At 34.2% G+C, this 494,187-nt stretch overlaps 2 protein-coding genes across 5 annotated transcripts; both read right to left on the bottom strand.

The window, feature by feature from the left end:
• Nucleotides 1–22,435: 22,435 nt before the first annotated feature.
• Nucleotides 22,436–103,948, bottom strand: ITGB6 (integrin subunit beta 6). Its single transcript, XM_023499233.2, has 16 exons — nucleotides 103,820–103,948; nucleotides 103,636–103,712; nucleotides 102,489–102,568; nucleotides 98,456–98,660; nucleotides 97,483–97,729; nucleotides 89,476–89,641; nucleotides 88,707–88,868; nucleotides 83,414–83,509; nucleotides 61,151–61,240; nucleotides 52,946–53,080; nucleotides 52,179–52,596; nucleotides 45,213–45,435; nucleotides 43,351–43,445; nucleotides 38,016–38,135; nucleotides 32,482–32,648; nucleotides 22,436–24,959 (listed from the first exon to the last, which is right to left on the bottom strand). Exons 2-16 carry the CDS (start codon nucleotides 103,694–103,696, stop codon nucleotides 24,858–24,860), a joined length of 2,367 nt encoding a protein of 788 aa, XP_023355001.1. The 5' UTR covers nucleotides 103,697–103,712; nucleotides 103,820–103,948; the 3' UTR covers nucleotides 22,436–24,857.
• Nucleotides 103,949–250,189: 146,241 nt separating this feature from the next.
• RBMS1 (RNA binding motif single stranded interacting protein 1) lies at nucleotides 250,190–490,568 on the bottom strand. 4 transcript variants are annotated; one of them, XM_023499239.2, is made up of 14 exons: nucleotides 490,048–490,568; nucleotides 376,473–376,648; nucleotides 322,989–323,047; nucleotides 310,885–310,976; nucleotides 294,417–294,574; nucleotides 292,003–292,082; nucleotides 271,655–271,761; nucleotides 270,353–270,402; nucleotides 269,917–270,010; nucleotides 262,606–262,656; nucleotides 260,766–260,876; nucleotides 259,271–259,351; nucleotides 257,903–257,987; nucleotides 250,190–252,832 (listed from the first exon to the last, which is right to left on the bottom strand). In XM_023499239.2, exons 1-13 carry the CDS (start codon nucleotides 490,120–490,122, stop codon nucleotides 257,910–257,912), a joined length of 1,212 nt encoding a protein of 403 aa, XP_023355007.1. In that variant the 5' UTR covers nucleotides 490,123–490,568; the 3' UTR covers nucleotides 250,190–252,832; nucleotides 257,903–257,909. The 4 variants fall into 4 exon arrangements, with proteins under 4 accessions (XP_023355007.1, XP_031816448.1, XP_031816447.1 ...); XM_031960588.1 differs by lacking the exon at nucleotides 490,048–490,568 and adding an exon at nucleotides 428,825–429,553 and having other exon boundaries at nucleotides 271,655–271,785; XM_031960587.1 differs by lacking the exon at nucleotides 490,048–490,568 and adding an exon at nucleotides 419,324–420,234 and having other exon boundaries at nucleotides 271,655–271,785.
• Nucleotides 490,569–494,187: the final 3,619 nt, after the last annotated feature.

Raw genomic sequence — 494,187 nt, 5'->3', positions numbered from 1 at the left:
TCTCTTCCAGCTTCAATCTATGATTTTATTACCCCCAATTACTATGATTATTATAAAAATATTTATTTATAATTATATTATTATATAAATAAAAATTCTTATATTTAATCAATCACAAGGTACTTTAAATTCCAGTGCTATAAAATCTCTCCCATTTGTTTCTTTCTCACTATTCTTGTTATCATAATTCATCTAAATCATTACAATTGCAACCTAGTAGGCTGTCCTGCCTCCACTCTGGTTCCTCTAAGACTCCTTCTTACCATTGCCAAATTAATTTTCCTCAGACATAGACCTGGCAACCTCATTCCCCTTTTCAAAACTTTTCAATGGTTCCCTCTTGCCTATGGGTCTTCCAAATATCTGGCTGCAAACTACCTTCCTGTATGATCTAAATTCTAGCCAAACTGTGCTACAAATGGTTTCCCTTATGTGTGCCCTGCTTTATGCCATGATTTTATTCATGGCATTCCCTATACATGGAATGGCTTATCTCATCCCTAATCCCTAAATTGCTCTTTTCCCTTCTCCCCACTTCCAGAAGATCATAGATTTAGAGTTGGAAAGAACCCAAAACATTATCTTCTCCTCCTCTCCCACCCAATTGTTTTAGAGATGAGGAAACTGAGGACCAGTGAGAAAAGCAATTGGACCAATATCATATAGGTAATAAGTTGCTGACATTAGACTATAGGCCCATTGTCTCCAAATCCTATGTCCTTTCTATGATATTATGCTGAGATTTCCCTCACCAGAACTCACAAAACACTTTGAACTTCTCTAATAAACTTATCACATATTATTTTTATGGAAATGACTGGACCTGTGATTTTTGTTGATATAAGGAACTCCCAAATGAGGAAAAATGTTATTCCAGTGCTGATTGGGCCTGACATTGTAATCTATAGCTATAGAGAGTTACCTAGAGTATAGGTGAAATGATTTGCCCAGTGTCAGCAAGTCTCTGGTATACTAGGCTGCCTCTAATTTTAATTCTAGAAATCTTGATGTGTGTAATAAATTCATTCTTTATACTAAACTTTAAATGAGGAAACAGTGATATCAGTGTTCATGTTTTATAAAAACTTTATATCCTTCGTATCACCTTGTTGTTTTCCTTTGTTCTCAAAGAGGACCATGACATCAGGAAGGTGATGCTCTGATATGTAAATGAATTGGATTTAAGTGAAGGAGGGTCACCTGCTTCACTTTCTCCTCCAGAGCCAGCTCCAAAATGACTGGAGATGGCCCTGGATGAAATGGGAGTCCTCGGCCTTTTTAAGCTAAGAAAGGAAGGAAGGAAGGAGGGAGGGAGGGAGGGAGAGAGGCAAGGAGGGAAGGAGGGATGGAAGGGAAAAAAGGAGGGAGGGAAAGGAAAAAGGGAGGGATGGAGAGATAGAGAAAAGGAAGGGAGGAAGGAGTTTGTTTCCATTTTATTGCCCAACTGGAACTGTCCCCACTGGGACAACTACTAATCTTCATGGATTGTTGTTTGTCCTTTATTTTTGTTCTGGAAGAAAATCATGACATTGGGAAAATGGTGACATTACTTGCAAGTGAATTGGATTTAAGTGAGGCAATATTGTGTGAAATCACCAAAAATAATTGTTATTTACATTCAGAAAGAGTTTCGCTTGGTTAAGTTTATTTTCCTTCTTTTAAAAAACCCCAACAATTTCCTAGCTGTGTGACTCTGGGCAAGTCACTTAACCCCAATTGTCTCAGCAAAAACAAAACAAAACAAAACAAAACCCCCAAAACCAAACAAACCAAAACTCTGGGGGTGTTTCTTTTTTCCTTTCTTTTCCTTTTTTAAGCAAGCATTTACTTTGTCTTCCATCCATCCAAATGAAAAGGAAAAAAAAAAAAGAAAAACAGAAACAAAACCCCTGCAACAAATATGAATAATAAAAAGTCTAAAATGTGTCATTCTGCATTTTGAATTCATCACTTGTCTGTCAAGTCTATTTATATGTTATAATTTATTCAGTCTTCCCCCAAGGATGGGCATGTCCTTAGTTTAATAAGTCTTTTCCCCTATTTACTGAAGTCTTTGCATTTATCAAAAATGAGATTACTACATTCTTTTGCTTCCCTATATCATGTGTCTAATCTACTTCACTAGTTGACTTGTATTTTTTAACTAGTAACAAATGGAAAAATATGAAAAATTTAATATCTCCATGATTGTATCATAATTTAATGCTTGGTAATATGATACATGTGAGATATGGATGGACATTTGATTTCTACAGTTTTAAAAATTAAATTGGAGAAATGAAACAAATTAGAAAACTGAAATCCACAAGAACATTAAATAATAAGTAAGAGTGGAGGTTATCTTCCCCCAAACTAATGTAAGCTTCTTGGAGGCAGGGACTGACTTTTGTAATCAGGGCTGGTGGTCTGAGATTTGAAAACAATCTTTTGTTCTTTGACCTTAGCCCTCCTCTGTTACCTTCCCCCCTCTAGAATGTAAGCTTCTTGGGAGCAGGAACTGACTTTTGTAATCAGGGGTGGTTATCATGTTATATAACTTCTGTAACATCCAATATAAATGGGAAGCCAGGAAATAAAATACTGCCTTTGGAATTTCAAAAGTATGCCTAATCATCTAGGTAACCATTCTTGCAAGAATGTAAAATAAATCTTTCCTGCATTCATCAGTGAGTCAGTGAAGTATTTGGTAAAATATTTTGTTTCTTACAAATGGGGGCTCATCTAGGATCCAGACATTTTATATATATATATATCAAAGCATGAGGAAACCATTCCAGGTGATTTCCATGGCCTTGGAGCTTGACTCCAGTATCCCCCACTAATAGACTGCTCAAGATTCCAGGACCATGTTGGTCAGTAAGGGTACTGATGAATCCAGAAATCAGGAAAGAAGCTAGAGTACGTTCTGCAGTGACTAGGCAATTCTGTGGACAGACCAAGGATAAGAATGCTGATTATATAGTATTGCTTTTGGTGGCTGGGGCCATTTTATGGGGGCTGAGGTGTCTGGTAATATGCAGAATTTAATGGTGTCAAGGAGTGGGAACCCCTGAAACTTACTTCTTTTTTAGACCTGGAAGAGGGGATATCAGGAAATCCGGAGTTGAGTAAATATTAGTGATTTGGGATAACTGGAATGTGGAGATTTCCATGTTGGAGTGCAGGAAGAGTTTACACAAGAGATATTTACAAGAAACTCTAGTAAAGAAGCAATAATGAAAAGAGCTTCCATAAGAGAAGAAGTTCTTCTTCAGAAAATAGGGAAGGAACAAATTTGTACTAGACAGAAAGAAAAGGAATTTAAAAGCAGTTTGTGTTTGTTTGTGAGTGTGAGTCTATGCTTCGTCTGCTATGTTTCTCAGTGTGCTGAATTACAAAGAAAAGATCTGGCCATTTTAGGATTTAAAAGTACTTCTTTTCTATCTCCATTTTAAGTCTGTTTGCATATCAAGCATATTGATGCGAACTAACCTGAATTTTTCTTACACTTTCAAGCTTTTTTCCCTAGAAGGGCCTGGAAATGACCAGGGCCACTGCATGTGTACTTATATCTCTAGTCCAGCTTTTCCAAAGAATAGTAGGCACACTAAAAACTCTACTCCATGCTCTGAAATCAATCTTAGTTTCTCTCTAGATGGTTATGTCCCCTAACTCCTCCCCCCAAACTCCCAAAACTCTTCTCAGGGGACTCTGGATTCTGCAAAAGGCTTTTTTTTCTCCATGTGACTTGAGGAAATTTAGGGAAATCAACTTTACATTTGATGAGGGGGAGATAGAAGCCAATACCATTTTGCTTCCAAGGCTCTCATAGTTTACTACTACTTCAAAGATTTCAGGGAGCCTAAAAGAATGGAGATTTTGAGGAGGAAAAGGAGTTTTCTCCCAACAATGTGACCTAAATTACTGTGTATTTAAATTTAAATGATAAATGATAGAATTGGTTTCAATTAATGCATTTGGGAATAAGATTTTAGAAATATGTGTGCATTAATATTTAAGTATTGCTACTAGAAATATATCTGTATTTGGTTTTATTTTAAGTTAAAAATGGTTATTAAAACAAAATTCTCTGGTAACTTTCTTAAAGAGGTCATATATTTGTATCTCCTAATGCGATGAAATATATTTAATGTAGTAAGTTGCTTTCTAGGCTGTATATTCAGCAATTTGTAAATATTATATGAGCTATGCTTTGAAATTTTGTCAGCTCTGCTGGATATATGGCATAAATTTTGTGAAATTTGGTCTGAAGTTATTTAGATATTATGTATATTCTGAATTTTTAAAATTGTCTTGTTTATTCCCTAAAGTAAAAGGGAAACTTATTTAAGGGAAAAGAAAGGAAAGGCACATTAATCCTCCCTGAGATTCCAAAGCTACAACAGTGAGGACAGAATAAATTGAACAACTAAAAGAAAGGGGGAAGTTTATTTATTTCATCAGTCTTCCTAATCCTATTTTATAAATGTTTTGGAAATGTAAGTTAGGAATTAGTATTTCCACCTTTGCTAGAAAATTAAGAGGAAATTACAGCTAAGACTTTTTGACTATTATGAAAATTCTAAGATTGTTAACAAAGTTATTTGGAGTTATTGTCATCATACTAAATCTAAAATTGGTAATTATCGCGTGTGAAATGAGGGGAGCTCCAAAACTTTCTCTCTCTCTCTCTCTCTCTCTCTCTCTCTCTCTCTCTCTCTCTCTCTCTCTCTCTCTCTCTCTCTCTCTCTCTCTATCTCTCTCACTTTGGGGGGAATACTAAGCTCTCCCCTGAGAGACTAGCCTCAGGGAATCAAGATAAAGTGATTTCATTCTGTTATCTGGGTGAGACTACTTGAGTTCAGGATCACTCTTAGCCCAAGCTAGAGATGGAGATTTCTATAGACCTCTATTGAGTTGAAAATTAGGTCAGGGCCACTCCCAGTAAACTGTCCCAATCTATCCTAAATCTAGGCCTGGGGCAGTAATCTCATTCAATTGAAACTTCTATTGAAAGATTTTGGTCTGATTCCAACTCAAACTGCTCCTAGCCCCGACCTAGAGCAGCCTCAGCTTCTAGCTAAGGTTTCAATTATAAAAGGGGACAGCTGGGCTCAAACCTTGGTAGTAGAGGCTCTCAAAGTAGGAATCATGCCGGGCTAAGGGATCTTTCTTGGCATAGCTACCTGCAAGGGACTCTCTGCCCACTGAAAGACATTCTCTTTCAGCATTACTCCCTCTTTATCTCTCTCTCTCTATTTCCCTAACAAGACCTTATTTACTTTCTCTGCTAGAGGATTTCTCTGCTAGAAACTCTCTCTCTGCCAGGACTCTTCTGCTATATCTTTACTTCTCTGTCGAGACCTGACACTAAGGGTTTATAAATTCATTTACGAAGGACCTGTGCCGCCAGAAGGGGGTTCCCATAACTCCCTGCCCTGTGCTGAACATCATCAGAACAAGAAGAATGAAGTTGACAGCCTTATCAGTTAGCTTTCAAGTATGAGGGTGTACAGCACCCTTTTTTCTCCCTTCACAGAGAGGGGGACATATCAAACAGGATAACCCATGGAAGTGGATAGTTGGGGTGGGCCACAGCAAGCTCAGCCCCCTTCTCTGGGCTCTCTGTCAACTTCCTTTAATTTCTAAGCTTGCCAATTTTCCTTAAACTATCAGTATAGGCACATTATCAACCCTGAAAAAAGAGGTTGTTTGGGATATATAGATCTCAAACAAAGAATGTGTTTGCTAAAAATCTATAAGCTTGTTTATTATATAGAAATGTTTTCTAATGATTGATCCTTGCCCAGGATGAGTTTAAACTAAAGAAGAAGAAAAGAAAAGAAAATATGTTAAACAAAATCTCCTATATGCATGAGTCCTGGTAAACTTTCATTACTTATTGCAGTTTCATGAGAGTAAAAATGTTGTTTCTAGCCCTAAGCTATGATTAATAAAATTTGTTATTAGTGATAAAATCTCTTGAAACTGTAACTGATATTCTTTTGAGTTTTGAATCTGGATATGATTGTCTGAAGGTCATGTATGTACTCTAAGGCTGAAGCCTGAAAGACTTGTCTTTATGCCATTATAATTAAGTCCCTGCTTTTTCCTTTTATAGCAAATTTCTATGATTAGAGCAAGTGGTAAATAGAATCCATAAGCACAATACAAGTCTGTAAGATGTTGCTGTTTTCAATCTGAAAATACATAGTCATTATATCCTAAATAACTTGGTAAATAAATATTTGGCCTAGTCATCTGCCTGTTACTAGTATGTATATCTGTATGAAATTAGATCCCTGTTGATACACTGTCTCGGGACCATAATTGTGAAAATAAAATTGGACAAATGAAACATAAGTAAGAAAACTGAAACAAAGGCATAAAGGAATAATCAAGGGTGTAGGTTATTTCCCCCCCCAAATGAATGTAAACTACTAGAAGGCAGGGGCTGACTTTTGTAATCAGGGGTGGTGATCCGAGAGTTTAAAAGTATCTTTTGTTCTTTGCCCTTAGCCCTCTTCAGTTAGCTTTCCCCTTTTAGAATATAAATTCCTTGGGAGTGGGGACTGGTTATATAATAAGGGATGGAGATTCCTGTGTAACTTCTGTAACATCCAATTAATGGAGAATCAGGGGAGGGACTTGTGCTTCAGGATAGGAAATAAAATACTGCCTTTGGAGTTTCAAAAATGTTTCTCTCAGCTAATCATCCATTCTTGCAACAATGTAAAATTTTTCCTGCATTCATCAGTGAGAGTGGAGTTCTTGGTAAGATATTTTGTTTCTTACACTACATAAAAAAAGTCACAAAATAACATCTGAAAATTCATGGGGTAAAATTTATTTTTTGAATATGAATTGGCAAGCACTTAATAAAGTCACACTTGCTCAATTGATTTTGGATGCTGAACTATATAAAAAGGATCATAAGAAGTCATAGAACCTAGTACTATAAGTGACCTTAGAGATTTACTAGCCTAATTCCCTTCTTTTTTTATGGTGAGATGAGACTCTGAGAAGTAAAACTGTTGAGGTTGGGAAGGATGGGACTCCAGACTGGTGTTGTGAGGTGTCTCAAAAGGATTTGCAGGTTTGAACTCATCTCTTACTCCAGGGACAAAGTTTATTGAAAGTAATTATAACACCATTACAAAGCAGACTGAATTGTAAAGGAATTCAGTAGAGAAACAGAAGCAAGGAGATACATTTATCCAGCTTCAATCATAGATATGCTGATTCTATGGTTCAAGGGTAGGACTAGGGAGTAGTCACCGAAATTTGGTTCTCACTGACCAACAGATTATCACTATTGTCTCAGGAGTTTGGTCCGTGGGACTATCCTGAGGCTAGAAGCTATCTGGCAGTCAGCAGTCAGTCTCTGAATTGAAAAGCAATCTCCAGAATCAGACAGATTGTCAGAAAAATAGCAATTCTAGGTTGGGTGAGGGGTGGGGGGACAAAAACCAGAGGACTTTGAAATCAGATTGATCACCAAACAGAAGCCCCAAGGTCAGGGCAATCCAAAACCACTGCTATATTTTCCTAGAAACTATACCATATCAAAATGACTTATTTTAGGTCACACGTCTGGTATCAGAGCCATGTTCTGTACCAGAGAAGGGAGATGATAAATCTCTATGTCTGGGGAAAGTAGATTTCTTTCTGGTATCCTTTCCCATTCTGTAGTGATGAGGTGTGGAGTGGTCTAGATTCCTGGTGGTCTAGAGGTTAGTGGCTATGAGGGAGTTATTAAGAATCCCTATTAAATCAGCCACAGGTTCTAGGAGTGAAAGAATTCACTCATTCCCAAATATTAGTTGTAAAATGAAAGTTTATTGTTAGATAGAAATCAATTTAACCAGAGACTGACTTCTATAGTGGCAGATCTATGGAAAATGGAGTTTTGCATTGAGAATGCAGTTCTCCATGGGCAGAAAGTTCTGGCAGCTGAGTGAGCCACCAAAGGTCCATCTGCAAAGACTTCAGTTGATGGAAGCTCATTATATTGGTGGATTTGGTGGGGATTGGGAAGCCAGAGCGGATCAGAACCAGTGGGGGCTGGGCAACCCAAGCAAGTCAGAATGGGGGCTCAGACAAGACCAGATCTCCTATTGGAATTCAAAGGGATTCTTTTTTTTTTTTTTTTTTTTTTTTTAATAATAGCTTTTTATTTACAAGTTTTATGCATGGGTAATTTTACAGCATTGACAATTGCCAAACTCTTTGTTCCAATTTTTCCATTCTTCCCCCCTCCCCCTCAGATGGCAGGATGACCAGTAGATATTAAATATATTAAAGTATAAATTAAATACAAAATAAGTATACATGACCAAACCATTATTTTGCTGTACAAAAAGAATTGGACTCTGAAATATCATACAATTAGCCTGTGAAGGAAATCCAAAATGCGGGCAGGCAAAAATATAGGGATTGGGAATTCAATGTAATGGTTCTTAGTCATCTCCCTTTCTTTCGTTGGGTGTAGCTGGTTCAAATCGTTACTGCTCTATTGGAACCGATTTGGTTCATCTCATTGCTGAAGATGGCCAGGTCCATTGGAATTGATCATCATATAGTATTGTTCTTGAAGTATATAATGATCTCCTGGCCCTGCTCGTTTCACTCAGCATCAGTTCCTGTAAGTCTCTCCAGGCCAAAGGGATGCTTTTGACCAGGATTTGTAATTGAATCAAAGGCTCTGGCATTCAGGAAAGACAACTTTTCTGGGGAGGATATGCCTCAGCCAGGAGGGGCTGGGAATCTGAAAGGAATCACAGATCAATAAGAAATACAGTTTCTTAACAGGACCACCTGCTTCAATAGTAATAAAAATGTGATGGGAGATTGCTGGTGTGGGAATCCAGAAAATATATGTCATATATTGTCATAGGAAGATGGTGCTTGCTGACTAAGTTTTTTCAAATTTTGACAAGCCATTGGTAAATGGCTGATCTTTGTTATTCCTGATTAGTGATAAATAAAAGGGCTATTATCTTGAGATGTGGTATTAGCTTCAATTGTAATTTGCCCATTTTACTAATTATCTCATAAATTTTCAGGAACTGGGCAGGACTGTTATTGTATTGTTGTCCCAGTCTTTTTCTGAACTCCACCAGAGTCATATCCCTTATTCTTCTAATTCATTTTCTCTATTAGCTATTCCTTATATTGTCAGCTACTTGTTGCCTCCATTTTTTTCCTTTGGTAGCAAGAAACAAATTCCTTGTATTAAATTTACATTTTTTTTTTAATAATACAGGAGAAAAGTTAAATGATATGACTGTTGTGGTGACAGCTCCCAATAAAAATTGTTAGCAACTCTGCCTCTTCTTGGGGCATGGCATGTATAAGCAAGTCCTGCCAGAAATGACTAAGAATGATGCAGACTTGAATGCCACACAAGGACAGAGAAGACTCTGTGTAGACTCGTCTATGAAGGAACATAGTTCAGGGCAATTTGGCATTGTTCACTTTGTAATCTACGATCTAGTTGAATTGTTCCTTAATGAGAGGATCTGTGAGTTATCTCTACACCTTAAAAAAAGAGACAGGTCACTCCCTGATAGTAAGTTAGGAGCCTAGGAAGGCACATTAATTTTGTCAGGTCAAGGCAATAAAAATGCAGTTCAATAAACATTTATTACCCTGCTGTATGCAGTGGTCTATGAAAGGCCCCTAGTTATATAAAACATGGCTTAGGGGTTGCTCTCAAATATTGTAATAGGAACCATATTGTATTAATAGAAGTAGCCAAATGTTACCTTAATGGCTTTGAAAAAAATCTAATGAACTTCACTAGAATCTAAACTTAAGAAGAGACTTGAAAAGAATTTAGCCTTCCCCATCCCATAAAAAAATTTATTTTGGAACAAGAGACAATAACCATTTTTAAAGCTTTGGGGGGGGGCATTGTAAATTAATATTTAACTCTTGCTTTCATTCATAAGAATAACAAGAATCCCTTCAAGTTGGACAAATATCTTTATTCTCTAAATGTTGAAAACAGAATCATAAAATTTAATTTATATTATAAAATAGAATCTTAAATTAGAAGGGGGAGAGAGAGAAAGAGAGAGAGAGAGAGAGAGAGAGAGAGAGAGAGAGAGGGGGGGGGAGAGAGAGAGAGAAGAGAGAAGAGACCTCAAAGATCATCTAGCCCAAATCTTACCCTAATGAAGAATTCTGCCCACAACATATGGTTAGGTGGTAAATTAACTTCATTTAGTTGTCTTAGGTAATGGGTTGGTTATTATTTCACAGGGCACACCATCACATTTTTGGACAATCTATTTCTGCACAATTTCTATCCTTGCTCTTAGTTGTGTGGTGTAGGTCCAAACAAAATAAATCTAATACTTCTTCCATATGATAACCTTTTAAATATGTGAAGATGGTAGAGAGAGACCTAGGCTGACCATGCTTCCTCTTCCAGATCTGCTTTTGACTTTCTAGCTTTCCCCTCATGCATTAACTTCTCTCACCCTGAATTTTATCTTGTCACTTGGGGCATCACAGCCTCTGCTAAACTGGCCACCCTTTTCCATTGATGAGTTCATGTAGCTGCCTCCATTTTAGTGTTGATTCCATGAAACCAATTCTTTATTATCCTCCTGGTTGTGTTTCTGATTCTCTGGATATTGATACCATGATCCCATGGAAATACCTTCTCTTTCCTTCTCCTCTTTTTAGCTACCTCTTGTGTTTTGTCTTCCCCTATTAGAATGTAAGCTAATTTTAGGGCAGGACCTATCTCATTTTACTTGTATTCAAATTTTGAGGTCTTCAAATAATACCTGGCACAGAGTAAGTGTTTCATTAATGCTTGTTGCCTTGCCTATCACACTCTTAGTTCTTGTTGTTAACCTTGATGAATATCAAAAAAATCATAATTAAAAATGTCTGTGAATATTCTTTACTAACTTAAGGAATAGTCTGGAGACTAAGAAAAAGAGAAAAGAAAAAAAAAAGAAAGTGAAGAAAGGGAAAGATGAGAAGACTCTCCCTTAATAGGAAAGCAAAAAACCAGAATGCCTGAGATTTTGTGCAGTGTTTAAATAGTTAAAAGATGGTGCTTTGCACAACTTAAAACCTGAATAACTTTGAAGTTGCATTACTACTATGAGCTTCAGTTGGCTCATCTGTAAAATGAAAGGTTTGGTGTAGATTTATGCTCATGTGATCTACCAATAGTGATCTCAGTGATACACAGGGACAGGTGGTCTAGTGAATATTCACATTAATCTTAGGTACTTTTGGATTATAGACATAAAACTAACTGTAGCTAAAAGGGTACTGGAATCAGGAGACCTGGGTTCTATGGTATGCCAGAAATTATTTAACAACTGGCTCTCTAGGGGGAAAAATATACAAATAATATATGAGTTTAATCTACATTATTTCCATTTCCTCTATTACTTTCTTAAATCTAGACAATCAAGGAAATGATAAATCAAATCTTACTTTGTGGTATTTGTCAACTATTAGTACAACTGGTATAGATTGCTCTAGCTAGCAAGCTATCAGAACCCAGGCTTCTTAACTTTTTTTTTTTTTTTTTTTTTTTATCATGGACTACTTTGGTAATCTGGTGAAGTCTATAGATCCTTTCCTTTTTTGAACATCATGTTTTTAAATGCATAAAATAAAATATATAGGATTCAAAGGAAACCAGTTATTAACATATAGTTATCAAAATTCATTTTAAAAAGTAGGTATGGAATATCCAGTTGGCACAGTGGATAGAGCACCAGTCCTGAACTCAGGAGGACCTGAGTTCAAATCTGACCTCAGATACTTAACACTTCCTAGCTGTGTGACCCTGGGCAAGTCACTTAACCCCAATTGCCTCAGCAAAAAGAAAGAAAAAGAAAAAATAGGTCTTAGGTCCCTGGTCAAGAATCCCAGTTAGACAAATAATTTCATTACTTTGGGCCTCAATTTCTTCATCTGTAAAATGAAGGGGTTGGATCACATATTCTCAGAGATCTCTTTCAACTTTAGCATTCTTGATAGAAGAACTAAAAACTAATTTGTTAGTGAAAGTTTCCAAATGTCTAATGTCAGAGTAGAGGGAGATGATGTAAATGAGACCTGTTTATAATAGGGGGAAAATTGTCAACAAAGGCCTGCTTTAAATGTATGTGTGTCACACACACACACACACAAATACATTCATATATATAATACATACACACATATATTTCAGAATTGGGTCATACATAGGTAATGGGAGTTTGGCACTTGCCTAAACCTTTAAATATGGCTTAAGCATTCAGAAGATGCAAAAGGACTCTCCTTCTGTGAGGGTGGTTTAAGCCAACAGAGCATCATTGTAGCTTTTTTTTTTTTTTTTTTCTGCATTCTTATTTGAAAGTGAATGGTGTCTTTATTTAAGCCATGTTGTTAGGCAGAAGGGCCCTAGGGCCTTCTTCATCCCTCCCCTATCTGTTAGGCCCCACATGAACTTGAGAAACAGTTCTGGATCTTTGGCTTTTTCTTCACTCATTCTTTTTCATTTTAGGTTGTGTGTATGGGGGGAATCATTCTTCTAGACCCTTGAGCCATAGGGATTCATTAATTGAAGAATTCAGGCCACATGTTGGTGCCACTACTAGCAGCACATCCCTGAGGAGCAAGGATTGGGCATGAGTCCAGAAGAAGCAATTCTAGCATTGCTGGATTTGAATTTGAACTCAGTGGGATTCTGTATAGAAACTGAGCTATACAATGGACCTAGTCTCTTTTTTCAAACCATATTTGGTGGGGAGGGAGAAGTTGAGAAAGAAGGTTTGGTATTATATATCTCTTTTTAAATTTTACTTATTTAATATTTTGTACTTAGTTACATTCAAAACCAATTTTTTACATTTGTTTTTAAGATTTTTGAGTTCTAGCTTCTATCCCTTATCCTCACCCATAATTAAGAAATCATATGTGAAATTATGCAAAACAGTTATTAAATTTCTAAAAAATTGGGAATGTTTTTGTTTTTTCTTAATACACACACAGTGAGGCAATTGGGGTTAAGTGGTTTGCCTAGGGTCATACAATTAGCAAGTGTTAAATGTTTGAGATTAGATTTGAACTCAGTCCTCCTGACCTCAGGGTTATGCTCTATCTGTTGCACTATCAAGCTACCCCCTTCTTGTAATATTTTTAAAGTAAATATCACTTTGTAGAATATAATATGATGTCAAGTGGTTAAATAGAACTAGGTACTAATTGCTAGTCTCTAAAGCCAGGGGTAACACAGTAGATATTCTGATGAATAGCAAAGAAAGTCTCTATCCCTTGAATACTTCAGAATCCTATGGAGCAGGCGGGTGCTGGTAAATATTTAATAATTGCCTACTCCAGAAAAAAAAGTACAAATGACAGTTTAAATGATAATTAACATTCTCCATCACTTTCCTAAGTCTAAGGAATCAACAAAATGATAAATCAAGCCCTGATTTTTTAGCATTTGCCAATATCCAAAGTTTAAGTGCTTACGAAGACAATTTAATGATCAGCTACATGAACTGGTGCCAGCATATTACTGCATGTAATGCAGAGAGAGAAATGTAATAGACTTGGCCTAGAGAGAGTGGGGCTTGGGCCAACCTTGTTACACATAATTAGGTAGATAAAGCACTAGGAACTTAGAAATTTTCTTCTATATTATTAGTGCTTCCTTTGGTTTGTAGGAAAAAATTGCTCTGATTTTAGGTATTGGGATTTTTTAAAAGACCTTTAGGTTATTTAAATAATCAGCAAATTAAGAACAAAGTGCTAGTTCTACATTACAAGAACACTATTTAATTATTAACTTTCTATATAACATAACCAGAAGTACATTGAAATTCACCTTGCTCAATCCCTCCCTCCCTCCTTCTCTTCTTCCTTCCTTCCTTGCTTCCTTCCTCTCTCCCTCCCTTCCCTCCCTTCCTCCCTTCCTCCTTCCTTCTCTCCCTTTTTTCCTCCCTTCCTTCCTATTTACCTACCTAAATCTTTTAAACATCTAATTCATCCAAAGCATTATACAAGGCAGTGGAAATATAAAGACAGAACCTAAAGTAGACTCTGCCCTCAAGGAACACACATTCTCCAGAGAGTGATACAACATTTAAAGAATGCTCAATATGGGTAAATTTAGAAGGTAGAACCATAAAGGAAAGTTAGGGAAGCCTTCTTGAAGCAGGAAATGGCTTGGCACATTTATGCATTTAAAACAATAAGAAATTTAAACATATGGAAGAAAATTCAGTGCTCATGGCTGTGCCATGCCAATGTATTAAAGTGACAATGATTCCAAAATCAATGATGCCAATTTATATTGGTATAAATAGCATACCATTCAAATCCTCAAAGGGATATTTTAAAGAACTCAATGAAATAATAATAAAATTCATTTGAAGAAACTAAAGAGCTAGGATATCATGAGAAATATTATTTTTAAAATTAGGGATGAAGGAGGAATAGCATTTCCAGACTTCAAATTATATTATGAAGCATCAAGCTTCAAAAACATTTGGTAATGGTTAAAAGCTAGAGAGGTAGATCATTGAACAGATTGGACAAAAAAGAATCAGACTCAGTGGAACTTAATAGCCTAATGTTCAATAAACCAGAAAAAAATTTACTTAAGAAAGAACTTATTTAATTAAAAATTTCTGGGAGAACAAGAAAGCAATTTGGCAGAAATTTAGATCACATCCTACAATAGAATGTATGTATACCATATTCCATAATAGATCCTAAATGGATATATGACTTTCATATTAAATATTCTGACATAAAAAGTCAGAAACAAAATTAGTTTCATGTAGCAAGATAAGATTGAAAAGGGTACATGATTTAGACTACTGCTATAGGTAGGAGATATATTCTTTGCCAAACAAGAGGTAAGTAGAAAGATAAAATAGTTATGATTATGTAAAACTGAAAAGCTTTTGCATGAACCAAATTAATGCACAAAAAATAAGAAGGAAAGCAATTTAAAAAATAATTGGATCACATTTTTCTGGAAAGGGTTTGATATCAAAAATAAATAAACAGCACACATTCATTCATATATAAATAGTTTTTATATGTTATACCAACTGATAAATGGTTAAAGAATATGACAGTTTATAGAAAACTGAAAACCACTAAAAGCCATAAGAAAGAATGGTCCAAATCATTAAAGAAAAAATGCAAATGAAAACTACCCTGAGGTTTTATTTCACACTCCCAAAAACTGTAACGGATAACAACAGTGTTGTAGGGATTGTAGGAAAAGAGGCATCAATGGATGATTGAATTGTGAATCAGTAAAATCATTCTGGAAATCAATTTGGAATTATGTAAATACAATGATTCTAATGTCCTCACTCTTTGACCCAGAGATTGAACTACTAGGTTTAAACCAGAAGAGATCATTGATAAGAAACAAGTCCCTATATACACTAAAATATTTATAGTAGTACTTTTTGTGAAAGCAAAAAATTAGAAAATAAGGTGTCCAATAATTGGAGAATGGCTAAACAAATTGTGGGCCATATATGAGGTGTAATATTATTTTCCTGTAAAAAATGATAAGTATAAATGTATAGAAACTTGAAAATATTTATATGATCTATATGCAGAGTAACTAAATAGAGCCAAGAAAATAGCCTACACAGTGACTATAATGATGTGAACATAAAGAACAACCACAAAACAATCAATAGCAGATGCTACCAAGTTACGAAGAAGAAGCATGGCTTGAAAGAATGAATATAAGCAGACTTTTTCCATCCTTTTTTGTGCAAGTAGGAGATATGTGGTAATGCTTATAATTCAAGGGTTCTCCCCCCCTCCCCCCGCCCAACCTCCTACCTTAATCTGCTTTGACTGAGATGATTTGGATGGAATTGAGGATGTACTCTGGTTATTTCTGTGGACTCTTGTAAGGAATCCTAGTGAGGAAGGAATCTTAATTAGGTCTCAGCCATGTCTTTTATGCAACTTCTTTGTGCTGAGAACTTTGAAACGTGCTCCTAGTTATCTGATAAAGTTAGGAGGATTGGCCATCCTCCTGACACCTTAATTAATGACTGTCCTTTATATCAGGCCTTTGTTAACTCCTGAAATCTGGCCAGTTCCTGGAGTAAACATAATCCTCCTAAAAGAATAAACAAATATTCTGTTTGATAGGTCTCTTGGGATAGAACATCCCTATCACTGAGTAGGACTGCTCTGTCATAAGGGTCACATATCAAAAGGGAATATTTAGTGTAATGCCTATAAACTTTGTTCTCAACCTATAAAACCTCTTAGTGGAAAAGGACTTTGAGAAGTTAGTTAGATACATTTTAACATATTTAATGTATTCAACTACCTGCCATCTAGACGAGGGGGTCCAGGGAAGTAATGGAAAATTTGGAACAGAAGGTTTTATAAGGGTCAATGCTGAAAAATTATCCATGCATATGTTTTGTAAATAAAAAGCTTTAATTTAAAAAAAAAAAACTTAAAAAAATAGAAGTTTAGGAAGTTTGGTGCCATTTCCCTAACAAAGCCTCCCACTAGAGACTCTGAATAACTGTGAACTGGATTCTCCCAGCTAAGAAATTCAGATGTTGGTGATTCCTCATAATGGTGATGATATATATTATATGTAGTCTGTTTCTTATATTGTCTTGGTGATCACCTCGTTCATCAATTGCCCATTACTTTTATACTATAAATTTTCTCTTTTCTTATATCTTGTTTAAATCAAGATTCTGAGCAATAATAAATTTGTACTTAGCCTCTTTAAGACTATGCCTGTTAAATGGGAATTCTGAACCTAGATTAATCCTATAGTTCTTTGCTAAAGAACATGCATAATCAGAAACTTCTGATTGGTGTATGAAGCAACCTCTCAGAGAAGAATAAGATCACCATTGAAACCATACTTTAGTTTTCCAGACCTATGGAACTTGAATGAAGTATTAGAATACAGCGTTCTAAAGTGAAAGGGGAAAATTATCTGTTTAGTAATACTACAAAATATTGCATCATGTAAATAAAATGACTATAATGTCCATACCTTTTGACCCAGACATTGAACTACTAGACTTAAATCCACAAGGAAGACACTGATAAGAAGTTATCAAAATATTTATAGCAGCACTTTTTGTGTATGTGTGATAGCAAAGGATTAGAAACAAAGTAGATGTCCATTGTTTGGAGAATGGCTTTTATGTTTTAAGTATTAATCTCCCATTTGACTGAGAGGTTATTGTATCATGATTTAAATATTTGTCGATTCATGCAGGTCTTTTGTGCTTTAAGTATTTCTTTTGTGGCAAAGGAAATAAATAGCTGTCCTATATGTGATCTACTTTGTACATTAACTACAAAGTATTTTTGTCTAAAAGAGTCCCTGTGAATGCCATTTGGGGTAACCCAAGGCAAGAGCCAAATCTAAGCTTTAAAAGATTTTCCTTTAGGTTCTCAGGTGGGGCATAAAGAGCCAGAGTACAAGTTAAGCCTGATCCATTCTGGGAGAAGCAGGGCTCCCTTAATATTGAACTAATATTGTATAAATACAGAGTTAGGACTATTTAGTGGGAAAGGGTGTCCCTGCTCCTTTGGACAAAATTTATACATACATGTATTTTGGAAAATAGAACCAAGGTAAGGGTAAAGAGGAGCCATCAAGTCTTAGTTAATTTGCAAATGGTATTACTTTTTCTCCATTTCAAAATATCAATATATATATTTATGTTGTCAATAAATAATCATATCCTTCTTTTTTAACTCAAGACCAAAAATATTAAGTGTTTTTCTTATGTTGAAGAATAGTATTGTGAAGGCACAGTACAGGAAATTATAAAGTTATGCCTTTTAATTTTTTATATCTATTAGAAATTGAAAATATGCTTAAATTTTTGAATAAATCATCTAATTTTCTTAAAAATCATGCTTCTGATTTCTAGAAATTCAAATTAACAACTACTAGTTGTAATTTTGGATTTTAATAGATTCAATTTAATCAACGAATGATTGAGAAAGTAAAAAAAAAGTTTTTAATACACTGTCTCATTGGCAAGTTGGCTTCTTTTATTGTCTGAGATCTTCAGCGTTCTGTTCAAATTTCTTCTTTCCATACCCCAGCTTTTTAACTGGAAGACTTAAAATATGAGAAATGTCTCATAATCAAAAAAGCAAAAAATATTTATTCAATATTGTTAAAAGCAAAGTAACCTAAGTCTCACACTGCAGGTCTAATTAATTTCAACTTTTATATTCTACTGTGCAGTGTGCATAAGTCAGATGTTGAAAGCACAGTAGAATTCAGATTCTCATTTGACCCAGTGGGAGATTTGTAAACAAGTGAATGGTTGTGGTTAACTCAACTTAAAATCAATTTTAGTGCCTGATGGTGAGTACTCTGAATTTGTCTCTTAAAATCTCCTAATGTTTGCCTTGGTCACTTTAACTAGTCATTTTGAAAATATAGGTGTATATGTGTGTGTGTGTGTGTGTGTGCATGTGTGCATATGCATGTGCATATGTATGTGTGTACATGTGCTTGTGTGTGTGTGTGTGTGTGTGTGTGTGTGTGTATGTGTGTGTCTGTAGAAAGAGAGAGATCTGGGAAAGCATCTAGATAGATATGGGCAAATCTATTGCCACAAAACTAACTGAATGAAAAATAATGACTTCCTATAGGAGTAAATTATTAAGGAAAAGAAAAATAAATACTAAAGTAGAAAAAGCAGTTGAATAAGAAAATTGCTTGGTATGAAAAGAAAAGTTAATTTAAGGGCATTTGAGAATGAAAAAGCAAATAATTTAAAAACTACAAATAAATGGAAATGTAAGGTGCTACAGAGTGTTCCAACTTGTTTCTTACAGTGGATTAGTGGATTGTTTTTTGTTTTTTATTAAGTCAAAGCAGTTCAAGGATAACAAGGTGATATTTCATTTCTTGAACTAAATATAAAATGCTCTGTTTAGCATTTAAAGCTCTTCCTAGTCTTCTTATACTTTACTCCCCTTCACATACTCCCCAGTCCATTTCTGAGATTTAAGCATTTCACTGGCTGTTCCCCAAGCCTAAAATGCTTCTTTCTATTGAAGTCCACCTCCTGCCTTACCTAGCCATCTTCTCTCAACACCCTGCTCAAATCTCATTTTCAACAAGAGGCTTTTCCCCTTCCTCAGCCCCAGTGCCTTCCCTATGAATTACCTTATATTTATACTATATATTTATTGTATGTCCATAGTAAGAGACATTTTGTATCCCTCATTAGAGTGGGAGTTCATTAAGGGTGGAGGCAGCCATGTTTTTGTTTTCCTTTGTATTCTCAGTACTTAGCATAATATAAGGCACATTTTGATGGGGCTCACCACTATATGTTGGGATGAAGGATTGTTGGATCCCAAGTATATATTGGAGTAACCGGCTGATGTTGTGAGGTGTCTCAAAAGAATTTGTAGGCTTAGACCATCTCCAAATCAAGAGGCAACGATTTTATTACACTACTAACAAAGGACTAAATCCATATAGGGTTTTAGCAAGGAAAAGGGATTTTAGCAATTAATAAAGAGAAAGCTAAATTCTATATCAAAACTCACAATTAGCCAGGGGAATATACTGTTAAGGTGTTGTAAATTCCTCATGAATCCTTGATGCCATAAAGTGAGCAGGGAATTACACAAGTGGACTAAACCTAAAAATGATTTAGCACCCAAAAAAAGAATTAGAGGGCAGGACTAAGGCAAAGATAGATTCTTTTTATAGGGGAAACACAAGGGGAAGGAGTTGACATTACAATTCGGCCCTGTGATTGGATGCAATAAATTGTAGGATTTGTCAATACAAGGAATTGAACAAGGAACTCAATCTGGGCCTACTGAAATAAACGCCTATTTAGGATAAAGAAAAGCCTAATCAAAATCAAAAGGTCCACTTATAATCTTATCAGTGTTTCTCCTGTTTTGCCTCTGAGAGTAGCTTGGCTTCCAGATTGTTTACAGTAATTCTGGCTCTCTTTGTCAATGTCTAATTACCAAGGATCAAAGATCTCATTAACTGTAAAATTTGATAAATGCTTATTGGTTGGTTGATGCACTGATACTGCCTAGTCTCTGCCCACACTTGAACAACAATGCTAGTGTGACCAAATATGAGGTTCTTAAAGATGCTTGTAGTTCTTAGTGGTTAGAAGTATTTGATATCATCCCTTATCCAAACTTTGTGTCCAGTGTAGCACTTGTCATAAAATAACTGATTATCTACTCTGAATTATGTGATAATTAGTCTTGTTTAATCATTTGACTAAAGGCTTCCAATGTGTCATTCCAGATCTCTACAATAATAGGCTTGAAAATAGACCTTTTCAGTGATAATATTAAGAATCTCAATGTGAAACAGAAGCTCAATATGTACATTTTTCTGGTCTTTAAGTGTGTGTGAACTGAGACAGTAACAATGTTATAGTTTAGCAAAAATAGATTTTTTACTAATCATAATTTGATTCAACACTTGTATCCCATATATTTCTCTATCCCTATCTCTAATCAAGATCAAAGTAGTGTCCTAAAAAGGGGAAAATTTTCACTTGCATTTAGATTCTGTAAAATGAGAATGAATTTGTTAACTCAATTTCTAACACCCCCAAGAACAGGGCTGTTCAGGTGGCAAAGTTGATAATTGCATAAAGTTTAAGCCTTTACTATCAGAGGTTCAAACCCTCTTCTTAACAAATGTTCACACTAAATCTTCTACTCTATATTATCCCTATTCTCCTAGCCTTTCAACCTCAAAAATAAACCTCAAAACCTCAAATAAAAAAAAATGTATTACAGAAATACATCCTCAAAAGAATTTCTTTTTTAACCTCACCCATTGCACCTTAAGGAGGCTGGCAAATAAAAGAATCATATGACAAAAACTATTATGATTACTTTGGTAGAATTCAGATTCTGCATTTGGTGACTAGAATGCTTTTAAATGATTATTTTCCTGCATATTTTTGTGGTTAGTATGGAAATTTGGTATTTTAATGGCATATTAAACCTAGTTTTTAAATCATTAATTGTTCTTAACCAGAGGTTAACCTTTGAAAAAATGCACTTTAAGTATACAAGTCAGAAAGGATCAAAAGACCTAATAGATATAAACACCATATTTAAACAGAAATTATCATTTCTTTGTTGGCTTGTTTTAATAATATATATATATATATATATATATATATATATATATCTGTAATTACATGTAAAGATAGTTTTTTTTAACATTCATCTTTGTAAGATTTTGAGCTCCAAATTTTTCTCATCTATCAAATTCTAACAGCATAGGTGACTTGATGAGCAATTTAGAATCAACTACTTACTTGAAACAAGTCATTAATTAGTAATGCTACCTGAGAAAAATGCTTTTTGTTTCTGTTAGCACAAAGCGTTGCATATAAGGTATGTATGTACATTTGCTCTTGTTTTTAAGGATACAATGGGAATCCTCTTTGGGAGGGAGAGATGGGTGTTATCACGGCTTTGCAGAGGGAAAAATTAAAGCACAAAGACAGAATAACTTGGCCAGCAATGTCTTAGTAAGTGAGAACTCAATCCAGCTTTCTGAATTCCCAGTTTACTGACCTTTACTCTATTAAAAAACATGTGTAACACCAGGTGTTTACAGTGTTTGATTATACTTGGCCTGACTGTTCTGTCCCAGTTGAATTGTCTGTGTCTGTGTTTACATGAAGTCTTAAGCAAAGAACTTCTGTGGTCACTGACTTTTGTGGCCACTTGATTCCTTAGAGTTTTATTTTCCTAATCTTCAAAATGAACAGTATGGAAGGAATACTGTAAAGACCGAGTTAGCACTCTGGATGTCTTAGAATCAGCCAGAGTCAGGATAAGCAAAAGTCCTTGGTCTTTAGGGGTAGAAGTGAAGGGGATGGACAAAAGTTCTCCACAACCTCCCTTACTGCCAAAGTGACTCTGGCTTGTCTTACTCCACCCCCTAATCCCTCCTACAATCATCTGTATACACCAAAAGATGGAGCCAGCACAGAATAGTGGGAAGGGCCATTTTCCAAGCATATGCTAATAGAGTATTATCCAATCGGTAATTAGCCTTAAGTGCTCCGTTGTCTGACCCCAGTGAAGCCCTTTACAGAATACCATGAAAAATAATTTATCATTTTGAAATGCCTTGGATTCCCATAAATTAACTTAAAATGATTAATGATTCTAATATCCATTATTTTATTATAGTATTTCCTTCTAGATATTGTAACATCTATACTGTACCCATTCAACAATATGTATCTTTTGGTAGGTCATCTACATCTATTGCTCTGGTCTTCCTGCACTTCCTGCACTCCTTTTATTTCCTCCTAAATCCCTCCTCCCCAACCCTCAGGATTTAGTAAGCAAACAAAAAAAGATTGACCAAAGGAGGAAGCATTTTATGCCAAACATGGAAAGGATTATCACTCATCAAAGGTTCATTGTTTAAATTACCATGTTTATTTAGGTCAACACAAAAACACAACAAAATTGCTACAACAATAAAAACTACTTTCATGTAACTTAACTCTTCAGTGAACAGAAGTACTTCTTTTAATGTTTTGGCTTTTTCAAGGACCAGCCTTGGGACAAAACAATATTTGGAAATAGTAGAAAGATTTTATTCTATCCTCTGTAATACAAACACACAAATACACATGCACATTCACACACATCCACACATAGATAAACACATACACTCCTCAAAGTTTTCTAAAGTACCTTCCCAGTAATGAATGCGAAAATATATTTAAAACAGTAAATCACGTGTAAATATTGATGTGTAATCAGTAATATAACTCACATACAGACTGAACCAGGTTTTCCCCAGATGCTATATCAATCTTTAAGTCAGGAAACTAGACATTGAATGAATGAGGGAAAAGGCATTAATTAAGTGCTTACTATGTGCTTACTGAAGTACATCAATTTTCTTAGGTTACTTTTTCAGAAGACCTCCAATAATTTGGTAATGGATTTAGTAATGTAGCATAGGAAGAAGTCACTATGTAACATAACAAGATGTATCAAAGGAACAAGAAACCCATAACTAGTTAGCAGTTGATATTCCAGTGACTATTTTTTCTGTTTCTCCAGGTGAGCAACTTTCTCTACTAATACACAATTAGAACTGTCATCTTCATTTTCTCTCACCATATCCCTCCCCACATTCAATCAATGGCTAAATCCTGTCAATTCTACTATGCAAGCATCTCTCTTATATATGCCTAATTCTCTCTTCCCACACGGCTGCCACAGAAGTGCAGGCCCTAATCACCTTGGTAATTTATTGCCTTAGTTGCCTGGGGAACTGAGACAAATTCTAACACACCCAGGGTCAGGAAGTCTCAATAACCTGTTCTATTAGATAATGGCAAACTATTAACCTAGTAAACTGCTTTACTTTATGGTTAAACTGCTGGTAATTAACATTGCACAAGAGGTGCCTACAGTACCTTCTCTGCATTTCAGTGGGATTTGGCTCTAATGCTATTTCATTATTCTCCTATACATTTTCATATATTCTACCTTTCACTCAACTGAAATAATCTATCATTGTTTTAGGAAAACTATAGAGATCTTCACATCTGTGAATAATCCATAGATATCTCTAAATAGCCAAATATATTTCCCAGATGCAAAGTAAAAATTAAAAAAAAAGTTTTGAATAGCTTATTTTGATCTACCAGATCAAATTTGTAGATTAAGACAAATGCGATAAGTCAACTGATAAAGAAAACATAATTTATGAAGGACTATGTTTGATTAAAAACCACTTTGGATTTTATCCTGTAAAACTCATGCCCCCTTTTTTATATTATTAGAGCTCTCTGCCAGTTATCTGACACTCTTAAGATAAGTAATTTTTCTTCCTCCACCTCCCTCCCCCCAAAGATTTAGGAGTATAGAGGAGAAAACCTGAGTTGTACAGAAGGCAAGGATTTTGTAGTTTTTAATAGTTTAGTATGCTAACTAGGGCCTCTTTATTTCTCCCTCTTTCTCTCTTTCTCTTTTTGTTTCTCTTTTTCTTTGTTGACCTCTATTTCAATCTTACTTTCTAGTGACTTCTTAATTTCTAAATTATGTATCTACACCTTTTTATGGATAAAATGAATAAAAATCTTGTTTGTGAAGCACAGACATAAGGGGATTTGAATGCAAACTATCAAGGATTTAATGGGGAGTAAAACTCTCTGCCTCTTGAAGCTGTTTCTAGTTGCTTCTTGTACTCACCAAAAAAAGGACTGGATTGATGTAAAATCCTAACCATTTAAATCCAAATTATTCTGGTTGACTTCATCTGCAGTCTTACAGTTTTTGATATTTTGAGAATAATTCCTTCTAAATTGGAATAATATACAATCAATTGCCACTGGAATAATAACCCAAACACTCCATTTACAAGTGCATTTGGTCTTCCTCTAAGAATGAGGACACTATTTAGAAATATGTATGCATCTGTGTTGAGTGAATATGTATTTGCAAGGTTCTGGGATTTTGCTAAGACAAGAGAATATTTCTAAAACAAATGAAATTCTAATTCTTCATATTTTTTCACATGCAAATTATATCCACAGATATTTCATCCTGAGAATTTTTTCCCCCAGGCATAAATGCAATAGGTTTTGCATTCATTAACATGATCCCCAAAGTCAAGTCTTTGTTGTTGATACTCCTTTTCTTAATTATTTTGAACCTGGCAGGCATCAGTGGCTAACCTTCTCCCAAGTAAGGCTGATCTCGAAATGACCTATTACTATCTTGAGCAAACCTCAATTTATAGCAACAAAGAAATAAAAATTAAATCGTGCAGTTGACATTTTCTATCAGTGAAACAGACTTTTCCAGTGCATGAACTGCTAATGGAAATCTGCAGTAATGTTTCTCTTTTGTTTTTCCTGGTGTTTATATGTTACATTTTTAAATGTACTTGTGGAGCCTCGGTACAGTGGATTGGTTCCCTGAAGAAGAAGAAGAAAAAAGAAAGTTTCAATTAGAGACACATAAATTTTGATAAGACTCTGTTTTGGTGGCTTTAAATAATTTCACTGAGTTTAAAATGTTCTCACAAGACAAAAGTCTTTTTTTGAGATCATTTGGGTCATTTTGATGTCTTACATTGTACTTAAAGTATTTCTCAAATAGACTTTTTATCGTTATTAAGTCAGAAATAACCTGAAATATTCTGATGGACAGTTTAGGAAATCTTAATTTTCTTGGAATTGATTGTTAGAAAATATCTTGTATCCTTGAAATATTATTAGACTTTTAAAAATATACATAGAATGAATCTACAGAGTGCTTTAATGATGCTAAACTATTCCTTTTCCAAAAATCCACCTTTTTCATATTACAGCAGCACTTTGTTGGTAATGCAATATGTGTATTATGGAACACAACAATCTTCAGAGAATCCAAAAGACAAGTAACCCAAAGGACAATGGAAATAGGCATGGAGAGTATGAGGAAATAGGAAATAGTACATTACTAATCATGCCTTGAATGCAAAAAAAAAAAAAAAATAGCATGAAAACCCATCATCAAAGAGATACATGATTAGAGGAAGGAAGTACACAGATTATATAGTGAAAAGGAGGAATAATAGAAAGTTCACATGATACACTGGGATCCACAAAAAACCAAAATGACTTAGAAAAAAAGATTTCTAGCTTGATGGGAAATTAAGGAATGATTTATGAAAGATCATTCTGTTGTTGTATCTCAGCTTTGCAATCATCTGCAAACAAAAAAATTATGCATCAACACTTCCACTTTAGTTTTGGCTTGTAGCCTTTTTAAGTGGAAGTATTTACCATAAGTCCGTAGGTTACTTTGATTCCATATTTGTCCTTGTTGAAAGTATTTGACAACATAGCTGAAAACATGACAAAAAGCATGGGGGCAAGCACACAGTGTTGTTTCACTTCACTGATGACTAGGAAAGCTTGAGAGCATTTGTCCTTTGTCCAGAATCCAAGCAAGCATGTCATCATGAAATTGATGAACTATACTGATGAACTTCTCTGAGTAACCAAATTTTGACATAATTTCCCATAAGTCTTTATGATCAACAGTATCAGAGGCTTTGGTCAAATCTACAAATGTTGTATATAGATCTCTGTTTTGTTCCTGGTATTTTCCCTGGAGTTGTCAGGCAGTAAGCCATATTGACTATTCTTTGGCCTATTTCGAAGCCATGCTGGCTCTCAGGTAGATGACCTTTTTCCAAGTGTAGGGCAAGCCTAGTAAGGAGGACTCTGGCAAGAATCCTTCCTGCAATGACTGAGATCCTCCATGATTGTCACAGGAAAAATCTATCCCCTTTATTTTTGTAAAGATGAACAATGGAGGCAGTCTTGAACTTCTGGAGCATAATCTTCTCTTGCCATATAATTTGGCAAATTTCAGTGAGTTTTTCTATGACCAATGTACCCTCCCCCCTTGTAAATCTCAGCTAGAATAGAGTCAGCACCTGGTACTTTACCACATGAAAGTAGCCTCATGGCATTCACTAGGAAGTGATTACATTCAACTTGAGATAAACAGTCAATAGCTTCAGCATTGATTGATGATGGTCTATTGAGAACACTATGGAAGTATTTTGCCCATCTCTAGGATTATGTCCTTATCACTAAGTGAGGCACCATCAGCACTGAATTGTTGAGATGAACCATAGGTCTTTGGTCCATAAATTTCTGTCAGTGTATCATTAAAAAATGCTTTGGATTGTTACTATCAGCATAAAACTGAATTTCCTGTCTTAGGATGCTTGTGCCAATTTTCCATTTCAGTTGACTTAGGAAGATGCTGAAGATCACCTGACAGGATAAGATGCCAGATACTGAAATCCTTTCTCAAACTAAACTGCTAAGTATGCCAACTCTACTGCAGAGAGCACAACTCTGTTGGGCTGGCTATATTGTTCAAATAATTCAGATCCTTCACAATCTGATTCTAACCTCATTTAATTCAAATCCTTTTTACATACTTTTTATACATTCCCCACATTCTATTTAACTGTTCCCACATATAATTCTGCCTTCCTCTTCCTCCCATTTCTATAAATCCAGGCAGGCCATCTTCCATACTAACAAACTACTCCTTCTAAATCTCTGGCTAATGAAACATCTTCCATCAAGACTCATTTCAGTGGACATTTACTCCCTGAAACCTTTCCTGATCTTCCTCCCAAACTCCTACTTACATCTGAAATTGGAAAATTAGGAAGCATATATATTTTGGAACATCTAGATCAAATTACTACTAGAATGGGGGTGGGTGGGTGGAAGATGAATGGTTCTCCTTTTGAGAGCTTTGTTTATTTTGAAGAAATGAATTTTAAAAATTATTAAGTGCTTAATATTTGCAAAGTACTATGAATATTTATTTATCATCAATCTCTTTATCCATCTATCAATCTAAAGATATTTATATAAAAACAGGTAATATAGTCTCTTTCCCATCTAATTCCTTCCCAACCACATGGAATTTACCTCCTAGGTGGGAGAGGGAAAGAGTAGTATGATATATATCTAAATAAAATAAGTTATTTAGATAAAGCACATTCAACAGTAATAAAATTAGATTTTGGACACATAAACATTTAGGAAAGAGATGTATGTATTTGAAAATGAGTCAGAGAGTGAGAGGTCTGAGACATTACTGGCTAATTGTTATATAACCCTGACCAAATAACAGAATCACAGATTTTGAATTAGAAAGGATTATAGATGCCATCTAGTCCAGTTATTTGATTCAACAGATAAATTCTAGAAAGATTAAATAATAAGTAGAAAGAAAAAGTAGGGACTTGAGTCCAGGTTCTTTGATTCAGATTCCAAATTCAGCATTAGATTCTTTATCTCCAAATTCAGTATACTTCTATACTATACCATGTTGACTAATGGTACTCAAACAATATTTATTTCAGTTTGTTTATCTGTGAAAGCATACTACTACTATCTTTTAGAGGTATGATAAAAATGTTTTCCAAACCTTAATGATCCATATAAATGAACTATTTTAAGCTCATATGTGCATACTGCCCTCTTCAGTTCCTTATAAGTAATTATTTTCCTCCTTACAATAAGCTTTCCATTTGAAATACCACTTCCTGGAATTTTCCCACTTTATGAAAAATCTATAGCCTAATCTATTTTTTTTCTTTTCTTTTCTTTTCTTTCTTTCTTTTTTTTAAAAATAAGGCTAGGCTCTGAAGGTGACTCTAAGTTCATCTTTTTTAGTCAAATTGTGGTGAAAAATGGCTATAAAGGATCAAAGGCACATGCTTTAGTTAGCTTATCTTATTGTTGCTGTTCAGTCATTCAGTTGGCTTCTGACTCTTTGTGACTCCATAGACCATATTATCCATGAGGTTTTCTTGGCAAAACTATTAAAGTGGTTTGCCATTTTCTCCCAGTGGATTAAGGTAAACAGAAGTTAAATGGTTTGTCCGGGGTCACACAGGTAGTAAGTATTTGAATTCATATTTAAATTCAAGTGTTTCTAACTTCAGCATTCAACCCCCTAAACCATCTAGCTGCCTCTTGCATGTATGGAAAAATGCAATTAACAGGGCTTTTTAAAATTTTTGTTTTGTTGTTGTTGTTTTTTAGAAATGGTGAAGGGAACCTGATAAATAGGAAAACTCTTTGTCATGACCCACTGATCTTTTAATGATTGCCAAACTACAAAAAGCAGACTTGATTTGCTTAGTGAAGCAGAAATCAATTCATGACTACAAGAAATGTCAAATGGAACATTTTTTCATCTCTTAGGTTAATGACTTGACAACCTTGAAAAAAATTCTAATCAAAGACAAATTTAACCTCCTCTTCATTTTTTAAAATATGAAATCTAATTCATAACCATACAAAAATTATAATCATGTCAAAGTGGTAAATTCCAGTCCTGTTTCTTATATTGTGTTAAATATACTTTCCTCTTTTTCTTCAGTTTACTTTCTAAAGCTTTGAGGGGCAAGCACCCTTGTCTCTAGAAGCCAATAATAGGATTCTCATTCTCTTCCTTTGGGCTGCTGAGTGCCATCTTAAGATCAGATTAATTTCAAGTTTTGGAGAAGAAACTGGTCTTTGGCAAAATTTGAATTGAATCGAGAACCCCCAAATGGAGGCCCTGGAGACAAACTTCTGCCAATAGGGCATCTATATTAGTGAATCTTGAGATGAAATATGTGAAATAAATTTGTTTTGCATCTGAGCTGAGTAATCATTATTTAGTCAGAGCATGAACATTAAGCATTTGTTATTCAAAGAAACTCAGTTTGACAAGGAAATAATATTTTTCATTTCATTTATGCTTCATAATATGTGTTGTCCCATTCTGGATGAAGAAGCAGCATAAAATCCAGCATTTGAATTTCAATCATGTCTTACATTCTGAGTAAGAACAATTCATGTTTTAGAGAAAATTAACTGTCAATTAAAATATTATTTAAAAAATATAAATCTTTGTTGGCACTCATCTTTTTTAAAAAATGAAAACATAAAACATACTGATTAGAACACATACATCATATAATTGCCCAAATGCTTTTCTACAACACACGGGCTTATTATTTAACTATTATTTAAACCAATCAAAGGCTGTGCATGCAAATACACACAGCAGGCTTGGGCCTTTATGTTCCTCAAACACCCTCCCCATGGGAGCATCAGTATTGAAAGTCCTTAAGTCTGAGCACAAGCTATCTGTAATGATTCTCTTGGAGTCTCTTCCCATTACATGAGACATGATGGTATAAGATCCTTCCTGTAATTATGTTGATGTCTTCTGCATATACATATAAATTCTAAGAATATAGCCTTAAATTTTTTATTTGGAGGTAAACAAAGGCTACTTTGCTCCTTTCATCTTTGTCTCCCTAGGAAGAAGTAAACAGATACAGGGTTAAAGGCCAGTAGGGTCAAAGGAAGCTTGAAATACTAGGAAAAAAAAAAAAAAAGAGGAGAGCAAGGGGAAAGTTTTACTTTATAGAAATTCAGGGCAGACTTCTGGGGGAAGGACTGTTTGTAAAACTCAGTTTATATCCAGAAAAGGAAAGGAAAGTTTACTCAAAGAACTAGACAAAAAGATCCAGAATAGACTGGACTTCGGAGCTGTTAAGAGTATCCTTACCGAGAGAATAATCTGCTAAATTGGACAAGTTTGAATTCTGTATCTAAGTAACATATGTGTAATTGCCAGGTGTATAGACTTTATATTCTGTATGTTTTCTGGAAGCAGTATACCAGAGAGGATGGAATGCATCTGAACAAAAAAGAAATTTAATGACTATTTTTCTTTTATCTTTTAAAATTGTGTTTTTAGGAGAACTTGAATTTGTAGGAAAACTCTCTAAAACTGTTAAATTTCATAACATTTATTATTTGGAATGGTAGATAGAATCCCTTCCCTCACTAGAAATTCCCCACACGGACAAAATCACAGTTAGGATCAAAAAACAAAACAAAACAAAATACCATCACTACAAATCCTTTTTAAAAACAGCAAATAATTAGGGATAATGTATTTGTTATTGGTAGTGTCAAAAGCTAAGTAGGTGAGAAGGAAGGTCAACTCAGGGCTGGGATAATCTGAATTGAAGGTCTATCTCTAACATCTGACTATGTGACTTTGGTCAAAACATTTAACCTTTCAAAAACCCCAGGTAATTCTCAAATACTTTAGGTTGCAGAGCCCTTGTTGATATATATTATTAGTAGAGGGAGTTTCCTTTGTGACTTAAATCATAGGAATGGTTAAAAAAAAAAAGATGGAGCAGGTGAATATGATTTGCACTGTTTTTGTAGGAGTGATAAAGGATTGATTCATGTTCTCTCATATACCTCTTCCTCTGACCTGCCAGGTGCTCATGAGGCAGTTGGTTCAAGCTGGAATCAAGCGTTTGGTTATGAAGTCAGTTGATATTAACTGGCTCAAACAAACTATGTTGATCTCATGAATATGATATTTTAACCAACTAGGTTATGTCTGTATGTTTAAATGAACAAAGTAAACCTATTTGCCATGTCCATACTGCAATCAATATCCACATTCTTCCCTACTATGGGCATTTTTACCTGGAGTATAAAATATTGGACAAATTATGTTATCCTATATTATACGTACATTGATTTGAAATGATTACTTAAAATAGTCATGCCATAAATATTTCTCCCTATATATTTATCTAATAAAGGAAATCCCATTCTCTTGAAGTATTAAAGACATTTTGTTGTTCTTATCATTCAATCATTTTTCAATCATGCCTGACTCTTTGTGACCTCATTTGGGGCAAAATTACTGGCGTGGTTTCCATTTTCTTCTCCAGCTTATCACAGATGAGAAAACAGAGACAAACAGGGTAAAGTGACTTGCCTAGTATCACAGACCCAGTAAATGTCTGAGCATTGACTCCAGGTCTGTCATTGTGCCACTGTTAAAGACATTATAGTAAACCAAAAAGTATCAGTATTAAGGTGAGAAAGAAATATAGATATTTCCACATTTGCATTACTCCAACTGGAATGTAGTAAACTGTATACTTTGATATTTCTCCCAATAATATTATTGTAGGGGTTTTTGTAACATAAATTAATTGCTTTTAGATAGATAGATATAGTATTCATGATAGGAATAGGAAATTAAAGTCATGAAATTGTTTCCATGAGTCTCTAGAGATCTAATTATCTTTTATAAGGAAAAAGTAAGAGAAATAAGCCAAAATTGAGTTCTGTTAGGTGCTTTTCTGCTGGAAAGTATAGCAACTTAAATGTCATATGTACTTTTTTCAAAGTTGATATGTTTTCAGGTAGCTATTTACAATATGTTATTCATAATAACCAGCTCATTGATACCTAAACGATTTTTTAAAAATCACATTTCATTTTCACCATATTATGAGAAATAGGGAGGCATTTCCATGGAGAATGGTGTGAATTGTTATCCTATTTACACATATGATTACTCTTGCTATACTATAAGTCCTTTGTGAAAACATTTAGAAATGGCTTTTGTGCTACATCAAATAGAGCTCTGAGTCCTGAGATAACTAACCCCTTGGTGATTCAAAGATTCCTGTATGAAGCAAGGCCTCCATTTCCCTAAGGATTTCCTGAGACACACAGAAAGATAGAAGTCTCCATCTTCCAAGAAAATAAACATAAAACTTTGGAAGCCAGATAATCACGGGCTAGCCACTCAAGAGGATGGTATTTCCTGTTCTCCCCACAGTAGTTCAACAACTAAGAGAGATATCCATTGGAATTTCTTTTGTTGGTACATTAGTGACAGCTGGTTGGAAAGTAATAAGGGACTGTGCCTTTCTGTTGTAAGAAACAACAGGGTTCTGGGCTCTGGATAGAGAAGTTTTTCCAGTGCTTCCATTTCCCACAGGTCTTCTTTCATTGACAAGGTAGATAAAGGGATACTGTCAACATGTTCTCAATTAACTGTCAGCAGGTTCTATGACAAGTCACCTACCGTTTGCCATTTGGCTTTTGATCTTTCAGCTTCAAATTTGGCAACTTCTTTACGATCATGAAATGATACTAGCAGCTTCCATATGCAAAGCAGGACCACCCCAATAAGAAGAATGGCAAGAGATACTCCCAACATGATCATCGGAATGTTGGGAAGCTTGGGACAATCTGTGAAAACAAAGCAAAATCATGTTTAGAATGTAGATAGTAAATTTCTTCACTTACAAAAGATAAGGATTTCCACTGAGGTTTTACAATTGTATTTTTCATAAGCTAAAGGGGAAAATAATGAGGCTCTACCCTTCTGTCTTAGTTTAAAGATTTTTTAATGGGCAGTTAATTTTGGGAAGTATATATCTCTATCTTCAAAATTATACCCTTTAATTGGAGATAAAGGAATTATGCTTGTTGAACAATTTGAACATTTCCTTCATGGATGACTCAACATTACTTAAGAGTTTCCAACTGCCTATTGACAATGCATATAGAAAATTAGTAGTGAGTATAATGTGGATCATAGGCTAAAATATAAAGGTATAATCCTAAGGATAAATGGATAAGTAAACAACTAAATTTTTGTTTTTCATTCATTCTTGACTTTCCTTTACCATATAAAAATCTAGGATCATAGATTTAGAGCTAGAAAGAAACTTAGGATCTATTTCATCCAACAGGTTATAACAAAAATTCAATCAGGACAATTCCTCTAAATATTTTGTTCTGCAACTATTGTTATCTTAGAGCTAAGAGTAACTATTCCCTTACTAAAAAAAAAAAAAAAGGTCAAGATTGGCGAAATGAATTCCTAAAAGACATTTAGCAAGGGTAAGGACTCAACTGTTCTGCTGCTTAATCCAGTGCTCTTCATATTATACTACTTCCTTTGGGAAGCAAAGAGAAGGTTCTGTCTTTCAATTCTGTTTCTCCACAACAGAGTGCCATGTGTATGAATATACTCTGTAAATATTACTCTGGCTTTATTAATGATATCAAAGGTAATTTTAAATTCATATAGCCCTTTCCCTCTGTTATTCAACTAATAGCAATGACAGAATAAGCAATAATTCTTACAGTATGCCTTGGAGATATAATATATTTCTTAATGAAACATTGTAATTAAACTCTTCTTTTCATTTTATGAAAATAAGATGTGAGAAATAGCCATGAAAAAAAGATCTACAGAACTCTGAAAAAAGTGAGATCAAACATATCTAAGAAGAAATTCAGTCATGCTTATTTAAATTGCTTGATCAACTCCACTAAACAACCATTTATTAATGGAATGGAGAAAAAAAAACATTTATTAAATGCTTGTTCATGTGTCAAATGCTGTACAAACTGCTTGGATGTAAACAGAAAAGTGAGACAGTCCACGCCCTCAAGAAGATCATATTCTAATTGCCCAAGACAACACATACAGGATATTTCAAATCGAAGAACAATTTGTACTATTTTAAAAATGAAGAGTTTTGAAAGACTTCAGAATTCTGATCAATACAAGGATCACTCATGGCAGGCAGAGGATGTATGATGAAGAATGTTGCCCAGGTATGGCAGAGAGATAGGCTAAATTAGATGAAATCACAGAATAAAATAAATATTTTTGGATATGGCCATATTGGCTAAAGTGGGAACTTGTTTCATTCGACTATGCATATTTGTTATAGAGATTTTGCTTTTCTTTTTTCTTTCCACCTAGTGAGAGGGAAGATATTGGGAAGGAAAGGGAAGAAATGACTTTTATGAGAGAAAAATAAAAAAAGATTCAGCTTCATTGATGGAAAGACCAGGTAATACTTAAAATCTGGCAGGTAAAACCTTGTCTTGGAGACCTTTTGGATCAATGACGGAGTAGATAATCTCCAGCTAATGATGTCAGGAATGGAATCACATTTTGGGATGGAGTTGGGTCCTGAGTTAAACTCATTCAGAGATTGGGATGGGATATAGGTGATTAAAAAAAAATCCAAAATTTCTATATTTCCTACTCTCAGAGCTCATAGTTGGAAAAATGAAATGTATATACCCAATGAATACAATTCAACGAAAGGTATGATGATCCTGGTGGAGTTTTCAGTAGAGAAAGAAAACAATATTGTGTGATGATCAACAATGATTGACTTTGCTCTTCTCAGCACTACAATGATCCAAGACAATTCCAAAAGATTCATGATGAAAAATTCTATCCACATCCATAGAAATAATTATTGTGTCTAATGCTTATAGAAGAATATTATTTTCATTTTTTGGTTTTTTTTTTGTGGCTTTTCCTTTTTTGTTCTGTTTCTTTTTTCACAACAAGACTAATGTGGAAATATGTTTAAATGACTGGGCATGCATAACCTATATCAGTTTGCTTGTTCTCTTGGGGAGCTTGCATGGAAGACAGGGAGGGAGAAAGAAATTGAAATTCAAAATCTTATAAAAATGCTAAAAATTATTTTTATATGAAATTGAAAAAAATAAAATATTATTTACCAAAACCAAAACAAAATAAGACACAGTTTATTGCCTAAAAAAAGAAGAAAATTATTTTGAGATGGGTGGACATTCTACTCCATCCAATGGAGTTGACATAAGCAAAGGCATAGAAATAGCACATAGAAGATGAGAATGGGGCCAGAAAAGAGTCAGTTTGGCTGTAAAGTAGTAATTTAATGAGCAGTGTTATACATATAAGAGGAATATGTCATGTTGCTTATATGAAAAAGGAGCCAGAGAAGTTCTGAATCTGGGTGGGCCTAATGACCCCCTAACAACATGATGCCTATTCTATATGCTTTTGTTCTCCAGACAGAAGATTCATGTTGCCAGTAAATGCCTTGTAAGGGGATTATAAAGAATTAAGCAAGGGATCTAATGAAAAGATTTGGGTATGTACTGAAGATCTAAAGATTGCATTCCAGCTAAAATAATGAAATGGGGCTGTATTTAATAGGTTAGTGACACCACATTGAAGCAAGCAGCAGGTCTGTGTGCCATTGAGAACATGTCCTGCTCCAACTCTACATTTCTGATTTAGTAATGACTGGGGAGGAAGATACCATTAGCAATGAAAACCTATAGTAATGAAAACGCAGGGGGAATTGTACCTAAGCACCTGCTGTCAGAATAGGAATTAGGAAAGCTCCTCAATACAGGAAAATGGGCTGCAGTAGCAGAGATTATTATTCTGAAACATGTAAAGTTAAAGGCAATCATGTTTACATATTAAGAAAATATTTTAGTCTAAACATGGTTGAAGGAAAGAGATAGAGATACCATCGAGTCAACAAGCAGGTACTAAGTGCCTACTGTGCTCCAGCCACTGTGCTGAATATTAGGATATAAAGAAAAGCAAAAACCAAACTGAACAATAAAAATCTCAGAATAAAATAATTCCTGCTTTCAAAGAGCTCTCCATCACAGACACACATTAGACACAGAGGTATACACAGACAGAGTGACAAAGAATGCATGGGTATAATATTCATTTCTATTTTTTATATTTCCTTTTGCTTCTCTGAAATTAAGATTTAGGCAGAAAGAGTATGGGGGAAAGAGCAATGAATTAGCAGGCCTGGGTTCTGATCCTGACTTTTTAAATCACTACTTATAAGATTTTGGGGTGTTCCTTCACCGTTGTAGCTTCTACTTTCCTTATCTGGACTTTAAAATTATAGATTGTTATGATTGGAAGCTCCTTGGGGAATATCCAGTTGAACTATGCCATTCTGCAGAAAAATTAGTTTCCTGACATCACAAAGTAGCCCATGAGTAGAGCTGAAAACTGGGTAGTGCAATGGATAGTGTATTAGAGTTGGAGTCATGAAATCCTGAGTCCACATTTAGTCTCAGAATTTACAAGCTGTGTGACTTTGAGCAAGTCACAACCTCTGTTTACCTCAGTTTCTTTATCTGTAAAAAGGGAATTTTACCTCCCATAGTTTCTGGGAAGATTAAATGAGATATTAATTATAAAGCACAAAGCATAGTGTAGCATACAGCTATTCCCTCTCTTTGCTTTAATAGAGAGTTGTAGACTGCAAGCTAGAACAAGCCTTGAGGGTCATGTATTCTCAACTCCATCATTCTTCAAATGAGGAAATGGATACCCAGAAATGCTAAATGACTTTCCCATGGCCACAAACAGGTAAGGTAATTAAGCCAGAATTCATATTGACATCTGAATTCAAACCCAACATTCTTTCCCGTCCATTACATTTCCTGAAATGCCTTTCTTCCCATCTGGCCTCTTGGAATTCCCATTACCCACCAACACTTAATTCAATTCCTTTTCTCATCTTTTCCAAAGGTTAAACTTGCCTGCCTAATCACTTTGCATAAAATTTAGGTTTCTCTCTCCTCCCCTTCCAATAGATTATAAACTCCTCAAAGGCTCAAACTGTTTCACTTTGTTTGGTATCCCCAGTGACCAGAACCTTCACCCCTGCTCCAGTTTACTCACCATTTATATTTCAGTAAAAGGCATGAGCCTAATGGAAGAGATGCTACAGAAAGTTCTTTCTTTTAATCCTCCTATCAATTTCCTTCTTATCTCTTCCTTGCTAGATCCTGATGTTCTTATCTCATTGAATGGATTCAATGCCCTTACCCTACTCTGACTTGATGTCTTAATTTCCTTAGGGACTTTACTCCTATGATTCTATTATAAAAGGGTGGTGGCTATTCTTCCAGGTAAGATGACTAGGTATGATCCCCCTACTAAGATATAGGACTTTGACATTGTACTTTATTGACCACGGAGTCTTATTATCTGTCCTACTTATCCTTTTATCTAGCTATTTTTTGCCCATCTGGCCTTATTTGCTTTTGAACTATCCAGATCTCCAGGCATTATCACAAAGCCTGGTTGATACATTCTTAAGGATTCCTGGGCCTTACTCCACAAATGACCCCTTATTTACATATTGTCTTGATATATTAGAAAATGAACTCCAGAGAACAAGAATTGTTTTGCTTTTCTATTTGTATTCCAAACACTTAACACAATGTTTGTCAAATAGTAAAGGCTTAATAAGTGCGTTTTCATTTGTTCAATTATTAATTCATCATTCAGTCATTCCTAGTGCATGACACATAGTAGGTATTTATTTAATTAAACTGAATGAATATAAAACCAATCAGTGTTATATTATTTATCTGCAAAATTAGAACATTTGATTTGAACTTACATGCTAATTGACTTTTCTTCTGTATCATTAGTTAAGCTGTTGGCTAAAACCAATCTTTTCCCCATGGCATCTCCCTAGTTATATTTCCATTAACTATTACTCCAAACAACATTCCTGTAGTAAACATTCAATGTGGCACACCTTGTCATGAGAACCTAATCTTGTTAACCTTTCTCATTAGAAAATCACTTGAAACATATTTAAGCCTTTGAATAAGTATCTCTCCACTGTTTGGAAGGTTCACATTCAAAACACAATTATACCAGAAATTTGGAAATGCTTCTCCTGGGGAGTGATCCAAGTTTTTTTTTTCCTCTTATAAATCTCTCTGACCACTGACAACACATTTCAAGATATTTACCCTTCTGGTTTATGCTATGAAGGACTGTTCTTCCCTCTTTATTTGTGGTCATCAGGAATGTAATAAGGCAGTCATTTTCCCCTTGCAAAGAGCAGGAGACAGAATTTTCCTTTGAGAAATCTGCAGGGAAAGAAGCCATCCACCAGGTCAAATACAATTTAAACATTGATGAAGAATAACAACACATGGCATAGATAAGTATTAGATTAATGCATGAGAGAGATTTCAGCAGATGCAGTGTGGGAATAGGAAAGTCCCAGGAATAGGAGAATTTTAATACTACTTTCAAACTTTTCTTCCCTTTCTCTCCAAATGAGTTTTAAAGTTTTCCTCATGTTTCAGGAAATGGTTCCAGGTGTCCCCCATCAGCACTGACCATCAAATGCCCCTATCAATCTGCTATACTCTAAATCTAAATGCATTGAAAATACTTCCAAAGCAGGTGCCACCAGCTGTGTGGGGAATAGAATAGTCCTGATTATAGCAAAGACGGAGCAGTATATTCTCTTTGGCTGGGAGTTTCTGGAAGAAAGCAATTCTTTGAGATTACATTTCAGAGGAGATAATTCCCATATGAGACTGATACTGATACTTTAAAAAGGGGTACCCATTTATTCATCCCACAATGCAGCTCTACAAGATCAGGGTGGCATGAACTGTCACAACAATAAACATAAATTAATAACAGAAACCCAGAGATTGGGGAAGCATATGATTCAAGGGCCAGTGAATGAAGGAGTAACCTGAGCCAACAGTTTGCCCTCCATTTTAATTGGCCTACCACTAAATATAGTTCTGTAAGAGAATTCAATCCTGCTTTTCTCAAACTTCTCCCAAATAGTAAACCTTTCAGGCTGAGTTCATTCAAGTGGAAGGTACAAAATCTAGTGCAGAAAATGACAAGAAAATAATAGGACTATAATCTGAGAGCCAGATTATATCTCTCTCTAGTAACAGCTTCCAGACCAATGACTTCTATATAGGAATTTTCTTCTAAAAACATTGTGTTTGATGGTCCTTTCCATAAGGCTGGCTTTCATAAACCAGAAGGCCATTTTCAGCATTTCCAATACCAAATATGCCTTTTAGGAAACTTCTAACGTACCTAATTTATTGATTTGTCAATAAAATTTTCATTCAGCCCTTCTTGGTGATTTTTCTCCAATGCCACAGAGGAATAACTAAATTTTGGTTAACTTTGGGTGTTTATTTTGTTTGTAAATCCCCAGAGTTAAAATGGATATTTTTTTTCCTACTGTATTTTAAAAAAATATTAAACCTCACTCTGTTAAAGTTAGGGCAAGTCAGACATTATATACTTCCAAAGGACTTGATAAGATCTGTGATCTAGAACATGATGAGACTTCAGAAGGCACTTATTTCAGCTTCTTCATTTTGCAAATGAAGAAACTGAAGTGTAAATTGATTATATAGGTACTAAACATCAGAGGTGGAAGCTGAACTCAAATCCTCCAGAGTCAGAGCTCATATTCTACTGCCTTTTAGCAAAGTAAAATGGGAAATTTGCCAAGTAAATTCAAAGTAAGAATAAGATTTCAGGGGAGTCACTTAAACTAAGATTATAAACTACATTCACAAACTAATTAATATATTCTTTATAAAGTTCTCCTATAGTCTTCAAAATGGAATTTAAGAACCTTTTGCCTTCTTTGTACCTATAGAATGGACCATAGTACTTGTAACATCATAAATGTCTAATAAATAATTATTGATTGACTTTTCTAGCTAATGCCTTGCTAACTTAATTGGAGTTGTTGCTTGTACTAGGCAGTCACAGTACTGAATTCAGTATATACTCTTTTGCTTCACTCATGTATGGTTGTGTCAGTATGGTGTGGAACTGACCTTGAATTATTAAAAGTTGTACCAGTAGAATATCAGCTCTAGTAAGTGGCACCATCAGGGATGGGTTTAGTGAGGGAATTGTCCTCAGGCCAATTCTGCTAAAATAGGAGAGACTTAGCACCAGATTGACTGAAGGGTATTAAATATTTTGGTTGCTAAAACTCTTAAAGACTTTCTACTACATATTAGAAAGGTTACTATCTTGATTGGCAGTGGAATAACGCATGCTGACAAAATTATAGATTGCTAGAGTGTATTCCATAATTCAAATTTTTCACCAATTTAAAATAGATATCTGCAGTTATTCAGAAACAATGACATTTTCTTGTAATATGAGTTCTGATGAGTTGGTCCCTCTCTCACTTATCATGGAACTGGTCTTCTTTCTATTTCCCTATTACATTTCTCTTAGTATATTTCATCTAAAAATAGGGAATTGCCTCATGGACTGGATATCACAGTTCTCTTCAGTTGAGTGATATTAATCCTGTGTTTTGTTGGAGGTTTGTTAAATGGAAAAATCTGAAGCAAGGGGAGGCTTAAATTACTTTGTCAAGATCATTTAGTTTTAATGGAACTGGTAATATGATCTGTAAGTCCTTATTCCTGATAATGCTTTAATTATTCTAGGACTCTTTTTCATTAAAGTTACTCCTCCATTTTAGACTTTAAGAAAAAAAGTGTTTGGGGTATTAAAATGGGTGTAATTGAATGTGGTAACTCAGAATTCTAGCCTCAGCTCTGGATTTGCACAATCAGCAACTGTTTTCTTTTGTGTATCCATGGTCTTCAGTCCTTTTTCCTCAGCTATAGTAGCCCTTTGCACTACTCCTGAATGTTACATATTAAACAGAATTCCAGGCAATGAGAATTTTTTTTAAAAGGCCTATGAAAGATAGGTAAGAAGGCAGATATTTTGAGGGGGAGGGCTAGGGAGGATCCTGGTATATTTAGAAATAGAAGGGACCTCACAGGCCAATAAAAAAAATTTTCATTTTATATATGTGCAAACAAAAGGGCAAATCTGGCCTCAGATATTTATTAGCTGTGTGTCCTGGGCAAATCAATTAACTCCATTTGCCTCAATTTCTTGAGCTGTAAAATGAGCTGGGGAAGGAAATGGTAAATCTCTGCAGTATCTGCCGGGAAAATCATAAAGAATATGACATGATTGAATTGAAAAGAAAGGTCCATCATGGTTCACTGACAGTCACTGAGTGACTGATATAGAATTTGAACCCATTTCATTTGATTACAAATCTGGCTCTTTCTACAATATTGCACTGACTCAGAATAACTGCTGTATTATTAGCTGTAACCTGAAAAAATATTCAGAAGAGGAAGATTTACAAAGCAACCACTCAATTCATAGATAATAAATATGTTTTAAATTCATACACATTTTCAAAATGCTTTATCATTTCTGGTTTATGAGATGGAAATGAACATTAACAAAAATAGTTCTTTTGAACATTATTCATTCCTTGTAATAAAAATTACTCTCCAAGAGGACTTAAAAATGCCTTGTATCTCCCTTAGGAGCTTAATAATGTGTTTGTTGCACTGAGCTGAATTTTACAGTTTTCCTCTCCGACAAGTTGGAAGGATACTACTCTCAAATTGAAGGATTTGTGATATCTTAAACACAGTGAAATAAATTGTTGATTTCCACAATTTACTTTTTTTTTTATCACAAATCTACTTTTTCCCCTCAACCCCTTACATTTCTTGTACTGCTAATGCCTTGAATCAGAGCAATTTGTAGTGCATTTCCTGAAATTTCCATTTATTTTTTCAGAAACTGTATCTCAATTGTTTGTTGTGAAATGAACCTTGAAGAACAGATATTCCCTTACAAGTTACCATGGTAGAAAGTCATGACAGCTGCTTTATTTGGTCTGGCCACACTCTTTGTCATTGATAATAAAATAAAGCCCACAGTATCCTTCTTCATTTATCCTCTCCTATTGTTTGAAACATTTGCCCTTAGTCTAGAGCAAAGTTCAAGAGAGGGTTTGGAGTTTTTTTTTTCTATGTAGTTTTACTCTATATTATTACTAATCCTAAAAATGAATTCCTTCTCTTTTTTTTTTTTATCAGCCAAGATTAGAAAATTTAATTTTTTTTTGCACTAAGAAATATTGATTTAGAACCTCTGGAAATAATTTTCAAAAGAATTTTTAATGTTACTAGGTTGGTCCATCTCTCAAACGGGATGCTTCTCTTCTGAATCCATCTATTCAAGCTGTAGCTCATAGATTATCATAAATTATTGGTTCAATGATTGCTTTTAGCAGAAGACAAATCTTAGGTTCCATCTGTCTATGTTTAATGGTATAACAACTTCTCAGACAGGATAATATTCTAGCAATATGATTTGTTACCATTAAAACATAAGATCCTCCCAAGTTTTTCACTTAAGAAAAAGCTTATCTTTTTTTTCTCTCCAATGGAAAAAATATTCAAATATTAAGAAGGATCTGTGACCTCAATAGTGCAGGTATTTCTTCAAGCAACACAGATTGGAACCCATTTGGGGCTGCCCATCTTATGTAACTCATGGGAATTCATGAAGCAAAAGATAAAAATATGATCTTATAATGGCTTTAAAGCTAAAACAAAGATCCTTTAAATGTTTACAAAATGCTGCCTGAAAAAAATCTTTTAAAAATAAGTCTTTAAATTTCAAATGATACATCTAATTTGATTCAGACTAAATAACAGATTTGTTAAACCTTTGACCCTTGATTTGTGGACACATGCACTTTTCTGTACCCTTTATTAGGGCAAGGTGTATGAGAAGGAAGGCTGACAGACAGGGTGTATGAGTGTATGTAGTAATGGCTTGGCAAGTCTGGAAGCTGTGCCCCATGGCCTAGGATCATGGGAATTAATCCAGCTCTCTGTGTTCATAGTTGTTGGCCTGCCTTTGTGAAACCTTGAATCAAGGTCAACAGACAAAAGAGGAAGCTATCTGAACTTTGGGCTAAAATTCAGACCATATCCTGCTACCCATCTGCATTTGCTATTTCCCAATAAAAGCAGTTTCTCATTTGCCAACAAAACTGATGCCAATTGGAACTAAACTAGCCATGAGTCCATCAGACATACCAGAATATTGGGATTAGACACACCATTTCCTTTCAATTTTAAAACCCAAGTGAATGCCTTGGCATGAATTAGATCAAGTCATTGAAAATAGTACTAGAGCCTAAAATGTAGAGCTCAGGGAGGGCTAACTAGGCCAGTTCCTTCATTTTACAGATGAGCAAACTGAGGTCTAGAGATGTTATATGCTCAAGTTTACACAGAATGAGGATTCCTATTTAGGTTCTCTAAATTCAGATCTAGTGATTTTCCCACTGTATAAAATGTTTCCTCCTTATAAAGCCAATAAGTATAACCTACATCATTGTTGTCCTTTAAGAATATTTGAAATATATGCAATAAATTCAAGGAAAATAGAAACCTTCATCACTGATGGTTGCATCAACTAGTTTACATTTATCAACACATTCTGCTTTGGACCGGTCATCAGGAGATAAATGACATTCGATGCAGCTCCTATAGAAAGTAATCAACAGAAATTATTTCATTTTGGTTGAAAATAACAGATTAAACACTACTACACATACACACACACACACACACACACACACATATATATATATGAATTTATGTATATATACATACATACAACTATCAGTTGGAGATAAGAACATAGTTCACCTGATTCATAACCAGCACACCATCTACTATTACATTTGGGCCATATGTGGTCTAGCATGATCTTTTTTACATAGCAATTTTAAATATTTGTTGATTTGTTATGGATTAAAAAGACAATCACAAAAAGAAAGAAAATTGTCCAGTCCAAACCAAAACAAAAGGAAAGGACCTCTTATATTTCAACTTCCTGAAACCTATTGTCTGTCTTCAGTCTTCTATTAGACATGGACCAGTAGTGCCTTAAGGAAAATTATTAATGTCAGCCTTTTAATGAAAGATGGCCAAATATGTCAAGGGCATCTCAAAGGACAAAATTTAGGAATCAAACATATTTTAAGAATGTTAATACAACAAAGGAATATTTACAGCCAGCATTTATCTTTCACACACAAAAAAAAAACTAACAAATTGTTTTCCATGTAATCTTGAATAGCTATAGTTTGCCTAATAGGTATGCAGAAAGCAGGTCTGATTTGTCTAAAGGTGCTACCATAAGCACTGAATAGAGTAACTACTTAAGAGCCTTCCTTTCCTCACTCCATCTTCAAGCCATGTTAATTGTTCATTTCATACTTCACGAATCACATTTAAAATGAAATCATGTTTAAAGAGAAGATGAAAATGGAAAAAAGAGTATTATAAGATAGAAAAACCTCAAAAAGGAGGTACTAAGGATATTTGCAATCATTATAATCATGTCTTTAGGCTTTTTTCTTTTTTTAAGTTTTTCTCGGCATGGTGACAGGGAAGTTTTGACACAAATCATATGTAGCTGCTGTGTCAATATTGGTGTTCTCCCTCTGTGTACATCAGAAATGCAAATGCCACCATTTGGGTTGCCGAGTTAATGAAAATATGAGCTGAATAAATATATTTACTATGTAAAATGTGGCAAACATTCTTGCATTGTGTAAGCTGTGGAAATGAGCTAGATTTGACCCACTAATTTTGTTCTGACCCCATTAAAAAGCTGGCTGACAAGTAAAAAATCCATTCTCTGGTTGGAAGACAGGAGGACGGGCTTTGTTTGTTCATATGGTGTGAGAGAGTACACAGGGTTATGGTTGTGTGCAGTGACTGCCTAAGAAAGACCCTAAACAGTGTGTGTGGCCAATAGAACAGTGCTATTGTGAGGGGAGGGCCTCTGTCTCTTTAGCCATAGTGATGCTATAGATAGACATGAATCAGAAAGGTCAGGTTGTAGAAAATCGTGATAAGGAAGATGCTTGTCTGTTTTGCTCTAAAATGCATTGGCTACACAAGGGTGTTGTCACAGTCTATCTCTAGGGACTTTCTTATGTGCGGCTAGTATTGTAGCTCAGAGTGAACCAGACGTTATCAGTGTGGGACATCAGCTCAACTTCCCCACATGAGCCCCAAGCAGAATGTAACATTGTGGGCCTGACAATCAGAATAGAAAAGGAGGAAAATGAAAGTAAAGCTCCAAGTTTAGGATCACAAGTGCTGGGCACCTGCTTTCTAGTTAATATTCTGTGACCAAATGTTAGGAGAAATAAACCAAGGTCTATTAGTGAAATCTCAATGTAATTTTGAGTGATCCCTCAAAACTATCAATAAAAGCCATTACCCTCTAACTATTACCGTTTAGAATTACAGGGATCACCACAGGTAGGGCATTGTTCACACCTAGGACCTGAGGCCCCAGGGTAAGTGCACACACATTTGCCACAGGTACAGTTTCCTCTTCCACTGCAAAGCATGCCATCTTCAGAGAGGCATGAATCAGTGCTGGTGGTACAATTACAATATTCACCAGTCCATCCACTGTTGCATATACATTCTCCACAGTCGCAAAGTCCATTATCTATAAAATATACACAGGAACAACAATCCCTAGTTAAAATCACAGGGTAATTGATTTACAATGACAAAAGGTGACTGTGACCACCCATTCATCCCATTAAGCTTCTAACACGTGTGTATGTATGCGTGTGTGCATATATAAGTAAGATATATATACTCATATACCATACATGTGTATGTGTATATAGATAAAGTATTCTTTGTTATAATAATGAGAAATTATTTCCTATTGTTTTCATACTATCATTTCTCATTATTATAACAAAAGACAGAGGGGGGGGGTAAAAAGAATCACATTAGGCACACCCTCAAATAACAGCAAAGTACAATCACCAACAAGTGTATCCTATTTTTAAAAAAATCTTTGTCTAGGCTTACATTTATCCATATCTATCTTTCTTAACATAGAGGCAAATTTATTATTTGTGGCCATGTGGGGCACAGCAGAAAGAAAGAAAAAGGAAGGAAGGAAGGAAGGAAGGAAGGAAGGAAGGAAGGAAGGAAGGAAGGAAGGAAGGAAGGAAGGAAGGAAGGAAGGAAGGAAGGAAGGAAGGAAGGAAGGAAGGAAGGAAGAAAAAAAAAGAATTTAATCAGTATTTTCAACTTTTTTCTAAAAGAAAATTTGAAGCAAAATGGTAAGAGCCTGAGACAGTGTTGCTTACAGAGTTGCTCAATAAATATTGATGGTTTGATTTGATTTTGACAAATTGGTTTAGCCTGAGAATTTTTTACTTCCTTTGCTTTTTCTTATCCACTCTGTTAGGATGGTGCTCATGAGCCCTGAATGAGGGCAAATCAGATTAACTTACAAGAAACAGAAGAAGCAGAAAGGCCTGACTAGTCTAAAAAGAAGTTATCAATTGGTCTTCCAGCTAAGAACTGAATAACCTTCTCAAGGTGAAGCATGTCTTTCTAAATTATATCCTCAACACCCTGGGAGCAGTCAGTAGTTGTGAAAAATTAATCATGACATTTAAAAATGTAACTAAACCTTTTCTACTCAAATTTAGAATATCAACTATATAAGCTTCTTATGAATATGGACTGTTTTTCATTTTCATCTGTATCCCCAGAGCTGAACACAATGCTTTGTGATAGCCCAGGGATTCTAGTCTTTGTTCTGTCATGGACCTTTTCTTGGAAAAATACTTATTGCCTAGATCCATAATTGAAGGAAATGCTACATTTCACTTAGAGAGTAGTGAAAATAAAGATGTAATTATATTTTTTCCATCCAATTTCACAGACCTTTTGAAATCTATCCACAGGATCCAGGTCTGTAAATATCAGCTTAATGAACCCCTTTGATAATACCAAATACTTATTGAATTGAACTTAATATAAACTTCAAAATTTATTGAAATTGAACCTTATCCAGATGTAGTTAGGTTGATCAGTGAATAGAATGCTACAATTAGGCTCAGGAAGACTAGAATTCAAATCCTGATTTAGTTACTTATTAGCTATGTGATCAACATTTGATATCTTGCAGTCTCAGTTTCTTCATCTGTAAAATGGAATAATAATAGTAGCTATATCTCAGGGTCATTGTGAAGATCAAATGATAGTATTTATAAAACACTTTGCCAACTTTAAAATGGATTATTGTTATCATTAACCATCTTTCAAAGATTCAGTTATAATAATATGTCAACACATTTATATCTTTAAAGATAACAGACATACTTTGCAGAGGACATTGTTCAGTTATTTCAGTCTTGTCTGATTCTTCATGACCCCATTTGGGGTTTTCTTAGCAAAGATACTGGAGTGGTTTGCCATTTATTTCTCTAACTCATTTTATAGAGGTAGAAACTAAGATAAACAGGATTAAGTGATTTGCCTACGAAAACAAAGCTAATAAGTATCTGAGGTCAGATTCGAACTCCAGATGAGTCTTCTTGACTCCAGCCTGACTTCTTGGCTCTATCCCTGACACACCCAACTACCTGCAGAAGACATTAAAAGGAGATGATAATAATGATGATCTCTCTCAAGTGCTGAAACGTCCTCTATCAATGAAATCAGCACTTTCTCTGAAACTTATAATTTTGAAACTTACTTGAGGTACTTGTGAAGTTAAATGACTAGACCAAGGTCATACCATATCTATCAGAGTTAAGACTTGAATCAATGTTATCCTGATTCTATAGTCTAGATTCCCTCTAGCCTGTATAAAGGAAGCTAGAAAATAGGTTTTGGAGTCAGAAAGATCTGAATTTGAATTGTGCCTCAGGCACTTTAATTTTATCTTGATTAGTCTCATTCTCCTCATCTATAAACTCATGAGCACTTACTGTATATAATTATTGTGAGGAATAGTTGAGAAAATACAGATAAAGTGCTCTGCCAACTTTAGTTGTCAATGGAGGAAGCATGTCCACACTTAAATAGCTACATAAATATTAGCTACATGATAACTTTTTTTTCTTGACTTTTTTTGAATTGTATTAATTTAGACAACATTTTTGTATAAATTTACCTGAAATCATAAATTGCTATATAGGATTTTTCATATTCAAAATGATTTATAAAACCTGCTCAAACCAAAAATTTTCAGAGCAAACTATATACAGCATTAAATGCTTAAAATTATTGTGGACTGGAGACAACTACCAATCATAGTCCTCAAAGGAAACTCTGGGTCATTATCATTGTTTTAAGGAAGAAAAATGCAACTGCTCTTTTGTTTGTGGATTTTCTTTTCTTAATTTGATTTAGCACTTGGTGAATATTTTCTTATCTTCCTTATGCAGAGAATAGTATGGAGCAGGTTCAACTTGTAAAAAGCTTTGGAGATATGTGGTCTGGACTCTATAATTTCATTTATGTGGAGAACAGCTGCTTGTGTGAAAATCCCCCAACCTTTGTTGAATTGGAAGTCTTAAAATATTACACAAGAGGTAACTTGCCTCTGTTGTCATGGCCAATATGTATAAGAGGCAGATTTCAACCCGAGTTTTCCTGATTCCAAGACCAGCCCTCTTATTTAGCCATACTGTCTCTGTGACTCTGGACATACAGTTTTATACAAAAGTCTTTGATCACATAGTTGTAGCCATTTGTTCTAACAGAAGTCATAAACTTCCTATTATTCTTTATTGAAAAGCTCAGGAAAAAAAGGGCAAGAATCTAAAAACAAGATAGAACTTGGTTCTATCTATTTTTATAATCTAGAAAGACTTTGAATGAAAATATTTTCCTTTATGAACAGATAAGAGATTACATTCATATTAATGTATACTAAACTATGCTTTTAATAAATTATACTTTAGAATGCTCAACTATGTTTAGCTATATTAGTCTATTTTCATAAGCTACGTAAGTCATAATTTAACTCCAACTAACTTGATTTATGCCAAAATGAAGGGAAGCTTGCTGAGTTAGAAATTATTTATCATTTACTCTGATAGTATACTATTATTCATAGGTACTGTGTATGCTGTAACTTAATCTTAATATACAAGCTAGTGACTAAATTAAAATTAAATTTTCCTTTTCATTCCCTACAAAAGAGTGCTTTAAAATTTTAGCCAATGGAGGAAGCATGCCAACCCTGTGAATGATTCTGAGGAAATGAAAGTGAATTACAAATGGCATCGACTATAAGTACTAGGTTCCAACAGGGACTTGGGTAACCAAAAGCACATCTTTGATATAAGAAATACCTAGTTGATATATTTAAAAAAAAAAATCCTTAATGCCTTTAATGAGAGTGACCATGATGAAGAAATGGTAAAAACTAATTTTAATATTTTTATGGGTATAAGTATGTATTTAAGGAATCAGAGGATGTTGGTTTGAATCTGGGCTCTTTTATTTCATTTCTTCCCTATGTGATTTTATATGTCACTTCCATTCTCTAGAGCTCAATTTGTTATTTTTAAAATAGACATCCATACCCCTTTCCAGCTCTGAATTCATGATCCTATGAACTACTATAATATTAGTCAAAAGAATATAAGTCACTTGAGGGCAAGGATTGTTTCATCTTTATTATTATTATTTTTTTTGTATTCCCAAGGTCTAGCATAGTACTTGGCATATAGTAGATGATTAATAGATGTTTGTTGATAAAAAGTTACTCACTGAATGTACTTCAGGAGTCAAGTAGTGTACACTGGATATAAAACAACTTAGTGGCTATAACCATCTAAAGACTGTGAAAAGAAAATGACCAAGTGCTTACAATAGTATTATATTCTTCTGGAATACTTTTACTGAAAATGCATATTATCAGAAATTAAAAAAAAAAAACCAACACTGAGGCCATAAAGCAATTTCTCCAATAGAGAAATTCTTTGAACAAATCTCTCCTTTTTAAAGGAGAAAATGAAAGAACATCAGAATGTTTCAGGAAGAATTGAGAAAATTATACTTTTTACACTTAGAAATAGATGGACCATTTAACAATGGAGATTTTTGCAGCTGAACTAACTTTAAGCCATCTAAGATCTTTTAATTTTTGCCATTTTATGAGACAGGAAAAATCTTAAAACAAACTAACAAAAAAACTTCTGTTAACAATGTGATAAAACTAAAAATTATGTTTTCTGGATGATGTGTTGAGAAAATACATAAGACTTCCTTTTAAGAGAGATTACTTTATGGGGAAAAAGGGCCAATTCATTAATTTCAAGTTTTGTCTCCCATGGAACTTTGTCTAATTAGACACAGTAGCACATGACAGGCACTTAATAAAGTGGAGATAAAGAAAACAGAGATAGAAAGAGGAAGCAAAGAAGAAAACTTACTTTTTTATTTTTTGAAGTATAATTAATTAATTCTGTTTCTTCTAAGACTTCATTTTTATCATCTTCATGAATATGTAAAAACTGAAGGTTTGCTCACATTGAGACAAGCTTCCCTAATTCATTCTCGTGTTGGTTTATTTTGCCTAAAAGTCTAGAGAAATTTCTTTTTATTTTAAATTAATCTTTAAAAACCTTTACCATTCTTTCAGTCTATCCTACCCCAAGCAAGTTAGACTAAAAGAGTTTCAGTGTTACCGTTTTTTTTTTTTCATATTGCTACCTGAAGATACCAGATACAAATGAGTTGTTTATATGACAGACTTTGTTCTATAGTTAGATCTTTTGGAGAGTATCACAACATTATTAAGGAACTCTGTTACTTTCTGCCTTTGTGACCTTGAGCAAGTCGATCTTAGAACCTCAAATATCTCATTTGCAAAATAAGAAGAATGAACTAGATGATCTTTAAGGTCACTTTTGAATCCAGCTTTTAGACTATACATGCTGTTGAAGTAGCATGTCAATGTTCATCCATCATGACCTTTCATTCATGTTGCTTTCATGTCGTTTGCTCTCCCAGCTGGCTCTTTCTGTGGGACTTCTCATATATTACGTCTGACATTCTTCAGTGGATTTGTTGTTATTCCTTGAGATATGAATGTCAAAGCTCTCAATAAATTGGCTCATCTATTTCTAAGTACAAAAGTATAGTTTTCTTGATTTTTCCTGAGACATTCTGAAATTCTTTTATTTTTTCCCTTTAAAAGAAGAGATTTATTCAAAGAATTTCTCTGCTAGAGAAATGTCTTTATGGCCTCAGTATTTTTTTTAAATTTCTGACAATATGCATTTCCAATTCCTGAGAAAGGCATTCCAGAAAAATATATTGCTATTTAAAGCACTTGGCCATTTTCTTTTTATGATCTTTAGATCTTTACAAGCCATTAAGAGAGTTTTACATCCAGTGTACAATATTTGATTCCTTGAGGATGTTCAGTGAGTAACTTTTTGTGGTGGGTGCTGACAAACAAACATCTATTAATGATCTACTATAGGCCAAGCACTATGCTATGCCTTGGGGATACAAAAAACAAAAATGAAACAATCCTTGCCTTCAAGTGGCTAAAATTCTTTTGAATGATATTACAGAAGTTCATAGGATCATAAATTCAAAGCTGGAAAGGGGAATAGATATCCTGTTTTAAAAATGAGAAATTGAAGTCTCATAAAAATAAGAAAGGGAAGTGATTTACAATTTCCCAGGATGATGATGATAACAATAATAATAAGCACATTAACATACTGGATTAATATGTTTTCAGTTATATCCAAATCTTTGTGACCCCATTTGGTGTTTTCTTGGCAAAGGTACCAAAGTGATTTTCCATTTCCTTCTCCAGCTCATTTTATGGATGAACAAACTGGTAAACCAGGAGACTTTACCAGGATCACATAACTAGTAAGTGTTTGAGGCCAGACTTTAACTTAGGAAGATGAATCTTCCTTATTCCAGGTCCAGCACATAATCTACCATACATTGGTTCATTTGTACTGGATTTAGATTCAGAAGTCTTTGCCTATGTGATCTTGGGGAAATCACTTACCCTTCAGTGAACCTCAGTTTTTCCCCTCTATAAAATGAGTATATGAATATTGGAGCTGCTTAGTTCATGGAATTGTTGTGAAGACAAAATGTATGCAAAACATCCTTCAAACTCTAGTGTTATAGTCTTTTAAACTGTTATTATTAATCATCTATATGACAGTGTGATCTTTTACTTGCTTAAGCATTGATAAATGTTAAAAGGTAAGATGAAGTAAGTTGAAGAGTTGAATAAAAACCAGTTTGTTTGATTATCATGGGACATTTTAAAAACCATCCACTTTGTTGTGGGAACTGGGATAAGTGTGGTAGGAATACACTTTAATTCAAACTTCTAATAATTTATATCTTCAAAATATGCAAAACACAACTTTAAAGGGAACATACCTCCACATATCAATCCTTTATGTCTCACACAGGAAAAATTGTCACATTCACAGTAGGTCCCATAAACCTGTCCATATGTGGACAGATGACAAATGCATTGGCCGCAGTAGCAGTCTCCTCTTCCGCTGCAGGAGGCATGACCCAGGGCATCTTTACATGAGTCGGTGCTCAGGGCATTCTCATCACATTCACAGAGAGGGCCCATGTAGCCAGGATTACAAACGCATACTCCACACTGGAAGGTGCCATTCCCTCTGCTACACTTGAAACTGTTCTCTTCCATGTCTTTTTGACAATTGCAGCTGCACTGGGGGCTAATTTCAATTTCTAGGGCATCTGCCAGGCCCACAGGCTTGATGGTGATGTGCCTGCTTCTTTTCTCACAAGTTGATAGGTTTACAGTTACATTGAATGTTGCCTAGAAAAGAAAATACTCATCATCTGCCTCTTTAGTCTCCCCCTACCTTATCCCCATATGTGTGTGTGTGTGTGTATATGTGTATGTGTATGTATGTATATATATATACATACATACACATATATACATATCTTTGGAAGCAAATGGTAGTAAGGGTCAGCTTTGCAAATGCACACATGACACAGAAAAAGCATGTCCTAGTTATTGCCTGGAAAACACCCTTGAACTTTTTGAAAGAAATTGAAATTTTAATTAAAGGCATTGAATGGAGAAGTACAACTTCAGCATTTCAAGCAAATTTTTCACTTATCAGAATAGTTCTCAAATTGAAACTTGCTCATTTACTTACTGTGCCTCCCACTTTTATGTGAGAGCATTTTTTTTGGTGTGGGAAAATAGTGCCATTATTACAGATAGCAGTGAATGATAGGCTGAGTCCCTCTGTATCTCCCAAGACCTCCAATTCCACTTCTGATCGTAGTTCCTTTGAAAAACAATAAAACTGTATAAGAACCAAAAATGTAGCTAGAAAAATGAATACTAAATTGTGAACCTGAAACTTAAATGAACCAGGATGTGGGCCTCAAAAATTCACAAGAGCAAACAGTCAATGGACAAATATTTTACTGAGTCCTTAACAGTATTAAGGGGGAGATGAAGCAGTGGATTGAAGAAACCATAGTCAGGTAGTCAGGTAGGATTCAAATCGTGCCTTTCGAGGCAGTTGGGTGACTCAGTGGAGAGAGTGCTAGACCTGGAGTCAGGAGGATAGGAGTTCAATTCCAGTCTCAGAAATTTTCTAGTATATGACTCTGGGCAAGCTATTTAATTTCATTTTGATTCATTTTCCCCAGTTGTAAAATTGGATCACTAATAATTCCAGAATTGTCGAGAGGATCAAATGAGATAATATTTGTAGAGAGCTTTGCACAGTTCCTTGTCATACCACACTTAATAAATGATTTTTCCCTTCTTTCACTTCCATATTTGACACATTAGTATTGGCCATCCCTTCCTTTCTTACTGCGTTGTCATAGCAGAAGAGATCACACTTTTAATGAAATTATGAGCTATGAGTACAAGATTACCAAGACTGATAAGTTATAGTGAAAAGTTCTGACAAAAGATGATCCACTAGAGAAAGAAACCACTCCAGTATCTTTGCTAAGCAAAATCTATGGATAATAGTGGAGGACAAAAGGACCTGGTGTGCTGTGGTCTATGGGATCATGAAGAGTCAGAAGTAACTGATAGTATTTGCCACAGGCACATTACTTAACTTCTGAAGTCCCCAGACAAAACTCTAAGACCATGGAGAGCTGCCAGTCTATATTAGGATAGAAAATTTCCATTCTAGGGAGTTTCTCACACATGTTTTGACCCTTCCTTCTCTCCCCTAAAAATAAAAAAAGTCCTATGTGATTCATGCTATATTTAAGACTGAAGTTTGAGCGTCACTCATCATGAACTGCTCCATTCAATTCAGTTAATATTTACTGAGCAGCAATAGGAGGTGTGTTACTCAATTGGGTGTTATAGGTTATTGTTTAGGCATGGTTCATTTTACATTTACATGTCAGATGGGCAAGAAATCCCTGGAGTTTATTTTTAGGGTTTCATTAGTAAGCAATGGAACACCATCATTGTTTGACATTTTACTTTAATCTTTATCACATCAAAAGTTTTTCTTAGCATTTCCTATATTATTAATACTATAACTATTCTATTTTTTATTTTTATTTTGGGCATTTAAATGAATATTAAAATTCAACTTTTCCAGGTTATTACTGTTCCATCATCAGAGTGAGATTCCAGTTCTTTGATTGACCTTCACTTAGTTGAAAAAATTCTACATTTCTCCATCTTCCTGTTTTCATCTTTCTCCAAACCAAAACACTGTCAAAAGACAAATCTGTGGTGGCTTTTTCAAAATACGCAATGTGTTAGTGATCCAAATGTCCTTTCTCAGTCTTGATAAATATTCTCATTCTACTTTAATTCTGTTTTTTAAATTTTTACCTCTTTCTTAAAATGTGTTTTATTAATTTTTTTTGTATTTTACCTCCTATTCCTTTAAACTCTTACGAGAAAGAAAGACAATTAAGCAAAAAGGTGAATATAGTGACTATATTTGACAATGGAGACAATATTCTTTTCTAGTGGCCTCCTAGCTCTTTGTCATTATGAAACACATGTATAATCTGTTGTCCTAGACTTTCATTGTTTTTTTTTCTCCCATTCTTCATCCTACCACAATTATTTAGAGTTTAATTTGCTTTTAATGATCTTTCCATTTACATTATTGTGATAATTCTATGTTCTGGTTCTTTTGATTCTGTTTATTTCACAAGACCAAAGACTTTGGACTTTATAAGCCATCAAGTCCAATTCTCTCAGTTTACAGATAAGGAAACTGAGGTTGGGGGATATTAAGTAATTGCTCAGTGTACTATAACTATTAAGTGACTGGGATAAGATATACGCTTGATTTCCTAACTTCAAAATTAACACTCTAGCCAATGAGTCACCCCTCATAAATCACCATGTCTCTCTTAATCCCTCATATGTGTTCATTTCTCTCTCTCTTTCTCTCTTCTTCCCTCCCTTCTTTCCTTCCTCCTCCTCCTCCTCCTTCTTTTTATCCTTCTCCTTCTCCTCCTGTGAGGTGCCATAGTCACCCCTTCAGCAACCATCACCCTGATCAATCAACAACTAAGGCATTGAGGCAAGATCTTCCATCAGCAAAAAGATTGTAATTTGCTGAAGGCTCAGATAATGGTTAGCATTTGTTTTTTGCAATAAAGTATTTTTAATTAAGGTATATATATATATATATATATATATATATGTTAGATGTAAAACTATCGCACATTTAATGAATTAGAGTATTGTGTAAACACAACTTTTATATGCACCAGGAAACTAAAAAATTCATATGACTCACTTTATTGCAATATTCACTTTATTGCAGTGGTCTGGAACCAAACAGGCAATGTCTCTAAGGTATGCCTGTAAAGGGTTCCTGAGAGCAGTGGCCTTGTTTTGTAGTGACATTTTATGTTCTAAAGATAGTTTGCTGGTCTATGTGAAATTTAGAATACATCTTTTATAAAATTTGCAGAAAAGTAAATATGTTTGATCCCAGTTTCTTTGTTTCTCGTCTCCTCTATTTCTGTCTTCTTTTTTCTGTATCTTACATCTCTCTGATTTCAAAGATTAATACACTTGTGCTATTATGTTAAAAATTATAGTCTTAGAGAGCTGCCTGGGCAGCAAGAGGTCAAATGACTTGTCCAGGGTCATACAATATGGCAGAGGGGACCACTTGAATCTGAATATTACTGACTTCCAAGACAAGCTTCCTCATGCCTTAGCAAATTTTAAACCAATTATGCTCTCCTAATCAATTTAGCTTCAAGCACAAAAATTAAAGAAGAAAAGAATTCTTGAAAAAAGGAAATTTTATCATAGAGTAATTGATATGGAACAACATAATTTATTTTTTTTTGGGGGGAGGGCAAGTTTCATGGAGGATCTTTTAATCTAAATTTCACATGGACCAAAAAAAAAAAAAAACCTTCAGAGCATTTAATGTCACCACAAAACAAGGTCATTGGTAGCTGTCCCAAAGATCTGTTCACTTCTGTCCTTGGTGTTAATCCAGATGAATGTTTCTCTAGTATTTAAATCTGGTTATCACTTTGACACAATGGAATGATGCTGTTTAAAGTTCACTTCAGATTCTAACAATAAATGAAATGCCTCGGATATTATGTAATATCATAAATCTTTTTCAGTGCACTAGAATTTACTTTATTTATTAGCACCGAATAGTTCCTTATTAACTTTAATGTAAAGATGTTTGAGGTATAGCAGTTGAAGTGATTTGGGGGCTAAAGCAAAGACAAAAACTAAGGCCACAGTTTTGAAATAGCCTTTAAGATAATTTTTGTTTGGTCATATCTGATTCTTCATGTCCCTATTTTGAAAGTTTTCTTGGCAAAGGGACAGAAGTGCCATTTTCTTTCCTAGCTCATTTTATAGATGAGGAAACTGAGCAAATAGGGTTAAGTGACTTGTCCAGGGTCACATGGCCAGTAATTATCAGTAAGGTCAGATTTGAATTTGGAAAGATGAATCTTCCTGCCTCCAGACATAGCCTATCCACTATACCACCTAGCTGCCCTTTTGGATAATAAATATAGTATTCATATAGTCAATTAAATTTGTAATGTTATCTCATTTGATCTTAATGACAACCCTGGAAGGTAGATGCTATTATCCCCATTTTATAGATAAAGAAACAGAGGCAGGCAGAGGGTAAGTAACTTGTCCATGGTCATACTCCTAATGTCTGAAATTGGATTTGAACTTGTCTTCCTAACTCCAACTCCATAGGTCTATTCACTGTACAATCTAGATGCTTTGAAGTTTAGCTTAAAATATATTAAGAATCTGTAATTTTGTCAGAATAAAAATCCATTTCATTGAGTTATATGTAACCCATGTATAAAATAGTCTTTAAATGATTTCCTGAGGAATAGAAGAGTTGAATCAGTAGGAAGATGGTTGAAATTGAAACTAGGTTAAAATCTCATCTCAGATTGATTTTTACCTCTCTGCTTATTCCTCTTCCATAGATCTCAGTTTCCTTATCTGTTACATGGGGAAACTGAATTAGATTTGCTCCTGATCCTTTTCAGCTCAAGATCTATAAACCTCTGATTTTTGTCATTCTACAGAGGCAGATGTAAAGCATTTATGACTTATAATCTGAAGAACTCATCAGAGAAGTTGGAATAGTGGAAAGAACACTAGCTTTCTAATCTAAGTTCTGAGTTTAAATTCTTCTTCTGATGGTTCTCACATGTTAGATTTTGGGAAAATTTCATTCACTTCCCTGACTTCACTTTCTTCATTTGTAAAAACAGGGAGCATGTGGATGAGATAGCTTCAGAAGTTTCTTTCATTCATGTTTCTTTGATAAGTGTTAATCTATAGTCACATAACTAATAAATGTGAGAGGCAGAATTTTCTGACTTTTTATTCAGTACTCCATTCAGTGAACCACATTGCCTCTTTAAAAATAACTTTGAAATCAACAGAAGATTTGAATAATTGAAACTATAAAGTACGGGAGTGCCCATCAATTGGGAAAAGGCTAAACAAATTATGGTATGTGAATGTAATAAAATACCATTATGTTGTAAGAAATGTTAAAAAAGACAATTTCAGACAAGCCTGGGAAGATTTATATGAACAAATACAAAGTAAAATGAGAAGAATTAGAACAGTAGCAAAATCAATGTAAAAGCAACTTTAAGAGATAAAAAAAAAAAATGTATTTAAGGCAATGACCAACAGCAGTTCCAGAAGATCATGGATGAACAATTTCTATCAAGGAGGGGATGAATTCAATATATAGAATGAGACATAGTTTTGGATAAGGACATGTGGAAAATTATTTTGGGAGACCATGCATATTTAAAAGAGTTTAACTTTTCTTTTCCATGGAGCAGAAATGGAAGAGGAAAGAAAAGGTTGTTAACTGAAAAAATTACAATTATTTAAAAAAAAAGAAAAACAATTTTAACTCTTTAAGATGTATTTCCTGACTTATGATTTTCCTTACAGTATTGTATTCAGTTTTGATGATTCAATAACAATTCTAAATCAATGCTAAACCTTCTATACAGCTTATTTGTTCTTTAAAATATTTCAGTATAACGGGGGCTTAATTAAAAAGATCAACAATATCAACTACTCTCCAGGATACACTTGCACTTTCACATCATAAAACACACACACACACACACATCCCTTAATACAGAACTTAACCTTTGTTAAAGCAAGCTGGGACATGATCAGAGCAGGCTTTGAATCAAACTTGAAGAAGAGGAAATATGAGAATATCTTATAACAAATATTTTGACAACTCATTCTTTCCCAATTTCCTTAAATCCTTTGAAGATTTTAGAAGGGAACTAATTTGAAAATGCTGGGGTAAATTAATTGGAGTGTGTTCTCATTCAGTAAAGGAACACCTTGTGTTTTTTATTAGATTCTACACATTAAAACTTTAATTACTATATGGGCAGAGAAGAAGGTTTTTTATAGTGTTGTTGTTGACTAGTTTTCCTTCCTGGAAGAATTTCAAGCCTGAGCTAATGTGATAAATTTTTAATGTGTGCCTAGTGAACTGAAATTTCAAAGGATGGCAGTGTAGGCCCTAAAACTGCATTCTACTTTAACCAAAAGACAAATTTGAGTTTAATTCTTTGTTGGAATGAAATATTTGAGAATAAATAACTGTTCAAAGTCTATCTTGAATTGGAAGTGGGTTGTGTGAGGGGGAATAGTTACAGATAAACATATCTTGTTATGGTTCATTTGCTGTTAACTTTAGTGTCAAAAAATTACAAAAAAGCAAGCTAATTGTGGGGCAGCAAGTTTAATAATCTCTTCTTTCTTCAGGATTAGAAGACCTACCTTTTTATGTGTGTAATTTTTCGTGTTTTTTTCTGCCAAAAGGGAACATAAGAAAAAAATTGTGGAATAAAATAAATGGAAACACACTCATCAGATATCTGTACCTCTTTTTTTTAAATCATGAAAAGAAACCTTAAAAATCAATACTATAACTAGTAAATTGGTGTGTACCTTCAGTGAAGGGAGAAATTCTATTGTCAGGTTCATAAATTCCAGTCTAATAACTGTGTGCCTATAAAATCAATAAAAATTTCCCTTGGTTTCTCAGACAGCAGAATACAGAACAGGGGTTTCACTGGTATGTTTTTGGTGGTTTCTTTTTTTAAGGTCCATTTGAAAATGCAAGGTTAAAGGAAATGAGCAACATTAATTAAAATAACTTTTTTGGTAAATAGTATTTTTTTCTAATTATATTGAAAAGATAGTTTTCAACATTCTTTTTTACAAGATTTTGAATTCCATATTTTTTCTCCTTTCTCTCTCATCCTCCTTCCCCAAGATGGCAAAAATTTTATATGGATTATATATGTGCAATTATGTAAAGTTATTTCCACATTAGTCATGTTGTGAAAGAAGAAACAGAACAAAAAGAAAGGCCACAAAAAAACTAAGAATCAAAATACAAAATAAAAATGAAAATAATATACTTCAATATGCATTCAGACTCCATAGTTCTTTCTGTGAATGTGGATAGTATTTCCCATTATTAGTCTTTTAGAATTGTCTTAGATCATTGTATTGCTGAGATCAACTAAGTCAACCATAGTTGATCATCACACAATGTTGCTGTTACTATATACAATGTTGTCCTGGTTCTGAATGAGCAACATTCTGATGTAATAAAGAATTGTCAATTAATGTGTCAAAAAACCCCACTACCTTATCTCAGGCCCATGTTGGCCCTTTAGGCATTGTCTTGAGTTACTACACTACATATAATTGTTTCTCAGCAAGTTTTCTCAATTTTTTAACTTCAGTCTTAGAGGTTTTCCCCTTTTATTTAGAGCCATTAGAATACCCTTGGAGAAGTAGTATGATTGATTCACACAAGACACAGTTACAGCAGGGGAAAGAATTTGATGAATGGTAATTTTTTGTTGTTGTTGTTGGGTGCTGTTTATGAACAATTGAAATTATAGAGCCAGTGTGTATATGTGTTTTCATTTGAGTATGTGTAACCATATGTTCTGTATTCCACTTTTTGGAAGGATAGCTATTCAATTAAATATAAAAGTGAAAGCAAAGCACCTTGTATACCATCCAACTTTGGGCATTCATGACAGAGGCCATTCAGTGACACAAAAGCATAGCTTAGTTTTAACACATAAAGGTTGTTGTTATTTGTCCTTTGTTCTCCAAGAGCATCATGATATCAGGAAGGTGATACTATGATATAAAATTAATTAGATTTAAATGATGGGGAAACAGTGCAAAGTTATCTGCCTCACTTTCCCCTCCAGAGACATCTGGATCCAGTGGCCAGATATAGATCAGTATGATTGGAGATGGCCCTGGATAAAATGGGAGACTTTGGCCTTTTTAAACTAAGCTCTTTAACAGGTTTCAGTTTGAATGAGGCTGCACCCATTCAGTAATTAAGGCTAAATAGCAATCGAGGCTTAATCTCCACTTTCACCTAGTCCCAAAACAACCAACCAACCAACAACAACAAAAACCTAAATAAATAAATCTGGGAGGGAAAGACCTTTAAGGTTTCTGGTCAAAGCAGACATGATTGCTATTTACATTCAATCCTCCTGCAGCTCTGAATCCTCCCAAGATATTTTAGGGTTTGCTGGCTAGATTTTTTTCTTAAGGACCATGCCTTAAACCAAAACCAATCTGATTTTTATTAATTGACCATCAAGAGGTCGCAGGCCAAGCCCCATTTAGTAATTGTTTGGGTGCTAATTGACTCAGATTAAATGTAAATAGCAATCATTTTTGTTTTGCTCATTTTCTCTCTCTCTCTCTCTGTCTCTCTATCTTACACACACACACGTGCGTGCACACACACACACACACACACACACACACAAAATGTAGAAACTATAAGATGCCATACTTTGTAAGCTGTGATGATCAACTGAAGGATGTTTCCAGAATCTTTCTGAAGAAGCCCTACTGTAGCTCCAGGAATAAGTTTGGCATAATTCTGTAAACAAAGAAGAATAAAAATGTCTTTGCCCAGTAGTAATTGAGAAACATACTTGTTTCAATTTATGGACTATGATCACCTCCATTCAATTGGTCAGTAAAAACAGGCTCCAGATGATAAATGAACACCTCCTTTGAAACTGAAGCCCATCATATATTGTGCTTCCTACATCCAAGTAAGAAGTAGATTGGCCAGAACTGCCATTGGGGAAATCTAAGTTTCTGTGGTTGACTTAGTCAAAGTCCATATTTCTATAACAGGAAAGGAGTCAAGACTTATAGTAACAATAACAGTAATAAAACTAATACTTTGAATATTGAATTCACTTCTCAAGAAGCTCAAAGCATTTGTTTCCTATAAATCCCGTCTAACTGGCATTATTTCCCTCCATTTTATAGTTAACGAAACTAAGGCAAATAAGCAACTTGACCAGGCCACATGAGTCTCTAGATCTTAATGACCAAACTCTTGGCTGCCCTTAGAAATAATGAATTACTTGGATAGCTTCTATTGATTAACCCTGATGCATCCATTCTCCTCTGTGGCCTACTACGGTTGATTTCAGAGCATAAGAACAATGTCATAAGCCCCTGAGGTTATTGAAATATAAAAACTCTTTTTGCTTTTGATCTTAATGGACTCTATGTAGTTCTTTCTTGAGCCTAACTGTATAGCTTTTGATTGCATCCCTTGTAGGTAGTATGTTAACTGTCTCTTTCCATGGTTGTCAGTGATAGTTGATTGCCATCTTTTTGCTATCCATTACTATCACCTTTTAATTTGGATGACAGGCAGTATGGTATAATAGAAAGATCACTAGCTTTGGACCCAGAAGACCTGTGTTTAAGTCTGGGTTCACCTATTCATTTGGTAACTAGTTATGTTATTTGACCCTCTGAACTTCAGTGTTCTCATGTATGATGTAGAAATAATTTATTCCATCATTTTCAGTTATATCTGACTCTTCATGACCCCATTTGATATTTTCTTAGCAAAGATATTGAAGTGGTTTACCTTTTCCTTCTCCAAACCATTTTACAGATGAGGAAACTGAGGCAAACAGGTTTAAATAACTTGTTCTAGATCACATAGCTAGTATGTATCTGAGGCCATATTTGAACTCAGGAATATGACTGACACTCTAATTTTCTTGAGTCAGGCAGTTCATAGGTCACAGTATTTCCATTTACCCCAATCCTATCCCCATATTATATGACTTTAATTATAAATATTCATGGCCCCACTAAGACCCTGGCTTCTTAATCCATTATTCCTTATACTTCCATAATCTACACTTTCATTCCACCTTGATCTCACCATCATCCATAACTACTTTATTGTCATTCCCTGCCCCCCCAGCTCTGAAACTCTTCTCTTTTGTCATAATATGCTATCTTTCAATTTTTCCTTCTATCGCTCTCTTTCTAAAATTATTTATTATTATTATGGCCTATAGTCAATCTATATTTAAGGATATGATCCATGGCAGTTCAATTGCTTGAGATAAAAGTCTCTTTCAGGTTCTATAGAGAAACTGTTGATAAATTCACTTATCTAAGTTATAGATCTATCCATCTGCTTTAAAGAAGCAGTTACTAAATTAAATGAAGCTTAAATGTTCTGAGATAGCAGTTACTCATTTGAATATGACTGGCTATAGAATACTGGAATAAATGGATAATACAATATTTTTTACTTACTTGCATACAAAGAATGAGAGAACTATTAGGCTCATAACTGGAGAAGCTTAGATGGCAGAATTGTTTTGTGATGAGACAAACGTAATTTACGTGATTAAAGACAATATGACCACTGATTACTAACTAACTAAGGACATTTATAGAAAGGATCTTGTTGCTGAACTAAGAAGGGAAAATATGTGAAAGGGCACATTTCAAAATGATATAAAAGAGAGAGTGTAATTTTGTCTCTGGACTGTCATTTGTCATTGGACATATTGGTCATCCAATGAAAAACTGGAGTTCCCTCTCTGCCAACTGCTGATAAGAAGAAGGAATATGGAGAACATACAATTGTCTTTTGTGAATTGTTGAGAAGAAGAGAAGAGAAAAGATAGAAGATACTTCTTTGTGTTGCCATCAATTATTGCTGAGAGATGGAGAAGAAAAAGAATTCTGCAAAGGAAAAATGTTGGAGACACTAGGATAAAACAAAGGGTTTTGTTTGTTTTTTGGGGAAGGGTCAATGTCTTTTCCTAAAGGAGTATAATATTACTTCACTTGAAGGCATAAGTTAAGCCTGAATCTGAAACTGACATACTATACTTTCCACTAAGGAATAAACTCAGTAGAAAAGACAAATAGCTTGGTAGCTGAGAATTGAACGAGACTCTCAGTGAATAGAGTTGTCTAACTGAAAATGTTTTGACCAGTGAGATGTTAAGCCCTGTATAAAACAACACAATGCAGTGTAAGTATCAGTTAAATACAGAAGATACACATACCAAAGAGCTTTCATTAACAATTCCTGAGGCAGAAAGAAGATACTAAGTTTATAGCTATGGAACTGTGAGTTTTCCTGGCTACATGTATTTCCTATATACTTCATAATTGCTTTTAAGTGTGTACCCACTCTCTCCATTGACAGTATATGCTTTGGTGAGAGAGTTTAAGTGAAATTTATTATTTCACTTAATTATTATTGTTATTATATTATTATATATTATTATTATATAATTTATATTATAGAATATTATATAAATATTATGTTTGCTTTGCATTTTCAGCAAAATTTTTATGAAGATTGAGTGTGGCTGATAGATAGATGGGAAATATACCATTGGGGCGCATGAGCCTTTAACATTTTAAAATTCAACATTTAGTATTGGTAACAATAGTAATATACAAAGCTTACTCCTTGGACCCTCACATAACTCTGAGTAGAGTAATAGATCATGGCTATTCCTCTGAGTAACCACCTCAGCCTGATGAAGTAGGTATAGGTGAAGTGAGGAAGCTAATCCCAGCCCAGGGAGAGAGAACCCAAGATTATTTGGAGTTGTCACCATGTCTACTGGCAACATCTCTCTGTGTGTTGTCCTAAACTTCACCCCTACTCTAGTCTCACTTTTTCCTCCCATCATCATTGTAACCACATAAAGTTCACATCTATACTTTGTCCTCTGCCCTTGAATTCTTTGGTTCCTTCCCTGCTACTTATAAATATGTTCCAATCCCTATAAGACCTTGACTTGACTGTCATTCTCTCAAACTATTATTTTGTATCTCTCTTCCCTTTTAAGACCAAATCTTTAGAAAAAGCTTTCTAAATCCATTGCCTCCTTACTCCTTTCTCTTAGTGGTTTTCTGTGATATTTTGTGTAATGACCGCATTTTATTTTAAAATTTTAAATCAGTGGATTTTATTCTGTTATTTAATCAAACTATTTTCCCCCAAATTAAAAAAAAATAAATGTTTACCTCTTTTTCTTTAGCTCTAATTCATTTGTTACCTCCTTGTAATGTGTTCAAATTCACCATTTGAAATTCCTCTTTTCATGACAATGCTCTCTTAGTTTCTGAATCTAATGACTTTTTCTCAGGTCATTTTCTCAGTCCTATTCCTTCTTGACCTTTCTAGTTATCCTGATCTATATCTTGCCACTGGACACAAATGGCTCTGGAGTGGAAAGCGAAGCAAATGATTTTGCACAGCCCTCCTTCACTTAAATCCAATTTACTTGTATCACCTCTCTGATGTCATGGTCGTCTCCAAGAATGGAGGATAAACAACAACATCTGATACTTTTTCAGCCTCTCCTTTTAAATTCTTTCCCCTTCCTTCTATGATACTGCTCTGTTGCACATGCTTTTTTCTCCTATCTGGACAGCTTATTCCTTCTCAGTCTCTTTTTCTGTATTATCATCCTTCTTTCATCCATGAAACACAAGGGACTCCTCAAGTTATCTGCTGGGATGTTTTTCTCTTCTCTCTCTGTATTATCTCCTTGAGGATGTCAATAATATTTATGGATTTAGTTATCTCTATACCACTAATTTGCAGACCTATACATTTAACTCTAATCTGGGCAGATAGGTGATATAATGGATGAGTTCAAATCACTTATAAACTATATTATTCTGGGTAAGTCACAACCTCGGTCTGCCTCAGATTTCACATCTGTAAAATGAAGGTCCTATGGTTGTCACGAGGATCAAATAAGATGATATTTGCAAACTTAATGTACTATATAATTGCAAGATATTCTTATTATTATAAATATTGGTTGGTTGGTTCTTGTCCTTCATTCTCAAAGAGGGCCAAAATAACATCACTATGTTGGAGTCAAGTTACAATATATCTCACTATGACTAATCAGATCAATATGAGCTAGGAATGTTTCACCATAGGTTGGGTACAAATAAGCCATGTGAACATTTCAGGTAGATTCTCTAATTTTGCACATTTCATAATTCAATTTTGTTTTGTTCATAGAGCAGAACACCTTCTCTGATGAGATTACAACATATTGGACAGTCCTGTGCCATGTTGCATAGTCAATTCCAAAGTTCTTCAGAGAGACCTTGAGAGTGTCCTTGTATCAAATAATATTAGTATTATTAATAATAACTTGTCTCCTGAGCTTCAGCCATATATTACCAACTTCCTGCTAGATATCTCTACATGTCTATGACATACAAATCTCATGTTCTATATCCTCAAAGAAGCTGGAGAGTATGCAAATTTAACTGATCCAAGGAGAATTAAACTGGGAGGCTTTTAGTACCTAGAAAAGGGAAGCTTAAAGTTTCTAAACAAAAGAATTATAGATCTCAAAGATTGTATGAAGTTGTCATTCCTGTTAAATTTATAGTAACCCACAGTAGTAGAAGTATAATGGGTATTTTCTAAAACCAATTGTCCAACTGATCTTGTGAATTTTGGTCAACTCTCATAGTGGAGTCAAACTGATACATTTCTCTTGACACAGTTATTCTCTTTCATGTGGCACAACATTTGGCAGTAGGTTATTCAAACTAGGAGCTAACACATTAATCAGTTTTGCTGATAACCACTAGTGTGAGGGTATAAAGGACTTGGCAGTCAGTGGCAATACCAAGAGATAATATTGAAAATTGTGTCGAAGAAAACTATTAATTAAATTCTGGATGTTGGTTCCCCCAAAGTATTTCAAATAATTATCTATAAACATGGACAATTTGGCTTCCTGGCCTAATGCTGTTAAAAATTATACTTTAAATCTCCAGGAGTGTTATGATTCCTTTAAATATTATGTATCAAATGCCCCTCTTTCATTACAGCTCTAAAGAGCTATTGTAAATCAGCATGATTAAACATGTTTTATGGTAGAGAAGGAAGATTTTGCATGCCTGGCTGTTATGAATTATAGCATTGTGTCTTTAGAAGATTATTCTTGGAAATTAGGAATCGTGGGGTTGGTAAACAATAGCACAGAAGCTGATTAGAAATGCAAAGTAGTGTGCTTGGGCTTGAATTTCTATCACTCATTTCTCAATTATCACTCCATGGACTATCCTAATTATGGCTTATGGGTGTGCTGCAGGGGCCACCTCCCTATGATGCCACCCAGCACGTTTTGAGGCCTCTTTTTCTGGTTTAGATATTCGGGGCTGCATTTTCCTGTATGCCTACTGCTCTCCTTGATTTCTTTCTACAATTTCATAAGATTTCCATTCCTATCTCTGCCTTTTTTATTTGCTTTTTTTTCTCATCTTAAAATTTTTTTCTTGTTTGTCATCAGGTTATGTTTGTCTTTTCAGGTATATTTTTTATAGTCACCTATTAGGAAAAGGTAAAACATCAGCAAATAGTCATTTAGAAAGGTGGGACTGAAGGACAAAACGGAAAGCATCTTCCATTTACCACTTCTGCTCCTTGCTGAGGTTGCCTGTTAGAGTAGGAGATGCCAGTTATGAGCCATTGATTAAGTGATGGAAAAGTAACTAATAAATGCCATAGTTCTCCCCTGCAGTCTGGCCTTTCCCAAATAGTTGAGAAAAGTGTGGGACATGAGAACCTTGTTTATTCAACATTAGTGTTTATATGGTAGTATTCCAATTTTCCGCAACCTCTGACTTGATCCTGATTTTGGATACCAATTGCCATTTAGTTAACACTTCATAGATTGGCTAATCATGGCTGAATTAGTGCAATGATAAAGCTTGCTCCTGAATGGCCCTCCATGGTTACCCCTCTTATTCCTGACCTTGACTGTCTATTGTGGATTTTAACTCGTACAGTGGAATTTTGAGGCTCTAATTGTTCCAAGCCTATCATAAGGTTAGATCTTTTTCTTTCTCTTTGGGACTGGAATACAAGCAGAAAGGAGATCCTCTGGCTTATAGGCAAATAATACCAATATCCTCTCATTAGTACAGATAATCAAAATTGATTATATAATGGCATATTTTTATTCAATAGTGTACAAAACTAGACATATAAAGTAGCACACAGATTCTCTTTGGGCTTTGGATATGGTATATGCCCTATAGATATCAAGAGGGGGCAATTGATTTCATTATTAATGAATATTAAAATTTCTAGCTTTAAATAAGTAATAAAAAGTTAGCTTGTATTGACTGATAAAACATAATGTTATATAATTTTAATGCAAATTTTTGCCTTAGTTCTTAAAAGAGTCTTTTCCTGACATTTACCTATTTTGCACAAACTCTATAGTTAAACAAGAATTCTAAAACTAAGGTTCATGGATAAATTTCAGAACATCTGAGAACTTGGATAGGAAAAAAAAGTTACTTCAATTGTGAAAGTAAGAAAACAGTATTCTGAGAAGGGATCCTTAGGAGTTGATAACAGAAACACAAAAACCCTTGAATTGTGTACACATTTGCTTATACTGGGTTTCTTTCTTTGTCTCTCCATATCTCTCTCCCTTATCTTTCTCCATCCCTTCATTTCTTTCTCTCTCTCTCTCTGTCTCTGTCTCTCTTTCTCTCTCTGTCTATCTCTCTGTCTCTCTTTCTCTCTCTGTCTCTATCTCTCTCTTTCCTTTTTCCCCCCTACTACTTCTTATCTCCACTTTCTTCCCTCCTATGTTTTATCTGAAGTTCATCCTGCTTCTTAATTTAAACATATACTCTTTACTTAAAACATTCCTTAAATTCCATGCCACTTTGTTCTCAAAATACTTTATTCTTTTCCCCAGGCCATGCAATTTTAATGAATTTTTTTTTTATCATTGTTAGCTATTGAAGTATGGATTTTGTATTTCAATAACTAGGTGATATAGTGATTAGGGTACTGGGTGTGGGATCAGAAAGACTCATCTTCCTGAGTTCAAATCCCATCTGATACTTCTATCTGTGAGATCTTGGGCAAGTCACTCAACCCTGTTTGTCTCCATTTAATCTATAAAATGAGCTGTGGAGGAAAATGGCAAACCATTCTAGTATCGCTGCCAAGAAAACCCCTAGTGGGGTCACAAAGAATTGGAAACAATTGATTAAAAAACATTTTGTTGAGAAAGTTACTCCCTCTTTTCTCAGAGTTTATATTATAAATAACTGATATATATTCTTGGTGGGCTGGTGGTCCTAATATTATTTTTGCTGTTCTTCAGTCATGTCCAATTCTTTATGATCCCATTTGGGGTTTTGTTAGCAAAGATACTAAAGTGGTTTGCCACTTTCATCTTCAGCTCCTTTTACAGATGAGTAAACTGAGGCAAACATGGTAAATGTCTGAGGCCAGTTTTAAACTCCAGAAGATGGGCTCTCTATCCATCATGCCATCCACTATCTTTTATTTCTTTACATTTTCATAGTTTTAATTTATAATTTTTATATGGATATATATTTGATGGTTTTTATTACATTTTATCTATAGGAGATACTTAATTCAGTTAATTTTTATGCAGATAGGAGAGTTTTTATATATGTACTTGTCACATTGTTTGTAGATCTTTCTCCAGCATTATATTACCTCTTCCTAAGCAGGTTGTCATGGTCTTCTCTTTCACTGATCAATTTATTTTGATTGCAGCCTTATTTATGGGCACAATGAAAATGGTTGCTGTTAATTATCTCATTTTTACTTTCTTTCTGTGTCAAAGAGACATTTTTATTTATATCTTTTAAATGATTCATATCTTTTTTCCTTAACTCTCATGTTCTATGACTTAGAAAACCTAAGTTTTTTTTGTTATATTCAGTGGAGTATAAAAATGTTTAACAACCAGCTCTCCAAAAAAAGTACACTTAAAAATCTTTAAGTTTAATCTGAATTATTAAGATTTTCTCTATCACATTCTTAAGTTTAAACAACCATAAAGCAATAATCAAACCATGATTTTGTAGTATTTGGTGATTTCTGAGCTATAAATACTCACTTTGGAAATTTTAACAATCATATCTTAAGAGACAGTCTGAGAAAGTTATATACCCCAGTATATATTAGAACTACTTTTTACTACTTTATTTTTTACTTTGCTACTTTAATTTTATTGCTTGTACTTAAGGAAGTTTTAAATATATTTTTACATCTAATGTAAAGAATGATTTCTTTAATTTTGAATAATTATTTAAACTATGTAGTTTTTTTTTTTTTTTTTTTTTTGGTGGAGAAAGGGAAGTGGTACTGATTTAGGAGCATTACAACCATAAAACATCTTTTTCTCTGGCTGAAATGCATAACAGAACAAAGTCAGGATGCTTACCCAGCTAATTATTGTAATTCAGTCCCTTCTAGAATGTTTTATAAGAATGATCTGGATTTTATTTACCAGTTGCATTGGTGATATTAAGTGGAACTTTTCCTTAGAAAAATTCTTAAATATTAAGCACACATTTTATTATTTTTATTTTTCAAAGGGGATATATATAGTTCAACAAAGAAAGTTGAAGCACATAATGTCTATTCTTGGATATATATGTCACTATTTCAATGTTAAGATTTTTTTTTAAGTTAAAGCGAGAGGGGTCCCCCTAGAGAACTTTCAGCCTAATTCTCCAATTTTATAAATGAGGAAACAGAGTGCCAAGTAAGTAGAGTTCCTAGCCCAAGGTCACACAACTATAGTTTTATATTACAGATAATTTCCATACCCTGCCTGGTCTCTCCAGATTCAAAAGGAGCTTATTCCTTCTAGCCTCTTCTGGCCCCTTGTTTTCCAAATTTTTGATGCACTTATCATGTAAGATTATGTATTATAGGCATCTATATTTGTATGCTATTTCCCTAGTAGACTGTAAGTTTGATGAGCACAGAGACTATCTTGTACAAACTTTATGTCTTTTTTAGAAGCTGGTCCAGTACTTTACATGCAATAGACTTAATAAATATTTGTAGAATGAATGAATCCTAAAGGATGTCAAAGACAAGGGTTTTCTGGTTACCAACTTAAATTGACCTTCTTGATCTGCTGCAGGGGCAAACTCTGATCCATCTGATCCTCGACTGACAAATAGATTCTCAAGATTCTATTGATCAGCCTTAGCGAATAAATGGAAAAATGGCTTCACCCCCACACCCTGGAAAAACCTTTGGTTGAGGCCTAAGGCTTTTACTGTCTCAAGTAACCAATGCAACTGAATACAAAAACTAGTATACAGTTATCTCTTCTACTTCCTCACTTTCTCTTCTGCTGTTTTGATATATCATGGATTGATGTAAGAAATTAAATGGGAATTTTGGGGGAATTCTTCAAAAGCCATAGAAAACACACAAAAGTCCAGCAAATGACACAGAAAAAGTTTAGAAACTCAGAAATGCATAAAAATATATGCATAGTATTGTATAATACCAACATATTTTATCATAATTCAGATTTCTTTTTTGGCATGAAGGGAGGGTGAAAAGATTTTACAAGAATTTTCCAGATCCCCGGACACTATGGCCCATATGGAAAGAGTAATTGTAAATTACCTCGATTATAATTCTCTAAACTGAAAAAAAGACTTTGAACAAAGGGAGAAAAAAGTAAAAGTTTAGGAGCAAAAGTAATTTTTTCTGGAATATATTGTACTATTTATCTGGTCAAAGGAATGGTAACTCTTTTCTGGAGATGTCCTCTTTTATGGGAGCGAGGTATTTGTTCTTGAGCCCATGGGGGGAAATCAGGTTGATTCTCAAAGAAGGTCCCTACTTCTGAAATAAATCAGAAAGCTGTTTTTCCCCCCATGAGGCTTTTCATCCTCATGGGTTATTTTTCCCTTGCCAGTTCTTACATTCATTATCTGTAAATGCAGAGCTCCTAGCTTTATGCAAGAGTTCCCCTCCAGGCCATACTGTGTTACTAGGACACCCAAGATCCCAAGAAGAATGTGTAATTGTTTCTGGCACTAGTGTAGCATGAATTTCTATCATTGTGCTGCATGATATCTGCTTTGCCTTTAGGCCTTCCATTGTCAGAATTCCACGGTGATGCAGGTAGCTATGAGAGTGTGCTAATTAAATCAGGGTGCTTAGATTAAAGTTGGCTTCTGCAATGACTAGGTAGGCTGAGAAATTTTCTGGGTGCTGCCTCCTTTTCTCCCAGCCTGCTGTTGGATGTAATTATCTTGTCAGCCAAGATATTCTTGTATTCAGCTGAGTGTGCCTTCAGAAGTAGCTATGAGAATGATAAGGGAAAAAAGAATGGCTGTCCAATATATCACTCTTCTGAAACAAGCTAACACACAAGGCTGCTTGTATTCAGGAATCAAAGAAAAGGGGCAACGGACAGATATTTGTTACCAGAGCTATTTTAGATCCTCCCTTAATAATTTTACTCGAGCCTTTAGAAAGACTACAAATTTCTTTCAGCAGTGCCGGTCCTAATACTTATAAAACTCTTAAGAGGAAGAGATCTGCTTCAGTAACAGCCTATGTGCTCTGCAGACCAAATAGCAGGTAATAAAATTTGGAAGAATAACTCTTAGGAAAGATCTGAAGAAGAAAAAGAAAACAGAAAACAGGTGTGCACGTGTGGGGGCTGTTAAAAAGGCACTTGCATGCTTTGTTTCTTGCTGTTCTTTGCACACAACACTCAAGAGCCTGTCTTTGTACCTTTTTTATTGGCTGCCCCAAAGCCAGTAAAGATCTATAAGGTTCTCCTTCTTCACATCTGTCTCTTAGATTCCCTGGCTTCCTCTAAGACTCAGCTCCAAGGCCACCCACTTTTGGCAGGTGGCCTTTCTTGGTTCCACCCAACTAGAGAAATCCCTACAAGGTTACTTTTCAACTATTACATTATACGTGCACCTTATTTGTGTTGATTTATAAAGCTATTATCTCCCTATTGAAGTATAAACTCTTTGAGGGCAGAAGTCATTTTTGCCTCCCTGTTTTAGCACAGCACGGGGCAAATGCTTAATTAATGCTTGTTGATTGATTAACCCAAGGAGGGTTGTGGTAACTAGGAAAATAAAGGTTGGGAATTTTGCTCTGGGTTTATCCTGTTAGAGGCAGTTCATCCACATGTTGGTGTGTTGTAGTGGGGATTCCTTCTTGGTATGACTTGGATCAGCCGGTTGCCGAGGTCCCTCCCATTTCTTTGATACTATAATTCTGGTAACATTGTATCTGAAGCCTGATGCCTTTACCAATTTTAATTATACAACAAAGCTCCTACTTTACTGTATCCTTTCCTGCTGTCTCATGGGGTGAAGGTCTAGGCTGGGCCACAGGAAAGTTGATTGTTTCTTAACTGGAGGATTTGCCTTCCAAATGTCACTGGGGGAGATTTTGTGCAGCTGCTGTTTTGTTTTGGCTTATTCTAGCAATGACAGCAACTACAGGAAAATGAAAATCTTACAAATTGCTTTTGATCTGAAGCAGCTTTAATTTTTTTCTAAAAATTGCTTCCTTGCGCAACCATTCAGGATCTAATGACCTAAAAGACCTTGCACTGATCTGTGGAATATCTTTTGGCATCTCCGATAGTAGTTGAAGCATGTCCCAAAATTGACTCTGACTCAGAGGTCCTGGGTTTCAATCCTGCCTTTGTCATGACCTGTATGACTTTGGGGAAATTCTTAATTTCTCTGGGCTTCATATTCTTCCTCTGTAAACTGAAGGGATTAGATTAGATGACCTCTAAATTCCTTTTCAGCTCTAATATCTCTTATCTATGAATCTCTTGTTAGCAACCGAGTCAGGGCAGTTGCCCCTTGCATACTCAAATAGCTTTGTGCTATCATTCATGGGGATATTCCTTGATTCCACCAGGTGCCAAATACAAAATAATATGGTAGTAAAGTGAGAGAGTGGGCCTGGAGTCGGAAAATCTGAGTTCATATGTGACCTACGATACAAATCATGTGACCTGGGCAAGCTACTTAATCTCTGCCTCAAATTCCTCAACTGTAAAATGAGAATAATAATAACACCTATGTCCTAAGGTGGTTGTGAAGAACAAATGAGTAAATATTTGTCAAGTGCTCAGCATTGCACATGGTAAATTATAGGTGCTTCAAAGCTTGTTTCCTTCCTTTCTACAACATTTCAGATCATAAAGCATACCTGACCATCTGGTGCTACTATTGCCCATGTCCTTCTCTAGAAATTATGATCGGGGTATGTTTTCAGATCATCAGGCCTAGAACCTAACAGTTAATATACATAAAGTCCTAAGGGGATAGAGGTAACTAATCTGAACAGAAGTGTGTTGTCATGTTGCCCTTAATGAAGTAAAACAATGGTAATTTAATGACCCTTAGCATTTTGAGGCTCCAGGAAAGCTTAGATACAGACTTTGGAGTCAACATCATATAAGAAGCATGGGAAAGAGACAGGAAAGCTATTAATAGAAGTTATTTGAAGATATATGTCAAGAAATGTAACTCCCAACCCAATCCCAAAGCTTAGTTCACATTGACTCATTGGTATGTAGCTCAGTTTTACACTAATGGTCTGTGCTCTTATTGTATCCTCAATTTTAAAGTTGATGACATTATTTTTGTCTTATCAATGGACAATACAAAAAGAGAACTTTTAAGTAGTCAGCTTTATTTTATCCTCCTTACACGTCCCTTTTGCCCCAGGATTAGGGGAGGCAAGAAAAGGTACTTGGCAGATGGCTGATAGTGGGGTAAAAAAGAGTGCCAGATTTGGAATACAAGGCCCTGACTTCTATTCCTGGTTTTGCCTATCAACTCACTAGTCAGATGATGTTGGGCAAATCATTATAACTCTTTAATTTCCTAATCTGTAAAAATGATGGTATTGGACTAGATGGTCTTTGACATTCAATTTCCTTCTAAATCTATGGTCCTAAGAAATAAGAAGTTAGGGAAATGGAAGATATCAGAGCTTGAATGTAACTGAATGTAATATTTTTTTAGCTTGTGGTGAATGACATCCAAGAAGCAATTTTTCAAAACAATAAGTTGAACTATGGATTCATTAGTAAATTAATCTGTTCATTTGATACCAAGGAAATAGGTAGATCCAAAGAGACTGGCATGTAAAAGAATTTAGAGCAAAATTTATATTCACATGGGTTCATTTAGCTTCTAGATAGTGTGTTGAATAGATTGTTGGACCTGGAATAAAGAAGAGCCAATTCAAATACAGCCTTGGATGGTTATTAGTTGCATGATTCTCAGGCAATAACTTAATCTACCTCAGTTTCTTCAATAGCACTTATTGTGAGAGTCAATGAGATAATATTTATAAACTTAATATAATTCCTGGCACATAGTAGATACTTAATACATTCTTTCCCTTCTCTTCTTCCTTTCTAATCTTGATTTTGCCGTTTACTTAAAAGAATCTTTGTACCTCCACAGTTTCATTAATTGATCAAGAAGGATTTACTGAACATACATACACACATAAACACAGAGTATAAATATATATGTGTATATATATGTAGATGTGTGTATTGTATACATACATATATATATAAATATAGATATGTACTTAGCCACATCTTCTTAATGAATATTTCCAGTGATCTGATCATTGATGAGGGTGGTCCTTTCAAATCAGTCATGGCACAATAAAGAGTTCTTTCTATTGACCAAAACAATTATTATTTGGTAACTTTCTTTCTTTGTATTTAATTAGTCTGGTTCTAGGACAACAACCATGCACTATGGTATTTGATCCACTGGTAGGATGTACCAAAGTTTGCCATCTACACAAAAAGTTTTCAAATACTAGAGTCACTTCCACATGACATTCATTGATTATCAAAGGAAGAAATGTTGTGATGATTAAAAACCATTTTAGGACAAAATTAATTTAGATTCACTTTAAAGCTATTAAGCACTTTTGGGGCACCCCCTATATACCATTCAGAACTTTCAGGGAAGTAAGTACAAATTCTAACAGGCAGTAGTTTATCAATTTCTAAAAAAAAATTGAAATTATACTCTAATACTTCAGGACCCAACATACTTAAGCATAAAGAGTACCAAAATTTCACATATGTAGACAGTACTTCATGAATACAAGAAAACAGCACGGAAATGATATGGTATGGAAGATATTCAAAAGCCTTTATTAATTTAACACCTCCTTGGGCAAGACAGCTATGTGGTATGATGGACAGAGCACTCAACAGAGGGAGTCAGAAAAATCTGAGTTCAAATCTACCTCCAAACACTTCCTAGCTGTGTGACTTTGGGCAAGTCTCACTGTTTGCTACTGCAGCAGAACATGCTAAACCACTCCAATAACTTTGCTAAGAGAACCCCGTGTTCAGAGGTCCACAGTCACAAATTGTCGAACAAAATTGAAATGACTGAAAAATAACAATGTACGAGGCATTATGCATTCTCTTTAGAGAAATGCATGTGCCAGAATTATTCCTGGGTAATGGCCAAGGAAGTGAAGAATAATAATTAAATGCAATAATTGTTCTTTTGTTTACATGTGCACTCCTAGACTTAGTTAAGCAAGAGGATGATGTTTAGAAAATGCTTATTAAATGAAAGAATTCATGAACGAAGCTCTGCCTTGATTACAACCATTAATAGAAATTAATAAATGAATGTGTTATTCTGTAGCCAGAGGCAGTACCAGGTAATGGAAAGAGCTCTGAACTTGGAGTCAAAAGACCTGAATTCCAGGTCTAGCTCTGCCATTAACAAGTTGTGTGGCCTAGAAGCATTCATTTTATTTCTTTAGGCCTATGTTTCCAAATCTGTAAATGAGAGGAAGTAAGCCAGATATTCTTTAAGGTTCCCTTCCTTTCCAGCTCTAAAATTTAGTACCTAAAATTATAACCTTAACAATATCTGCTGACTGATTCATTTGCTGGCTTTATGTGCCCTCTTTCAACCAAGAAAGCAGTAGTGGAAAGGTTAATATAGTAATAAAAGCTGAAATTCTGGGCCACAAAGCAAAATGTAGCAAAATATCTCCCTTACAACCCAGCACCCCTTGAAGTGCTTTCTCCATTTACATTGGGGAAACATTTGCATTTTAGGGGCTGTTTGAGAGGTAGTTATGCCTAGAGGTAAAGCACATCTTGTTTCTGGATTTGTGAATTATGGAATTCACAGTAAATTAGTATGTGGAATTTTTATAGAATACAGGCCCTTTACTCACATCAACCATTATAGGTTTTTTGGTTTTTTTTTGTTTTTGTTTTTGTTTTTTTGATGGGACCCAACTGATTGTCTGCTCATTTTTTCCTGCAGCTTTTAAAAAGTGGATTATGGGACATTGCGCTCCAGAGGAAAAGTGCTATATATAATCCAAGGGATAAGTACTAGTGACATTTCATTGTTAGAACTACTGGATAACATTGATTGGACTGATTCATTGTCTTTTAAGAAGCAACATGAGTCAAACCACTCTGCCCTTGTAATCAGAGGGCATGAGTTTTATTTTCAAATTCTCTCTTTTGGAGAGAATTATTGCTTTAATGGAGAAATAGAAGGCAGCTGGCTCTCATTACACCCTTTGTTCCCAGATAGCTTCAACTATGGCTGTCAAGATCCCTTTACATCATACTTGAAGCAAGTATAATTTATCAGGCTAGATAGAAACTTTCCATATTCTGGAAAGTTGGCTCATTTACTCTTAGATGATTTTATTTCCTATCAAGAATTGAAAATTGAAATATCATTGTTATTTGAAAATACATATTTAAGGGGGAAAACAACTTCCTAGGTCATGCTAAAGAATGAATTATATGATAGTCAATTATTCTTTACTAGCTGTCCAGAGATAACTGAAAGCCACAGGAAATTCTCAATCTCAGAAAATATGAGAGCTGGAAGGAATCTCAGAAAGCAATTCAAATTCCTCATTTTACAGATGAAGAAACCAAAGCCTAAAGAGATGAATTGCCTTGCCCAAAGTCCAACCCACTCTCCATACAGTAGCTAAAACAATCATCCTAAAGTATAGATATGAACATATCACATTCAGGAGAGTTCTGATAATTATTTAATTAGCTTGGATGGAAGGAAATAAATATGGTCCATGCTTTTATTTTTTACTATTTTTTCTTTTTAAAATTTTTTTCAATAATATTCTTTTCTAAATAAATGTAAAGATAGTTTTCAACATTCATTTTTGTAAGACTTGGTGTTCAAATTTTTCTCCCTCCCTCACCTGCTTTTTCCCCAAGACAGCATATAATCTAATATGGTAAATATGTTATAGTTTATACTTTTACGTTTACTCCATATTACTCATGTTTTCTTTTTTACTTTCATTAGTCTAGACAATCAACAAAACATAAGTTTGATTTGTAGCATTTATAAATTTCCAAAGTGTCAGTGTTCCCAAAGAAAACTTTACAATTGGCTCCTGAAACAGTCTGACCTGGCTCCAGCACATCACTGACTGTGTCTCTATATGAGAATCTTCAACAACCCTCTTATTTTTTTAGTAGAATAAAATACAAAATCTTCAGTTTGACATTTTAAGACTTTCAGTCTGGTTCTTATGATTCAGCCAGACTTATCCCTTTCATATATTCTATGCTCTAACCCAATCTGGGGTACTGCATCTAGTGCTTCTCTGTTATTGAATGGGAGAATATATGTACTGAATGTCCTTTTTATCTCTATTCTGATCATTACCTTCCTTTAAGGCTGAGCTCAGATGCTACCTTCTATTTGAAACCTTTTTTCTTATTTCCTAAGGATTAGTGCCTGTTCACTTTCAGTCTCCTCCAAAAATATGTTATTTATTTGTGACCCTCTGCTAGAATGTAAACTCTTTGAACCTATATTGTTGTTTTTCCACTAGAACTATGTAGATATTTAATAAATGATGATAATGACAGTAACAAGCAATATTTTATATCATTTTAAGATGTGCAAAGTATTTTATATGACTAACTTCTTTAATCATCTCAATAAGACTATGCTATTATTCCTATTTCTCAGGGGAAGAAATTGGGGTTGAGAGTGATTTATGGACTTGTGCAGGGTCATGAAACTAGTAAACATATGAGGTGGAATCCCAAATACAATTCTTAACTCTAAGTCTGGCATTCATTCTACAATGACTGAAGAAACCATTCTAATTAATAGTGGAGCCTAGAGGAGAACCCTGGTCTTCTGTTCCCTAAATCAGTGAAATCATCATTACAACCAAATGAGGATAATAATAGTGCCCATCTCCAAAGATTGTTGTGATGATCAAATAATATTTGTAAAGTTTTTAACATCATGCCTGGCATATAGGAGCTATAAATGCTCATTATTATGTTATTAACTGGCATTTGAGTCACTATTGTTGAGCTTTTCCATCATTCTGTTATTTTTAAAAATAGGAGTTGCTAAAAGTTACCAAAATAAACTAATTTGTATTTTGCTCCTCTTTGCTTCTGGTGAATAGTGAAATAAATGCTGATTTGATGAACATGAAGAAGAAAGGAGAAAACCAAAAGTTTTGTGCATGTGAATTCTTATGTGTTATAAGCAACCGCTGAATGCCTGAGAATTATACTCTAATACTTTAGGACCCATCTGAAAAATAATGAAAACTTACTACTGGCAATAGATGAACATTATAGAATACCCTCCCAAGATTTAGGAGCCAGATTTGCCCTAAGAGAGAGTCTGACTGGTATTAAGTGGTTTAGAATCTAATCAACTTAAAATTACTTAGTCTATGAAGTATTCTTATCTCTGTAATTGGATAAATAAGAAACAAAATAACAATAAATTTATGAAAAGCAATCTATTTGGCAAAGAATAGGTTCCACGTATAATACATGTGATATCTGATAATTACATGATAATGGGATATGCTATATACTATCATATTACAATTATATATTATACAATGTCTCCCAAAATTCTTAATACAATTCAAAACTTAAATAACTTAAAATTGCACTAAAACTTTTGGAATAGCTTTTAAAATTTTAATTATATCATTATTTGATATTTTATTAAACTAAGAATTTCATGGAGGTCCTATTATGATACCTCATTGAGACACATAGGTAAACATAGGTTTTTGGATGCCGTGTCAACAAAACGCAGGTGCTGGCAGGTACTTGTTGTTTAGTCATTTCAGTCATATTTTCTTGGCAAATATACTAAAGTAGTTTGCCATTTTCCTTTCCATCTCATTTTATAGATGAGGAAACTGAGACAAACAGGATTAGGTGACTTGTTCAAGGTTACACATAGTTAATTAATTGTCTGAATTTAAACTCAGGTCTTCCTGATTCCAGGCCCAATGCTCTATCCATTGTGCTACCTCACTGCTTCCTCAAATTTAAAACATTTCAAGTATAAACTACACACAATATGTGCATTTATTGTTCAAAAACAAGGCTAGCTCAAAATCAGAAAGTCAGGCTATGAAGTGATGTTTAAATTTTTAAAAGAATCTCTTTTCATTGTTTTCCTTCCTTCCTTCCTTAACCCTCCTCCCCCCTCCCCTCTCTTTCTTTCCTTTTTTCCTCCCTCCCTCCCTCCTTCCTTTCCCTCCCTCTTTCCTTCCTTTCTTCCGTGTTTCATTTCTTTGGTCTTATTTTCTTCATCTGTAAATGTTAAAAACCTCTGGGCTAAATGATGTCCAAGGTCCTTTAATATAACTGTAAACTATATTTGCTGAGAGTGGTGTGCATCTAACTGAGAAGCAAATTGGATGGAAAGTTAACCTGAGAATCAAGAAGACCTGACTTCATGTCCCACATCTAAAACATACTAAATACGTGACCTTGGGTAAAATATTTGACTTCCTATTGCCTCATGTATCTGTCCAAGAATGTAAGGCCACAAGAATATTTTGAAGTTTCCTCAAAAAAAGTTCCCTATGCCAGTGAAATAACAGGTTTGGTCCCATCCCCTCTTATAGCGCCCCCCTCCCCAGCATGTTTTCTTTCTGCTATTGAAGCTAAGAAAGCATGCAATTTTGCAATCTTCTACTTTTATAAGTAACTTTCCTTCAGTAATTTCCATTAAATTTACTCATTCAATTGGTTTACTTTATTCTTATCAAGGGTTTCAGTTTTCACTAATTCATCAGTAGTTTATTTTCTTCATATCAAAGTTATCAGTTATCAGGTGATATGCTTTGTTCACAGGGTTCCTTTTAAGGAGATTTAAGCCATCTTGGGCCCATTTGCAGTTTTCTTTATCATCAAAATGGGATATCAGCTTTTTTATGTTCCTATGCAGGTTATTTAGTGCAATGTTGTGCCTGGCCTATAGACCAGCACTGTATTTAAACTGAGACAAATTGTTCTCTCAAACAGACCAGCAAAAATGGTTCAGTAACCGGTCAGAGAAATCCCAAATGTAATCTTATAATACATCCTTATTTTAGTTATTTTCTCATTGCCCATGAACTGGTACTCAGCTGTGACTGTCTCCTTTAATTTGGTGACAGCCAAAGGACCCCAAGAAACTAAAGGCAAATTCTCTCTATCCAGACACAATAGAAAAAGGACCTGCTTGGGAGTCAGAGGCTCTATGTTCAAATCCCACTTCTGACACCTATTCCCTTTTTTGCCCTTGGCCAAGCACTCATGTTCCTGGGCCTTAGTTGCTTCATTTGTAAGATAAGAACCATGTTGCCTTGCACTTGATGGCTTCCTCTGTGATTTTAATTTAATGATTTTAAGATTATAGTGTGGTGAGAAGAAAGAAAAATGCCTGCTCTTAATTTAGGGATCTTGAACTTCCATCTTTTCATCAAACATGCTATTTCTCTTTACCCCTGGGAAAGAAGTTCCATTGGATATCTTCAGCTTCCTTTGTTGCCTTTTAGTCATTTTTCATTTCAACCCCTCTTATCACCACTTCCTTTTTTTTTTTTTTTAAATAGCACTCATGAGGAGGTATAGAAAAGGCTAGGTAGTTTTTTTTAAAGACCATTAAAAAAGTAGGCTTGGGAATTCAGTGTTCGGGTCGTTGATCATATTCTCCTGACTGCTCCTTGAGAAAAGTCTTTGTGCAACTTCCCCCATTCTAAACACGAGCCCCTGCTGTTATAGGAACTTCAGTCTCTACTTGGATCTCCCCCTGACTTAGCCCTAAGGATCAAAGGAAGAATAGACCCACTATTGTATTGGAGGGTATTTTTATCTTGACCGCAATTCTACCACTTAAAGCACTGAAACAACTATCACACATTAAAAAGCATTAAGAAAATGGCTAGATCAGGTGATGCCATATGATTCTAAAAAGGAACAAAGCCTCCTCAGAACATGTATTCTGACAGGGGACTTCCTTAGTTTACAAAAAGAGGCAGTCTCACCTTGGAATTCACTACTGTCATCTCATGAATACAAGATCAGATCTTGACCTGGTTTCACTCTGCAGAACTTGTCATAAGTTTGGGGGTGGCTTTGGGCTAAACAATGAGTTACAATTTAATTTGAAGCTCATGTTAAATAAGGTCAACATTTCCAAAACTCTATAAAGTTAGCGAGTGATCTATATCTTGAACCCTGATTATTCTTACTCCAGAGTTGATCTTTGATCCATTATGCCCTTCTCTCCACATGAATGAAAAAACAAAACAAAACCCAAAGAAAATCAGTTTCTCTATTTTCATCATGGATAACTTGACCAAAGCTTCTTTGACCACAGATCTTTCTAAGCCTGTGTTAAATAAATAAAAAAAAACATTTTGCAAAAGGGGGCAGATTTGGGGCAGAATATTTATGAGCAGTACATATTGGAGCCTCCTGTCCAATAGTTTTTTTAGGCTTCTATGAAATAGGCTTTTTACAGCTTTGCAGTCAGAGAACAGTGACGAGTAGAGTGAAAACAATTATCTGGTAATTCAATCCTAAAGCTGAATTGCAAACTCAGCTAATTTAGTTTGGGTGAGAGGATGAATATGTGGAGGAAGGGAGCTGAATTAAATGCCTAATTGCCTCAATTCTCTGACCCATTTGGTCATGTGTGTGTGTGTGTGTGTGTGTGTGTGTGTGTATTCATGTGTGTGTAATTGATTTACAAAAAAAAATGTCAGGAGGAAGCAAATAAGCATTTATTAAGTGCCTACTTTGTTCCAGACAACCTGCAAAGCTCTTTATGTATTTGATCTTCACAACAACACTAAGAGATAGATGCTATAATTATCATTCCCATTTTAAAGTTGAAGAAATAGACTAAGATATAAAATGACTTATCCAGGGTCACTCAGCTACTAAAATATCTGAGACTGGATTTGGATTCAGTTCTCCCTGAATGGCCTGCCAAGTTATTGCATGTGGCACTACCTACCTGCCTCTACAAGAATCAAAAAAAATGTTTGTAAGGCAACACCCTTAACACTCCCCACCCTCTTCCCTACATATTTAATTCAAGTAAATTTACTATTTATAAATGCTACACTTTAACTGAAGATTTGCAGGGTTTTTTGGTTGTTATTCTTGAGGCAGTGTAAGAATTCTCTATGTGCCCTATGTCCTGAAACTTTCCACCTTTTTTGTATCTATTTTGCCTTTCAGTCAGCTCCCACTCCACTCCCCAATCCATGTCAAAAGAAAAACAGAGGGAAATTTCAAGGGAAAGATAATCTCATTTTTCTTCCTTTCCTGTGGCTCAGCCTCAAATTTTCTCCTAACTTGAGTAACAATAACATAGGCCTATTCTGATGAATGCTCCAACCCCCATCATTCCTGTTTCTCCTTTCCACACTCTCTGCCCTATTTCATAAAGTTCCTAGTGTATTTTTTTGTGTTAATGATTATCTAATTGCCTTTCCATGTGTGAAACTCAGAGTTAATGCTAGACTATGAGGCATAACACCTCCCTGAAGGAATTCCCCAGAGTGAAGCTTTCTTACCTCATATAAATGAACTTGCTCCTTTGTCACTGCAAAGATCAATAAAACATTATTTTGCACCAATTTTTCTATAAGTTGTCCAATTGTTGGATATTCCTGGAAAGAATACAAAAATTTAAACTGAATTCATGTAAAATGGTAGTATGGAATATAAATAAGACTGATTTGGAAAGTTTTGATAAGAATCATTTAGAATTGAGAATTCTCACAATCAATCAATCAATTAACATTTATTAAGCATGTATAATGTGCTTGTTCTAATCATTATACCTCTCACTATAAATATATAAATATACTATGTTTGCTTTCTTTGGCTAATAACTCAGTAATGAATGTTTGACTATTAAAACTTTTAAATTTCTTTAAAAAAAAAAAACCCTTTTCAAAGGCCCTTGCATTTTGTTTTTTTCTTCAGTGGGTCACAACATTTAATTAGAAAATAAGAAAAGGTTTGTGGTAGAAGTGACCCTTGAGTGGTATTTTCAAAGTAGAAAACATTCCCTTAAGTGCCATTTGGCAGGAAAGGAAGAATGCTGTTCAGGGGGAGGTAGCTATGGGGAGTGGCACAGCTGGAGGGATCTCATAAGCCTGAAACTATCTGAGAAAGGGTGGAATGGTGAAGATCCAGGCAGAGACAGCTGGACAAGGAAATAAAATAGTGCTTTCTTTGCCCCACCTCATGTGACATGTTCACTGTACTCTTTCATAGGCCGAGAAAATTTGCCTTTCCTAATGTCAAGATTTTGCTTTTATGTGTGATTCTGCTATTCTTTATAGGGCTCCAGCAGTACAATTCTGTGTTGTAGTTACAAGCACATTTCCAGGAAATGGGGCATATTTTTCTTTTACTATTATTAATTTTTTAAAAAGCTATTGATATTCATTAGCAAATCTTTTTCAATTAAAAAGTCTTTTTCAATTGTTGTTTTTTTTTTCAAGCCAAGCCTAATGATTCCTCAAGGTTGGGAGGGAAGGGATTTTTCTTGGAACCCTGTCAGGATGCTATTTGAAAATGAATATAAAGAAGAAAAGCTAATAAAGGATTGAAATGGATGAATAATGCCCATAAAGGTAAATGAGAATAGCTCATGTCATTTTAGAATAGAAAACCAAATTAAATAAGCCACTTGCACAGTGACAAATATCTGCTATGATCACATGTTCCAAACTTTTCTTGGCTATTTCAGGCTAAAGATCTTATTTTAGACATGGATTAATTGCAAATGCAAACATATTGAGTTTTGTTTTATCTTTGCCTGAAATGCTCAGGTTATTACCTGGAAATAAAAATCTGACAACGTGTGTGTGTGTGTGTGTGTGTGTGTGTGTGTGTTTGTGTGTTCATTTAATTAGAAGCATTAAGAGGTAGTAAATGATGTAAAAGCAAATTCACATGGTTTCCCTAAATCTCTCATAACATAAATTTATGCCATCTTCATTCACTCAGAATGTATATCTTCCTTTTACCTTCTGAAACCTAAAATGTCCTGAACGACTTTCTTTCCTGCATTTTCCATCATAGTCCAATTGGCCAGATGGTTTTTTCCCCAATTAACTTCTGCTGTATGGTCCTTTACCTTTCTAACATTGAACAAGTGATTCCCTCTGACTGAGTCTTGGGAGCCCTAACTTTCTACAAAAAACAACTCAAGCAGCACCTCCTTTAAAGTTTTGCCTGATCTTTCTCCTCCCACCAGTTATTAGAACTCTTTGAAATAATTTTCTATCATTTCCTATATATTTTGTATTATATAGTTGTATACATGTTTTATTCTCATGTTAAAATATAAACTCTGAGGGAAGGTATCACTTCATTTTTTGTTATTATAGTCTGAGTGACTAGTACAATGGTGTGCACACCATAGATATTTAATAAATGATACTCCATCTCTTTTTTCTGGATAAAGAACAGACTGCTTTTCTTCAATGTACTCCCTTTTAATTTCTACTTCTTAGAACCTCTAGTTTTCATTAAAGCTCAGATGATAAGACAAGTTTTACATGTTTTTTTTTTATTCATCCCCTTAGTTGCTAGTGTTTTCCCTCACCCCTTCCAGTTACTTGGTATTGGTTCTATATATACTTATATATGTACATGCTATTTCTTCCAATAGATTATAAGTACCTTGAGGATAGGTTCTATTTTATTTGGCTGTCTTCAGTGATTGATATATAGTAGATGATTAGTAAATTCTTATTAGTAATGGAGAAAAGGCTATTTATCTATGTATCTATCTATCATCTATCTAAACACACAAGAATTACTATGAAAAAAAGACCACAATATCATAAATTTAGAGTTGAAAGAATTCTTAGAGGTCTTCTAGTACAACCCCTTCATTTTAAAAATAAGGACTGAGACTTAGAGAGAACTTATCTAAGTTCACACATCTATTTATCTGAAGGAGGATTTGAACTCAGGAAGTCCAGCATTTTATCCACTATGCCATGTTGCCTCTCAGTCAGATATATGCAAAAGAAAGGTAGAAAGAAATTTTGATGAGAAATTTGAGGGAAAGATCACATAAAAGGGAATAAGTTTAGGGGTAGGGAAAAAAAGGTTTCAAGGAGAGGTAGTACCAGTCTGATTTAGCAGCTAACTACTCTGGAGTTTGAGATACAACAATAATGCACAAATGTAGGTCTTAGGACTGAGAGGTATGAAAAACTGTTGGAATGAAAGAGGGTTGGGGAAATTCTATATCAAAGCAGAGGAAGATGGCTATTGCATACTGAAAATTTGGTATGAAAAGGTATTTTTGATATGTACACAATTTTACTTTTCTTTTTTTTGAAGGGAAAATGTCACTAGCACTGACATTTGTATGACATGGAAAGCCCTAGTTCTGCAGAGCCCGATTTGGTAAACATTGAATCAGGGGAAAATTATGTACAGAAAGGACAAGGAGAACAGAACACATTGGAAAGAGATGTGAAAGTAGCCAAATATCTTTTGTTCTCCTTATTCTGTTTCTCAGTTTGAGAGAGTGGAATAAATATTAGTTTGACCTTTCTTTGATTGATGATACAGGAATTATGTTAGTCTGTGGTGATTTATTTAACATCCATTCTACAAAAATTTATTGAGTATTTATTATAAGAGAAGTGCTGTGATTAGGTGGTGGGTGCTATCTCCCTCTGTTCTTATTATTTTTGAAGTATTTGCTACAATACATATGGGCACTGAGACAAAACATCTAAGCAATAACAAGGCAATAAATCATCCCTTAGATTTCTCATTCAGTAGAATATAAGTCCATGATAGCTGGGGCCATTTTGTTTTTGTCATATGTCTCCAAGGCCCAGCACGCAGTAGGTAATTAATATTTATTTGTTAAATTGCATTCATTGTAATTTACTTATATAAATTATATGATTAAATATTGGATTGCTATTAAAAAGGGGAGGATAGAAGATAGAAAATATTTAGAAATTTACATTATTCTTAGTCACAATCAGGAGAAAATATCCATCCTGACAAATTTTAATTTGCCCTATATTAACAGTTAAAAACTATATATGTATGTATATATATATATATATATATATATATAATAGTTTAAAAACACTATACTCCAGTGTTTCAATTTTAATGAATTCATTATCTTATGAGTATTCTCTCAGTCGCAACACATCACAATCTGGTGCTTATATGCATAATGTTGGCTAATGAATATAATTGAAGCTGGGATTTAAAAGGCTTGGGTTCTACTCCCAGAGAAAACAATTAACTGGCTTTTTAATTGTAAAGATGTTGTTTAATAGCTCTGTCTGTTTTGTCATCTGACAAATGGGAGCATGCTTTACAAACAATGTTTTTACATGGACTTTATGGTACAAGAAATATCTTGTTTTAAAAATATGGATTATTGGATACCATTTTGAATTAACACTGGGTTTATGAATGCCTTACTCTTCATTTCATGGCAGATTAGTAGAAAGAATATTAGACTCTGAAGATGAAGGTTTAAATTCCATTCATGTCATTCATTATGTATCTTTGAACAAATAACAATCTCTCTGACTCTGTGTCCTCATTCATAAAATGGACAATCTTCTCTGTGGAGTTATGTGTAATGATGTAAAGTGCTTTGTAGCATTAAAGTGTATCATAATTGTTTGCTCTCATTAATATTCAAATTCAGAAAAAAAGAGATGATTCTTTGCAATCCTAAATTGGTTTCAGACAGGGGACTCTATGAAAGGCTAGGACAAATTGGGATTACAATGGAGTGGAACTTAAATGATCTCCAAGGTTCCACTAACAACCTGACCTCCTGGATCCAGATTTGAGGTGAGCAAGGACAAGGAGGTGCGCTTCTATCGTTGGTGTTCTTGTTGTTGTTTGCTTGTTTTTTTTTCTTATGCATTTTTTCTCTTTTGAACTGATTTTTCTGGCACAGCATAAGGAATATGGAAATATGTTTAGAAGAATTAAATGTTTAACCTACATCAAATTGCTTCATCTAGAGGAGGTGGGGAAGAGAAAAGGGAGGGAGAAAAATTTGGAACACAAAGTTTTGCAAAGGTAAATTTTGAAAGATATCTTTGCATGTATTTGGAAAAATAAAAAATGATTTAAAAAACTGAACTCACAAGGGAAGGACTTTTCATTTTTTTATCCCTATTCAGTTTAATTTTATTTAGTCCAATAAAATGGCTTGTCATTAGAGGCGAAGTTCAAAGTCGGTGTGTAACACATATTACCTAATTTCAGTGTTCTCCAATAATGTACTACCTCTGAAATCTCATCATAATAAGCAAATGACCCCAAATTCTCAAAGACTATGTCTGTAAACTGCTAAAGGCTTTCCAAGTAGCATGAAAAACTGATTCTTACATCCAAAACCCAGCTTCCATAAGTTCAGAGAGGATTCTTGCCAACTGACTACCACATGAGACTTGCAGATCATTTACAAAAGTATAGAGGAAAAAAAGCTCCAATATTCCACTAAAGTATACATTTTTTGAGGGCAAACACTGGCTAGTTTTTACTTTTCCCCTGCGACTATTTTGCCTTGATCAGAGTAGGTACTTAAAGGTTTGCTACATTGAACTGAACAAATCATAAATGCATTGAAGATGTGTTTGACTGATTTCTTTTTTTTTTTTTCCCACAGACAATTGAGGTTAAGTAACTTACCTGGGGTCACACAGCTAGGAAATATCAAGTGCCTAAAGTCATATTTGAATTCAGGTCCTGACTCTAGCTGCTCTTAATTATAATTTCTCATACTTAATCCTCTCTAGTGTATTTAAGACTTAAATTAATATGAAACACATAATATGTTACCAGGACAGTTGACATGGAGTACTCATTCTTGCTGTCCAAGTGGCAAACTCCATCATTGGGAATAACGATTCCGGCCAATTTACTGTCCATTCCAAAATGAGAATCCGCATCACTCACAAACACAAGAAGATGGAGGGAATCATTCCTCCACCCAATTTGTTCCTATAATTAGATTGAGAATTTCAGGGTATGTTTGATTCAAATAGGCATCTGTTGAATGTTGATCAGCTATACTTAGAAGCGCTGACAATTGACAAGTCTTTACAGCTGCTTCATTTTTTTTTTTCCATTCAGCTATCTCCCAAGTATAAAGCCATATAAGAAAGACAGAACATTGTGAAACATTTCTCTGCTCAAAAATTTTTCAAGATTTTCTTTTAAGAGAAAATGTGGTTTGGGTTACTCTGGTTATTTATGCAGCAGATTATTTTTTAAAATAATATTTATAGTTTACCTTTCATCTTCTCCACAACCCTCCTCCAACATTACCATACCAAAAATGTTAAGGTCTTGCAGTATGAAAAATTATGTTAAATATACTGCAAAAAATCTTCTCTAGCATGTATTTGCATTTTAAAGAAATTGCCATCATTTTCTTTGTGCTTTGTTTAACCCATTTTTAACCCATTAACCCAAATTTAACCCATTTCTTTTCCTTTTTTTAATGAAAAATCAATAGAATTAGCTTTTTTTTTTTTTAAAGCACTCTAGAGTGTAAGCTTCATTTTGGGAGGAAATCATAACAGCACTATCCAGTATGGCATCTTACCTTACAAACAGCAGCTTGCATAATTGCATCAAATCCCCCCTCTGGAGTGTCAATATTTGCTGAAATTTTCTGTTTCTTCACAATTTCATTGAACTTTTCTGCATCACTTGTCAGTGGTAGAATATGTTTAAATCCAAAGGTAGGTAAGCAAAAATGGGGAACACTACTACAAAAGAAAATGCAAAAACATCTAAAATAAAATCTATCAGAATATAATTTATTTATTAGGAATAACTTCCTCAAAAATACCTTAAGAAATGTTTGATTATCAAAAGTATCTGATTTTGTGATTAAGAGTTCTAAGTGACTTTGATGTCATTAACAATGATGTTCCTTAAAATGTAGATTTCAACTCTTTCATAATTTTTCATCTTATGCCATACTGTTTACACTTTATTATTTGAACCCTCCATGTAACATCAGCTTATAAAGCCAACAAAAAAATTGTAAGAGTGAAAATTATTTTTTGCAACTTCTAACCAAATTATTAACTTTCACTGGGTCTTTACTAAGCTGAGACTTTTTAGGTAACACATGAAATCTTACAATTTACAAAGGAAGAAAGGACAAACAGAAATCAAATTAGACAGTATTGTCCCCAAATGAGATGTAAAACTTTATCCAACTCATTATTATGCTACAGAGATAGAGAAGAACTAAGTTAATAGAGAATCATTGGAGCCTGTAACAGTTAATCTGACAAGTTTTCATGTGAAAAGTATATTTTGTTCAGCATCTGGTCTGGTTACAAGGTAGATGAAGGCATTCTGAAAAAGGAATAGTATGTGCAGCATATTGGAAATGGAGAGGGACAAATTTTATTAGGCGGTATATCTACAAGAATCACTGAATTAAAAACAAAAGATAATCTTAGGATACAGAGTAAAGGGTAGAAAGAGTGAGGTGTAGTAGAGAGGGACCAGGGGTTTGGGTTTTGTCTGACAGACTCTCTAACTATGTGACCCTGGCCAAGCCATTTTAATTTCTTTGTGCCTCTCTATCCTCACTATAAAATAAAGATAATAATACTATGTAAACTTTAAAGAACTATTGAAATGTGAATTATTTTGAGGACAATTAGGTAGTGGAAAAGGAAACAAGAAATCTTAGGTAATAGAAAACAAAATGTTAAGGACCATGCCTAAATGAAGGGGCTGGTCAATTCTCCAAGAGCCTCCACAGCTGTGAGTTGCATAACACTTGAAGGAGTTGCAAAGAAACCTTCACAGATGTTCTTGTGGGTTGGGAATGAAATAAATTGGAGGCGAGAGGGAAGAGGAGAGAGGTCAGAAAATACAACTGCCTCTCAGTGGGGAGGTCAGAGAATAGCAACTGCCTCTGAGTCTCCTTGTATCATCATCCTATCACATGAAGAGATCCATTCTACAGGTCTGAGTTAGATCTCCAGCAGCTACTGGCAGGTGGCTCCAGTATCACAACAATGGAGCATTATGAAAAGAGTAAACTTGGTTTAACAAGGAACTCTAAGCTTCTGAGAAGAGAAGGAAAGAAAGAGAAGGAAATGAACAAGATGATTGTTGAAATAGATGACAATTGACTAGGAGGAAAATTCAAGAGAGCAAAGGTTGGAGGCAATGAAGTCAGAAAGGAGTCCATTGTAATATTTAGGGTGAGAGGTATTTAGGGCTTGGATTTAAGCACAAAGCAGAACAGGAGCACAAACAAGTTAGTGTGTGGGTGACTGCCCTAAAATTGCATCAATCTCAACATTTTGTTTATTCATTGATTCATTAAACAAGCATTTATTAAGCCCCTGGTAAAAACCAATGATTATGCTGGTTCCTGGGGAGATAAAGTCAGAGATGAAACAGTCTCTGCCCTCAAGGAGTTTCTATTCTATGAGTGAGGGGGAGAGCATGAATGTTTTTAAGAAAATACATACAAAGTAATTTTTGAGAGTATTATCATTTCCAGTCATGTCTCTATGACCTCATTTGGAGTTTTCTTGGCAAAGATACTGGAAGGATTTGCTATTTTTTTTCTCCAGTTCATTTTACAGGTAAAGAAATAAAGAGGCAAAAAGGGTTGAGTGATTCAACCAAAGTCATACAGTTAGTAAGTGTCTGAGAACTGAATTTGAATTTAGGTTTTCCTGACTTCAAGTCCAACTCTTTCTCTTAAGCCACCTACTTCATATATAAGGCTGTTGGCAAACCCTCAATGGAAGATTCATGAAATGTCTTGGAAACTTTCCTCTGGTTTCCTGAATATTTAAATCATTCCAAAGTAGCATTTGGATTATAGATCATTTGTTTGTCATTCTTTTTGTTTGGTTCACTTTCTCTTCCAGTCATATATGTCTTTAATCTTTTCTTCCACACCATTTTTTCAAAGTCATCATTGATAATATACTGCAAGCTTTTTTATTCCTATCATGAATCTTTCATTAATTTTTTACTATCTGCAACTAGATTTCTTCTACAGTGATAGATTCATAGTTAAATAGTATTGCTGGAAGAATACTAGGTATAAAGAATTCAGTTTTTGTAGCAGTGTCATTTTCCCAAATATAATTCAATCTATTCTCTAACACAATTCTGGACCCAACTCACTATTTACCTGCAACATCTGCCTGAGATTTTACACACACACACACACACACACACACACACTATATATATATATATATACACACACACACGTCTACATCTACATACATATATGCATTTATATGTATGTACATAATTCCTGCCCCCCCCGAAAAATGACAAGAAAATTTTTAGCAATCATTTTTACTAGATTTTGAGCTCCAAAATTTTCTCCCCCTCTTCCCTCTTCCCTCTCCTCTTCCAAAGAAAGTAAGCAGTTTGATCTAGTCCTGTGAACTCTCTTTAGGGCATTCATCATTACATAGAAAATACCTTAGGTAAGCAAATGTCTTCCTAATTTATGGCTTGATTTTTAAGATAATAATTTACCCTTATAGTGCACGTTTAGGTTTGTGAAATGCTTTATTGTGTGATCTCATTTTATCCTTACAAAAATCCTGTGAAATAATTTCCATGAGGCAAAAAAAGGTTAAATGACTTGCCAAGGTTTATAAAGTCAATAAGTGACTCTGATAAGATTCAAACCCAGGATTTCCTGATTCCATATCCTGTTCTCTAGATATTCAGACATAATCTTTATGCATATATTTGCAACTCCATCAGAATTTTGTATTATATTAACATATGCATAAAAGCTACTATATTTGAAGAGAGCCCCTAAAGCTGTATTTTGTTTTTCTGTGCCAATATACTTCAAGTCTTCAGTGGATCCATGATCCTTTTGGCATGGGTACCTCCTCTCCCAGTGTAGAATAAAACTTAATTATGTTTGCTCATTCTAAGTTATTCCTATCTATATCTTTCAGTACATCCTCCATAGAGATCCACAGATTCTAAGAGTTGGAAGAAACTCCAGAGGCCAGCTAGTACAATTCCAGTAGAAGCATCCTTGCTCCATTATCTCCAATAAGTGGTTCTTCCAGTCTTTGCCTGAAGAATTCCAGTGAGGAAAAACCCACTCTTTCTTAAGATAAGGTTTTCCTTATATGAAGTCTAAAGCTACCTCCTTGTAACTTAAAGTCATCCTTCCTAGTACTGCCAGTTGAGACCAACTAGAATACTGTTCATCTCTTTTCCACATAATAGTCATTCAAGTATGTATAGACTACCATCAAGTCCCCCATTTATCTTCTCTTTTCCAGGTTAATCATTCATAATTTCTTCAGACAATCTTCAGGGTACATTTTCAATAAACACTTTTCTGTATCAGGAAGACTAAAAATCAAAAGATTACTGTTAAGTCATCCTAACATCATGAACGTTTTGAATAATACACGTGTAATTATGGGTGAGCCCTCTGTTCAAGAAACACCCTTTACAATTCCTATAAACGCTCACTTCTATAAACACTCTATTTTACCCTGCAATTTAAGAAAAACCTTATAGAAAGTCCCCCATATAAGATTCTCACCTTCAGTAAAACAAATATATTTATGCATTTGTAAAATTCTACTTAAAGTAGCTTCCTACATAATGTAGAAAATTTTGCCAACAACATACAGATGTAGGTTCCATACCAAGAAACTATTCCATAAGCTAGGTCAAGAGCAATTAAAAGACTGAAAGTCTTTCTTAAAGCAAAGATACAGAAACAAGGGGTTGAGAAATGTCTCATCTCCTCAATTAAAACACCAGAAAGTCCAAAATAGAGGTTTTTTTTTTTTTTAATGACTTAAAACCTGAGAAAATGGAATAAAATGATAGATACAATTAGACTACCTCTGTTCACATACACATATGTTGATGAGGGGCATTCCCCAGGAAATGTGCCCCCACCTCACTGGGAATCACATCAGAGAGCCAAAGGCAACAATATCTTATTTTATTAGGACTAGCCAGATGTTGAATGTATATCCTTGTATGTATCACTGACTATGTGGAATCAAGAACATCTAAATATGTGTGTACACTGCTATTATTTCCATATGAAGAAGATAAATTTCAAAGGTAAGTGGTAGCAATTACTTTGCTCCCTTTGGCAAAATTTAACACTGTGCCTATCACCTATTTGTCATATATTTCTTATATTCTCTCTAATCTAAAAGTGTTTTCTTTAAATACATTGTCCTAAACCAAATATAATATTCCACGTGTAGTTTGCCTAGTACACTATCACTATGTTCTCTTTTAATTTCATCTGGCATAGTATTAGCTATTTTGGATCTGGACTCTGCCATCCAGTGTGTCAGCTATCTCTACCTCTCCCTCTCCTTCATCCCCATCCCCACTTTCATGGTATTTACAAATTTACAAACATGTCATCTTTGCCTTTATCCAAATCATTGATAAATCAATCAGTAAGTAAATATTTATTAAAGATTGACATGTCAGGTGGGATAGCTAGATGGTACAGTGGATAGAGCACCTAGCCTGGAATCAGGAAGACTCATCTTCCTAAGTTCAAATCTGACCTCAGACACTTACTAGTTGTGTGATCTTAGGCAAGTAACTTAATCCTGTTTGTTTCAGTTTCCTTATCTATAAAATGAACTAGAAAAGGAAATGGCAAATTATTTCAGTATCTTTGCCAAAAAAACCCAAACAAATGAACCCAAATGAAGTCACGAAAAGTCAGGTACCCCTGAAATGATTAAACAAGATCTAAAAATTGAATGGGCCTGCCTTCAGAGGTAGAAGCATAGATTTTGGGACAAGAGGTGAGACAGTGGATAGAATAATACCCCCAAAGCCAGAAAGACCCCAGTTTAAATCCAGCCTCAAATACTTAGTAGCTTGTGTGACCCTGGGCAAATCATTTAACCCCATTTACCTTGTTTGCCTTAATTTCCTCATCTATAAAATGAACTGGAGAAGAAAATTACAAACCATTCCAATATCTTTGTCAAGAAAACCCTAGATAGTATCACAAACATGTTGAACAACAAGAACACAACAGGCAGTCATAAAAAAATTTTGAGTGGCAAAGGACCAAAAGCAAGTTCATGGATTCTCCATTAGTGTATTCCCTCCAAATTGTCATCAAGCCATTAAAGACTTCTCTTTAAGCCTAGCCATGCAAATAGTTCCAAATCCATCTTTTGCTATCTTTTGTTCTCATCTAGTTTTCACTTTGTCCACCAGGTTGGTGTATAACTTGCCTGTGTTTATATAAAACTAATAAGATTTCTATACTTTTGTGCGTAGAGTATATATATATAAATGCCTCTCTCTCTCAGACACACACACACACACACACACACACACACACACACACACACAGAGAGACACACACACACACAGAGAGAGAGAGAGAGAGAGAGAGAGAGAGAGGGAAAATCAAATAAAAAAACATCAAATTAAAACTCTGCAAAGTACCTATCCTCCAAGAGTTTAAGATATCACGATGAGAAAAACCTTTGATACAAGTATCTTTAGTATAAACTAGAATTAACAAGTGTAGAGGAGGCCTTATAAACAATATGCTAAAGAAAATTTTTTTTAGAGATGTCTGGAAGAATCAGGGAAAGCTTCATATTGGAGATGGCACCTAATAAGACCTGAAGGGATGGGGAAGAATTCAATAGTTAGAGATGGGGAAATAGAGTGGCAGGATTATCCCCTTAAAGCCTAAAAAGCTTAGAATTACGTGAGAGATTGCATGGAAACTCTTACTGCTCCTTAGAAAATGCCTTCCTGACTTAGAAAACTAGCTGCCATTAAAGCTTTAGGGGAAAAGTGGTTGGTCTCAGGCAATATCCTTTTTTTAATTTGAGAAATCATATTCTTTTAATCTCTTATCAGTCAAATTGTTTTTATTGAATTTTATGGTTCATGAGTATGCATTATTCATTCAAGATACTTTGCTGGCAGATATATTACAACAATTGAACGTATTAGTTTAATTTGTGTTCTCTAGTAAAGCATCATACCCATTATAATGAACTTTATGACATTACAATTTACCTAGTGGCTTCCAGTTTGAACTCATTCAAATGTATCCCCTTGGGGCAGAAGTAACTCATTAGACCCTACCTAGGACTGCCCTTGGTAGTTTGTGGCAGGAAAAGGAAATATGCATAAAAACTAAAAGCTATTTAGACTTGTGCTATTATCTGTACTAGAAATTTAATAAATAGTTTTGTTCTAAATTATTGGAAATATAGAAGTTCATACATGAAGTTTCCCTTACTTTAGAGTGAGTCAGAATACTAAGAAATTGGTGCACTCCTAGAAATTTGTTTTTACCTAATCCTGAGACTATGCCAGTCACCGCGCTGCATCATGTAAGACCTCAAAAACTTTATTTGGCCAGGCTCCAGTCGAAAAACAACTTACTGTTTTGAAAACAGTATTTTAAAACTTGTTTTTCTTTTTTACTCCCTAGTGATGCTATATGTCTGGGAATCATGGAACACTAAAGGGACATGAAGAAATGCATCTTAGATATACATTGGTCTTAGCAGGTGACTTACAGGTAGGAGTTATAGAAAAGACTTTATTTGTGGAAAAATATGACTGGAAAAGAAGATTGGGGGAGGTTATGTCAAGAAAATGAGAGACAAAAGAGGAATACCCTTGAGATATTAAAAAAAAATCAGAGGAGAGCTTCCAGCCTGTTAGATAAATGATATCACAGACTTATTAAAGTGTCAAAGTATCCTCTAAAAGTTTTAGATATCACATAAAGTTTCTCTTTCATATATGCTAGTAACTTTGATGTATAAAAGTGTAAGTCAAATGCTAATACAAGCTTGAGAAATGTCTTTATAAATACTAAATGCTTTTCTGCATTTCAAGGAAATTAACATTTTAAAATGGATAATTTGAATTACATTAAGTTAAAAAGTATGCTTTATATTTCACAAGCAATGTAATTACTTCCCCTTGATAGAGGTGTGCATAATCCATGTTTTAAACTGATGATTATATTATGATATAACAGACTCAGAGAAATCACTTTCCTACTGAAAGTTATTGGGGTATAAATGGACTATAGAAGATAATTAAAAGAAATCTTTTTTTTTCCCTAAATGAGCCACAGAAAGCAAAGGGAAAAAAAAGACTATTTTGGCTGGAATGAAGGTGGCTGAGCAGGATAGTATTAGTGGGTGTGGGTTGTTAATCAAGTAACCTCAGTGAGTAGTGGTCATTGTGAGAAAAGGCATCTCTAGGAGCCATCACAGTCCAGTGAAACCTATATTGAGGGCCCAATATATCCCTGTCTCCAAAAAATGGAGCCAAGTTTGCCACACTCAAATGTACATAAGGGGCCTTTTCAAATTCTGGAGCTTCTGGCTTTCCCAGCTTCATGTGGCTAGCAAAATGTCATCAAAATGACCTCACATTTGTAGCAAGCAAGAAAATGCCAAGCAAACCTACTGAACAGTAGATGAATGCCAGAGCTCCAGAGAGTGGCTGGCAGCAGGAACTCAGAAGGGTAACTCCTTCCACAGAAAATCAGTATCCATAATAGAGATGTGAGAGCTCTCACACTTACCTGCAAGGATTCACTAGTTCTTCAGGTGTTGTCTTTATAAAAGGAGAAACTGGTTTTTCTACAAAGGAACCAAAGCCCAATTTGAAGTTGCTTGTTAATTTAGACATCTCTTTGGATAGCGTGGAGCCCAACTCCTTTATTGTATTAAGGTCATCTTCCATAGAAGCCGAGAGATCCATGAGGTAATACAAATCTACTGGATAATCCTCAGTCTGTCGAACATGGACTTGTAATGTTTTCTCATTACCTTGTTAAGCCACAGCAAGGGAAAAAATGAACACATTAAGTTTTGTATCAGATCAATCACTAGATCTGTGTGTTATCATTTCAGAAAGATGTTCCTAAAGGAATGGCTGGTATAAACAGTGCCAGGACATCATAAGCTGATATTTCCATGCAAATTCTTACCAGTTATGTATAGAGCCACTAAAGGATATGTAACCCAGGATATTTTATTTCATCTTGGGAAAACCAGCATCCATTTAGATTTAAGATAATCTTATTTCTGTGGTTTCAAAGAGGTAAAACAAACCAAATGGCAAACTGGAGCTGCATTCAAGTGCTCAAAGAAATGTGAAACAAACCTCAAAGGCGTTTATTTGCCCCCGCCCGTCTGTCTCTGTCTCTCTTTCTCTCTGTCTCTCTCTGTCTCTCTGTCTCTCTCTCTCTCTCTCTCTCTCTCTCTCTCTCTCTCTCTCTCTCCAGGGCAAGAGCACAGTTGTTATTTGGTTAAAAAAAAAAAATCAATTCTATGCTAGGAGCATAAGTATCCCACATAAGTAAAGACATCATTATTGACTAATCTTCATTTATATAAAAAGGAATCATTTCTGATTCATACTTCTAATTAGTGTTATATAAGCCTAAACACATGCAGCCTGCATAGGTGACACTGGAAATTTTGTCGCATGTATCAGTGGAAATAAGAAATTATCACACTATAATATCATATTAATAAGGTGCTATAACATACCTGGTCGCAATTTTAGAACTAATTTTTGGGGTGAAATTTGTATGATATCCGAATTGTTTTTCTGACTTCCTATACTCAGCGGTTTATTTCTAAGTATTTCTATTGTGGAAGTAGGATTTTCAATGGCATGCAGCAAACATCCTTTAGCCAAAAGATTCTCTGGGGTATCACACCTTTCACCAATTCCAGATGGATGGGTAAAGTCCTAGAAAAGAAAAGAAAATCAAGACTGATGATTTTTTAATTATAATATAATGGGGGATATCTGTACAGCATATCATATTCATCTTTCCCTTTCCATTCAAGGATCAAAATATTCTCACATTTACTTCATTTATTGTTCAATTAGTTCAAATTAGAAGGCTGGCAGAAATCTTGAAAAAATAAGAAAAGATTCCATTTTAATTTCAGCATTGTGGCTTCATGTACCATTTTTTCAATTGCTTCCTCTTCTCAAGCATCTTTTCAGTAGTTAGATATTGAATTTTCTGCAGATTTAAATTATTTAAGATAATACATTATTTAATTATCAATTAATTAATATAATATTCGAGTATATATATATTTCAGCTACAATAAAATCATCACTTTTCTGTAAATTAAACTGTTTATAGTCTCTAAACTATAAACTGTCCAGAGGTAGGAAGGAGAACCTACCTCTTCTCAGCATATAGCTTCCAGGACCTGACACAATATCAAGGACTATTTACTGTTAGAGGTATTATGACATTATATTATTATTTTATAGCACTGTTGGCTTCTTTCCTGGGCTTTAAACCCTAGGTCTTTAAATATTGTCTATTTAGTATATTTCAGATTTTTTCCCCATAGTTAACAATTGGGAACATGGGTACCCATTCAGGGTACAAGTGAGTATAAGACAATTCCCTTTTGTTGGTTGCAGTGGTTTCCCTTGACAATTAGCTGTTTCTAAGCTCTCGATATAATTTTTCTCTAGCTGGCTGAAGCTAGTTATCTGAGTGTATTATATCACAGAATAGAATCCAGTTTATGCATGCTAGCAAGTACCAAATGTGACTACCAGTTACTGGATTTACAAGTCGTGAAATGTCAATGAAGTGAGAAGGATTAGTGTTTATTCATTCACAGTCTATGAAGAAGGCAACTCACTGGAAGGATGGATCACATCTGCATTGGAGCGATGAGGCTGCCATATGGATATTTGTAGATTTAAAAATCACTAATTTTTTTATGCTAATCATCATCTATCAGTAAAATCACTGGTTTGTCATGGTTAGGCTTGCCACTAAAAACAATATTTAAAAAATGTTTCAAAAGTAAGCTTTTTAGACTCAGAATTTTGTTCATAGTTATAGGATAAATGCTGCCCAAATGAGCTATTTTCAATCAAATGTCATTTTAAAAATTTTGTATCTATATTGATCTATTATCTATGTTAGAATGATATAAAGATTTATACTTTTAGTGGTATGTGCTACTTTGTCTTTTTGTGATCCCATTTCGGATTTTCTTGGCAAAGAGACTGATATGGTTTGCTATTTCCTTCCCCAGTTCATGTTATAGATGAAGAACCTGAAGCAAACAGGATAAAGTGACTTGCCTAGGGCCACACAACTAGTAAGTGTCTGAGCCCAGATTTTATTTCAGGAAGAGGAGTCTTCCTAACTCCAGGCTTGGCACTCTATTCACCTAGTCACCCTACTCCTTGCATATGTGCTGTCTATTCTGACAAAGTGTAGACTCCCTGAAGGCTGTCCTTTTTTCTTTCTGTTTTCAGTGCTTAGCATGTAATAAAGGTATATAGTTATATATACACATATACATGTATATGAATTTGTATGCATACAAATATACAGGGATATAGGACTTTGCTATAAGTACAAATAAATAAAAATCTGTATCAAATTTACTTTTTTTCCCAAGCTCATGTAGCAAAAGCAGGATTGGAATATATGAGGAGGCAGGGTAGGGTAAAACTACTTCTTTTGGAAATTAACTCCCTGAAGAAGAACTTATTAGGTTCAGTGGGGATCATGTTTTTATGGTTAAGTCTGAAAGTAGATGAAAATAAAACTCCTGTGGTCTAAGTCTAGACATACTTGCGGATTGGAGGCATTGTATCAGGTATCATCTGTGGTCAGGGTCAGTGTGTGTGTGTGTGTGTGTGTGTGTGTGTGTGTGTGTGTGTGTGTGTATTACCACCCTGGGAATTCTGTGAGTCCCTGATTACAGGGTTTCTCACTTTGATCTGACAGATGAACTTCTGCCCTATGAGCAAATACGATTAGTGACCTAGGAGTACCTGAAGGGAAGAATGACTCTCTTTGTTGGAATAAATAGAAATAATCGGGATCTTTCTGAATTTTTTGCATAGGAGTTCACCATTTCAATTTATGTTGCTTTCTATGAGATTACTACTGTTAAGACATGTTGACTCCTAAGACATCCTAAGAAATGTTGGATGTTTGAGGTGACATGACTTTGTCTGTTGCTGTATTGCATATCTAACAGCTCTTTACAAATTAGAATTAAAACTGTCATTTGGGTTTTACTTTTTAAAGCTCTTTCTTGATTGGAATTCAAGTACCTTTGTAGTATGATCCCTTTCCAAAGGATACAGATCTTTGAACAATAGATTCTGTGAGTAAACACTCAATCACTTTATATAATCCAGTATATAGAAATGAAAATATTAAAAACAATCCCTTCTGGTACATCTGGAGGAGTGCTTTATCTCATTAATCATTTCCTTATAATTTGGTAATACAGGAATAATAATATTTAGCATTATACACTGGATTTTAGAAAGTAAACATGAAACATTTCCCTAAGCCATGCTAGTATTACCATTGCAACATTATATATCTGATCAAAGCCTATGATTTTTTTGTGGACTCTTTAACACTTTATTTACTGAAAAGTGCTGATACATATAGAGGATGTCTGAAAAGTTGTGATGTAGGCTTAAATTCTTAAAACTCAAAAAATTGAACACACTCTCATATCTCATATAGCTCTATAAAGTCTTTGATTACTTACTTAGATTACTTTGTTGATTTCTCACCAGTAGGTAATATAGATATTACTATTACCATTTCAAAGATGAAGAAATTGAAGAAAAGAGAAGTAAAGTAATCCTTGATGTTATATAAATAATGAGTCAACCCATTATTTAAAACCAAATCTCCAGTTTGTTTCTATACTTGAGTTGCCACTAAATGTAGCTTTATTAGAACTATATATTTTTCAAGAAGTCTTATTCTTCTATTTTGTTATCATTGTTAGGTCATTTCAGTCATCTCTGATTCTTTATGACCCCATTTAGAGTTTTCTTGGCAAATATATTACAATGGTTTGCCTTTTCCTTCTCCAGTTCCTTTTATAGATGAGTAACTAGGGCAAATAGAGTTAAATAACTTGCCCAGGATCACATAATTAATAAGTATCTGAAACCAAATTTGAACTCAGAAAGGTGATTCTTCCTGACTCTAGATCCAGCACTTTATGCACTGTGGCACCACCTAACTACCTTTTTTCCCCCTATACTTGAGCTGTAATTGAATGTATTTTTATTAGAACTATCTATTTTGCAAAAAGCCCTACTCTCCCATGCCTATTTTAAGTCCTTTCTTTGAACTTACATGTTATAACAAATGACATGTAAGCACAAGATTGGTAGGACATTCATAGCACTAAAGCCAATTTTGTTGCTGAGTATGCTGAGTATGTTGGATCATCTTGTCTTGGGGGCAGACTTGATTCATATGAAGTTAGGTTAAAAAGAACTTAAAGAGAAAAGTAGGATCTTTTAATGCTATGGGTGGTAAATTGTATTTTCCAGAATAACAACATCTCTTCCTTGACAAATTTTTCTTGAAATTAATCAAACGAACATCCTATTAGCACTGCTAGTACGCATTTTTTTTTTTTAATGGTCTGCTATACTTGTGCAGCCACCAGGATTTTAGGGCAATTCTCAGGGCCAATGGAATGAACATAAAAGCTCACACAAACACTTCTGTTGGAAATTCTATGAGATCATTTGTTTTACCTCTTGAGAACACCAGGAGCAGTGTGGTCCAATGAGCAAACAGTCTTCACAGGTCTCTGCGTTACCCACAGTACAGCTCCCTATATTTAAAGCCAGAGAGGCAGGAGATTAAGGATACATTCAATCATTCCCTCTATGAGGCTTATGGTGATTCAAACACTGGAGAAGGACAGACCTTGAGTGTCAACAACCAGTTCTTAAAATGTTAGTAATTCTTATGGAACTTTAACTTTCCACATAATTTAATGTTGATATTTATGAAATTTCCCTCTACCTTATGTTAATTATGTTTTACTTTCTTAAAATATGGAAAAGGCATATATACTTTTAAATGAAGTTTCATTTTATTCATCATTTAACACTTGTCCTAAAAAGAATTATTGACATTGTGAGGACAAATGTATTGGCAATTTTTTTTAATTATAAGAATAAATAGCCAAATGGGATTTTTTTTCTCCTGAGATATATCCTTGAAAGTCAACATGTCTTAGTGTAAGTAGAGAAATCCTTAGAAGCAGAAAGACCAGAATTCATTTGGACACACGCTAGCTAAATGCCGATAGTAAAGTTACTTAACCATTTAGTGTTCCAAGCCACTCTCTAACACTGTTAATTGGCAGATGAGTTGATCTGCAAACAGTGGAGGGAGTTTTCACACTGAGAGTTCCTACACTGATGATTGAGACTTTCTGCTCTCTTCTTCTAAAGAAATCATCCTTAACAAAAGTGGCTTGATTTGCTTCATGTTCAAATCATTTCAAGAAGTTTCCAACTGGAGGAGAGAAAGAAGATCATTGGAGAATGATAGTAATGCTAAAAAATAATAACAATAATTAAAAGTGTTTTAAAGTTTCCAAAATAATCATTGCAGCTACACAGAACAAATCTTTTGTGCATCAACTCTTTTGTATTTCTGGCATAAAAGTGCGGAAGCAACTTTCCAAGTCCGGTAATACTGCTGGGTACCGTGTAGAAACAGATCCTAATAGCTCCCCAGTCCCGTATCTGAAGTCTGTTAAAGCATTTTCCCTCAAAGGCAAGAGACAGTGGGATAGACTAATTCAGAAACTGCTTCCCATATCTTGGTAAAGACAGTGTTGTCAAACATTCAGCGACAGAAATTGATGTGAGGGCTGACGATTCTTACCTTGAACATGGTTATTCCTTCCCAGAAATAGAAAGAACAGGCAAAGCAATTCAATCCCCATTCGTTTTCAGTTCTCGCTGTGCAGACAGATTAAAAAGTGAATTACCTTCAACATAACAAGATCAAAGTTGAACATTGTAAAAGACTTTCTTTCTTGAAGTGGAAAATGGTAAGTACTACTTACACTGCTTTGGACAGAAACTCTAGATGGAAAGGACAAAAAAGTTTTCATTAAGACTGAAATGAAAACAGAGACTACCTGGACAGGTAAAGAAGAAAAGCCCTGCTTAAGAGCAACTTCAACATGATTCACTTCCTTGTTCTCCTTATAAGGAAAGCAGGTGTACAATCACTAAGAAGGTGGAGAAACTCATTCAGGTAGAAATTTGGGTGTAAATTCTAGCAGTTTCTCTGGGTCCTAAAGAAAGTCAATATTGCAGATGAATTTTTGATCAATAAAATGATGAAAGAGTAATTCTTTAAACTGTCATTTTTCTATGTTTTCTATGTATCTTTGATGTACACAGGAATAGAAAGAAAATATCAACCATAATGCTGCAGTAGATTATAATATTATTAAGGAAAAAAAGTACCTGTGATTTAAGGATTCCATTTTTTATTCAGATCTTTTTCTGAGTTTGAGGCAAAATTCTCTCTGAAAAAAAAAAAAACACGTCAAATTCATAAGCAGACCAAAAAAATTAAAATGATGTGATGTCTTGTTTTTTTGTAGAAATTTTGCCAATGCTACAAAAGTGTTTTTTAAAATCAGAATAACTAAATTAAAATATAAAAAATAAGTAGTAATTTTTTTTATTAGAATAACTAAAATTCTTCCTGGGCAGTATTAAAGTAAGCAGTTTTTTGTTTTGTTTTGTTTTGTTTTGTTTTACAAAAAAGTCAAGTAGTTTAGCAAGTGTATTTCAACCTAAATAAAGAAAACGACAGAAAAGGACAGTTTATAGAAACTACTTTAATCTAGTAGCATTCACTAGCTCAAACAATGAAGATGAGGCCTGCATTGTTACACAGTCTTTAAGGTCTTAAGTGGATATCTTAAACAGTCAAAAGGTGATTTCTAACTTGGTCACTTGCCCCATTGTTTAACCTTAGATTAATGGAAAGGGGGCAATGTCGTTTTGAGAATTACATTGTAAAATAGTTTGGGAGAACAGGGGAGGAATTCAGGAATGAAAAATGAAGATTAGGATTTAGGTCTTTCAAAAGTAATGGCAACAGTATAGAATTCACATTGCTTTGTAGTAATAACATATTTTCACTTACACACTTTTATTTAAGTGTGACAATGTCTTTATGAGGCAGGGAATGTAAGTTTTGCCAGCTCCGTTTCAATGACTCACAAAATAGCATTAGAAATGAAGTGACTGGCCCAAGTTGGGACTCAAATCCAGCTTTCTTCTCCAAATCCAGTATTCTTCTCCCTCCATTCAGAAAAAATCCCCAAAACTATGTAAATTGGGATTCTTTGGTGAGAGGAAGAAAGGCCAGTAGCATCTTTCACATTCTTCCCTTTCTCTTCATCCAGCATCTACTCTGGTTCAAAACCTTATGACCTCTCCTGTTCTATTACAATGGGCCTGCTCTTTGGCTTCCTTGCATCTGTTTTCCTTTCACTCTAATCATCCTCTATTCATCTGCCAAACATTTCTTTAATCCAGATTAATTATATTAAACATCTTATTTAAACATCTTCAATGTCTTCCTATTACATTTTGGTAGTATAGGAAAAAAAATCCTTAGCTGATTTTTAAAAACTCTCTATAATTCGGCTTCCATTTTCTCTTTACAATCTAATTTCAAACACTTCCCTTTACGCAATATCCATTCCAACCAAAGTGGTCTACTTTTGTTCCAAAAATATTATATTTCATTTATTGCCCAAGTACTTTTACTCAAATAGCACCCCACATCTGGAAGAGACTCCCTTCTTATTTCCAACTCTTAGAACCTCCATCTTTCCTCAAAAAACTGCTCAGGAGCCATATCTCCTAATTAAGCCTTTCTTGATCCCTTCAGTTGTTAATACTTTCTCTTAAAATTTATTTTGATAATTCCTTTTGTACTTCATACTTATTTGTCATTGCATATATTTATTCTCCTCATCCTCCAGACTTTAATTTTCATCTTTATATCTCTAGCATCTTCAAGAATGTCTTAGGCATAAAGGGAGCATATTGAATTGAATTAAATTAAACTTTGGAAAGTCAAGTTCACTTTGGCAATTGTGTGGTGTATTGATTGGAGAGGGGAGAAAATAACATCAGGTTGACCAATTTAAAATCTTTTGTAATTGTCCAGGGTGAAAGGTGATGAGGTCCTCAACATGGAAGCTGGCAGAGTAAGTACAGAGGAGAAAGAACTAAACATGTCTGAAATGGAACTCATTATCTTTCCCCCTAAATAATTCCCCACTGCTAACCTTCTCCATTACCATAAAGGACAGCACTGTCTTTCTACTCCTATATTTCTACATGCATCGTGGTCATCCTGAACTCCTCATCTCTCAGCCTGCCCAACCACATATTCAATTTGTTGCCAAAGATTGTCAATCTTACTTCTGCAACATCTTTCATATTCATTTCTGTCTCTCCTCTGACACTCTCACCACTCTAGTGAAGGTTAGCATCACCTCATTCCTCAATTATTGGTAATAGTGTACAAGTAGATTTTCCTGCCTCAACTCTCTTCCCATTTCAATCCATCTTAGATGCAGCTACCAAAGCAATTTTCCTAGAGCATAAGTCTGACCACATTATCCCCTACTAGATAAACTCTAATGGCTGCAGGATACAATATGCTCTGTTTGGCCTTCAAAGACCCACATAACCTAACCCCTCCTCCTTTTCCATTCTTCTTATACCTTATTCCCTCAAAATTATTCTTTAACCTAGTAACACCAGCCTTTACAAATAAGATGCTCTCATTTCTCAGTTCCAGGCTATTTTTCCATGCCTATAATGATCTTTATTTTCAATTTTGCCTACTAATTTTCCTGGCCTCCTTTTAATCTCAACTAAAATCCCATCTTTTACAACATGTCTTTCTCCACTCCTCTTAATTCAAGTGCCTTCCCTCTGCTAATTATATCTTATTTATCCTATTTATGTGCATATTCTTTTTCCTTTTAAGATTATAAGGCCCTTGAGGACAGGGACTCCTGCTTTGTGTGTGTGTGTGTGTCTCCCAATTCTTTTCACAGTGCCTGATATAGAGTAGGTGCTTTATAAATGTCAATTTATTGATTACAGGTATAATTGATAAAATTTGATAAAAGTTCATAGAACTTGGCAATTGATTGGATATAGGAAATAAGGGAGAGTGTGACTAGTCCAGGACTGCAAACTCAAGTTGCTAGAAAAATGGCATGTCAGAAATGGAAAGTTAGGGAGAGAAGTAGTGGAGAAAACAATGCATCTTTTTAAAAATAATATTGCTTCAACAACAATACTAGATGATGACCAGTTCTGATGGATCAGGCCATCCTCAGCAACGAGATCAACCAAATCATTTCTAATGGAGCAGTAATGAACTGAACTAGCTATACCCAGAAAAAGAACTCTGGGAGATGACTAAAAACCATTACATTGAATTCCCAATCCCTATATTTATGCACACATGCATTTTTGATTTCCTTCACAAGCTAATTGTACAATAATTCAGAGTCTGATTCTTTTTGTACAGCAAAATAATGTTTTGGTCATGTATACTTATTGTGTATCTAAGTTATATTTTAATATATTTAACATCTACTGGTCATCCTGCCATTTAGGGGAGGGGGTGGGGGGGTAAGAGGTGAAAAATTGGAACAAGAGGTTTGGCAATTGTTAATGCTGTAAAGTTACCCATGTATATATCCTGTAAATAAAAGGCTATTAAATAAAAAAAAAATAATATTGCATTTGAGATATTTGTGTGACATTAAAGTGGCAGGACCAGGAAGAAGCTATTGATGTAGGACTAGCATTCAGAAAAGAGAGGAAAACTAAATATATAATTTTTAGATGAGATGATAATTGAACCCACAGAAGTGAGAATTTGAATAATTTGTGGGTCACTAAAGGCTGGAGCTTTTCAGCTCTGTCATCTGGTAGGGTCATCTTTTAATCTGGGATGACATTTTCACTTTCTGTTTTATCCCTTCAAATTTCATGAACCTCATGAATTGGTTCCTAATTCTGTCATAGAAAATCATAAAGAGTTGAGCAGGAACCTTCACCTTTGCCCGGATGCCAAAGTCCCATCAGGAAGCCAATGAGCCAACATCATTGAGATATTTATGTCAATTACCAGACCCACCCTTGCTCAATGAATGAGCAAGTGTGAGAAACTGCCTGATTTGGCCCTGCCCAACTGTTAACTCTGAACTCTCCCTGAGGAACTCCTCCTGGAGTTTCCTGAGCAAGAGCCAGGGAGTAAGTTAAAAAAGATTGAATGAAAATTCTATCATCTGTTAGGAACGAGTACCTTATTACAACCAGCTTTATTTAAGGAAAATCATCAGTTAACAGGCATTTACTAAAGTTCATACTGATAATAGCTAGAAGGGCAGCATATTGTGCTTGGAGACAGTAAGCTCTGAGTTCAAATATGATCTTAGATACTAGCTTTGTAATTCTAGGCAAATCACTTTTTTTAAAAAAATTAAAGCTTTTTATTTTTTAAACATATGCATGGATAATTTTTCAACATTAACCCTTGCAAAACCTTGTGTTCCAATTTCCCCCCATTTCCCTCACCTTCTCCCTTAGATAGCAAGTAATCCAATATATGTTAAACATGGTGTTGACACCAAAATATGCATACATATTTTTATATAATTATCATGCTGCACAAGAAGAATCAAATAAATAGGGAAAAAAGAGAAAGAAAATAAAATGCAAGCAAACAACAAGAAGAGTGAAAATGCTATACTGTGAACCACACTCAGTTCCCACAGCCCTCTCTCTAGGTGTGGATGGTTCTCTTCATCACAAGATCATTGGAATTGGTTTGAATTATCTCATTGCTGAAGAGAGCCATCTCCATCAGAATTGATCATCGTATAATCTTGTTGTTGCTAGGCAAATCATTTAACCCCATTGCCTCAGCTTTCTTAACTGAAAAAAATAATCTGGAAAGCTTTATTAAGAAAATCCCAAATGAGACCACAAGGAGTTGAACATGAGTGAAAAATGACAGAACAACATGATGCAAATATCACATATTATATACTTGATTCATATATATATATATATATATATATATATATATATATATATATATATATCAATAAAAAACCCTGCCAATCATTTATAAAAACATTTGAATTTTTGGTTCCTTTTTTTTGGGAGGGGGGCACTTTTGTGAGTTCAATTATCATCTCAATACAAATGACTCTAAAATTTATATATTTAGTCTTCCTCTTTCCTGAATTCTAGTTCTACATCAACAATTTCTTCTTCATCATCACTACATCTTCACAATCAGCTTCTTTGATATCACATAAATATTTCAAATATAATATGTTTAAAAAATGTGGGGCAGTTAGGTGGTGCAGTGGGTAGAACACCAGTCCTGAAGTCAGGAGAACCTGAGTTCAAATTTGAATTCAGACACTTAACACTTTCTAGCTGTGTGACCCTGGGCAAGTCACTTAACCCCAATTGCCTCAGCAAACAAACAAAAAAGAAATGATTTGGTTGCAATGATTCTTTTAGAAGGATTTTTTCTTTTTTCTTCAATAATATTTTATTTTTCCAAATACTTATAAAAATAGTTTCCAAGACTTTGTGTTCCAAATTATTCTCCCTCCCTTCTTATCGTACCTTCCCCAAGACAGCAAGCAACTGATATAAGTTAAACATGCACAGTCTTTTAAAACATATATCCATATTTGTCATGTTGTATTAAAAAAAAGTCAAACCAAAAGAGGGGGAAAAAGCATGAGAAAGAAAAACAATCAAACAAAAGATGAAAACATCATGCATTAATTCAAATTCAGTCTCCATAGTTATTTCTCTGAATGGTGGTGGCATTTATCATTTAGGTAGACTTTTCAAAAAATATATATATATTTTTATCTCTGTACCAACATAATAGCTGATTCAGGAGAATCCTAGAGTCAGAAGAAGTTTCATCAGTCATCTAATCCAACTTCCATTCGGAAGAATCAATTCTCCCTAGGACACCCTCCTCCCAAAGTGGTTTTCTACTTTTTCTTTCTCAAGCACTGAAAAGACAGGCCCTCCTACTTTGAGAAAACTCATTTTTAGGAAAATCCTTTCTATAAATGAACAAAAATATGCTTCATTTTAACTCTCATTATTAGTTTTAATTTGGTCTCTCTTATCAAGTAGAATACCTAACCTCTTTTTAAAATGACAATATAGAAAAATATATGTAGAGAGGTATCATTCTTTGCTTCCCTCAACCATGTTTTCTATTCTACAGGTTAAACATCGTGAGTTTCATCAATTCATTCTCACTTAAGATGTTGTTTTAAGTTTGCCATGGGTAGTGTCCTACTGATTTCCTTTAGTTTTTTTCAATGTCCTTCCTAAAATATTGTGTCCAAGATGGCACACAATGCTTCATGTGGTCTAACTAGGGCTGAGTACAATAGGATTGTCAGCTTTCTCTTCTTACCTCTGAGTAGTGATTAACACAGATCCCACTAGTGATTCATATTAAGCAATCAATTCACTAAAGCCTCTAGATTTTTTTTATATGGTCTTATCTGGATATCTCTCCCCATTCTGCAATTGTATAGTTATTTTTTAACTAAAGTATAAGATTTTTTATTTGTCCTTATAAAATTTAATGTTGTAAAAGTGGGTCAATCATTCCACCTACTGAGAACTTTTGGAATCTCAGAATTTCATCCATATGTTAACCATTACTTTTAGCTCTATATCATCTATAAATTTTAAAATTCCTATATAATTCATTCATTCACCTAAATTGATGAATTTTGGAGAACCAGTTCAAAATCAGTGTTCCACAGAATACATCGCTAGAACTCTTCTTCCAGAAGCTACTTGTAGTTGTCCTCTGTTCTTCCTCAGTAGCATGTCGGACACTTTCTGAACCAGGGGCTTATTTTCCAGGGTCGCCTTTTTTTATCGTTTTAGTACTGTCCATGGGGTTTTCTCAGCAAAGATACCAGAGTGAATTGTCATTTTATCTTCTAGCTCCTTTTATAATTGAGGAAACAGGTAAACAGAATTAAGTTACTTCAGGGTCACACAGCTAGGAAATGTCTGAAGTCAGATTTGAACTCAGGAATATGAGTCTTCCTGATTCTAAGCCCAAAGCTTTGTGCGGTATAGTGCCACCTAGTTGCCCTTGTTGGAAAATAACTTCAAGAATGCCTACGGATCTATCAAGTAAAATGTGGTTTGTTTGTTGCTATTGTATTTCTTTTTCATTAATAAGAAATAATCACAGCATGATCTTGTATATTCTAGATTTTTTCCAATACTTCAAGTCATTTCAAACTATACTGCTGTCACTCCAGTCATCTTTCTCTTCTTATTTTCCTCAGAGCCCTAGACTTTGTTCTTGGAATCCTGAATTTTGATCAGTGAGTTTTTATCTTACTCTGCCTGGAACCAAACCTCTACATCACTTCACAGCGTTTCCCAATTCTATTGTCCTTTGAGCACCTCCCTTTCTCCCCTTCCCAGATTCCCTTTATGTGTTATCTTACTGAATTATAATGTCTTTTTTTCTAGGGTCTATGCTGGTAAACATTTAATGATAGATTTCTGTGAAAAATTATAACAAGAAATATTTTTATGTTTAGTCTATATTATTACCAGTTTCTCCATCACTTTCTTAAATGTAGACAATCAACTAATCAAAAAATCAAGACCTGATTTTTAAACTTCACTTATTTCTGAAGTGTAAATGCTCTCACTAAAAATTTAACAGTTGTCTCTTGGGAAGCAGTTCTAGCTATTTCCAGTGTACATTTGCCAAATATTGTCTTGTTTGTAATTTTTTTTTTTTTTTACCAAGGGTTTGGCTAGTGCCTGGCATACAGTAAGTTTTTAATAAGTGTTTTATTATTCATTCATTCAATTATGTGACTGAAGATTTGTCTCACTATAGAAAGTTATCTTTAAAAGTTTGTTTCCTTCCTATATTTTCATGTATAAACATTTCTTGTAAAGACATTATAGAAATGAAAAATTAGGCATATGGTTTGGTAGTTGTTGTTGTCTTCCTAGTTGTCTTTTATTTTGGTAAGAATGCCATACGTGACTTTTTTCCTTGTGGGTACAAATTGCCCAAATGAAATCCAGCCAAGTTTCTTCCTTCTTTTTATATACCTTGGAATTCAACTTATCAATGCATAAAAATTGTTTTGCCTTAATTCCAATGTCTTCTCTTTATTAATTATTCTTATCTATCTTGTAAGTAACTTGTTAATACATAATTGTTTGTATTGTCTCCTTCCTTACATTGTTAGCTCCTTGAGGGCCGCAACTGTCTTTTCTGTCTCTTACCCTTTTTTCTTTTTAAATCTCTAGTATTTAGCATAGTGCTTAGCATATGTGGTAGTAGATACTTAATAAATGCTTATTCCCAGCAAATTCTGTCTGCAGTTTGTGCTTGATAACATCTAGCTTCTTTTCCTGACTTCATCTTCTTAAGTATCATTCATAATTCCTCATCAATCAATCAATTAATTGAGAAGAATTTACTAAGTTTCTACTTATGTAAGCTACAAAGACAAAAATATCCCCAGGGAACACTCATTTTATTAGGGAAAATGTGTACTTATATAAAGAAATACTATATTTTTTCTCTTCTTTCTTTCTCTGAGTCTGGCTCTCTCTTTGTGTCTCTTTTTTTCTCTCTGTCTGTCTGTCTGTCTATCTCTCTCTCTCTCTGTGTGTGTGTGTGTGTGTGTGGAGAGAGAGAGAGAGAGAGAGAGAGAGAGAGAGAGAGAGAGAGAGAGAGAGAAACACATACACAGAGTAAAATGAGAAAGTTTATAAGAAAGAGAGAAGGGAGAGAGAGAAGGAGAACTTTAAGGTTTGTAAAGTGCTTTGCAAATTATTTCATTTTCTCATTTAATCCTCACCTTAATCTTGGGATGTAAATATTATAACCTCATTTTACAGATGAAGGAATTAAGGTAGGTAGATATTAACCAAGGTCACATAGCTAATCTGAGATTGGTTTTAACTTTTCCTGATCTAAAGGACAGCTCTCTTCCTACTACACTATCTTGCTGTCTTCTAGCATTAAATTAGGAAATTATGAGCATATACTGGAACTATGTGCACTAAGGACTGACATGTTCAATCCTGTGCTTTAGGAATATTGGAAGTTATGTTGAAGATGGGTTGGAGATAAGATTCTTGAGTCTGGGAGACCAATTAGGAAACAAGAACTGAGTAGTAGATTCAAAATACGATGTGTGTGACTCTGAAAAAAGTCACTGAACCTTGTTTGCCTCAGTTTCCTCTTCTATAATATGAGCTGGAGAAAGAAATGACAAACCATTCCAGTATCTTTGCCAAGAAAATATCAAATGGGGTCATAAAGAGTCAAACATGACTAAAAATGACTGAACAACAATAGCTGATACAATGTTGTCTCTAATCTTCAGCTTGTGTCCTCTATATTTCCTCACAAAAATGCTTTTTTAAACAATTTATTGTAAAATAAGCAGTTTTCATAAGAAGAAATATAAGCTATCAGTATCCATAAGAAAAAAAAACATTCCAAATTACGAACAGTGCAAATTAAAGCAACTCTGAGGTTCCCCTTTTATACGCATCAGTTTGACAAGTTTGACAAGATAGGAAAATGACAAATGTTGGTAGGGCTGTGGGAAATCAGGCATATTAATACATTGTTGAATAGCTGTGTACTAAGTCATTCTAAAAAGCAGTTTGGAACTATGTCTCCAAAGTTATCAATTATGTACTTATCCTTTGATGCAGACATAATTATAGTATGTCAATACCCCAAAGAAATTTTTAAAAAAGAAGAAAATGACATCTGTCTATCTATCTATCTGTCTATCCATCCATCCATCTGTCTGCCCATCCATGCATCCATCAATGTATCCCCATCAATTAGAGAATAGCTGAACAAAATATAGTATGTAAATGTAATAGAATAATATTCTTTCTGTAATACAAATGAAAAGAATGGTTCTAGAGAAATCTGGGAATATTTGTGTGCAAAGTAAAGTGAACAGAACCAGAATAATTTATTCTATAACATCATAAAAATGAAAAACTTTGAATAACTTAAGAACTAACCAATACAATGGCTACAATGATAGAAAAGCCAAGAAGAAATATCCTACTTACCTCCTGACTGAGAGAAGATGGACAAATGGTGAAAATTGAGACATATTAAAAGAAGAAAAGAAAAAAACCCTTTGTTGCAAATATGTATAGTCAAACAACAAAAATTTCAACATTGACCATGTCCAAAAAATATTAAATATAGTATTATAAAATTTGTAAATTACTTTAAATGCTAGCATGTTTATTATAAAGGTTTGTTGTTTCTTTCTTTCTTTCTTTCTTATGTGGTAGGACTTGTATAAATAGGAGGGTAATAAAATGGATTTTTGTTGATTGAAAAAATTAATTTAAAAAGAAAAAATTAAGCATATCTCTGTAGATTACAAAGATTACAAAGAGTAGTTTTCAGAATCTTAGTTGTTTTTTAGTTGTGTCTGTCTATTACTCTCCACTTTCTCAAGAAACTCAGCAAAGTGGTTTGGCATTTTCTTCTTCAGCTTGTTTTACAGATGAGGAAACTGAGGTAAACAGTTAAATGATTCAAAAAGAGGAATCTTCCTGACTCTGGGACTAGTTTTTTATCCATTGTGCCACTACCTTTTCTGTTCTTATAACTGAAACATTTTATTGCCTCCATTTCTCTAGCACTTTCCCTGATCCTTTTCCTTTTTTTTTTTTTCTATTATTCTCCCAAGGTGGCAGCTGTTCAGTAAGCTCCTTTCTTTTAGATTTTTAATAGATTCTAAGTTCCCTAACAGCTTTAAATCTATAATTGGATGACACATAGATCATTATGGAAAGAATAAATTTAGCAAGGTTTTTAATACAGCTCTTTCAATTTGAAAATGAGAAAATTGAGGCCTGAAGATATTTATCAATTAGCAAATAGTAGTGCCTGAATTAGAACTCAAGTCTTTAGACTTTAACATATGAATAAAAATATTCTCTCTATCCTAGTAGTCACCTTCATAGCTGGAAGCTTTCTCATACTCTTTCTGAATTACAATTACACAGAAGAGGTAATATATATCTATTTTTATCTGTATCTATCATCTGTCTGAGTATCTATCTAAATGTTTTATACATAGACACATGTGATGCTCAAGAAGACTCAGAGAAATGGCTCTTCAATAACTTGTTCTCTAGGAAATCAAGTGGTGACATTTTAAAACCATAACTAGAGCATGGCCAATATAACATAATATTGGTCACTCAATTTAGAGGGTGCTAACAGAATTTGCAATCACATAGCTTATCACCTAGATATCAAGAGCAGACAATTAAAGTAAGATATAACAATGTTGTGACCTGGAGATTCCTCTAAACCTGGTTTGCACTGCTGTGCCTGGATGTAATTTTATGGTCTTTGTTGCATATAAACAAATTTCTAGTTAACCCTGTAATGGATCAGTAGGAGATCTTCCTTTGTTAGGCCTGAATCTATGATTCAGCACAGCTCTTTGTTGAGGACAGTTTTCTTTCTTTCTTTCTTTCTTTTTTTTTTTTTTTTTTTTGCCATAAACCTAGTCTTTTAGCATTACCACTATAGTCATTTTTAGAATCTTATATACAAAATTATTATTACTGCTGTACAACTTCCAATTAAATCATCTAGATATACATCTCATCCAATGCTGAAGTGTTGTTACCTTTCATGCCTAAACTGGTGCTTTTTGCTTTCTTTTGTGTCAAGACCACTTTTGCAATCTGGAAAAAGTTATGGACACCTAATCATAGAATGTTTTAAAATAAGTAAAATAAGATATTCTATTTAAAAATCCTGTAGAATTATAAAGGAAATCAATTATATATCTGAGATTATAAACAATTATCAAAATGGGTGGGGGAAGTTCATGTACCTTAGATTAAGAACTCCTGCCATAGGTGTTACTGACCTATTCTCCAAGAAGGATTTATCACTATGTTTATTAGTTTGAAATATTGTGATTACTGGGGACACTCAGGTAGCCCAAAGAATAGAGGACTAGGCTGAGAATCAGGAAGAATCATCTTTGTGAGTTCAAAAAAAGTCTGCAGTGTCAAACATTAATTAGTTGTGTGATCCCTGTTAAGTCACTTAACTGCCTCAGTTTCTCCACCGTGAAATGATTTGGAGAAGAGAAGGCAAACCACTCTAATATCTCTGCCAAGAAAACCCCCAAATGGAATGAGTAGTCATTAAGGACTAAACAATTTTTGTGGTTACTAATAGGTAAATGGAAGTTAAATAGATATCATTTGGGCCTGGCCATTGATCTCGGACTTTATTCTCAACATGGCTACAAGTGTGCCTATTGATGCATATTTTCACCTATCTCTCCAGCTGATTGCTGAGAATACTTGTGAAAACAATATTCAGTTATTCACACAGGAAAGTACTTCTTTGGATAATGAGTTTTTTTTTTTTCCTGGCTCTTATCTTTTTTCTGATCCTTTTCCTTTTTTTCAGATTCCAAGTTCAAGGACCATCAATAAGAAAGTATAAATAGCCTTAGTTCTGCCTCACTCAGTTTATATGGGAACTATTGCGCTCCCTAATAGACACACAGAAATAAGCACAATTTTAAGATATTTCACAGTGCCTTGAACGAGACCTTTACTTAAAGTGTTTTTTAAATAGGAAATCAGAATGAATATAAAATATACAGGTAATTTACTGTCTTGTGGGATGTCTAAAATGCCATGGAAATTTTCCTAAGAAAACAAAAAATAAAAACAAAGAAAAGTTAATTTAAGGATGAAAATTGAAGAAGAGTTAATTTTGGCACAAAAATTTGAGATGATATTTCATAACAGGAGGCAAAATTAGGATGTATTTTAAAGATATACTTAAACAGGGGAACAGTTTCTTTACAGAGCTCAGAAAAACTCATCTGACAAGACTCATCTTGTTCTTTGAATTGCCTGCAAATAGCAGGGTGGTGGGCAGAATTATGGCATAGAAAAATTTGAAAATAGAAAATGGTAGTGTGTATAAGAATTTATAATTAATTAATTTGCCTTGATCTAATATGCTCTTTCCTTAGAATGAAACAAAGTTGTAACAAAATTCATATATAAATATGTATGTGTGTTTATATATAATATTTATATACATTTAAAAAATAACTTGAAGAAAATTTATTATATTTATAACTAAAAAGTCCATTGTGAGTACTAAGTAAAATAAGGAGAGGCAGAAAGGAGCAATGAAAACTGAGCCGCCTATAAACAGCTTAGCAAATTTTCTCACAGACTTCTAAAGAGTGTTCTAGAACTGTTGACAGATATGTAAGGCCACAGACAACATATTCTTATGTTTTTTTTTCCCATAGCCTCTGCAAGACTATCATGCCACCTTTGCCAATGGACTAGATGAAACTTAAGAAATAGTTTTAATCTACATTATAACATATTTCAAAAGGCTTAAAAGAGAAGGGCAAACAAAAATCGGGGAAGAAAATGAAAACAAAAGTTTGGCATAGGCTTGTATTAAGAGCACTAAGACTGATACTGAGCTAAATTGATCCTGGCAGTGAATACTTAGGACTATAACAACACCAAAAAGATTTTTAAAAAGATAAATTGGGAGAAAGAAAAGGGTTAAAAGAAATAAGGTTGTCATTTAAAATGAATGGGACAATGGTAATAGATTATTGTGAGAGAGCAGAAAAATTCTTTTATTACTATTTTCTGTGTCAAGGAGAATGATCTTTAGATTGAGAAGGAAAGAACAAAAATGGGTAATAGGAATAGGAAATTCAGGGCCATGAAGAGAACACACAGCTTAGTGAGATCACATCATGAGTCCCAGATAAATTACTGTCCAGAAAAAAAAAGAATTGACATGATTGCAAAATCACTTTTAATGACCTTTAAAGGATCAGAACAAAGGTAAGAAGTGCTTGAAGACTGGAGAAGGTCAAATGCTTGAATTTTCAAAACAGGGAAGGAATTATTGTCTGAAACTGTATGAAGATCAAATAATTTCTAATTATAATGAAATTCTAGAACTATTGCCATTAAAAGGATGTTTGTGGACATCTAGAAAAGAAAGCAATTATCTTCCAAAAAAGTAGCTAATACAGTGGACCATGTCAATATATGTATGGATTTAACATCATATCAGCCAAACTCTAAGAGTTCAGTTTATAGAGCAAAACAAATAATAATAGGATTCATTTTGAGAAACAAAAGACCTAGAATCTCAAGGGAAATAATAATAATAATAAAATTATAGAAATAAAAAAAGGATGGCATTATTAGATCTCAAAATATACTACAAAGGAATAGTCATCAAAATTATTTGGTATTAGTTAGAAAAATTTTAAGTAGATCCATGGAATAGACTAATAAGCAAAACCCAGAATCAACTGACTACAGTGGTTTTGAGCTTTGTGGATTCCCTATTTCCTCTAGGATCAAACAAGATAACCTTAGTCTTCCATTAAAGTCCTCCACAACCTGACAAAATGACTGAATTACTTCCCATTGCTCTTCTTATAGCTTATATTATATATAAATTAGGCTACATAATGTTTTTCTGAACCTATTTCTACCTCTAGCTCCTGGGACTTTGTATAGGCAGATATCTAGAATGTTTTCACTTATGACTCTTTCTGGGATCCTTGGCTCCACTGAAATTTCTGCTCAAGCACTAGCTCCTGGGATTCCTTTCTTATCTCACAGTTCCCTTTCTGCTGCTGCTGCACAATTATATTAGCTTTGTATCTAGTTTGTACTTAATTAAATGGGTACATGTTGTATCTAGATAGAATGTAACTTTCTGGAGGACAGAAATTGTTTTCTTATATAGTCTTTATACTCTAAGCATTTAGCACAGTTTCTGGCTTAGCTTCTTTTGAAAACGAACTTTGTTAGGTGATGTAGTAGGTAGAACTCGGGCTTGGAATCAGGAAGTCAGGAAGAGTCCAAATGCAGCTTCAGACACTTACTAGCTTTGTATTGTGAGTCACTTAACCATGTTTGCTTCATTGTCTGCATCTGTAAAATGAGCTGAAGAAGGAAACCACTGGAAAACCACTCTAAGTATCTTTGCCAGAAAACCTCATAGTCAGAGTGGTCTTTGAGGTCCAGCAGAGTTGGACACAACTGAACAACAACTACAACAGAAATCTTGCTGAGAAAAATCCCTCCATCATGAAGATGACTTCTTCATCAACTCTAGACTTCTTCTAGGGTTGATAGGGGTCTTGAAAAGTAAAGACTTTTGTAGGATCACATAGCTAATATCTGTCAGAATTTCAGAGGTGAGATTTGAACTCAAAACTTTGCAATTCCAAAGTTAATTTTCCCTCTTGTATGCCAAGGCTACCTTTAAGTGCTTGCAGAATGGAACACAAATACTAAATGCTTGTTCAACTGAATTTTCTCCATGCTACAAGAGGGTAGAGAAAAGTAGCTTTATTTCAAAAGAACCTAGATTAAGAGAAAGAAAGAAAGTTTGTGTGTTTGTTTTTAAAGAGTGTCTGAGTTTTGGATCCAAAGATCCACATGTGCAAAAATGTTTGTAGTAGCTCTTTTTGTAGTGGCAAGGAACTGGAAACTGAGTGGATGCCAATCAGTTGGAGAATGGCTAAATAAAATATGGTATATGAATGTTATGCAATATTATTGTTGTATAAGAAATGACCAGCAGGATGATTTCAGAAAGACTTGGAGAAACTTACATGAACTGATGCTAAGTGGAGTACAACCAAGAGAACATTGTTCACATCAACAAGATTATATGATGAGCAACTGTTTTGCACTTGGCTCTTTTAAATAATGAAGTGTTTCAGGCCACTTCCAATAGATCTGTGATGGAAAAAACCATCTGCATTCAGCAAGAGGATTATGGGGACTGAATGTGGATCACAACATAGTATTTTCACTTTTGTTTGTTTCTTTTTTTCCCTTTTTGATCTGATTTTTCTTGTGCAACATGATAAATGTGGAAATATGTTTAAAAGACATATTTTACAATTTTAGAAGAATTGTACATGTTTAACCTATATTGAATTACTTGTGGTCTAGGAGAGGAAAGTGGGGAAAGAGAAGGGAGAAAAAATTGGAATACAAGGTTTCATAAGGGTGAATGTTGAAAATTACCTTTGCATGTATTTTGAAAATAAAAAGCCATTAATAAAAAAAGAATCTCTGAATTTGCCACCCTTCAAACCATTATTCAGTTGATTTCCTTACAAGGCTTAAATGATAGAATAAATGATAAAAATGAGGCAAATACATGGGGCAGTGGATAGAGGTTTAGAGTTAGAGTCAGTAAATAAATATTTAATAAGTACTTACCGTGTGCCAGGCCCTGAGGGAAGCCATGGGATACAAAGAAAGGCAAAAGACAATCCCCGCTCTCTAGGAGCTCACAGTCTAATGAGAGAAGCCACCTGCAGACAACTATGTACAATAAAATAATCCTGATCTCAGATCAAGCAAAAGCAAAATTGATCTAATTAAAAGAGATAAGGAAGAAAACCATATCTTGCTGAAGAGTACTATAGACAATGAAGCAATGTCAATACTAAACATATATGCACCAAGTGGTACAACATCTAAATTCCTAACGGTGAAGTTAAGAGAGCTGCAAGAAGAAATAGATAACAAAACTATAATAATGAGAGATTGTGAAGATCATGTATTTTTAAATCAGCAGGAGTCAGGAATTCAGGTTAGGGGAAAATCGTCAGTCTTTATTCTCAGTGAAGAAGGATCGGAGGTGGAAGAGAATCGGCGATGGCAATGTGTGCAGCTGAGTCAAAAAGCTAGCTCGACCAGCAGCCACACAACCAGCAGCTTGGAGTCTCGAACCCAGGCCCAATCTCTCCCAGCTTCTCTTCCTGTCTCTCTCTCTGCCCCCACCCACCAAAATCGTCATTTCCTATACAACACATCAGGACTTGCACGGAGAGTGGGCAGGGACCATTCTTTATCCAATCATGTATATTAATAGAGTATAGCCCAATTACTATTTAGCCTCACGTCCTTGGGACCTCAGGGCATCAACTCAAACCTCAGCCCATTACAAGAGATCTCAACCTTCCCCTCAAAGAACTAAATAAATCAAACCACAAAATAAATAAGAAAGAAGTTAAAGGGGGTAAATAGAATACTAGAAAAGTGAGGTATGATAGATCTTTGGAGAAAACTGAATGGGGACAGAAAGGAGTACACTTTCTTCTCAGCAGTTCATGGAAACTATACAAAAACTGTTCATATATTAGGACATAAAGAACTCAAAATCAAATGCAGAAAGGCAGAAATAGTAAATGCATTCTTTTCAGATCACAATGTAATAAAAACTACAGTCAATAAAAAGCCAGGGAAAATATACCAAAAAGTAATTGGAAACTAAATAATCTCATCCTAAATAATGAATGGGTGAAACAGCAAATCATAGACACAATTAATAATTTCATCCAAGAGAATGATAATAATGAAACAACATACCAAAATTTGTGGGATGCAGCCAAAGAGGTAATAAGGGGAAATTTTATATCTCTAGAGGCATACTTGCATAAAATAGAGAAAGAAAAGATCAATGAATTGGGCTTGCAACTAAAAAAGCTAGAAAAAGACTAAATTACCCCCTCCCCCAATCAAACACTAAACTTGAAATTCTAAAAATAAAAGGAGAGATTAATAAAATTGAGAGTAAAAAAAAACCTATTGAATTAATAAATAAAATTAAGAGTTGGTTTTATGAAAAAACCAACAAAATAGTACCTTTGGTAAATTTGATTAGAAAAAGGAAAGAGGAAAATCAAATTGTTAGTCTTAAAAGGAAAATGGAGCACTTTCCACTAATGAAGAGGAAATTAGAGCAAAAATTAGGAGTTACTTTGCCCAACTTTATGCCAATAAATTTGATAACCTAAGTGAAATGGATGAATATAGATTGCCCAGATTAACAGAGGAAAAAGTAAATTGCTTAAATAGTCCCATCTTAGAAAAAGAAATAGAACAAGCTATTAATCAACTCCCTAAGAAAAAATTCCCAGGACCAGATGGATTTATATGTGAATTCTACCAAACATTTAAAGAACAATTAACCCTAATGTTATATAAACTATTTGAAAAAATAGGAAATGAAGGAATCCTACCAAATTCCTTTTATGACACAGACATGGTACTGATACCTAAACCAGTAAGACGAAAACAGAGAAAGAAAATTATAAACCAATCACTCTAATGAATATTGATGCAAAAATCTTAAATAAAATATTATCAAAGAGATTACAGAAAATCATCCCCAGGATAATACATTATGACCAAGTAGGATTTATAACAGGAATGCAGAGCTGGTTCAATATTAGGAAACTGTTAGTATAATTGATTATATCAATAACCAAATTAACCTCATGATCATCTCAATAGATGCAGAAAAATCATTTGATAAAATCCAACATCCATTCCTATTGAAAATACTAGAAAGTATAGGAATAAATGGATTTTTTTCTTAAAATAGTCAGTAGCATCTACTTAAAACCATCAGTAAGCATCATACCTAATGGGGATAAACTGGAACTATTCCTAATATGGAGTGAAACAAGGTTGCCCACTATCACTATCACTATTCAATATTGTATTAGAAATGCTAGCTTTGAATTCTGGAGAGCAATTTGGAACTATGCCCAAAAAGTTATCAAACTGTGCATACCCTTTGATCCAGCAGTGTTTCTACTGGGCTTATACCCCAAAGAGATACTAAAGAAGGGAAAGGGATCTGTATGTGCCAAAATGTTTGTGGCAGCCCTGTTTGTAGTGACCAAAAGCAGGAAAATGAATGGATGCCCATCAATTGGAGAATGGTTGAGTAAATTGTGGTATATGAATGTTATGGAATATTATTGTTCTGTAAGAAATGACCAGCAGGACGAATACAGAGAGGATTGGCAAGACCTACATGAACTATGTTGAGCGAAATGAGCAGAACCAGGAAATCATTATATACCTCAACAATGATACTGTATGAGGATGTATTCTGATGGAAGTGGATTTCTTCAACAAAGAGAAGATCTAACTCAATTTCAATTGATCAAGGATGGACAGAAGCAGCTACACTCAAAGAAAGAACACTAGGAAATGAATGTAAACTGCTTGCATTTTTGTTCTTCTTCCCAGGTTATTTATACTTTCTAAATCCAATTCTCCCTGAGCAACAAGAGAACTGTTTGGTTCTGCACACATATATTGTATCCAAGATCTACTGTAACCTATTTAACATGTATAGGACTGCTTGCCATATGGGGGAGAGGGTGGAGGGAGGGAGGGGAAAAATTGGAACAGAAGTGAGTGCAAGGGATAATGTTGTAAAAAATTACCCTGGCATGGGTTCTGTCAATAAAAAGTTATTTTAAAAAAACAGATTAAATATAAAAAAAATTTTTAAAAATAAAAAAAAGAAATACTAGCTTTGGTAATAAGAGAAGAAAAAGAGATTAAAGGAATTAGAATAGAATAGAATAGGAAACCAAATTATCACTCTTTGCAAATGATATGATGGTATACTTAAAGAACCCCAGAGAATCTACTAAAAAAGTTATTAGAAATAATCCACAACTTTAGCAAAGTTGCAGGATACAAAATAAATCCATGTAAACCATCAACATTTTTATACATCACTAACAAAATCCAACAGCAAGAGTTACAAAGAGAAATCCCATTTAAAATAACTGTCAATAGTATAAAATATTTGGAAACCTATCTGTCAAGGGAAAATCAGGAACTATATAAGCAAAACTACAAAACTCTATCCACATAAATAAAGTCAGATCTAAACCACTGGAAAAATATTAAATGCTCTTATATAGGCTGAGTGAATATAATAAAGATAACAGTACTACCTAAACTAATCTATTTATTCAGTGTTATACCAATCAAACTTTCAAGAAGCTATTTGACTGACCTAGAAAAAAAAATAACAACAAAATTAATATGGAAGAACAAAAAGTCAAGAATTTCAAGGGAACTAATGAAAAAAAAAATCAAATGAAGGTGGCCAAGTTGTACCAGATCTAAAACTATATTATAAAGCAGAGATCATCAAAACCATTTGGACCTGACTAAGAAATAGACTAGTTGATCAGTGGAATAGGTTAGGTTCACAGGACAAAATAGTCAATAACTATAGCAATCTAATGTTTGACAAAGCCAAAGACCCCAGCTTTTGGGATATGAATTCACTATTTGACAAAAACTGCTGGGAAAATTGGAAACTAGTATGGCAGAAACTCTGCATTGACCGACACTTAACACTGTATACCAAGATAAGGTCAAAATGGGTTCATGATCTAAACATAAAAAATGGGATTATAAACAAATTAGAAGAACACTGGTTACAAATTCCTTCCTCCTCCACAGATCTGAGATGCATATTATCCTAAGAAGAACTAGAGATCATTATTGATCACAACATATATAATTTTGATTATATTAAGTTTAAAAGTTTTCGTACAAATAAAACTAATGTAGACAAGATTAGAAGGGAAGCAATAACCTGGGAAAACATTTTTACATTCAAAGGTTCTCATAAAGGCCTCATTTCCAAAATATATTGAGAATTGACTCAAAATTATAAGAAATCAAGCCATTCTCCAATTGATAAATGGCCAAAGGATATGAACAGACAATTTTCAAATGAAGAAATTGAAACTATTTCTAGTTATATGAAAAGGTGTTCCAAATCACTATTGAACAGAGAAATGCAAATTAAGACAACTCTGAGATATCACTACATACCTCTCAGATTGGCTTAGATGACAGGAAAAGATAATGATGAATGTTGAAAGGGATGTAGGAAAACTGGGACACTGATACATTGTTGGTGGAGTTGTGAACAAATCCAACCATTCTGGAGATCAATTTGGAACTATGTTCAAAAAATTATTAAACTGTTTATACCCTTTGATCCAGCAGTGTTTCTACTGGGGTTATATCCCAAAGAGATCTTAAAGAAGAGAAAGGGACCCATATGTGCAAAAATGTTTGTGGCAGGTCTCTTTGTAGTGGCTAGAAACTGGAAACTGAGTGGATGCCCATCATTTCGAGAATGACTAAATAAATTATGGTATATGAATGTTATGGAATATTATTGTTCTGTAAGAAATGACCAGCAGGATGAGTTAAAGAAAGGCTTGGAGAGACTTACATGAATTGATGCTAAGTGAAATGAGCAGAACCAGGAGATCATTATTTTATATATGGCAACAAGACTATTTGATGATCAACTCTGATGGATGTGTCTCTCTTCAACAATGAGATGATTCAAACCAGTTCCAATTGTTCAGTAATGAAGAGAATCAGCTACACCCAGAGAACTATGGGAAATGAGTGTGGACCACAACATAGCATTTTTACTCTTTCTGTTATTGTTTGCTTGTATTTTTGTTTTCTTTCTCAGGATTTTTTCTTTCTTTCTAGATCCAGTTTTTATTGTGCAGCAAGATAACCATATAAATAAAAATTTAACATATACTTCAACATATTTAACATGTATTTCTTACCTGCCATCTGGGGGGAGGGGGAAGGAGGGGAAAAGTTGGAACAGAAAGTTTTGCAAGGGTCAATGTTGAAAAATTTCCCATGCATATGTAGCTATAATAATAATAAAAAAGATATATACAAGATAGATGGAAGTCACTATAATTAAAGGGGATTGTGGAAGGCTTCTTAGAGTATATGGGATTTTATAAGGGATTTGAAGAAATTCAGGGAAACAAGAAAATGGAGATGATGAAGGAAAATGTTCCAAGGATCTGGGAAAACCAGAGATAAACCAGCCCCAAGTTGGGAACTGGAATGCTTTGTTTAAGGAACAATAAGACAACAGGTATTACTGTGCTGCAGAATATATGAGGGTGAGTAAGACAGGGGTGAAGGCAGAAGGCTTCTGGGAGATATGAAGTAAGGTGATTGGGAGAAGGGACAGCTCTCAGCAAATTGCCTGTTTTTTTCCAGTAAAATATAGGAAGCAAAGTTCTCAGGTGAGATTGTGAAGGGAAGCTATGTTGGGTGAAAACTGGGACACTTGGAATTAAGATAAACCTGTGTTTATATCCTGCCTCAAACACTTACTTACTAGTTATAGGGTGACTCTGGGCAAGTCACATAACTCTTCTTACTTCCATTTCTTTATCAATAGGCTTAATGATAATTTTTTCAAATGGGGATAATACTAGTATTTACTTCTCAGGGTTGTTGTGAGGTCACAAAATGAAACAACATGGGTCATACATTGCAAACCTTAAAGTGCTATAAAAATATTTGTTACTATTCTCATTATTATTATCATGCCAATAAGGTTTTACATTTAACCAGACCAGGGCCTTTCACTTTTAAAAAAAAAGCAAAATAAAATGCTGTTCTCAGTGAGTACCTCATTCTTTCCTGTCTTTTGTTGGTACAGTCATCCCTCTCACATCACAACTTTCCCCACTGTGGTTTCAATTTATTTCAGGTTGACATAAGAAATAAAATGGGAATTTTGGGGAAGCTTTGCAGAGGCCACAGACAAAATACAAAGGCCACCAGATGATGGAGAAAAAGTATAGAAACTCAGAAATGCATAAAATATACATTAATATTGTAAATACCCTACAAAAGAAAAAGGAAAAAAAGAGAGGAGGGCCAAAAAAATTAGGCCAAATTTCCAGATCACAAAGCTGCTGCACTCCTAACCCTCTTGATGTGGAAGGGATAATTGTATTCCCACCTGCACAGTGTGTATGTATGCATGCTGACTGAATGGGGCAAGACAGGAGAGGATTCATATAGTTTTCCAGTATGAGTTAGTCACTGCTCCCCAGTTCTTCCTTGCTTCATTACTCTGTCCTTTCCAGAGTTTCCTTCCCTGAACCATTCCAACTCCTCTTTTTTAAAATATAGGATGGGATTTAACAAAGGAAAAGTGATGATCTTGCTGGACTACTGGAAGGCTGTAAGTAACAAGTCTAATATGATTTGTCCTCTGTCTTCTAGCTCTTTCCCCACTACAATCATGGATTCTGGGGTTAAGTGGGGAAGAGCAGCAAGTCCAAGGAGATCAGGGGGTAGGCTTACTATGACTGAATAAAGGACAGAATGAGAGAGATGGAAGTGTGGTTTCATTAGTTTGGGAAAATTCTGGGTATGGTGGGAAGCATCTTCTTCAAAACTCATATTCTTGAAAAAGTTAGCTAGAGCATTGAGGGTTTAATTGACTTGCTCAGGCTCACAGAGCCAACATGTGTTCTGAGAAGATGGGGGGGAAGAAGAGACCTCAAACCCAATTTTACCCAGACTCCACAACTGATTTTCAAGTCAGTAGGACATATTGCTTCTCTACTATGGCTATATACCACTGAGAATCGGCTTGTCTGACATTCTTGGTACGTGTGGATAATCCTTATCAGTGCTATCTTTGTACTTTATGTTCCTTCTGTCCTTCCCAGAGGTTCTAGAGAATAGCCTAAGGGAGTTATCAGGAAATTTGGGGAAATAAAACTTTCTTAGTACATATTTCTTATGCAGAAATATGTATTAAGTCATTAGCAAATGAATTAAAAGAGCAAAAATGCAGATTGACCAGCTGTGGATTGGGAGTCTATACATAGCCATGGGCTTCGAAAAAATAGTAACTATGAAGAATAATTCAATTAAGTGATTGAGAAGCTACTTTTTACTGATATTGGTTTGGGGTTCAATAGACAGGGGAGACAGAGAAGTGTAAAACCCTCAGTCTCTGCCTTGAAGACACACACAATGTTAAATATGCACACATGAAACAATTTAAAGACCCTGCCAAAAATAGAGGATTAAGTGCCAAAACAGTGGCACTCGAGATTTCTGTTGACTTGGCACTTGAATAAGTGATCTCTGGTGGTAATTTTTCATTGCAAGAATTTTACCAGGAAAGCAATCTGGAAATGTGAAAACTCACTCCTGAAAACTTGAACCACCTAGGATGCCTGACAAAAGAGACTAAATTTATTTTGGAGTCTCTCTAAAAGAAAATAATTGTAATTTATTTTGTTATCCCTCTCCCTGCCCCCATCCAAGTGTAGCAGAACTTGGCTCTTGTTTCTCTGGGGACTTTCAGTTAGCTCCACTTGACAGTACTGGAGCTAGTTGGTTGGTTGTTTTCCTTAATTTTGAAAAGGGCCAAAACAACATCACTATGTTCCAGTATGTCCAACTGTGGCTGATCAAATCAATACAAGCTCAAAATGCTCTTCCACAGGTCACCTACAAATATTCCATATGAACATTTTGGGATAGCTTCTCTAATTTTGAGCATTTCGCATTTCCTTTGGACTAATTCAATTCTACTTTGCTCATAGAACACACAGTACCTTCTCTGATGAGGGCACGTCATGCTGGGTAGTCCTGCTCCAGTGTTTCCCATGTCATACAATCGATTCTAAAGTTCTTAAGTTCTGACCACCTAGTGAGTGCTTGCCCTGTGTGAGTTCTCCATCAAATAATCTTTTTAGCAAGCATTATATCTGGCATACAGACAATGCAGCCAGCCCAATGGGGTAGTGCCTTCTGCAGTAGAGTTGGAATGCTAACAATTTATTCAAAAAAGGGTCTGGTATCTTATCCTACCAGGAGAAAGAAAGAGAGACAGAGAGAGACATAGAGACAGAGAGAGAAAGAGAAAGGAAGGAAGGAAAGAAGGAAGAAAGAAAAAAGAAAGAAAAGAGGTAGGAAGAAAGGAAGGAAGGAAGGAAGGAAAGAAAGAAGGAAGGAAGGAAGGAAGGAAGGAAGGAAGGAAGGAAGGAAAAAGAATAATGGAATCATACTTAAAAGTCAGGAAAGCTCTCATTCCTTTTCATGAGGACATCAAGCAACCCTTTACTGTAAGTTATACTGTAAGGTACACTTCATGTCTGTACCTGCACTGACCACATAATTCATATTGGCAGCAACAGAGTAGGTATGAATTCTCCTCCATGTGATTTCTTGCTATGCAGAAATCTCTTTGAGACTGAGCAGATGATGTGACCTCTAGACTACTCTCCAGCTCTAAAAAAGCCTCAACATATTCATATTCTTTAGCATCTTCTCTCATAATGGCTTCAAATCCCTTTCTTTCCCTCTCTCCATCCCTTTCTGTCTCATTTGAGTTTTCTTTCCATCTTCCTACCCCTACCTGTCAAGATAAAACCCACGTATGTGCAGTGCAGTTACTAACAAAAGCAGGCTTCAACCCAGGTCCAAGTGTCGATGGATGCCTCTGAGGTCGTGTCTCTTGCTAAAAGTAGTAATAATATAATGCTACCTTTGGAGTCAGAGAAACTTGAATTCAAATTCCTGCTCCATTTTCCTACTACCAATGGGAGCTTGACGAATGATTTTACCTCTGTGCCTCAGTTTCTTCATACATAAAATAAGTTCTTTAGACAAGCTGTGACCAGTGTGGAAGCCCCATCCATGAGGCAGCTAGGTAGTGCAGTCGTTAGAGTACGGGGCCTATTCAAACCTGACCTTAAACATTTACTGTGAGATCCTGGGCAAATCACTTAATCCTCTTTGCCTCAATTTCCTTATCTGTAAAATGAGTTGGAGTAGGAAGTGGCAAAGAACTCCATTATCTTTGTCAAGAAAACCCCAAACGGGTCATGAAAAGTAGGCCATGACTGAAAATAACTCAACAACCAAAGGAGGGAATTGAACTAGATAAGCCAGAAGGTCCCTTCAGACTCTAAATTTATGATCCTATGAAATGTACTAGTATAAGAATGATTGTTCATGGTATTTCTTGGAAACTTGTCCTAATTTTATTAAAGGAGGAAAAACTTGATTTATTGAGAAAAGTCTTGTGGTAGAAAGAGCTTTGAGCTGAGAAATTCTAGGTTCAAATCAGGGGCCATTTTTGTGCCTTTTAGCCAAATGAACATGGGGGCAAGTCACTTTGCTTATCTGAGACTCAATTATTTCATCTGTAAAATGGAGTATTTCTCTCCATTTTTTTTTTAAACCACTTTTACCACTGTCCTCACAAGGCCACTATGCGGGAAAGCATTCTCTAAGTGGGAGTCTTTCTAGCATGGTATGAGCTGTAACCTCACCTCCCACCACTTGTCAAGCCCTTTCTGATCTCCCAGGAATTTGCTGCTTTTTGCAATCATCACTTCCTTCACAAACACCTACACAGCTCTGTACTCAGGGAGATTTAACCCCCCTGGGCATCCCTTGCTGAGTGCCAGGGTGTTTTCACCTTGGAGGGAGGAGATTCCCCAAGGATTTGGAGATGCAGCCCAGATAAAAGCCTTACGCTGATTTAATTAAAAAAGGACCCCTATGCTGCGGCTTGGGAAATTGCCCACCTGTTTATGTTAATCTGTAAATCCCCAAGACCTGCTGCTGCTAGTCAGGTTATAAAAACCTGAATGTTGGAGTTTCTTTGAGGGCCTTCTGGCCAATATGTTTTTTTTTGCAGGAAGGGTTTGAAGGACTTGGGAAAGGTTTGAAAATGAAAAGGGGGAGGGAAGGAAGATGGTCAGAATTTTCTGCTTAAAATAGCCCCTCTTAAAGGAGATTTTTGAGTGTTTTCCCTTTAGACTCAAAGGATCACTGAATATGAGAATTTTAGGACTTGAAAAAGACCTAAGACAGGATTTCCCCAAATTTCAGGCCCTGAGGCACCATTTGTTCTCTGCTTTTGTGCCATGACTAACTCACCTATTCACCTGTATTCAGCTCTGAGATGGGTGTGTTAGGACAGATGACTCACCAGGGCAAGAGTGTTTCTGTTAGTAACTGAGAGACAGGCAGACACACAGAGAAAGAGACTCATAGAGTTATAGAGAGAGAACCCTGACTATGAATTTAAATAGACTTAGTAGCTTGGAGCAGGCTCAAGACTAGGGAAGCACAAGTTGCCAATCTTTAGATCATCCCCTTGTTATTGATGGTCATCTTTGTGGGTGACTATATTTTTGGAGGGGATTTCCAGCTAGATTGGGAAATAGTTCAGGATTTTTCATGTGATATTTTATCTAAAAACTTTAAGGTATCTTCCATATGAAATCACACCCAATACTATGTCTGTCTCTTGTCTCTCTCTCTCTCTCTCTCTCTCTCTCTCTCTCTCTCTCTCTCTCTCTCTCTCCCTCTCTGCCCCTGTTTCTCTCTCTTTCTATCATGTCTGTCTCTCTGTTTCTATCTGTTTCTTAAGAGACAGACAGATGGCAAGACTTACACGGTTGTTTGCCTGTCCCACCTCTACTTTGTGAGTTTCTTTGAAAGCAGAAATTATTTTTTCCCTTTCCTTTTATCCCCAGTAATTATCATAGTGCCTGGTATATAATAAATGCTTGGTAAAAACTTGTTGACTAATTTACTTTACAATAACCCTGACTTCAGTTCTGAATGAAACACAAACATAACAGTTTTTGAAACTACGGTTTCTAGAACCTAATCTAGGTTATCTTTTTCCTAGGAATCCTTGAACTTGACAATGCAAGTATTATGCCCCCATTTTACAGATGGAGAAACTTGCTCATGGTCACATGCCAAGGCCCTTTCTACCACACAATCCTGACTCTCTAATATTGAAATAGTTTAGATGAAAATTACAGAGATAAGTGTCCTCATGTTGAACTATTCTTCTCATTCTTATTAATAAATGACTATTTTAAAAGATACTTTCTTCTTTGAAGTACCTATCATTATGGACATAGATTTTATTGATTTCTATTCCCTGATAGTGTTACCTCCAACCCCAAAATCACTATATATTGACTATATGTTTTGCTTTTACATAAATGTGTACATGCTTTTTGGTGGCAGCTAGGTTGTACTGGTGTATATTAGTATGACTAGATATGTGACCTTGTGATTCTTTTCTCCCTCCCAATAGCTCCCTATTCCCTCTGACTTCCCTATTGGGTTAGATGTATTGCTATAGAAACTGTGTGTTCAACCCTCCTTTGTCTGTTTCAGATAAATGAGATTTACTTGATGTCTCTTCTCCAACCCCTTCTTTCTCGTGTATATTTTTCATCTCACACACACCAATTATGAGAAAGATCAAGTTTCCTTCCTCTCATGCCTTTCTCTTTTTAATACTAATTTATAGCATATAAACTCCCTTGTTTGGCATTTAAACCTTTCAAAACTTAACTTATTTCTTCCCCCCCCCAATATTAAAATAAACACAGCTCACATTTACAGTGCTAAGCATTTTAAAAATATTATCTCATTTGATCTTTACAACAACCCTGGGAGGTACATGCAATATAATTATCCTTTATTTACAGGTAGGAAAACTATGGCAAATGAAAGCTAAGTGACTTGTCCAGGATCACACAGCTAATAAATGTCTGAGGTCATGTTTGAATTTGGATCTTCCTGATTCCAGTACTCTATCAACTGGGCCACCTAGTTGTCTGACTTTGACCTTGTATTTTGTACTCTCCATGTACTATACTCTTCATTCAAGCAATATTAGCCTTGCAGTTTCTCTGACACATTTAAATCAACATTACTTGACCTGTTTCTTTCCCTTTGCACTTTCTGTCCCCCACACCTGGAATACTTCACCTGTTTATTTACCATTTGCCTCTTAGTTTTTTTTTATTTCTTTCAGGACTTGGCTCAAATTGCATCTACTCTAGGAGACTTGTCACTTAATCTACTGGAGACTAGGGCATGTCACTTAATCTACTGGAGAAGGAAATGGCAAACCTCTTCAGTATGTTTGCCAAGAAAAGTCCATAGACAGTACTGGCATGCTATGTTCCATGAGATCATGAAGAGCTGGAAATGGCTGAACCACAAGTACAAGACAGTGTTGAACCTAGAGTCAGGAACATGAGTTCTAATCACCTTACTAGTTGGTTAATCTTGGGCAAGTAATTTAACCTTTGTCTGCCTCAGTTTTCTCATCCATAAAACTGGTCATTGGCAATAGCTCAGGGTTATTGTGTGGATCAAATGAGAGATTTGTAAAGCATTTGCATTCCTTTAAGTTGTATTTAGATGAAAGCTATTATGAAACTCTCAGGGCAGGAACAAGTTTATTTTTATCTCTGTGTTCTGACTGCCTAGTGCAGCTCCTGGCACATAGTAGGTGTTCAATTATTATTTTATGATTGATTGATGTTTTAAAAATTCAAGCTCTCAGAGTACTTAAGACTATAAGGACAAATCCCCATGAAAGCAACACAGAACACTTAGCTTTTTGAGATCTCAGGCAACCAACATAGTAATAAAGCTCACTCTGTTCAGTGAACACTCTATTAAGTTTTGAATTCAATCTTATTCAAAAGAATTGTCACACTCTTTCAGTAAGTGTTTAAAGGGTAATGAACTTTGTTATTCTCTGGAGATAAGGGAATACTTTTTATTTCACCTTGGGATAGATAAGGTGTCCTTTTATACTTTGTATCAAATTATTATTTTTTGTTGCTCATTTTTCCTAAAGGAAAAGAATTTTGACTAAGAGGCTGAGAATAACATTCTAATTTTTCATTCCACAACATTTTAATGAGCATTTACCATGTGCAAGATATTATCATAGGTACTGAAGGGGATATAGTTCACTGGAAGGGATTTCAAAACTTGTAGTCCAATACCTTCATTTTCTCAGAAGAAACTTAAGGTTTAGGGACATTAAATGATTTGCCCAATTCACCCAGCTCTCAGTAATAGCAAATGGATTTGACCCCAGGTTCTTGACTCTTGAGTTAATGCTTTTTTTCACTGTATCCCACACTGTTTTTATAGGGTACCATTTTGATTTCTACTACCAATTACTTAGAATAGTCAGGAAGATGAAATACATAGAAAAAATATACAAGACAGTATGCAGTATTTATCATTGTAATTAGAGCATGGAAAAATAATTTCCATGGGAGTTGGTTAACATGGATTTCATAAAGTTACTTCTGAACTGCAAATTGAGTAGTGTTCTATAAGAAATGAGAGCAGGCTGATTTCATGAACTGATGTTGAGTGAAGTGAGCAGAGGCAGGAGAACATTGTACACAATAACAGCAAGATAATATGATGATCAATTATGATAGACTTAACTCTTCTCAGCAATACAATGATTGATTCAAGACAATTCCAGAAGACTTGGGATGGAAAATGCCATCTGCATAGAGAGAGAATTTTGGAGACTGAATATGGATCAAAGCATGGTATTTTCATCTTTCTTTCTTTCTTTTTTCTTTTCTTTTTTTTTCTTTCTTAGAGTTTTTCCCCCTTTTGGTCTGATTTTTCTTGCCCAACATGATAAATATGGAAATATATTTAAAAGAATTGCACATATTTAACCTATATCAGATTGGGGAGGGGGGGGAGGTAAAGGAGGAAGGGAGAAAATTTTGGAACAAAGTCTTACAAAAATGGATGCTGAAAACTATTTTTACATGTATTTGGAAATCTAAAATACTACTGAAAGTTTTTTTTTTTTTTAAAGGAAGTTACTTTTGTGTTTGGACCTTAAAGGAAAGATAGAATATGAATGACCAGAAATGGGAGGAAAGGCCTTCTTAATAGAAGAAACCTAGGCAAAGCTGTGGAAGATGAAAAGTGTGAAAAAAAATATGGGGATGATGAGTTTGGTTTAAGCATGTTCATATAAAGAAATATTGGGAGATTAAGTTATGAATAAGTTGGGAATAGTTATAAATGATATAAATAGTTATAAATGATTTTGTGATGATTAAAAAGTTTGAGAGAAATAGTTGCTGTGTAGGTTATTAGTAAAAGTATGAACATTTACCCATCTCTTATAGACCAAAGACCCCTAATTATGGTGAGGTCACAGTTTATATGCCCTTTGAAGAAGAGGTGTTCCTGAGTATTAGCAATCAATTTAGATTAGTTAACATAATGACAGGTTTTGTCTTTATTAAAATGAATTATCTTGGGATAAGTGACTTAGGTCACTCAAATCTTGACTAAAGAGACATTAAGATTCATATCATCTGTCTTGATAATAAATACTTTATTTATTAGGTATAAATAAATACCTTTCCCCAGGCCTGTCAAAGCAAACACAATAAGCAGGAATAAACTCATTATACTTAGAATTTCTTTTGCAATCTGATTAGAGCTTAACCTGTGTAAATCTTTAAGATAGATTTCCTACACTGGTTGCTTTCTGAATGAGGAATCTGGTCTTAGTACAGTAATTATTAAGTATAAGAAAGAAATATTCATTTTTCATTTCAATATCAGGTTAAGGAGTTTAAACTTTATTCAGGAGACTATGGAGAATCTGGAAACCTGAAAGCCAATAATGACTTTTAAGCAGTGAAGTACTATGATCAAAGCAGTTTTAGGAATATTAACATGATTACTGTGTAATTGGATTGGTTGAGGGTCAAGCCTGAAGGAAGGAGACCATCCTTTCAAAATGATCCTCTTCCTTCAATTATCCCTATATACCTGATCAAGGTTAAGAGAAGGCTATTGTAACATTATAATAGAGTCATGGGACATTAAACCTGAGCAAGGTTGGTAATAGTGCTATTGGATTTTCAGACATAAAAAGGTAATAAAGGAAAAATGATCAGGAATTGATAATTGATTGCATAAAGAAACCTAACGGAGAAAGAGGACCTAAAAACCAATTCTAAGTTTGGAGGTCAAGAGTTATAGGATGATAGTAAAGAAGAATGTGAGGAGAAAGAATTCAAATATTGGTAGATTTTGTGCAGGAAGGAACTTAGAGATCATTTAATCCAAATTCTCATATTAAAACTGAAGAAACCCCACAAAGGTAAAGTGATGTACAAGCTCATTCAACAGTAAGTAGTAAACTAAGATTTGAACATGGGTCTCCTGGCTCCAAAGTCAATATTATTTCTTTTGTCTATACCATGATGGTTTGGAATCAAACATAGTGAATTCCATTTCAGACACGCAGAGTTTGGGTTAGTTAGGTAGCCATATAGGGAGAAATGTCCCGTGAACTATTAGAAATACATAATTGGCATTTAGGAGAGGTCAAGATTGGAATCTCGAGATGCCTGATACCACTGAATGAAACCAGATTTTTTTTCTGAATATATTTCTCTTCCTTATGTGACTAAACTCCTTGAGAAGGCTTCCTATATTCCTCTCATTTTCTTCTTAACTCTTTACTGTTTGGTTTCTGACCTGACCTCATCATTCTCCTGAAAATGCTCTTTCCAAAGTTACCAATAATCTCTTCATTGCCACATCTAATAACTTTTATTAATATTTATCCATCTCTATCTCTCTGCAACTGTTGACTACAATCTTTCTTTCTTTATTCCTTGATCTTCTCTTTTTTTCCAGGTTTCCTGACATTTCTCCTTTTGGTAAAAGGATATTTCTTCCCAGTCTCCTTTGCTGGATCTTCATCCAGGTTGTTCCTGCTAACACTAGGTGTCCTTTAAAGCTCTGTCCAGGACCCTCTTCTCTAACCACTTTACTATTTCACTTTGCCAATCTTATCCATTCCCATGATTTCAATTATCATCTCTATGCTCATAATACTTATCCAATTCTAGCCTTTCTTCTGACTTCAAAACTTATATTTTGAACTCCCCAGTGGATATCTTGAATTGAATATTCCACAGATAACATAAACTCAACTCATTATCTTTCCCCAAAATCTTTCCTTCTGAACTCAATTACTAGGGAGGGCACTATCATCCCCCTCCCCCAGCTGTCTAGACTATAGAATATAGTCTTTAGAGTCAATCTTAATTTCTTATTCTTCCCCCACTCAAATCCCATCTGTTGTCAAAGGCTATGGTTTCTACATTTGTAACATCTCTTGTGTATATGCCCTGCTTGCCTCTGTGTAGGGCCTCATCATCTCAAGCATGAACTACTAAAATTTTTGTTATGGTTGTTATTCCTCCTTAGTTCTCAGAGATGACTAATGACATCATGAGGGTGATATCTTGACTTGCTCAGGAATTAGATTTAAATAATTTTTTTCCTCTATCATTTGTCAAGCTATCTTATTATGTACAGGTCTGATGTTACTTCCCTTTCACATAATTCAATAAATTCCATTGGCTCCCTAATCTTTTGACTTCCAGAATCTTTTAACATTCAAAGTCCTTCATAATCTGATTTCCCTCTACTATTACAAATCTTCCTATGCCTATCATGGACTCTGATCCAGTCACTCTGACCTTGCTTTTTCTCATACAAGATCCTCTACCTTCTAACTCTTTGTATTTTCACTATCTGTCCCCCATTCCTGAACTTCTCTTCTTCCTCGCCTTTACCTCCTTGTTTTTCTGGCTTCCTTCAAGTATCTACTATCTCTATTTCTCCTTGTTAAAATCTTTCAAGACCCAACTGAAATCTTAACTCCTCCATGAACCCTTGCCTTATTCTTTTAAAATATATATATATATTATTCTGAACTTAACAATTACCAAATAAAATGACCTTTGTCTGTGAAACTATTAATATCTGTTACTTGCCTTTATTTTAAGTAGATAGATAATAAAGTCAGCAACTTTCATTGTCATCCTGTTTATTTATGATTCCGTCTGACCTTTCTTTTCTTTTCAATATTTTTGGTGGAGACCCTAGCCCAAACTATCCTTTTTTTCTCCCACCTTTCCCTCACAATTTTCCAAACAAAAAAAAAAGCTGTTTGAGAAATATACACCCTCAAGTAAAGCAAATTCGCACATTAGTCACATCCAAAATATTGTATTTTTCATTTTATATGTAGAGACCATCACTTTTCTTTCAGGAAGCAAGTGGTATGACTTCATCATCTGAACTCTGGAATCACAATTAGTCATCATGTTATGAATTAAGGGTTCTTAAATCTTTAAAAGTTGTTTTCTTTACAATGTCATGATTATTGTATCCTGGTTTTATTTACTTCACTCTGCCTCATTTCATATGTCTTACCCAGTTCCTCTGGAGTCCATCACCAGTCATCTTAACTTAAGGCAGCTTGTCTTGCCACTGGACCCTGATGCCTTTGGAGAAGAATGTGAAGCTGATGACTTTGCACAACCCTGTCTTACTTAAACCCAATTCCACTTACAAGTCAAGAAATCACCATCATTATGCCATTGGTCCTCTTCCAGAACTAAGGACAAACATATCACCACAACAGTTTCAACTTATTCAAAAAAGCCTTTTTTAGTCCTTTCCTCTGAGAGTTCTTCCCTTCCTTTTCCCCCTCGTCTCTAAGATTTGTTTGTAGATAGTTATGTCTATGTTGTTTTTCTTATTAGATTGTGAGCTCTTTGAAATCAGGGAGAATCTCTTGCCTTCCTTTATAGCCCCAGTGATTAACAAGTGCCTGGCACATAATCAGTGCTTAAAAAACCTTGGTCATGGATTGATGAATTCCAATAGACTTGTCTTGGAGAAAGCTATCTGCATCCAGATAGAGCACTATGGGGACTGAATGTAGATCACAACATAGTATTTTCAACTTCTTTGTTGTTTGTTTGCTTTTTTCTGTTTCTCATATTTTTTTCTTTTTTGATCTGATTTTTTTTTCTGCAGCGTGATTAATGTGGAAATAAGTATAAAAGAACTGTACATGTTTAACATATTGGGTTATTTGATGTCTAGAAGAAGGGGAGGGGGAAAAGAGCTAGAAAAATTTTGAACACAAGGTTTTGCAAGGGTGAATGTTGAAAACTATCTGCATATATTTTGAAATAAAAAACTATTATTAAGAGAGAGAGAGTGAGAAAGACAGAGGTGGGGGATGGGGAGAGAAAATACTTCAACTTCCAGGCTTTGCCTCTGACTGCCTGATTTTTCTTAGAATCTTGATTTTAAGGAGGACACCCACGCTAATCACATTTTTATTCCTCTCTAGCCTATGCACCGAACTCTCCTTCTAGAATTTCTCTACAAGGCCTCCGAGCTAGATATATTTATTCTCTCTCCTCTTTCCAGCTTCCTTTTATATGTTGTTTTCTATAAATAAAATATAAATTACTAGACAGGAGACTATCTTTATTTCTACTTCTATTTTTCTTGCTAGTACTTAATATAGTACCTGGCACATAAAAAGAGATTAAGAAAAACTTGTTGCCTTACTGTCACTTATCTATAATGCCAAAGGATATGGGGCCAGCTAGACACAAATGTAGAGCTATCTATGAAATTACTGGGAAAAGAAGAAGAGATCTTCTTGGCTGGTTTTAGGAGGAAAAAGCAAAAAAGTAAAGGGCCAATTAACACAGAAAACATTCTAATTATGTGCCAGGAGAGTGGCTTTGAGTTGTTTTCTTAAGTAAGGAATCAAAGACCTCATCAGGATTCTTATACATTCCCCCTATCATCATCACCATGGGAAAAAGACACAGTTGAATTTTTGTTGACCTAATCAGTAACACATATCCAAAATAGAACGAATTATTTCTCCCAAACCTTTCATCCACTGAATTTCTGTTAAGAAAATCAAGAGTCTTTATAAATTAGCATTATTTTTGACTCCTTACTCTTCCTTTACCCACACCTTCAACCAGTTGCTAAATCTTGCAATTCTTACTCTGTACATATTATTTACATCACACCCCTTCTCTCTGCTTATTCAGATAACATATCATATATTTCCCTTACCACTTCTCATCTTCAGTATTGCAATGACAGATTAATTGGTATACCAGCCTCATATCTAGGAAATTCATTTGCACAAATATCACAGTGAAATTTTGGGGATGGATCTGATCATGTTGTTTTCCTACTGAAATTCTAGTAGCCCCTATTGCCTCTAAGGTTATGTCTATATAAACTCTTTTATTTGATTTTTAAATCCTTTTACAACCTGGCCCTCACTTTTTCTTCTAGTCTCATTATACATTATTGTTTTTCCAGTGCCATAGTGGGCAGCCAAACTGGTTTTCTCCCTGCCCCTCATGCACAGCACTGGATATTCCTTTGTCATTCTTTGATCTGGATGAGGAGATTTAGGAGAGCAATTTCTAGTGAAATGATAATGAAATTGGTACCAAATGATAAGATTATAGGCACCAAATGTTGGGATTTGGTTAAATCACAATGGCTATTCTCTTTGGTAAAAAGTAGGTTTATTTAGGAGAAGAGGTTACAGACAGAATGAAGAAATACAATAGATATGGTGAATATGAAAGACAGTTGGGAAAGCACATAGCAAGAATGATGGAAAAAACAAGTTCCCTAGTAAAACACAGGAGAAAGGGAACACCCATAAGCTGCTAATTCTATAGAGGAGTTTAATACCCTAAAAGTGTTAGCTATAAGAAGGAAAAAGATACCATGAGGCATGATGGGTGAGGGAGAGAGACCATGAGGTATAATAGGATGGGGGATGAGAAGAGACACATGGCATGAGGATGGGGGGGGAAAGAAAGACACCCCGAAGCAGAGTGTCATGGTGGACTAACCCAAAAGGACTCGGCAAAGATGACTTGAGCCATGGACATATTTACAGGGGAAATTCGACCTAAGAGGTTTGATATAACTCAGATTTCTGTCCTAACATAGGAGAGAGATTGCCCACAATCTCCACACAGGGTGGAACTATGAAGCTAAACTGATCCCTATCAGTGCCCTTCCATGTCTATTCCAGGGAGTGATTCCATTGGAACTCTAATCCCTCTCTGCCAACTGCACCCAGTTACTCAGGACCCCATCACCACTCTCCTGTAATATCTTCCTTCTTACTACTTCATAGAATCCCTCACATTCTTCAAAGATAACTTGAGCAACACTTTCTACACAAATCCCCCTTTCTCCCTGCAGCTACTAGTGCTCTGCCTCTCTATTATCTTAATTTTTAAATTTAATATTTATTCTGTATAATTTTCTATATTATTTTCTCTAATAAAATATAAGTAAACAGTTTGGTTAGTTTTGCTTTGATTTTTTTATTTATGTTACCTACACATAGTAGGCACATAACAAATGCTTATTGTTTGTTTGATTGAACGCATCTTCTATCAAGGATAGACATCATATGGATTGATTTTCATTTCCCTTCCTTTCCCTTGCCCTGATTATTTTGTGCTGTTGAGAGGGAAATGGCCAAAAGACCCAGGCAATTCATAAGTACAATTGTTGTTGTTTATTCTTGGTTTCTGAAGAGGACCAATAACACCATGGGGTGATGTTTTCCCTTGAAAATGAAATATATTTAAGTGAAGGGATTTGCACAAAGTCTTCAGCCTCTATCTCTTCCAGAGTAATTGAAGTTCAATTTGAGGTATAATAGAAGGGGGAGATGAAAAGAGAGACACATGGCATAGGGAAAGAGGAAGGAGAAAGACACTTCAAGGCAGAATGTCATGGTGGACTAATCCAAAAGGGATCAGCAAAGATAGCTTGAACCATGGACAGATTTATAGAAGAAATTCAACTTAGACAACTGGTGATGGCCCAGGATGCAGTATATGACTTTGGTGTCTTTAATGTCTCACTAAGCTCTAAGCAAGTTCACAGCACCTGTTTCAGCAGCTTTCATGATCGTTGGAACAAATTATTCTCATCTGTTCATTCCATGAAAGGAAATCTTCTTAGGCTTAGGGTAAACATCCCCCTAGTTCACTGAAAGATATGAGGCCTATTGATTATCCTCAAACTGGTTTAGCCCATATACAGAGATGGTGTGGCTACTGAAGCTACTACAGCTTCTTGAAACCACAGCTGAGAACTGGATGACCAGTGGACACCAAAGGTGGATGAATAGCTGTGAAAAGGGCTCAGCAAATCCTAACAACAGAGGGATTAGTCCTCCCTGAAAAACCCATACTCTCAAATAAAATAAGCATCTGAATATCATCCATGTCTATAAATCTGGCCTTCCCTAAACCTTGAAAAATGTGGAAAATGGCCTGATAGTGATATTCTTTATTTGGATTGAATAAAGTAAGGGTAGCAGGAAGCTAGGAACTGTGTAACTTGTTTCTTAAAGCATTATGCACTACATAAATGGATAGAACAATCCTTACCATAGCCTTTTTTCCTATACATAGATCTCCACAGAAAATAGCCCAAACTGACAAGTCTGAATCTAGATTGAATCACCCGAGGAAAGACATCTACCAGTCAGGGTGAAGATGCATCTTGTTACCTCCTTACCCCCTAACAATTTGGTACAACAATAGCACCATTGTTATTTCCTGCTTCCTCCTTCTCCCTTTTCTTCCCCAGTTCACTTATGTATGTTATACTTTGCAAATTGGAGTTTGATTGTGTTCCCCATGTTTTCTTGGCAGGTGGTCTTGTTTTTTGCATCTGTTAATGTCTCTCTTCAGTTAGAGGCTGCAAGTTTTTCGGGGCTGGGGGGGGAGAGGAGGGAGCACGAACTTCCAGTTCTTTGGCAATTCCCCATACTGATTAACACAATATTCCATACATTATGGCTGCTTAAGGAATATTTCTGTTTGCTAGTTAGCTAATTATTCCTCATGGCTTCTGCAAGTAATTTGATAAGAAAGTCTTTACAAATGAATTTCTGGAATTTCTTCTTGGATGAAAATTTCTTGGTGAATTATTAAACTTTTATATTGTCCTTCTCCAATGTGTCAGGAAGTGACTGTTGGAGAGAGAATCCTTACGAGTCAGTTAAGATGGATTTTTGACTAGTATAAACCTTTGAATGGGATACTAGTATTCTCAGAGAAATGTGGATGTATATGGGAAGTTAGCCCAATCATATACCTTGACTTCTAGGTTTTGAAATTCTATAGATAGCTGAGAGTGGACAACTCTTATATGATATTATTCGTTCTCTCCTGGTTTGAGCTGAAATATATTTTGCTCCCAGCCAAAGAACTCATTTATTCTTGGGTATCCTTCATTATATTTGAATCCAGAGAACTTTCATTTCTATTTGCTATTTTGCTCACATAAATGGTTTTACTTGCTATTCACAATTTATGCTGGTCTTTTGTATAACCAGTGTTTGATGGGAAGGAACTAATCAGGCAAAGATAAGCTAAGAAGTTGTTCTCTTTCTTTACTAGTGATCAGTGAAGACTTTTATTCCAAATCTATTGAATTCCTACTCTAAAAATATTTGAGGATCAAACTGATAAATCTCTTGGACATATATAATATCTCAGCTTTCATGGTCCTGGATTTAACCTTTTCTTTGCTTTATACTTCCAGAACTGGGTTACAGGTGGCATAGACATGGATATTCTATTTTCCACAGAGGTGGATCATACCCCCAAATTATAGTTACTATGCCATTCATGAGCCATGGCTGTGTTTTTAGACAATTCACAAACATACATACCCTATGTATATCACAAGTTTAACATTTTTAAAATGAAATGTGTATGTCCCCTAAAACCTATTTCTCCTTTAAATTTCCTTATTTTTATTGAAGGAACCACCATCTTTCCAATCATCTTGGAGTCTCATCTCATACAACTATTTGGATGATCTTATTGATTCGATCTTTATAATACCTTTTACTTTTATCCCCTCAGCCTTGACTTTTACAACAACCTTCTAAATAGTCTATTGCATTCAATATCTTTCCTCTCTAATTCATCCTCCACAATGCTTCCAGATTAATACTCCTAAAATACAAATATAATTGGCACTTTCCTACTCAAAATTTTTTAGCATCTGCATTTTACCCCTAGGATAAAATACAAAAATCTTCAACTTGACATATAAATCCCTTCACAATCTGACTTTCCACATAGTTTTTTTCTGATCTCATTTCATATTATTTTCCTTCAGGAATGATCTATTCTAATCAAATTGATCTTCTAGCTGTTCCCTTGACATGACATTCCATTTCCCATCTTTGTGAATTTGCATAGATTATTTCCCCATGTCTGAAGCTCACTCCTCATTCTTACTCTAACCTTTATACTGTAGCTTCTGTTATCTCCTACAAGAGGACATTTTTGAAACCCCTTCTGCTCCAATGTTTATGTTCACATCCTCTGTAAATTACATTGTATAACTTCATAAGTGTATGTGTGTGTGTGTGTTGTATGTGTATACACACACAATACATACATATTTAGGCACTGACTTGTTTATGTACATTTTGTATTTCTGTGTCTCTTCAACTCAGCAAGTATTATACAAGTTTCTTGAGGCCTAGAACTGTTTTGATCTTGTCTTTATCCCTCCAGTGTCTAGCAGAATACCTTGCACAGAGCGAATGAACTGAAAAAAAAATGCAGTTGTCGGGGAAAGAAGAAAACCTCCTGGGGGAAACACTTAGCTCTGAATAATAGGTGTTGTGTTTTAGAAAGTGCACAGCTGTGACAACTACCACAGACTGAAAACTCAGCTGACTTTTGAATGAACTAAATCTGATGTTGAAGACACACTCCTTGCCCCCATACAATTTTCTCAAGCCTGACAGCATGTCATTGCAAAATGGAGTAGCAAATAAGGAGGGGACATCCCAGAGTGACTAACAACCTGGTATGGGTGTGAGGATTTCTGATGTTAATTCTTAAAGGAAAAGTGGGTTTCCCCTCTCTGTTTTCTTTCTTCCACAGGAATTGCACAAAAGTGCTTCTGCTTACTCTTCCCAAAATAGCCTTTGAATCAGCCCCTGGAAGCACTAGGTACCTGAAAATTCCAACTCTCAGAGAGGTCAACTTCTTGGAAGTTAAAACACCACAAGAGCAAGTTGTATCTTATCTTAATGTTGAATTTCTCCCAGAATCTAGCATAGTGTTTTGCATACAGTAGTTACTTAATACATTTTTGTTGAAATGGATTAAATTTAATTGAAAATTTCTTTTTCTTGGCAAATGGCAAAGTTCACAAATCATGTCTAAGGTGTAAATGTGCTAGAACACCTAACCAAAAGTTGACATGAAAAGGAAATGTCTTTGTTAATGTGTTATTCCAATACCTTTTCCAGAAATATGAGGGACCCTCAGTTCACAAAGGTCCTATACATAGTTATGAGTAGCAGAGCTAGATCCTAAACCTAGGTCATTGGAACCCATATCTAGGACTCTTTATATTGGGACCTGAACTTAAGAATCTTGATTTTTCTTATTTTTCAAATAGTATTTTATTTTTCCAAATACATGTAAAGATAGTTTTCAATATTTACCTTTGCAAAACTTGTGGTCCAAATTTTTCTAGTTCTTTCCCCCCATCACCCTCCCCTAGACAGCAAGCAATCCAATGTAGATTAAATATGTACAATTCTTCTAAATATATTTCCATCTCTATCATTGGCAGAGGTACTCTGAGTACCAGTACTCAGGTACTAATGTACCTGAGATATTTCAGTACAAAATTATGATTTCTGTACAATATAATTAATCATGATATAAACAATTTTTTATACACCAAGGAAGTCAGAGACCCTGAATTTTATCTCAGCACTGATTTTTTTTTAAAGAAAGAGAAAGAGAACAGCTTGCCCTATCCCCCAACATTCTTCCCTAGGTGTTTGTAAGAAAACTAATACTAGTTAGTCTTATGCTATTATATTCTCTCAGAGCATCAGAAAAATGCAAGATTAGCCAGACATAAGAATGCTTTTATTCTTTTTTTTTCCATGTCTGAAACTTTCTTCTAATTCTGTCTTAGTCACAGAGGGTTACTCATTATCTGGCATGCCATTAAGAGTTTATCCACAGCCAGTGTACATCTTGTGCTCCTTTGTTAAATCAAGAAAAAATACAGACAATTGAGTCATAGTTATCAATTAGTTTTTCAGTCTAGCCTGGGAAAAAAAAATTTCCAAATTCATAATACTTTTTATTGCTCTGTCTCTGATTACATACTTTGCAAGGTGATTGATAATTAATCAATTAATTGATTTTTTGAGATCACAGAATTAGAGAATGTCATAGTTGGAAATAACCATAGAAATCACTCCATCTAGTCTCCTCATCCAAAGTGCAAGATTTAGAGTCATAAAGACCAAAGTTTTATTGACACTGCCTTTATAATTATGGAAAAATCAAATCCTCTAAGTCCCAAATTCCCTATCTGTTAAATTATTATTGATAATAATAATAATGCCCATAGCACTATGGGGATGAGGAAGAAGTATGTATTGTTGTGAGGATCAAAAGAGATAATGTTATATAAAATGATTTACAAACCTTAAAGTACTATAGATGTTCAGTTAATAATGATATTATTATTATTATTGTTATTTTACAGATGAGGAACTATCAGTACAGACCCAGAAAATGATTTGCCCAAAGCCTTAGGGCTAATTGGTAGAAGAGCCAATACTACAAGTAAATACTTCTGATGCTCAACCAATTTTTTTTCCTTCCAAGGAATAACATTGTCAAAATCCTTTTTAACACATGAGAAAGGGAACAGAGTCAAGATGGTAAAGTAAAGGCAGGGACTCATCTGAATTCTTCCCCAAACCTCTCCAAATACCTTTAAATAATTACTTTAAACAAATTTTATAACAACAGAATCCTCAAAAAGACAGAGTGAAACAATTTTCCAGGTCAAGACAATTTAAAAGGTGAGCTGGTAAAGTCTGTCATTCAAAGATGAGAGTGAAGTACAATCTGGCACAGGTTGTACCTGCACAGCTCTAGCTCCAGCAAATCAGAGTGAGCCTTAGGAGAGACTGAATCAGTGATTTTAGCTTACAGATGGTAAGGAGGTCAAATAGTTGATTGAGAAGGCAATTGCAGCAATCTATTTGCTAGCCCTGAGACAGGACTCTAGTGTTTTGACCATGCTCCAGCTGGGTCACACAATCCTGGGTGGTAGTTTCAGGATGAGAAAAAGAACTAGCAAAGCTGGGCTTGCTGCAACAGTGGAGCTGGGACCTTTCTCATACTTCCAGAGAAGAAAAGAATGTTTGTGCTCTCTCAAACACACTTTTTCTTGGATCATAATACTTTGGAAGAACCAAAAACTTACAAATCCTTACAAGTATCTTTGAAAGCAGCTTAACAAACGTTTTTATACAAACAAAACCAATGTAGTCAAGATTAGAAGGGAAGAAGAAAACTGGGAAAAAAATGTTTACATCCAATGTTTCTGATAAAATACATAGAGAATTGACTCAAATTTATAAAAAACACAAGCCATTCCCCAATTATTAAATGGTTAAAGGATATGAATAAATAATTTTCAGGTGAAGACATTAAGGCTATTTCTAGTTATATGAAAAAAATGCTCTAAATCATTATTGATTAGAGAAATGAAAATTAAGACAACTTTGAGTTATCACTTCACACCTTTCATATTGGCTAAGATAACAGGAAAAGATAATGATAAATGTTGGAGGGAATGTGGGAAAACTGGGACACTAATAAATGATTGGTGAGTTGCAAATGGGCCCAACCATTCTGGAAAGCAATTTGGAACTATCCCCAAAGGGCTATTAAAGTGTGCATACTTTTTGACCCAGTAATATCTCCTGGGTCTATTTCCTAAAAAAGGAAAAAGACCTGGATGTGCAAAAATGTTTGTAGCAGCCCTTTTTTGTAGTGGCAAGGAACTGAGAACTTAATGGATGGCCATCAGTTGAGGAATGGCTGAATAAGTTATAAAATATGAATAAATATAACAATAATGTAATACTATTGTTCTATAAGAAATGATGAGGTATGTTGACTTCACAAAAGCCTAGAGAGACTTACATGAACTGATACTAAATGAAGTGAGGAGAGCCAAGAGAATATTGTACTCAGGAACAACAAAATGATAATCACCTCTGATGAACTTGGCTCTTTTCAACTATGAGATGATTCAAGGCAATTCCAATAGACTTGTGATGGAAAGAGCCATCCACATCCAGAGAGAAGACTGTGGAAACTGAATATGGATTACAGCATAATATTTTCACCTTCTTCTTGTTGTTTGTTTACTTGCTTGTTTTTTTTTTTCTTTCTCGTATTTTTTCCTTTTGATCTGATTTTTCTTATGCAGCATGGTAAATGTGGAAATATGTTTAGAAGAATTGAATGTGGTTGACCTTTATTGGATTACTTGATGTCTAGGGAAAGGGGAAGGAAGGAAGAAGGGAAAAAAATTTGGAACACAAGGTTTTGCAAAGGTGAAGGTTTAAAACTACTTTGCATGTATTTTGAAAAGTAAAATACTATTATTAAAAAAAAAAGAAAAAACCCAACCTATAAAACCCCTGAAGCCTGGGACAATGCACTCTCAACTCTGAAAGCAGAGCCCTATTTTAACTGAGTTAAAAGGCAAGTATCAGGCTGGAAAAATGAGCAAATAACAGAAAAAAAAATACTAAACATAAAAAATTACTATTGTGACAAAAAAGATCAAAACACAAACTCAGAAGAAGATAACAAAGTCAAAGCTCCTACAGAAATGAGATTGATGCAAGAAAAGCATGAAGAACAAGACAAAGGCTTGGTCAAAGAGACCCAAAAATATTGAAAAAAATAACAACTCAAAAAACAAACTAGGACAAATGTTAAAGAACATACAGAAAACCAGTGAGAAGAATGCCTTAAAAACCAGAATGGGCCAAGTAAAGAGGCAAATAATTCACAAGAAAAAAAAACTTCTTAAAAATTAGAATTGAGCAAATGGAACCTGATAACTTTATGAGAAATCAAGAAGTAAAAAAACAAAATTTCACAAAAATGTGAAATATCTGATTAGAAAAACAACTAACCTGGAAAATAAGTTAAAAAAAAAAAAGTCTAGACATCATCTTTTTGAGTCCTTACTCATCAATGAAAACTGTTGTGAAATTCTAGTATGAAAGGATAAAATAGAAACTGAAAGAATCTACTGATCACCTTCTGAAAGATATCCAAAAATGAAAACAGATGAGGAAAAAAAATAAAGAAATATTAAATAACTCACACCCAAGACTTGCAGAGATATGACTGAAAGGGAAAGAAGGAGAAATACATCAGAGGCAGAAGTTCCTACCACTGGACGCACTTCGCTTTCTTATTCTGAAAGGCTTTTATTCAATTCTACTTAATATAACAAATTTATTGAGCAAATGTTATGGGTCTAGCTCTGTGTTTGAAGTTATTTGAAATTTATTTATAATATTAATTGAGTAACTTTTACAAGGAAGACATATTAGATTTTTTAAGGATGCAAAAATATACAGGAAAAAGTCATTTCCTTCAAGGACCTTTAAATTAAGTTGGAAAGACAATGAATAAATGCATAAAATAGTTAAAGCAATAGTAACAGCATCATATGATAATAATCCAAGTGAGAGGTTTAAAAATTAGTGCAAAAGGCAGTAAGAGAAGAAATAATGATTGTGAACTAGAGCAATCAGGGAAATTTTCATTGAAGAGCTAAAACTTGAACTGGATGGACTTCCAAAAGACAAGGAGGATTTGGATACTGGAGAGGGAAGTGGAGAAAGAAAGAGAAAACGGTAAAGGTCCAATATTCATATCAAATTTGTAAGAAAATAGGAAATCCAGCAGGATAGGAAGAAAAATTATCATTGTTTCAGAAGAGCCCTTGTGAGATGATTAGTTATGGGCTATGATCGTTTTTTAAACTGTTGGACCTTCATGAATATGAAGCTCTTTATCCTGCTGTGTTCTACCTGGTCAAGGGCAGTTGTGTAGACCATATACAGCAACTGCACTTTTTCAAGTACTCTTTTATCTTTAAGTACATTCCTATAAACCAAGAAGCCCAGAGTTCATGACTCACCATTGATACATACTTGGCTCTAGCTTAACCTCATAATTTTTGAAGCAACTTTTTAAGGCGATTAAATTATAGAAGAGGCACTAACCTAAAACAGAGTTTCTTTAATTGAGAATTTCTTATATCAGCAAAATCATAGTTTCAGTTACTATTTCTATTATTGGGCTCCATGGATGCAGTCAGAGAAAGAAAGTCCTGTTTGCTTCATCAATTTAAAAAATAAAAAAATAATGTAAGACTTGCTCTCACAAAATTGGTTTTGAATATGGTATAAGAGTGATTGAAGTTAGTGATTCAACATGGTTCATGGAAATACTGTGCAGGAATAGAGAGAAATTTTATCCTTAATAAGAAACAAGCACCCAAAAATATTTGTATGATTTCAACTGTTACTGGCCAAATAAATGATGAATTGCCTAGCTAAAAGAGGGGTGGTCTAATGTTCAGAGCTAGAATGGAAGTGATAGGAAGAAAGAATGCATGTTGTTCAGTGATTGGTGAAATAATCAGAATCAAACAGTAGCAGGATCATTTAATGGGTTGCTTATCCAAGTGGGAAATAACTCTTGTTAGTCATTTATGTGCTTTTTCCTATTGAAGACATTTAGCTTTTTAGGGTTTGCCCCCCCATTTGGGGGCATCTCCATCTGGAGAATCAAAACTCAACAATCAAGTGATTCACTTATAACAGATTCACAAGTGGCAAATTCCAGACTTAACTTGACTATAATTCATCATGCAAATTGGTGTATCTTATTTAGCTTCTTATGCCTTAGGTTCTTTATCTTTAAAGTTGGGTTTTGCTAGGTGAGGCAGCACGAACCTATAGTCTCTATAGCTGTGAAGACTGGTGCTGAGGGTTGACTTGTGTTCAGATCAGATATTTATATTAAATGTGGTACCAAAATGAAGAGCCCTTGGGGGGAACAAACAAACAAACAAAAAAAACCACCCAAGATAAAAGTGAAATGAGTTTGCTAGCCATCAGAGAAACTGGATTTTCAACTGAAAAAAATATCATTTTCAAGCTCTGTTCTGTTTTCAAAACCCTAGATTGAGAGTCTGGAGGGAATGCATAAATGGGTTTCATAAAACCAAAAGGAAATTCATAGAAAAATAGAATTTATAGAGAGGCAATAGTTCAACATACTCATTTTTAGAGTTAAAAAACTGAGACCCATAGAGATTGTTACTTAATCTTTTCCCATTCCTTTCCTTTGACTCTCTCTGCCCCAATAGTTCTTCATCTGCTGTCTTCTCTTACTTGTGAGTGATCTAAATGTTTTTATCCTTAAAGTTTTTACCCGACACTTCAAATTCTTTTATTGTAATTTGTCAAATATATTAAAGTCTCAGATGTCATAAGGGAAAGAAGAGGGACAGATATGTTTCCATAAAAAAATTAGTAGAGAATCAGATCATGTACTTTTTACAGCAATGGGATGGGGAGACTTCTTAACCAAATAGAGGATAGATAGAGAATTATCTCTAGATAGAGATAGGTAAATAGCTAATTTTTGTTGCATGAGATTGAAAAGCTTTTGTATGAACAAAATTAATGATCTAAAAGAAGAAAGGAATTTAGGGGAAAATTCTTATTAAATATTTTTGACAAGCACCAACTAGCCAAAATTTATTGGGAATGAATACCAATATATAAAACCAAGAGTCATTACCCAATAATAAATGGTCAAAATATATGAATAGATGATAACTAAAAAGAACAATTTCAAACCATTAACAATTATATGAAACATTGATCTATATCTTAATGATAAGAACCCTAAATTAAAAGAATTGTGAAGTGCCTCATGCCTAGAAATTAGTAAAGATGAGAAAAGATGAACTAATCAATATTAAAAAGTTTCCCAAAGACAAGTACCTAGTATACTAGAGAAGTTGTTAATTGGTCTTATTATTCTAAAAATAATTTGGAATCATGGCCTGATAGTGATTAAAATGTCTATATTCTTTAACATACAGATCTCAATTCTAGGCAAAATCCCCAATGAGATGAAGGACAGAGAGGTCTAATATACACTAAAATACTTATAGCAATCTTGTTTGTGGTAGTAAAAAGGAAATAGTTGCTGAACAAATTGTGTCATTCACATATAATAGCATATTGTATCATAAAAATGATGAATATGAAAAATTATGAGAAACATGGAAAGCAGGACATATGAACTGATGAAGGGTAATAGATCAGGTCAAGAAGAGAAACCTGTGCAATGACTACAACAACATAGATGGAAAAATTGAAAAAAAAAAGTTTTTCCTCCTTAGTCTTTTAAATCCCTTGTTTTAAGGGAAGGTATAAAGGGTAGGGAAAGAGATGGATATATTAGGATGAGAAAGTGATATAATAGCAAAAAAAATTTTTTTTACATAAAATGATTCTTCTCTCTATCTCTTCCTCCTCTTTTCCTCTGCTTTCTCCTCTCACTGTCCCCCCTACTCTTTCTCTCCCTCCCCTCCTTTTCCCTTTTTCCCTCCTCCCCATCCGCCTTCCCCTAGTTCTCCCTCTCTCTCCCTCTTTTTCCTCTTCGCTCTCCTTCTTCCTCTCTTCCCCCTCTCCCTTTCATTCCTCCTTTTTTCTCTCCCACCCCTTCCCTTTCTTTCTCCCTCTCCCATCCCCTCACTCTCTCTCATAAAAACACACGTTCGTGAGGCGCGCGCGCGCACACACACACACACACACACGGTTAGTTATCCATACACAGACATAATGGACTAGGAGTCAAGAGGTTTGTGTTTTAGTTTTGCTTATTTGATCTGAGTCAAAACACTTAGCTTCTCTGAGTTTGTTTCCCTTTCTATAAAATAAAAGAGGACAACATGATTTCCCAAATCCTTTTCAGTTCTAAGATTCCAGGTTTCTGTGAAGGGTCTATGCCTAATCATAGCGGCAGAGACACAGAACTGGAAAAGACCTTAGAGGTCATTTAGCACAACTAAATAGCAACTCTGGGAATGAGCAAATGAAGCCCAACAGGTAATATCATTTGCGGAAGGTCACATAAGGTGGACTTTGAATTTAAACTGAAATCTCCAGATTCCTAATCAAGTCCTCTCCTAATCCAACTGTGCCCATCTGGGACTTTTCTAACTGATATAAGAGACTTCGTTTGTCAGGAATTAAGTAGGTAATGAAGATTGCACGACATCCAGACTGCTCAGGGAATATGAACAAAGGAGACAGGCAAATAATAGCATTGCCTGTTATTTACCCAGGGGAGGAACCTCTTTTTTTCTGTACCTGGATAGGGGATGGTGACGATGGCAACATAAGAGTTAGGAAGTGGAGAAAGGATGTGAATTTAGTTGACATCTGCTTCCCTGCCCCCTCCCTATTAAGTATTTTTTTCAACCCAATAAATATTTATCAAACCTCTACTATGTGACAGGCACTGTGCTAAATTCTGGGAATACAATGAATAAAAAGAATGACAGTCCATACCCTCAAAGAGTTTACAATCTAACTGAGGGAGACAACACACAAAAGGAGGCAGGAAAGAGAGTGGAGGGACATTGGGGTTTACTGATGCGAGGCAGGGAACTAATGCAAAGTGGAGTCCTCCACTAAGTATTCTTAAAAAGAGAATTTTGTTATAGTCTAGCGAATGACAAGCCAGGTTCCCCAAGGCTGAGCTTGCCCCTTTCATTTTTGTTACTTGTAATTTGGTTTTCTTGTTTCCTTTTTTTTTTTTTTTTAATAGTTAACCAATGGTTTATCTATTTTATTATTTCACCCCCCAAAAAAATCAGCTTCTAGCTTTATTGAACCAGCTAGTTCAATAGTTTTTTTTTTAACTTTCAATTTTATTAAACCCTGTTTTGATTTTCAGGATTTCCAGTTTGATGTTTAATTGGGGGTTGTAAATTTATTCTTTTTCTAGTTTTTAAAATTGCATTCCCAATTCATTGGTATGCTTTTTTCTCTATTTTATAGATGTAAGGAATTAGAGATATAAATTTCCATCTAAGTACCTCCTTGGCTGCATCCCATAAATTCTGGCATATTGTCTCGTTGTCATTTTCTTTCATGAAATTATCAATTATTTCTATGATTTGTTCTTTGACCCACTTGGTTTTTAGAATTAGATTATTTAATTTCCAATTAATTTTTAATTTCTTTCCATTATCCATTATTGAATATAATTCTTATTGCATTATCATTTTGAGAAGGATGCATTTACTATTTCTGCTTTTCTGCACTTAATTGTAGGGTTTTAATTGTCTAAAGGCATGCTCAATTTTGGTATAGGTGCCATATATGGCTAAGAAAAGATATATTCTTTTCTATTCCCATTCAATTGTCTCCAGAGATCTATCACATCTGACTTTTCTAGAATTTTATTCATCTCCTTAACTTCTTTCTTATTTAGTTTTTTAGTTAGATTTATCCAGTAATGATAGGGAAAAGTTGAGATACCTCACTAGTATAGTTTTATTATCTATTTCCTCCTGTAACATATAACTTCTTCAAAAATTTAGATGGTATACCCTACATATATGTTTAGTATTAATATAACTTCATTGTCTATGGTAGTTTTCAACAAGATATAGTTTCCTATATTTCTTTTTAATTATACCTATTTTTGTTTTTCCTTTGTCTGAGATCATGATTGCTACTCCTATATTTTCTGTTTCAACTGAAAACATAATGGATTCTGGTCTAGCCCCTTAACTTTACCCTGTATGTATCTCTCTGCTTCAAATGTGTTTCTTGTAAATAATATATTGTAGGATTATGGTTGTTAATTATGGTTTTAATCTGCCATCCACTTCTGTTTTATGGTTGAGTTCAGCCTGTTCACATTTATAATTATAATAACTGTATTTCCCTTCATGTTATTTTTTTTTTTTTGCTTATTTATCTCTTCTTCACTCTCCACTCCCACACCATTTCCCTCCTCACAAGTATTTTACTTCTGATCACTGCTTTCCCCAATATTCCTTCTCCCTTCTATTATTTCCATCCCTTTTTAACTTCTTTGTAAGTATGATTGATTTCTATATCTGTGTATCTATATCTCTCTTTTGAGCCAATTTTGATAAGAATAAGGTTCAAGCTTTGTCAACCACACACTAGGCACTCCTCCCCCTCTTCCCTTCCTTTATAATAGCATTTTCATACCTATTTTTTCTGCTATAATTTACTCCTTTCAATCTAACACCTCATTCTTCCAATGCAATTTTCTTTCTCACCTCTTTATTTTGTTTTTGGGGGCATAATCCCATCAAAGTCCTAATATCCACACCCACTGTCTTCATATAGTACTTCCAATTGCTCTCATAGTAATAAATTTGTTAAGAATTATAAATATTATTTTGTCAAATAGAAATATTAAGTTTAACCTTATGTTCTCTTTCTTGTTTCTTTTTTACCTTTTTATATTTTTTGCTTCCCTTGAGACTTGTATTTGGAGGTCAATGTTTACATTCATCTCTGTTCTTTTAATTAGAAATGCTTCAAAGCGCTCTCTTCAAGTATCCATTTCTCTCCTGAAAGATTATATTTGGTTTTGCTGGGTAGGTGATTCTTAGTTGTAATCTGGTTCTTTACAATGAAACCTGCCAAATCTGCTGTAATCCTGACTGTAGCTCCATGATATTTGGATTGTTGTTTTTTGGCTGCTTGCAACAATTTCTCCCTGATATTTGAGCTCTGGAATTTGGCTATGATGTTCCTGGGAGTTTTAATTTTGGGATCTCTTTCAAATAATGATCAGTGGCTTCTTCCAAAATCTGTTTTTTTGCTCTTTGGTTCTAAAATATCAGGGTGGCTTTCTTTGATAATTTCTAGAAAGATGTTGTCTAGGCTTTTTAATTTTTGTTTTATTTTTATCATGGCTGTCAGGTAATCCTATAATTATGTTATCTCTCCTGCACCAATTTTTTCAAACCAATGAATTTGATTTGATTTACATTGAATGAATTAGATTCAAATAAAATCTGAGAAATTTCACATTTCTTTTATTTTTTCACTTTTTTGATTTGATTGTATTGTATCTTGATTTCTTCACAGAGTCATTAATTTCCATTTGTTCAATTCTAATTTTTAAAGAATTGGCTTTTCAGTAAGCCTTTGTACTTCCTTTTCTATTTGGCCAATTCTATTTTTTTTTTAGGGAGTTATTTTCCTCAGTTAATTTTTGTTTATCTTTTCCCATGCTATTAACTCTTTTTTCATGATTCATTTATATTAGTCTCATTTCTTTTCTGCGTTGCTACAGAAATAGGGTCTCTCTATTGATATGCGTGTATATATGTGGGATCATTGCTGTTGGTCAGGTTCAGGGTGGGACTTCAATACTACCATGGGGTCAGGTTCTTGTTGGTGACTTGTGGTGGGAATGGGCCACTAGAGTGGAATCTTGCTCTGCTGCTCAGACTGCTCACCTCCTAGGGAGCTCTTGGTTTACAGGAAGGCAAGACTTCTCTGGTGGATTATCTCTAACTTGGAGTATTGCTGCAGGCCCCTGCTGTGAGGCTGACTGGTGACCACTGCTCTTCTTGCTCCCCTCCCACCCCAATGAGACAGACCTTTACTGTTGGGCTAATGATAAGCTGTTTCCCTGCTTGTAGATCAAATCTGAGGCAGTTTTCTAGTTGTTTGGAGGGGAATTTGGGAGGGCTCCCGAGAATTCCTTTTTCACTCCACCATTTGGCACCAGAAGTCAGAATTATATTTTTAATAAGGATTGAGTAGAAATTCAAGAGCTAACCACAAAGAATGAGTCTCTCTAATGGTGAAATTTCAAGCCCTGTCTCCTTTGGGGAAGAAATGTTGAAGAGGGTTCCTTTTTGGAGTCCCCTCAGATTAAATGACAAATGCAACCTTGTTCTCTGTCTAAGGACAAAGACAAAGTACAGAATACAACCACAATGTATGTCTGTTGTTTATCTTAAAAGTGACTTGAGCAGAGCTGATTAGTGGCTGTATAATGTGGTAGAAAGTATGCTAGATTGGGAATCAAAGTTTGAATCCCAGCTTTGCCACTTATTTATTACCTGTGGGATTTTGGGGAAGTGATTTAACCTTTCTTGGCCTTAGTCCCTCATTTGCAAAATGAAGGGATTGGATTAGATGACCTTTAAGGTCCCTTTCAGCTCTAACTACATGACCCTGCTGCAGACACTCATTTGTAAGCAGATAGATACAGCTGGCAAGGTAGATGAGGTGCAGGCAGTGCCTATAGCTGATCATAACATTGCTTCTCAGATAGCAGTACCGGTGATTAATTCCCTTCATGAATCATTTTCAGCTTAATGTTTAGTCTGAAAGGACACCAGACACATGGCATTAATCATTAATCAGGTCAGAATGAACTGGAATCCCCCACTAACCCCAATGGAAAAGAAATCCCAAATCTAAACACTCCTATTGTATATTCCACAAGCAAGAACGCCAGATACCCGTCAGTCCTGAAGATAGACAAACTTGCTGGCATTAGCACAAAAAGATGTCATTTGCTAAGTCATAAGCTGAGGCCTGAACCATTCTTCCTGTACAAAGCTCAAGCGACTGGCTGAGGCAGTTAAAAGAAAGATGCGGTAGTGGAATTTAAAAATTCACTGTACATAGCTCTGGCCTCTCCTTTTGTAAATACGTCTCAAGAGCACTTATGACTCAGCCTAGCTTCTACTCTTCTTGATATTGGTCCTTAAATAAATACCAGTATCTAGATAGTAACAAATTCTCTGATTAGAAATCTGGGACTTTCCTGACATAAGGGTCCTAGCATGTCTGAGATTATATAAAACTATTATATTATCTGGGGCCAAGTAGATTTCCTCTTCCATATGAATTTCAAGAATCTTCATTTGTGCCCTCAATTGCATTGTTTTTCATGAAATCAACTAGTCTTGTAGTCTTTGATATCCTTCATGGCACTTATTGGATGATTCTTTGAAAAGATTTCAGGGCTATCTTAAATGTCTCCATCCTTTTCTAGCAGCAGACATGAGAGCTTAAGGAGAAAAAAAAAGTCCTTTGTGGTGTAATGGAAAGAGACATCATACACAAATTATAATACAACAAAGTGGAGAAGCCGTCTGATCATCATGGATAAAGAGTCAGTCTTGAGACCAGGAAGGCTTGGGTTAGAGTTCTGTCAGTGTTCACCTGATGAGCAAATCACTTAAACTTTCAGGGCATTAGGCAAGTCTCTAGGAATATACATTTTACATGACTTGGTAATAAACACAGGATGGAAGAAGCTGGGTCATACTTTAATTTATTGTTAAACAATAATGTTATAAATAAAATGTAGGATATAATAATAGGACCAAGGAAAGCTCCCTAGAGTCTTCCACTGAGGTCTTCCCATACTTCGAAGCTGATAATCATCATTTCATTTCACTTGCATGTCATGGTATCACCTCCCTGTTGTCATGCTTCTCTTCAAGAATGAAGGACAAACAACAACAAAAACCACAATATTATAAATAATTGTAAGCCCAGGTCAGAAGGACGCAGGTTCATTTTTTTGCCCCTGATGTATACTTCTCTGTGACTCTGGTTAAGTCATCAAATGAAATATTTGTAAAGTGCTTGGCATAGTGCCTGGAACAAATGCTATGTAAATGCTAGCTAATAATGTTCATGATGATGATGATAATTTTGTCTTTCAATGTCCCAGTTTACTCTCTAGGACTGGAAGTTTCAGAAAAAGTATCAATCTGCATTGGAAAATGGTAAGTTTTCCATGAGAAAGAAATCATAGATGCAGTCCAAAAAATAATAATACCTTAAATTTCTTTAGTACTTTTAGCTTCTCAGAAAGCTTCCACTTACATGATCTCATTCAATTCTCACAGCATCACTGTGACTCAGGTAGAATTCAGAATTATTATCCCAGTTTTACAAATGTGGAAAGTGAGAGTAAGCAATTTTTCTTAAGTTCCACAGCAAATTAATTATAGAGGCAAGATAACAGGACTTATAACTTGTATATTATGTCTCTCACATTGATATTCTTTCCATTATATCACAAAGGACTTTTTTTCTCCTTTAGCTCTCATGTCTACTGCTGGAAAAGGATGGAGACATTTAAGACAGCCTGGGAATCTTTTCAAAGAATCATCCAATAAATGCTAAGTGATATACAGAAGAGAAGAGACTAGCTGATTCCATGAACAACAATACAACTGAGAGCATAAGTGAAGATTTTTGAAATTCATATGGAAAAGGAAGTCTACTTGGTCCCAGAGATCAGAACAGCAGTATGTCCTAGCTACAGAAAAACAAATTTAATCTTTTAATTAGAGTTGTTAAGAAGTATAATAGTCTTCTTTAGGAAGAAATAGGTTCTCCCTCACTGAGGTGTTCAAGCTGGATGTACCATTGATAGGAATGTTATATTGTACACACTTGATAGGGATGTGGAAGGCATTTTCCACTGACCACAGATTTAAGCAAATATCCTTTGAGGTTCCTTCCAATCCATGAATTCTATAATTCTTGAAACAATGAGAGAATAATTGAAGATTAAAATGCTTTATTTCATCAGTGGAAGAGACAAGATGGAGACTAGAGCTATGATTTCACTAGTATAGGAAACTGCAGTAAAGAAATTGCTTCTTACTAATGTATTTTTGTCCTATAAAATTGCCTATATTTATAGAAGTGTCAAATTGAATGTGACTGAACACATGAAGACATAATGAGGAAATGTAAAACAAAATAAATAAAAATACAACATAGATAATTTTAACTTGTAATATTCTAAGTCACTCTGCAGCAGGCAGGGATCTGTTTCTACTTGCATTTAACTACCCACTCTTTGAAAAGTTAAATGACTAGCTAGTTTTTGTCAAAAGCTTGATTTGAGCCCTGATGTTCTTGGCTTTCAGGCTAATTTTTTTTATCCATTACTCCACACTGTCTCTGATGATTCTTAGAGAAACAGAAGAAAATGAAGTACTCCAAAGCTTTAGGCTCAGATTTTCAAGTATAGCTTGAATCCCACTACTATAATATGGTTCATTATTATATTCTTTTTCATTCTTTTCCTCCTTTTCCTTCTTATCCTCTTTCCCTATTACCTAAATATTCTCTTTCTCAAGAGGAAAAACCTGAGGCAGCTGGTAGTACAGTGGATCAAACTCTGAGCCTCTAGTCAAGAAATCCAGAGCTTACATCTACCCTAAATCTTTTACTAGCTATGTGACTTAGCTGTGTGGCTTTACTTCTTTTTGCATATGTCTCCTTAATGGTAAAATGGTGAAAATAACAGCATCTATCTTGAGGTTTATTGTGAAATCAAATCAACTAATATTTGTTTTAAAAAAAAAGTTTAAGATGGCACCTAGTACACAGTAAGTGCTATAAAAATGTTTATCCCCTCTCCTTTATTGGATTTGTATGCCTTTTCTGTTCTATTGCCATTTTTTCTGCTTTTGTTTTGTTTAGCACCATATTCTTGACTATTTGTATTTTGGCACTGATTTCAATATACTACCACCTCATATTTAGATAATGTTCTGTATATATTTTATTTTTCTTCAATTATGTGTAAGAATAACTTTTAACATTTATTAAAAACATTTTGAGTTTCAAATAGTCTTCCTTATTTCTTTTCTCTCCCTCTTTTAAAAGGCAAGCAATTTGATATAGATTATACATGTGCAATCATGCAAAACATATTTCCATATTAGTCATGTTGTAAAAGAAAACACAGGCCAAAAAATCCCAAGAAAATAAAGGAAGTATAAACAAGTATGTTTAAATCTGCATTGATTCTATCGGTTCTTTCTCTGGAGGCAGATGGCATTTTTCATCATAAGAATTGTCTTGGATCATTGTAGTGCTAGGAATAGCAAAGTCATTCACAATTGGGCATTATTCAATATTCTTTTTACTTTGTGAAATGTTATCCTGGCTTCACTCATTTTGCTTTTCATTCATGTAAGTCTTTCCAGGTTTTTCTGAGAATATCCTATCTATCATTTCTTATAGCACAATAGTATTCCATCACAATCATATACCACAACTTCTTTGCCACCACAAAAAGAGCTGTAATAAACATGTTTGTACATATAAACCCTTTTCCTTTTTGTTGTTTGTTTAAATCTCTTTGAGATACAGACTTAGTAGTGATATTTCTAGTTTAAAAGATATTCATGGTTTTATAGACTTTGGGACATGATCGCAAATTGCTTTACAGAATGGTTGAATCAGTTTATAACTCCACCCACAGTACATTAATGTCTTAATTTTCTCATATCTTCTCCAACATATGTCAGTTTTTTTCTGTCATTAGGCACCAACCCAGTGTCTAATCAATAGTGATTTAAAACATTTTTACATGAGAATAGATAGCTTTGATTACTTTATTTGAAAACTACCTGGTCAAATCTTTTAATCATTTGTCAATGGGAGAATGACTTATATTCTTATAAATTTGGTTCACTTCTTCATATATCTGAGAAATGAGGCCTTTATCAGAAAAACCCTATAAATTTTTTTCAGTTATAATAACTGTGTATTTCCCTTTATCCTATTTTCCTCACTCCATTTATCCAATTCTCTCTCTCTCTGTCTCTCTCCTTTCCTCTCCGTTCTTCTTCCTCTTCTTCTTCCTCTCTCTTTCCTTCCCTCCCCCTCTTTCTTTCTCTCTCTTTCCTTCCCTTCCTCCCTCTTCTCTCTTCCTGTCTCTCTCCCTTTCTCTCCCCCTCTCCCTCTCTTTTTCTCTTCCTCCCTCTCTCTCTTTCCCCACCTGTCTCTCTCCCCCTCTCCCTCCCTCTTCCCCCACTGTAATGGAAATTACTTGGAAATTCTTCCATGACTCTTTTATATTAGATAATATATCTTGTTGTACCTCTCTTTCTCCTTTTCCCAGTACATTCCTCTTTCTCACCCCTTAACTTTATTTTTTAGAAATTATCTCATCTGACCAGTCCTGATGGATCAGGCCATCCTCAGCAACGAGATCAACCAAATCATTTCTAATGGAGCAGTAATGAACTGAACTAGCTATACCCAGAAAAAGAACTCTGGGAGATGACTAAAAACCATTACATTGAATTCCCAGTCCCTATATTTATGCACACCTGCATCTTTGATTTCCTTCACAAGCTAATTGTACAATAATTCAGAGTCTGATTCTTTTTGTACAGCAAAATAATGTTTAGGTCATGTATACTTAATGTGTATCTAAGTTATATTTTAATATATTTAACATCTACTGGTCATCCTGCCATTTAGGGGAGGGGGTGGGGGGGGTAAAAGGTGAAAAATTGGAACAAGAGGTTTGGCAATTGTTAATGCTGTAAAGTTACCCATGTATATATCCTGTAAATTAAAGGCTATTAAATAAAAAAAAATATATATATATATATAAAAATAAAAAAAAATAAAAAAAAAAAAAAAGAAATTATCTCATCATAGTCAACTTAATCCATGTCCTCTGTTTATGTATACTCCTTCTAACTACCCTAATGATAATAAAGTTCTTAGGATTTAGAAGTATCATCTTCCCATATGAGACTATAAACAGTTTAATCTTTTTGACTCTCTCATGATTTCTCATACTTGTTTAATTTTTTATGCTTCTCTTGAATCTTATATTTGAAAGTCAGTTTTTCTATTCAGCTCTGGTCTCTTCAACTGGAATGTTATAAGTCTCCCCAAGGATTATACTCAGTTTTGCTGGGTAGCAATTCTTGGTTGTAACCCTAGCTCCTTTGCCTTCTGGAATATCATATTTAAAGCCCTCTGATTCTTTAAGTAGAAACTCTTATCCTGACCTTGGTTCCATGACACTTTAATTGTTTCTTTCTTACTGTTTGTATTTTCTCCTTGATCAGGAAGCTCTGAAATTTGGCTATAATATCCCAGGGAGTTTGCATTGTAGGATCTCTTTCAGGAGATTATTGATGGATTCTTTCCATTTTTATTTTACCATCTATTAGTAAAATATTATGGCAGAATTTCTTGAAAGATGATGTCTAGGCTTTTTTTTTTTTATCATGACGTTCAGGTAGTCCAATAATTCTTAAATTATTTCTCCTGGATCTATTTTCCAGATCAGTTCCCTTTCCCCCCAATAAGAAACTTCACATTATCTTCTTTTTTATTGTTTTGATTTTGTTTGATTACTTTTTGATATCTCAGGGAGACACTAGCTTCAACTTATTTAATTTCAATTTTAAGGAATGATTTTCTTCAGCAAGCCTTTGTACCTCCCTTTCCATTTGATCAATTCTACTTTTTTAATGAGTTCTTCTCTTCAATGAATTTGTGTATATCTTTTTCCATTTAGTTAATTTTGCTTTTTTAAGGCATTCTTCTCTTCACTGAATTTTTTGTTTTCATTTGGCCTATTCTGTTTTTTAAGATGTTTCTTTCCTTCAGTATTTTCTTGTGCTTTTTAATGAAGTTGCTGATTCTTTTTTTCATGATTTTCTTGCATTACTATTATTTTTTTTCCTATCTTCTACCTCTCTTATTTGATTTTTTAAATCCTTATTGAACTCTTTCATGAATTTTTTTGGGCCTGAGACCAAAACACATTTCTGTTTGAGGCTTTGCCTATTGCAATTTTGACTTTATTGTCTTCTGGGTTTGTGTTTTAATATTTCCTGCTATTGTAGTAATTTTCTATGGTCAAGTTTCATTTTTTGTTTTGTTTTGTTTTTGCTGTCATTTGTTCATTTTTTTCAGCCTCTTTTTTTTACTTTTAACTTTATATTAAAATTGGGCTCTGCTCCCAGGATGAAGAAGTAATTGTCCCAATCTTCAGGATTTTTTGTGCAGCTGTTTTCCAATCTAATTTTAGGATTTGTAAGTTTTTAGTTCTTTCCAGGTACTATGATCTAAAGAGAAATGTGTTCATTACTCTCCTGGTTTAATCTATGAACTACCAAAAGTACTCTTTTCTGTTTTGGAACTGTGACCAGGGTCCCTACTCCCCAGAAGCTGCAAGCTCTGGTATGTTAGTATTCTTTCTTGCCCTGGGATTCTGCATATAGGCAATGTAACAGAGCTCTGCACCCAGTACCAGTAAAGGTATCACAAAATCCTTTTGATTTTGTTTACCCCTTTACTCCACTTCATAAGCCACTGATGCTGATTCAGAAGCCAAGGCTTCCTGCTGACTGGCTTTGTATTGTACTGCATTGTACTGCACACCATGCTCAATTCATTTCAAAAGACCTTTCTTGCTGACATTTTAGGTTATATCGAACTGGAAAATTATTTCATTTCTTTTGTGGAGTTTTACTATTTCAGAATTTGTCTTGTGGCATTGTTTTAAATGTTTGGAGGGGAAAATGAAAAACTTCAAACTAGGACCTCCCTTTTTTCCATATTCTGGGTTTTGACCCCTATTCATACTTTCTAATGCATATTCACAAAATTTATTTCACTTGATGCTCACAACAGCTATGTGGATTAGGTGAGGAAGATACCAACCATACTTAAACATTGGGAAGATAGTTCTCATAGAGATTAAATACTTTGACCATGTTCATTCAGCTAGTTAATGCTTCTGAATCCTAGGCCAATGCACCAATAATTCAAGCATTTATAATGATATGCAAAATGGCTAAATGCTATATTGTTACTTTAAGACCACTCCCCTCCTTACCCTCATTCTCAATAAATAAGGCTAGCAACTAAGCTGTTTAGGGATAACAATGTTCCCTCGGGCCAGCAGAGAAAATTTCCCCAAAGCCTTTCTCCCTTCTTTGGAAGATGCTACATTTCCTCGGTCTTTTGTTGCTCACAGTTCAGTTCATTGTATCTTCAGTAATCTCTCTCACACATGATACATATCATCTTTGACCCCTCTCCATCTTTCTCACTTTTTTCAGCTCTTGCCCATTTTCCTGTGACACAATCTCTCTCTTCCCCATCTCTTTATTTCAGTTGTAATCAAGAGAGAGAGACAGACAGGTAGATAGACAGAGACAGAGACACAAAGAGAGAGGAGACAGGAAGAAAGACAGAGACAGAAACAGAGACACAGAGAGAACGAGAAAGATTAATTTTGACAAATAAGCATGAATAGTGCTAGTGATATATTTACAGCATAGAAAGTGACAAAATCACAAATTTTTAAGTTAAATTTGACAATCTGAGAAAGTTAAAAAAGAAAAAAAAGAATGAGTAAAGTAAATTCACAAGAAAAAGAAATAGAAATTATTTGTTGTTCTTCCTTCGTTTTCAGAGAGGATTGATGACATCATGAGGTGAGGTTTTGACTTGAATGTGATTTGGATTTCAGTCATTCTCTCTTCCAGAGTAACTAAAGTCTAGTGTCAAGACAAAAGTTAGGATGACTGGCAATAGCATGAGATACAGGTGATGACCTTGACATTTTTAATGTCTGATCAAACTCTATGCTCCACAGCATCTGTTTTAGTGACCTTCATGGCAGTTGGAACATTTTTTTTTCTCATTTATCTATTCCAACCAGGGGAAGTCTTTACTTGATTGGGGGAGACATCCTAAATCAATGACAGGTTTGAGGTCTTTTAATTACTCTCAACATGGTTTAGTCTTCTGCTTAGATGATTTACCAGGGTATGGCCTACAACTTCTTGGTGCTACAGGTGAAAGGTGGATGATAGGATAGACACCAAAGGTAGGTGAGCAACCCTGAAAAAAAAGCTCAGTAAGCCCTCACACCAGAGGTGCTAGTCTTCCATAAACTCCATACACTCCTAAGAAACTGGCATACATAACTATATATGTGCTGTTATGATAAGTCAAAGGAAGTGGAAGAATATACACAAGCAAAATAAGATACATAAGTTTCCAACAATACAATTTCAGAAGAAAAAGAATAATCCAACTCATAATAAATTGTCAAAAAATCAAATCCTAGCCATGAGTCAGATGCATTTTCAAGGAAATTATTTAAAACATTTAAAAAGCAATTAATACAAATGCTATGAAAGAAATTGAGAACAACTTTTTTTCAAATATAGAGCAAGAAAGCATGCTGCCAAATTACTTTTATGAGACATATATGACCCTGATAACTATACTAATAAGAGATAAAGCAAAGAAAAAAAGCTAAAACCAATTTCTTTAATGACTATTGCTAAAAAATGTTAAATCCTTGAAGGAAACAATAGCTACATATTAATAAAATAATTAACTGTGACCAAGTTTATTTTGTACCAGAGATTCAAAACTGATTCTATATTAGGAAAGTAATTGGCACAATTCATTGTATAAACAACAAAAATAAAATTTATAAGATTGTTTTAATTGATATGTAGAAAAAGATAGTGACATTTGGTTCATTCATGGAAAAAAAAATCCAACAATAACTAAAAAGCCTACAAGGGCTCATCTTTGATATCATAGTTTTATTTAAAACTAAGAGCTGCATTATTTACAATTGAGAAGCACTAAAGATTTTCTTAATGTAAAGAAAGATAAAGTAACTATGTCCCATTTCTCCATCTTTACTTAAAACAATTTTATAGTGATAGCTATAGTAATAATAAAAATATAAACAATGGAAAAGAAGAGTTGAAATTATTCCTATTTATAGGCAACATAATGGTGTACTTATTTTAGATCAGATAATCAGGAAAAAGCCTAATTAATATGATTAATATCTTCATTAGAGTAGCGGTCTACAAAAAAATGAAATCATCATTTCTATGTAGTAATAAAAACCAGAAAAGATAACATGAAATATTTCATTCAAAATAATTGCAAAATTCATTAATTATTTTGGGAGTTAACCTACCAAGGCACGAAATAGATTACCTACACACAGCTATAAATATCTTTTTATAGAAACAAAGCTATAACATTAAGATATTTATTAACTATGGCTCAGCTGTGCCAAAATTTTTTATATGATGATACTAAGACAATGTACAGATTTAGTTTTACGCCAATCTTATAACCAAGAGAATACTTTGTACAACTAGACTAAATACAAGAGGCATTTTAAATAACACAATGTCTAGAAACTTCAGAGAAAGAGTGTGATAAAGGATTACTAGATGTCACACAATATTATAAAGGAGTAGTCCTCAAAATTATCTGATACTGGTTTTAAAAAAAACCAACAAAGAAATATATCAGTGGAACAGGTTTGGTAGGCAAGAAAACTAGGGAAATGAAAGAGAAATCAAGTGTTTAATAAGCCAAAGAACATAAATTACTTGGGGGAAGAATTCTCTTTTCAAGAAGAATTTCTAGGAAAACTGGAAAGCAGTTTGGCAGAAGTTAAGTACATATCAGCATCTTCTATCATATAAAATATTAATCTAAAATGTATGTTACCTGCATTTTAAAAAAAATTACATTGCTAAGAAAAATTAAAAGAGATCGAAAGGATATATCTTTCACAATTATGATTGGGGTGAGAAGAATCTTAACCAAAAAAAACCATAAAAGGTATTATAAAGATAGACTAGCTTAATACATTAAATAAAAGCTTTTCTATAAATAAAATTAATGATTTAATAAGTAGAGCAACAATAGGGTAGAGAAATATTTACATCAATGTCACTGATAAGTGTCAGATGACACACATCAACACATATGGAACCAAATGCCATGTATAACCCTAAGCCATTCCCAAGTAGATACAAATAAAAAAAAATTTAAAGGAGAATTAAAACAATGCATAATCATTTTAAAATATGATCCAAATTAAGGATAGTTAAGAGAAATTTTTAAAAATTGATGTTTAACCTCACACCTTGAAGATTTCCAAAAATGATTAAAAATAAAAAACAATGAGAACAATAAATGTTTGTGTTACTGTACAAAGAAGGGCATACTGGTAGCAGCTGGTAGAATTGTGGTTTTGTTTAACCATTCCAGAATATAATGTGGAATTATGTATGAAATGAATGAAAAGTTGTTCATACTCTTTGATTTAGTGATCTTACTACTGGATATATGCCCCAAGGAAATCAGAGACAGAACGAAAGATCCAACATGTACAAAAGCAAGCATAGCACATATTATTAGATTCCACAATCGGGAAATTATTTTAAAATATCTGTTGAATTCTTAATCACAAAGAATATTATTTTTGTTCATCCAACAAAGTTACCTAGGGATAATTTTTAAAAATATTAATAAACTTTACTTTGGAAAATAAAAATGTTGCCAAGTTCTCCTTTTAATCAACCCCCTGTAAACCTGTAAAATATAGAACAAATTCTTCTATCTTATCTTTTTGGCTGGAAAAAATGTTTTCAAATGGGCTCTGCTCCCTTAGCCCCACATGTGTAGGGCCAGCAGCAAAGTCTAGAAATTATTGATTAGAGCTTTTTTCCCTTTTAAAACACAACATTTTAACTTTGTTTTACTTTTGTGTCCATTATAACTAGATTCCTAGGACCACCTACTACACATTGACCTGACTTATGGAAAACAAAGTGACTAGAGTAGTCAAAGTGGCAAGAAATGTCTTGTTGATTTTTCCCTAATTTGCTAGAGTCAGCTAAAGCTAGGGCAGGAAAATCAGCTGGATGTTGTTAAGAAAGGGAAGATATTATGACTCCAAGAAAAACTGGGCTCTACCAAGCAGAAGTGCTAGTAGATCAAGTGAAACAACATGAAGATGGTCTCAGTGGAATCCTGAACTGTAGGGACACCAGGTTAACTGGAGAATTATTCATTCTGTTTCATAGCTGAAGGGAAGGAAAGAAAGGGGGACTTAAAAAGATTACCGGAGGCAGCTTCACCAACTTGGGTTTGAGCTTCAGACATTTTAAAAGCTGCCTCTAGTGCATTTTTGGAAGCCCTATCCTGAGAGCTACTGGTAAATCAGGGAGTTTGTAGGCACACAAAGAATGCCTTGTGGCTTGCCTTTAAAGAGGTAATGCTATTCAAGGCAATGAGGAAACCAAATTATCACTCTTTGCTGATGATATGATGGTATATTTAGAGAACCCCAGAGATTCTACTAAAAATTATTAGAAATAATCCACAATTTTAGCAAAGTTGCTGGTTATAAAATAAACCCACATAAGTCATCAGCATTCTTATATATCACTAACAAAATCCAACAGTCAGAGTTACAAAGAGAAATCCCATTTAAAGTAACTATTGCTAGTATAAAATATTTAGGAATCTATCTGCCAAGGGAAAATCAGAAACTTTATGAGCAAAACTACAAAACACTTTCCACACAAATTAAGTCTGATCTAACTAACTGGAAAAATATTAAATGCTCTTGGATTGGGCGAGCAAATATAATAAAGATGACAATATTACCTAAACTAATCTATTTATTTAGCGCTATACCAATCAGACTCCCAAAAAACTATTTTAATGACCTAGAAAAAATAACAACAAAGTTCACATGGAAAAACAAAAGGTCAAGAATTTCAAGGGAATTAATGAAAAAAAATCAAATGAAGGTGGCCTAGCTGTACCAGATCTAAAATTATATTATAAAGCAGCGGTTACTAAAACTATCTGGTATTGGCTAAGAAATAGACTAGTTGATCAATGGAATAAGTTAGGTTCAGAGGACAAACTTTAATTATCTAGTGTTTGACAAACCCAAAGACCCCAGTTTTTGGGATAAGAATGCATTATTTGACAAAAATTTCTGGGAAAATTGGAAATTAGTATGGCAGAAACTAGGCATTGATCCATACTTAACGCCGTACACCAAGATAAGGTCAAAATGGGTTCATGACCTAGGCATAAAGAATGAAATTATTAATAAATTAGAGGAACATAGGATAGTTTACCTCTCAGACCTGTGGAAGGGGAAGGTCTTTATGACCAAAGCAGAACTAGAGATCATTACTGATCACAAAATAGAAAATTTCGATTATACCAAACTGAAAAGTTTTTGTACAAACAAAACTAATGCAGACAAGATTAGAAGGGAAGCAATAAACTGGGAAAATATTTTTACAGTCAAAGGTTCTGATAAAGGCCTCATTTCCAAAATATATAGAGAATTAACTCTAATTTATAAAAAATCAAGCCATTCTCCAATTGAAAAATGGTCAAAGGATATGAACAGACAATTCTCAGATGAAGAAATTGAAACTATTTCAACTCATATGAAAGAGTGCTCCAAATCACTATTGATCAGAGAAATGCAAATTAAGACAACTCTGAGATACCACTATACACCTGTCAAATTGGCCAGAATGACAGGGAAAGATAATGCAGAATGTTGGAGGGGATGTGGGAAAACAGGGACACTGATACATTGTTGGTGGAATTGTGAATACATCCAGCCATTTTGGAGAGCAATTTGGAACTATGCCCAAAAAGTTATCAAACTGTGCATACCCTTTGATCTAGCAGTGTCTCTACTGGGCATTTATACCCCAAAGAGATACTAAAGAAGGGAAAGGGACCTGTATGTGCCAAAATGTTTGTGGCAGCCCTGTTTGTAGTGGCCAGAAACTGGAAAATGAATGGATGCCCATCAATTGGAGAATGGTTGAGTAAATTGTGGTATATGAATGTTATGGAATATTATTGTTCTGTAAGAAATGACCAGCAGGACGAATACAGAGAGGATTGGCAAGACCTACATGAACTGATGCTGAGTGAAATGAGCAGGACCAGGAAATCATTATATACCTCAACAACGATACTGTATGAGGATATATTCTGATGGAAGTGTATTTCTTCAACAAAGACAAGATCTAACTGAGTTTCAATTGATCATGGATGGACAGAAGCAGCTACACCCAAAGAAAGAACACTAGGAAATGAATGTAAACTGCTTGCATTTTTGTTCTTCTTCCCAGGTTATTTATACTTTCTAAATCCAATTCTCCCTGAGCAACAAGAAAACTGTTCGATTCTGCACACATATATTGTATCCAAGATCTACTGTAATCTATTTAACATGTATAGGACTGCTTGCCATCTTGGGGAGAGGGTGGAGGGAGGAAGGGGAAAAATCGGAACAGAAGTGAGTGCAAGGGATAATGTTGTAAAAAATTACCCTGGCATGGGTTCTGTTAATAAAAAGTTACTTTAAAAATAAATAAATAAATAAATAAATAAATAAAAGAGGTAATGCTATTCAAAGTAGCACTTTTTTGTGTAATAGTATAGAACTGGAAATGGATGTTCAGCAACTGGGGAATGATGGAAAAAACAATGGTACATGAAAGTAATGGTATATTCCCAAGTAGTTACAAATTGTGAATTAGAGGATTCCAGAGAAACATAGGAAAGTTCATATGAACTAATGAAAACTGACATAAGCTGAACCAGAAGAATAGTATACATAATGACTATTATCAATGTAAATAAAAAGGTCAGTAAAAAGAAGTCAAATTCTAAAAAATGGAAAAAGTAATGAAGGTCCCAGAGAATACATATTGAAACACTACTTTTATTAAAACAGAGAGGGAGATGGGGGGACTTCTGGAGCTTATGGTTGCATATTGCAATGTAGATAACTGTATTATGATTTTGATTCAATTATTTTTCTTTATTATAAAGAAAGAGATAAAGGAGAATCTTTTTCTAAAACTAACTAAAATATTGGAAATTAGAAAAAGTTAGAAAAAAATAAAAGGAAGTTATTGAATCGACCTTGGAAAAAAGAAAAGGATTTTGATAGTAATGGGAGAAGAATCAATTCTAAGAATAAGAAATAGAGATAACAACACTGTACAAGGGAAAGGAAATGGTGAGTAATCCTGTTCAGACAGGGCAGAATAAACTTGAAGGATAAAAGATTGAAGAAAGGATTGCAAAAATGGGCTATTTTCGGGCAAGAATGTACTGACAAATGTTTAATAATTGAATCTGTCATCTCTCCTCCCTTCCTCTCAAGTTTATATAACACACTTTTAATCTGCTCTAGAATAATTTTCTATATCACTTTCGTATGTCTAAGCTATGAAAAACAACAATAATTAATCAAACCTTTATTTATAGGGTTTGCCTGATTTCTGAGGTGTAAATATTCACACCAAAAATTAAACTATTAGCTATCCAGGCCAGTTGGAGTCTGCTCTAGCTAACGCTTGGGAGAAGCTTGAATATCAGGATAAAAGGTTGTCTTATTCAATAAATGATGAAAAAGAACTCAAGATTTTTGAGTGTACCCACAATCACTTAGCCTACTATATCTAGCCAGCCCCAGCTGCAACCATGTTTCATATCCCATCTAACTGTTCCTCCTCACTCTTTAACATTAGGTTTACTGCTCTATGTATATTCTTCCAAATCCCACTCTTCATCTTCTGCTTAGGCTCCCTAAATAAATCACTACTAATACTGCATCTAGAAAGTGCTTTTCAATTGATTGTGCAAAGAGTCAACTCTTTCTTCCTCTCGCTCTCCAAAACATAGTCTCCAACTCTCCATGCTACCTCTCCTCAATGTGTTTATCTTTCCCTAATTTGAATGTAAACTCCTTGAGAGTAGGGACAATGTCACTTTTATATTTGTATCTCCCATGATTAACAAATACTTTTGCATTCAATCATTTGTTTGATTTTGAGCATAGAAATAACATGAACAGGCTGGTGAAGTAGACATGATGGGAACCTTGGAAAACAGAAACCTTTACATCTTCGATAAGGAGGGGAACAGCAAGTATGGTCTGATCTAAATTGGTGGTAATTAGATGGTAAGGAAGGGCTATATCTTAGTCAGCTGTTAGTCTTATTTAGTCTCCAGTATAGCAAAAAAATTGTTTACTAATCTTTTTTTTTCATTAAAGATTTCTTATACGTCATCTAGATTTTATGTAGGTTTATGTGGTTTGACCTTGAAACCTAGTTTCTATAACGTTTTATGGGAAATTGTATTGTAAATTCCAAACTGGTTCACAGTTGCACTTTTAAGAACACAGTCTTTACATGGGCATTGCCTCCATCACTGTGATGCTGCTAGTCAAAGGTGGGCTGGAGTTTCTAGACTCTTCATTTTAAATTCCTCCAACAAATACACAAACATCATTTGTAAAGTACTCTCTCATCACTGGAATGCAAATGTTGCTAAAGACCTTTATTCTGAAGTAAACATTTCCCTTGTTTACACTAGACATTTATCTAACAAATCTTTCTTTTTACCTTGGAGGAAATGAATTCAGATTAGTTGAAGTAGATAAATATCTGCTTGCTAAATAAAAATAAAAGAAATGGAAACTCTAGTTGCTGAGAGGAAGAAAGATATGGGGGTAATAAATGCCTCCCTCCTTCTTCCGTTGGGTCCAAGAAATCACTAATTAATTTGTTGAGGTTCTCTCCTTCATTACTATAATATTTCTTTTACCTACTTTAATTCACTTCTGCTAGTTCTTTTCATATTCTGGCTTTTCCTCACTGCTTTCATTCATCACTTTTTCTGAGCTCAAGGGATCTTACTTAGTGTTCAGAATACCTCTCCCAATTTTTGTATTTTGTGAGATTTTGCCCATTATATCCATCTTTCTTGGTTAAAATACCTTTATTTTTTCTATGGTTAATGAAAGAGATATGGGCAATAAATATGTAATCTTATTGTTTCAAGTTTGAAGTTGGATATTATTTCATAAGAAATAATCATTATTACCTCATTATTTACCTTTTTGCAATGTCTCTACTAACACAGTTCTATTCAAAGAACTTCATAATTACAAATCCAAAGGATCTGGAAGGAACCTCAGAAGCCATTTAATCCATTCCCCCCCTCCCCTCCATTTTGTAGATAAGGAAATTGAGGACTAAAATAATATGGATTTAAGTATCAGAGACAGGATTTGAAGCCAGGATCTTTAAATTCCACAGTCTACAACAGTGCTCTTTCCCAGATATCATGCTAGTTTTTCCTAATCCCCTAGCATCTTTGATCTCTCTGTAACACATGATGCTATTTTCTGCTCTGCCTTGAAATTCTTTCCCTCCTTGATTTCTACAACATTGCATCCCCCCAGCTTCTCCTCCTGTTTCATATTTCTTTGCTTTACCACCTTTTTTTTCCTCTTCCCTGCCTAAATATAAGCATTCCTCAAGTGTAGGACAATGGAGAAAGTGCTAAATTTGCCAAGGTCACACAGGCAGCAACTTCTCTAGGTCTCATTTTCCTTATCCACAATATGAAATTCAACCAGATGAGGTGGAATCATACTGATTCTACCTCTGTGATTTTGGATCTGTCCTGGGCCCTTTTATCTGCTCTCTGAATGACTTTCTTTATCATTATACTTCTTTCCATATCTCATCTCCTTTAGCTTCCACTATCACCCAAGCACAGATAATTTCCGAATTTCTGTCTCCAACCCCAAACTCTTTCTGAATCCTCAATACCTAGTACAGGCTTTCAGGAATCTCCATTTAGATATTCTATTGTCACTTCAAACTCAATTTATTTAACATTCGTGACATCCATATTCCAGCCAGCAACTCCTGACTTTCCAACTTCTACCAGTCACCCAGGCTCAAAACTTGGTAATATTTTTAACATGCTTCTTCTCCCCATCTCTTTCCATCCAATTGATTGTTTTTGTTGTCCAGTCATTTCTTTATGACCTCATTTGGGGTTTTCTTGGCAAAGATAAAGTAGTTTGCCATTTCCTTATCTAGCTCATTTTACAAATAAGGAAACTGAAATAAACAGGGCTAAATGACTTGCCCAGTATCACATAACTAATAAGTATCTGAGGCAGTATTTGAACTCAGAAAGATGAGTCTTTCTGATTTCATAGGGGTTTTTTCAGTGTCTGCCCAGCTGGTCTATTGACTCTATCACTTTAATTTAAACCCTCATTTCCTTTCTCCTTTGGATTTCTGGTGAGAAAGGATGAATATAGAAAAAGAACAATCTATTAATTGAAAATAAGATATTTTTAACCATAGGCTCAAGGGCCCTGACATAGAATGTATGAAAGCCAGAAAGCCTAAATGGAAGTGGGTGAGCAGAAATTATAAGCAAATGCTAAGGGGAGGGTGAATAAAGTACAAAAACACTTATGTCCTGCTAAGGCTTTTCTATAAAGAAGCATCAAAGGCAAGCATAATGATCAATGCAATTAAAATGCAAAATATAATCGGGAGCAAAACTCAAAACTCCACAAAGGCCATTTCTTAATTGAACAATTCTGTTATATACATATACTAGAATGTCAAGTTACCCAGAGAGGAAAGTCAACTCTATCAATTGATTGAGGATTAAGCATTTATAGTCAAAGGATATTGTAATGGGCTGAGGTTTGAGTTGATACACTGAGGTCCCAAGTACATGAGGCTAAATAGTAATTGGGCTATACTCTATTAATATACATGATTGGATAAAGAATGGTCCCTGCCCACTCTCCATGCAAGTCCTGATGTGTTGTATAGGAAATGACGATTTTGGTGGGCGGAGGCAGAGAGAGAGACAGGAAGAGAAGCTGGGAGAGATTGGGCCTGGGTTTGAGACTCCGAGCTGCTGGTTGTGTGGCTGCTGGTCGAGCTAGCTTCTTGACTCAGCTGCACACATTGCTATCGCCAATTCTCTTACACCTCCGATCCTTCTTCACTGAGAATAAAGACTGACGATTTTCCCCTACCCTGAATTCCTGATTCCGACTGATTTTAAAATACGCGATCTTCACAGGATATGAACAGACAATTTTCAGATGAAGAAATTGAAACTATTTGTAGTCATAAGAAAAGGTGCTCTAAATCACTATTGATCAGAGAAATGAAAATTAAAATAACTCTGAGATACCACTTCAACCTGTCAGATTGGCTAAGATGACAGGAAAACAATGTGGAATGTTGGAGGAGATATGGGAAAACTGGGACACTAATACATTGTTGGTGGAACTGTAAACGAATCTAACCATTCTAGAGAGCAATTTGGAACTATGCTCAAAAAGCTATCAAGGTGTACACACTTTGACCCAGCAGTGTTTCTACTGGGCCTATATCCCAAAGAGATCTTAAAGGAGGGAAAGAGATCCACATGTGCAAAAATGTTTGTGGCAACCCTCTTTGTAGTCATGAGAAACTGGAAACTGAGTGGATGCCCATCAATTGGAGAATGGCTGAATAAGCTGTGGTATGTGAATGTTATGGAATATTATTGTTCTGTATGAAACGACCAGCAGGATGATTCCAGGGAGGCCTGGGGAGACTTACATGAACTGATGCTGAGTGAAATAGGCAGAAGCAATAGATCATTTTACATGGGCAACAACAAGAATATACAACAATCAATTTTGATGAACATGGCTCTCTTCAACAATGAGATGATTTAAACCAATACCAATTGTTCAGCAATGAAGAGAGCCATTTACACCCAGAGAGAGGGCTGTGGGAACTAAGTGTGGACTACAACATAGCATTCTTACTCTTTCTGTTGTTGTTTGCTTGTATTTTGTTTTCTTTCCCAGTTTATTTTTCCCTCTTGATCCGATTTTTCTATTGTAGCAAGATAACTGTATAAATATGTATATATATATATGTGATTTAATATATATTTTAACATATTTAATATGTATTGGATTACCTGCCATCTAGGAGAGGGGGTAGGGGGAAGGAGGGAATAATTTGGAACAGAAGGCTTTGCAAGGGTCAATGTTGAAAAAATTTCCATGCATCTATGTTTTGTAAATAAAAAGCTTTAATTAAAAAAAAAAGAGAGAGAATTAAGCATTATTTAATGCCTTCTTTGTAGCTGATTCTGTGTTGGACAGTGGGGATTCAAAGGCCAAAATGGAAGGGAGAGCTCCTACCCTCAAGATGCTTAGGTCATTACATGATGATATAATAAGCAAAATTCACCAACTAAAAGGGAAGCCTCGATGGTGCACATCTGAAAGGAGGAAGTCTGGGTAGATGAGCTTGCCTATAGCTCTATAAAAGAGCCAGGTATTTATTCTTCCCTGGTCAATAACAACAGAGGCACTATTAATGATTCCTTAATGTATTAAAAAAAAAGTCACCTTAGATTAAAGTGCAGTAATAGGTATCTCATGATCTAGTGCTGGTTAAGTAATAAAAGAGGTAACATTTGTCATAAAATAGTAGATTCCTTAACTGTGATTCATGGATTTTTCCCATATAAAGAATATCCCGAAGAATGGTATGGTTTTATGGTGCTATTAGGGCTATAGATTAGTTGTATCATGATCTAAATATGTCTTTTGTAGCTTTAGCTTGAGAATCTAACCTTTTCCAAAATTGCTTGGAGTTTGGAATGCATTTTCCATAAAAACAAACAACTTAAAGTGGGCTTCTAGTTGTTATACAATCTATTTACATAATAAATTATAAGATAAGTATGTGCAGCTTCCATTTTGGCTAGAGCTTGGTCTCAGCTTATTGCTACACTTTGGGCACAATCCTCCTGAGGGACAGTCTGGACTTCATGGTCTGATGTGCTACCTCTTTGCCAGATGTTATGGCCTGAGATGGTATGCCGCCTAGAAGCAAGACACACTGGTTCTCAGCACTATCTTGCTGATGAATTCTCTAGCACTTTGAAAGGTTCCCCTAATGCCAGTCAATCTATCACGCCTATCTTCTTGAGTCTGTGAGTGCCATGGTAACTCTGCAAAAAAAAATCATCATTTTTGTGTATTTTTGTGGGCATTTATTTTGCATCATTGCATCCAAAGCCCAGACTAGCCCGTCAGAACTGCTGAAGATTTCTCTCAAGGGTTTCTGAGCAATGCTCATAGCCTAATAAATTGGGAGAATATCTTGAAAGCATACAAACAAATATTAGATTACAGGTTTCTATTTAGCACTTTGAACAGGTGCCACGTATATCCACAACTAGAATAGAATGGGATGTAGCAAATAATCTTGCTTCATTCCCAAGGTCTGCAGTTAGTCACACAGAACATCATCAACTCAAATGTGACTGAGGTCTAACAATAATAATATTAAGTAGCATTTTTATAGTTCACTTTTTGCCCATTTTTATTCCTAGCATTTAGCAAAGTGCCTAGTATGTAGGCATTTAATAAATGCTTATTGATGGATTAAGCAATTTAAACATGTTATTTCCTTTGATTGCCATGAAAAGATTGATGCCAAAAGTGGTAAAGTGACTTACCCAACATCATTCAGCTCGTAAATGTGTCAGGCAGAATTCAAACTGTGGTCTTAACTTCAAGTCTAATCCTCTATTTACAATATCACTTCAAGGTCTTGACCATTATGTATTATCCAAACTTGCTTGGGCAGCCAAACTTGCTCAATAACTACCAGAGGTCAAATTAGTTGTTTAGTCTATAAATATGTATAAATGTTTACTTATTTATATACACATATGCACACATGTGTAATATACACTTGTGTACATATATAGACACATACACACATATTTGTGTATATGTCTATATATATATATATATATACATAAATACATACACACAAATACACATAAATAAAATAGAGGAGACAGACAGAGACAGGGAAACAAAGAAACATAAACTTTATACTCAAAGAAATTGTATAATAATTATGAGACAAGTCTAAAAGAAGGAACAGAATTTTGGTAAAATTGTGGATAATTAGGCTGTTTGAAACCTTTGGAAGAATTTCACCTATAATTAGGTTGTAAGATTTTTTTTTATTGGTAGCTTTTGCTCCCTGCCTTGTGACAGAAATTCTTAGAGAATCCTGCCCCTTGAAATCCTGCTAGAAACCTGAAACCTGGAAAAAGTCCAAGAGGAAGAAGGCTCTTTGGGACAGAAAATGGGTTTGTTTGTTCATTTGCATAGAAGATATAGTATTCTGACCAGGACCACACAAACTTTCTCTCCTCTCTTTTGTTTGTTGTTGAAAAAATTAGAAGTATTTGAGTCTTGAGATTGAAGGATTTAAAAACTCTGCAGGTGTTATAGGTGGGACAATCATAAGGTTCTGTGGAAAGAATACTAGATTGACAGTGCAGAGAACATAGATTCAAATCCTCACTCTCCTGCTTATGAGAACTGATGACTTACACAAGTTATTCAAATATTCTGATCCTCAGTTTTTTTTCATCTATGAAATGAGGGCATTAAACTAGGTGGCTTATAAAAGATTACTTCCAACTCTTGATCAGACAATTTCTCTATGAACTGTTAGCTGTCAGAGTCAGTAGGAAAAAATACTGTAGAATTTGATTGTTAAAGCTGAATGTGGATTGCACTCTGGAGAAAGAGGGCTGCTTAATTTCTATAAGAAAACTTTAATTTACTTATGTTTTCCTCTTCCCACTCCAGGCTCCCCATTGTGAACTAATGGGGTTTTCTTTAATGGCACAATGGATCTGGAGTCAGGAAGACCATTTTTTCTTACTTCAAATCCAACCTCAGGTACTTACTACTTTTGTGACTCAGGGCAAGTTACTTAACTTATTTTGTCTTCATTTTCTCATCTATAAAATGGGGATACTAATAGCACTTGACTCACAGGATTTTATGAGGATCAAATAGCATAATTGTAAAGTGCTTAGCATTGTGTCTGGCACATAGGAGGTGCTATATAAATGTTATCTATTGTTATTATTAAAGTCATAGAAGATGTACGTTCCTGAAATAAGCTTATAAGAGAAAGGAAAGATAATGAGGAACTAGACTGCATTAAGAGTAGTAGAATGGACCAGATGTGGAATGTACTAGTGTAACTGTACAGAGTCATAGACTGTACAGAATCATAGACTGAGAGCTGAAAGGGACCTTAGAGGCATCTTGTGAATGCAGATGAGGAAATTTGAAACTCAGAGAATTGCACACAGCAATTTGGTAGCCAAGCTAGGAACTGAATCCAAGTTCATAGACTTTAGGACCATTGTTCTTTCTACTGTACCATCAGCCATAACTTAGTTTAGCTACATTGAGAGAAATATCTTCTATTCTCTATGTCATCTCTTAGTAAGGACATTGGTAAGTGTCCAGTGATTTAAAGCATCCAGACTGAGTTACCCAAGTCTGAAGATGGGAGATATCCTCAATACTTTCGTGTCTCCTTATGTGCTGTCAGTTTTCTCCTCCCTAACATCTTGGACTGTTCCCTTCAGCTTCTATCCTGGGTCAAATCCTCTCATCTCAATGATTCCAGTTACCTAACAATTAGTTTCTCTACTTTTCGTTTCTCTTCTACTCAACATATCTTCCAAATAGCTGCCAAAATAACCTTTCAAAGATATAAATTTGACCATATTTATTGCTTGTTCATGAATCTTAATGGTTCTTTATTCCTTTTAGGATAAAATATAAATTCCTTAGCTTGGCATTTGAAGCTTTATATAACAACTCTAACAACCTTTCCAACTTGTTTCCCCTTCATGCAGCATACCTTCTAAATAAATAGCCTCCAATTCCAATAGATTTGTGATGGAGAGAGTCATCTGCATCCAGAAGGAGAACTATGGGGACTGACTGAATGAGGATCATAATATAATATTTTCACCTTTTTGTTTTTGCTTGCTTGCTTTTTTTTTCTTTCTCATTTTTTTGCTCCTTTTTGATCTCATTTTTCTTGTGCAGCATGATAAATGTGGAAATAAGTATAAAGGAATAGCACAGATTAAACATATATTGGATTACTTGCTGTCTGGGGGAGGGAGTGAGAGAAGGGGAGGGAATGAATTTTGAAAACTATTTTTGCATGTATTTTGAAAATAAAAAACTATTATTTAAAAAAATAGCCTTCTTACTTACCTTCTACTTTCTGCCCTTTTGCCTCTACTCAGCAATTGTTTTACCTGAAATGCCCTCTCTTTTTATCTCCATTTTTTAGAATTCTTATCCTCTTTCAAAGATCCACTGAGATTTCATCTCCTATGGCAAGGAGGTGAAATAGGTTGCCAAAGACCTATGGCAAGCCAGGGTTTTTGTTGTTTTTGTCATTCAAATTTTGGTGCATTTAACCCTCCTTAAATTATCTCTTATCATTCAGCAGTTATATATTATATTCCTACCATTTCTAGTAGATTCTTGAGGGATGTAATTCTTTTTCTGGTATTTGTATTTATTTCCAATATAAAATAATATATAATATTAATATATAATATCACAATGCTTTGTACATAGTAGGCACTAAATACATACTTTTTCAATTGAACTAGGATGATGTTGGGCCTTAACTACATGATACCTTCAGTTCAGATGAATAAATTGGAACTATTTAGCTTGGAGAAGAAAATAACTAGAGGCAGATATGTGTTAGAGCCAATTCAAATTATTTTCAGAAATTAGTAAATGCTACGAATCAGAGTTTGATTTATTGTTTAGTTGATTCCAGAGTCTTAAGACAATAATAGAGAAAAGACTGATAATACAGATTAAATTTAAAAGTATGCTGTACATACAAATTTTTTTTTTAAAGAGAGAGTCAGTTGTTAAACATTTACCAGAACAGTCTTGTTTAGGAAAGTCATGATAAATGCCTTTTTTCTCAAAAAAAAAAAAAAAAAAAAAAACAAAACAGTTGTTAAATATTTACCAGCATACTCTTGCTTAGAAGATTTATGATAAATGTCTTTAAATATTTGAAAGGTGACTTTGTGAAGAGGGTTTGGACTTCTGATTGGCTGCAAAGGTCTGAGGTAGGAGTAATAGATGGTAAATGTAAAAAGACTAATTCATGATTGATAACCATCAATATAGTTTGGGTGTGGCTATGGGATCTGAATATCCAAGCTTCAACTTTTTTCATTTACCTCCCTAGACTGTCTAACTCACCTTTTCTATACCTGAATAGGTTTTTTGCCAGAAGGGATGGATATGCTGTTACAACGGACTATAAGGCAAAAACCATACATGTACTACTTACAGCTGTATCTCCAGAGCCCTCATTGTTATGTTTCCCATTCAAATAAATCAGCCAAATTGACAATTATAAAACATTTATTATCCAGTATGCAAAATATGAATAATTATAAATTTAAGCCTGCATTACAATCTCCCATCATTGACTGGGGGAAAATTAGCAAGGAGGCACAGGAGTAGGGAAACTCTTATGCCTAAGGCAACTTTTGACTCTGGATTACAGATCTTGACATATTTGGTCTCTTTAGAGAATAGTCTATATCATCTGAGTAGTACTGCATCTCTGCTGGATTTACTCACCATAATGTCTCTTAATTGGGCTCTAAGACAGTAGTGTAGTCTTTTTTTTTCTTTGAAAATGCAGTTCTTGTTGTTAGTTTGCTTGGTTTTTTTTTCCTTTTTCATCTGATTTTTCTTGTGCAGCATAATACATGTAGAAATATGTTTAAAAGAATTGCACATGTATAATCTATATTGGATTATATATTATATTATATATATTATATATGTCTAGGGGGGAGGAAGTGGGGAGAGAGGGAGAAAAAATGGGAACACAAGGTTTTGCAAGGGTAGATGCTTACTATCTTTGCATATATTTTGAAAATTAGAAAGCTAAATTTTTTAGCTTTTTAAAAAATTTATTTAAATTTTTTAAAAAAATAAAACAAAGGAATTTAAAGGAAAAAAAAAAGAAAATGGAGTTCTCTTAAACCTGGGATTAGAAGTATTTGAGGCTGTGGCCTTGGTCTCCCTGTCAAACTATAGAAGATAAAAAGGGACAAAGCAGAAAGGTTCTCTGAAAGGTTTCCTCTTTTCTATTCAGCTCTTCTAACCATCAGAACTGTTCTTCCAATTAGCTCCCAAGTGTAAAGTTTTTCTTCCAATCAAATCAGCTCCCAGCAATAGATGCAAAGCCTTTTTTCCGTTGTTTCACCAGGGCAATACAAGCTCTAGAATCTCAGTTCAGTTAGATTTTCTATGAACTACCTATTAAGGTGGATTTGGCTAAACTCAATTGCCTTAAAATAGCAGGGGATAGCTTTTGCTCTGCTTCTGACTTTTTCCTCTTACTACATTTTGCTTTTATTATTATTATTGTTTGCATTTCTCAACTTCTGTCTTCTCTGAATTTTGTCTTCGATTCTTTCCTAATTTAAATTAAGCTCTTTTTTTGTGAAGTGATTCCTATTTTAGAGAGGTTCTAGTAGTCATAGTATCATAGAAAATGTCTAATCTAATATAGAGATATCAGAGAGAGAAACCAAACTTCATATCTGTATCCTACATGCCCAGGTCATGTGACCAAGAAAATGGAGGAACAGGTATTTCTTGTGATCCTTCAACCTCTCAAAACAGGAATTATTAACAAGAGATCCGAAGCATTCCTCCAACTAAAATCAGATATGAGCTGATTGTTTGTTTTGCAAACATCCAGACAAAAGAAAGGTAAACAAATACAGCAACCAAAAAGGCATAGGGAATGAAATTAATTATTTCAGAAAAAAAAGAAGGGAAAAAAAGAAACATCTATGAGTTTAAAAACAACAATAACACAATGACATTGTAAGAGATTTCTTTCTATAAGAACACAAAAAAGGGGTGGGTGGGGAAGAACATAAATGTGAGAGCTGATGGTAGAGGAACTGTCTACTAACTCCATATTTTTTGTTTGAGTTTTTTGGTGGGATTAAACTGCAGAATGGACAGGCACAAAAAAGGAGAGGGGAATGTGTACCCTAATCTATCACACCTGCAACAAAGTGGCAATATACAATTTTCCCACTGTCAACAAAAGTTACAATTATCAGAGTAGCAGCAATAAATCTTATAGTTTTCAAAATAGACATATGTAAATTGACTGCTAGGAAAGAAGAGACTTTATAGCCATTTTTACTTTCAATAAGCACCTTTAAGCCTATTTGGATGCCTGTGTTTGTCCCCAAATATTTTTCTTTGTGGGTCCCTCAGTACTGTTTTATGCTTCTATCTGTGGAAAGAGATACATAGATACATTTCCCTAGATACAATTGTCCAAATCTAAAAAGGAGCAGCACTTTACATGAGGAAAACCTTCCTAGTAACTAGGGTATGTAAAAAGGGAAAAAACAACCTTTGAAGGCATTTCTTCTAATTTGAAGAGTTAAAGGAAAGGTTGGGTAGCTTCTTCTTGGATATGTCAGAACAGGCAGGGATTCATGTTCAAGATAAAGAGAAGTAGACCATGGGGGTCCCTTAAAACTTTGAGACTCTGTGAAAAATATGGGGTGCCTGGGACAAATAAGGTCAGAGTGAAAGAAAGAATATTATGAATGATTCAGTTTTCCTAGATGCAACTGGAGTCATGGGGAATCAAGTGGCACTCTCATGGGCTTCTAGCCAAGTCCAAATACCCTTCCCCAAGAAACAGCTGTCTGAGAATGAATCACACGCTTCTTGTAGCCTGGGAATGAACTTGCATGCAGGAGAAAATGGTCTTGAAACACCTGTCTGTTCATCACATCTGAGGTTCATTGTTATCTGAGGTGAATGACTCAAGATTGGTCTTTGAAGCTTGGGAAACATAAAGCTAGTGATTCACCAAGAATACAGGTGGGGAAAAGTCCTTGGGAACAAATGTTCCCTAGAAAAATAATTCTGAGGCTCTGAAACCTAGGAGATGAAGCAAAACATTTTCAGATTTTTGTCACTGAACTTCCTAGTTCTGACATTGTAGTCTGCTGCTGACAGTAATGATGATGAGGAGGATGATGACGATAAGCATGTATGTAGAATCTACTATGTGCCAGGAGTTGTGCATATATCTAATTATAATCTCACAACTCCAGGAGGTAAATGACATTGTAAACCCCCATTTTACAGGTGAGAAAACTGAGTTAAACCCAGGCTAAATGAGTTACCCACAGTCACACCATTAGTAAGTGTCTGAAGCCATATTTGAAGTTAAATCTACCTCATTTCAGGCTCAGTGCAGTATCAACTGTGCCATCTTGCTGCCTCATGCTGAATAGTCTAATGTGGTAAAACTCTAAGAAGTAAACCCTTCCATCATTTATCATTTTCCATTTTTTGCTCATCTTTGCCATGCTGAAAGATGTTAGAATCTCAGAACTGCTTGAATTTGTATTTCTCTAATCAATAATGATTTGGCATATTTTTTTTCCCACATCTGTTGATAGCCTCAATTTCTTTCATTTAAACTTTCAATCAAACCTCATATATTTTTGTTCATGAATTAGGGAATGACTTTGAAAAAAATAAATTTGAATGTTTCATAATCTTGTAAATGAAACTTTTATCAAAGAAATTTGTTGTAAAAATCTTCTCCAATTAATTTTCTTCCCTTTAATCTTAAATGTATTCGATTTGTTTGTGCAAAAATCTTTTAGCTTTACATTATCAAAATTATCCATTTTATCTTCTGTGATTTTCTCTATTCCTCATTTGATCATAAACTTTTCTTATATCCATAGAATTGTATCCCCTCCATGTTTCTTTTATTTGTTTGTGATGTCACTTTTTAAATTTAAACCCCATACCCATTTGTAGTTTTATATAAAGGGTTTGATGTTGCTCTAAATCTAATTTCTTCCATATAGCCAACCAATTTTCTTAGTAGGTTTTTTCAAATAGTTTTTTCAAATAATTCATTACTAACTCGATTTTTATGTTTGTCAAATATATAAAATAGCAAGTTGTAAACCTAATCTGCTCCATTTATTGATTTGTTTTTTTAAAATGAATACTAATTTGCAAATAATTACTTTGTAGTAGAGTTTGAGAGTTGACATTCCTATATTCTTTTCATTCCCATTTCTTTTTATTATTTCTCTTGAATTCTTGAATTTTCCTCCTTCATATGAATTTTGATTTTTTTGTAGTTCTATAAAGTAATTTGTTGATAATTTAATTGGTAAAGTATTAAATACATTTATTTGATAAATTTTATCATTTTCAGTATGTTGACTCATCCTACCAATAAGCAATATTTTTCTGATTATTTAGATCTATTTATGTAAACAATGTCTCATAGTTGTATTTATATAATTCTTGTCTGTTTTGTAAAAGATAAACTCCCAGGTATTTTATATGTTCTGTAATAATTTTAAAGGAATTTTTTTCTTTCTTTTCTTGCTGAGTTTTGTTAGTATCACATAGAAATGTTGATGACTTGTACAGTTTTATTTTGTATCCTTAAATTTTTCTGAAATTATTATTTCAATCAATTTTTAATTTGCTCTTTAGGCTTCTATAAGTACAGTATCATATCATCTACAAAAGATGATAATTTTTTTACTTATACTTATTCTCTCAATTTTTTTCTTGTCTTATTGGTATCATGAACATTTCTAGTCAAATAGAAAAAACATCCTTGTTTGACCCATGAATTTATTAGAAAGGATTCTAGTTTGTCTCCATTAAAAACAAGAGTAGCTCTTGGTTTTAAATACATACTTTTTACTATTTTGAAGAAAGATCCATTTATTTCTCTATCCCTAGTATAAATCTCTACTGGTGATGATGTATAATGTATGAGATATTATTTTAGCCTCTTTACTAATATTTTATTTTATAATTTTGAAGTAATATTCATTAGGGACAATAGACTATAGTTTTCTCTTTCAATTTTAATTTTTCCCTAGTTTATGTTTTGAAACAATTTCATTGTCACAAAAAGAATTTGATAGGTCCTTCTTTTGCAATTTTTGCAAATGATTTCTATACTATTGGAATTAATCATGCCTTGAACATTTAAAAAATTCATTTGAATACTTCTGCTTGTGTAGATTTTCATTTATTCTATAGAAGTTCATTTATGATTTGTTCAATTTCTTCTTCTGAAATTAGATTATTGAAATTTTTTTTATTTAATAGCCTTTTATTTACAGGATATATGCATGGGTAACTTTACAGCATTAACAATTGCCAAACCTCTTGTTCCAATTTTTCACCTCTTACCCCCCCCCACCCCCTCCTCTAGATGGCAGGATGACCAGTAGATGTTAAATATATTAAAATATAAATTAGATACACAATAAGTATACATGACCAAAACGTTATTTTGCTATACAAAAAAAATCAGACTCTGAAATATTGTACAATTAGCTTGTGAAGGAAATCAAAAATGCAGGTGTGCATAAATATAGGGATTGGGAATTCAATGTAATGGTGTTTAGTCATCTCCCAGAGTTCTTTTTCTGGGCATAGCTAGTTCAGTTCATTACTGCTCCATTAGAAATGATTTGGTTGATCTCGTTGCTGAGGATGGCCTGGTCCATCAGAACTGGTCATCATATAGTATTGTTGTTGAAGTATATAATGATCTCCTGGTCCTGCTCATTTCACTCAGCATCAGTTCGTGTAAGTCTCTCCAGGCCTTTCTGAAATTATCCTGTTGGTCATTTCTTACAGAACAGTAATATTCCATAATTTTCATATACCACAATTTATTCAGCCATTCTCCAACTGATGGACATCCATTCAGTTTCCAGTTTCTAGCCACTACAAAAAGGGCTGCCACAAACATTCGTGCACATACAGGTCCCTTTCCCCTTCTTTATAATCTCTTTGGGATATAATCCCAGTAGTAACACTGCTGGATCAAAGGGTATGCACAGTTTGATAACTTTTTGAGCATAGTTCCAAACTACTCTCCAAAATGGTTGGATTCGTTCACAACTCCATCAACAATGCATCAATGTCCCAGTTTTCCCACATCCCCTCCAACAATCATCATTATTTTTTCCTGTCATCTTAGCCAATTATTGAAATTTTTTATAACTTCTTCTGTTAATTTGGGCATTTAATACCTGTATAAGTATTCATTTACTTCATTTCAGTTGCTGTTTTTATTGGCATAATGTTGGGCAAAATAGTTTCTAAAAGTATCTCATATTTCTTTTTTTTTCTTTCTTTTTTTTATTACTCAGGCAATTGGGGTTAAATGACTTGCTCAGAGTTACAGCTAGGAAGTGTTAAATGTTTGAGGCCATATTGGGACTCAGATCCTCCTGACTTCAGGGTAGGTGCTCTATCCACTACAACAAGTAGTTGCCCCTATCTTGTATTTCTTCTTTATTTTGTTGTGAATTCTCCTATTTAATTTTTGATACTCATATTTGTTTCTCCTCTTTTCTAAAATTATCTACTAGTTTATCCCATTTATTATTTTCCTCCAAAAAAAGCAGCTCCTAATTTAGTAACTCAAAGTTGTTGTTTTTTAATTTTGCCAATTTCTTATTTAATTTTCAGAATTTCTATTTGTATTCCCAGTTTATTAATCTATTCTTTCTCCTTTTTTGACAATAAAGATATTTAGGAATACAGTTCTCTCTCTTAGGATGCTTTGGCTTCCAATATGTGGAAATATTTTCCCATTGTCATTATATTTAATGACCTTATCTATTGTTTCTATGATTTGTCCCTTGATCTTACAATGAAGTTATTTAGTTTCCAGTTGATTTGTAATACTTTAAAAAAAACCCTGCTTTTTAAAAACATTTTATTGCATCATGATGAGTAAAGGATGTGTGCAGTATTTTTGCTTTTCTGAATTTATTTGTGAGATTTTTATGTCTAATAATGAATCATATTATCCATTACAGAGATTTGATAGAATTAGTGTGCAGAAGGAGATATATGCATTTTCACATGCCACCATTTAGGGAATTTGTTTTGCTTGACTATACATATTTGTTACAATAAATTTGTTTTTCTTTTTAATAGAGTGATTTTGAGAGGGAGAGAAAATAGGTTTCTGTTAATTTTTACAAAACAAGGAAGTAGGAGGTTTTTACACTTGTGAAATGTTGCATGCACTTTCAGATGAGATCACTACCTTATTAGTTTTACTCAATTGATTTACTTTATAACAAGAGACTTCTTATGAAATGGGAGTAATCTGTAAATATGATATAACAACAAAGAATGTTAATAAAAGCTTTAAAAATTCTCTATGGAAAAGACAAGAATAGATTTTCTCTAAATTTTAAGTATTCATGCCATAATTCCTTTTTTCATCAATTTTTCTCTGATGGATGCTCAATTAAAAAACAAATAATCTGTGTTATTACTTAATTAACAAGCATTTATTAAATGATTACTATGTTCCAGGTACTATTTCAGGTGCTGTGGGTACAAAGAAACACAAAAAACTGACTTCTATTTTCAAAGAGCTCACATGGTAAAAGGGAAACAACATGCAAACAATTATATACAATAAAAATACATACATACATGTTCACATGTACATGTATACACACATAAACATTTGTATATGGCACAAATTTATACATACACATGTAACACATATACACATAGGTACATACACATATGTATATATTGTAATATGACCCACAAAATAGAAATGAAATATTTGCTCTGATCCTTACAACCTCTCAGACTTTTCCAAAATGATAATTATGAGCAAGAGATAAAGCAATTTCAGCTAAAATACCAAGAAACCAAATGAAGTAGCAACCTAACAAACTAATACCACAGAAGGTTAATCCCCTCTTCCCATCAGTCCCATATCTGACAGGTCTGCACAAGCATTTACACATGCTCACAATAGAACTCAACTTTCCTCCTTCCCCTCCAACTAGCACTTTAAAAAATCAAAAGCCGGAATCTGTCTCTGGCTGGAACATCATTCTGGAAATACTCAGTGCTGCTGTGATGCTCATACTGAGGTACAAAGGGAATTCAGACTAGGTGAATGAATGTGTGTGGCTGTACCAGGTTTGAAGAAAAGAGAATTGACATTCAATTGTATCCTGTTCTGATCTTGTAGAAGTTATTTGGGGCAGATACTAAGGCCAGTGAAAAATGAACTCCCAAGGGGTTGGAGCGATTGTGGAATAGCAAGAAGAAATAACGTCAATCTTGCCTAGTCAGAAGAAAATGACAAGTAAAAAAAAACAAACAAACAAAAATCTGAACACCATAATGCAAGACATAATACAAGAAATCTGCCCAGAACTTTTAAACAGACACAATAAACTGTCAGTTAAAAGAATCCATAGATTTCCAGGAAGAAAAAAGAAAAACAACTTCGGCTAAAATCTTCAAGAAATGTAATAGTTAAATAAATAGTTATCCAAAGATAAATAACAGATTTTATAAATGATCAAAAGAAATTTGGATGACATAGGATTATTTGATATCCACTAGAAAATTTTTAAAAAGACAATTGAATAATGTATTCCAAAAGATAAAAGAGCTCAAGATGCAACTGAAGTAACTTACCTTTGAAACATAATCCTAACAGTAAAAAAAAGTTGGAGACTCAAGAAAAAGGGTTAATTGAAAACCAGAGCTGAGGAAATCATTGGTTTACTAAAACTGAGACAAAAGAAATTTAATAAAAGTAAATAAATATGTCAAGCACAGGGAATGACATAAATTACTCTATGGGGAAAAAAAGAGGAAAAACTTTAATGTTAACAAGAGTGACAACAAAATAATAATAGGAAGACTGTGTAAAGATCTAATGATTTATTAAAAGATTTCTTTGTAAAAGTACACAAAAGTATTTTTATTGTGGTTCAGTCATGTTTGATTCTTCATCATTCACAGATCATATCACACCAATACTGTCTATGGGGTTTTCTTGGCCAAGATATGAAGTGGTTTGTCATTTCTTTCTCCAAGAATTAAGGCAAACAGAGATTAATTGAGTTACTAAGTAACTAAATTACTAAAGATAGATTTGAACTCAGATCTTCTTAACTCCAAGCTCAGTATTCTACCTACTGAGGCACCTAGCTGACATAGCCTTGTCTAAAATACAAAGATGAATGTAGAAGTTAAATAGAAATGATGATAGAAAGGCAGGCCTGCAATATCATGGAATAAATCTCACCATACTGCATCTGTAAGTAAATCAATTTTTCCCCTCTGTGTTTAAATTGCAGAATAAGATTCTGAGAGAGAAGGAAGATAAAAGACCTAATTTCCATTTAGAGCCCAGCTTCTTAAACACTGGGTCTTGATTCCATATGGGTTCTTGTAACTGAATGTGAGAGTTGCAAAATTGTGATTTATTTTCAGTAAATGCTTGGTTTATATTCTATTTTATATACCTATATCCAGAGTCATGTAAAATTTTCTTGGGTAAAAAGGGGTTCTAAATGGAAAAAATGAAGACCTGGTTTAGAATATAACAGAATCCAGTTTGGGCAAGTACTTACTCCGGGGAAAAGAACCCTTGTCCTTGTAGCCCTTCATTAGAGTTTTAGGATGACCCAGATCATGAAGGAGAAAAATCAACCTGAGATGGAGAAGGATTCCTCTGCCCAGATTTTTGGAGGAGGCTGAGTCTCATGGTCAAGCCACATTCTCATTAGGAGTTGAAGACTTCTAGTCCACCTCCTCATTAAATGTCCAGCAATCAGGGCTGATTTTCACTTGTTGGGGCATTCCCTATTCAAAAAGTATTTTAGGCTTTCAGGTTCTCCATGGGTTTGTCTTTGATTACCAAGAAAACCCCTGGCAATTAATTTATTGATTGATAGCTAGGTTAATTAATAAATTGATTATTTATTACCCAGAAACTGTATTTCTTGAGGTTTTGTTTTTATTCTTTACAAGGGGAATCAGCTTCTGGAGGGAGAAAAGGGGTTAGGATGGCAGCTTCCTGATGATCACATCCTAACCCTAACCCCTCAGGTAACCTGATTAACCCTAGATTTTCTAGCATCTAGCCTACACCTAATAAAAAGATCCAGTCATGTGGGTTCAGAACCTCTCAAGCTTGGTGGGTGTCTGAGACCATGCAAAGTCCCTATACCCTAATGGCTAACTGACCAGATGGATTTCCACATAAAGATGAGGGAGAACACATCCCCTATGTCCTTGCTGCATAACTTTACTGCATATCTTTGCTGTATTAGAGCAAAGTAAACTTCCTTTGTTAAATGTTCAGCGACTCATGGGCACCTCATTTCATCCCAACACCAAGCCTGAACTAAAGAATACTGTGCCTATAATAGGGGATAATTGACATCTATAAGAGTGGGTATGGACCAGTGAGGAGATTTCATGGAAAATAGGAAAAAGGTCAAGAGCAGGGTTTTGGCAAGGTAGACACATTAATACACTTAGTGAAGCTGTGAATTGGTCCAATCATCCTATAAAATAATTTGGAATTATGCAAAAAAAAGTGACTGAAGTCTAACTGCTAGGCATATATCCCAGATGTCAAGGAAAAAAGAAAGATCTCTAATATACCAAAATATTCATACCCATACTTTCTATGGTAGCCAAGAACTAGAAACAAATAACTACCTATGGATTAGGCAATGGTTAAAACATATTGTCATATCAGAATGCAATGAAATATTATTGAATTGAGAGAAATAATGAATGTGAAGGAAGTGAAAACTTGTATAAATGAAGAATGAAATGAAATGTACCAAAAAAAGAAAAGAAAAATAACTCAACATATACAATGATTACAAAGTGAACAAAAAGAACAATGAAATAAAACTCAATGTTATATAATTAAAGTGCCTAAGATTATCACTGAGAAGACATGAGGAAATGTACCTCCTTCCTTTTGTTTGAGGATGTGACATATGGATGTGACATATGGTATGTACTTTCAGACACAGCTGTTGTGTTGATGATTTTTGCCCAAAAACCTATGTTTTGTTTGTTATTGTCATTGTTATAATAGAAGGCTCATGGGGTAGAGATATGTGGTCAGAAATGAAAGTGATACAGAATCAAAAGACATCACTAATTCTTTTTTTTAAATTAAATGAGAGGATTGGGTGAGATAACCTCTCAGGTTCCATCCAGCTTTTTATCTATGTTCCCATAGTCTTTTCAAAGGAAGACTATTGTATGTGAATAAATATTTCCAGCTCAAACTAGAACATAAGCTTTTGAAGAATAAGACATATTACCACCTAGCTCTCAGAGGACACTTAACAAAACATGCACTCAAATTCTCAGAAAATGTGTAGCAAATTCTACTTAACAAATGCTTTTCAGATCAACTTAAATAATCTCTAAGAAGCTGACCAGAATAAATTTTGTAACATGAGAGAGCAAAATATTCTGATGACATCTGATTGAATCTTAAAACCTTATGTTCTTCAGGGGAATTCTAAACATTTGAAAGGAATGGATTGTGAAATGGCCAAAGGACTTTTATATCAGCAAATATCAAACTAGAACTTTTTAAAATAACCTATGTACTTTTGGGTGAAGGGTAGCATTGTCCTAACCCCTATAAATTGCAGCCTAGAGCCTCTCTGGAATGCCAGGCAGACAGACATTCAGCCTTAGATCTGAAGCAATATGTATTGAACTCCCAAGAAATTGATATATCAGAAAGTCATGGACTGGTCCAGACTTTCCTCTCTAATCTATTAATGGCAAACAAAAATATGAGTTAATCTCCATAATGTTCTGTCTTCAAAAACAACCAAGATTTTAAGATTAGCTGGTATATCAGAAGAATATTTTGCTCCAAAGTTCAATCTGATCAGCAACTTTTAAGACATTTCAATCATTCTTATAACATAATTTTCATTTCTGGGGAGAAAAACAGCAGAAAATAAACACAGGGCAAAAAAATTGAAAAGGGATTTCAGCTCCATTTTGCCATCCATGATGGCAAATAGTATAAGTAATTAAGATCAATTTAGTTGAAGATTAATTAGTTATGATAGTAGCTCATGGCTGGATGTTAATGAAAGTGTAATCTGCAGGCATTGAAAAGTGATGGATTTGAAGCCAATAAAGTTTGATTTGATTCCTAGCCCTTCCATCTGCTACCTATGTGATCTTACACAAGTCATTTAGCCTATGTGGTCCAGCTTCCTCATAGAAAAAAATCAAGGGACTAGATTGCCTCAGAGGTCCTTTCCCACTCTAAATATATGGTTTCTATTCCATAGAGCAGCACCTTTTTATTTTAACAAAGTATTCTAGGAACAAAGAACCATCAAAGTATAATGGATAGAGAGGCAGCTTCAATCAAGAAAAGCTCTCATAGATATAGACTGTGTACTTTGAACAAGTTTTTATAGTCTTAGCGAGTTGCCTTGAGCACTAAGAGGTTAAGTAAAAGATATGTTCCCAAGCTGTTGATAGGAATTTCTACAAAGGGTTTCCTTACCCCTATCAAATCTTCATTAATCAAATATGACTAATAACAAATCTAGCTTTCTTCCCCCAAAACAATAAAATTTGTTGCAAAACTCCCATTAATAAGTGAATGTTTTTACATTGACTTGTTTTGTTTTGTTTTTTACTGGTTATATGATTTCATTAATGCAGAAAGAAAGCCGGTACATTCTTTCTTTCCTATGTTTCCATAGGAGTATGTGTCATAAATTTTTGCATCTTTTACATTTTGATTCCCTGAAAGAAAGCCCTCATTTTCCAGCCCCACTCATGGTGCCGTTGAAAGGCACTCTTACCAGATGTTAAGTTTCCCAAGGATATCTTATCTAATACTCATATTTCCCAGTGTCTACTACAGTGGACTCCATACAGTAAGCACCTAATGATGCTTATTGAATAAGAAAACAAAATCACTGTCCTGGTCTCCTGTTTTCTATACTAGTTATATCTTGTTTATTCAGACTGTTCTTTATTAATTTCAAACGTGAATTTTTTCATCATTATTTTCTGTTTTGAAGAGTTTCATCTGAAATCCTAATAGAAGTTTGGTGTCACCTATCAAAATTTTAAGAGGTATGAACTTAACTAGATCTGAAAGAGCAGATCATGGTGGTTGGAGGAAAATGAGCTATTGTAGAAAGAGTAAGGAGTTTGGAGTCTACAAGGTCTATGGCTTTAGAGCAAAGGCAAATGATTCTATTATTAGAAAAATGTTCCTGTAAGCTCATTTATTTGTGCACAATAGCAATTCTTTAAGGGGAAAAAAAAAAGCTGGTGATATGCCTTGAACCTCAGTACTTTAAATTGGCATCTCCTTACTGTGTATACTCCCCAGATTACAACCTCTCTAAGCCATTATCTTATATTTAGTGAATGAGGAGAAATGCCATTAGACAGGAACAAAAGAAGGAGCCAATAGGGAGGGGAAGGACCTTGTGAATTAGAGTGGTATATTGGAGAATGTTGGACTTTTGAGTCAGGGAGACTTGGATTCAGATCTTATCTCCCATACTTAATTGCTGTGACACTATGGGGAAAACATTCAACTTCTGTTTTCTCATCTGTAAAATGGGAATACATCTCTCACATGAATTTTGAAATACTGAATCTCAAGCACTTTGTAAAACTTAAAATGCCAGAAAAGTATCACCCCCATATATAGCTAAACAAATTGTGGTAGATGAATTAAGGGAATATTACTGTGCATTGAATGTGATGAACACAGAGAAATGTTTGAAGACATATGATTGATACAAAGTGAAATAAACTGAATGAGGAAAACAATACTCAACAATAAAAGTAGAAATAACAAAACATCAAAATTCAATGGATTTCAATGTAGAATTCAAATGATCAAACTTATGCACAAAAACTCTTTTTTGCAGTGGTGGGGGGCTATGAGTAGACTGCTGCATATAATGTCAGACTTGGTTGATGTGGACATTAATTTTTGAAACTTTCTTTTAAAATTTTTGCTATAAGGAAAGATGTATTGAGAAATGTAAATGATGTAAGATCAAAAATATAAATACTACTTTTTTTCTTCCTTTGATCTTTATTGAATGTGTATGATTTCAGAACTGAAATCTTAACAAAACAACAGCTTTTTATGTCCTAATGCACTCTTTAACATTACTACCACTTGAATAAAATTCATATATTGATGAAAATTAATAGGAACTGGTAAAAAAAATTTTAAAGATAGCAAATACAAATAATTCTGAACTCCCAGGCAGAAAGATACATGGAGATCTAATATATTTATATATGTTTATTATCCACCTCCTATAAAATCCAGATATTTAAATACCCACTTTCTAAAAGTGCTATATAAAGTCATCTATCAACAGTGATATTAAGTGCACTGAATCTGGAGTCAGAAGAACAGGATTCAGAATTCTGTGGTGAAAGGAAGGGCCTTAGAACAGGAAATAAACAAGCATACTGATTATTACAAAAGGGAGCAGAATGAAAACTATGGTCTAGTGAGTTTGATTTGGAACTCATGATTAGAACATGCTATGAAAGGAATAAGTATTTCAAAAAGGTAATAATGATTTTAAATATCCAATGTAAAGAAGAGCTTATGTCAGAGCAATCTCATTTACTTTTTTCACATTGTCATTGACCTAGTAGGATCAAGGGAATCCTATAGTTACAGTTTTTTAGTTTTTAGCAAGGCATTTTGTTAAGTCTTAAATGCTATTCTTTTGAGAAATAAGGTGAGGTTTGGGAACATGATAGAACAATTTGGGTCTGAGCATTGAATTAGTTCTGAATCCAGCAAAAAGTAATCAATGATTGTCAACTCAGAGGGAAATCTCTAGTGAAGTACCCTAGGGATTTGTCCTGGTCCCTATCCTATGGTACAAGACTGAATGCAGCAAGGTACATAGAGACAGAGATAGAAAGCAGCATGGGTGGGGCAAGATAAGCCTCTACCTCCATTTTGACTTCCATCTTCCATCAAATCCTGATGAAGACAACCCAGGACTCTGAGTTCAAGAGACTTGGGAAGAGCAATGTCTCCCAAACCACCAGAGTTGCTTTAAACTCAGCATCCATAGCATCATTTATAGGAGAAATTATTATGAAGAAAGGGTTCATCATCACTTCCAGCAAAACTACTGCCCAACTGCCACCATTAGTCAAATAGTAATAGGAGCCCTGAGAATAGAAGCACATGCTAGAACAAGGATCCTGCTTCCAGACCAGCACTCACAACTGTTATCCAGGGAAGCAAATCCAATAGGGAAGGGCCAGACATCTCCACCAAATTCCACACATGGGACAGGCAAGCTAGTCTCACACACAGAAAAATAGGAGATGGCCATGTATCAGGTGACATCAAACCATCACCACTACCTTCTCCTCCATCTCTTCTTAGATCCTAATGGAAGCAACTAGGACTAGGAACACAAGTGCTTTAGGAATAGGAACGCTTCTATCCCAGTGTCCTCAATTGCTGTACAGGGAAGCAATTCTTATGGAGATGTAGCCTGGTAATAGGATCTAGAGCTAGAACTTCTGAAGACCCAGAAAAAACGTTATTTCTACCAAATGTCTTGCACTGTCAAATGGTTTAACATTAGAAATTGCTATATTTTTTGACTGGAAATATTAAAGTAGAAGTATTAACATTTTCTTTGCCATTTTTCAAATGATGCACCTGAAGAATCGCATTCTATTTAGAATGTGATTGTGATGGAATTCTACTATACTATAAAAAATGATGAGCTTAGTGATTTTAGAAAATGGAAAGACTTGTATGAAATAATAAAGAATAAAATGGATAGAACCAAGAGAACATTGTATATAATGATTGCAATATTGTTTTAAAAATGATTTTGAGTGAATGAATTATAAATACTCAAGCTAATTATAAAGATCATATAAACATATTTTCCATCCACAGAAAGAACTGATAAATAGAAGTATGTATAGAACAATTTTACATATATACATATGCACAGTGATGTGGGTCTAATAGTAGTCACCTTTAGGGAGGGAAGAGGGAGAAGAAAATAAAAAAGATCTCAAGGTAATTTTGTTGTACGTTTGAAAGGAATATCAAGTTGTACATAAGTATATTTGCATTTTTATGTGTTCTATATACTATATTATAGAAATGCTTGTTTATTTCATAAATAAAATTTTACCAAAAAAAAAAAAAAAAAAGAATATGAGCTCCTTGAGAGCAGCAATTGTCTCTCCTTTCTATTTGTATTCCCCTGGCACTAAGCATAATGCTTTGTACATAGTAAGTGCTTAATAAATGCTGTATTCATTCATCACTCATTCATTCATCATTTTAATTGCCTGCCTGGTACAGGATGATTACTTCTTAAAATGTTTAGTCTATAAAAGAGATTTCTAGGGAGCATGATAATTGTTTTTAGGTATTTGAAAGTTCATTGTGAAAAAAATGAGCAAATGTCCTTGAACCAAGAAAGAAATAATGAGCATAAGTTATGATGGGCATAAGTTAGACTTGATTCAAGAAGAAACTTAATCACAGTTATTCAATGAAAAACATTCCAAAAGTGGATTAGGATAACTTGGGAAATGTTGGTTCTCTCTTACTGCAGTCTTCAAAAAGAAGTTTAATGACCATTTTAAGGGAATGTTGTACAAGTGATTAAGCAGGCATGTATTGGTCTCTCTGGCTTCTTTTTAACTCTGGGATTCTAGGGTTCCTTCTTTCCTTTTCTATGTTTTTGTAAAGCCACTGAAAGAAAATCGAGGATTGGATGCAAAGGCAACAAGCAAATCTGTGGTGATTATAGGACTACCAGGTATTTTCCTCTAGGGCTTCTAGAGTTTTCTGTATACTTATCAGGGACTTTAAGGTAATTTTTAGGTGAAGAGCTAATTACCAGGGGCATCACTTTGAAAGAATAAAGAAAAAAAAAGATGCAAATGTTATCCCCAACCTCAAAGATGCCCAGCAGGAGGTCCTAATCATATATGTTATATGTCACTGATATCTTAAGGAGGGGGCAAAGTGAATATAATTAAAATACCTTTACTTAGCCAAGAATAAGGACCAAATACTTTTTGTGTATCTAATTTATATTTTAATATATTTAACATCTACTGGTCATCCTGCCATCTGGGGGAGGGAGTGGGAAGAAAGAGGGGAAAAATTGAAACAAGAGGTTTGGCAATTGTCAATGCTGTAAAGTTACCCATACATATAACCTGTAAATAAAAGCCTATTAAATAAAAATAAAAAATAAAAAAAAGAATAAGGACTAAGACCATTTTTTTTTTCTAGGAAATTGGGGTTAAGTGACTTGCCCAAGATTACACAGCTAGTGCTAAGTATCTAAAGCTAGATTTGAACTCAGATCCTCCTAACTCTAGAGCTCTATCCATTGCACCATCTAGCTGTCCCCGGGACTATTGTTCAGAGAGAAATGAGCAAGAGAAGTCTTATGGTTGAGTTAGTGGCTCTTTTTATGAGTCATTGGTCAGAAGTTATGCATCTGTTTTATGATAAAATTTTAATTTAGATTTATTAACTAGCCAGAAGCATGTGGTCCAGCTTGTCTATCTAAAAAGCAGACAATATTTCCCTGAGATCTCAGCTAAGATGTGAGGAGAGAAGCAGTAGAGTGCTGGAGATACTACAGAGAGCAGCGCCAGAAGGAGGTTGTTCTTATGGCCAAGAGCAGTAACCAAGAATGTTAGAATAATGGAGTGACTAAGCAGTTTGACAGATGAGGGAGCAGATTCAGGATAGATCCTGAGAAGTGGAGGTTTCCAGACCATGCTAAGGAACTGCTAGAGGCAGATGGATACAGACTCAGGCAAGAAAGTTTTCCACCCACAAACTAGAGCCAAATGGTAATCAGGACATGCTCTTATTTCCAAGCACGAGGTTTGGAAGAATAGATTTCCTTCTCCAGAGTTGGCATGTGTGTCTGTACATTTGTGTCTATTTGGTTGAGAATAATTCATCTAGTTGGTTCAGAATAATTGCCTGACTCTCTCCTGTGGTCCCATGTCTCAGTTAAATACTTTGCTATTTGACATGTACTTCCTGTCTGATCTATTAAAGAATGCAATGGATGGGGGCACAAGCTCAATACTGCCTACTTCAAACTTAAAACAGCTGTGTGTTTCCAAAACTGAATGGATTGCATGTCATTTGGTAATACTATTTAATCTTTTCAAAGAAGTGAGCAATGTAGGAAAAGAAACTGGTAACAAGGGTAATCTCAGTAGCTGGGATTGTAGTATTTAGTTGGTTAATAGTCCTGGGTTAAGACTATGCCATAGCACCCAAGGATATTAGAGGAATTGATTAAAGAGTATTAGTAACTAAAATCAATTGGTAACAAAAAGTCCTGTACTTTTACATATACTCTTATCAAAGAATAACATGGCAAATGGTGCTGATATAGGAAGATTCAGCTAAATTAATTGTAGTAAAGGTTTATAAAAGCAATTATTATCCAAGGTAAACTAACTAGAGCCACATTTGGGGCCCCTTACATTGTGGAGCCCACTAACTCGACCCTAAGTGAGATAGACAGGTGAAGCTTTCTCAGGAAGCCTTTGAGACTAAGCCTAAATCAAGTCCCTATTCCCAGAGGTCTGCAGAGCCAGAAGATCAAATCTTGAGCCCAGATTACAGAAAGTCACACGATCTTCAGGCCTAGAGCTCTCTAAAAGTTAAGACCCTAGGTCAGCGACAGGAAGTGATGTGACCCACAGGAAGCAGCCAACATTGGTGACCATTGATCAGTGATGGTTACTTCCTTACAGTCTATACAATGAAAAGGCTTGGCTCTTTTACTATTTAACCAGTTACTACTTCCTGCTGGCCAGGTCGATGAGCACATGTTGAGAGCTGAGATGCCTCCTGAGTGTGCTTGGGCCTCTCCCTGCAGGGACTAAATAAATAAATGCTTTTTCTTTGTACCTGAAAATGTCTCTGATTAATTAATTTGGGAAAGCCCGTCTAGCACCCATCCCACACAACTCAGTACTGTGGCTCTAGAACTATTAGCTACTCAGTCTAGACAAATGAATGGTCAGCTGTCAAGCTTTCTTCATTTACTAGCCTGGATCTTGCAAACTGCAGCTTGGTTTAATCATCAGGCATAGTTGCAGCTGGAGGTCTTCAGGGGTTTATATGTGTCGGGGCAGGGGTTGGCATTTCTTTTTACAGACTATAGTGTCTGCACATAATTAAATATCAGAAGTTTTGGTTCTCCCTAATTGAAGAAACAGCCTGAAAACTTCCATACCCCAGAATGCTTTGCTATCATTGTGTTTGAATTGCTCTGCTGTGTTCAAAATTTAAGATGATTTCTCTCTAGGTTTTCCTTATTTTTTGTAAATAATTTTTTTTTCTATTTGTAATTGTGAAAGATATGCAACCCAAATTCAGTCATTTGCAGTTCCTGCTGTAACAATAAAAGCCTGAATAGTAATTTAAAAATTATAATGAAAAAGGCTTTCTCTCTCTGACCTGGAATTAATCATAACTATGCAACACCTTGGTCTAGAAAATTGCTAATGAGCTTTAATGGCTCCTCCTAGGGGCCAATAAGATTACTAGGAAAATCTGTAAAGATAAAAAGGGAAAATGCTCAATGATCTACTATATTTGCTTCCAGGTTTCTCACATGAGTTCATAATCCCCATATTCAGTTTATGGATTAATAAAACTACCTTTGAAACTATTTTACACATTTTTTAAAAGCCATATTGGTGACTATCCAGTGGAAAGGGCTCCAAGGAAGAAAACTCTCTCAAAAGGAGATTGGCAACTACTTTGCAATTTGCAACATTTTCTAAGCATCTATTATGTCCAATATATTGTGCTACTCTCTGGGGATGCAAAAGAAGCAAAATACAGTCCTTGCCCTCAAGGATCTAACAATCTACAGGAGACAACATGCAAACAAATATATACAAAGTAAGTCTGAAAGAATCTTCTAGGGCACTGGAAGGTTAACTGAATTGTCTGGAGTCATAAATCCAACACTGTATTTGTTAGAGTTGAGATTTGAAGCCTCTCATCGAATCTCAGACTACCTCTCTGGAAGTAAAGACTTTCTCTTTATCTAATCCACATAGGATGCTTTTTTTGAATGAATTAACACTGAAATGAGGGCAAAAGAATAAAGATAAAGTGTCCAAAATCTCTAGGATTAATCTTTTTAGTGGGAATTGGTATCCTATTACACCAACCTATCTTTAAGGAAAGGGTGTTATTTTTTATTTCCTTCACAAGTTAATTGTACATTATTTCAAAATCTGATTCTTCTTGTGCAACAAAATAACTGTATGGATATGTATACATATATTGTATTTAACATATACTTTAACATATTTAACATGTATTGGTCTACCTGCCATCTGGGGGAGGCAGTTGGGGGAAAGAGGGGAAAAATTGGAACAAAAGGTTTGGCAATTGTCAATAGTGAAAAAAAAATTACCCATGCATATATTTTGTAAATAAAAAGCTATATAAAAAAATTTTTTTAAAAAGGAAAGGGTGTTTATTTGTAGACTTTAGCATTCACAGGTCCTGTTGGAACATTTTGGAACAAAATAAAGAGCCTGATTTGTTTCTCTTCACTAGTTAATCTTTCTTTTATCTACTATTGTTAAAAGTAGGATTTATCTTGGACAGAAATCTTAAATTTTTATATGTGGGTTTGTGTCATGGATTCTGTAAAGCTTATGGACTCTTTCTCAGAATAGATGTATAAATGTATAAAATATAATATTGAGGATTATAAAGAAAATTAGTTACATTGAAATGCAATTATCAAAACAATTATTTTGTAAGTTTATGATCTCAGGTCAAGAACTCCTGATACAGGGGGAATGTATGAATGGGATAAACTTAATGAAGACCTCTTGTATCCTAATTATAACTTGAAACTTTGCAATAAAAAGTTGTGCTATAGTCAAAAGCAGCAGATGTTCACTTATCTTAGATAAATATACATTTCTTTCCTGTTCCCCCTGTCCTTTTCACCATAATTAGCATTAAGTCCTAATATGATAAAGATTGTGTCATTGGCTAGTATTCTTTGTCTCTAGGTAGATTTTTAATTGGTCTCTGGGTATATTTTTAGTCTCTGGGTAGATTTCTGCACTTTTAGAATGTAAGTATGGACTCCCAGGCAAAGAGAGAAAAGATCAGAAGAAAATGGTGGCTGGATTAGCATCCATTCAATCCTGTGTTTTGCAGCTTGTGCTTTGCACTCCTATATCAACACTGCTGTCTTTGGGAGTTGCTCTTTCTTGCAAGATCATAATAAATCCTTTTTGCTTTTTACCTTGAGAGTCTCTGATTTTAATTTGGGTAAGGAACATTGTCCCATGCATGTGTATGTATATACATACATAAATATATATATATTATATATATATATATATATATATATATATAAATGTTTATATGTAAAAGATTATATGTAGGGTTATGTGTGTACATGGATTATGTGTATTTGTAACTATAAACATATATTTGTAGTGGTATTATTTGAGTATTATTATATATGTATGTAGATATACGTAATGTGGTTATAGAGGCATATATACAAAGATAAAGATAAATATATATATATATTATATTAATTTATATATAAATAATGTATATTTATATATATATATATACATCTATATCTAGAGAGATGCTAGATATAGATATATTTATTTATACATATATTATATATATATGTAAATATATATTTATATATCTATGTATGTCATGTATGGAGTTGTAAGCATATATATATATATATATATATGTATGTATTTGTGAATGGAAATACACACACACACATATATATATGTGCAATGGGTATATAATACATGTATATGTAGAAATATGAATGTATTATACACTTGTGAAGAGGTCTGTAAATTTGACAATATGTGCTTGCAAGGTGTATTTATAGTGATATGTATAAATACATACATTGGGGTTGTATATAGGTGTGAATATGTAAAGTGGGGTGAATAACAATGTACTTGTATTGTCTGTAAATATATAGGAGTATATTGTGTGTGTGGGGGTGCACAAATGGGCGAGCCAACAGAGAAAGTAGATTTGCACATCTATATGTCTGAACAATTCTCTTCTTAAGCAGGTTCTCTTTCATACATCTTTAAAAAACTACACTCCCTAGTTCTTCTTTCCTCTTTTCCAGTGTGGGGTTACTGTGGGTCCATTGTTTCCTTTAGCTGACAAATGTTAATAATTAAAACAAACATTGTGTTCAGAGTTAAATATTACTCATTGTGTTTACTTCTTCTGAAGCTTCAGGTATAAAGAATCCAGTATGGCATGAGCCCAAAGTTAGGAATTCGTCTTGCTGTGTAAGAGACCTGGTTTTCTTTCCCAGGTTCCTTTTCTTCAAGTCAATGGAAGCTGGAATACTTGAAGTCAATCATTATGTTAACTGGCACATTTTGTGTCTCTGCAGCTCTCTAATGCATAATGTGTTTTCTGATCCTTTATTTCCCTGATATAACTTCACCACAGTTTGAGTTAGATTGGGTGGGTTAGTCTCCATTCCATTGCGCTCAGTACCTCAGTACCACACAAGGGAGCACTGGTCTGTAACTCAACAGTGGGGCAGCATTAGTGCAGATCTGGGTACAGGTTCTCAGGAACAAATATCAGATTTTGAATGTGATGATGCAGTGAACCCAGAGCTCCAGTTACAGGGACCTCATCTTTCTCCTAACAATATAGGCATTCTCCCTTCCCTCCCCACTTCTCATGTAGGGTTTCTGATGCATCAGTATTGTGCCTATGCTCCCATCCTCATGTAATACCAAATCAGTACCTGATTGGAGGTGGCAGTAAAGCCGGCTGACAAAACTGGCTAGAAATAAGTTTGCAGTGTGGGCCAACCTATCCGAAAGGTGGACAAGATGTAAGAGTCCTGCTTATCATTGTGTCTTCTATTGTCAGATTGTATGTAGCTTCTTATTATAGGAAGGGATTGTGTTAGATTCATTTTTGTAAGCTATAGGCCATCTTCTCTTCTCAGCACCATGCAGGTAATAGTTAGAAATAAAAGTTCCTTGAATTTTGTTAAATACTCAGATCCTCCTCCAACCTCAGATCAAAGAGAAAATTTTACAAGAAACAAGCAAGAATCATATGCTAGAGCTACAATTAGAATTGTATGGGATTTATCAGTCTATATATTGACAATCAAAAGAACTAGGCCTATGGATCAAAATAGCATATCCTGCAAAAACTAAACTTAATATTGAATGAAAAAAAAAAATGGATATTTAACAAAATTACAGATTTTCAAGATCTTATCTCAATCAAACTTGAACTCAATAAAACATCTAACATATAAAAGTCAACATCAAAGATTAATTTCAAGGAATTCAACAAGAACAAACTGTTTGTGTTTTATATGTAGAAATATAAACCACATGTCTAAGATTGACAGCAGTAATCAGGTAGTTCAAAAGAAAGATTGGGGCAGAATTGAGTATGATCTGACTCTTAAAAAGCAAAATTGTCTAGGAGAAGGTAAAACTATTAATTAGACTATAAATGAAGTACAGAGGAAAACTGATACAAAGGCATTATATGAGGGCTGATAGTTCTGAAAATCTACACACCTTGGGAATGGGCTAAATAGGAAACAATGCACAGCATATTCCCCATGAAAGGTATAACACCCTCCAAAATCCATAAAGAAATAAGGGGGGAGGGAATGGGATAAGGTGGAGCATAGAAGGATGTGTCGATTTATAGTAGTGGAACAAGGTGAGTAGATTAATGAAAAGATAAAGAGGGAGGGAAAGGGTGGCATAAGATAAGGTGAGGGAACAGAAAGGTGTTTAGATTAATGGGAATGAGATAAGGTATATAGATTAATGGAAATGAGATAAAGAGGGAGAGAAAAGATAATGGAAGAAGATAAGGGAGGGATCCATAGATGGGGGAGGTTAAGTAATAGCAAAACAAATTAAGAAGTAGAGCTAAAGTAGAAGAGTTAACAGGAAATAAGAGATTTGTGTAGATCTCACAAATACCATAACAAGAATTAGAAGTAAAATTTATTAGAAAAAAAAGTAGTAATTATTGATCTCAAAGTCAAACTTAGATTTATATTCTACAAACGTAAAATCTTAGATTCAATCAAGAGAGAAATCAATATGTTGTTTTAGATGCATTTCTACATATTTATATATATGTTTATGCATGTGTGTGTCAGTATTGCGTATATAGATAAATATGGAGGATACATACACACAGATACACATACATATATGTATGTATGTAAGTTTATCCATGCTGTAGCCTGATTAGGAAAGGTAGGGGAAATGAAAGGGAAAAAAAAGAAAAAAGTGAAAAGTGCACAACAGAGAACAAAAGAATAATCTACAAGGAGCAAATAAAAGATGGACAGTCATGAATATAATGTCCTCTATTATTATATATGCTTTCTTGAAATGGAAATTTGTTACATATTTTGAATCCTCCTTGATGTTCTACTGGGTACATGATAATTTTTTTGTGGTATTTCTTTCTTTAATTTTCCTTTTTTAGTTTTTGTATTTAATTTTAATTCAACAATTTTAAAAAATGCCTTCTAATCCCTTGCTCTTCCCATTGACCAATGCTTTTTTGTATTCTAATTATTCTGCATGTAAGATTCTAAGTAGAAACCGTACAAGACTTGCCCAGTAATGGCTGTGTGACTTTAGATGTCATTTAAACTTTATGCCTTGGTTTCTCCATCATTAAAGAGGATGAGACTAAAATATGCCCTGTTTCCCTCCCAGGCAATTCAACAAAGATAAAATGAAACAATATGCATGTGACATGTGTAAGCATTTTCAGGAGATAAAAGAATCACACAAATCCAATATATTATGATTCATCAAGCCCCTAGAGACAAAGATTGCTCAGAGGTCAGAAGGGAGAACCTAGGTATGGACTTCAGGTTAATACTGCAGGTACCTGGGGTTTATAAAAGCTCCAATTTCAAGTCTGACATTTAAAGCTCAGCTTGATACTGTGCACTAGCCCTAAATAGCAAAATTGACTTTTCCCCATAGAAGCATATTCTAAATTATGCTGAAGATACTTCATTCCAGTCTGCTTGAGACCGATGCAATCTTAAGCAGCTTCCATAATATACAAACTGATTTATAACTGTGATCTTGCAAAGAGGAGTGGAAAAGAGCCAAGATGATTTTCTGTTAGACAGAAATACTGGCATGAAATACTAACATCGTTATGACTAGGCTCATGATAGGCTGTCTCCTTTTTGCATGCATCGAAATAGGACATTTGGGGGCAAAACAGAAAAGAGCCTTCGGGTTTTCCAAAAGAGCTTAGTTGTGAGGTCCTTGAACAAAGATATAGAATGACCTTGACAGCTGAAGGAGTGCTATAACGGAGCTGCTGCTGCTCAGAGGGAGGAGGGGAAATAGAGATGGGGGTTAGGGGAGTCACAAGGCCAGTTCAGGGTCTAGACTTTCCCTTGATGAATCTGAAAGCCCCTGTTTATCTTCGAAGAGTGTCTGTGGCTGCTGCTTGCATAGGGCACTTTTCACAGATACTGCTTTCCCTACCTCTTCCCTTCCCCTCTACTAAAAGGATTAAGATGGCTGCAAAGGACAGATGTGTGATAAATTCCAGCTGTCTCTGTTTAGCATAAAATGATTACTTATAAATCAGCCATTTCTATGAGACAGAATTTATTAGCTAATGAATTAGATTTGTTAAAGACAATTAATGATATAAGACAGTATATAACTATCCAAAGAGTGGTAGAAAAAGTTAAGAATGAGAGGCTATGGGAATCTAGTTAGTAGAACGCTGTACTTGGGGTAATCATAATTGGGTTCAGTCCTGCCTCAGAAACCACCCAATTATTCAGACCATTATTTTCCTCATCAGTAAAATGAGGGTAATAATGTTTATACCACTTATCTCACATGACTATTGTGAAGGAAGGCGATTTGCCAACCTGAAAGAATGATACAAATATAAATTATTAAATGCTAGATGTTGAGAGGAGGGAAAGATCCCCAGATTCCTGACAGCTAAAGATGCATTGTGAAGGACAAGAGGTTTGGAGCTAGGCAAGTTTTAGGTAGGCAGGAGTGAAGGGCATGAAGAGTTCTGAAACAAGAGAAATGATGTGTGCAGAGGCCAAAATGCCTGTGGCTTATTTGATCCTCACGGCAATTCTGGAAGAAAGGAAGCCATGCAGGTTTTTCCTTACTTCTGATTTGTCAGAAATGGAAACTGAGGGTCAGTAGGAAATAATACAGGTATTATCCTCATTCTAATCTGTCAGAAAGGGAAATTGAGGGCCAATAGAAAATGCTGCAGGCATTATCCTCATCCTCATTTGTCAGAAATAGAAACTAAGGGCCAATAGGAAATGCTGCCAGTATTATCCTCATTCTCATCTGTCAGAAATGGAAACTGAGGGCCAATAGGAAATGCTGCAGGTATTATCCTCATTCTCATTTGTCAGAAATAGAAACTGAGGGCCAATAGAAAATGGTGCAGGTATTATCCTCATTCTCATTTGTCAGAAATGGAAACAGGGCCAATAGGAAATGCTGCAGGTATTATCCTCATTCTCATTTGTCAGAAATGGAAACTGAGAGCCAATAGGAAATGCTGCAGCTATTATCCTCATTCTCATTTGTCAGAAATGGAAACAGGGCCAATAGGAAATGCTGCAGCTTTTATCCTCATTCTCATTTGTCAGAAATGGAAACTGAGGGCCAATAGGACATGCTGCAGGTATTATCCTCATTCTCATTTGTCAGAAATAGAAACTGAGGGCAATAGGACATGCTGCAGGTATTATCCTCATTCTCATTTGTCAGAAATGGAAACTGAGAGCCAATAGGACATGCTGCAGGTATTATCCTCATTCTCATTTGTCAGAAATGGAAACAGGGCCAATAGGAAATGCTGCAGGTATTATCCTCATTCTCATTTGTCAGAAATGGAAACTGAGGGCCAATAGGACATGCTGCAGCTTTTATCCTCATTCTCATTTGTCAGAAATAGAAACTGAGGGCAATAGGACATGCTGCAGGTATTATCCTCATTCTCATTTGTCAGAAATGGAAACTGAGGGCCAATAGGACATGCTGCAGGTATTATCCTCATTCTCATTTGTCAGAAATGGAAACTGAGGGCCAATAGGACATGCTGCAGGTATTATCCTCATTCTCATTTGTCAGAAATGGAAACTGAGGGCAATAGGACATGCTGCAGGTATTATCCTCATTCTCATTTGTCAGAAATAGAAACTGAGGGCAATAGGACATGCTGCAGCTATTATCCTCATTCTCATTTGTCAGAAATGGAAACAGGGCCAATAGGAAATGCTGCAGCTATTATCCTCATTCTCATTTGTCAGAAATGGAAACTGAGGGCCAATAGGACATGCTGCAGCTTTTATCCTCATTCTCATTTGTCAGAAATGGAAACTGAGGGCCAATAGGACATGCTGCAGGTATTATCCTCATTCTCATTTGTCAGAAATGGAAACTGAGGGCCAATAGGACATGCTGCAGGTATTATCCTCATTCTCATTTGTCAGAAATGGAAACTGAGGGCAAAAGGACATGCTGCAGGTATTATCCTCATTCTCATTTGTCAGAAATGGAAACTGAGGGCAAAAGGACATGCTGCAGGTATTATCCTCATTCTCATTTGTCAGAAATGGAAACTGAGGGCCAATAGGACATGCTGCAGGTATTATCCTCATTCTCATTTGTCAGAAATGGAAACTGAGGGCCAATAGGACATGCTGCAGCTTTTATCCTCATTCTCATTTGTCAGAAATAGAAACTGAGGGCAATAGGACATGCTGCAGGTATTATCCTCATTCTCATTTGTAAGAAATAGAAACTGAGGGCAATAGGACATGCTGCAGTTATTATCCTCATTCTCATTTGTCAGAAATAGAAACTGAGGGCAATAGGACATGCTGCAGGTATTATCCTCATTCTCATTTGTCAGAAATAGAAACTGAGGGCAATAGGAAATTCTGCAGCTTTTATCCTCATTCTCATTTGTCAGAAATAGAAACTGAGGGCAATAGGACATGCTACAGGTATTATCCTCATTCTCATTTGTCAGAAATAGAAACTGAGGGCAATAGGACATGCTGCAGGTATTATCCTCATTCTCATTTGTCAGAAATAGAAACTGAGGGCAATAGGACATGCTGCAGCTATTATCCTCATTCTCATTTGTCAGAAATGGAAACTGAGGGCCAGTAAGATGAAGGGACTCAGGTTAACCTCAGTTGAGACACGCCAAAGCCAGAACTTGAACTCAGTCACCAAACTCCAAATGCCGTGTTCTCCACCATGGCTGTTCATCTGCCATGATAAATTTAACAGTCTCTTCTTTGTATACCATGCGTTACAGACTACACTGATTTCTAATTCAGGATGACTCCTTCATAACCCAGGCCAAGGGCTGAAATTCAGTATTAGCATTTAGCTGAGATTTGGGTTTGGTTTTGACTCCGTTTATATTTAGTGTAGTAATGGAATGGCACGGGCAGCTGCTTTCCCCAATATTGGAACAGGAATTATCTTTGCTGAATAGCCCGGAGTAGGTGTAAGTTTATAAACCAAGTGCTGAAGTCGTGTTTGGCTACAGAGTGATTTAATGGTTGGGGATAATGTGCCGGGAAACAAGTGGTTTTCCTGGATGTGAGCTGTGCTGAGCTTGCCTTGAGGCCTCACATTGTTACCAGATTAAACAGTGGATTGAAGTTGGGAATTTGCTGTAGCTACAGCCTTGCTTAGTGTTTAGGCTATGGACTGAGTTTATTAGTTGAAGTGGCCAATTTATTTTAGATTCCTTGTCACAACCTGCTACAATTTCCTGAGCCCCTAAGATCCACTACACCCCAATATGGAATTGAACAACACGTTCTCTAGAAGGACACTTCTGCTCTAGGAAAGCCAGGCTCTCTTATCTCGGTTTATACTGAATTTATCCTCTATTTTTGTTGGACTCATGAGCAGGAGTAGAGATTTTAATGAGGCTTCCATTCTGGCCATCAATTTTGACAGTCTGACTCCTGGGTGGCCTTTGCTTCTGGTTAATATTTGGAATTGTCTGTTGCCTGATTCAGTAGCTAGGATAAATTACTACCTTTTTAGTCAAAATCGTTGTCTTTTATTTTGAATAGGACCAATAATCTCACAGGATCCTGCCTTGTGTTTGAATTGGATTTAAGTGAGACAGTTGCACAACACCATCATTTTCACTCTCTCTTCCAGAGTCATCAAAGTGCAGGTGCATTGTTCTCATCCACACATTTTATGGAGGAAAAGTCTTCCCGTGCTTGGGGTAAGCATCCCCCAATTCATTGAAGGTTTGGAAGCTGTCTATTACTCTCAAACTGGTTTAGTCTGTCTGCTGACATGATTTTACTGGGCTGTGGCTGCTGCTGCGTTATAGCCACTATAGTTTCTTGGAGCCACAGGAGAGAGCTGGGTGACCTGGACATCAAAGGTAGAAGAATAGCCTTGAAAAGGCCTCAGCAAGTCCTCACACCAGAGGTGTTAGTCCTTTCTGAATAGGATGCCATGGAGAGAGAGAGAGCTTAAAGAAAGGAAAATCTAAGTTCAAATCCAGCTTCAGATAATAATGTGACTGCCTCTGAGCAAGTCATTTAACCCTGTTTGCCTCAGAATTCTCATCTGTAAAGTGAGCGGGGAAAGGGAAATGGCGAATACTCTAATATCTTTGTTATGAAAATTTCAAGTGGGATCACAAAGAATTGCATTCAACAGACATGACTGAATAACAAACCAACAATAATACTTAACATGGTGCATCACACTTGGTAGGAACACAACAAACATTTGTTGTTTAAATGATTCTTGAGGACATTTTAGTCAAAATAGCAGCTAAGAGAAGGTAGGCGACTGGATCAAGTACCATTTTTGAGGAAAAGGGGGTGGCAAAGCACTTTTAAATTATGCATTATAATTATTGTACATATATATGTTTTTAAATGCTAGAAAATTCTTTTCTGTGACATATAAACCTCTATTTCATTATGAATCAGGTTGCCGTATTTCAGTAAAGTCTTCATGGACAGTGATACATGGGAGATAAAAATTTTTAAATTATATCTAAGATATATAAATGCTTTCTCCTGAATCTGATTCACAGATTTAGAAATGTTAAGGACCCTAGAGGTTATCTATATTAGCTTAAATTTTTTCCACTCACTACTCCTTTTTGCTAGAAAAATTTTTATATAACCCTAGTTTTACTGGTATATAAAATAGGTATGCAAATCAAACATTTACTGAAAATAAATCATCATTTTGCTATCCTCAGATTCGATTACAAGATCCTAAATGGGGTCTAGCTGGGATCTAAACCAATTTTCTCAATATAAGGAAACTGAGGCTTATGGAATGATAATATGTCACATCTGATTTCCAGACTGGCAGACACTAAGGGAAAGCTTCCTTTTTAGTGAAAATGGAACAGTCCATTCAAAAATCATTTCACAAAAAGCAGCATCATTTTGCCTTCAAGATATGCTGGGTTTAAGAATATGACTGTGTTTTCATATGATCAAATCTTTTTTTTTTTTTTTTTCCTGAGGCAATTGGGATTAAATGACTTGCCCAGGATCTCACACCTAGGAAGTATTAAGTATCTGAGACCACATTTGAACTCAGGTCCTCCTGACTTCAGAGCTGGTGATTTATCTACTGGGCCACCTAGCTGCCCTGAAATCTTTTTTTTTTTTTAAATTTTTAGTTTTCCTGGGAGCATGGAAAAATTATGAGTGACATGTTGTGAATGTCATTTTTGAAAATATCCCTTTCCTATTATAAAGTTGTCACAAAGATGTTATTAGGAAACAAAGAAGTAAAGGGAAAAAAATAATGCTTTAGCCATATAATCAGAGATAGTGGACTATTTTATAATGAGACTGGTAGTCCATTAAACAGCCTGTGATCCAGAACTGTGAGAATGCTTGTGATAATGGACCAATATTTCCTCATAATTATTAATAGATAAATAAGATTTTAAGTTGAGCTCTTCTAGATCCAGTACTCTTTCCATGGTACCATTGCCTGTTGTCTCTGATCTGATATTTTCATTTAAAGTTCAGACAAAAACATCTGCCTAGCCCAAAATTATAGACAGCCATAATTGGAAACAACTCATCATCAATGTTTCTGTTCTTTGCCATGTTATTGAATGAAGAGGCTGCATCAGACACTGTATTTCATATAGTAAACACTAGAGGGAGGGAGTTAGGCAAAGGTTTAAAAAAAAAAAAAAAGCAAACTGTGGGAGTGTCCAGATCACATGTGCGAGCTTTTAGGGTAAATGAATTCCAGCTCTCACTAAGGCAGAACAAAAGATTTTATTTAGAGAGATTTTTATCTCTGTATTATGCCTGGTATTTTCATATTATGTCCCTATTTCCACACAGCAAAGACCTGCTCAGAGTATGATAGAAGCTTTCAAAATTCATCTAGTCTCATTTTACACATGATGAAACTTAGACCCGACGGGATTCCCAGAAGAGTCGTGCCCTTCATTTAAAAAGCACATAGAAAAATAAAACATATTCTTAAATTTTTTTCTGTCAAACTTTTCACTGACAAGAACAGGTCTCCTCCCTAAGGACTATCTGCTAAACAAAGGTCTGCTAAATGCATCCCAGAACACAAAACAAGAAAGGCATCAAGATGTGTTACTAAAATCCTGACTTAGTCTAAGCATTTTTACAGACAATGTGATCCAGTTTCATGATACAGCAGCACAGAGAATGGAGAGCCCTGGCCTCAGAGTTAGAAAGAACTAGGTTCAAGATTCTGTCCCTGAAACAAACTAGAAGGGTGACTCAGTGTAAGCCACTTCATTTTTCAGTGTCCCAGACAACTCACTAATATTATAAATTGCAGAACAGTTGCAAATCTGCATTGGTAGATGGAGTTTTTTCACAAGAGAGAAAGCTCTTCATCAGTGAAATCATAGATCTGTCCTAAGGCTCTAGCCCACCCCACAAAAAACCCAAACAGCCATAACAAAATAATTTATATTCATATTTTAAAATAACTCATTGAGTTTTTCTACCACACTTTTCTTACCACAGTCTCTAGACAGGGAAAAGGCAAATATTATTAGCTTTGATTTACAGATAAAAAGATGGAATCTCCTTTAATGAGTTTTCCAAATTGCATAATACACAGAGCTCGTAAAACTAAGTGGTGGAACTGGGGCTTGAACCCATCTCGTTTGGAACCAGGTTCAGAGATCCCTCCATGAACTTACATTTATTCTCAGTTCCTACCCCTTACTTCAGAAAGATCCATTCTTCTTATATATATATATATATATATTGATAGCCTTAAGGTACAAGCAGACATTGGGCTATTTTTACAAACCTAATAGTCATTCTTTGGCTCCCCATAGTGAGGACTAATAGAGTTAAATAGTCATACAACACTTTTAACAATATTAAATTCTCATCCTAGATCCAAGGGTCCCCTGACTTTTTATAATCCTTCTAAGAGTTAATTCACCATGAAGATCTCCATTTTACATCTAGAGAGAAATATATAGAATTGGGTGCCAAGCCCAGTGTCATACAGTTCAGCAGAAGCTGGGATTTGAACTCTTATGTTCCAGATTCCCTCCCTCCTCATTCCATTTTTGCTCACTGAAAATGTCAAAAGTGGGGAGGGGGGGGGGGGAAGTCTAATCCATCATTAGCATAAAAGAAAGGCAAAAGAAGAGAGAATGATATAAAAGAATAGCTTGAAATGTCTTTGAAAAGAGAAAATTTAACTAAAAATTAAACCTATACTTCTAGGAAACATCTTGAATATAATTAAACTTTATATAAACAGGAGGTCCTTTTATCATAGATGTTTAGAAGTTCCTTAATAACTTCCATTTAGTATCATCATAGTAAAACATGCTATATTAATAACGTGATCTACCCTTTCCTACCACCCAGAGTTAGTGTCTTACCTAAGATTAACTTATATATCATAAGAGCAGTAATTGGATTATGATCATACCAGACAGCCTCTGTTGGTCACTATAAATTACACTGACAAGTAAAACTAAAAGCCAGAATTTGGGTATTGAGTTTGTTAGTCATGCATTATACCACTTACCTTTCAGGGCAGACCTTTAATTTCAGAAAGTGCTGAAATGCATTACTGCACCCGTTATCAAAAATCTTTGGCAGACGTATCATTTATCCTTGTTGTGGTAATAAACAGATTTACAGTGTTCTGGTATTAACAATTCAGGGGAAGAAAAAATGCATTCATTAAATTTTCCTTCTGCAAATAAAATGAAACATTGGATAAAAAGCACTTGGATTTAGAAGACTGGAGAGATACTGGTGAATGACAGAATGTCTGGTTGATTTACATGAAGCACCAAGTGCTTGTATGAGAATAGGTTAGATTTAGATTGACGAGCAAATGTGTAACCAGACTTTTGGCTGACAAATGGCAGAACTATGCCAGGGTATCACTTCTTCTGGAGGGATCCTATAAGTAAAGATGGGGGATAAAGTTCATACTCTAAAAGACATTAAAACAGTAGGAAAATGAATGTCAAGGTTGCTGAAGCGGGCAACATAAGCATATGCAAATTTTAATATCAAAAAATAGCACTGGGACACTGACAGTTGTCCTGGAATACAGACTGGCTGCATTATATGGACTGATCCAAAGCCTGATGGTTTGCATATTCTTTGTGTGTCTGCATTCACATTCTTTCTGAGTAATTGTGTCCATTTTCAGATAAGCCTCTTTCATTGGCTCTTTTTAGGTTAATCCCTATCCCCTAAATGGGTCTTATTAACTTAAATGAGAAAATGCAAATGAAAACTGATTAGATAACCAACCCTACAATATATAGACCAGTGCCAGAAATTTTATGGTCCAAATTGGATTAGTCCTATTATGGTTGGTTGAAGAAAAGTGGGAGAGAGGGAGGGAGGAGAAAAAGAGGGGAAGAAAGAAATAGAGAGGGGAGAGGAGCAATATAGACTTAAACATGCTTTCTTACAGGAAGATGAATTGTTTTGACCACATCATTCTCTTGAGTGTTGAAACCCATTTAGTGTTTTACTTTTGCCTTTTAGAAAATTGTAGTATCTCTTCAAGAGACTAACTGACAAAATGGGTGAGGGGTTGTTGCAAATTCAAGAAATCTGTGGTGTTGAACAGACATTGGCTTTGGGGGAGGGAGGCAGCCAGTTTCCAGTGATAAAGGTCCACATTTGATTTTTAGCTCTCCAAGGGCACTCAGATGGATGGTGTCTGAGTCTGAGGGAAAATTCCATCTGAGGTAAGAGCTCTAATTTAAGCTCTGCCATTGAGATGTCTTTGCTTTCCATCTTCTCTGGAAAACAGATGTGATTATAGCTTTCATTTGATTACCTTATAGAAGTGCTGTATTAACCAATAATAGTCTAGAAAGAAGCTACCATGGTCCTCTAAGTCCTAGCACAATAATATCAGATCAAAATTCCTCAGCCTAACATTTTAGAATTCATATTTGTGTGATGCTCTTTATAGGATATAAAGCATTTTCATTACAATAATCCAGTGAAGTAGGTAGTGCACATTATAGATGAGTGAAGGGATATGTGCATGGTAACATGAATATGAAACAGCAGAACCCAAACAGAAACCCAGGTCTGCTAAAATTAAATTCATTGTTTTTTTTACTATTTCACACTGTGATTTCTAAATGTTTTTCATTGACTGGTACATTCTATTGTTCCTCTCTAAATTCACATTGACTTCTCTCTGTGGTTTTGTACTTTACTACCCCAAATACGTACTGTCACTTCTGTGTGTGTGTGTGTGTGTGTGTGTACATGCCTGTGCAATTTCCAATCATATTGTGTATTCTTTTCTTTTCTTTCTTTCTTTTTTTTTTTTTTAATTCATCCCTTGGTTCCTAGGCTAGTACCCTGTACTTACTTGGCCAATAAAAATTTGTTCAAACTCATCTTGGTATACTCTCCTTTCCTTCTATTCTCTCCCCAAAACTGGCTTTGATCTGCAAGTTGTGAACTTTGACACTAATCATTCAGTAAATTACATATTTTGAATTTTTCAGTTATAATTTAACAAATCAACCACTGTTTTATTTTAATATTTCCCATCCTGTCTTAATTTTTCAAAGGAAAAAAAAAAACTCCTAATCTGTTTTAGTGCTTTCTCCTTAAAAGTAAACTGCTAAGTCCAAATTAGCTAGCAGAAACTTTTTCTGATGCTGGAAATATGTGCCTTGGCTCTAAAGCCCAAAACATTCATCATTCTCTACTCTGCATTCCTATTGTATCAAATAACATAGACTGCATTTGATGCAGAAAGCAAAGTTAGGAAGTTCCTTTGATGCTGTGGCCTGTGACGCTCAAACCTGAATCCATTTGACCAAATGCCAAATAATACTGGTTAGGAGTGTCAAATATAGTAGAAATAAACAGATTGGGGGGTGGGGGATGGGGGAAACAGTTCATTGAGAGAAATGTTGGGGGTGGAAGGGAACATCACAATTTGCATGTATATGAAGGGTGTGGGAGCTAGAGTAAAACTTTCATTAATCAGAATACTTGAGAGATGAAACATTCTGATGAATTGAAGACCAAAGAGAAAGTATCTTTTGTTGTTGGAAAATTTTCTGCAGTGTTGATTTTGTTCCCTACTTTAGCAAGAGAACATCTAACAATTCAATTCAATAAGCATTTAGAAGAACCTATTATGTGGTAACCTTTCTATTAGGAACGGGCAACACAAAGCCCTTACCCTCTGGAAGCTTATATTCTTCTGAGCATTAATTAGGGTTATGTAATGTGAAATATAAGAAGGTGAAGGAGATAGAACAAAATAGGTACCCTGGAAGATTAAAAAAATTGTTTTCTTCCTCCTTCCAAAAGTATATTGAAAGACTCTTTTGTGATGAGCTTAGTTTTGCTACATTGGCCCTCTAAAGATACAAGATCTGTCCTGGGGTTTGTACTAAAAATCTTCCCAGTGTGGTAAGACCTGCTGGAGGTTTTGCTTTACTGGCATGGCTTTGGGAATCCTGAGTCACCCCTTTCCTGTGAAAGGGCTTTGGAGAGAACACTAATAGAAAATCTTATGCTTTCTCCTGAAGGTCATAATGGCAAATATCTCTGGTTAGCTGCATACCAATGGATTCATTCAGACTCAAGACTTATTCTCTCCCCCACAGGCACAGTAACATGCCAGGTTTCCAGAATGAGTAAGGCTGGATTTTTCCCCTCAAGGTTCTGTAAAGTACTCTGAAATGTTCCAGATGGTTCTTTCTCTAATGCTACTGCTTAAATCCGAGTGTGTTCTAGCAAAGCTAGCCACTATTTAACATCTTTTTATATAACTGAATGGCCCAGTATTCTTTAATTAATTGACATCAATTAGTTTTTACTTAGGGTTATTCCTGAGAAAAAACAGGAAGGACAGAAGTATAAACCTTTCTTCCTGAGAGTCCCTTTTCTCCTGTACTACCTCAGTCCCTAGGGAAAGGGAGCTAAAACGTAAAACAATTTCTAGGAAGTCTTTCTCCTATCAATTCCATTTCTGAATGTTGTATCACCATTGAATGAGCTGGCATCTCAGCTACTGAATGAGCTGGTACCTAGGAAGAGAGCAAACTTTGGACCGCATTGTGATTCCTGGGCTTCTGGCAGCTCCTTTTCTTGATCTTTCAAGGATCACAAGGTGGTAGTCTAGTGTGTTCTATCTCTGAGACGCTTTCACTCAAGGCAGAAAGAATAGACACAACCAATAAAAACAACAGCAGGACCCTGTACTCGTAGACCACAGGGCAGAGTCTCAGGTGGGAAGATAAAGTTTTGAAGCCTTTTTCCTCACTAGTGGGAGTTTCCTTGACTTTTTACTCAAATGCATCTGGGTAGGAATGAGTAAATATATTGGCCATTCAGATTTGGAATACATTCAAGTTTCAGCTCAGCAGATGATGGAAAGATCCTCATCTTTCCATGAAAAGGGGACTAGAAATAGAATCCTTTCACAAGCTATGAATTGGGGAGCAGAGACAGTGCATTGCACACCTTTCTGTGAATCTCTTCCATATGCTAACAGTAGGCACAGAAAACTGCAAATATCCTAAGAAAGGGACTTCTATTGTCCAAATCACAAAAAATGTGATTTGAGTTAATTAATCATCCACTCAAAGGGTTGTTCATTGATCTCTTTAGTAGGATTGATCAATTTTCATTAGCAGACTGAAGAATGAGGCAAGGCAGTATCATAGGAAGAGTACTAGATTTGTATTAAGAAGCCATGGGTTCAAGTTTTTTGTTCTAATAGTTTTAGGTATGTTTCCTCTACCTTTATGAGCTGCTGTTTCCTTATTTTTAAAATGCAGAAATGGTACTTGCACTACCCATATCATCCTTCCTATCAAAAGGAAAGGACAGATGTAACTAAAGCACTGACAAGCATAAGCTATTATTGAGATGTTAGTCTTCCTCTAAAAACATTAAAACTTACTCAAATCTAAGGAATCATTTTTTTAATTAGAGGTCTTGGTTCATACCCCCTTCTTCCTTGCACATTAGAGTAATAAAAAGATATATCATTAAATAAAACATAAATGTGGGAGCTAAACTCTCCCTGAGACATACATGAATAACTTCAGTGAGAATTGTTCATGTTGATCTGAGAGCAGAACATGGCCTTTTGACTTAAACCCATAAAAACAAGGAAATTCATTGTTAAAATTCCATCCTTTGCTACTCTTCCCAGAAAGGGAAACATATCTTGTGGCAGAGTTTTTCTGCCCAGGACAGCAGTGAATGTTTTGTTGATTCAAGAAATTTGCTGCCATTGTACACAATGGAAACCATGATACAGTAAAGCAAACTTTATTTGACCAAAAAAAAAAAAAATGATAGATTTATTTCTTCTCTCAATAATGGCATAAATTTTCCTTCTTTCTTAGATTTTGGGGAAATTGGCCTCAGAGTAATAAACTCTCAGCTTAAATGACTCTTAGCTGAATAGACATCCTCTTTTTGACATCCTAAACTTCCAACCTCCATTTGAATGATCTTAATATTTCTTCAGTGCTTTTTCCAGTGCTTCAGTGCTCTGTAATTTTTTCGGTGTCAGTACATCTTCCAATAGTGCAGTTTTCATTTCCTTCTATAAATTAGGGAATGGTTTTTTAAGGGTTTCTGCATCTAATAATAATGATAATAGTTACATTTAAGTAATGCTTTAAGTCTTTCCATCTCTTTAATGACAAGTAACTTATAATGGAGTAGTATGGCACAGTGGAGAGTGGGCTTTGGAGTTAGAGGCCATGAGTTTTAATCTTTTTCTCTACCAATTAAACTTTGTGAGATCTGGGGAATGGTTTCTCTCCGGACTTCAGCTTCCTCATTTGTAAAATATGGAGGATGGCTTAGATCAGGGCTTTTTGTGTCCTGGAGGACCCCTATGATAATGTGATGAAACCTATAGACCACTGCTCAGAATGTTTATAAATAATGGAAGGAAATGCAAGATTAACTCTAACTGAAGGTGGTGAAAATAAAGATTATTTTTTTCTCCTCCAAATTTATGGACCCCTTGATATCTAACTGTAGACACCTTTCATTGACCCCTCATTGACTTCTCATTTAAGTGATCTCTAAGGTCCCTTCTAGCTTTAAATCTATAGTCCTCTGACTTGTTGAAGCCGCCCTTTCCACGTTTGGCTAACTCAATTGGTTAAGAAGTTTGGGCACATTATTGAGCTTCAGGCTGGCTCCTAGTTCTTAACTCTAGTGTCAAGTAGAATGTCTATTCTTTCTAAACAACCATTTGTCAATTTAAACATAGCATTCTCTCTCTCCCTCTCTCCCTCCTTTTATTTTTCCCTCCCTCCCTTCCCCGCCCTCTCTGTTTGCCTGCCTCCCTGCCTGTCTGTTTCTGTCTTTCTCTCTCTCTCTCTCTCTCTTTCTTTCTCTCTCTTCCTTCTTTTTCTCTCAGACACGCTCTTTGTCTCTGTCTCTGACACATCAACACTAACAGAAACACACACAAAATTTCTCTCTGGTTCTGCCTCTATCTTTGTCATTTTGGGAAGCTTCATAACAATGCCACAGGGAAAATCATAGCATTACAACTCAACAACTGTTTGGGAACAATGTGACTTTCTCCTTCACTGGGTCCTGACTTTTTTGAACCTATCATGAAAGAGCAAATGTAAGGAAAATTAACAACAAAATCCACATCCTGATGTCAAAGTAGTAGCCATAACAAATATTCAGGGAACAACGGCAGTATTTCTGATAGAACTTTGTGTGTGGCCAGAGTTGTCTGTCTGTGTTTTGATTTGTCTATTTGGGGGCTCCTCATATTTGGAAAGCCGTCTTTAAGTGGGAGGCGGAATAGATTGGAATAGCAAACCTCAAGGCTTGGTTCTTCCTGCTTAGATAGCAAAACCAGATTACTTCAGACAGACTGATCACTAGCCATACTACCTTGCCTGATGGGAACTTTTTTCAAACCAGTAGTTGTAAAGAGGTATGATTAGGAAAAAGAGCTGTCTGAGGTTGGAAAGTTGTCTTATTAACATCACTAAAACAGCTGGACAGAAGTCTAGCTTCTAACATTCAAATGTTCAGGAAGTAATTCTATTTTTCTACTGCTTATTTTTCCTGCAGAATGAGTTTCTTTGCTATGTGGAGCCATTTCTAAGACCTGGGATTTAGAAGTACTTAGTCTTGAAGACCCCGCATTGATAGCAGTGGAGTAGCTTTAAATGCTATGAATGCTTTTTCAGCTTCCTTGTCATGAGATGAAATTTTTCATAGATTCAGAAAGGACATTAAGGGTCATTTTTTGTGACATTCTACAGATGGGGAAACTGAGTTCCAGAGAGGTTAAATGACTTCTCTGAGACCATAAGAAAAGTAAGTCCCTTATACCCCAAATTTAGTATGCTGTTTTCCCATTCTACATTTGTTATTATTGACTTGTTTCAGTTTTGTCTAACTTTTTGTGATCCCAATTGGGGTTTTCTTTCCATTTTCTCTTCCAGCAGATTTTATAGATGAGGAACTGAAACAAATAGAATTAAATGATTTGGCCAGGGTTATCCAGCTAGTAAGTGTCTGAGAGCAGATTTGAACTCATGATCATGAGTTTTCATGATTCTAGGACTATTGCTCCATCCACTGCACCACTTAGCTACACAGGCCTGGATAAGCACTACTATTACATAGATAGATACATTTCCATAATATGAATTTCCCTAATGAATTAAGCCACAGATTGTTGGAGGGGATGCGGGAAAACTGGGACATTGATGCATTGTTGGTGGAGCTGTGAACGAATCCAACCATTCTGGAGAGTAGTTTGGAACTATGCTCAAAAAGTTATCAAACTGTGCATACTCTTTGATCCAGCAGTGTTAGTACTGGGCTTATATCCCAAAGAGATACTAAAGAAGGGAAAGGGACCTGTATGTGCACGAATGTTTGTGGCAGCCCTCTTTGTAGTGGCTAGAAACTGGAAACTGAGTGGATGCCCATCAGCTGGAGAATGGCTGAATAAATTGTGGTATATGAATATTATGGAATATTATTGTTCTGTAAGAAATGACCAATAGGATGATTTCAGAAAGGCCTGGAGAGACTTACACGAACTGATGCTGAGTGAAATGAACAACAATACTATATGATGACCAGTTCTGATGGACCTGGCCATCCTCAGAAATGAGATGAACCAAATCAGTTCCAATGGAGCAGTAATGAACTGAACCAGCTACGCCCAGAGAAAGAACTCTGGGTGATGACTAAAAACCATTACATTGAATTCCCAATCCCTATATTTATGCCCACCTGCATTTTTGATTTCCTTCACAAGCTAATTGTACAATATTTCAGAGTCTGATTCTTTTTGTATAGCAAAATAACGGTTTGGTCATGTATACTTATTGTGTATCTAATTTATATTTTAATATATTTAACATCTACTGGTCATCCTGCCATCTGGGGGAAAGGGTGGGGGGGTAAGAGGTGAAAAATTGGAACAAGAGGTTTGGCAGTTGTTAATGCTGTAAAGTTACCCATACATATAACCTGTAAATAAAAGGCTATTAAATAAAAAAAAAAATGAATTAAGCCACAGAGTACTACAGGAAAATGCATTGATAGAATCCATGCACATTCCTCTGGGGAACCTAAGGAGCCTAAGTTGTCCCTAGGATAAAGTTTGGAGGTGTTGGACTAAAATAAAAAAGGACTCCAACATATAGTATGAATTTTTGATACATATGTACTTCATAGTTAAAAAAAATTGGGGGGGGGGGAGGATGTCACTAGGATTACAATTTTCCTATGAAAATTCTACCCACATCATACAAAACTGGGTCTGAGAAATAACTGCTATAGTTATTTGCATCTGTTTCAATAGTCAAGAGAATAATTATACATAAATTTCACAGGAGGCTTAGACCTAGAAGCCTGATTTGCTCTGTGCTTCCTGAAGATAAAGTTGGAAGTACAATCTGATAGTTTTTTTTCCCCCTGAACAGCATATATAGCTCTATCTTCTTACTAACTCATCTTATTTTCTCTAGTCCTGAATTTTGTAGGGTATAATAATCTTAATTTCCAATTCTATCAATTGATTTACAGAAATACACATTCAAATAACTTACCTTTGGCAGCTCAGCTAGAGAAAGGCTGGAGTCTCAAGATCATAGTTTTAGGTCTTCAAAAGGACCTCAGACATCATATATTCCAGCCCGCTGACTTGACAGATAAAGAATGTCAAGTCCAGAAGTTATGCATAATCATTATATTGTCAATCAAGGAAGCTACAAATGAATATAACAGTATTCCCCAAAATATGTTCTGTATGTCATGCATAAGACTTCCATGGGACAATTATAATCCGAAGATTTTTCCCAGCTCCTCTACCAAAAAAACCAACTTTGAAGCATATGTATAGTCCTAAAATAATATGATAGTAGACATGTTTACAAACACAGCTAGTATTTATATCATATTTTAAGTTTCACTAAGGATAGGATCAGGACCTGTGGTAAGCAAGGATACTTCCTGCACCAATAGAGATCAACATTTATAAAGTACTTTAAGGCTTTTAAAAGCATGTCACAACTATTATTTCACTTGATCTGTATGATAGACCTAAGAGATGGATGCTACTATTATCTGCACTATAGATGAGGAAGTTAAGGCAGAGATTAAGTGACTTGCACAGGGTCACTCAACTAGTAAGTGTCTGAGGAAGGATTTTTAACTCAGATCTTCTAGACTCTAGTTTAGTGATTTGTGCACTGTGGCTTCTCCTAGTGAAGTAAATGAACACAGACTTGTCCTTTTCAGTATATGAATAAAAAAAGACAGAGATGAGAATAGTAAATCCCAATAACAAGTCTACCATTAAAGATTTTTAATTTAATAATTTCACAAATCTGCAATTTTGTTGAATTTCCGAGATTTGGTTTTCATCATGTGTTTGTAAATCATTCATTCATAGAGCTATGTCCTCAAGATTCTATTTCTTATTTATGAAGCCCTGATTTCACAGGATAAATATCTGGGCTGTTAGTTGGTGAGAAAGAAGAACACTGAGGAGGGAACAGAAAGGATGGAAAGGACAAAACAAATGCTGTGAATGTGTGGTTCTGTAAAGTGAATACAGAATATGTACCCAGGGTTTTATTACTGAACTGTTATGAGATTTCTAGTTTATTAAGCAATTCACTGGAAATCATTTTCATCATAATAACTTGCCCTTTTTTAAAGCCATTAATTATTTTTAAAATGTTGGAGTTACTCATTAATACCAATGACATACCTGTAGGTTGATGATATCCTTATTTTTGGAGATCTCCAATGACTTGGCTTCAGAAAAATTTGCCTGGGCTCCTAACCAGGAAGGAACCTGATCTGGCAGAAGCATGACCAGAAAGCATTCCCATGTAGAAATTCCCATGTAGCTTTCAGTCGTGATGTATGAAGGTAAGAGAGAGTGTTGCTATAATAAACCATGCAGTAATAAACAGTTTTATTGAAATGATAGATTACATATAGATCCAAGTCTACCATTATGTCACCTAGAATCCTTTCAAATAAAATTGAGAGTGAAAAGGAGATGTCCATTGTCACCACTTCTATTTGACATAGTACTGGAAACATTAAATAGTAAGATGACCAAAACAAATAAACAAACAAAAGAAAAGAAACTAAGGGAACTAACCATAGTTAAAGAAAAAATTTTGCAGATGATATGATGGTATACTTAAAGAACCCTAGAGAATTCACTAAAGTTAAGAGAAATAATTAATAAGTCCAGCAAATTTGTAGGATATTAAATTAATCCCTAAAAATCAGCTGCATTTCTATATAATACAAAGAAAACTCCACAGGAAGAGATGGATAAATTTCATTTAAAATAACACAAAATTTATAAAATACTTAGATACCTACTTACCTATCTATATCTATCTGTCTATCTTTATGTACATACATTTTATACATGTATATACACATACATACACATATATGTAAATATTAAATATATACTGCATAAATACAACTACATAATAGCTAGAGAAATACATACCTAAATAATTGAGTAAATATTAATTGCTTCTGGGTAGTATGAGTTGACATAGTAAAATTACAATTTATTACTTTACTAATTCAGTGCAATAACAATTAAATTGCCAAAAGATTGCTTTATAAAACTAAGAAAAAAAATCATATGAAGGGAAGACAGCTCAAGAATTTCAAAATGAGTAATGAAAAGAAATGTGAACAAAGGGAACTTAGCAATGCTGGATCTCATACTATATTGCAAAGTTGTAATTATTAAAAACAATCTGGTACTAGTTAAAAAACAGACAAATTGATCAGTGGAACAGATTAGGTACATAACATACAGAAGCAAATGTATTACAAAGAGCTCTGCTCCTGGGATAAGGATTTAATATTTGACAAAAACTGCTATTAAAATTGGACAGCAATATGGAGGAAATTAGATTTAAACCAAACTAGCACCTCATGCCTTATACCTAGATGAGCTCAAAATGAGTATATGGGATATATATAAATGGTCATATCATTAAAAAATTAGAGAAATGTGGAAAAACAACCTATCAGATCTATCAAAAAGAAAAAAGAAAAAATAAGAAATAGGTAGGATTGCAAAATATAAAATCCTTAATTTGGACTATATATCATTTTTTAAAAAGTTTTTGCACAAACCAATAAACTCAAGTTTAAAAGATGAATAATCAATTGGGGAAAACATCTTTCAGTATTCCTGTGGTAAAGGTTCATTTGTAACACACATACACACACACACATACACACATGTATACATGTGGAATTGATCCAAATTTATAAGAAAAGGAGCCATTCCTTAAAAGATAAATTGTCTAAGGATATGAGCAAACAGTTCTCAAAGGAAGAAATTTAGGTTACCTTTAGATATAAGAAAAAAAAATACTCCAAATCACTACTTATGAGAAAGGTGCAAATTAAAGCAATTTTGGAGTTCTATTTCATACTTATCAGAATAGCAAAAAAGGAAAATTATAAATATTGGAAGAACTGCAGGCAAACAGATACACTGATGCACTTTTGGTGAATATTTTGGGAAGCAATTTGGAATTATACACAAAAAGTAACTAAACAGTATATGCTCTTTGAGATTTATGACTAAAAGATATTGCGTTCTCACTAATGTAGAGAAAAGAGGATAATTAGATAATTGGTCAAATACCTATAAAGACTGAAATGAGAATTAACAATTGAATAAACCCTAAAATTCACCCAGTGATGATTTATAACATGAGATTATCCAGATCTGAATAGCTGCCTAAGTCAACCATTAGTGGGTCACTTAATAGTTTTAATTTTAATATTTTGTAATTCTCTCAATTGAATTCAGTTTTATTAAATGTAACTAAAGAAATAACCCCCTGTGATTCATTTAATTTTTTCCTGTTAAGAATTTGGATGTTATGCCATTTAATGCACATATTTTCAATATTGATATTGTCTATGAAAACTTTATAGAAATATAGTTTCCCTAATTATCTTCTTTTATTAGGTCTACTTTTGCTTTTGCTTTGTTTGAGATCATGATTGCTACCCCTATCTTTTTTTGTTGTTTCAGTTGAAAAATAATAAATTCTGCTCCAGCTCCTTATTTTGACTCTTTGTGTATCTATTTCAAATGTGCCTCTTGTAAACAATATATTTTTGCATTATGGATTCTTATATGTGTTGCAATCCTTTTTGGTTTTATGGCGAGTTCATGCCATTCCTATTTAAAGCTATGATTGCTAACTGTGTATTTCCCTTCATCCTATTCTCTTTCCTGTTCATTCTTTTCCTTTTTACCCTGCCCCTCTTCAAAAATCTATTTTGCTTCTGATCACTCCTCCTTTAATCTACCAGTTGTCTTTCTTTTGATTTCTTCCTTTTCCACTATCCTATTGGGCAAGAATTTCTAAACTTGTGTGTGTGTGTGTGTGTGTGTGTGTGTGTGTGTGTAGTACTGTCCACTCCCCTCCCATTTCCTCCTCCATTATAAAAATTTTTTTCTTGCACACCTCTTTTATGTGAGATAGCTTTCCCCATTCTTCCTTTTTCTTCCTCCTTCCAGTGCACCCCTCTTTTATACCCTTCCATTCTTATTTTGAGGTCATTGTAACACAATATTGACTCATACCCATTCCATCTATGTAGGTTCCTTTTTAATTGCTTTAATGATGATGAAGTTCTTATCATCTTTCCATATAGGAATGTAAACAATTTTACTTTGTTAAGTCCTTGTTAAATTTCTTCCTTATGTTTATTTTTTTATACTTCTTTTAAGTCTTATGTTTAAATGTCAGGTTTATTCAGCCCTGATATTTTCATGAAGAATGCTTGATTAAATCTCCATTTTCCCCATATAAGATTATACTCATTTGGTGGAGGGGGATAGGATAGGGTTTTCTTGCTTTCCAGAATGTCATATTCCGAGTCCTCTCTTTCCTTATAGTGGTAGTTGCTAAATCTTGTGTGATCTTGACTGTGCTCCATATCTAGACTTTTTCTTTTTTGATCATGGCTTCAGGTAATCCAATAATTCTTATATCATCTCTCCTCAATTTATTTTCCAGGTAAGGTATTTTTCTGATGCTGTATTTCATGGTTTTTTTCTTCCCCTACCCATTCTTTTGACTTAGTTTTATTTTGATGTTTTATGGATTTATTAGCTTCCATTTGATAAATCCTAATTTTTAAAGAATTATTTTAATAGCTTTTTATTTTTCAAAATACATGCAAAGATAGTTTTCAGCACTCATCCTTGAAATACCTTGTGTTCCAAATCTTTTCCCCTTCCTCCCCATTTTTCCCTCTCCTAGACAGTAAGTAATACAGTATAGATTAAACATGTACAAGGAATTATTTTCTTTAGAGAGGTTTTCATTCCCTTTACCATTTGACCAATTTTGATCTATATGGAATTATTTTCTTCATTAATATTTTGCTTTTTTAAAAAATCCCAAGCTTTAAATTAATTATTTTGTCATAATTTTCTAGCGTAGCTTTCATTTCTTTTCTCAATTTTTCCTCTATCTTCTTTGATTTTAAAAAAAATTGTTCATTTAAAAGTAATTTTCTTTAGCTTTTCTAGGAATTCTACTTTTAAATGAACAAAAACCTTTAAACTACTCGTTTGAAAAAATGATTCACTGCAATTTTTTTCTTGGCATGTTTTTAAGTTATTGTAGAAGAGGTGTATTTGGAGATTCTTGGGAGGGAAAATGGTGGCTTCATTCTGCCAACTTGGATCCACTCCCATTAACAAAAGAAATGACAAAAAACAAAAAAATAAAGATTTTAAACATTACTTGAGATCAATTTTTTTTTTTTTTTGCAAATTAGAATTAGAGACCATATGTACTAGTTATATCTGAATTTAGAAGCACTCTTGCAAGCACCAAAGTGGACAGGAGTTTAAAATTATACAATTTAGATGATGCTATTCCACTTTTGGATAGCTCTGATTGCTAGGAAGTCTTTTCTTATAAGAAAGCTATAGTGCTTCCTATGAAACTTTAACTCACTTTTCTTTTTTCTGCCATTTGGGGTTAAGCAGATAAAGCTTAAACCTTCTTTTACCTGATGCTCCATCAAATCTTAAAAAAAATTATAATTTTTTCCAGCCTTTAATGAGATCCTAATAGGATTTGGTTTAAAGGAACTTCACCATTTTTGTTGATCCCCTATCAGTATTTTTTCTAAAATGTGGCACCTGAGACTGAACACATACTACAAATGCATTCTTTTTTTTTTTTTTTGGAAGCAACTGGGATTAAGTGACTTGCCCAGAATCTAATCAGTGTCTAGAGCTGAATTTGAACTCAATTCCCCCTGACTCCAGAGCCAGTGCTCTATCTTCTGTGCACTTAGCTGCCCCCTTTTTTCTTTTCATTTTTTTTAGCAGATATGTTCTGACCAGGTTGAATTATAGCAGGCTTATCACATCCCTCTTTTAAGCATATTTCACTTCTCAAAATGGCCAAAATCACTTTTTTTTTTTTTGGCTATCATACTGTAGACTCTTACAGAGCTTGTAAGACAGAATTTTTCCCTACCTAGGAAATGTTTACTCTCTAGTTTTGTGCATGTGAATTCGACTCGTTGCAACTAAATGTAGAGCTTCACATTTATCTCTATTAAATTTCATCTGATTAGCTCCTAGCTTATTGAGATATTTTTGGATACTGCTTCTGTCATCCAACGTATTTTGTCAGCCCATCTTATTTTGTGTCATCTCTAATTTAGCAAGCATGTCATTTATTCCTTCATCCAAGTCACGAATAGAAATTGTGAACAGTAGGGGATTAAATCCACATTTCCTGGACACTCCATTGGAAACTCTAAGTATGCACTGAGCCATCAGGGGCTGTTTTTTGCTATTCAAATAATTCAAATCCACTTAAATGTACTGTTACATAACTTATATCTCACCATCTTCTCTATAATAATAACATAAAAGATATTAACAAACACTTTGTTGAAATCTAGCTGAACTTTAGCTGCAGCATACTCTTTATTTACCTATCTAATTTTGGGCGTGGGGTAGTAGGGGTTAAAACAAATCAAAACTGATTTTATTGGCATTGAGAATTCTCGGTTAGGAAACTCTACAAATGCAGAACAGTGATGATTATTAAATGTATTTAATTTTAAATAATTTTTTGCAAGGTACTTGGTATTAAGTGACTTGTCCAAGACCACACAGCTTATAAGCATTAACTGGATTTGAACTCAGTCCTCCTGACTTGAAGGCTAGTACTCTATCACACTGAACTGCCTAGTTGCTCTGACTCTTACATTTATAATGTTAGAAAGTTGCTTAGGTCACAGAGAGTTTAAATGATTTGCCTCAGTTTATATAACCAGTATGTGTGAGAGCTCAGGTTTTTCTGATTCTAAAGCCAGCTTACTATTCATCACTCCTTGATGCCTTTACAACTCGGCCAATTATTTTTTCAGAAAAAGGAAACAACCTTTTATGGATTAAATCATACCAGATTTTAGTGATCACCATTTCTAGATGATGATAAACCATTCCAGAGGTTCATGAATTTCTATGTTTCAGTTTTCTCATCTCCAAAATGAGGAAAATAATATTTGTGCTACCTACCTTACAAGATCATCATGAAAGTACTATGAAACTAAAAAGAATCCTACATATGCTGTATGTTCTTTTAAAATATTTTTTGTTTATTATTTTCTTTCCCTCCCACAGACTCAGTTGGGAAAATAAAACAAAACTCCTGCAAAAATAATTATGCTTTAAAAAAAATAGGGCACTTCATCTATGAATATCTGCTATAAATTTAATCCTACTAAAAATTAGAGGATTGAATAAAAGCCTGGTTTACTTTGCTGTCAATTTTATCCTTTAGAAAGTTAAGTAAACAATAAGGAGATATGTTTCTTTGGATTTAATTCTGACCTAGGAAGAATAGTTTGTGAAATGGAAGTAAAAAGAATCTTGGGGAAATGAGCAGCTGTAAGGGGCCTCAAAGGCATTCTAGTTTAACTCCCTAATTTGGAAGATGAGAAAATTGAACACTAGGAAGGCTAAGTGACTGATGTTTACTACTTGTGTGAACATGGTTAAAAATAATATTCACAAACCTGAAAAGACTTACATGAGCTGATACTAAGTGAAGTGAGCAAAATCAGGAGAATTGTACACAATAGCAACAAGATTATGTGATGATCAGCTATGATGTTCAGCTCTTCTCAGCAATGCAGTGATCTAAGAAATTCCAATAGATTTGGGTTGGAAAATGCCATCTGTATCCAGAGATAGAACTATAGAGATTGAATGTGAATAGAAGCATAGGATTTTCACCCTTTTTCTCCCTTTTCTTTCTTATTTTCTCCCCCTTTGGTCTGATTTTTCTTGCACAGTGCAACAAATATGGTAATATGGTTAAAAGGATTGTATATGTATAACCTATATCAGATTGCTTGCAGTCTTGGGGAGTGGGAAGGAGAAAAAAAGGGAAGGGAGGGAGAGAGAAAAAAATTGGAACACAAAATCTTGCAAAAATGAATGTTGAAAATTATTTATATATGTATCTGGAAAAATGAAATGCTATTGAGAAAAAAAAGATTCATACAGAGGTCTTGAGACTCCATTGTCAATACACTTTCCACTATACTAAGGGAGTGCTGATTCTAATTAGATATGTACCTCTTGACTTTAAGAAAACAGATTTCAAAAAGCTGAGGGGAAAAAAGATCTTCTGTTATGAGACATGAAAAAGAAAAAAGTCATCAAGAGACCTTAAAAATATAATTATAAATGGTTCAGATGAAGAAGAAAAGAAAGATGCTTCTGAAGAATCACATGACAATACAAGGTTTTTGATATTCAGATCTTAAAAGGAGATGAATACAGCATGAAAGGAAAAAAGCATAAAATTAGGGATAAAGAATGGTATGTGTCTTTCCAAGAAGACAAACATTTCAAATAAACTGAGACAGAAGAAACAAAGAATGCATTAAATTTGTTTTCATCTTGTACTTCTCCTCTTAGGCCCTTCTTTCAAAGAGAAAAAACACTCTCTGAAGGCAGTCTATAAACCTTCGATACAGTTAAGTCTGTTAATAGTGTCAGGAAACTCTTATTTTTCTATTTCCTTAAATTCACACTTTCTATACTGACCCCAGAATTTCCATCCCCTTCCCTTCCATGGACAGTTCTTCTCTGTGCTGTGTTTTGGTGTTGACTTGGCTTGCTACTATTTGCCACAGTCTTCCACGATGCTACTGTCAATACTCTACCTCTTAAAGAACCCCTCCCATTCTCTCTTCTCCAGGAAAATAGTTGATGCTTCCCTGGATGTTTCTGATGAAATCCCCTAACGATGGAGAGGGCATGGACACCTAAGTCTAATTTTTCCATCCTATCCTTTCCTGTTGATCGAAGAGTGTTGCTGATTCCACTTTTGTCAACAATCCAAAAATCACCTATAATTCATATTTGCCTCCTAATCCAATGTCAAAAGGCATAGGATCTGGTAGATATTGAACAAAATCACAAAAATTGACTATATTCTAAGAGATAAACAACTATATATATATATATATATATATATATACATATATATGTCATTTCTCAATCAGCAGCTGTGTGTTGTCACTTTATGGATTATGGCAGAACAAAAGTCAACATTGCCAGATTAGATGAGAAGATGCTATGTGCAATTTTAACAACTTCAAACCTATCTAAACTACTATTGATGCTAAAAATTGGAAAATGAATACCTATTAATTCTGATTAGGAATATTTATTAACTATTTTTGATCAATACAAACTAGTTACCAAAAGAAGAGGCTAAAGGTACTAAAAACTGGTTCAATTGAGAAGCACTTGATTTCATGTTATGGGAACCAAAACAAGATTTATTTAGATTATCCATTCATGTTAAAAAACATTGCAGAGACCAAGGTAAAACTAAAATAGATTAAACAAAAGGAAAAAAGGGAAACTATACTCTATATTGCCATAATAATCAATTTTATTTAAGACTATTTTTAATAACTAGACAGTATAAAGTTGGAATGTTGCTGTGGTGTAGGAAATGATGAGTTGATAGAATTAGAAAAATATGGAAAAACTTGGATGTATGAAGGAAGATGATATGTACCTTCAGAAAACAGAGGACAAACAAGCATAGCACATTCTTATATAGGTGCCTATGAATGTATATGTGTATGTATGCATAAAATTATAGATATCTATGTATATGTGTGTTTATGAGTATGTGTGTACAAACATATACATACATAAATAATTGTATCCTTCTTGAGGGAAGAGTGGAAGAAAGGAGAAAAAACCAACAAAGTAAAAAGTATGTAGAAAACAAAAGAAAACCTACAAGGATGCAAAGAAAAGATGGACATGTAGTATTTATTATATAGGCTTTCTTGAAATGGAAATTTATTGCTTTATATTTTGAATCCTCTTATGTTTTGTTGTGCAAATGCAATTTTTCCTTTTTCTATTTTTGTATTTAAGTTTTAAATAATTAAATTAATTAATTTTAAAAAACCACATTGCAGAGGAGTCAACAATATCATCAAGCAATATCATTACATAAAATAGTCAAAGGTAGTAAAGATCATCTTAGAGAGAGTGTGGCATTTAAACCAAATGGTCCAGATCATTCTAAAAATATGTATATTTGAGATAGAAAGAAGAACATGAAAAATGTATAAGAAATAAGTTGCAAAGCATTTCTATAGGGTTGTGGTATTACTATTAATGACACTGTATTTGCCTAATGGGTTAAATAAGGAAGGATGTGGAAATAGCTTTTAAGAAAATGAAGTCAGGAAGAACTGGAAGATTTGACTAAGTATTTAGAAACAAGTTACTGTTAGTGTTAAGATAATTTTGAAAGCATCCAGAAGAGAGATCAAAAGTGAAAACACAAAACAAACAAAAAACTTGATTATATTACTGCTTTGAAAAAAAAGATATCCAAGAAGACTTCAGCAAATCCTGACTCACATGCCTACTTTTTAATCTATACAAAATCTTTTACATGTATTAAGGATGTATATTTTTAAACCTTGGTCTTTCATACTTGCTGAGGCTTTTGAAGTTCAGGGACTTCTCATAGGAATGAACCCACTACAGACTGGCAGGGGAGTTTGGCTGGCTTCATTTGCTGTACTTCTCCTCCCTAGCCCCAGGGGGCTCACCATATTAATGCTAAACTTAGCACAGGCAAATAAATATAAGCATAGTTCACAAGAACTCAGAAATCCTGAGAGAGTTCTGAGAGATCCTATAACCTAAGCATCCTCCAAAGCATGGGTTATAGACATGAACCAACATGGCAGGTTTCAAAAATGTTTTTAGTGAAAGTATGAGAAAGGAAAAGGCAGGCAATTACAGATATTTCCTGTAGCAGATATATATTTGAATAATTGTGTGAAAGGAACAGAAGATTCCATTTTATTTATTGTTTGTTGATGACAAATAAGAATTTAACTTGGTAAAGCAAAATGCATTCTCAAGGCTTCTCTTTCTTTTTTTTAATAATAGCTTTTAAATTTCAAAATACATACAAACATAATTTTCAACATTTACCTTTGCAAAACCTTGTGTTCTAAATTTTTCTCTCTTCCCCCCGTCCTTTCTTCTCTAGACAGCAAGTAATCCAATAAATGTTAAATATGTGTAATTCTTCTATATATATTTCCACATTTATCATGCTGCACAAGAAAAATCATTTCAAAAAAAAGAAAAAAATGAGAAAGAAAAAAAAAAGCAAGTAAACAAAAAAAGTGAAAATTACTATGCTGTAATCTACATTTAGTCCCCAGAGTCCTCTTTCTGCATGTAGCTGGTTTTCTCCATCACACATCTTTGGAATTAGCCTGAATCGCCTCTAGTTGAATAGAGCCATGTCTACCAGAGTCGATTATCACATAACCTTGTTGCTTTTACAATATTCTCTTGGTTCTATTCATTTCACTTCCTATCAGTTCATGTCTCTCCAGGACTATAGAATAATAATATTTCATATGATTCGTATACCATAACTTATCCAGCCAATTTATGCCCAATTTATGGGCATCCACTCAATTTTCAGTTCCTTGCTACTACAAAAAGAGCTGCTACAAACATTTTGTACATGTGGGCCTTTTCCAAAGGTTCTTTTCCAACAAGCATTCTCTCTCGCAAATTTATATTTTTGAATCCTAGATTAATAGATAGATTAAGATCATAAAAGATTCCTTGTTAGATAAAATCACGTGAGTTGTAAAACAGGGAAATATGTTTTCCATAGGATTTCCCTAGTCATGTCATGCTCAAGGTTCCAAAAAAAAAAAAAAAGATTCCCTGTAGGTGGTAAGACCATCCAGATGCTTCTGTTCACAGATTACATTGTGCTCAAAGCCTCCGAATACCACAGGGCTTCTTATCCACATTTGAAAAACCAAGTGGTTGAAGAATGCATATTTATCAAAGTATGGCAGGTAGATGGGTAGTGTGTTAAATTACTCCACTGGCACACATATCTTAGACATACATTGAAGATGAACAATATTCTAGGCCCAAAATTGAAGAAGAGGAAGACAGATGGTTGAATTGTGTTTGGGAAATTGTGCAGCAATTTTAATGATCCCAGGTTGCTCTTTGCCCTGAAAACCCATCTTTTAAACACTAATAGTCTCCTGATAATGTTACATGGCTGCAAATCATAGCATACCAAGACCTCCAATTAATCAAAATGGTTGGAGACCAAAGATCAATGGAGAGCTAGTCCCTGGTACAAGACCATAATGTATTATCAAAGACAACTTGCAAACATCAAGGAACATAAAAGTTATCAAAGAAAGGTATGATTGGAAAAGCAGATGGGACAGTCATAATGAGAGTAAGAGATCATAGACCGACAGCCTGAAAACTTCCCTGAGAGCTTTGAAATTTCAGAAGGCCTGCAGAAAGGCCCATTTAATTGATCCTCTTTGGGGGATTTATGTAAAGATATAAACAATATTTACAAATAATGAGAAGTGGATAAGTTTTGATCCACAGTGGTGAAAGGAGTATCCACATTGAAATCACAAATCCATTGATGCATTCAAGTAACTCAGTAGAACAGAAAGCATTTTGGGACATGGGATCACATGACAAAGTCTTAATAAATAACTATTAATGAGGATAGTAATATTCCCTCATTATTTGATACCATGGTCAGGAAGGTACAACCAAATGTTGTAGGATTCCTAATACTTTCCATTGCACCCCTTTTATACTTGTACTATTTGGGAAAGAACACTTGATTTGGACATAGAATAAGACTTGGAATCAGAATCTCTTCTCTAGGGTCTTAAAACATCTGGTTGGGAAGTTGATAAGAGTATTGGACTAAATTTAAATCCTGTCCTTTCTAATTTTTGTTTTGTGACTCTATACCAGCCACTTAATATTTCTGTGATTAAGGTTCCTCATATGTAAAATCAATGAATTAGAACTAATGGGTTCTAAGCTTCCTTCAAGCTTTAAATCAATGATTCTAGGATTCTACATGTTTAAACAGAATTCTGCCCATTAGATGCTCAAACATAATACTAATAATATCATCATATTGAATTCTTTATTGTCAATTTACCCTAGATCAGGGATTCTGAATTTTTTGTGTGTCATGGACCTATTTGGCAGTATGATAAATGCTTTGGACTCTTTTTAGAATATTGTTTTAAAATTCATAAAATACTTATGATTATAAAGGAAATTAATTATATTGGGATAAAAATTGGATAAAAATTTTCTCACCCAAAATAAAGACTCTCTGAAATTTATACACAAGGAGAAGAGTTCATAGATTCTTCTATGATAAATACCATATTTATCACTATTTTTAAAGTTCATAATCCCAGAATCATCTTTGATTCCTCATTCTCCCTTATTCTTCATGCCCAATCAATTGCCAAATATTCTCCATTCTATATACACACCTCTTGAATTTGTTTCCTTCTGTACATTTATATGATTCTTACCCTAGTTCAGGATCTCATCACTTTTCATCCAGACTACAGCACTGGCTTCCAATCCAATCCATCCTCTCCCCAATTTGTACTAGATAGATTTGGTAAAAGGAATATTCTTAAAGTTTAGGTCTGATCATATCAATTCTCTACTATTTTTCAATGCCTCCCCATTTTTAGTCATGCCTGATTCTTCATTGTGTCATTTGGGGTTTTGTTGGCTAAGATATTGAAGTGCTTTGCCTTTTCCTTCTCCAGCTCATTTTACAGATGAAGAAACTGAGGCAGGTAGGATTAAATGACTTACTCAGGGTCACCCAGCTAGTAAGTGTCTGAAGCTGGATTTGAACCCAGGTCTTCCAGACGCCAAGTCCAGTGTTCTATCTACTATATCACCTATCTGCCTGATTTCCCATTATTTCGAGCATAAAATTCTTATGTTTGGTATTTAGTCCTTCAAAAACTTTCTCTAACCCATCTTTGAGACTCACTACAAATCCTTCTCTTTCATATATTCTACAGTTCAGTGCTACCCTCAACCATCTTCCAACCTAGAATACATTCTCAATTCACATTTCTCAAATTCACATTTAAAATCTTGTGCCCTTCAAAACTCAGCAGCATGAGGCCTTTCCTGATTTGTTCTTTCCTGCGCCCCACACTGGTCACAGTATTTGGTGCTTCTCTTCTTGTAAATACCTTATCTTTTACCTAAATTTATTTTGTGTATTTTTACCCGAGTTATTTTTATAAGTATTTTTATAAATATTATTTCCTCTAAGAGAATGCCAAGTGCTTTAGGACAGGGATTATTTCATTTCTGTCTATATTACCAGTGTCTAGCCTGACACATAATAGGCATTTGATAAATCCTTGTTGATTGATTGTTCTATCTATGATCCCTGAAATTCCTGCAAAATATGAGATCAATAGAAATTGGAAAAATAACTTATATATGGTGATTTAAGACCTAGGTAGCCAATATGAGTATATAACTTACCTCATTTCTTGGGAACCACAAAAGAGATGCTCATGATAGACACCAGGAGATTCTTAACATTAAAAAGAACCTCTCTTTTTTTTTCTTTTAAAATTTTATTAATTTTAAATATAAGTACAAAAAGACAAAAAGGAGAACATTTCTATGTATACAGCACAAATGTAAAAAGAGTACTCAATATAAAACCATGAATTTCCATTTCATACTGTTTCCTTTTAAAAAAACTATATAATACTACATATCACTTTCATAGATATTCTGCTTTTTCTGTTTTCTTCTAAGTTTTCTGCTGTGCACTTTTTATTTTTTTCTCCCTTACTCCTTGCCCCATCCTAAAGAAAGCTGGAATTAAACTTATATTATTATTATGTTAAAATAACTATTATATTATAAATTATATATTATATTATTATAAATCATAAATATTATATTTACATCTATTGTAAATTATTATATTTAATTATTATAAATACATCTATTTATCAGTTATTTCTCTGGATGTGGATGGCATCTTCCCTCACAGGGAATATGGTTAGCTAATATGGGTATTTTTATGATAGTCAAAATGACTTTGTCATTCAAAGTTCTTATTAGAACAATATTGCTGTTACTGTGTACCATGTTCTGCTCATTTCAATGTATGATTCTTATAATATATTGTTATGGTTCCCTAGCTAGTAATTTAGTTAGGATTTTTGCATCCATACTCATTAATGAAATTGTTATATATTTTTTCCTCTATTTTTGTTCTTCCTGGTTTAGGTCTTTTGTTATTTCTATTCTCATTAAATTTTTTTCAGGCATATATCATATCTAGTTTATCTAAGATATACTACTTGCCTCTTTAACTTTTTATACACACACACATACACACACACACACACACACACACACACATATATATATATACATATATAGCTGAGGCAATTGGAGTTAAGTGGCTTGCTCAGGGTCACACAGCTAGGAAGTGTTCAGTGTCTGAGGCCAGATTTATACTCAGGTTCTCCTGACTTCAGGGCTGGTACTCTATCCACTGCCTTTCTTATATTTTTTTGGTTAGACTTATCTAATTTTGAGCAGGGAAGGTAGAAATCCCTCACTATTATAGTATTATTAAATATTTCCACATGTAATTAACTTTTTCTTTAAAAATTTAGATGCTATAGCATTTGGTGGATATGGACTCAATATTAATATTGCTTCATTTTCTATGATACCTTTTATTATAATAGTTTCCATTTATCTTTTAATTAAATGTTTTAGCTTTAATTTTGTTTAAGATCATGATTGCTATCCCTGCAAGAGAGACCATGACAGCTCTAGTTCTCCTACAACCTGGGAGATTGTGGATGTCCACTTGTCCCCCTAGTATCTGGTCCTGTCAACTGCTTCTTCATCATTGTTCAAGCCATTACCTTTCCTCTTTCCCTTTCCCCACCCAATTCAATATACAAAGGAATGAAGGAAGGTATTCCAAGCATAGGGAACAGCATGAACAAAACATCGAAATAGGAAAGGATGGTTTATGTACTGCCATTGGTTTAATATAGATAAAGGAGTTTATTTAGACAGGAATAGTGTTAGAATGGAAAGGATGGGGGTGGGTACCAGATTGGATTTCTATGATTTTGAATGGGTAATAAGGAATCAGTGAAGGTTTTTGAGCAGAGGAATAGCACCATTATGAACAGAAATACTAGTAGTATGAAAAAAAGGTTGAAAGGAGAGAAAAAAACAGTAGTGAAATAGGTTATTGAAACTGTCCAGGAATTATGGGAGTCAAAACTAGAGGAAGAAATAGAGAAAGAAACAGATAAAAGAGCTTTTGTGGAAATAGAATCAATAGAATTTGGTAATTAATTGGTTATGAGAGCTAAGGGGGGGGGGGGAAACACTGAGGGTTTGAACATGACAGACTGATTAAAAAATAATGCTATTTATAGAAATACTGGAGATGAAAGGAAAACTGTGGGAAAAACTATAAATTCAGTTTGGGGTATGTTGAGTTTGAAGTACTGGTGGAACACCAAAGTACAGAGATTCTAGGGTTTGTTGGAGATTTGGATTGTGAAATCAGAATTATTGGTCAGGGGCAATATTATATGATTTCAGAGTCATCTGCATAGAGGTAGTAGTTGAATATATGGGAGAGAAGAAGATTTCTAGGAGAGAAACTATAAAGAGAAATGAAAAGATAATAAGGACATCCTTTGAGGAATCCTGTAATGGTTCAGAAAGGATATGGAGGCATATTAAAAGAAATCATAAAAGGATAGAAAGGCTAAAGGAAAACCTTGAACTATTTGGTATTTCTGAAACCAAAGAAAGAAAGAGCTTGCAAAAGGACAGTGCAGTTAAAGAAGTCAGAGGAACTGAATAGTATTAAAACTGAAAAAAAAAGTTGTTGATTTAATCATCCAGAGGTCTTTGGTGATTTTTGAGATAGGTATTTCAATAAACCAATAGCAAGGGGTTGAGAGGGAAAAGAACAAGTGGTGAAGAAATGTATGTAAGTACCATTTATTCAATTTTTAAAATTAGCTTTAATTTTTAAAGTAATAAGCTTTTCTTTCCTTTTCTTCCCGTTTTTTTTAATTAGAAAAAAGGAGCATTTATTAAGCAAAAATGCAATGATGAAAAACAAATTCCCACATTGGCCATGTCCAAACACACACACACACACACACACACACACACACACACACACACACACTCTTTCATTATATACTTTGAATACCTCAATTCTCTTTTAGGAGGTGAGTAGCATTCATTATCAATGTTCCCCTAGAATCATAGTTGGTCATTGTATTGATCAGTATTCTTAAAACTTATCACATTTGTTGATTTTTACATCATGATTTTTTTTAAATAGCCTTTTATTTACAGGATATATGCATGGGTAACTTTACAGCATTAACAATTGCCAAACCTCTTGTTCCAATTTTTCACCTCTTACCCCCCCACCCCCTCCCCTAGATGGCAGGATGACCAGTAGATGTTAAATATATTAAAATATAAATTAGATACACAATAAGTATACATGACCAAAATGTTATTTTGCTGTACAAAAAGAATCAGACTCTGAAATATTGTACAATTAGCTTGTGAAGGAAATCAAAAATGCAGGTGTGCATAAATATAGGGATTGGGAATTCAATGTAATGGTTTTTAGTCATCTCCCAGAGTTCTTTTTCTGGGCGTAGCTGGTTCAGTTCATTACTGCTCCATTGGAAATGATTTGGTTGATCTCGTTGCTGAGGATGGCCTGGTCCATCAGAACTGGTCATCATATAGTATTGTTGTTGAAGTATATAATGATCTCCTGGTCCTGCTCATTTCACTCAGCATCAGTTCGTTACATCATGATTATTGTATGATTCTGCTCTCTTCACTCTGCATCTTCATACAAGTCTTTCCAGATTTTTCTGAAACTGTCTCCTTCATCACTTCTTATGGTACAATACTATTTCATTACATTCATATACTATGATTATTCAGTCATTTTCCTAACTAAGGGCATCCTCTTAGTTCTTCTTCACTAGAAAAGAGTTGCTATATTTTTAAAAATATGGGTCATTTTCTTGTGTACATTAAAAAAAATAACTATTCATGGAATTATAAGAGAGAAATGGAGAAAAAGTTGGGTTAGGAAGAAAATTTGAAGAAAGACTTTTTTTTAAAGAATTGATGAGATTGTGGAAAGTTTATAGAAAATTTTGAGACAAAATGCAAATGAAGTGCATAAAGATCATAGAAAGAATGGGATCAAAAACACATATAGAAAGAGTATTTTTAGCAAGTTTCTCAAGTTTTCATATCTAAGATATATTAGGAATGTATTAAAATGAATAAGAAGAGCCCCATTTCCTAACAGATAATGTGGCCAATTGCTATTAACAGACGTATCCAAAGAAGAACTACAGCAATCAATAATCATAATGGGAAAAAATCAGGTAACTTCTTGCTCATTTCACTCTGTTTTGCTTGGTTTTAATTCCATGGGACAAAATGGCCCGGAACAACATGCCTCTTGTGGCTATCTCACTACTCCTTTCTAGTTTCCATTTTTTACATTGTCTTCTTCTATTAGATTGTAAACTCTTTGAGGAGCTGTCTTTATTTGTCTTGGAGCTTGGTACATTGTAGGTACATAATAAATGTTTATTGAATAGAATTGCATTGAATTGAATCATGACCACGAGATTGGCAGATTTATGAAAGTAGGAAATGACAAATATTGGAGAGTTGCAGGAAAACATGTATAACAATTTATTGTTGATAACAATATATTTTGTTCTAGTTGTGCTAGAAAATAATTTGAAACTATGCTCCAAAGTTGCTAAATAGTAGTATATCTCTTTTGACCCAAGGATACCACAACTAAATCTACAGCTCCAGATCAAAGAAATGATGAAATGGATGGTTTCAGAAGAAACTGGGTAAATCTATAAAAAGTGATTCAGAGTAAAATGAGCTGAACCAGAACAATTTACACAATGAAAATGGCATTATAAAGAAAAAAAAATTGTTAAAGAATCCTAGAACTCTGCCCAATGCAAGGATAATTCATAACTACAGAGCACTGAAGAGTAATACCCCCTGATAGAGAGCTGATGGACCCAAAATGCACATTTGGGATGTGAACAATAAGGAAATTAACTTCACTCAGCTATGTATATTTGTTATAAAGGTTTTATTTTATTGTTGATTGAGAAAGAAAATAAGTGTTTGCTTATTTGAAAAAAATATAAACTAAATTAAATAATTAAAGATTAGTCTTAAGTAATCAGACTGTAGCATAAAAGGCAAGAAGGAAGCTGAAAATTTTTAAGTGATTTAAGAAGGGAGAAAATTTGTCTTTGGATAGTTGCAAATTTTTCTGTCCAATAGGAAGATGTTATCTTCTCTAAGCAAGGGAGTTTGTGGAATAGTCAGGAACTTATGGAGGATTGAAAATGTTTAGAACAGTGGCAGTAGGTAATGAAGCAGGGGCTCAGGGTTTATTGATTAGAATAGCATGAGCTTATGGCAAAAGATAATAGGACAGGACCAAGTAACGAGAATCGTCCAAGACAGCATGGAGGTAGTTAGGTCAGGCTGGAGCAGACAGAGAAGACAACTGGCAGAACAAATCCCAAAACAGTTAAATAAATTAGCTGATTCTATAATGATCAACTGATGAACTTTTCAACAGTGAAGTGATTCAAAACAATTTCCGAAGATTTGTGGTTGAAAATACTGTCCACATCCCAAAAGAGAACTATGGATGTTGAATACATCTTCATTTTGGTTGTCGTCATTTGTTTTCTTGTTTTTTTTTTTTTTCTTCTTTCTCATTTTATTTCTTTAGATCTGATTTTTCTTGTGCAACATGACAAATATGCAAATTTGTTTAGAAGAATTGCACATGTTTAGCCTATATTGGATTGCTTGCTGTCTAGGGAAGGAGGGAGGAGGAAAGGAGGGAGAAAAATTTGGAACAAGGTTTTGCAAAGGTGAATATTAAAAACCATCTTTGCATGTTTTTAGATAATTAAAAGCTACTAAAATAGTAAATTGACTGAAAATCTCTGAGATGGAAGTTTTTAGTCAGAGATTCTAGGTTCAAATCTTGGCTTTTATACTGCTGATGTGATTGTGAAAAATTTACCTAATTTCTCCAAGTTGCTATTTCCTCACTTGTAAAATGAGATAGTTAAGCCAAGTGACCTCTGAGGGTTCTTCCAGCTTTAAATCCAATGATATTCTGTTACTCTAGGTTACATGGACAAAAGCTATGTAGAAGCCAATTTTGTTCCTGGGTGCTTTTGAGATGATTCAATACAACTCTCTCACTTTACAGATTAGGACCTGAGGCAAAAAGAAGTACAATAATAATAACATTACAAATTATACATAACATATAAATATATATAAATGATATTTATATACTTAAGGTTTGCAAAGTGCTTTACAAGTATAATATCATTTTGGCCTCACAACTACTCTGAGAAGGGGTGCTATTATTAACACCATATTACAGATGGGAAAAATGAGGCAGAGAGAGGTAAAGGGATTTGTCCAAATTCACATGGTTCCTAAGTATCTGAATCTGGATTTGAATTCAGATCTTCCTGACTCCAAATAAAATAACTGCTCCAAGTCACAGTAAATAACAGTTAGTATCTGAACATAGGTGGTCTAGATTCTTAAAGAAGTGCTCTTTCCACTGTATGAGAGTGAAAAGAACTTTATAATGATAAGCTACTTAAAAAACAGAATGGGATGTCTTATGAGGTAAGCTTCCCGAACTGCCAGAAGTATTCAAAGAGAGGCTGCTTGAACTGACCAACCACTGGACCAACTGTCATCAACTACTTATCATACAAGGGTTAGGATGGAGGCTCACTTAGGTCTCTTCCTGAATGTAAGATTCTATTGTTTTATTCCATGAGATGTCTTATGTCAATGAACAATGGATAATGTAAGTTAAATTAATTAGAATTCCACAGTCTGAGATTTTATTTGTGATGAAACTGTTGGCACTTGGTGCTTTTTTAACATCAAAGTACTTGATGTCAAGTTTGACCAGCCAAATGAGGGAGCAAACTGTTACTCCGTTTCCTCTGCCCAACCCTCTATGAGCTATAATTCATCCTTAGTCACTTCCCAGACTGCATAATAATGCTAATGATCATAAAACTGGCTGTGTCGGGAAATGATTATTGTCTGGATTCATTTCTTCAAATTAAAACTCAACTGAGTGCTCCCTTCTCTCTCAGAAGAGCCAACATTTCTTTCCTTTGGGCAATAGATGCGTGTTTGGGGAACATAAAAAGATTGTATTCTGTCTTGGAGACACTTGGTTGGGAATGCCTCTTCACAGGTCTGGGCCGCTAGTCCTCAAGAGTGTTTTGTCTCTTTCCAGAGAGTTTAAAGGCAAAAGGATAATGAAACTCTCTCCCTCTAGTGGTTCAAACAAAAACCATTCTTGCTTCTTCAGAGATGGAGGAAGGAAGCACACACTGGAACATACTGTGTGTGTGTCCATATGAGCTCACAGGGAGTTAAATTTCGCCAAGGTGCAGAACCAGCAAAGCCAAAGATCTGGATATGTTGTAGGTTCTTCCTGGTGAGAGACTTGGGGCCCTCGGCTGTACTAGGAAATCACCATGGGTTCTGCAAGCTCTCCCTGAGGCTGCTCACGTGACCACCATCTGGAATAGATGATATTCTGTGGGGCACAGTCATTTGTACTGAGCTGTTTTCCCAGTGATGATGGGTGGTTATTTCATCACAAAGGTATTTGAAGGGAAGGAATTGCTTGGCTTTTAGTCTTCCACAAGCCCCAGATTTTGCCTCCCTTCCTCCCCCTCCCTGCCAAGACATTCTCTAACTTTGCAAGGTTTTGGAGTATGGGAAAAAGGGTGATGATGGGTCTTACCGTGTGCAGGGCAGCCCACCATCCTTGCTTTGAGTCCATCTGGCCACCCCTAATAGCAACAGATGCTCAATGGGGGAAGGGGGGGGGCAGTCAGTCCTGACATGGATAGTGAGGTCTCCTTTATGCTGGAAACTACAAAGAAGCTAAATATCTCAGTTTCTGACCTTGAGAAATGTATAATCAAACATCACTGCTGGGGAGAAGGAATTTATTTAGGAAGGAGGAACATGGAGAAGTTGGAGGATTCAGGGGACTCACACTCACACTGCCCCCTTCACCCCCCTGGCCCCATTTCTGCCCCGTTCAGATTTAGTTTGTGCTGGTAAGGGAAGGCTGGGGTAGATGACCAGAATAATGAATTTTAAATAGATGCCTGGAGGAAACTAGTAATGCTTCCTCCAACCCCAGCATTCCATGCAAGTAACATCATCAGTCTGTCCCGACTCAGTGGCCAGCTTGGTTTCTGAGGGAAAGAGAAGCAACCTTTTTAAAGGGGGTGGGGTGAATACTGTCACAGTTGCCACGATTTCATTTCTACAATAGTCAAACCTTACTTGTGTAATAAAGGGACTTCTGAGAAATGGAAAGTAGGCTGAATTTTTGTTAAGCATAATATATGGTTTCTATTAACTTACTTGACCTGTGAGGTCAGAGATCTTTTTGTTTCAGTTCCAATGGATTTTTATTTTCTAAAAATCCCTAGCACTGCAATGGAGGTTAGGGTCGGGGAGGGAGAAGTACTTAATGTTTGTTTATAGATCATTTTGAAAGGGAGGCTTATGGAAAAAATTAAGGACCATTTAAATAAATTGTCTTGCTTCTCCTAAATTTCTAGATCTGTAAAAATGAACCTTAATCCTGATTCTGTGACAGGAAATAGGGTGTGTGTGTGTGTGTGTGTTATTTCCTGACCTATGATTTCATCACTGTAGAGAATTCCTTGCAACTCCTTGGGATCATGCTATCTTATTTTTACCAGGCTCCACCCTTTAAACTGCAAACTTAAACCATTTAAGTCAAAACTCCTCAGGAACAGCGCATAAGAACAATATAATTAGTCAATAATACCAACTTCTTTGGAAAGGGTTTGTCCATAGTACTCAATTTCAGTAACCACCCCTTTCCTCTGCCTCTCATTCTCTAATGACTCCAATTTGCGGGATTTCTTTTCTTAGAATATCCTTCAGAGCATGGACAGGTACCCAATTTGTAAGGTAGCATTCAAGGTTTAATTAGCACTTTTTTCAGTCATTCTTTCATTTCTAGAACAGAAATTCTATCAATGAAAGATCAGCAAGTTATCTACAACTTACAGAACTGCCTGGGGACTTTCAGAGGTTTTGTGAAGACTTACTTGAATGATCCTGAGATTTTAGTTCATAATCACACATATAACATGTTGGGTACAGGACTAACTTCCTAATTGCTAGTCTGGTCTCCTATCCACAACTCTGAACTGTTCCTCACTCATATGTACATACATACACATATACACACGTGTCACATGTGTATGTATGAAAAACATTTCATGCTTTTAAAACTTTTTTTTTCTTGAGGGTTTTTTTTTTGGGTAGAAAGATCTATTTTCTTTCGCAACATGACTTTTATGGAAATGTTTCGCATAACTTGACATATGCCTTCTTAATGGGAGGTTAGGAAGGAAGGAGAAAATCTGACTCAAAAGTTTTAAAAACACAAAATTTTTTTTCATTTAATTGGGGAAAATAATATATAGATAAGATTATATATATATGTGTATATAATATATACATATATACACATATATATACACATACACACACAAAATTTCCTATTTTATTTTATAATATACAACCTTCTCTTTTAAACACATCACACTTGTACCACTATCAAATCTTACATGCTAACGAGGGATGGGAAAATCATATGTAATATCCATGTGCTCTGTCCCTGTGTGAGGATTCTACAACTCAGATCACAATTTTAGATTACTGAATCTGGCCCCCTCTTGTAGAGGAGGAAATGAAGGCACAGAGATCAGATCGTTTGCATAGGGTCACCTCAACAGTGCCTAACTTGAGCCCATCAGGCTATCTCTCAAAAACAAGAATGACATTATTTGTTAACAATAAATTGTGTGTTTCCCCACATGTGGGGAATGAGACAGCACAATCCTACCGTCTGGCTCAAAGAAGACCATCTAATCATGGCAACTTCCTTGTCCAGGTTAAGTACTAGGGAATAGCCAGAGGCATAAAAAAGTTATAGCACTCTTTTCACTTTACTACTTAGATATAGGGGGAAAATAAATAAAACATTGTTATTCTGCCTTCTTAGAATTTGTAGTCTAATGAAGAGATAAGGCAAATACAAATAACTGCAATAATTTAATACACACACACACACACACACACACACATTAGAAATCTATGACCTTCATAGGATCAGATTTAAGCTGGCAGGGACATTAAAAGTAATCTAATCAACCTCTCTCACTTCTAAAGAAGACAAAACTGAGGTCCAGAAAGGTTCCATGTCTTGCTAAAGGTCACACAGATATTAAAGGCAGAGACAGAATTTGAACCCAGTTTCTAGATTTCAAATGTAGTGATCTTTGTACTATAACACCAAGTTAAATTGTACTTCTTGGTGGGGATTCCAAAAATATTTCATGTAGGTGGTATCTGATTTGGCAAGGGTCAGGCTTTATAATTAAATATATTTTGTGTTACCTGAGTCTCATTTTCTCCCTCAATCTGACAAATACCAACAGGAACTTTTCCATCTTTATTCCTTTCCAACTCTTTTTATGTTTTCTGATATTTTTTAATCACTTAGTTCATTTTTAAACATTCTTCAATTAAGAATTTTGTATTAGATTTTCCAGCTATGCTCTCTTGTTATAAAAGCAATACAGTAGAAAAATCATTGGTAGACTGATGATGGGTTTAAACGTTAGCTCTGACAGTGTCTGAGTGATCTTGGAATGACCTTTTAAGTGTTTGAATTTTTTTTAACATATAAAACAGAAATCTTATTTGCTCTACTTACATCACAGCACTGTGAATAGCTTTGTAAACCATAAAGTGTTATATAAATGTGAGGTGTGTGCACTGGTGCAGAATAGGAATTGAGATGGGGCTAAGCAGTAGCAAAATGAGAAGATTCTACTTACTGTCCTACCCATGTGATGCTGGGAATGCTAGGAAACTTCTAGGTGGTAGTTTTGTTCCCTTAGTTCATACTTAGCCAAATTTAGAATGATTAGTGTTTTGATTTTTTTCCTTGAATTTTATCTTATAGATTTAGTAGGGAAGGCACAAGGAAAGAATTTCTTCCTTTAGGCATTTATTCTAGGTATTTTGCAGAACAGCAGTCAACTTACAAGCCACTCCTTTCTGTTTTCCAAGACCCCATGATCTTAAGCAATTAAAAAATGTTTTAAATAATATGATGATTGTATTTGTACATAATGGTGTTGGTTCACTCATGTCAGATTCTTTATGACCACATGGACCATACCCTCATAGAATTTTCTTGGCAAAAAATACTGGAAAGGTTTGCCATTTCCTTCTTGGATAGATTAAGGCAAACAGTTTAAATGACTTGCCCAGGATCATACAGCTAGCAAGTATTTGAGGCTGGATTTGAATTTAAGTTCTCCCAACTCCAGACTCGGCACTCTATATACAAAACCAGTACATATACATATTTTTTAAGGGAGGGATGGGTGGCAGTCACATAAACTATTATTTACTATGTTTTGAGGCTAATACTACTGTTTTCTTTTTCTTTTACGGAGGCAATTGGGGTTAAGTGACTAGCCCAGGGAAAATCAAATTTGAACTCAGGTCCTCCTGACTTCAGGCCTGGTGCCCTATCCACTGCACCACTTAGCTGCCCCTACTGTTTTCAATTATCTAGAAAAGTAATACAAGTGATCTTTCAGAGCTGGTACACTATTCTAAAACTGTCGAACCACATAATAGCACACCTCAAAGAAGCCCCAAAGATGTGCTTCTGAAGAGCTAGATCTGAATTTTCTTAGCTCTCAGGATAATTAGGTATTGTGAACCAGATTCAAGGGAAGAAACATTAACAATTCAAAAAACATTTCAGTAAACTAAACCCCTTCTGTCCTCTTTAGACTCTTTCCATTAATCCATGTTATTACTCATTTAGAGAATTTATAAATAAATCATAGTACTAGTATCATGCACTCAAATCGATTTGGCAAGAAATAAACCCCAAATCAAACAGAAATCTCAAGCTGTTTTTTTCATTGTTTACAATTATGTAATGTTTTTTCCTGCTAAATATTAGATTAATTATGAATAAGGGCAAATTACTGTTGGCTAATAAAACCACTGTTATTTATGAAAATATTAATGGGAGGCATTTTCAGTGTTCTCCCTTATAGTATGTCTGCAGCCTGCATGCAGAATTTAAATGATATCAAACATATATTCTGAGACCTGCATTAATATAGTAGGTACATGAGTTGTTTAATCATAGCCTTTTAGAAGTAGGAAACCTGAAAAATGATAAATTATTGTAAGTACGATGGGCTAGTGACTCTTCAGGTTTATGTAGCTGGTTATTTTAAGTAGTCATTTGCTACTAAGGAGACTATTCATTTGTCTTATGTCAGTGTAATTTTTCAGAGGATGCTGAAAGCCATTTTTTTTACTAGACTTTTGGCTATAGCAAAGAAATTCTCTGAGCTTCAATTAATGAACTTGCCAGAGGCTCCATACAAAATTCTCGTTAGGGAAAATACTAAAGTGAAAATTCCTCCACCTCTATCAACCCAAATGTATTCCTTACTTTTGTCATATTCCTCTCTTCCTTGCTCTCTCCATGAACACTGTGTCTAGCACACATAGTAAATGGTTAATAAATGCCCTTTTAACTCAATCTCAGTGATCTAAATACAACTCTTGGGAGGTTGAAAATTAATACTAGATAACTTTGCTGAAATATTTCATCTACTTCTGCATTATTTATTTATTTCATCTCCTACTCCCCACACTATTACTTCTTTTCTGAATCAACTCAGCATACCTACCTTGAAGAATCAGTTCCTAAGTAAAACATGGGGAGAAAGTTCTTTAAGTTGTTCTCTGAAAACATGTAAGAATGAATAATTCTTTATTATGAGAAATGAACTGAATATAGAAATAAATGATTATTTTTGTTCAAATTTCATAAACAAATAGGCCTGTGAAGGCAAAGAGGACATTGGCACAACAAAAGTCAATCATAACAGGTGAGAATTGGACAGAATAGACAACATGGATCTCTAGATAATCTAATTTCTTTTTTACCAATGAGGTAGCTAACACTAGTGGCTAAAACTTCATGTCTACAGAATAAAGACATAAATAAGCAACAATATTGCTAAAAGGCAAATAAGAGAAAAAAAAATGTAGGTCTTAGATTTTTGTCCTTCGATAATTGAGAGCTACCCATATAAAGATTAAAAGGAGGTATCAGTTATCCAATTTACAACAGATAACTTAGCTCAGAGAGCAAGCAGGAAGTGACAACATTTCTAGTTTCCTTCCCTAATATGTATTCATACACAATTTGGTGTATGTATCATGACTCCGACCCACATTAAGTTGTGACTGATAATTTCCTTGCATTAATCAATTATTCTGGTGACATGGTCTCACTCTGTCCCTTGGTTAAGAAACTGGAATTTCTTTTTCTTGGCCATGAAATTATTTGCCAATTAATATGATTAGCTTATTAAAGAAAATGTTTTTATGCTTAAATCAAGCCCTATAAAATTCAATTCATTTTAAAACCAATCCTATTCTTGAAAAGATCTTCAGGGAAATAAAGTAGAGGTACCATTTAATTATCTGCTTTAAAACACTAGAGAGAAAAAAAAAAGACAAACATTTTCAGATCTTTTTTATTCAAAAGTTTTTCAAAAGAAATTAAACAGAAAAAGCTGACAATCTAATCAAATTTACAATTCAAAAATGTCTTTTGGCGTTTAACAACAAGTCCTAGGAAACAAAACTACAGAGTTATCTTGAACCGGACAAATAAGTTACCACTGGCAAGTTTGTGGCACTAGTAAAACAAAAATAAAAAATTAACTCTCTTGATCATATAGATATCTCTATGAAAATCTTTTTTTTCAATCTGTACAAAAGGTCTTTCTTCATAAATTAATTTTTTTTTATAATTTAATGGCTGTCTACTATGTGATGTTTAACTGATTATTTCTTTATGTACAGAGGTTATGTTTCCCAAATCTTACCCAGACGAGTATGGCACTTAGTTCAGACACCCCTAGCAGCAGATCTTCCCTTCCTCCAACAGAGCTATCTAATGTTTTTTTCTGCCTTAACTAATGCAAAAGTATCAAGTAGTGAGAGATCCAGGTTTGCAAACATACTAGATACAAGGAAGGAAGGAAGGTGCTGCAGGAAGTCTGGACTTTTACAAAGCAGTAATATTCCAGGGAGCATAGAACCAATAATACCACAACTTAAAAAAACAAAAACAAAAAACCCCAAAAAACAAAACAAAACAAAAAAAAAAAAACACATTTCTCTTATGACTATGTAATTCACTAGAATCTATACTTCTCAGAGCAGCAATTACTTTTGAAACTATGAAATGTCACCGACATCTATACTCAAATACACGAATAAAATTTAAAAACTAAAAAATACTTGAAAGAAATAACTGCTTAGTCCTAGCTCCTGAGCTAGGAGGATTTGGTCTGTGGAAACAGGGAGGGCCAGCAACCTGTCCCAGTACAAAAGGAAATAAACTTTGAGGTAGATAACTGATCATACACAGCTGACCAGACAAGTACACAGTTTTGGAAGACAACTTAATTTATCATTGTTTGTTTTAAATGTATGTAATTGTAATAAAAAACAGCTTTCATAACAGTGACTTATCTAATATGTAAAGTAGAAATAACTGTGTATTTATGAATCAGGAATTTCATAGTTTCAAAATTGGTTTCCTTTACACTTAACACTTGTAGTGATGATGTAAAGCGTGGCACTGCTTGGATCCAAGTCTTCCTTCATGCTTTTGTGTCCATACATCAATTAAAATTATAAAACCTAAATGTAAATGTACAAAAAAGGCACATTCTCCTAACCGCAAACTGGTCCGGCAAAAATAAAGAGTACAGAAGATGTAATGCTGAGACAAATCAGAGTTATTGGTTACTGGCTCTTTGGTCTTTGGTAAAGTTACCTTTAAAAGTGCCAAGTCATTTTATTTTTAAATTTACCTAATATAGAGAGCTAGTATCCAATCATTTATGTTCCTACTCACATCTCAGCTTATGTTTGAAAATAAATCCTTTACTTTTAGCTTTTGCCATTTTGCTGTAATAGCAACATTTTCGGTTTGCTCGATCTCAGGCATCACCCTCATTCTAAAGCACTATCATTAGTAGAAAGAAAGGACAAAACATTCCGTGATTCCCCACCCGCCCCACCCCCACTCCCTCCGCTACCTACACTAAAACTAGAACATCAAGTTAGGTTTTTTTTTTCTCTTTTCTGAAAAAAAGGCAAAAAAGATTTACATTGCATCATACAGCAGATTTCCTAAATCAGTCAAACTACCAGAGGGAATTGTTGGCATAAGGCCTTACAAACAATTTATCCTATTAAAATTTCCCTAGTCAGAAAATGTGTTTCACACAAAACATTTTTCCCCCCTTTTGCATTTCACTACCTTACACATTATGTGAAAAATCATTAAAAACACCTACTACACATTTAAAAAAAGCCAAATTTTCAGCAACTTTTATTGACTACCTTTTAAAAGCCCTATGCTGCTGTTTTACAAGGCATAATAGACCAGCTCATTTGGTCAAAGCATTCTACATCATTAGTTTGGACTAACTTTTACTGAAACAGCTACAGCATTGAAAGATTTAAGGCAAATTGGAATTGATAGAAAAAGATAAGACACTTCACACACTACGTTCAAAGAAAAACAGAGAACTAAGAAAACGGACACTGTGACTGCAACACACGGCACTACAGCAACATCCACACTGCAAGCAGAGAACATCAGTTGTGATGTTTGACTACTTAAACTTCAGAAAACCCATTTCATACAAATAAAAAAAAAAAAAAAAACAAAAAAGAAATTAAACACAAAAAAAACAAAACACAAAAATTTGGTCATGCACATGAAGGAGTCTTCGTGGTCTTTGTGCATTCCCAGAAAATTGTTTTCTTTTCTTTCTTTCTTTCTTTCTTTTTTTTTTTTTTTTTTTTTTTTTTTGCATCATAACACTTGATAAAAACTTTTTTTTTTTTTTTTTTTACTAAAATAAACCTGTTCAGGGGAACAGCTACTAGATGAATTTAAGGATTTTTTATGCACCTTATAGAACTTATAGCAAAAATAGTTTTAGTTGATTTCATTATAAATAACGTTTTCAAGAACCTGTGCAAAACTGTCAATAATTTCTAAAGCACAATTGATCAGAAAAATCCATGATTGTTTCAGCCTTCACACCCTTCTTCAGGTAAGGACACTCCTCTATACATCTGGAAGAGAAAAGTCAAAGAAAGAAAAAGGAGAATTGCTTTGTAGACTTGATAAAATATAAAACCAAGTGTTTAACCTGTTTCTCATTTAAAAAAACACAATTTTGGGAAAAGTCATGCATTTCAGGCATGGGGGCTCAACTGAACAGAGGAAAACCAATTCCAGAGTTAAGGATACATCACTAGATCATGTGTTGCCTCTGATTTCTTGATTTCTCTTATTTAAAATACTGGGCTGGTTAGGAACATTTTTTCCCCTCTCCCCAAACATGAAACACTCATAGAAGGCTTTAGAGATCAAGTATAACAAAATGAAAACACAAAGCCAGTGCAAATAAAAACTGATGTGTCAGGTACTCCACATAGCTTATATTTTATTGTAACCTATTATGCTGAAAAGTAAAATACCACATAGAATTATTTGCCCCCAAATGCAATTTATCAATTTAAGATAGTGATCTATGATCCTATAATCAGAAGCTACCTGACTACATTCATTTTGGGATATACAACCTTCAAGGTCTTACCCAAGGCTATTTATATTGACTTCTTGTCAGGATGTGGTTAAGTTTGCAATATAACATTTTAAAAATTAGTATACATTTATGTATCGACTATTATGGCAGCAAAGAATATGTGTGACAGTTCTTGTCAGTCAATTCCACAAATCCATGTAACAGTTGAGGGATTTCTTTGTGTTATATGTGAAACTTGAGTTGTACATGTTATATGAAATAGAAAATATTGATAGAGTAGTAATGAATGTGACTCTCCCTTACCCACCAGTAATAAGATAAGGGCGGGGGGGGGGGGGGGGAGAAGGTTAGATGTATAGCAACCTAAATAATATGATGCACACAGATTCACATGGGTTCAAACTAAACCTTTATTTGATCATCATCCCTGACTTCTGTAGGGTCAATATTTCTATTGAAACAGAAAAAATAGATTTATTCCAAATGCTTAAGGCATCTGTGCCTGAAGCAATTTATTTGGAATAAATCTATTTTTCTACTTTGATGTTTCATTGTGTTAAACAGGTGACCCTGTGGTTTTGAAGACCAGAGTATAGAACCTAGCAGGTTTTATCAATTAAAAAAGTTTCAAGTTCAAAGCCAACAGTGTTATAAAATAAATGTTTATTTATTAAGACTGAGTATATATGTCTGGTCTCAGAGATCAGGCTATGGTATTTAAATAGTTTACTACCAGAAAATGAGTATTTTTGATGATAGCAACCCATCAAATAGACAAATATAAAATATAACTCAGTCTTTTATAGACTACAAAGGCTAATGCAGATTGGATAGAAATGGGAAGGTACTAATAATGAAATAATGATTTTATCATTAAAAAATAATTTTCCTTATCTATAGGGATAAGGAATGTACCTGTGATTTCACTAATTAATCAATGTACTAACAGTGGTGAGAGTTCAATTTAAAATTTTAGTATGTTACTATCTACGGCACTAAGAAGTTAAGCAATCTGCCCAGGTTCATATAGGACTTGAACTCAGGTCTAATTTGATTCTGAGGCCATTTCTTTAATACATCATATTGTTTATTTCACTAATGGTACTCTTAATTTAAGATCTTTTTCTAATGAACAACAAGCAGAGGAACTAAACATAACCATAATGGCATCATTGACAAAAGTAGAAGAGAAAGAAGTTGGGGCTAAATTGAAGGTTCTCTATAGGTCCTAAAATAATTGGTTTAACTGTAGGTCCAAAAATGATATGAAATATCATTTCAAGTCATACTTATCTCATCTAAATGCTTATTAAGGATTTAATCAAACCATTACGCATAAAAATAATTTCCACTTATGTGACTATCAGTTAGAGAATGAAGAGAGTGCAAGATTCCTTGAAGAAATTGATAAGATCCTCTGAACTAAGAAGATATATAATATAGTATCAGATGACTGAACTGTCTGAATACCTTGGAAAACAACAAAGATTTTGTTGGTATATATGAGAATGGAACAAGAAACAAAACTCACTTAGCCTCATGCTAGTTTAAGATGTAATGCTTCTCAAAGAAAATAGTTGAGAGGGATTTAATGAGGTGAACATTGATCATGGTAAGAACAGATACAACTGATTTTGTCTCAATAGGCAGTGAACAATTAAAAATGGTGAAGCCTTCAGAGCTTGTTAGAATCTGGTAGATCAGAGAGAAAATAAAAACCAGCACCAGAAAAAAAGGGTTTATTAATAAATAATATGTGTCATATATTTATATAAAATATAAAAATTATTTTGTGTGGTAAATATATCTATATATCTATATCTATATATCTATATCTATATATATATATATATAAACTATGTGTATATATCTATCTATCTAGAGAGAAAGAGAACATTGTAAAGCTGGGAATATGTTTTGTTTTACTATATCTGTTTGTCACAAGGGCTTTGTTTTCCTTTCTTTTTGATTTGGGGAGGAGATGGAAGGGAAAGAAGGTAAATTTCAGTTAGTTAAAAATGTTTTAAAAATTAAAATATCTATAAAATAAAAAAAGTTTATTTTAAAAAATAAAAGGAAAGTAGCATGTATAAAGGAATCTAAATTTGTTGTTTAGACTAGCTATTGACTCTTGCAGAAGAAAAGGAAAGGGATAAGATAAAGATGTTGTATCATCATTTCTTAGTGCAGTTTAATTGCTCCTAAAGCTAAAATATATCTTTTATCATCAAACACTCATTCTTCTAGTAGATAAGGGAAATAGGACAACATGGCTTAGAGGAAAAATTTGTGAGCAAAGATGATGAAGGAAGATGATGGTGGCAGATGATAAATGGTATTATATCTAAAACCAAATATATCTGACATTAAAAAGAGCTACGAAAGACCTTGGTAAGAAATTTAGCTAAGCATGATGATGATGATGATGATGATGATAACCAGAATTTATTTGATGGTCTGAGGTTTGCAAAGTACTTACAAATATCTCATTTGATCCCTACAACAATTCTTTGAAGAAGGTGCTATTGTTATACTCATTTTATAAATCAGTAAACTGAGGTAAATAGAAGTTTAACAATTTGTCCAGAGCCATACTGGTAGTAATGTCTGGAACAACAAATAAACTCCAAGTTTAGCACTCCATCCACTGTATGATCTAGTTGCCTAGATCATTCTGAAAACTATAGTAAGAGAGGTTCCAAATGGAATACACCTGATAGCTTTTTTATATTGATCTATTTTAACTGATAATAAGAGTAGACCTACTTGGACTTACTTCTTGATACAAACTAATAATAAAATGCAATGGCACTAAAGAAAGGAAGTTAGCCAAAGTGCTTGGACTTGACCAGATACATATGGAAGAAATCTAATTTAAGGAAGCAATTTAAAAGTAGGGATTGTGTTTTCAAGACATTTCAAAGAAGAGAAAATTACAAAAGAATGGAAAAGACCAGAGATGATGATACTTTTACACACACACACACACACACACACACACACACACACACACACAGTATCAGCAATGACTACTCGTTTTCTTGTTTTTGAAAAAAGCATAATAAGAATAAATATCAATGATGTCATTGAGAAAAGGGTGAGAAGGAAACAACAGATAGGCTTTTCTAGATAATTTTCTACAGAGAAACATATCTTTATAATTACATAGCTACTGGAAAGATAAACAGAATATAAGATGTTACTGTCTACTCTGTATTGTTGTTTAAACAATTAGCCCTGAAAGCTTGACTCAAATAAGGTGTGTCTCCCATGTAGAAGCTAAAATTATACAATACCTTAAAACTTATATATTATCCTGAGGTATTTCATGAGTTGAGTGTCAGAAGATGTCTTGAGTAGAGTTCAAAGTAAAGATTTCCTTTTGATGGCAGAGTTCTCTCCAAAGTTTCCTAATTGCTTTGTACAAACATATCAAACTCTCTAATAGTAAAAAAGTCTTTTCAGTGAAATTCACAGTAATAGAAAAGAGATTGGTCTACCTATCCAAATTAGCAAAACTGAGTGGATGTAAAACTAGTTTGCCCAGATTATGCCATATAGTTAGATATCTCAATGAATTCTTTTATCTGTATATGTTAAGTATTAATGATGACAACAAGCTGATCTCAGAACTGATTGGGCATAATCACATCTGGGAAAATGCAGTATTTCAGTAATGCACTGAATCCCATCTCCTTAATACGGGTATAATACCAGGAAAGCTGAATAGTGTGAATCACTGTATTAAATCAATCAAGACGCAAGCAAATCACAAGGCAATTAAGAGAAGCATGATAGGTTTAAATAGACCACAGCATTACCCATGATGATTTGTCTATGAAAAATGGGAAAGGACATCTTTAAGGATATGTATTTAAGCATAAAACAGGGCAAGGTGGTCATGTGAAATGAGGGAGAAAATAGATGAGGACTCTTGGATACTGCACTGATTTGTATGACAGTAAAGGAATTAGAGAAAGACTTTCAACATTTGAGTTGAAGTCCTTAAAGAATATCTGTGGAAGGAGAGATATAGAAGGCTCAAAGTATAAAGGATGAGAACGGACACAAGCTCTGTAACCTTCACCAGTGGAAGAAGAGAAGAACATTGAAAAAAATCAGAGATTCCATGAAGTCGCACTGAAATCAATTGAGCATGAGATATATATGTGTGTGTGTGTGTGTGTGTGTGTATATAAAGAGAGAGAGATATCCTCCAAATATGTAATCTATGCATGGAAGTATCAATACTAAAATGAGAGTTTGATGTGAAAACAGAAAACAACTTTTTCCTTATGACATAAGGAAAAAATAAAGACATCCTAGTCAATGTCTATCAACTTCTTTCACTGGACATGTCACACAGGTAACAAAAGTGTTTTTTTTTTCCCCCTTATTAGAGAGATACATCAATCTGTTTATCTGTAAAACCCCAGAGATTTTAAGATCTCTGAATTTTTGGTAACATTTAAAAATGTACATTTCATTAGTTTGGATAATTTAAATTACGGCCAATTCTATTATGAGAAAGATGCTATAAGGCATTAAAAAAAAAATTCTTGGTCCTAGAGTGATAGCAAACTTTTCCACATACCTCACAGTTACTTATTTTGTTGATAGGTATATGGAGAATGATCACTGGACGTCTCTACGGCAACCTGTTGCTGACCACTTGCCTCCTATAACAAAGCAGACTGGATATGAGACAGGTATTAGATGAAATCCTATTATTACTACTAGACTTGCCTGTTCGAGTGCAAATGTTAAAAGCACATAGCCTAATGCAAGAACTCTTTCGTGAGTGATGTAATTTTCATGTATTCCATATATTATTATATGCCCTGAAAAAAATTCATTTGCTGCTCTCACAGGCAGGCAGGCACTTTTCCAGTAAGATGTAAACAGATTTAAAATTTTTTTTCTAAAGAACACTAAGAGTCCTTCACTGACAGCCTTTATATTCCATCTTACTTTTGAACTTGTAGCACCTTGCATGGAAAAACAACTTAAATATTAGAGATAGTATCTTTTTTATTCATTAAGTTGAGCTAGCCACAGGTCTAAGCCAATCAACATATAGGAAGTGTGAAGCATCATAGGATCAGTCAACATTGGGGGTAAGTGCTTCTGTCATCTAACCATATTTGGCAGGGTGAATTTTGTGGCAACTGATGAAATGAATTGTTACCCATGCCTGTTTTACCCAATGTCATGAATGTTGTAAAATTTATTTGTATGAGAATTTATATTAATTTATATTTATATTAATTCGTGTTATTACTATGATGCTTAAAAGAAAAAGAATATGAGAGGGAAGCAAGGCAGACTTGGGGGCTATAAGTTTAATATGCAAGTCTGGATTAGATGATATCTTTTTTGATGATTCTATTTGTTCAAGATTTTTTGGTTTCCATCTTGGTGAAGGATGCGCTTATTTTTCTCCTACACCAAAGATTAGCAGTTGTTATTGAGCCATAGAAGTACTTCCTTTCTAGTTAGATGTGTAATTTATTTTTTATTCATTTTGTATTTTTGTAGAGCCCAGTTTTTTCTGTTCTGTTCTATATCTTTAAATTTGCAACTTACTTTTCTTTTGAATCATTTTAGTCTAAGTCAATTAATGATGATTGTCTATGGTATGGAAATATTTAATAGTGAAATTCTAAACTCCAGATATGACAATGTGCTTATAGAAGAAAAGACATAGGCTTAAATAGACATGGAAAGGGTTATAATTCCTGAAAATACTTCTGGGAAATTCAGATAGATGCCATTCCATCAATAATCAATGAGTGAGAGTATTATATTTCTTAGATGAAAATTCTACTCTAGCTGCACATTTCTTCTAAATCAAATTCTCTTTCAGAGTCTAACTTGTGATAGATCTTTTTTTGATCATTACTAATTTACCCACTTCCAAAACTACCCATTACAATAATGGCCATTTAATGGGATTACCCACCTCAACGGGAACAGCTGTTGTCTGAACATGTGTATACTGGGGTATATAGGCTCCTTGCATAGCTGTTGTGGCAGGCATGTACTGAAAGGAAGAAAGAGTAAAGTTTGGGTATGAAATCTAGTGTGAAATTTGGAGTACCTGGGACATTCTGAGATTTGAAATAAAGCATTTGGTACCCTGTTTGGGAGAAGTGTTCCTGAAGTCTTGCTCTTCTAAAAATTACAAGGTAATGTAGAAAGGTGAAGTGTATGTTTCCTAAGTTTTAGACTTTGTTAAATAAAAGCTAAAATTCTATCCTTGGTAGTAATTTCTACACAGAAATCATTTTTGTGAAACCTATTATAAGTTTCACTCCCTCAGTAATTTAGCTTCACTAGTATGTAATGACAGATTCTTTCTCGGACCAACGACCTTTCTGATCCTTTTGGAGGCCCACAGAATAGTTCCATGGCAAACACTAGTAGTCTCAATTGTTTAGGGACATGGGAATTAAATGGCTTATCAATTCTCTCATAGGTCTCTGAGGAACAGGGATCTAAGCTGTTTTTAACTCTTGGGCTTCTCAAGCTATGCTTTGTCAAAAGCAAGAGTGATTGTTTTAATCAACATCAGAGTCTGATGGGAGGGACAGAGGGGAGTGTGTGTGGCCCATGCTTCAGAAGAAGCTGTAATCCTAACTTTTTAGTGGCTCTAAAATTGGCAATGGAAAAATCCAGGGCCCTTTCCCCCCTTCACTTGACATCCCATCGAGGTTGATGATAGCTTTAATCACTAATTTTAACTATCTTCATCTTATTTCTAGTTAAAAAGGACTCTTCCTCCCCGCCACACACATGCAGTTTTTTTTTCATGGAATGTATCCTTCAATCTAACCTTCCCTTTGTACTCTAGCCTAATGCCGAGTCATCAAGGTGAATGTCCATGAAACTATGCGTTTTCTCTTTCTTTCTTCCTTCTCTTAGGAAGCTATTTGGTGCCTGTCCAAGTCCTGGAACCTTGCTGATTAAGAGAACCGACCAGGCTTCCCAGAGAGTGGGGATATGAGATGCCATGGAAAATCCTATGCCCTCAGATTCTTCTATTCCTAGAAAAGAAGAAACCTAGAGGGCGTGAAGGAGTTTCCAGCTTTCTTTTGTGGGCATCATCATTATTTTTGATAATGAGATCAGAATAAGGAGCAAATGTGTATTTCCTTTACTTCCCTATAGGGTTGCAAAGGTAAAAGTATTTATTCACAGGCTCTATATTTTGGTCAAGGAAAAATATCCAGGATTGACTTCAATTCATTCAGTCAACAAATATTTATTGAGTGCCTATTATGTGCAAAGTGCTGTGGGAAATACAAAGATGGGCTAGGACAGGATCCCTGCTCTCTCAAGGAGCTTACAATCTAGTGGGGGTATGGGCAAGGGAATACAGGCTGCTGGGAATTATTCTCTTTGTGGGCCCAGCCCTCATTAGCCTATACACAGCATTATATTAAGTTTCCACCTACTGTTCCAGTATTGCCTAGTGAAAGATGACTCATCTGTTGGGCCAAAGGGCTGATCATTGACGTAGGCTGTAGTGACATAGTATGGTCCATGGAGGGAGTTAACACAGCACCCTAGACAAGGAGAAAGACAGAAGCAACAACAACAACAACAAAAAAAGGTCTGAATGATATGTGAGAATCTCTAGATACCTTTTGCAAAAGACAAAGGAGCCTCTTTAATTTGTTGAGAATGGACAAGACAACAATGCAGGTGGTTTGGGGTAGTTTGAAAATTTTTATTCTTAATTCAAAAATTCATCAGTTTTCTCTAAAAGCAAAAGGGATGAAGTCTTAGCAATCACCTTGCACACATACACTGACAAAAAGCCCCTTTTCTCTAGTTCAGGAAGTATCAACCCCTACTCTCTCTCTCTTTTACTACTCAAAGGACACTAGTCCTTATATACAAGATACACCAAACTCAGAAGAAAAAAAAAAACCTCAAAAGAGATATATTCTTACCCTTTTAGATGGCAAAGAAATTTGTGCTTATAAATGAACAACTTTTCCTCTACATTTTACAAGAGCTTGCTTGTATATACAGATAAACAGTATAGAATAAATTATGATCACAGGCTGTACAACACTTTGCCTGGTACTCAATCAGTAAAGTACAGATTCCAATCATTCCTCCCCTGCCTTTTCAGTGTTTTAGACTTGCCATCCTACTACCCTAGCTATGTATATTTAAATGCATATTTGATGGTAGATGACTTTGTGATATTTTTAGGAGATCCTGAATAATAAATAAGATGGAAAAATGGACATGTTTCCTCAGAGATGAACCTTCTTCCTAATCTCCCCAAGACCCAATCTGAGCACATGAGATATATTCATATTTCTTTTATCTCTAAAATGAGTGAAGATATGAAAAGTACTAGCTGTAGCAATGGGTGAGAGAGGAGCATCAACCTTAACAAATACTTTAAGGGCAGTTTTTTCACTCATATTTTTTCCCCTACTTCAAAAAAAAAAGTAGAGGAACAAAAAGCATGTGATCAGCTTAAATGGAAATAATTCTGAAACACAGGATATGCTGAAGGAATTTCCTGTTCTGGTTTCCCATTTAGCTGGGTGATTGATAAAAGCTGCTGAACCAGGAAATCCTAAACTGAAAAATGGGCCCTTTTAAAAACTTTCTGTAGACAACAAAGGCTCCAGGCACCTTTCAGGGCATCCTTCTCTGGGCACTATCTTTGTTAAATTGTACGAGTCTCTTAGGCAATATTTCTGCTTTAGATCATTTCAATTATTCTCTAGCGACAAGTTACCCTTTCATTTAATACAGAGTGCTGCAATCAGGACAAATCTAATAAATGACTCTTAAACTATAGTCACCATATATATCAACCACTCCAGTTATGGTTTTCATTTACTTAAAAAAAAAAAAAAAAAGTTGCCACTATTTACAATTTACCATAAAAAAAGTGATGTGGCTGGTTTATTCTGAGTATTTAAAAACTGCTTTTAGCATTCATTATAATGAGAGATATTACATTTAATATAACAGTAAAAATACATAAGTATAAACTTATATGTATTACAATAAGTTTTGCTATTCAAATACTCAAAAAAAGTAGGATAAAGTACAATTTCCTCATAAGTTTCACATTTTTTTTATTTTTATAAATAGAAAATTTAATCTGACTCATCTCTTAAAAAAAAAATCAAGTTGAGGGAGGACAAACTATAGATCATTATTAATTGCCATTTCATGTAAACATATTTTCAAGATTCCAATATTGCCTGTGTATAATAGTTTAGACAAGAATATGTTACAGAAATTAAAAGGGAAACTTACAGGGTGCTGCAAGATATATGGTTGAGGCTGCATCCATGAAGGACTCTGCACCTACATTAAAAAAAAAAAAAAAAAAAGACATTCTGAAAACAACAATAACATCATCTACTGATTTTCTTCAGGACCTGACTCATCTAAGTACTGTTTAAAAAATAAAAAGATACCAAAGGAAAATACTGAAATAATATTATCAATTATTTACAGAATCCACATTCTGGATCTCTTGAAATGTTTTTTTTTTTTTTTTTTTTTTTTTAATTTTACATTTAAAAACCATGAAAGTATTTCAATATTCCAAATATACTATAAGTAAAATTTCATTTCTTATCCTTTTTTTTTCACTTCATCCTTCCTAAGCTTAAAAGCTACAATACTGAATCTGAATTCATTTAAACAAGTAGGCTCAAGCTTCTAACATAGTATACAAAATTTAGAATGTGGTACATTCTAAACTAGGCCTCAAATTATATCAATATAAGTGATTTCACCTTTGACTTGCCATCCTAGCCAAGATAATTATTTTATATGTATTCAGCATTATCCAAGAGGATTTTGAGATTCTGATGTATATAATGCAAAAACATAGCTTTAAACCAGAGGAAAATCACAAATTTCTTCAGATGCTTGCTGGAGCCTGCATTCTTTTATTTATTCATTCAAAAAAAAAAATCTGTTGAATACCTATGTGCAAGATCATCTGATTATATATATAATTTGAGACTTCTGCTTGTTATATTAATTTTGAATGCTTAACACAACCTTTAAAGAATTGATCACTAAAAAAAGTAAGAAAAGAACTGATCACTGTAAATGCATAAAATATTGCTCTCTACCATCACATCTGATGAAACAGATTAATTTGATATTTGACAACCTAACACACTACAGCTAAACATAAACTAATCTTGCAAATATGTTTGCTTTGATAAAAACAGCTGAAGTAAAATTCCCCTACAGGATGAGGAATGGTTCTGAAGTTACCCCTATTTGTCAGGGATTTCTAATCACTCCAGAAAATAGAAATCTATACTTAAGAAAGAAATTAAGACTTAAGGCCAAGGCTCTGAGTTGTGCAAATTACCATAAGTTTCTAGATTCAGTGTCTAAAGCAGGCAAAAAAAAAGTGGATCATAGAATTATAGCAAAAAAAGCTGTTTTAGGCCATTATATCCAAGCACTCATTCACAGAGAGACTCGGTGATTTGCTCAGGGTTACACAGTTAGTGTCTGAAATCACATATGAATCCAGGTCTTGATTTGAAGTCCAGTGCCTTATATACTGTTTCACACTGTTTCTATTCATCAAGCAAAATCAAAACCAAGCAATCCCCACTTGTTCCAAAGGCTTCCTTGATTACATAGATGCTCAAGTTGCATCTAAGCTTCTTTCTTAAGAATAACCCCCTTCTATAGCCCACTCCATTCTCATTACCTAAAATTAGAAGGTCTGTGAATGGCTGTGGGCAAAGTGTTTTGAGATTAACTTTGTAATGAGGCCCTAAGATTCATTTGCTCTTGTCTTCTCTTCAGAGCTAAGGCTGATTAAAGTTAAGTGCTTCTGGCTTATTAACATTAAGTTATCTGGAATGGAGCCTTTCCCCCATTAGGGTATGTGGTGTCTCCTTGATGCCAATTTCTCAAATCCAGTGGCTGTTCATGGTAGTTTGATGGAGAAAGGCCTAATCTGACATGAATTGCTTGTAATTGCAGAATCTTCACTGTTGTAGATCATCCAAAGGCTAATAGCTAGAGGAGCTAATTTGGGCCAGATCCTTCCATTTTTACTATGGTTCAGTGGATTGAGAGAGTTAGCAGGCTGCCAAGTCAGGGGCTACAATATCAAGTCCCTATTCAATAACAAGTCTCTATTCAAATTCAAACAACAAATTAGCAGTAGTCTTTTAAGTCTCTGTTCCTTAATTTTTCCAGATATAAAATGGGAAAATTAATGAGAGTTTCTGTTTAAAGAAAATTATAATATAAAGTATTTAAAAAGTTCTATTCCCACTACATTTTCAAATGTAGTTCTCTAGATGTCAAAGGAAAAAGATGTTTTAGGGAAAAACAAAATATTCAGAATAAAGTAATACACAGGGTAACAATCATAGGAAATTATCTTGTTTCTAATCAGTTCCAGTACTGACACCATTTCAATAATTTTTAAATTAAATTAATTTAAATACAAATTTAATACAATAAAATTGTATTAAATACAATACAAATGTCAAAAAACACTTTTACGACAAAGACAAAGTGGTAAGGAAATACTTTGTTGGTTCTAAATGTCAACAGAAGGATTTATACTTCTGTATATTCTTTCATTTATTTGAGAATTAGTTCATAATATATTCAATAAACTACATGGAAGTCTTCTTATCTCTACTTGCAGTGATAATTTTTTGTAAAACAGACTTTCTGAGTAGAGATAAAGGGGAGAAAAAGGTCATTTTAGAGATTAAATTGGGTAAATAATTATAAGAAAAATCACCTAAGTGCAGTGTTTATTTATAATTCTCTTTAGATCTTAGGGGAAAAAACGTCAAGTAATCTTAATACAGACTTCATAGTTGAATCCAATTCAATAATGATTTATTGAATGCCTTCTCTGTGTGAAAGAAATTGAAATGCTGGTTAAAGTATTTGAATTAATTCATTAATTTCTTCCATCTTTCTATAACAAAAATAAAAATTAAACAATTGTTACATTCAAAGCCATGTGCTAGGCAGAGGGAGATAAATAATAAGATAATAAGACATAATCTCTTTTTCTTATGCATTTATTATATTCTATTTTGTACTATGACTTTTGTATAACTTTTATTTCTACTATTAGGGTCATAAGTTCTTTAAGGAAAAACAAAGTGCTATGAGAAGTGCAGAGGAATATGAGATTGCTAGAGAGATCAAAAACAGCTTCCTAGAGGAGGCAATATTCAAACTAAGTGTTAAAGAAAGTCTAACAAAAGAAAAGGAGAATATAGTAATTATAGGGAGCTGCATAAGCAAAAACACAGATGTGAGAAAGCATGGGGCATATTTTGAGTATAGTGAGTAGTTCATGTTGGCTAAAATGCATGGTATATTGAAGGGAAGTAGTGTGACATAAGGCTCCAAGGCTAGACTGGAAACAACTTGACTTGAATGCAAAACTAAGGAGCCTGGACTTTTGGAACTGGGGAACTGTTTGAAGATTTTTGAGAAGAGAAGTGATGTAAGCAGATGTGTAAATCAGGATTACTCTGATATCAGTTTATATGGCAGGCTGAACAAGGGTAGTAATGAAAATGAGGTAGGGACATATATGAGAAATTTTACATGAACTGATCAAACTTATAAGTGACTAGACACAGAAGGAAGAGTTATGGAGAAAGCAAAATTGACTCAGAAGTTAAAAGCATAATGGTACTATTAAATATAACTAAAGAGTTTAGTAATAATACAAAGTTTTGAAGAAAAGATGGTTTTATGCATATTTAATTTCAGTTATCAGTTGGACATCCAAACCATAATATATATAATGGGTCATTGAAAATGCAAGGCCAGGTACATAAATGGGGAGCAGGGGGGAGAGAGCAAGAGAGGGAGAGAGGGAATAGAAGACAGAGAAAAAAAATTAGATTTGCAAATCAACTACATGGAGGTCAAAAATTAAAGTCAAGCTAATAGATGAAATTGAAAAAGAATATGGTATAGTGAGATGAGACACAGGATCTAGAATTCTGGAGAGATCCATAACACTCAGAAGACATTGGAAACAAGACAAAATAACTTAGGGAAGTAAATATTTGAGAAGTAAAAGGAGAACCAGAAGAATATAGTGTCATGTAACCCAGGAGAAGATTATAAGAAAAAAAAAAAAAAGAGTCTATCATTTATATATTGCTTTAAGATATACAAAGCACTTTATGTTTATTATCTCATTTGATCTCACAACAACCCTTTAATGTACTATTGCCACTGAAGATGGAGAACTGAAGCTGACAAAAGTTAAATGCTTAGAGTCACACAATTAATGTCTCAGAATTCAAACTGTGATCTTTCTGACTCTAGCACTATAATATGTATGCCACCTAATTGCCTGGGGTATGTGATAATGTGAAATATTGCAGAGAAAGTAAGGAGGATAAAGTCTAAGAAAAGAGAAACGAACTGTAGGAAACTGCAGTCATTAGGAACTGAAAGTTGTTCTAGGAGACTAGTGGACAGAGGCAAGATTGCAAAGGACTGGGGAGTATCTGGGTGATAAGAATGAAGACAGAAACTTCTCATCCAGGAAGTTTGTCAGCAAATCAGAAGAGATAGATGGATAACAAGATCAAGGAGTGATTGTGGATTTTTTCTTTTCAATATGGGGAAAAAGCATATTTGTAGGCAATGTGGAAGGATACAACGGCGAGGAAGATATTGAAAATTCAAGAAAGAAAAAGGATGATTACTTTAACAAGGTCCTAGTGAAGATAGAAAGTAATGGAATGAATGTTTAAAAATAACTTAGATAAGGGGTTCATTTTTTGCAAAGAAGAACATGTCTTCCTCTCAGTCAGAAAGTAACAAGAGGAAAGATAAAAATGCAGAATTTTTTAAAAGTTCAATTTCAAATTCTCTCATTCCCATCTCCCCCATCCACTGAAAAAGCAAGGAAAAGTTTTTTTTCTTTTTAATATGGAGAAATTTGGCATATTTGTAGGCAGTAAGGGAGGATACAACGGAGAGGAAGAGATTAAAAATTGATGATTATTTTAACAAGGTCCTAGTGAAGGTGGGAAGTGATGGAAATCCCAGCATATATACATTACACACAAGTATATATGCTTCTATGGAGAATCTATCTGGCAGTGAGTAGCATATTTCATCATGAGTCCTCTGCAATTGTGATTGCTTATGTTGTTAATAAGAGATTCTAAGTTTGAAAAACTTGTTTGTCTTGTTGTATATTATGGTTAATATACAAATTGCTCACCTGGTTCTACTCTCTTCCTTTGCATTGCTTGATACAAGTCTTCCCAGGCATCTCTAACACCATTCACTTCATCATTTCTTAATGTGTACAGTATTCCACTAAATTCCTATGTCATAACTTGATAAGCATTCCCTCAATGATGCAAATCTTCTTCAGTTTACATTCTCTACCCAAGATGCTTCATTCAAAAAGCAAAAAACTTCTTAGAAACATAAACAGCACTTGAAGAAAGGACTAAGGTTTTTTATGGAAATTTATTTATAATAGAAGAGGATTTCCAAAAAGCAAAACAGAAAGTTAAAACATTGGGGAATATAATGATTGGTCTGGCATCTTTTCTTCTGTATTCCTTTGACTGGCATTATTTGATCCATATGTGCAGATGTAACACAACCTCCAATTTGAAATCAAGCTAGTCCCTAAAAAGGTGATATAAGGTTCTTTGGGCCATAGGTCAGAAGTAAATCATCCTTGTTTCTGGTCCTACTTTGACTTCATATAATCATTAATGCCCCTGGGTTTTGTCCTGATCACTCTAAGCAAGCCAATATCTTTTGCCCTCATCTTATGTTTGTCTTGCATCTGATATACTTTATATCTTTCAGAATTCTATCCCATATCCCCATTCCTCTGGGACAAGAGCTCCAGAGTCCCACCTTTCTCTCACCAGTCACCTAAAGGAATAGTGTCCTGACCCAACAAACCAACTCTCTACTGAGTAGATCCTTGATATAAATAGCGAATAAATATTAAGCACCTGCTATGTGCCAAGCACTGTGATTAAACACTAGCAATACAAAGAAAGATAAGATAGTTCCTTCCCTCAAACTCTAATGGGAGAAGACAACACACAATAAAAGTTCAAAGAGGTAGGGGAAGTATTCCCCACAAAGGGCATAATGAAGTCCTGCAGTAAGGTGGGCAATGATGAATTAACAGTCCTGACCCCCCTCAAATAAAGGATTTGGGAGACCTTCTGATATTCTGCCTTCACCTTCTTCAATCAATGGGAAAATGGTGCCCTAAGGGTAGGGGGTCTTTCAAAGCTAATATGACATTGCTGGAAGATGAGTTTTTGGAGAAGATGATGAAGTCCAGGAGTGTAGCCAGGTGGGAAATTATGAGATGACTGCCTTGGGCTTCCTACTTAAATGGAGGGTTTGGGAGAAACTTTCCAATCAGAGGAGGGAAGAACCCCAGAGGCAGGCTACCAGATGTCCCATTCCACAGATGTTGACCACCTGCTTTCCCGGACAATTTTTATTGTTTAAACCTTCCTGATACCAATTGTTCTTCTGTTACACTTTCCTGATGGCCCATTAGCCTGTTTAAAAAACCTCCTCAAACCCTTGATATTTTATTCTGAAAAAGCCACCCTTCAGGTTCATCAAACAGGATAGCAGATGTCCATCATATACTGTGATCATATACTTCCAAAATACTTAACAGTAGAACAAAGCATTTAGGGCTAAGAAAAAAGATGCTCTGTATAAAAGTGGAAATAATCTATTGAGTATTACTGTGTCCATGGAAGATGTTATTTGAACGTTGGTACAAATGAATTAATAATCATATTCTGATATTTCTGTTTCTAAGAAGGATATTTAAGACATAGTCATGTGTGTATGTGTGTGTGTGTGTGTGAGTGAGAGAGAGAGAGAGACTGACTTACAGTTCATAATTCTGCTCATTTAATATTTACTAACAAAAGACCTGTATATTCTTCCCCTCATTCCTTTCACTGGCTCATTAAACAAGGGAAGAAAGCAACAGTGTAGCAAGGAAGAAAAGTTTTTCTTCAACTAATTCATTTTAAAGAAGAATATGGCATATGTGAAAGTAAGGATTGTTGAGATAGTTAAGGTCGCCACTAGTCCTGAGGCTTCTATCATTCAAAGGACAACTAGCATGTATTCCCCACATCTCCTAATGACAACTCATACACATGTAATCATTCTGCTCAAATAATGGTGATTCATTCTGAATTAAATACTTTTTTTTTTTGGTTTAGAACTGTTATTTCATCAGTGTAGGGAACTCCCTGGTTGAGGAAAATCTAAGAGTAGCAATGTTGGCCAACTTATAGACTTAAAAGAATTTCCTGGGGGGCACTGAGAGGTTAAAATGAATAGGATCACACAGCCAGGATGTGTCAGAGACCAGGTATTCCTGATTCCATGGTCATATCCTTTTATCTACTATGGCATACATATACTTCAAGAAGCACTTGTGCTTTGTAAAAATAATTTACTTTATAACTGATCAAAATTTTAAAGACATAAAAACCAATGCAGCAACAAATTTGATCCCATAATCAATGGGATGATGTGTATAAGCCAGAAAGCACAAACCTGGTATGTAGAAACAGGAGAAGCGATATAAGGTGTAATAGATGTTTGAGTGATCATTCTATTTGTTGCAATACTGTAAGGTGAAGGATAAAATCTGAAACAAAGGGAAAGGCCCTCATTAAATAATGCTTTACATTTTTATCATTTATTAGACAAAATTATGTGCAATCTTTCATTCCCTCATATTTCCTGTTAAAACAGGAGTTCCAAGACTGACATTTTAACTTACAACAATAAAATAACTGATAACTGCATTCAATATAAAAGGTTCCACAACACACACAAGCATGTGCACACATATATTGCAGTGTATGTGTGTGCATATATATGTACATTTGTATGTATACACATATACGTTTTAAAAACATTATTCAGGTAAGGTATGCCTAGGCTTTAGCAGATAATTAAAGGAGTCCATTACCCTTAAATTACATACCCATTCTGTAGAGCAGCTGTAGTTGGATCATAGGTAAGTGTCATTCCAGCCTATAATGAAAATAAACATGAAACTGAGAATCTTGAAATGCAAAATATGTATTGTATATTTAATTATATTTAAGGTTAACATTCATAAACATTTTCTTCCATTAGAAAGTAAGCTCTTTGAGGACAGGGCCAATTCTTGGTTTTGTCTTTATATCCTTGCAACAACAGTGACTAGCCAATAAGATCCTTTTTTGTTTGTGATTTTGAACTGGACTTGTGATTAAATTGGTACAGGTAATTCCTAATGAGGAAATACCTTCTATTTGTGCAGATCTACACATGCTCTTTAACTGATAGTCCCTCCTCATGCAATTCTCTGACTTGCCAAAGGTCAGACAAACATTAGAAGTCAGAGTTGGAATTTTAATTCTCCTATTTCTAAATCTATGATTCTATGATCCATGTCTTTCTCACATTTGAGCCCAGTTCTCTATCCAGGATGTCATGCTGCCTCTCAGAACAAATGAATACTGAAAAAAAATAATTATAACAGGATTAAGCCAGAGAGTTTCTGAATGACCAATTTTCCTCTTTTCCAATATCAGAAGTATTCTCTTTCATCTTCAAATCTATAATGTTATCACTTTTTGTTCTCCTTTGAAATTTCTTAGAGATTGTCCAATTCATTTTCCTAATTTTATAAAGAAACTGAAGCAGAGTAGTTAAATTATTTGCTCAGGGTTTCAGAAGATAGAAAGAATGTGAGAAGGGATTTGAATTCAAGTTTTCCTAGTTCAATGCCCAATTTGCTACATCTTGCTTCCTTTCAGCATATATACAGAAACACATAAAATTATTAACCTTAAAGATCTATTAAAGATTTTATCACATAGGAAAATAATTTTCCAAAATAACCTACAAGGGGAAAAGGAAGCATACTTCAATTATAAATGGACTGTTGGATTGATCAGTCCAATTTCTGAGCAGTGTTAAATACCAATATGCCACTGATCCAAAAGATCCAAGCACTATCCTATAACTATGGGCTTCATGAAGACTCCAGTCAGTGCTTACTTCTCAATTTTTTTTGATTTGTGGATTCCTGTAGTTGTCACTCAGTAATAAAGTATATATTTGGGCAGTTTTAAGATAAAACACAGTCTAAGATACAAATTCTATCTGTACTAATAATGGCAACCATTCAAAAAATGCTGTGTAGCCAGGCTAAAAAGTCTATGACTGTTTCCTTAACCAGTTATTGCTATACATCCACCCTGAAGTTTCAGGAAAAAGACTCACAAACCTTACTTACCTCGCCTTCTCTGTGCCATGCCCTCCCATTCTGTATATATTTGTTCTGATTCTGTCGCTTCTTCTGTCCACCATCTGCAAACTTGCACAACAGAGGTTCTGCAGGAGCTAAGTAAATGAGTAAACAATATTCTGAAACCAAAATACAAGCACATGGATGGAATATGAAAAATTATAAGAGGTTTTTATTTTGAGGGGGAGGAGAAGGATGGGGAAGAACATTGCTAGTATTATAGTGGAGTCAAGAGACTAATTTTGAATTTTGAAATCTACCAGTGAAAAGTATATTATAAAATAAGACAATATTATTCCTGGACCATAAAATAACAACTCAAAAGCTAGAAAAGGACATAAATTTAGAATATGAAGGGGTCACAGAAGCCATCTAGTACACCCTCTTCATTCTACAGACGAGGAACCTGAGGCTCAATGAAGTCATAAACAATTTCCCCAAAATTAAAGCAAACTGCAAGGATCAAAGATGGGATTTGAACACAAGGTCCAGGACTCTATATACAGTCCACCGCCTCCAGATCACAAATAAGTCAGAAGGAGAAAATTTACTATTATATTACTTTGAGACATGTGATTAGTCCAATAGGTATTTTTCTTGCTCATATCCACTGTAGTAGATAGAATGCTAAGCTTGGAGTCAGGAAGGCCTAAGTTCAAATTTAGCCTCAAACATTTTCTAGATGTGTGATTCTGGTTAAGTCTCTAATCTCTGTCTGCCTCAGTTTCTTCAACTGTAAATTGGAGATAGCACCTACCTCCCAGGATTGTTGTGAGGATCAAATGAGATAATATTTTTAAAGTACCTGACATACAGTAGGTGCTTAATAAATGCGTGCTCCCTTCTGTTCCTGTTCTACTTCTTTTATGTTTTACTCTGCTTTTCCATAACCATGAAGACAGTAGTTGATTCCTGAAAGTTCTGTCTCTGTGTATTTCTAATTAGTACATTGAGGGGAATCACATGCTTCTTCTGTGTGGTTCCCACATTCTGTGCTTTGTCTCCTAGAGTAACATGATTACTACTTTCATGTGCTGTTTCAAAGTCAAATAACCATAAAGAGAAAAATATTACTTGCGGAAAATTTACTCCTTTCCTCTTTGTCTCTCATTATCCTAATTTATTTCCTATTTTCTATCATTGCTAGTGTTCAGCCCCTACCCTCCCAGTAATCATAGGGTGGAAACTGTGGTGTGACCTGCCTTAACATATAACCCTGCCAAAACATACACACACAGTCACACACAAAATGCTACCAAACCAAAAAACAATCCCAAAAAATAAAAACCACCCAACCTCAAAGAACCTGTAATTCCTTTCTTATGAGCTGTCTGGGCTGTTGTGTGACACTCCTTTCTCTTTTAATCAGCCGGCAACACCCTTATAGGGCATGTTAGGATGTGAACCTGAGGTAGTTTCTGAATGAGAACCACACTCATAGCATGGGAAGGCAATAGCATAAATCATAATATTAGATGTCTGGCAAGAATATCAGCAGAGGCATTTACCCTCATTTTGACAAAAGGGCCCTTTGTTTATCTACTGTCTTCACTCCCCCAAGGTTTCCTGCCTAAGGAATTCCCATTTAAGGCAACCTGGGTGTGGTGGAAGATGGGAACTGGGCCAAATCTCAGAAAGTGAATGAAGTACCCTCTTTGTTTTATCAGTAGAAGTTTAGATTTTCAGAAATTAACAGATTCTGTAACAATGTCTTAAAGACTCAGCAAATGGATACAATAGAGGTAAAGAAAGGGAAATTGTGTATTAACACCCCTACCTTTCCTAGCCCCTTCCCATCTCTCCTATGTTCTTACACTCCATAGTCTTACTATACAGTAACATGGGCCTCCTTGCTGTTCCTTGAACAAGTCACTCTATCTCCTGACTCTGTGAATTTGTATTCCAAAGTCTCCCATACCTGGAATGCTCTCCTTCCTAATCTTTGCCTCCTGCTACCAGCCTTTCTTTACTTCATTTGAGGTCTAGCTAAATGAACATACCTTCTGCAAGAAGTCTCTCAGTCTCCCTTAATGATTTTGCCTTTCCTCTCATGATCTTCAATTTACCCTGATTATATCTTGCATATACATAGTTATCTGGATGTTGTCTCCTCCAACAGAATAAGATTTCCTTGACAGTAGAGACAGTCCTTTGAGTTTTCACTCTGTCCAGCATTTAGAACTGTGCCTGGCATAATGAAGGGATGAGCGCCTATAAATGCTTGTTGACATGACTTGAATTGTTCATCTATTTTCTTTTAATATTGTCACTGGATCACTTTCAATGAGAAGGAATATCAGAAAACACTTATCACATTAAGATATATGTCTTAAGAATCCTCATACTCTTCATGTTGTTTGACACATAATTTGAGTCTAAGGAATATATACTGAGATAACGTAATGATGCTTTTCTAGTTTTAAACGATTAGGTGATGACCTTCCTTGCTACTTGTCTTTCTTGTCTCCCAGGCAGTCTGTGTATATGTGTATACCTCCACATATCAAGAGTGTTTGAGAGGCTTTGAGAGAGATGACTATGGGGGCACAGAGCAATGTCCCAGAGATTTTAAGAAGAAAAATCTCTAATATTCTCATCAAAGGGCATATCATCCACATTAAAGAAAAAAAGATCTGGTATGACCTTTAATGTTGAATTTATCCTACACACAATCTAGCTGATGTCACCTTTTGGAGCAGAGTAGTGAGAGTTTGATGATAGTATTTCTCATATGTCCAATCAATCAAAAAATATTTATTAAGTACATAATCTGTGTCAGGCTTGGCACTGAGGATACAAAGGAAAAAGAAAAATAGTTTCTGAAATCAAGGAGCTTACATTTTAATGGGTGAGATGTGTGTGTATGTGTACACACACAAATAAAGTGAGAAATATGTTAACTTTGGCAGGGAAGACACTAGCATCTGGGAAAGGGAGAAGAGACTAGGAAAATGGTGCTTGACTTGAGTTTTGAAGGAAACCAGGAATTCTAAAATGTAGAAAACATAGGACATTTTAGAGATGGACAATAGCTGGTATTAAGGTTCAGAAAGAGACAGAGCATTGAATGTGAAAAACAACAAACAGGTCAGCATAACTGGACCATGAAAAGTTAGGGATATAGCCTTATGGCTGGGAATCAGGAACACTCATCTTCCTGAGTGCAAATTTGGTCTTAGACACTAGCTTTGTGACCCTGAGCAAGTCTTTCAACCCTGTTTACCTCAATTTTCTCAACTATAGAATGAGCTAGAGAAATAAATGGCAAATCACTCCAGTATCTTTGCCAAGAAACCCCCAAATGGGGTCAAAAAGATTCAGACATGACTGAAATGACAAAACAAGTTGAGTCATAATCCATGTGAAAGGGTGTAATATGTGAGGAGACTACAGAGAAAGAAAGGGTAGTCCTATGAAGAGTTTTGAATGCCAAATAAAGGATTTCATATTTACTCTAAGAGATAAAAGGGAGTTGCTGGAATTTACTGAGTAAGGAGAAAACATGCATAGACTTTCACTTGAGGAAAATTACTTTGGTTTTCTTGCTTTCAGTTTCTATCACAATCTATGCCTATGTATCTGTCAATGAAGAAGTTAGTATAACCTGTCAGATTGGCTAGAATGGGGGAAGATAATGCGGAATGTTGGAGGGGATGTGGGAAACCAGGGACACTGATACATTGTTGGTGGAATTGTGAATACATCCAGCCATTCTGGAGAGCAATTTGGAACTATGTTCAAAAAGTTATCAAACTGTTCATACCCTTTGATCCAGCAGTGCTTCTACTGGGCTTATACCCCAAAGAGATACTAAAGAAGGGAAAGGGACCTGTATGTGACAAAATGTTTGTGGCAGCCCTGTTTGTAGTGGCCAGAAGCTGGAAAATGAATGGATGCCCATCAATTGGAGAATGGTTGAGTAAATTGTGGTATATGAATGTTATGGAATATTATTGTTCTGTAAGAAATGACCAGCAGGATGAATACAGAGAGGATTGGCGAGACTTACATGAACTGATGCTAAGTGAAATGAGCAGAATCAGGAGATCATTATATACCTCAACAATGATACTGTATGAGGATGTATTCTGATGGAAGTGGATTTCTTCGACAAAGAGAAGATCTAGCTCAGTTTCAATTGATAAAGGATAGACAGAAGCAGCTACACCGAAAGAAAGAACACTAGGAAATGAATGTAAACTGCTTGCATTTTTGTTCTTCTTCCCGGGTTATTTTTACCTTCTAAATCCAATTCTCCCTGAGCAACAAGAGAACTGTTCAGTTCTGCACACATATATTGTATCCAAGATCTACTGTAACCTATTTAACATGTATAGGACTGCTTGCCATCTGGGGGAGGGGGTGGAGGGAGGGAGGGGAAAAATCGGAACAGAAGTGAGTGCAAGGGATAATGTTGTGAAAAATTACCCTGGCATGGGTTCTGTCAATAAAAAGTTATTTAAAAAAAAAAAAGAAGTTAGTATAATAGGCTTGATAAGAAGTGGTGAAGACATGTCCAAGAAAAGTGGTTGTATGAGTGGAAAGAAGAGGACAATATCAGAGGTCAAGTGGAATCAATAAGACTTGCTAGTTTATGAGACAAGAACCTTCAGCAGGGAGAGCAGAATGAGAAATATGAAAGTGAAGATATCTAAATAGCTTCAAACCTGAATATATGGGGAAAAAAAACCAGTGATTTTCTAGGGAAGTTCATAAGAATGGTAGGTTTGGTTGGAAAGAATATTTTGGATAGGCTGAATTTGAGATGCTTTTGGCAATCTAGTTCATCAAAATGTCAAATAGAAGATTAGAAATATGGAACTAGCATTAAGGAAAGAGGGATGGACACATAAATCTAGGTGTTATCTGCATAAAGATGTTAACAGAATTGATAGAAGCTGAGGAAATCACCGAATAAGAGTATACAAAGGGAAAATGGCTGGGCAGGTAAGAAGATCTAGAAAAACGATACGTGACAATGCCAAAGAATTAACACTTGAATTTGAAATGATCTTATAATATTTCTTCCAGAATCAATTTTTTAAAAAAATATAATTTTAAAATGAAGGTGGCCTAGCTGTACCAGGTCTAAAACTATATTATAAAGCAGCGGCCACCAAAACCATTTGGTATTGGCTAAGAAATAGATTAGTTGATCAATGGAATAGGTTAGGTTCACAGGACAAAATAGTCATTAACTTTAATAATCTAGTGTTTGACAAACTCAAAGACCCTAGCTTTTGGGACAAGAATTCACTACTTGACAAAAACTGCTGGGAAAATTGGAAATTAGTATGGCAGAAACTAGGCACTGACCCACACTTAACACCATACACCAAGATAAGGTCAAAATAGGTTCATGAGATAGGCATAAAGAATGAGATTACAAATAAATTAGAAGAACACAGGATAGTTTACCTCTAAAACCTGTGGAGGAGGAAATAATTTGTGACCAAAGAAGAACTAGAAATCATTATTGATCACAAAATAGAAAATTTTGATTATATCAAATTAAAAAGCTTTTGTACAAACAAAACTAATGCAGACAAGATTAGAAGGGATACAATAAACTGGGAAAACATTTTTACAGTCAAAGGTTCTGATAAAGGCCATTTCCAAAATATTTAGAGAACTGACTTTAATTTATAAGAAATCAAGCCATTCTCCAATTGATAAATGGTCAAAGGATATGAACAGACAATTTTCAGATGAAGGAAGTGAAACTATTTCTAGCCATGTGAAAAGATGCTCCAAGTCATTATTAATCAGAGAAATGCAAATTAAGACAACTCTGAGATATTACACTATACACCTCTCAGATTGGCTAGGATGATAGGAAAAGCTAATGCTGAATATTGGAGGGGATGTGGGAAAACTGGGACACTGATACATTGTTGGTGGAATTGTGAAAACACCCAGCCATTCTGGAGAGTGAGTTGGAACTATGCTCAAAGGGTTATCAAACTGCATACCCTTTGATCAAGCAGTGCTACTACTGTGCTTATATCCCAAAGAGATCTTAAAGAAGGGAAAGGGATCTGTATGTGCAAAAAATGTTTGTGGCAGCCCTCTTTGTAGTGGCCACAAGCTGGAAATTGAATGGATGCCCATCAGTTGGAGAATGGCTGAATAAGTTGTGGTATATGAATGTTATGGAATATTATTGTTTTGTAAGAAATGAACAGCAGGATGATTTCAGAAAGGCCTGGAGAGACTTACATAAACTAATGCTGAGTGAAATGAGCAGGACCAGGATATCATTACATACTTCAACTATATAATACTATACTATACTATATAATGATCAACAATGAGATGCATCAAATCAGTTCCATTTGTTCAATAATGAAGAGAACCAGTTACACCCAGCGAAAGAACTCTGGGAAATGAGTGTGAACCACAACATAGCATTTCTAATTCCTCTGTTTTTGTCTGCTTGCATTTTTTATTTCCTTCTCAGGTTAATTTTACCTTATTTCTAAGTCCGATTTTTCTTGTGCAGCAAAATAACTGCATGGATATGTATACATATATTATATTTAACATATACTTTAACATATTTAATATGTATTGGTCTACCTGCCATCTGGGGGAGGGGGAGGGGGAAGGAGGGGAAAAGTTGGAATAGAAGGTTTTGCAAGGGTCAATGCTGAAAAATTACCCATGCATATATCTTGTAAATAAAAAGCTATTTTAAAAAAAGAAAAAAAATGTCAAAAATAAAGATTAAAAAATATATTATTTTAAAGAGTTTAGTTGGCCTAGGAAATAGAGCAAAATTTCTAGTTTTTCCTTACAGACATGACCTAATCTGGAAAAAGCAAGAAATACTGTTTGACTGTTCCAAGACATTCAATGCAAGTCAGCCAAATTGGGCTGAAGGAGTAACCCATTTAATCATGTACTTTAACATGGTTTCAGTTTAACATATAAATGTCTTATATATACTGACAAATGTATAAGCTTAACATTATTTAGCACCATCTTCTATAAAAGAGTCCTTTTTAATTGACATGAGATGCTAAATTCAGATACTGAAAATAGAACTGTAAGGTGTGAGTTGATCACTTAAGGATTTGATAATCTCAGATGCTATCATAATCTGAGGTGCTACCTTGTAGAACTTTAATATGTCCCCTGGTTTTTTTCTCTTTTTGTAAATCATAACTAATTAGCTTTTAAGGCCTTTCATCAAAAAAATATTAACTTTGCTAAATTTTATTTCCTTATTTGCAAAAAAAAAAAAAAAATTTAAAGCCCACTAAATTTGCTTGTGATGTAATGGGATAATCTTGAAAGTATTCAGCATACATATATTTGTGTATAAATATTGAATAAAGTGAATAAAGTATTGCTTAATTTTATTTACTTGGATTGTATGTAATCATGGAACAGAAGAGTCAATAAAATCCAAGAGTGACTTTTAAAAATTAGTTTCATATTTTTTTTCCCCAATTATAAATATCTTTTTGTTTTCATCTTTCCAATCTCAATGAAAAGGGGAAAAAAAATCCAGAACAGAATCATTGTATCATATATAATCAAATAAAATAAAATCTCACTAAACAAATCTATTTTTTTTTTCTGCACAGTGTTCCATTGGTTTTTTTATCATGGGGTAGGCAATGTTTTTTGTTCAATCCTTGGAGAACCATGGTTGATCACTGGGTGATTAAAATTCTTAAGTTTTTAAAATTTTTCATTTTTATAAATTTTTTTTTTTGTTCTGTTCAAATTGCATCAGTTTTTCAGGTCTTTCCATCACTTTCTCAGTCTTTTTCCTCATTTCTTATAGTATGATAGAATGCCATTACATTTGCATCACAGTTTATTCAACCCCCCCTTAATCAATGGAAACCCTCTTAGTTTCCAGTTTTGTGCTGCCATGAAAAAAGTTGCTATTAATATTTTTTGTACACATAAGCTCTTTTCCTCTTTCTTTGATCTTTTAAGAAAAATAATGCTTTGATCTGCCCAATCGCTTAGTAATTAACAGTTTTATGTGATGCACAGGAGAGGAGCTTTTAGTCTTTTAAAAAACATAATTCAGAAATGAATGACATGCTGCAACAACAGCTGCTGTTTTCATGCACTGCTGCTCTACCTACTTAGAAAAGTGTTAGCCATGAGAAATTGTGTTTCCCTAAAAGTTTTTGAAGTCTCATTTATTTTAAATAACTTGTAACATGCATTCCAGGAACATTAACAATATGGAGAAGAATTTCTCTTCTAGCAATTCTGGACATTTTAAATAACAGGCATAAGTTATATGAATTTTATTTTTAGAGTGGTAAAGAACTTAGAATGACTTGATTTAGTTTTATGTAGAGGGGAAAAACGGTATCTGCAAAGGTATTTTACTTCTGAAAATAATGCTTATTATAGGAAGGTCATTTTAAACATCATATCTTATCCTTATCAACCAGTGGGAAAATTTTCCTAAACTCCATTTTTTCTGTAAGCTGAGAACTTATATAAACCCTGGACCAAAGGATCTGGGAGAGCCCAATTTAAGTCAAACACTTGAACAGGTAGAAAATTAGTTCAGAAAGTGCTTTCTACATTGTTCGTATTCCATAGTTCTACAAAGGGCACTTATTTAATATTAAGGAAATGTGACATTTTCCATTTATTTACATTTGCTCATGTAAACAAATAAACAGTAAGGCAGAGATTTTCGTCCCAAAAATCTAAATAAAAATCATTCAAGTTATGTTCTATTCTACTCTAGAAATAAAAGTTCAAATAAATTAAATCTATCTGCTATCTCAAAATATTAAAAAAATGGTTTTAATGAAATTTAAATTGTATGATGATGAATGCCACTTTGTTTCCATTTTTGCTGACATGAAAGAAGGAAGAACAATGTTAGAAAATGAAAGGTAAGATACTGCAAGTAAACAAACTAAATATATAATGCACTTCATCTGACTGATGTTTATTTATTGGAAACAAACACACCAGAGTATATGTTCCCAAATGGAAGTCTTCTTTCAAAGTGGTCACCTTGGGAGTTTAAAAAAAAAAAAAGCTTATTCTAATACTCTCATTATTAATTGTTGAAAACATGTTTGAAAGAATTCTTTTGGAACAGACTCCAGAGCCAGAGCAGCAAATCAGTCACATTATAGTTCCATATCATTTGTGCCCCAAGATCACAGGGTCTCTAACTAACCTTAGGAATTATCTAAATTAAATCATCTTGTCTTAAAAGATGAAGAAACCCTCCTCTTCCAAGCAAGATCTTACAAGTAGTAAATTGGAGAGATGAGATTCAAGCTTCAACACCCCAACCACAAATTCAGCTCTCTTGTGACTATGTCTACAGGATACTCTCACATTGTGAAGATATCACATAATTTTTCATATACTTTATTTATTAGGCTTGCCTCTGAATGACTTTTGCCTGCAAAAATCAAATGAAACCTTAAGGCACAAATTTATCATAAGGATATTCATAAGAACAATGTTGCAGTTTCTTTGGAAAATTCTAAAGGAACAATCTCAAAATGTTGTGAGCAATGTGGCGATAAATGTGACTACTTTGAACAAGAAAGATTTTCATGTAGGTATAAAAATTCTGCTAAGTTTGGTACAAATCAGTTAAGTTGCTTTGCTAGTTCTGAAGTGCATGCATATGTATTTTTTCCACCAAGGAAGTTATAAAAAATGAAATGAGACAATGTAAAATGAGGGTATTAGATGATTTTTTAAGATCCATTCCACTTATCATTTTATGTGTCTAAGTAAAACCACTTTGTGTATTATCAAATATCATCTAAATGTCAGGCCTTGTTATTTAATTAAAATTCTATTTTTATACTTATCATGTATGGCTAGTAGGTTATAAACTTTGGAATGTCCTACTGAACTGGAAAGATTACGAGTAAAGACTGGCAATTTGTGAACTGAAAACTAACTTGGCTAATTTTGGAGAAGATCACCACCAAAACATTGGACAATAAGTCATCAGTTAAGATTAGAAACTTAACAACTCAAAAAAATCTGTTCTAAAAAGTAGGGGAATAGGGTCTCAGTGGAGGGAATATATAAATTAATGAAATCATAGATCTTCTAAATATTGAGTTATCTTCATTATCTATTATTTTTATTACTATTACTACTTTAATCATTCCTTCCCCCCCTCCTTAAAAGCATCTAGCAATCAATAAATCATCAAGTCTCCATAAGTATATGTTAGGTTATGTGTCTGGTGCTATACCAGACAATAACGATATAATGACAAAAATAAAACTGTTGTTCCCATAGAGTTTACATTGTATTTGGGGAAAACAAGTGCGCTCTCTCTCTCTCCATATGTACATACATCACACACGAATATAGAATACATACAGAGTAAATTTGGTAGGAGGAAGTCACTAGCATCTGGGGCATAAGGAAAACTTACATAGGGAGAGGCACTTGACCTGAGTTTTGAAAAGAACTAGGAATTCTAAAAGATAGACATGAAGTGAGTGACATTCTAAGCAAGGATGGAAAGCCTATCTAATGGAAAATCATATAAGAATAAGATGGGGATGGAGGACTAGAGTACAGTGTTCTACTAATAATTATCTACTGTATGGAGTTTAAATTGAAAAATACTTTGGCCTATCCATTCTTTTTTTTTTTTTTTTTAAATAACTTTTTATTGACAGAACCCATGCCAGGGTAATTTTTTACAACATTATCCCTTGCATTCACTTCTGTTCTGATTTTTCCCCTCTCTCCCTCCCTCCACCCTTTCTCCTAAATGGCAAGCAGTCCTATACATGTTAAATAGGTTACAGTATATCCTAGATAAAATATATGTGTGCAGAACCGAACAGTTCACTTGTTGCACAGGAAGAATTGGATTCAGAAGGTATAAATAACCCAGGAAGAAAAACAAAAATGCAAGCAGTTTACATTCATTTCCCAGTGTTCTTTCTTTGGGTGTAGCTGCTTCTGTCCATCCTTGGTCAATTGAAACCGAGTTAGATCTCTGTCGAAGAAATCTACTTCCATCAGAATACATCCTCATACAGTATCGTTGTTGAGGTATATAATGATCTCCTGGTTCTGCTCATTTCACTTAGCAGGCTTATCCATTCTTGTATAACATTTTCAAAATAATTAATATTTTCAAATAATTTGTGAATTTTTAAAAAAGAGGGATTGTAATTATTAGTTTCCTTAATATGCATCAAGTACCCATGCAAACTCTACAGATTACACCAGGCTATAAAATTTTACATGAAGAAATAATAATTATGTGTGATTCAAAGCCGCTTAATTCCCTCCACTCTTCAGTTCAAAATTATCCTGAAGGGTCTTAACCCAGGAAATAAACAGGAAGAATGACTTTTGTAAATGAGACTTTTGTAGACTAGCCAAGTGATCTTAACTGATAATTATCCTGGTGGAAAAGGACACTACACTGAAATAATACAGATAAAACCCTTAACTTGGCCTAAAAAGGACAGAGTAAATTCTGATGTAGAGAAAACATGAACTCAGAGCTGGAGAATAGGAAAAAAGGGAGGGAATAAAAATTCTTCAAAAGTGATGCATAGTAGTAACTACAGCAGTTAACCTTGCGAATATAGAGGAATTATATTTCATTGTTTAGTAACTTCCTTTCCTCTTTCCTGTTTTAAGGTTTTGCAGAATCTGAGAGCAGAAGAGTTATTTAAAAAGCAAAGGATGCATCTTAGTCATGGTTCATATTAGAGGGCATTTCCTTTCAATTTGGCATAAAAAGTTATCTACTTAAGATCAGAAATAAAGGCCAATATACTTCTTTAGCACAAAGTAACATAGTACCACATTAGACATTTGTTAAATGTCTTGGGTTGTATACTACCAAAAGAAGATACTGATTGTATATGCTGCAGACAGCTCTTGATTGTAAGCTGTGATGATCAAATCAATCCATTATTCAATATGTTGTAAATACAATTTTGATGGCAAAATGGTTTTTCAAAACTTTTTTGACTTGTTGGTCATTAAAATTCCATTGAGAATGATTCAGTTATAATGTGATGTCACACAGCAACATACTGCACATTTCCAGTAATTCTTTTCTTTACCCATGCTCTTAGCTGAAATGCTACAGCAAGTTTGACTAAATCTTTTTAATAGGCAGGCTAAAAATGAACACAACAAAAATACCAGCTTTGATTAACTACTGAAGCCTTATGATATGTTCTCTGGGAAATTCTATTCACTTATCTAAATCAAATTGTTCTGAGGACCTCTGAGTTCTTCCTTAATGTAAGAGACTGATCTTCATGTTGTGGTTGTGTCCCAAATCAGTGATTCTGAATGTTTTTTCCAGTTGTTAGCCACAGGCACTGTATTTTATCTGAGGAAGAGAATACTTGAAACTCCTATATTCTAGCAATACAGGGTTTGATTCCAATCAACATGGAAAAGAAAAAAGAAAAAGAAAACTGTCTTTGACAAAAAGCTTTTTAAGACTCCCATCATTTCAAAAGTAATGTTCTGCAAAGCAAACATAATTAACACTTTCTGACAATGTTTGTAATTCTCAAAGTGCCTCAACAGGCACATTCTATGCATGTTTATAACAAATTTGCTTTTTTCTCTTTTATTCTTTTCTTTTCTTTTTTGCATTCTGCTGACCACTATAACAATGACAATAAGGAATTTACTTTTAGAAGTTTCTATCCTAGGATCCATGAAACACATTCCCTTTTCTCCTTGTATAGCATCATCTCCTGATCTCATTTCATGCTGCCAGGGAGGTCCAGTTCTATTTCTGATAACTGTATTTAACCCCTTCTTTGTTTCAATTAAAAACTATGTTATTGTAACTAAACAGCATGACAAGTTGTGTTTTCTCTACACAGATGTTCTTCTTCCCACACCTATTTTGTTACAATTTAGCTTACGATGTCCTTCTTTACCCATATGCAGTCTTTTCAACTCCCATTCAATCTGTAAAATTGGCTAGTGTCCAAGATCTCACATACCATAAATTTATCGTTATCAAGACAGTCTTTTGCTTGTTTGATATACAGGACTCTCTAGTATCCTTTACTGATTTAATAAACTTAGTAGCACTGTACCTTTAACACAGCCACTTACTGAATAAGGAAAGTTTAAATGTTAGTTTTGTTTTAAAGTTACTGACTAGGATCCTCTTTCAAAAAGAAAAAAAAGGGAGAGAGGTGTGGGCAAATATATATATATATAAATTCACCCAATTTTATAGCAACACCTGCATCTTGCATCCAAGATTTTTATGCTTTTAATAAAACCCTGCTCAATAACTTATTGCTTCTACCTGGCAGAACTGGATAGCAAAAGGGTGTAACTTAGGCTTCTAAAAAACTGGTTAGGGGTGTTTCTGATTATAACAATTACTTACAGCTGCCTTATCACAGGCAGAGTAGGACATGCAGAACATGCAGGTACATAGTGGGGGAGAGGACACCCAACAATACCCTCTTTTGGAAAACCTTGCTTCTTCTTTTTTAAGCATACATTTTACTTATGAGGTAGGCAGCAGAGTGTGCTTAAGAAAAAGCACTGAATTTGTACTTGAAAGATCAGGATTCAAGTTCTATATGTACTAATTATAAGCTGTGTGATTGTGGGCAGTTTACATTAACCTCCATCAGTTTCATTTTTCTTGTCTCTAAAATGAAAGATAATATTTATGCTACCTACTTCTCAGCGCATTTTGAGGATCAAATGAATGCTCAAAGGAAATAATGCATATAAAATAGTCTTAATGATGAACTATCTTGAATACATAAATGTATATATTATTATTTTACTAATATTTTAATGCACGTTATAAATATTTTAGTGTTATAGATTCTCCCCCTCTCTTTGGCAGCCTAATGAAGCCCAGACTGCTCAGAATGTTTCTTGCTTACATTTGTAATTGAAGGAAATGCTAAATTTCAATGAGAGGGGTTAGTGAAAAGTAAGAGATATTTTTTCCTAGCTAAGTTCATAAACTTTCTGAAATCTACCCATGGACTCCTTTTTCTCCCTACTCAAGGGTTATTTATTAACTATAGGTAAAGAACTCTACACATCACCACAACTGAAGAGGAAAATAATGTTTCATCTCAAGCACATACAATGGATTGCATCCAAATAACTTTAAACAAATTCAAAATGTATTAAGGAAGGACTCAGAAGAGTTATTAACTTCAAGATATAATCCCATTGTCCTAAATATTCTGAAAATGTCTTAGAAGTCTTTAAGCATAGCTTTTCTTTATGGCTTCTGAGCAATCCATTCTATAAAAAAAAGTAATGACAATTTAGACTGAGGCATTAAGGAAGCCAAAAGGACAATAAAAATTCTTGAAAAACTTCCAGACTGTACAAAAAAGTTAAAAACCAAAAATACTCATTCTAGCACAACAATTATTTTTCCTTTCTGAAGAGTTATTTTTCTGGTTTTTGGCAAAGACGATGCCCCAATTCAGCCTGTGTATGAGACAGGTCAGATGGAGGTAACAGGAATGGTTTTCTTAGGCCTGCTCTGCTGTGCCATTTGAGTACATGCCCTAGTTAAAAAAGTCAAAGACAACCACAGAATTATCATAGGAGGCAACCTAAAACAAGCTAAATTCTTAGGGTCAAATTCTGCCCATGGTCACATGTGTTGTGCTAAATTAGAATCTCACTCTAATTTCCTCAATAGCAGGCACAGAGCAGTAGGAGATACATACTTATCAGTGTTGTGCTGGGCAAAAAATACCTTAGTGAGTACTTGACTTAATGTTGGCCTCCTTTGTATGTCTTCTTTTCTTTCCTTATGTTATATCCCGTCATCCCATGAAAAGTCTCCTTTTTTCTCCAAACACTTATTTTTCTATTTTCTTTTCATGGTTATCTAGACTTCACTAGAATTACAGGGATAACTCTAGATGGACTTGAAAAAAAGTTATGATAAACTGTCTCAAATACAAAAATGTATGGGAAAGTGCTTGGTAAACTATATAGCACTATTTAAATGTAAACTTTAAAAAAATTATTATTAGAGTCATATACAGATGGGTATAAAGGAAATGCTAGAATAGCGCTGTTTTATGCAGTAGTGAGGCACCAGAAAGCATATTTTACTTCTGCTATACTTTTCAGACTACATTCTCCTCTAGAGAGGCACTATAAGATCATTTTTAGACAAATTCCTGAATTTCAGTCATGTGTTGGCTTATTTTGGCCTTCTATGGGACTCCTAATGTGAATTACTGTTCTATATAACTATCCAGCCCTAGCTTTTAATTTTGTATAAAGAAATCATCACTATTATGTTTCCTTCTATCAATATTTTTAATCTTCAAGTGATTAAGTTGACAATGAAAATTTCTCTGTAGATTTCATCTGGACTGTCTTAAAATGCATAACACAAATTGTCAACTTGTTTAAAGTTTTTAGTTTTTTTGGTTCTCTTTAAGGATTTCAAAGTGAGTCTGACTTTTACTGCAAGCTAACCAGTAGTTAAATTGTAGTAAATCCTTGGTATAGAAAACTGTTTCAACATGTTTAAAAGTATGTGAACTTTATTTTGGAGGAGTAGAGGGTAGAAAGGATAAGGCTTCTGCTATATGATCTACTTTGTCAACAAGCAACATGAATGTGACTGAAGAAAAACTTGCTACCGACTATAGGTTAAATCTCCTTTAGAAAAAGCACACATTTCTAAGTCACTTAAACTGCTTTAAGATTTTTTACAATCAAGAAAATATACATATGCACATGTGTGTGTTTGTGTGCATGCATACATATAGATGTTTTTTCAATTATAAAAAAATAAAAAATGTGTGTGTGCATGCAATATATATTTTTTCAATGTTAAAAAATCTCAATGCAAACTTCATTGAGTGACATAGTCCAAGCTTTTTCTAAAGTATATTTAATTATAGCTTATACCAAGTTTTTCTTTGGTCACGTTACTTACATATATATGTATGCACACATACATACATACATACCCATGTTTATATACATATAGAACATTAAGTTTATATCAGAAAACAGTATACTAATAGGATCTATTCAATTTTAGGTCAAGAAAGATTTGTGAGCAGTATACTTTCACTTGCAGCTTCCTGCTCTTGTATGACAAAAAAGTTGGAAAAGAGTTGAGAGGTTTCTCTAAAGAGCAGATTTGACCTTGTCACCATACCATTCAAGAATGCCAATAGCTCTGAATATTTCTGGGATGAAATATAAATTCCTCTATTTGCCATTTAAAACTCTTTACTATCTGACTCTTTTCAGACTGCTCACATCCTACTTTCTTTCATATATTTTATGTGGTCTAGCCATATAATAATCTTCATTGCCCATCTATGTATCCTTGCAACCTACCTGGCTCCCATGATTAGAATATTCTCCCTCCTCAACTCCCAGCTTTTGGAATATCTGGTTTCCTTCAAGACTCAGCTTAAGCACCAACCTCCAGCAGTGCAGTTATTCCTACCTTATTTCACTCTCACATCCAACCCTCCAGCTCCTGGTGCAGCTCTCATTCATGGTTCTCATTCTACACATATATAATTATATATGTACACTTCTCCCCCCAGAGACCTTGATATTCATTATGTTTCCCTCTCGTTTTTCTGTTTCTAGCACTTAGGATATTTATTAAATTAAGCACTTTAACAAATGTTTGTTGATTGATAGCTTGTCTGAAGAGGGCATGGCCTATGAAGAAAAATAGAAAATTCATGGACCTAAGCAACTGGGCTCACATTAATCTCAGACATTTACAATATAGTTTAAGAATATGAGATTAAAGATAAATTTAGTTTTAAACTTGTTAATTTACAGTAGTCTTTTGGGGACTGTTGATACAGCTAAATTCAAGTATTTTTCTTCCTTTCATTTAATTATATCCCTGGTAGATTACCAACAATGCAGATTCTATAAAAATGTACACAAACAGTATTTGCTTTTATGCAATAATACAAACTCACAATATTAAATAAACCACCTAATTTTTATTTTCACATTTTTTGGGGAAGATTTTCATAAAATCCCTTTCCTGCTATTTAACCATGGGATGAAGGTAACCCTAGGTTTTGGGGTTAAGTAGAACATATTCTCTAAAGGATTCTATTAAGTTCAGAAGGCTTTTTGGGTAGGTTCAATGACAAAATGCATCTGATATTGGAGGGTCATTTATTAACCAGGAGACCTTAGGGAAATCACTTAATCTCTTAGACCCCAGTTTTCTCATCTGTAAAAGGAGAAGGTTGACCTATTAAATTTTCTAGTTCTAAATCTTCTATCTTGGACAAGTAAGTAGTACAGAAGGTCAATTTTACAGATCTGATGGAGCTAAAGATAAAAGTTGGATTGCATTTGGGAAATTGTAGAAAATTTTTCATCACAGTTCTAAATTTTTCCATCTCATGCAATGTTATGGAACACTACAACCTCAGAAGAATCAAAATTGTGAGTGAATAGGAAGGCAATGGAAGAGACAAATATTGAGTATAAGATAGCTGAGGAATAACCAGTGTTGATTTACATGCAAATTTGGCATAAAAATTATGTTCAGAAAATTAAGGATTGGCAAAGAAGTGGAGTAGTCATGTCTTAGTCAGTGAGAGACAACAAGTAGATACACTGGATATTGTATTGCTGTCCAGTGAATTTTAAGAGGCTTACAAGAAAGCTTCCCATTCAACAGGAAAATTAACAATGGAAGACTTAGTGAAAGAAAAAGAAAAAGACACACAAGAAAGTGTTGACGGTTTTCAAGTATATACCAGTGGAAAAAATATGACATCAGTGAGCTCTACAAAAGTATTGTTTGTGGAAATAGGATATTCCTCTCTTGACAGCTAGGTGGCAAAGTTAATAGACAGCTCGGGGTTTGGAGTTAGGAAGGCCTAAGTTCAAATCTACCTTTAGATTCTCATTATCTATGTGATCGCAAGTAAGTCACTTAACCTTCTCCCCTTTGTTTGTCCAGCTGTAAAAAAGGTCTAATGTTGCACCTATTTCCTAGGTGGCTGTGAAGATCAAATGAGATTTTTGTCAAGTGATCCTAGCATATAGTAAGCACTTAACAAATGCTCATTTTCTTTTTTCTTCTAAAGGCTTAAAACCATGCCTTATAGTGATACAAAAAACAGCAGAGCAAAATCTCCACGTCTCACCAAGCTGTACAGACTTCTAGTAGAGGTCTATTGTCTAATTTTGTTTATCTAGTAGAGATAAATTGAGACCCTAAATAGATGAAATCATAGATATTTTGATATTCTGAAATATGGTATACTTAATACCATAAATAAATATTAATTTTATTTTAAAATGTTAATTTACTGAACAATACCATGTGTCTAAAAAAACCTGAATTATAAGGGGGAATAACCATCATCTTCTCTTAAAATCCTTTAATCTCCCCAAATTGTAGTCGAATAGTGTGAACACTAACTATTCATGTAACAAGAGGTACCATAAGGGGCAACAGACTTGTAAAATTAAATTTCAGAATTCAGCAGTTAAGAAGAAATAATACTGAAATGAAAGGCATGTGATCCAAATCTTTTTTGCATTTTTTGGACCATAAGGAATCCATTGGGACAAAACATGCTTGCTTCAGCTGGAGGAAAATGAAAATTACTAAAAGGACCTTCTATAATTATGTACGGTTTTGTGACCTCTAGGTTAAATTATTATACTATGTTCTGCAGGATCTTTGAAGACAATTTTGCAGTTTTAACTAATAAAAGTATATGGAAGATTTCAAATTAATCCAGGAACTGAATGTGTTTACTAATGGGCAAAGCCCTCTAGGGATAGGAAAGAAGTTAAAAGCAGGCTTCTTACTTAAACATACTTACATTGAGGAGCCAAACTAAAATATATAAACAGATTGTATGTACTGCAAAGCAGTATGCAATTAAGTACCAAATTGTTCTTACAGACCCTAACAGTCTGTAAGAGTTCAGAGGTGAGAGAATGGCTTGACTATTTACAAAACATAGTCACTACTATTGAAATGTATTTGGTGTACTTGCTATTAATTTGCTTCTTGGGAAACTCAGAATATCAACTTTATTATATACATTGGTATAAATAATCCAGAAGTAATTTACATCAGGTTTTACAAATAATATGTTTTTATGTTTTATGGTTTAATATGCTTTTGTCTGATGTTAGAGAAGTTAATCTCTAAAAATGAAATGATGCCATGAAAACATGATTTAGGAAAGAATGGAAAATTATCCAGTTTCTTCACCCTAACCCTGGAGCCAATTAGCTGCTGCCCATTTTACTCAGGAAGTAGCCAACTCAATATCTTCTTGCTGTAATACAAAACATGATTCAAGTCATCTTCTCCGAAACTCTTCTAGCTCCATGAACATTAAGAGTAAGACACAAAGAAATTGTGTCATCAAAAAGCAGACTCAAGCAGGTGTTATCAATAAACACCATAGCTCAACAAATATTTATTAAATGACTACCTCAGGCTTGGTCATAACTAGCAGCTGCACATAAAGATACTCCATTCTTATTGAAGATACCTGGGTAAGGGGAAAGGGAATCTGTCAAATATACTAACTGTTACCATTTAACAATGATATGACAATTGATACCCAGTTAGCTGTATGAAGAAAGTTATAGCAAATTCTGAGAATCAGTATCTCACACTGAACAATAAGAAGAATGAAATTTGGGAAAAGAGAAAACATTTTGTATTGCTTTTCCTTCTTTTTCTACTTTAGCCATTTCAGGACTCTCTAATAACAAATTAGAATGACAAATGCCATCAAAAAATGCAGATGACCTGTGAACTTTTTTTCCCATTAATTAGAAACAAAAACTTTAAAGTGGAATTATAACAGTTGGCACTTTTATCAGTTTTAAAGGTTTGTAAGGTACTTCACATACATCCATTTATTTGATCTTTTTACAACAACACTGTGAGGCAGATGCTATTATTTTCATTTTACAGATGAAGAAACTGAGGGATATAAAGGTAAATTGATTTCCCCAGAGTAACAGCTAGTGTCTGCTGTAGGATTTTAACTCAAGGTTAAATTCCTAACTTCAGTCCTTTGCTCTATCCACTGTGCCACTAAGAGGTTCCATGTATTATATGTTACTTAGTGTTGGCAATAACATAGAATAAAAATAAATAGAAATATGATAATATTATGGAATACTTTCACTAATAAAACAGATCAAATAACTAGATTTTTAAAAAATCTAACTGATAGTTTAAAACAAGCAACTTAAAAAATATATACCTAAATTTACTAAATGTATTTCAGGCAGAAAAACCTATATCAAAGAAATATATGGAACTATAAAAGATGTTGCTGATAAAATTTTAGATAACATACCAGAAACTCCTGGGGGTGTCTTAATGAATTTTCCATTAAAATGACCAATAACAGCTTCACATTTTTCTGTCGATTCCATCCTAGTGATATATAAATGCAAAATACTTATAAATATTTAGAAATATTTTTATTTTTTAATTTTGTTTTGTGCATATGTGAATACCATATTAGGCACATCCTGGTAAAATATAATTCTAATACAATGAAAGCTGGTTAATTTGATAGTTTATAATATTAAAGCCTATTAAATTAATGCTCATGCAGTCCTACATAAAAATAATTGCTGTTTCCAAAATAATAAATATTAATTTATATCCATTGTACTTTTAGTAGTAACTATATTCATTTTATTTGAATTCTTTGAAAATTGGTATCTGTCTTGAAAATTAGTACAAGTTATTTCCAGACTTTTTGCTCTCAGGACCCAAAACAGATTTTATTTATTGTTTAGATTTTATCTATCAATATTTACCACATAAGAAATTTTTAAAAAATTATTAATTAAAATAACAGTAACAAATCTATTACAACATAACTTTTTAAATTAAAAATTTGTGAGAAAATGGCATTATTTTTGCAAATCTCTTTAAATGTCTGGATTAATAGAGAATAGATAGATTCTCATATTGTTTTTGTATTTAATCTGTTGCACAGTGTTGTTTTGCTTTAAATATATGAAGGAAATCCAACCTTATAGATATGTAGTTAAAAAAGGGAGGATTATTTTAATAAGCAAATAATATTGTATTATAATTACAGAAATGGTTTTGATCTCACAGACTCCCCAAAGGGTCTTGGGAACTCCTAGTAGTCCACAGACCACACCTGAAGAACTTCTAGTCTCTATTACAACCTTTAGAGAAGCTAAGTTCAGACAGACTTATTACCAGTTTGGTCACAACATGATAAATTGAGCAGCCATAGCGATTCTGGAAGGTTGTTATCTATTAAGTTATATCTGGAGGACCATCTGCATCAATAGAGATTAAGTACATTGACCAAAATTAAAGCTCTACTAAATCCTGAAGGATCCTTTAACATAGGCTCTGTTAGACTCATCAGTATCCATTGTTTCTCAAGTGTCAGTGAATTGGTGGGGCACATGCAATATTTTTTTTTCTCAGATTCCTTTGATAATACTGCAATAACTTTTCCAAACTATGAACCAAACCCACAATGCTTGAACAAAGTGCATTAACAAAGTGATCTAACAAATTAACACTAATTCCAACTGAATTACCAATGGTTTTAAGTACTAGCCTTCTCCCCAAACAGAAAATGAATGATTCACTATTTGACAGCATTAATAAGTGGCTTCAATATTTCCTTATTACATCATAAAAAGTTATATTTGTGTTAGCTATGTAAAACATCTTGTTTCTCATCTTAATAATTTTTCTTGAGAATAATATTTATTTTCATCAAAAAGGAAATCATTTTTTACTTATTTCATTTTACTTTATTTTATTGAGACTAGGTTTCCTTATTTTCCCTAGATTGGAAATGCAATGAACACTCACAAGTTTCAGCCCATTAGTAATCAATATGGAAACTTTGACCACCTCCTTTCCAAACTGGGCTGGTTCATCTCTCCTCAGTAAAATGGTGTCCCTCACCCTTCCCAGTGGCTTGCTATATTGGTAACAAACTTAGGAGAGGCATCTAATTGACTTTAGCCCATTACAGCCACTACATATAATAACCTTACTTTCTGTAAGAGCAGGGATTATATGTTTGTGGCAGCACAAGAGGCAAGTATCAAATGTTTTATAAAAACTTAACTGAAAGGCCACAAGGCATAGTTGGATGGAGTGCTGGATTTGTAGATCTGGGTTCAAAACCTACCTTTGACACTTCATAACTATGTGAACATGATCAAGTCACTTAACTACTCTGAGCATCTATTTTTACCTCTTTAGAATAGGTTTATTCATACTTATAGTACTTAAAAGATTGCTATGAGGCTTAAAAGGAAAATTTAAGAATACATGTAAACTACTTTAGTAATTTTAAAATTCTACATAAATGTCAACTATTATTACTGTTAATAAATTTCTACCTACTAAGAAAAAAATTATCTGAAATAAGTGTGTGTGTTTATATTCATGATAACCAACTCTGTAATTAATACAACAATTAATTTTAAGAAACTTTTCCTCAGTGTGATCTCTAAAACATTTAGCCTTCTCAGATTTAAAAGTTGGAAATTTAAAATTCTGAGAACATACAAAAACATTTTAAAATCAAAATTGATGCATTTAATTATGCCTTTCCTACTTTTTTTTCTAGTACTTATTAAATTATTTCCTTGAAACATCTAACAAGATAATATTTTATTTCCATTAGATACATAAAATAGCAGATGTAGCAATGAAACATCCCGGAGGGAAAAACAAACAAACAAACAAACTTACCTAGCAAAGCCAACACCACGACTTGTACCACTGGAATCACGCAGTATCCTTGTAGAAATTACTTGTCCAAATGGTTTAAGCATGTTTTCAAGTTCTTGCTCATCCATGGACAGTGGCAAATTAGAAATATACAGGTTTGTAGGGTCTTGTTCCTGTTGCTAAAACAAAATAGAGCTGCTTATTAATTTCTCAAGAAAAGTAAATGTGAAATCTGTGGCACAATTAATTTGACATTACTATATTTATCTCCTCTCTACTCTATCCTCCACACTAGAGCCAATGTAATCTTTCTTAAATGTAGATCTGCCCAAGTTATTCTTTTAATCAATTCCAATGGCTCCCTATTACCTTTAAGGCAAAATATAATTTTTTTTTGGTAGTCCTTCTCAACCTGCTCCCTTTTCATGTTCACTAGATATTAAGTTTCCAATTTGTTATCCAATTACATTGGCTATTTCTCATATAAGCTACTCTATCTCCCACCCCATGCCTTTGTACTTGCTATTGCCATGCCTAAAATATACTGCTCTTGAAACGCTCCCATACAATCTTTTTTTTCCTTTCAAAAAGAATTCATATGCTACCTTAAAGTCTTTCCTAATCTCCCCTTTCTTTTCGCTCCCCTCCAAGAGGTTGTTTTCATCATTTCAAACTTTGTATTTATTTACTTTATGAATATTTAGCAAGAGGCAGTGTGATACAGTGGATAGAGAGTTGCCCACAGCCCAACAAACCCATCTTAGAGTTTTACTAAAATTATGATTATTGGGCAAATCATTTAACTTCTCAGTAATCCAGGCAACTAAGACTGTAAGTCATATATGTAGTCATGTACATGTTACTCACACACACAATCACACACAAGTACACACACACACATATAAAGAAAGACTTATGTGACTATAAATTTCATAAAGTACAGATTTCCTTTGAGGATAATTCCCTACTTAGGAGTTATTTAAATGCGAGTACAGTAGTCCCTAATTCCATCTCTTCTAAAAGTATTTAACTTTCATATATGTGCCTGTGGTATTCACCATTAGAATGTGAGGTCCCTATGAGCAGGGATTGTTTTCTTCTTTGTATTTATGTCTACAATGCCTGACACAGAGTGCTGAATAAATGCTTGTTGATTGATCTTTCCCTATTTTGTAATGCAGTGACATATTATAGGCCAATCATGGGTTTAAAACATGCGTAATTCTCTTAGATGCGTCAGATTCCACATTACTGTCCTGGCAACAATGAAAGGTAAAGGTCTGGAAATCACTGCTAATTTGGAGAGGACACCTTTGCAAAATGACAATTCTTCCCTGTTTTGCTGGTGCTGGTTACCTAAAAATAGCCAAGCTCCATTCTACTATATTTAGGTGCACAATTCCAATACACAGTTATGAGAGCTTTGCTTGTACCTAACAAGCAATTGTGGATAATTGTTTAATTTTGAGAGTCACAGATTGGTTCTGAATCAGGTCACTTGGAGCCTCTAAGGCTACACTTCTTTGATCTGACCATTTGGAATTTTTGTCATTTTCAAACCTTCTGGATTCTGATTAATTGGAGATAAATGGGAAATAAGGTGTTTGAAACAGATCCATCACAAATGTCTAAAAATTTCAGCTAACTGAATAAAATGAAAATATTTGGCTAAAAATACTATGAAATAACAGTGATTCCAAATAATAAAATGAAAGCTTAAACAAATTATTACATGATCTTTTTTTTTCCCTTTGTAATGGAAAAATCAGCAAAAGCCAAAGACATAAAAATGAATCTTTTACGAGACTGAAATTTCTATGAATATTCATTATGGCATTGTTAAAAATTATCAAGGAAAAACTTTCATTAGATCATCAATATTTCTTAAGAAATTCACACTTCACTAAAACTTCGAGAATAGGATGGGTCTTAATGATTCTAGAATTAACTTGTCTTACATCCTATTAGACTATTATATTTTTATATATTGAAGAATGCAGGCTTATGGCATCCCCTTTAATAAGCATGGTTAGTAAAACCTTTAATTGATGTTTTTAGCCAAGGGCAATAATTTCATACTCATTATAACAGTCTACAATTCTAAATGTAGAATGCTTAGGAAAATACAGTGAAAACGTATTTGGTATTTTTTTTATGTTTGGCTTTACAAAAAATTACTAGTTTTATCTTTATGCTAATCTGAATTCAGCCTTTTACTGTCAAAGGCACCCTCCCCCCTCCCTCCACCCCAAGCACCCCAGGCTCACAGACTAGCTGTCATCTCTCACCTTCTCCAAATTAAATCTGTTGTAAAGGTATGTGGGTTTCATCTTTGTAACATGTCTCTAATATATTATACTCTTTATACTCTAATATATCATGCTCTTGATACCATCATTCCATGCTTTAAGGCCCCTAACACCTCATGCTTGAACTACTGCAATAACTATCTAGTGGATCTGGTGTTCCAAGTTTCCCTCCACTCCAATCCATTCAGCTGCTAAAGTGATTTTCCTAAGGTACAGAATCTGATCATGTCATTTTCCCTGTTCAATAAACTCTAGTCACTCCCTTACACCTCCAACATCAAATACAAAAATGCTCTGCTTTCCACTCATAAACTAAGCCTGAACCTCAATCCCCTTCCAGTCTTCTTACACTTTACTCCCCTATCATATAGTTTTCAATTCAGAGACATTAGACTCCCTGCTGTTTCATGAAAAGGAAACTCTACCTCTCAACTCTAGGCATTTTCATTGACTGTTCCCCATTCCTGGTATGCTCTGTCTTCCCATATCTTCCTCTTGGATTTTCTTGGTCTCTCCAGGTCCTAGCTTAAGAATTCTCCTTTTATAGGAAGACTTTCCTAATACCTCTTAATTCTGGTGCCTTTCCTCTGTCAATTATTTCCTACTTAGGCTGTATACAGTTTTTTGGGGGTACATTATTTGTTTGAATGTTATTATCCTCATGAAATTGTGAGTTCTTTGAGACTGTCTTTTTATCTCATTTTGTATTCTCAGTTCTTGGCACATAGAAGGTACTTAATAATTGTTTATTACCTGACTGATTTAAGGGGATCTATTCATTCAATATAAAATCAAACAAAATATATGAAATTCTATTGCTGAATTATTTCAGTCATGTCCAACTCTCTGTGACCCTATTTGGTTTTTTTGACAAAGATGTTGGAATAGTTTGCCACTTCCTTCTCCAGCTCACTTTATAGATGAGGAAATTTAAACAAGCAGACTTAAGGGACTTCCCAGGATGACACAGCTAGTAAATACCTGAGGGCAGGATTTGAACTCATGGATCTAAGTCTTCCTGATTTCAAGCCTAATAAAATTCACTGTCACCTATATAGTTGTGTGTGTGTGTGTGTGTATATACACACACACACACTCACACATATATATTATATATATATACATATATAGATGTGTGTATGTGTATATGTATATAAATGTGTATATGTGCATATATATAAATGTAATCATTTAATGTTCCTCAGAAGACATCAAAAAGCCTGATATGTCACATAAAAGAGTATGTAAACCAGTAAAGCTACTGGAAACGACTGTCAATCTCCCCTCTAGCATAAGACAGTAGGTGGAGATATCTGAGGCAGAAATTTTAGAAAAAGGCAGACCTCAAAGAGATGAGCATACCAGATCGAGGTTTCTCTTTGATGTCCATCTTTTTTCTAAAATATAATAACATCATCTTTTTTATAAAAGACATGTTTTTTCTAATAACAATGTAAGGCTGTAAGAGTTGGACTATAAGGCAAACTGAATAATACAGAATTAATACTTTCAAATTATGGTGCTAGAAAAAGACTTGACAATGTCTTGGATAATGAGGAGATTGAATAAGTAAATACTTAAAGAAATTAGTTCAGACTATTCACTGGAAGGTAAAATACTGAAGCTGAAGCTTAAATACTTTGGCCACATAATAATAAGACAGGACTCATTAGAAAAGATCCTGACATTGGGAAATATTTCAAGACAAAAGGAAAAGGAGATGGCAAAGGATGAGATGAATATGTAGTATCACTGAAGTAACAAACATGAGTTTAGACAGACTTTTGGAGATAGTGAAAGACAGAAAACCATGATGTGCTATGGCCATAAAGAGTTAGATATGATTGAACAACAAGAAAATCCATAACTAATTCTATACTATTACAGGATCTAGCATAGTATCTATGACAGACAGATCACCTTTCAAGCAAATGGTTTTATTTCTCTCATATTCCTCCCAACTTTCCTGCTAACATCTTCAAGAGTTTTACCTGAAACACTGGAAATATTGGGGGAATGAAAGGAAATGTCGATGTATAATTGTATAGTGAGCATGAAGCCTAAACATGGAGCCTAAAGACCTGGGTCTGCATCTTGTTGTTTCCTTGTACTAGCCATATGACCATGGAAAAGTCATTGTTACTCAGATTTTTCTTCTAAAAAATGAAAGTGATATATTATATTTAAGAACTTTTGCATTTTTTTTGAAAATTTGTGTTTATGAAACCTAAAATTCTTTGACTTCTAAATAGGATTTTATGATTTCCAATGAACTAACTAATCAGCCAACCAACTAATTATAGGGTTCTCCCTAAAGGACTAGCTCATGGTGGACCTTATGACTTTGCTCAGTCAATTGACATTTACACTTAAAAGTATCCAGTATTTGGTTGCAGTTAGAAAAGGATGGCATATAGCAATCCTCTTCCTATCCAAGAGATATTAAAATACTTGTTAGAATCCTATATGATTATAGTAGTATAAGCTACTTCTACTGCTAGAAGGTATTCTACTCATCTCTGCACTGTAGAATCCCTGACTTTTAAGATTTGAGTTCTATTTGATGCAAGGTCCCTTATCCCTCTTAAGAAAGCCTCACATTTATAGATCCAATCATCCAATGTTTTTCAGGGGATGTCAAATATCCTGATGTGTCTTATAAAAGAATTCAGAGTTTTAGAGACCTTATAAGTCAAAAATTTAAAATCATTAGGGAAAAAATACTAAGAATTTTTCAGACTTCTAAATTGTTTACTTCATGTAGTCTGAAGCACCTCTTCAAGCATTGAGGTCCATTAAATGAAGAAAAAAAGGCAAACTCTTTGCTAAGTCCTCAATCTATTTATGGTGTACAGTAACAATCCTTTTCAATTAGAAAAACACATTTACAGTTATTTTAAGTGTAGTTACTCTTTTATCTCAAATAATCACCTTCAGCATTCCCCACAAAAAAAAAAAAATCTAATAAAGGTGAATCATCTAATACTACCAGTAATTTTAACATCTAATTTACCAAACTGTACTAAGCAGTTAAAAAAAATCTATTACCAGCAATATTTTTAAAGAACTTTGAATGAATAAATCATTCTGACTACTATAAATAGTGAAATTAAGTACAAAGAACATATGAAGGAAGATGCTATCTGCATCCAGAAAAAGAACTAATAGAAGTATGTATGAATGATTTTATACACACACACACACACACACACACACACACACACACACACACACACACACATCCCCCTAATGATAGCCATCTCTAGAATATAGGGAAGAAGGGGGAAAAAAGAAAAAAAAAAAAAAAAAGAAATTCACATAACTTAAAATAATACATATTTTAAAAGAACAGCAAATGATATTATAGATTTAGTTTCATGTGCAATTATCTTTTTAAATTTACTATGCTATGAAAATGCTCATTTATTCCATAAATTAATAACAAAATAATTTTAAAAAGAAAAAAACAATTAGAACCACTACTCTGTTTTTTATTACATAGGGAATGTTTTAAAACCATAATGGTATCATCTAGTTGGTGGGCAAAAATAAAAGGGATGTGGGGGGCAAAGGGTCTCTTTGTGTCCCTAAACATGAGAAAAGTTCAGCAGTTCCTCTAATAAGTAAAGAACTAGATTCCACATTGGCTATAAGAACTACAACAACAAAAACTAATGTTCGCTAAAGTTGAAAAGTGGTGCTCAGAGGTGTAAAGCTCTCAGCCATCATATGAAAGAAATTAACAATAACTTCCCTGTGTGTGTAGAACAGTTCCTAAAATGCAAGAAAGGGTCTTGGCAGGATGAGCAGACATCTGTTTACTCTTGTACTGAATAGGGTCACCAACCAACAGATAGCCATTTAGGACCATGTGACTACATGCTGCTCACAAACACTGTGAATCTTCTCTTCAAAGAGGGAATTAAAATCCCTGCTTGCTTTCCTGTTTCCATGTCCATAGAGAAATCATTTTCAAGTTTACTATAAGACTGTCAACTAGACAAATATCAAATGTACCTTTAACTTGTGATAATCTGAGTAGATTAAAAAATCCTTACGAGGTAATCTCTACCCATATGAGCTTCTCTGTTAACAGATAGCATCAATGTCATTTTCACTTACATGGCTATCAAAGATGAAGCCCCCTTTTTTTTGTTTATCTCACTTCAGTTTTTATATATAACATAGTTTAAATATTAGTAAGAAAAATAAAAAAAGGTTAAGAACTTCTAAGAGAGAAGGGTTGCAATAACAATCTGTGTCATGTTTGCCTTCCCAGTATTGTTCCCTCTTGATTTCCTGCAGTCAAATTTTGATAGACAGCTATGTGTGGGGGTAGGTATGGGAGTGGAGGTGAGGGTTGTGTTGGAGGGAGAAACATGTAGCTCTGGGAATTCTAGAATATGACCTTTTGGCCACCTTCCATCACTGGCTAAGCTTCTTGGATTAAGATGGGCTATTAGAGGTTATAGGTAGTCCTTTTCCCTCCTTGTTTTTAAAAAAGTACAAATCTGTATTAGTTACTAATTAACTGCTAAATTCAACAAATTAAATTCTGCAAAATTTATTTGGCAAGTTTTATCAAAGTACCTTTCTACTGAAATATGAACTTTTTTTTTTTGAACAAAGTACATTTTATGCCATCCATATCCTGAGAAAGAACTATGAAGACTGAATAAAGACTGAATTATACTATTTTCATTTTTTTTTCTTTTTCTTTCTCCTGGTTTTTTCCTTTTGTTCTGATTTTTCTACAACAAGACTAATATATTTAAAATTATGGTACATGTATAACTTATATTGGATTGCTTGTCTTGAGAAGAGGAGAGAAGGGAAGGAGAGAGAAAAATTCAAAATTCAATATCTTACAAAAGTGAATGTTGAAAACTGTCTTTACTTGTAATTGGAAAAAATAAAAAATACTATTAAGAAATTAAAAAATACATTTCATTGATATCTTTTGCTTTTCCATCAATATTTTTCAATCTATCCCCTTCCCAGAAAGCCATCCTATATAAAAAAGATATTAAAAGAGAAAAAAATGTTAACACAAAAAAGTTTTGTATTATTCCATACACCTATTCTCTCACTTCTGTAAAGAGAGGGAGGGGAATGGTTCCAGCTGATGGAAATTTTCACAACCATTAGAGAAAATGCTTTCCTTTAATCTGCTTTTCTCTGAACATGAGAGTAGACTGTAATTAATGTAATACTCCTTCGACAAGATAAAGATGATTTATTTTTCTAAAGACTAACTTTTTTATTCAGTTTTTACTATCTATAGGGCATTATACTAATTACATGTACAATGCTGTGACTAGTGTCATAATTCTCTCCACAACTATCTTTTTTTTTTCCCCCAGTGCTGGAAACAAACATTCCTCTCTTATTTAAGTAGTTCACAATTTAATGAGAGAAATGAGAAAAAAAAATTATCTATGTACAAACAAAATCTCTATAGGACAAACTGGTGATAACTAAGAGGGAAAGTATTGGCATCAAGACAAAAAGGCTTCTAGGAGAAAGTGGGATTTTAACTGGTGCTGAAAGAACTCAGGGCACCTTGAAGGTTGAGACAAGGAGAGAATAAGGAGTAAAGAACGACACCTACAGTGATTAAAATCACTCGTAATGGAGAACGCTATCTGTACTCAGAGAGAGGTCTATGGGGACTGAATATGGATCACAACATAGTATTATCATCTTTTTTGTTGTTACTTTTTTCTCTCATTTTTTTTCCCTTTCTGATCCGATTTTTCTTGTGCAGCATGATAAATATGGAAATATGTTTAGAAGAATTGTACGTGTTTAATTTATACTGGATTGCTTGCTAAGGGAGAGGGGGAGGGAAAAAATATGTAACACAAGGTTTTGCAAGGGTGAATGATGAAAACTATCTTTGCTTGTATTTTGAAAAATAAAAAAGCTATTCTTAAAAAAAGAATACTATCTATAAACTTAGGTAGATTTTATAATCTCAATTTGAACTTCACAAGAATTAGGCAAAAAGGGGGTATCTTCAACAGTCATAGAGAAGTTTGGAAGAAGAGAGGATTTGGGGGAGAAATTATACGAGTTCAGACATGTTGACTTTAAGATGTGTGAAGGAGGCAGCTAGGAGACTCAGAGAATAAACCTCTGAGCCTGGAGGCAGGAAGACTGAATTCAAATTTGACATGATGTATTTATTAGCTGCATGAACCTGGGAAAGTCACAATCTCTGTTTGCATTAATCCAATGGAGAAGGAAGTGGTAAACCATTCCGTTATCTTTGCCAAGGAAACTCTATGGGCAATACTGGTATATAATCCTCAGGGTCACAAACAGTCAGACACAACTAGACAATAATAGGACATCCAGTTTGAGATGTCTAATAAGCATATAGATATGTAAGATTAGCTCAAGAGAAAGGTTAAGGCTGGATTAATAGATTTGAGAAACATGCATAGAGATAATAATTGAGAGCTGATGAGATCACCAAGTGGCACAATATAGAGGGAGAGGAGTTCAGGAAAGAGCCTTAGAAAAACACCTATAGTTTGTGAGTGTGACTTGAATGAAGATTCAGCAAAGGAAATAGAAAAGAAGCTGAAAATCCAGCAAAGGTGACTGAGAAGGAGGGAGACAGGAGAATCAGGAAACAAGTGTTACAAAAAAACATAGAAAGGAGAGGGGTATCAAGAAGAAGGGGGTAACTGATAGTATCAAAGACTTCAGAAAGATTAAAAAAAGATGAAGACTGAGAAAAAGTTCCAGGGTTTGCAAAAATAAGAGATTATTAGTAATTTTAGAGAAAGTAGTTTTGGTTGAATGAGATTAGAAGCCAGAGCGCAGTCAAGAAAACAAGAGTAAAGAGAATGGGAGCAACTATTGTGAATGGACTTTTAAAGAAGTTTGGTTACAAAAGCGAGGAAAACTATAGGAAGAGAACTAATAGATAAATAGATCAAGTGGAGAATTTTTAAGGATGGGATAGATATGAACATATTTGTAGGCAATATGGAATTAGCCAGTAGATGAAGAGAGATTGGAATGAGACATGCAGATGACAGAAAGGTCAATCTACTAGAGAAGATAGGATGAAACAAGATCACTTGTATAGGTAGATGGGTTTATCTTGGCAAGAAAGGTGATGGGAGTGAAGGGAGCCATAGTGGCAGAAGATATCTGAGTGACATAAGATAAGGAGGGTAGAAAAGGGAGTTTTGGATAAATCACTTCAATTTTTCCAGGGTCAGGGGAGGAGGAACAATGGAAAGTTTAAGGAGGGAAAAGTTTAAAAAAGGACACTATGGGATAGTGAGTCAAACAGGGATATATAGAAGGATTGCCTAGTTGGTGTGAAGGCCAAATTGACATAAAATTTGCAGTGGAAGCTTTTGTGATTTTCTTCAACTCTGTTCAGCAGCATGTAAGTTAGAGCAAAGGCAGCATATGATAATAGGGTGAGGCTTGGTAGGATAAGAGTGTAAAAGTCTCAGAGAAGAGGATAATACACAGTTGAATTGTTCCATGGAGGAATCAAGATGAGTAATGGAAGGAAGTACAGTTAGTATAGGTATGATGGCACAGGAAAAAAACTAAGGAATTGAGGAACTGGACATCACAGTGAAGAAAAAGAAAGGACCTAGGAGGTTATAAGAGGAAAAGGTACAGATGATAACAGAATGTGATCAAATAAAGTAATTTAAGATATTATGAACATGGAGAGAAAACACATGTGGATGATGACAAGATCAATATGACTATTCTGGAGTGTAGATGAAGTGAGATAGGAGGGTAGATCATAGGAAATACATAAATTGGGAAATCTGAAGGCAGTGCTCTCTCTCTTCCTCCTTCCTTCTCTCGTTTTCTCCCTCCCTTTCCCTCTCATTCTCTTTCTCCCTGTCCTATAAATTATAAGGGCAGGAATTAGAGAGGAAAAAAAACTGTGAGTCAGACATTGAATTCATTGAGGAAATAAAAGGATTATCCTAGAAAACAGTATATATTAGCTGCCAGAATTTTGATTAGATAGTGGATTTGGATTGAATGAATTCCAAAGAGGAAAGAGTACTGAGCAATAATGGTAGCATGGGAGAGGGTAGGCAAAGAAAGAACTCTTTCTACTCCCTCATCTTGAGCACTGAATCAGGAAGAATAAGCTAAAAGTGCAACCGATGCAAGGATGATCAGGTAAGTTGTGCTATGAAGAGTGAAGACTGGGAGAAGGATGGGTGTCAAGATCTCAGCAAAAGATGAAAGGAGTGGGAAAGAAAAAGATATAAGATGAAAAAGATGTTTTCCATGGAGCAAGTGTTCCAGAAGACACAGTGAAAAAGATGGGTAGCTTTAGAACAGCATAATGGAGGGGTTAGGTTGAGTGGGATTAAAATAAGGCAACAGGCAGTGGGGAAAGAATAGGATTGGGATAATAATGGCTTGGATAGGGAAGGTATAATCAGGTAGGACTTATCAATCATTGAGAAAAGGGTTCAAAATAAATTATCAACAACTTTAGGATTTGGCCTCAGGATAGAATCTTCTCAAATCCAGTAAGTAGACCAGTGGAGGGAGCCAAAGGAATTGTTTTTCTTCTGTCTCTGCAAGAAGGCCAGGCAAGGAGACCAGTAGAAAGAACCCAATGAAATGAGATTTCTCTCCATCCAGGTGGAAATGAAGAGGCCCTGCTAGAAGATAAGTAGGAATGAGTTATGATAAAGCCAGATGAAAAGACTGATAGAGTTGTTGAGATGTGAATGAGAGAGAGAGAGAGAGAGAGAAAGAGAGAGAGAAAGAGAGAGATATTGTTTCTGTCACCTGAAGGAAGGAAGATTTCCTGGAAAGCAGGAAGAGGTAAAGTAAAAAGATTGGGAGTCATCCCCTAATAGATAAGTACTCAAAAGTTATGAATAGGTGTTTTAGAGAAAAACTGAAAAAGACTAAAAACAAAATGAAAGATTGTTTTGTTAATAAAAGAAATGCAAATTAAAATAGGTTTTAACTTCAAATCCAGTAAATGGCTAAAATAACAAAAGGCTTCATTTCAGAATTTTCACCTAAAATATGAAATGCTTGGTGATAATTTTGTTTCCATAGACAATATGAAAAAGGCTGAGTCAACTTAACTGATATTCAAATATCTGTGGCTCCAGGGAGTCTAAGTATTCTAAAATGTACCCTCCCCCACCCTAAGTCATTCTCTTTCAGAATTTAAATCTTTGTTTTTAAAGTCATTTCCAAGAATCTTCATTTTTATCCAGGTTATGGTGATCTGAGAAAATTTTTAATTTGCAAAACTTGGCAACTTCTAGTCTATCACTGAACACACAGTAGCTATACAAAGATGAAACCATCGTTTTTAGTCATTTTAAGAATCAAATCTCTTAAATAGATCTACAATAGTTCTCATGTCAATCCCTGGGAAAGAAAACATTCAAAGTACATTTATTGACAAAATATGTGATGTCATTTCTTTCTAAACATACCTTTCAAGAGCTAATGTCTATAATGCTATTTCACCAAACAACTCAGATGTTGAAATATATATTGTCAAACACTCTGAAAACAAGTTATTACACAATCACAGTAAGATTCAAATCTTAGAAACTATTTTCTTTCAAAAATGCCACCAGGAAAATTGTTCTACCTCACAGGCAAAAAAACAGTCTACAAAATCTTATTGCTCAGTTTTCAAAGTTTTCATTGTTTGTCAAGTTAAAATAAACATCTCTTTCCCATAAGTTAAAAATGAAGGTAGCCCAACCCTAAAATTGTAATTCCCATCCTGCCACTTTGTGACTAAAATGTAAGAAGTCATAGGGGTCAATTCCAAATGTATGTTCATTTTTTATTGCTCCCACTTCTCCAAAATGGACAAAGACACACTTAAGGCTAGAGCTTGTTAGTCATCATCTGTTGCTTTAAAGTCTTTCCTGGTAAATTATCTTGTCAACATGGAGTCCCTGGATTTTAACAAGCCATTCTATTCATCTATTCATTCAGTGGAATAGTTCTCCACTGAAATACTGCAATATTATTACTACAATTTTATCACCTCAGTAATGCTATGTCTTCAATCTTGGTATTCCCCTCTCCTTAATATTTTACGATTCCTAATCTGCTTGCTAATTTTGAGCAACTACTACAAGCTACCTTCTTCTGTCCCTGCACTAAAATGACAAATGAAAGAATGGTCTCACTAAATCTACCACCATTTTGGGTTACTGAAATTCAAATTGGCACTCACTGGCTTGCAGCAATTATTTTTTTCTAGCCTTAATTTATTGTTACATAAATTCCCTACAATCTTCACAAAGTTTCTCTTCTTTCTAGATATCTAGGTCATATAGTGGATCAAATACACTGAGGCTGGAGACAGGAAAACTGAGTTAAAATTTGGCCTCAAACACTTATTAACTATATGTACCTGGATTACATATAAATGCTTATTATTCTACCCCATCCCCTCTCTTCCTATCCCATGTTTGTTCTCTCCCTTCCTCTCTCCCTCTTCTTCTCTCTCTCTGGTTTAGGGGAATTCCTTCAACTCTCTCAGTGCCCCCCCCCCCCCACTCACCTTCTAATTTTTCCCTTTTGTCTCACAGCATTTAGTCTTCTTTTTCTGCCATTACTAAACCCGCACTCAAGATCCTAGAGTCTCTTGTGTCTTCTCCAATACTTAGACTTCACTACTCATCTTTTTTAAATCTTCAATTTCTCCCTCCATTGGCTCCTTCCTTTCAGTCTATAAATATTCTCAATCTTCACCCCAAGCTCACTAATAAATCTCAGTACATACAGCTAATCTTAGAACAAGTTACAACTTTTGCATGTGCAATTTATATAAAACATTTCCATATAAGTCATTTTGTACAAGAAGACTCAAATAAAAGAAAAGGATGAAATAAAGTGAAAAATATCATGCTTCCAGTCTGTATTCAAGCAATATAATATAAGATCTTTCTCCAGAGGTGCATAGTATGCTTCAGTTGGTCCTTTGGAATTATCTTGGATCATCATATTGCTGAGAATAGCTAAGTCATTCATAGTCCTTCATCAAACAATATTATTGTTAGTTCTACAATGTTCTCCTGGTTCTGTTCATTTCACTACGTATTTGTTCATGTAAGTCCAGTTTTTCTGAAATCATCCTGCTTGTCATTTCTTATAGCACAATAATATTCCATTAAAATCATATACTACAGCTTCTTTGGCCATTTCCCAGTTGAGGGGCATCCTTTTGATTTCCCATCTGTGCCTGAAAAAGATTCCTCTTTCCTTTTTTTGAATTGGATTAAGAAAATAGAAAGTAAGCTATTTTTTCTTCTTTGAAAAATCCAGATAAAAAAGGAATTAAGAAAAACTATTTTCTAAATGCTTTAAATCACTACTGATAAGAGAAATGCAAATTAAGACAACTCGGAGGTACCACTATATATCTCTCAGATTGATTAAGACGACAGGGACAAAATGATAAATGCTGGAGGGGAAGTAGGAAAACTGGGACATTAATACATAGTTGATAAAATTGTGAACTGATCCAACAATTCTGCAGAACAATTTGGAACAACGCCCAAAGGGCGATCAAACTATGCATATGCTTTGATTCAGCAGTTTCTTTACTGGGTTTATACTCCAAAGAGATCATAAAGGAGGGAAAGGACCCATACGTGCAAAAATGTAGGAGCCCTTTCTGTATTAGCAAGGAACTGAAAACTGAGTGGATTGTCCATCAGTTAGTGAGTGGCTAAATAAGTTATGATATATGAATGTAATGGAATATTATTATCCTATAAGAAACAAACAACAGGATGATTTCAGAAAGGTCTGGAGAAAATTACATGAACTGATGCTAAGTGAAATAACTAGAAGCAAGAGAACACTGTAGATAGCAACAAGATACTTGATGATCAACTGTGATGGACGTGGCTCTTCAACAAGGAGGTGATTCAGACCAGTTCCAATAGACTTGTGATATAGAGAGCCATCTGAATTCAAAGAGAGGACTGTGGTGACTGAATGTTGATCACAACATAGAATTTTCACTTTTTTTGTTGTTGCTTCTGCTGGCTTGCTTATTTTTTTTTTCTTTCATTTTTGTTCCCTTTTGATCTGATTTTTCTTTTGCAGCGTGATAAAATGGAAATATGTTAGAAGAACTGCAAGTGTTTAACCTATACTGCATTACTTGCTGTCTAGGGGAAGGGGAAAGTGAAGAGAGAGGGAGAAAAATATGGAGCACCATATTGCAAGGTGAATTTGCAACGGTGAATATTGAAAACTATCTTTACATGATTTGAAAAATAAAAAGCTATTATATAAAAAAAGAAAAACTATTTTCTAAATGTTAAATTGATTTTCAGTTTTGAAAATGATTCTGAGCAATTATTAAAAAAAAAAAAAGTGAAAAAAACTTTTTAAATAGGCAAATTTCTTAACAATTTCACTGCCAATATAGCATTATATAGATATCCCAGGATTCTGTATTTGCCAAATAAAACAATAAATTTGGGTCACACTACTGACTACTGTTTACTAAACATCTTCCATGTTTATTGATAGTAAAAACTGAATGAACGCACTGGCACATCATATAGCACTTAAGTATGCTTCTCCATCTGGGGAAAACATGTAATGCTATACCTGTATGATAATGCTAGACCTTGTATCAAGTGATTTTGAAGTCTCTTGTAGCTTTGATCTCAGTAGTATTTATATAGCATTTTAAAATCTGTAAAGTATTTTATGTATATTATTTCATGTGAGCATCATAATCCCAATGAATTAATTAATACAGATTATTTTTATTGCCAAATTATAGATGATGAACCTGAGGTTTAGAGTGGTTCATCAAACTGCCTACATTAACACAGCTAATTAAGTGTGAGACAGAGTTCAAATATGTCTTCTTGATTCCAAGGCCAGATTATACAGAATGGAACAAAGGTTGTAGGGCAGCTTTAATAGCTCATTGCAAAAGATTTAGGATCTTTCTGATAAACAATGGATCAAAATAGGAGAGAAGATCTAATCATTTCTGAAGACACATGAAATTAAGACAATATGGTATCAATAGACACAGAATAGGCCAGCATTTTAATAGATTGCAAGAAGAAATAACTCTCAAAAGACCTAAGGATATAGCCAGTTAAAAAAAAATTTTTTTTTTGCTTTGCTTTTTTAAAGGAACCACACTGACTTTACTGGAAAAAATAATCTTTCTTAGTTGGTCAAGTTCATCTGAATCCAATCACAGTACAATATTATAGACAAAACTTTATTATAGATAAAAAATATTATAGACACACGTGTGTGTGTGTATAAAGTTAACTGCTATAAAACAAACACTGAAGGGGAAAGAACTTGTGTTTTACAGAAAATATTTGTATTCATGTTTATTATGCTGAAATGTGCATTAAATATTAAACATATGGTTTCCATTTTGTTGTCTTGGATACATCCTAGGGCATTCTGGGTAGTTCAACTGCTTCTCATCTGAAAAGCTAAGAAGAGGTAAGAAAACTGAGTTGAAACAAAATCCATTGTCTATCCTCTAGCACTAAATTTGTATCCTTCAATACTTACCTAATCAATATGTATCTAACAATTTTTGTGAAAGTGTTTTACAATTTATATTTGCTTTTAGATCTGACTTCATATGCACATAACACATCTGTCTTTCATTTGTAAATACTTTTGCTATTTATTTGAAAGAGTGGTAGATTCTGCAAACTATTGTCTTACTGAAGCGGAATTGAATTTTACTACAAATGTACTCATTTTAAAGATTAACAGCTGCATTAGAGTTTAAAAGCTAACATATGACTACATGAAGAAATGTGGCCATCAACTTACTCTTATACTTCGATTTGTTTATAAAACTTCATGATTTCCTGAATATAATGTATAATTTTTTAAGAAAAGTTTTCATTTTTCTGGAAATTATATTTTAGAGAATATAATTTTCACAGACACCACAGCTACTGGTAAGCATGTAGAGATGGGACAAATATGAAGGAGAGTACACCAAAAAATATATACCCAGGATTCAGTGCTAACAAAGTAATTTGTCTACCTGCCATCCATATATGCAGTGTCATCTTGTTATATGGTTTGTTGAATGGCTGATTAAGAGAGTAGGATACCTATAAATCAAATCTAAACAGCAGAAAAAACATTCCTAGCTTATAGCTTACCTTTGCCATCTGGGCTTGAACTCCAGTAGCCTTTAGAGCTGAGACTGCTTTCTGGGCAGCAGCTGGGCTATCAAAATCCACAAAACCATAACCTAAAATTAAAAGCAAACTTAGACTGAGAAAAAGCCACTGAAATGAGAATATGTATAAATGACTATATATGTATATATACATATACACAAATATATAAATATTCAAACCTACATACATATATAAAAATATAATTATGTGTATGCATACACACACTCCTCTACCGCTACAAATCTAGATATACAGAGTTTTTTTGCATTTAGTCTCCTCCACTAAAACATGAATACACATGGGACAGGGACTGATTTTGCCTTTCTTTCTATCTTTAGCACTTAGCAGTGTCTGACACATAGTAAACACCTAAATCAATCAGCTTGTTGACTGAATGACACTGGAAATTTGTTCTCAAGAAGATAAACTGCTATTAGAGAGACTGGCTTAACAATCCCCACACAACAAAACTATTAGGTGGAGAATGGCTTTGGTCCATACTATTAAAGAGTTGGATAGGCATACCATTGAGCTAAACCATCAGTATGTATATCCTGTACTACAGATGAACCACCATATTCTGAAGGAGGGGCATAGAGCCCAAACATAGAAAAGTTAAAGTAGGAACAAGGCATCCTAAGATTCAGAGGTAGGTTCTATACTTAAGGGTATTTTCTGAATATGTCTTTTTCATGAAGTCATATGCAAAAAAAATCTCACTTATATCACGCAAATGGCATAGAGAATGAGTTTAACTTCATTGGGAAAATGAAAGACTACTTACTGGCCCAAGAAATCTGGACAGAAATTTCTGCTGCTTCTACCTGTTCTGAAATCAGAAGATGGGAAATTGATAGCCCTTTCCTGCAATGATTCCCTGCCAAATTATCTCAGAACCCAGGAAAGTGAGGAACAATTCATCTGGTTCTCTCTCTGTGCTATGGCAGATAAACTTCTAACTCCTCATGATCTCTGACTCAGAATTAACCATTGCAAGTTATGAACATACTGCATTCCCTCTACCCTACCTTCCCAATCTTCAAATATCTCAATCTTAACCATATTTCATATGCTTTGATTGTACTATGATCTCTGAAATCCCCTCTATCATGATGAAATTCCTAATCATGAAGAATGATATCAAATACTAACTAGTCCCTGAAGATTATTAAGATGCAGAAATGGTAGAAGCTATGAAGGAAGCTGAGACAAGTATATGTGAAAAGACTTAGTTGGGAATTGAAAGACCTCTCCAGGCTCTTCACATCTTCTGAGACCAACATCTCTGTCCTTATTTCCTTCCCTTCATAATTTTGACCTTATAGTTGTTCAATTCAGCTACTCTCTATATTCTTCTTTTAAATCCCTTTCCCCTTACCAATCTTCAGTTCTAAGTTACTTCATCTGTTTTCCAAACTCTGAATATCTTGCTGCTGAAGACTGGGCAGAAGAATAATTCAACTGATTATGTCCAATATAAATGTATATTACTTAATTTCAATTCAGCCCTCACTAAAACATAACAAACCCTCTATTCTTTCTTCCTGACTCATTACCTTCTCTTTACAATGGCTCTTCCAAGACTCCTCTCTCAACCATCCTCAAGCCATCTCATCAATACCATCATCTCCAGTTGTTCTGATTTATATCTGACTACTGAACCCAGATGGCTTTGAGGCAGAAAGTAAGGCAGATGACCTTAGACTGCCCTCCCTCACTTAAATCCAATTCATTTGCATGTTATGGCATCCCCTCACTGAGGTCAAGGTCCTCTTAGAGAAGGAGGACAAAGAACAACCATTCTTTGCCTCTCAGCAGAGGAGCTCAACTTTTAATGAAGAAAAAAAAAAAAAAAAAAAACAAGTAATTCATTATGACTTCCAATTTCTACTTGATTCAACACATCAAAATCCCTCCATACCATCCCCACTGTCACCTCCTTTGCTCCCATCTCTTATAAAGAAGTAGCTTTATGCAAATGGAATTTCCTTCATTTGTGTTCTTCTTAGATTTACTCCCTATTCCAAACTCAGCTCCTGAAGAAGCTTGCCACAGGTTTTCCCTTTGTTGCCTTCATCTTCACCATGCTCTTATTGGTTCCTTTTCTGAAGGACATGAAGCACATGTCCAAATTGCTTCTATTCTTAAAAAAACAAAAACAAAACCCCTTTCCTTTGAAGCTCCAATCTACTCAAGCTTCCATCTAGTATCACTTCTCCTTTTTTCAAGCTAAACTTCTAGAAACAAGTTGTTTGCACTTTTCTCCATTTTCTTGCTTCCTACTTATTCTTTGCTTAACCCTTAGCAATCTATCTCCAAGGTTACCAACAGTCTCTTGACTATTGAAAATTAATGCCTTCTTCTCATTCTCCATGGATCCCCCTCTGCAGCTTTTGATCATATTTTATTGATGGAAAAACGAGACTCAAAGAGATTACAATTTGCCCAAGATCAAAATTAGTATGTAGTAGAGCAAGGACTCAAAATCAGGTCTCCTTACATCAAGTCTCCTATTCTTTCCACTATATCTCATTCCCCTTGGCATCAATGCTCTTGGTTCTCTATAAGAAGATATTTATAGTTAGTCTTTTAAAGTCCTATGTAAAAACTCACTTGCTTCATGAAGTTAGTTTCAAGTAAACAGAGCTGTATCCTGTTAATCCTAAACACTTACCACCACCTTAATCCTCTAGGACTATGACTATTTTTATACACTTCTATATATATATAATTATTTGATATGTAAATGGATGATGGTTGTTTTCCTTTATTAAAATCCTACTCTAATGCCTCATCATGAGTTCTAAAAGGCTGTGCCAAGGCTGGCAGAACCTATCAGGTTGGAAAAGCATAACATATTGGTCCAGGGACAGAATTTGTTAAGAGCATGAGGAATAAGTCTATTTGAGAGACTCATCAGCAGAAGTTTCATTTCAATTCAATAAACATGTGTTAAGTTCCTAATGTAGAGTGCTATGTGGGTAAAAACACAAAGACTAATTAAGACAGAGTTTCTGTCCTCTTGAAACCTATAGTAGGTAACATAATTCTCACTTACCTCCCTAACCCCTGCCCCAACACATACTATATATATATATATATATATCCATACTAGAAAAGTGAGAGGCAATTGTATTATATTCAATAAGATTAGTCTTGCTACCAGATAATGATGTTTTTGGCCATAGTAAAACAGGAAGGCAATTATTCAGGTATAAAGGGGTTACAATGTGTATCTGTGGAAGGAGCTGCCACACCAGTGAATCTATAAGATCCAGAAGTACTGAAACATGTAGAGTTTATTATATACTATTTCTGGTTTGTCTCCTCATTTGAAGTATGAATTCCTCAAAAGCAAAAAAAAAAAAAAAAATGGAGCTTTTGTAAAATATCTTTTTATATACCTCTAGATTATATGGGAAAAAACCCAGCTTATGATTATGATTACACCATAAAATTATGTTCATTTGCAAGGACAAGTATATCTCAATGATAAACAGTTTAAGGGGATACAAAAACATGGTGTCCTTATTATCATGATATTTTCTGAATAAAATATTTTAATGAAAAGGACATAAACATAGTTTGAGAGAAATAAGCAATGGAACAACAAGCAAACCTGAGGAATTACAGTGGATACTAATGTAAATAACTTGAGAACATTATAAATGAACTCACTCACCCAAAGGTCCTAATTGATAAATCAAACAAACTTTGGGGGCAAAAAAATCTCTTATGAACACTAGAAAGTAACATTGACCACAGAGAATGAGTCTTAAGATCCTTGGACTTGATGTTAGGACTGAATCAACGTGCTATGATAACAATGTCTTATCTTATCTGACTTTATCTTAAGAATGAACAAAACAATGCAATCACCCTCTAGCATTGTTTTCATTTCTTCAGAATGTTACCTTAATATTGGCCCATATTTTCCAGCTCTTTCACATTTTTTAAAATTTAAAATAAATGTTTCATGTAAAACATGAGTTATAGCCATTTCTTATATTTGTGAGCCAAGTTCTGGGAATACCTTTTTTCCTGTCCAATCAATTCTCCAGCACCTCTAATTAACTGATTAACATTTATTAAGAGCCTACTATGTGCCTGGCACATATGTGTCTAGGATACAAAAACAAAATCGAAATGCTCTCAAAGAGCCTAAATTTAATAGAGGAGACAACATGCACATATAGTATATACAACACATAGATAAAATAGATCCAAAATAACATTGGGGAGGAAGCAACTGGCAAATGGGAAAGGAGGAAATAAAAAAAAAAAAAAAAGGTATCATGCATACAGTAACATTTGAACTAAATATCCAAAGAAATCGGAGATTCTAAGAAAGAGAGGTGGAAAAAAGAGAACATTCTAGGAATGGAGGGGCAGACAGTGCAGAGGAACAGTTAGAAGAACTATTGTATGTAAGAAAAGACCATTTGATTTTTGTCCTTCATTTTCGAAGAGGACCACTGACATCATGGTTAATATCTTGACTTGTGAACTAAATTTAAGTGAGGTTGAGTTGCAAAAACTCATCAGTCTAAAATCAAGAGGACTGGTGATAGTTCAAAATGCAGTGGATAAACTTAGTGTCTTCCATGTCTAACCAAGCTCTAGCTACTCTACAATGCCTGCTTCAGCCACATTCATGGACACTCAAAGAAATTATTCTTATCCGTCCATTCTGGGGGAACTACCACATACTTGGAATAGATAATTTCCCTAACTAACTGATGGGTTTAGGGTCTGTTGATTACCTCAACCTGGTTTCGCCTCTCTGCCAAAATTTTATTAGGGTCGCCTCTGTATATACTACAGCATCTTGGAACCACGGGTGAGAGCTGAGTGACAGGTAAACTCCAAAGATGGATGATCAGCCCTGAAAAGGGCCAAACAAGGTACTAGTCCTTCTGATACTCATATACAGCCTGGAAAGATCAGTAGGCTAGTATGGATAGACTTTAAACAGCATGAAAGAGAGTAATGAATAAGAAGGCTAAAAACATGGGATGGGAACCAGGTTATAAAGAACTTTTGATTATTGAGACAATAATCAACCATTAGAGACTGGAGTAGTGCAAGATTTGGAGCAAAGAAAGCAATGAAGAGACTGTTGCAATAGTCCAGACATAAGCTTATGAGAGAGCCTGAACTAGATGGTGACTATATGAACTGAAAGTGGGTTTATCCAAACAATGTTGTGGAAATAAAAACAAGCTCTGACAACTGATAGGGCATGTAGAGTGAGAATAAAGAGTCAAAGATGACAAGGTGTCAAGCTTGTATGAATGGAAGAAGAGTTGTACCTTTAAGGGAAAGAGGAGAGATTTTTAAAAAATTAAGGTGTGTTTAGGGAGAAAAGATAATGATTTCCAGAAAAAGAGATATGGAGTCTGAATGCAGATCAAAGCATACTATTTTTCTCTTTTGTGTGTTTTTTTTCCCCTTTTGTTCTGATTCTTCTTTCACAACATGACTAATGTGGAAATATGTCTTAACATGATTATACATGTATAATCTATATCGGATTGCTTGCTGTCTTCAAGCAGGGAGTGAGGGAGAAAAATTTAGAATGAAAATGAATGGTGAAAAATTTCTTTACATGTAATTGGGAAAATAAAATATTATTAAGTACAAAAAAGATAACATTTTCAGTTATGAATATATAGAAACTGAGATCCTTACAGAACATACCAATTGAAATGTTTAATAGGTAGTTAATGATATACAAGTGGACTTTGAAAGAGATACCAGGGCTGGATGTATAAATTTGGGAATCATCTACATAAAAAGAGGTGGTGGTCAAGTATCTGCCTACTTAGTAATTTCAAGCTATAGATATATCAACCACACATGAAAAACGGAGGTGAGGAGAGAAGAAGAGAGGTAGCAGGGAAGATGAACAGACAGGATGAAAGAGAAAAGTAAAGGGAGATTGTCTCTTCTCTCAATACTAATCTGGAATGTGAAGGAAAGTCTACTAAGGCTTGTGAAACCTGATGACCCTAATCTATTTCTGGTTATTTGTAGGATAGAGATAGAGAATAATTCCACCCAAAGGAAGTTGCTAGGGACTATGATATTTGGGCAAGAAATACAAAAACTTACTTACAGGTGATATTTTCATCACAGCTGTCAGTTAAAGGCAGATATGGAAAGTGAATAGGTTAACAAGAAGATAATGTTGGAGAATGGGATTTGGATGTCTGGGTCATGACTTTAAAAGGGTGGGTGGAGTACATTGAACAAGGTTTTAAACAAAAAAGGGAGGGAGAGAGAAAACTGCCCACATATCTGCCACGCCAAATACCACAAAGAGAAGCAGGAACAATACTGGAAGAAAAGTATCAGTACAGAACAGCCTTTCACAGAAGATATCCAAGATGAGATTCAGCAGCAAAACCTTAAATGCCCACGTGAACTTTATTGCGCAAATTGAAATAACAACAAGTATGAGTGTGTATACCCCCAATATGCATATGTATGTATGACAGCCATTTCACTGACACTGATCTTTGAAAGACAGTGGGATATAAGTACCTATCAAGAAAAACCGAGGCCTTGATTTTTTTTTTTTTAAGGGAGAGAACAAATTTGGGAAACTCTAGGTCATTGAGCTTAATTTTTAAATTTGTCAAAATTATACAAATTATTAAACTGGATGGGATTGCAAAGATGCTGTGTAACAAAGACATTTGATAGGTAAAAAGATGGACTGAATCTAAGTGGATGAATTTATTTATTTATCTTTTTTAAAAAATAGCTTTTTATTGACAAACATATGCATGGGTAATTTTTCAACAATGTCCCTTGCAATCACTTCTGTTGCAACTTTTCCCTTCATTCTCTCTACCTCCTCCCCTTGATGGGTGATAGTCTCATATATGTTAAACATGTTAAAGTCTATCTTAAATACAATATACGTGTGCATATTTATACAGTTATCTTGTTGCACAAGAAAAATCGGATTTAGAAAGGTACAAATAACTTAAGAAGAAAAACAAAAATGCAAGTAGTCCACATTCATTTCCCAGTGTTCTTTCTCTGGGTATAGCTGGTTCTGTTCATCTAAGTGGATGAATTTAAATGGAACACAGATAAAGTTCTATATTTTTATTAAAAACAAAAGTTTAACAAGTAAAAGATAACGATCGCACAGTTAGAGAACACTGTGTCTGAAAAAAGGTCTAAGTAAACAACATGACATTACAGTCAAAAAAGCCTTCTAGTAGGAAAGGCAAGTGCCTAGGTCAAGGGAGATGATAGTTCTGTTTTCTTTTGGTTTAGGTAGACTACATCTGCTACAAAATATTTTGTGAAAGACACCAACAAATTAAAGTGCAATGAGGATGTCAAAGAGAGTCCATATCACAAGAAGATAGGATAAAGAAATCAAGGGTATTTAATTTGGAGGGAAGAAAACTTCACAAGGACACAGAATTGTAAAGAACATTGGAGGATGCCTTATCCAACTTAAATCTAAAAAATACTCTTTTCTACAAATTGTCAAACAAAACATTCAACTTTTGCTTGAAGATCTCTAGAGAGGTCTTAGGAATTAATTACCAACTCAAACCTTCATCTCTTCTGACCTTCGCTATTATCCTGTAGAATACCACCATATTCCCAATCACTCTGTCTCACAATCTTGATTTAATCAACTCCTCACTCATGCTCACCACATACATGCTTTTGACAAGGCTCATGATTTTTACACCCATAAGATCTCTTCTATAAATCTCTCTACTTACATGACAACCATCCTGTGGTCACCAGGATTTCACATCACATTTCATGATTCTTGTAACAGCTTTCTAAGTAGTATCCCTTTTGTCCTTCTCTACTAAACTGCCAGTGATTTTCTAAAGGCACAAATCTGACGTCCTTATGGGATGGATAGATATATGGCACAGTAGAGAGACCACTAGGCCTAGAATCAGGAATGTCTGAGGGCAAATCTGGTCTTAATAGTTGTGTAGGCCTGGACAAATCACTTAACTTCTGCTTATCTCAGTTTCTTCAGTTGTAAAATGAAAATATATGATAATAGCATCTATCCCCCCAGAATTATTATGAGGATTAAATGAGATAAATATTTGTAAAGTACTTGGCATAGTGCCTGGCACACAGTGGTCATTTAATAAATGTTTATTTCCTTCTCTTTTTCCCCTTCTCCCTACCATATACACACTTAATAACTCTAGTGGTTCCTTATTACTTCCAAGATCAAAGATAAAATTTTCTGTTGGGTTTTTAAAATCTTTTACAACTAGGCCCCTTCCAATCTTTCCAACTTCCTTTCATTTTATTCACTGCCATATATTGTGTGTGCTGTGCTGGCCCACCAGTTGAACTTGATATTGAAGAGTAGGATGTCTTGATTTTGCATGACCTATTTTCCATTCCTAGCAAGTACTTCCATTTCAACTCCACCTGACTTCCTTCAGAACTCAGTTCAAATCCTGCCTCCTGCAGATGGTCTCTCCTAGTACCCCTCCCACTCCATCCTACACTCCTGCTCTTCCAGTAACTGCCTTCCCCCTGATATTACTTTTAATCTAATCTTGTTCTTACCTAGATTATTTAAATGGTTTTTTTCCCCCCACCATTAAAATGTGAGCTCCTTGAGGACAGGGATGGTATACTGGCCTTTCTTTGTATTCTCCTGGTTTTAGCTCAGATCCTGGCACCTAGTAAAATGCTTACTAAATTCTTGTGGACTAACATTCCAGTTGTATATTCTTATGCCTTTCTACCAAATCTTATGCTCAAAAATTCCAAGGAATAGTTCTGGAAGGGGGAGAAAATAAATAATACATTGCTACCTATTCAATACCATCTTGAAACCCTCCCAAAATGATGTATATTAGGGAATTTCTCTTACATATAAAAAGTAAGATTTATTTTCTACAAAAAGGAAAAATGAGAAGGCACCTGGGACTGCCATATCATCATAAACCTTATCTAAAAACAAATGTCAAGGGCTACAGCTTTTTTCTTCCCTTTCCAGTCAGCTATAAAGAAAGTCTTTTTGATAAATCTCTTTTGGAGAAGGAAAAGGACCCTCATGTGCAAAAGTGTTTGTAGCTACCCTTTCTGTAGTGGCAAGGAACTGAAAACTAAGTGGATGCCATTAGCTGGGGAAGGCTGAGTAAGTCATAATATATGAATGTAATGGAATATTATTTTTCTATTCAAAATATTGAGCTGGCTGATTTCAGAAAAAACTGGAGAGATTTAAATGAATTGATGCTAAGTGAAGTGAGCAGAACCAAGAGAACATTGTACACAGTAACAGCAAAATAATGTGACGATCAACTCTGATAGATTTGGTTCTTTTCAACGATGCAATAATTCAAAGCAATTCTAATAGACTCAGGATGGAAAGCACCATCCACATCTAGAGAGAGAACTATGGTGACTGATTGTGGATCAAAGCATACCGTTTTTGTTGTTTACTTTTTTCTCTTTCTTGTGTTTTTTTTTTCTTTTGATCTGATTTTTCTTGCACAGCATGATAAATATGGAAATATGTTTAGAAGAATTCCACATGTTTAACCCATATCAAATTGCTTGCTGTCTTGTGGAGGGAGGAAGTGAAGGAGGGGGGTAGAAAAATTTGGAGCATAAAGTCTTGCAAAGATGAATATTGAAAATTATCTTCGCATGTATTTGGAAAAATAAAATACTATTGAACATAAAAAATATAATAAAAACAAATCTTTTGGGCTCACAGTATCAATGAAAATGCTGAGTAATCTGAAATAATCATTCATTTAGTGAAACATTTGCCACCAAACGAAGGAAGTAAAATGGGTAGAAATAACTGGGATTGTGTCTTATGTGAAAATTTCCTGAAATTACAAAGAAAGTCCTCATCCTAAATGCTATAATAATGGGCCCTAATTTATAGATTCAATCCACTCTCTTAAAGATCTTTTTAAAGACTGATTATTTGATCTGGTATTAGCTGTTCTTCCCATTTTTGAGTCATGTATAAATCTAATAAACACACTATATATGCTTTCATCCAAATCATTGATAAAATGCTGAAAAGAAGGTGGTCAAGGACAGCTTCCTGAGGAAATCCAGAAGTAGACCCCTTTCAAGTGGATTTTGACCCATCAATGAAGATTCTTTGGGTCTAGTCATTCAACAACTTTCAAGTCTGACAGTACTATTATTTAGTCTGTATCTCCTTATCTTTTCCATAACTATAGACAGCATAAGAGGCTTTACCAAGTGCCTACTTCTGCCTATTAATTTGGCTGGTGGTTGTTAAATTGCTGCCACAACCCCTTCTCCCCCTGCCCTTCACACACATATACACACTCCGTATGTATAACAGCTATTTTAAAATATTTAAAGCACTGATTAATAGAAGAGGAGAAACTCTTCCTAAAATGAAACAGAAAAGGAAGACACTTCATATAGGCAGACTTAGGTTTAAGAAAAGAAAAACTGAGCTGCTGAGAATGGAATGGGCTAACGATACAGAAGATTCCTTTTCCCTGCTGATTTTTCAAGCACACACTAAACAACTAAAAAGACTTTTGTGGCAATAGTGGAAAGACTATTATTATTTAGATGCAATTGTCCAATAAGTCTCTTAAATCATTCCAATTAGGAGATTCTGTGAGATGTTACAATTGGATCAAATGAGATAATAATATGTTTAAAATTGCAATTGTAACATACCATTTTAGAAATTTAATCTGCTGTTATTATTTTTAGGGATAGAAGTAGGGATAGAAGTAGTAGGGATAGAAGAGCTGTGATTTCACTCATCTCTTACTTTATACCAATTCTTGGGAAGTGTGTAAATGATTTGCCCTCAAGTCTTCCTAGTTTCAAGGCTAGCTCTCCATCCACTATGCAATGTTATCTATTAGCATTATTTTTATTCTATATAAACATCCAAAATAAATGGAATTTAGAAATCAATTTTATATATTTTTTCCCCAAAATTCGACTCTTGATCCATCAAAAATTTCTTTAATAAGATAGTTTATACATGAACTTGCAGGTTTTTTTTTTCCAAAAACAATTTTAATATTAAGAACTTTGAGTAATAGACAGAAATATGGCTCTTACCCTCATTTCAGTATAAAGAAAATGCCAACCTTTTAAGAGGTCTTGCCATGGAATGGTTTTAAAACTCCCCTGTTTTTTTGATTATTATAAGCTGCTGCTTAACCCTCATCTAAAATGCTCAGCCTAAAAGAGGAAAGCCTTGTTTCTCTTGACTATTCCTATTAACTTTATTCCCATTCATGAGGGCAGAGGTTATACTGAAAAATCAATTGACTCCATTCTTCCCTTTTCCTAGAAATCATGCTCTCCATTGTCAAAATGCCTGGAACAAAAAGCATGAGTGTAAGCTCCTAGGCCCCTCCCCCCCCATCTAGTCTTCCACTTAAATTACTCATGAAACTAGATGAGATCATCCTAATTACACTGAATACTGAAGGTCAGTGCACTAAATTAATGCATCAGAGTATTTCAAAGAAGTCTATGACCTCCCTCTTCCTTATTATAATTTGGTCAGTGAAAATGATTCTCTCCTCCTTACCTCCAATATATTCAATAGACATAAAGCAAAGAACAATTGAGAGTACTGAAACATGCTATTAAGTGCAGCTTAAAACTACTCTGTTCTAATTAATAGAACCAATTTGCACAATATGTAATCTTTTCAGTTTCTTAGTATGGCAAAATGGTCTTCAGTAAGCAGCTCTAATCTTCTCAAGCACAGAAAAAAAGCTGTTTTCTAACTCCATTTTCTTTTTAAAAGCAGGGGCTAAATGCCAACCAGTGTTTGGCATGTTAACTTCACTGGAGTCAAATCTGAAGTTCTGGCAAGAGGCTTGCTGCTGTTAGGCAGCCAGCCAATTCCACTAGGGACAAACATAACCAATATGTTGATATTGTGCAAGAGAGAAACTTAGAATTAAATAAGGATTGGGTACCCCCATCCACCAAATAGAGGTGGTTTTTAAACTAAAGATTAACCTTAAGTCCCATCCTTTCAATCAGTGAAGAGGCTTTGCTTTAGAAAAGGATCAATGAAAAGTTACCTTTGCATTTATTGGTTGTTTTGTCCAAAATTGCCTTTGTGGAGACAATTTTTCCATATCTGAAAGAAAAAAAGGAAAAGGTCAAAGTTACATTCATGGAATCCTTTAAAAACAACAAATCTCACTGAGCACATTTTTTCATAAGCAGGCAGATATTCTGAGATATTATTTACAAAATAGCTTTTTCTCAAGTGTAGAATTTGAGCTTAGTGACCTTAGAAAATCATGGAAAGACATATATGAAATAATGAAGAGTGAAAAGAGCAGAACCAAGAGAAGACTGTATAAAGTAAGAGCAACATTGTTTTAAGAATAATTTTGAGCAAATAAGTAAATTTTACTATTATAAATATCCAATTAAGAATAAAGGACATGTGAAAAATGCTATCTGCATCCAGAGAAAGAACTGATAAAATAGAAGTATATATAGAATAATTTATGTGTATACACACAGATATATCTATGTGTATCTAATCATTTCTAGGCAGCAAGGGGAATAAAAAGGAAAAAAAGAAATTTACATGATGACTTTATTATATATTTAAAAAAGAACAGCAAATTTTACATAATGAATTTTTAGTTCATGTAAAATCATCTTTTTTTATCATACTATGTTATTTAAATGCTTTATTCCATATTTTTTAATTAAAAAAAACCCCCAATAAAACTGTATATGCTGGCACACATCAACAATCCTTGCTGCTAGGGAAGTCTGCTTGGTATTAGTATGATAAACTCTCAGAAATAGGAGCCATCAGGTTACTTAAGGAAAGGTAAACCTGGTAGGAAGCAATTCAAAGCTTTAGTACTGGATCAGGTCCTGAACTTCCAGCCCGGGTCATATGGGGTACCCCACTCTCCAAAGAAAATAAATCACAGCTAAAATGAAATGAAATAGGTTGGCTTCAAATTTGAATTTCCAGTTTCTATTCTAGTTTTGAAGGAAGGGATGCTTTCTTTACCTGTCAATTCTGGGACAACAGCACAACATTTAAAGGGAACATAATCCTTTTCAAGATATTTTGTTCTAATGGTGCTGTCAAATTATACAGTCACATCTGAAGACAGGGCTGTAAAACTGTCTAGGGAATCAAACACTCTCCATATAGCCATTATGAAAAGGGTCTCCCCCCCCAAATATATTTATCTCATTGCTACAGCAGTTTATGAGGACAATTATAGACTAAGGGGTAGTAGTTGCCTATTTTTTTCATGTCTCACATACAAACAAAATTAAAACACTCCTAAATACTTAAACAAAGCCTAACTTTTTCCAGATACTCCCATAGCAGACTATTTAATTTTTTTAATAGCTTTTTATTTACAAGTTATATGTATGGGTAATTTTACAGCATTGACAATTGCCAAATCTTTTGTTACAATTTTTTCCTTCCTTCCCCCTACCGTCTCCCCCAGATGGCAGGATGACCAGTAGATGTTAAATATATTAAAGTATAAATTAGATACACAATAAGTATACATGACCAAACCATTACTTTGCTATACAAAAAGTATCAGACTCTGAAATATTGTACAATTAGCCTGTGAAGGAAATCAAAAATGCAGGTGGGCAAATTCAATTTGGGATTGGGAATTCAATGTAATGGTTCTTAGTCATCTCCCAGAGTTCTTTCGCTGGGCATAGCTGGTTCAGTTCATTACTGCTCCATTGGAAATGATATGGTTGATCTCATTGCTGAGGATGCCCAGGTTCATCAGGATTGATCATGATATAGTATTGTTTGTTGTTGAAGTATATAATGATCTCCTGGCTCTCCTCGTTTCACTCAGCAATAATATTCCATAATATTCATATGCCACAATTTATTCAGCCATTCTCCAATTGATGGGATCTACTCAGTTTCCAGTTTCTGGCCACTACAAAGAAGATTGCCACAAACATTCATGCACATACAGATCCCTTTGGGATATAAGCCCAGTAGTAGTAACACTGCTGGATCAAAGGGTATGGACAGTTTGATAACTTTTTGAGCATAGTTCCAAACTGCTTTCCAGAATGGTTGGATGTATTCACAACTCCACCAACAATGTATTAGTGTCCCTCTTTTCCCACATCCCCTCCAAGATTCCGCATTATCTTTCCCTGTCATTCTAGCCAGTCCATAGCAGATTATTTAAAACAGATCTTTCACATATAAAACAGAAAGAAGTAGTAGTAGATTTTGTAACATATTCTTAATGTAATCGGCAATTCAAATAGATCATTAAGAAATCATTCATTTCCCCAGTTCAATGAAAAATATTCAAATTCCTCAGTGTCATTTAAAAAAACAAACTATGGTTTGTTTCAAGATGAAATTCAAGAATGAAATTTTTAACATATATAGTCACCTTTAATTACTTTACTCCAAAGGACAAAGAGTCCAATCTAGAGAACAAATGCTATTACTGTGTAGTCTACAGACTGCTAATTGAGCAAAGATCACAAAAATTAAGAGCTAAAACTCAATAAATTCAATCCCTTAATTTTACAGAAGAAAAATTAGTGTTTTTAAAAACCATAACTTCTCCCAGAGGAAATATGGATATAGCCCTAGTATCTACATGAAATTCTTAAATAAAAATACATTTAAAGATATACATTGACAACATTAAAAAAAGGAAAGAAGTTTGAAACAGGTTACTGAGTGGTACAAAACGTATTAGATTTTCCAATTGATAAATGCTCAAAGGATATGAACAGACAATTTTCAGATGACGAAATTAAAGCCCTCTAGAGTCATATAAAAATGCTCTAAATCACTACTGTTAGAGCAATGCAAATTAAAACAACTGTGAGGTACCGCCTCACACCTCTCAAATTGGCTAAGATGATGGGAAAACATGAAAACATGTCAACATAATTACAAATGTTTGAGGGGGATGTAGGAAAACTGGCACAAGAATACATTGTTGGTGAAATTGTGAAATGACCAACCACTCTGTAGATCAATCAGAACTATGCCCAAAGGGCTATAAAACTGTGAATATCCTTTGATCCAGCTTTGCCACTACTGGGTCTAGGAGGGGAAAGGACCCACATGTGCAAAAATGTTTATAGCAGTTCTTTTTTGTGGTAGCAAAGAATTGGAAAAGTAGTAGATGCCCATCAATTGGGGAATGACTAAATAAGCTATGGTATATGAAAGTAATGGAATATTATTGTTCTATTAAAAAAAAATGAACAAGTTGATTTTAGAAAGGCCTAGAAAGATTTGCATGAAGATGCTGAGCAAAATAAGCAAAACCAGGAATACGTTGTGCACAATAACAGCAAGAATGTCTGTTGATCAACTATGAAAGATTTGGTTCTTCCTAGTTCAGCAATCTAAAGCAATCCCAATAGATTTTGGACAGAAAATGCCATTTGCATCCAGAAAAAGAATTATGGAGATTGTGAATCAACATATGCTATGTTATGTTCACTTCTTTTTTCTGTTTTTTTCCCCTCTCCTTTTATTCTGATTTTTTCCTCCCACATGATTCATAAAACAATGTGTATTAAAAATAAATATTTTTTAAAAAGCATTAGACTTACAAAGAGATTTAAGAGGCTATATGAATGAAAAATCAATATTTTGCTAAGAAATGATTATTTTGACCTATCAACAGGTTCTTCCTTCTTCCACGTTATTTTATTTCTATTTGAAATTAATATGACAATTAGATAGCCATTCAAAAGGCAATAGTTTTTAAAGTGCAATTCCTGTGAAAATTCCATGAATTCATATATACCACTGAACAAAAAATAATTTTATATACACACACACACACACACACACACACACACACACACACACACACATATATATAAATCAAACAATCAAACCCAAAAAGGGTAATTCACCTGAACACTCATCACCCATACCACAAAATTTCCATCAGGTTTCCATAACGTGTAGGTAAATTATTCAGATCATAAATGTTATGCATTATTTGGAAGCCAACATAACTGTATCCTTATACTACTCAACTGGACTTATCCATGCTTCACTCCCAGATCAGAATAAGGGAATAAGGAAGTAAAATCAATCTTTCATAACAAGCATTTATTAAGTATTTATTATGTGCTAGACACTATGTTCTTAAATGATGAATGACAAAGGCAAGGTAGGCAAACACTAACATTTCAACGACCATATCTTAGTCTATTTCAGGTTTTTCCAAAGTATTAGTCCACAACATCAGACTGCCAGGGTGGAGAGGGATCTCAGAACACATCAACTTTAACTCCTATAGAAAGGTGAATCTCTATGACAATTCTGAAAAGGGATTACTTGGCTTTAATTGAAGACTTCTTGGAAACAAGTTTGTATTCTTTCTACTTAGCTCAAACTGAAGCCATGTTTTATGGGGCAACTCAATGGCCAGTTTAGATGCTAAGAAATACTGAATGATAACTGCTTAATGATCATAACGTAAGTATTACACAAACTTAATATGAATTTAACTAAAACATAGTCCTTTTTATAATCAAGTCCTTTGTCCCAATTCTTATCCGATTTGTAGAATGGAATTCTAGTTAAACCAGTTTGACTTGATTCAGATGTTGAGACTAAAAAGCAATAAATGTGGATAAAGGGTGTTATTTACTGTGCTTAACTATGAAGAAAAAGCTCTGTTACCCTTAATTTTTCTTTAATATTTACTTTTTTATTCACTTTATATCACTTAAGATCTTTTCCTTAAAGGCAACATTAGCAGGTTTCATATATGTATGTATGTATGTATATTCTTTGGTTCCATTAAAAATTTTTTAGAACTGTCTCTAAAAATTGTGGCTTTCGGAGCGTTATGAAGGATCTTGTTTCATTCTTTGGCAGAGTTTGAAATAGGCAGGATTATGGTATATGGATGGAGAAATGAGTCTTTTTCATTTACAGGGAAAATGCTTTATCCCAAAACATAAGTAATGGGGAAATAACTATAATTAAACTACCTATGGCTCCATATTTTCCTTTTTCCCATACTCTTCAATGTGCTTCATTTTGTGCCATTTTACAAGTGTGTGTGTTCATGTGTCAGTTGTGTGAAAGTTTATAAAGTCAACATTAACTATCGCTGCAAACTGCAAACATCTAAATTCTGTAAACACCATTCTACCATTCAATTCTCTCAAGGTACCAACTAAAATAATTTCTAGAAAAGTTTCTCCATGTTTCTTTGAATATAAGGATTAGTTAGTTCTCTTAGGAAATAAGCTCTTTTAGTAATTTTTCTCTGACCTATCTAGTCATCAGTTAACAGAACTTCTAGAAAAAAAGTAAAACTCCAAGTGCTCTTGGAGATTCCTTATAGAATGACAGTTATAGTAATAGTATCGAATATCTTTAGTTATAAAGCAGATGTTTTCAATATATAAGCCAAATATTATATGTATATGTATATATACATATATCTTACTGCCCTCTGAGAATTTTCATTCAACCCCTAATGAAGTCAAGTAGTCCACTGATCTTTCCTCTGTTCTGATTCTACTCAACTAGTTTTCGTGAAATTCCCTCCTTTCTTTACTTTCATGATAATGATTCTTATACTTTATCAGTAAGGGTCCATGGGTCCTTATCCTTCCTCTGCAAGCAGAATGAACATCTCTTTTCCCAGAATCATCATTTAAGGAGGGAACCCAGGTCATTTCCCATTGGGCTCTACTTTCTGGGAGTCCTCCATCAAGTCTCCTTTGCCCTGTTTTGTTTTTTTTTTGTTGTTGTTCCCTTTTGTATGTTATCTCTTTCCATTCAATCTTAAGTTTCTTGAAGGCAGGGATTGTTTTTTTTACTTTTCATTGTTATCTCCAATTCTTAGCACAGTGCATGGAATATAGTAGGCATCAAATGTTTATAGACCAGCAGAGTTTTCCTACTTTCTGATTTGGTCCTTAGAGGTCTTCTAGCCTCCTCTTGACTTTTAATACCCCAAGGTTCTGTCTTGCCCTCTCTGCTCTCTTTTTCTCAAAGAGAACTCATATAATTTTAACTCTCACTCATTAACGAATTCCATATCTTTAGTTGAAGTTCTGTTCTCACACCGAGGCTCTACTCTCCTATTTCCAATGGCTCCCTTCTATATTTTTTAACTAGCTATCTCAAGTCAGCTCAAGCTTAACATGTGTAAAATAAATCCATTTTCTTCTTCCAAACCAGCTAATCTCATGGTTTTTACCTTTAAATCACAACACTATCAGAAGATTTAGGTTCATAACCAGTCTGTGACTTGGTAAATGACCACCTCTTTGGGTCTTAGATTTCTCAGGAAATGAATGGATTAGACTAGACCTCTTTAGTCCCTTTTAGTTCCAAATAAATGATCTTCTGAATTAAGCCTAACATATAATAAACACCTTGATTACGCCATAAAATATCCTTGTCCCAAAAAGAACATTAAAGCTGATACTAATTTAGAAAGACATTTCTAGAAAACCTCTTCTTATTTTCCATTTCTATTTAAAGTAGTGTGATACAATAGAAAGAATACTGTCTCTTAGGTTAAAAGATCTGGATTTTAATCTTGCCTCTAACACCACCTACATGGATAAGCAAATCACTTTATCTATATGGACTTCAATTTCCTCACCAATAAGAGAACAGTGTTGGAGTAGCTGGTCTTTGCCATCCCTTCCTGAAGACATTCTTAAATTTGAATCCTTATTGATTAATGATTTGGGCAGGACTAAGAAAAAAGAAGGCCCTAGACAGTCAAAGGGATATCTGTTAATTCTGGTTTGTCAGTTTTTGAGAGGGCTTTCTTCACCTCTTTTGTAATACCCCAAAATATGAAGACAAAAGGGTATAGAAGAAAGAGTACTGGATTTGGAGTCAAAAAGACTGAGTTTGAATCCTTTTCATTTATTACCTATTCGACCTCAGTTTTTCATTTGTAAAATGTAAAACCCAATACTCTCTCTTATCCCTTTGCCTCTCCCAAAATTATTCTAATACCAGTTTCAAAGTAAATTTTTAAAAATTTTTACCTACAATTGTGTCTTATGACTGTTTTAGACTTTAACTACTACAATTATAATTTGTGTAATCCTAGGCAAAGTATTTACCCTCTCTGAGCCTCAGTTTCCTAATCTGTATAATGGGTATAATGATTTTTACTAATGAGATAAAATAAAGTGCATCTTAACTCTTAAAAGCTAAATCATTACCTTTTAATAAAAGCTACATGGCCCACACTTTATTATGACAGAAACAAAGTAATAAGATATATGGTCCTTGCTTTCATGGGGATAATCTGTACCTCCATTTCCTCATTTGTACTTTCTGTACTAGTAATAATTATAGTACCTACAAATTGCTGTAAAGTTCAAATAACAAAATATGTATCAAAACTTTAAAGTATTATATAAATTCTGGTTATTATTTATTATAGGAGGAAAGTCAGAAAAATAGTATGTAACAAGTATAAGACTCAAAGGTAATTTAAGTAGCAGAGAGCTTTACTGGAGTAGAGAATCCATATAGGAAGTACAATAAAAGAGAGCTAAAAAGACAGGTTAAGGTGAGATTATGAAGGGTTTTAAATGCCAAGTGAAGAAGGTAGACTTTTATGGTGGTTGTCATTGGAGGTTATTTCAGTAAGGGAATAGCTTCATTAAAGCAATCTTTTGTGAAAATTAATCAGGTGGTCTCTTGCAATTGAATAGAAAGAGTAGCCAAATTTTATTTTCCTGTGCTTGCTTTAAATCAAGCACTGACAATAAGATTTCTAAAACTTAAATCAAGTGATAAGAGGAGTTGGGGAATGACAGGTTGTCAAGAGCAGAAGGGATTTAGGAATCCCTTAAAGATAAAGTAAGTACCTCTTTTAACCAACCCTGGATGCTTAATTCTATGTCAGAGAATAAAATTCTACTTTTATTATTCTCTGTTTTGTGTAATGATGGGAGGTGCAGGAAGAGGTGATGGGGAGAGAACAAGTGAAGACAGACAAACACAATTCTGTTTTCTGCAATGTTAACAAAAGGCTTTTCCATCTCTGTTATAAGAACAACAGTCTGCCTATTTGAGATGACCTACCACAAGCTATGACATCTGCTAGGTCGTCTAGCACTTTAATGGCTTCAGTTGCCTTACAATCTGCAGACTAATTAAAATAAATTATGCAATTTAAAAGTAAAAAATCTTCATTAATTGGAAAATGGTTTATTTTTAAAATATTAACCACAATGTATCATAAGGCAAGTGTGTCAAGAAAAATACATATATCAGCATCCCTAATGTTGAGAATTTTAAGATAAGCACTTTCTGTCAGGATGCCAAAAATTGGCAGTTCTACTACAAATTTAAGAATAAATAACCTTTTGTTACTACTCTTAGAAGCTTCCCTGCTAATTCTAAAAATGTATCTTTCGAAGAGAAGGAGAGGTGGGGGAAAGAAAGAGAGAAAGAGAGAGAGAGAGACAGACAGACAGACAGACAGAGAGATATTGGCAGCTTCATTACAAACACTGGCTGATAAAACAGTGCTTGCTCTCTGCCCATTCATTTCATGTATTACTCTGAACTAAATAATTCATATCAGAATGAACATCAAAAGCTACTTCAATTAAAAATGGCAAACATGCATTTTATTCTATTTCATGCTCCATATGAGAAACTCACAATTCCCTCTCCCTCCCTCAATCCCCCTTTTAAAGACATCTGGAAAGCTTTGATTTATTGGACAGACTTGATTTTATATTTTAGCACCACCAGCTTATTGCAAATGGCAATCAACTGAGAGTAGATTTACATCATTCTATAGCCTCAGAGAGAGTAGGACATTGAGGGTCATTTACATTATCTTATGGCAATATATTTGCTACAAGTCAGCACAGAGAAGCAGTTATACTCTCACAGATGGCCCTGCCCAAACTAATGCTTTTAGTATTAACATACCAGAGAGAAAGAATACACAGTGAACATATAATCTAGAAGTTTATCAGTAAAATGTACAATCCAGTATGAAATTAACCTCCAGACAAATCATGTGTAGACCTTAGACAATGACAGTTTTATTAAGATGAATAAATATCGTGGTGTCCTCTGAAATTATCTTATTTAATAGCTCTCTCACCTTACCCCTCTTGCCTATTCTTACACTCATGTTTACTTAATATCATTAAAACATTTCCTTTCACTCAGAAGAATTGAATTTTTAAAACCTTCTTCAACCAATTAATCTAAGCATGGAACTAAGTTATAAATAATTTTTAGTTAAATGCAGACTATATAATTTTTGCTACTTCTGTCCAGCATCAAGTGAATGAGTCGATAATTTTAATGCTTCTTTTTAATCACATTTTGGGTAGGAGAAAAATTTATTCAGTAGAATTAGTTTTTTGTCTTAGGAAAGCAAATGGCTTTACCTCCTTGTTCTCTCAAATCAAATTTACCAGAAAATAAAAATAAACCTAGGAAACCTCAGATTTAAGCAAGAAACTAAACAATAATAGAAATCTGACATTTTTTTAAATGTGGAAATTTAATGAAGCAATTTATTAAGCTCCAAAATTAAAGCCATAAATGACCAACTCATTTGAAACAAGTACCTACTCATGATAGTAAAGTAAAAGGAAACAAAACTGAAATGTTATCTGAAGCTATAAAAACTAAGATATGTAGAACATCTTGAAAACTTTTATTAATTCTATTAGGAAAAAAAAAAAGAGAAGGCAATTAAGATGTTTTGAAGCTCCAATACTAATTATTGGGTGTGTGTATGAGTGTATACGCACACATATGTATATATGTATGTATGTATATATATATACACACATACACACATAATTACTGTGTGGGGGGTTACTTATATTGATTTACAAACATGGCTCACCATATTCACAAAAGCATTACTGGCCATAAATTCTGATTTTGCTATAATCTTCAAGATGAAATTCAAGGAATAGATTTATAAGAGAAACTACATTCATTTGCTTACTCTAGCCATACGCAAGTTTAGGATGTGATAACAATTTTCTTTTTTTTAAATAATTATAACTTTTTATTGACAGAACCCATGCCTGGGTAATTTTTTACAACATTATCCCTTGCATTCACTTCTGTTCCGACTTTTCCCCTCCCTCCCTCCACCCCCTCCCCCAGATGGCAAGCAGTCCTATTTGTATAAATTAAAGTTAATATAAGTTAAATATGTCACAGTATATCCTAGGCACAATATATGTGTGCAGAACTGAACAGTTCTCTTGTTGCACAGGAAGAATTGGATTCAGAAGGTAAAAATAACCTGGGAAAAAAAAAAAACAAAAATGTAAGCAGTTTACATTCATTGCCCAGTGTTCTTTCTTTGGGTGTAGCTGCTTCTGTTCATCATTGATCAACTGAAACTGAGTTAGATCTTCTCTTTGTCAAAGAAATCCACTTCCATCAGAATCCATCCTCATACAGTATCATTGTTGAAGTATATAATGATCTCCTGGTTCTGCTCATTTCACTCAGCATCAGTTCATTTAAGTCTCTCCAAGCCTCTCTGTATTCATCCTGCTGGTCATTTCTTACAGAACAATAATATTCCATAACATTCATATACCACAATTTACCCAACCATTCTCCAATTGATGGGCATGTGATAACAATTTTCACACACATTTCTAAATCTAAGTACTTAGTTCAAAAACTATTTATGACTACAGCTCTAACTGTAAACAAGTATCACTGGAAAAGACTAAAATGAGATTTGATGGTTTAACCCCATAAACAAAGCTCTGTTTATACAATGTAAATAAATACAGAAATTTATTCTAAGGGTATCAGAAAGGCTCAATAAAAGGACAAACACTAGACTCCAAAATGGGAGAATATAACTAAAAAATGTGAGCTTTTTCCCCATATAAAATATTAAAATAATCTCTAACAATTCTAATGCCCAATCTCACACATTTACCATTTATTTTTAATTCCAAATACTACACCGGCACAATAATTAGCATGCTAAAAACTACACAACTGTATGTCTGAACACACAATCCACATGAAGCAACAAAATTCAGTATACAAAGAGAACTAGAAATGTCTCACACCTCTACTCTAGGGCAGCTAAGACAAGTTTAACCAGCCATTATGGAATACTTTGGGTGTCACAATGTCACCTAGGCATTTCCTCTCATCCTGACACTAGGACTATTTGATTGCTTCAATAAATTCAAACCACTCCTTTAGATTACTTAATCAGCCTTGCATATTGCTAAATACTACAGTAAGACAAATAATACATCTAGAGTTAGGAAGTACAGACTATGCACATTAGCAAAACAACTACTGGTCAGATAGTGCAAAGTCATATAGTAAAAAGATCAACAATCTGAATTTGTTGTTACCTTTTCTTTTAAACTAGACTTATGATTTCAATTGTGTAATGAGGCCTCAGTTAGAAAGTCCACTAATCAGTATAGATGGGCACCTGATCTGCAACTTAAAATCACACAAAATTATTTGGAAATATTAAGACTCTGGCTTAAGGTCAGCTAGTATGTGTCAGACTACAGGATTTCAACCTAAGCCAAGTTTCTATCCATTGTACCACACTGTCTCTCAGTGAAGTGACTGAATATTCCCAGTAGGAAACTAAAGATGATACTGCATATTGCACAGTAAAGAAGTGATTATCATTATCTTGCATATTTTTGGTCATCAGTCTGTTCAATTAACAGAATCTCAGCCTAAACGTCTGTAACATTTTCCTTAGTTTCCTAGCAGCCCCAAACTTGAAGAGCATGATTAATTCTTCATAGAGGGATAGAACACAATGCACATTGGCTATGGATTTTGTTACTTTTTAAATTCTTTTAAACCTTTGAAAAAGTGCTAAATGCTCTAAAACACTGCTGGTTAGAAAAAATGCAAATTAAGATAACTCTGAGGTACCACCTCACAATTATCATATTGGCTAAGATGACATGAAAAAATAGTGATAAATGTTGAAGAGGACGTGGGAAAACTGGATGAAATTGTGAAATGATCCAACCATTGCAAAGCAATTTTGAATTCTAACCAAAAGGCTATAAAATGTGCAAACCTTTTGATTCAGCAGTATCATTACTGGGTCTGTATCCCAAAGAGATCATAAAAAAGGGAAAAAAGACCCAAATGTGCAAAAATGTTTGTAGCAGCCATTTTTGTAGTGGCAAAGAATTGTAAACTGAGTGGATGTCCATCAGTGGGGAAATGGCATTTGAATGTAATGGAACATAATTATTATTCTATTTTTAAAAAATGATGAGATGAGCAGGTTGATTTCTGAAAAGCCTAGAAAAAATTTAAATGAACTGATGCCAAGTGAAGAATAGAACCAAGCAAGAGAACAAATATTGTACACAATAAAAGTAAGATTATGTGATGATTCAACTATGACAACACTTGCCAGCAAAATAATTCCAATAGACTTGAGACAGAAAATGCCATCCATATCTGGAAAGAGAGAAAACTATGGAGATATAGATCAAAACATAGTTGTTGTTGTTTTACTTTTTTGTTTGCTTTTTCTTTCTCTTAGTTTTTTCTCTTTTGATCTGATTTTTTCTTGAACAGCATGACAAATATGAAAATATGTTTAAAAGGATATACATGTATAATCTATATTAGATTGCTTGGTGTCTTGGGAAGGGTTCAGGAAGTAAGGGAGGGAGAAAAAAACTAGAACGCATAATCTTACAAAATGAATGTTGAAAAAGTATATTTACATGAATTTGGAAAAATAAAATGCCTAGTGGGGGGAGGGGGAGAAGAGTAAAGGTGATGAATAGAGGGAATGGCATCATACACTAATTTCTCTAAGGCACAAGGAGCCAACTAGACCTACCTATGCAGTGACTATTCCAATCACTGTTAATTCAACAAGATAGAATTATGTAATATCATGGACTGACTTTGATGCACTGAATCTACAGACAGGACCAACTTTAATTTAATTCTCTATATGTTTGTTTTAATGACAAATGTTCTTAAAAGTTTGAGGATACAATAAGGCTAGCCTTACAAAGGCAAATATAGGGAAAATCCAAAATACAAAGAGCTATTACCTCAATTCCAGGACAGCTACTTCTCTTAGGAATTATACCTACAGTTTGGCTAAATCAAATGGTGGTACCTGTTTATAGAATATCTTGGGTCTACTTCAAGGATAGGTTTGAATCCTCTCATCTGAACTCTGAAAGAGCTATTATTATTGCCCATTTAATAAATAAGGAAAACTTTGCCAAACATCACTCAAGTATCTGAATGAAGGAAAATTTGAACTCAATTCACAACATCAGCACTCTATAATTTGCATCACTTAACTACCATAATAATTTAACAAATCTCACAAATTTTTTACAAACAAAATAATACACATTGATCACTGTTTATTTTCTAAAAGAAATACTGTAACCAATTAGACCAAGATTAACAGAAATGTAAAGAACAAATTAAGGTACAAATAAAGAATTCTTGTCACTGCCAAAATATTACAAATTCTGCTTATTTAAACATTTGTTTTTATTTTTACTGGAAGCAATGCTATTATCACCTTTGAGCTACTGGAGGACTTTTTCTCCTATCTGTGCTTATTTTTGGCTATTTTCCATAGGAAATATGTTCATTATTTAACACTTTCTTTAACCCTTTAAAAATATTGTTCCAAATCCCTGCATTTTGTCTCTCTCCTGGTAGTTTGGAATCCTCATCTAGAAATGGAAATATATTTCTTTGTTTGCAAATCACTTAAATACTGAAATGTTTCTTTGTTTTCATATCCCCTTTATTTCCAACTGTATCCATCATCTCTCCAATAATCCAGAGAACTAATCTACGTAACAAAGGAAAAGAAAAAAAAAACATTTCAACAAAATTGTCCATCCCAAACAACTCTGACAATATATGCAATGTTGTATATCCATATTGCTCTGAAGAAAGGAAACGTCATTTTTTCATCACTTCTTCAGGGTTACCATTGATTATAAATAACATCTGATTTTCTTATTTGTTTGTAATATCCATAACTATACTTGTTTATATACACTTTCCCTTATTTCCTTATTAGCCTGGCATCATTTTATGTCTACTGATATTTCTCTGTAAATTCATATTCCTTGTTTTTTATGGTCTCATGACTTTATTTAGCTATTTCCAATCAATAGTTATCAACTTGATTTCCAGTTCTTTAAAAAATGATTTCTGAATTACTTCAATACTCTGCTCATATGACCAAGCTCAAAAACATTGACTTTTCAAAACTATTAGTACTCTTTCCTCAATTTACCATGTTATTTTGTATATGTTTTGAATATTTATGTATATATTGTCTATTGACTCCCTCATTATAAGTTCTTGGAAGACAGAGAGGATTTGATTCACTTCTGTTTTTGTTTTTTCTGCAGTAATTGGGATTATAAGTGAATTACCAGTTCTTTAATAAATATTTTTTTTTATTTAATAGCTTTTTATTTACAGGATATATGCATGGGTAACTTTACAGCATTAACAATTGCCAAGCCTCTTGTTCCAATTTTTTACCTCTTACCCCCCCACCCCCTCCCCTAGATGGCAGGATGACCAGTAGATGTTAAATATATTAAAATATAAATTAGATACACAATAAGTATACATGACCAAAACGTTATTTTGCTGTACAAAAAGAATCAGACTTTGAAATATTGTACAATTAGCTTGTGAAGGAAATCAAAAATGCAGGTGGGCATAAATATAGGGATTGGGAATTCAATGTAATGGTTTTTAGTCATCTCCCAGAGTTCTTTTTCTGGGCATAGCTGGTTCAGTTCATTACTGCTCCATTGGAAATGATTTGGTTGATCTCGTTGCTGAGGATGGCCTGGTCCATCAGAACTGGTCATCATATAGTATTGTTGTTGAAGTATATAATGATATCCTGGTCCTGCTCACTTTAATAAGTATTTTTAAGGGAATACTGTGTGCCAGGCAATATGCTAAGCTCTGGTAATGAAAAAATAAAAAAATCAGATCGGGGCAGCTAAAAGACAAAGCACTGGCCCTAAAGTCAGGAGATCATGGATTCAAATCCAATCTTACACTTAACACTTACTAGTTATGTGACCCTGAGCAAGTCATGGGCACAGCTTAGCATACTGCTTGACACAATAGTCACTTAAAAATAATTATTAACTGCTAATTCACTTACACTCCCTCTTGGTTAGTGAATAATCCTTCCCTTTTACAAGACAATTTTATAAAATAAATCAATAAGCATATATTAAGCTCTTACTACATGCCAAGAATTTAACAGCTAGATTTCTCTTCTTGCCTTCTAAAAGTTACCAACTAAAACAAAATACATTTCAGGCAAGTTTATACTTGTTTCTTGACATTCAGCAAATCCTTTAAGGCTTGAGAACTGAGGGAGTCTCAAGAGACCTATAGAAGCCTCGTCCAGTATCTTGTTGATTCTGCTAATTCAACAAGGGAAAGTTTAAGGAAAAATCACTTTGGCAACTTAAAGCACTTATAATAAAGGTAGCATGCAGACTCTGTTACAACTGTCTCTTGCTGTTTGTCAGTGCAGCCACCTGTAGACCCCCTGATCTTAAATGTTGGCAAGGTATCCTAAATAAAGTTAGTATGTGGTCAGTGAAAGAAAATAAGAGTTGCCAAGTAAGAAATTCACTTTTGAATTGTTGTCAATTTTTATTCTAGGCCTTTAAAAAAAACCCCACAAAATGTAACATTTACAAATAATATTCTCCCAACTAGTAAAAGAGCTGTCTTCTGATTTAGTGAGAAAAAGGCAGAGAGAAATCATAGGGAATTAAGAGTATGGATTAAATGATGATTATGGTATTTAGTCAACACAATCACCTGGCTGACCATCCTCTCTAAAGCGTGCTCTTTAAATCAACTCCAGTTTCATTCTAATGAATGTCAGGCATTAATGTGATTAGAACAGGACAGATTTAAAAAACCCATGTTCAGATTTGGCCTCAAATATTTCCTAGCCATGATCTGGAAAAGTTACCAAAAATTTAAAGAAAATCGCCTGCTTCAGTTTCCTCATATGTGAAATAAGGACAATAATAGCATCTACCCAAGATTGTCATGAGAATAAAATAATATTTATAAAAACCTTTGCAAATCTCAAAGCACCATATAAATGCTAGCTATCAAGAAAAGGACTATAAATTGTTCTAAATTCTCATTTGGTTGATCATAGCTTAACCAAGCTATTTCACTATTTTACAGTTGTTCAGGAAGGACTTGGGGTCTAAGCAACAGCCCATTGCCATTTAACTCATTGTACAACATTCAGTTTGAGAGAAATCTTGGAAGCAAGAAATTCTAGTAGTACCTATGCATTTCCACCAAGGACACTTTGTTAATACTTTATTCATGATTCATCAACTATATTCAATGACTTATCTATCTTAACTACAGGATTAGGAATAAAAACATGATTTATAAACAAATAATTATTTTACATTTGAAAAAATAATTTCCTCCTTATTCACCTTATTCTTTGTCATCCAAATTATCAAAGAGCAGAATTCTCCTGCTAGTGATGAAAAACATTCAGTTCATTCCTAGAGAAAGCTGCAAGGAAGCATGGTGTCATGGGGGAAAAAAGCATAGAATATGGGAGCACATGATAGGAACACCTGTATTGTTTAGATCTGCAACTCTATTAACTGTAAACTAATTATTAGCAAGTCATGATTTCTCTGAGTCTGTTTTCCTATCTCTAAAATACAGATAATAATACTTCATATTTTATTGTACAGAAAAACACTTCAAAAATTGCAAATGTAACAAAACAAGGAGTCATTCTAATCATTCTAATTACTATTTATCTGTGCTTTTGCTCTCATTCTGACTCCCAGGATTACTTATTATTTAGTAAATTTGATTATTCATCTAGATCAAATTTTATTTTTTGATTACATCCCCTTTATGGCAAAAAAAATTTAATCATCCCTCCAAGATATATATAAACTACACACACACACACACACACACACACACAGAGGTATATGAAAACTATGTACATGTGATGACTGTACCAATAACCTACCATATTTGTACATCATAAAGTATTTAAATTATAATTTTTTGTAAATAGTATTTCATTTTTCCTAATTATATATGAAGATGGTTTTTTAACATTCATTTTATACAAGATTTTAAATTTCAACTTTTTTCTCCCTCCCTTTCTCCTATCTCCCCTTCCCAAAACAGTAAGCAATCTGATATGAGTTATACATGTGCAATTATGTAAAATATATTTCTACATCAATAATGTTGTGAAAGAGGAAACACAACAGAAGGGAAAGCCACAAAAACAAATAAACAAACAAAAAAACTCAAAGTGAAAATAGCGTGCTTTGAGTGCACTCAGACTCCATAGTTCTCTTTTTGGATGTGGATATAATTTTCTATCACGAGGATTTTGGAATTGTCTTAGATCATTGTTCTACTGAGAAGAGTTGTCAATCATGGTTAATTATCACACAATGTTGCTGTTCCCGTATATGATGTTCTCCTGGTTCTGATCACCTCATTTAGCATCAATTCATCTAAGTCTGTCCAGATTTTTTTAAATCATCCTGCTCATCATTTCTTATAGTATTCTTCTATTGCATTCATATCACACAACTTGTTCAGATACTTCCCAACTGATGGGTGCTCCTACAATTCACTCATTACATCTAAATCATGTATTTTGACCTTCCTCTTGGTATATGTTTAAATGATTCTATTATTAATATTTTGGTGAGATCAATGTGATAGAATATGCTTTACTACTTCTGAAAACCTTACTTTATAATATTCTAATAAAGAAATTCAAAGATCAGGTTCTTAGTTAAAATTTTTCAATAACTGTCTTTAATTTTTGCCATAATCGGAAAAATACCTTTCAAAAGATTAGCAGATTTAATTGGAAGAAGTGCATCATTGATTGAGCTTATTAAAACCATGATACTCATTTTTCCCAATCTCATCCAGCAATTATGTTAAAGTTTTTTTGTTGAAGTCTGTCCAATAAATTTTCATGTTCTCTGAGATTTTTAAATAGGTCAGTAAAATCTGTTTTCAAACTTGATTCTAAGAACATATAAGGTTATTGTTGTTATTATTATTATAATTTTATTATTATTATATTATTATTATTATTATTATAATTGGATGATGTTTTCAGCAACAAAACCACTTAAAATGTAAATATTTCCATTTGTTTTCAAAATGCCCTCTCCATAGTGCAGGTTTTGTTTTGTTTTTGGAAAAACAGGTCATTCCTCATTCACTGTTTACATTACTTTAACTTATAAAGGATAAATTGTGTTTACTTTAAAATATATATATATGTGTGTGTGGTAGCATGTTATTGACAGCCACTTGTCATTATAAAACAGATCATCAAATTTTAAACATAAGTACATATTGATGATATATCTATATATCTACTAAAATGTGTAAATCTTTTTTTTTTAAAGTTAGATGACTCTTTTAAGAACTTTGCCATGAAATAAAACTTAGCAAAACTCCTGGTCACTACCAATTTTTGTATAAAAATCGTGATAGTAACATATTTTGTTTAAAAATAAAATTAACCACATTGATGCCATTCTGTAGCACTTTTGAGAATTTCTACTTCCAACTTTTCTTGCTACAATGGTTTGATTACAAATGATTCAGTGAATGAATTTCACATGTGATATTTTGTAACCTTATCCCCAAAATCCTTTAAAAATAAATAAAGAAAGAAACGGTCCATAGTGGCTACATTCAAAATTCAAGCACTATCACCCCTTCTCATAAAACACCACTTTTATTAAAGAAATCATTTACTGTTGAGAAATATATCTGATCCAGTTCATCTTTCATTTGGTGGCTTACAAAGAAGTAATTCATTTCATCAAAGAAACAGAATCATCCAACTGAACTTTCATCCAACTGAATAGCAAAGCTCCCACATTGCCTAATTTGTTTTCATACATTTTTTCCCCAAATCTTGAGCAATGCTTGTTATGTAAATTCCAACAAATTGCAAACAAAAGAACATATTTTTGTTCATTACCACATTGTTTTCCAGGTACTATTCCAGTCACTTTTGTTTGTTTTTTTCCTGTAGTAAGAAGAATAAATATTTATCCAATATATGCATGTATATACTGGTCTTTCATTATCAAGTGAAATAATATTAGAAGATTCAAGAGGCTTCAAACATTTGTCACAATTTGGTGAAAATTTGTATAGTATTAAGTTTTTATAAAGTACAATTTTTTTGGGGGGGGAGGGGGGCTGAGGCAATTGGAGTTAAGTTACTTGTCCAGGGTCACACAGCTAGAAGTGTTAAGTGTCTGAGATCAAATTTGAACTCAAGTCCTCTTGACTTCAGAGCTGGTCCTCTATCCACTGTGCCACCTAGCTGCCTCTAAAGTACAAATTTTAAATAAAATCACTGAAACAATATAGATCACCATATTCATATTTCATAGGTAATTTTAAAATAGTGACAACTTTATACTATTATTTGCTATCATCATCAGGCAAAACATACATTAGAGGTGAGGTTCAGTATTAACTAGAGCATATTTAAACATATTTGAAATAGTCTTATTAATGTCCATCTTTTTTGACCATTTTCCTGCTGTATATATGATCACCGTTTTTATTTCATTCTAAAGCTGACAGAGAACTTGTCCTAAGAGGAAATGTATCAGTGCTGCCATTTTCTTTCCTTGCTTGTGCTTAGCTTATTTTATCATTTTTAGTTTGTAGTTCTACTTCACAGATGTTTTAAGCCACCTGTCCATTTTATGAGGGCTAATTCAATCAAAATTAGATAATGTTGATCTGTAAAGGATATTTTAAAAATGAAAAGTCTAACTTTCCTCATATATTTCACTAGATTTATCTTATGAACCTTCTATTTTGGAGACCACTGATCAATGGTCAAACTTTGAACATAGTTATATGCCCCAAGTAGACCATTCATATATGGAGGTAAGATGGATTTATGCACATTTACAAAGCAATCACTAAGTTGTCAGACAACTTACAGGATCATGATTCTGTCCAAATAAAGAAATACCTGGTCAACTTATAAATTTCTAGAGACACAAACATTTAATATTTATTAATACAAATAAAACAACAACATAATAGTAGTTGAAAATAAATAACTATAATTAATGCTTGTATTTCTGGAAATCATATGACAGACTGTGAGAGAAAAATAAAGCATTAAGTAAGGAGTGGAGAACAATAAAGAGATTAAGAATTATTTCTTTAAGTTAAAAGTAGAGTTTTCTTTCAGTAGTCAAGTTAAAAATTAAAAGATACAAAATTATGGAAAAGTTAAAATGCAGGAATGAAAATCTAGAAATAATTAATAAACCAATCTCATCTACTCTTTAAAAACTTTTAGGAAACAAAAACATGCAACTCTTTAGCCTGAAACTGTTCTTGCACAACAGGAATCTGTCCATTATAAATGGATAAAAAATTAAAGTGAGTACATTATAATGTGTAACTAGTCATTGTTTCACAACTTAAAAGAATTTTTAAGTTTTACTTTTTAAGATATTCAATTCTAGTAAGATTTTCTTCCTTTTCATGACTAAATGCCTCTGAATTTGATGAATACTAGAATACCATTCAACAATTAGCTAAAATACACTTATGCTAATCTCTTCAGGATTCCCATTCTCCTGAACCAAATTATTAAGTGACTAGATACTTAATTCTAAAACCCAATCTGTAGAACAAGTGACTAAGATTCTGGAAATTGACTTGTTGCTTAATAAGTGACTAATAGAGAGTTCCCATATTTAATGGGTTCAGAAAAATGTGCAGGTGGGAGGGAAGAATTAGGAAGTCCTTGATCCTTGAGATTAAAATTCTTACAAAGTACACTGGGGTGGAGAGAAATCTGAAAAGTAATTCAGGTTTCTTGGGATAGGGGCCAAGATCTTCTTGGTAGGTCATAAGGTAAAGGAGCAAGTCTGAGTCAAAGGTTTCTCTGAATCCCTAATTGGAGATATCCTGGAAGAGATTGGACATTTTTTTCAAAAGAAGATAGATAGATTTGCCAAAAAGGAAACTGATTTGTTATAGCCCAATGCAGATCTCTAGCATTAATATAGGAGCTTCAAGCAAAATCTTGTTATTTTCTCCCTTAAGGGCATCAGGTTTAACATGTTCAAATTGAGTCCTGAAAAAAAAGATCCTTTGAAATTACCCATTCAGCATACTAAGCCTCCTTAAAAAGAAATTAATACTAATGAAGTCTCTAGACTTGGGATGATTTTTTAAAATCATAATCTCTGAGCCAAATATAAATATCTACAAATACAATATACCACCAAATATAGTTTTATTTCCAAATTGCCCCAGAGCAAAAAGATAATTTCTTTTTTTTCTAACTGCCAAAGAAAAAGTAAAGTAGGAAAGATAAGAAGCATTTTCAGTGGGAAGGGGAAAGTGTAAGAATCTAAACAACATTCTATATTCAAATGGCTTGAGCAAAATGGTAAGATAATTGGTAGAGATATGGTATATTGTTAATCACTTTAAATTGAATTTATAAGCTATTATCTTTTGTCAAACATGGTTTTTATTTTTTCATAAAAAAATTAATGATATGCACAAAGTAAAAATTTCATTTTTGGTATCAGTCACCCTACTTCCAAGAGTGCAAAGGAAGTCTGAAAGTAGTTAGGTCATAAATAGGCAAATCCTATTGTTGTGAACATAATGCAAATCTGAAAAATAAAGGCATGCAATTTTACAAAAAACTGGGTCACAGATTAAATGAGGTGGTAAATCCTTGACTCTCACTAATTTTCAATATTGCCAAATGAAAAGACCAAATACTAAAATTGTTACAAAGTCTCATTTGTTAATTTGAGCGTGGGCCTCTCTAGATCAGATTTTAGTAAACTCTTTGATAATTGAACTTGCAATCCTGATGTAATTGTATTCCAGGCAGTGATGCCAATTAAAAACTTCCCAGATGAGAAGGAATCTTTTCCCCAGGATCTTCATTACATATTCTTAAACCAATGGGTAACACATTAAATATTATTGGTGTCCTCTTGTTTCTAAGGGCACATCTATGGACCATTTCCCACAAGATTCATCCTGCAGGGCATTGCTACTACATGCACTTGAAAATTTCTGTTTTTCAGCTGGCATACAGAATAGGACATGTAAAAATACAATTTAAATATATTCAACAGGTCACATGCAATTTTATACATTTTTATAAATTGTCATTCTTTAACACAGAGTATTTTAGGATTAAATAAAACCATGTTTTATTATTATTATTATTGTTTTGTTATAGCATTGACAATCCCAAACTGGAGGGGGGATTTTAAAAATTTTCTCCCCCTCTAGTAGAAATTTTAGTAGAAATGGAGGTTATTTATTATAAAAACCTTGACTACAGGATAAGCTTGGGGTAAAGAGTACACCAGTTTCGAGTTAACAGCAATTCCTTCTCTGATTCTTGTTAGGTCTAAAACTAGACAAGTAGCACTGAATCACAGCATGTCTAAGTTTGAAGGAACCTGAAAAATTATCTTTGTTCAGCCATCCACCCAGGACAATAATTTTCTTACAGACTCACTGAACATTTCTAGGGTCAGAAAACTCACTGGAACCAAAGAAGCCCATTCCATTTTTGTACAAGCAATTGTCAGTACATTCTTATTTTGGTAATATTCAAATCTATCCCCAATACCCCCACCCCACCAACATCCAGCCCCGAAGTACTTTGGCTTTCTGGGTTACACAAAAAAAAAAAAACAAAAAAAAAACCACTACTTCCTCTTATGAGGAAAGGGGAATATAATCTTTCCTGTCTATTTTTAGAATTCTTATAAGAACAAATGATATACATTTGATCTTGTCTTTCAAGATATAAAAGTACTATGATTGCTAAATCTCAGCTATTCTCCATTTTCTTAACTCACATCTGTTGCAGGGATTTGAAAGAAACAGAGGAAGAATAAAAAAAACGAGGAAAAGATAACAGAATTTTGCACATCAAAATAACATCAAATAATGGAATAAACAATCAGTAACTCTTACTCAAATCTTTAATATTAAGTCAGGGAAGGACAATGAATAGTATCTAGATCAATGAAATCACAAATAACTGATTTAATTATGGGTAAACTGGTTGATCCTACATCTGGAGTTAGGAAGACCTGAGTTCAAATCTGACCTCAAACACTTTACTAGCAGTGTAATCCTGGTTAAGTCATTTAATCTGTTTGCCTCAGTCTCCTCATCTGTAAAATGAGGGTAATGATAGCACCTACCTCTTGGGGTTGTTCTAAGAATCAAATAATATAGTATTTGTAACTCTGTAAACCTTATAGCACTATATAAATGCTAACTACTATTATTATTGCTAAGGAAAAAACCTGACAAATCCATTCTTAAAATTTGAGATTAGAATTGAATTATTAACATAATAAATTTTTACTATCTAGAATTTTAGAGTAGACTAATAAGAATGATGAAAACACTAAACATTTTAGACTAGTTTGGTACATGGAAAATTACTTTTAAATTAAACCATGGATGAAAAAAGTAGACTTTTAAAAGTCCATGTACAGATCACCTGAAAACCTATTAAAAAATGTGGTGATCTTAAATAGATGGTGCTATGGTCCCTAACGCAAGTCAAAAGATTTTAAAATAGGCACTATGTTAATGAAAGAAAAAGTAAGAAAAAAAGAGAGGTATGGGAAACCCAAAAAGTATGAAAGGAAAAGTGAGAAGAAATATAATTATGAAGAACCATAAGCAAAAAAAGGTAATCAAACAGATGAAAGAAAGGTTACCAGGACTTTTGAAGTTCAATCAAATACTTCATTAAGGCATGTTGTAGATAGCCAAGTGTAATTACTCAATTTAAATACTATTATGGGTCAAATTCTACAATGAAAATGTAATAAAAACTCTTTCCAATGGTTTTTCCAAGCACAGGGCACAATGCAAAAGATGCTGAATTTGGCGCCAGAGTTTGAATCATCATTTTAACACTTAGTACCTGTGTTACCATAGGAAAAAGATTTCAGCTCTCTGGCCTCAGTTTCTTAAAATGTAAAATGAGAGCGACTAGATGACTTTTGAGGCCCTTTCCACTTCTGTTTTTATGATCCATTTATTAAATTATCAGTCAGCGCTGACAATAAGCATGGCTTAAGCACTTACTAGATATCTACCCTGTGATAAATGCCAGAATTATATAAAGGCAAAAACATTTCCCAACTTGGAGAAACTTACAATCTAATGGAGAGACAAGATATAAAAATATACCAAGAATATACTAAGACATATCAAGAGTAGATGAAGATAGTCTGAGAGACAATAGCATTAATAGTTGTTGGGACCAGGAAAAGCTTTCTGTAGAAGATAGTACTGGAGTTGAATCTTGAGGGATGTCCAAAAACTCAGAGAGGTGAGGGGGCAAAGCATTCTAGGCATAAGATAAAGGTACAGAAAATGATGAGGAATAGGAAGCTGAGTGTGACAAATGTAAAGAGGTAAGTAAATATTGATGGAGCAGAATGAATGGAGGGCAGTTAAATGTACCAGGATTGGAGGGTAAAGAGCCAGGTTGTGAAAAGCTTCAGTTGCCAACGAGAGGACTCTTATGTCTGATCCTAGAGGAATCTTAAAATAATCCATCGAGGGTACAGAGGGTTAGGATCAGACTTAGGCTTTAGAATGGTGAGGAAAGAAATTTGAGACAGGGAGATCAATTAGAAGAATATTGAAATAATCCAGGAAGGAAATGATCAGGGCTTGAACATGAATTATAGCTGCATGAGTGACATGACAAGAGATGTGAGGGCATAAAAAAAAAGATTTGGCAACTTGGTTATATAAAGTGAGAGTAAGGAGTTAAGCCAGATTTTGAGATTGTAAGCAAGGCAGCTAGAAAGATAAAAGTGACCTCAATGAAAATAGGAAAGTTTAGAATAAGGTAGCTGGTATTTTTGGGGAAAATGAGTTTTGTATTTAGATACCCTGAGTCTGATACCTATGAGATGTCCAGCTTTAAATCTCCAAAAGGCAAGTTGGTGACATGTGGCAAGTTCAGGAGAAAGGCTAGAGATAGATTATTATATGGATCAGGAAAATACCTGCATGGAGATGAATGAAGAAACAAAATCTAGAACAACAAAAGAAGTTGGACATCTTCTTGCTGTTTATATTAAGTAAATGTGAATATTATTTTCTCCCTTGGGTTTCTAATAGAGCTAGAGATAAACATGAAGAAAAGGAGGTAACAAAGCAATATGAATGTGGTGGGATAATGAGGAATGTTTTAGAAACAATATTTAACAAGTTAACTTTTGTCTTGGTACCAGAAACTAAACAGTGCAAATAGGCATGGCGTAATCAAAATAACATATTGTAAAAACTTCAAAAAGGCAAAAAAAAAATTTATATACCTTAAAATTGCAGCTATCATACTATTGAAGAACTCAAAAAATACAATTTAAAAGTGTATTAAGATGAAAAGCAGTATCTTAAGAGTTAATTTTAGTTATGGTAAAAAAAAAAAATTATAATAAATCTTGGCTTCTTTGAGTTTACAAAATAGCATTCCCTTGTCAAATTCAAACCAATTTTAAAAAACCCTCAATGATAAGCACCAGCCCTGAAGTCAAAAGGATCTGAGTTCAAATCTGACCTCAGACTTCTTAACACTTACTGCTTATGTGACCCTGGACAAGTCACTTAACCCCAATTGCCTCAGCAAAATAACAACAACAAAAATACCTCAATGTTAGTTTGTCCTCTTAATTAACACTAAAATCTACTGTATGCATTCAATTTTCAGGATGCTACATGTACATACTCCCTGTACTTGAAAAATGGTAGTTTTATTTGCAAAGAATTTGAAGGAAGGACAGCTCTTTTCCAATTCTCTATTATCATATTTCAAAAGTTATATCCTCTACTGCAACATGTTCATAGCATAATCTTTAAAAGTATCATCAGTAAAAATACACAGAATAGACGTGGCAATTATTTGAAAATTCTCCACTATCCTAGTGTTATCTCTTGATATTATCTCTAGAAAGACAGCTCTCTGGGCAAAACACTTTCATGGTTTCCAATTTAAGAGATACAAGAAGGAAGTGATTCCCAAGATATAGTCCCTGGTTACAAACTACTATCTTCAGTTCCCCAAAGAATAACCCTCAGTTATAGTCAGCAGAAGCAAACCAGCTGATCTCAGCATGCACAGGGATGAAGAGAATGTAGAAAGAGATTATCTCTAAGGTAACAGAGATACAAATCACCAGGGGTTTAGAGACCAAAGCCAACACTTTGATACTCCCTGGAAAGAAAGTGAAAATCAGCGCACATTCCAAAATAAGACTATATGAAATTTTCACAATTTACTCCCAGGTGTCATTCAATATCTATAGGTTGGGGTCAATTAGGGAAAATATTGAATTCCCGGAAATGGTGACATATGTCTGAATTTGCACTATTTAAAACACAATAATGTAAAATATGGTAATTGTTTCCAGTACAATGGAAATATGCAGTACAAATTCAAATAATGTGGCCACTTCAGAAGGGATTTGTTATCTGCACTAATCTGGATCTAGTTAAATGAAATCAAGTGAAATAAAATGCCTCAAAAATTGCATAAAGGTATACTATTATTACTATCCATATCTACCTTAAAGATTACAACTTCTAAAGATGATAGATATCTGAGCTGAAGTTGTCATTTTGGGAGACTCTTGCACCAGGTCCATCTACCTACCCACATCTGCAAGAACAGTCTATTTCAATGGAATAGTCTGTTCTTCTACTTCAAGGGGCATGTTACAAAACAGATGGCTGCAAGAGGAACAGAATATCAAGCAAAAGGGAAAAAAAAAAAAAAAAAAAAAAAAAAAAGCATGGGAATTGGGAATCTGGAAATATGAAATAGAGCCCTAGTTTGATAACAAAACTTTAGTTTCAATTTCTTAATTTGCAGGAACAGAAGGTTGGACTAAGTTATTTCTAACATCTGTTAATGGCATTAGAAATTCCCTAAAGTCATCACTGAGTTAATGCTTAAATTAGTATTATGTCAATTAACTTCCCTCTCTTTTTTCTATGCCTTGACACAAAAAACAGTGTTCAGTGATTTACTCAATGGTAAAGGTAAAATATCCTATAAATTGTAATTTGTTCACTCTACAGCTTTTAAACCAAGGTACAATCTTAACTTTTCACTAAGCTTACCCTTTTTGTACACGAATGGAAATATCCACAAACCCATGATAATTTTTGCTCAATTAAGCTTTTTTTTTATTTAAAAAAAAAAAAGAGGTGCTCAGAATTAGATTCCCAAATAAATATTCTTAAATCACTCAGATGAGATAAATATCCCACATTTCTCCCATACCTTTTAATTATCTTGTCCTGATCTAGTAGGCATCTCACTTCTGCTATGAAAGAGAACTGATGAGTCTTAAAAGTATAACTCTGCCACAAAGACAGGGTATGTCTAGAAAAGAAGAAAAATATAACTACTAGCATAAGAAACCTTCATTCATAGGATCCTAATTCCTTTCTTCTATAAGGAAAAGGAAAACCAAAAAGATCTTTCTTAACACTGGAATACTCATATGTTCAAAAATAGAACATTAGTAAATGAGAAGTAAGCATAGTTGCCACTGCTACAGTAAAACCTACTAGACACCAGTAATGTTATTGAAAAGGCTGCAGTGTTCAAAATGTAATCATTTCCCCACTAATATAATATAAAAACATAATAGTGTCATACAGGCTTAGAATAAGGAAAATTAAAGTCTAATCTGTGTTATATTACTTTCCATTTTCTTTTCTAAATCAAAAACAGACAATATTGGCAGGACCTTATCTTTCTATTTTATTTCATGTGGAGTTTGATTTTCAGATGTGTTTAACTACTAGGTATCATACATAATATTATCCATTTGTTAATAATGTTACAAAAACTTCAATAAAAGTTATTCACACACACACACACAAAACAACAACAATAACAACCTAGTCTAGTCTAAAAACCTCCATCAAGACCTTTCTTAAATCATGAAGCTCACACAGAAATGAAAATATATTTTATTTCACAACCTTTAAGCTCAATTGATTTTAATACTACATATTTTAAAACTGGATAAAATTGAATGTGAAAAGCCAATAGAAAAAACAATTTGTTTTCCAAAGGTATAACTAATGTGTCTTGACTTTTGAATAGCTACCTGTTTTGTTTAAAAAATCGCCTTCAGTTTCTAACCATTTTACTTCTTTAGAGGATATGACTTCTATTATACTTAGTATGCCACTTTCAGATAACAAAAATCTCCTCCAAAATGAAAATGTACAAAATTCCTCCGGAAAGTAAAAATTTAAAAATTACAAAGTATCTCTGAGCCCACTTTTTTTAAAAAAAAAATAATTATAACTTTTTATTGACAGAACCCATGCCAGGGTAATTTTTTACAACATTATCCCTTGCACTCACTTCTGTTCTGACTTTTCCCCTCCCTCCCTCCCTCCCCTCAGATAGCAAGCAGTCCTATACATATTAAATATGTCACAGTATATCCTAGATACAACATATGTGTGCAGAACTGAACAGTTCTCTTGTTGCACAGGGAGAATTCTGAGCCCACTTATTGCCCATAGTTGTCTTCTTACTCAAAAACACAAAAGTCAGTGTTTAAAAGTCAGTAACTTCCTAGCATCTTCAGAATAAAATAAATAAAATGCTGTTTGGTACCCAAAGCCTTTATAACGTAACTTCTCTCCCCCCGTACTAATCATTTCAGTCCTCTTACACCTTTATAATCCACCATGTACTTTGAAACCCAGTGACAATGGCCTCCTTGACATTCCTTGTCAAGAAAGACATATCATTGTCAGATCATTCTACTCTGGGTAATTTTACTGGTAACCCCTTATACTTCCTGATCTTCCTCTTCTGCCTTCTTTCAAATTCCACCTAAAATTCACCTTCTATAAAAGACTTTTCTGATATCCCTTAATTCTAGTGTCTTTCCTCTGTTGATTATTTCCTAAGTATCCATAGGCATTGATTGTACATAGATATTTGTCATCTCCCACATAATATGGTGACAATCTTGAGAAAAAAAGTAGTTGTTTGAAATTTTGTATTCTCTGAACTTAGTAAAGAACCTGGCACAAAACATGTGTTTAAAAAATATTTATTGACTGACATATTTAAATAGTATCCAATGCTTACTCTAATGCTTGTGAAATAATTTTCAGTTCTGATTGTTAAAAGGATTTTAGCAAGTCAAAACCCATTCTTGAGGTCAGACACTCATTCTACTCCACTGCAACTCATATTCCCTGCACATTTGGGACTCCCTTACTAGACAAAAAGAATTACATCTAGAGAAAGAGATATGAAAGTACAGGAAAAAAGAAGAAAATGCAAAGAATTATTTAAATTTTCCCCCCTGTAGGATCTTCAAAGTACTTTAAAAAGAATAATTACTCCCCAGATTATGAATGGAAAAATGCAGAAGGAAAACAGACACATAATGGTGTGTGGTGTCTTGATGACAAATTAGAATCTCAGGCATTAATCTCTCGTCAACAAAACTGCATAACTGCTGACAACTAAGACTTCTAAAAATTCTCAGTGTAATTGAAAGCTTTATTTCCAGGAAAGATGTCACAGTTTGCATGGGGTTAGGAATGTGTGATAACATATAAGTCTTAAAACTTCAATACTGGGAAAAAGATGCTCTTTTCTACCAAACATTTCCCAAAGCAAAATCATTATTATTCACATTCCTCTTTGGTTACACTTGGAGAAACAGCTGTTCCAAATTTTAAAATTTCTCCTTAAAAAGTTACACGCAAAAATATTTGCAACAAACTAAATCCATTTAAAAACTGGTATCCTTAGTACCAAACAGGACTAGCATATACAATAAAATAGTGCAATAGTCAAATCTCTGTAAGGCCAGCAGTAATTTTTTTTTGTTCATTTGTTTTTGTTTTGCTTTGGAGGGCTGCACACTGAAACGGAACAATACATTTCCATTTGACCTCCTGTGTCTTGATTAAACCTATCAGATTACTTGTTCTAATTAAGGATCATCTTACTAGCTCCCACATAGTTATTAATGTGCATTATTGCCATTAAAGGCAATTTTGACCTCTGCTGTTAATCACCTATAGTAAAATTTAATTATCAAGCCCAGAGTAGGAGAGAATTGGGAGGAGTTAAAATGGCTTCTTGAAAAGCATATATGATTATGTGTTAAGATTTTGCAGCAATTCCTTTGTTCTGCTACAGAGCAACAACAAAGAAACAAGCCCCTGTTATCTAAGCCTCAAAAAGTAACTCTTCAAAAAGGCAGCAGAACACTCTCTACTACTCTTTTGAATATACTAAAGAAAGGGAATTCTTTATTATTTCCAAAAAGTTTGAGGATATCAACTATATGAAAATAAAATGACAAACTAAAGTTTGGCTGACATTCTAAGAAATATTTTTTAAATGTATTATTTTGCCTGTATATATTTTGAAACAGTATTCCTTAACCCATTATGGGCAACAACACCTCTGCATTTTTTAAAGATAATATTCATTATTTTCTAATAATACAGACTTAATTGATCTAGATCTATGATTTCATCTCTCTATAAAAAATGATCAACTGAGGCTAGTCTCAAACCAGTTAAGTGACTTCCTGCAGATCACATATCTACCAAAATAAAGATGTCAAGAGTGAAGACCTGAACTCAAGTTTCCCTACATCCTAAACTGGATCTTTATCCACTGTTTAGCATACTGTCTCTCTCTACTCAAATAAAGAATTTTAAAAGCAAATAATTAGACAAATGAATTTATCATTAAGTTTAAAACAATTCTTTTAATGACTATTTTCCTTTCTAAGAAGAAGTAATGTGGCATAGTAGAGATCTTTCTCGTTCTTTTTTCGCCCCTTCCTTCTTTCCTTCATTCCTTCCTTTCTTCTTTGGTAAAACACATCACTAAATTTAATATAATCAACCAGTCTTTTGTCAACTTAATTCAGTCAACTTTGACCAAGCATTTACAATGAGGAAGGCATATGGAAACTTCCTGTCTATGATATTTTAATAAAAAGCAAATGTAGCTCTAAATAATAAATGTGCTGTATTTTCTGAATTATTATATATTGTTTATCTATCTTATTGGAGAATGAGGCAACTTTCAAAAACAGAAAGTGCTAACCTACTAATGAATGGACATTCTTGATCCAGGAATTCCTTAAATCATTGACAGCACAAGCTCAGTCCATAAACCTTCTCCTATATCAACTTGTTTACTAGATATCTAAAGGCTATAGCAGTTTCCACAAAAATATATATTTCTTTGAGAAAAAAAATAAAATTTCTCACTTAAAATGAAAATATTGGAAGAGATTCTATCCTTGCCCTTTGAAGAAAAAGAATTTTGGATTCAAAGTTGGTTGAGCTTGGCTAAATTTTTAGTTTTTCTGCTTAACTAACCATGTGAATTTGGACAAGCAACTTAAACTCTGGTTTTCAGTCCTCTTGGTTATAAAATGAAGAGGACTGGATTTTAGGCTTGCTAAGGCCTCTTACAGCTCTGGCACTATGTCATATGTAAATTTTTGTATTTACATTCATGATTTTTAAGCAAAGGAAGATGACTACTGTCTTCATATGTATGAAAAAACAAGTGGTGGCCAAAAAGAGTGTGTGTGTGTGTGTGTGTGTGTGTATGTATGTGTTCGTGCTTTCATATAGGTGACATGCATGTGTTAATAAAGAACAGGACAAACTCAAATAAGAAGAAACTTTAGAAGAAATTTATAATCTTGATGTTAAAGGAAACATTCTTTTAAAAATGAGCTGATGCAACACATTATCCATTTGAGCCTGTTGGAGTCTTTCTCTGGGAATGTTTAAGGAAAGATAATACAGTTATCTCCTAGGATGTTTTAAGAGTAGTAGTGCCCAGAGGCAGGAGATGGACCCAATCAGGTCATAGGGATTTTTCCAATATTTTGATATGCCCAAAATGTCAAAATGACAAGGAGTTTTGAGCTATTTGGATGCCCCACAGAGATGTAATAAGTATAGACTATAGCACACAAGAAAAACTAAATTTAGATTTTTGAAAGTTAATTGTATTCGAAGAATAAAAACAAAGCTCAATCTATTCCCCTTCCCAAGGTGGGAAAAACCTGCCTAAGCCAGTGGCTATACAAAGCAGGGAACAGTTTTGTTTTATTTTTGTTTTGTTTTGTTTTTATAAATGAGGGAACTGAGGTAAAAAGGGTTTAAATGACTTGCTTGGGGTCCCATGTATAGCAAATGTCTGAGACTGGATTTGAACTCAGGAAGAAGAGTTTTCCTATTTCTGGGCTTGGCACTCTATCCAGTGTAACTCTTTAGTTGCCCTAACAAATATTCAGTTTTGCTGCCCAAAGCCAAAAAGACATTGCAATGCAGTGAACTTGGAATTTGAGGGCAGCTCGCTGGCCTGTGTAATCTTAAAGGTTTCCTTAAAAAAAAAAAAAAAAAAAAAAAAAGTTGCACTAAGTGACATCTGAAGTTTCTTTTAGTCCTAAAAATGTTAAAAAAAAAAAAAAAAATCTCTGAAATATTTGGAATGTAAAACTTTATAAAAAACAAATGTTTAAAAATTGTTTTAACATGTAATTGGAGGAATTGATAAATGGTCAAAGAATATGAACAGAAAATTTTCAGATGAAGAAATTGAAACTATTTCTAGCCATATGAAAAGATGCTCCAAGTCATTATTAATCAGAGAAACGCAAATTAAGACAACTCTGAGATACCACTACACACTTGTCAGTTTGGCTAGAATGACTGGGAAAGATAATGCAGAATGTTGGAGGGGATGTGGGAAAACTGGGACACTGATACATTGTTGGTGGATATGTGAATACATCCAGCCACTCTGGAGAGCAATTTGGAACTATGCTCAAAAAGCTATCAAATTGTGCATATCCTTTGATCCAGCAGTGTCTACTGGGCTTATATCCCAAAGAGATTTTAAAGAAGGGAAAGGGATCTGTAATGTGGCAAAATGTTTGTGGCAGCCCTCTTTGTAGTGGCCAGAAACTAGAAACTTAGTGGATGCCCATCAATTGGAGAATGGCTGAATAAATTGTGGTATATGAATATTACGGAATATTATTGTTCTGTAAGAAATGACCAGCAGGATGATTTCAGAAAGGCCTGGAGAGACTTACATGAACTGATGCTGAGTGAAATGAGCAGGACCAAGAGATCATTATATACTTCAACAACAATACTATATCATGATCAATTCTGATGGACATGGCCCTCTTCAACAATGAGATGAACCAAATCAGTTCCAATAGAGCAGTAATGAACTGAACCAGCTACACCCAACGAGAGAACTCTGGGAGATGACTATGAACCATTACATAGAATTCCCAATCCCTCTATTTTTGTCCACCTGCATTTTTGATTTCCTTCACAGGCTAATTGTACACTAATTTCAAAGCCTGACTCTTTTTGTATAGCAAAATAACTGTTTGGACATGTATACTTATATTGTATTTAACTTATACTTTAACGTATTTAACATGTATTGGACAACCTGCCATCTGGGGAAAGGGGTGGAGGGGAAGAAGGGAAAAAGTTGGAACAAAAGGATTTGCAACTGTCAATGCTGAAAAATTACCTATGCATATATCTTGTAAATAAAAAGTTATAATAAAAAATGTAATTGGAGGGGAGATAACTTTTTTTTAATGTATGAAATAAGATTTTCCTGACCTTGATCTACATTGCTGTACAATATTGTCAACCAAGAGACAAACCTTTACTTTGAGGTTCTAGTGGTCAAAAACCCTCTCCTTCAACAGGTTCTCAGATACATTGGAGGTAAGGCTAAGAGTAGAAAGAACTAGAAGGACACAGAACTTGAAATTCTGAAGAAATGGTCTCCAACATGTTATTATATTCTAAGGCAAGGGATAAAGAGAACAGAGAAGTAGAACTCTAAGATGACTAGAGCTATGCCTTCATGATACCTTCCCTTTCAATCCTGTTGGTGAACTATACTATCTTTTTCATTGACTCATAAAGATCTTGGGCATCTCTTGACTATAATGCAATGTCATGTCATCATAATAACTTGTTCTTCTGCTGTCTTTCTTTTTCTCCTTCTTTTGTTCCTCCCTACCGTCCCTTCCTTTTCTTCCTTCTTCTTCCCCCTTCCCTCCCTAACTCTACTTGCTCCTCCTTAACTTTAAGTTTCATAGTCTGTACTGAAGCTTATTCTAAACATTTTTCTCTTTCTACGCATGGTACTTTGCTCTGTAAAGAGTAGACTTAACAAATATTACTTGAAATGAACCAATGCCTAATTCAGCCATCATGGCTTTTAAAGTTCACAAACAATGGAATATTACTGGATTTCTTTGGTAATAATTCAAAAGTAGAGCAGCAGGTCATAAACAACTTTAAATATTCTTCATTTACTTAAATGAATTTGAAGAAATGAAAAGAAAGTAGATAATTTAAATAAAGCTACTCACCTAGGATAATTATTTACAATTTAAAGAAAGGCAGCTTTAGCATCCCTAAAACCATGGCTTTCACAATAATTACTGCTAACTTTATTACCTTAAACTGATTTTGTTATTATAATCCAATCAAAAGGCATTATTCCTTGAATTTACAACACAAAGAAAGAATTTAAGTATAACCAAAACTATACAGCCTTAAGTTTTGAATTGAGATACTTTTTCACTACATATTTCATTGTCACTGAAAAACAAGAGACCAAGAATAATACAAAACTGTTCCCATTAGACTCAGAAAAGTATCTTATACATTCTTTACTCACAGAAAGGAAAAGTTTTCAGAATATTTCTCATTAGTGAGTAGTTAAAACCATCAAAATTATTAGTAAGCTCAAATGTTTACTATTAATAGGATCTTAGTAGTAGTCCATATCCCCTAATTTGGAGGATAAAAACTGGTTGTCCGACATCTAAGTCATCAACAATCTCTTAAACAGAATTCTTCCCCAGGACTACAGGAGAATGCTAATGATGTTGATAACAGTACCAAGAACCCCTGAGTCATCAAAGAAAAACTATACTACAATAATTATTGGTTCATATGGTTTTAAGTATTACCAGGTGGGTTATAAAAGTATTATTCACATTGTATAATTATGATAATTGAGCCAAAAAGTCTAAATGATTTGGACAATGTCATACAATTACTGAAGAAAGTCTTAAACCAGTCGTATTCCATCACAATCATATACCACAACTTGTTCAACCATATTAAAATTTTGATTAAACTGATGCATAATAAATTCTATTCTAGCCCTTCATTTAATTCTGCATATATCTCCCATTTTTAAATGTTTTTTTATAAACAACATGTTAATACTGATTTTTAATCCATTCTGTTGTTTCCATTTTGAGTGAATGAAAACCCACATTAAAATTGTAATTCCTACTTGTGAATTTCCCTTTATCTTATTTTTATTCACTAGTTTCCTCTTTTTCCCTATACCTGTTACCTTATTTTCTCCCTATTCCATTCCTTGTTTTACTCAAGCCTCTTCATTACTCTATGTCAATCGTTCTCAAAGTATGGTCTAGAGGATCCTGGGGATCTCTGAAACCTTTTTAGAGAGGGTCTACGAATTCAAAAATAGTTTTTATTTCCAATATGGTAAATGTCTATAAATATAACCCAGATAAATAAAAAACGCTTTGGAGAGATCCTCAATAATTTTTAATAGGATAAAGATGCTGAAAATAAAAGTTTGAGAACCACTACCTACATTATGGAAATGCTTGTTTTATTCCATAAATTAAAAAAAAATTTAAAAGAAAGTTTAAGCTAGGACTAAAATTTGGATAATGTGCTTATTAACTTAAGCCAATACCTTCCTTCCTTCTCTGAAGTAGTTTTATTATTGTGTGCCTTATTTTATGAGCAGATTATTTTCAGAAAGTGTATTTCATAGTTCATTGTTTGGAAATATATAGACATTTCCCCAAAGAAATGATATTATACATGATGAGTAAAGTTCTCAAGCCAATGCACAAAAACTTATTCAACTCATAACATGTCTAAATATATAGTACTGTTTTCATGTAGCAAAAAAGAAAAATAAAATATATTTCTATAGGAAAACATATTCAAAGTTCCAAATTATGACAACAGGGAAACATTTCCTTTGCAGCAGGCAGAAAAAGGAGAGGTTTGTTAGCTCCAAGGTTTTAGTGGAAGCTCACCTGTTCTAAAGGAGCATAAAAGTGAATTGAGAGTTTGTGGGGAGAAATTAGGACCAAGGAACTAAGGAAGGAAAGGAGAAAACAATAGGAAGTATAATTACACCTCTAGTTCAAAGCAGAAAGATCCTTCACCTCACACATCAATAGATATGTTGCTCTCTATTTCGAAGCAAGTTTCTCTGATGGAATATTATTCTCTGGGAAATGATGAGCAGGATGTTCTCAGGGAAAAAAAAAAACACCTGAAAAGCTCTCCGTGGAAAAAAAAGTGAAAAATATGGTATATAAAGTAATAGCAATATTCTGGGATGACCAGCTGTAAATGACTTTGTTATTCTCAAGAGTATAACCATCCACGACTATGCTAAAGGACTTATGATGAAAAATTCTAGCTATACTGAGAGGAAGAACTGATTATCTCTATTTCTTGTTCTATCTCTCTCTTATTTTTAACCTAATTTTTCTTGAGTTTTTATTTTTTATTAGAGTATAAGATCTATGTTTTCTTTCACAACTTGATTTTTATGGAAATGTCTTTCATAACTTCACATGTGATTTCTTAATTGTGGATGAGGATAAGGAAGAGAACTTAGAACTCAAAAATCTTTTAAAAAATGTAAAAAAAACTTTTGAATGTAACTGGGGAAAATATTAAATAAATTAATTAATTTTTAAAATTAGATATGTTTTAGTCACTAGCTATATGGGTAATCTTCATCAAATGTATTATCCCAGGTCTGATTTTACATTTATAAAAAGAATAAAGTTCTTTATTATTCTAAAATTCTATGTTTCTGTAAAGTTTCCAGTCATATCTTTCTTCTCTACTATCTTTTTCCTCCTACTATATTTTTGACTAGGTCTTAAAAACCTATTAAAATTTTCCCAAGAAATTTTTAGTTCTAGGAAACTAAGAAACCTACAGAGAATAAAAAAATCTCCTCACTCCTCTCCAACATCCCACCCCTCCCCCCAACATCTCCCCTCCATTAGTATCATTCATTTCCTCTTGTACCATCAGATCTTTTTTTTAGGAAAAAACAAGTCACCAATGTGTGTTAAATGATACAAAGATTTAAATAAAGTTTCTTCTATATTTTACAGAAAAATCATGATTAGCCTAGGAGGGACAATCAGTCACTGGGATTGGGGGGGTTTGAGGGAAGAACAGGACTGGGATTTTCTATATAATGGTAAATAGGTAAGACGTGTGTTATAGATGCTGCTCACAAGACTAGTCCTGGGTTTGGGGGATGTCAGGGACTGTGGCTGGGGAAGAGATGAGCAGCCATGGAAGGAGAAGCCTTTTCTCCTATTTCCCTTTTGCATCAGCTACCAGGAATGATCCTAGCCTTAGATCAGTCCTGCAGAAAAGCAGCAAATATTAGAGATCTGGTAGAAGTAAAGACAATAGTCTTTAGCTTTTAGTAAAGACAACAGTCTCAACAGGGAAAAAGCAAAACAAGGTGGAAAAATTCCAAACAGCAGTAGTGAACCCACTAATGTTTCTGTTTCTTAGTATTTAAGAGTTAAGTATATTTATGTACTTTGTATATCAGGGGCTGTCAGTATTCTTTTCCCTTGAAAACTAGCAATCCACATAATACAGCACAAAAGACAACTCTTAACAACCAGAAATATATGATTAAGTAGAATACCTCATTCCTCGTATTTACTGTATCTATGTAAGGTTATAGCCACACTTGATTTAGGATTTAAAACAATTAAGTTTAATGGGCTTTTAAGCAGAAATGTTTATAGGATTCTCGGGGGGGGGGGGGGGGGGGGGGGGGGGGGGGAAGGGGCATTTAAGTGATAGTAATAGGTGTCTAGAAGACATGAGTAACTATAGTGGGAGAATGTCCTAAAATCCTTCCTTTCCCTTCCTCTCTATGCAAGTAAAGCTAGTATTCATTTACAAGTGTCAAATCCATACACAAAACTTTATTGGATCAGGGGACTAAATGGTCAGGCTAATGACATCACTTCCTGGCGACCTGAGTACAAAACAGTCACAAGGGATACCAGATGCTGGCTGATGCTTTTCTGGCATACCATCACAAGTGACTCAGAAGCAAGGAACCTCAGCTCAGCTAAAATACCTATGCATGTCCCTATGGAATATTCTTCTTCTGCTATAGACAAGGAAATCTCCGTTCTTACTTGCTGAGTGACCTATAAGAATCTCCTTTCATTCCACAACATTAAACAGGCAACAAGGGGGCAGTGGGCCAAAACAGTATTTTTTTCTTCCTAGAATCTGAGAATTTTAGAGTTGGAAAGGGTTTATGGTCTCCATTTAGTTCAATGTCCTCATTTTCCAAATAAGAATACCTAGAGAAACAATTTAATAAAAGATACATATCCAATTATGGCAGAACTGGGATTAAAAACTTAGGTTTCTTAATTCTATGAGTGAATAGGGGAGTGAGTGAGTGAGTGAGTGTGTGTGTGTGTGTGTGTGTGTGTGTGTAAATGTAATCACAAAATGCTATCCTCAGAGATTCAGTATGATCTTCTCTATCCCATGGTAACCAAAATTCATTAACAATATTTGAGTTGCTGATGTCAGCAATTTGAGTTTGGCTATATCTACATGTCAAAGCAAAGTGTCCTAGAACTGGTTTGTGCAGTGAAAACAAAATAGCCCTGTAATGAGGTGCTTAGGACTAAATTTTCCTTCTGTTATACGTCATGTAGACCAGGGATATATATAAAGTGAAAAGCCAATACATTTCAGGTCAATCAACATGGGATTCTTAAATCCAAGTTACTGTGAAGATATAGTCTAACTCATTATCTAATACAAGTTAATGTAATAGCAAAGTGATTTTTCAAGTTTACACACCCAAAGATGCTTATCTCTATGACTCATTCTCAGAGAGCATGAGAAGACATGCTCAGGAATACACTAAGATCAGGACATGCCCTAGAGCTTATTCTGTTCTTAGCTGCTTTCATTATGTATGTGACAACAGGGAAAATATCCCTAAGATTTTCTTATAGGGGGATAACACAGAGAATGTTGTAGAACTAATGAAGGAAGTTCTTTAAAGTAAGTAAGAAAGTGGCCATTTGTAAAGTCAAGAAAAGTATTTTTCTGTAGAGAAAGTTTGCCAGCTGACAACCCAAACCTTGGATTATTTGTAACAGAGGTTTATACCCTGGTTAGAACTTAAAAAAAAAAAAACAAAACCCAACAACTAACGGATGAAATATAAGTACATAATGTACATAAGCGCCAAATGGTTCCCAAACTCATGAAAAACCATATGCCCTCACAAAGAAAAATTGCTCCTTAAATGAGAGAGAGAGAGAGATGGAAATAACTGCTGACAGAAAATAACCCAGTTCTTCAAGTTTACATATGGACATCTCAAAAAAGTCAGGGTACAAAGAGAAGGAAACAAAAGTTTAGGAAAAAAAAAAAAAAAAAAAAAAGGAAAAAGCTTTAAGACTGAGTGTCATAAAGCATACTTTAAAGGCTGCCAGTGGACTGTATTGGACAGGTGATCTTTCTATGGCTCAAAGCTTTACCAAAGAAAACCACTGCTTAATTTCCTCATTAGTAATCAGTAAAAAAACCTTTGCTTCCGGACCTTCAAAGGGGAAGAGGGAAAAGTTAGGTATTAAAAACAATGTTTAAAATAAATCTCACACTAAAGCAAATTAGAAATTTGCCTGTCATTTTGCTGATTGATTTAATTATATTTTGCATTCTGGCTGATTTTTAAAAAATATTTATCAACTACCAAGAGAATTACTAAGTTTGCATTTTTTTTTTCTTTTTAAAAGCCCATTAAGAGAAAAGCAAATTTTTCATTTTAGATGGAAATAGCAATAGGGATCTGAAATATCAGCATTCCCAAGTGAGTTACTTTGATACAAATATTGATTGGAACACAAATATGGCAAGAGAGATGAGCAAGCCATGTTTCATCTCCTGTGATGTGAAAAGGGCTATTCGAAAAGCAGAGAAAGTGTAAATTAAAGTGGGGATATAGGGAGGAGTAGAAATCATTAACAAAGCAGCCACCCTTGGAAAAGCATAAATGGAGTATGATTTTTGATAAGGATTAATTACATTTGTACTGAGAAAGCTCTAACTTACTACATATGGAAAAATAAGCTCACAATTTTTTTAGTTAAATAACAACTCAAATTATTTTGCAACAGAAAGACTTTAATCAAAATAAAAACATGTGTGCAGCTTCATGTTGCCAATTATATAAAACCAGATTTGAATCAAGTTCAATGAATAGAGTGATGAGGGAAAAAAAAGTGGTTAATGTTGAATACCCCATATATTGAACAATTGAGGACATTCTAACTAAAGTAATTATCTGAGGACAAGATATATCTAATGTTAAGAGGTACCATAGTGAAATGTATGTATTTCTATCAAAGGAGGAAAAATAAGACCTTTTTTTTTTTTTTTTTTTTTAAAGGAAGGGAAATACTTTTTTAAAATGTCAAAACTTCTCCTCTAGTTTGCAAGGTAGTTACATTTAGTCTACAGGGTCAGCAAAAGTATCTTGTTTTTATTTGCTTTAGCCAGAAGCTTGCTTGGAGAGCCATCAAGCCACAGGAAAATGGAATTTTAATATTCTGGGAATTCAAATTCCATGCTTCTAAAAGATAATACTCTAAGAGTTTTGGCCCCAATCATATTTCAATTTGTTGATCTTTAATATGAATTAGAATAAAGGAATTTCAATGCTATGGGAACTCTATTCTTGGAATTACAGGTCCTTAGAGGTCGAATCTTAGCATTCCAACTTGTAGTGGCCTTGGGCAAGGAACTCAAAACCTCTCATCTGTAAAATGGGCATATGAGAATGCAGCCCTACCTAATTTTTAAGACTGCTAGAAAGATCAAATGAGATGATTCATAAGAAAATAGTAAAACTCTATAAAAGTCAAGAATTATTTGCTGTTAAATATTATTATTAATTAAAAACTGAACCAATATGCTGTTCTCACTCTCAAGGAATTTTAGGGTAATTTAAAGAGGAACTTATTCTCAGTTAATCCAATTAACTATATCAGCATACTTCACCTGTTTTAAGTCTAAGAAAATACAACTTTGTTTGAAACACTGTGATAGGAGGAATTAATTTTAATAATAGTTTTACAGGGTAGAAAGATATATTTCTAGCCAATCATAATTTCAACCAAGAAAGCTTAAACATTTCTATAATGGGATTGTTGGGCAGACTACTTGAACATGCTAAATAGAGCCACTGCAAAGACATCCTACACATGAAGTCACAGACACCCTTAAATTTATGACCACCATGGATGGAAGTTTAGTGGGTAGGTCATGCTAACAAAATCATAGCATGTATTCAGTAAGCCATAGAGATATAAAATACTAAAATGGAGGAATTAATGAGGTTTACAATTAGAATAAGGAGGAAGAGGAGAGGAAATAAGAAATAAGTGAGAATGGCTAGGAAGAAGACAAGTCTAATTTAATATATAATTAGAAACCACAGCTCTCAGATGACTTTCTTTAATTTACAAAATATATACGTAATGTACACACACACAGAATCCCACTTGAGGAACAGATTACCTGTCTTTCCAGGAGAAATGATGTCTAGAAAGAAGGGGGATAGTAATTCATTAGAGGTGCAACCTGGGGTTATTAAGCCTAATCCTAGGTTCAAATTATTTAAGAGGCAAGGGAAATACAGTGGTCAAGACAGGCACTCTGACTATGCAGAAGATGAGAATGAAAATTCTCAAAACCCCAAGTTTTATTTTCTGTTGTCTTTATGTTCCAAAAGAACAAGGTACAGCAATTTGTTGTCTTCTTATTGTAAATAGGTTTGATATGGGTTTGATACTGATAAAAGTTTATAGACCTATTTTTATAAGGTGTTATTATCTCTCTTTGATATTTAACTATTCAATTAAAGAAGAAGAAAAACACAAATGAGGCATCAGGAATGAGTTGTATTTGTCACTAGGAGACTTGAGAGAGTAGAATCTGGCTTTAATGTAAGGGGTTGGTTAAAAATTGGTCATGGCAACTTTATAAGGGAAAAGCAGAAAAGGACAAAGAGAAAATTTACAAACCATAATAGTCTAAAAGACAGAGATGGATAGAGAATGAATTAATTAGTCATTTAAGTTCATCATGAGACTTTTCTTCTCCACTGCTTAACCTTCTCCACCAAGTTGCATATGAGTATAAAGTATCTTGCAGAGAGCAGACATTCAATAAATGCTGGTCAAACTGTATTCTCAAAATCTGTTCCAAATGATTAAATATTTCAATAGGAAAACTGGTAAGAGCAAGACTATTTCCACTAAATTTTGTCTCTTCAACAATCATACCTCTAACTACCCTCCCTTTCCTTATTTTTGTTTGAAAAAAGGACAATCTAAATTTATAAGGAAACAACACATGTACTAAAAAAAAAATGCAACCACTCCATCACAGTAGAACATAAGGAACATATGAAGTATGAGGTTTTTGAATATTTTGAATGCTAAATGAGCAGAGAGAACACATTTAGATTTTTGGTTTATAAGGCATGTCATTTTAAATACCACTTTCTCTTCAACATTGCTGATTGCTTTACTGGTCTAGAATCATTTTTTTTCCTTTTTCCTTTTAGCAGTCAAACCAAATAAATGCATAGACTCAGAAATCTAACATTTCAACAGTTTGAGAACAGGGTATAAGATTAGTGGAGAATTTCTAGGCAATGACCCAGTGGCAAGAGTAAGAAAAAAACCAACAACAGATTTTTCAACTGATAGTCTATATAAGCAATATATCTTCAAGTGAGTGAATTTATCTTTTATTTTCCCTTGTTAAGACTATAAGAAGTTCCTTCCCAGACCATAAGAGAAGGAAACTAAGTCTAATTTGATACTGTTTCTCAGGATATTAAATTTCTTGTGGCAAGCAACTCATGAATGCTCATCGAAGAAAAAGTATAATTATCTAACCAAAAAATAGGAAGCTTATTCTTTATTTTTCTACTTTTCCAACAGATATAGTTAGAATTTGTATGAGTTAGGACAGATAACATTTAATATTTCTTCCAAATCTAAAATACAGTGAAGATGACTAGAAAAAAATTTTTTTTTAATTTACAGTTTTCAGTTAATATGGATGCCTCTGAGGAACTCTAACAGAGGGAAAGATCTATGTTTCATTGCATGCCTGCTATCCAAAACTCTAATCACTCAATAAATCCCTTATTAGCCTGCTAGAAATATAATTTTTTACAATCTAAAAATAAAAAAAAAGACTCCATCTCTTATATCATTTCTGTTCTCTAATTTTTCTTTTTTATACCAGAAACATGATTTCATCATAGATGTGTAACTTCTTGAGAGGAACTTCCTCTATCAATGTAAATTGGCACCTGTTCTGCAACTTCTAGTTGTAGAGACTTGCCTGGGCCACCAAGATGTCAAATGACTTGGCCAAAATCACTCAACCAGAATGTGTCAGAGGTGGGGCCATAAATCAGGTCTTCTTGGCTCTAAAGCCAGCTTTCTATCCATTAGAATATGCTGATTGCTTGGGGGGAGGGGGAGAGAGTGGGAAGGAAGCTGATGGAGTAAAGCTCACTTTTTAATAAAAAGCTAGAGTGAAATTTACAGAGGCTATAACAATAAGCCAATCTTGGAGACAGGGTGTAGAATGGAGTAAATGAAAAGAAATGTGAGCCAACAGACCCTAGCAAAGAGAAAGAAAGAAAGATGAAGTTCATGACTTAGAGAGATCCAGTTGTAATAAGATATTCTTATTATTGCCAACAACAATTCCTAAACAAAGTTTTTGGTGATGTTTGCTTAAACAGTAAGGGTCAGTTTCACTTTTAAGTGTCTTATACCATATCTTTACGTCACTACTAGCTCAGTTTCAAAACTCTGAGGTACATTAACAAAAAAATTTTTTTTTTTAAAAAGGCAGGGGCAGTTAGGTGATGCAGTGGATAGAGCACCAGCCCTGAAGTCAGGGGACCTGAGTTCAAATCTGGGCTCAGACACTTGATACTTCCTAGCTGTGTGACCCTGGGCAAGTCACATAACCCCAATTGCCTCGGGGGGGAAAAGGCTATGTCTGCAAATTCAATTCTATCTGCATTCATCAAAAGAACACTGAAAAGATTAAACTTTTTATAGTTATATGTAGTTATATGTTATATGTTTGGCCTTAGAATACCCTGTGGTCACTTTCCTCCTATAAATTTCACTTCCTTATTAAGGATAACATTGAAACATAGCATTAAGATAACACCGAAATCAGTTTGCCAACAGCCAACATAGTACTAAAAGAATGCAAGGGAAGATGGCTCAGAAGAATTCTTGGCACCTGGGAGAAACAAATCTAAGATAAAAAACTAATCAGAAATAATTGAGTCAACTATGACTCAAACTGGAGGGAAAGGGTTTGTTACACTAGATAAAGAGATCACAGGATTGAAGAATTCAATCAAATGGAAAAATGGGTGTATATTAGATATTCTGTATGAATCACTAGCACATCTTTGGCTCAAAAGGGGAGAAATACACAAATTGCCAAATAGCTAAACAGACAGCAAGATGGCTCTTGCAAAGCTACCTCAATGCTCTTGCCCCAAATGAGAATTGTTTCACAGATGATTCAAAAATGTATTCACTTCAAGATCCACCACAGCTGAACCAATATCCTCTTGGATTTAGGTTATTAAAGAAAGACCACCAAAATTTTGCATTTTATTCAACTGAAACTCCATATTTGCCCATCTTAAACTCCATGAGGTTTTGCTAAAACAGTGATGTCAAATACAAATAGAAACAGAGGCCACAAAGATCGTTGCATGCTGCATATTTACTTAGAAAATCTCTTGTTAACACTATCCATTTTTATTTATTTAGATATGTACCTTCTATTTACATTTTAATCCAATTCAGACCATACTAGGGAGTATTGTGGACTACATGTGGCCTTTGGGCAGCATGTTTGACACCACTGGCCTAGAACCCTATTTTAATTATTTTGTTAAGTTCCAAATATGATTATCTGGATACCTGCACTTTGACTTGGTAGATCAGCATTCAACTTTATAGGATGAAAATCTGATTAAGACATTTTTTCCTCTGGCCAAGAAACAATTCAACAACCAAACACTCCTCATGAAATTTTTCTCTCTTCTCCAGGCCATTCTAAGTCCAAAGATATCCTAAGGGACTTCTAACACCATCAACTGAAGCCTCAAGAGAAATTTCTAAGCCCATCCAGGACCACAGCATTAAGAGAAAGAGACTTGCAAAAACATGGCAGAGTAAACATACATGACTGAAACAGGATATTAAGAAATACAAAATCAATTTCAAAAAGAGAGTGCATAGAACTGTGGAAAGCCTGCAGGACTGAGAATCAAGAGAGAGTAGGGCTCAAACTCTGCTTGAACTACTTATTTAGTGATAAAATGCAAGTTACTTTAATAATTCTTTGCCTTGACTTCCTCATCTTTAAAATGACTATGATAGTAGCAGTTAACTCACAGGGTGTTAGGGAAATCAAACCAGATCATGCATGTAAAACATTTTGTAAATCTTAAATCATTTATATACATGATAAAAGTTTCTACTTAGGAGAATTTAAGAAACAGAAACAAAGGTGACACTTTATTTTCTATGATTAGCTGAAATGTTGGAATATCATCTTAACTCAATCTCACCTTCTCAACCTGGAGACATACATCAATTCTGTCATTGGAGCGATAAGAAAATGACATTTTAGAGAAAGTAGAACTATATTGTCAGATGATAAAACAGACCCAGAAGGATTACATGAATTTGCCCTTAGTCACAGGGATAGGATGTCAGAGTCTCAGGCTCAGACTTTATAGTTCAGAATACTTGATGACTAAACCTCTATATAATGTAGCTACTTCTATCCCAAAAATGACACTGAAATATTAAGAAATATTTTCAAGTAATCTCACATTGAAATCAGTGAGACCAATAATGAATCAGCATAGTGAGGTCATTTGTAATACTGTTGTATCAGAGGGTATGGTTTAATTTCATTTTAATTTTATTTAATCAATAAGCACTTTATTAAGCATTTTCTATGTTACATACTGTGCCAGGCAGTAGAGACATGATCCCTTCCCTCAAAGAGCTTACAATGTAATAGAAGTGATTACACAAGTACACAAATAAAGATAACACAGATTATAATCAATAACTACACAAAGGGAATAGAAAATATGAAAATAATTTTCTAGTGGGCAACATTCAGGTAAGCTGAACGGGGGTGATGGCATTTGAACTAGACCTTGAAGAAAGAGTAGATATCAATAGATAGAGTGGGAGGAAGATAGCATTGCATATTTTACAACATGAACAAAGATAAAGCAGGTGTGAATACTGATAATACAATTTGACTGAAGCACTCGGTATGTAAGAGTAAAACCTGTATCCAAATTGTGAAAAGCTTTGAATATTAATTAAGAATTTGAGTCAACTTCAACTTAAGTCAGTAAACATTTATTAAGAAATTACAATATATAGGTCACTGTGCCAGGTGCTAGAAATGAGATAAATTCCAAAATTAATTTATAATCCAATAGGGAGTCAATCAATAAGCACTCACTAAGTATGTGCAAAATACTGTGTTATAAGTACTGACTATGTGAAGATAAAAAATGAAGTAGTACCTTTCTTCAAGAATGAAGAAATATAGAGTGCTGCCATACTTGTGTCTGTATGTGTCTGTGTATGTGTGTGTGTGTGTGTGTATGCAATTAGAGGTTTTCAGAAATTCAAAGAGGGAGAAATTAGCTTTAGCTAGTCGGATCAGGAATATATCTCCATGGAGAAGGCACCACTTGAGTAGTTTTGAAGGGTATAGATTTCCACAGACAGAATTAGAAAAGAATCATATTTATACAGAATTTTAGTTTGCAAGAGGCAACATGGTACAGTGGATAGAGAAGTGGCCTTAAAAGCAGGAGGACCTGGGCATTTGGATTTCTGACATTTACTGGCTGTGAGATTCTACACACGTCACCCATCTTTTCAGTGCTCTAAGTGACCCTCTGGGACAATAAGTTGCAATGAAGGTGCCACCAGAATCAATTGAGGGAACTTTCTCCTTCAGGAGTCTTTTCTAGTAATGAAATCAAAGGTTTTTATAAGTGACTCAGGGCTCCTAACATCCACGGCAGCAACATGCAGGCTGAGGCATGTTCACATCAAGGTGAAAAGGCTTTGAGTTGGGATCCTCAGGTTCCATGTCAACTCGAATAAGATTAATATATAGCCCATTACAGAGGGAGTGTGATCTATTATTGAAGAAAGCAAGTCACAGATATAAAGACAGATCCTTGATGTGTTGTATTACAATTTTAAAAATGCTTTCTCACAACCACTCAATTTATATAAACATTAACCTCAAAATTCTACCAATTATGAATGGGACTGCTACATTATTACCATCTTTAAGCAGTAGATAGACAAATACTGGTAACTTTATTCAGAATTGTAGCACTTTATAGTAAACATCAGATAATATGTCAACTTTGAATAAAAGGAAAACTATTGAAGTGTCCTTACTCAGTTTTGTTTTACACAACTCCAGGGTTCCAAGATGCCTTTGTGGGTATTAACCAAGTAATGATGTTGGTCAAGTCACACAAGTTATCTGGACCCTCAGTTATGACTAGATAAGAGTCTCAGCTTCTCCAACTGGACTAAATGAATTATAAATCTTTTCCAATTCTACTACCTCAAGATCTCATTCTGAAAATATAGCAAAAATTGATTCTGAGGCATGAAAAATATGATAGAGAATCAGTTATCCCATACCACCAAAATATTTTTGAATATTAACAACAATAATAATAATGATGATACCAAGCATTTTTCAACTATCTCATTTGATCCTCACAACTGTGGTAGTTAAGTACTATTAGTATCCCTGTTTTTATAGCTAAGGAAACAGGTTAACTGACTTGTCCAAGCTCACACAGAACTGGCAAGTGCCTGAGGTCACTTTTGAACTCAAGTCTTCTGCATTGCCTAGCTGTAGTTGAAAAATCACTGTTCTCATTCTGAAACCGAATGAAAAGACAAAAGTGCCATCTTTTTTTCTGGAAAGCACTAAGCTAAGATAACACAACTAAGTAAATCAAAGTATAATGGAAATGCCATGTATTTGGGAGATTTGGGAGGCTACGGTAACACTTTCTCTACATGCTAGTGTGTAACTTTAGGGAAAACACTTGGCTATTCTGAGTCTCAGTTTACATATTTGGAAAAATAGCCCTTCTTACCTCACAAGACTGTCACACAAACTCAAGATAACGTGCTAAATATCTCATAACTAAAAAGCACAGTATAAACATATGCTGTTATTAGTAGCAGAAAACATTTTAAAGTATTTTTACTACACAAAAGTAAAGTTGCAATAATAACACAAAAGAAATTATCTCTTATCATTGGACTGTAGTATTGGAAAATCAGCTAGATAATCAGATTTCTAACTAGCTAAAAATTAGTGCCATTTTCAAGAAAAATATCTTCTATTACAAGAAAATTTTTCTTCAAAACATTATAAAAGATAAATTGCTAAAATATGCTTAAAATTATTTACATATACACACACACACACCATTACATAAGGACAACAATTACATGCAATGCAATCAAAAGATAAATGTAGGAAAAATCAAAACCTTCATGAAAAAAATCAGTTCTTTTTTAGGATGCAAATGAAAAAAATGGACCTATTATTTTTTAGCTATACTTGTACATCTATAGCCAATCTAATATTTAAAGTATTGTACAGAAGAAAAAGATAAAAGATCTAACCATTAGATCTGTCAAAAATTGAAATGCACTACTTCAGGAGTTCTTTAGAGATTTCAGATCTTCAGGAGATCTTCAGGAAAATAGGCATGACCACTCTTCGAGTATGTTATAGAAGGGATTTTTTACTCTGCCCAGACTAGATGACTACTGTCCCTTCTGATGCAAAAATTCTCTTATTCTGGTTACCTATTGTAGTGGTCTCCAAGCAAGGAGAACCTACCTCAATAATACAGAGACTGCATAGAAGATTTGACAAGAAACAAATATTTTAAGAAAACATATTATATAACTCATTGAAAAAAGGTACATACCATTTACTAAAATTTAAAATCTTTGCTACTTCCAAGTCAATAAGAATTAAATACTTTTAAAAAATCAACAAGCTTCTATTATGATGGTAGGAATGATGGCATACAAAAGCATAAGATGCTAACACTGGCCTCAAAAGCATCTTAAATCAAACTTTTCACTTATTCATTGTGTACACCCAATCAATTCTCTATCATTCCTTATTGTATGCTTTTCACATAATAATTATTCTAAACTTTCTCCTTTACCTTAAGTCCCCAAATGTACCCCACTCTTATCAAAAGACACATCTCTTATCAAAAGACCTCCTTGATTATTAAGACCCCAAATGGAATGCCTAATCCTCAGCATTTTCAACCCATTATTTTAAATCTCTGCTCCAATGCCAGAGGGTGAAGTTGTCTTCCTCTTTGCCAGGACTACCAGACCTGTGTCCTTGACTGTAATCTTCTCTACCTCACCTCTTATTCCATTAGTCATTCTTTCTCATCTTCAATCCCTCTCTCCCTTTCCCTGTAAATAAACAAACATACTCCAGTCTCCCCTACCATAAAAAAAAAGCAAAACATAAACTATATTTCCTGAACTCTGTCAACCTTCTCCTCAAGATATCATCATAAGATAATAGATTTTAATCAGGTTTTTTAATGTTTTGAGATCATGGACCTCTTTTATATTCTAGTGAAGCCAAATGCCCCATTCTCAGATTATTTTTTTTTTAAATGTATAAAGTAAAAAAGGTGAGTTGGAAAGCAGGGAGCAAGAGGTATGGATGGTCTGAATTTCACTGGGAAGTTAATATTTTATTATGGGAAGATATGAGGATGATTGTCAGAATCCAGGTCTCATGGTATAAAAATAGCTAGGAAGATTACAGCAATCATGGGGGCAGCTAAGTGCTACAATAGATAGTGCACTGGTCCTGGAGGCAGGAGTACCTACGTTTAGATGTGGACTCAGATACTTACTAGCTGTGTGACCTAGGAAAGTCATTGTAACCCCAATCCCTCCCTCCCTCCTAAAAAAAAAAAAAAAAAAAAAAGATTGTAGCAATCTGTTGACAATCCGATGACACACTAAATGATAGGACTAAATAATATGTACCTCTTTGCAAAAGCAACTCATAAAATTCACAGGAACACCTGCAAAGAGTTCTTTCAGCTTCCCTTTTAAAATTCTGCCTTCCTTCAGCTTATGCCTCTCCCTATTTTTTCTCAAATTTTTGCCAGTAATTCTATTGGGCACTCAGGAGCCAGTATTCTAACTCTGTAAGGAAATAATAACAACAGCAGATAGGGCAGCTTTTTTTTTTTTTTGTATGAGTATGAGATAAATGAACAATGCTGTTGATAATAATGAGGAAACTTTTTAAAAGAAAAACTAATTTTTATGAATGTCAGATATTAAATCATAAACCTTCTAGAATATTAAAGATGATTTAATTTATGAATGTTTAATTTTCAAGCAACTTTTTAGGAAGACAGTTACTATGCAAAGAAACTCTACTCATGTAATAGTTTGTAGCATGACTGATTGATCTGTCTTTGAGAGAGACTAAATTTAAGTGACTTTCCCAAAGAACAAAGCTTGGTTTGTTTTTCACTTTTCTTTGTACTCCCAGTTTAGCACAGTGCCTGGCAAGCAGTAGGTGCTTAATAAATGCTTGTAGACTTTTTTTTTTGAGGGGGAGAGTTACCTTTTAAATTTTCATGCAGTTTTATTTTTTGTTTCTTAGGCTTTATGATATCCTATTTACCTGTAATTATACTGTGAGAGGATAAGATGTTGTCAAAGAAGAGCCAAGAGCAGCCAAGATTTCTGTGGTCTGGAGAAGAATTATGATAGAGGGTATTGAGGACTTGGCAAAGTTTCCTCACCTCATGTCTGGCACAACACACAAGGAGAGACACCCAGGAGCCTGATTTTTTTTTCAGAAGCATTTCCCTGAGGTATCATGATTATACTGGCCAGCAACCTAAGGGTACCAGCCTAAAAGAGTAACACAGAAAAGTCATACAAGGGTCTTCATATACCTCCATTTTTTAAATTGATTCCTTTGCTCTCAAAAAGATCACCAGAAACAAATAAACACAAGCCATGACTAGTTAAGTGATACTTTAAATTTTCTTGTCTGGAAATAATGGTCCTAGTTGCAGAAGAAGCAAAATTTGAAGTTCTTACATAATTATCATGAATTATTAACAAGAACAACAACAAAGCAGGATCTCACAGGATTCTGAATTTAAAGCTGAAAGGAAGATAAATCTTCAAGTCTATCTAGTCCAATCCATTCTCTTTACAGATGAGTAAACTGAGGCTCAGGAAGATTAAAAAGACTTGCCTAGGATCATACAGATACTAAGTGACACAGATGAAATTTGAACCTACATTTCCTAATCCCAGTATCAGTTTCAGGTTCTAACACGAAAAAAGCTATCAGCCACAGAAAATTATTGGATTTAAGAGCTGTGTAAAGAATATCTTATCTAGAAGTTTGCAATTTCGGTAACACAGAATTTGTTTTTTAAATGTTTTGAATACTGTAAATCAATATCAATGGTTTTCTTTGCAATCATTTATTTTATTTTATGTACTTAAAAGCTTTGTTATGAGAACATAAAAGAATTGAAGAGACCCTGACCTAAGTTAAACCATTCATTTTGCAGATTAAAAAATTGTGACCCAAAGAAGTTTAATGACCTGCTTCTAACTCAGAATTTTAAAATGAAAATCCAGTGCACTTTCTATCTATACCACATCCTAATGTAGTTGCAAACCAAAATGATTAAAAGAATTTTTCTTCATCATGGAATACATGACAAAATATTTTTTATAACTACACATAAAGATGGCTTTTGCTTCTAATTTAAATGTTTTAACATAAATGTTTATCTCTGCTTGTAATACTTTTAAACACTGTGATCAGATACTACTTTTTTATTTTGCAGAGTCTTCATACAATTCTTTATGTTTTGGGGCTCTTTTTATTTTACTCTCTTGCTTAATAAGTTAATTATATGTGTTTCTTTTTGAAAAATGTATTTGTTTACTATTTCTTCACAACGCCACATACGCCTATGTGGCTGGATGTACACGTACATCCATAAGGCTCAGAATGGGGACATATGGGTTTCCATTGCCTAAAGGATGAAAGGAAATAAACTAGACTAATAAAGCATAAGGGACACTAAAGAAAAGCTAATATAATCAGGCCTACTAGCAGATGAAGTATTTTACTCAGGCTATGATGATATGCATTGTGGATGCAGTGCTTGATGGAGGATGGAAGAAAAATGCAGGAAGGGATGGAATGGGGAAGTGAAAAGCCCCTTTTGATTTAGAATCAAAGGACCTAGATTTCAATCCCAACCATGTATGTGTAACTTTCAACAAATTGTTTAACCTCTCTGGGCTTATTTCCTAATGTATAAAACGACTGTTAGTCCAGATGGACTTCCAAGTTACCTCCAGTTCCAAATCTATAATTCCTTTGAACCACACATAAATGAATTTGTCCAGTAAGGTGCCACTGCCAAAACTGAAAATACTAGATTATTTGCATTTTCTTCATTCCATTATATATTTAAAAAAAAAAAAAAAAAAAAAAACTTGCTCCAAAAAAAGAAATCCTTTTCCTTTCCTGAAACATATTATGAAGCAAATTCCATTGTAATAAACCTTATTTATTATTTTGAAATATTGAGCTATCAAATACTAGGAGCAGCAAGGTGGATAAAGCTGGGAGTCAAGACGATCTGAGTTCAAATACTTACTAGTTATATGACCCTAAGTCAATTAACATTGTTTGTCTCAGTTTCTTCATCAATAAAATGAACTAGAGAAGAAAATGGCAAATCACTGTAGCATTTTGCTAAGAAACCCCCAAATGGGATCATGAAGAAATGGATATAACCAGAATTGAACAACAACAAAAATATCAAATTCTAATTGAAACAAAAACTAGTCTTTATCATGGTGTGCTTGCACCAAACACCTTTCATTAAATAATTTCTATCTTTATCATGAGCTCCCCAATATTTTTAAAAATAAACACTTACGGTTGACAAAGTTTCACCAGGTCCTGGTCTGTGGTATTTGGAGGCAGTCCTCTGATATAAAGATTTGTTTTGCTTAGTTGATCCCACCCTGAGCTGCTACTGTTGCTACTGTTGTTATTACTGCTGGTGGTACTGGGACTGGGAGGAGCCATTGGATGGGCTGGGACGATAGACTGCTGGAAAATTAAGTAGAATGTTAGAATCTAGTAAATAAAAATTATATTACACATAGAAAAGAAATTTGTAGCAATGATCACAGTGAAGGTACAAAACCCATCTAATTTCTATCTTCAAGAGTTTTATTGCCTTTTATATACATATATATATATATTTTATATACTTTAACTATAAAAAAATCAGGATGGGGTGATCTGAATATACATACTTTAAGTACTGACTTCACAAAATTATTTACTATAAGAAACCTCTACACATACAAGTTACACATACCTGGTTGGGATTGAAATCTAGGTCCCCTTGATTCTAAATCAAGAGAGGCTTTTCACTCCTCCATTCCATCCCTTCCTGCATTTTTCTTCCATTTTCCATCAAGTTACTTTATATAAAACTCTAATGTATATATTACATTTTCAGGAATTAACTATACTATGACATCTAATCAGATTTAATTTATTTGTATGGTGTAAAAATAAAAAAAAAATAGAAATAAGATTTCCCTTTTAACTTTTTAAGTGACTGCAATGAAAATTTTAAAAATACATTTAAAAGCAGATTATTCAGTTATAATTTTGAGACTGTTCATTTTAATAGGTCAATTTCACCACTACAAAGGATTCATCTAATTCTATAACAGAATATAACATCACTCCAACATCTGGAGATGGTTCAGTTCTGCTGGCTTTCTACCTCCCATTCCCCTCACCCCTCCTCCCTCAAAGCTGGCTAAACTTGTGAAATGTAACTTGTGAGAACTTTGTTGTAGTTGGCAACAAGCCTGGGCCTTTCTCTCAGAGATAAACACAACTATTACAGAGAACAAAGCCCAGGACCCAATGCAGTTTTACACTCAGCAGGCAGAGAGGAAGAATGTCTGAAATTGTCCACATTCCAAACCTTCTCTGGGCTGTATTGCTGGTAAGGTCTACTGACCCTGAGCTGCTCTAAAAAAAATATTTAAGGAAGTCCTAAGCAGTTTATGTTGCAAATACATGTGTGCAACGCTCAGTCGTAAGTTAATCAGCGAAAAATGTTAGCTGCTCTATACTAATAGAGAAATTGCCATCTTCCCCAATGCTCTTCCACATAAACATGAAATCACTTAATCAAGGAGAATTTAAAACTAATGGTCATGGTCATTAATAGTCATTAAACTTAAAAAAAAAATTTTTTTTTGAATTTATAGTATAAACTCCAGTCTTTTTTCTAGCACTGACCCTGTGCAAGTCACTTAAACTGTCTGAATCAGTTTCTTCAGCCATAAAATGCAGAAAATAATATCAAATGCGCTATTTTTTAAATGCTCCAAAAACTTTAAAGTGCTTTATGTTAGCTAGTAATAATAAGTATAGTAAGTAGTAATAGTAGGCATAAGAGCAGCAGCAGGTTCTACAAATTACTTGAAAATAAACCAAACCAAAACAACAGTAAAAATAAAACTTTGCAATAAAAGTAGTCTTGTCAGTCTAACTTCATGCCACAAATTTATGCTGTCTGTTCTTCTCAGTTGTCTACTTGATTGGCTTTTTGATCTTTATTAACAACTTCCTCTGAGTATTCTGCTCACTCTACCCTCACCTCCAGTCTACAACAGTCTAATCCATCAGAATACTCCATTTCTTGAGTTATTTACAAGTGAATATTCCTTTTCATTCTTCAACTACATTAACCAATTCCTCCTTTCTACCTTTAAGGGAACCTTTTTTTCCAACCATCATCATTTTTCATCTTAACAGTTTCTTAGGTCCCTTCTAGATCTATGATGACTAATTGCTTCATACACACACACACACACACACACACACACACAAAAGCAACATTCAAGGATAGGAGGGATCTTGGAAGGGGTCAAGGAAATGAACATCTATGAAGTGCCTACTATGTGCTAAGTGCTTTACAAATATCATTCCATTTGATTCTCCTTGCAACCCTATGAGGCTGGTGGTATTATTATATCCATTTCAAAAGTTGAGAAAACTGAGCAAACAGGTTATGTAACTCATCCAGGGTCAAATAGCTAGTAATTGTGTGAGACTGGTTTGAACTCAGATTTTCCCGACTTCAAGACCCAGTGCTCTATCCAATGAACCACTTAGTTGACTCAAGAAAAGTATGAGATGATGGAATGTCGTATGTAAGGGATCAATAAATAGACTAGTTTAGGTGAAATATAAAATGTATACTTAGAGAAGTACCATGGAACTTCTCTATAAAGATATACGGATGTCTCATTGTGAAGAGTTATGAATGCCAAAGGCAGAAGTTACTGTTTTAACCTAGATATAACAAGGAACCATTGATGCTTCACTGATCTGAAAATACTTTGAGATCACTTCAAAGATTACAAAGTCCTCTCCTCAAAACAATCCCATGAAATATGTAGACCCAGGCAGAATAGTTTTGTGATTTTCTTCATGTTTGTTCAGCAGCACCTAGGAAGTGAAAGCTATGGATGATGTGAATGATTCATGGCTACAGCTTGGCAGAACCCAACTGGCAATAAGGGGGCCAAGGATTCAAAAAGAGGACAGTAGAATCGAATTGGTTCACTAAGGGGTCAAGATGGGGAAAAAAGGAAACAAACAGTTATTAAACATCTGCAGTGTACCAGGCACTATGCTAAGCACTGTAGATACAATTATGAAAAAAGTGACAAGTCTACTCTCGAGGAGCTTACAATCTAATAGGGAGACTGCACAAAAAGAAGCTGAAAAGCAGAGGGAGAAGAAAGGGATATTGCGTATCCATGATTAGGGAAGAGCATGGTGGAGAGATCAGAGATATCCCAGAGTAGTACAGAATACCCAGGTCAAAATGGAGAAGTTCTGAACTGGTCTAGTGAAGGGGAGATAGCCAAAAAGAGAATTGAGGGGTCAAGGGATTGGAGGTCACAGTGCAGATGAAGAGTAAAGTTTTGAAAGGGAAAGCAGAGAGCTAACCAAATCTCATTCACAACAATGAGGATTTCTTTAAGTTTAGGTCTCTACCTTTGATCTCTCTTGTAACCTCATGCTCTGTATTACCAATTGCTTGTTGACTCTTCTATCTGCAATCTTCAATCATCTCAAACACAATGTTTTTTTAAAAATTAAATTCTCTTTCCCCCAATACCTGCTCATCATTTTGATTTCCTTGTATCTCTCAAAAGTACAAGTACCCTTTCTATAATTTGCATTTAAAACTTTGACTCTTCCTTCTCCTTTATCTCTCTAGTCACTTCAACAATCAAACCCAGATTCCACCTCTGCAATGATTTGCATCAAATTACTGATCCTCTTCACCTGGGCATTTAAGACAGCCTGATAAACAGTCAGGTGGGTGGTGTAGAATTTGGAGTGGGGAGAAAACCTGAGGTCAAATCTTATTATAAATGCTTATTAGCTGGGAGATCCTGAAAAAGTCACTTGACCCCAGTCTGCCCAGTTTTATCATTTGCAAAATGGACCTACCTGTCAGGGTGGTTGTGATGATAAAGTACTGTAAAAAACTTCAATTGCTATAAAATGCAAATTATTACTATTATCTCACAGGAATGCTAGATTCATTTTCTTTATGCAGAGGTTGGATCATGTCATTCCATTGCTCATCCTATTACTTCAAGAACAGAAATCCCCAAACTCCTTAGCCTGGTATTTAGGACTCTAAAATGGGGGGAACACATGCTAATAGCACTACACCTCTTACCCCTACTAATTATTTCCATCAGCCCCAAATTCATTCTTGGCATTACATACTGCAAATATAGTTTAACAAAAACATTAGATTGTGAATCTGAAATTAGGAATTTAAATCTCCTTAGGGTCAGGAGATTCAGACTCAGATCTGGACTTTGCTTATTACCACTCTTATTTTAGGGAAATCATTTAACTCATTTGTAAAATTAATTACACACTAGAGAATCTCCAATGTTCCTTATACCTACCTGTAAACTTTGATCAACATTCTTCTCTCTGTGATCTTTATTAGCTTTCCACTTTCCTATACCTCCCTATATGTGTCAAACTCCAATCAAAATGACTAAATTACTACCTACTATAAAGATATTTAACCAAAACTAGACCAACCTCCAGAATAACAAACTTGGTTGCTTATCATTCTCCCTTTTATAACCCTTGGACTTCAGTTGAATCAAGCAGAGTCAGAGTTAAATATATAGAAAAACTTTCTGAATCTATTTCTCCAACTTTTTTTCTCAGCAGGAATGAAGAAAAAACATTCCTCAGCATCACACAACAGCCTTGTTGGAAACATTTCAAAGCCTAACATTTATAAGCCTCCTATGCTTTGCACATAATAGGACTCATAAATATCTTTTGACTGATAATTGATAGCCCAGTTTTTCCTAGTCTTCTCTTTTCTGCTCAAACCCTTCAATTTTTTTTTCACTAGGAGTTCTATTATCCAAATTTCACTTTAAAGAGAAAAAAGATATTAAGTATGAAATATTCCATCATACACCTTTCCAAGTTGTACACTTCCTTTAATTATTTTAGGTTTGCACTAAATAGCTTATTTTTAAAGAGCAATATTACATCTCCTTTATCTTAAAACCTGTCTAAAACGACCAAGATAAAAATCCCGCTCACTATCACAGAATATGCTAGGTACATCACTGGTATAACCATATGAAGAAATGAGAAGAAATACTTTTTCCCCCCTGAAAAAACCAAAAGAAAAAGACATTGGAAACCCACAAATGACCCCATTAGCTCAGAGATTCTAGTCCTATTTTGATCCAATATTTTGAAAAAACTGACAGGATTTGGAGAGAGAACTAAAACAGAGGCAGTGAAATGTTCCAGATTAAAAATAATGATGATAATGATTCAATTAATTATCTATCACCAAAAGATTTACTTATATTACAATGAAGAAAATTGGAAAAGTCACATGGGGACTTTAAAAATCATCTAAGTGACTAAATATAAGTAATTTCAAACACATTAAAACAAGAACATATCTGTAACATTTCGATTTTTTCTTTCTTACATTCTTATAATGTTTAAAAATAACAAAGTCAACAATCCCAAGGTGGTTATGTTATTTATTGATGATTAATCCAAAATTCCATTTGGGGGAAGTCCAGGGGTCTGGGTCACTTCCTTACATTGACTTTCCCACCTGTAAAGTTGAAAAATTATGCTCTGCTGAATTATGATATTTAAATGCCATGATCTGAATCACCAATTAGCTACTCTGCCCACAAATGCCTTCATATGTAAATAAAAGCAAAATCAAACAAGTCTTGTGTTCCCTGAAAGACCACATAGTTGTTTCTTATTCTACATCATTATCCTCTTTTTTTGCTCTACACCTTTCTCATTAGACAATAAATAATAAAACTGATTTGCAAAGACACAGCCTCTCTTACCTGAAAATCTCAAGTCAGCACTTTAGGGAGGTGTGATTTAAAATAAAAAAAGCAAAACTATTCAAGTTTTAAGGGAAGCACAATTCTTTAGCAACCATATCACAACTTCATCAAACTCTAAACAATTTAAACTTTCTGATTGGAGACTGTGCCTTAAAGGCACTAAAATTTATCCTTTGTAACAAATTAGCATATGGAACAAGAACACACACACACACAACACACATGCACACACACACACAAAATGTGTGTCATATCCAAAAATGTCTTAATGTACCCCTCTAGTTTATTACCTGTCTCAAGATGAAAAATGCTTCATCCTCAACACTCTGATGTCATGTTTGACTATTCATTGATCAGAATTCTGAAGTCTTTCTAAGATATGTGTGTGTGTGTGTTAGCACACATGTGCAAGAGCACGCACCAGGTTTATTTAAACTCTTTTTTCATCATTTCTTATGACAAAATTCAATTGCCTCCAAACACCTCAATTTGTTGAGCCATTCCTCAATTGACGAATACCTGTGAGTTTTAGCTCTCTGCTACAACAAAAAGTGCTGCTATAAAATTTTGTAAATAAGGCACATGCCTCATGCTGATATTTCCGAGTCAAACAATCCTGAATTTAGGATTTGAGGGGGAGAATTTTATACTGATCTCCAGAGTGGTTAAACTACTTCACAGTTCCACTTAACCTCTCATATTCTTTCCTTCATCTGTGAACTTCTAGGTCTTTTTTGATGATCTTATAGAAGTGAGACAGAATTGCAGTCATTTTAATTTGAATTACTTTATTATTTGACATGTTTTTCCATATAGTTATTATTAATTTGCTTTTCTTCTTTTGAATATTCTTTGAGCTTATACCCGCAGAGATGTGACTTCTTATATTTCAAATAAGTTATCTTAGCTATCAGATCTGTATCAGAGAAATTTACTATAAAGATTTTTCCTTCACTCACTACCAACTGTTTTCCTAATGATTCTATAGTTGCATTTTATTGGTTCAAAAGCTTTTGTTATACAAATTACAATTTTGTGCAAAAACTAATCTTCTATGAACCTTTGTATCCCTCAACCCAAACATAAGCAATCCTTTCAAGTATTTAGATCTATATTTCATTTACATTATTTCTAATAAAAAAAATTGGCTTTATTTAAACTAAACAGACAAGACATTTGAACATAAAATTTACCCATGTTACTTTTGCCCAAAATATTTACTTTACCTATCTTAGATTATCAATATGTAAGCCAATGGTAATATCTATAATTGAATAATAACCAGCTCTCTTACAGGATCTCATGTAAAGAAAGCAAAATTAACCATTTTTGTGAATACATTAATTAATAATAGTTTTCACTATTAGCAAATTAAGTCAAGAAGTCAACAAGTATTTATCAAGTAGCTGCTATGTGCCAGACACTGTACTGATTTCAAGGAGTTAAAAATGTAATTAGAAAGATGACATTTAAACAATCAGGAAGAAAAAAAAAAATATATATATATATATATACAGGATAAATTGAAATAATATCAGGGGAAAGTCACTACCATTAAGGGGAACTGAGAAAGTTTTCCTGCAGAAGATAGGATTCTGGCTGAGACTAAAAGGAATTCAAAGAAGCCAAGTGGTAAAAATGAGGAGGGAGAAAAATCTAACGCAGAGTCAGGAGATCAGTTGTCTTGTGTAAGGAATAATGAAGAGGCCAAGATTAGTAGATAATGGAGAATTTGAAGGAGAATAAGGTATAAAGAATAGAAAAGTAGAAGGGACCAAATTATGAAGGACTTTAACAGACAAATGGAGGATTCAGTTTGATCCTGGAGGCAATAGGGAGTCAGTCACTAGTGTTTAAGAAAAATCAGATTGCTGAATATGTATGTATGTACATAACCAAGGCAATAAAAATGACTTACTATTCTAAATATATTCCTAAATTAGTTTGCCACATACTTAACTATTCTAAATATATTCCTAAATTGGTTTGCCACATACTTAAGTATGAGATAATATATAGAAAGCATTTTGTATACCTTAAAAATTCTATATAAATGTTATTTTAGTATTTTGCAAAACTTAAAGTTCTATGTTATTAATACAGAGAATATACATTGTTAGGATCAATCATTATAGCTACAGTCTTTATCCTCTTTTCCATACAATTCCGAGGAATTCCAAAAGAAATCTGAAGACTTTCCTCTTTTAACTTTCCTAGCTTAACTTTTCTTTGTGTCTACCATCCTTTGAGATAGCAGGACCATTTTCTTCCCAATCAGCAGGAGAGATTGCCACTTGGCACTCCAGGCATTTCCTCTAACCACAAGCAAAGAAAGGATTCATAAACGGTTGGGATTCCAAAGGAATGGGGACCTGCTGTCTGGATATTAATAAATAATATCTCCATGACCACACATCTGTATAGCTCTTTATACATCTCAACTGTTTCACTGAATTTCAACATATACTAAGAATGGAAAGAAATTATTCGATTAATAAATACAGCACTGTGGTAGGTGCTTTAAAATACTTCAATTTTTTTTTTTTTTTTAACAATTGGGGGAAAAAAAAAACACAATATAATTTTTCCTGGGAATCTTTCAGCCTTAAACAATTTTACTAAAAACAAATGAACTTTTAAAAAACTAAAGTAAAAGACAATTTCCCCAAACTGGTCTGCTTATTTGTTTCCTTTGTTCTCTTTTGAGTGAAATGACAATTGGCAATTGTGGCATTTGGAGAGCTGTGTTTAGGAAAAAAAGGAAAGAAAAAAGAGAAGGGAAGGGAAGAGATGAGTTAAACTCTGGGACAGGAAACAAAGAGGAGAACCCAGGAAACTTATGATAGAAAGCAAATAACAAGTAATAAATGATTCATTAGGAGTTTTGAGCCAATAAGGAAAATATCCATTTTCACAGAAAGACAGAATCAGAAAATGTCATAGATAGAAGGGATCAAAGTATTACTGCTCTGGAGCTAGAAGTCATCTTCAAAAATATAATAATGTAGAAGGAGTCTGGAAGCATACATATTTTAAAAGTAGCAATGAGACTTCTGATTTTGCAAATATGTATTTGACTTCACTTTACAAGTGAAGGATATATGGACCCAAAAGATCAAATGACTTGACAACAATCACACAACTATTTAATCATATAGTTGGGACCAGAACACATCTTTTCTGGCTCTCAGACCAGTGCTCTTTTCCTGTATTTCAATTTCCTCATTTATAGAATGAGGGGAGTTGAATCTTTAAGGCCCCCTTAGCTCTAGATCTATAACTTTTATAATCAGACAAATACCTTATATTGAGGTGGGGGTTTGGGAGGATATAAAGAGAAAAAGATGGGGAACATGAAATGTGACCTTTGAAGTACGCTTTCTTCCAAAATGATCCCCATGTAACTTCCTGTTTTAAATAACAGCTTCTATTTTAAGCTTCAATCTTTACTCCCATGTAATTCAAGATTTGTGAATCTGCTAACTCTAAATCAATTCAATAATACTTTGGAGAAAAGAATCTTTATGAGGATCCAAAGGGGCTTATGAAATCACACATAGGAGTAAACACTAGACTAGACAGTCCTTGGTCACTGGTTGTTGTATTGCTTACTAACTTATCATTGAAATGTGCAGAGGAATCAATAACCAAATCAATATATTTTTTTAAGGCTATAGAATAAAATGGTGAAAGCTTTCCACATGCTTTTCTGTCTTTCAATTTTAGGGACTTAGTTGGTCTATTCTATTGTACAGAAGTAGGAACACTGGATATAGAAGATCCTGATTCTGCCACTTACTTAACTCTGTGACTTTAAGTAAATAAAGTTCATGTGTCTCTGAGCCTCAGTTTCTTTATTTTATAAAATGACTTGAACTAAATGATGTCTAAGGATCCTTCCAGTTCTTAATATTCTGTGATTAGCAGGGAAGAATACTGTACTACTATTTGCAACCAATCTAGTAATTTCCTTGGCTCATTTACATTTAAAATGCCGGGTTTCATTATGTTGAGATAATTTAAATGTAGTTATTCTCAAGATACTTTGGGAAAAAAAAATTTAAATGAAGGGGAGAAAATATTTAGGTCTTTTTAAAAGTTCCTTATGGATTATTAGATCACATGACTAGTTTTAAGGTTTCCAACTAGCCCACTACAAAACACTTAACAAAGGATTTAGAGCTAGAATTTAGAAATCATCTAATCTAACTCTCCCTTATTACAGTTAATAAGAAAAAGAACCAAAATTTGAATTTATGCCTCTGGTTTAAATTTTTCTGCTGAGGAATAAACAGATCTTTAGATTCATTAATTTCTGTCTAGCAATAACCTAAAAAGAGGCCAGACTAAATCTTGTAGTGATTTGAATCACTACACTATACTAGGAGAAATACCTACTAATCATTTCCCACCATAACTCTAGCACAAGTTTATTTCTTAAACATAATTTCAGTTATAGAATTTATAAAATATAAAAAGCATATAATATCACAAGGAAGAATAAAATGAAAACTAGAACTACAACCACTGTTTTATGAGACTGAACTAAAAATACAAAAATTTTTCTATGTTCCCAAGGATAAAGGATTAGCCTGATTAAAGCAGTAATTCTCAAAATGTAGTTCCAGTACCTCTGTAAATTCCAAAGACTTATGGGAGATCCATGAAGTCAAAATTATTTCCATCTGTATTCCTAATATAGTATCAAAATATATCAAAAAAATATCAAAAGATAAAACCCACATAAAAAAGTTCTTGGGGAGGGCTCCTCAATAATTTTGAATATTGTAAAGGAATCCCAACACCAAAACATTTTAAGAATTGCTGACCTGAATAACTGAAAATGTGTTTATAGCCAAACTTATCTCAATTCAAATCACTTAATTTCATTAGCTTGGTGTCTTTTACTTTTTTAATCATTCTATTTTTACATTTACACATTCACTTATCATCTGTATTTTTTTATAAGGACGTATGAAAGTCTCCAAAGACTAATATAGAAAGAAAAGAAGAACACAAAGAGAAGGGAAGGGAAGGGAAAAGAAAAGGAAGAAGAAAGGGGAGAGGAAAGGGAAAGAGAAGGAAAAGGAAAAGATAAAGGAAGGGAAAGGGAGAGAAGGAAGAGAACGGAAAAGAAAGGATAAGAGAAGGGGAGGAAAGGAAGGAGAGGGAAAGAGAAAAAGGGAAAGGAAACAAAGGATGAGGGGAAAGGATAAGAGAAGGAGGAAAGGAAGGTGAAAAGAGGAGAAAGGAAAATAGTAAAGAGGAGGAGGAGATAGAGGAAGGGGGAAAGAGAAAGGGAAGAGCTTTGTGCTTGACTTAGTGAAATCGGTAATTATTTCTTATTACAAGTCTCCTTGTCAGAAAGAACTTTAAAAGAGTCTAATATTAACTTTGATTAAAAACTTCAAATTTAACCCAACTCTAGATACCTAAATGATCTTGATAGTTATGAGAGAATATGTATAACAATCAAAAAGAATATTTTTCATTCCCTTTTTAATGCTGAACAGGGAATTTTCAGATTACTAATACTCTTCCTCCCTGTTCAGATGTTTGATGTGGATATAAGAAAGGAACTCTTCTTTTAAACTGAGAATGAAGAGACACACACACACACACACACACACACACACACACCCTTCCTTAGGGAAGTGAAACATTGATTTAGTCCTATGACTCTACAGGGAACTCAGAACACCTCTGTAATACTGTGAATTTCCTGTCCCAACCCCATATGAAGTTAGGACTCCAAGATTAAGAACTTCCGTTCGGTTGTTTTTAAAATTCTAAGTGCAGTACATTTAATCAGTTCTCTAAAAATTTCTTGCAAGTAAGTAATTATTAGCTCTTTAAGTATAGAGAACTGTATGGAAATGACTGATTTGAAGAATGCTTTCTCCACATTAAATAATGATGATTACAGCTAATATAAAAATACAATAGCTGGTTTTTATATAGCACTGTTGCTTGTTCAAAATAATTTTTTCACCACCATCCTGTAAGAAAGGTGGTCCCTCTCTTTTATTGTACCCATTTTATGGATAAGGAAATTAAGAATGATTTGACTAAATTCATACAGCCAGAAAAGTAGCAAACCTGGAAATTGAATCCAGGCTTAGTCAATCCTCTTTTCATTATAATTCTTCTTCACTGAAGCAAAAATATTTGCAAATAGGAGGTATTGTGGATATTTTTCAACTCTGCAAAATCCAAAACATGTTTAAATTATGTCAATCTGGATATATTCCTTAAATTATGATGGTATTTTTTTCTTATATACAGTAAAACATATTAAGGGCTTTGTATGATTTAAATAAACTATCCACAAAAAGAAACTTCAATATACAAAAGAATGAATATTTAAAATCTCAGTGATAAGAAACAAAAGTGGTTACTTTCTGGTAGCATTTACTGCACATCATAACCAAAAAAAAAAAAAACTGTACTTGCAAAAAAGCAGACCTCAGCAATCTTAAGAATATGGGGTATGGGAAAGAAAAATCAACAATTTACTCTAAGTACCATTATTTATCGGACACAAGAAAATTAGAAAAGGATAACAAGAAGGCTCTTTTTTTTTTCTCCACCATACAAATTGGAAAAGATCATAAAGGAGCCTAATATTTAAAAGTAAAGAATACTTGATTAACAGTGCTTTATCATCATCAAGAATTGATAAAATACCATTTGCTGAACTTTAATAATCTATAATGCCTTAGGGGCAAGGATTTGCCCATATTTTTCTAACATAGTTCATGACTTGGTCAACAAAGAACCAATAGCTAGCTCCTAGGCATAAGTCTCTATTCCTTTCTTCCCCTTTTTCCCCTCCTCCCCCCAAATAATTAACAATTTGCAATGTAGGTTTGAAATACTGATAAGGAAGGGTTGAGCCTCATAGTGGCTTCCCAGCATTCAAATGGCACAGACAGAATTTAAAGAAGACATAACCAAAGGTTAATACAGTCTTTCCCCATCTCACCTGGTATTTTAACATCACTCTAAATTGAAACCCTTCCCCCAACTTAAAACCATTCTTCTTAAATCTTCAAGCAAGAGACAGACAGTTTCTCATATATCTAGGAGTAGATTCTTTATAGATTCAACCTATATATAGTTTATATACCTTTACACTGTTTCCTTGAAAAACCAAACTCATATTCAATACTTCTATTATTTTGTTTCAAGAAAATATGCGTGTTAAGTTAGAACCTCATTAAGTGATGTGATCTAACTTTTTTTTAACCTTGTACCTTCTCTGAGACTTATACTTTAGCATCTACTGTACATCAGAGTTGAAGTGTTCAGATTTTGTGGTTTTCATTTTAGGGAGGGGAAGAAGAGTATTGACATATTTATATAAAAACACATGAATATATATAGTCTATTTTTCCCAGTGCTTTAATATTTCTTATATTCCTTAAGCATCTGATTAACTTTTTATGGACACTAATACACTGGCCTGCTAAGTCATTTCATATTGGTATTAAAAAATACATGTATCATAGTATGTTTTGTTCCCCACTTTGGTTGTTTTAGGATCTACCTTGTTTGTTATGTCTTTTGACTGAAATAAACATCTTCAAGTTGTTGTCAGGAGTTTTAAAAACAGTATGAAGTCCTGAACAAGAAGCATCTATAAGTACTAACAATTTCAATATTTTTCTGTTGAATATAGAATATTGTGTCATATCTTAAGTCTAGTTACCCCTCCTTTTGAGGGAAGAAAAAAAAAAGGAAACTGATTTTTTCTTTTTTTTTTTTTTTTTTTTTAGTCAACAGGCAAAGTTTTATTGAAAGTGATTTGATGCTATTACCAAGCAGACTGAATAATAAGTAAAGAAACTTTACATCACAGTAAAGAAACTGAAGCAAGGAGATACACTTATACAGCTTTTGATCATGGATATGTTAATTTTTTTTTTTTTTAATAGCCTTTTATTTACAGGATTTATACATGGGTAACTTTACAGCATTAACAATTGCCAAACCTCTTGTTCCAATTTTTCACCTCTTACCCCCCCCCACCCCGTCCCCTAGATGGCAGGATGACCAGTAGATGTTAAATATATTAAAATATAACTTAGATACACAATAAGTATACATGACCAAAACATTATTTTGCTGTACAAAAAGAATCAGACTCTGAATTATTGTACAATTAGCTTGTGAAGGAAATCAAAAATGCAGGTGTGCATAAATATAGGGATTGGGAATTTAATGTAATGGTTTTTAGTCATCTCCCAGAGTTCTTTTTCTGGGCATAGCTAGTTCAGTTCATTACTGCTCCATTAGAAATGATTTGGTTGATCTCGTTGCTGAGGATGGCCTGGTCCATCAGAACTGGTCATCATATAGTATTGTTGTTGAAGTATATAATGATCTCCTGGTCCTGCTCATTTCACTCAGCATCAGTTCGTGTAAGTCTCTCCAGGCCTTTCTGAAATTATCCTGTTGGTCATTTCTTACAGAACAGTAATATTCCATAATATTCATATACCACAATTTATTCAGCCATTCTCCAACTGATGGACATCCATTCAGTTTCCAGTTTCTAGCCACTACAAAAAGGGCTGCCACAAACATTCGTGCACATACAGGTCCCTTTCCCTTCTTTATAATCTCTTTGGGATATAATCCCAGTAGTAACACTGCTGGATCAAAGGGTATGCACAGTTTGATAACTTTTTGAGCATAGTTCCAAACTACTCTCCAAAATGGTTGGACTCGTTCACAACTCCACCAACAATGCATCAATGTCCCAGTTTTCCCGCATCCCCTCCAACAATCATCATTATTTTTTCCTGTCATCTTAGCCAATCTGACAGGTGTGTAGTGGTATCTTAGAGTTGTCTTAATTTGCATTTCTCTGATTAATAATGACTTGGAGCATCTTTTCATATGACTAGAAATAGTTTCAATTTCTTCATCTGAGAATTGTCTGTTCATATCCTTTGACCATTTTTCAATTGGAGAATGGGAAACTGATTTTTTCAAGATCAGAGAGCAAATGATGGCTATATCCTGAACAAGAACCCAGATCTTTCTTCTGATTTATATGCTAGGAATTTTTATATTATGCTATGAAATCACAGTTTTGATGAGTGAATAGCTTCTGAAAAACCTTACTATACTGTCACTGCAATTAAAATGAACATAGAGGAAAATAAGCAGGACTTTGTTGCTTAAGAGCTTGGATTAAAAATAGCTCACCTACCTATCCCTAATGATAGTCTCAATTAGAAATCTAATGAGAGAGAAGCCTTTTGAATATTACAGAATAGACATGTGAATGCTTTATGTAAAAGTGTACAAATCAATGACTGTGCAATTTTAAAATATGCAGATACAAATGCATAGAGAAATAGTGAAAGAGACAGAAAGTGAGAGAGGAAAAAAAAGATGAGACAAAGAAAGGGTGAGAAGAGAAAAATCCCAAGCATGAATATATTATATATAAATAGATGATACATACATGCGGCACACACACAAGGTATTTTAAAAGAATACCCCTGGGGGCAACGAGATGGCACAGTACATAGAGCATGCCAGCTCTGAAGCTGGGAAGACCTGAGTTCAAATCTGGTCTCAGACACAACACTTCCTAGCTCTGTGACCCTGGGCAAGTCATTTAATCCCAACTGCCTCAACACACACACACACACACACACACACACACACACACACACACACACACAGAATACCCCTGAAACACACTTGTATGACATTTGTTTAATGCCTAAAGTCAGAGATAACCTTATGAGATAGCCATTCTACTATGGTCTAGCTCTAAGCGTTTGGACATTTTTCTTTATAACAATTATGTCATCCTCTTAAAAGACATTTTCCAAAGTGGGCACTGGACTAAATATCAAGAAATCTATGCTGACATTTTAATTCCTAGGTTTGTGATATTGGGGAAGTCACTACATTTCTCTTAGTTTGTTCATGTACAATTACATTAATATTAACCTATTGATATTTAAGTGTTTTCGAGAGGAATCACTTTCAAAAAAATCTGTGTTTTCATGGGTATGGGCATGACATTCAGAAATGAAGATCACAACTTAGTTTAAAAGTTTCTGATTTTTCATCTCCCCATTTAAAACTCAATGACCAATATTTCAGTGATTAGCTGTGTTAAAAACTTAGTAAGCTGGTCTTCATGATAGATACAATGTTTGTTTCAGTATTGAAGTATTTCAAGCATAAGAGAACCAGCCACAGTTAACTACTCTAGTAGTCTAACTTCTAAGAGGCCTTTCCGGGTTTTCTCAGTTGTTAGAGAGCTTGCCAAAAATCCCTGGGTGTATTTTGATATATATTCTATATTTACTTATCTGTCAATATGCTGCAACCCCCAATTACCCTTACTAAAATATCAGCTTCTGAAAGGCAGGAGTTATTTCAGTTTTATAAAATAATAATAATGAAAGCTATCATTTTTATGGTGTTTTTAAGATTTGCAAAGTGCTTTAAAATATTATTCTCATCCTAACCTCACAAAAACACTTTAGAGGTAGATGCCTTTATTAGTCTCATTTTACAAATAAGGAAATTGAGGCAAGCAGAGATAATAACTTGTCCATGGTCACGCAGCTACTAAGTGTCATAGGCAAAATTTGAACTTAAGTCTTCTTGATTCCAGATTGGACACTCTATCCAAGCATCTAGCTCATCATGTATTAGGTGGTTACTAAATGGTTGCTGAATCATTGACTGAAAAATCCAGAGTCACCTTTACCTTTTAATCAACCGTTAAAACAGAAGTTTAATGGAGTAAAATGGAAATAAATAATTTTAATGACTAACAAATCTGTTTTGTTAATGTCATCTTTTATACTAGTTAATTTTGTTAAGCATTCATGATTCTGTGGTTAGTGATATAAAAGCTTACTTTCCCAAGTTTATTTGAAGGAGATGGGTTGAGCAGTACATACAGTACTGAATACGTTGTCAGGAAGATCTTGAATTCAAATCCCAACTTAGGCACTTATTAAGTGTATGACTGTCACTTAATCTTGATCTGCCTCAATTCCCTCATATGTGAAATGGGAATAATAAATGCACTTACTTTCATAGTTCTTGCAGGATAAAATGACATATTTGTAGTGCTTTGTAAGCTTTATTTTGTTAATGCTAGTTATTGCTATTATTTCCAAATTATTACATGTTCTTCTCTTTAGTATAGTAAGACTAAAATCATGGATGTTCAAAGACTTCATTACTAATATTTAGTACTAAACATGAGCATTTTCTCTTGCTTTGTGGATATCTATTCATGCAAAGTTTTATACTGACTTTAGTAGTCAATGAATCAACCTTAAGAATACCTAGAAGCCTTGGAATGAAACCAAACTATGCTGTAGCAAGATCGATTCAGTTGTTCATCTTTTTTGAAGTAGATCAATGATTTAAGCCCTTTCCTAGAGGGTGGGAAAATGCTGGATAGAACTTTGATATCTCTATACATCAGATGAGAGACAGCATATTGTGATGAATAGAAAGCTGGCCTCAGGAACAAACCAGGAAGACCTGGAGTCAAGTCCATCTTCTAAAACATACTGATTCAATGACCTTGATTAACTTCACTTCTCAAAAGTTCTGAATAACTCACTAATCCTTTAATTTGCAGAGAAAGTACCAGTTTTCTTTGGTAGAGAGAGTTTTCTTCCCACCTGCCCTCCATGAAATCATAGTTTGTTTCTATCTCAATAAATTAGATAGAGCTTGAGGGCAGGGGCTTAAAATGATTTCACAAGATTCTTTATTGAATTACTTGTTGTCCTAAACTCCCAGGTCAGTTTTCTTGGTTAAATCACAACAGAGTATCAGATATCTCTAAGGTCTCTTCCAGCTCATAAAATTCTATTTATCAGCAATCTCCTCAAAGCTCACTTGCTGAATAGGTAGTTATTGAAACAAGGCTGAATTACGCACTAGGAATACTGTGAAAAGAATCAGGATTTTGTAAAATAATTTGCAAAGAAGTCTTTATAGTATAAAATAAATCTTACTGAATGTAATCACCTTTTACATTGTACTCAACTCATTACTGAATTACAATTACATCAATACTAGCAATACGCTAAATAGCATAAAGAAGCAAAACATTTTGAAAATTTCCAAATAGGATTTCCTTTTTAAATAAATAAAGCATAAGGGAAGCTATTTCTAGCTAAGGCAAAGGCAGGAAACTTGGTGGAAAAGAGCTAGAATAATGCTATCGAACTTGGTTTGTGTGTCAATGCTATTTGTTTTCTGTGAGATTGTTTTACATTAGTGTATTTGTACTCTTATTACATGAGTCAGAGTAGAATCTTTTCTGTTTCACTTAGTCAAATGAATTTGCATCTTTTAATAATGACTAGTACTCATAGAGAGAGAATAGTATCAATTTCTCTTTCCCATTTGATAAAACAGGCCAACTCACCAAAAAAAAAAAAAAAAAAAAAAAAAAAAACTTCTTATATATATATATATATACATATACACATACACCACAACCACTATCCATTCTAATAGCAAAAATACATACCAACATGCACACATATATACATATATATATGTAAGGTCTTCATCTTCCTGAGGAACAACACCTCCAGACTCCTGCATATACCACCCTCTCTATCTATCCAATCCTCAAACTCTTGCCATCTTGCTCCTTTTCCTACCATTCAAAGAAACGGATTTCCTGAAAGTCATTAATGAACTACTTGTCTTCCTGGATCACAAGCAACATGTGTATCTATGGGTCACTACTTTCTCTGTGATACTAACACATCCAACTCTTCCTTTCTTCTGCCCCAAAACCTGACTTCTTCCCTTCTTCAATGAAACCAGAAAATCTTTGAGCAGACAAAGCCCAATGTAAGGAACAAACATCAGACCAGTCAGAAAGGCATGTTTAGACCACTGCCCTCAAAATTTAAAAAGAACAACTGTTTATTTTTGGTGATTATAACATTCTGGGTTCTAAAACATCAATTAAAAATATTTATTTAGTCTATTTACTGATTCAACCTGATACCATTCAGAAAATGTGACAAATGGATTAAGTGAAACTGAAAATATTCTGCCCTTACTCATGTAACAACAATACAAAGATACTATTTAAAAAAAAAAAAAGTTTCATAGAGAAAAAAAAAAATAGCATGACATGAAAACCAAAGTTTGGTGACCTTATTGTCCCTCTTTTCCACCAAGTTTTCAGTCTTGCCTCAGGTAGAAATAACTTCTTTGATGCTTTACTCATGTTATTTAAGAAAGAAATCCTATTTGGAAAATTTAATAAATTGTGATAAATTTATTCAGTTTGCTACCATTCATAAAATGTGGTAAATTGTGATAAAAACAAATACAAAAGATGTTACAGTCTTTAGTTGAAAGAAGCTTACATTCATAGATTTCATCAGAAGATAGTCACATAGCATACTGCCTAGCTAAGTTCTTAAAAACTATTTCTAAACTGACTTTGCTGTTATTTGATAACCAATCAAGGATTTAAGAATTAATAAATAGAAAACAATTCAAAACTTTCATATAGCAGATTTCAAACTAAATAGAACTTGATATAAAGAAACAGAACATAAATCTCTTATAGGATATTCTTCCACTACCTCTCCTTCCTAAGGAACTTTGAATGTAAAACACCTATCCAACTTTGAAGCATAAGACAGAACAACTTAAGGAGAATGGTGAAAATGTTGTAACTTCTTTTTTAAAGAACCAATAATAACAATTTGGGGCCTGGAAAATTTTAGGAAGGAAATGACTGACTTCCTTTTCTAAGCTTTAGCATTAAAGTTGAAAATTTTTCTCTGGGATACTCCTTTAGCAGAGATGAGAATCCCAAGGAAACTCTGTTAAATCTCACACTGGAGTTGTTCCCAAATACACACATACACAGACACATCCATCAGAAAAGGTGTTTTTTACTATTAGAACAGTGTTTATCATCATACCATGTGAAAGGCAGTTTGGATAAACAAACCAGAATAAAACAACAACAAAGAAAATAAACTGGGTAAAGTGATATAACCCCAGAATTCCTGTATTTCATATTAAAAGGACCTGCCTGGTTTCATTTAATAAACAGTGTTTATAATTAGAGATAAGTTTCTTGTTTTGCAAAACTTGGTCATCTTATTTTATTAGAATTACACTAGTTACATTCACTTTCCTCCATAAATGTATATATGATTGAATATATATATATATATATATGCTTCTGCATATTAGGAGTTGGTTCAATTCATAAAATATGTCAAGATTTCCAAAATGCTTTTGCAAATGTAATTCCATTTGATTCTCACAAAAGCCTTGAAAGATTAGTATTATTCAGTATAGAAAGAAACTGAAGATGACAGACTTAATTCAATTATTAAGTCATTAAGTTATTTCAATTGTGTCCAATTCTTCATGACCCCATTTCTTGGCAAAGAATACAGGAGTGATTTGTCATTTCCTTCTCCAGATAATTTTATAAATGAGGAAACAGGCAAACCAGGCTGAGTGACTTGCCCAGGGTCACACCCAGTAAGTGTCTGAAACTGGATCTTCACTCATGAAGATGAGTCTTCCTGATGCCAAGCCTAGTACTCTATCTTCTGAGCCACCTAGCTGCTCACTTCATACAATTATTAAATATTGAAGGCAGGTTTGGAATTTGAGTCTTTCCTGAATCCAAGTTCAACTCTGCCATGCTACCTAAGAGTGTATCCCACATTGACCTGTCCCTCCTCTCAACCAACGATTAGTGTTCATGGTAAATACAATGTAGTTACACACATGTATATATGTATACACACAAATACACATACATATTTACGTATATATGTATATTTATGTATATAGGCTTTAAATTGTCCAAGACAATTTAAAAAATTTTTTAAACATCTGGCTCCAACTTGTATTTATGAAAACCAAAAGCTTTGCCTCTAATACAAATGACATAACATGTAAACCACTTTCCAAACCTTAGAGTGCTATAAAATGCTAACAATTATAAATTCCAATTACTGATTGATCCATTAACTATTAATACAATAAGTGTAGAGCTATCTCTTTAATACAAAATGTAAACTCATAAACATATAAGGATTTTCTTTAATAATGATAACTACAAGACTATACTGAATTTTTATTTTTGGACTGAAGAGTTCAGAGTAATAAAAGCACCTTCCCCCAGAGAAGCTGAACTTTTCCTATATACTCTAGGTCCTATCCCCTTCATTCTCCTTAGGGACTACATCAAATTCATCGCTGTTGTTCATATGTACCTATCTGTCTCAAAATACTTCTTTCCCCAAGATCTATAAACAAATATATAGAGAGATTCCTTTCCTTTCAAAAAAATTGTCTTGTCCCTGCTACTCCTTTTGAACATATCATCCTATCTCGCATAGCATCTTAGCCAACTGCTTCAGTAAAACACCTAAAATTATTAGTCTATAAATACTATTTCCACTTCTTTACCACTCATTAAATATTCAAACTCTGGAAATCTGGTTTCTATCACCACCCCTCTAAAAAGATCATTAATGACCTTTTCATTGACAAATTCAATGGCTTTTTAGGGAGAATCCTCATCCTTTTTGAACACAGATGCATGTGCTTTTACTGGTTATTCCCTTTCTCCTTGACCCCAAAATATCCCCTCCCACTAACTTCTCTGTTTCTTTTGATAGCACCACCAACCCTGAAGCTATACAGGCTCAAAATTCTCTGAATCATCTTTGCCTCTTCCCCTAATCCTGCATAGCTGCCAAGTCCAGCAGATTCTACATCTTCAGTCTTTCTCCTCTCTCTTCTTCATTTCCATATAATCTATAATCAGCATTAGTTCATTTTTCATCTCTTAGTATTTAGATTTCTACAGCTCCTGATTTTTTCTGTCCTTAGTACCTCCCCTTTCCTATTGATCCTTTGCACCATCATCCAAATAATCTCCTTAATACTCCACTCTGATTTATGCAAAAAAAGCAAAACATCTAAAGATTTCCAGTGCTTAGTGAATTAAGTCTGCTCCCAGAATTCAAAATCCTACAAAATCTATCTCCAATCTATTCTTCTAGTCTTAACTATCTCCTACGACTACTCCACTCCAGATAAATTATACTATTCTCCAATCAAAATTACTCTTCTGCCCCTTTCCCAACTTCACATCCCTTTCTATACTCTCTCTTATACCTAGAATGAACTTATCCTCTTCCCCATACTTCCTTATATCTTTCCCTTTAATAAGGCCCAAATCAGTTATTACTAAATCCTCCTCTATGAAATTGTTAATTCTATTCAAAAATCAAAGCAATTGTCCATAACCTTTTGTCCTGACCTTTTCCTTTGAGCATTTATGAGATTCCTTCTTATATATGCGCTCTCTCTCTCTCTCTCTCTTCCCCACCCCCCAAAATACAGGAGTTTAACTTTTTTGAGAGTACAGTTTATTTCATGCATCTTTATACCCTCAGAACCTTGTATAAAGTAAATGCATTATAAATGTTGCTTGGATTGATTAAATCTAGGTTGTAATTCTATCAGACTCTTTTTTATGTTTTGAGAAAAGGAGTTATGACCCTGAAGAATAAGATATTTAACCATTAGTTTATTCAGTTTCATATAGGTATGTCTCTCAAATTAATGGAGTAATCCTTTTAAAATACCTAAAACATTTTAAAGCAGAATATCAATTTCTTCAAAAAAAATTAAAACATTCTGAAAATAAATTTTCTCTAGAAAACTGTTTCCTATCTGTAATAAATAGAGACTAAGCAAAGGGAAAGGCTCAACAGGAAGATAATTAAGTTTACAATCAGCTTCTTCTAATAAACTTATCTGTGATTTAATTGATAATAGGAAACAAGAACAGCTATTGGTAGCTATATAATTGGGGCTGTATCTATAGTGAAGTAACAAAAATTTATTATGTGTAGACTGTGTTAGGCACAGTGAATGCAAAAACCTGTAGATTCATCTAGAGCCATCTCTACAATAAGTTGGAACCACTTTTAAATAGTTTTTCCTTTTAATAAGTGGAAATATGGCTAAGAAGTCCTTTTGGGGAACAAAATAACTACCCAATAAAATTTACTTTTTATCAACTGGATAACAGTTTAGCCCCTACAATTGTCTGACAACCTCTCATGTCCTATTCTATGTTTCCTCTCACAGGAATGAAATGCATAATTCACATGAACTTCAAAGTGAAGGACAAGAAATTGTTTCTAGACAGAATTGTAATGATCATAATACTCACTTTTTTCTTAGACTGAAATGGGACTTGTCTTGGCTCTTTTTCCCAGCTTAGATTCAGAAAGTTCAGTTTCTATATCCTTCCCTCCCTCCAAATGAAGCTCTATGGAGTCTTTTCCTAAATATGATGGGGTACAGATGACAGGTGGGCTTTTTATAGGACATAATTTAATGTACCATACACTGGGGGCACTTGACAAATGATGATTAATGGTGAGAATTATAATTCATGTAAAAGTGTGATTTTGAATAACAGTAGTGCAACCTTACTGCCTTTGGATACATGGATGTCTGTATTTCAAAACAGATTAATCAAAATTAGTATAAGCCAGCATTAAGGGTTAATCATTTTCATCTCCTCTTTCATTTGGTAATGGACACATCTGGTTAGGCAGTTGCTAGTCATTCTTATTGGTGGGCATTTATTAAATTTTTTTAAATTGAAAAATGACATTTTCACTTCAAATGCATTCAAGTGATTTTTAACTTGGAGAAAAGAGTGGAAGTATCTCCTCAAAATGGTTTGATAAAATTCTTTCAGCCTTGAATTATGTAAGACTTTCAAAAGATGAAACTCATTGCAATGCACCTTACTGTTTTGAGAGTACAAGTTAATTCCAACTAAAAATATTCTAATGAAATAAGAGTATGATTAGGGTCTGTCCTGAAATTCAAATTATAGTTTCCACATAAGTTGTCATATGAAATATATGTGTTGGGTCATTAAACTGAAGGTAAAGATGAAATACTATTAACTAGGAAGAATCAAGTATTGAAAACTGAAGGAATTTCTAGAGCTCACTACTAATGTCTTAGTGCTAATATAATCTTTTACTGTATTAATACTATTAGGTTGCCATACTAATTTTCTTCACTAAATGCACTATTAGTGGTTAAAAGCAATATTGCTAAAATAAGATATTTTAGGCATCACATAGTTTCAGCATTAGAAGAAACTTTAAAAATTCACTTAGAATTATGCCATTCAATGACTATTTCTAATAACATCCTTAACAAATTAGACGATTATTTAGGCACTTTTGAGGAAAGATCAAGCATTTTAAATAAATGAGACTAATAACCTTGATCTCAAGAATCTATGTAAAATTTCAGAGGGTCAGTGAACATGAATAGAAAAATTTATTTTTCACTAAATTTCAGTTTCTGCTGTAATCTTACATGTTTTATTTTACGTATTTAAAGACATCATTTTGAGAAGTGACCTATATACTTCACCAGCATGTCAAAAGAGTCCATTACACAAGATAGGGATAAGCACCCTCTCTAGGCAAAATAGAGCCCTCAAAAGGAGGGTAGTAAAAAGACGTAAGCTAAAGGGCCTTGTGAATAAAGAATTGCTCCAAAAGTAGGAGACTTGAATTTAAATTTGACCTCAGACACTTAGAAGCCCTGAGACCAGAGAAGTCATTTAAACAAATTTCTTCATCTGTAAAATGAGGATAATGATAGAACTTATCTCCCACAGGTATTGTACAGATAAAAAATTTAACTGTTTGTATAGTATTTTGCCGATATTAAAGCACTATGTAAATGCTGCCTATAACTATTTTTAAAATTTTTACTGTATGAATGTCAATTGTCTGAGTTTTGAGCTGGGAGAGGCTTGAGCTAGATGCACATCTGAGAATCTTCTACATAGATATTAATTAAATCAACAGGAATTGATGAGGGTAACCAAGAATGTACAGGGGGAAAAGAGTAGTGGGAATAGATCCAATTTACCTCCCTCATTTCACGTATAAGTAAATTAAGTCTCAGAATACTTCAAGTGTCTTGCCCAAGAAATACAGCTTGTTAAAAGGGGAGAAGTGACTAGAACCCAACTCTCTCAAGTGTTCTTTCCAACACACCAGAACTTACAATGTAATAATACTAATTTAATTCATATTTCTAAATCATAACTTTGATATTTGGCTGGTTCTAACAAAGAAAAAGTCCATATAAGTTTCTCACAATCAAAACTGTTTTGCTAATAGCCCACTAATTTGTAACTGATCCTAATCTCCTATAACATATCATAGAACTAATCAGCAATATGCATTAGGGCAGAGTTGTAACTTAGCTATGGCTATCCTCCTAGGCATGAATGAACTTTCTCAGGTTTATGTTTCTTGAAACTCTAATAAGCGTAATTTTATCTGTGCATGTGTATGAATAGCAATCACCTTGCAAGCTTATTGTGAAGATCAAATGAAATAATATGTGTGAAATTGCTTGGCATATTGTTTGGTATGTGGAAGATGTTACATAATGCTTATTTCTCTATCTCCTATCTCTTACCTCAACAAAATGGTCCTCTCTACTGTTACCTAATCTGGAAAATGACTTTAGGAGAGTAGCTACCATCTCCCAAAATTATATGTAACACTTTAAAAAACATATATAAAAGCTGACTCCTTGGACTTTACTCCAAACTAATGATGATCACTTAACTGAATATGTTTAGAGAAGATTTGGGTTCATTCTGAGTGTGAGTAGATGGCCTCTGAGGTCCCTTCCAAATTTGTGGATCCAATCTACCTCACAAGCTTTTTGTAAATTGAAAACGTGGAGCATTTAGATGGAGCAGTGGATAGACCACTACGTCTGGAGTCAGGAGGACCTAAGCTAAAATTTAACCTGACACTTAACACTTTCTAGCTATTTATTTGACCCTGAGAAAGTCACTTAACCCCAACTGCCTTGCAAAAACAAAACAAAACCAAAAAAGAATCAAATAAGGACACATATATAAAGCACTTTTGCAAGCTTCAAATCCTAAATGTCAGTTATTATGTTTATAGCATATGTTATAACACAAAAAGCTTATGACAATAGAACTATCAAAAATAAGTTACAGAATATTTGAATCCTGCAGAGGAACTTCAAAGCAGATTTTCAAGCAGGATATGAATCCTTCATGATCTAATTTGCATTAGGATTCAGGGACCCATTCCTCTCCCACCAAAGAAAAGCTGATGCCTCTATGGGTGGCAGTGCAATGCTCCTACTTTTAAATACAAAAAAACATGGTTTCTCCACAATCTATCTAAAATAACGATAAATGAAACACTTCTTTTTGCATTCAATATTAATTTGCAAGAAGGAAATGGAGTGAAAGGATATTTCAAGGATCAGACATTACAAGTTAGAAAAAGCTTCTTAGAGGAGGTAGGTGCTTTGATGCAAGTGAAGGAAAGGGGAAGGATATGGATTACTTATGCATTAGAGACCACCTAGAATATGATTACTGGGAACTTTAGGAGTGGAGTGCAAAAAAGGAGGAAAAAGGATTGGCTGTGAAAAGCAACAGAAGGCAAATCTGGCTAGAAAATATGCCTGCCTGCATACAGCAGAAAATGAGAGCCAACCAAGGTGGTCAAGAACCAACTTGTTACAAAGTTACAAAGAACTTTTCAACATCTTTTTTATTTTTAAACAACCAACCACAAATCCCATTTCCAAGAGTAAATTCTCTTCAGTTAAAGATTTTTTGTTTTGTTTTGTTTGCATCAAGTAAAAAATATTTCCTTAAAATAACTCAAGAATCATTGTCACCACTTAGTTATCTATAGATCACAAAGCACAGATCAAATGAATATCAAAATGCCTTAAGGTTTAGAGAACATTTTATATATATTTTCCTCTTTTGATATTCCCAACAATTAGGTTTAGTAGGTAGTGGATATAGTTAACCCTCTTTAATAGATAAAGGGATTAAGTCCAGAGGGAGGTAGGAACTGCCAAGGAAGTCAAAAGTAACAAAAGCAAAATAACTAACAGATATTGGATTTAGAAGAACTAAGAGCTTCAGACTCTAACTTCACTAATATTTTTAGAATAATAAGAAAAAATAAAATTAATTTTTAATTTAGTCAAAGACAAAAAAAAAAAAAAAAACTATGACTAATGACAGAATTGTAGACCTTGGTTGTAATCTAACCGGGGCAAAGAATCACGGGTTTGGGGATGGGGAGAAAGTTTATATCTTTGTAATACAATTTAAGGTTGGGGGCTTAAAAATATTAATCAGAGGTGAGAAATTATAGATGTGGAATATTTGATACTTTGGTTCTTGATATCTTGATTAGTTTTGAATTATCCCACTTTTTTTCAAAATAAAGGATCAAGGAAAGGGATACTGGACATGTGTTTGATGAAAAAAGAAAAGATAATTATAAAATTTATTGTTACTATTATATAAATTTTATATATTTAATATTACTCAAATTTTAAAATCTTGAAATTTAAAAAACAAATCCTGACAGGTGATCATCCAACCTCTGTATGAATTAGACTAAATCTCATTTCTTTCCATTCCTCTCAGGCATCCTTTGGTGAAAGTGCTAATGACCAGTAAGTAAAATAGCCAAAGGCAGGCAGCAAGGGGGGGAAGGAAAGGAAGATTATCTAGGAACTACATAATCAGTTCCTCAGTAATCACCAGATAAATATACCTAATTATTAAACTGATTCTACCCCTAAAACTAAAATCTCAACTTTTAAAATAATTGAGCAAAGGCAATATTTTACCACCAGAAAGCACATGTTTAAAGAGAATATGATGAAAAATGAAAAGAAATTGTTAGAAAACATATCCACGTCATCTGTGTTTTGTTTCAAAGCAGATTTTCAAGCAGGATATGAATCCTTTATCCTATGCTCTAATTTGCATTAGGATCCAGGAGTAATAGACATTTCTTTTAAATGGTCTCATATTTCTATATTACCTTTGAAAACCTTAAAACTGAATGTAGTACTTGAACATGGAAATGACTAATGCTTATGCACAAAAAGAGATTAATTTTCCATTCTTGTTTCTAATACTTTTGTACCCTAACAAATAGCTTATTAGGCTAAATTAAAGAATAGGTCAGCTATAAATGAAGACAATTCTCATAGAGCCAAAAATCAGTCAGATTCCTTAGCAACCAGTTATATCCTGGAATCAAATCAAGCACAGTTGTACCCTGGAGGCAATTTTTCAAAGTAACTTACAGGCAGATCTGTACCTGATCCATAGAGAGTAGACATTAAACATGGCTGCATCTCATAACATGTTCTCTTTCTTATATAATTTATCTTTTGTGAACTTTAAGGATAAAATGGGTGCTAATCTCGTTTATTTTGTTTTTAGAGTGATGAGAAGAACTCCCAATATGGACAGAAAAAGTAGGCCAATTAGTTAACTAAGTCATTAAGTAGAAATGTCAGTAAAACACCAAATGCTTGCCTGCATTCAAGACAGTGATGTTAGAATTATAGAACTTTAAAATGAGAGTTCAGCACGACCAAGTGATTTAATTTCCAGTTGCCAACATGTTATGTAGTGCTGAAAAATAACATCTGTTGCCCATTAATTGAGGAATGGCTGAATAAGTTATGTTATATGAAGATAATAGAATATTATTGTTCTATAAGAAATAATGAACAGGCTGATTTCAGAAAAGCCTGGAAAGACCTATATGAAATTGATCCTGAGTGTAGTGAGCAGGACCAGGAGAACATTATATACAGTAACAACCAGATTATCTGATAATCAACTATGATGGACTTGGTTCTTGTCAACAATATGGTGATACAAGGCAATTCCAATAGACCTGGGATGGAAAATGCCAGTTGCATTCATAGAGAGAGGTATGGAGACTGAATGTGGCTCAAAGCATTGTATTTTCACTTGTTTGTTTGTTTCTTTCTCATGGGCTTTTTTCTCCCCTTTGGGTCATTTTTCTTGCACAACATGACAAATATGGAACTATGTTTAAAAAGGATTGCACATATTTAACCTATTTTGAGGATGGGAGTCGTGGAAGCAAAAGGGAGAAAAATTTAGAACACAAAATTTTACAAAAATGAATGTTGAAAATCACCTTTACAAGTATTTGGGGGAAAAGGGAGAAAAAAAAGGAAAAAAAAAACATTTTTTTGAGTTGCGTGAATAACCATCATCTGTGATGGCATGGATTTCAGGCTTTTAGAACCTTGGGTCTAGTTTAGATATGGGGAACTGGGCATCAGATAACCTGAATTCAAATTTCAGCAAAATTCTAAATATTTCGTGACTTTGGGAGAGTAATTTAATTTTCTGCATCTGTAAAATAAAACTGTTTCTAACTCAATCTATTATTGTATACTTCTATGTTGGGGTATTCCCAATTTACCTTGGGCAGTTTCTCTTACATTCGTCCTTAGCTGGATCTTACTGTATCTTACTCTTTACTTTGCATGTGCTCAGATACTTGAAGGGAACTATGATCCCACTGAGATTGCTAATCCACCCAATGCAATCCAACAAGCATTTATAACATTATCCTTTGCAAGGCACTTAACTTAGACATGGGAGATAACAAAAACAATATGAATTTCAATACAATACAAATCAAAACTCAGCTATGACATTGTATCAAATGAGATCTTTTGTCCTTGTTTCTCTAAAAGAATCTCTTGTTTCTCTTGAGGAATCTACCCAATGCACTAGAAATTTGTATCTAATATGTTCTAAGTCTTTTAGTATTTCATAGGTATTGGCAAAATTCTTGGGCTGTCTAGCTTGTAATTCAGACAGGGAAAAAAGGCTGTAGAAAAATGAAATGGTGTATACTAGGATAGCAGCAGAAATAAGACTGGAGAAGGATTAAATTTTTAAGATCCAGCCCCAAAATATGATGGCAGTTAGAGAAGGTAAAGGCTGTTAAGAAACTAGGAAATCCCTGAGGCCCTTTAAGGATCTACATACTTCCACATTTTGAAAATGAACAAAACAAATTAGAAACAATGTTATGTTCACAAAAGGCAAATCAATATGACACTATACCATACTGAGATGAACCTTCAGGCCACCATATTTAAAGTACTACCACTACTCCATAGAATTTCAGTTTTATACAATTGGTAGTTGACACATTCAAGATAAATTCCCATGATTTAATGAAGAAAAAGTTCATTAATCTTTATAGAAGTCTTAGAAGAGGTATCCAGTTCTAATGAGTGATGGGTAAGCTAAAACCTTCAACATTACTTGAGGAGATAAATGCTTAATTAGGTGGTCAGCAAAATGTCCCATATGATTTATAAGTAATGATTTTTAAAACATTAATATTTTTAAAGTGCATCATAATATAATGCACATAGGTATCACATAAAAGTTTTCAAAGGCTTTACAGTGGTGGTTTTTACATATGACATATGCATAAAAAAAAACACAAGTGAAAATTTTTGCATGCTATTCAAGTTTCAAAGAGTAACCATCTAAAATATTACAAAATGTTTCACTACAATCTTGAGGTTAACAAAATTTAGGTTAAATTTTGTACATAAACAAAAAGGGAAGGATGATTTAAAGCATGAAAAGTATTAATACATTCAATTTGGTTTTTTCCAGTCAACCAACATTTCAAATCAGATTTTGACTTCTCAAGCCCAAGACTAATTTTGTAAATGTCTGAAGGGGGGTTTAGAAGTCAGCAAATATTTATTTATGCTTTCTTCAAAATAACAAAGAACAACCATTGAGTACTCAACTGTATGCCAACTCTATACTTAAAAAAAACCCCTACAAATCAGATTATAACATGTAAACAACAATCACAAAATGACACATAGGTCAAATTTAATTACAAAAAAAAATCCTATTATATTCTGCCACAAATACAGAAATCCAATAACCTCATAAAATAAAATGTTCCCATTATAATAGATGTGTACAAATGCTCACCTTTCTATACCACTATCTTTCTAGTGATGTTACATAATTGTAAATCAAGGAACACTATAATCTATGAAGAATAAAACTGAAGACAACCAGAAAGCTGATACAGTGCTAAACAGTATCATATTGTATATCTCCAACAATTCCAATAAAAGAGTAAAATGTATTCAACCAAAGAAGACATAGGCTGGTTCTACATTGACAAGGAAGGAGAATATGAATGCTATGATAATATCTACCCAATGTTACAAAGTTTAAGGTAAATCTTACAGTACACTGTCAGCTATAGATGTTTTTTGAGAGAATACATATAACTGTTACACAGAATTAAAAGAACAGATATATTGAAATCTCTCCTGCTGGATAAAGTACCTATATCAATGATATGACAAATCCATTGAATTATGGAAATATTTCTCATTAACAAATAAGAAAATACTGAATGGCAACAATTGGAACCACGATCAAGTACAGGAGACAACTAAATTTTTGCACGTAAGGCCAGGGATTCCTGTATTCTAATGCTAGTTCTGACACTATTTATTTGACATAGGACACAGCATAAGATTTTCAGCTGGATAAAATTTTAGAGGTCATTTAATCTAACACTTTCCTTTTGAAATCAGAAATACTGAAGTTCTTTGAAGTTAAGTGACTTTTCCAAAATCAATAAAAAAAAATCTTAAATCTAAGCCTTTTGATTCAAAATTCCAAGCTGTGCTACCTCTCAGGGTCTCACCTTTAAAATGAAGAGATTAGATATTTCCTAAGGTCCCTTCTATCATTGTACACTATCAGTATATGGTATTTTACAGGATTATTACCTTGAATACTCCTTTAATTGGTGACTTTTCCATGTAGGATAGCATAGGGAAGGCGGATGGGGGGGGGGGGGGGGGGGGGGGGGGGGGGGGGGGGAGAGGAGAAAGTTAGAAACTGAGGATGACCAGTTTAGAGCTGGAAAGAAATAAAGAGTTCACCTAATTCAACTCTTCATTTTAGGTAAACTAAGGTCCAGATAAAAGTCACATACAAATTTAGCTGTAGAGTTTAGATTTTAAATAGAGATCTTCTAATGTCAAATCCAACATTCTTTTCACAAATCACGCTGCTATGAATATTTAATATTGTATTTTCTCTCTTTGATTTCTTTAATTTATATAACCAGCAGTGAGAACATTAGATCAAAAGCTATGGTCAATATAGTCACTATTCTTGCATTAACAAATTGAAATGTATTTCCATACAGTCTCAAGACTAGACTAGTCTTTTTTTAGTGACATTTGTGTTTTTTGGGGGTCCAATGTGTTTCTTATAGGGAATTCATTCATCCCAATCCTGAAAACTCATGGTTATGCTTATCTGTGCAGCACAAATGTATGCTTTCATTTGTGGGAAGATATACAATAAACACTTTTTAACTAATATTTTTAATAGAAGACTAATAAACCTCTGAGGAATTAGTATATTAACTCACTTAGATCTCATTTAAATGAATGAATCGGAAGCATACTACTACACTATATCAAGAGAATAAAACATGAAAAAAAAATGGCATCCTCTCACATTTAGTTTTTCAAAGTATTAATCAGAACCTCGCTTATGACTATACAAATATTCCTCCTCAGAATAAAAAGCAAATAGGATGTAAAGGGCATTTTTACATAGCTGTAAAAAAGTATCACCCACTAAAATTCTTCATTCCCTGATGGGGAAAAAAAAAAAATCCTCTTTTAGGACTTTTGATTTGCAGTCATTACACAGTCTGGATTTGGAATCAAAGGATGCAGATTAAAAGTCAGTGACTTAACTTCAATGAGGCTTCAGTCTCTTTATCTGGAAAATGAGGGTATTAAACTAGATGATCTTTTATGGTCTCTTCCAGTTCTAAATCCTATGTCCAGGATTATTTTGGCTTTTGTGTAAAGAATAAATTGGAAAAAAAGATTTCAGGGAGAAAAACAATTATAATAGTCCATGTAAGTGGTGATGAGAGACTGAACCAGACAGTGTGTCACACAAAGAGTCGAGAACAGACTCATACAACAGCTATCATAGAGGTATAATCAATAAAACTTGGTAATTTTGTATAAAGAAGGAAAATGAAAAGTTTAGGATGACTAAATCTAGGTGAAAGAGTGGTAGTGCCATCAATGGAAATTGAGAACTAAAAGGAATATTAGATTTAGTTTAAGGCAAAGATAAGTTCACTTTCAACAGAATTTGAGGTGCTGGCAGAGAGAAATTTCGGAAGTTCTCATTGAATTTATCTGGAAAATAAGAGAGCTTTCCTAGATTTGTTAAAGCTAATGATCACTACCCACTTCTAGTGATTCACTGGGAGGATGAATAATACAAATATTAAGTGCTTACTAATTTGGCAAAGTTGTGAAGGGATATAAAGATGAGTAAGATGCTATACTTGCCCTCATCCTGCTCATGTGTAGAAATGAAGGAGGGAATTTAGGGTTGACTAAACAGATTTAGGAGTCATCTGTGAAAAGTTGAATATTGAACCCATGGAACCAAATGTGATAAATATATAAAGAAAATTTAGCATTTACTGAGTACTTTCTACATGCAAAGTACTAAAATAAAGTTAGACAAAAATGGAACAGTCCTTAACTCAGGAAGCTTACATTTAACTTGGAGGACACAATGTATAAATGACACATACAAAATCATTTCAATAGGAAAGAGCAATAATAACTGTTGAGATCATCAAGAAAGGCCTCAACATAGGAGGTGGCACCTGAGATGTTCTTTGAAAACAAGGATTTTTAAAAAGTAGAATTAAAGAGTAAATTTAGACTTTTAATAAGATCTGTGCAAATGCAAAGGCAAGAATTGATATAGTAAGTCTGGCTAGAACACAGAGGAAATCAGAGAAAGTAATAGGAAAGAAATCTAGAAAAGTAGATAGGAGCCAGACTGAAGAGGGCTTTAAATGCAAAGCTGAAATCTTTGTATTTTAACTTGGAAGCAATAAGAGACTATTCAAGGTTTTAAAGTAGAGGAATGATTTGTTCAGATTTGTGCTTTAAGAATATAAATATAGCAGCAATATGAAGGATGGATTAGGGAAAAGAGGATGGAAGTAACTAATTAAGAAGCCTTTGTAAGTCTAACTGGGAAGTGATTAGTGCCTGGCATGAGTGGCCACCTTGTGAATGTGAGAGATACCACAGAAGTAGACTCAACTAGTCTTGTCAACTAATTGGGCAGAGGGAATAAAGGAAGAATTACAGGTTTTGAATTTAGATGACTGAGAAATTGGTCACACCATCAGTGGAAACAAGGAAGTTGAGGTGAGGGAAAGACTTATTGGCTTAATGAAGTCTCTTCTCAGACACGGGGAATGAGGGAAGGTCACTGAAAGATTGTAAAAGTGAGTGATTAGAAGGATGAAGTCATGACTAACAACTAACTATAAATTTATCATTTATAGAACAGCCCAAGTTCAAAACAACCCACTGCTAACTTGGTCATCAAGTTGATGAATTTTTTCAACCATAATTCTTGAAATGTATTTATACTAAGTTGTATAGGAGTCGTGGTCTGTGCCAATATAAGAAACAACCATATCAATAAAATCACACATATGTGATGTATTGCAGTAACTTAAAAATAGATCTGTGACCATATCACTAAAGATATACTCTTTGATAATTCAAATTAAAACTCATCTATATCTTCCTCCGATAAATTCTCCACAAATTCAGATTAAATAAATACCAGCAGGCTTCCCATCTATTATCTAATACTATTACCAGATAACCAGTACTTTTCTAGTCTTATTTCTCTCTGACCTATTATACATTAATACAGATATTATCATGTGTCTTATACAACTCCTAATTGGAAACATTTTATAGCCCACTCAAGCTCATCATATATCCCTCCACAAGAGTAAGACTTAACTGTAAATATTCAGACATTAACACAGTTAACTCAACAACACAGCATCACTGGAAATTGTTTGCCTTTCATTCTCAAAAAAACAAAACAAAACAAAAAAAACATGACATCGGGGAGGTGATGCCATGACATCAAAGTAAATAGGTTTAAGTTGGGAGGGGAGCTATGCAAGGTCACCTGCCTCCCCCTTCCCCCTCCAGAGCCTCTGGATCCAGTGACCAGATATAGATAAGGATGATTAGAGATGTCCCTGGATGCAATGAGAGATCTAGGTCTTTTTAAGCTAAGATCTTCAACAGGTTTCAGTTTGATTGCAGCTCAACCCATTTAGTGATAAAGGTTAGGTAGCAAAATCTTCACTTTTCCATAGTTAAAAATAAATAAATAAATAAATAAATAAAGCCTAAATAATTAAATAAATCTGGGAGGGGAAAACCCTCCGAGTTTGGCTGAAGCAGAAGTGATTGCTATTTACATTCAATGAGTCTATCGGAATCCAAAAATTGACCAAATGGGGCTTGGTTTGGGATTTATTGGCAGTCAATCAATGAGAGAGAACTGGAGTGGTTCTGATTTAATTGGAGTGGTCCCTAAGAAAGAAATCTAACCAGTAAACCCCATGATATCTTGGGAAGATTCAGTTGTCTTGATCTATATCTGGCCATTGGAACCAGATGGCCCTGAAAAGAACAGTGAAGCAGGCGACCTTATACAGCCCTCCCTCACTTAAATACAATTCCTGGCATCACCTCTCTGATGTCATGGTGCTCTTTGGGAAGGAAGGACAAACAACAACAGACTCAGTTGCTACCTATCATTGGAAGGATACTAATATTAGAAGGATTGACCTTTATTTCAGAGATTCTTAGGATCATTAAAAAATAGTGTATAATTTTCCAGAGGGAATATATAATTTTTCTCTTCTTTCTTTTCAATGTACATTCAGTGTCTCTACAAAATAATTATATTAATATAATACACTAGCTCTCTCAGTTATCCATCCTATTGCCAAACAATTTGGACAAGACATATTTTTCATTAATTTGCTTTTATTTTTTTTTTTATGTAGTTATGTCAAATTCTTTTACTATAGATCTCACTTGGGAAGCTCAAAATATTGCAGAGTTTGCTGCAATCAGCACAATGCTATGTAGATGCAGGAATACCTGGAGAAACTCATCATCTAAGCAGCACACATGACAGAGGGCTAGATTGGAGTTAGGAAACATTTGTGCTCAAATTCTACCTCAGACTCTGTGTGACCATGAACAAGTCTATCTGCTTGTAACCTATCTGTCTCAATTGCTTCTTCTATAAAATGGGAATAATGAGTTGCTATTGTCAAGAATGGTTGTGAGAACTGAATAAAATAACATATGTAAAATGTTTTGCAAACCTTAATCATCTAAAAGGATTCTCCTTTCTACTTTGCACTTTTCACTAGATAGCTTCTATACTAATGGCAAATCAAGCATATCCTTTATCAAGCATATATCCCTCTTTTTTACCTCTCTAATAATTGCAGGCTCCTAACAAAATTATTATGGAAAAGCTCTTGATAAAAAAGAGCTGTCCTGTGAAGACAGCATCTTTATATACTGAATCAAATTCCATTTTTATAGTCTATATTTCACAATTGATTATCAGACCCATCAGTCTTTTATGAATACAAAGATGTGATTTGCTATGGAAAATACTTGAAACAGTTCTCCTTTCCTCTTCTCAGTGCCTCATCAAAGAAGGCCCAGAATTTGTTTAGATTGGACTCAAAAAGACTGTAAGACTGAATATAAGTAAACATTTAAGTCAGGAATTGCTCACTTGATTTTACAAATAAGGGGATCTATGATTTCCCATCCCCACCTTCTCCCAAAGCTTGCTGAGTCCTCTTTCAACAATTTCAAAAAGTGAATTATTCCTCTACTTAGCTGTGTGATCTTCAGTAAGCTTCTCTGTTTCCTCAGCTATAAAAACAACAAAATTGGACCAAATTTCTCAAACTTTTTTTTTCTTTTCACCAAATCATCTTGTCTACTTCCTTGCATTTATGTTATAGCTACTTGTGTGTATATCTTCTCTTTCCAAGTAAATTCTAAACACCATGAGGACAGCAATAGACTCAGATTCATTTGTATGGCCCTCTACAACCTTGAATATCATAGTGTAGATAATCAAGTAGTGATTAACACTGTCAGGTAGACAAGAGTTCAAATTCTGCCTCCTGCTCTTAGTGATTATAAGGCCATGAGTCACAGTCACTTATCCTCATCGAGACGGAGTCTTCATCTGTAAAATGAAGACAGGACATAAAACCTACTTCACTGAGTTGTTATGGAACTCAAATAAAATTATACATGTAAAACAATTTCCAAACTTTAAAGTGATACATAAATGCTAATAATGGTAATTATTATAATGCATAAAACTAGAGGGATGTTACCAGGTCCTTGATAAATGCCAAGCATCAAAGACTACTTGGACGGACTACATGGAATTTTAAGTCAGAATTTAATTTGTTCTATTTTTTTTTAATGTTCATTATGATCCCAATTCCAGAAGAATATTCTTCCTCAATATTATTTTAAAATATATCCAAAAGATATGAATTGTACAGCTGAAACTTTAAAAATAAACACCTGTCAACTATCTACAGCTGGGTGAGGGAGAAAAATGAAGCTTCCCTTTTTGAGTAATACAACAAACCCTAAATTTCTAAAATCCAAACTGACAAAATGGGAAAATTCAGGAGAAAGGGAACCAAAAAATACTATGGAATGAGCAAAACTGAAAAAATTATAAGCAACTACAAAATGTAAGCTTCACTTAATCAGTAAGTGATTGATACTGCTCTTTCCAAATAATTCAACTTTTATCTTAAATGCATAATTTGTGGCTGAAATATTTAACTCTTTTCCCCTAGACACCAGAAACCCCATGGGGGCTGTAGGGCTATATTGTAAAATAAGAACAAAGTAATTTGATGATTTGTTTTTTAAAGTACTAAGGAGGTAACCATTTATAAGTAAATTAAATCGAGTAAAATGACTGCAAATTAGGAGACAGAAGTGCTTTTTCTTCTTGGCTCTTGACACAAATTTGAGGAAACTTTGACTTCAAGAAACTCATTTAATGTTTCTGGGCCTTATTTTCCTCATCTATGAAGTCAAGAGGTAGGATGAGAAGATCTCTAAGGACCCTGCCAGTTCTTAATATTCTATTCCATTCTAAGGGGAAGAAAAATGACTCCTTTCAAAGAGAATTTGACTATTATCTTGTCTTACTCTTCACATTCACAAATCTTGTGTAAGGAATCCCACTCTCAGACCTTGTTTTGGGATATTATGCTTTCTTGCAGAAAATAAAATTCTTGTTCTACTTCAGCTAAGGGCACACATGTTGTTTCACTAGTCTCTCTAGACTTCAAGGGAAATCACCCAAGGAGCTTGCAGAGGTGAAAACAAGTAAAGGCTAGATCTTTACTAGGCAGCAAGCAAAACAAAGCAGCACAAAGCCAGGAAATGCAATGACTGCATGTAAAGACAAACCCTACTTTAAAAAAATAGCTCAACTTAAAAGGAAAAATATTTTGGAAATACATTAATTTCCCCCTATAATAAAATAGATTCTGAGGAAGAAAGCAGATTATGATGTCTAACAGAAAAAGGTTTCCTTAAGAAGCATACATTTTCTGGATATCAAGAACAAAGTAGGAAATTTACATGTCATAAGTTGGGTCTGACTTCACACATTCCACACTCTTGTGTCTAGTTGCAGGCAGAGAGAATTGGACTAATATAACTAATGTTTTTGCCCATTTATTTGTTCAAGTCATTTAATTTCCTTGGCTCAATTTCTACACTGATTATGACAATGACTGTCTTCTTCCTATTTCACTTATGTAGCTTTAAATATGAGATTATCAAAAAGTTTCTTGGAAGAAAAGTATTACTCAAATCCAAGGTATCACACTTATTTATAATATTTCAGCTAACTCAGTGATTTGAAAATGCATTCTTAGTTTCACGGACAAAGGAGAAATAGAGTATAATATTTTAAAAAAGAAATCCTGGCCAAGCCTTAAGCAATCCTGCTGAGAGATCATTTCAAGAGTGATAGAATTACCCACATGTGATGATCCAATGTGAACATTTGTCCTGGGGGATGGGGGTGGAGCCAAACCCAAATATTTTCTTTTTTTAAGAGGAAAAAAAAATGTGTTAAATTAGTTAAGAAGAGTATGGAAAATTTAGTGAGATGCCAAAGAGGCACTTGGCAGAAATGGGGAAGCACTAATACAGAATCCTGTTCTTTCCTAATGGCTGCAGCTAGTGATTTTCATATTGAGATTCCTTTCTCAATCATTTTTAAAGAACTATTTAGTACAAATATGCAAAAATGGTATAAATTGCTTACAAAATGATGGAAAATGGAATTTGACTATAAAACTTTATATGGAAAGATTAGCTTTATTTTTTGATGCTTTAATTTTTAATCTATCATCTTGCCTTCTTGAAGAAAAAAACATGGGATTATCTTTAGCAATATTCATATAAATATTCCTAATGTGCAAGCTTAATCTTAAAACTTTAACAAAACAATACGTAAATTTCATGAACAGAATTGCATGAAAAAGATGTTAATCAACAGCTTTATATGTCATTCTCTGAACAAGGCCAAACACTGAATCACTGTTAAAATTCCTCACGTGCAACTACGCCCAGTTAATCTGCTTGAAAGCAGCAAAGTATGTAAATCTACTTACACTGGTGAGATAAACATTTCTCTCATTAAATGTTAACATAGAACTAGAACCACTGTGAATCTGCAAGCATATCTATCCCCTCTACTCATATTAAATGTTTTCCTCCAGTAACCCAGATACTCCAAAACTCTGGCTAAAATCATTCCGAAAAAAAATATTGTAGCAAGCTACTTTTTAGGAAAAATCCTTCCAAACAACAAAAAAACTTGTACCATGCTTTAATTTGGGGGGGAAAAAAACCCAGTATGAAACATCTCCATCTGAACTATCATATGAAAAAAAGCCGGAAAAGAAGGTATTCACAAGCAGAAAGTAAATAAAAAAGTAATTGCAAAGAAAAGAATGTTTTATTTGTAGATTTTGAATTGCAAAACCAGTCTCCCCCTCCCCCACTGAAAAGACCTTATTTTTACAGACTATTATATACTGGCATGAAGAGTTTAGGTTTAGAAGTTTTGGGTGAGTGGGTAACAGTTGCTAATTAGAATATATATTGTATCCACAGCAAATTATTGCATACATTGTAAGAAAACTTGAAATGGGATGTGCATTTATGCTCATCTTTCTCAATTAAGACTTACATCTGCATTCTGCCTTTGCTAGTTTTACCCACTGAGCTACCATTTTTATCCAGGGATTCTAAGTTTGACTAGAGCCCAGTAGGCGCATTTCTAAGGTGCTCATCTGCCTGTGATGCAGGAAAATCCTGTTAAACACCGATGACTTCGGAGATCAGAGTTTACTCCTTGTTCTTATACTTGAGGGGGAAAAAAGTGAGACAACACCCACCTATATCTAGTTGGCTCCTCCTTATCCTTCTTGGCAATAATGTCGGAGTTTAAAAAGAAACAGACTATTGTTTTGCCAACAATAATTCCAACAAACCCTGTCATACTATAAATATCACCACTTTACCCAAATCACTTTCTTTTTCCTTCACTATCTATTCTTAAAAAAAAATAAAAAGATCTCTAGACTTAAGTTACTTAAATATTCTCAAATGTTGTCAATATCAGATTATAAAACTAATTATATTGTGTGTATAAATACACCTAACTATGCAGCACTGGTGTTTTGGAATCCATTCACTTTAATTTCAAATGCAATTTTAATTATACTTTATACTTCAACTTTTTCCTCTCACAAATGTTTCCCCCCCAAATCAGAAAAGTTAACTTGTTCTACAAATTTAAACTTCCAAATTAAAATCAAATTACGTTATTTAACTGAAGATTTCCTATTATCTCTAAAATGAACACAATAAGGATGAAATCAAGGTTTCCAACTTAATCACACTACAAAATCATACCCAAGACTTACATGGAGTAAGCCAGAGGTAAAATGAGATCACAAAGTCACTCATGGTAACCAGGTCCCTATGTAGGAAGTGTGCTTTCACCACAAAACAGCTAAATACTAACAAAAGAAACCTTTGAGTCAAATACCACTGGTACCCGGGGTCTTGTGTCTGTATAATGCCTACACATTCATTTCTTTCTTTGCCTATAGAAAAAAAGAAAGTCTGTTTGTTTTTCTGATTCAGTCAGCCTTTTTAGCTCTTTGAATCTAAGGAGTTCCCTATGAAAAGAAGAGCATCTTATCAGTGTGCTCCAGACCAGCAGGCTATCTCCCATGCACACACAAAACCTACAGCCCCTTACAGTAAAAGGCCTCGCCCTCGTCCTTTTTCCCTCATTTCACAGCTAACACCCCGCAGTGCCCTGACAACAAATAAATGAATACACAAGGTCCTACAGTTCCTTACATAATTAACCATCTTTTCAGGTAGCCTGAGGTGGGCGGGAAGGGGAGGGAGGAGGAGAGGCTTTGTAGTAAATTGGTTTCATTTATGAAGTTTATGCAAGTGTGGTCAATGCAGACGTTTATTCTAAATTAGCTCACATTTAAAATGCTTTTTGTGTGTATTCTAAACTTTTCTTTTGAAAATTTCAGCCAGGATCAAACATATTTATGAATATATCAGTATTAATTTCATAGATATGAGCTCAGGCAAAAGTTTTATTGATTTCAAAATCAGAGTTTTGCTTTTCTAAGGGTTAAAGCAAACAGACCCTTAGTTCTCCACTCTAAAGTGAAAGTTAATAAGGAACTCAACAAAACCAGTACCTTTAAACTATAAAAGTCCTGGCTTTCCCAAAGTTTGATTTATTCTCAGATTCCCTCAGTCTAAAGGAAATTCTAGTTTGAAAATAAAAATGGACTAAAAGAAATAAATAATCCATTACAGTAAAGTTAGCAGGCATTTTTGCCATTAGTTATGATATATCTACTCTTAATGGAGCCAAAGTCCACATGGAAGGATGCGATTCTTTGTATCATTATTGGGATCATAACTTAATTGATTTGCCTCAGTTGCTAAGGTTAGACACAAGAGGCTTATTGTTGAGAAAAAAAAAAAATAGCTGCCTGGTGTTTTGTTTTTCAACAAACATCTTGCCATAGACCTCTAATCAGTTTAACATTTTATAAACAGAGAACAACACATTTGGGGGGAGGGGAGGGAAGGCTAAGTTTTGTTGCTCCTGCAATTCTGAAATATTTGTCATGACATGGCTTCAATAACCATTAAAAAAGAAAAAAAAAAGGGACTGGGGAAAACAAAAAGCACAAAAAAGGCAATCAACCATAATGAGCTCACAACTCCCCCCCACCCCCCACCCCCTTTGTAGCCCTTCTTTTTCCTCCCGCACAAGGTTTTGATCTAACCACCAAATTGCCTTTGGAGTTCAATCTGTCTTTTTTTTTCCTTTTAAGTATGAAAGTATATAAAAATTGGAAAACGCATGTGTATGATTCAGTCTTATCCAAAGTATCTCTTCAATCAAAATGTCACAGGATTTCCCTCTGCTACTGAAGAACTGAAAACCTAAGAAATCGACGGTCTAAGTTCCCCTTTTTTATCCTGTGTCTCTTCAAAAAAATCTCCTAGGTTTTCCTCGTTTCATGAGAAATTAAAACATGTAGCTTGAAGTTTCAGTTGAAGATTTCCAAGGAAGGCAAGAGACACGCAGAGACAGACAAAGAGATAGAGAAAACAGACGAGAGAGACAGACGGAGAGACGGAGACAGACAGACAGGCGGACATACAGAGAGAGAGAGAGAGAGAGAGAGAGAGAGAGACAGAGAGACAGAGACAGAGAGACAGAGACACAGAGACGGAGAGAGAGACAGAGACAGACACAGAGAAAGAGAAACTTGTTGCAACGCTCAGCAAACCTGGCCCAGGCTCGCCTCCCCTCCCTCTCCACCCCTCCTCTTCCTTTTCCTCCTCCTCCTCTTACACCCCACCCTGCCCAGCTAGTCCCCAGGGCAGCGGGGGAGGGGGGCGCCGAGAGGAAAAGAGGTGAGTTTGCATCCCAGCCGCTAAGGTCATCCAGCTGAAGTCGCCTGACCTGCGGCCCATCTTGGCCGCCGCCACCGACTCCTTTACAAACAAGGTCACTACGCCAACCCGGGTCCCTTTTATGAGCTTCGAAGGATAAAGGGCTCAGCTGTTTCCCAGCTCCAAAAGCTGCCCTTTTTGCAAAACCAAGTCCCGGCGTCTCCAACGCGCCAACAACACCCTCCCCCCCCAACCTTCGGGACTCGTTCCTCCCCACCCCGACTCTCCCACAGCCCGCCCGCCTGCCTCTTACCTGTTTCCGAAAGGGGGTTCGGCTGGTGCCACTGCCCCCCGGATTCCCGCTGCTATTAGGAAAAATCATTGCCCGAAGCCTTGGAGGGCGGGGGAGGGGGAGGCTGTGGCAGGGTGCAAGAATGGGGGAGGGGGCAACTTTGGAAGCCACTAGTTCCGAGGCTAGTCCTGGGGAAACTCCCTTTCGCCGGCCTGCAGGCGTCAGGGGTTGGGGCTGGGCTGGGCAGGGCAAGGCAATGCTGGGGCTGCTTATTGCTGCTGCTGCTGCTGCTGCTGCTGCTGTGGCTGCAGCTGCTGCTGCTGCTGCCGCCGCCGCTACTCCTACTCCTGCAGGCGCCGCGGTGCTGACTTCTCCTGTCCCCTCCTCCTCCTCCTCTTCCAGCACCTCCTCCTCCTCCTCCTCCTCCTGAACTCGGCTAAAAGTCAGGGGAAATGCCCCCGTCCCCTCCCCCTGCGGCTCCTCTCCCTCCTGCAGCCTCTTCCTCCTGCTGGGCTCCGAGAGCAGCGTTGGGCGGGAGAGGCTGTAGCAGCAGCAGCAGCCACCCTGCCTGCCATGGAAGGGAGTTAGTTCATTGATCAGACGACAGGGGAGACTTTCCAGGCGGCGGCAGCAGCAGCGCCGCCACCCGTCCCACCTACCACGGCCACAACCACCGCCCTTAGAGGGCGCCGAGCGCGGGGAGGAGGGGGAAGGGGGAGGGGAAGGTGGGTGGAGCAGCAGAGCCTAGTGCCTCTTCCAGGCACCTCTGGCTCCACCGCCCCGCCAGCCACAGCAGGCTCTATGCCCACTAGCTCCAAGGGAGCCGCGTCTCTAGGCTACAGAGTAGTCTGCCCCCTTCCCCTGGGTCAGCGTTCTGGAAACCCAGAGACCAGAAAGAGCTGCTGGCGGCCCCTTTCCCTGTGCAGTGGTTGGGTCTGGCTCCCCGCATACCGCACATTCCTAGGTGTAGCCACCCCCCCACCCCCCTTCTCTTTTTTCCCCTCCCTCTTTCTCTCTCCCCTCCCTAAGCACCACTGGTGGCAGCACTGCGCCCCTACTCTAAACCCGGGGCAGATCAGATCACTAAAGCAGTTGGGGAGGAAGTCTAACTTAGTCGTCCCCCGTCCTTCTTTACTTATTTCTATTCTTTGCCCTCACAACCTCCCTTCTTCAAAATTACTTTGGCTTAGATAAACAAAATTACCAGTACCCACGCTTACACAGCACATCTGCGAATCGACATTTAATCTGTACAACCCTACTCACCCCCTCAAAAAACTAACAGCTGAAACTTTAAACTCAAATACACGTGTGGAAATACTTTGTTTTATGTACCTCATGTTTTGTATACAAAAGGAATAGATTTAGACTTGCTAAAAGATCTCCCTACATTTACACTTTCTAGAAGGGAAAAACAAAACCCAAAAAAACTCTGCTCCAACTAATTGAGGACCATTTCTGCGTAATTACCTGATCCGACTCCACCCTCTCTGGACAAACAGTAATCCTTTTATATGATTAGCAGGGTCTGAAACTGAAGTTTTAAAGCCTGAAGATGACAGGCACAAATAGACATAGTTTAAAGTGTATTTTCTATTGTCTGGTTTGAATTGTTAAGTAGAGAATTTCTGACTATCCTTCTGGTGGGGCTTCTTTTCTCACACAGTAAAAATCTGAAAGAATGCTAGAAATCATCAAGTTGAACGTATCTTCTGAAAGAGGCAGTCAACCTCTACTTACTTGAATATTGCCAGTGACAGAAGACTCACTTCAGTACTTCATTGTTGGACAGGGACTCTCACATAGTAGGCACCTAATAAATACTTTTTAATTAGTTTGTCCTTGGATTTTTGCCCCCAAAACCTCACTATTAAATAAAAGATATTGATATTAGTAGTAATAACAAGGTTTCAAGTTGTCTTAAGAAATAAGGAGTCTTCATTACTGGAAGCGAAAACAAGTACTCTATGTTGGTTTTCTAGCAAAACCACTACCTCTAGCTCTTGCTTCAGCATTGACAAATTGTAAATTATTCATCCTACATACACAACCTGTTACTCTCATTAGAAGCCCTCAACTCTTCACAATTGTTTTCAGTAAACTGGTGGAATTTAACAAGTTTTTGATATAGCTGTATGAAAATATATAAGGAATAACACACACACACACATACACATCCTTCTTCTCTATAAAAACAAATATTAGATGCTTGAATACTTGAATTCTGAAGTAAAACTCTGAGCTGCAAAATGGATGTTCAGTAACTAGATATAACTAATATTTGGTACATATTTAATCTATTTATGTCATATTCTTTATTAAGAAGCTTCTGGATGTCCTCACAATTACTTCTATTTCATCTAAGACACTAAATTAAGCTGCCTCTCACCATTTCTTGTTTCTGAGACCCTCAATTGCAAGTTGCTAAACCTAAGTATGGAAAAACATGTTTTCTTAATGCTGTATAGGTTAAAGTCCTATCCTGATAACTCTTTACTGAGAATATCCTGCCCACAAACCCCTGGAGTTCAGACCTGTGGACTATCAGTAGAAGTGCCCTGGACAACCTCAGCTGTCATGGCCTGATGCTCAGGAAACCACAAACTAAACCACACACACACACACACACACACACACACACACAAAAAAAAAAAAAACAGTTTCATGGATTGATTTCTTTGTGGTACTGTTTTGGGGTTACAATTCTCTGTTTGGATGCTATGAAGTTCCAGTGTCATGGTCCTTGACCAGATATGTTATAATAATATAATAAAAGAAAATTTAAAGTGTTAATAAAAGGTTAAAATATCTAACAAAATAGATCATTTCAAAAGTTATTTTTATAATAAAAGATAAGTTAAAAGTCTTAGAGACTCAGTTTTACAAATTCCACCATAAAAATGAATAACATGAAATGAGAAATGATAGTGATTATGTTTTTTTTTTTTTAACAGATACTTTGACGGTCAAAACTTTTGAACATATTGCTCAGTCTCTATACAAAAGTAGGGGTTACAAAGAAAAAAAGAAAAGGTCCTCAACTTCAAAAAATTTATAATCTCATTAAAAAAATAGAGGACAAATACAAATGGGTAAAAATCCAATATAACAGAGAAAGCAAAAAACATGAAAACACATCTTGAACTCATGTTTACATTTTTCTTGAACAAAATACACAGAGAGAGACATGGCTAGAGAGGGTTACATTATAGGCTTGGAATCTCGAAGATAAGAGTTCAAATCTAACCTCTTCTGTTTGCTAATTCTATATTCAGGGACGTCATTTAAATTTAACTTACCTTGAGCAATTCAACTTAGCTATTAAACGAAAGATAAGGTATGTGTTGGAGGATGGGAGTTAATGTACCTACAGGTCCCAATGAGCTTCTTCTTTATATGTCTGTACTTATAACCAACACTGAAAGGAGAACAATTAAATGTGTTCTACCAATGAATAATCAATGTCATCCAGAATAATGAGGTAACAAAGCCTTTACTCTTGATCCTAGGCCTTAAAGGACAGTGATGGGGAATGGAAGGGCAAAGGTAGAATCATTCCAAATCAAAGGAATGGAATAAAAGCTTGGAAACTAAAATGAGCAAGCTATATTCAAAGCTTAACATTAGTAAGGAAATAGTGGGAAACAAACACATACATTAAATATCCTTACATATACATACACATATCTAATTATAACTATTTACAAGCAATATATAGAAGTCAGAATGCTGAATGATTATAGTAACAAAGTCAGATAAGATTGATACACATGGAGACCTTGGCTAATGTTTTAGAAGACAGAGACAAGGTTGGAAAGACAGTAGATATATACTTGAAATGGTATAGTGAAAATTTGTACATTTAAAGGAGTAAATTGTGCAAATTATGTATTAGGCATTAGGGCTAGTTAGGTATATCAAAGAACAATCATGTAAGTATGACAAGAAAATTAAGTAACAACCACATTTGCAAAACAAAACAAAAAAGGAAACAATCCTACTATAAAAACAATATATTCTACAGAATATAGTAGCAGTAAGATCAATGAATTTGAGTCAGAAAACCTAGATTTTTATCCTAGCTTTAATATTCACTATCTCTGAAGATTTAAGGTTTGATCCAAGGGCCATTTTCTTAACAATGGAAGCAATCTAAAATTAGAATGGCCTCTCTTGGAAGGTGGTGAATTCTTCCCTTGACTAAAGGAGAAGCAAATATGAAGGGGTTTCTTATTTAGGTATGGGTTGGACTACATGGCCTCTGGGGTCTCTTTCCACTCTGAGATTCTGTCATTTTCCTCCTTAGATCTCAGCTGGTTTCTTCAACTCTGATTTTAATAAAAGAATTGGATCATAGGTGATTAAAATAGATAATCTTTAAAGTACTTTGTGCCTCTAAAGCCTGCATTCTATGAACTCCACAAATAATAGTCCCTAGTAGCAATATTATAATAGTCTTAAAAGTAATTTTTTTTTTGGCTGAGGCAATTGGGGTTAAGTGACTTGCCCAGGGTCACACAGCTAGGATGCATTAAGTGTCTGAGGCCACATTTGAACCTCCCGACTTTAGGGCAGGTGCTCTATCCACTGAGACACCTAGCTGCCCCCAAAATAATCTTGGTAAATAGAGCAGAAAGTTTGTATTTTTATCTTCCTATTAGCCAAGACTAACAATGAATTACACTACTACTTGAGGGGAGATATGTTTGAGGTTCACTACGTAGGAATTTGTTTTTTTTTTTTTAAAAGGGAACTAGCATTTAATAAGCACCTACTATGATCACCACTGTTTCTCAAGGACTCTGGTTTGAGGAATTTGGATGTTTATTAGAATTTTGTTAAAAAATTTAACTGCAGACACTCAAAATCTTAGAGTTGAAAGGGACCACAGCCTCTTCCATCTAGTCTAAATTATATATGAAAAACAACAAACAACAATGATCTCTACGGTATATATGATAAGTCGTTGAGCAAGCTGCCTTGGAAAGAAATGTATTATTCCCCACTTCCCAAGGCAGCTACTATCGGAATCCTTCCATTTCCAAATATTTCTAATTATTGAGAAGCCTATAGAAGCAAACTTTAGAATTCCAATCTCAATTGAATCTATTACTAATTATTTATTGAGTATCTACTATGTACCCAAGATTACTAGACCTGGGGTAAAGAAGATGATAAAATAGAGGTGTAAAGCTGATCATTGACTCATGGAGTCAATAATCTAGTTGGGAAACAACATTAAAGCAATTAGAGAACAATTAAGCAATAAACTCTACGATATTAGCTATAAAATGCAATGGGACTTCAAAAGTCACATCAGTGTGACTCCCAAGTTATTCATGGAACATTTCATAGAAGCAGCCTGGAATCTGAGCAAAAGATGATTTGGAAAATGGATATAGTAATTTTTGCAATGAGGTGATAGACTGGAGGTACAGAATGAATGAAACTCATCTCCGCACTATATAGCTTTTTCACAGGCATTTCCCTTAGGCCTGGAATGCTCTCCCTGCACATTTCTAAAATTTCCATCTTGTGCAAAAGTCTCTCTTCCCCCCCCCCCATTCTTTTTATACTGCTGCCATCCAAGATTACCTCTAATTTTCACTTTATGTGACTCATATGCGCATGATTGTTTGTATGCTGTCATCCCATTAGAATGTGAGCTCCTCAAGGGTAGGAACATTTTAAACCTTTCTTTGTACCCACAGCAATCAGCACAGTACCTGGTATATAGTTAGTGCTTAGTGAATACTTGCCAATTAGCATGTGTTTTCTGAAATAGCCAATATGTGATTTTGTTTTATTTAACTTTATTTATTTTTCACAATGGAATACTCTTATTTTTTAGGCAGGGAGAACAGTAAGGTGGAGAAATGAATAGGTAATGTTAAAATGCCAAAAAATGCAAAAAAAGAAAACAAAAAAGCATCAATTAAACATTAAAGAAACACACAGAAGAGATTAGAAGGAAGTTCTGAGGTGAGCATGGTAAAGAAAGCAGTTTTATTATTATTATCCTGATAAATGAATATACAAAGTAAAGACTATTATCTAATGGAAGTTCAGTTTCATATGTAATCATCTCTTTTTCTTTATATATTGAAATATTAATATATGTCAAGTTCATAAAGGACAAAAAAAGGCAGGGATATGGAAGTGGACTACAGGATTCCAAGCCATAGGAATAATATTTACAAGGTCATAATATATTCAGAAGACAATGAGAAAATTGGCTTGAGAGAAACCTATGATTGCATGTTCAGAACAATAAAGTTAGAATGGCAGGTGGGCCCCCATCATAGAGGGCTTTGAAAATAAAACAAAGTAATAAATTCTGGAGAATCAACTATGAGAGAAGAGTCTGGGAAACTAAGATAACTTCCACTTCTATGGGTAAATTTATAATCATTAATTTATATTTATCAAAACCAGTACATGTAAATGCTATTATATTAAATATTGCAAAAATATTGTTAATCTGCAGTCTCTATATTCTTGCAGACTGTCTCCTATGCCTGGAATGTACCTTCTTCATCTATACCTTCAAATCTTTGCTTCATTCAGGACTCAGTTGAAGTCCCACCTGCAATAGGAACTTTTCCATTCTTTCCATTTGTTAGTTTTCTCCTCCTTAAATTATCTCATCTTTGCAAAGTAAATGGGCTTTATAACATGGAAGTGATCCTGGGTTTTAAAGGTTATACCAAAAGAGCAAAAAAAAAACAAAACAAAAAAAACATTTTTTGATTCTACTTTACTGTACTGGGAAATCTGCTGACTCAAATCCTAGAGAGAAACTGAAACTGATGATGTCAGTGAATCTATCTTAAAAGTATAGACTAAGAAAGCAACAGTATCTTGGTCACCAGACAATAAATTCTTTGCCATTAACAAGAGAAGAAATTGAGAAAAAAATATGTTTAATAATGGTTAACCTTGTGCTACTTTTTGTTTCTTCGGTGATGAAATACTTAAAAAGGGTGAAGAAAGTGCTAAGAATTGTTTTTGGACCATCTATAAACATAAGATCTCTTTTAAATAATGCATTGACAAACTATTGGTAGAAATTAATGACATCATTATTGATACTTTCCCTTAAAAAAAACCTGAAGACAAGGAAGTTGTGGATAATTAAAAATATAATTCATTATTCTCCCAGGGAAGCTACCAAAGGAATAAAAAAAAAGTCATAGAAGATATTACCATTTCCTTAAATGCCTACTTTTTCATCTTTATAAAATATTTATGAAAATGATTTATACATATATTGAGGATATTCTTAATGATAATATGAAAAGGAAATAGGAAAGGTTTTGCAAGTAATTCATTGTGACCACAAAGTTAAGGTAACATAATTAACTAAAAGAGGTGAATAGAAAACAAGATTCTGCTACACTCATTATTGTTAACACAAACAAACAAAAAATCCCAACATTTTGACTTGGTATAATACATTTTAAAGCCCAGTTCTCTTATACATACATTAAGAACATGTAAAATTTCTTGACAAAGACTGCCAGAGAGATTAATGCTCATTGAGGCACAACAGAGAAGGAGTGGAGTTGAGAGAGAGGAGAGAATTCCAGGAATGGGAATAAGTCAGAAAAAAAAAAGCTTGAGGTTGGGGAACAATAAAGAAGCCGATAATACTACTGTGAAGTATATGTGCTAGGAAAGTAAGATGTAAGAAGATTGGAAAGGTAGAAGGAGACTAGGTTATAAAAGAATTTGAATGGACTTTTGAATTTAAAAAAACTCCCTCTGTGATTTCACTTATTCACTGTTGAATTCTAACTTCTAAGTCTGTTAAGATAAGCACATGTGTAATAGAACAAACAAACATTCTTCACAAAAGTATGAATTACTTGTGTGTTAAAGATCTTTTCTTAGGGGTCTAATCCCTTCTTATTGCCATTACCACATGGGGATGGGTGAAAGGAACTTTTCTGGAGAAGAATAACTTTCTAGGGAAGTTGAGAAAAAGACAGCAGGATCATTTTCTATAAATTAAGACTATGAATGAAGGAAGATATGGGTCTGGATTTCTGAAAAATTAACTAAAATGCATTTCCCATTTAAAAATGAGGGAATGGAATCTACAGAGTTCAGATATAGTTTATAGATTACATAACTTCAGTAGGCCAATTAAATATCTAATCACCACTGATAAAGTTTTTTATATATAAAAGTTTATTGCAAATTTAAAGCAGTTGACTTAAAAATTAATTATAAGAGTATAACTTGTTTCTAAGTTAGTGACTCCTTTTATATACAGAAGAGCTTATAAAATTTAAAGCTCATTTGAATTTTTCAGCATGAACAGTATTATACAAATTAAATTTATTTTCTTCAGCTACTCTGCAATGTAACCCATATAACCCATACAAGGACAACCCATAAACAGTCCTTAATCTTATTTTACTAAAAATCTAATAAGTTTGCAACATTATACAAATTCTGAAAAATGGAAATATTAGAAACTAGGCTAAAAGTTCATTTAAAATTGATCTCCACAGAAGTAAGATATCATGTCATTTTGCTGTGGACATTTAGTAAATTTAAATGTGATAAAATTAATAATTTATTTTGTAGTTAGTTGTAAGTTAATTGCTGATACATGAAATGTCGAGGACAGGCTGCTATTGAAAAAAAGTAGGAAAAGGCAATTATTAGGGTAAATCAAGCAAAAATTGGTTCCATATTTCAGAGAAAGTTATAGTTGTGAGATTCTTTCCCCCTAAATTACCTGGAATGTTGCCTCAGTCTTCCAGTTTATTTGGCTGTGAAAACCTAGCACTTGAGCGATTAAATCTCCATAACCATGTCCTGCAAACAAGCCTATAGAAGAGCATTCATTTTCAGGATGTTTAAAGACTAATGCCAAATTCCTGAAAATACATTATAAGTTATGACAATTCCACATTAAGGAGGGAAGATCTTAACAGCTAACTTTAGAATTAATAGTCATCTAAAAGGATGAAAACAAGGCAATCATCCATAATACATGGAATAAAGGGACAGGAAACAAAGTGAGAAGCTCATTTGAGAACACTATGTAATAGCCTCATCATTACATATACCTTTTAAGAGATTCTACTAGAAACTCTGCACAACGGTCACATCTAATCATAACAACCAGGGAGGAGACCCAAACTCTATTTTAGAAAGTCAGGAATATACCAAATCAAGCAAATAAAACAGTGACTGAAAAAGGAACAAAGTATCTTGTTACATTCTTAGTAAAGGGAGAAAAAAATATTTTTATAAAACATGGGATCATAATGAAAAAGTATTCAAAGCGAAGTATAAAGAGGAAACTACAGTAAATTGTTTTTATCTCTTCTACTCCAAAAGATTAATAACATGAAATTGGTACTATTTGGCCTGAATTTAAAAGAGGATGAAGTAAGAATTAATAGTAATTCTGAAACACATGATGAGGATGCTAAATAATGTCACTCAGTTCCATGAGAAATTAATATAAAAATAAAGAGAAAATGGGATTAATTTGAATTTTACCTTAGTTAGATATATGGTAAAAACTTTCCACAGCATAATCAAGAATATTAGAATGGGTTGCTTGAGGACCTTGTGGGAGTTCTGTCCCTAGAGATTTTTAAAAATTGTATGATACATCTGACATGTGGTGAATTGGTCACAGACCTGTGGTGAATTGATGCTCACCAAGCAGCAGAGGGAGAAACAGGAAGTTCTGATGTTGTCATGACAACATGTCATCATGACCTCAGCAATTCCTGGTTCTAAACCTTCAGGTAAGGACCTTCTCTGATTTTTCAGGATCCCCCTCTTCTAGGCTGTCATCAATCTATACTAGACCCTCACTGTACTCCCATTTTGCAAACTAATATTAAACCATTTGGTGGATATGATGGTCTAATCTCCATTAAATTAGAAAGCACCAAAAACCTATGTATAATAATAAATCAGCTCCCATTTATATAGTGTTTAACAGTTGCAAAGCATTCATAGAAATCCTGTGAGTTCAGGGAAGTCTATGTACAAGAAGTATGGTACTGATAACTTTTGGAAAAGTTTTCTGGCTTCATATATTTAATGACATAAAGACCTTAAAAATAAATTTGATGCTAATTCAAAATTTTCCAGCCATGGTAGAGCAACACAAAAAGTGTATATAGAGATTGCACTGGGATACTTTAAGGCCTCTAACAAGAGGTAGGTACACATATAAAACACAAAGAGCTTGTCTTTCCCCTCTACATTCAATAAATGGAAAATATTTGGAATTTTCATGAGAAAAGTATATTTAAAAAATAAAATGTATTGACATGTATTGTTTTTACATCACATTTATGGAGAGAACTAACACACTCTCTCTTTCTCTCTCTCTCTCTCTCTCTCACACACACACACACACACACACATACACACATACACACACACACTCACTCATATCATGCTCTGGAATTCAATCCTCTCTTATAACCAAGATCAGAAATAAAAAAAAAAAAAATACAATGATCACATATGATAATGTATACATCACCTCTCCTCTTCCACTAAAAAAAACCCCAAACAAACCAATAATTAAATTAAATAAGCCTCTAATCCAGACATCAGTCTCACAGAAAAACGTGCTTTCTAGAGAAGCAAAGATTTAGAAAAACTTCAAGACATGAATAGCTCTGGTGTAGCCCTTGTGTAGGTACTATCTTTAGGGTTTAAGGGTTTTTAAAAGGATTCTTTTTGTGGGGAAAGTAGATGCTTAATAAAGTTTAGTGAACTGAATTGAATGGCACTGAATTTAAAATTAAGCTTAAAGGGATAGCACCCAGAAGTAAGCATTGAATAAGCCCCTAGTTCCAGGTTTGACTAAATGACTTGGGGTATCCGGCAAGTTATTTAATTCTTTGAGTCTCATTTCTTCATCTGTATAATGGGGACATTGTTGATTATATTCTCTACTTCACCATATTTTTCTGAAAGTAAGTGCTTTGCAAACTTTACAATGCTATATAAATGTGAAGGTTATTAAATAGTTGTATTGCCTGGATGAGAGGGAATAATAAGTAGACTAGAATTAAATGTTATTCATTTGTTGGCTTTCAGTACTCCTATCAAGGAAATTAGATTATATAATCCAAATATCATTCTTAATCATAAATACTTTAGGCAATATAAATACTTCTTTGAACATACTTTAGGCTGAATTAGCCTATCTATATAAAATCATAAAATACCTTCTATTATCAGTGATGTGATGATATATATGTGTGGACATTTTATATATATATATATATACATTTAGCAATTATATTAAATATCAACACACTGTGTCAAGAGCCCAGAAATAAATTGTCATATATCATATGTAACATATATATAATCTATTTAGATAAATATCTGAGAGAAGAGATATGCATCTACCTAAAAGAGATCATTGAAAATTGACAAACCATCTTATACATGTAACATTTTTGAATGAATAAATGTACCCACATAGTAGTACACATACATAGCATACATATTCATACATAAATCCATTTATTTAACAAACAAATTTTTAAAGTGTTTACTAGTATGTACATGGTTCAGTGCTCATCAATGGGAAAGATAACCCTTAAATAAGACATCCTCCCTACTTTCATAGGATGCGTGTGTACACACACACACACACACACACACACACACACATATATATATAAAGCTTCTGAAATATCCAATCTTTCCTGAGAACAGAAAACTGGAGATTTGTTGCAAGTAAATGGCTCATGTGGCAGTATTTTTCAAAAGAAGTCATCCAATGAGTCTCACTTTTCAGTGAGCACAACCTCTAGGGGTTCAGATGAGTAATTTTACTCTGATTTTATGTGGTCATCTGTTAAAAACAGACTTGAAGCCACTGAGATGTCTCCCAATGTATTTGCTACTTTCTACTCCTATTCCTCCAACCCAATTTTAACCTATTCCTAAATCATTAGGATTAGATTTGAGGAATAAAATTCTGATTTCTTTTATTCAGAGTCCTTCAAGTCAGTTAAAATTTAGATTCTCTAATCATATTTTTCATTGTTCTCCAATGTATGGGAGTTATGAATTCTGTATTTCAAGGACCTATTTAAGGAAACTTGAATGTTTATGTAACCCTATCATTAACATCACTATTAAGAAAAAAATGAAACAAAAGTTAAATGTAGAATGGTTTTACACATATACACATATCTGTGTCTAATGGTAGTTATTTCTAGGGTAAAGGGAGGGAAGGAAGAAAAGAAATAAAGGGGGGAAATTACATGATAACTTTATTATGTATTTAAAAAGAATAGCAAGTTGTATATAATAGATTTGCAGTTTTATGTTCAATTATCCTCCCCCCCCCTTCCTATGTTATGGAAATGCTTGTTTTATTTCTTAAGTTCAGAATAAAATAAATTAAATTTAAAAAGAAAAGAAAAGACTCACAATTTAGGAGACAGAGAGCGGACTTGAAATTGGGAAGACCTAGCTTCAAGTTCCATTTCCAACATAGAATGATGGGATCCTGAGTAAGTTAGTTGCCTTCTTTCTCAATGCTCTGGGAAATTCTCTAAAATTTATAAGCTGCAGAGAATGTACTGACCTGCATTAATTAAATGGGGTTCCCTCTTCTGGAAATTCTGTATGTCAAAGAAATGACAGGTCTTGTCCCTATCTCTTCCTTTAACACAGATTCACAATTTAAAGTGTTTAATGACTCTAACAAATTCCCAACATAGGCTTTTAGCCTATTATTAAAAATATGTATTCCATTTCTCAATTAACATTCAAAAGGTTTACATTTATGTTAGAATATTCAGTACTCTGGCATGTATGGACTTGATTTTCAGCTGGGTTCCTGACAACCACTTGTACTCTCTGGGGAAATAAAAAGGAAAAACATTATAATTCATAAAATTTCATCCAGGTGACTGGGTAATAGAAAAAGCATATTTGGCCTATTAATAACCTTTTAAAATATCCCTTAACACCTAATACAATGCCTTGTGCATAGGGAATCTCAAATATTTTAATTCTGAATAAATATTTTTAAAAGAATTACCATGTCTCTCTATTTCCCTCAAAGAATTAGAGGCTTCAGTCTGTAATACAGTTAGTTCTACCTAAATAATTAATCTATTAAGATCTATGATATTAGGTTAATTAAAATTAATAAACTGGTGGTACCTAAGTAGTTTTTAACAGTGAAGTATCAGAATGTAAATTCCTTGAAGATAAGGGGCAATCTCCATTTTTTTTTTTCTGGTACCTACCACACTCTGGCACACGGTAAATAATACTTAATAAGTAATCATAAAAAGAGGGGAAAGAACCCATGTGTGCAAAAATGTTTGTAGCAGCTCTTTTTTGTGGTGGCAAAGAATTGGAAAATGAGTGGATGCCTATTAATTGGGGAATGACTGAATAGATTATGGTATATGAAAGTAATGGAATATTATTTTTCAATAAAAATTATAAACAAGCTGATTGTAGAAAGGCCTAGAAAGATTTATGTGAACTTACTCTAAGAAAAACAAGCAGAATCAGGAAAACATTGTATACAATAACAGCAAAATTGTGCAATGATCAACTATGACAAATCAAGTTCCTGTCAGATGACTCAATAATCCAACATAATCCCAATAAACTTTGGATGGAAAATGCCATCCATATCCATATCCAGAGAGAGAACTACAAAGAATGAATGTAAATCAACACATTCTATATTCACTTTTTTCCCTTCTTCTTTTGTTTGTTTTTTCTCTCTCTTGTGGTTTTTCCTTTTTATTATGATTTTTCTCCTCCAATATGGTTTGTAAAAAAATATGTAAAAAAAATGAAACACATGTATAACCGAAAGAAAAAAGAGAAAGAAAATATTTAATAAGTGATTGTTGAACTGAAAGCATTTTGAAAAGTTCCATTCTAAATGAACAATATTTACCTGCTTCTCTATGACTCCATCCCTCTTCTTCCTATCTCTATCCACTAATCTTTTCATGTCTGGACAGACTAATGGAAGGAAGGAAGGAAGGAAAGAGGGAGGGAGGGAGGAAGGAAGAAGGAAGGAAAAAAGGAAGGAAGAAGGGGAGGGAAGGAAGGAAGGAGGAAAGGAGGGAGGGAAGGAAGGGAAATATGATTTATTAACTATCATTATAAACTCTTTCTACTTATCAGTTTTCATTAATCCCAAATTATGTTTATAATATGGTACACAAAGCCTTCAGTTTTCAGACCCTCCACACTTTGACTATGCCACTTTCTCATGAAACTAATGCAACTCAGTGCCACTGGCATCAAATATAAACTCTTAAGCATTACTTTCAGAATTCTTCCATGTCTCCTCTTGTGTCTTGCAAGAACTCCACAAATACTTACTGTTTGAAATTAAAGTGGGAATCCACTAGGAAGAAAATTGGGTCTATTTCTAGAGTTCCTGGATTCAGAATCTGGCTCTGGTCTTACTACTTTTATGATCATATGTAAGTAATTTAAGCTCTCTGGGTTCAGTTTTTTTCATTATAAAATGAAAGGCATTAAATGATTTCTAAGCCCAGTCCATCTCCATGTGATTCTATGGTAGTAACAACAAAAAAGAGATTTCAGGGACCCCCCCCCAAAAGCATTTTACCCAACGGTATTTTACTTTGACATTTTGGCATGCATTTATGTGTATGCGTGTGTTTATGTGTATGTATGTGCATTCCTCAAAATTACTTCAAAAAATTCTTTCTTCTTTTTATTTACTTTACATATAAAATCTCAAGTGTAATTATGGGTAATATAGCATAAAAGACATGTTTCTTCTTGGCAGACTTTAGAATCTGAGATCTTTTCTCCACAAATAATGGAATGAAGTCTTTTCAAGTATAGTTTGTAGATGCTATTCAATTACCCAAGAAATTATCTGGCATAGTAAATAAAGGGCTGTCCTTAAGATTCAGAGTACTGGGATTTAAACCTTGCCTTCTGACATGTGTTAGCTGTGTAATTATAAGCAAATCAATTAAACTTTTAGCATCTGAGAAATCACTTAAATATAAGTAACCTATCTGTATGGGGGAGGAAATGTTTATATTGAAAGTTCTTTACACCCAAACAATCACAGATTAGCATCAAAATTTCAATTATCTATAGCAGTGGATTGGGAAGCAAGCTGTAAATTTTAATGGAGAGGAAGCAAATTCTAGATTACAATGCGGATGAAACAAAGGTAGAAGAAGCAAATTCTAGATTATAATGGAGAGGAAACAAAAGTAGAGGAAGCAAGTAAAATTCTGAGACAATCCCAAGTTGTTTTTTTCCTCCAACTTCTGAGGCCCATAGATCAATTTTAAGGATCTGTATTTTCACCAATGTGGTTATTCCCTCCTCCAAATAGGTTAGAACCATTATATGCTTTAGTCAATTATCTGTGTAAATTGCTATTAAATATCTGATTGTCACCATTCTGGAGATGAAGCTTACCAAACTTCTCAAGGCTAGTGCTCAGACAACATGCACATAATCCATGCTAGATCCAAGCTAGATCATTTCCAGATTAGTGGGAGTTGACAGAGCTTGCCTTCCAATGTCACAGCATTTAATATGCTAGGTTTACCTATATTCCGTTATAGGGCATTAGTATGCCTTATAGGTTGTAGCCTATAGCATGCCATAGGTTGTAGAATATTAAATCTAGAAGATCATTTATAGATCATGTAATGATATCCCCAGTTTTGCTAATAAGCAACCTAAGCTCTGAGATAGGAAGTAATATGCTATTTCTAGTGAACGGGATAGGGCATTTTTGGATGAACAGCTTTATTTTTATGTTTTAAATATTCTACTATATGGTTACAAGTCAAGGGACACTATCAACTCCAAAGAATTGGGAATGTAAATTATACACAGGGCAAGAGAAAGGAGGATGGCAAATTCAAACAGATTATAGTACATTACAAATAAAATACTTAAAAGAATCAGGATGAAGGATGTTATTCAAGAATAATAAATAACTAATAAAATTATGAAATGGAAAAGAATAAAAGTTATGAAGTCTAACTCCTATCATCTTTCTTGTTCATGGGCTCCAGATTAAGAATCCTTATAATGAGGAAACAATCAAAGGCAACTTGATAGTGATATCTATCTAGACAATGAGAAAAAGTGGGAAATTGACAACATTGTTCATGGATGAAATGTAGTATCCATGATAAGTATATTATTTTCAAATTGTTATAATTTGTTCTTTGTTTCCTTTATCAAGACAAAAGTACTTCTCAAATGCAAATAATAGCTTGTTAAGTTGTGATCCTCTACATTTAACCTTTTACAAAAAATGTTTTTGTTGCATCAAGTTTTCAGTATTTGAAAGAAAAATTCTCAGAATTACAATATTCACAAATACACAATAGCACAGTGGATAAAGTGTGAGGCCTGAAGTGATGAAGACTCAACTTCATGAGTTCAAATCCGACCTCAGACATGCAATAGCTATGTGACTCTGGGCAAGTCACTTAACTTTTAGTTTTCTTATCTGTAAAATGAGTCATTGAAGGAAATGAAGAATCAATATCTTTGCCAAGAAAACCTCAAACGAAATCGTGAAAAGCAGACATGATTGAAATGACTAAATAACAAATAATTTTAGAACTTTTCTCAGGACTTTTGTTCTTTGATTAGTTTATAATAACTTTATTAAAACCTCTGCATTCTGGTTCTGTTTGATGCGAAATATGACAACTTTGCCACGATTAAGCTAATATATTTCATTGTTTATAAGACTTGCAGATCACAGAAATTAATTTTCTTGCAGCTAAATTTATATATATGTAAAATCCATGATTTTTAACTAACAATGACAATAAAGAATTAGTATAGGTACTAATCAGAATTCTTAGTTTGGATTAAATGTGACTGCAAAGAAAGAGAATTTATGGTTTAATAAAAGTATGAAACCAGAAAGATGCTTTACACATATAAAAGTTTTCCCCTGGAAATAAGAAAGGGGAAAGGGCTAGAATAAAGAGTAAAAGAGATTTCTATGATATTTCCATGACTAGCTTCAATGTTCTTACTGTCTCTTACAAAATAACCTCTCTGATATAACAATTTCATATCATTTCTTTCCTGGAGATAGGCCAGAATCTTGGGTGGCAATAGCCCTTGCCAACCTATCCTAGAATAAGGGATTTACCTATCCACATCTTAAATATCCCTTAAAAAGAGTGGAATTAAAGATGTGTCTTTTCACAAAAGTTATTTGTATTATCTCATGTTGCATGAGGGTGCATGACATCTCTCTTTGTGCTTTGTCCTATCCATAATACAATATGGTATGATTCACTCCTCCAAACGCAACAACATAATTGCTTTCATTCCCCCTTCCCTCCAGACTATTTACTGGAATAAGATCTAAAATGCTGTATTTGTCTTAAATATAATTGTCTGTTTCTATGTTGATGTGCTATGATGTAAAATTATATTGATTTCTAGAATCAAAGAAGTAAGCAATTATTTACTTTAAATATATAATGTATTGATCATCTTCCTAATGCAAATTCACAATTAAAAGTTGAACTCACAATGATTATAATCAGCTGAATAATTGGTAAGAAAAAAAATTACTGCTTCATGACCTCTATGGAAATCAATGCAAGTTGTGTATAATTCACTGAAAAACTCCACACAATAAAGAATATTTGTTGGGTTGATATGGGTTGAAATTTTCCCCTTCAAATGAAAGAAAGTTATTATTTCATAAATAGGAATGACTTTTTGAAAAGCATTTTCACAAATATAGATACTATTTGATTAGTCCAAGTAAGAAATTAAAATAAAGATGACAACCTTCTTTCCTTTCTTTATTCCTTCCTTTTTTTCCTCCCACCCATCCTTTTTCTTTCTTTCTCCTTCTTTCTGTCTGTCTTTCTTCTTCTGTTTATTTTCCCTTCATGCCATAGGATCTGGGATTTGTCTGGTCCTTAATTGAATCATGAATAAAAAACTCATCTTCTACTTACAAAATAAAGAGGAAAAATAAGCAAGGAAACTACTTTAAATTATTTTAACAGAGTATTTTAGGCAACAAAAATGTAAAGTGCACTAGATTTAGTGGTTATCAATGGTGATTCACTTCAAAATAAAATTTATTTTATGTTTTTTATTTTATTTTTATTTATATATTTATTACATTTTACTTTTTATTAAATATTATTGTCATTTATATTTTATTATTTTAGTTTTATTTCTGGGAAGTCCTTAAATTGCTTCTATTTATTTTTCCTTTCAGAAAAAGCAGTCTTTTTCAGAGCCCTGTGTAAACATTGGAAGGGCCAAACAGACATCTAATCCAACTCCCTCATCTTACAGATGAAGAAACTGAGGCCCAAAGAGCTTTAGTGATTTTGTCCAAGATTCCACAGGTACTAAGTGCCAGTGGCAGAATTCAAACCCAGATCCTCTGAGTCAAGAACCCATATACATTCCACATTGCCTCATCTGAGCTAAAGAAACATCTAGAACTCCAGCACACAAGGAATTTACACTTCAAGGTGGGGAGGGGAAGCAGAGAGCACACTTGACATGACATGAACCTATATAATGTGTTTTTTACATGTGTGGTATGTCTATTCATAGGATCACTTTGAAAATTGATTTTGGAAGGATATTGGGTAATAACAATCACAACAAAGTCTAGCCACAGAAATCTTCTAATACCTAACCAAACTGCAGTTATTTAGTACACTTTTTCCCTGCTGCATAGAATAAATATAAAAAGACAAAGCACATATTTAGGTCATTTGTTCCTTTATGTCTAAAATTTCAGCATGCTAAGAATATTAGATTATATGCTTTTTATGCAAAGAACATCAGACTAAACTGTTGTAAAGGGAAAAATTCTACAAAATGAATGTGGTCTTTTCTAGAGGACTAGCAAACTGAAACTATATTGTTTAAATTTAGAGTTCAAAAAGCTTTCTGAAGAAAAAGAAATACCATCTGAAAGGGATAAAGGCTTATACATAGAAATGAAAATTGACTGGTGTGACAAAATATAGTTCCAGTACATTAATTAACTTCGTCATATTTTCAAGTCTTTTCCACCACACCCCTCTAACTAGTGTAGGTGGAAAGAAGCATGTGCAATTTAAAACAACAACAAAAAATAAACCCAATACATCTTTGCACATGAAGGTGGCCCAATGTTTTGGAATAAAATATATAGTTATTGTCCATTTAATCACCTTATTATATAAAATTACCAAATCTTAATATGAAATAGTTACTCAAAGAGGAAAGAAATCTGAGTATCAAGTCTAAATATATCATGATTATTCCAGCAAAACTATTAATATTCAAAGAGTCTTAGGAAGTTCAGGAATGGGAAATAGGAGAGAAATATGACAAATTGAGTTTTCTGAGCATTTAGGATTATGCAATACAGGAGTCTGACTTTTCCAAAGAAACAAGTTACTTGCCATTCCCTCTTTCAAATGCTGGTAACATACAAACTAAATTAAATGAAAATGACTTCCCTTTGGTGTCATTTTGCTTATTACTTCAGCATTATAAAAAAATGAAATTTGAACAGCATCACTTTCCTGCTTCTGAGAATGCACTCCCTCCTCTTCTACCCTTTGGAATTTCTAGTTTTTTTCAATGTTCAGTGCCAGTGCCAGCTCCTATCTTAAGCATTTCCTGATGCTCCCAGATGCTAGTGCCTGCCTCTTACTCAATTTAAAATTACCTTATATTTACTTTGCATATATCTTGTATTTACATACATATATATATATATATATACATACATATATATATATATATATATATATATAAAAAATATTATTTTCCCCAATGGAATGGATGTTCCTTGAGGACAAGTACTATTTTGTTTTTGTTTCCTACCTTCAGTACCTAGAACAGAGCCAGGCATATAATTAGTGCTTAATATATACTTGTTGAAGAGTTGATTAGTATATTTACATAATTTCCACTGAAACATAAGTTTTCTATATCTATCTTATTTATGTTAAGGTATAAAATCAAAACTTAATAATAGCAACATCAAAAATAACTGATTTAATATTTCCATAATGTATTATTCTGTAAATGTTCAATGCCAATTAATTCTAACTTGAGATAAAAATATGTTCATCAAAATAATTATTACTTGCTAAATATAGTATAATTGACTATGTGAGAAATTAAAATTATATATATATTAAGCTTATCATATGTAAAGAAGGGTATGGTAGATTTTAAAAATTTACTTTCAAAACAAAAACAGTAAAGAAAAAGAGATCTTCTTTCTGAGATTCCAATCCAATAGTTTTTCAGATGATGGAAATAAGAATTGTATTAAGTTTTAGGTATGAGTACTTCCTGCCGGGATTTGTGCCACCACTATTCCCTGTGACTTTTAAACAACCTAGGGTCACAGTGTCCTCTCTTTAATTAGTATCTCACTGCTGGAGGGAGGGGAGCATGTCAAGAGGAAAAGAATGCAAGAAGACATTATAAACAAAGGTCTTCAAGGCAACTTAATAATTTGACCAAAGAATGAAAAAAATGTTTAGTTCTTTGTTACAGAGGTTAAGTAAGAGATAGGTTTGAGTGGTAGAAGCCAAGTTGTACTTTAAAAAAAAAAATTCTAAGTGTATGTAAATGTTAAGCATTTATTTTTATTTCAATTTGAATCTTTTTTGGCATGAAATATTTTTTTTTTGCCTGTTATAAACCATTATAGGATTTTATTAATGATTCAAATGATTTTAAAGAAATGTTCCCATCTTAAATAGGATCCTGCTGTGTGAATTTAAATGATAGTTATATCTGTATAGCATTTTTTTTCTTTAGAATTTACATAAGTGATTTAAAATGGAGTGGAGAGAAGTTAAAATCAATAATTGCAAAATATAAAACTTTGTAGTCTTGGTCTCTGCCTCTCTCCTCCCCCATCCACATATACACTCATATATTAAAAATTTATGCTTCACTTAGTTATTTTTATGAAGTCAAGAAGGAAATATTTCATGGAAATGATATTTTCAAAAGATTTGATAATTCTTACATTTTGAATTTGGCTTGCTTTTAAACAAGTTTTCTTTGAAACTGAAGGAAACACTCTCCTATCAAAAAATTAAAAACAAAGTTTCAAACTTAAAACCCCCAATGAGACTTTGAAAACACCAAAGAATAAAAATCTTGAAAATGAGATGTGTGTGAATGAGCAATTCTTTTAAAAATGTTAAATCTTCTATTAAAAAAAAAATACTAGGCTGATTAAAGGTTTCTATTGTGATCTATTTACAAGAAATTACCTCAGTAGGGTGCCTGTGTCCAGTTTCATAATCACATAGTACACTTACTCTACAGTATTATGTTCCAAATGTGTTTGCATATTAAGTTGAATTTTACTCTTTTCAGGAAGTAACTTTACTCAAGATTGAATGCAGCTGTTAGCATAGACCACTGTTCCAAAACACTTCTATGGGAACTGGAAGAAAAAAAATTAAAATTTTATGAATTTATTTAATTACTCCAAATCTGTAAATCTAAAAGGATATCAAGGGATGATGGATGTCTGTATGGTGGTGGTGGTGGGAAATCTTTGATGGCTCTGTATACGTTAAACTGTATATTCAGAAACTTTCATAATAGGAAACATCTACTATAGTTAGTTTTTGTTTGTAAAGGTTTTTTTTTTTTTTTTGCACACTTTTGAACCTCCTAAGTTTTTAATAAACAAATGTCACCATTCTGTTTGCAATAAGTTTTCAAGTTAGAAATCTCTGAAAATCTTCTAAAATATGTGCCATTTCACTCTTGATTTAGAAAACCGGTGTCATAGATGTATTCAAGTGTTTTTGTTTCACTCCCTGCTACATCTTGATTCCCTCTCTTAATATTCACAGAAATGAACTCTGGCACATAAAGTGGGGCCTCTACAGAGGAAATGCTGCCAGCTAAAAACACCGGATGTAATCGAGACCACAAGAGACACATACTCAGTTATAAATGTCGAAACTGTTCTGGAGGTATTGGAAAGAAACAAAGTCTTATTTTTCACTGGATGGTTTAATTGTTTCAATGAAATTCTCCTACTCAGTATTTTGCTACAAAACAATAACAATATGTCTGTGAATTACCCTTGCAGCTATGAGTCTCACTTTTTGAGGAAGAAAAAAAATCTTCTGTAGTGTTCTCCTTGCCTTACATTTTCTTAGTCATTTTCCTCATTTATTTATTTTTGGGGGGGAGGAGAAATGAAGGAGAAAAGAAGCAATAATCAGAATGCTTAAAACTGTATGTCACAAAATAAATATGCTGGGTCAGTTTTAACATATATTTGAGAAAATAGTATTTAGAAAGAACATCTTATAGTATTTGGCTCCTCCCCCTCCCACTTTAAATAATAAAATGAATTCCATTTTAAATGGACCTGTAACCATAAGTAAAGGAACAGTATTATTAATTCTCTTCCTGAAAAGACTTTACTTGTAAAACCTGTAATTTCCTACTTTTCATTCCTACTTCTTTGTTATACTACTTTTTTTTTTATAGAAAGATGGTGATGGCTATGATGACTTATGATATTAACATGGAAAAATTTAGTGCAGATCTCTACTAAGCTGTGAAAACCCAAGTCCAGACAGATTTTAAATGAGCAGAAAATACAAAGCAAATAGGCTTGATTTTTTGTTTTGTTTTATTTTTTAGTTTGGCTACCAGTACTCCTCAAACCTACTGCTACCTAATTTGCATTTTAAAATATTAGTTGCTCTATGCACATAACTACATATATTTGCCTTCATACAAAATATAATATACTAGGGAATTTAAGTAAGTGCAGAAAGAGTTCTAACTTGTACAGCCTAGTGATTTTAATATGAGGCATCTTTTAATGGAAGATATCAGCAGTTTTGGTTTTAGTTTTAAAGTTTCAAAACTAGTCTCTTCAAATATTTTCTCCCAGAGCAGTTTATAACTATTTCTTAGACACACAAACATTTGTCATAATAGAGTAAACCCACTGCAAACTTCATACAAAATAAGGTGACTATCAGCAGCTGAATATCAACAGAACCAAAATGGCATTTTTGGAATATTTAGGCTCTGTATTATATGCAAGACAGCCATCTTATATATTAAGAAAACTTATTTAGAAAATGAAGAAAAGCATTTGCCACTAGAGGGAGCACATAAATTCTCTTGTAATAAACATATTGTGAAAATGACGTTTAAAAACAAATCAATAAAATTATATATTAAAATCTCCTATTTGAAGGATAAAGGTACTTCTTTATTTGGATAGATACTAAATTATCACTACTGTTATATTTAGGCAATTAAAGAAATAACATATTTGTATTAGAGTTTGAAGAAATTTCAGGATCTGGAAAATAATAGTAATATTTAATAGTTTGCTCTCAGCTTTCTATTTTCTGAACTATAGTAATGATTCTGTCTAAATAAAGCAATAGAAGCATAATAAAAACATTAAAACTTATGTTTTAATAGTTACGGTTTGTGAAAGTCAATCACATGCTCACTTTTACTTTATTTGATTTTTATAGCACCCTATGCCTCAGAGGAAGGTAAGATAGTTACTATTAGTCCTACTTTACCCTAAAACAATAAACATAGTGTGGAGAAACAAAATGATTTAGTCATTGTTTAGAAGTACTCTAGTAATTCACTGTTCATTCATTTAAATTTAATTTTATTTTTTAAAAAAAGTATAATAAACAATTAAAAAATGGTAAAAAAAAAAATCTATCTAATTTTCAGGTGTACAAAGATCTCTTGAATATTGGGGTGGGGGCCCAGAAGGCTTGTCAAATCATACTTGATATATTGGTTATCTTCCTCTAAAGTCAAGATATTCAAACCCTCACTATATCATAAAAGTGACCCACCCTCCCACGACTTTCTTAAAAACCATATTAGCATGGCTAATTAGCAAGTCTAACAGGTTCTATCAAGCTGGAAAGGTTTTTAATATGGACCCAGAAATGGATTATGTGTATTGTCTGCTAACAGCTTAGTAAAGCTTAGAATGGCTCATCCATATAAAGTTGGCAAAGAGGAAGGGAGGGAGGGAGAGAGAGAGAGGAAAGGGAGAGAGGAGGAGAGAAAGGAAGAGAGAGAAAGGAGTAAGAGAGAGAGAGAGAGTGAAAGAGAGGGAGAGAGAGGGAGACAGGGGGAGAGGGAGAGAAGAGGAGAGAGAGACATATAGACACAGAGAGACAGAGAGAGACACACAGAGACAGAGACAGACAGTGACAGAGACAGATTGAGAGGGAGGGAAGGAGAGAGAGAGAACATTTATATATTTGTCAGAGTTGGGGATGGCAGGTTAGGATGAGGAATAGAAACACACTACTTATTAAGGTACAGAATGGTTGCATCAATGGTCAGAGTTCCCACTGGGCTAATAATGTTCTGTGTGCACACTTGTAATCTCTGAGGAAAAGGAGAGGTTGAAGCTGGAGGATCCCCTGAATTATAGAGCTCTGATCTGTACCAGGGCCAAAGTCAACTGGGTGTCTGCATGAAACAGATCCCCCAGGATGAGAAAGCCATAAGGCTTTCTAAGAAGTAAATCAGCCCAGGTCTATAACCAAGCAGATCAAAGCTTCTCAGTTGATCAGCAGTAGGATTAGTCTTTGTGTGGTCATTTTACTTCCAGTCTCAATGCCAAGATAGGGAGACCCAGTTTCAAAAAAGGTGTGGGGGGGAGTATAATCATTATATTCAGCACTGATTATTTGATTTGTCTGTTTCTATTGAAGATATACTATGTTTTATGTTCCGTATAACAAAATTAATAACACCCAGATAGCAAATGCAGCATCTGAACTAGTAATTTTGTCATATCAACAATTTCTTCAAATAAACCGGTTATTGATAAGGCCTGGAAATATTTTTGCTAAACAGATTTGTTGTTGTGATTGTAGTTATTATGAAATTTAACTTGGATTAACATAGTATATTATACATATCTAACTAGAAATTTGTTAAAGATAATGATTGCTAAATTCCAGATATATTATCTCATATCTCATAACATTGTTATATCATAAAATACTGCAGGACATCTGACATTCACTCTTCTTTCTAGGAGTATTGTGCTTTGTATATTGCTACTGGTTCTGTGTATTCACTTGTCCTAGGATGTAAGTTTCTCAGGATCATGGACAATATGTCAGTAAGCTAATTAATCAATCAAAAAGCATTTAGGGTGCTATGTGTCAGATATTGTACAAAGCACAGGGGAAATAAAGGTAAAAGTAGTTCCTGCTCTCAAAGATCTCACATTCTAAGGAGAAAGACAACATCTAAGTAGTTAGGTGCAGACATGACAGTCAGCCATTCAATAAGCCTTTATTAAGTGCTTATATTCCAAGAAGTGTGCTCAACACTGGAGGCTGAAAAAAAGACAAAAATAGTCTCTGCCTTCAGAAACTCTCTCTCATTCTAAAGGGGAGATTAACATAAATATTATTGTATTTATATAAGATATATGCAATATAACTAGAAGAAAATCTCAGAGAGAAGGGATGAGTAGTGTATGTTGTTTTTGTTGTTATTTGGCCTTCATTCTCGAAGAGGACCATGGCATGAGGGAGGTTATGCCATGATATACAAGTGAGCTGGATTTAAATGAAGGAGGGTTGTGCAAGGCTACTTGCCTTACTTTTCACTCTAGAGCTATATGGGTCCGGTGGCAAGATATAGATCAAGATGACTAGAAAAGCCTCTTTTGAAGAAGGTAGGATTTAAGTTGATTCTTAGAAGAGGGCAAGGGAACCTGGAGTAGAGATGAGGAGAGGACTTATTTCTAACAGAGGACATAGCCAAAGTAAAAGCATGAAAACAGAAGGAAGGTATTGTAGTGTTCCATGCAAGGAATAGCAAATAAGTCAGTAGTACTACATCCTGGGGTATAAGGAAGGGAGTAAAGTGTAAGAAACCTGGAGAGTTAAAAGGGGGTCAGATTATAAAAAGCCTTAAATGCTAAATAAAAGACTTCATATTTGATCCCTAGGATAAGAAGAAGCCAACAAAATGTATTGGGAAGGAGGGTTAACTGGAGACTTATGCCTTAGAAAAATTCCTTCAGTTTAAGTAGAGATTGGATTGAGGTAGTTAGAAGGGAAGGGTCTAGAAGAAAAATGCAATGGCCTAATTAGATGGATAGCTCTAATTGGAGAGGAGAGGTTGTGAGATAGAAAAAAAAATTGGCAACAAATGGGATATAAGAAGTTGAGGATAATACTGAGGTTGTAAGCCTAGATGATTTGGAGGATAGTAGTCCCCTTGAAAGTAATAAGATAATTTGAAAGAGGAGAGGATTTAAGGAGATAGATAATAAGTTCTACTGTGGACATGTTGAGTTTGAGATGTTCACAATACATCTAGTATGAAATGTCCAAAAGGCAATTGATGATGTGGAATGGCAGTTAGGGAAAGTCACTTAGGCTGGATATTAAAAAATCATTTGGAAAGCATTTGCAAGGAATTAATTCACATATTAAGGGAAAAGTTTACAAGGATTAGTTTATGTGAGATAAACATGCTTTAATATATTTTTGTCCTATTATGCATGTGACTAAGTACCAATCTATAGTATTGCATTTTAAAAGTACATTTTATACTGCTATCAAATTGTATTTGCTGATTGCTGCTTTTAGTCATTTTTAAGTGATTTCACATGTGTATCCTGTCACTCATGAGAGAAGAAAAGCTTTACATACCCAGGGGTACTTTGTCTTCGACTTCCGCATTCCTCCCATAACTTCATGTGTAATCAATACCTGTTGTGGACTGAATGTTTGTCTTCCAAATACTACTGAACATAACTCTATTATGCCTGTGAACAAGTTTAACTATAATTATCTTCTCTTCTAGTATCAGTGTGACCCTTGAAAACAACAATAACAGAAATATTTTGCTCAGGTCTCTGGTGTTCTCAACCTTCCTATTCTTTAGTTTTGGGTTGTTTTGGAAATGTTTGGAGATGTTTAGAAATTCTGTGTATTAAAGTCTTCAATTCTTTAAATTCTGGTCATTTTTATAAATAGCAAAAAAAAAAAATTAAAATTAAAAACAAACCATACTCACAAAGAATGCTTAACCTGCTGTATCTCCTTTTTATACCCTCTCTCCTATACTGTTCTATCTTTCCTTGTTTTTTTTTTCCCTTGTCATTGTTACCTGTTAGATTACATTAGGTTAAAGGTGACTAGTCAGACTAATCCTAGCAAAGAGGAGAAATTGGGCTTTCCCCATTAGCCAATAAATAGCTGTCCTTGAAATAAATTCACTGAAACATAGTTCAGTTTGTTTTTCAAGTAACTTCTTGCAAAAAAGGTAAAAGGAACATGATTGACAAATTATCTAAGAATCTGAATAATACCTTAGATATCATTGGTTGGGCATTTTTAGATTCCTATAGGGAATCAATGGTTTAACTCATTAATAGAAGTTTCAAATTCTGAATTCCTTTAGTCCATGGCCAGGAAAAAAAGCATCTTGGCTACAGGACTCAGGATCTAACATATGGTAGGATTTAAAGTATTTTAGAATAAAGCACAATTCTTATCAACTTTTTCTTCTGGGGGGGGCAGTTCCCATCCCACAATTATTAATTTAAAAAGGGGTGCCTCAAAACACAATAGTCAATGATTATAATAATCTAGTGTTTTATAAACTTAAAGACCCCAGCTTCTGGAATAGAAACTCACTATTTGACAAAAAATTGTTGGAAAAATTGGAAAGTAGCGTGGCAGAAACTAGGCATTGACCAACATCTAACACTCTATATCAAGATGAGGTTAAAAGGAGTCATGACATAAAAGATGATATTATAAGCAAAGTTGGAGAACAAAGGATAGCCTGCTTCACAGATCTGTGGAGAAGAAAGGAATTTATGGCCAAAGAAGAGCTAGAGAACATTATGAAATGTGAAATGGATAATTTTGATTATATTAAAGTAAAAGGTTTTGCACAAACAAAATCACAGAAACAGGATTAAAAGGGAAGTACAAAGCTAGGAAAAAAATCTTTACAGCCAATGTTTCTGATAAATGTCTCATTTCTAAAATATATATAAGAACTGTGTCAAATTTATAAGAAAACAAGTCATTCCCCAATTGATAAGTGCTCAGAGGCTATGAACAATTTTCAGACAAAGAAATTAAAACTATTTCTATTCATATAAAAAAATGCTTTAAATCACTATTGATCATCTCTGAGATACCACTATAGACCTCTCAGATTGGGTAAGATGATAGGAAAAGATAATGATAAATGTTGGAGAGGATGTGAGAAAACTGAGACATTAATCCATTGTTGGTAGAGTTGGGAATTTATCCAACTATTCTGGAGAGCAATTTGGAACTATGCCTAAAGGGCTAGAAAACTGTGCAAACCCTTTGATCCAGCTAGGTCTCTACTAGGCCTATCTCACAAAGAGAACTTAAAAAGGAAAAGGGACCCATGAGTGCAAAAATATTTGTAACAGCCCTTTTTGTGGTGACAAGGAAGTGGAAACTAGTGGATGTCCATCAGCTAGAGAATGGCTAAATAAGTTATGGTATATAAATATTAGGGAATATTATTGTTCTACAAAAAACAATCAGCAGGATGATTTCAGAAAGGCCTGAAGAGACTTACATGAACTGATGCTAAGTGAAATGAGTAGAACCAAGAGAACATTGTACACAGCAGCAACAAAATTAATGTGATGATCAAATCTGATAGAGGTGGTTCTTTTCAACAATGAGGTGATTCAGAGCAATTCCAATAGACTTGTGATGGAGAGAGCCATCTTCATCCAGAAAGAGGACTGTGAGGACTGAATGAAGATCACAACAAAGTATTTTCACCATTTTTGTTGTTGTTTGCTTGCTTTTTTGTTGTTGTTATTTTTTTCCCTTTTTGATCTGATTTTTCTTGAGCAGCATGATAAATGTGAAAATATATATAGAAGAACTGTACATGTTTAACATAAACTGAATTACTTGCTGTCTGGAGGAGGGGGTGGGGGGAAAGGAGGAAGAAAAATCTGTAAGAGTAAGTGTTGAAAACTATCTTTGCATATATTTTGAAAATAAAAAGCTATTATTTAAAGTACAAAAAAAAAGTAAAAAAGGGGGTGCCTATAAGCCATCATATCTATTTATTTCCCAACTGCAAAGATATAGCTAATCTGTTTTGATCACTGAATTATGAAAAACCACAAGAATCTGTCTCTATCCAGACCAGTTCTAGATTTTTCCAAGCCTGAAGGATATTTCAAATACTGAGTTACTTCTAGTTCAATTCTCATGGAGCCAAAATGACTTCTGCCTGAACTTGGGGTTTATACTAACACTTCTGGGAAAGTCCCACCACTCAGTCTAGAAATCTATTTCTTTTGTCTTCTCCACATTTTGAGGAAAAGTATTAAGGTTATAAACTGGAAGGAAAGCTTAGGATAGACATCAGTCAAGTTATATTTCCACCTGAACTCATTTCAACTCCTCTCTATTCAGTTGCCTATAATCTAGTTGGGATCAGAACCAAGTAATTAGGAAACTTCCTAAAACTGGACTATAAGCAAGGACAAAGCCAGATCATGGAAAGCAGATTATGTGGCTACGCAGAGAGAGAATGCTATTGAATCACTCAAGGAAATAGGCTTTTGTCTCCTTTTATAAGAAGGCATGGATCTGGATGAAAGGCAGAAGACAAGTGTGAAGCAATCTCCAAGTGACTAATGGCCTTTAGATACAGAATCAGGTAGCAATCAAGTATTGTGCAAGATTAGGAATGAGTACTATAGACCAAGAAGACCCTTTCATATGAATAAGAACTGAACTAGCCTACAGGGCTAGAGTAAAGAGTCATTTACCTAGTCATGAAACCTGATATACATGTAGAATGATAGGAATCTCAAATAAAGGGAAAATGATCAATCAGAGATCAGTTGTAAAAGGTATCTGCATCCAGAGAAAGAACTTATAAATAGAATTATGTACATAATAATATACACACACACACACACACATACATACACACACACCCTTATTTGTGTCTAATGGTAGCCATCTCTAGGGTAGAATGGAGAAGGATAGGGAAAAAAAGGAAAATTTACATCATAATGTTGTATATTTAAAAGGACTAGCACATTGTTCATAGCAGATTTGCAATTTCATGTACAATCATCTTTTCATAGCATTATGCTATGGAAATGCTTGTTTTATTCCATAAATATGTTTTAATGCAATAAAAAAAAGTATAAGTGAGAAAAGCCATAATCCTAATACTTTCCTTTTCTCAGAGAAGGAAACCACATGAATGTATGGATTGGAAAATAATGGAAACAAACCCAGCTTAAGTGTTGATCACATAGTTTAATATGTACTTAAACAAGCATCCCTTTTACAATATACTCTACCAGTGGTCATCTATATAGCCTTTCCTTGAAAATTTCCATTGAGGGAGAACCCAACTATATTGTGAAGCAGCTTGTTCTACTTGAGCAGCTCCAATTTTTAGGAAGATTTCCTTATATCAAGCCTAAATTTGCCTCTTTGCTTCTAGTTCTATACTCTGAGTCCAAGCATAATAAATTTAATCCTCTTCCCACCAATACACCTTCAGGTATTTGAAGACCACTGCAATGTCTTCCAACAAGTCTTTTCTTTGCTAGGCAAGTGTTTTCATTTCTTTCATCCATTTTTAAATTTGATATATACATAAAGTCCCTTTCAAAGGGGACTAGTTGCTCTTCTTTGGATACTCTCCAACTTACCAATGTTCTTCCTAAAATATGATACCCAGAACCCTATCTGGAGTTTCAACAGGTTCAAATAAAGTAGGACTACCCTTTTTCCTAATTCTGGGCATTAAGATTCTATTAATGAAATCTATGATACCATTGAGCCTGCTATATCATACTACAGTGCCATCAATAATCTTGCAGTCTACTAACACCACCAAATCTTTTTGAAGCAAAATGCCATTCTAGCTAGGTAAGTCTTATTTTAGAAAATTTAGTTTCTGAACTTAAATTCTTAAATTTACTCCTTTCAAATTATATCTTACATCTATTTTGGTCTAACATCTGGCTGGTGATCTTTTTGGATCCAGACTATCATCCAGTTTATTTTTATCTCTGGATTTGTGTCTTATACAAATTTGATAGGCATGCTCTTTTTGCTTTTACCCAATGTTAAACAATATATGGCAAAACTCAGAACTTGAGGTACTCAACTTGAAACCTACATCTAAGGAAATACTGACCCATTAATGACTACTTTGAGGTTTAACCGTGATTTACATGGTTGGGTCATTAGGTAGAGCAGTATATAAAGTTCCAGTTATTTTCTTGAGTTCAAATCTGGCCTCAGATACTTACTAGCTATATGACCCTGGAAAAGACACTTACTGCCTGTATGACCCTATAAAAGTCACTTAACCCTGTCTGCCTCAGTTTCCTTATCTATAAAATGAGCTGGAGAGGGAAATGGCAAACCACTCCAGTATCTTTACCAAAAATATCCCATATGAGATGATGAAGATTTGGAAATAACTGAAAATGAATAACAAATGTGTTTTGTATTCCTGTAAACAATGGCATGGGAATAAATCCCTATATGTACAACTCACTTTGGTAATTTTGGGATTCCATAGCAAATTGCTCTTTATTTCTTTTTGTGTCCCTTAGAATGTTCAGCAAAATGCTTTTGACTTCAAATGACCACATTCTGTCTTCTGGAGCTTAGCATGATCTGCACTATGAGAGAAAGCAAGAGAAGTTTGCTATTCTCCCTTCAGAGCTTGAGAAATAAAAGTCCTGAAAATTCTCTGCCCCTCCCTGCACAAGTGTGTGGAAAAAATAATTTAAAGATCATAAATATTTATTTCTGGTAAAATTTTATTCTAAGAAGGATTTTAGTAATGTTATCTCAATGTTTTCTTGCTTCTCTCCACATTCCAAAACCTGCAACTAATAATATCCTTTCTCAAGAAAAAGAAAAGAAATAATATAACTTTCAAAAAGTTATTTAGAATTTAATGTGCTGCTTATTTATAAGAAGAACCTAGGAAAAATAAAGTTTAACCCAAAAGAAGGAAGTACAAATGGTGGCATTTCATACAACATAGGAGATTGTTGGGAGAGATAATTTTGGATAGGGGACATTTGTGGTATTGCCTACTAATTATACAGCATGGTTGGCTTACTATTCTACCTCTATACAAGGCCAATCCTAATCCCTAAAGACAATGACATGAGGATGTATGAAATAAATTAGATTATGAGATGTAGTGCACCTAAGGAAGTAAAAAACTCAAACAGAGAGAAAATAAGAAGGTTGCATTTATTACCAACGTAACTGGTATAACAAATGGCTTTAGAGGAGCATAATTTTAGAAGGATATGTCAGGAGAAGTGGCCTTGCTGGTAGTGTATGAAAGAAAGGAATCATAACTTGGAAGAAGAATGACTTGCTTCAAAACACTAAGGAAGATCCTGTAACTACTATGTCATAATACAGCAGTTGAGATACACTGTCAAATGACAAGCATTTCATTTCATAACCTGTATTCCTGAATATAGCTGCTAAGTAGATAGTCTAATACAATGAGTCAAATATAGTGAGGGCTGAAAAAAAAGAATCCAATTGCTCAATCCTCTGGCAATTCTCATCATGTCGGAAATCCAATTAATCAAGCTTTTCTTTCCTGTTTAGGTTCATGGCTTCTGGCTAACTGGCAGAAGCTGTTTTATCAGCACCTTTCTCCATCTAAGCAGTACAACTCTCTCCCTACTAAAACTCTCAAGGACGGAGGGCTCCTGAAGTAGGCTTGTTACAAGTAAAGAAAAATACACATATAATTATAAATTATTTAACAAGGTCAAATTTTCAGTTATTATATTTAATATTCATCTTTAAAATTATATTTTGTTTAACAATGTCAAACATAACATCATTCATGACAGGTAGTCCCAGTTTTTATCAACTGTAATGATTTTGACTAAAAAACAAAGATTTCCATTTAAAAGTTATATTTAGTAAATTGCTGGACTTCCACCAATGAATATTATAACTCATCAATGATTCTGATAGTAATCTAAGCATAGAGGTCCTAGGTAGTAACCTGAGGCACCCAGAAGTTAAGGATCACATAAGTAGAATCATAGCCAGAAGCAGCATAAGAGGAAAGAACAGAGGCTCTGAAAGCCGAAGACAAAGATTCAAATCTTGCCTCTTACATATACTCTATGAGAGACCTTAACCAAGTCACTTAACCTCCAAAGGCCACTGGGCCCAGATGGCTCCAGAGGAATGTGAGGCTGGTGACTTTTTATAACCCTCCCTGACTTAAAATTTCCTATTTCTATGGATGTCCTGATAACATGGTCTTCTTTGAGAAGGAAGGACAAACAACAACTTGTAAATAGGACAACCTGCCCTACTAGAGACCCAACTGGCCACTTCCAGTTGGGCAACACAGTCCTTCTTTCCTTTTCCTTTCCTTTCTGTCCCCTCTGTCCACATAGGGTATAATACCCTTACCTGCTGTTGGGAAACTTCTCAAAATACCTTGGGATTTATGAGCTAGATTTCTTTCTTAAGGACTATGCCTTAAAACCAAATCATTCTGGTTTTCATTGATTGGCTAACCACAAGTACCAGCTCAAGCCTCACCTGGTCATTGTTTAGATCTTGATTGGCTCAAAGTAAATGTAAACAGCAACTGTTTCTGGTTTTGGCAAGAAACCTTGAGGATCTTCCCCTTCCCATTGATTTTTTTTTTTTTTTTTTTTTTTTTTTGATTCTGCAGAAAAGATCACTCTCTGCCTCATTTTTTACTTAGCCTTAGTCATTGATTGGACATTGCCTCAACTGCTCAGTCACAAACTGAGACCTGTTAAAGACCTTAGCTTAAAAAGGCCAAGATCTCCCACTGCATCTGGGGCCATCTCCAATCATCCTGATCTATATCTTGCCACTGGACCCAAATGGCTCTGGAAGAAAAAGTGAGGCAGATAACCTTTCACAGCCCTCCCTCACTTAAATTCAACTCACTTGCATGTCATGGCATCACCTCCCTGATGTCATGGTCATCTTCAAAAAATAAAAGATAAACATAATCTTCATAGATGTCAGTTTCTTTAACTATAAAATGCCCCGGAGTCCTCTTCTACTTCTAGAACTTTGATCCTCAGTACAAAAATCTATCTATGAGACTATGCTTGCTCCACTTGGCAAAATATTCCACTGCCAAAATACATCTAACATTCCAATCCTAGGGAAAAAATGGCTTGGAGTTGTTTTATTCTATTCTGTCATTTCACATTACTCTCTTAAGCTCTTTGGCAGAATACTCAACATAGAATGCATTTAAATTTATCAAATATATTTGAATGTCAATTCCTTAACACCAAGCAATATCATTTCAAAGCAAAAGAGAAAAAAAAAATTGACCTGTCTGCAACTGAACTGTTCCTTTTAAACATTATATTGAGTAATCCACATTTTTAGGTGAGTGATAAGGACCCAGATCCTAATCATTTGAATCTCACATTTTTATGACCCTTTTGTTTAAAGTCAATATTTTAATGACTACAATTGCCATCTATCAAGATCTAAGTATAGATTTGATAAAAGGAAGTTTATTTAAGAGGTAGAAAAGCATACACTACTTTAAATGATTTATTTAGAAGTATGCACAGTGACCTATTTTCTACTGCATTAAAAGAGCTTTCATAATATGAATTTTTCAAAAGCAATGAAACAGTCAAAACAAGGAAGCGATGTGGTCACTGAGTTCATGGGAGAAATTTTCAAAGCTAACTCAATTACAAAGCATTGAAAAATCAAATAAAGCCAATTCCAGGCGATCTGTTGTGATAGGCAAGAGTCGTAAAGGACATTCAGAAATATTTCAAAAATCTCAGTTTAGGCAACACTCCTTTACTCACTCTTTTATCAAATATTTTATCAAAATTCTTAGCAAACAGGAACACTGGACTTGAATTTCATCTCCCTTTCATTTTCTCTGACTCCCTCTCTGCAAATGAATTGGAGGAAAGGGTCAAATAAGGAAAAAAAAAAAATGAAAAGACTTGAAAAATCCATCTGGATTCTGAATAACTGAGAACCATGCAGTTGATAAGAATACTGAACCTAGAATCAAGAAGACCTGAGTTTAAATCTAGTCTCAGACACATACTAACTGTATGACTCTGGGCAAGTCATTGATTTATGTGTGACATAAATTTTTTCTACTGTATGGGGATAATGCATAATTCATATTGGTATTTTATCCAAATTCTTAGCAAATAGGAACATTGGACTTGAGTTTCATCTCCCTTTTATTTTCTCTGACTCCCTCTCTGCAAATGAATTGGAGGAAAGGGTCATATAAGGAAAAAAAAAATGAAAAGACTTGGAAAATCCATCTGGATTCTGAATAACTGAGAACCATGCAGTTGATAAGAATACTGAACCTAGAATCAAGAAGATCTGAGTTTAAATCTACTCTCAGACACATACTAACTGTATAATTCTGGGCAAGTCATTGATTTATGTGTGATATAAATTTTTTCTACTGTATGGGGATAATGCATAATGCATATTATTATAATATATGGGGACATAATATATATATATATATATATATATATAATATACTATAATACAATGGGGATAATAATAGCACCTACCATCCAAGGTTGTTTTAAGCATCAAATGAAATAATATTTGTAAAATGCTTAGCATACAGTAGGCACTATATAAATGCTACTAACATTATTGTAATCAAATTACTATATATAACTTGTTAAATATCACAGTTATTTTATGGTCATCTGGAGTCTGGAGGATTGACAATTTCTATGGTCCCAGAGGATCTTTTCTAAAACAAATACCAAGGTCCTCATCAAATCATTCATGAGAATAACAATTACCTTATGCAAGTAAAACTAGTAGCATCTGTTGTTAGAACTGGAAAACCAAACATTAACATTCAGCCCTGTGAATCTTGGAAGACTGAAAAACTCTATTTTGTATGGCTCTCTCAACACAATTCTGAACTGTTCAAACCCTGTTTAAAGTAAGTAGACTAGTCCATGGCTGGGACAGGTCACTCTAACCTATGCTTCTACAATTTGCAAGACCAGGCTAAGCTGCAAAAATGAAGCTAAGTTTTGCTAACAATAGATTTTTTTTTAAAATTACATGACACCATAAGAGAAGCAGAAGTGGAATAAGAAGTAGTGATTAGAAATTCTCCATGAGTTCTGAGACCAGGCATTCTGTTTATAAGAATACATTTTTCCCCCTTGGTACTTATCTGACTTGTTAGTATACTGTGTTTGTATAACAGCATTGAATGACACTGGAATTATGTTATTACATTATGTTATTATATACTGTAGATTATGCTTTTAGAGAGAGCTCTACGCTAACTCTATAATATTGGAGATGGTCACTTCTGAATTCCATTGTTTAATTTGCCAATATTTATCTTCAAGATTGTCTTTTTTGCTATCAAGGAATTTGGCCTATATAAGCACTCTGAGAAGGAGAAGAAACAGTTAGGAGTGATATGGGGCCACAGGCAGATAAGTTTTGGAATAGATGAATCATCATTATATATTCAAAGCTTTAACGGGCCTTAGAGATGATTTTGAATTTGAATCAGGGTCATAGAATCATAGATGTAGGATTGGAAGATGTCTTAGAGGCAATTAGTCCAATTCTGTCACTTTACAGCTGAGGAAACTAAACCAACAAAACTTAAATTACTTACCCAAAAGTTATACAGTGGGAGAGCTTGTTTGAATTCAAATAGCAATGCCTCCAAAGTCAATGTTCTTTCTACTGCCTCTTTAGTTAGCTCAGTAATTGAAAGGTTTGCAAATTTGATATTTAATTTGATAATTCTTGGCAATTAAGTTTGATAAATTAAATTTGATAAAAATATTTAAATATTAGGGGAAAATCTGTAAATGACAAGAATATTCATCATATCTATACATACACATATATGTGTGTATATATTTATAATGTATATTTATAGCTGTAAATAAATAAGTAGACCTCAGGATAGAGGTCTGGTGATCTGTAACACCACTGCACCATTGACAACAATGAGGAAATTAGAGAGAGGGGCAAGTTTTTGATTTTAGATTATAAATTCATTGCTTGATTTGTCAAGATAAAGACCTTTCACGGTTATTTGGAAAGTATGTCATATGTTCATTTTGATGAAATATATTGAAATTGATAGTCCCTCTCCCCCACTTTCTTTATATCTCTTCTGCCAAAGATGGTTTTTCAAAAATGATTTCTGCCCAGGTCAGGACAAATGATAGCCTACTAATTATTGACATCTATTATCTCAATTTCATATTTTATTACCATATTTATTGCTGCTGCTTGCTGCACTGATATAATAAACAGGAAATAACTTGTTTTGCCATTAAGCTTTCAGATGTCTAGTTTCACTCAAATTTAAATTCAATAGAATGAATTTATGCTTTTAAGAACATAAAAAATATTTCCCAATGTGTCATTGTGTTTGAAAGTCCTTCTGCCCCCAGGGATGATCCCTGACCCCAAAGTTCAGTCCCACTGATTTTCTTATCAGTACTTGTCTCAGTTAAGTTTTGATTCAGGGATAAGTATGGAGGGATACATCAATTTCACATGAATAGGTGCCCTTCTCACTCACCCTTATACAGGTCTTCCCTATTCTTTAAAAAATCCCAGGCCCAACCTCTTCTCAAACTATCAGCATAGGTTTCTCTTAAATTTCTCAACCAAACTCCTTAAAAAATTGTTTATAGTTGATTCCTTTACTTCCTCTCCTTTCACAAATTCCTCAACCTTTTGCAATCAACATATTATGTCTTACTTTCCAAGAAAAGACAGTTCCTTAAGGTAGGACCACGTCTTAGTCATCATGAAGCACTTAGATCTTTCTAAATTACAATTTCTTTTTCTACATTGTATCCTCTTTAATATGTTATAAACTTCTTTATAGTAGGGATCAGTCTAACATAGCAAATATTTAAGACCTTGTCTTATTAATCATGTGGCATTTATCTGTTTCTATACTATATTTTTACATTATATGTCATATCTCCCTTAAAATTATAAATTTCTTGATGGTAGGTACCACGTTGTTAATTTATTTTCTGTGATTTCGAGAAATTAATTATTCAAGCATTTATCAGACATATATTTGTTTCTCATTTCATCTTCAAAACTTATGACTAACCCAAATTCATAAGTGTGGCTCCTAAATTGCCCCATTTAAAAATGTCATATAATATCCAACCACATATGTCTATCCAAATTGCTTAAAAACTAATAAACTTCCAGTAAAAAAAAAAAAAAAGACCATTATCTGAATTTGATTGAAACCAGAAATTTTCATTTTAGTTGCAGGTGAAGATTGGGCCTTTTTTTTCTACCTGAGGTGATACTCTATGAAGAGCCTATGAGAAGTGTATTAAAGCTATATTTTTGTTTGTTTTTGAATATCACAGTACTCTCTGTTAAGAGTCAATTCACTCAAGTTACAGATGTGTCACCAACAGCAGATAAAGCAGACTATATTTTTAGGACTTTTTGGTGACATTTTATTGAACTTAAAAATAATGACAACCTGATAGGGTAAGAGGGCTAGAGGTGAATGAGAGAAACAAGGGAGAGTGATGAAAGAGGAAATAATCCACTAGTACACTCTGCTCTAATAGTTGGCAAGGACCAATGGTACAAAGGAACAAGTAACAATTTGGGCAAGGAAATTACATGCAGCCATGGAAAAGATATCAATACTAACACCAGCATTCTCAATTAAAGCAGGAAAAGCAAGAAACGGGGAAAATAATGCAATACAAATGCAATACCATACAGACAAGGTTTTAAAAAGAAAGGGAAGTTGGAGGAGAAGGAGGTATGCTAGGGATTCATGAAAACAATGTTGAAAAAGCTGCTAAAGAATTGAACAGTGGGGGTAGGGTGGAAGGACACAAAAAACTAGAAGCAAGGACCTGTAGGGAAAATAAAAGAAACAGCATATATGAGGATCAAAAATAAATCAGACAATACTTATGGCAAATATAGCTAGTTTACAAATGTGAAGAAACTAATCCATATTAAATCCATCTCCAGACACTCATTAGCTCATAAAACCTTGCAGGATTGGTTTTACCTTAACAGAATATGTCTCATGAAAAGAAAACGTCAAAAAGGGTGTTGGAAAGGCTTAAAAATCATCAAAGACCAGAAATGAATCTCTAGGCAATTTTGTACATTAATTTGTACACCTTTATTTAGCATGATTAGGAAACAAGGAGTTCCATACAAATGTTTTTACTTTTTTCCAGAAAAATGACTTCCATTCCTTTGAGTTTCAGAATTAAAAAAAAATTCCACCATTTTAATAAGATTTCTAAAACATGTTACACATGTCTCTGCCTTTTAAAATATAGGACATAAATATGTATAACATATATAGGATATATATATAGGTTGTATATTTACATATATATACATACATATATGTACAGAGATCTCAATTTCTAGGTGATTCAGAATTATCACCATAAACACTGCATTGAACTTCATTAAGATATAATGATAATACTAAGGGTTATTGAAGTGTGGAAACCTATTTTCCCCCACATTAAGTGGGGCATAAACTGCTGTATCTTTTGAACTAATTCCACTTTTTATCCTCCTTATTGAAAAGTTATCCATCCTGCTACAATTAACAAGTATGTCCTTCTTTAATGCCTTTTAATTTTCTATTTCTTATCTGTTGTGGGCTGGGATTTGTTTGTTAAACAGCAAGTTTGTTAAAATTTATTTGCAAATTTGGAAATGAAAATACAAAAAAAATTAATTAAATTTTTAAAAGTTTATTTACTCTTATTTAAACATGTTTTGAGTAAGGCTGTAAGAACTTAAAGAAGTAGCATCATAAGTAAAATGTGACTTCATTTATTTCAAGCTTCATTAGTGTCCCACTCTTGGTGACCCCATTGGGGGTTTCTTTGGCAGAGATACTGGGGAGGTTTGCCATCCAGGTTCACACATTTGATGTCAAACCCAAATTTGAACTCAGGAAGATGAGTCTTCCTGACTCCAGGATCGGCCCTTTATTTGCTGAACCATCTAGCTGCCCTGGGTAAAGTACAAAAGCTTTATTTGGTGCATAGATTTTATAACGCTCCTTTTAGTTCCTGAGGGGGGGAAAGGGACCAGCTCAGTTTCTTGTATATTTTGCATCATATCATTATGTGCATGCAACCTCCAGATAAATGGGATGTTATATATTATTCTTGATTTAATACAATATTTCAGATATAGCTGATAACAACGTTATGAGTCATGCCTCATAGGGAAATGACAAATTAATAGTAATACATCTGACATTTTCAACTATTTGCTATTTACAAGACACTTTCACATCCTTTTCCCCCATCTATTCTGCATAACAACCTTAGGATGTTGATAGAAAAGGGATCATTATCTCTGTTTTACAGGATACAAAGTAAAATCTTAGAGAAGTTAAATGACTTGTGCAAGATCACAGTTAAGTGATAGAAATTGAACTAAAAACCAAGTTTTCTAACATAAATGTTTTATAGGTGTATATATACATATATACGTAAAAAAAAAATATATATATATATACACACACACATGACATGGCAAATTGTAAGTTTCATGGCTATAACCATTTTTTTTTTTCTCTTTGCATCTCCAGTACCTGACAACACAGTCCCTTACACATTCCAGATGTTAACTAAATGTTTATTGCATTGGAATGAATACTCATTTGTAGTCTGGTATACCTTTACTGTCATCACACTAAGACAGGCTATTTCAAATATATAGCTTTTCAAGTTTACTGTAGAAGGGAGAACATTATACAACTTTTGCCATTGTTTTATTTTATAAGGATTATATTTTAAAACTGTGTTATATGATTCTTAGTAATCTTTTCAATAACATACATTCCTCAGTTAGAGATAAAACACATTCCTGGGAAACTTTAAATCATAATTCTTCATGGTTCTCAAACAACTGGAGATGTCATGTGTTCTGATGTTTTCCCCTCTTCTTCTATCAGCTGCCAAGATGCAGAGTTCTTCCATTTTAAAAACTTGAAAGTCCATTCCTTTTTCCTTTACCTTCCAATTTTCTTTTACAATTTGTCAAGTTAATAAAATACTTCAAATGTTACAAAATTCACATGTATTTGACTTAAGGAAAGAAGATATATGTGTATATATAGTCAACATGTTTATTGAGCAAACTTATCAAGTCAATCAGTCAAAAAGACTGTAAATGTTAGTCAGTAAATATTAAGTGTCTTCTATGTGCCAACCACTGTGCTAAGCTTTGGTACTTTTGATTCCAGTTTTCAGTCATCTGAAAAAATAAAGTTTCAGAGTGATCTCTACTAGACAGATGCACCTAATATTTAAGATTTTATCTCCCTTCCAAGGTATTAGTTAGTCAATATTGACAGAATACCCATTTTCACAAAGAACTACACCAGGGATTATAACCATTCTTTTCTACAAGGGAACCGTTGAACTTTGCTTTAACTCAAGTCTAAACTTAGCTCATTAAGAAGCTTTATTATACTGGCTGCCATCATTGGTGAGCAGTATTTCCTAATGTACAATCAATCTATAAACTAACTTTGTGGATAAGTTAAGGCAAACCTTTAGATTCAAACAAGTTGTATGGCACAAAGGAAAGGCACTGACACCAGAGTTATAGAACCTGGCCTCAGGCCTCATCTGGGCACTAGTGACTGGGAATAAGTGACTTTCTTTAGCTGCTACAGGCCTTATTTTTCTCATATCTAAAATGAGAGGGTTGAACTAGATGAATGGCCTATGAGGTTCCTTCCAGCTTTAGATTTAATGATACTGAATACTATTAGTGGGACAGGGCTAATGAGGTAGGTGATACTTCCACCAAGTTCAGCCTTCTGGTTCCAGTAATCTATGTTAATTCCACCTCCAGCTATCCTAAACCTTTATAAACCTCCAATGTAAGGCAGGAACCAGGCAGCTGCAACTACTCACATACTTAAGAGACCAGCTGTAGGGAAAGAAACAGAGAAGTGGTGCTGCCATCTGGTACTAAAAAAGACCTGAGGCCCTCATATACATTTAACACATCATCCCCACCCCCATTCCTACTCCTACCCTATCTCCAAGGCAACCAAGGTGGGTCTTACGCTGGTTGCAAAGCAAAAACACACCCCATCTCCCTTCTAAACACCCCTCAGTCTTTAGGAAGCCCTGCTGTGAATCTACTATCCGCCTGCTTCTTTTCCCCTTCAGGACAACCCTAGATGCAGATTTCACTTGCACAAAAATGAGACTGGGGATGAGGGACACATTGGTCTTTACTACAATGTATTTATCAATGTCATCCCGTTCATCTCTGAATTATATCTTCTATCTTCTATAAGGAGTTATAGCCATTTCTACTCTACACCTCATTAAGCTCACACAAGCATTTGCCTGAAGCAAATGACTAAGAAGTTTTCCACAAACACAAATTTCCAATAAAGTCTCATTTACAAAATGGAGGAAGGGTATAGACAGGAGAGACATAGTTTATTTTTCTTTTTTATCCAATGCCTGCTATTAGTTATTTACTATTTTTACTTATTTTCTTTAGTTACATCACTATAAAAGAACCCTTCAGATCTGGAGTTGAGAGGACTCATACATATAGTGAATAAATCATAATAATCAATTCTCAATTATCCACAACAGTGTAAAAGTGTGGTAACTACAGAAATTCAAAATAGCAAACAATTTAAAAATCAGTTATCAACTATGGAACAGCAAGCATCATTTATTTATGAGTGGATATAGATCAAATGTAAGAATAAGAAGTGCTTTCTTTTATTTCTTAGGTTAATGTTCAAATTGTTTTGCTTTTTTATTAGTACATAACAAATGACAATGGTATAAGACAGCCTAAAAAGCATAGTAAGTGGGGGAGAAAAGGAAGTAAAACTGGAATCACCAACTGACTACAGATAATTCACAAGTGGCTAATAGGGAGCTGATTGCACTTAACATTTATTACCAAGTCTATAGATGAGTTAAGCTCTGTAATAAAATGGAAAGCCACACAGATGCTCTGTTCTACTAGAATAGTTTCCTTTGCCCAGGTTTCATTTTAATAGTCATCAATGCAGAAAACATGTTGTAATAATAATAATTTCATATTTATATAGAATGTTCAGGTCAACAAAACATTTTCCTTATAATAATTGTGAGACAGGTGGTACTAGGATCACTGCTCCTATTTTGCCCAAAGATGCTAAATAACCTTTTCATCGTCACTTAGCTAGATTAACAGGAAAGATTCAAACTCAAGTTTCTTCTGAATCCTATTGTGACCACAAAACATATTTTGTTTCATTCTTTGTATCCCTAAGATGTGGTACAATGCCTGGTACATAACAGCTGTTTAATCAATGCTTGTTGATTGATTCATTTGACATTTTACAGATTGTTCAGGGCTCTAAAAAAGCTGTTGTATGGGCTTTATCATAAGGATAACATATAAATGGCTTTCAACTTAGTACTTACATAATTGTCATGAGTTATACACCTATTCTAAAAGGAAAGAACAGAATAGGAGATATAAACAAGTTGTTCCAACTGGTGTTACTATCACAGTAGCAAACTGATAAAGGACCTTAAGAGAAATATGATTCTTGAGAGCCCAGTTATGAGTGGAAAGGAATGGTCACTTTCACCATTAAGTTACAGAGTAGAAGAATAAAAACGTGGTTTATGCTCTTGACATCTTTGCTTCAAATGACAACAATTCATCTAACCAAGCATTTCAGTGAAAGATGGAAATAGAGAATACTAAAGTAAAGAGCAGGGTGACTATAAAATCCTGCATATAGATAGAAAAAGTGGGAAAAGATTAACTACTCCTTCAAAAAGAATGGAGAAAAAAGGAAAACAGATATTTGACTTGATTCCATTGAAGAAGAGACAAAGAAGTTACATGTTATTGACAATATCTCCTTACCCCACTTTCCTAACAAACTACTTATTATTTTTAATAAGGGCTCCTATACAAAGGAACAAGAGCACTGGAAAAAAGTATGAAATGGTCAGTATCACTGATGCAATAACTAGATTAGCAGAAAGAAAAAAAGCCATTTAATATAAGCTTTCAGTGTATATCTGCTTTTTTAAAAAATAGAAATATGTACTTGTAGCACATCAGTAAAGGTTGACTGAAGATGAAGTCCTTAAAACTGAAGGATAATCATTATTCCTGCAAATAGAACTATAACAAGAGTAGCTCAGTCACTATCTCTTTCATAATATGATTCATTTTAGTGCAATAGAAATAACATATTTCAATTCTATAAGATAGAGGTGCCCCAGAATTTTGCCTTAATGTATTACAATTTATTTCATGGCTACTTCTCTTTTTTATTCTTTTTTTTTTGGGGGGGGGAAGAGGTCATCTTCCTTTGAAGGTTTTTCTAGAGAGACATGGATTCATTGGCAATCTGTTTTAACAAAGCAGTATAAAATGAAAGTTGAGCATGGAATAACCAGTAAGAGCACGAGAGAGACAGAGACAGAGAGAGACAGAGAGAGAGAGAGAGCAACAGAGACAGAGAGAGAGAGAGAGAGAGAGAGAGAGAGAGAGAACCAATGCCATTCTCAGTGTCCTTAGTGTTATATGGTCTTAGTATTGCACATTCTGTTGAACCAATCAGCCCTCAAATACAACTTCATACTGGCTTCACCATCAATCATAATGTCAGACTCACTAAATATGAAAGACTAACACAAGGTCACTACACCATCTACCTTGTATGACAGCAAAAGACCAAAAAAAATTAACATCTTTCTATGTCTGCATGAAAAGTGTGCACCATCACATTCTTCACAGAACATAATGCACTAAAAATGGTGATCAGGGAATACACACACACACACACACACACACACACACATACCGCCATCACAGACCTAAATGAAGACTTAATTATGAAATCCTAAATAACAAGTGAATCAAAGAGCAAATTATAGAAACTATAATTGTGTGAAAGACAATGACAATGATGAAACATCTAATGCAGTCCTGGAGGGGAAAATTATAACCCTAAAAATATATGTTAATAAAATAGAAAAGGAGATAATTAATGAACTGAATGTAGATTTTAAAAAATTAGAGACATAACAAATAATCCCCAAAAAGTAACAGAAGAGAAAATCAGAGGAGAAATAAGCATAATGGGAACCAAAAGGATTAGGAATGATAAAAACAAAAAGAAAATTGGTTCTTTGAAAAGATTAACAAAATTGATTAATTTTTAGCCACCTTAATTCTAAATAAAATCAACAAAATCATAAATCATCAAGATGAAATAACAAAGCCAAAAGAAATAAAAAAGAATTATTAGAATCAACTACTCAGTTACATGCCAACAAAAATGAAAATACCAACAAACCTGAGAAGACAAATAAAAAGCTGACGCAAACCTAAAATAAACTAGTCTTTATTAAGGCTGCTGTCTGTCATCTAGCTTTTTCCCAAGTTCCATCTCTTAGGAATCCTAATACTTATCAGAAAAGTTTATTTAGCTGAAAATGATTTTGACTATCACTGTCCTACAGAGCCTCAAAATATTCAAAATGCACTTATATTTTCTACATTTTCATTGTAATTTGCTATCATCTCATGGGAGCTACATTATCATTTCTGTCAGACTTGTCTATGAAAACACAGTGCTTCTGAAACCAATTTTTCCTTTATGCCATTAAATCACTTAATAGGCTATGCAGCAGTGATTCCCTAGATATATAACCAAAAATAAAATATCATTTGATTCCAATTGATACTTTGCTAAATTCTAGTTAACTCAGATAAAACACTTCTAAAGCAAACATCTTGAGTTTTGTTCAAATAAGATAGTAATAGAGATGTCACTTAGATGAAATCTTCAAGTTTGAGAAATTTAAGTTAGGAAATTGTGGCAATGATGGCACTAGTTCTCTTTTTAGGAAGTTTTAGCTTCCATGCTAATTTCACTGGCATTTATGTGATAATCAGTGAACATCACAATTTTTAGGGTCCATTTTTCAAACATTAACAGTTTACATCTTGGGATATGATAGACAAACTAGCAATTCCTAGTATAAAACAGCATTTCCTTGGATTCCAATAAGCAATGTCTAAACATCATGGTTTTGTCAGTTACGTCTTTTTTAGATCTTTGACAAGATAAAAGGTACTAAGAGATTTTATAATCAAAGTAGATCAAAAATCTAACTTGAAGAATATTCCTGGACAAGCAAGATTAGAGAAATTTAATGATGATAGCTAGTGAATACATATCTGTAAGTGAGAGACTATTTCAGGCTTAGTAATAAACCACATACTTTGTCACAGAAGTGGGAAAAGATAAATTGGAAGTGAAGAATTGGGTATGAGGTTTGCCTGTCTAGGTGACAATACCAACCTAAATTTAAAGAAGCAAGAAAGTTGAAAGTGAGGGGTATTTGAAATAGCCATTAGGAATTCTGGGTTAATTTCGATTTAGTTCTTAATCTTCTTCCATTAGTGCTGTGAATCTTAGCTTTTTTTTTTGTGACATTGGCTTCAATGGAAATTTGCCAAAGCTCACAAACCCTTTTACAAAATAATGTTTTTGATGCATAAAATAAAAAATATATATGCTTACAAAGGATATCAATTATTTTGAAAAAGCTATCAAAACATTTCCCATACTCTAGAGGTTAAGAAGTTCTGCTTTAGTGCCTATCTTCTGACTTAAAACCCTTATACTGTTAAGGTGAGCATCAAGGCAGCACAGTGGGGAAATGTGGCTTTGTCAAAAAAGTGAGAGTTAGGACTCTGGACTTTAAAGAATATTCAGGGACTTTGGCAAAGAGATAAAGCTATATATAGTTGGGCTTCTTCCTTCTTGATCCAAATCACTGTCTGAGAGAAACAGAGATCTTTACTTTTATACTCTCTCCCTAACCCATGCTGTCAAGCTTCCTTATAGATGTCCTGGGTGTGGAGAGAGAAGCTATGGTCTAGCAATCTTCACTGCCTGGGGCTCTGGGCTGCCAGGAGTCCCGAGTTCTCCACTACAGCACAGCTTTCTGCCTGGGCTCCCACTAGTACAGCTACTGACACGCTGACCCCCAACCTCCACTGCAGTTGCTACTGCTCCTGTTGCTTTTTTTCTCCTACAGAGCATACCAGCCACTCTATGCCCCTTTCAATATTACTATAAGCTGCAGCCACAGGATTCTTCAGGAAATACTCTACAATCTGCCTGCCAATGCACACAATCTCAGCATTGTAGGCTCCACTCTGACAATCCTGTGCAACCACTGCCTTCACTGAAGAGGAGTTGCCCATGGGGAATAGTAGCCAGGTCAGAGCTGGAAGTATGCCTGCTCAGCTTCACATCCTACTGCTCAACTAAGACAAAAACCAAGTGGGATGAAGGCAACTTGAATGTGTGTATATGTACACACGCACACACACACAAAATGTCATGTAGACTCCAGTCATGTTCAAGCATCCAGTGTTAACAACATTCAAGATTATTATATTCATTATTTGGAGAGAGGGGAAACCTTCATTTTTGTCAAGATTTTTGTTTTGACTGGGACATTGATGCATTGTTGGTGAAGTTGTGAACGAATCCAACCATTTTGGAGAGTAGTTTGGAACTATGCTCAAAAAGTTATCAAACTGTGCATACCCTTTGATCCAGCAGTGTTACTACTGGGATTATATCCCAAAGAGATTATAAAGAAGGGAAAGGGACCTGTATGTGCACGAATGTTTGTGGCAGCCCTTTTTGTAGTGGCTAGAAACTGGAAACTGAATGGATGTCCATCAATTGGAGAATGGCTGAATAAATTGTGGTATATGAATATTATGGAATATTACTATTCTGTAAGAAATGACCAACAGGATGATTTCAGAAAGGCCTGGAGAGACTTACACGAACTGATGCTGAGTGAAATGAGCAGGACCAGGAGATCATTATATACTTCAACAACAATACTATATGATGACCAGTTCTGATGGACCTGGCCATCCTCAGCAACGAGATCCACCAAATCATTTCCAATGGAGTAGTAATGAACTGAACCAACTATACCCAGAGAAAGAACTTTGGGAGATAACTAAAAACCATTACATTGAATTCCCAATCCCTATATTTATGCTCACCTGCATTTTTGATTTCCTTCACAAGCTAATTGTACAATATTTCAGAGTCTGATTCTTTTTATACAGCAAAATAATATTTTGGTCATGTATACTTATTATGTATCTAATTTATATTTTTGTATTTAACATCTACTGGTCATCCTGCCATCTAGGGGAGGGGGTGGGGGTTAAGAGGTGAAAAATTGGAACAAGAGGTTTGGCAATTGTTAACGCTGTAAAGTTATCCATGCATATAACTTGTAAATAAAAGGCTATTAAATTTAAAAAAAAAAAAGATTTTTGTTTTGAGTTGGTATGCCTCCCCTTTTCTCAAATTCCTTCTCTTTGATTTTACATGTATTATTGCTTCATTCAACTTATAGCTGATTATTTTTGTATATACAACTTTTTACAAATTTATAAGGGATTATAATTATAATTACAAGTATAATTTTTATCAATGACCTTATGTTTATTCTTATTTTTAAATCTAAAAATATAAATTAAGTGTTAACCAAAACTTACAAAATAAAACAATAAAAGTTAGCCTGTTTTCCATTTTAAAGTACTAGATTATTTTAAATGCATTTTTTTCTGATATCTAATGCATGTTTACACACACACACACACACACACACACACACACACAAAATATACAAACTATCTCTCTTTGTTTCTTTGTCTCTCTGTATGTCTGTCTATTTGTCTTTCTTTCTTCCTCTCTCACTGAATGAAGCCCAGGCCTAGAGTAAAAAAGATTGGAATTCAGAACTGGCCTCAAACATTGACTAATTGTGGGACCCTGGGCAAGTTACTTAACCTGTTTGCTTCAAATTCCTCATTTGTAAAATGGGGATAATAATATCACCAGGATTGTTGTGAGAATCAAGTAAGATAATTGGAAAGCACTTGGTAAGTGCTATATGAACGTCAGATGATGATGATAATGATGATAATGATAATAATAAACTAAAAGGAAAGGCCACCAACATTTTGGTTCCTGAGAACTCCAGATTATAAGCCTTCAATGTTAATTTTATTGTCTTTTCTTCCATCAATATTAGCATCTCTAAAAAACAAATCACATTTCAATTACTGTTGCCCTACCTAGGCTAACTAGAATTTTATCAGTTCACATTATTTCCAGGGAAGGACTATATTGTTTTCTAAGATAAACAATATATGTATTATATTGATGCTATAATTTTTAATATAAAAGGCATAATTTAAAAAATTCAACTTCCAGATAGCAATTTAATACTAACATATATGTGTGTGTGTGTGTGTGTGTGTATACACACACACACACACACAGACATATAATCAAGCACATAGGTGGCACAAAGTCATGAATTTTAAATCCAGAAAATCCACTATCTATGTGACTCAGAGCAAATCATTACACTTTTGTCTATCATGGTTTCCACATCTGCAAAATGGGAAACTCGTATTTCTCATGGTTGTTATGAGAATAAAATCAGGTAATATTTGTAATGTGTTTTGTGAACATTATAACATTATATAAACATTAGCTAACAGAATAGCAAAAAGGAGGCAAAATCTGACCTTGGAAAGTAGGATGAATATTTTTATTCTAAATTATCATGGGATGTTGTTCAAGTCTTTGAGAGCTCAGAGACATAGCAAGCAAGGTTTATGAATTTTCTGAAGGTAATAATGACTTAGACATCTCACATTAAATGACTGTAGGTTTATATACTAAGTATCTGAAATATAAAATTGAGAACTGTGATTTTTTTCCAACTAAAGTTGTATTTAAGAGCCAAAGCAATGACAAAGCCTGGATATATTTTTAAATACGTGTTGTGCGGGTGTATATGTATAAGAAAAACAAATCCAAGCTGGTCGTTCTGCTTGGAATAGCTCCACATCACACTCAACAAATATTATGGTGTAAACCTAATTTTTGTGAATTTATTTTTACTTTTCAACATATGTGAATTAATTGCATCCCAGAAAGATGTTCAATTCTTGATTATAGAATAATAACATCAGTTTGCATTACTAACTGATGATTTTTTAAAAATTTAAGTAAAAAACCCCAAGACATTTTCTTAAGTGGAAAAACTGCGATATAAATAAAATAAATGTCTTTTATTCATCACCATATGCTTAATATCCTATTTTGATTCTCCTTAATACCCTAATATAAAATACAGTCACACTAAACTGACAATACAACAATGACAATTTTATTTATAGTTTATCTTATCATTAATAGCTTCTGTTCTAATTATACCACAGGCTGTATCTCCAGAGAAAATCTACAGTTGTTCATGTATGATTCACTCAAATTTGACTTTCATAAAATGAGATTCCAAGTGGAAACAATTAATGGTAGAATACTAACAAAATCTGGTGTACCATAGGCACTTTGGTTATAGATATCTTCTGAATATCACCAATACATTTATTTAAAGGGTATGCTTTGCAATCTTTATGTGTGAGCAGAAGAGAAAATAAAAATGATTATTTCCTGAACAAATCAATGCTTTAATATATTGTTTTTCATGGAAAGGTATATGAACAACACTTCTGGCACCTACTTTCAATTTTTTTTTCTTTCTCTGAAATGAAATGTTATTTTTAATGATTAAAAAAAAATCTATTTTTTCTCCCTCCTTACCCTTGCCCAATGTAGGGGAAAAAGAAAAAAAAAAAAAGAAAATTCATGTAAAAATGCATAGTTTAACAAAATAGATTCTTGTGCTTGCCCACATTAAAAAGTATCTCTTCCTGCATCCCTTAAAAACTTTTAAAACAAAGTTATCTGCCCCATACTTTCATAGAATATACAAAAGCTGTTATCATAAGATTCTCTTTATCTACAATAAATTCTCCATGAGAAGGGCAAATTAATATATAGCTTTGATTATAAAATAATAGATTTAGCTGTGGAAGGATCTAAGAGTTAAATGAGGTTATATAAAGAAATTTGAAAACCTTAGAGTGTACGACTGGTATGCCTTTCGTTTGCCTCTTTTAAATTCTATTATTGCTTAATTCTGTTTGACTCTTCATGATACTTTTTTGGGGTCTTCTTGACATAGATACTAGAATGGTTTGCCATTTTCTTCTCCAGTTCATTTTACAAGTGAGGAAACGGAGGCAAACAGGATTAAGTTACTAAATTAAGCAGTTGGTCCATCAGGCCAGATTTGAACTCAGCAAACGAGAGTTCCTGACTCCTGGTTTATATTCTTTTTCTTTCTTTCTTTCTTTTTTAATTATAATAACTTTTTATTGACAGAACCCATGCCTGATTAATTTTTTACAACATTATCCCTTGCACTCACTTCTGTTCGGATTTTTCCCCTCTCTCCTTCCACCCCCTCCCCTAGATGGCAGGCAGTCCTATATATGTTAAATATGTCACAGTATATCCTAGATACAATATATGAGTGCAGAACCGAACAGTTCTCTTGTTGCACAGAGAGAATTGGATTCAGAAAGTAGAAATAACATCCTGGCTTATATTCTTTCCACTCTCTAGCTGCCCCAATTTTATTAATTTTTCTAAAGAAGTAATTTTAAGTTACCCACAGAAGTTAAGGGATTTTGATATAGATAGTAAGTGGAAGAACCTCAGATTCCTTTGCCCATCCATCTACACCTTGTTTAATTTCACCCATTCTTCAAGACTCCCCAAATGTCACTTCCTATGTGAAGTTTTTCTTGAACAATAAAACAAGAAGTAATTTCTCCCTCCTTTTGATTTTCAAAATTCTTAATATCTTAGTTTTGGTATTTGCCATATTCTCCTCCTGTTTATTCATTCATATTTGCATATTCTTTATTGTAAAATCTTTGAAAGAAGGGGTTGTTTTATTTATTCAATGCCATGAACATTAATTAAGCACATAGTATGTTCAAGGTACTGTGCCAGGGATAGGGATACAAATTCTGTTCTCATATTAATAAAATTGTCATAAGACAATTCATCCTCTCTCCTAATATCAAATCAAAATTTCCATAGCCATACTTTTCAAATCAGAAACTCCCCTTTTTGGTCATCACCTTTTTATATATTCCATTCATTCATTCATTTACTTATGTTTTATTTATTGTTTCCTCCATTAGACTGTGAATTCCTTGAGGTCAAGGACTTTTCACTTTTGTATTTGTATTTCCAATGTTTAACACAGTGCTTGGCACATAACAAACACTTAATAAATGATTTTCCAATCAAGTATTCAAATAATTCTAAGTAAGCAGAATGTAAAAAATAGAAAGGAGGTCTGTACTTTAACAAAAATAACACTGGATTTGTAGTTTGAAGGCTTGGTTTCAAATTTGGACTTAGTTTCTTATTAACTTTATAACCGTGGATAAATCTCTTGATTTTACTGGTCCTCAATTTTCCCAACTATAAAATGAGAGGAATAGATCATCTCTGAGTTTACTTCCAACTTTAAAGTCTATTCGATAAGAGTAGCTTAGTAGTAGAGTAGAAGAGTATCTTCTCATCTATGAGAGAATTCTAGGAGCTATTTAAATAGAAATATACCACTTTTGGCTCATGAGAGAGGAAGCCCCTGAATTGACCATGGTTTCAAAATGGTCCCTCTATGTATCAGATGAAAGTTTTATAACAGGGTTTGAAGAGATGTTTCAGGTATGTGACCAACTTCTTGAAGCTGATATAACACAGGAAAAGTAATAGTTCTCCTCCAAAATACCCTCAACTTATCAGCAACAGAATTTCAAATGTTGGATCCCTTAGCCTGATCCATACAGAATGTTTCCAGAATGGGAAAAGGGGAAAGAGAAAATGCAATAGAATAACCATGTAAAGGCAGAGTCTCATTATGACAGCTCTCTTTCCTAAAATGATACTGTTAGGAATAACACTTCTCTAAGTGAGCAAGGTTGAACTACCTTTAATCCATAGTATGTATAGTATAGTAATACTATACTATATATAATAATCCATAGTAGTATGGATTAACAAACTATAACATATTCTCCTGGGCTTTGAAACAAAAAGGAACAATCTAGCACAATCCTTTCTTTTTCAAAATCCCAGAAAAGTAGTGATTTTTCTATTAACACAAGTAGGAAGCTTCCAAGTTGAGAATTTGAACCTGAGGCATTGATTCAAAATCCTACTCTCTCCATTATCTAATGCTACCACCAAATCTTCAATCATGTCATATAACATAGGATTACTACACAGCTGCTTCCCTAATTCTTCCTTTTATAAGTAGATCAGGAGTTTTCCAAAATGGAAAGCATAATATTCATAGGGAAAGATTGTTGTCAATGTTCATAAATTGTTGATCAATTTTAAGTGCTCCTTTCCACAAAACAAACAAAAAATCTTATCACCTAGAAAAAATTCAATATTTTAAATAACTTTTATTCCCTGGATATAAAAAGAATCAAATATTCCACTATCAAAATATTATGATATTGAAACTTAGAGGTCAACTTCTTTGACAAGTAGCTCAAAGCTATATTATTTTAGAATAAATTTTGGGAGGTACATAAAGCAGTTCCTCTTAAAAGATAAAAAAACACAGACAGAATTAAGGAAATATGCCCTTTTTTCATGATATTGAAATTAATATTCTTTATACTAGATCATCTAGTACTTTTTGTGCTCCAGCAAATAAGTCATATGCCGTAAGAGTTAATGGACTGATCTCAACGCCAGGAAAATCTAGGTTCAGGTCTTGAGTGTGACACATACAATTTTGTGATTCTGGTAAGCTACTGGCAACAGAGGCAATTGTTTCAGGCTCAAAGTTGCAAAAAAAAAAAAAAAAATGTGCTGATCCACTTTAGTAGTGGGCACTTGCCCAATGAAACAAGTTTTGACATAATTTTAAAATATTGTAAAAACAACATAGCCAGGGGCGAGTTCAAACCAGTTCTAAGCAAACAGGGTTAAATGACTTGTCCAGGATCACACAGCTAGTAAGTGTCCAAGGCCAGAGCTGAACTCATGGAGATTAATCTTCCTGATTGTAGGCCTACCACTCAATTCACTGTGCCAATTAATTGCCTTTTTTACTAGCTTAGCCTTGCATATAGCTATACATCTATAAAAGGATTTTAACATCATTTTAAATGGCAAACATCAAAGTCATCTCTATCATAAACTACATGTGTGACTTTGTGCAAGTCACTTATTTTTTCTATATATGTATAATATTATAACAAAATATGTAATAAAACTAATTATAGTAGATGGCCTCTCAGATCCTTTCTAGCTTTTTATCTATGATCCTATGAATACTAATATATAGAGTTATAAAATACAATATATACACATATTTGCATTTCCTCTTTATTCTAAAACCAGATTACATATAGTCAGTATTTTTATTGTCACTAATGTTAAAGGTTTACCATGATTTTATAAACCCAACATGTTAATTTCATTTAATTCAATGTTGACATACTAAGATATCGATTTACCACTGAGTCAGTATTTTCTTTTGTTTAAAGTCTATCATACTTTCTGCATTCTCTTTGAATTTGCTATTTTTGAGCAAATGTTTTAAAAGGAAAAACCAGAAAGTTTATATTGTATAAATTTCTATTGCAAACTTTTTCAGAGAAATCAAAAATTTTGATTTTGATCAATTAATTTTGATTAATTTTGAAATAGTCTTAAACAAAATCTGAAGTATATGTAAGCTTAAATAAAAGTTGAGTAGAGTACTACTCTCAATTGCTAACAAAATAAAAGGACTGAATTCTTCCACCAGTCAAAAACTTGATTTTCATTCAGCTATACCTTTATTATTTCTATCTTTAGTTTCCATAGGATTTTAATGTGAAAAAAAAAGTTCCCATATGCACTCAGATAGAATTACAAATGAATGTTCTTTATTCCTGTTTATGTTAAAAGTTCCAAGAATGACTATCATATGAGTACAATGAAGGTCTTTTAGCAGCACTGACTTGAAAGAGCAATTCAACTATGTTGTTTAATTGTATATATTCTAGTGCTAGGCAACTCTCCAAACCTTATTGTAAACATTATATAAGGTTTGTAAGTTCAGCAAAATAATGGAGCTCATGCTTTTTAACAGTTAATTCAAAGTGACAGTTTCCTCCTCTTTAGGATTTTAGATCTTGTTTGTTCTGATTAGTGCAGATTCCTCCACTCCCCCATTTAGGTACACAGAGGGTAACATTCACAAATTCATTTTATAATGTGTTCATGTGATTATGCCTTAAAAAAAATCATTGACTTTATTAAGATCACAGATAGTAACAAAAAAGTCTTAAGGAGTCTTCTAGTACACACTTTTTATATATTAAGGTACTAAGCCTTTAAAAGGTTAAGGTGATTTGCCTAAAATCACACACATAATAAGGAAAGACATAGAATTTGAACTCAAGTCCTCTGGGTTTAATCAGAGTGAGCTAAATCTAGTGTAATTTTTGCCGTATACATAGCATTTGTTGTTATCGTTGTTTATTTCTAATTCAGTAGGGAGAAAACGTTCATAGAAATTGTGAAGTAAAACAAAGAAATATAATATAAAATCACCACTAGTCTAGTGAAACCCCAAAGCCTATGAACACAACCCAGCTTTGTATTCATGTGAAAACTGAAAATGTGACATGGTAATCAATAGCATCAATACCAGAACTATGTTGGTAATATAATGGACCAACCTGTCCATTATATTCCTGTCTTTTAAAATGATGTGATCAAATACACATGTGTATTTATCTTCTGAGTAGACACTTGTTCCTGTTACTAAAAAAGAAGCATAGGCAAAGAGCCACAAAATAAAGGGCACCACATTTCTGCTCAAGTTCAGTAAGAAAGGTTTATTGTTCAAAGGACATTGTTTATACATTCCAGACTTCCATCTTATAATTGCTCCAGGATTTGCAGAAAGGAAATCTCAGCAGGGCAGTGTAATTTCTCTATAGCAATAGCTATCTATAATTGGTATAAAATACCAGAATAGTTTTCTGTGAAAACCCCTTTTTCTAGTAAACCCTAGGAGTTGTTTACTCTTATAACCAAATAAACAGTTAGTCTTCCTCCATTTCTTTAGTTCTCCTCCTTCCCCAAAGAACATACTTTCTCTAAGGTCCCATGAAGAGCTTTCAACACAATTTACATGATTTTCTTTTAGATAACAGCTTGAAGTCATTTGAGATTACCTGGTTACTATAGCAATAGGTAAACAGAAGACTCCATGTGGTCTTTTATTTTATTATTCAAAATTTCATAAAAGGTATAAGTTAATTGGATTTCATCCATTTTACATCTAAAATGAGATACATAATCATAGTTTTGTTATAATTCTCCCAAAAATTCATTTAAAGAAACACTGTTGAAATTTGGAAGATTCATTAAAAGGCAAATGCAAAAAACAGTAGCTATTTCTCTTATGTTCAAAAGGAGGGATGGTATGCCCTGCACACTCCCAGTTTAATCCCCACTGGATCTTGAAGTTTAGGATGGACTTTTGATAAAGTCCTTCATTAGGAGGGTCTAACTACATAAATTATTAAGTCTGGCATAAATGAAATGAAAAAAGAAGTCAAGGCTATCATTTCAAATTCTGCATTCATTTTAAAATAAATTATTTTTCAATAACAATGTGTTTTCAGTGGGATTTCTGAACTATTCAACTAAGTAAATAACTTTATAATAGTTTGTTAATTACAAAATCACAATGACATGCTATGTTACTATGATAATACCAAGGATAATTTACAGAAATTAGAGGGAAGGCAGTTTGAAAGGGTATAATATTTATTAAAGAGATTGGAAACCTCTTAACAGGGAGAATGAAAATTATTCTTAATATCATATGGCAAAAATTGCTTTAAATATCAGAGAAAAATCAAACTGAAAAATGGCTCAATAAAATTTGTAATTGTATCTTATTGAAGAAAAAGCAAATACAACAATATTAATTTTAAGATACTCAGGAAGGGAAAAATAATTAAAATGAAAATAACCAGAAAATAAATACATGTTTATTAAACAATATCAATATTAAAAGTATTTTCCACTGTCACTTGAAACTTGGGACATTTGAATGAAAATGTTGCATGTAGATGAAGTCCTTTGTAATATAATTGTGGGCTTCCAAATGTTTCTGAGATTTCTGGCTTAAGAAAATGTAGGTTTCAGAAGACAGCTTAACAAAAAGAAAACAAAACGGAAGGGGAAAAGGCAAAAAAGAGATACTTGATAAATTATGGGAACCTCCTAAAAAGATTTGAAGGGGTGCATTGGATAGAGCACTTATTCTGGAGTCAAGAGGACCTGAGCTCAAATCTGGCCGTACATACTTGATGAATACTAGCTGTGTGACCTTAGTCAAGTCACTTAACCCTAATTGCTTTGCAATGTTAAAAAAAAAGATTTCAAGACATCTTCTTTGTTTATGTTATATGTATGTGTATGGAAAAATATATATGCTTATATGAATTGCTTCTTAGCAATAAAACATGTAACTTTAATCTACTGAAATATATAATGTTTCAAAAGCACCAGTAAAAAAATATTCAACATTTAAAACAAAAACTCTTGGTTAGCTCTATTTTCTGTAGAATAATTATATATTTTTCATTTACATCCTGGATTTTTTTCTTCAGCCCTAGTTGCCTGTTTCCAAAAGCAAGAAAGAAGCAATTTAGGGTCAACAATAAAAAAAGGATTGATTTATAGTTGATCTTTTAATTGAAATAGTCTTTCAGATTAACTAGTCTGCAACCAACCTTAACACATTAATCTTATGTTTCTTAATGTTTATAAATGGTAGATACAGTAAGAACAACTCTATAGTTTATGCTTTACTTATAATTGTCCTAGACTTAAGATCTGTGGTACTTCTCCACCATTTCCCAAATTCCTAGCCAGTGCTATTTAAGATGTTATTAATCAGTGATAACATCCCCCACCTTCCCTAAGGACTGACTATTAAAATGCATTTAAATATTCCTAGTAGAAAAATGAAGAAAGTATTGCAAACTTCAAGCTCTTTCTCAGTTAGTATTCCTTTTATTCCTATCCTTGTGTCTGTCACAGGAAGTCATTATAGTTTGTAATTTTATGTACTTTTATAATACCATATTATGCTGAATTAGATTTTTTTTTAAAAATTTCAGCATTAAAAATGGAAAACAGGCTTATATATTTTATTTTAAAGTTCCTTTTTTAAACATTCCAATGCATAATTTAAAATTGATATAAAAAACGGTCAATACAAATTCATTTTTAGAATATAACAAGGTCATAGAAAGGTGTTTAAGAAAAGTTATTTGGAAAACATAAAAATTATATTAGTCATAAATCAAATGAAATTTGGATACATACAAAGAGAAAGACCTTGAAAAAACCTGGAAGTCATTAAATGAAATATAAATCTTAAAAAAATTATGAAGTTTTTTTCTCCCAAATAACTAGAGAATGACAGTCATACATTCTGATAATAAAACAACAAAAGAGAAAGATACAGTGCAGTATATAGAAAAAAGTACTGATCTCTGGATCTCAGTTAAAATCCAGACTCTCCAACTTAATTAAGCCTATGTGATCTTGGGTAAATCATTTAACACTATGGAACTTCAGTTTTCTCATTTGGAAAATGATGGGGGGTGGGTGAACTAGAGCCTTCCTAAATAAATATGAATGTCAAAGAAAAGAAAAAAGGTGGTATGTAATCAATCAAATTTACTTAATTAGTCTATGATAAATTTAGTAGTGAACTCATTTGACTGGACATCACAAAATGGTAGTCGGTGGAACATAGGGAATTCTGTAACATCATGACCAAAATGTTATATTTAAAGCACTGTTCATATTTTCTAAATTTAAAACACAAACATATCTCCAGTATCTTTTTAAAATGTTACTAATATTTTCTTTTATGTTTTTGGATCGCTATTTAATTTTTAGTGTCCAACTACCAAAGTCCACAGAGAGTGATCCAGAATCTTGTACAATCACATAGAATGTGTCAATAAAATAAATTTGTAGGGCCTACAGGCCCTACACTGGTATCTACAGGATACCAGTATCAAGAAGACTCTAAAAAAGGAGTGTGCTAATTCCAGGTGAATAAACATTTTGTATATAGCACACAAGAGATATTGGTTCCTTGTAATTATATATCTTATTGCCCATCTGCATTTACCCTTGTCATAAGACATTCTGCTATTCTGTTATTTTATTACCATTACTCCCATCTTGCATTTGTACATGTATATTGGTTGCAATACATCAACAAATGATCTGAAATTTACTTTGCGCAAGTAAAAACTTTAAAAGGAGGATTAATTTATAATTATAATGTTAATGTCTCCAGAGCATAATCCTCTAACAATTCTGTGAGGATAGGAGTAGAAATACTGCTCTCCTTGTTTTACAGATGAAGAAGTTCCTCTCTGAAGAAGCTCACAAATACAGATGACTTGCTGGTGATACTTTAGCTAAAAAATGCCAAAGCCAAGATAAAAACTCAGCTCTCCCAATTCCAAGTCCTTTGCATCTTCTACTTCACTTTCTGATTCAGAAAGTTTCAAATTTATATAAGGTTGGCTTTTTGGGTTTTGACGAAAGGGGAAAGAGTAGTCAAGCCGTTATGGTTCTCTGATAATGTCACTGAGAAAGAAGTCTTACTATTTTATAATCACACTTAGACACATCTGATTTATGGGAAAAAACTAATTTATCCATATTTCACAGGAATACAGATGTCATGAAAATTAAGATATTCTATCCTAGTAGCAAATATTTTTAAGGAAACTGGATCACTATTAATAGAGGGGTTACCTGCCCCCAAATAACATAGAGGTCAACAGTTAGTATCTTGTTCATAGAAAGCACTCAGTAAATATTTGTCAATTGACCTGTATTATTAAAGTACAAATTCAGAAGTAACTTCTTAGCATCTTTACAAGATCATACTTCTGTCAAATAATTCAAAAAGGAGGGATTTTTTCCCTTCAAAATTGAGTTTTGTTGATTGGGTTTTCCCTCCAGAAAAACAATAATAAGGACCATTCTAGACAAGAGAAGGAACTTTTTAAAATAGATATAATTGATTTTTTTTCATTCTTTACTATAAAGTTCTTTTTCTTTGTTGCCACATTTAAGAGGATACACTTATTTTGGTTTTACACTCTTTAAGGAAGTATATGCATTGAGATGATGATAAACTAGATATGCAGGGCACCGTATCTAACAATACAACAAAACCAAAATAGTATCGACTGTCAAGAAGTATGCATTCTTTGAGAGAGTATTCTAGATTTGACTACAAACATTGAAGCTTGTTTTCTACCAACAAAGCAAAGCAAAGAAATGACTACATAATTTGGACAAAGTTTATTTTTTTTTATACCAATTGTCTATAAGGCAAAGGTACTTTTTCTAGAAGTCTGGCTGCAAGATCTCAATTCTCAACAAACTGATAACAAAAAGAATTGGATTTTGTAAAACATACATATATAAACACACATACACATATATACTTATATGTACATATATAAGCATACAGTATGTGCATGTTTACATATGTGTATGTATAAGCCTATTTTTTCCTTCATCCCTTTAAATATTTATTGCATTTCTTTGACCTGACATTTTTAACATTAAACATAAATTTTATATGACCAACTTACTTAATTGGTAGTAGCACAGATAAAGGAGGCAACTAATGACTCAACAATAAGAACAAGGACAAAAATGAAATTAGTTATTTAATTTCTCACATACTTTAAAGAGCATTAACTTGAATTAATGGAGTATACCACACATACAAATACATTCCTATTTTGATACATCTCCTCCACAAAGTCCCAGTAATTTTTAATAGCTAGGATGTGAGTTAAATATTTTCATAAAATGGGGGGAAAAAGGAATTAAGAAAACAGGGCACTTTTAGTTTAGGAAAAGTATTAATTACATAGGTCAAGAAACTGAGGGCACTTTAAGTTAGAATAAATTCTTATCTTCCTAATTCTCTAACTATGTCTTTGTTGAATCTGGAGTCAAGAGATTTGGATTCATAGACTGCTTCCCACGTTTATTAGCTTTTGATCAGGAAAAAAATCACCTCATTTTCCTTTGCTGCAAAATAAGGATAAAAATAGTTGTAGTGCCTGATAATAGGTGATATTTTACTGTTGTCCGTTTTAATGATAAAAATTAAGTAGGGAAAGGCTGTAGCCAAAGTGGTTTTTTCCCTAAATATCTTCATATGTATAATAAAACAGGTCATTGGACATACAGCATAATATTTGTAGTAAGAACTATTTTTTTGCCATAATGGTTTTAATCTAGAATAAAGATCTCTTTAGTCCAGAATACTAAGCAATGTGAAAACAAAAGCAATACTAAGCAATCATGTGAAAGTGGAAAAAAAAAAAAAGAAAGAGGGAATATGAGGTTATGGGAAGTAGATAGAAAAAGTAGGAAAGTATACATGATGGTGAACAAGTTTCATAGAATTGCCTAGAGGTTATATTTTAGAATAGTTTGTGGGAAGATAATTAAGATTAGTCTTGATCATTTGTAATCAAACATAGATTGGGCTTTATTTTGGATATTTTTTCCCATACTATGAGATACCAAAACTCAAGTCCATATGGAATATGGCAAGTAATTTCACCTTACTGGTCCTCAGTTAAAAAAAATAACCTCTAATGTCTCTTTTAGCTCTAACTCTAAAATCCTTTGGCTCTGTAATACATCACAGAGGCATATCTCTTTGGGGGGTTAATTATTAATGGCTTAAGTAACCAGTTATTAGAGTTGATGATTGGGGGGGGGGGTGTTAAGAGAATATTTTCCTTCTACAGACTAAGGAGTACTTAGGCTAAGCCCTGCTGAAATAAAGAGATCTAAAGGTTCTGTCCACTTGTTCTTGGCTAGATGGATATGGCTATATCCGAAAACTTCAATGCTTAAGGCAAAAAAATAAATAAAAAAAAAGAAAAAAAGGAAAAGAGCATGTAAGTCTGTTTAGGACATTTTTGGGGAAAGTTGAAGAAGCTAAAGCCTGTTTATGAGCTGGTTATTTATTTTTTTAAATTGCTTTGGTTCAAATTGTATCTGATCTCTGATATAATATAATATAATAAATGCCTCTATCTTCTTTCAAAAGAATTCTTATAGTGAATATATATCCATAATAAGTTTCACCATTCAAGAAAGTCTTATTTGTCATTTTAAAGAAGTTTAGTATTCAAAACAACAGCAATTCTTCCCCTGATACTCAACCCACTGAGAATTTAGAAATATGTGGAAAGTCTCAGCAAATCTTATATACCCCAGCCCTCTAACAAATAAATATAATTTTATCTACAAAGTTAACATAATGTCTGTTGGATGGAATTCGTGTCTCAGTATAATGTGGCTGAATCACACTAAGAGAACCATAGCTTTGTACTTCCCAAAGTATTGCTTTTAAATGTTTATAGTGTTGCTAAATTCAGATAAATGTAGGTATTATATTTAAATTTCCCTGGCCCTGTTAAGGGAGATTGAAATGGTGGCATTTGGGGGAGAAATGCACTGTTTCCAACATTCAGCAAGATTCAAATCAAAGTAGCCAAAGATAAGAAAACAAAGAAATGTGTTGTGGAGACCTAGAAAGCAGAGGTACATTAGGGCCCAGACACATGGATATCTACCACAATGATATTATCTGAACATGCAATCGTCAGACCAAACATTCAAATCAAATTTTCAAGGCTCAAAGGATGTGCACCAAAGAACATCCTGTACTGCTGGAACATGAATTTGAATTTTGTGATGAAAGCAGAGAGGTAGAAAAAGACCAGACATCCACTATCCTTTTCAAATTGTCAGCCTAACTTTGCTATATACTCCATTTTTTTTTAAACCTCTGCTTTTCCTTCCAATCAAGTGAATTTCTCTGCTATTAAAATTAGACTCTGGGAAATTATGGGACATACTTTCAATAATCATTTTACAAATAATATAGGCAGATATTGCTCTTCACTTCTTAATATAATAGAATTTGGTTAATTTCCAGATTTAGGTATGGACAAAAGCAAAAGAAATTTAAACAAATAACTTATCCTTCAACAGAGTGACATTTCAATTTTTACTATTAGCAGAAATATGTAGTTTTCATCAAAGTACTAATATGTTAATTATGGACATTTTTTATGCATGTGCACAAGTTCACCTAGCATTTCATTTTTTAAAATAAAGTTATACATTGACAAATTTTAGTAAAGATTCAGATTGAAATTGTGGCTGAATCAAAAGAGAAAATCTTCATCAAAATCAAATTTAATTAATTTCTCAACTGTATGATATATTTGCAAGTGGCAATCTGATACTTTAACAATAATATTCTTTTTTTGCAACAAAGATGTGACAAAAGGTCTAAAATATTTAGCCGGGGTAGAGCTGTGGATTTAGTTCCATGTCACTAAGAAAGTGTCAGCTGCCCAGCTCTAGAATTATTCTCTGATAGCTAACAAATCCCTTTTTGTTGCTTCTTTGGTTAACATAATTATTTCAAACTATCAGTACCATGAAACTAAACACACAAAGAATAGCTGAGATTGAGAACCTGGTTCCATTGTTAAGACAATGAAACTAATAGAATGCTTTGTAGGAGGCATATTAGCCTTTGGGAAGTTCCTGTTAATTAGATGAAAAAAATACCAATTACTTTCTCCCTAAATTATACACATTTGTCAAAGGCTTTTATGTTATGGATTCACAATTGTTACTGAGAAGACAAAGGTATAATTGATGAGGTTACAAATTTATAATCAAATTCACTATTCATTATGACCAAATATTTAGATGAGATTTAAGAATATAAACTATAAACAACTTTAATTGTGATTTGCCAGTGTTGGGATGAGCAGGGGAGGAGAATGGTAGAACCACATAAATATTAAAACACATACACAATTCAAATTCTCTAACATGCCAACAATAAAAAATTACCAAATGTAGAAAACATCATGTTGTTATTTTGAGGAGATAAGGGAATGATCAAATCTTCCACCCTTCTATTAATATTTTTTCCTCTTCCTTTTTAGGCATTAGGAGGGACTTGCTAATAATTCATGGCTTGACTTGCACCTTCTACAAAATTACTACATATGTATTCTGCAATAAAACAGAAAGTGTGGGATGGAAATCATGCCAGAGTAATAGTCTCATTTCTGCTACTATGTATTTGAATAAGTCAGCTATATGGACCTCTATATTTGTAAATTAAGGAATCTGCATTCCTTCCAGGTCTAAAGTGTTAGTATTTTCTATTTTCTACTTTTCTTTTGGCATGTTATTTTTTTCACATTTGAAAAAAATACCTATTTGACTTGAAGTAGGACCACTTGCTTCCCTGAACCTGTGGGACTTCTAAGTTCTTCAATGGTAATGAAAAACTGCCTATCACCTATAATAAATGGTCTGGTTTTATTACATGAAACCACTGTTTACATAATATTCAACAGTCCTGCTTGACTGAGCTACATTGCTCAATAGGAGTCAGAGAAGAGATTGTATAGCCTCTGCTTTCTTTTACCATCTAAATCTTTCTAAGTGTTTACTTCCGTTTCTAAAAGAGAGTAACAGCTGCTCTTATCAGGATTTTAGAAGCCTATCACTAGATCAAAAAGAAACTATAATGTTTATTAAAAATTAGGAATAACAAAAATCTATTAGCTCCTGTTAGAAAGAGATAATTCTAACCAGGTAGACATTAAATACATTAGCTTATGTACAAATATTGCTGGAAAGCAATTATCAAATTAGTAATGTAACAGGAACTGAAGCCTTCCTCCCACCCCTTTCCAGCTCTCTCTTTCTTTCCCATAAACAGAGCTAATGATCTGAGAAGGAATAAACATCTATTAAAAAAAGGTTTACAAACAATTAAAAGTAACAGTTCTGCACAACTCTTATGTAATATTTTAAGGATTACATTTTCATAGATTCATGACCCTAATTAGCCAATTAATAACATGAAACTAGGTAATTATTAAACATGAAAAATCTTTAAATGTTCATACAATATGAGATATAAGGGAATTTTGGCATTTCAATTGTTCAATTTTCATATTTGCATCAAGTGACCTTTGCAAGTAAAAAGAAAAGATGGTAAAATATTTATATCTAACTTAACTCACTCAATTTTTAAAACTTTATTAGCTATTATAAATCCCAATTTTTTTCTGTTTCTATTATTTAGTGTCAATATAGCTGTTCTTAGAGCTTTAAAAAAAGTGCTGCAGTTTGATAATTCCATTTAAGTTTTGATATCATTTCTGTACATGTTCTTCGAGTTCCTACTACACTTTCCTTTCATAGGGTGTTTTGCAAAACACTCTTGTTATTTCTTTACTCCCAAATAGATTATATTGCACTTGAGGGCAGGGATCAGCTTTTTTCTTTCTGTATTACTTCACTGTTACCAGGTAGCACTGACCTAGGTACCTATATCTACTGAAGAAAAACTTGCAACAAGAATGTTAGGACTATGGTCAGTGATAATGAGGAGAAATTTGCTAAGAATCTCATACAAGATAGTATTATGATATTAAAATGATATGAAAAACTCTTTGGGCTTATTAAATAAATAAATAAGTCATATTACTTATGATTAAATGTTTTCTGATGGGTTGCATGCTTGCTTAGTCCATCCAGGAACATGGCTAATCCAGTTTATATTTAAACTCATTCACCTTTGGAGGACTCCCTTTTTATTGGATGTTAATTCTTGAGAAAGAATTCAAGCCAAAAATATTTGTTAAGTACCTACTATGTATGAGGCAGAAAATATTTTATTTCAATTTTATTTTATTTTAAATTACAAATTCTCTCCTCTCCTTCCTTCCACATCCATTAGAAGGAAAAAAAAAATATAAAATCGATTACAAGTATGAAAAAACATGCAACACAAGTTTTGACATTAACCATCCTCTATATTATGTCTTTTATCTAAAGAGCTCAAATTCTCTTTTGTTTATACTGTATCACTGCAGAATAGCAATGTTTTTCCTAATTTCTAAATCTAAAATCTAAATAAAAAAATTAGAAAATGGAGATTTTCAACAAAAAGAATTTGTCACCAGTTCATCATGCTTGATAATCTCCTTCTACCCAAGACCCAACAATACTACAAAATTTTTCTGTTACTCACCATCTTCAAAAACACTGTGCCAGAGCACTTTTTCATACCATAAATGAAGCTTTACCAATCCTCCCATAACAAACATCTTGAGGCTCGCTATATGTTTTCCTCATAATAGCAAACAATGTAGTACACAGATTAATTGTCCTTTTACCTTCAGAACTTTGTGATTAAATATTCTTTGGGTCATGAGAATGAATTTTTGGACTTATATGTTTTAAAAAATATATCTATCAACTGCTGGATTAGTTTATAGTAGATACTGCATAAACATTTGTTTTGTCCTACTCTTCTCAGAGTAGCACTGACCTAGGTACCTGTATCTACTGAAGAAAAACTTAGAACAACAATGTTAGGACTATGGTCAGTGATAGTGAGGAGAAATTTGCTAAGAATCTCATATAAGATAGTATTATATTAAAATGATATGAAAAACTCTTTGGCTTATTAAAAAAAACTAATTGGAAAGATTAACTAATTCAACTATAATACAAATTGTCATTTTGGTTCTTCCATATTTGACTCAGATAAATTCAGTGATTATGAAGTTATATAAAAAACACAGGTTTCCTCTAGTTTTAAGAAACAGTGAAGAAAATGAGGATCTCTGACTTCAAAAAAAAATACTTCATCTGACATAAAGTTCTAAAGTAGCCCATTAAATAAATTGTAATTTACAAGTTATGATAGATTCTTATATATTATCCACTCAGATCAGTACATCAGTGACTAAATGCTTTAATATTTTTAATACACTGATGCATGTAATCTCACATTATTATCTGATATGTTATTGAGTCATTGTATTTAAATTTAAGGCTAATAGTATCTGAATTTGCCAAGTATGACAAAAAGTTACATCAATTAAAAAAAAAAAAAAACTTCTGAAGTAACATGGTAACATGAGTGTGATTCCCCATATCTCTTCATTCTTTCTCTCAGCTCTCTCTTTGCTTTTGCTTAGGAATTAGGTTAGTTAAAAATCTAAAGAGTTCTAAGTATAGTTATTACTAATATTATACAATGTAGTAATAAAGTTGCATTTTTCCTAAAAATATAGTATTCCACTATATTGTTAATTTGAAAATCTTAGGCATTAGACCTTTACTACTAATTGGTAAAGAAATGCTTAATCTCACATTTTACATGATATTCATTTGACTAATGGTAAGAGTCAAGGAATACTATAAAATATTACTGCAAAGCTTTTATCTCAGATATGCAAAATGATTTTAGAAAAATTGTTTTACCCTATTACCCTTTATTAATGTGATTCTATATTTATCACAACTAACAGTCATTTACTATTATTCTATTTCTGAACTTAGGTTCAGAGAGAACTCACTTTGCATACTTAACACTTTATTTGAAAGTGATGTATATTCTTGAAGTACACATCAGTGCTGACTAGCATTAAATTTTTTCATTATAATATATTTCAGTTTTAAGTGCATCACAATTGCAAAACAGAATCCTGTTAATGAGAATAAAAGAATGTGTTTATATGGAGTTCTGGTATCACAAAGCGTAGTTGAACACTTTTCTGATTTTCCTCATTTCTTTTCCAGAACAAGGAATTGAAACCAAGGATAAAATTGTGTGTGTGTGTGTGTGTGTGTGTGTGTGTGTGTGTAAAGACATGAACAACCCTGGCTTCAGATAAAAATATTATATACACACATACACATGGATACATATATGTTCAATGGATTTATATATGTAATAATGAAACATTATCAGATGCTAGGTTGACACTTAGTATCTTTATTCTTTTTAACACCTTCCGGTTCAAGAATATCACATACATTTCGTAAGCACCATGTTTAAGTTAAACATAACTTATTAACAACCATCCTATTTCTGTTTCTGATTTAGTTTCAAAACAAGTCTGATTTGCAAACATGTCACTGTATTTAAACAGAGTGAGGTTTTCAACCCTACATTTCAGAAAGGTGAAAAAAGACAGATAAGATTGTTATTGTGCATAGACCACTGATCCCTTAATTAAAATATGTTAACTTTTAGATCAGGTACCATTTTGTTTTTAAGCTAACTACAGGCCAAAATAAGATTTTTTTCTTACAATATTATTCTTTTATATCTTCTGGCCAGATGTTTGGAGCCAAATTTGCTTATATTATCCAGACTTCGATTACCTAAATTATCTTTAGTTCTTGTACATATTGTTCAAGAGGATTCCTTGTCTTAAGGAAATTTCTATTGTTAAAATTTTAAAAATTGGATTTAAACTCCCAAATTTTAATACCATATTATAAATAGGTCAAGTGGCATATATGCCATTCTGTTAAAACAAAGAGATACAGAGTAATGGCATTTCAGGATTCTTAGCAGAAACAGCAAGATATGTTTTGAAAATGTCATTTACTGTAACACAAATCAATATTAAATGCTTTATGCAGGAAGCACACTTTCAGAAAATGGCCCTTAAAGCTTTCTGTGGATCCAACCCTAATTACCAGAGCAGGCTCTTACAGTTTGCCTCCCTCTTCAATTATTTACAGAGCAAAAAAGCCAAGTGGCATCGCATTAGCTATATTAAATGTTATGTACTTGGTTTCCAACTTACTAATGGTACATAAAAATCACTAAGGTAAATGTTCCTGTTGAAAAGTATTTCCCCTCCTTTCTTCACCTGAGTGTATTTATTTATTATTCATACAATTAAGTGTAGAATAGTACAAAAGACTATTCTTCAGGCACCTTATGCTGCATAATTTAAACAGGTGCATTAAACATATATGATATCTAAAAGGCAAAGCATTGATTACTTCATAATATTTCTTTAAACAACTCATATTTACAACACCTCTATCACTCATATTGGCATCTCAAATCCCTGAAAAAATATTAATGTAAATCTGAGGGGAAATTAATGATGGATACAAAAACTGCTGCCATCTTGATGTTTTCTGGCTACTGCGGCTAAAATGGGCTTTTTTTTTTTTTTGAGGGGTAGTGATGGTGTCAGAGTAGGACAGCAGGTAATCCTCTATTTCTTCAGTTTTTACAGTTATAGTTTGACATGGTCAAATACTCTATGTGCTAAGGCTCCTTGTTACCATGGACCACACCTAGATTGAAAGGAAGCTTATCAAACTGGCCAAGGGGATCCTCTTCTTTTTGGACCAAAAGTATGTTCTCTCATGGCTGGAGTCCAAGTATAACCTCCAAATTAACGTCCCCACACTGTACACATACCTGATTCTATTTGTTATATTCTGAATTGTAAGGAGAAATACTGAAAACTCCTGGTGCATCCCTTTTGCATTTGCCCTTTTGCACAATGATGATGCTAAAGACCTGAGGTCAACATTATTTTTGGATCAAATACAATTATTTTAAATGACGAGAGAGAATTCAACTTCTCACAAACCACAATATTCCAAAGAACAAAATTGCCCATGGTCCCTAGAAAATAAAATTTTTATAGTCAAAGAACGTCTATAGTTCAGTCTTGTCAAAGATCATTTCAAATAAACATTAAAAAATTTCTTTAACTTTTAACAAAGATGGCTAGTAAAAATTAACGTTTAAAATTATAAATGGTGAAATTACTTCCCTGAATAGAAATGTGTTTATAGCCCCTTCCTTTGCAAAAGTAACAGGGCACATGTAAGGGGGGCATCAATAAGTGCTGAATGAACTTTGGTCACTTCTCTACCCAAAACTCGAACATAAAAGAAGAAATCAGTAACCGGGTGATGTGCCATAACCACACAAAGATCAGAGGTGAAGGGGAGGGTTCGAAGGTAAGAGAGGAAGCAGAAGAGAGAAAGGCACAGTTCTAAACAGACCTGCCAGAAGTGATTGAGGAACGGGGCAGTTCAGAGATGGGGGGTGGCGCATGACTCAGGAGGAGGAGAAAAACTAGTTCTCCCAAAAGAGTGTGGGTAGTGAGAGAAACCGAAACGAGGATAAGGTCCTAGATAGCAAAGGCCCACCTAGATCACAACCGAGGGAGCTCCGCAGTCCTTCCTACAACCCCTCCCCTCTTCAGAGGAAGGAAGGGGCTGTGGGCTCTTTCCTGTCTGGTCTCTCTCTCTCCCGATTCCTTTCAGAAACCCGATCTTTGCACTCTCTTCTCTAAGAAGCCCTACGCGCTCAATCCCAGCCTGGGCTATAGTTAGCAACATCCAGTCAACTACAACAGTAGAACAGCAGAGCGCGCAGTGCGCTCCGTGCCTCCGCCCCCCCTCCCCCGCTCCCGCCACCCCACCCTAAGACACCAGATCCCCAGGAAACTACCCGCTCCCCTCTGAGCCAAGACCCCATCCCCACCCAGCTCTTGGCACCCGCTCCAACTCTCCACCTCTTTCCCATTTACCTTCGCCTGGAGATACTGGGGGTAGTAGTAGGTGGTGTACTGAGGGTACATCTGTTGTTTCCACACTTTGCCCATGAAGCTGGAAATGTGTCCTGCGGTGCAGGGACGGGGACACTTTGGGGTTTCCAAGTCTAGGTCTCTTCTCTCTCTCTCCCTTCCTGGCGCGGTTGCGGCTGCGGCTGCTGTTGCGGCTGAGGCTGCTGCTGCTGCTGCTGCTGCCGCCACCTCTGCCTCTGCTCCACCTTCTAATCCCAGACCAAACCTCCTCTTCGTCCTCCTTCCCCACCCAAGAAAAGAGAGAAGACACTGCAGAACCCAAAGGGCACCTGGGACCGGACTCTCCCAAGGAGTTTCCTTCCTAGTCTCCTCGGATTGTTTGGAGGCCAGAGCAAGAAGCGCTGGCCACTTTCCACTCCAGGCGGACTGCACTGGAGCAGGACTGGAAAAGCGATCGATAAAAGTGTAAAGTGCTGCGGCTGCTGCAGGGACTGCTGCTGGGGTTGCTGCTGCTGCTGCTGCTGCGGCGGCGGCGGCAGCTGCGCTCGGTGCCAGGCAGCATCTGGGGGGGGGGGGAGGAGGAGAGGGGGGAGCAAGACTGGTGAGTGCAGACGCGTGGGGAAGGGGAAGGGGCGGGACTTAGTCACTGTCCAAGCCCAGAATGGGCTTGAGGTATGGGCTTGAGTTTTTGTTTAGTGTTTTTTATTTTTAATCAGTCCTTACCTACAAAGGGAGTGGAGGGCATGGGGGGAGAGGAGGAAGGAGGAGAATGAACCTAGAAGCTGGGCAAAAAAAAAAAAAAAAAGGTTTCTTTGTGTCAGAAAGGAGGTTCCCTCCCCTTATTTTTTGGACATAGGTTACTAATTGTGGAGTGAGTACCTTAAACGCTTTCATTAGTTTTATTTCATCCTTTAAAGGAAACATTTTTCTTAGACTTTTTACCCTCCAGTAAAATTAAAAAAAAAAAAAAAATCTTAACAAGGAGAGGAAATGTTTAGTGTTTAAGACTGGGACCTGAAGCCAATGTCCCTGGGTTTCTTTTATTCCAGGCCTTGCCACTGATTTGCTCTATCTGAGGATCACAGGATGACCTTGGAAGGGTTAGTAGTGTCCTTCAGTTTTCCCAGTTTTAAGTGCGATGCAATGATTTCTACTTCATACTTCACAAGGAGGTAAAGCTCACACATTGTTTCTCTCACTCTCTCTCTCTCTCTCTCTCTCTCTCTCTCTCTCTCACACACACACACACACACACACACACACAGAGAGAGAGAGAGAGAGAGAGAGAGAGAGCACCTCCTTGATTTTCCGTAAGAAAGATAATATACAGAGAAAAGTATTATTGGAGGACACAATATAGACGCCAATTTTTCTCCACATCTTTCTATGCTGGCAGACAGTCTGTCAACTCCCACTCAGGAGAAGGGAAACTCCCTTAATCTAGAATATTTTAAAAACGATTTTGAAAGACTCTCTGACATGATTTTGCAATGTTTTCTAATGCCAAATAAAATCAATTTCTCTGTCTCCCCACCTCGCTGCTTACCCTCTCCCAACTGTCACAGCCCTAGACAGTCCTGAACCTGCAGTGGTTCAGTTTGGTATGTAACTAGATGTAATTGAATGGAATAAATTGATCCCTGAAGCTGTATGCTGAAAGAAAACTTTTAAATCTTTCTCTAAATAAAAAAGTGTACCAAAATCTACAAATATTTTAGGGAGAAAACAGTGTAGGTTGCTTTGTTTGTATGTAAAAATATAAAGAAAAAGTCACTTGCTATTAAAGGAGGACATGGGTCAATTTAGAAGACCACAACTAAATCTAAGTCAAATCAAATTTGATGGGCAATGGCAAACTTTATGTGTTTATATAGAACATGTAATTGAAATATTTAATGAGCTATTTTGAAAAATTAAATGATAAACTATTACCAGTATAAATTGTATCCTTCCAAAACACAAGGAAAAATATAGGCTTACCATTGAACCTTTTGATAATACAGTTTATGGATATGGATATGTGAGGGAATCAAACTATGTTAACTGTAACATGATAGAACATACCTATACCCATATATATGTGCATATTGTTCCAGGTGGATCATTTTAGTACACTACTGTATCTAAAAGGACCAAGAGAATAGTAGACATTTGGAGAATAGTAGACATTTGCCCAGAAAAATGTTTTGAAAACAAAACAGGAAATGTTATCCTATCTCTACATAAAACTGTGTACATCCATATATATATATATATATATATCCATCCATATATGTGCATATATACATGCATATAGAGTATGTATTTAAATTTTTTTTCAAAGTATTGTTTTGTATTTCATCACATCAAAACTCACTTGGCACTTTTTTTGTCCCATTCTTTTAGGCTTGTAAGTTCTTCCAGTAGTCATGAATTTTGTTGATTTTCATTGAAGAAATATGTACATCTGTTATCTACAAATGTAGTGATTTCATTAAATTGCCTGCACCAAAAGACATAGAATAATATTTTTAAAAATACTTCTTTACACTTTTAACAAATTCCATGGACAAGCTCACTTTTTAAAGCTTTAATTAACTCATCTGTAAAAAAAAAAAAAAAAAAAAAAAAAGATAATAGCATTATGATCTTTAGAGGGTAATTGCGACAAAATTGCCTTATAAATTTTAAAATGTGCTGATATTACTGTTATGTATTTTCACTTTTCCTCTCTTAATCTTTAAGCAAGTTGTTTATTCATAATAAAAGATATCCCTCATTCTCAACCAAGATAAAAGTTTTTTTGTTAAAAGCTTGAAATTCTAACTAGATGGCATCCTCTAATTTCTCTTTCAGCTGTGTACTTATTAACTTCATCAGAGAGCTCTAACAAATTGGTTAGATATGGTTTCCTCTTGCAGAAACTATGTTTTCTTTTTGTCATTGAATTCTTTTTTGTTTATTACTTTAGTGATTATGTCCTTTGTTATTATCTAAACCAATTTTCTCAATTAGGAAGCAATACTCATAGTTTTGTATACTACCCAAGTCTTTTGAAGATTTTCTTATGAATACAGAATGCATTTGCAATCCATCAGTTGAACATAATGTTAATTTTTAATAAAAAGAGATTACATATTTTAGACAGTTATTTTAATCCTTTTTTTTTCATCCTTGAATTTCTTCAAAATATAGGCTGGCTGCATTTATTGATTTTTGTAAACCTCTGGCTAACTGCCTTGCAAATGTTTGCCCTTGATTTCAAGGAGTAGAGTGTATATGTGTTTGTGTGTGTGTGTAAGGCTTAAAATCTGGTTGGTTCAGTGCAAATTTATCACAACTACTGGAAAAAAATAGTTCAAAAGCTTATGCTTTACTGGTTGTAGGTCAGTAACATCATTTTCATTCAGATTTCATTAAGAATCCTTCAGTTTGATGCAATGAAAAAGTTATTGGTTTTGGAGGTTGACTTCAAATTTTTTCCCTGTTAGATCCTAACATGTCACCTTGGACAAATCCCTGAACCTTTCTTGTCCTCAATGTCCTTATTTGTAAAATTAGGGAATCGAACTAGATAGATGGCAACCAAAATTCACTTCTGATTCTGAATCTTTGATTTTTTGACTAAAATATTATTTGTGAGAAAGAAGCTAAATAAATTTAAAAATTAAGAGTATGTTGCTATTTAGAGTTTTGTCTTTAAAAACAAGTAATAGATGCACATATCCATTTATAAAATGCAATTAAGAACTGCCTAGATTGTGTGATGTTCTCTATTGTCTCACATTTAGAGTATAAAATAATCTTCAAACAAAACTCCCTTCCAGTTTCTCTTCCAGCTATCCATATTGCATACTAATATTAATATTGTTAAAGTATTCTTTCAAATATTTTACTTCACCATTCAAAAACTCTCTATGCCTCCCCATTGTTTAGAAGATAAAATTCTTTCTCATCTGTAATAGATTAGCTGAAGCGATGAATACTTGAAAATTCCTCAAATGAACTAAAATGACTAATGAAATATTATCAAGCCCCCCCCCTTGATTAACAATTTAATAATGTATTTTTACTTACAATACTTGTTCTAAGCGATATTACTTATAGACAAATCATGTTAAAACAAGTTTCTATATGTTGTATGTATGGAGAAAGAAGGAGGGA

Source organism: Sarcophilus harrisii, chromosome 3, assembly GCF_902635505.1.
Source record: "Sarcophilus harrisii chromosome 3, mSarHar1.11, whole genome shotgun sequence".
NCBI lineage: Eukaryota > Metazoa > Chordata > Mammalia > Dasyuromorphia > Dasyuridae > Sarcophilus > Sarcophilus harrisii.
Note: the sequence above shows the minus strand (reverse complement) of the source record. Positions and strands in the feature narration are given on the sequence as shown.

Coding starts and splice junctions, on each gene's coding strand:
- ITGB6 (XM_023499233.2), bottom strand. CDS start 103,696: ATGGGGATTGAATTGCTTTGCCTGTTCTTTCTATTTCTGGGAAGGAAT. Junction 53,081..61,150: donor TGATCATCACAGCTTACAAA/GTATGGCATCTT, acceptor TGTTTTTCAAAG/GAACTACGATCAGAAGTGGA. Junction 43,446..45,212: donor GATCCCTGTAATTCTAAACG/GTAATAGTTAGA, acceptor TACTTTCTATAG/GAGCTGCATCGAATGTCATT.
- RBMS1 (XM_031960587.1), bottom strand. CDS start 419,392: ATGATTTTTCCTAATAGCAGCGGGAATCCGGGGGGCAGTGGCACCAGC. Junction 310,977..322,988: donor AACAACCAATAAATGCAAAG/GTAACTTTTCAT, acceptor TTTTAATTTTAG/GTTATGGTTTTGTGGATTTT. Junction 259,352..260,765: donor CACTAGGCAATACTGGAACA/GTAGGTGGAAAC, acceptor TCTTCCTTTCAG/TACATGCCTGCCACAACAGC.